The sequence below is a fragment of the Anabrus simplex genome, chromosome 1 (assembly GCF_040414725.1).
Source record: "Anabrus simplex isolate iqAnaSimp1 chromosome 1, ASM4041472v1, whole genome shotgun sequence".
NCBI lineage: Eukaryota > Metazoa > Arthropoda > Insecta > Orthoptera > Tettigoniidae > Anabrus > Anabrus simplex.
The window spans coordinates 211,766,896-212,343,611 of NC_090265.1; the positions used below are offsets into that span (position 1 = coordinate 211,766,896).

Genomic DNA, 576,716 nt, shown 5'->3' on the forward strand with positions numbered 1-576,716 from the left:
CTGAAGTTCCTTTAATTCCCTCGATGCACCAATGAAATTGGTGCCATTGTCGCTGTAGATATTGGCAGGACAACTTCGACGTGAGGTGAAACGATGTAGTGCTGCCATGAATGCACTTGTAAGATCAGAGATGATTTCGATGTGCACAGCTCTGATCGAAAGACATGTGAATATTCCAGCATAAGTCTTTCCTGTTGTCTTACTTCGTCGTGTGCCTATTCGTATTAGGAGTGGGCCAGTGTAGTCTACTCCAACGTTCATAAAGGCTCTATTAGGGGTAACCCTAAATCTTAGGAGGTTTGCCATTTTCTGTTGAGCTGCTGATTTTCTCAGTCTGAAGCATGTGTAGCACGAATGAATGCATTTCTTAACGATTTGGCGAATCCTCGGTATCCAATATCTCTGTCGCAGCGATGAAATGAGTAATTGAGGTCCTGCGTGTAGTAATCTTACATGTTCACTCAGGCAGACAAGTTTGGTGAGGTGATGTTCAGGAGAAATGCTTAGCTTCTTATGGAACTGGTGCATTTTGTAGTCTTCCTCCGACTCGAAGAAAACCATGTTGGTCCAGAATTGGGCTCAGACTCTTCAGTATGCTATTTGCATCAACAGCTTTATCTTGTTTGAGGCAGAGTATTTCTCTTTGATAAGAGACTGATTGTACGATTTTGATACAGACCCTGAAGGCATTATTTACGTCTTGTGGTTTCAGTGGTAATGTATCACGCTCACTGCGAGTTTTCTTGCAATTGGAAGAGAATCTGAGACACTGACCAACTGTTCTGAGTAATCTGTTTAAGGATGAGAATCTATTCAGCAATGTATCATCGTGTTTTATGATAATAAGTGTCCGACTCGTTGGCTGAACGGTCAGCGTACTGGCCTTCGGTTCAGAGGGTCCCGGGTTCGATTCCCGGCCGGGTCGGGGATTTTAACCTTAATTGGTTAATTCCAATGGCACGGGGGCTGGGCGTATGTGTTGTCTTCATCATCATTTCATCCTCATCACGACGCGCAGGTCGTCTTCGGGTGTCAAATAGAAAGACCTGCACTTGGCGAGCCGAACCCGTCCTGGGATATCCCGGCACTAAAAGCCATACGACATTTCATTTCATGACAATAAGTGATGTTACAATTCTTTGGTCAGGGATCTTCGAGGTGTCGCATCATGATTGTGCTGGCCATGATGCAGGGTCTAGAAACAGCCAGCTGGGGCCTTCCCACCATAGTGCACTGTCTTGAAGAAGCTGTGGCTGTACTCCTCGTGATGCAAGATCTGCAGGATTGTCCAGTGTTCCAACATGACGCCAATGGGAGGCTGGTGCAGTGTCTTGAATTTTTGCTACCCTGTTTGCCACGAATGTTTTCCATTTTGTAGGACATGCGCGTTGCCAAGCTAATACGATTGCTGAATCAGTCCAAAGTAGTATACCATCGGGGGTAGTGTGTAGAGTTTCAAGCGTTTTCTTGATGAGGCGAGCCAAAATTAAGGCACCACATAATTCGAGACGGGGAATTGAAATCTGTTTTAGAGGTGCAACCCTTGATTTTGCACAAAGAAATCTCGTGAGAACCTCGGCTTTTTGGTTAACAGATCTTATGTACACGGCAGCCCAGTAAGCAGTCTGTGAAGCATCTCAGAAGCCATGTATCTCGATATTCTTCACTATCCCTTCACTGAGGACCAGTCTTGGAAATTATTAAGTAGTGGTATTTGTTGATATAGGTCAATCCAGGTATCGAGCAAATTCCCGAGTAGTTGATCATCCCATCCTGAACCTTCTTGCCACAGGCGTTGCATGATGATTTTGAAGAGAACAACTATGGGAGTTATCAGCCCTAGTGGGTCGAATATTGATGATATTATGGATTTCGAGCACTTGGATTCCCTTGAGATCGATTGATGTGGCTTCGGGCTACAGTTGATTTGAAATTGGTCCGTTGAAGGGTGCCAAGTTAAACCCAACGTTTTTACTACGCTGCTCTCACTGTCAGTCAATGAATGTTTATATTCTCGTAAGTTCTCTGGGATTGATTCAAGGAGTTCTGGGCTATTTGTGCACCACTTTCTCAACGGAAATCCTCTAAGCTGAAGAAAGTCTTGAAGTTCAATTTGCAGCCTTAGAGCTTCATCCAAAGTCTCTGTTCGTTATCATCCACATAAAAATAATGGCGAAGGACAGAAGCCGCTCGAGGGAATCTGGTTGCTTCATCCGTAGCCAGCTGTACCAGGCATCTTGTAGCTAAGTAAGCTGCTGATGATGTGCCATACGTGACAGTAGTGAGGACGTAGGATTTTAGTTCGTCTTGAGGGCTTTCTCGCCATAATATGCATTGCAGGGGTTGCTGTTTTGGGTGCACTCTTACTTGTCGGTACATTTTCTCTATGTCAGCTGTAAAGGCTATTCTCTGCATACGAAACCTCATGACCAATGAGCATAAGTCGTCTTGTACTGTTGGTCCTACCATTAAAATGTCATTTAGTGCCACGCCATTGTCGGTTCTTGTAAAGGCATCAAAAACCACCCTTGTCTTGGTAGTACTGCTCGAATGCTTTTGAACTGCATGATAAGGAAGGTAATATTCTGTTTGTTTTAGTGTGGAATTTGGTTGAAGTTCGACCACATGTCCAAGTGCTTCATATTCCCTCATAAACTCGACATAATCTTGACGAAGATTGCTCTTCATTTGCAATTTTCTCTCCAGGAAATGAAAATGTTGTCTTGCAATCTCCTTTGAGCTTCCTAGGTTTATTTCCTTTTTCAGGGGTAATTCTACTACATATCTTCCACTCTCATCCCTTAAGGTGGTGTTGATGAAATTTTTCTTACATTCCGCATGTTCTGGTGAACAAATTTCATGACTTATTTCCTCTATGAACCAGAATCGTTGTATTTGATTCTCAAGGCTGAGGTCAGACCTAATAAAGAGTGAATTAAATCTTTGCCCATAGTCTTCTCCTTCATTCATTTTCTGTGGATACTCCCCGCTTAGAATCCATCCTAACTGAGTGTTCTGCAGTGTCGGATATCCTGCGCGAAATTTCCTCCCCTCCTTCATGAGATGCAAAAAGAACTGAGCTCCGATTAGTAAGTGAGTATTCTGAGGAATGTGGAAATCTGGATCAGCGAGGATGACATCCTTTGGGATATTCCATTCCTTGAGGTTGATGTTTGATGCAGGGATATTGCCAGTTATCCTAGATAGTACTATACATTCCATATTGAAATGAAAGTCACTGACTGTCGAGTGCACTTCTACGTTTACCGATGAATCAGCTTCGGATGTCAGTTCACCGAATGCTTTCAGGGATATAACGCTCGTTCTTTTCTTAAGTTTAAGTTGTTGTACCGCCTGCTCAGATATGAAGTTGCTTTGGGAACTGCTATCTAATACACCTCGCATGCGATGATATCTTCCGTTTGAGTCCTTGATTTTAACCGTGACTGTGCTTAGAAGAACCTGAGTGTTTGGAGTACTTCTGAGAGAGTGATACGACGATTGGAGTGTGTCATTACCCTGTGGGTTTTGTGCCATAGTGTTGTTTATGTTAGTTTTTTCCTCATTCTGATTGTTTTGGTGTAGCAACGTGTGGTGGTATTTCTTGCATACCTTACATGTAGTACTGGATCTACATGCCTTCCAAGTGTGTGATGGACTAAGGCAGTTACTGCAATGCTTGCTATCTTTGATCAATTTGAACCTTTCACCAGAACTCAAATTGAGGAAATCAGGACATTTATACAGTCTGTGGTCTTCTGAGCAGATGTAACATCTCTCTGCTGTCGAAATATATGATTGTTGTTGTGTTATCAAGCGTGGCGCTGATTTGGGGTAATTGTTAAGACTGACTGCAGGTGGTTGGGTAGAAGAGCAGAGTTGTAGCGTCTGACAGCGTCTCTCCAAGAAACTAATGAGCTCCTCGAATTTAACTGCATCGGAATGAGAATGCTCCTTTTCAAATTCTAACCTTAGTTTTTTGTCTAGTTGAGAGAGTAGGAGTTCATTAAGAAGTAAATCTAGGATACTTGGTTGGGCGTTTAGGGCATTAAGAGCATCTATACTGCCCTTGAATATATTGATCAGTTTGCGTATTTCACTCTCCCTTGAACCTATTTTATGTGAAGTTTCCGTAATTTGCCTAATGTGTTCAGCTGCAATTAATTTGGGTGAATGATAACGATTGACCAGAATGTTGTAGGCTACTTGAAAGTTGGAGTCAGAAATGCTGATATTTCTTATGCTGTCCTTGGCTTCACCTTTCAGAGAGGAGAGCAAGTAGTGGAATTTTTCTATTTTTAATAGGTTATTATTGTTGACCACCAGGCCTTCAAACGTGTCTTTGAAATGCAGCCAGGTAATTAGAGTCCCACTAAAGGTAGGGGGATTTATTTTCAGTAATTTGATATTTCTAGGCATGTAATGTGATGATTGAGTGAGCACTTCAACATTACCTGACATGTTTTGTAGATTGGTGGCCTTCCTTAATTTAGCCTCCAGCAAGTCGATTGTGTCTTCGAATTCTTCTCGGTAGGTCGTGTTAGATTCCTCATTTTCTTCATCATACGACTCTAGTTGGCTTTGAATTTGCTTAAATTCTTCGTTGGTGGAGAGCAATCTGTTTAATTTAACCTGAATGAGGTTGATATCGGCAGAATTTATTTCTGACTCAACGAAGTGTTGAATGCGAGTTACACAAGCCTTCAAGGTTGCTCTCCTTTTGGTTAATGTCCGTTTGTTAGAGTCTTCCATATTTATAGAATATCGTGGTGCTATAAAATGAGTAAGATTTCGATAAATTACCACAGTGTAGTGGATAATAATTATTCCAAGGTAACACGTAACTTTCTGGATGAATGGAAGAGTAAGTAGGAACTAATTACAAGATTTTATAAAGGTTCGTAAATTTGTTAATAGATTGTACTAGCCAGGGTAGTTGTAGCAGTGGACGGTTGTGGACCTTGTGAGAAGTTATGACTTTGGGTGAAAGGTAGTGCTAGTTGTACCATCACCTAGCTGCAAGTTCCTTGATAAGTTGTGACTTTGGGCAAAGTTTGTGCTAGGTTAATTTGGTCAAATATCTAATATTCGTTTGAATTCAATCAGAATCATGAAATTTTATACTTAAGTGACTGTAATCCAATTGTTGCGTTAATTACCTTACATAGGACGGTGGATTGTAGGAGTTTGAGGCAAGTTCATCCGGGCTGCGAGGACCATATAATGAATGTGAACTAAGCTTTCCGACATCTTGTATGTACACATTTTATACAGCTGCCAACCTACAAGACAAAGACTACTATAGGGAATAAATTTACCTAACAGAGATCTTTTTTAGAAATTAAATATTATTATAAAATGTTAAGGGACATGTTTCTCCCATATTAAGGGCATCATCAGCCTCAAACTCAAACCTGAATGGTGAAAAATCAGGATCCTGATTGCTCTTACAAGTTATAAAAAGAGGATATCAGTATAGGTGCCTGTCCAAACATAAAAATTATTAGAATGTCCTTGGCTAAAATCGCAGTATCAAGCTGCATGTCAAAAGTTCACACAATTATATTTTCCGGAGTGTTGAGTCAATGCGCCCAAAAAACTTGTTGGGGGTAGAGCAATAAACAACTCAATCTTTATAATGAAACAGAAATGAGCCTCCTTGAATACTCCTGTTAGTGGATAAGAAAAAGCAAAGTTGATAGATGTTAAAGATGCCAGTTTCGTATGTTGTGATAAGACAACAGATCTCTTAAGTGGCTGTTCAGCTGCCTATAGTCTATTTAACTGGCTGAAGGAGCGAAAGTCGAATGTGTTACGATAAGATAACAGTCTTCCTTAAGTAGTTGTGGGAGCAAGGAAAAAACATTTGGTTGTCTATAGATGTATTTATCTTGCTTAAAGGAGTGAAAGTCGAAGGTATATCGACGCTGATAGAGCTCTTTGGTGTGAAGTCTGTAACAAGAGGAGAATGCTTAGGAAAGGTATTTTTGAAGAGAATGTGGGTTTTAAAAAAGAAAAACATGGAAAATGTATAAAACACCCTTTCGTCTGTAAAGATGTAAAGTTATGGAAAGGTTAGTTGAAGAAAAACAACGTTATGTGTAGGTTCATTTATTTCTTTGACTGTGATGGTGTTAAACAGTTGCTATGGTAGCGTTGAATGACAGACACTTGTGCTTCTAGTATTATATCGATGTGAGATTGGCGGAGGAGGGTGTGGTGGAGGGGAGGCGGTAGGCGGGGCGTTAAGTTTATGTGTTGTTGTTTGCGAGAGATTTGTATGGTCGGACAGGGAGGGAGTCGTGTTGAGTTGCGGGAGAATTGTGGGGGCGGACATGAAGGGAGTCAAGTTAGTTAAAGTAGTGGAGGTTCTAGAAGATGTTAATTGAAGATTTTTAAGAATGTAGTTATGTTTTGAATTTAGAGTTTGCAATAATTTGGGTAAACTTTCGTATAATGGATTCTTGACTTCAATTAAGTCATTGAGGTTTAGATTTTTGTTGTAGTATTGGTCCAAAAATATATAGATGGTTTCAAGTTCATTCATCAACTTTCCTTTGTCTGCTCTTTTAATGATTGTGAGGTCTCTTTCTATCGTTGTGAAGTGATGTCCTGTTTCTTTCATATGGGAGCTCATAGCTGAAAATTTATTGTGCTTAATGGAATTATAGTGTTCTAAGTACCTAGTTTGAAAACTCTGGCCTGTTTGACCAATGTAAAAGATGTTGCATTGTGTGCAGGTGAGCCTGAGTAAATGTTTTTGCTTGAATTGACTGTGTTGTGATTAAAAAATAATTTTTGGTTAGTGTTTGTTGTGCTTGAAGAGGGTGTTTTGAGGACATCAACAAGTCTTTTGTCTTTCAGATTTAACTTATTAAACAAAATTATTAATTGTTCATAAAAAGGGCTTCGATTATCTATTGGATAATTTAAGTTTTTATTACTGTTGTATTTTTAGTCCAAGAAAATGTACAAATTTTCAAACTCGGTCATGAGTCTGCCTTTATCTATTTTTTTTAAAATTTGAAGGTCTTGTGCGATTGTGGTGAAACTGTGTCCTGTGTCCTTCATATGAATGCTCATTGCTGAGTGTTTGTTATGTTTCTGGGCATTAAAATGTTCAGTACATCTAGTTGTGAAACTTCTTCCGGTTTGACCGATGTACAAACTGTTGCACTCAGCACATTTCAGTCTGTAAATGCCGGAACCCGAATATTTATTGGTGTCCGAGTACATCTTGTTGTGGTTGAAGAATACTTTTTGATTTGAATTTTGGGTCTTAAAGGCTATCTTAATATCATGTTTCCTTAGTCCGACTCGTTCGCTGAACGGTCAGCGTACTGGCCTTCGGTTCAGAGGGTCCCGGGTTCGATTCCCGGCCGGGTCGGGGATTTTAACCTTAATTGGTTAATTCCAATGGCACGGGGGCTGGGTGTATGTATTGTCTTCATCATCATTTCATCCTCATCACGACGCGCAGGTCGCCTACGGGTGTCGCATAGAAAGACCTGCACCTGGCGAGCTGAACCCGTCCTGGGATATCCCGGCACTAAAAGCCATACGACATTTCATTTCATGTTTCCTTATAGGGGTGGCAATTTGATGCATGATGGAATTGGTATAGGTAAAGGCTGCATACTCTGATTTGTTTGTTTTTATTGGGGGAGAGGTTCGTGGTCAATTTCAACTTCACTTTATTGATTATTCTGTGTATGATTGAGGGATTGTATCCATTGAAACTAGCTATTTCTTTTATGGTATTTATTTCTTTTTTCAAATTGGCGGTTGACATAGGTATTTTTAGCGCTCTGTACACTAAATTGTAAAATGAAGCTTGTTTGTGTGACTGTGGGTGAAGAGAATTTTGTTTTATAGTTGTGGGGGTGAACAAAGGTTTTCTGTGAATTTGAAAGTCGAAATTGTTAGAGGTCCTAGTAATTGTAATGTCGAGAAAATTGATTAGACTATTGTCCTCATCCTCTTTGGTGAACTTAATGCAGTTGTCTAGGCTATTTAAGTAGGTTAATATGTCTTCACTACTGTTGCAACTTTTGTCGATTATTGCTAATGTGTCATTGACATAGCGTACCCAAAGACACAATCCATTAATGCTTTTTGTTATTTTACTATTTTTGAGATTAACCATGTAAATTTCGGCAAGTATTCCCGAGATGGGGTCTCACATGGCTAGACCTTCCTGTTTATATATCTTGTTATTAAAAGTGAAATAATTATTATGGAGGACGAAGTTTAGTAATTTTAAGCATTCTTCTATTTCTAATAGACTTAAAGTGCTGTGTTTGGAAAGATTATTTCGTATAATTTCTATAGTTTCCTTGGCGGGAATGTTCGAGTACATGTTGGTAATGTCAAAAGAACACATTATATGGTTAGGTTGTAAATGAAGTTTATTTAGGGTTTCACATATCTCTATTGAGTTTTTTATAGGGTGTCTTGTGGAATGTAAAACGTTTCTTAAGAAATTTCTGAAGGAATTGTGAAGTTTTGTACATTCGGCTATTTGTGATGGGTCGAATGAGAATGTCCTTTTTATGTATTTTTGGCAATGATCTGACGGTGGGTAATTTGGGATTCATGTTAATGAGTTTTTGATATTCGTGTTCATTAAATAAGAAAGGTGAGTTTTTTAGGAGTGTTTTTAAACTACGTTGAGTTTTTAAGGTAGGATCTTTAAAGATTAACGAGTAAGATTTGTCGGAAAAGAAATCTTCTGTTTTTTGGATGTAGACATGTTTATTCATTAGGACTACGGTATTGCCTTTTCGGCTTTCGTTACTATAACATTATTGGTGTCTACCTTTTTTCTTAATTCTTGGGTTTGTTATAGCCTAGTGAGGTGAAATTATTGATATTGGAAACTTCTTTTACAAAAGTGGGTAATTTCTGTCTGTCAATGGGAATTTGTTTATTTATGTTTGATTCGGCTTCCGCTATTGTGGTAATTATGTCCTCAACTTTATGTGGGTTAGGCCAATTATATTTTAGACCTTGGTTAAACAAATCTACTTCATTGTCCGAAAATGTGGTGTTGGATAGGTTGATCGTGGTTGGAGTGTTGTTCCATGAGGAGATGGGAGTTTGTCTGTTTCTGTTTTGGTTTGAGGATTTTGCGTTCTCTTCCATTAGATATGTTAACTTGTGGTTTATGGTTTTTTGCTTTTTGTCTAGCACGTTCTGTAATTTGTATGCAATATGTCTTTGGTATGAATTCCATTCAAGAGGTGATAATGATTGAGCAGTGGTCAAATGTTCTCAGTAAAGTTGCAAGTTTAATAGGGATTTTTTTCTGTACATTAGTTTCATTTCATTTCTGAGCCAGATGGTATTGACTTTGTTTTGGATGTCTTTAGGTTTGTGTTTTGGAATGTTTTTCCTTTGGGTTGATTTTAAAAACTTGGATACCAGACCTAGCCTTAAACATTCCTTTAAGAATAGAATATCTTTTGTAATTTTACTGATTTTGATGTTTTGATACTTATTTTTATTTTTATTAGCCTGGTTGGCTTTATCATTACAAGTAATGATTGTACTGTATTGAATAGGTTGAAGTTAAAATAAATTTCTTACATTTATTATTGAGATTCTTTCAATACGGAAACATTTTTTTCATTACTTGAACCACACTGTCGGCAGCCCTGAAAATGGTTTTCTGTGGTTTCCCATTTTCATGCCAGGCAAATGCTGGGGGCTGTACCTCAGTTAAGGCCACGGTTGCTTCCTTCCCACTCCTAGCCCTTTCCTATCCCATCGTCACCATAAGACATATCTGTGTCGGTGCGACATAAAGCAAATTGTAACAACAACAACAAAAATATGTAAATGTTTGTGATAGGAAATGAACTTTGTATTAAGAAATGCAGGATTTATCATGAGTTTGTTTACTTTAATAAAGGATTGGAATCATTATTAAGATGTTGCTAATCTATACATTTAGTATTTTTTAAACTTATCTTGGCTGTAGGACTGGAATTTCTTAACTTTATAATTATGCACTGTAAATTATTATACCACATATGCTGATATGTACTTTTATGTTTGTTTGTATAGACTCAATGAATCATAACTAAAAATCTGTTATCATTCTTGGTGTCATGAACCCAAGAAGTCAGCAAAGAGGAAGAGAAGATGGACTATAGTTTTTTGTGTTGTAATTATTTTGGAGGATCCTGTGTGGTTCATTTTATTGAGTTTTGTTCATGCAGTACATTTAATTGATTAATTCTGGATTCTTTATTCAGTATCTTTACAATTCTGTCTCATAATTGTTAGAATGGTATGTAAGTAGGCAAAAATAAATAAATATGTTAACACCTGTATTCCACTTGATTCTGTACACAAATCAGTGGTTTTATTACTATGATACTTCAATGCTATACAGCCATTGAATGCAAATAAAATCTTATTGGATATCTTTAGATTAGTGTAAGCTCAGTCGCTTTGACTAAGGCTGAAACTGGAATCTGATATCAGCAAGCTGCACTTGCTTGAGAAGGCATGTTTGTTGGCATTATTTAGCCAACGCTTATCCAGGGTACACATTTATGAGTATAATGTTAAGGTTTATGAAGTTGTATAATATAACTAGAAATCTTTATCATAAGATCTAATGGAAGCATACCAATTTCTTTTTGAAGAATATGTTTGATTGCATTAACAGTCTTCCTCCTTATGAGGTGTGATTGTCCTAAATGTGACATATCATAGGAAATGGGACCTTACTTTACTTAGGTCAAAATTGAGTTGTTGTAGGAAAGAGGAAACATAGATGTAGCTGTGAGCTTGCATTCAGGATATAGTGGGTTCAAACCCCACTGTAGGTAGCCCTGAAGATAGTTTTCCGTAGATTCATATTTTCACACCACGCCAGGGCCTGTGCCTTAATAATGGCCATGGCTGCTTCCTTCCCACACTTAGCCCTTTCCTGTCCCATCGTTGCCATAAGACCTACATGTCAGTGTGACGTCATGCCAGTTCTAAAAATAATAAAAAGATGAAAAATACATATTTGATATTTAACTAGTTAAAATAAGAAAATTGTGGAGTTAAAACATTAAATACAATGACCGGATTATTGCCATCTGAATCCAGAAGAGGATTTTTCTTTTTCATAAAACTTTTCCAAATTTTGCAGCAATATAATTACTTACCTGACCAGTTGCCTAATGTATTTAATGGACAGTCACCTTTCATGCTCAAGTTCACGGGATAACATCCATGATTGGTTGGCATTTAAGAGTGTTTAGATATGAGAGAATCATGTCGGTGGATCTGCTGGAACATTAAAGACCACCTTTTCAGGGTGAAATTCTAGCACCCTGGTGTCTTTAAAATCTATGCCTCTTGAAAGGACTGTGCAATAGATGATATACCCTTAACAGTCTTTTTGAAATCAACTTTTGCACCTCTTCTTCTGACTCGCTAGGTCTACCACAGTCAATGGTTTCTCTGTCGGAGGGAACTCCCTTAGTCTTAAATAGTCGTCTACTTAATCTACAAGGCAGCAGCTGCATTTTATACAAACTACCAGAATAAGGCCGCTTCTCTAGAATACAGACACCATTCACACTCACTTCACTGAAGTACAGATGCTGCTTATTGAAGATAGTTCTGCTTATATGCTGTTGGGTTGGCAAGTCCTCTTCCACCATCCAAACCATTGACTATCTTCTCCTGTAACCTTGCAAAGAGGACTTTACAAATACTACCAGCCAGGCTAACTGGACTAATTTTTTTGGAAAGGTGTTACTCCTCTATCACTCAGCCTTGTCCTGGCTTGTGACAGATTGAGCCTGGCTACCCAAACATTGGGCCCAGATTGGCAGGGATGAAATTTTTGGGAAGTAGATCAGAAGTAATGATAAAATGGTGTATAATTTCCCTTTGGGAAAATTAAATTATCATAAATATGTCTTTTATGTCTCTCAGTCATGACCATCCATCAACAGTACCTAGTTAACTTTGCAACACACATTTTGTATTGCTAATTTCAGATCACCCCAGCCACAAGACATCATTATCATCAATTCCCGTCGTACAGCTGACACTGGCTGGGGAAAAATATGGTTCCTCTCCACCATTCCTCACCCGACACTGTGTTCCAGTCCAGGTTCCTTTGTCCTATGCTGTTCTTCAGAGTCCATCTATCATAATCTTGGTCTTCCTCATCCTCTCTTCTCTGTCATCTGTCTTTCCAGTGCTTGTGTTGGCAGTCTTTCCTCTTTCATCCACTTGACATGTCCAAACCACCTCTATCTGTTCTGTTCCAGTTTGTCATTTAGTTTCTCCTCATTAAGCTCTTTTTCGATGTCTTCATTGCTCACTGTATTCCTCCTTGTCTTCTATACCTACTCCTCAGGAATTTGATTTCAGCTGCCTGTACTCTGTTCTCATGTCTCTGAATCATTGTCCAGGTTTTTGCTGCATATCATCATAGGTAGGTAATATCCCATGTACAGTACTTCTTTAGCCTTCATTGGTACATCTTTATTCCATATTAATCTCTGTACCTGGTGGTAAAAGGATCTTCCCAGTTGTATCTTTCTATAATTTCTATATCTAGTCTTCCATTTTCTGTCGGTTCGCTTCCCAAGTATTTGAAGTGTTCTACTATTTCCAGTTCCTTGTCTCCAAATTTGATAGCTCGTTTTCCTTCTTTACTTCCTCTACTCATCACCACTGTTTTCTTCTTCTCCATGTTGATTCTCATTCCTCATTGTTCAATCCTTCTATTCAGTACATTCAGCTGTTGTTATATCTCCTCATCAACTTCTCCCCAGGTCACAACATTATCCGCAAACATCATTAGATTAATTCTTTCCGTTCTATAATCTTCCCCTGCTACCTTAATGATGTCATTCACCACCATTATGAACAGTAAAGGTGACAACATATTCCAATGTTTTAGCTCATTGTCAATTCCAAACCATTCCGTTTTGCCCACTGTTGTCATCACATAGTTGTAACAGTTATATTTTGCTTTTATCATTGTTATTAGTTCTTTGCCAATGTCCTCGTGTGTCAAGCTTTCGTAGACTTTTGTCTTGGGGATGCTGTTGTATGCCTTTTCTAAGTCTATAAATGTCATTACTATATCCTTCCCATATTTCCAGCTCTTTTCCATGATATGTCTCAGAATGACCCTCCACATCATCATCATCATCATCATCATCATCATCATCATCATTTTTCACCTCCATTTACCCAGGTGTGGTGTACAAGCGCTCGCCACTTCTTCCTGTCAAAGTATAGTTTCTGTTCCTCTATGTCCTCCCACTTGACATTCCTCTTGCTGACCTCCGATTTCACTGTGTCTATCCATCTATTCCTTGGTCTCCCTATTGGCCTCTCCCGTTCCACTTCTATCATGGTAATTCCTTGCTGTTCTTGATCCGTCCATCCTCGTAACATGTCCAAACCATTGTAGCCTCCATCTTCCTAAAAATCTCGGTAACAGGTATTTTGATTCCAGCCTCCTTCCTGTTTGCTTCATTTCTAATCTTGTCCTTCCTGGTCTTTTGTTTCATTGTTGTGATGAATTTCATTTCTGTTGACTGGATTTTACTATTTGCCTTGTTATGCAGGGTACATGTTTCGAGTTCATATGTAAGAATTGGAATAAAGTAAGTATAAAATATGGTCAGTTTTGCTTTCTGGAGTATTTTATCATCCCAGAGTAGATTTCTCACTTGAAAATAAAATTGAGAAGCTATCTTTGAGTCCTATTAAGTATTTCTTGGTTTACTGTGTTATCTTTTGAAATGATACTTCCAAGGTATTTGAAATTAGATACAGACTGCAATAGAGTTCCTTCCCGGAAAATGCTTAAATCTGTGCCTTGCCTGTTGATAGTCATTTCAACATTTTTTTTTTTGTTTTACTGATATTTAGTCCATATTCTTTAAACTTGCAGTTTCAAAGATTTAGTTTCTCCTGTACTGCTTCATTTTCTCCCAGATCAGAATATCATCTGCAAATATTAGAATGTTAGACTCTTTGCAATGTTCTTTGATGGACTTTATGATCCGATCCATAACAATGATGAACAGGAGTCGTGACAAGGCACTTCCCTGTTGGACTCTTCTTTTGGTTTCAAACCAATCTGATCTTCCATCTGCTACTTGGACACAGCTTAAACTCTTTTGAGCCGGGTTGAGTGGCTCAGACGGTTAAGGCGCTGGCCTTCTAACCCCAACTTGGCAGGTTCGATCCTGGCTCAGTCCGGTGGTATTTGAAGGTGCTCAAATACGACAGCCTCATGTCGGTAGACTTACTGGCACGTAAAAGAACTCCTGCAGGACTAAATTCCGGCACCTCGGCATCTCCGAAGACCGTCAAAGTAGTTAGTGGGACATAAAACAAATAACATTATTATTATTATAATCTCTTTTGATAGAGCATACTTACTTTATTGATCAGGAAATTTGGCACATCTGTACCTTCTAGGCATTCCCAGATTACACTAGCCTGAAAAAAAATCTTTTTTGTGTGGTAAAAATGAAAATAGGTGGGTTTTATGAATTTCTTAAAGCAGAATTCAAGAAAAAGATTAGTTCTGGCGTATCACGTCTGGTTTAGTGGCAATTTTTTCATAATGTTATTTTGTTCTTACATAAAATTGTTGATACTTAGTATTGATTAAATTTGATATATTAATGTAAATTTCAGTTTGCAAAACGTAATCATATTTTGCATGCATTAAAGACACATAAATTCTGCTTTGTAAGCAAGTAGATGGTTTGTATTATATTTTTAATGTATATTCAAATTCGTTAAACTGAAGCATAAAGTGCCTATTTAGTTTTGGCTGTGCCCTGCTATCCCATTCGCACAGGAAACAGGGAAATTTTGTATAGCCTTTTTGTTGTCCCAGCAACAATCCAATGATCTTCAGATCACCACAAATTTGCCACCCATGCTCGTGATATTTAATTTTTTCAAGCACCATCTTTAAGGTCTCGTATGTCTCAGACATTTTTGTGGAGTGTACAAGTGGTACGGATGCCAGAACATTTGTATTATGAAGCAAAGAGTCAATAAAAACACGCCAGTTACTAGTATCATACTCTTTCCCTCCCAATTGATGTAGAAGGTTTGAAACATCCATACAAAATACAAGTTCATCTTCATGAGTATAATACTTTTGGATTGTTATCATTGAAAGGGAACTGCCTTATCAGTCCATCATAAACATTGCATAGGGGCTGGGGCTTTTAACACGTCTGTTTATTCAAGTGGTCTGAGATGAATGACAAACGCTCAACTGTCTTATCTTCAATCCTACATGCCTCGCAGTCTATTGTGTATCTGGGGGAGTTTGTTATGAATTTACCAGGAAACCCCCAACTACAAAATGAAAATTTAGACAGCAATAAACCTATAATAAAATGCAAACAGTAACAAATCAAATCACATAATTGTATTCTAAGAAAAAGTTCCGTGATAACATCTCTCAACATTACATCTGACAAATTCATGCAGATACTAAAACACCGAATTGCATCAAAACTAGACGTGATAGGAAAAAAATAGCATCATTTTCGGAATCAGGGCAGCAATTTCTATAAGAATTACGTATTTTCTATTTTACCGCAAAATCATGTTGGCTAGTGTTATCTCTCTAGGCACACTGTCGTACGCCATCGCGATGTCCATAAAAACCATCACTAAGTGCTTGCCATATTCCCAGTGCTTCTCTGTTAGCATTATGATGGCAGGTATTAGGTCTGTAGTGCTTGTTCTTCCTGAACCCGTGTTGTTCCTCCTCCAATAATGGTTCAACTATATTTCTGATTCTTCTTTCAACTATCTTCTTCAGAAGTTTAACACGCGAGAGGTCGCACCCGTGGCGATTTGCTGCACTTTTAAATATTTGTTAATAATTTTGTTGCTAGCCGCTGTAGGGCTTAGGGCTCTCGTTTCATCTCTCCCCTCCCTCTCTCTCGCCTGACGTTGATTATCATCAGTGAATTGCCTGCTGCATTCCGGAGTAGTTGAAGTTTTCTTTCACTCTCGCATCTGCCTTCATATTGCCTTCATGCGACCCCTCGCATAGTGCATTCTTACATGACTGCATTTCCAAGAAAGTTTCTTAAGTAAAGTTCATGAGGTTTATGGTGGCTTTCAGTGAAGTGTGGTGCTGTAGTTTTATCTTGAATTGTGACCAAATCATTCATTGAAATGTACAAATGGAAATGTTGCGGCAATTTGCTCATGCGCGACCTCTCGCGCTCTTTAAAAACTCCCGTAACTTTACCAGATTTTGCGACAAAATTCATTAATTTTTTTACATTGAGAAAATATTGTTACTGGGTAATTATGTTAGTACTAGTCGAAAGGCAGTTACACAGGGTACATATTAATATTTTTATCAGAGCATTCACTGCCAAAGGAAAATAGCAGCTCATTAAAATAGGAAGCGTGAGCAATTTGCCTTCGCGCGACCTCTCGTGTTCTAAAACGGGTGCGACCTCTCGCGTGTTCAAAGAGTGAGAAAGTAGAGTGATACCCCTATAATTTCCTGTCTTCCTTTTTATACAGGGGGATAATGATACCTTTCATTCAATCCTCTGGTATCCTGTTCTCTTTCCAGGTGACAGCCATTGTATGCCTTGTGCTCCAGCTGCCTTTATCATGTCAGCAGTGAGGCCATCAAACCCTGGGGACTTACCATTTCTCATGTTCTTCAGCTGAGGCTCTGCTTCTAGCCATATTAGCTGGTGTTGTGCTCCATCACTTGCACTTATACTGCAGTCTTCAGTGATATAATTTTGAAGACCTTCCCCATTTAATAAAGTATTGAAGTAGTTCATCATTTCTTCTCTGATGCCTTGATCTGTCTTCAACAGGTTCCCATCATCTGTTTCCAGTGCAAGGATATTGTCATGCTCACTTCTTCTGTTCTTGACTACTTCATAAAGCAACTTCCTATTACTTTCAGTCTTTTCCGTTAGCCTCATAGTGTAGTGAACTTATCCCAGCACTTTTCCCTTTCTTCTTTAATCAGTCAATTCACAAATAATTTCTTGTTCCAGTACTCCTGTGCCATGTACTGAAGTTCATCTTCTTGGTGGACCGATTTCTGTTTTTCGTTATCTAGTTTCTTCTTTGCTGCATTTCTTTCTTTTACAGCAGTTTTCACCCTCTCACTCCACCATGGTGTGTCTTTCTCCCTGCATAATGCACTTGTCTTTCCACATAGTGATTCGGCTTCTGAAACCAGGGTATTCTTGAATGACAGCCACTCTTCTTCTGTGTCTCTTTTTTCATTTTTTGATAATTTTGCTGAGATCTTTCTTTGGTATCTTCTTTCTTCCCATCTTTTCCTAGCAAACAGGTCTTTATTTTTGGCATTTTCTTATGCATAATGTTCTGCAGATGGACGTTCCCAATGTGTGCAACCAAAAGCCAGTGGTCACAATCAAGACTTTCACTTGGAATAATCTTAACTTCAGTGATGAGCTGGCTAGCACATCTATCAGTTATTATATAGACTATATAGACACTGTCCTCTGCTTCCCATCCCAACTGTAGTGTGTGATTTTATGGCTATCTCTCTTCTGAAACCAAGAGTTCTGTTTGTTTTGTATGCACACAAGTCTATCAGGTTTTCTCCCTCCTAGTTTCTACCACCATAGGCATGGGGGCCTATGATGTCTTCGCAGCCTTGCCTATCTGTTCCTCAATTGTGATGTTGTCTTCCTTTATTTGGTCCTCTAGATCTACAAGGAACTGATGTTTTTCATCTGCAGGCAGCCTGTCTGTTTATTTATTTAGTGTATGGCCTATACAATCAAGTTGAATACAGAAATAAATTATATACATATTTACATAACAGGAAAACAATGAACAAGAAAAGACTCCGTACAACTGAATGTCAAGATCATTGATCCACTGTATTGCTTATGGAATTGCCATCAGAAAATCCACTTTGCTGCCTGTGTATGTTCGCGTTTCACACTCTCAGACAATATGGTGTATGGTTTGTCGTGCAGCTCCGCAGTCACACGCGGGTGTCGGCAACTTGTTCCATTTAAACATGTCTCTGCATTTGCCATGGCCTGTTCTTATTCTGTCCATGTGGGGCATATACTGTACTTGGAGAAAGTTATGGAATACCTGGCCAACACGCAATTTCATTTTAATGATTCTGTCACTCGTATAACTGATGTCTGCCTGCACCCTCCACTTCTAAATCCAAATTGTTCCTCTTGTAACTGACTTTCCATCTTTTCTGTAATTCTTCTTTCCAGTATCATTTCCATTATCTTGGCTACATGGGAGATGATGGTGATTCCTCAGTAGTTCCTGCACATCTTCTTAACACATTTCTTTTCCCAATCTTTGGGCACTTTTTTCTTTCTCCATACACACTTGAATATCCTGTAAGTCCAATGGAGTCCCACTGGTCCAGCAGCCTTGATCATTTCTATGGCTACTTCATCTATTCCCAAAGCTTTCCCATCATAATCTTTTCAACTGCCCATTCTACCTTCATCTTTGTAATGTCTGATTCCTTCTCTGCTTCACTTGTCTGGTTTTTCACATTCAGCAGTTCACTGAAATATTCTTTCCATCTGTTTTTATCTCTCCTGGTTTTGTAAGTATTACTCCTTCTTTATTCTTCACAAATCCTATGTTCACTTTTTCATTCCTACAGTTTCATATAATTCCAAATATTTTTTCCTTCACATTTTGAATCTTCCTTTACTTCCTTGGATGAATGTTTCCCAACATTTTTCAGCAACTACTTTTTTGCATACTCTTTTCACTTCCAGGTATCTGGCTTTACTCTCTTTAGTTTTTTTTTTTTCATTCCTTCCCAGTTATCTTCTTTTCCTTTACTTTATCTTTCACTGTATCATTTCACTATCTTGTTTCTTTCTCTCTTACCGTTCCTGATGTTCTGCCACATGCTTTCTCTGCACACCTTACAAATGCACTCTTAAAATTATTCCATTCCTGTTCAACATGACTAATATCTGTCTATGGTATCAGTTTTTCTAATTCTTTCCTAAACTCTTCCTGAACCTTCTTTTCCTTCAATCTTCAGACCCTAATCTTTCTTTCTCTTTTTTCTTGTAGGTTTGTGACCCTGCCTACTTTCAACTTTGTTATCACTGCTCAATGGTCACCCCCAAAGACTTCCTCAGGTACAGCTGTAACATCCATAAATAAGATCTTTACGATGTCCTTTTATTCACTAATATGTAATCAATCAATGTTTTGGTTCTTCTGTCTCCCCATCCATACCTGGTAACCTTCTGGTTATTTTTCTTCCTGAATCATGTGTTTCCTATTATTAGTTGGTTTCTCTGGCAAAAATCCATTACCATATCCCCTTCTTGATTCTTGTTGCCATATTCATATGGCCCCAGAATCTCTTCTCTTCCCATTCCCTCTCTTTTCCCACTTGTGCATTCAGTCACTTCCTTGTCTTCTATGTGTTTCTCCACTTCTTCAAGGAATTGTTTTGTATTCTCTTCTTTATTTCCAGACTGTGGAGCATATATTAGGAACAGATCTCATGTTCCTGTCTCAAACTGTATCCTTGCTATGATCATTCTGTCATTAATATTCTTCACTCCTCCACATATTCCAGGACATCCTTTCTAATGATCATTCCTACTCAGTTTACTGCACCCTGTCCTCCACTGCAAAATGAACCATACTCTTCCTTCAGTTTTTATTTCTCCTCTTCTTCTCCCTATTGTTTCACTAAGACCAAGGATGAACTCTACTTACTCTTCAGCCTTGTCTGTCAGGAGTAAGATGTTGACTGTCCCGATGTGTATATATTGTGATACTGGTTGCGCACTTCTCACAGCTCCCCCGGTATCTGAAGAACTGTGCATCGCTTGCAGAGGACGCCCTAGAATTTTCTAAGGCTGCACCATATTTGCACTAAATTGCAGGCTGTTTTTACAATGGGTTCACTACTCTCAAATACATTTTAGAACTGCTGCCAGGAGGAGATGAGGCCACTTCTAACACGGAGTACAGTCGCCTTCTCCAGCCACTCCTAACACGGGAGCAGAGACTGCTTGATGTGTTCCAGTGTCATTTCCCAAACTAAGGGGACCATCATCCCACCTAAAGGAACTCATCTGCTCAAAGCCATTGGTCCTCTTAGGGGGTTGAGTTATATCTTGCTGCCTGGCACTCAACGCTGGGTGGCTGGCTGTACAGTCTACTCTATTACTGTAGAGGACTGGACCAGCCAGTCAAATAAATAACATATAATACATATTTATGTCAAAAATAAAAAGAAATGAGAAGGTTAGAGAACTAGTGCATGTGGAACCATTGCAGGACAGAATAGAAAAGAAGAGTTTACCCGAGAAGATGCATGAGATGGGGGAGTGGAAGGCAAGAGAACAAGAAGAAGACGGAGGGACAGATGACTGAAATGAATGGAAGAGTGAGTGAAGAAAATAGGGGAGGACTGGACTGAAGTGGTGAAAGAGAGATGGTGGGAAGACAATGAAGAGGCTTATGCTCTAAACAGACTGGCCAGTGTCTGAAAATTGTGAAAAAAGTGTAGTAAAATAATAAAATAACTTAGTACTCATATATTTTTCTGGGAAAGAACAGATGTATTGTTTTAATACTAATCTCAAACTGTAATGAAATACTTAACATTATTATATAAATGCTGGAAGTGCAGAACTTGTAGGTATGTTTCTCTTATTTATTTTTACTCTTGTATAGCATGTCTCAACGCAAACACTTTGATGAAGGCCTAGTTTTATTGAAAAACTCTTTCTGTTAATGAAGTACAGTTGTTATTTCAGTGGCTTCTTATCTTGCCAGGAATAATCTACTCCAATGACCATGAACTGCTACTTAATAGACGTTATATTGACCAAGAGTTACTAAAAGCTTAAATGCTGTTGTTAACACACTCTGTTGGAAGAAACATTTGTTAAAAGAGTTACAAGAGCTCAACAAAAGATTGTGATGATGTGCAAACTACAGAGGAGTAAATCACTCAAAACTGTCAAATATGATTCTTTTATATCTGTATTTTCAAGTGGCCTCTGCTTGGAACAACTTGACTTCCATGACTCATTGTAACGCTCCTCAAACTTTTACTGTGAGAATATAAGGTCTCTTTTTCCATGATGTGTCATAAATAAGGACTTTTACCCATACTATCATGAAAGTAGTTATAAGTACATTTCTTGGGCATTTATTGCTCTTTGATTTTGTAGCATGATGCTGTTATTTGTATATAATATTATACTCTCACAAAAATTGTGTTTATCTTGTTGTGATGATTCAGTATTTTAGCAAGTGTTGTATACATGAGACTGTGAATTCGAAGCATCCTCTGATTATATCATAACTTCCCTTTTATTTCTATATTTCCAATTGACACTGAATTTTAATGTAGTTATATGTCAAATACAGTGGAAGCTCGATATCTCAAATCACCACGGGAGCTAAATTTTATTTTGAGTTATCGAAATTTTGATTTTTTTGAGCATGTATAGCACATAATTGAATCATATGTATCTATGGGCTTATTCTGAATACATTTTTTAACAGTATTTAAAAATATACAAACAAACTCTATTTTAAGGCATCACTTTTATTATAACCCTTATTATTGTAATTTTTTTACAAGGCAAGATATAGTACATACAGTAGTGAAACAAGAAACATACCTTCGTTAACACCTTTGGAAAAATTCCTTTAGTCTCTTCTGTTTGTTACGGTTAACCTTTCCTCCCTTCACATTGAAACTTCTCATCAATACCACACAGTTTAGATTCGTAAATGGAGTTTGTCATCCGTGACTTTGTGGGTTGCTTTTGTACGTGACCGGTCATTAATTCACACCCAAGAAACAGCTAGGCTTCGCCAATTTTCTGATCGTTAGAAGTTTTAGTTTTTCAGTTCCCGTCATATTAGCTCCCAGCATCACTGTAATCCTTTCTTTACTTGTTAACTCTTCCTCACAAACGACAAATGCCATATTGCACAGTTAACGTTGCACAAAATTCGAGTTACAGAATATTTTTTGCTTCAAGGGAGGAAATGTTTGCTTTGAGAAATCTAGAAATTTGTGTAACCAAATTTTGAGTAATAGAGAAATAAATACATGTGAAGACAAACAGACAGGAAATTTAAATTACTTTGATATACCGAAAATTCGAGTAATAGAGGTTTGAGATATCGAGGTTCGACTGTACATTCTTATGGACAGTTAGAAGATTACAATTACCTCAAACATAGGCTTAATTATATACTTTGTCAATTAGAGGGTAACATTTGAACCTTTGGTTCCTGTTGTTATAGTGTTTTGCCCTAGAAAAGGATACAGAAGTAAAGGATGTAAGATGTAGAAAAATCCGTCCAGTGTTCAACTTATTGTTATTTATATATTAAATTGCCTTAAATATATCTTAATATAATGGTATTGAATGCAGACAAATCTCATAAGTATGTTCTGTGAAAATATAGGAAATGCAAATATCATGATGGGGAAAATGATAATTTGAAAGAGTTGTAGAATTCAAATTCTTGTCTAATTATATTTGAAATTAAAAACTAATTTTCTACCAGAGAAAAATTAAGAAGTATTATGGCAAGGTTGTCAGGATTTGGCATATCTAGTGGATGTTATACATGGTGGGGCAGAGCAAATGGCTTATTTAGAAGTTCAATTAAAAAAGAAGTATTGCAGATATATTTAATTCTTTGAACAGCATAAAGTACAACATTTACATTTTATTTTTACACAGTTTCTAAGATTATATCTGGCAGGTGGCATCCATTATTCTCAATACACTGTGTTAATCAAACTCAGAAGTTTCGTTCAACTCTTTCCGGCATATCGACAGGTTATGTTGATGACAGCTTGACGAATGTTGTTCTTCAGGTGAGCCAGGGTCTGAGGACAATCATTGTAAACAACTGATTTTAGATAGCCACATAAAAAAAAGTCACAGGAGGCTAAATAACGTGACCGTCCAGGCCAGTGTAGATCGCTCCTCAAGGAGATGTGGCATCCTGGGAAATGTTACTGCAAAACAGTCATTGACACACACTGTGTGTGCCGTGGCACCATCCTGCTGGAACCATACATCTCCCACATCCATCTTGTTGAGTGCTGGTAGGAAAAAGTCCTGAATCATGTGGACACAACGGGCAGCAGTCACCGACATTGCCCATTTGTTTTCTTCAAAATACCATGGGCCAATTATTCCAACTCATGATAATGCACACCAAACAGTTACATGTTGTGAATGTAGGGGATGCTGATGAAGTAGTCTGTGGTTCACAGGACTCCAATAGTGCATGTTCTGCTTATTTACAGATCCCAAAAGATGGAAATGAGCCTCACCACTGAAGAAAACAAGTGTATCGCGAGGCATGCCAATAAGCGCCTCACATGCATTTTCTTGAGCAACAAAATTGTGTGGATTAAGTTCCTGCACTGCAGCCATTTCATAGGGATGAAATTTCAGTTCTTCATGAAGGATTCGGCCTCACAGAACGAAAAGACAATCCAACTGCAGCTGCATGTTTGCGGGCAGAGCGCTCAGGGGATTGCCCAACAGAATGCTTTACCATGTCAATGCTTTGGGTTGACCTTGCTGTTCGTGGAACCCCAGTATTTCTTTCTTCACACCACAGGATTCCCCGAAGTTGTTTACGCATGAAACAATCAACTGCCGGCCAAGAACATGACCACAGGGCGCAATATTGAAATGAGTACAAAATGCACATTGCATGGCGATGATTGAGCGACCATTAGAAAAGTATGCTTTGATAGCGTTTGTCCACTCCATGATGCTCACTAAACCAAGCAGAGCTACAACTTTACACCCCGCCCTCTCAAATGTGGCTAACCCAACCCTCCTCGAAGCGACCATCGCTTTAGGGCACCAAATTCAAATAAGCAAGTTCCTCTGTCCCACCCTATACAATTTAACTTCATAATTCAAAACATCGTAAACTGTTTGAGACAGAATGCCAAAATGGGTTGTTTGTTTGATGGTGAAGATGCTTTCACACTGTACATTACAATATTCAGTTATCGGGTACCAATATAGAGCACATTATTTTGATGGATTGTATAAGAATATGAAAACACCTCTCCATTTTGTTCACTCATTAAGAAGAATTAATGAAGTGAAACAGTCGAAGCTCTTACATTTATTGAAATACAGTACACTTAACCTGAATGTGCTTTTGCTTGCAATTGATTACAGAATTATCATATATCATACATTATCATATATAATGGTGGGTTTTCTGAGTGCATTAGTGTTAGGCATAGATATCAAGGATAATTTAATAAAAAACCACCTATTCAATACTTTCCACATTTAATGTGGTTATTATCTACATGATTTTATGTAGACTTATTTGGTCAGGTACATGTTTCACCCATTATTTTGGGCATCTTCAGCCTGTAAACAACCTTTAGGTCAAGGTTTGGGACCTTTTTAACCAATATAAACATACCAATATATACACTATATACAACATATACATTATATACAATATATACAAACATAAGTTAATACAGTTAAGTTTTTTGGTCCTAATCTATCTGATATGAAAAAAGTGTCCAAAACTAAAATGGATCTTCTTTTCGGTGAAGAGAGTTGTTACTTGTAATATGCATTAGTGTTGCCGATTATGGGCTCTGCAACAACTTCATACATACTGAATTATGTTTATTTGTCATTACTGACTACATTCAAGTCGTTCCTCTTATATACCGTATGTAGATAGATGATAATGATACTATTGGTTTTACATCCCACTAAGTATTGTGTTGTCTCATAACTTTGTTACCTTTCAACCAACTAATAATGCCTGTAAACACTGCCACCCATATCACAAGTACAGCAGAGCAGTTGCCAATCAGCCTCGGGTATGGGATATGGACATAGCAAAACAAATCACACAAGGTTATCCACACCAGTGAAAGGACACATACAAACAATAGAATAATACATTGTTGTAAAAGAACTTTATTTCACACAATATGTCCCATTGTTAACAACAGAGTATGGCCATTTTTCTTAAAGTTCATAAATAACACTTCTCCAAAATGTAGGGCTTTTCTGGTTAATAATTCTTTTACGTTGAGCCTACAGTCCTCCAAGGAAGTGCTTACCAATTGAACTGACGCTAAGAACACAACGAAGACCCAATGCGGTGGATTTGGTCAAAACTAGCAAACACAGCCAGAAACTGGACCCGGGCCTTTTACAGAGATAACACACATATAAGAGACACAAAGAAAGAAAAATATAACAGGAATAAGGGCAAAAACATAAATTTATTATGAAGAGAAAACTCAAAAAGGTTGTATAGGCTTAACAAGGGGACCAAAAATCAAATAGATTATATTAATAAATTATATGTGGCCCATAATCAAAATACACAACATTCACAGTTATTACACCTTCTCTCACTCTCTTACCTTGATGTAAGACGTGATGAATAGTTAGGTACAAGGGCTTGGCATCTACCACCATTAGATGAAGGACATAAATTCAGGTGGGTACAAAGTATTTCTTTTATGCACATCAGGTCTAAACAACCATAATTAAAGGAGAAACAGCACATTATCATAACATTCTCTCTTGCAATTCATAAGTTAAGACATAACCCCCCACAACAATCCACATCCCCCGAGAATACAAGATCGTTGAGTAAAAGAGCTTAAAACAGGAGAAGAGGGAAGGGTGCACCAAGCTCATAAAATTAAAGCAAAGGAAAAAGTGGGGGGTTACCACGGTTACATGCCAAATAACTAAGATAAAATACAAAAGGCATCCCTTAAAGAATAAAACATATTAAACTAAAAAATAGATAAAGAAAGCCAATGACGGCAATGTGAAATGAATAATAAATAAGTAAATTAGACACAAAAGGTATCATGGATCCAAGGGTCAGAACCACCCACGCACACACTGAGACCATAGAGGTTAGGTCACCAAATAAAGAGACACACAGGCCAGACATACAAGAAGCATTTGCCATTAAGGAAATTCTGCAGGTACCTGAAGTGGTGATGGAAGGAGCAATGCCTGAAAAATAGGGTGGATGGGGCAACACATCCCAGTCAGAATCCAGCAATGCCCGATGGGTCATCACTGACGTATGTGGTCTGGTGTTGTCATGATGGAATACGACTCCTTCAGTGTTTACCAATTCAGGTCTTTTCTGGAACGTGTCCTTCAGTTGCTCCAACTTTGAGTATTTTTCAGAAAAGATAGTCACAAGCTATTGTTCAGAATTCCTTTCCAGTCCCAGCAAATGCACCGTATAACCTTCCTGGGATGAAGACCTGGTTTCAGAACTGATAGTTGACTTATCTTGCACTATGATTTACTCTTTTGGAAATTGTCATACACCATTCACTTTTCTTTGCCCGTCACCAGCCGTTTCAGAAAATCATCTTTGTGATGCCACCACAGTAACAAATTGCAGATGGATACACGCTGCACCAAATTCGTCACTCAGCTTGGAACCTATATATGGTAAAGATTTAAGTAACCAAGTTCTTTTAAGTGCCTGGCTGCACCAGCATGAATTATATATTTCACTAATTTTCATTCTGGTTTATGAGGCTGTTGTAGCCTTGTAGTAATAAAACAATACAAGATGCCAAAAATGTTCCCTTTTAGTGTCCTTTCTCTTATGCACAAAAGACCAGTCCACACTGATGAGGCCAAGGTCAGTCATGAATATGAACTGACGTATCACACAGCTGATCTGATTTTTGACCCTATGGCACAGGGTTATTTCGGCAACATTCATAATGTAGCTGTACAGTGGTTACAGTGTCATCAGATGTTTTGCAATGGGACGAACAAACTTTTGAGCCCACCCAATACTTTTACAGTTTTTCAGAGATGGTGGAATGTGAATAGACATGAGACTGACTGGCACTAATCTAGTCAATAACAACAATAATATTGCGAGTAACAATGAATAATATTTATACAATTTACTGAAGTATGCTGAAGAGAAGACTGACCTTTAGTAACAAGTGCAAGGATGGAACGACCCCCTTGCAGAAGTTAGCCTATGGTTCAGTGTAAAAAGAAACTGAATATCTCACTACAAATCTACATTATTTGGATACTGTCAAAATCAACTGTGATGACCTACCAACAACAAGGACTTTTAAGTACCTTGGCTCAACAATTGCTGCTGATAGAACCCTCAGTGCTGAAATCTTTAACAGCTCTAGCAGTTCATTGCTTAACCTGGATCTGCCCAAGATTTTATTTTTTGAGAAGCAACTTGTAACTGTTAGCATGGGATAATATGCATATGAAGATCCCGTAAAAGCTTTAATTTTATTTATTGGACATGTGACTGAAGAGAAAGCATTTCCGCTATTTCTATTACCTCTCGCTGTTACAAAACATACTCTGGGATAAGTGAAGATTTCCTTTGCCTGGTTAGGAAGAAATGAATGTTAACATTGGAAAAAATAAGTAGCAGGGGAGAAATTCTCCAACTTCCCATTTCAAAATGAACATTGCTTACCTCAAAGTTACAGCTAGATGTTTTTTCAGGTGAAAAAGTTTCTCGAAAGTTACTGTAATTCTTTAACTAATATTGTACTTTTTGTAATATGTATCGAAATGTTTCACAGGTCATGCAAACATAACCAAAGCACTGTCTTTCATCCTTTTCCATATCAGCCCATGTATGCAAAAATTCACCAAACATTTGCCTTTTCGATAACATCATTTACCCACTCCCGTCTCCTTTTCTGAGCTCTTCTTCTCGCTAGCAGAGGTGTATCTAATGCATAGAGATAATACAATTTTTAGGAGATGCCATCATCTCAGACATACACCTATTAAATAACTCGGCTGAATACGCAGCCAAAGGACGATAGCGTACGCACAATTTCGGATGAACAGACTTCACACAGATTCATCTGAACTTGCAGTTTGTAGGTTTTCGCTTCTGGTGGACAAGAAGCCTTACGAAACTCGGCTGCGTGCTATGATGAGAAGTTTCAACGTGAAGGGAGGAAAGGTTAACTGCAACAAACAGAAGAGACTGACAGATGTTTTTCCAAAGGTGTTAACGGAGCTATATTTCTTGTTTCACTACTGTACGTACTATATCCTGTCTTCTAAAAAGTTACCGTACTATAATAAGTGTTATAATTAAAGTGATGCCGTAAAATAGAGTTTCTTTGTATATTTTTAAGTACTGTTAAAAATAATATATTCAGTAAAAGATTGTAGATACATATGATTCAGTTATGTGCTATACATCCTCAAAAATGGTGTTTCGATAACTCGAAATAAAATTTATCTCCCGAGGTGATTTGAGATATTGAGGTTCCACTGTATTTATATCACACCAACACATGCAACAAAACGCATAATAGTTTTCTTTATTATACTGTAAAATGAACAGAAATTTAATTTTATAGGTATCTCTGAACACTTGGAGATAACGTTTGTTATGTTTTTTGGCCATAAAGTGAAGAGAAAATAGCAGAAACTGTCACCGACACAACTCCCTGAAATTTATTCAACTCATTAACATTACGAAGTAAGAATGAACAAAAATGCACTGAAATACGCGAAACTACCACATACAAAACAGATTGGTATGTCTCATCCATTATTAGCATACGACTTTGACACGGGGAAAAGCTCAGAACTGCTAGAAAAACACGTGGCCTACAACTCCAATGAAGTTACGCACAGAAACGATGTTAATAGTGCACGAACCACACATTAAGAAAACTCATTCTTTCATCCCGATTAACCGAGTTGTTAGCGCGCGCTAGTCTCTCTTGCTTGTAGGACAATTGCAGTCCCGAATCCCCAGCCGTAAAGCACTCATGTTGCTGTAGCGAGCAGGAAACACAATACACAAAATTGACGGACGATATACTCGCATAAATCAAATAAATATGCTTGAAAATGAGGTTGGGTAAATTACAAAAGCACATAAGAAATTATTATTTATCCTAGGGGAAGAGTACTGACCGTACTCAAGGTTATATTGGTCAAAAATATAAAGAATTAAAAATAAATCGGAAAATTGGAAGACAAGTTAAAAAACAGAAAGTTTCCGGGTAAATCGGAAGGTAAACTCTTTCAAGATTAAAATTATTGTGTCCACCTTCTTTTCAATAGAAATATATATTTTTAGTGGTTAAATTCTACATGAATTAAACACACCAGTTAGGGACATGTTTCACCCTAGTTATGGGCATCTTCAGCCTATATTAATCTTAAGGTCAAGAATTAAAACTATAAACATTGGAACTTGTAGTAAACTAACTTAAAGAGACCTGAACGACGGACTGACTAAAATGATCCTATGTGGTCATAAAAGAAGAAGAAGAAGAAGAAGAAGAAGAAACTAACTTAATACTAAATATTGTCTTATGCTATTTACATAGTTTACAATATGTACAGTATGTACAATATGTGCATTAACTTTGCCAGAATTTATGAACAATGAATGAACTTATTTTATAATTACTAGACTTCCAATTGTGGATTGGATTGATCACAGCGTGAATTGGGGTTTCTCAAATTGTATTGACTAGAATTTATCACTGCTGAATTGGGGTTTCTTCAGCTGTTATGGTCGCCTGAGTCGTAAGAATTTTTACAAAACCGGAATCTTGGTTAAAGTCATTAATATTTAATTTATAGTCCACATGTAGCATTCATCGGAGACAACATTTGGTCCAAAAATAAATGAACTTTATATAATTGTAAATTTAAGAGGGCTTTCTTTTTGTAAGTCGCTTTAATTTCGTTTCTTATCCAAATCTCGTTGACCTTGTTCTGAATTCTATTCGTATTGGTTATACTCTTCCTCTGTGTAGGTTTTAGAAATTTTGGTACCAATTTTTGTTCTGCCAGAATTTATGAACAATGAATTAACTTATTTTATAATGACTAGACTTCCAATTGCGGATTGGATTGATCACAGCATGAGTTGGGGTTTCTTCAGCTGATATGGTCGCCTGAGTCGTAAGAATTTTAACAAAACCGGAATCTTGGTTAAAGTCGTTCTTTTTGGGTTTGAAACAGTTTTAATATTCCTTTAGAAAGAAGCATGGTTATGTTTTAAGGTCGAAGCGTGTAAGTAGGATACATATTGTTGATTTCATTCATTGCTTATCGGATAAAAATATTTGGAAAATTCCGTCATTCTTGTTGATTAATTTCGCATTGGTGCATATTCAATCTGGGAGGAATATGAGTTGTCTGTAACTGGATAAGAGAAAAAAAGGGGAATTAGAATTATGAATGTGGAACCCAATACGGTAATAAATGTAGAGTGAGTGTTTATTGTATGAACTTACTTGTCTTGTCGACGTTAGCTGGGATCAATTGTTCCGGTTGTGTATGAACGGCTAAGCTTGCTACTCCTAGTGTAATATTGATGCTGTAGAGGAGGGGTAAATCGGAAGGGTCGGCAGGTATGCATTAGGTGTATCTATGGTGGTAAATGAAATGAAATGGCGTATGGCTTTTAGTGTCGGGAGTGTCAGAGGACATGTTCAGCTCGCCAGGTGCAGGTATTTTGATTTGATACCCATAGGCGACCTGCGCGCCATGTGAAGGATGAAATGATGGTGAAGACGACACGTACACCCATCCCCCGTGCCAGCTGAATCAACCATTGTTGGTTAAAATCCCTGGCCCTGCTGGGAATTGAACCCGGGACCCCAGTGACCAAAGGCCAGCACGCTATCCATTTAGCCATGGAACCGGACATCTGTGGTGATGATGGGAAACTAATTCCATTTTATAAAATGGTAAAAGATTTGCTACAGAAATTTCCATTGTCTTTACACATAGAAAGTCAATAGCTAAGGAGTTCTGCTCTCTGGGAGACAAACTGAGATTTTTCAAATAGAACTCGTTCACTATGCAGATCAGTTAAGTATCCCTGTCTTTTATCACACCACTCCACATCATAGCACTCCCAGTTCTTCCCATACAGATCACAAATACAGTCTGCATCTGGGTTGTGAAATGTTTTCCTTGAACACAGTTGAAAATAGAAGGCATGGACAGTGAATCAAGTTACCGTGTGATGTAGGTCTTAATCTGCCCCTTTCCAGTCACTAGATGTCATGGCTTCTGTTGCATAAGTCTGACCATATTATTCTCTTCTTTTCATGCAGTTCTGTTACCAAGCCTGGTAGGCAGAATTGGATGGCAAGAGCAAATGTATATCCTCTATGAAAAAGTGCCCCCTAGTTAGTTCATAGACCATTCTGGACAAGGTATATCTCAAAAAAACACAGGATCTTCTTTAGAAACGTTGATTTAATTTTCTCAATTACATTTAGGTTGCTCTTGGTGAAGTATTTTGCTACTGAAAAATCTTCATAGCAGTATCAACGGATAACCTTCTTAGTAGACCTAGTTTAATGTTGCACATTGCTATGACTGCTGCCGACGCCCTTTTCTGTACATGTTTCGTGAAAGTATTTCTGGAAGTCTGAAGGGTTTTCCCTAGGTAATTAAAGCACTGACTATTTTTAGGGGGTCCTGACCATAAAAACTTGGCCTTTGGCTGCAGCTTTGCCTCCCCTCCTAAAGATCTTGTGGACCGTTTTATCAATGTTCAGCTGAAATTTGTATCTTTCTGTCCATTTTTTCTATCCTAATGCCATATCATCAGCATAGGTGTGAAAGAAAATTTTTCTGAATCCGTTCAGTATCTCCACGTTGTAAGGTTGAACACGAATGGGCTTATCGGATCGCCTTGTAAAACACCCCTTGCCTGCATAATATGCCGTTTAGTTTGAAGATTATTTCTGACAATGACTATATTGGACTGTAGAATGTTGACCAAGATGTCTGTACGGTAACTTCCTTCTCCTAGTAACTGTCTCAGTTTATCAAGTATCAGTCACTCCAGAAGGTCGAAAGCCTTCTTGTAATCGATAAAGTTAACATGGCATTTTCCCTTTGGATGTCTCAGGTATATAAATAACAGCTAAAATTTGACAAGATGATTATATGACTTTTTTCTCTGTCCACATTCTATGCCTAAGCTTAATATATTATCATAACTCTAATAGTACAAAGAAAGAAATGAAATTATATTTTCAATGGAAAGAAAATTCAGAAATGTCTAGAAATTATCTGTAAGAATAACAACTCACATGAGTTTAAAGTATTTAAAAAGAAACTTACCAGTAATTAGTATGTGAGATATGTATGCCCTATTCCAAATATTACATTCCTCTTCCACAAATTACTTGTAACATAGCATTCCTTTAACATCACAAAATTGACATTCCTTTCCTTAAAAATGTAATAATTCTCTATTGTACAAAATAATTTTAGGTGAATTCAAAAATAAAAGGGGTTAAATGCTGTACTTATCAGTAATGTCTGCCCTTATTACTAAGAGTTCTTCTTTAAATTTCTAATTAAACGCCCCATGGTGCAACAGCCCCGAAGGGCCATGGCCTACCAAGCAACAGTTGCTCAACCCGCAGGTCTGCAGATTGCGTTGTGTCGTGTGGTCAGCACGACGAATTCTCTCGGCAGTTATTCTTGGCTTTCTAGACCGGGGCCACCATCTCACCGTCAGATAGCTCCTCAATAGTAATCACGTAGGCTGAGTGGACCTCAAACCAGCTCTCAGATACGGGTAAAAGTCCCTGACCAAATTGCCTCTGCGTTGGCTTCCACCACTATCTAACTTATTGGCTATGTGATGAAAATAGTAACCGAACCGGAAATGGGAGATTTACTCTTCTAGCATGATGGTAGCCATGCACATTCTCACATTTTGTTTGTGCAACTCCATTTTCTTTGCAAGGTGTTTCTCAAGATGAGGCTGTGGCAATTAATGTTGCCAAAAAGTAATACTTAAACTAAACAACAGAATTAAGAAATGCTATTTTTTCCATATCTTGGGGTTTCATACATTACCAGTGTACATGTTATGCTACTTTCAGTGTAAATATGAAGCATTCAAACATAATTTGGGTTGCAAGGTAGCATGGTTAGCTCAGGAGCTAAATGGATGGCTTCCCACCCAGAAGATTTAGGTTCGAATCCCGGTCGATCCTGGGTTGAAACTTTCATCTCAAGAATCACATATCATCAGGAAGGGCATCTGGCCTTAAATCCCTGACCAAAACCAAAATGAGCCTGGGTGGTTTCAGCAATCCCTGAAATAACTGGGATAAGCTGAAGAAAGTTATATATAATTTGGGTTTCAGTTCAGCAGTTTAAAAATGTTTGTAGACTAATATTTTGTGACTTGTCCCCTCTAGTACAAAATTAGTCCATAAGAATTGATGAAGGAAAATTTTGAAATACTGGTACATAACAAATGTGAGTTGCCTCAGTAGCATTTCTGAGTGTAGTGAATTTTCTTTGTACAAAAACACTTTTTACCTGAATACTACATTTTCTCTAGAGAAAAATCGTACCTTAGAAGAAAACGAAAACAGAATACTCTGAGAAAGTGTAACAGTGTGGAATTAGGATTGTATTTGGACCTACTTGTGTTTAATGAGTGATCACATTTGCAAGGCAAGATGAAGTGTTTTATTGGATATCAACATGGTCCCATGTGATCATACTAGTGAGTAAATGGAAATGGAATGGAATTGTACAGACAAAATGTGAGAATGTGCATGGGTACCATCATGCTAGAAGAGTACATCTCCCATTTTGAACAAAATTGGGATGATAACCTGTTCAAGAACTCAGTTCTATCCACTGATAGTGAATCTGAACAAGCTTAGTAGGATATTGCACCTTGTACCATTATGCTAGGAGTTGGTATATTGTAGTGTAGCTTGCATAAATGCATCAAGTGAGTAGGCTATGTGGTTCAGGTAATGTAGCCGGTGAGCATGCATTCGGGAGAGGGTGAGTTTGAATCCTGCTGTTTGCAGCCCTGAAAATCGTTCTCCATAGTTTCCTATTTTCACAGCATGCAAATGTTGGGGCTTCACCTTAAATAAGGCCACAGCTGCTACTTTCCAATCCTGGCTGCCGATGGCAGGATTCAAATCCACCATCTCGCGAATGCACACTCACAGCTACATGACCTGAACCGCATAGCCAACTCGCTTGGTGCATTTATGTTTCATTGCTCATATTCTAGTGCTTTCCCATCCCTGATCACCAAATATCTAAGGGTTAGTGCAACATTAAAAAACTAGCAAAAATGCCTCCTTATGATCTTGAGCAGTAAAAAAATTACAAAAATTACAATACTGATGGTACTGGTAGTTTACTACCACAGATAGTTTCTAGGGATTCTGATGATTGCTTTATCTCCCTTCAAATATAATCATGTTAATGTGCTGTAATATGTGTAAATTTAATTAATTAATTAATTCATTTTTTAAGTTTATCTATTTGTTGTTAGCAAGTGTTCTGTTTTCATTTTCCTCTAGCGCATTTTCTACTGATTACAATAATATCATATTAATTATGATCCAACTTCATAAACATTTAAAAAAAAATCTCTAGAACAGAGATGATCAGGTTGGATTCACAATGTTGAAACTATGACATGAAGCGACTATCACGTTGGGTGCTGTTTGCCTGTCTGTATTTTGTTGTGTGTTCTAATGTCAAAAACAAACGCACACCTGGATCTTTTTCACGTCTTATTACAAAACGACTGTGACATGATGTAACTTGACTAGTATGTTCCGACATTGAGGCAGTGTGTGTTGGGATTAGAACAAACAACAAAATACAGATAAATAATCTGCACACTACGTGACTGTTACTTCACATCATAGTTTGAAGATTGTGAATCCAACCTGGTCATCCCTGCTCTAGACACAAAGTTAATCTGCAGTTTTATTGGACATGATGTGTGTCTGCTGTCGTCTTTCAAATCTGTTAAAAGAAGGCTGAGTAAAGGCTAAAACACCAATTCAGATATTGTCTTCATAAGCACTTTACATGATACAGTATTTATGCCCATATAAGAATTTTAAAAGTATTACTTTTATGGATACATATCAAGTAATTTTAGTAACATAGATTTAAAATTTTAGAATATTTAAGTCTTCAGTAATCTCAAGTTTTTAAGGATGTTCATGGAATTATATATGATATATATTCTGATTAAAACATTTCAGACAAAAGGATGGAAAATGTGTAAAACAACATTTAAAAAATATTCCTAATAACAAAATGAATTGTTGGTAATATTATTTTGATTTCAATAATCTTGCATATTTTGATCACACTGTATGATAAGTTTGTCTTTTTCTTTCTTTGGAAAATGTATTAATTCCTTCTTCCACTTAAGCTAGATGTTTATATTCTTTAATACAATAAAAAAAAGGATTGTTGACTCAGCTTCTGTTTTGATTATTTATTTCATTGGCCTTTTTAGTGTCCTTGCCCATAATGTTAGTACAACTTCTTACAGCAAAAATATCGAAATTAATACCCTCAAGACATTTTAAACTTTTCCTCACATTCCTTATGGGCTGTAGTACCTGTCTGTATTTTTCTCTTACATCAACTGGGATCTTTGGATTTAGTTATCAGTGTTGAATATTATTCAGAAGCTAACTGGTACCACTTGGGGATCTACTGCAAACATCCTACGCTCTTCAGCCTCAGCACTGGTTTTCTCTGCTGCTGACTACTGTGCTCCAGTGTGGATTAATAGTCCATATACAAAGTATATTGACCCACAATTGAATACCAGCATGCGTCTTATATCTGGCACCATCAGATCAACTCCAGTTCACTGGCTCCCTCTGTTGTCAGGAATAATGCCACCTGACTTACGAAGATCCGGAGCTCTTGTTCGAGAGTACAACAAGATCTGCAAGAATCCTCTGCTACCTGTTCTAAATGATATACCAGCTCTTAGTCTCAAAAGACTGAAATCACGACATCCACCCCTTTGTGATGCAGCTCTGAAGACGTCCAACAACTTCAATGCTTTGGAGGAGTGGAAAGGCTGCTGGAATAACTCTCCCAACGTGCCCCTGCATAACATCTTCAGAGGGGAAAATATTGCAAATGGATCCCAACTACCATGTGCAACTTGGTCCAGACTGAACAGGATCAGGACAGGTCATGGAAGGTGCAGGGATTCTCTCTACAAGTGGAACTTTGTACCATCTCCAGAATGTGACTGTGGAGCCCCTCGCCAGACTATTCCTCACATTGTAAGATCGATGTTTTTGTTATTATGTACCTATTGTACATTATGTATATAATTTCCTTGCCATACGCTAATAATAATAATAATAATAATAATAATAATAATAATAATAATAACCAGTGTTGAGTTCAGTGTGCAAGAAATGTGGGTGGCATTTCAAAGGTTCTGCATTGGTAAGGTGAAGGAGCAATTATGGGTATCAAAAAGAAACTTACATATAGAAAAGAAAACCTGTTGGTGAGAAAAAGCTATTCAATGGAAGTTAAAGGAGAAGAAACTGGCATGCAAGGCATGGTCGAAAAACCAAATGACCCAGATGGAGTCGCATTCAAAGTGCAACACACCAAAGCACGAAGAGAAGCAAAAGCAGCTGTGGCAATAGCAAATACAGGGCACAAGACAGACTGTACAAGGAGTTGGAAGAGTTAGATAGTGCAAGCGAAGTGTACAAGGTGGCGTTCCAGCAGTGTAAACAACCGCAAGGTGTGGCCTTCCTGAAGTACATTAACAGCAAATAAGGTACATTATTGCAAAAGAATCCGACATTAAGTACCGACGGAAAGATTACTTTGAAGTACTTTTGAACGAGGAAATTCTCCATCAAGAAGCAAAGAAATGTGTCCCCACAGAAAGACCCGTTCATCAGTGGAAGAAGTTGGTGTTGATGAAGAAACAGGCATGCAGTTGGCACTGATGACATCCATGCAGAATTGTGGAAAAAGTGTAGTGAAGATGGACATTTGTGGCTGCAACAATTGTTCAACAAGCTGCTAGCTGGCAACTTCCTTCCATCTCAGCTCTGTGAAAGTTTCCTGGTACCAATTTTCTAGAATAAGGGCAATTCTAGGAGATGTGGGGACTGTTGAAGAATAAAATTAATGTCTCAGTGGCTTAAAATCTGGGAATGAATACGGGAAAACTGGATACAAAAACTAGTAAAAATTCAGAGACCAGTGTGGATTTGTTTCAGAAAGGTCAACTATTGATGCAGTCCAGGCAGATTGAATCATAACAGAAAAGAAGAGGGAACGTAAATAAGATGTTCATGCAGTGTTTGTTGATCTAGAAAAAGCATATGATACAAGTTCCCAGAGAATTGGTTTGGATTACTTTACAAATCCAAAATGTGCCAGAGTGGCTAGTAAGTGCAGTGATAAAGATGTATGAAATGCCACTCACTAAGGTCAAGAGTGGAACTGGAGAGTCTGATAGTTTTCCTTGAAAGTTGAGATTCATCAGGGTTCAATGCATTGTTTTGAAATTTGGTCATAAACCATCTGAACAAACAGCTCATGTATGACCTACCATGGAGCATTTTGTATGCAGATGACCTAGTCTTGATTGGTGAAACAAGAGACAAAGACAACTGTAGCCACCTCTGAGATTGTAGTTTCAATTCTTAAGCTATTTCTCTTGTAGCAGTAGGAATATGTGAAAACGTTTACAAGTAATGAAGTGGGATAAAAGAAAGTGGTGGGATGGTTTAATCTCCAGCTGAGACATAATATTCACTCGAATATTCTCTCTTTCCTTACTGATCAACTATTATATTGAATTCTAGCATTGACATAACATCATGTCTCTCTCTTGGCACAGGTCAGAACAAAATGTAGCTTCCACCGAAGTCCCAGTCTCATTCATGGCTGTGATGAAGTGGCTTCATAGAGTAATAAGATTAGCATTGAATTTTAGTATGGTACCTACCGATTGGATGAAAGCAGTAATTACACCTGTCTATAAGCAAGGGAACAGGAATGATTGCAACAGCTATCGAGCGGTGTTGCCAACACTTAATGACGAAAAGTAGCTAAAACTGATAGCAAAAATGGCCAGAAATGGCTAAATATGTGGAATAGTTTACAAATAGTAGCTACGTACATAATTGTAAATAGTAAGACAAGGATAGCTTTATGCATACACATACACTTTTTTTGAAGTGTAACAACCGAAGAAGAAAAAAATGTATGAAAGTTCAATATTTTTAATGGTGCTGAACTCTCCTAATAAAAACTATACATCATCATCATCCTCATCCCTTCTCAAACGTACCCCTTCCAGAAACACTTGGGGTGTCTGTTGATTTTTCTGATGACCTGTAAGCTGCACTTGTTCCAACATAAAGAAACAAGATTAGATTAGATTATTGCGCACATATCATTGATATTGCTAATCCCGCAATGCTGAATAAGCTAAATACTATACAACACCAAGCATTACGTACTTGTTTTGGTGCATTAAAATCTACACCGACGAATGCTTTGCAAGTGGAAACGGGAGAACCACCACTCCATATTCGCCGACAGTACCTTGCTTCCAAGTACCTACTACGACGTTTAATAAAAGTTTCTAATCCTATTGTACCGAAACTCCAACTACTGTATGAAAGATACAATTCATATAAGAGATAAAAGAACCCCTGCTCTAATAAGCGTATTCCAACACGTATCGACACTAAAAACCAATATCATAAGGAGCGCAAACCTCCCCCATTATACAGTATCGTATGAAGTAGTCCAATACTATCCAAATACTATAAAAGCTACAACTAGTTCACTGACTTGGCTGTTGTAGGGTCTGCCCCCCATGATCGTCTCGTTATAGCTTTGAGCAGTTTTATATAATTAGCAGCCGTATTTCTGAGGCAGTGGACATGTCTAGAAAAATTTACTTTTTATCTAGGATGATGCCTAGATATTTATGATGTGTATTTATCGGTATCTCATAGGAAGCCACTGTTAGCAGTTCAGTGTTGTAGATCCGTTTCTGCGTAAAAATGAGTGTTGAACACTTAGATGGAGATAGTGATAAACCATGGGCACTTAGCCAGTTCTGTACTTCAAGCATTACTTTAGTAATAGTATTATGTGCACTATCAAAATCTCTCTCTGATGTGTAAATGACTATATCATCTGCATAGAGTAAGATACGGGCATATTGTCATACAAGTTGTTCTAGGTTTGAGAGATACAAGGCAAATAATATGCCACTAAAAATATCGCCCTGTGGAATTCCATCCGTAGCCTGACGTGAAAGAGGTGGAGAATCAGGGTGTTTCATTATTAGCGTTCTGTATGTAAGGAGGTTTCATAGTAGTGTGATGAACGAAGTAGTGGATGATAATGAGGCCCATAACATATGCAATGGGACGGAATCAAACGCCCCCCGTATATCCAGAAAAATTGCAACTGTGTGGTATTTGCGTGTTTTAGCAAGCAATATGTCCGTTATTAGTATATTAATGGCATCATGTGAACTGCGACCTTTAAAATACGCATATTGGTATTTGGGAACTAATTCATGGTATTCTGTGTACCATAAAACACGTTGTAGTATTTTTTTAAAAATGTTTTGCATATTCAAGATGCTAATACTATTCCACGAATATTCTTGTGATCATTCAACCGTAGCTGTGGTTTGGGAATAGGTATTAAGAAAAATTTATTCCAGTTATCTGGAGGGGTAGAGGTTTTTGGGATTTGGTTGTAGTGTTTAACAAGTTCTTGTAAGGCCTGATTGGGGAGGGCTTTTATCATTGTGTAATTAATGTAATCCGGACCGGGTGTGGATGTTTTACATTTTTGTAACGTAACTGTGAGTTCACATAGGGTGATGTTCTGTAACAAAAGTTAAGATGATCATGTAGAATCGTTGCTTTTAGGGATAAACTGTGGGACCACCATATTCGGAGTTAATGAGTAAAGGAATTGTTCCAATATATTGGGCTGGATTAAAGGTCTAGTAATTTGTGTGGAGACACGTGTCAGTGGTCTGACCGCGTTCCATAAACTTGTTACTGATATATATTTATGGAAAGAATTGATAAATGTTTGCCAAGCTTTGTGTCTTTTTTGGTGGAATATGCGGCGTAGTGTAGCAGTATGGTGTTTCAGCTGAATATAATTCGCTAAGTTTAATGTTTCCCGATATATTTTAAAAAGGCGTTTCCGTTCAAGAATTAAGTGGTGGCATTTATCATCCCACCATCTGAGGCCACCAATATTGTGGGACAGTGCGTTAGGTGTTGGTTTAAATGGGTGATAACATTCCAGATATTGATATATCATTTGATAGAGAGTATTGTAATTAAAATCGACTGTATGTTTTTCAATCTGTTTGAGTACAAATATCTTGAACGCCTCAGGATCAAACTTATGTAAATAGCGTGTTGTACTCGTTACTTTATGGGACCATGGGGGTTGCACTATTGACCCAGAACCATGAGTGATAAATATTGGAAAGTGATCACTGCTATGGGTATCACTTAATGTACGCCAGGTCGTTGTGGATGCTATATTATAACTGCATAATGAAATATCCACTGCACTGGGAGGTGCTCCAGTGGGGGTTAGTCTAGTCGGTGACCCATCAATGAGAATGACTAGGTTACTTTGCTGTAGTGCATTCAAGAAGATAGTTCCCCTAGGTGTATCAACTTGGGAACCCCATTGGGTATGGTGAATATTCATTTCCCCTAAAATAAGTAGCTGGCTGGTATCGGGGAATTGTTGAAAAAATTGCTGTCATTGCATATATGATATACTGTATATTGATCAGGTGGGCAATATATATTTATGACATATACAGGGTTATTCACCTAACATGTTACACGCAATTAACTTCTAAATCATTAAAGATATCAGCATTCTGTTTTCATATCCGTAAATGGTACGCTGGGTCTTGTAAAATAACATGCTACTTAGTCTCATGGGGTGATTAACAACCAAGATATTGATACTAACTCCATATTTTTAAGTAGAACGGCACAAATTTATATGGCTGATTTAAAAGTTCATCTGCGTACAAGTTCAAATATGTATTTTTAAAATCGGACAGTTCTTGAGATATAAATAAGAACAGCATGCACTGTTTTGCATGCCGCATCAGACGGGGTGAAGTCGGGCAAGGACATATTGAGGCGCAAGCAGTTTCCTGGGAGTGAGTTCAGCCACAGAATGGGTACCAGGCATGTAAGGCACCTCGTACACATATGATGGGTTTGCAAAGTGTGTATGACAGGTGAACACATGACAGGACAGAAAGGGTTGATGTGTTTGAAACGAATAAAATAAGTACTTTGTCTTGAAAGGAACATAACGAAAGCTATAATTGTCACTGGTTTTAGTGTACAGTTCATACTACTCTATGAGTTGAGAAATAAACATACAACAAAACACCTGAACAGCTCCTTCTAGAAAAGCAAATGTTCAGAGCTGATCGTGGTGAGATGGCAGCAACACTATTATTTATGTTTTATTTTACATGCATTAATCTCCGCAGAGCTCCAGCGCGACTGTAGTAGCGTGCATTCGGGAGAGCGTAGGTTCGAGTCCTGCCTTGCCCAACCTGACATTGATTTTCATGGTGTCCCATGTTCAACACCAAGCAAATACCGGATAGGTACCTTTGTGATACGCCACGGCCGACTTTCTTTTCAAATCCTTCCCATTCCCATCCATCAGAAAAAACGCTAAACTGAGCGCAGCCTATTACATGTCAAAACAAAACAATACAACTTTAATCTCCCTTCCCCGTTGTGTGTTCGCCAGTCATACAATAACGTTGCACACACAGGGTATGTTACGGTACATCACATTATGTTTACAGTACATGCCTGGTATCCGTTCTGTGGCTGGAATCAAGGCCAGGAAGCAGCTTGCGCCTCAATATATCCTTGCGCGACTTCACACCATCTGATGCGGCATGCAAAGCCGCGATTGCTGTTCTTATTTATATCTCAAAAAGTAATTATCCGATTTTAAAAATACTTACATATTTGAACTTGTACGCAGATGAACTTTTGAATCAGCTGTATAAATTTGTGCCGTTCCATTTAAAAATATGGAGTTAGTATCAATATCTCGGTTGTTAATCACCCCATGAGACTAAGTAGCACGTTATTTTACAAGACCCTGCGTACCATTTACGAATATGAAAACAGAATGCTGATATCTTTAATGATTTAGAAGTTATTTGCGTGTAACATGTTAGGTGAATAACCCTGTATATTGTTAGATATTATACCAAGTACATATGTGTTAGGTATTTGGTATTGGGGGTGAAATAGCTGATAAGTAAATGATTGATGTATGAGGAATGCTACTCCATCATACCCCGGGCCGTCTTTGCATTCAATTTGGAAAGAAGGTATAGAAAAAACATTGTCGGGTGCAAGCCAAGTTTCTTGTATGACTACTATAGCCGGTGTTGTTCCTTTTATCAATATTCGCAATTCATGATATTTATTACGAATATTTCTAGCATTCCATTGAATTATTTTCATTGTCTTGATTGAATAGGAGCTGGAGGCTGTCGCAGAATTGTCCAATCTTTGTTAACATATTAGGTTGATCCTTAAGTAATGGTGGTAGTAGCAACATGAGCGTATGTAGGCAATGTAGGACTTGGTCCTTTTGCGTATCACGTTGAGAGGGCAAAACAGCTGGGTTTACCGCGTGCTGTGATAAGTGTTGTCTCGATGTAGATGGGAGTGGCTGAGGATGTGAAGGGGAGTTTTGCTGAGCCGGCATTGGTACGTGCCGAGGAAGTTGATAGTGTTGCAGAATTTGCATATGTCCCATATGATCATAACCGGGAGTTAGTTTGGGTGGCAAATTTTGAACAATAACCTGTGTAAACTTCTGCTTATGCGGAGCTTCAACAACAGTTGCAGATGCACGAGTATGTAGTGGGGGGAAATTTTGAAGAGTATCTTGTGGAGGTATTGGTTGTGGGTATAGACGAGAAGCAGCCTCACAAAAGGATACATTCTCTAGGCACATTAACTTTTTTATGTCGACTTGGCGTTTGTGTACCTCACATTCAGTCGAACCCAATACATGTTGCTTATTGCAGTGCAGACATTGTATTACATTAGATAGACAATCAGCTGTCGCGTGATTTAATGCTCAATTCCTGCATCTAAAGTTAGAAGATTGACAATTTCTTAGAGTGTGGCCATATTTTGCACAAATAATTGGATAAGAAAGTAAATGGAGTAACTCCTAACACAACTTGAAAAATAGAGACATATTTGGGAAGATGTTTCGCACAAAAGACAACTTTGACTGAGCCAGTCGGCACATATACTACCTTCCCCTCTTCTATAGTCTTACGATTTAGCCTTTGTACAGAATGTACCTTTATATCACTTTTAATTAGGGCTAATATGTCAGCTTCTGTAAGATTTTTCTCAACCCCTCTAATTATACCAATCCGAAATAGGTTTGAATGTGGTATGAATGCATGTAAATTGTGTGAGGCAAGACAATTACTCGGTAAAAATGAGTTAGCATGTAGGGAAGATTGAAAAGTGATCTGAATCTTGTTTCTCCCTTTTGGCTGAATGGAGTGAACATGGAAATTACTTTCATGTAGAAATCTTCCGAGTGCCATTGGATGTAGGTTGCCAACGTTATTTTTTTATTTTTTTTTTTGGCGGACACAAATACAATATATGGACCTTGGTGATTGGTTGGGTAGCTATATGAAGCACACTTATTGTTAGTGGTTTTAGTAGTTGGATTATGAGCATTATTAGGTGGAGGATTATTAGCCACAGAGGTATCCTTAAAGTTATTTGCTGAATTTTGATTCGTCTTCACTGTTCCTTCATGATCTACATTTTCATTAGCCGAAGGATCAGGTTCTTCACCTTCGCCACTGTCACTATCCATGTTGTCCCACACTGTGCACTCTACCAATCTTCAACCACTAAGTAGAAAAATCCAGAACCGACCCAATACAACCGCACCGCTCAACAGAGTGAACGAGACTGACACATTCTTAAATCTAGAGAGAGAGTATGTGTGTGCGAGTGTTTGAGTCCGCATATCTCTCTTTTTCTCAATGAACATACATAATTCAAACCACATCCACTGGCAAAACTACCTCTTTACTAGCAATGTTAGTAATGGACACAGGATATCAAGTGGTCTTATCCTGGAACTGTTGCCGAAGGCAGCCACCTAGAATTGGTGTGAGCTGCTGCTTAATAATAATAATAATAATAATAATAATAATAATAATAATAATAATAATAATAGCGAGTTGGCCGTGCGCGTAGAGGCGCGCGGCTGTGAGCTTGCATCCGGGAGATAGTAGGTTCGAATCCCACTATCGGCAGCCCTGAAAATGGTTTTCCGTGGTTTCCCATTTTCACACCAGGCAAATGCTGGGGCTGTACCTTAATTAAGGCCACGGCCGCTTCCTTCCAACTCCTTGTCCTTTCCTATCCCATCGTCGCCATAAGACCTATCTGTGTCGGTGCGACGTAAAGCCCCTAGCAAAAAAATAATAATAATAATAATATTTAATGCAGCCAATGGCCATATAATAATACAGTTATAGCCATAGTGATCAATGTATAGTTCTATAGTTTATATAGCACTTAACTATTACAGAATTTTGTCAGCAAGATATGTCTGCTTTTGCATTTTATCACATGGTATCTATCACATTGATCGCCAGAGTTTACACTGGCTCAGTTCACTTGGATCATGGTAGGTATCTCTTTTGCAGATTTTGTAGTGGAAACCACGGACTGCAAAGCGAGTCATGGTGTGCCTCAGTTCATAGTTAGCCGTTATCCATTCCCTGTTGATCATCGCGTCTGCGGAGAAGAAATCTAGCCATATATCTTCCCTTTTATCCTGAAGTTCCTTTAATAGGCTCTGGTATGCTCCTGACATGGGCAATGGTAATTCAAGCCTTAGATCTTCAATATAGAAGGGTTCTCTGGCAAGCAGGTAGACCAAGCATGATGGGGTAAACTTAGAGACTCCCAATGCGTTTTACAGAAATCTAGCTTTTACCTTTTCAATTTCTTTGATGTCTTTCTTTTGCAGTTGTACCCAGATTAGTGTCAAGCCGTAGGTTAATATCGGTGAGATCTTTCGTTTAAACACTTTCAATGCAGTTTCCAGTGAAATTTTCTGTATATTCTGAATGCTGTTCATGGCAGATATGGCAATTGCCACTTTTTCCTTGATGTGGTAGCTGAACGTGTTTCCGTTCGTCTGTACTGTTAATCCAAGATACTTAAACTGTGGCACAACTGTTAGTGGTTCTCGTCTGTAGTATATTATATCACTGGCTGCTGGCTTTCCTGAAAGTCATTGTCACTATTTTCTTCTCATTTAGTTGTAATCCATTGTGTGTAGCCCATGATGTAAGTTTATTGAATGCTTCTTGAAGGTTTTTTATTTCACGAGGCAACAGTACCATGTCGTCTACGTATGCATATATTTTCACATTTCCTGAAGCAATGATCCTGGAAATGTCCGCAGTCGCAATATTGAAGAGCAAGGGGCTGATTGGATCTCCTTGTAATACTCCAATCTTCTGCTCTAGTGGGTCTGACACGTCCACATTGTCATCTGTCTGTATCATGTTATTATTCAGAATATTCCTCAAAATTTTTTGTGATGCAGTTTTTACCAGTAATTGCTTCTAGTTTCTTAATGATCATAGTCCTGTTTAATAAATCAAAAGCTTTCTTGTAGTCTATGAAGACAGTATGTAGCTTTCCTTTAGGGATTCTTAATGCATCTTTTATATCTTCTAATAGATATTTTATTGCCTGTAAGGTTGACTTTTCCTTTGTGAATCCAAACTGTTCTTCTGGTATTGCTCCCTCTACTAGGGTGTATAAATGGTCTGTTAGTAGGCTAGTTAGTATTTTAAAAGCTGTACATTCTAGGGCTATGCCACGATATGAATTTGGATCTTCCGTGTCTCCCTTTCCTTTGTATAGTACTTTACAAGTGGCGGTTCTCCGATTTTGAGGAATACTTCCTTGTTTCAAACATTCATTAAACAGTTTTGTCCATACTTCCTTGAGGTTAGTTGCAGTACTTTTGAGATTTTCATAATATATTCCATCCGGTCCACATGCCTTTTTGTTTTTCATTGTATTTATCGCTCGTTCTACCTCTTCTACCATGAAAGGTTCATAGCTAATTGTAAAGTAATCTTCCTCCCTCAGATCTGGTCGCGTTTTGTATGCTTCTAGAACACTTTTTGAAAATGCCGCTCCAACATTTCCAGCGGGGTGTCTCAAATATGGTTGTTTTGGTGATCCTATCTTATACCATTATTGTTCTGCCTCTTCTATCATTTTTCTCTCTTCTTTTGCCTGGAAGATTTCTTTCTCTTCCCTTATGAAGTCTTTGTATGTCTTCCTAGCTTCATTATATTGTCTAAGGGATGTGTCCATTCCTCTCCAGCGAGATGGCAACTACTGTGTGTGAATCTGTGATATCCGTAGTGGATAATGGTGTAAGATGCAGTGAAAAATGTGGCAAATGCAGAAGAATAGTTAAAAATGGGATTCTGTGTCGTATGTGTGATGAATGGTACCATTTTCGTTGTGCAAATATTGTAAATAGGACTGATATTAAAGAAAGTGTCCTGAGTGTAAACAAAGTGAGGCAGAACAACAAGAAAGAGAGACTTACGAAACTATACTAAGGATTTTAGGAGTGCTACAAGAAGACTTATGTGCTCTAAAACTTGAAAATGAAAGCTTAAAGGACAGAATAAAGAAACTGGAAGATAAAGAAGACATTGGAGAAGAAAGATCGCCGTGGACAGAAGTGGTGCGTAGCCATTTTAGGCCTAATTTTAAACACATGGGAGAAAGTATGTACAACGTAAAACCGGGAAAAAACTATTTGCAGTGCCAAAATAGATTTCAGTCACTGCAACAAGTTCCAGAAGAAGACACATCAAGTTTTCCAAATAATTTAAAATCCAGTGGAGGTAACCTACAGAAGAAGAAAACCAACCGAAAGTCAAGATCGCCAAAAATTCATCTCTAAGCAGACAATCAAGGACGGGATATGGCAGAAGGCATCAAGGATGAGCTGCAGAATCCAGAAACTGAGGTTTTAGGACTAATAAAACCAGGTGCCAAAATTGAAGACGTCCTTTCAAGTTGTAATCCTGTGTTAGAGAAGGACAATTATGTGGTAATTGTGAGTGGTACAAATTACATTGCTGCAAATGAAGGTGAGGAACTAATTACGACCCTCAGAGGTAAGATTTCCAAACTACCTGACTCAAAAGTAATTGTAGTTAATGTGCCACCCAGGTATGACCCTTTAGAGGACTCTTGTGTTAACAAAGCTGTACATGATGTAAATATAAAAATCAAGAGATTATGTAAGAGTTTTAGAAATGTCTATGTAGTAGATACTTTAGGTCTTGGCAGGCAAATGTTCACTAGGCATGGGTTACATCTGAATGGTAATGGAAAAGCAACTTTCTGTAGACAAAATGCTACAATTATCAACAGAGATCTGCAAATTAATCTGCACCTAAGAAAACCCATACCACTAAACTGGCACATACAGGGAAATTTGCCAGAAAACCCAGATCCTTAAATCAAGATCTATGTACAAAGATCTGGGTTCCAACTCAACTCATGAGTCAAATGTTACCCAATTGCAACAGACAAGTTCTAGGGTGGAAGGGGGTCTGAGATTGCTATTGGTAAACTGTCAGAGTGTAGTAAATAAACAATTAAAAATTCGGTATTGATGGAATCTTATGAGACTGATGTGGTGATAGGAGTGGAATCGTGGTTGAGAGAAGGGTGGGTAATAGAGAAGTATTTCCAGAAGGGTATACACTCTATCGTAGAGACCAAGGAGATAAAATGGGAGGGGGGGTGTGTGTTTATTCTGGTGAAGAAAACTTATTGTTCACATGAATGGTTTACCAATGAAAGGGATGAAATATTAGGGATAAAATTAGTTTGTCATAATATGAAGGAGGTGGGAATTATAGGAACATATAGGCCTGGAAGAGAGGAAAGAGACATGGAAATATTTGAGAAAATAATAGATTATACTCATAAAAATAATAATAATGATATGGTAATAATTAGGGGAGATCTAAACTTGCCGGAAGTTGAATGGAATGGAGCTGCAAGTAAAGCCCATGAACAGAAACTGGCAAATAAGTTAATTTGGGAGGGAGGATTTACACAAGTAGTACAGGAACCGACTCGTCTCAATAACTTGCTAGATGTATTCTTGGTTAAACCATGGGAAACTGTTGATAAAACTGAGGTAATTGAAGGAATAGGTGACCATAAGGCTGTAATAATGGATGTAGGACTCATACCAAAAATGCTTAATAAGAGGGTCACAGAAGACAAGAAATTATATGGAAAAACTAAAGTTGATGAATTTGGGACTTACCTTAAATCACAATTCAGTTGCTGGATAAGTGAAGGGAGTAATGTGGATGCACTTTGCGCTAAATTTAAAGGAATCATTTGGGAAGGAGAGAAGAGATTTGTACCTGTTAAGAAGGATAAAATGACCTCAGAGCCTGTTTATAATACAAGGGAAATAAGAAAATTAAAAAGAAAATGTAGAATAGTAAACAGGAAAATCAAAGAGGGTAGGGAGAATAGAGAAACTAGAAAACAGCTAATGAGGGAACTGAATAGAGTGAAAAAGGAAGCAAAAGAGAATTATATGAATGGCATACTTCAAGAGGGTAATGACCATAAAGGGAAATGGAAAAAGCTGTATGCATATGTTAGGAATCCAAATTCCTACAATGGTGGGAGAACGGGGTGGACACTATACAATGGATACTGAGAAAGCAAATCTATTTAGTAGGGAATTCAGAGATTCAGTAGAAGATTATCAGGAGTTGGAAACCGTAACAGAAGATAGAGAGGGAGAGACACGTAGGGAAACAAGAAGATTCTCATTCAAAAATGAAGATATTTACAGAGAAATCCAACTGCTTCAGCAAGGAAAAGCAGCAGGATGTGATCAAATTACTGGGGAGGTATTAAATACAATGGGGTGGTACATAGTGCCTTATTTAAAATGTCTCTTTGACTTTGTCATAAATAATAGTGTAATACCAAAGGAATGGAAGGAATCTATAATGATACCAATTTACAAAGGAAAGGGTGATAAAAAGAAACCATAGAACTACAGACCAATCAGCCTGACCGGTATAGTTTGTAAAATACTGGAGAGTTTAATAGCAAAGTACATCAGAAGGATATGTGATGATAAAAATTGGTTCATGAGGAGCCAGTATGGATTTAGGAAGACATTTTCTTGTGAGGCACAACTGGTGGAATTTCAGCAGGACATATCAGATCAATTGGATTCAGGAGGCCAGTTAGATTGCATAGCCATAGATCTTTCCAAAGTCTTGATAGAGTGGAACATGGAATATTATTAAAGAAATTGGAGGGAATAGGATTGGACGTACGGGTTATACATTGGATAAGAACATTTCTAAATTCAAGGGTTCAGAAAGTCAAAGTAGGAAATAATATATCACAGGAAGAGAAAGTTTGGAAGGGAATTGCACAGGGTAGTATAATCGGTCCGTTACTTTTCTTAATATACGCAAATGATTTAGGGAACAATATAACATCAAAAATAAGATTGTATGCAGATGACATAATTGTTTATAGGGAAATAAATAACATTGAGGATTGTTCAGAATTACAAAGAGACCTTGAGAGTATCCAACAATGGGTTGAAGAAAATAATAGGAAGGTTAATGGAGGCAAATTGGTTTTTTTTCCTATTTGCTTTGCGTCGCACCCACACAGATAGGTCTTACGGTGACGATGGGATAGGAAAGGCCTAGGAATTGGAAGGAAGCGGCCGTGGCCTTATTAAGGTACAGCCCCGGCATTTGCCTGGTGTGAAAATGGGAAACCACGGAAAACCATCTTCAGGGCTGCCGACAGGGCTCGAACCCACTATCTCCCGATTACTGGATACTGGCCGCACTTAAGCGACTGCAGCTATCAAGCTCGGTGGAGGCAAATCAACTGTTACAACATTTACTAACAGGAGCTTTAAAACTGAATTTGAATATACTTTGGATGAGGTAGTTATCCCAAAAGGTGGCAAGTGCAAATACTTAGGTGTTAGATTTGAAAGTAATTTGCACTGGAAGGGTCATGTTGATGACATTGTTGGGAAAGCATGCAGATCATTGCATGTCATAATGAGGCTACTTAGGGATGCAAAAGAATTAAAAGAAAAAAGTTACTTAAGTATGGTTCATCCATTATTGGAATATGCAAACAGTGTTTGGGATCCTCACCAAGAATACCTTATAAAAGAAATAGATAGTGTGCAGAGGAAAGCAGCAAGATTTGTAACAGGGGATTTCAGGAGAAAAAGTAGTGTATCAGAAATGTTAGAGGAACTAGGGTGGGAAACTTTAAGTAAGAGAAGGGAGAAAACTAGACTTATAGGATTATATACAGCCTATACAGGAGAAGAAGCATGGGGAGAAATCCATGAGAGGTTTCGGTTGGAAAATAATTATATCGGTAGAACTGACCACAAGTATAAAATTAGAAGGAATTTTAGCAGAAGCGATTGGGGTAAATTTTCATTCATTGGGAAGGGCGTGAAGGAGTGAAACAGTTTACCTGGGGTAGTGTTTGATCCTTTTCCAAAATCTGTACAGATATTCAAGAAGAGAATAAACAGCAACAGAGAAAATAAATGAAATGTTAGAGGGCATTCGACCAGTGCAGGTTATTGCAAATAAAAAATGTGTGTGATTAAATTAATTTCATCCCCTGGTCTATGGAGTTTAGACAGCCAAAGTAGGGGACTGCCTGTAGGGGTGAAGTACAGTGGGGACTTCGAGGGCCCTGGGACCGCTACGGTAGCTATTAAGGCCCTTCAGGAACTCTGAAAAGTGGTGGCAAAAGGGGCTCTGGTTAAGATGCAGCATGTCGTTATGCTGCTTAGGTTCCAAAATGGGTAAGTAAATAAGTAAATAAATGCAATATAAATTTTAATCTTATACCAGTTGTATTATTTGAAGTAATTCCACATACAGTATATGAGTTGACTATGTTTGTAAGTACAGGAGATATTATAAGTGGAATTTTGTAAACAATATAAATTTATTAAGGATGAGCTGTGTTTTTAATTGAAAAAATTGTTAGTGTAAATTGTATAATATTGTATTCTAGGAAAATTTTCTTCTTCTCTTGTTAATTTAAAATTTAGTGCTTGACAATAATGTATTTTAGTGTACCATTTGCCACCAATGTAGACACCTTATTTGCAAATAAAGAGATTTTGATTTGATTTGAATTTCTTGCTCTTCTGAGTGCCTCTAGTGCAACTTGTCTCGCTTTGTAGCAGATGTGATTGAACCATGGCTTCACCTTCCTGTTTTGATGGATGTTGCGTGTGATTGCACTCTTAGTGAGTCTTTTTATATTGGTTGTTGCATTATCTAATATCTCCTTTTTGTTTCTCTTATAATATCTCCAGTATCTGTGTCCTTTAATATGTCTAGGTCCAATTTTCTTCCTTTAAGTATTTTTCCTCTTCCATTTTTAGTTATTGGTGTGCATTTATAGTGGTGTCCGCAGGCAGGTGTTTCCTTGCTACGACGTTTGTTAGTACTTTTTGTTGTGATGATTGACTATTGCTGAACACCAAGTCGATTGTGCTGCAGCCGTTCACACATATATATGTTGGAGAGTCTTTCTTATTTATAAGGTTTAGGCCTTCCCTTTCCAGATAGTTTACTATGGTTTTTGACTTGTCCTGTTTTATATCAATCCTGCAATTTAGATCCCCTGCTAGTATTATTGTTTCTTTGCAGGATACTGCATTGAGAGCTAGAGACAGATCGTCAGTGATATCATTTTCTTTATATTCTGGTTAAAAGTAGACCGCTATTATTACACAGAGCTTCGTTCATACTACTAAGAGTAGTATCAGATTTTAGTGTGACGGTGAATGGGGATATTCTTGCTTTTAAGAGAACCGTGATGCCACCTTTTGGTCTTCCACGTAAACCTTGAGTTGCAAAGAGATGTATACAGTAAAATCCATCGTAACTCCATTCTGTTTTGAGGAAAGTTTCGGTTAATATTACTGCGTCATAAGGTCGGAACAAGTTCTCTGGCATTAAACTAATAGCATTATTTAATCCTTAAATATTCCATAATATCGTTCTTAAAGATTCTTGAGTGTCTATTACGTTTTCTGTGGTTGTTATTTCCTTATAGATATGCTTCCAGGTTGATACCTTGAAGTGAGCTGTCCGTGAAACGTCTCGGAAAGCGAAATCGTCTCACCACCACTCCTGTAGGCCAAAACTTTGGATCTTCTGTGTCCTTTAGTTGTTTGAATGGAAAGCCTGCTTTGAATGATTTGTGGGCTCCCTGTGAGTTCAGATCCTCACAAACAACATTGTCTTTGATTTCCTTCTTTTTAAGGAAGTTTATAATATTTTCACTTGTGGGTTCTTTGGCTAGTTTTCCAATATAGAGCCGTGCATTTTTCTCTGCTGCTTGAAGTAAGTTGTCTGTTGACATTGAAGTTCCCACGATTACCTGTTGAGAGCGTCTTTGTTGTTTTTTATATACTACCTCTGTATATCTCGGCATGTCAATGCGTTCTTTATCGTTAGTCTCCAAACTTTGATTTATAGATTTCAGATTCTGATCACATGCACCATCCACGTCTTCGATAGTTGCTTGTGTTGCCGTTTCGCATGGTTGTTTTGCGGAGGATGTGGTTTTTTTTTTTTCCGTTGGTTATCTTCTAGTTTCGTAGAGTCTGCTAATCTATTGTCCCTTGAAAGGTGTTGGTTTGTTAGTTTAGAAAGATTTTTTGCCATTTCGTCAATTTTCTTGCACATTTCTGCACGCATCTCTTCTAGTTCTTTTTTCATGCTTCTTCCCGCTTTATATAGAGTGAAGTCCTGTCCACAATTGAAACATAACCATAGAAGTTTTGATTTTTTCTTACCAGTTGATTTTAGCACGTTAAATTGGCCTTGTTGTAATTCTGCACGTGATAGATGGTGCCGTCTTTGGCATGGTCCATCGCAAGTTACGGCTGTTTCGTTTTCTTCTACCCTCTTGTCGCATACAGAGCAGAAATCAAGCCTTTTGTCTGCCACACCAGTTGTCAGAGCCTGCTGACTGTTTTTCCCCGACATGGTTGATTCTATTTTTATTCCTTGGACTGGAGTAATGAATAGGTATAAAACGAGAAAACGATTCTACGTGTCCGTGCAGTTATTCTGCTAAGCTTAATTTGCTATCGTCGCGTTCGATTTCAAGAACCAGTGAATTATTTATTCTTTGAAAGATTCAGCAATATTATTCGATAACGAGAAATTTCCTGCAGCTAATATGAGGTCTTCCAACGGATTGGACAATGGTTATATTTCTTTCTATAAATTATCTCTTGCTTTACTAATTACTAAAATTAGCACATCCCACTGAGAACCGGCACTTTACATACAGAAACCACTTATTGCACCAAATAGGGAGAGCCTTATTCACTATACAATCATTGGTAATCACGCCCCGTATTTGCATATGCGTATACTCGTTTCGAACCTGGATGATCACAGATAATGTATTTTGAGGGAAATAGGTAATATGCTAATACCACTGACTCGGATACTGTGCTCAATGTGTGCACCAAGGTGGTGATTCGTTGATGTTCTGAAGTGGCACTACACAGGGTCACCATGGTTGTTCAGGGCACACTAAATGCTCTAAAATACAGAGACAACATTCTTCACAACCAATAGTTGAACTGTACTGCCAGCGTTTTAGAGAAGACCTCATCTTAATGGACTATAACTTGTATATCCATAATGCAGTTATCGTCAGCACCTTCCTTTGTCATGCTGGTATCCCTGAATGAAAAGGTTGGTTTGTTTCCAGGGCATGAATCCCATTCAACATGTCTGGGATAAATTGAAATAATCTCTTAATAGACATACTGACTAACCATGGAATTTGAAAGACTCATGCAGAATCATAAGTGTTGAATGGGAAAAACTGGACCAAAAATAGCTTGATGACCTTGTAATGGTATGCAAAGATGGATCCAAACCTGTATCCAAGCAAGAGGACAGGTAAGCTAATATAACTTTGTCATGATTAGGTGTGAGAAATCTCAACCGTGAGATCGATAATATAATCCTATATATATATAAATATTTCCATTTTTGGTTTTGTAACCTTCTTACAGGTTACACCAAAATAATTAGAACATAATAATAACAAATCTTATGAATTAAAAAAATAAAACCAATAAAAACAGTTACAACACTTGCAAAGTTCACAGACTCAAAGCTGCGTGAAACATAAACAAACAGGTTGATAAACGTGACAACTATAAAGGATGTGGGAAACGGCATGGAACCATAAGAGGTAGGTGGTACGTAGTTGTGAGGAATAAGTGGTAGATGGTAATCCCCTTTAAGCTCTTAATTTAATGAACTAACAAAACCAAGATTAAAAGGGATGAACAAAATCACAACAAAACAAGAATAACGGAAATAAAGAAACTCATTTACAAATGAAGGTAAATTTGGACTGCACCCGCAGATACGTGTTACAGCCGATGGCAATTTCAAATTACATTTAAGAAAGGAAAATAGAAGGAACATTATAAGGATTGTAAAAGGCGTAATCCCTTATAACAAAATGCGATAAAAGAAAGGAACATGTAAAAATATTAACACAGGAAAAAGAAAGGGGAGATTTACAATCTTAACACAGAGACCAGTTAAGTTGCTGCCATTTTAAAAACACTTCTAAAAAGGAGCATAGCTTCAATTGGTGTGAGTTAAGTGATACTGCACTACAGGAGGCAAGCCCAAGGGAAATCTAAATTACATGTTAGTTACAATATTCTTAAACAAAAGAAAAGGGATTTGCCCCCAAAATTTTAAAATGATATGAGCTTAGCTAAAGGCTAAGTCATTGTAACAATTTACTGTTGAATGTAAATTCCAGGGGTAAACTCGTACGCAAAAGAAAAATTGACATTTAAATGAAACGAATTTCCAAAAAACCAAGAAGAAATAGTGCTTACCCCAAGACAGGTATCCCATGATGGGACGGAAGCATGTCAGCAGCCTGGTCAGAAGTGAAAGACACTCGAGCAAGCTTCGCTCCCACGAAGGAGCAAGAAGCCGGAAATGGTGCAACCACGGACATAACCAATCAGGCTATAGAGTTTACTCCCGAATTTCACATTCACCAATAATAACTACTTTTATTTAAGCCAATGAAATGTCTCTTTATTTTTGCTGATGCAAGTTCGAGAAAATTGCTTGCCGCACCACCATTTTCGCCACTAACGGCATGTGGCTATAGTCTGTTACACAAGTAAAATATAAAAGCTTGCAGATACCAGATACATAAAAAATTTCACATATTAATAATAGTAATTTTTTACAATCACCTTTTTCTCGAAAATAATTATTCTTCATAACCTAATTCTTCCAGAACAATAAATCAATTTTCAAAGCAATAAGTCCCATGTTGAATTTTTTTAAAATTTTTAAAAATAAAATTGAAGAGGCTTGGATCATTTCCCCGCTGCTGTCCCAACTTCGGCCAAAGGTTTGTTGACAAAATTGAGTGCAAATGTATTATATTGTAATTCATAGGAGAAACATTTCTTCGGTGTGTGGAAAAATGATATATTATGGAAAGGGTTACTTTCTTTGGAAAAGTAGGTTAGAAGTGACAATAAAAATTTAGTTCTTATTGTAAAACATTTTATTTGGAAAACTAATCATAGAAATTCATTTTACATTTCAAAATTTAACACTGTTCTTTGGCAAATGAGCAGGTTTTTCAGACTTCCACCCTAACAACTATACATTTATGAAAATATAATTTAAGAGTTTAAAGGATTTGCAAAATATTCAAATCAGATTTACATTTCAAAAATCTTTAAGGCATAGTGTTTCATATATCATATACTGCATCATGAATCATATAGATAAATGAGGCAGGCTTGATTCTATTCTACCTGTTTTCGATATAGTCCAATTAGTACTTATTTACACAAATTTCTAAAAGGGTAATTTACAAATCCTCAATGAACATTGCATTGTCATTCACATAAGTGGTGAAACCATAAAGCTATAGCCATTTCATAAATACAATTTAAAATACCTACACTGACAGCCAAGTCATGAGAGTAACAGCAAAAATAAAATACAAGTAGGAAAATAAAATCTTGATGTTTTCAGAAAAGAAAATAAGCAACTCAAGCAGCGAATCTCAGAAAATACAATGTTAGAAATTAAATATCCTAGCATTTCTTTCCTTTCTTTGTATTACAATATCCTATATCACGAATATTACAAGAATATTTAATAAGACCACCTATTCAATACCAAGAATCTTATGGTTAAACTTTTACATAATATTATAGTCTTATTAGGTACATGTTTCATCCTCTATTAGGGGCATCACGAGCCTTAACTCAACCTTAACCCTCTCAGTGCCACGCGCATTTGTTAGGTACTAGCCAAGAGTGCCACCCACTTTTTATCTGATTTGCAAATCTCTAGAAAAAAATTCATCACTCTCTCAATTTACACCCATTCTCAGAGAAATTTTTTCTGTTATATAGAAGGAATGTCCCTTTGAATTAATGGCAGTTTATACCTAAAATCATTTATAGTTAAAATTAAAATAAATCAGAAATTTAAAAATTTTGAATACAATTAATGAAAATCCACATTTCAAGACAAAAATGTAGTTCTAAAATCAGTATGGCACACTAACTGGTGGTATTTTTTTGTAACACAGACTCTTGACTGTCGTATTGGATAAAATTATGTTATTTGGAGTGATAATATGTCTTAAAATTCAAAATATAAGGTACAGAATCATGAGGAGGGCCATGTTTCAGTCCAGGTAACTCGAGGAAAGTGTGAGGTGGTTGGTATGGTAAATCATTATCATGGGTAACTTCACTGAATAATGGCAATGTGTGATACTGTTAATACCAATATTACCGTGGAAATCTTCGTTACATTCCGAATTATTTCTAATCTCGGCAACTGGCGGTGTTTACAAAATCGTTTTCAGAATCACTCTCACTGATTATAACCTCACTAGAATTATTTTCAACACTATTATGAAGTCCAGTTCATTTTCTGACTCGGAATAATTATCGTCATTCCCTAAACTATGTATGTAGTCAGCTAGACCATCCTTATTTGTAAATATGTCGTCCCGTAAGTCCGCCATCACTGTTGACATGTGCACAAGATGTGCAGACACAGCCTTCACATTTTTTAAATGTTCGTCACATGAAAACAAATAACTTTATGCGGCTTCCAGTGGTAAATTTGGAGACTACACACCTTCCTTGATAAGAATATACACTAGAGTCCTGTTAATCTGAACCCTGTTAATCCGAACTGAAATATTCAATTTTTTCAAAAAAATTCTCCTTATTGAAATGAAAGAACATATTATAGAATGAAGATTTACTTGCATTTTATATTTTACTAGAATAACTTAACCCTCTTGGAGCCAAGAGCCGATCTAGTCGGCCGCTCCCCATCAGCTGGAAGAGGCCAGAGCTCCGCCTCCACTCTACTACTGTCAAGTGCCAGGCCGTTTTCAGTGGAAATACATGTATTTTAAAATTCGCGTATATCTACCGGCATGAAATTTTCTACATATCGACTATGTAGAATAAGAAACTGGTTTGGAGTGACATAAAGAGTCAAAAACGTTTTATTGTTGATTTATAGTTGTCGAAAACGTTTATTTTTAGGAAGAGAAAAATATTTTTGCACTTTCTCTCTCGATATCTACTTTGAAAAAATAATTTTTGATACAAAAGAATATATGTAATTATGTATAATGTATTTCTAAATACAATTCTATAGAATAACTAATTTGAACGAGAAAAATAAAAACTTAAAAAATAAAAATTCAAACATATCTCACTAATAACAACAAGACAATTTTACTCACCGATAAAATTCGCGTGTATGTATCGATGTTTGGCAAATACTGACAACAAATTTTCTACGTGCGGACAACACAGTATTAAAATAATTCTGAATTATTAAATAAGTAAAAAATAGTAGTTGATATTATAGTTTTTGTTTTCAGAAAAAATAGTTTCTCGTTTTCGGTTGTAGTATATATTAGAAAAATAATTTTACAATACAACAGAATTTACGAAATTAAGAAATGTATGGCACTAAAGCCGTGATTTGCTTTGACCTACTAAGCGACCGCTGCTCAGTTCGGTACCTGCAGTTTACGAGGTGAATCATGGTCAGTGAGACAGATCCTCTCAGTAATTATTGTTGGTTTTCCAGACTGGGGTCCTCTCACCCTCAGATATCTCCTCAATTGCAATCACTTAGGGTCACTTAGATTGAGTGAACCTCGAACCAACCCTCAGGACCAGGCGAAAATTCTTGACCTGGGCGGGAATCGAACCCATGACCTCCGGGTGAGAGGCAGGCACGCTACACTTGGCCCGCGGAGACCGGCATTTAGGTAATGATAGAGGACTATATGTGACTATAAGGTTTAGCAGAGAGTAAGTGAAAAGTAAATTGAAGTGTGATATGGGCGGAGAATCAGACGGTAGGGCATGTTTAGGTCCAAGAACTTCCTTGAAGGAGACAGGAGGTTGAGGTATGTTGTCGGGTTCATTGGGACAAATTTCCACAAAATGTTCTCCAGAGACATCATCATCATCATATTCGTTATCACTAGTTTCATGTACCACCATATTCAGGGTAGCTTTAGTGCTGTTAGACACAATTAAACGTCTCTTCTTTAGCTGCGGTGATTCCGCGGACGTGTCCGGTATAATTTCGTCGCTACTCTCTGAACTAAATTCCCTATCACTATCCGATAAATCATCAGCGTTAACTTCGCACTGTTCTAAATACTGCATTATTTTATTTTCATCAATACCTGCTGAAAAATTATCACGTGAATAACATGCCATTTTCCCGTCACAAATCCAATCACTGCAAGGAGCAATCTCTTACTGACCGGTTAGCGGTATTTGTAAACACAGGAAACGACTCTTGTGAAAGGTATAACACCCTCCCAGAACTGCCAAAGCAAGGCCAGGCACACAATAACATGTAGCCCCTTTACTACAGGTTGTAACAAAAGTATGCACTTCACTATAGGTTGCTTCAAAATTACGTATATCACAGAATTTTAAGCCGGCCGATGTAATCGGCTCTGGCAACTTCCGACTGGGTTGTTAACGGCCGACCAGATCGGCTCTGGCAATTTAAAGGGCGGATGCTCGCACTACCGCCTGGCACCAAGAGAGTTAATGTAAACATGATTACACATCATAAACAATCAATCACTGGTCGTTTATCTTTACAAAGTCCGTTAGTTTCTTTTGCCGCAGTGATTGGAACCTACTCGAAGATGCAGTGTTAAACCAGCATCTCATAAACATCACGTCAGTGGGCGTATCAGCGGAGTGTTGCTCGACGTAACGTACGCCAAGTTCTAAGGCTTCCGCGGCATCTGAATTCGACACTAGTTGTTCATTGTGATCTTCTTCGTTGTCAGTCTGTTCCTCATCAACTCCAGATTCTTTCTCCACCATAGCTACAATTTCTTGGTCTGTTTGTAATTGATGACAGTCAGCTTCCACCCACTCCCTCATGTCATTTTCATTGTCGTTTTCTCCTCTATGGGTTCTTAACTACCGTACTGTAATTTTATACAGTATTTTATTAATGTAACTGCTAAAGAATGGACATTTCAAATTACAGTATGTACTGTACAGTAATGTAGAAACTATTTTCCTCACACGGTTGAGGCGCTGGCTTTCTGGCCCCAACTTGGCAGGTTCGATCCTGCCTCAATCCTGTGGTATTTCAAGGTGCTCAAATACGTCAGCCTCGTGTAAGTAGATTTACTGGCACGTAAAAGATCTCCTGCGGGAGAAAATCCCGGCACCTAGGTGTCTCTGGAAACCGTAAAAGTAGTTCTCTCTCTCTCCAGTCGTTCCACTCATGACTGAGTATTGTGACCCAAGGACTTTGTTGTTTCTTTTATAAGCTGATACCATTCTGTACGTACTTGCATTTTACGGACAGTAACTCTCCATGGTAAGTCCATGATCTCTCTTACTTGATCAACCCATCTGTTTGTGACCCGTCCTCGTGTCTTCGTGCCCAGAACTTTTCCTTGGACAATTAATTTTTCCAGGTTGTCATCCTCTCTTCTCATGTGACCAAAGAATTGCAGGATTCTTTGGTACACAACTTGGCATAAACTTTCTTGTATTCCAATTTCCGGGATGACAGAATCATTTGTTCGCCTGGCTGTCCACGGTATTCGCAACTTCCTTCTCCAACACCACATTTCAAAGGCGTTGATTCGGTTCCTGTCTTTAGCTTTTATGGTCCAAGTTTCTCATCCATACAGGAAGATCGAGAACTCAAGTGAATGGACTAATCTTTTCTTCGTATTCATAGATATTGCTCTATCTTGCCAGATCATCTTTAATTTTGGCATAGCTGTACGTCCTAGAATGATGCGACGTTTGATTTATTTTTCGCAGCTACTTTCATCCTCAATTATTGAACCAAGATAAGGAAACTGACAGACTCTTTGGAGATTAAGGTGCTGTGGCAGCTGAATCTCTACACCTTTGTTGACAATCATTAGTTTTGTCTTGTTCCAATTCATTTCCATGTCAAGTTTGTGACTTTCCTGTTGTACACGATCCATTATCTCGACAAGCTCCTGTACACTGCTGGCTACAAGTGTGGTGTCGTCTGCAAAACGGAGGTTATTAATTCTCTTCCCACCAATCGAAAATCCTCCTTCCCAACTGTCGACGGCATGCTTCATGATATATTCACCATAGATGATAAACAATTGAGGTGATAAGATGCCTCCTTGTCTCACACCTTTGGAGACTTTGAAACTTGATGATAGAGCACCATCAACTCTGACTTTGGCCAAGTTGTTATGGTATAAGCCTTTTATAAGTGAAATGAGATGAGATGGAATTCCCATTTCCTCTAGAACACACCACAACTTTGACCACAAAACACAATCGAAGGCCTTTTGGTAGTCAAAGGAGGACAGAAACAAAGGAATGTTGAATTCATGTGCCTTTTCAACCAACTGACGTATATTTAGAATCTGTTCTCTAGTTCCTCTTCCCTGACAGGAGCTGATATCTAATGTAAGGTTTCAAATGTTCATTTATGATATGCAATATTATTTTACTTGCATGTGATATTAGTGAGATGGTTCGATAATTCCCGCAATTCCTTGTTGATCCGTTTTTGTGAAATGGAATGAAAATGAGTCAGTCTTGTGGCCATATACCACTGTCCCATATCTTGTTACAGATGAAGTACATTACCCCTTCTTCTCCTAATCCCTTAATAATTTCCCCAGTGATGCCATCACTTCCTGGTGCTTTATGATTCTTCAGGTGTTTAATTGCATCTTCTACTTCACTCCTCAATATTGAAGGCTCTGGTTCAGAGTTAGATTGATTAGGGTTGTACTTTTTGCAAACATTCCTGGTGGTCGCATCTGCATATAGATTTTTACAGTATCTTTTCCATCTTTCAATGGCCATTTGTTTCTCTCCAATGAGGTACCATCTTCATAAATACAATAACATAATTATTAGAAAATATGTTCCGGTTAATCCAAAGATTTCGTAATCCGAACAGACTCCGGGTCCAATTAGTTCGGATTAACGAGACTCTACTGTACTGATATGTGCTGCCATCTAACGGAAAAGGAAGAGCTACGACTGTTTCTAAACAAGTCTGCATGAGGGATGAAATATCATTCCTGGCACTTTCAGCGAGTTCACGGAGGAATGATAAATCATCCCTTGGCACTCAAAGAATTGAAGTCATTGGTCTTGGACCTTACCAATCTTTGTAAGATAATTTTTTTTACAATAATAACCTTTTTAACATCGTGACATCTTAAAATTAACACACTAGAAAACATCTAAAATACATGGACAGAACAAATGATGGTTAATGGAAGGAACTAGTGATAAAATACACTTTATTAATTGAAATTTAGAACATAATCAGTCCTAACTTATGTGGAGTTAGCTACTATTATAACAACATTAAAAGACATGGGTCCAATGACACCTTCTTCTACGAAAACTTTTGTAATTTAAAACCCGAGTACAACATTAACTCGTGCATGATGCGATCTATGCAACATCAACTTTAAGACAAGAGGCATAAGTCAGACCATGCTGTGGAATTGGATAAGAAGTATTCATTGTAATGTTAGAATAATTAGTGTTGTGATAGCTGTTATAGGTAAATCTTGTTTCCTGCCAGATGTGTTGATACTGAACGAGTAATTTCTCGAAAAATCTCAACTGGAACTGTTGCTTAATAGTGAAGCAGTTCTTAATGACGGTCTTGTAAGGACAATCGGCCCAGTTGTTGTGTGTTGGTTCTTAGCCTTAAATGTGACCGATAAATTATTCGTTCATATCATGTTGGATGCGTCTAACTGTTTTGGTATTGCCTGCTTGACTCACGTTATGAACAAATCATTTTTCGGTCACATTTAAGGCTAAGAACCAACACACAATAACTGGGCCAATTGTCCTTATAAGACCGTCATTAAGAACTGCTTCACTATTAAGCAACAGTTCCAGTTGAGATTTTTCAAGAAATTATTTGTTCAATATCAACACATATGGCAGGAAACAAGATTTACCTATAACAATTGTCACAACATTAATTATTCTAACGTTATAATGAATCATTCTTATCCAATTGCACAGCACGGTCTGACTTATGCCTCTTGTCTTAAAGTTGATGTTGCATAGATCGCATCATGCATGATTTAATGTTATACTTGGGTTTTAAATTATAAAAATTTCCCTAGGAGAAGGTGTCATTCGAGCCATGTCTTTTGTTATAATGGTAACGTAAATTGAAGAAGATCCATTTTGGTTTTAAACATTCTAGGCTCCACATAAGTTAGGACTGATTCTAAACTTCAATTAAAAATGTATTTTATCACTAGTTTCTTCCATTAACCATCATTTGTTCTATCCATATATTTTAGATGTTTTCTAGTGTGTTAATTTTAAGATGCCACGATGTTAAAAAGGTATTTATTGTAAAACTTTATATCTTACAAAGATTGTTAAGGTCCAAAACCAATGACTTTAAGGTTGAGTTAAGGCTGATGATGCCCTTAATAAAGGGTGAAACATGTACCTAATAAGACTCTGTAATATTATGTAAAAGTTTAATCATAAGATTCTTGGTATGTATTGAATAGGTGGTCTTATTAAATATTCTTGTAATAATGATATATGGTCAACTTCAATACAGAACAAATATGAGAGTTATAACTTGTAACTTACAATATCTTAATGAGCCTGTATATATCACGAATAATTTCCATGCCACGCATTTTGTCATAAAATGTTGATGCTTGATGATGCTTGTTGTTTCAAGGGGCCTAACATCGAGGTCATCGGTCCCTAATTATAAAATGTTACACTCATATCTTTCAAATGTGGTTCTATAGATATGTTTTCAATCCTTTAAAAAAGGCATCTTTAGATGGGTAGGTGATCATATGATAGCAAACTTAGAATAGCTGGATCAGTGGAATGTGAGTTCCTAATGATGGCATGAATTGCAGAATTTGTGAAATTTTGCTTTCCACATGTTTCGTGGTGTGGGATACTCTAGTCACGTCCCAGTTTGTAAATCATGAGCAATGGTTGAGTAGCCTAGTAAGTGGTCATGAGAGTGAGATACCAGTTGCTATGGAATAGGAGTGGGCATCTCCAACATATTCTGAGCTATGGCCCTTCGAATGCTCAGCCAGCTAGGACTACAAAATCTAATGAGGCCCTTAACCTAATGGAAGTGAGATTCACACTGGAACTATGAGTAAATAAAGTAGCATCCTGCTTCACAGAATTTACCAAGCAAGCTCAGAATGTTTCAATCAAGCCTCAGAACTGTGGGAGTAACAGAGTCGCACTTCAATTTGACAGGTGAGGGACTTCTTGGAAACAACTTGGCGAATAAAATGTAATTTGATGGGGAACTATCAACATTAATGGGACTTGTGAAAGAAAAAGAGTACATCTGGTTGAGACAGCAAAGAGGATGCAACTGGATGTGTTAGGAGGTAATGATATTTGGATAAATGGAGATAATGAGGAAGAGATAGATTATACACTGTTCTTAACAGGGGTTAAAAAGCGAAGGGCAGAGTGTGGGGTTGGACTGTTCAACAGGAAAAACTACGGCATACAACACAGGTTTTTTTTTAAGGCACATAAATGAATGACTGATGTAGGTAGATTTAGCAGTTGGAGGAATTAGGACAAGAACAGTCTCAGCCTATTCACCATGTAAGGGTGCAGATGAGGATGAAGTTGACAAGTTTTATAAAGCACTCACTGCCATCATAGTCAGGGTCAACAGCAAGGATAGGATAGTGCTAATGAAGTTCATTTCAAGTTAAGTTTTCAATTTATTCGTTGTTACCAACTTCCTGCTGAGCCTCCCAAAGACTACCGAGATTCCATCATTAACTTTGCTGAAATCTTAGCAGTTGGTGAACATCCTCAGGAGATTATTTCAACACTTCAATTCTAATCATCATTATCCTTAAAACAGGTGATCAATCCCTTTGCTCCCCCCACACCTCATTTGCTCACTTATATAATTTGACTCAGGCTGATGGTGGTGGTGATTGTTATTTTAAGAGGAAATTTGTTTTTTACAATTGGCTTCACGTCGCACCGACACGGACAGGTCTTATGGTGACGATGGAATAGGAAAGGGCTAGGAGTGGGAAGGAAGTGTCCATGGCCTTAATTAAGGTACAACCCCAGCATTTGCCTGGCGTTAAAATGGGAAACCACGGAAAATGATCTTCAGGGCTGCCAACAGTGGGGTTCGAACCCACTATCTCCCGAACGCAAGCTCGCAGCTGTGCGCCCCTAACCGCATGGCCAACTCGCTTGGTTTAAGAGGAAGTACAACTAGATAACCATCCTTTCTGAACAATTTAAGTGAAAAAAAATTAAACCTATTTTTTAAATGGAGGAATTTGAAAATGAAAACCTACAACCTGTTTTCCAGTCATTGAGCGGGTCAAGGATGGAATGAATGAAGTAGATACAGGGAGCGTGCGCGGTACTAGTAACAGCGCTCTGGCGGAGTTCTGAGAATTAATACGGTGAGAGTGCGTTCCGCGGGAAGACTTGCTTCATAGTTACGGCAAAAAATATCGTTGCATCTTGTCGTCAAGATAAATATGAAGTAATACTATGGAAGTTGGTAATGCTGCACATATAAAAATACATTTAAACCTGATATAGTTGTCACAGGGTGAAATTAATAACAATATTGTAACTACCTCATATCTATGAATCTGTGAAAACTCAAATTTCGCAAGTGAGATTTCCGCTGAAATAGACTGTGCTTTTGACAAGCTATTGACAAGCAGCATCCGGTAAGCGAATAAACAGGAATTCAGTTGGAATAAGTAGATAACACGTCAAGTTCTGATAAGATAAATTTATTATTATGATTGAAAAATGCGCACATGCCGTGCAGAATATCATTACAAATAAATTTATACCTGTGGGTTATGTTCTTATGTTCTTTATTATTGGTGGCAAGAAATATGCTAGCACACAAGCTACGTAAACAGTGTCGCTGATATACGGAATATTTTTCAAGATTTTGAAAAATTTCACCCTTTGTATGCATCTTTCAACATGAATTCGCACACTTGCTACATTCTGATTTTGTAACACTTCATCTTCTGTAAATCTCCCATTGTGAAGAAAAGGTGGCATAACAAGTAAAGAATGAGCTGACTGTGTTTTAAAACCTGGGAATCCTTTGTCGGCTAATATAACGTCCCCTTCAATCAAAAGATTTAGGAAGCCTGAATTGTTAACAATAAAAGTATCACTAGTTCTTCCACCATAACAAGGGGAAACAAAAACAATAGTTCCGTTTGGGGCCACAGCTAATAAAAATTTAAATGTATAACATGACTTGTACGAATAATACATGTAACATCTCTCATCAATTCTTGCTGGCGTTTCCGATTTCATTTCTGTGCAATCTATTATAACTCATGTGTCAGGATAAAATGTTTCAAAAGCGCGAGGCAAAGTATTTTGCACAGATAGTTTGCTAGGCCAGAAAATAAAATTAGAAGCGAGTTTCTTCACTACTCCGAGAGCAGTAAAAAATATTCACTCAGCAGTAGTCCGATGTATACCAAATGTGACTACCAAGGAAGCAAAGGTTCAATTTCATTTTCATTAAAAAGAGTAACCAAACATCGTTATTACTTATATTTATAGAGACTTTAGAAACAAATAAAGAAAGTAAAAAAGCTGAATGTTTTAAATGAAACACTTGTTAAATCCTTCAACTGTGCCTCACTTTTTGTATCCATGAAATCCTCTGCATATGTCCAGGGGGTGTTGGGACCACAACTTTTATCCACCTTTCCCGAAATACTTGAAGGTACTGTGCTTGAGTAGCACTGTGTGCCTACATCATTCCCACTAAAAACACAAGTGAATTCGCAAGTCGTTGCTTCAATCTCAAGTGCTGCTTGCACCAACTTGTGTAGGTTTTCACCACTCATTTTTAACAATAAATTCATGAGTTTCCTGATTAGAAGACATATGTATATTTGAGCATTTCATTCGTTTACTCGCTCTTAAAACCGGGATATATCACATTCTCTTTTTGGTTTCTTCTTATAGCTCTCATGAAACACAGATGGTATATATGATGGATGATTTTCAATATTACTTGGCTTTTCTCCAACAAAATGTTCACTGCAAATAACAGAGCATTTGGTGAGTTCCGATGGAGTTCCATCTGCAGTGAAAAGCAGCAAAATATTTATTATTATTATTATTATTATTATTATTATTATTATTATTATTATTCGGCATAGTCAAGGCACGTGCACATGGAAGGACATGAATGTAATAATACGAACCTGTTGCAATGCATAATTGAAATGAAATGTACTATTTCGAAGTGTACTTAAATGAACGTGTTCTTGACTTGGCATACCTGGTATGTTTGAAATGTGTGATATGAAATGTGTGATTTACGTCACAAATAAAATAAGGTAGCCTGCTGTACTTACTTTATCTTTCCCACAGCCGAAATCCACTTCCTGCATCTGCCCGATTCCTATGGACGACCAGGAAATGTGTGAAATGTAATTCCTTTTCCATGCGTGTTTCTTTGTGTGTTGTGGCAGTTCACTGCACAACAGTTTCTATTTGATTTAGGCATTTTGATACACTGCTACTACCACAATTTCACACCCACAGTTACACAGCCTGGACTGACTGCTCAAGATAAGATCACCAAAATGTTACAGATTTCTTCCGCTAGAGGCGCTAAGAGCGGCCGTGCATGCTCCCTATAGGCTATTAGTATGATGGGGTTGCCACTCCCAAAGTGATTTATTAATGACTGATAGATGCTATGAAATGTGAATGGAGAGTGTTGCTGGAATGAAAGATGACAGGGAAAACCAGAGTACCCAGAGAAAAACCTGTCCTGCCTCGCTTTGTCCAGCACAAATCTCACATAGAACGACAGGGATTTGAACCACGATATCCAGCGGTGAGTGGCCGACGCGCTGCCGTCTGAGCCATGGAGGCTAGGAATTTGAAAATAATTTTTAAAAATAATTAGGAGTGAATTTATTAAGCCAAAAATGACACTGAAAACTTGAAATTTATAGTCTCAATACTTACAGTAACTTATCATGCTAATCTTCCTCCACCTAATCACATGACTCCTCCTTTCAATCCAAGCTGTGAAATATTTAATTTAGCTCAATCATTTAGTAACCATCTAAGATAACAGATCATTGTCTAGCTATTTGAAATACCTCTACCATATTTTAATTAAGGAAAAATTCATTGATGTTCATAAAAAAAGAAAAACAGAATCTAGAGAATAGTTGTAAAAGCTAAGACATAGCGAAGTTACTGAAAATGCAAGATTCACTAGATTTTTTAAATATATATACAGGTATACAGTAAAACCTGCCTTAACCAACACCTCTCATCGGCGGACACCTCTCATTGGCAGACGATTTTGTAGGTCAGTAATTAAATACCATGTTGTGTATGAGTAATTTACCCTTCTTATACGGACACCCTTTATTACGGACGCGGACACACCAGAACCACGAGAAACTCCAATTAAACCTCTCCTAACGGACACTTTCTTTTAAAAAAAATACTGTATTTGTGTCCTGTACAGTATGTATTCGCTTACTTTTTGCACATTTAAAGATAAAAATTTCATGATGTTCCGTATTGAACAGTATCACAATTAAACTGAAATAACAAATAACGTAGTTCAACCTATTCAATACAAGTAAATAAGAAATGTAGTGTTACATTCTATTTAATTATAAGCGGAAGCGGTACCAGTTTCGACCCCAATCTGGGTCATCATCAGCCGAATAAAATGCAAAAACAATGCACAGGTAAATAAGAAATTAAAGGATGAGTCTTTCACAAAAACAGTTGAAGAAGCAATATAAGATAATGGGGATTGGCACTGCGCGATTTTAAATAGTAAAATCTAGAAGAAGTAGAGGTCAGTCACTTATATGAAGTAAGGCGCAATCTTTGCTGAACTTTGCATGTGTTTGCATTTTATTCGGCTGATGATGACCCAGACTGGGGTCGAAACCGGTACCGCTTCTGCTTATAATTAAATAGAATGTAACACTATATTTCTTATTTACTTGTATTGAATAGGTTGAACTACGTTATTTGTTATTTCAATTTAATTACTTTTTGCACAGGTGGTACTTCGAAGAATCGCAGACACCGTAACTTTTGGTCTAGCCTGTACACATTCTTGGAAGGCAACACTAAGCTACACTATCATTTCCGGAAGTTGTGTGATCTGACATGCTCGACAGCACTGGAATTCGTACCTTCAATGTCAGGTTACTTTTCATTGACTCGTGGGCTTTTGATGTGTTCAATTTTACGTTAGTAAGTTGGTGTAAACATGGCTCCGAGGAAGTTTTTAACTCTAAAAGAAAAGATAGGCATAACAGACTATCATAAACGTGAAAAGTGCGGTGTGCGTAAACTGTCCGAAGTGTTCACGATTGGAAAGACACAGGCAGCTGAAGTGCCACAGTTGAGACCGGACGGTCGGCTGATGGTTATACACCGCCGTGATGAGTTACGAGTTTGATTCTAATAGAGTGTTTGAAAGTCTGTGTGACAAAAACTTTAACTTTACGGCGCTTTGTATTGGACTTAGAAATTTCAACACCGTTCGCGTGTGATAGAGAGAAGTTCCACTGTGAATTAAGACATGTTAATTTTACATGTATTCCAAGTGATTAACTATTTAGTGACCAACTCAAGTATAATGAGAACTTGTATTTAGTTCTCTCACAAGTGCAACGTTTTCCTAAGTGACTGAATATAACTCAGTGTACAAATCCAAAGGGGATAAGAATTTTTCTGACAGTAAATTTCAAACTGTTCGTCTATTTCTTTTCCAAGTGATTGACATGTTTAACTGAGTGAAACATTATGATTGAACTCAAAATTTCTCAAGTGACTAGCATTCTAAGTAGGACTTTGTCACGACTTGTGATTCCTTAAACCTGTGTCTTACATAACAAAGATATTTTTTGCATTCTTAAGATACAACTTGTAGATCAAACCAAGGACTGTTCTCGAATAGACTATGTTTACATTACAACATTTCTGTTTATAATCAAGTAAAGTGAACGGGACTAAATTCACAACTTATATTTTACGCACGAAAGACATTTATCGCGTTCTTGTACTTGTAAATAGATCAAATCAAGGACTGTTCTTGAACAGACTATGCTTGCATTACAATATTTCTGTTTATAATAAAGTGAAGTGAACGGGACTAAATTCACAAGATGAAAGCTTTATTTACAATTTATTACAGTGATTAATTCCAATTACAAACTGTGTAAACTTGCAAGTAATCATGAGGGGAGTACTTTATTCTACGTTATTCTTCAGTCGATTTTGAAAACTCTTGATAGTGAAAAGTGACATACTTTCTGTTCTTTCCTAAGTGGCTGACTGCATCACAAGTTCAATTCTATTTTGCATTATGAGTTCAATCCCATTACACATTTGATGAAATGCATTTGCGTGTTCAACTTTAATAACATTTACTCTAAAAGTTTTCAAGTGCTATCAGATTTTAGTGACATTCTGTTGTAACTAGTGATTTATTTTGAAACCATTACTACTGATAACATTGTCTGTGCAGAAGTCAAACAAGTACATTTCGGGCATAAGTGCATTGCCGTGTTCTATTTCCCCATCTACAAGAGCTTCTGAATGTTATAGAATTTTGACAATTTCAAGATCTTCTAGAATTTCGAGAACTTCCAGACTTCCATTGGAAGGCGATGCAGGGGTGAACAAGAATAGCAGAACCGCAGTGTACAGTATCAGCCCAGACCAAAGAGGACACTCACAAAAGCTTCTATACCGAGGTGATGTGGGATTTAACATTTATTTTGTGAATAAATAAATAACTAGTGGACTGAGACAGGGAAGTGTTCTATCACCAATCCTGTTTACAATAGTAATGGATGACATCATGAGAACAGCAAAAGCAGCATATGGAGGAAGAGAAATGAACATGTTGTTATTTGCAGATGATATTGTGATTTGGGGAGGAGAAGTGGTGGAAAGACCGAAGAAAGTGGAGAGGAACCATATTTGCCCCTACCCGGCTACAGCTGGATAAAGGGAAATGATGATGATGATGATGATGATTTGTGAATAAACTCTTCAACCATTTAAAAAGATTCCATTATACTTATTTCATGTCAACCTCTCCTCTCTGTAACACTTCAGATAGGAACTGGACACACCCTGTGTCAGTCTTATGCCTAGCTAGCTGACTTGAACAATATTTCCGGTTACAATAGGGAAAATTATTAATGTCTGAAGTATCATCTCTGTATGGGGTAATAATAACGAAGTTTTGTAACCATGTATGTACATAACACAACTTTTGACACACAGATATGGAACATTATAGACAAGTCAGTAATAAGCAAGGGCGACAATAATTATAATTTTAGTATTATGTTCCGTTTTTATATTTGTTCAGTTTTGTTCCTTTGTTCCTTATGAATGTATATTTTCTAATTAGTAGTATTTCAGTTCATTGATATGTAAGCCGTACTGTATTCCTTCTAATTAGGTTGTTGTTTGTCTGCCTGTTTGTTTATTTGTTAGTTTGTTTTGGCTGGTGAAGTAGAGCTGGGAGAGGGTGAGATAGGCCTGACCTATCTCAAGCTAAAGTGTTGATTCAATACGTCTGGATGTGTAGAGTAAGGTAGTGAATAGTATTAGGTTAGAGGAAGTAAGCTGTCAATGAGACGGTGAAAGATGAGCCGAGTTATGGCATCTGTCTCGGCAGAAGAATGCAGGTGTGGCAGGCTACATGTAGAGCTGACAATCTGCTCACATGTGGGCTGTTACATAAAGGAGTGGTGAGCAAATAACACTGACAGCTTAAGAGCTATATGAGGTATCGGCTTCCGGCCTCATGAGACATGTCTGGTCGTGCCATCCCAGGGAAGGGTGGTAGCAGTTCCTCACCAGGGGTGATGTCGCAACCAGACAGATTTAGAATAGAATTAGTATAGATTTAATGTAGTTACGTAGTTAGTTTAGTTAGATGTACAGGTAGCCTGTTGCATGTGGAGTTGGCTATCCACCCATGTGTGAGATGCTACATAGTAGATTTAGTGGTAGTTAAGTAGTAAGTAGTTAGTGCTTAGCTAATAAATATTTTTTTCTTTTTTATTAGACTGGAAATAAACACATGTAAACAATTGCCACTCTAATGGGATTAGAAATCCTGTAGTGCGAAATAAATACATACATACTGTACCAGGAACTGTTTTAGCCAGGTACATTATTTTAAGTTGCCAGAATATTTGGAAAAGGATAGTAATAATATGTGTTCATGTGCTCGACATCATATGTGAGCTCAATATGAAGTTCCTCGTGGCAAACAGGACACGTCACGAGCGATGAACCTGCGGGTGACATTAGTGCCACAAGTTGTATGCCTTTCTCTCGAATGTACTAGAATAAAAATTTACTAACTTTTTAACCGTTGAAGATACAGAAATGAGACATACCTCATCGTGTAGCTAGTGTTCTGAAGGCAAACGTCAATCTCAACAAATTTCATCAAGGCGTTCAAGAGATATCAAGCGAGAAAGAAACCACATTTCTTCTTGTGACGTAGCGAGTAACCTTGGCCTTGCAAGTAATCAGCTTCATTTTTTGTATCAAATTCTAATCACAGAGACTTACAATAATTGAAAAGCTTCCACCTTTTTGATACTTTTTATTTGCTTTTTAGCAAATTAATTAATTATATACAGTGCATGTTTTGTTCTTATTTGAGAACATCTTCAGCTGTTGTATAACTTAGGCGAATCACTGAGTTTTTGTGTACATTATTTTCAGGTACCTTGTTCCTCTTAAAAACTATTTGAATATAAATTGAATTAAAATTATATTAAAACAATGTGGTGGTTAATGGGTTGGTGAAATCTGAAGAACCGTATTGCAAATTTATTCCTGAGCCTTGTGGTGACTTTTCTACCTGGCACACTAGCAAAGTCAACAATAACTTAGAAGGCAAAATACTGTGTAGTCGACATACTTTGTGCTTGTGGCAGCCTCCGCATGGGGGAAGTTGTAATAAGAATAAAATTTTTAAAAAAATAAAAAAAATACGTAGTTAGCCTACATAAAAATTTAAAAAAAAAACTATATCTCTTCATTTGAATAGTTGTTGCTAAAAGTTTCAAACTCTGTTACACTAAAAAATATCTGTTTGTCTTCCAGTTAAAAGGTTTTTTTAAAATGTATGACTCTTTGACACTGTTCTAAATATTGTTGAATGTTCACTTCTTTCACTCCTTCCAGATTGGCTGTTATTTATTTTGAGCTTACTTAATGTGTCTTAAATTGAGTTTAATGCGGAACTTTGAAGCTGATCTAACACCCGAAATAAAAAAGAAAGATAAATACACCAAGTTCACGTTCAACAACCCTAACTTATATACTGTTACAAATTTGTTCAGAAAATATAACTATAAAATCGCGTATTCAACCAGTAATAATACAAAGCAAAAATTATTTAATTACAATAGTGTTAATTCCCAAGGAAAAAACAAACATTTGGAATCAGGAGTTTACAAATTGAAATGTCATCAATGTGAAAAAACTTACGTTGGGCAAACAGGGCGCAGTTTTATTGTAAGATACTTAGAACATGTCAATGCTGAAAGCCATACAAAATTTTCCACAATGGGCCAACACATGAGTACAACGGGACATCAGTTCACAACTATAGAGCAGGATTTAACTATATTATGTAAAATAAATAAAGGAGCTCTTCTAAATACATTAGAAAATCTATATATTTATTTAGAACAGTAAGTAATCAGGACAATAACATGAATGATATAATTGACAATAGGAACCCTATATTTGAAGGGATATTATCAAATCTTGAAACTTTAGGCAAAATAAACAACACAGACAATAAAAGGATGAATAAGAACGAGCCTCGCCATTTCGTACATCCACTCCCCCCACCCTTTCTAAAGCTGAAGCCGTGACAGTAAGCGACACGCCTCCTCCCCTCTCCACAGCCTTGCCTCCCCGGAAGATGGAGCAAACATTGGAACACACACATCATTATTATACAAGACGTAAAGCAGCTTCAAACGTAGCTTCTCCAGGGTCACGGTAGAATTGGAGTTTAACAACAGTAAGGTATGGAACCATTTTATACCTGAAGTTACTTTGTACAGACACATGTTTTCATTATAAAAGCAAATCCCTATTTTCCTCATTTCATTTCAGAAATTGAGACAAAGCTCCCTTCTCAATTAGTGAACGGCAATCAGCTTCAAAGTTCCGCATTAAACTCAATTTAAGACACATTAAGTAATCTCAAAATAAATAACAGCCAATCTGGAAGGAGTGAAAGAAGTGAACATTCAACAATATTTAGAACAGTGTCAAGGAGTCATACATTTAAAAAAAAAAACTTTTAACTGGAAGACAAACAGATATTTTTTAGTGCAACAGAGTTTGAAACTTTTAACAACAACTATTCAAATGAACAGATATAGTTTATTATTTTTTTTTTAAGTAGGCTAACTATGTATTCATCCTGTCTCATTTCACCAACCCATACCACCACATTGTTTTAATATCATTTTAATTCAATTTATATTCTAATAGTTTTTAAGAGGAACAAGGTACCTGAAAATAATGTACTCAAATACTCAGTGATTCACCTAAGCTATACAACAGCTGAAGTTGTTCTCAAATAAGAATGAAACATGTACTGTTTATAATTAATTCATTTGATAAAAAGAAAATAAAAAGTATCAAAAAGGTGGAAGATTTTCAATTATTGTCTCTGTAACCTTGGCCTTATGGAATAAAAGCCGACGTTCAGGCTGAAGCAAACCAGTTCAAATTTTTCGCTCACAGCTGGCTCATAAGTCATGCTGCTCACGATAAGTGAAGTCGAACTCAGTGTTTATTCTACGGGAACGTCGTGATACCTGTATAATTTTCGACAGCAAGTTGATACTTAGTTTATGTGAACACCAGTCAGTAACCAGTGGATTTTCTTGAGAAAACGTTGGACTTACAATTCGTCAGGAACATTTTAACTTTGGAAATTGATGTGTTTATAACATTGAAGTTATAAGATTTGTAATACTTCGCCAATATTGAAACTTATAAAATATCTCGATTCCGTGTGAATAACTTTAACAAATGTTAAGCTGGTACGACTACTTTAAATTTTAATGATCATGAACTGTTTCAACTTAGAACATCGTGAGTGTAGGTTTGCAACATGTTAACTATTTTGAATATTATCAAAGTCTAAAACCACTTCAACTTGTGCATAAAGACTGTTCCCCAGTTTTCGTAACAGGCTGTACCATCTGAAACCAATTCATGTGAATAGACTGTTTAATGAACTGTAAATACGCCGTAAAACATTACGCATACTTCATAATTCAGTGATAGGATTTGTACACGAATACTTGAACTGTGACAGTGAGAAGGAACATTACGATATATTACGAGAGAGAGAGAGCTGTTTATTTATTTCTTTACTGTGAAAGTGAGTCATGATAAACTGTGCTTCGAATGAGAGTTATTTCTGACAACACGAACGGTGTGCAGTGAATGTAAAGATGAACTATGCATAGAAATGCTTTTTTCATTTTCCAATTATTGCAACTTACGAAAGGAAACAGTACTTCGACACATTTCTCATCTAGTGAATGGCGATTATTTCTGAAGCAGTTATAATCAGTTCTAACACCACAAATCAAATTGTGCTTGTTTCAACATAGGACACTCTATCAGTGGCCTAGTCAGATGGCCTTTCTTGTGTTAAAAGCTACTCTTTTATTAACATGAGAAATCCTGACTCAAGACGGCGTAGATCGATGGAGATTGATGCAGATCAATGCGGAGGGACGGTTCCTGGAACGTGGTACTATGAAACATCGTGGTGCTTGCTGATAGCTGAGTTCCAGATTGCTCCTTCCAGAGCAGTATTCAACAGTTCGAGCTTAAGAAGAAGGCATAATTTAGGTGATATAAGTGTCTTTTCATTCAGAAACATAATTCTGCTTTCAACAGAACTCTTATAGACAATGTCATTGCTGACAAAGAACTTTAACTCAATTCAAAAGTTCACTTACATAATATTTTGATGAACAATTATTAGCAGATTGCAAACTTTAAAAATTAACATTTTACAATACTTAAAAATACAGACAGGCTTTTGGAAGACAGTGTGCTGTCGTAATATCGTATGCTCTCACTTGTTGGAACTTTAGAATTTCAATTCAGTGCTTTATTTATAGTGAAGGCATACAATAAACTCTTAATTCGCAATATTCATATAAAGTGTAAAATAAGTTACGTAAAATAGGACAATACTTAGAACTTTTTACCAGAAGATCACATTTAATTTCAAGTGTGTTATATTTGAATATAAATAGTTCAAGAATTTCATGAGAAGGAATTATAAAATTTACTTTGTTTACGTAGAAAACATACTCTTGAGATCACAAATGATAATAGAAAGGACTTTAGGATTTCTTTAAAGTGGAATACTAACTTACTTTCAACGTGCTTTATTATTTTACATCAAGAAAATCATGATGGACATAACCGGTTTAAAAGAACATTACTCATTTGGATTTTTTAATACGATCAGGAATCACACTTCTGTCATGAAAAAAAAATTGCCTTGCATGTTCCTAAAAAGGATCGCTGCAAAACTTGTTCAAAATATGAAGGGGGGGAAAACCAGGTGGATTAGCTGAAGATTAGTAAGAATCACACAGGGAGCAAGAGGAGATGAAAAAGCTGCCTGAAATTTGAAATATATTAGTAAAGAGAAAGCAATGAGTGACAAGGCACTGTTAGCATTTCAATTTGATTTGCTGTGTCGAGTACCCCACTGTAGAAAAGAGAGGGAACATGGAATTTTCAGCTATCATTTACTCTCATCTCATGAAATATCCTAATGCGGAAACAATGATGATGTCAGACTGCTGTGGAGGACAACAAAAGAACAATAATTGTATGTGTAGATGTATAGAAGCACTACAAAAACACCCAAAACTCCAGCAGATTTATCATATTTTGAATCCGGGGATAGTTGATGGAATGTGACTCCATCCAACAAAAAATATTCATGTCTGCAAAAAACTCCCAGTATACACTCCGGAAATATGGGTTCAACAGATAAGAAATGCACGTAAAAAAAACCAGCACCTTACAATGTTTCTGCATCTGTGCACAACAACTTCCATGATTTTAACCCAAACACGACTAATTTTACAGCCGAGGAAGATAATACTTTGTTGCCTTCCCAACGAACGTTGTGGTTTTGTTACAGTTCATTACAGTTTCATACAGTTCAGATAAAGACTGGGTATGAAGAAAGCAACTTCAAAAAGTTCACTTTCAAGTACTGAAGGGGCTGCCCAACGAAGTCTGAACCACTGAAACCTTACTCTTCAAGATTCTGCATATCCGATGCCAAATGGAAGAATCTTCTAAAACTTTGTGATGACCTACAAATTCCAAAGGCATATGAACATCTTCCTTCATCAGCGACAGTGAGAAATGCTCTACATGAGCCAAACATTTCAGAGGAGTCCGACTTTGAACAGACTAGAAAAATGTGCGTTTTTAGTAGAACAGTAATTGTCAAATATTTACTTTAAATTTATTATTATTACCTGAAAGTGCCTTCAATTCCTAATGTTAAAAATACTCTAACAAAAATATTACACACACATCTTATTTTCTTTAAATTCCTCTTATTCCAAAGTACAATTGCATCTACTTAATCCATCATTATTAATAAAACAAGAACAGTTATAGTTCAGAATCGACGCCTTACTAAACTGATCATCAACAAGAAGTTTAATATACTCACTCAGGCTAAGTAACGAAATTGCTTTTTCTGCCTAAAACTTAGGAAAAGCACAAAATCCAAAACTATCCTTAAACATGATAATAAATAAGTTTCTTAACACAATTAATAAAATGTGTAAATATAAAAATGGATTTTACATGAGCAGTCAAAAATTTCTTTCAGCTCTCCTGAAAAATTAACCAATTTCACTCTTGATAGTTTGCCACAGTGGAGACATCAGATAGCAAGTTTTCCCCACAGTCTAACATAATGGCATGAGTATAAGAGACACTACTAATAAACTTTCCACCTAACTAAATATCATCCTCCCAGTCTATGCCCTCCAGGAAATGACCCAAGGAAACTATGTAAAGTAACTGCAAAAGGTGTAACCCTGCCTGACCCCTTAAAAACATTTTCTTTTGTTCTGCAAAACATAAGGTGTATTGCTCTATATTGTAATGGTTATAGCGTCCGCCATGCCAAGTCGCTACGCACCCGGGGCATCATCGTATCGGCCCCACCCCCCTTACGCTCGAGCGCGCCAATCACGAGCAACACTTGGTGCTAGGCCGGCCCTCTCGCCTCCGTCTGTGGTCTCACAGCAGAGGACGACGGAAATTACTCGACTATAAATCTGGAGTCTTCTATCTCGCGAGGTTCCTGGATACATCTAACATCCGGACTGTTCTGGAAGGCCCAGAGCAGGTATATAAGGAGAGGAGTAACTTGGAGTGACAGTCAGAGTGAGAGTTAGTTAGAGAGTGAGTGAGCGAAGAGCGTAGTCAGTCAGCCTGATCGAGTATCTGCCTGTTGGAGCCGAGGACTCGTTCCTGTTTTCCTGATGTGTGTGTGTGTGTGTGTGTGTCCTTGAGGCTGGCTGCTGGAGGAGAACCTGGAGTGTTCTGGAGCAGCGCGAAGGGAACACTGGGTGCTGACATGTGCGGACTGCGAACGGGGTTCGACGGATTGAGTGAACAGCGGATGCTATCCCGACCTACGAGACTGACGTGTAGACTGTGGACCGTGACAGCGCTAGTGAGTATGACTGAGTGGCAGAGTGAGTGTAGTGTACATAATCGATGACTCTGTGTGTGTGTGTGTCATTGTAGATGGAACATGAGAAATTAAGACAGAGAGCGCGAACCGCGTGAGTGTACTTGCGTAAGTTTAATCTCGGCTATCATGTGTGTGTGTGTGTGTGTGTGTGTGTGTGTGTGTGTGTGTGTAAGTTAATAAATCTTGGAAATAGGTCGCTACCAGGTTCTCAACTCATTTATTCATTTATTTACCCCGCCAACACGTTACAATATTATTATTATTATTCTCCTTCTTCTAGTCATCCGATGTTGGCAATCATTCTATGATAGTTCTGTAGGTGGCTGCATGGAATAGCAAGATGGTTGTTTCTTGGAATCTCCATCTAAGGTTCTCAGGCCAAAAGGTGCCAGAAGCTCTCTTGCCCTCGATCTTTCCTTGTATGATGATTTGCAGGATGCTGTACAGTAGGCTTCCAGGTGCCTCATGATATGACCAAAGTGGGAGAGCTTATTGATCTTAATAGCAATAAAGAGTTCTTTTTCTTTACACATCCTGATCAGTACCAATTCATTTTCTATTCTGTCTACCCATCTGATATGAAGCATGCAATGGCAGACCCAATTTTCACAATACTATAGCAACAAAGATAATACATTTAATATTATAAATTTAATTCCTTGTGAATAGATATCCTGTGCTCATTTGGCATCCTGGACCAGTAGACTAGTTCCATAAGGTACTTAACAAAGATAAACAGAATACTGATTGTGGCTAAATAGATTTAGTATTAAATCTGTCTTTGCTGCTATAATATTCAGAAATTCTTCTAAAAATTCCACTTTTGGGGCTGTGTTAAATATCACACTTAGCACTTATATATGCATAATCTATGATAGCATTTGCCATTCTAAATTTGCACTAGTGTATATAGTTGTAATATTGGACCAGGGATTTTTTTCTATTTGCTTTACGTCGCAACTACACAGATAGGTCTTATGGTGACGATGGGACAGGAAAGGCCTAGGAATGGGGAGGAAGCGGCCGTGGCCTTAATTAAAGTACAGTCCCAGCATTTGCCTGGTGTGAAAATGGGAAATCATGGAAAACCATTTTATTTCAGGGCTGCCAACAGTGGGGTTCGAACACACTGTCTCCCGGATGCAAGCTCACAGCTACGTGCCTCTAACAGCACGGCCAACTTGCCTGGTGGACCAGGGATTAGGAAATAAGCAAGTCTACCTATGAAAAGGGTACCTTCTCAAAATTTGCCTAAAAGTTGAAATGGAAGCCTTAAGCATTCCTGTCATTGGAATTCAAATTCACTTGTCCTCTAGGTCCATAAGTGGCTGCATAGGTCAGTGCTTAATCACACTATTAAAGTTTTCTACAGCAGCTATTCTTCTTATTCATCAACTTTTGTCCCGCCTAGTAACAGTGATGACTATGTGGCTCCACTGCCTCCATTTGGTCTGATCATGAGCCATTAGCATCTACATTTTACCCTTAGTAAAAAATATATATTCAATATGCAGTAGTATAGAAAAAAAATTCACTGGTCTCCATACCAAATGTTTCAATAAATACAAATCAGCTCTTTAGGAGTAGCTAAATGCTGAAGTTGGTTTTACTGAAGGTTACCGTAGGTTTAGCATACACGGTGTATTATTGAGGCTATTAAAGCTAAGAAAATTACTATTTGATTATACCGGTACGGCATGAATCCACAAGATTATGACTGCAAACTAACTTTTCCCATCTTCAATCAGTTAAATTCTCCACACATAACTAAAGCTCAGTGTCCACATAATGGCTGCATTCTCTGGTTTAAAATAAGAAAGTAAACCAGAAACTGTTTGAATAATGGAAGTTCTTCAAATTTTGTAAGACTGTAGGTCAATTCACTCTCCTCTGCAGTCATCATTAATATCTCCAGCAGACAACAGTTTCATGCTGAAGATCAGCGATCATCATCCATATCATTTCTGAAATTAAAAATAAGTTAACATAAAAATCATGACAAGTACTATACAATGCTGATCATAGAAGACATCACATTTCATAGATAATGAAAATATACAGCATTATACAAATTATTTAAGTTGAAAAAGGCAATGGTGGTGGTGATTGTAAGTTTATAGGGAAAAAGGAAGTTTCTGTCATTCTAAACATTTAAAAAGGGAAAGGATCTTGAAACCTCACACTTATGACAGAGAGAGAAAGAGAGAGAGAGAGAGAGAGAATATGTGTCTCCCACATAAATGCAGATCAGTGGCATCTGACTGAGTGATTTACATGAAAAGGATGTTTTTTAAAACTTGTTTTCGTCGCACCAACACAGATAGGTCTTAGGGCGCTGATGGGATAGCAAAAGCCTAGGAGCAGGAAGGAAGTGGTCATGACCTTACTTAAGGTAAAGCCCCAGCATTTGCCTGGTGTGAAAATGGGAAACCATGGAAAACTATCTTCAGGGCTGCCGATAGTGGGGTTTGAGCCTACTATCTCCCGAATGCAAGCTCACAGCTGCACGAACCAAACCGGAAAAGGAAAATGCCATGTGATAAACATTATGAAATGTCAGTGTGTGAAAAGAGAGCAGAAGAAAGAGACAAGGCTAAATACAAAAAGGACAAGGACATTCTGCACATCTTCAAACAGATGGGCTCTCTGCTCATCAATCTCAGTTCTTCTTCATCTATTTCTTCTCAGTCAACGAACTCGTTTCCGCTCTCCCAGTTTCATCATGAGGGCATGTATCAATACTGCTAGAGGGGCTATCTTGACAGCTCCCTTCATCTTGATGTGGGAGGAGTAAGATAAGAAGAAAGTCAGATAAAGAGAAGAGACAAAAAGATGAATGTGTTTGAGTCATCAGTCCATAGACTGGTTTGATGCAGCTATCCATGCCACCCTATCCTGTGCTAACCTTTTCATTTCCACCAAACTATTGCATCCTACATCTGCTCTAATCTGCTTGTTATATTCATACCTTGGTCTACCCCTACCGTTCTTACCACCTACACTTCCTTCAAAAACCAACTGAACAAGTCCTGGGTGTCTTAACCCTTTCAGACCGAATACGCACAATTGTGCGGGTTCGTATTTTAGTTATCCCTGACCGTATTTGATGTTTTTTCGGCGCTACACCGGACTGCAGTGATTGTGCAGGACACGTGGCGTGTATTTCAATTGATTTTAGTATGCACTTGACCGCCAGGGCGAAGGAAGAAGAGTTTAAAAAGCACAGTTGATCGGCGAGATGGCAGGAAGCAGTAGTGCCGAAAGTAAGTATTTATTTACTGCGTTTATATTAATCTAGAAGCTTTACTGAATACCGGAATATATTCAATGAAGTGTGTACATTGGTTAGTGAACGTAAATTTTGAAGCTACACCATCGTACGTGATACGAGGTTTTGAATTTTGATACGCACAATTGTGTGGGTCCTGTTTTTCGGATGGTGGTTTTTATTTTGTAAAATAAACTATTAATATGTGTATTGAGGAACATTTTAGTCAGTTCTTGACGTACAAACAAAAATTCATACCTCCAGTTTTCTTTCAGGTCTGAAAGGGTTATGATGTTCCTATCATTCTATCTCTTCGTCTCGTCAAATTTAGCCAAATCGATCTCCTCTCACCAACTCGATTCAGTATCTCTTCATTTGTGATTCGATCTATCCATCTCACCTTCAGCATTCTTCTGTAACACCACATTTCAAAAGCTTCTATTCTCTTTCTTTCTGAGCTAGTTATCGTCCATGCTTCACTTCCATACAATGCTACGCTCCACACAAAAGTCTTCAAAAACATCTTTCTAATTCCAATATCAATGTTTGAAGTGAGCAAATTTCTTTTCTTAAGAAAGCTCTTCCTTGCTTGTGCTAGTCTGCATTTTATGTCCTCCTTACTTCTGTCATCGTTAGTTATTTTACTACCCAAGTAACAATATTCATCTACTTCCTTTAAGACTTCATTTCCTAATCTAATATTTCCTACATCACCTGCCTTCGTTCGACTGCACTCCATTACTTTGGTTTTGGACTTATTTATTTTCATCTTGTACTCCTTACCCAAGACTTCATCCATACCATTCCGCAACTTCTCGAGATCTTCTGCAGTCTCAGATAAAATAACAATATCATCGGCAAATCTCAAGGTTTTGATTTCCTCTCCTTGGACTGTGATTCCCTTTCCAAATTTCTCTTTGATTTCCTTTACTGCCTGTTCTATGTAAACATTGAAAAGGAGAGGGGACAAACTGCAGCCTTGTCTCACTCCTTTCTGGATTGCTGCTTCTTTTTCAAAGCCCTCGATTCTTATCACTGCAGACTGGTTTTTATACAGATTGTAGATAATTCTTCGTTCTCGGTATCTGATCCCTATCCTCTTCAGAATCATAAATAGCTTGGTCCAATCAACATTATCGAATGCCTTTTCTAGATCTACGAATGCCATGTACGTGGGCTTGTCCTTCTTGATTCGATCCTCTACGATCAGACGTAAAGTCAGGATTGCTTCACGTGTTCCTACATTTCTTCTGAAGCCAAATTGATCTTCTCCCAACTCAGCTTCAACTTGTTTTTCCATTCTCCTGTAAATAATACGTGTTAAAATTTTGCAGGCATGAGATACTAAACTAACGGTGCGATAGTTTTCACACCTGTCAGCACCGGCTTTCTTGGGAATAGGTATAACAACATTCTGCCGAAAATCGGATGGGTCTTCTCCTGTCTCATACATCTTACACACTAAATGAAATAACCTTACCATGCTGGTTTCTCCTAAGGCAGTCAGTAATTCAGAGGGAATGTCATCAATTCCAGGTGCCTTGTTCCTATTTAGGTCACTCACAGCTCTGTCAAACTCTGACCTCAAAATTGGGTCTCCCATTTCATCAGCATCAACAGCCTCTTCATGTTCCAGAACCAAATTATCTACATTTTTACCTTGATACAACTGTTGGTTATGCTCCTGCCATCTTTCTGCTTTGTCTTCTTTCCCTAGAAGTGGCTTTCCATCTGAGCTCTTAATATTCATACACCTAGATTTCCTGTCTCCAAAGGTTTTCTTGATTTTCCTATATGCAGCATCTACCCTTCCCAGGACCATACAGCCTTCGACATCCTTGCACTTCTTCTTCAGCCATTCTTCCTTAGCTACCTTGCACTTTCTATCCACTTGATTCTTTAATCGCCTGTATTCTTTTCTGTCCTCTTCATTTCTAGCATTCTTGTATTTTCGTCTTTCATCAATCAGGTTTAGTATCTCCTGAGTTATCCACTGATTCTTAGTTGATCTTTTCTTCCTTCCTAACATTTCTTCAGCAGCCCTACTGACTTCATTTTTCATGACTCTCCACTCTTCCTCTATAGTGTTTCCTTCAGCCTTTTCATTTAGTCCTTGTGCAACATGTTCCTTGAAACAATCCCTCACACTCTTTTCTTTCAACTTGTCTAGATCCCATCTTTTTGCAATCTTTCCTTTCTTCAATTTCTTCAACTTCAGATGGCATTTCATGACCAACAAGTTGTGGTCAGAGTCCACGTCTGCTCCTGGGAAAGTTTTGCAATCCAACACCTGGTTTCTGAATCTCTGCCTAATCATAATGAAGTCTATTTGATACCTTCCAGTGTCTCCAGGTCTCGTCCACGTATACAGCCGTCGTTTATAGTGTTTGAACCAAGTATTGGCAAGGACTAAATTATGATCAGTGCAGAATTCAATCAACCGACTTCCTCTTTCGTTCCTTTGTCCCAATCCAAATTCTCCTACTGTACTACCTTCTCTTCCTTGGCCTACCACGGCATTCCAGTCTCCCATCACAATTAGATTCTCATCGCCTTTTACATATTGTATTAAATCTTCTATCTCCTCATATAGTCTTTTGATTTCTTCATCATCCGCTGAACTAGTAGGCATATAGACCTGCACTATTGCGGTGGGCATTGGTTTGGTGTCTATCTTGACGACAATAATTCTTTCACTATGCTGGTCGTAGTAGCTTATCCGCTGCCCTATTTTCTTATTCATTATTAAACCAACTCCTGCATTTCCCCTGTTTGATTTCGTGTTGATAATTCGGTAGTTGCCTGACCAAAAATCCTGTTCTTCCTGCCAACGTACTTCACTTATACCAACTACATCTAACTTTAGCCTATCCATCTCCCTTTTCAGATTCTCTAACCTACCACAACGATTCAAACTTCTAACATTCCACGCTCCGACTCGCAGAATGTCAGTATCCATCTTCCTGATGATCGCCCCCTCTCGTGTAGTCCCCACCCGGAGATGCGAATGGGGGACTAGTTTACCTCCGGAATATTTTACCCGGGAGGAAGCCATCATCAGTACATCATTCATACAGAGAGAGCTGCATGTCCTCGGGAGATAGTTACGGCTGTAGTTTCCCGTTGCTTTCAGCCGTGTAGCAGTATCAACACAGCTAAGCCATGTTGAGTATTATTACAAGGCCGTATCAGTCAATCATCCAGACTGCCGCCCTTGCAACTACCGAAAGGCTGCTACCACCCTTTCAATGAACCATTCGTTAGTCTGATCTCTCAACAGATACCCATCCGATATGGTTGCACCTGTGGCTCGGCTATCTGCATCATTGGGACACACAAGCCTCCCCACCGCGGCAAGGTCACATGGTTCGCAGAGGAGGAAAAAAGATGAATATAGCTGGTAAAATACCAGGAACACAGTACAAACATAGAAAAAGGAAAAGATCCTAACTAATATAAGTAACAAAAAGGAAAGAACAAGTGAAAAATCAAGTCACATCTAAATATAAATTTGTGTCTTGTACCAAGGTGGTACAGCTCAATCCCAATGGGGGAGCGGGCAGAGCCTGACGGTGTGGAAAGAGGGAGCAATAGAAAGAAGAGACAAGGGCAAGATGTGAAAAACATCCTTGATGTTTGGTGTTTCCAGGTTTATCCCTATCTCCTGTACCTGTTGCTTTACCTTACTTCAGTTGCCACAAGGTCCCTAGCGGATGCCCTTAAAAAATATGCTCGGCCCATGCAATATAGTAGAGGACCCTGAAACTGTGTAGTGCAGGAAAATAATTCAAGGAATGATATAAAATATATAGTAATAATTGAGGAATCAGAATTATATCCCATGTCGTCAAGCAGAAGTCTGTACACAGAATTTGTGAAATATGGTCGCACATGACGTCACTTAGGAGCGGGCAGAGCCTGACGGTGTGTTTTCCCTTTCCTTCCTTCCAGTTAGTCTCAGGAAGGAAGCAGACGAGATCACTCCAAGGGTCCCAAATTCTGTTTCGTGCATGATGCAAATCTAGAGAATTCATACCAAAACTTTGATGTGATGCATCTGGCTTCTCTTAGGCTAATATTATTTAAATATATTAGTATGTAGCTTTTTATTTTCAGTATGGAATGTATTATCTGCTTCAAGACCAACAGCCAAATCTGTAGCATATGTTCGTTCTCCCATTATATTCCTTTCACGCTGTAGGCCTCACCAGATATGACGATGCCTGCACAGCAGCCTTATTTTCTCAATGCGACTTCATGGATTTTGGGTATGGATTTTAATGAAAATAATAATACTAGAAGGAAAAATTCAAAGAGGATGAATATGCCAATATAAAATGAAATGCTTCTGAAGTGGAAGATAAAATGCAAAACCCAGTTTCATCACAAAATAAACCTTCAAAACAGCAGTGGAAGTATAGAAAGGATTTGATAATGTTTACTAATAGAGAAAAGATCCATGAAACTATTCCCAAACCAAAATTTGGAAAAATCTTATGTAGAGAAAGATACCAGAAATTAATAAAAATGGTAGACACAATGTACATTTTAAATTCTGCAGCTGAGTCAAGATACAAGTGTAGTGTAGCATCTCAACCTATTACCTGGATTCATGTTAAATTCTCAGCTTGTGAAGATTTTTAATAAGAGAGAATATCAATACAGGTGGGGAGTAGTCAAGTTGACCAAGCAACACTCAAATATCTAAAAGACATCTGACTGCAGCAGTAACCTTGGCTGGCCTAAGGATTTATGGTTGTATACGTTAAGGGCCTTTGTCAAGCCACATGTAGGTACAACAAGACAGTTTAGCATGGAGACAAAAGATGCTACAAAAAGGGAATGTACTTTCACTTGTATTGTTTTTAAAGCAATGATTTATACCACAGATTATGGAATTTACAAAAGAATAGATATGTATCAACTGAAAAAATATTGTGCAAGGATTATTCACCTATAATTATATGTAGCCAAGACTAAGTCAGTGACAGAGATAGGATGAAAGTGACATTTTTTAGCAACTTGTTTCTTTTCTTTTTTGCAAGTTGCTTTACGTTGCACCAACACAGATAGGTCTTATGGCGACGGAAGGCTGCTTGTTTAATGTCGCGGTAATACACTGAAGATTTTTGGTGACTGAAGGCTGGGGAAGGGCTAGGATTGGGAAGGTAGCGGCTATGGCCTTAATTAAGGTACAACCCCAGCATTTACCAGGTGTGAAAATGGGAAACCATGGAAAACCATCTTCAGGGCTGCCGACAGTGGGATTCCAACCCACGATCTCCCGAATTTGAGCTCATAGCTGCGCGATCCTAACTCCACGGCTAACTCGCTCTGTGAATGTGGAAGTCAAATATATAACAGACTAGCTGATGTACCCGTGCTTCGCTACGGGATTCTCAGAAAGACTGGCTTGGTGGTTTTCCTAACTGAATTCAACATGGGTCATTACGAAAACGTCAGTAGGAATGTAGCGATTGAAGGCAATGTTATCATATAAAATACTCGATCAAATGAAAACTGCACACTTTCTCACTTTCAACGAACAGTAATACGGTGCCGATCTAACAGTCCAAAGTTCCAGAGCTAGAGTAATCAAGTCGCAGACTGCCGTGAAAACTCCTCTGTCATTATTCCGTTAAATATGCACACTACTGATTCCAACCAGTGCCTCAGAGTAGGGATTGAATAGCTCGAATGCTATGATGAACCAGTGTATTAGGTACCAGTAATATCAGAAAATATATGAACCAGAGGAATGGCATGGTAAAGAAGAAAGTTGTCTAACTCCCCAGCTACTTCCCGCCAATATACAGGCAGGCTGTTACACTCGGTACGACCAGGCGAGTTGGCCGAGTGGTTAGAGGCGCGCAGCTGTGAGCTTGCATCCGGGAATTAGTGGATTCGAACCCCACTGCCGGCATCACTGAAGATGGTATTCCGTGGTTTCCCATTTCACACCAGTCACACCAGACTGTACCTTAATTAAAGCCTAGGCCGCTTCCTTCACACCCCTATTCCTTTCCTATCCCATCGTCGCCATAAGACCTACCTGTATCGGTGCGACGTAAATCAAATTTAAAAAAACCTCGGTACGCTGCAGTAATCCTATCTATCGGGGATGAGTGGAAACAGAAGACAAAAAGCACATCACAACAAACAATGGTCAATGTAATGTTATTGTTGATAAAGTTTATGAGGTTTCTATATTGCAGGCCTTCACATTAGTTTTCTTTCGACTCTGTGATATTAGGGTGTCTAACAAAATTATTTACATCATAGACTGTAGTTACTTATTCTCAGACTTTACATACCTATTTTCACTAAATTCTGTTTACACATTTTCTCGTGACTCGGCGCTGATATGACTTAGTAACAAAATCCAAATTCATTAAATATCACTGTGATTATATGCGGTACGGTAACAATGTATAAGACATAAGTACCAATATAAATGGTCCGTTATTGGACATTATAAATTTTCAAGCTCTCATTCTTGGTTGCCAGCGTTTCGCCCCGTGGCCTCCACGGTATGCACTAGCCAGCGTATTGGTAGGTGTGCTAGGTACCAACTGATGAGCCCACCCTAGCACACGAGGGCGAAACGCTGGCAACCAAGAATGAGTTAGCTTGAAAATTTATAATGTCCAATAACGGACCATTTATATTGGTATTATAAATTTACTCATTCAGGACAAATATTTCAGATTCCCTATGGGAATCAACATCTATGTCATAAGACATAAGTGATCGGAAATTTAATAACTTCTTACATAACTACTACTAAATTGCGACATAACTAAAATTATGTTAGTTATGTAGTATTTATCAATACCTTCCTACCAGGTATCCCTTGAGAACCTTATTTAAGAAATAAATAAGATAACTTATTTGAGAATTACATTTCAGGCCTTCCCCTAAACTACCATTTAACTCAGCGTGAATAAAATAATTTATAGCCTAGATTGTAGTTGTTCATCGCCCGACTTTATATACAGATTTCCATTAAAATCTCTTCAGCCGTTTTCTCGTGATGCGTGTACATACACACAGACGGACAGAGAGACAGAAATTACGGAAAAGTAAAAATGCATTTCATTGTTACTGTGGACATGCCAGATACAGAAATACCATTATTTTCAATTTCTGAGCAATGTACAGACAAAACTCTTATTTTATATACAGATTACATTTCGGGCCTTCCCCTAAACTACCACTTCAATCAGAGTGAATAAAATTATTGATCGCCTAGCTTATAGCGACTTATTTCCCGACTTTGCATACCAATTTTCGTGAAGATACGACCACTAATATAAAAAATATTTGAGAATTAAATTTTAGGCCTTCCCCTAAACTACCATTTCACACGGCGTGAATAATTTATAGCCCAGATTGTAGCGGTTCATCACCCGACTTTACATTCCGATTTTCATTAAATTCTCTTCAGCCGTTTTCTCGTGATGCGTGTACATACATACATACATACATACAGACAGACAGACAGACAGACAGACAGACAGACAGACAGACAGACAGACAGACAGACAGACAGACAGACAGACAGAAATTACAGAAAAGAAAAGAATGCATTTCCTTGTTACTGTGGACATGACCGATACAGAAATACCATTCTTTTCAAATTCTGAGCAATGTACAGACAAAACTCTTATTTTATATATATATAGATATGTTTGTTTGTTTGTCCAACCCTTGTCCTGTTTCTGTATGGGGTTGGGTATGAGGTGAAATGATTCTGTCATGGCAGGTTTTTATGACCGGATGCCCTTCCTGATGACAACCTCATCAGAGGAGTTAATGAGACTAAATGAATGACGTGATATATGATAGCAGGAAAGGAGAGGGTGAAACCCAGTGCCAGCACATAGCCTACTCGTGTCAAATAGCACCAAGGGATCTGGTCAAGGCTTTAACATCCCATCCGACGAATCACCACCAACAGCGTCATATGCCCTCACTCCATATGAGCACTGCGGAGAGGTTTGGAATTTAATCCAGGATTTTGCACACAATCTTCTTCTTATTATTATTATTATTCTTCTTTTAGGAGTAATTCAGTTTAATGGTAGGTTTGCCCCTGCGATGAGCCTTCTCCAACTGGGTTGATCCTGTGCAGTACGTTTTGCACCTGCATAACTCTTGCATCCTGAGTTCACAAGAAATGTAATCATGAATGTCTTTCTTGGTCTTCCACAAGGGCGTTTTCCTGGTATTTTACCTTCCAAAATTTCCATCAACACATTCCTATGTCGAAGCCTATGTCCCATCCAAAAAATTGACTCTTCTGCATGCAATCTAGTGGTTAGAAATTGTATACCACCACCTTCCCTACCCTGCTAGCTAACATTCTGTAGATTTTTTTTTTTTTTTTTTTGACCAACAGGACTCGAACCGGCTAACCACGGTGTCAGACCGTTCAGACATCAATGCCTGAATGATCAGGGCCACCAGGTGGGCTAAATATATAGCAGATATATAATACAGAAATTATGGAGAAGTACGTAACATACAATGATAGGGTGAGTAATGAAAACATATAAAAAGAATTTAAGAAGAAAAAATGACTTAAGGGATACAATAGACTGACATTAAACTGATCACTGTAGAGAAAATGATAGACATTTTAAAAACAGGACAGGATGGACAAGAGCTGGATATGGCACCTCAATTTTAACCCAGTAATGGATCCAAGGAGTAGTGGACAGTCTTGACACAGATGAATATAGATAAAGGTAATAGGATGAGGATGATGATATTTATTATTATTATGCAAAATTTATAGGATTTAATACACAATCAGTCTTACAATTAAAAGTCCTTATACAGCTGTTTAACATGTCTTGTATTATATATATAATAATTATATCAATATGGTGACTCTACTCTCCATGTTATGCGTTGCCTAGGCCACAGAGTTTAAATTTTATTTAATCAATCAATACTGATCTGCATTTAGGGCAGTCGCCCAGGTGGCAGATTCCCTATCTGTTGTTTTCCTAGCCTTTTCCTAAATGATTTCAAAGAAATTGGAAATTTATTGAATGTCTCCCTTGGTAAGTTATTCCAATCCCTAACTCCCCTTCCTATAAATGAATATTTGCCCCAGTTTGTCCTCTTGAATTCCAACTTTATCTTCATATTGTGATCTTTCCTACTTTTATAAACGCCACTAAAACTTATTAGTCTACTAATGTCATTCCACGCCATCTCTCCACTGACAGCTCGGAACATACCACTTATGATGTAGATGTTGATTCCCATAGGAAACCTAAAATATTTGTCCTGAATGAGTAAATTTATAATACCAATATAATGGTTCATTATTGGACATTTATAAATTTTCCAGCTAACTCATTCTTGGTTGCCTGCGTTTCGCCCTCGTGTGCTAAGTTAGGCTCGTCAGTTGGGACTTATATACACAGGGCTTACTATAGCAACTCTCCATTCATCTGGTATAGCTCCTCCGACCAAACAATAATCAAATAAGTACTTCAGATATGGTAATATATCCCAACCCATTGTCTTTAGTATATCCCCAGAAATCTGATCAATTCCAGTCGCTTTTCTAGTTTTCAACTTTCGTATCTTATTGTAAATGTCATTGTTATCATATGTAAATTTTAATACTTCTTTGGTCCTAGTCTCCTCCTCTATCTCGACATTATCCTTGTAACCAACAATCTTTACATACTGCTGACTGAATACTTCTGCCTTTTGAAGATCCTCACATACACACTCCCCTTGTTCATTAATTATTCCTGGAATGTCCTTCTTGGAACCTGTTTCTGCCTTAAAATACCTATACATACCCTTCCATTTTTCACTAAAATTTGTATGACTGCCTATTATGCTTGCCATGATGTTATCCTTAGCTGCCTTCTTTGCTAGATTCAATTTTCTAGTAAGTTCCTTCAATTTCTCCTTACTTCCACAGCAATTTCTAACTATTTCTTTCCAGTTTGCACCTCCTACTTAGTCTCTTTATTTCTCTATTATAATAAGGTGGGTCTTTACCATTCCTTACCACCCTTAAAGGTACAAACCTGTTTTCTCATTCCTCAACAATTTCTTTAAACCCATCCCAGAGTCTGTTTACATTTTTATTTACTATTTTCCACCGATCATAGTTACTTTTTAGAAACTGCCTCATGCCTGCTTTATCAGCCATATGGTACTGCCTAATAGTCCTACTTTTTAAGACCTTCCTTTCTATCACATTTATTTTTAACTACAACAAAAACAGCTTCATGATCACTAATATCTGTTTACTTATCCAGTTAATTTTATTTCTTGATACTGCTTATTTAATTTAGTCAAGAGTTTTCTATTGTTTTACAACTACAAGAAACACATTTACAACAGTGTTCCAACTCTGCAGTCAGCTTGAACAATAAAGATAAACACACACTGGTATATAATTTACTATGCATTTCTGAGTCTTACATAATGTTAATGTTTGTCTAATGGGTCCAATTCGTGACAATGGGTGGTGTGAATAAAAATGAGCATGCACTCTTTACTCGCGAATTTAGAACAGGCACTCGCAATGAGGTGAATAAAAACCGCTAGTCAGTAGCAGTCGCTCACAGCAGACCTGTGACCTTGAGCACACACTCCAGTCGCTCGATTAGCAGAATGGGCACTCCATATTTCTGGTGAATAAAAATAAAGCAGGCACTAATTTCAATAAGCGCCTGCTCATGTTTCCTTGAAGTAATTCAGTAGGGGACTCCAAATGATAGTGTCAAGTTCAACAGCATGGCAGAGTTTATGGTGCTGGTTAATCGGGAAAGAAAAAAAAAATATATATATATATAAACTTCACAGAGAATCGTCTCAACTTGATTACAAAGTGTTATTGATGACATGATGACATAGCTGTCATAGAGGAGAACGAAGAGAAACTACAAAGTGCATTAATAAAAATGAATAAGATATTGAAAGATAAATATAACATGAAAAAGACCAAAATTATGGTATGCAACCGCCAACATATTGCAGTCGACATCAGAATTAGTGACATACCACTAAGGCAAGTAAATGTCTTTACCTATTTAGGAAGTAAAATCACTCCAGATGGCAAAAGTTCAGTTGACATAAGGAGCAGAATTGCCCAAGCAAAGATTGCTTATTACAAGAAAAGGATACTACTTACATCAAGGAATTTAAATGTGGAGACTAAGAAGACATTTATTAAGTGCTATGTTTGGAGTGTGGCCTCGTATGGCTCAGAAACGTGGACTATTAGCGTACGTGATAAGAAACGTCCAGAAGCATTTGAGATGTGGTGCTGGAGGAGGATGGAAAAGATCTCATGGACAGCAAAACTCACAAATGAAGTTCTTTGATGACTAGGTGAAAAAAGATCTTTTTTAGCAACAATAAGAGAAGAGACCAATTAATTGGCCATCTCTATAGGCACAATGGTTTCATAGTTAATGTCATGGAAGGAATGATTCAAGGTAAAAGAGGAAGAGGAAGACCTAGACTGCAATATTCAAGACAGATCAGAGATGACATAGGAGCAGGCTCATGTGGAAATGAAGAGATTAGCAGATTACAGAGAAGAGTGGAGAAGATGAATTGCTGCCAACCAATCTTAGGATTGAGAATTAAGAAGAAGATTAATTACAAAGTGTTATATAGGTCCAGTAAGGAACATGCTGAACGGTTAGCGGAGCATTTCCTTGGGCACTCCAAAGAAACAAAAGGTGGTGTAATAACAAACAAACCAGGTAAGTTGGCCGGGCGGTGAGGGTCGCGCAGTTGTGAGCTAACATCTGGGAAATAGTGGGTTCGAACCCCACTGTCGGCAGCCCTGAAGATGGTTTTCCATGGTTTCCCATTTTCACACCAGGTACATGTTGGGACTTTATTTTTTAAACTTTTTTTTTACAACTTGCTTTACGTCGCACCAACACAGATAGGTCTTATGCCAACGATGGGATAGGAAAGGCCTAGGAGTGGGAAGGAAGAGGCCATGGCCTTTGTTAAGGTAGAGCCCCAGCATTTGCCAGGTGAGAAAATGGGAAACCACGGAAAACCATCTTCAGGGCTGACGACAGTGGGGTTCGATTCGACTATCTCCCGGATGCAAGCTCACAGCTGCGCACCCCTAACAGCACGGCCAACTTGCCTGGTGTGTCGGTGCAACGTAAAGCAAAAAAACATAAAGTAACCAACAAAGAAAATTAAAATATTATTGCATTATGTTGGTGACCCTGGGTTTCAGAGTGGAGTTGGTGAAGACATCTCAGAGCACTGTGTCAAAAACATTTTTGCAGGTTTTGACATCAATAGAAATGAAAGCAGATTATTAGATAAAATTCCAACAAATGTTGCTTAGATGCAGGAAACACAGGCTAAGTGGTAAGAACGTTTTAGCTTCTCTTATGCTGCCAGACCTGTAGACTGTACTCATGTACAAATTCAGAAGCCACATGTTCATGGAAATTACTACATTTACAGAAAAGGCGTCCCTAGCATTAATGTACAGGCCACTTGCAATAGAAAGGAAGAGTTCAACCAGTGTAGATGTTTCACAGCCTGACTCTGTCTCTGACTCCTGAATTTGGAGGAATTCCAATGTTTGCAGAGTTGTGTCGCCTCTGTTGGAAGTAGCGATGGGATAATCAGATACAAAATAAACGCTTAGTCGATGATTCAATTTTATTGAATTATATTTCCCATTTCATTATTTTTCGATTATTCATTTGAATGAGTGAGGCAATTGAACAGTGAATATTTTTTCATCTGATAATTTTTTTGATTATTCATTCGAAACTCTATTTGAATCAATGAGGCAATCAAACAGTAAATTTTTCCATTTAATTATTTTTTCAATTATTCATTTGGAACTGCGTTCGAATGAATGAGGCAATTGAACAATAAATGATTTTGAAATAATCAAATGAAAAGTTATGTTATTAAGACAGTTAATTCACTCATTATTTTCAACATTTGGAGATACGTTTGGAAAAAGGTGTCGCATATTTCAATCGGTTATCCATTTGACACACTTGAACTGAAAAATTGATTCATGACGCATCCATATGCTCTATGCGATACAACTTAACAATATTTGAAACTCATTTGATTATTTTATTGGATTATTTATTCGATTATCAAAATAATCGGATGGAGGTTATTCGAATATTAAAAGTATTTGATTATTCAAATAATCAGATGGAGGATATTTGAATATTAAAAGTATTCAATTATGCCATCACTACAACTGAATGGTATTTGAAATTTATTTGATTATTCTATTATTAAAAGTATTTGATTATCCCGCCACACTAGTTGTAAGTTGAAGGGATGGCAATTCCTGCAGATATGGCTCCTTAAAAGATACATTCAATTGTCAATATACTATTTTCATCATAATTAATTTTTTGTTATTTTCGTTATACCATTTTCCTCAATTTATTAATGTCGTAATTTTCAGGCTGTGATTTCCTGTCTTTCAGATGGCCGATGATAGGGTTATTCTTCCCCTACATCAGATCCATCAGCCGCTTCTCGCATTGTTTTAATGACATGGGTTTGTTTCCAGCATGCTATAATTCTACTTTATATTTCAGTCTTGTTTTCATGTTTTGTAATTTTTCACCAAGAGTTGTTGGACGGAAATATTAAAGTTAAATTTAGCAAGTAGTTCACATTGAACTACATTCATTGCACTTGTTTTCTTGTGCTTCTTACCCAGTAACTGTGACTTTGAAAACAGAATTGTATGTTCCTTTAAAATGGAGATAAAAGCAGACTGGAATTCCATGTTGTCTTCTGCCATGTTGAGCACTGAACTATCCGGAAGTCATTGAAGTGTTATATACATGGCACATGCACGACCTTGATCAGTGACACTGAGTGGCTGCTCCAGTTACTTGAGTTTAGGCTGTGCTTCCGCTCTACATTTTTATTCACTGCAAACGCGGAGTGGAAGCTCATCGGCAGGGAGACACTTACACTCAGTGAGCACACTCACTCGCTTAGGCTCATTTTTATTCACAGCACCCAAGAATAGAGTAGATCGTACAGCCAGCGACTCTGAGCCGAGTGTCGGGCAGCAAGAAATAACTTGAGCCCCTAAGAGGCCTAACAGCTTCAGGGGGACGAGTTCCTTTATCGTAGGTACGACATCGTAATTGGTGTAAAACCTTCAATTATTATGTTTAATATATTTTAATTATAGTTTATTTAATGCTAAATTATCTTTTATTAAGTGTTAAACGTGACTAGTATATGGTTCCTCTGTAAATATGTAGTATAAAATTGTATAACTTCAAATACGTATTGTTTAACCTCAAAATCTATAGAGTCGATAGCGGTAGAAAATTCCATAATGTTCGTATGTTAGACTTATTGTACTATATTTGGTGTATATGAAGGGTTCTGGAAACTTACTGTAAGGTTTTATTATCCAGATACATGTAGAGACATTATGAATGTTGTAGATATTTCCATGTACATTTTTAAATATTGAAAGAACATTCGAGTACCCATTCGACTAGCTGGTCGATCGATGTTTCGAGTGTGTTTCATTAGAGTGTTGTAAGAACTCTTCCAGAAGTCGATCATTCTAGATGGTTGATTGAATAGTATAAATATCGAGCTGTCAAGTCAGTGAGCGAGGCAGATCATTGGACTCGAGTGAGTGAGGCAGGGAATTCAAGAGAGCGTATGTTATAGTGCGCGCGTCAGTGTTGTTGATATCTGTACTTGTCAGAATCGACTTCAGGGTACTCCGCTATTGAGTGTTGTACATAGTGTCATTTGCTACTGTGTATAGTTGTGTGTTGTGTCATACAGTGTAAATAAAGTAATTTATACAAGGAAGTGAACGTGTTCTCGTGTGATATTTATTTACATCAAATAAAATCGCATCGTAGAACGATACCTTTAGGTGGGGTGATGGTCCCCTCAGTGTAGAAAATAGCATGTGTCCCCAAGTTAGGGGTGGCTGCAGAAGGCGTCTGTACTCCATGTTAGAAGAGGCCTCATTACCTCCTGGCAGCAGCTCTAAAATGCTTTCGGGAGCGGCGAACCCATCGTAATAACAGTCTAATGATGCTTGTTGTTTAAAAGGGCCTAACATCTTGGTCACTGGCTCCTAACGGTACAAAATGAGACGAAATGTAATGACAAATTATAAGTCCAAAATCCTCCACTGACCAGAATTCAAAACGTGAGGATGAAGACTGAATGGATGGATATGAATTTCAAACAATCAGTGGATCCGACCCGCAATGTCTCACATTCACAGAAACTGATGTAAAACAATAGTATTACTGACCAAGGGACTGCTTCTATAGTACAATACTGACCTGGTCTCTCAACAGATACCCATCCGATATGGTTGCACCTGCGGCTCGGCTATCTGCATCATTGGGCACAAGCCTCCCCACCGCGGCAAGGTCACATGGTTCGCAGAGGAGGTAGTGAAACAAAATGGAGAGGAAGAAAGGAAATAAAACCGAAGGAAGGGAACAGGTCATTTTACAGTGGAGGACAGGATGCAGTAAGCAAAGTAGGAATGATCATTAGATAGGATCTCCTGGTATACGAGGACGGTTTGAAAAGTTCTCGGAATCACCGCTAGATGTCAGTGCTAGAGCAACAAGGTTCCCTCACAATAATCACACATCCTTTGCGAGTGAACACATGGCGCGTCAGTGCTCTAGCTGCAGGAGTGTGGTAGTGACGACTCTTTGTTGTTGTTCCCGCGTAGTGATTTGTGACAATGGAAAAAACTGAGATTAGAGCAGTGATTAAATACTTTGTAAAGAAAGGTATGAAAGCAAAGGACTGGGGGACTCTGCTCCTTCATTTTCAACTGTTGCCAAGTGGACCAGCGAGTTTAAATTTGGTCGGGAGAGCTTGGATGATGATCCGCATAGTGGATGGCCAAAAAATGTTACGACCGCAGATTTTATCGCAAAAGCGCATAAAATGGTCATGGAGGATCGTCGACTGAAAGTGCGGGAGATTGCTGAAGCTGTAGGGATGTCTTCTGAATGGGTATATTATATTATAACCGAAGAATTGGGTATGAAAAAATTAACCGCAAGATGGGCTCTTGACATTGGACAATAAACGCACCAGATTGGAAATGTCCGAACAAAGTCTGGCCCATTTTCAGTGCAACCAACAAGATTTTTTGCGCCGGTTTGTGACTACAAATAAAACTTGGGTCCACTACTATATCCCAGAGACAAAACAGCAGTCAAAGCAGTGGAAACATGCTGATTCACCACCACCAAAGAAAGCAAAGGCAGTGAGTTCGGCCAGAAAGGTCATGGCCTCAGTTTTCTGGGATGCAAAAGGCATTCTGCTGATAGATTATCTTCCTACTGGCCAAACAATTACGGGGCAATACTATACAAACCTCCTAGACCAACTACAGGAAAAGATACGCGAAACAAGGCCTCGTTTGGCAAGGAAAAAGGTCATCTTTCATCAGGACAACGCTCCGCCGCACACAAGTGTTATTGCCATGGCAAAACTTCATGAACTGGGGTACGAATTGTTGCCACATCCAGCTTATTCACCTGATTTGGCACCATCAGACTTTCATCTACTGTATTCCCCAAGCTGAAAATTTTCCTCGGTGGATGGAGATTTTCTGCAAGGGAAGAACTGACAGCTGAATTGGAGAGGTATTTTGCAGGACTGAAGGAATCTCATTTTCGAGATGGGATCAAGGCATTGGAACATCGCTGGATCAAATGCATTAGTCTACAGGGAGACTATGTTGAAAAATAAAAGCAGTTCCACCGAGGTAAGATACTTAATTCTAGTACATTCCAAGAACTTTTCAAACCATCTACGTATGTGGAAAAGGTGAAAAAAGATCAATGACAGAATGCTCACAGAAAAGATACAGTCTGAAACAGGAACACAAGATCTGTTCGAAGTACAGTTTAACCTCGATATCTCGAATCACCTTGGGTGCTAAATTTTATTTTGAGTTATCGAAATTTCGAGATATTGAGAATACCAATTTCGCGCAAGTATAGCAAGTAATTGAATCATATGTATCTACGGGCTTATACTGAATATGTTTTTTTTAACAGTATTTAAAAATATGCAAACTCGATTTTATGTATCACTATAATTATAACCCTTATTATAGTAACTTTTTAGAAGACAGGATAAAGTACATACAGTAGTAAAACAAGAAACATACCTCGGTTAACACCTTTGGAAAAAATCTGTTAATCTCTTCAGTTTTTTACTGTTGACCTTTCCTCCCTTCATGTTGAAACTTCTCGTCAATACCTCGCAGTCAAGATTCATAAACGGGCTTGTCATCCGCGACTTCGAGGGTTGCTTTCGTACATCCGTATCTCCATTAGTTTAAGTTTTGTCAAAATTGGCAAGCAATCAGGTGATATGCAGTGACATGGCTTAGCCTTGGCAGCTGAGCTTGTGTCACGTGCTACACGTCAGCCAAGATGGAACAGGTTGCCTAACTGCACCCTGAAATACTTCATAATTTTGAAGTAATATGTGCTGTACTGGCATTTCTGGTACAATATATTGTGACAGTATGCTTCTTATGAGAAGACAATGTACTGATTTATTCAAGTGTACATCACCTGGTCTCTGTCTTTTGTCAGCATGACACATGTGCCTTGACCATGACATTACAAGATATTAAATCATTCCGTATTGACAGTTTTCACAAATTAAATGTATCCTCCTAATTCAATACAAATCATAATTCCATTATTAGATGGAGCAATAAATTCATGAATTCATTTAATTTTTCCTTTGTAAAGTTGACCATGACAAGGAAGGTTTTATTGTTTTTATTGTTTCACTTGTGCAGCTGTTCTTAACACTTGAGAGAGGAGACAGAGCTGCACGGTACAAAAGAAAATAATAAAACCATGCACCCCAACAGCTGACTCTCACCTAATAAATGAAAAGGGTGATGGAATATTTTTACCATCGGAAGAAGTTAACAGTGCTATCTGCAGTAAATATGAGTGCATGTATCAATATAAGTGGTAATGAAGTCATGTTTCAATTACAACATTTACAAGATAATTCGTGCCTAATTTTTTGACAATTTACGAGTGTATTTAGTGTTTAATAAATCTAACGATAATATAAGAATTCAGTATCTGAAGTGACCATGTACTTCCGGTAATTGCTGAAATGTGCCCTTCTTAACTAAGGGTAGTGCAAGCACTCACTTTCATTCTGATTCGGACCATCGCAACAAACTCTCATTCTAATTTTGGCCATCGCAGTGGACAGTGGAGCGACATATTCGACGCCTGACTGGAGCTACTCACATTTTAGTCAGTTGCTTATGGAAGTGTGGTTGCGATCGCCGTATTTACACCACGTATTCCCTACCTTGCATACTGCTCTTCGCCTCGATCTAGTCCTAGCCGCATCAAGCATTCCACTACTCCGCTCACCTGTCCTCTGCCAGAGCCATTCATCACCTGACTATTACGTCATCCTCGCAACACTTCGTCTTCTTCGTTGCCTGTGCGCTGTGTGAACACGTGATGTTATGTTTCTTGAACTCGCTGGCTTGTAGCCTTCTCACCTTCTCTGGAATTTTCGACACCACTATATACTTCCCACTCCGCTGCTCCACATTTGAGTCGGGTTTCGTCGTGGAGTGGTGGAGCACCAAAATACTGTGCCTACTTGTATTATGTCAATTCCATCTGGACGATATCTTCAAGCTATTTAGTGAGCAAGATTTATTGTCATTTATCTTCATTTGGACTTTAAATTTTCATCGGGGCTATTGCCCGCTATATTTTTCTTCCGTCGAGTTAATATGTTGCTCATAACATAGACTGCACTTCTACACGAACTGCGCTACGGACAATATAAAATTATTTAATATCATTTCAGATGTCTTCCTAGACCTATGCAATTGGTAAATTCTGGAACACCAGGTGAAGAAAATCCTTTCCCCATTCTAATCCTTATCCCACTTCCCTTTCCCCTCCCTTTTGCACTTCTTTCTTTCAGGGCTTTACTCCCACTTTCTTACTCAGTTTCTGTACGCTTGTATTTGTTCAATAGGTTTTTCGGAAATTCTCTTTGTAAATGTGGCACACTTTTCTGATTTTTCTCTAGTTTTGTTTTTTTATCTTTCACCATTTGTTAAAATTTCTCTTCGATTTATTTTTGTTACAATGTTTGATTGTTAAATATATTCTATTCATATTGTTAATTTTTGGTCTTCCTATTGGTCTAGCTCCTTCGTACTGCACGTTTCCTTGGTTTATATCATTTATTATTGTTATTATTATTATTATTATTATTATTATTATTATTATTATTATTATTATTATTCATATTATATTATCTCACTACTGTACTTTGGTACTCAGAGCTCCTACGGTATTGCTAATATCATATTATACTCCACTGTACAATCATCAAATCACTTATCACGACAGTATTATAGCAGAGCTTCTTCCTCAACACAGTGTGGTAGCAAACTAACTTTGGTTCGATTCCCGTCTCTTCTTTTATTTTTATTTTTTGTATAGTCTTCGTCTTACTATGGCTTACTTTTCACACAATTTTTCTCCTTATCAGTCTGACACTTCTTCTACATCTTCTTCCAATCCTCTTAATTTTTCGGCTCCAAACCCTTTTGTTACTTATGATTTACTTTCTCATAATTCTTCTTCCACTACGGATTCTACGCTGTCTTCTGACCTCTCTTCTTCTGACATTTCTTTACCGCCGAAAGAACTATCTCTTGATTGTACCGTTTTTATTCCGCCTACAAAATTCCCTTTATGTCAATCGCCCCTCTCCCTCCTAAACCTTTCTCAAACACTTCCCCACCCTCACCTACACCACTGCCTACTCCGTCTCCACAATTTTTGTATGAATCTCCTAATCCTTTTTCTACCTCTTCTCATTCAGAAGCTATTAACTTTCATCTTATTAATAAATCTTTAGACTTAGTGCCCCACCTCACTTCGACGCATCCACAAGTACTTACACTCTGGTTGTTTGCCGCTCGTAAATTTATTTATTTATTTATTTATTTATTTATTTATTTATTTATTTATTTAATTATTAGATACAGCCTTGGCCCCATTTTCTCAATTACTGTCCCTCTTGTATTCTAAAACTACTGGTCATTTTTGTGATTTTCTGTTACAACACATGTCGGATTGCCATGATTGGATTCAATTTCGTTCTATTGTACACAGTTACTTTCTTCCCTATGAAATTCGCCAACAGTTAAGCTCTGTTTTCCTGCGTCGTCATCAGCGTCCTGATGAAACAACTTATGACTTTGTCGATTCTCTTATTAATTTTGCTGATGTTCTTGCCATATCTGAACACCCTCAGGAAATCATCTCTCTCATTCGTTTTTATGCTGCTCCTCCGTTTCGGCAATTCATTAACCCTTTTTCTCCTCCCACATCTATTTCTCACCTCTATCATATTGCTCAAATGGACACTTTCAATTCTTATAGTAATGCTTTATATTATGCTTCTGTTCCCCCTCTTCCTCACACCATTCCTACCCCACCTCCCTCTTCTCCCCCTTCTACTTCTTCTCCTCATCCACCCACTTCCACTCTCTCGTTTTCGCTGTCAAGGCCGAGGCCATATTGCTCGCAATTGTCCAACTCCACGATCGGGAAACACTCTCTCCCGCCGTATGTAGGCAGCATTCGGTCTATAGGGCAAAATCTGCCACTTGCCACTCCGTGCCTGGCTCGATCTGCTTATATTCTTGCTGTACTTCAGAATATTCCCTCTCTTGCATTATTAGACTCAGGGGCTTCTATTTCACTTCTCAGTTCCTCTTTTTTCCAGCAATTACTTCAATTGCATCCACACCTTTAATTACGTTTTTCAGATTTATTATGTACTTCTGTCTCACGTCACCCTTAAAACATTCTTGGTCAACTTATTCTCACAGTAAAGATTTCTAAATTTTCATGGTCCTTTCTCTTTTACGTTGCTCAAGATCTTCCTATTCCCCTTATACTCGGATATGATTTTTTTTTCACATACTGGCTTAATTCTCCACACTCACGCCCCTTCCATTTCTTTTCATTTTGACGCTGTGACTAGCATTCCTTTGATCAATCCTTCTGATTACCCTACTTCATTACATCTATCTAACTCGCATGTCTATGTCACCGAGTCTCAGCAGGAAGTTTTAACCTCGCTTCTTAACAAATTTTCTGACGTGGTTGCGGAACAGCTTGGTACTGTCCGCAATTATGAGGCTCATATTGATCTCTTGGACCACTCTCCCGTCAGATCTCCCCCTTATCATCTTAGTCCATCTCGTATGCAACTTTTGGAGCAACACAAATCTCAAATGCTTGCTGATGGCACCATTATCCCTTCTACTTCGAATTATGCTTCACCTGCTTTTCTGGTCAATAAGCCTGATACTACGCATTTTGTCATTGATTACTGTCATCTCAATAGTAAGATTAAGTATGATGCTTATCCCCTTCCTAAGCTGCAAAACGCTTTTCAATTTTTTGCTAATACTAAATATTTTTCCATATTTTACTGTAACTCCGCTTTTTACCAAATTCCCTTAGATGCGGCTAGTTCTAAACTTACTGCTTTTATTACACCTAATGGTCTCTATCAATTTACTAAGCTTCCTTTCGGTCTTAATGTTGGATCCCAGGTCATGCAACGCCTTGTTGATTCTCTTTTTTCCGATATTAAATACAAATAACTTTATCCGTACGTAGACGATTTGTTGATCTTTTCTCCTGATTTTGACTCCCATATTATTCATCTTACTGAAGTACTTTCTCGTCTTCGTACGGCAGGTATCACTATTAACCCTTCCAAACTTTCTCTTGCACAAACTTTCGTTAAATTTTTAGGTCACATCATTTCCTCCCAAGGTGTTTCCGTTGATCCTGACCGAATTGCAGCTATTACTCAACTCTCTCCCCCTAAAAACATCAAACAACTGCGTACCTTTCTTGGCATGGTGTCCTTTTATAACCGTTTTATTCCTGATTTCTCTCATATTGCTGAACCATTGCACTATCTCAAACGTAAGGCTGTTAAATTTCTTTGGACTCCTACTCAGCAACATGCTTTTTCTACTCTTAAGTCTCTTCTTATCAAAGCTCCCATTTTGCATTTCCCTGATTTCTCCTTACCCTTCGAAGTTCATACTGACGCCTCTGATCATGCTATTTCTGGTGTTCTTAACCAAGTTGTTGAAGGTACCCCTCTGCCTATTGCTTATTTTAGTAAACTACTTTCCCCCACTGAACGTAAATATTCCATCTATGAGCGAGAAGCATTGGCTTTAGTCACCACCCTTGAACATTTTTCTGAGTACCTCGATCATAAAGAATTTCTTGTCAAAACCGATAATCAAGCCCTTTCATGGCTTCTCTCTAATGCTCCTAAAATTGGCAAAACTGGCCGCTGGTTGCTCCGTCTTTCTCGCTTTAAATTTTCCATTAAATTCATCTCCAGTACCCAGAATTGTGTTGCAGATGCTCTATCTCGTCTCTTTGATCTTTCACCCTCTGATGCTTCTTCTTCTACTACCACTTTTCAATCGCTACTCACCTCTGATTCACCGCCTTTGGATAATTTAATTTGTTCACTGATTGATTTCCCTTTGTCTTTTCAATCATGCCAATCTCATCAACTTCAGGATGAATTTTGCATTTGGACGAAGGCTTTGCTTTCTGACCCTTCCTATCATGGTCCCTTTGTGTTTTCCAAAGATTTACTTCTTTTTAAACCTACCCCGAAATCTTCTGCCAGACTTGTTGTCCCTTCTATCCTTCAACCCATGGTACTTTCTTATTATCATTCTTCTCCCATGGGTGGGCATTTTGGATTTGCCAAAACTTATGCTCGCATTGCTTCTCTTTATTTCTGGCCTAACATGCGTAAAGGTATCTGTCAGTATGTTTCTACTTGCCAACCTTGTCAGTTAGCTAAACCTCTTAATTCTAAATCTGCCGGCCTACATTCCGCTCTTCCCCCCACCTCTCCAGCTCAAACTTTTTTTATTGACCTGGTTGGACCTCTTATTCGTTCATCACGTGGTAACACCTATATTTTTACCTTACAGGACAGTTTTTCCAAGTATTTGGTACTTCACCCTTTACGCAAAATTTATTCTTCCATTATTATCAATCTTCTCTCCAACGTCATATTTCCCCTTATTGCTTTGCCTTCTAATTTAGTTTCCGACAATGCCTCTATTTTTACTTCCAAAGCTTTCTTTCAAATGTGTTTCCAACTGGGAATTAAGAAGATAAATACCTCTCCATATTATCCCCAGGCTAACAACATCAAACGCTATCACCGAAACCTTAAAATTGCTCTCTCTATTTTCCACAACTCCTACCATAAGGATTGGGATCTAAATCTTTCTGCTTTAGTCCTTGCTTTCAACTCGAGCATAAATTCTTCTACCCAACAAACCCCTGCTAAACTGTTTTTGGGCCGCGATCTTCATACTCCCTTATCACTTACTTGGGATCTTCACCCCCTTTTAGATTCTGATGATTCTAAATCTCTTCAATCTCTTTGGACCGAAACTCTTTCTCATCTTCGTGCAGCTCAACTTCTTTCCAAGAAAACATATGATTCCCGTCATCGACCCTCTACCTTTAAACTTGGTGACATGGTTCTCTTACGTAATCACCCCCAAAGTTCTGCTAGTGATCAGTTTTCTGCTAAATTAGCTTCTCGGTGGATAGGCCCATTTCGCATAATTTCCCTGCCTACTTCTGCTAATGCCCTCTTACAGTCTACTTCTGATCCTGTTGATGTCAAACGTGTTCATATTTCCCAGTTTAAAAAACTCTATGCTCCCACTTCTGATAATTAATATATTTTTTTCTCTCTTTCTCTTCCTCCTTTCCCCCTTCCTTTTTTTTCTGGGGAAAGATTTTCTTCCCAGAGTGATTGCTTCCTTTCAACTACCCATATTTTATGGGGCTGTTTTTGGTCCTAGCACTGTTCGGTTATTTAATGTTTCCTTTGTTTTGGGGTCCTTGGATTTCTGACCTTTTTCTTGTATATCTCTTGCTCATCAGACGGTGGTCTCCATCACTCCTTTTCGACCCGGACTCCCCATGAGAGACTAATTAATTTATTTTTTTCTCTTACTTTGCCCTCATGGAATTTATTTGGTAACTTATGTATTCTTAACTATACTTATATTACTTTTTTTCTGTGCCACATACATTTTTTTTGGGGTATTCTATACTTTATATTGTACTACTTAACGTGTATATATATCTATCACCGCTTAATTTTCTGATCCCCTTTCCTCACTCTTATTCCCTTTTCCTCTTTTTGGACCGGTCCATCCTCATCTCCATCTCCATTCTCCGCCCTTTTTTTTTTTTCCATCATTTGGGTACACCATTTCTCGCCCGTCTGCTTTCTCCTTCTAGTGCACGATTTTCGCTCTTCCGAGTTGGCACCACTTGTGAAGACCGCTACAACGTCTCTGCATCATCTGGACACTTCGCTTTCGCCGGCACGTGGGGAATATGTTACTATCGCCGTATTTATAGCGCGTATTCCCTACCTTGCATACTGCTCTTCGCCTCAATCTTGTCCTCGTCGCATCAAGCATTCCACTACTCCGCCAGCGCCATTCATCACCTGACTATTACGTCATCCTCGCAACACTTCGCCTTCTTCGTTGCCTGTGCGCTGTGTGAACACGTGATGTTATGTTTCTTGAACTCGCTGGCTTGTAGCCTTCTCATCTTTTCTGGAATTTTCTACACCACTCTATATTTCCCACTCCGCTGCTCCCCACAGTACCAAAATACTGTGCCTAATTGTATTATGTCATTGTATTATGTTGATTCCATCTGGACTATATCTTCAAGCTATTTGGTGAGCAAGATTTATCGTCATTTATCTTCATTTTCATCGGGGCTATTGCCCGCTGTATTTTTCTTCCGTCGAATTAATATGTTGCTCATAACATAGACTGCACCTCTACACGAACTGCGCTACGGACAATATAAAATTATTTAATATCATTTCAGATGTCTTCCTAGACCTATGCAATTGGTAAATTCTAGAATACCCGATGAAGAAAATCCTTTCCCCATTCTAATCCTTATCTCACTTCCCTTTCCCCTCCCTTTTGCGCTTCTTTCTTTCAGGGCTTTACTCCCACTTTCTTACTAAGTTTCTGTACGCTTGTATTTGTTCAATAGGTTTTTCGGAAATTCTATTTGTAAATGTGGCACACTTTTCTGATTTTTCTCTAGTTTTGTATTTTTATCTTTCACCATTTGCTAAAATTTCTCTTTGATTTATTTATTTTGTTACAATGTTTGATTGTTAAATATATTCTATTCATATTGTTAATTTTTGGTCTTCCTATTGGCCTAGCTCCTTCTTACTGCACGTTTCCTTGGTTTATATCATTTATTATTATTATTATTATTATTATTATTATTATTATTATTATTATTATCATCCATATTATATTACCTCACTACTGTACTTTGGTACTCAGAGCTGCTACGGTATTGCTAATATCATATTATACTCAACTGTACGATCATCAGATCACTTATCACAACAGTATTACAGCAGAGCTTCTTCCTCCCCACAGTGTGCTGGCTTACACGATTCAAATATAAAGTTACTAAACCAACAGACGTCGAATGTTATTAGTCACTTGTGACAAAGTATGAATCATTTCTTGATATTGAAAAGAAACTGCGTCCAGGATTATTTCTAATTGTCTTGTACAAGTTTCAGTGCATTACTATGGAACTGCTGCCGTGTGAAGAGGACCTCTACAGTCATCGGAATACGAGGATGAATTTCATCGCATTATTCAGCATTAATTCCACTATGAACTGCTAGATCATCAGACCATAGCCAACAGAAGAGATGTGTAGAGCATCCGCCTTAAACATATCAATTTAAGGATGACTTTTCATCGTTCAACATGAAGTCTGCAGTCTAAGTGAAATCGATTACATCTTATACTACATATCTGTACTATGTAGTCACATATTCTTCCTTACTTTTGTGGTGTGGTCTCGTAGTTAATCATTTGCTTTTATTTCCCTTTATACTACTTCTATTAATTACCTCTCCACCTGAATTGTGCTGAAATGTGGATTTCCAACATTGAATATTTTAGTCATGCAGAATAGCAGATATTCCTAACCACGTATTATGCTCTTATGACAGTGGTGAATCATTCATAAACTTGTGAAAATCTGAATTTATAATTCCACCTTTACAATACTGTAATTGTCTTTATTAAAAAGACTACATTAGATTATACTCGTGATACATGTTTCGTCTCTTCAGTCTTCAGTCACAAATACAAAACATTAAAAATAAGGCGAAGACACGTTGAAATAAGTAAAGTCAATGTACTTTTCAAGGAGTTAATCAATAAATTCTTTTCACGAAGGCGCATGAGTAATACTTTACCTTACACCTCTCCCCTTACATCAAACTCCTCTCAACCTCCCCTCACAGTCAGTCCTCAACAACCTTCGAGGACATCACTCAGTTAGCTTTTGCACTTGAGGTGGAGCGGTTGACGTAGGACAGGCAAGGAGGTGAGTGACCGGATGGGCACTTAGTTCCCATTTTAATTGAATTTATTCTTTAGTTCATTCATATTTTTCTCTTTCTTTTTTAGGCCCCTATTGTCAACATATAATCAAGTTCAACTTGCATCATCAGTATAACTCCACCTTCTAATCAAGTTAGCTATTTTAACGTGGCATTACCATCACACTATTTTATGTACAATATGCATATAATTTTATTCGTACAGCCATTCGTGTTGTTTTCTAATTGAACGATTTGTTTTTAACAACAATTTAATCTGTGATTTTAACTGGACTTCAATGCTTCATATCATGTTCATGCCGCACCATTTTAACATTCAAGATTGACAAGACGCCATTACGCCGCATCACTGGATCCGAAGACTTTTTTATTTACTTATTTCAACGTGTCCTCGCGTTATTTGTAATGTTTTATATTTGTGACTGAATAAAGCAAGAAATGATGAGAAAACAAGAAGAAAAAAAGCAAGATGAGAAAACAAGAGGAGATACAAAAGAAGCAGGTGGAAGTATTCTTTGGAAAATTTCAAGAGGGATATCAACACAGGCAAGAAGAATTGCAGCAAAACCAGATGGAAGAAATGAGAAACATGGAAGAGAGGCAAAAACAGATGATGAAAACGGAACTTGGTAAAATTGGAAGAGAAGTTTCGGAAATCAAATGTGGGTTAATCAATCTCCGAACCAAGATGATCGAAACAGTGAAAAGTAAGAATAAAGAAATCTACGAAGAGGTTAATAGAATCAGAGGAAAGTTAACAAAAAGTACAAATTATATTCAAACTCTGAAAGAGGATGAGATTAAGAAATTGAGTTTAAAAAAAAAACTGACTTGCAGGAAAAATGGAATCAATTCGAAGAGAAGATAGAAAGGAAAAACAAAAACGTACAAAACAACAAACAAAACAATGGAAGTAAACTTTATTATAGCACGTGGCCAAATTGGAGATAAAATGGGGGTCATAAAAGAAGAAATAGAGAAAAATAAAAATGAGAGTGAGGAAAGGATGAATAGAACAGAACAAGGATTGGACCAGATGAGGAAGGAAATCCAAAACATTAGAAATGAAATGCAGGCACGAAAGTCGTTTACATCACAACATCTAAAAGTTTCAAACAAATTTATTAAAAAACCACCATTCCAATACTTTTACAATTGTAATATTGGAAATAAAATGTGGATTACCCAATCCCCGAACCGAGATGATCAAACCAGTGGAAAGTAAGAATAAAGAAATCTATAAAGAGGTTAATAGAATCAGAGAAGAGTTAACAAAAAAAGTAAAAATTGTATTCAAACTCTGAAAGAGGACGAGATTAAGAAACTGACGGAATTACAATTGTAAAGTATTGAAATGGTGGTTTTTAAATAAATTTGTTTGAAACTTTTACATTCTGTACTCCAATACGGCTATCATAATGAGACTCATAACATGTAATACATCAATGCATACGAATGAATCGAGTAATGGAAGTACAGATTAATGAAAGAGAAGGAACACCTACAATATCAGGTGAAACAGATCAGAACAGCAAAGATATAATCATAGGGAGTAATGGCAATGGTAACCCAGCCATTATAAATATCATCAAGACTTACGATGATCGTCCCAAGCATTTCAATAATACTGCGAGCATGTCACCGAAAAGATTTCTGCGTGAAATGGAAGAATATTTCCGAGAAAACAGAATCCCAGATGGGAAAAAGCTTAGGGTAATCGAACAGCACTTGGGCGCCAACCCAAATCTGTGGTACCAAGCTTTTATATACACATTTCATGATTACGAAGAATCTAAAATAGCTTTCTTAGAATGCTTTTGCAATCCAGAGATTCAACAGCTTCTCAGATTGGAATTATACTCAAATAAATATTATTTGATGGGACAAACACGATATAACGACTATTTTTCATATCAATTTCACAGATTTTAGGATTTAGATTCAGCACCTAGCGAATTGGAGGCAATTAAAACATTCCAAAAACAATTTCCTCCAGAAATCCAAAGGCTATTTGCAGCAGCAAATGTACAATCTGCAGTCGAGATGGAAAGTATTCTCAGGCAGCTCGACATGATGTCAATTCATGCAATAACTAGAATAAGTAGAAATACGAGCAATGAAGAAGTAATGAACGCGATGACCCGGGAAAACAACCACAGAAAATCGTTTACTGAAAGGAGAGAAAATTATAGAAATTTTAGAAGAGAATGGAATGAAAATGGAGAAAGGCCAAGGGAAGGGAATCAATGCAAATGTAGGCAAGATTATCAAGAGGTTGGAAGACAAAATGGTAACAGAAGATTTGTACCATATTATCAACCGGATAATCAATACAGAAATAGTAGGAGTAGGGGTAACTATAGAAGGAGACCTGTATACAGAGGAAGACAAACCAATAGTTATGACAATAGAGAGCAAAGAAAGAGGCAATATATTCAAGACCTGAGGAATGAAACCCAAGAGAAAGCAAAATGGAAAAACACCATTAAAGACCAGAATATAAATGGAGACATGGAAGGAGCTGAGAGCTTGGAATTACAAGCATACAAGAGAAAGGAAAGAGAGGATCAAAGATTAAATCCGGAAGCCCAATCATATGATATAGATACCCGGAACAAAAAACCGGCCAATTTTATATTAGAGAAACAGACAAATGATATGATGGATAAGTTAAATCACCAAATTGAATATTGATTTATATTACAAACTGAATTCTGGGATATAGATCCGGATGAATTGTTGGAAGAAATAAAAAAATAGTAAAGACAGGAGAGCATGGTTACCTATTATTATCGTGCGGGTAAACGGGCTGAAAACGCACTGCTTAATTGATTCTGGAGCGAGAATAAGTGTTATGTCAAAAGTATTGTTTGATGAAATCAATCTAAGAGGTAAATTACCCATAATACCGGTTGCACAAATGAAAATTCGAGGAATAATACCGGATAAAACAATAGAATGAAAAATACAGACATATCTTAAGATAAAAATTTGCAGAATGTTATTCAAACATCCTTTCATGGTCATGAATAAGATAAAAAACAATATAATCCTTGGAACTGATTTTATGATAGCCACAGAAATGGCCTTCAACTTAAGGAAACAAGAGATAAGATTCCCTATTATCAAAAATGGAGAAATAACAAAGGAGAGAGTCAAACTAAATAAAGAAGCAAGGGATGTAGAAGATATGATTATTGAAGGATTAGAAATACAGGGACAGGCAAAAGAGTATACAACTCAAACGAGAACGAGTGATAATATTGAAGAAGAAGAAGAGATAATACAAAGCTTAGAAAAGATTTTAAGTGTTGAAGAAGAAAGAGAAGAATCGAGCATTTGGAAAAAGATAGCTGAAACCAAGCTGGCTGCTAAGAAGAAACAGAAATTATATGAGATTTTAAGAAAATATTCTGAGATATTTAAGGATAAACCTGGATAAATACTAAATTTTAAATATAAAATTGTAGTGAATGACTGGACACTGCGCAAGGGAAAATTATATGACATCCCTGAAAAATATTTCCAAGATGTAAAGAAGTTAATCCAAGAAATGGTAGATGATGGGTTTATACTTAAAAAAAAACAACACCATACTTGAATCCGAACGTAATTGTAAAGAAAAGCAACGGAAGTTTAAGAATATGTCTTGATGAAAGAAAATTTAATGAGAAATTAATACTGGAGTATGACCAAGTACCCAAGATAAAAGACATAGTGAAGAAATTTAAGAATATGAAGTACTTTACAAGTCTAGATTTCACGTCATCATTTCACCATATAATGTTAGAAGAAAAATACTCTTGACTGGATTCATGTTTAATAATCAAACTTCTGCATACTGCAGGTTACCTTTCGGATTAAAGAATAGTTGCGCGATATTGATAAGAACTTTAGACAGGAACTTCTTGCCTGAAATAAAGGAATATGTAACATGCTACGTGGATGATTTGATATTCGCAAGTAGAACTTTCGATGACCACTGATATAAACTAGACAGACAGCTAGAAAATTTGAAAAGTACCGGTTTTAAAATTAATTTAGCTAACTCTAGACTCTGCCAAGAGCAAACACTTTTTATAGGATATACTATCGTTGGAGAAGGAATAAAGCCAAATCCGGTGAAGATCAAAGCAATATGTGATTTTCCTCATCCAATACGAATCAAACAAGTAAGGCAATTTTTAGGAATGACCCAGTTTTTTGCTAATTACTGTAAGGGATACACATATACAGCAGCACAACTACAAGAGCTATTAAGAACAAATAACACGTGGAAATGGAATGACAAGACCGAAAAAGCATTTCTCGCAATGAAAAAGTTATTGGCTCATAGTATCAAACTGGGGTATCCAGAATATACCAAGGAATTTATCATTCAAACTGATGCCTCCAGTATTGGGATAGGTACTTGTTTGTATTAGGAGGAAACGGACATAATAAGTAAAAGAACTTATTTGGCATTTGCCAGCTATAAATTATGAAAACACGAACTTAAGTTATACGACCATGGAACAAGAACTATCAGCTATTGTGTATGCACTACAACAGTGGAAAAAAATTATATATGGATTCCCAATCATAATTAGAACTGATCATAAAGCCTTAGTATTCGGATTTATAGCAGCTATGACAAGCGAAAGAATTACACAACAGATTCTATTTACACAACAATTTCAGATTAAATTGAAATATTGCAGCAGGAAAAGTAATATCCTAGCTGATGCTCTGAGTAGAAATCCTGTAGAGAAAGAAGAAATAGTCCAACAAATTGAGCTGGTACAGCATGACAAAGAATTTACAGAAAAATTAAGAAATATTGCCTTCTTGCAAAGATCAGATGAGAAATTAGCACATGAAATTTTAAGAATATGGCAGGATAATTCAGACAATGACAGGCGAGTAAATGAAATGAATCAATATGTACTGAAGGACAGAATGCTAATGAGTTATGATAACAAGGATAGGAATAAATTAAAAATAGTTGTATCACAAGAATTACAAAAACAGATGATTTGGCATACTCATAGAATAACAGGACATGGTGGAGTGGAAAAATTACAAAAATTTTTTAGAAAGATTTACATGGAAAGGGATGAGAAAAACAATCAGAAATATACTTAAGACTCATGATACTTGTCAAAAAACTAAGCACAATACATTTTTAACAAGGCATAAACCAATCACCATATTACCGACAACCCCGAAAGAAATCTATACAATTGACATTTTCAGCAAATTACCATCTGCAACTAAAGGACGTTAATACATTGTTGTTATCATGTACATATTCTCAAAATTTATAATATTACAGCCAATCCAAAGAGCTACTACCAAGCAAGTATTGAGAACAGTAATTAAAGGGGTAATACCAAAAATGGGTAAGCCAGAGAAAGTTTCGCCCGTGGTGAGTTCATAAAGTGGATGGAATCATTCAAGGTTCTTAAAACACTACTAAAGGTTGGGCCCAACGCGAGCCGAGCTGCTATTGGTTAACGAAATGACGTCACAGTACGAGCAAAGCAGCCGAGCCCAGAGCGCGCAAATCAGTAGGAATCTCATAATATCAGCAAACATTACAGTTTCTCAGAACTAATTGCAGACCAGACATAAAGATTACTGCTGTTATAAGATTGAAAAAGAGTACAGCATAGTAACTTTTCATTATTTCCATTACGAATAAGGCATAAATGTAACGTGACGGCACACTAACCAACGCTTGAAATTTATTAACATTTCCAAATTCCTCTATTTAGTTTGAGGAAGGTTACGCGATTTCAAATCTGTAAACATAAATATTTAGAGATATGAAATCTTTGTCATATTAAATCTTTACAGCAGAAATTCCGTGATGGAACTACTGTATGTTAACATACGATATACTGACTCACTTCCGCAGGTATCGATTTAAAGCTTAACATATATTATAACAGCAGGCAGAAGTAAGTTCATATTCGAAACCATGCATAGATAGTCCTGAAAAACCTACAACCTGTTTTCCAGTCTTTGACCGGGTCAGGGATGTAACGAATGAACCATATATAGGCTATTATTACAACGGGGTCGCCACTCCCAAAGTGATTTAGTAATGACCGATAAATGCTATGAAATGATAATGGAGAGTGTTGCTGGAATGAAAGATGACAGGGAAAACCGGAGTACCTGGAGAAAAGCCTGTCCCGCCTCCGCTTTGACCAGCACAAATCTCACATGGAGTGACCGGGATTTGAACCACGGTATCCAGTGGTGAGAAGCCGACACGCTGCCGTCTGAGCCATGGAGGCTCCGCTTAGATAGTCTACTTTTTAAAAATTAAACAATACGAAAGACCAGGAAAAACACGTCATTAGAACACAGTCCTACCTGTGAGATTAGATGTCATGAAGTGGTTGCTTTTGAAGATGAAATCCACTGTCGTGCCTTTCGCCGATGAGCTGCTATGGATTTTTCAGTTCTTCGCATTGACCTACTATCTCCCGAATACTGGATACTGGCCGCACTTAAGCGACTGCAGCTATCGAGCTCGGTCGGTGAATCATTAATGGCACAGTTTTCTATCGCAATGATACTGTACAATGAACACGTAAATTTCACTCCAGCTACTATTACATTGTTCACGCAACTAACAAAAAGAAAATAAGTGCACCTCACTGCTCGAAACACAGCAACTTAACAGAGATCTCACAGAAACAAACTGCGACACACACACTACGCAAAATACAGTAGGAAACTATATAAACCAACAGCAATATACGGAAAGAAATTACGTATAATTATTACGTGGAAATCCTTTCTTTATAAGACAGACATATATAAACAACGAAATGAGATACACGTGCGGTTGTATGCTACACAGTCACGGTGCTCCTGTGATGACGTCACGAGCAGGACGAGGGAAAACTAACATCTACTGCGCAACCAATCTGGGCCACCCGTGGAATCATTTAATTCTTGACATTATACTAAAAATTTGTCATGAAATCATCATTGAAAAAAGAAAGGAACTCCAGACATTTTGGAAGAATTCAATTAAATATTTGTTTGTTTGGTGTGTGTTTTATTTGTTGTGAATTTTTTGTGAAATTAAAGAATTTTCAGGACTTACAGGAAAGACTGTTGATATTTATTCAATCATTATGAGTGTTGGAAGAAATTGTATTTTTGGTATCGGAGATCTCCAGTAGAATGTTTGTTGTAAACCATCTTTTGTATCACCCTGTATTTGCCACATGGAGGCTTCAATCATGAAATCACTGAGTATCGCAAACCTGTAGCCAAAAATAACAATACATTTTATTGGTGAAAATGTCGGGTCGAATCATAAGTATCTTCCCTGATTGGCTGTTTGAGTATTTCTCAATTTCCGGCCTTTGGCCCCTTAACAGGAGCAGGGCTCCGGTCTGCGTCTTTGGTTTTCATACGTCTTAACGATTGGATGCACCTTGTAAGGTGGTCCGCTCAGCGACTCCACTCCCTCGGGGTAAGCATGTTTTCTTTTCTCAAATGTTAAATTAGTAAGTAAATTCATTTGTTTTGGAGTTTGCCTTAGACTCTGGTTTTTGCCGTTTTGTTTTGTAAAGCCTTAGCTCATCAGCTAGGCATATCCTTTGTTTTGGAGGCAATTCCGTTTTATTAACCTTTTGTGTAATGTAAAATTTAATTTTCCATTCAGGTTGCCTCCAGTAATGCAGTGTCAATTTGGTGTACGCCTGTTGAGCTATGCGTCTCTCGCTTATGTGTATTAGGAGAAGACAGTAACTCTATAGGCCTCTACGTTAAATTTTGAATTCCATTGTTATTTTCCTTGTAAACTATTGGTAATAATTTGTAAACTCTTTTTCTATCTGCATTGTAAAAGGTTGTAATTATGTTTATATTCCCAGTTAAATTACCCTTATGAATCCCATCATCAAGCTAGGCTCACCTTCATTACAAGTAGTTAAAACATTTTATCACAATTTTGAACCATAGACAGAAATCTTGTGCTTCATTTCATCTTGTTTTCTGGTTAATGTTATCCTTTTAATTGCTGGAATATTTATTTGTTAAATTTTCTCAATTATTAGTAAACTAGAATGAAAGGGTAAACGCTCTCACGTCTTTTTCCCTACAACGTCACGTAAGATCACGTCCTCTGTAAGGTTTCTCGGCCTGCTTCCTATATCCCTTCTCTAGTTGTCATGTTGGTAATCCTGCATATTTTTGTTTCTAGCCATGTGTATGTTGTTGAAATATGAAATGTTTTTCATGGTGCATCATTGGCGGGTGTATGTTACTTCAGGTTTGTTATTTTGGATATTTACATCATTACTTGTTTTATGTGTACCTTACATTAAGTGACCAACTTTTAAAAGGGGTGGTGACAGAAAGCATTAACTGACAGAGGCACCCAATTCACGTCAGCTGAATTTCAGGAAGCAATCCGTGAAATGCAAATCAAACACATATTATGCATCCATCGGTCAATCCGGTAGAGCGATGTATGAGGGAGATATCAAAATTTTGTAGCATCTATTGTTCTGAGAATCATTGGAAGTGGATAGATCTTATAAGCATAATCGAAGAAAGCATCAACAATACTATCCATGAATCGACTGACCAAATACCTAGTGTGGTACACTTAAATCAATACCTGAAGAGACCATGGGATAAAGTATTTGGAGAGAATGATGAACCAAGACCTAGCAGTAGAGAAATCAACCAGATGGTGAATGAAAGACTGAAAAGACAGGCGATTGCCAATTAAAAAGAGTTCAGAACAAAAGATTTCATCTATCTTTCAGGAGTAATGACATGGTGCTAATAAGAAAAATCACCTACCTCTAATGTATCAGAATGCATATTTTCAAAATTTGTCCACTTATTCGACGGCACATACGTTGTTAAGAAAGTACTAGGTAACAACGGTTATGTTGTAGAAAATCTGACAGGTACATACAGAAATGTATATAATGCTGCCAACATGAAGCTATATTATATACAAGACCAGGAATAAAATCTAAAAAATGATTATAAAACTCAAAATTACAGAATGATATAAGCAGGTCAATGAAAAGTTCCATTTGTGTGAAAAATTAAAATGTAAATAAATATATTGCAAGCATTATATTTATTTATCCATGGCAGGGAAAGAAAATGTACCATTTCATTGCCCTGATTATTTAATACGGAATGTTAACGTCGTCATTTGCCATGAATAATGCTAAAATTTTCGTATATCAAACAGTAGAAAATACAAGTTTAATGATACGAGCAAGTGAAATCAAAGTGGCCGTGACAGAGATAAATGTACTAATTTCAAATTGTTAAAGTCAACAAAGAGAACAATCTAACACTGAATTGAAATAAGCCACGGTGAAGTTTGAGAGACGAATTTCGTGAAGAAAACGTATTTCTAAAGGAAGAATACCAAATTTATCGATAAAACTAAACATATTACTTAATCCTATCGCTGTGCATCTCAAATATACGAGATTTAAAGCGAAATATATCGAAGGAGATAAAAATACAATTGAATGTACACTGAGATTGCACTGAAGAATAACGGAAGTTTCTTTAAGAAATACTTTAAGAAAATGCTAATATTCAAAGCAAATTAACAATAAATTAGAAGATCCTAAGCTACCATTAACATCATAGAAACTTCTGTAGCAGATCGTTTGACGTCATATTTTACCTTACAAAACATAGTAATAGTACAAGAAGGCTTTGCAACTAAGATTATATTAACATTGTCTTTGGACATGTTTTTCATGCATGTGCCCGAGAACGTCATGATGGCTTGCTAAATCAAAGATGGAATTGACATCTGATGCAATCCAGCCGACTCTACCCATGAATATGAGTTCAACTGCCGAGACTCATAGATGACTGAACCAAGGTCCACAGAGGAATGTTCCCGAGGAAGGATGTAGGAACAACTATCCCGGCCCACAAACACACACAAAATACGAGGGCTATTTTTTTTCAAGGTCCAATTGGTCACAAAATGAAACAGCAGTACAAATTTGACACTTTTCTATTAGTAACACTTACTGATACATCACAGCTATTTTTCAACATAGTCGCCTCGCAGATTGAGACATTTGTCGTAGCGTGGTACCAACTTGTCAATGCCCTCTTGATAGAACGTCGCCGCCTGCGCCTGTAACCATCTTTCTACGCCGGTCTGCAGCACCTCGTCGGTGTCAAAACGCTGTCCTCCTAGCCAGCGTTTCATGTGAGCAAAGAGGTGAAAATCTGATCGAGCCAGGTCCGGACTGTATGCTGGGTGATCGAAAACGTTCCACTGGAAACGCTGCAGGAGGTTCGTGGTGGCAGCTGCAGTGTATGGCCGAGCATTGTCATGGAGGAGGACAATGCCTGATGACAACATCCCTCTCCGCTTATTCTGAATTGCCCGTCCACTCACAATTGTGTAGAGAGCTGACCTGGAAATTTCAGGAAACGAAGCAGTCAACACAGAAATTGTGAACCGACGATTTTCTCGAATTGCCTGATCCACACGCTGAACAAGATCATCGGTTGACACGCGCTTCCTTCCCTGGCCGCCTGCATCATGGACGTCTGTACGCCCTGCTGTAAAGTTCCTGCACCATTGTCGCACTTTGCTGTCGCTCATGCACGTTTCACCATACACACGACTTATTCGGCGATGAATTTTGGCTGCATTGCACCCCTCAGCCTGAAGAAATCGAATTACACCGCGCACTTCACACTTGGCGGGCGAAGCGATCGTTGTAGCCATGTTTACGAGCGTGCTGTACGTTCACTACTGAAGGGACTGAGGCGAGGCGCATAACGGTCATTTCAGAGACGTTGCGCAACACATCTGTGCAGCGGTTCATCATATATTTGCGGGCGTTTGACTGTCGCGACCGATCGGACGTTGAAAAAAATAGCCCTTGTAAGATAAGTTTCACGAATTATTTTTAAAATTAATTTTTTTCTGTCTTGTAGTGAGTTGTTGATTGTGATGTTTATAAGGAATAGGTCGTTATATCTTTGTAAAGTGTTCTAAATATGTAGCATCAATGCAAGAGAAGTAATAGTGATGTTTTAAGGAAGGTAATAGGTAGTCTTCCGAAATATTTAAACATATCCAAGTGTAGGAAGAGATGCGTATGTCAATGAAGTGTTATGCTAACAATATTTCAGTTTATTCTCAAGAAGCAATACCAAAGATAGTGAGTTTGGATGAATATGAAGTACGATATAGGATTATATCAAGTCATAGGTTACCGAGGTCATAAATATAGGCAACTTATTGCCAAATATGAGTCGATAAAGGTTAAATATGGTAATGTCTTGATAAGTGAAGTGCATATTGCTAGGAATATGTTAGTTATTGATCCAAGAAATATTAATTTTACTGAGTTGAGAAGTTAATTGAGTTGTGCGTTACACTGAAATCGATTAAATAATATTTGCATATGTGGCGATATAAATATATGATGAAAATATTAGGTAAGGAAGGTGAGATTAAGGAATAATATTATCTTGGATAAAGTAGTTGATGAATTATGATAAATATGACGATGTATGAGGAAAGATTTTTATGTAAGGTTAACTAATGAAAGATTAAGTAATGCAAATATGGATCAAGGTTATAACAGATGCTAGTAATGATGTAAAATATAGAATAACCTATGAGTTTATGGCAATTTGATAATAGACTTATGAGACAATAATAGATTATGGTCATCAAAAATAATTTCAAGTAACCTATAATGAAGACTCTGAAGGCAACTTCAAAGAAAATTTCATATTATATTTAAGGTTTAAGCTGAAATAGCAGATAATTGATAGCAGATACGATCTTAGTGTCATCATTATGTTAGCCTATCACTATTAAAAAATTAGGAAGTTCATCCATGGTATTCCTTATCGACTTGCAATCAAATGATTGAATTTTATGAAGTGATACGACTTAAATACAATCTGTCAACAAATTTGTTGAAACTATTTAGGACAATTTTACCTCTTTCTTAGGAAAGTATTTCGAACATAACTATTCATGATTAATAATATATTTTTTTATTATGAATGCTACAAAAGTGAAACTAATCTTATTCTGTGTATGTTTAATCAAATAAATAATAGCGTACACTGAAGATGAATGAAATAATCTGCCTTAATCATTCTTAGTTGACCTGAAGAATTTTAGTTTATTCTTATTGTGTAATTGAGTTTTTTTCTCAATATAAAGATCTTGAATTTTTATTCTTCAATAACATACATAGGAGATGTGAATAGTAATTTATATGAGGTCAAGATCATTTTCATGTAAGTAATTTCAATCCGAGCAAACTACAAGGAGAGGAATTATATTTGATTATGAAGTCAAGACCGTGGAAGAGTTGATAGTATATTCTATGATTGCGGACTAGAATGTCAAGATCAAGAGAATGAATACAAAACAATACTTTCAGATAAGTATTAGTGTAAATAGAAAAAAATATTGGAATCAAAGATTTAACTTATCCAAAGTATACGACATTATTTTGAATAAATGATAGTTATTAAGAATTTAATCCATTATTATTATTATTATTATTATTATTATTATTATTATTATTATTATTATTTATAGATTTTTTCGTGTGGCTATCTCTAGCCGAGTGCAGCCCTTGTAAGGCATACCCTCCGATGAGGGTGGGCAGCATCTGCCATGTGTAGGTAACTGCGTGTTATTGTGGTGGAGGATAGTGTTATGTGTGGTGTGTGAGTTGCAGGGATGTTGGGGACAGGACAAACACCCAGCCCCGGGGCCATTGGAATTAACCAATGAAGGTTAAAATCCCCGACCCCGCCGGGAATCGAACCCGGGACCCTCTGGACTGAAGGCCAGTACGCTGACCATTCAGCCAACGAGTCGGACATTTATAGATTATAATATTAATATAAGTTAATCTTATAGTTGATAATAAGTTGTAGAATGTGCAGTTGAATTTTTAAGGCACAAAGGTCCGTAAAACTTAGATATCGCAAATGAAGGCGATATAACAGATAATTCTCAGTCAAAGTCACGTAAAATATTTTATGTTTAACATAATCCCTGAGATGTTCTCCGACTTTAGCTGCGGATTTTATTAAATGCCAACGTGGACTATATGGAAGAAAGAGAGGATACCCAATAACCACGTGCGGTGCAATATATTATATTATAATGTTAGTGAGTAAGATATGGGTCACGGAGTGCTCCCGTATGTACGTTGTTTGTGGCCAAAATACTGTGAAATCGTAGTATGTTTTTTGATTGTTGCGTGAAGTGAGTGCCAACTTTCCATAGGATGACGCGTAACTTACTGATTACGACTGGTGTAATGTGATAGTGTCTTGAAATTTGAGCCAGTGTTGGAGTGGTGGCACCAAGAATGATAAGGCAATTATTTTGCGTAGTAGAACAAGAGTTAGTTTTTGACAAATATATTTAGTTAATTATTCTGTGATATATTCGTGTAGCAGCATTATTATTTTCTTTTTAGTGGATATACTTGTATTATGGAATGGACAGGACATTATTCAGGGCCGCAAGCACCGTGGAGTCTCTCGTCTTGTCTGAAGAACAGATTGAAAATCAACCACCTGAACAACGAAACCCAGGTGGCCCAAAGGTCTGGTACATTAATGCAACGGTTGTTGCAAGTCATTCAAACTTTCTGTTAGATGATATGTAACTTACTGATTACGACCGGTGTAATGTGGCAGTATTCGACATCTAAGCCAGAAGGAACGAGCGAACGTACTTGAACGGCACTCAAGTCCGCGACTTCCAAGATCTAAAATTCATCTGCAACCCATAGAATCAGAATGTTTAAAATCCTTTATGATTTAAAATCTAGGACATGGAAATGACCAACATATGAAATTTTGACTTTGTACTGTAAGTGCAATATAGCAAAGAAAATGTGGGTTGCTGTCGAAATGGGAATACTGCAAATGGCTACCGATTATGGAGCAGCTGCACTTCATCAAATGTGAGCCTGGACCTGGAGAATCACCCTCATTTGACACAAGTATTCAAAAGCTGGCCGAGGTAAAAGTTGAACCTGATCGTGGACCAAAAGAAGAACATCTAGCTGAGATTCGAAAATGTTGCCATGCAAAACAAAGGAACTTATGAAAAAATACTACAAACTGACGAGAGGATGTAGAATTGCACAAAATGCACTCGGGTACAATGCTGCACAGTGTGTAGCAAGATTTTCTCCTGAAGAAGTACCCTAAAAACACGTATGTATACACACTCTCAAGAAAAATCGCACCGGTGTACGGAATGTTCTAAACCCTTCTCTCAAAGGGTTCAACTGAAAACACACCTCCTAAAGCACTCAGGCGAAAGGCCATATTCTTGTAACGAAGGCGGCAAAACCTTTTCTGTGTATGCTAAACCGAAAATACACATGTTAACTCATTCTGTCGACAGATCAGAGATGACGTAGGAGCAGGCTCATATCCCTTTCAGACCTGTAAGAAAACTGGCGGTGTGAATTTTTTGTTTGTACGTCAAGAACTGACTAAAATGCTCTTAAATACATATAGGCCTAATTTAGTTTATTTTACAAAATAAAAATTAACATCTGAAAAAAAGCACCCGCACAATTGTGCGTGTCAGGACTTACGTCACTACTTACAAAAAATAAAAATTACCTCAATGCATGTGAATATACATAGGTACATGATCAAATGTTCTATTTTACAGTTGGAATAATTTAAAAAAGTTAAATCTTCGTTCAAACACAAGTAAACGTTAATTTTCTACACTGAGGAGGAGTTTTGCTATTACTGCCCTTTTGGCAGCAGCAGCTTGTCGTCAGACCTCAAGGAAATCCCGAGGTGTTAAAACGTCAAAAACTTGCTAAAATGCTCTCAAATACATGTTTTTACAGTTTATTTTACAAAATAAGAATTATCGGCTGAAAAACAGAACCCACACAATTGTGCGTGTCAGGATTTCATTCACTACTTGCAAAAAATAAAAAAATAAAAAAATTCAAATCAGTACATGTGAATATGCACATGTACATAATCAAATGTTCTATTATACAGTGTGGAACGATTTTAAAAATTAAAATCTTATACATTACATTTCTCATGTAGAGTACGAGTTTTTCTTTCACAGTCCTTTTTGTGACAGCACCCAGCACTCATGCATGCATTGCCTGTAGGAAAACCTAGCCCGCACATATGTGCGTATCAACATTCAAAACCTCATGGTAATACGTACGATGTTGTAAGTTCACAATTTACGTTTGCTACACAATCTACACACTTCATTGATTATATTCTGATATTCAGTAAAGCTTCTAGATTAATATGAATGCAATAAATAAATATTTACTTTAGGCATTACTGCTTCCTGCCATCTTGCTAATGAACTGTATTTTTAAACTCTTCTTCCTGCCCCCTGGTGGTCAAGTACTAAATAAAAACAGCTCATGTACATGCTACGTGTCCCGCACAAGCACTGCAGTCCGGTCTAGCGCCAAGAAAACGTCAAAAAAGCTCAGACATAAATAAAATACGAACCCGCACAATTGTGCGTACACGGTCTGAAAGGGATATGTGGAAATGAAGAGATTAGCGGATTACAGAGAAGAGTGGAGAAGACGAATTGCTGCCAACCAATCTTAGGATTGAGAATTAAGAAAGAGAGTAACGTCCCATGTACCTCCATATTTTCAAAAGGCAAGAACTGTAAGGACAAGGTTAACAAGAAATTATTTAAAATCAACAACTGATTACAAGCAAACTAAATGGAAAATCCATTCAAGTGATTATTTACCAAAGACTTGCGATTTTATGGATGTTTTATGATTATGGTTGATTTGATATTATTCATGTGCGTTTCTGAAGTTCTTTATTAAGCGAGTCTTCAACATTAGATGTGATTTGGTTGAGTTCTTGAGCGTTCTGTGGCAATTTTGATATATTTGCAGTCCAACTAGTTTGTTTATATTGTAACCAATAGTCGCCATGATGCTTAAGTTATGTATCGAGACTATAAGAGTCAAAATTATCTTCCATGCTAGGATAATTTTTAGCTGCTCCCTCTTCTTTCAAAATAATCAATTCTGTAATTAGTGACCATTTGGATATATATAAAGAAACGCAGACTTCAGTGGTATGGGCACGTAATGAGAATGAACAGGGAAAGACCTGCCAGAAAATATTTCGACCTTAATCTCGTAGGAAGAAGACCACAGGGAAGACCAAGAAAACGTTGGATAGAGACTGTAAGATCAGATGTGGAGGAGAGAGGATACAAATGGGAGGATGTACTGGATCAGAAGATGTATGAAGACAGAAGGAGATGGCGAGTGCTTGTACACCACACCCGAGAAACTGGAGTTGAGAAATGATGATGATGTTTTGATATATGTTATTATTTGTGTCGCAACTCCTAACCTATCGGCAGAATAATACATTTCTACAATGACCGTTCATCCTTGACCTTTTTAGGTCATTACTCAAGAGCGAACCAAATGCTCCAATTCCTAATAAAGGCACAATTATGGATGCAAATTCAAATATTAACCTCACAACTGTGGGTTTAGAGCAGCCCTGTCCAACGCGGCGTCAGCGGGCGCCATGGTGCTCGAGGTGCCCTTTTATGGCGCCCTTCGCAATTAATTTCCAAATTAAATTTTACTTAATATTTGAAAACAATACTTTTGCATTTCAATAAATATTCTTACTTTTCTGTTAAAAATACCGTCCTTAGAGTCAGGAAATTTGTTATATCCGTACCTCCAAATACACAGAGAGCTCCGAGTAAGCCATAAATGAGAGATCTAGGCCTAACTGACTCGTGTCCGCAATTAGTGAAGAGATAGAATAAAGGTTCAGAAAGAGAGCTATTCGACATGTAAGTAGTTGCGACAAAGGGAAATCCGATTGAAATAATAACATTAAGTTATTTATTAGACCACCTAATCAATACAAAATCGTCTTGGATGATTTACATCAATTTGTTAGCTAATAGTGGGACATGTTTCGCCTTCCCTGAAGGCATCATCAGCCATAGTCTTAACCTTAAATTAATAATAAGCATCTAAATAACATGTAGTAATGAAATGAATTTTAAAAATCTTGAAGAGATTTGAAGTAAAATAACATTAAAAATAACAATGATGGTTTGAAAATACAATGTGATGAGATACAATAGTGGAAGTATTAACAAAATTAACATTAGAAGGCTGCTAAAATAAGTACAATGGATAAAACAACAGATTGTTATACAACAAGTAGTAAGATTGCATAAAAGTAAAGTTGATAGTCATGGCGGTTATAATTAGATGATGGCGAAAAATCTTATATAATCAAAGTAAAGAGGAGATATGATATTTATTACATGTAAAGGGAAATCCTCCACAAACCTCTCACTGTGGGGGGGGGGCTAGTGCCAGGTATAAGGCCCTCTCTACTCATGGAGCCAAATATAGCCGCATTTTTATTCTGCCACAGAGAACCGCTTCCATATGATTCACTTGATTGCAATGCCATAAACTACCTACCATGACAGAGTTTCACCAGGACGACAATGGGACACCCAATTTGCCCACAAAGTAACTTTAATCCCAACAAAGCTGTGTCATAAACAATGAACAAACGATTTATGAAAGTCTTGCAATTGGAATGTACCAAGTTCCTAGCTTTCAGGGGAACTTTCAGTATTACTTGTGAGCTTATGCAGGGCTTATGGAATACGTTTTAAGTGCCTTGTGTTGTGATAAGTTGTACATTCAACATGTTTCGTGTGCTTTTTTTTCATTGCTATTTAAACTTTAAATTATTCAGTTTATAATCGGTTATGTTTCATTAAACATAACTCCTCTTAACATGGCTAAAAGGCAAAGAAATTATAATTTTAACAGTGAATGGGAGGACCAGTATTGCTTTATTGAAAACAAAGGTAAGTCTGTGTGTTTATTGTGTAATGCTAGCGTGTCTGTTCCTAAAAGAAGTAATGTACAGCGACATTTTTGACTAATCACAAAAAAAAAAATTGACAGTGAATTTCCTGTTAATTCTGAACTAAGAAAACACGAAGTGAAAGACCTAAAATCTAAATTAGCATTGCAACAATGTACGTTTAAGAAGCCAGTTCAGCAAACGCGTATCGTGACAATAGCTTCTTACAAAGTTTGTTACGTCCTAGCTAAAAGGAAAAAAGCTTATAGTGATGGGGAAGTAGTGAATGAAGCTATGCTAAATGCCGCTGAATCTCTGTTAGAATCTCACAAAGATAAAGCTGAATTGATATCTTCAATCAAAGGACTTCAGTTGTCTCACCAAACTGTTGCTAGGTGGGTTGAACAGATTTCTAATAATATGGAATCTCAATTACATCAGGATTTGAAATCGTCCAGTTTGATGAAGGTGCTGATATGTCTGACACTGCTGAGTTGTGTGTATTCGCTAGAATGGTTTTTAATGATTTTACAGTAAAGGAAGAATTTGTCAAGCTATTGCTACTTCATGGACGTACTAGGGGAGAAGACATATTTAATGCTTTCGTTAAATTCACCAAAGAGAGTAACTTACCACTGTCAAAGCCTGTCGCTATAACAACAGATGGAGCACCGTCTCTGACTGGTAGAAATAATGGATTTCATTCTATTTGCGCTAAGGATGAATCATTTCCAAAATTTCTTTCTTATCAATGTATTATTCACCAAGAAGCTTTATGCGCAAAGGTTTTAAAGTTCGATCATGTCATGAAAATTGAAACTCATGTCATGAATTATATAAGATTGCCATCTACTCGTCATCGATTGTTCAGAAATATTTTAAGCATGTCAGATTCGGAGTATGGTGACGTCATCCTTCATGCAGACGTAAGGTGGCTTAGGGAGAAAACACTCAAACGGTTTTTCAGCCTGTTGGATGAGATACGAGACTTTATGAAATCATCTCCTGGGAAATATTATCATGAACTTGATGATATATCTTGGCTAATCGAATTAGCATTCTTGGCAGACATCACCTCAAAATTAAATGAGTTAAATCTCAAATTGCAAGGAAAAGATCATAATATTTCAGGTATGATAAGTATTGTCAATGCATTTAAAAAGAAACTTAAGGTATGGATTGTTCATTTAAATAGAAATTCCCTTTCACATTTTCCAAATTTGAAATCTATCGCAGATACAGTAAATGGCGGCAAGCATGATTTTTCATCTCTTGCTAAACATCTTGAAACTCTTGGGTCCGAATTTGGTAGCAGATTTAACCAGTTTTCAATCCTTGTACCAGTGATCATGTTTGTCAATAATCCCTTCGCTTCTGTTGACGTTTGTGAGCTTGGAGGGAGGGTGTGTGAAATATTCAAAAATTATAATCCTTAAGAATTAGAAATGGAAATTTTAAGCCTTCAGTCAGGCCTTTCTTTGAAATCCTCCTACGCAACATGTGGCAATTTCTGGACTCTGGTGGACGATAAAAAATATCCCATTACCCGCAGTGTTGCTCTTAAGATGCAATCTTGTTTTGGTTCAACCTATCTTCGTGAAGTCGCATTTTCGACTATGAACATAATAAAAAACAAATACCGATCCTGCCTGACAGACTCACACCTGGATGACGCGTTAAGAGCAGCCTGTTCCAGTCACACACCAGACTTTCCTCAACTTGCAGCAAGCATGCAGTGCCAGATTTCACATTAATTATGTGAGTAAATATATTTTCATATAATTTTTAATTCCAGATTTATTATTATTATTATTATTAATATTATTATTAGTATAGACGTTGTAGTACTGATAACAGTAGTCGAATTAGTGGAATCGTATCTGGCACCCGCATAGTCTTAGTTATCATGTGAATGTGCTCGTGTAGAAACGAACGTTGGACAGCCCTGGTTTAGAGTATCTTACACAAAACGACCTAGTTATCAAGATGAAATGTAAGCACTGTGGATGTTATTTTCAAGGTGCCATGGGTTTGGGTGTACACATCAGCAAAGCGCATCTGGATGTCCAGACAAATTACTGAAATAAAGAATAAAATTTCTCAGACAACGTTTTGAATAATGTACCACCTGCTTCTTGTATGTCAAATGACATGGACTTGGGCACATTCAAGACTGATATGCAAAACTAATCCAGGATATTAAAAATTCCACATTTTCGAATTTGGTAAATGACTTCTCCGACTACCTTGCGAAAGCAATTGATGTCTTCCCTGAACCTAAACACCCTGCCAGAAAGTTTTATGCCTTGAGGAAAAATAAAAACAACTTACACATCCAGAGAAATAATGCAAAATCATCAAATCCTGACAATCTAAAAGAGATAGGGCAAAGAGACATGAAAAGTATGCCTATCAGCTAACACAATTTCAGTACAACAATCAGAGAAGAAAAGCAGTCCGCAAATTACTAGGAAATAATGAAAACAATGCAAAATTCCTATTTGTGATGTTGAAAACCATTTCACTTCACTCTATTCAACTAGCAACGATTGCATTCAAAATGATTATTCAAGTTCATTGTCTGCATTAGAATGAATCACTATGGATGACACCTATCAACTCAACATCTCTAAGGAAGAGGTCATTTTTGCAATGAAAGGTATAGCTGTTGATTCATCGCCAGGACCAGATCATGTGTTGATGAGAGGTTTGAAAGATAATTCCATGTGTGATATTATTGCTATAATAGCAAGGAGGATGTTAATAACATCCCATGTACCTCCATGTTTTTAAAAGGCAAGAACTGTCTTGATTTACAAGTCAGGAGATGAGAAAATTGCTTCACATTGGAGGCCCATTTACATCTGTCACTTTTACGTAGGGTTATCGAGAGATTTCTAGATCATTGATTGAGAGAATTTGTGACATTCAATGATAATCAGAGGGGATTCATTGCCTCACCCGGCATGATAACTAATACATTGCTACAGTCGATTCTGGTGAAAGCAAAGAACGAGAAAACTGATGCAACCACAGTCTTCCTCGACATCCAAAAGGCATTTGATAACATTAGCCATGACCACTTGCAAGTTGCTTTACATCACACCGACACAGATAGGTCTTATGACGACGATGGGACAGGAAAGGGCTAGGAATGGGAAGGAATTGGCCATGGCCTTAATTAAGGTACAGCCCCAGCATTTGCCTGGTGTGAAAACGGGAAACCACGGAAAACCATCTTCAGGGCTGCCGACAGTGGGGTTCGAACCCACTATCTCCCGAATACTGAATACTGGCCGCACTTAAGCGACTGTAGCTATCCAGCTCGGTATGACCATTTGAGAAGAGCTCTAGAAAATTCTGCCGCTCCATCTAAACTTGTCGAGCTAATCCTCTCTCTTTAAGAGGGCAATACAACCCAAATTGAAGCCAACTACTTGAGAACTAAGAGCATAAAACAGAGGAGAGGTGTTCTGCAAGGTTCACCATTGTCACCTATGCTTTATAATATCACAATGGACCATATTCTGAATGAACTCTCAGAGGAATCAATAGCTAGGGAATATGGATTTCCACTCATAGAAGGTTTGAAGACTCTCACAGTACTGGGATTTGCCAATGACACTGTTATTGTTGGTAAGGACATAGCTTCTGCACTAGATCTGGCTGAAACAGCAATGAGAAGATTCAGAGAGAAAGGCTTGAACATCAATATGTCTAAATCAGTGTCTATCAACATATCTAAAGATCAGCTTACTGATGGTCTAATGTCCGTCTTCAGTGCAGATATAAAAGCGATATCGCAACATAAGTCCATCATATATCTGGGAGTGAACTTTCGGAAAATCCCTTTGACACACACAGAACGATGGAGGATCTATATCTCAAATTGGAGTCACTGTCATCTTCTCCTCTCTTTCAGGCAGACCAAAAGTTCACTGTCATAAATTCTTCTGTGTGTCCAACCTTGATTTATCCATTTCAGACAGTTGCACTGAACTGCATTTCTCTTAAATTTCTGAAAGACAGCGACAAAATGATAAAGTGCACACTGAAAGAAATTCTCCAGCTTTCTGCCGACACACTGAGGAGATGAGATATTTGCTTCAAATTGGAGGCCCATTTCCATCTGTCAGTTTTATGTAGGGTTATCGAGAGAGTTCTAGATCGTTGATTGAGAAAATTTGTGACATTCAATGATAATCAGAAGGGATTCATTATCTCACCTGGCATGATAACTAATACTTCATTGCTACAGTCGATTCTGGCAAAGGCAAAGAACGAGAAAACTGATGCAACCATAGTCTTCCTAATACGGGTTTATGGGAGAAGTTCAAAGGACTAGGACTGTTCCTATCACAGTGGGAAACTGTCCTGCAACAGATTAGCGCCCTTGTTAACCTACAAATAAACGGCAACCCTTACATTTTCAGAAATAGGCATCTCTATGAAGAGAGTAACAAATGCCTACAAAATCTGCACATTTCACCTTGTGTCAGTTTATTAAATTCCAAAAATTGTCTTTTAGATTCCAAGAAAGTAAGAAAATTACTGAGAGACCAGGAATTTCAAAAATGGTGTCAGTTTCTCAAAAGGGAAAAGGTGTTATCTTATTTTTAAAAAAAACTTTCAGCAAACAGTTGAATAACACACCATGATTGCCTGTCTTGCAGTGACTGGCGGGATGCTCTAAAGATGACCGCTAATGTCGCAGCTGTTCGAGCCGTGCCAGGCATGTCCCAGGACAATACGCATAGTTGGCATTGCCATGAGATAGAAACCCTTTCTCATGTCATGGTTTACTGTCCCTACAGTGAAACCCTGTGAATTAATAGACCCATGTGATATGGAGCTCCATCGCTCAGTCCTTGCGAGATGCTGGTTACACAGTGCATAAAGTGGTCCATGGATTATCACAGAATGGCAGTACCCGTAGGATTGATATGATAGTCTTCAAAAATAACAACAATGGATATATTAATGATCCTACGGTTTGGTTTTAATTGCACGCTAACCAGCCCAGTGACGTACATAAGGAAAAGGTCTCATGATCAGTGCAAGAGGAACAATTCCTAAGTTCTTCGAAGAATTCTGCTTAAGATTCAATCTATCAGAGTCGTTGACGACAAATGTGGCCCTCAAAGTCTTGAAAGGTTCATTCTCCATACTGAGAAATCATTTATATAGTCATAAATGTATTTAGTATACTTTGTCCTTATGGGCAACATCCTTCTGGGGGAAGCGTTTATTCTCTGAATAAATGTATATGTATACAGTATATATTCACCTGAAATGATAGCTTCTTATCCAGTCAACTGAAGATTGCTTGCTGAGAGGTAATCATTGTTTCAAGCACAGAGATTTCATAAGTCATTCCTGGGAGTCCTCCACATTTTGAAAGGTCTGGTGCAGGCATTAGAGTAGGAGCAAACACGGTACTCAAGTTATGAGAAGTCATTTTATTGGTGCCTTGCTGCTGCACAACTCTGTTAAGAGAGAACAAAAATTTTCATCAACAGAACAAGAGACTAATTAATTTTAAAAAAAATCAAGAACAGAGCAATTAAGTAGATAAATACAGAGGTATTTTAATGTAACACTATCCAAGAATTCATAGGTTACCTCTGACTGAACAGTGAAATTAACCCTAGAACTGGCAACTGTCGAATATTCAACACTTTGGTCCCTGCTGTAGTGGCACTGTCGAATATTCGACATGTTTGTATTACTTCTCGTAATTTCTTCATTTCCTCAACAGATGTCATGACAGTCTATTTCTTGTCATTCTCTATGTCCACAGCAGCCGCCAGTTGAGTTTCATTCATATCTACTCTCTCTCTTTGGGCACAATTTCACAGAAATAAATGAGTGCAGTTTTCCAACAATCTGTTTGAGCGTCATTTCTGTAGTGTTTGTAAACAAACCTTCACGGGCTATGCTTTACTATTCTATTTCATCTTATTTCGTAGTTTTCCGTTTGGTACAACTCATTTATTTCTGTATATATATTGTTATTTGATTGATTATATACATTTTTAGTACAGTGTGTGTCTAAATATGGCATTTTCACTTCATTATGGAAAATGAGTAATGAAGAAGTGCAAAATTTGTTGCAAGATGGAAGTAACGGATCTACTTTGAGATTATTGAGAATGAACCGACAGATTAAGAGTTAGATTTGGAATGTTCATAAGCTATTTTTTGCATCAGTATCGGAAGGTGAAAGTGAAGACGAACCTCCCATAAAGCAACCTATCATAACAACGTTGGTCTAAGGTCATGTCTCCAAATGATTGTATGCCAATACATTTTTCCTACTATTTTCAAGAATATACCTCTCAGTGTGATGAAACTTTTGCTAGTGCATTACAGACACATTATTGACAATCTGTATATCTCAGTTTGTATGTGACATGTTCCAGTTTTGTATACATATGATCAAAAAATTTATTACTATTTTTAATTTACGAATTACACTTTTTGAACAGGCTGTAAACTTTCCTAGTGACAACATTTATGCTATTTCGTGTCACCATGACAATCCTCGGTATATTAGCTTTACATCGATATATAAAATTTCATAGATTTGTTTTGTATCTTGCGAATGTTTGGTATTTTATTTAGACAAGTACAAGCTGACAAACATGGCTGCCACCACAAGATTTAACATTGCCAGTTCTAGGGTTAAGAAGTCTATCATGGCAAGGTGCAGAGGTAATTCTGTAGGCTGGTCACCTACTGGAAAATTTAGAGGAGCAGTGCTTGTACTACTAGTACAGGGTGGCAAGTGATGTGGCCTTTTTCAAATTCAAGGTTTTTTCTCCAGGTTTCCCAGGTCAAAAAAAAAAAGGTTCTTTCAGGTTTTCTCCTAGTTATAACCCACACACCTCCAAGTTAATAGCCAAATTATAATGTTAACATTTACACAATGTGAAGTATAGGACTCAGAAAGTCAGAGAGAAGAGAGAGGGGAATAAGACAGGAACACATAATAGGACAAATCCAATGGCAGGTCAGTGTGAAGAGAGAGGAACAGAGATAGGAGATGAGGACAAACAAGGAACAACAAAAGGTCAAGGACAATCTTCACATCTTCATACATTGCTGTCTTCAAATAGATAGGCACTCTCCTCATCAATCCCAGTTCTTCTACAGCCATCTCTTCTCAGCCCCCAACAAGCTCATTTCTGCTTTCCAGATTCATCAGAAGGGCATGAATTAATACATACAAAGGGTCCATCTTGACAGATCTTCAGTCTTCATGTGGGATAAGTGTAGGATAAGGAAAATATGGATAAATACAGGAGAAACATAAGACAAAAATACAGAAGGTAAAAGTATTAGGTACACAGGACACACATAAAAGGAGAAAAGGATCCCAATGGGCCAAAATAAGTATAGGAAAGAAACAAACAAGTACCAAATCAAGTCCAAGAGAAAGAGAAGAGAATAAGAAACGAACACACATAACAAGATGGACACAATGGCAGGTCAGTGTGAAGAGAGACGAACGGTAATAATATAAAATCGTGATTATTTTCAACAAATATTTTTTCTGAATAAGTCACAACTACACTGGCTGGAAAAATTAATGGAGCACTTGAATTTTCAAAGGAAAAAGCATGTTAAATTGTGAAACATTTGTTTTATTATTTACATTGATTATTTTCATGAAAAAAACATCAACAGCAAGAGCAATAGCAATAACAGAGAGATAACATTACTTAGATAATTTTTTCATGAAAATAATCAATGTAAATAATAAACAAAATCAAGTGGAAGGGAAAGGGAAAGGGAGTGAAGAAGATGAGTAGGGGATACACCCTATACTGGATTTGAGGCGGTGAACCAAAGAATGGAATAAGAATGATTGTTAACAAAATCCCGGATGAGAATGTGAATAATGTAGACTATGTTAATGACAGCCGGCCCCGGAGGCCCCGGGTTCGATTCCCAGCCAGGTCAGGGATTTTTACCTTCATCTGAGGGCTGGTTCGAGGTCCAATCAGCCTACGTGATTACAACTGAGGAGCCATCTGACGGTCAGATGGCGACCCCGGTCTAGAAAACCAAGAATAACGGTCGAGAGAATTCGTCGTGCTGACTACACGACACCTCATAGTCTGCAGGCCTTTGGACTGAGCAGCGGTCGCTTGGTAGGCCATGGGGTTTTGTTTGTTTTTTTATGTTAGTGACAGAATAATCCAGGTATGGCTGAGGATGGAGGAAAGGGTGGAAGACTTCATCCAAGTTTATGCACACAAACTGGAAATAGTGAGGAAAATATAGAGAAATTCTTGGAGACACTCGAGGAAGTAATCACTGATGTGCAAGTGATAGTCATGGAAGACATGTTGGAACTGACAGAATTGGGAAAGAAGAAGTGATTGGTCCTTTTGTACATGGAAAAAGAAACAGTGAGGGAGATTAGTTGATTGATTTTTGTGAGAGAAACAGAATGATTATGAGTAACACCTGGTTTAGAAAGAAGAACAATTGAAAGATCACTAGATATGGCTGGGGTGAAAGAAGGACAAAAACCATTCATTGATTATTTTTTGGTTAAGAAAATAAATCATAAACAGTTAATGGATGTAACAGCACTACCTGGTAAGGTGTTTGATGGAGACCACAGAGAAGTGGTAGCAAAATTGAAAATAAGTAAGACTGGGAGAGTACAAGAAATAAGAGAGAAGAAAATAAAAGTATGGAAATTAAAAGATAAAGGAACTCAGGAGAAATTTCAGGAGAAATTAAAACAGCACAATCCTATATCAGAAATAGAAAGTGTAAAAGAAGAATGGACCAAATTTATAAACAATCTGTGGAGATATGATTTGTGGCAAAACTTTGGCGAGAGTGAAGGAAAAGGAGACACCCTGGTGGAATAGAAAGGTGAATTGTTAAGCCTACAAGTGCCAAGAGTCGATTTTTTCTACTCTTCTGTTTGCTTTGTAGTACCAGGGCCAAGAAATTCGACTCTGACTTCGTGCATGTTTTCAGACATATAGTGACATCTTTTTGCAATTCTTGGAAGCAGACGGTGATGAGGAAGTTTTGTGATTGCATTTAGTTAAGTCGGTACTCTAACAGGATATTTGTGTAGTATATACTTGCTGAAGATGCATGGGCCATGTGGTCATTGAAAACAGATATGGCTGACCAAATAGAAAACATTGCAGGAGATCTTGCGAGAATAAGTAGTTTATTGAAAGATGAGAGTGATTTTAGTGATGTGCAAGATGGTGAAATTAATAGCAGTGATTCTGAAGAAGATGATAACAGCATACATTATTCTAGGGATGCCCAAGAAAGTGGATTTAGGGATGTCCAAACATTTGAAAACCCTGATGATGATGATGATTATATACCACTGCAGGTATGCCTCAATCGTATTATTAATTGTAATCCAGTTGATCCCATCAGTGATACAATCAGTCATTCAGATGTCTCTGGAGAGCCTGTAAAAAATGGTATTAATTTTATGCCAAGAAAAACTAGCTTACAAGCTAACATCCGCAGAAATTCAAATGCTATGTCTTATTTTGATCTCTTTTTTCCTGAAGAATTGTGGGGGATGATAGCTAGTGAAACAAATCATTATGCTGCTGAATAGTTAGAACAGCATATGGATTATCTGGAGATACATCCTCACAGCAGACTGAAAATGTTGAAATTTGTAGATAAGGAAAAACTAAAAAAGTGGTTAGGCATTATTTTGAATATGGGTTTATTTCCCAAAAAGGATGAAAAGAAACACTGGGACACTAGATTTTCCCAGTATATGCCATTCTTTTCAAATGCAATGTCCAGGAATGACTTCCAATTAATTAACAGAGTGGTATATTTGAATTCAAATGCCACAGCAGTTCCAAGGGATGAACCTGGGTATGATTCTTGGCACAAGGTGAGACCATTGCTAGATTTCTTAAATTCTTTGTGGAAGAAATTGTATATTCCTGCACAGGAAGTCTCACTAGATGAATCCTTGATTGGAATGAAAAATAGAGTTGCTTTCATACAGAACATGCCAAACAAGAAACATGCTTGATTTGGCTTCAAAAAGTTTGAACTGCGTGAAAGCAAAACTGGATATGTGTTGCATACTGAGCTGTACAATGGCAAGTACTTTTTTGCCTCAAGTGACCCAGATGGCATGGCACAGAAAGTAGTTACTGAAATTGTTGGTAAATGCAACCTATATAGTAATGGGTACCATTTGTTTACTGACAATTTCTATACAAAGTGTCACTTGGCAGATGTTCTCCATCAGAAACGGGTCATGCTCACGGAAACAGTCCGAGCAAATTCTAAGGGCCCCCCTAAAGAGCTCATGAAAACAAAACTGCAAGCTGGTGAGATCCTCTATTATAGAAAGTGGGAGGAGCTAGCTTGTGGATTCAAAGAGAAGAAATCCAGAAAGCCTGTATATAGCCTTTCCACTGTATGTCATGCAGAAACTGTGTTGGTGAAGGCAAAAAATGATAAGGAGATATTCAAACCATTGCATATTACCAAAAACTACAATGAACACATGGGTGGAGTAGACCTGAAGGACCAGAAGGTGCATCATGTTGCTACAAAACATGCTACAAGGAGATACTGGAGAAAAATCCTTCAAAATTTGCTTGACATGACAATGCTAAATTCATACATTGCCTACTGTGACAACACTGACATCTGCCTCCAAATGAATCGTCACAACTACATTGTTGAAGTAGTGGAGACACTGGCAAAGAAACCAACCCCAGCTAGGCCTAATATTCCTCTAAAGCCATCACCTGGACCGTCTGGAGACAGTAGCCATTACTATGCGAAATTGCCTGCACGTCAAGGGTGAAAGTGTGCGGTATGTGGTCCAACAAAAAAGAGGGGAAGATCATCACACTGCTGACCAGGGTGCAATGTGGGAATCCATGAGAAGTGTTGGGGACAATTAGAGCACTATCACAGACGAAAAGGTCTTAAAAGGAAGTTTCCGTGTGACTAAAGGCTAGAGACCTAAAAATTGTTGAATCTCTATGTAGCGTTCAATTCAAATGTTCTTCAGTGTTCAGGACACAGGTACAGACTTAGAAGCCTGAAACACTGTGTGATCTTAGTTCATGATATTTTCAACAAATTGTATATTCCAAAAGTACCTACTAGGCAAATTTTTTTCACAAAAACACCTCGAAGTTTGAATCTAAAAATAAAAAATACATTTAAAAAGAAGACTTCTGTCAACATGTTTTGAAATATATATCTTGTATTGATGTTGCAAATAATGCTAAAACCCTCCTCTTTAAAATGCCGTATCATTCATAAAAATGTGCCCATTAAAAGTGACTAATTATTATTCCAACAAGTAATACTGACTATACTGCATGGCACTTGTAGGGTTAAACAAAAGAAGAAAGCATGGCAAGAATGGAATACAGATACAAAAGAAGGAAGTAAGAAAGTAAGTGTAAAAAAAGGAGGTAAATGAGGAAAACGGGAAAAAAAAGTTGAGAAAAAATGGAACAGAGATAGGAAAGAAGGAAGTAAGATTATTAGGAAATTCGCACAAGAATTGGAAACTGATGTAAATGGTGGAAAAATTATGCTGTATGGATTTATAAAAATAAAAGAGAAAAGAAATAATCTAAACAAAATACGTGAAGGAAGAGAGTGGAAATTTAATAACAGACCCAGAGGAGATAAAGAATAGGTGAAAAGATTATTTCACTAAACTTCTGAATGTGAGAAATGATGCAGAAGAGAGTGTAGGATGAGGATGATACAGAAATGGAAAGTAACACTGCAATGGTAGAAGTAGAAATTGCTGTTAAACAAACAAAAACTGGAAAAGCAGCAGGGATGGATGAAATGTGTGCAGAAATTATAAAGGCAGCAGGATCTATTGGTCTACATTGGTTATATATGCTGCTAAGATGTATATAGAAGAAAAAGCAAGTACCTGATGATTGATGTAAAGGTTAATAATACCAGTATTTAAGAAAGGTGACAGGAAGTTGTGTGACAAGTATTGAGGAGTTACACTGTTGTCACAATTAGCCAAAATATTAGAGAGAAGAATATAAATCAGGATGAGAGGAATGGTGGAAATTTAGAAGAAGAGCAGTATAGATTTCGATAGGGTAGGTCAACGATAGATCCTAAATTTACCATGAGATTACTGATGGAAAAACGGTGCAAGTATGGAAAAGATCTGGTGATGGTATTCCCTGATCTTGTGAAAGCATACGATAGTGTTAATAGAGAAAAGGTGTGGGGTGAGAAACCTTGGAAAGAAAAGGATGTGGGAAGCTATCAAGGGAATTAGTGCAAGCAATGTATAAAACCTGTTCCAGCTACGTTCAGACTCCAGTGGGGAGAACAGATCGGTTTAGAAACCAAACTGGACTAAGATAGGGAAGTGTATTGTCTCCACTTACATTTATAATGATTTTTGACAAAATTCTAAAGGAAAAAATTGCAACATATAGGGGGGATATGAAAATATTGTTGTTTGCAGATGACATAGTGTCTGGGGAGTCAGCAACACAGAAGTGAAAATCCAACTAGAGGCTTTAAATGACAATATTGAGAAATATGGTACGAAAATTAGTGTGGAGAAGAGCAAAACCGTGGTATGACAAGAGGAGAAAGAGAATTGTTAGTATCAGGGGACGAAACCTTGAGACTGTTGAATGCTTCAAATATTTGGGAAGTGAAATAGTGCAAGATGCAGGGTTGGATAAGGAGATCAGCAGAAGGGTACAAGTGGGAAATATGTTCTACCAGAATGTAAGGAACTATGTGTGGAGCAGAGAAGTTCCTATGAAATGTAAAGAGATAATGTACATGAGGTACTACACCCCAATACTAACATATTGTGCCATTTCACCGTTCTATAGTTGCAGTATTAGGAACAAAAATGGCGTTCCAACCATTAAAGAATTAAAATAAAAGCAATTAGTAGCGCTACGAGCTGAAGAGACAATAAATTCAACCGGCAACCACGGAAAGAACCACTTTTAGAAGGCGGTGCGAAAGAATGACGAGAGCGGATTATTTAAACCGATTATTGAAAAAAAAATCTTCCATTAGAACAAATCTCAATCCAGCACTGCATCGAAGAAAGGACGGAGTCGAGTAAAGAAACCAGATACTTATCGGATTCTTTAATCAATTATTGAAGAAAAGATCAAATCTACGATAACCCGCTTAACATCAGCTGTTGGTTGACACATATACGTGAGATTATAAACCAGCTGTTAGGAAACGTCAAGTTGGTTCTGTACTACGTCACGGTTGGGCTCGGAACATTGTATTTGCCCGATACTGCACAACGTCAAGAGAGCTGAATTAAACGGAAAATAAAGTGCAATTCTAAAAGCACGTAAAATTCACACCGTTTCGGCGAGTAAGGCAGTTGAAATAAGATGATATTTAGAGCTGTTATAAGCAAATTAGACGTACCAAAATACATAATACTTTTCGCATTAGCACTACTAAGCAGATTACAGCATGCATAAATCAACTAATGCCTTGTGTTATTCTGTCCTTGACGCAATGAAGACCACTATGATGTTCTAAGAAGCTGAGGCAGAGACTACTCCGACTATGGTGGCGCTTCACGAGATTGATGACCCAGGAGGGCGGTAATCAGCTGTGAGGACGAGATGGACCCGATTACCTAAGCCGAACCATGGAGCGAGGCTTACCATCCCATGACGATTAACAGCGAGATGGAAATCACTACCCAATAAGCAAAGTTAAGTCCCCATTTGAGTCGTGTCGTAAGTAGAAACCTTTATTCTTTTGGTTAATATATGATGTGCATTTTGACATTGTGTGTGCGTAGTTAATATACGAGTGTACTTACAAGGAAATAGGTATTCATCTGAAGTTACCATAAATCCCAGACATAGGTGTAAAATACCAGTGAATGCCGTTCGTAAGTTTATCAATATGGTATTGGAGAAGTGATTGATATTTTTCTTAAATCGTTGTCAGTGAAGTGTTAGAATATTAAGTGGAAGCTAATATACATGCGTGATGGCTTTAACAAAATAACAAGCGTAAAGATCGTATTTAGGGAATGTTTACAATAAAATATAGTGGCACAGTTTTAAGGTTACGATGTGCTGTTCTTTGATACTATGACAGTAATGATAATGATTTATATATGTGTAGGTTATGGCACATATGTTGCGTATTTGATGAAACGAGTGCTTTGATTATGAATGCTACGCGATAATTGAAGTGTTAAATGGTGAATGTAATAAGCATATGAGTTGATAGTATATTATGATGGTGATAGTTATTGTTATTTAGGAAGTTGGTCATAGTATTCTTCGAGAGATGGTAGTATGTGTAGGTTGCACATGCTAAGGTATATGTATTGAAACGTACTGTTTCTGATCGCTATTTTATTCCCTAATATATATAATACAGATTAGGATACGATCTCAATGCCATCACTATAGAATTAATTGAGTAAGTAGGATCATCAGAAGAGCCGTGAGGCCACCTACATCAATATTTAGGTCTTCACTGACATATCTGCGATTGTTTTCATGTATTCTCACATACGGCAATTTAACTTATGATTTTATGGGAGCAACTTAACACATCACTGGTAACTTAGTCTTTCATTTGTGGATTTTAGATGAAGATAGAGTCTTCCTATGTGTCAATTTTCCCACCTATGGTATTATTCGTTGGAAGATTAATTAAATACACTTGGTAATGCTATATTAAGTCATATACGCACTTTAATTGAATTTCAACCATGAATTAAAATAATAATTGAATGATTTAGCCACATAAGCCTTACGATGGAATTAATTTGAGATTACTTACGACTTAAAGTGGACTTAGATTTGCTTATATGGAGGTCAGTTGATATGAAATATGAAACATACAAAAATTTGAAACCTCAACTAGAGAAAATCCCTAATGGACAGACATTATTTTCTCACACGATTTTTCTACTGTGCGTGGACATTGATGTGAAGTATTCAGCCGAGTGATATGCATTTCTTTAATTGCATGTGAATTTAGGTTCAGACGATAGGATTTTGGTAATTTTGAGAAGCAACCTAGCTTAATATGGAAAGATTCCAGATCTTAATTAATTAATTAATTAATTGATTGATTAATTATTGGCCACCTTCTTTGCGTTTTCACATTTTCAATTGAAACTCAATTTGAACATTGTATATAGTAGGGAGTATAGCTTGTTTTACTTAAATCATTTGGATGCATCCAATTATTACAATTATGTTGAATAATTTTACTCGATTATATATTTTATTTTTTTTCTTTTCATTTAATTTCTTTGGATACTACTTAATTATGATACAATTCTTCGACAGGCCAGGATTAAGACATAGATAAATGAGGCCTGATTTCATTTCTTATTTATGTTAGAGGTTTCTCTAAACCTGTTTTCTCCAATGCAACATAATTACATCATTTTGAGATGCTGATTGCGTAGGAAACCAGCCACAGTGTATAAATAATTTTTCAAGATACTCTACCTTTATTTCAACTCATACTTAGACCAATTTATTAATAAAAGCTGAGTAGTGAAAACATTAAATTCTTTCAATGTCTACTTAGAATAAGTACTAGATAAAAACTTATAATGACTAATTCTAATTGCGATTATGATGATGACATGCACGGAATTCTTGACAAGCCATGATAATCTGATTTTTACGATAAATTTCGGTATCATACAAGTACGGTAACCGACTGATAGCGTGTTGAAGACGTTCTTCTACGCAGGTTGGGATTTACCGTAGGCCATCGGTGTACTTTCTCACGCGGAACTCACAACCCAGCAATAGTTGGCAGATGGAATTGTTATTAAGAGCTAGTCTGGAACTCGTGTATCCCCACCTGGACGCGGGAGTGGTGCATGTAGTTTTTGTCGCCCATACGTGTGGCAAATAGAGAAAGACACCGTGGGAGTAGAGTTGCCAAAAACATGTAATTTTTCGTGCCCAATTATGTGGCAATTTTGAGAAAGATACTGGAATGGTTTCCGAAGGCATGTAATTTTGTCGCTCATACCCGTGGAAGTTTGAGAGAAAAACACCGTGGGAGAGAGACGTTGGTCATCAGACCATGTACATTTGATGCTACGTCATATTCATAATGAAGAGAAAGGCATTAAGGTCAAGAAATGGAGTTGTTGAGTCTTGTAGAATTACGCAAACATGTGGCAGTCTGAGAGAAAAAAAAATTTTTTACTGAGAACCTTGATAAGAAGGGAAGGTATTTTTAGGAGTTGGTTGACAGAGGATTTTGAATGTACGGACCAGACGATGGAGTGAAAATGGAAGTATCGTGCAAAACTTAGTTATATCTGGTAAAAGAAGTTGTCGTTTGACCAGATAAATTTTTATATTGGGATCGAAGAAAACACAGGAGGACAATGAACTGTGAAGTCGAGTAGATGCCCAATAATAATAATAATAATCAGAAATAAGAGAGAAGAGAAGCGGATGGATGAGATGAGGAAAATATTTCAGGACGGCTGGAAATAGTCGAATTTCTGTCTACAAGAAGCTGAGGTAGAATATGAAGACTTTATAATTGTAAATATAAATAACTGGAAGTGAATTTAAGGAATGATGTTAATATGTTAGTCACAAGTTATTATGAAATAACTTAGATATAGGAAGTAGATGGTAAGAACTTAAGTTATTTGAACCTTTTTAATTATTCATGCCAGAATTAAGGTTTGGAATCTTAGTCATTAGGGTAAATGTTTCATATTTCATGGAGTAATTGGGTCAACCTCGTAAGCAAAGCCTAGTCAGAGTAGTTAAGCCTATATTTAAGCATAGTACCAGTACAGTTGAGTGAGTAAGAATAAGAATATTTGAGAATATTGAACTATAGAGAAGTTAGGGCAGAATTAGAGTATTATCTGAAATAATAGAGAATTCAGAAATAGTACGTGAAAGTAAAGATGTCGACGTTAAGCCAATTAAAAGCACAATTTGAAGAGTACCAGAAGGTACAGGAGGAGAAACAAGAAAAATACCAGAATGAGCAGGAGAAATATTGGAAAGAACAGAGAGAGGAACGACGGGAAATGTTACAAGCCATGAAGGAAATGATGGAAAAAATAGATAAGCAGCAGGAATTAATGGTAGAAAACCAAAAACGGCAGGAAGAGAAAGAGAGAAAACAGAAGGAAGAACAGGAAGAGAAAGAGAGGAAACAGAATGAAGAACAGGAAGAAAAGGAGAAGAGGCAAGAAGAAAAACAGAAGCAAATGATGGAAGAAATTACTAGTAAACAGGAAGAAAAACAGAAGCAAATGATGGAAGAGATGAAGCGGATGAAGGAAGAAATCATCAGTAAACAAGAAGAGAAGCAGAAGCAGATGATGGAGGAGATGAAGCAGGAGATGAAGGAAGAGATCTTGAAAATAGGATCAGATATGGACAAGATTAAGAACCACATGGAGGAGTGGAAAGCAGAAATTAGCGGAAATGTGGAAGAGAAGAACCAGAAGATACAAGAAGAAATAAATGACATCAAGAAAGAGATGATAGGGAGCAATAATTATCTACAATCTCTAAAGGAGAATGAGATAAAGAACCTGACAGACAATATGGAGAGATTGCATATAGATTCCCAAGAGAAATGGAAGCAATGCGAGGAGAAGATTGGGAAGTTAAGCGGCGAAATACAGACAACGAATGCTGATTTGGAAAAGAAATACGAACAAGCTGCAGATCAGATCGGAAATAAAATGACGGAAATAAGAGACGAGATCGAGCACAACAAAGAAGAACTAAATCAGAGGATGAGTAAATCTGAGGAAGGACTTCGGCAGATACAAGCTCAAATACGAGAGATCCGAGATGAAGAACATGGAAGGACCGTTACGATATCCAACGACGAGTGTCGTAAGAACGTGGAATTTCAGATGAATGAGAGAGAAGCTACATCTATACCGGTTACGCGTTCGAATCACAGTATTGTGGAAAGGAATACAGAGAATGGAAGCAGTGGGAGTCCCACTAAAATAAACGTAATAAAGACATTCGACGATAGGCCTAAACATTTTAATAATACCACGAGTATTTCACCAAAACGTTTTCTTGGAGAAATGGATGACTATTTTAGAGAGCATGGTATCCCAGAGGAGAAAAATCTGAAAGTAGTAGAAAAACACTTGGATGCAAATCCTAGTTTGTGGTTCCAAGCATTCAAATATACTTTTCATGAGTACAGCGATTTTAAAACAGCATTCTTGCAGCGCTTTTGGAATCCAGACGTTCAGCACAACCTACGTTTAGAACTCTATTCCCGTAAATATGCTTCAAATGGTCAAACAGGGTTCAGCGATTTCTTTGCCCACCAGTTTTACCGTTTTCAGGACCTGGATTCACCACCCAGCGAACTCGAAGCAATTAACACGTTGAGTGCCGAGCCGATTTTAGCACACTATTCCACTGGTGCCAGGCATGTTTTTGAATAGTATTCCGCTGGTGCCAAAGCGATTGTACGCGTTGTAGGCTGTTTATATAATCTTGGGATGTATTTATATGATGTACTAAGTAAACGTTATCTCACCATACCAAGGTCATATGTGACGCCATATGGTGTCACATCAATTTTTAGGAAAGATAAAATATAGCATGACGCCATATGGTGTCACAGAATTTTTTTGTAATGAAATTTGCAATACGAATTTCAAATACGGGAGATTTATTTGCTAATTCAAATTAACGCAATATTTATTAAAACCAAGTAAATTGCAAAATAAATACTTATATTACATTACATATTGTTGTGAGCAGTTTTCTGATAACCCGAAACAATGAAAATATGAGTCTTGGCACGATTGGCAGGCAGTGACACTCGCATTACAACATAAGCATTAGACTTTAAACAACAATTAACCTTCAGTCACTCTTTGTTGTGAAATGATTCAAAGCACTTCAGGCAAAGGAAAGGTGTGTCAGGACAGGTTGTGCAGACAGTTGACACCCTTTTTGCGGCAGAAGCAGCAGCCTTTCTGCCCATGACCTTGCATAGTTGCTGATAGCAGCTTCGACACCGACCTCGAGCTTTCCTGCAATATTGAAAGGAAGAAATAAAAAATAATTTTATAATTAGGACTGACATCCTGCGGAAGTGCAGTAATGCTGAACTTGGTAACACTTACCTGGTACATTTCTGTCCTTCCGTCTTGTTGGCTTCCCCAAGGTAGTGGTTCTCTCTCTTAGGAGTACGTCTAACAGGGTCGTTAGTTAGACAAAGCAAAGTGCTGACCACGTTCCTTCGAAACTCCGCAAGAGACATTTTCCGATGTCCAGTAACCCGCGTCTTATTGTACAGAAGCAGTGCATTTACAACGGCAGTACCAAAAAGAATGTCATCTGCAACTTTGTGGTACCATCGGATGGTTTTCCTCATTGCAGTGTGATACGAAGAAAGTGTGTCTGCAATATCTATTCCTCCTTTCATCTTATTGTACGTTATTACCATTTTTGGTTTAACCACATCTTCGTGTTTCCTGTTCTTTTTGCCCGTAGCAATTACTTCATTAGAACATTTGGTTGACATAATCAGCACGTCCCTCTGATCTCTCCACTTCATCACTGTCAATCCATTTCCATTCTCCATTGCAATGAGTTCTCCCTTCTTTAGCTTTGCATTTACAACATCCTTTGGTAAACCTTTTCGATTTTTCCTAAGTGTGCCAATAAAATGTGTCTTACGATGCAGTAGCGCCTCAGCTAACTCAATTGATGAGTAATAATTGTCGGTGCAGAGAAAGCGGCCACTGTCCAGATACGGGTCCATAAGTTGCATTACAACTTGAGTAGCCATGCTCAGTGTATTCTGAGCATTCAAGGTACCTTTACCAGCATATACTTTAGTTTTGTAGGTGTAGCCCGTGTCGTCGCACAGCTTAAATTGTTTAACACTGTACCTGTGTGCCTTACCGGGCATAAATTGCCGGAATGATAAACGACCCCGCCACGGAACCATTGATTCATCAACTACGAGGTTTTCACCTGGAGTTTTGACACTCTTGAAGTTCATATGCATTATATCTAACAGTGGCTGAATCTTGTGCAACTTTCCAGCTGAAGCATCGTTGGGGCCAAAGTGCCAGAATCGAAGTAGTAACTGAAAACGATTTCTTGACATTGCCTTACCAGCTACACTATTTCCATATACAGAAAACTGGCTCCAGTAATTTGATAATGAAGGCATTCTTACAAGACCCATCCACAATCTCAAACCTATAAAAACTTTCATTTCCTCCTTTGTAGTATCTACCCACTCCTTCAAACGACTAGACCGCTTAATATGCATAGAGGCTAGTGTTTGATTTGCATTGGTATTAGTTTGTAGTACCATCAAATCAAGAACTTCGTCTGTTAGGAACAGTCGGTAAAACTCATATGGTGTGGCTGTAGAAGTATCAATTTGAAGATTTATATGCTCCTGGCTTGTAAATGGAATATCTTTCTGTGCCCCTACACAAGGACCCCAGGTATCATTGTTCACATGATTGTCTACACCATTACCTGCACCGTCCCCACCTATAATATCACTATCAGTATCGCCATCGTCTTCCGCATCACTCCATAGATCCGTCATGCTGTCACTGTCACTGCATTCATCATCACTAGCGTTATATTCACTGCCATCAACACTTACATCTTCCTCTCCATCAGAATCCATTAGTAATTCACAAATATCCACTTCACTAATTCTCTTCTTTGCAAGTCGCTTACCATTTCTACTAAGATTATTACCAATATCTTCCATTTTTTATATTTTTGCACAACTATACGAACTGAGTGATATTACGTACGTAAACGAGGAGTAAACAATGCCTGGCGCGCTTTCACCTGTGACAATGACCACTGGCCAGTCAGTGACTTCGGAAGAATACTGTGGCGCCACATGGTGGCACACAGTAAAAATACATAGCTGGAATAGACCCTGAAGTTCGCTCTTTAAGTAGTACCAATTTTACGCGCATAGATGTCACAGCTGATTATCTACGGCCCATCGCCTGAAACTCTACTGTGCCGCCATATGGCGTCACGCCAACTCTGATTTCAAGATCGGTGTGCCGCCATATGGCGTCACGCCATCTCAAATTTGAAGACCATCGTGACGCCATATGGCGGCACGTGGCACCCAACGTGTTAAGACTATACAACGTCAATTTCCATTAGACGTTCAACGATTATTAGCTACTGCTAACCCGGTAACCGCAGTACAGATGGAGACAACGCTAAGGCAGATTGACATGACTACGGTACCACATCCTCACAGGATAGCTAGGAACGGTTACAGTGAAGAAACTGTTAACATACTTACGCAAGATGATACGAGTAGAAATACCCTGGAAGAACGTAGGAACATAAACAGAAAAAGACAATGGGGTAATCCAGAAAATGGAAGGAGGAAGAAAAATGTCATTGCAGGAGAGGAGCCTATGGTCAAGGGACATATATGGGAAATAGGAGATACAAGCCCAATATGCGACTGAGGAACCAGTGTCGAGAAGGCAGAGGAAGAAACAATTTCAGAGAGAGACCCCGATACGAAAGAAGGAATGTTAGGGATAGCCAAGAAAAGGAAAGTTACAACCGAAGGTACATTCAGGAACTGAATGAGGCCCGAAATGATAAAATTAAATGGGAAAAGGCTATAAGAGATCAAGACGTAAATACTGACGTGGAAGGAGCCGAGAGTCTTGAACTACAAAGATTTAAGAAACGAAGACAGGAAGAACAGGCGCTCAATCCCAACACAAAGGAATTTGAGTGTAGGAGAGAGAGCGAAAGGCCAACAAGCAAAAAAAAAAAACGCCGATTTCAGATTAGAAGGCGAAATTGAGAATGTAGAAAACGCAGGAAATTTCAAAATTAACAGTTATTTTATAACGCAAGTAGATTCGTGGGAGATTGATTCTGAAGAATTGGTGAAGGACTTAACAAAGTATCATATGAAGAAAAGATATAATTTACCTATTATAGTAGCAAGAGTAGGAGAACTTAAAGTACATTGCCTCGTGGATTCTGGAGCCAGTATTAGTGTGTTATCCAAAGAGCTTTTCCAAGACATGAATAAAAGAATGAAACTACTAACAATACCAGTGTCAAAAATTAAGATACGGGGTATAGTACCTGACAAGACCGTGGAGTGTAATGTACAAACGTATCTGGAGATTAATATAGGAAACAGAAATTTTGAACACCCATTCGTAGTCATGAACCGAATCAAATATAACATTATACTAGGAATAGATTTTATGACAGTCACAGGAATGACCATTGACATGGAGAAACAAGAGATAAGATTTCCTATTTGCGATGAGAATACTGAAGAAAAACAGGAAAGAATTAAGATCAATGAGGGCGTTGGTGTAGTTAATAGTGTGAAAGTCGAGGAAGAAGGAGAGGACCCTCACTCAGAAAGGAATCCGAAATTGCAGATAGAAGGGAATGAAATGTCAATGTCATGTGAGAATATACTAGAAAGTATTGAGAAGGTCATGATTACAGTGGAGGAAGAAAATATGCCAAACATCTCAGAGGCAGTTGCAAATGCCAAAATTTCACCTGTTGAAAAATCCAAACTTCACGGAATCTTGCAGGAATATTCAGATCTATTCAGGAACAAGCCAGGACAGATTCCCAATTTTAGGTACAAGTTGTTGGTAAATGATTGGACACCTTTTAAAGGGAAATTATATGGGGTACCGGAGAAATATTTCTCAGAAGTAAAAGAAATTATAAAAGGCATGGAGGATGATGGAATCATCATGAAAACATCTAGTCCATATTTGAACCCGTTAGTAATAGTAGTGAAAAGCAACGGGAAACTGAGAATTTGCCTAGACGCGCGATGTTTAAATACCCGGTTAATTCCTGAATATAATACTGTACCGAAGATTAAGGATATTGTACAAAAATTCCGAGACATGAGGTATTTTTCGACGATGGACTTCACGTCTTCCTATCATCATATTGTCCTTGAAGAAAAGTCTCGACTGTTAACGGGATTCATGTTTGACAGTCAGACTTATGTCTACTGTCGGTTGCCTTTCGGGCTGAAGAACAGTTGTGCCGTTTTGGTGAGAGCCCTGGATAGGAATTTAACTCCAGAGGTGAAGGAATTTCTAACTTGTTATGTAGATGACCTCATTTTGGCAACCAAGACATTCGATGATCATTGTGATAAGCTGGAGAAGTTATTTCAGAATCTAAGGACAGCTGGATTCAAAATCAACATAGCCAAGTCCAAATTTTGTCAGGAAGAAGTATTATTTGTCGGTCACATGATAGATGGCACAGGGGTACGACCAAACCCAGTAAAAATCCAGGCAATATGCGACTTTCCTCGACCAAAACGCATTAAACATGTACGACAATTCCTCGGAATGGCCCAATTATTTTCTAACCACTGTAAAGGCTACACTCAAACCGCAGCACCTCTACAGGATCTGTTGAAGACAAATAACAGATGGAAGTGGGATGAAAAAGCGGAAAGGGCATTCCAAGAATTGAAAACTTTGCTGACCAGAAGTATAAAGTTAGGCTATCCTAATTACGAAAAGGAATTTATTATCCAGTCAGATGCCTCGAATGTCGGTATAGGCGCGTGTTTGTACCAAGAGGAAGAGGGAACACCTCCTAAAAGAATATATTTAGCCTTCACCAGTCGAAAGTTGAGGAGTCATGAAATTCATTACACTACTACAGAACAAGAGCTACTAGCGATAGTCTATGCTTTACAGCAGTGGAAAAAGACCATCTATGGATATCCGATAACCGTCAGATCGGATCACAAAGCATTGACTTTTGGACTTAAAGCAGCAATGACGAACGAAAGGATAACAAGATGGATGTTGTTCACTCAACAATTCCAGATAAAGATCGAATACTGTGGTGGAAAGGAAAATATCCTAGCCGATGCTCTAAGTCGGAACCCCGTGGACAACATGGAGGAAGTCCATAAAATTGAGCTAGATCCAGAAGATGACGATATTCTAGAAAAATTACGGAATATTGTACAGTTGCAACGTCCTGATGAGAATTTGAAGAATATCATAGACAAGCTAGAAAATAGAGATTGTGGTTCTGAAGCAAGGTCGAAAATAACAAGAGTATACAGCATCGAACGGGGTATGCTCATGGCTAAGACAGGCAAAGATCAAGAGAGAGTACGCATCGTATTACCTTCAGTATTATATAGAGAAGTGATCTGGCATGTACATCGAATCACAGGACACGGCGGTATGGAGAAAGTGACTCAAGTCATCCTAGAAAAGTTCACTTGGAAAGGAAATAGAAGGACTATAAGGAATATAGTAAGAACTTGTGATATTTGCCAGAAAGTTAAACAAGGTAATTGTCTAATAAGGCATGAACCAAGGGCCATATTACCACACAAAGCCAGAGAGCTATATGCTATCGATATATTTGGTAAGCTTCCTACGGCTAAAAAAGGAAATAAATTCATCGTGGTAGTTATGGACGTTTTCTCAAAATACGTATCACTTCAACCAATACAGCGTGCCAATTCAAAACAAGTAATACGGCGTCTAGTTAAACACATATTGCCTAACATGGGAAAACCCGAGAGATTGTTGTCCGACAGAGGAACCCAGTTTACATCACTTCAATTTAAAGAGGCTATGGAAGAGATGGGAATTAAACATGCTCTATGTTCAATAAGACATCCAGCATCCAACCCAGTCGAAAGATATATGAAAGAAATAGCTAAATTTTGCCGGATATATTGTTCCAAGCAACACTGGAAGTGGATAGATGTACTTGAGAAAATTGAAGAAAGCATTAATAACACTGTCCACGAATCCAGCGGCCAAATTCCAAAAGTTATTCACTACAATATTAGACCTGAGAGACCATGGGACAAAATAATTCAGCTACCTACCGAACCAAGCTTAGACCAAGATAAGCTGAACCAACTACTTCGAGAGAGGATGTATAAACAATCCCAGAGGAGACTGAGGAGGATACAACACAAGAAATTCCATCCTGAATTGAAGAAAGGCGACCTAATATTAGTAAAGAAGCCAGCAATCTCGAACGTATCCACTAAAGTATTTGCAAAGTTCGTACATTTATTCGATGGACCATTCGTTATACATCGATCATTTGGGAACAACGCATACGAAGTTCACGACCTGAATGGTAGAAGTAAAGGAATACACAATGCGGCAAATATTAAGTTATACTTCAAGGAACAAAGGGATTAGAGTCTATCAAATATCGCAGTTAAACAAGGAATGAGAACTGGAATGGCCTATGACAAGAATGAACCAATTGATCTGTAAAAACTTACAGTAATGCTCTCAAAATTCTGACTAAGAACAGTGAAAAGTCCCATTATGATATTAGAAATATATAAGATAAATATATAGCAAGCCATATATTTAAATCAACGTGGGAGGACTAAATGTGCCATTTCACCGTTCTATAGTTGCAGTATTAGGAACAAAAATGGCGTTCCAACCGTTAAAGAATTAAAATAAAAGCAATTAGTAGTGGTACGAGCTGAAGAGACAATAAATTCAACCGGCAACCACAGAAAGAACCACTTTTAGAAGGCGGTGCGAAAGAATGACGAGAGCGGATTATTTAAACCGATTATTGAAAAAAAATCTTCCATTAGAACAAATCTCAATCCAGCACTGCATCGAAGAAAGGACGGAGTCGAGTAAAGAAACCAGATACTTATCGGATTCTTTAATCAATTATTGAAGAAAAGATCAAATCTACGATAACCCGCTTAACATCAGCTGTTGGTTGACACATATACGTGAGATTATAAACCAGCTGTTAGGAAACGTCAAGTTGGTTCTGTACTACGTCACGGTTGGGCTCGGAACATTGTATTTGGCCGATACTGCACAACGTCAAGAGAGCTGAATTAAACGGAAAATAAACTGCAATTCTAAAAGCACGTAAAATTCACACCAATTCTTCAATTCTTCTACGTAGGTTGGGATTTACCGTAGGCCATCGGTGTACTTTCTCACGCGGAACTCACAACCCAGCAATAGTTGGCAGATGGAATTGTTATTAAGAGCTAGTCTGGAACTCGTGTATCCCCACCTGGACGCGGGAGTGGTGCAATATGCATCAGAGACTTGGACAATGACAGCAAGAGATAAGAGTAAAATTCAGGTCTTAGGTGAAGTTCCTGAGGAGTATGGTAGGGAAGACGAGGAGAGGTAAAGTAAGAAATGTTGAGGTCAGAAAAGAGATAGGGGTAGACAAACTGAATAATAGGATGGAGAAGAATAAACTGAGATGGTTGGACATGATATGAGGATGAAGGAAGGAAGGATACCCAGAGCAAGATAGGTAGGCTTAGTCAAGAACAGTATTTAAAAAAACAGAAGACTGGAATGGAATACAATTACCAAACAGAAATGGTGGAAGGAGAGGTACCATCAACACAAGAGGAGACCTGGCAGGAGCTGAACAAAGGGAAATGAAAATAATTTTTATTATTATTATTATTATTATTATTATTATTATTATTATTATTATTATTATTATTATTCACAGACCTTTGAAATATTAAGAAATTTTGGACTGCATCCGAAACTAATCAAACTGACTGAACTCACCTTAACCAACACACAATCAAAAGTCAAGTTCAGAGGGGAATTTTCTGTCATTCCTCATAAAATCTGGTTTAAGGCAGGGAGATTGTTTATCACCACTGCTATTCAACTGTGCTTTGGAATATATAATGAGGGAATGGTATAAGGATAACCTAAAAAGGCATCAAAATTGGAAGATCAAAAGACAAGCAAACCTTAAATTGTCTGGGATTTGCTGATGACCTTGCTCTCCTATCTAACAATGTTCAGGAAACTCTCCAACAATTTAAATCACTACAGGAAAAAGCACAAAAAATTGGCCTCAAAATATCCTTTGAGAAAACAGAAATCATGTTAACCGACCCAACACTCGCAAGGAAAATCGAAGTAAGAGAACAGAAAATCAAAATCATAGACAAATTTAAATACTTTAGGAGAAATTATACCATACAACCTTAACGAAAAGCAAACATGGCATAATAGAATAAACAAATTAACCAAAGCTCAATATGTCATCAAGAACACATACAACAAAAATGACCTCTCAATAGCCACAAAATTAAAAGCATTATAAAACAGTCATACAGCCAGAAATAACATACGCAAAGGTAGTGAAACCATTTTCAAAACAACTAATACTGCAGCAATAGACAGAATACTCAAAATAGAAAGAAGAAGAATCAGAACATGTATAAACAAAAACTACCAAGAAAATGAACAGGAGACCAGTTTCTAATGAAACAGTCTACAAAGAAATAGAACCGGTAATGAGCACGATCTGAATAACACAAATTTCACTCTTTGGTCACTTAATTAGAACAGCTGAAAATAGAATCAGCAGGATAATAATAGAAAAATTGTGAAACAGTAAGAGTAATGTTAAGTGGATTACAAAAATCAAAGAAGATATGAAGGAACTACAAATCACAGTAGAGGATTTAAAAAATAAGACCCACAGAATCAAGACACTGAAAACATAGACACTATACTACAGACCAAGATCAACAGACAAAACATGGGAAGAGTGATTTCAGATGAGGGGTGGGGGGGGGGGGGAATCAAGATCTGAGAAAAAATCGAAAAACCCATTGTATAATTGAATGAAGTGGTCCAATGAAGCCCATAAAATAAATAAAATAAATAAATAAATATTATTATTGCTAAAACTGGTACATCTGTACAACTTCTAAAATGTAATTAATTGTCAAAGTTTCTTTGTGTGACAAGTTGCTTTACGTCGCACCGACACTGGCAGTCCTTATGGCGATGATAGGATAGGAAAGGGCTAGGAGTGGGATGGAAGTGACCTTGGGCTTAATTAAGGTACAGCTCCAGCATTTGCCTGGTGTGAAAATGGGAAACCACAGAAAACCATCTTCAGGCTGCCGGCAGGGGTTCGAACCCACTATCTCACAAGTGCAAGCTCACAGCTGCGTGCCCCTAACCATATGGCCAATTCCTTTGGTAATTGTCAAAGACTTATACATAATTGATATATTATTATTCATGCTCTAAGTCATAAAATTTGTGTTCTTATTACTGATTGTATTATTATATCATCATAATATATGTAAATATATCAAGTGAGTTGGCAGTAGGATTAGAGTCGCATAATTGTAGCTTGCATTCGGGAAATAGTGGGTTTAAACCTAACAGTCGGCAGCCCTGAAGATAGTTTTCCCATTGTTTCCCATTTTTGCATCACACAAATGCTGGGGCTGTACGTTAATTAAGGCTACAGCTGCTACCTTCCCTATCTTAGCCCTTTTCCATTCTTCAGTTGCCAAAAACCTTTTGTGTGTTCGTGCAACATTAAACCAAAAATGTGTAAACATTACTTTTTTGCATTAGAACCAGAGGCAGCCAACACCATGCCAATGAATCTGTTCATGTTCTATTTTTACAGAAGAGAATATGTGCACCCGTCTTTCTTCCACATTTATATTGTTATCGTACCAAATTCTCAAATCAGACACAGCAAACATCAGTGGAAAAGCTTGATTCATTCAATTACGTTCAACTCAAAGAGTTATTAACCCATTCACATCCTATTTAAATACCATAGCAGTTCACTGAGAAAACCCATTTAAATCCCGCACTACGGGACACACTGTGAGGATGTGGACCACGGTGAAGTCGGCACCACAAAATCACACAGAGGGGTCTTACTCCTTTAGGGGTTAAAAGCACGTAGATCTTCAATGACATATCCACAGCTTACACAAAACTATGGCCTCTCGGGAGGTCACATGGTCTCTCCATAGACTTGCCCACCTCGTCACCTGTATTACTTTCCGTGTCATCTGCACTACTACACGCATCACTCGAACTCAAACTAAGACCTTCAAGGTCTATTTCATCATCACAAACATCACTGTCTTCATAATCGCTCTCTAAAACACCATCTATTAGCTTTCGTATTCTATCTTCATCAATACCAACACATCTGCTTGACGCCATGATTGCAACTGACGTGAGCAAAATAATATGAACAAAGATTCTTTTATCTCTTGTTCCAGAAGTGTGTGATGACCTGGAGTGAGGGAAATAACCGAAGCCACATCTCTAAACTTCAGCTCAGAATGCATACAAGTGGCATCTGCGAGTTAGTAACTGAACTGCATGTATTGATATACAGCAGTGCATCGCCACAAGCTAAGCTCGTCATTGGATTCATATGCCACAAATAACTTTTGTGAGCTAGGGTCGTCAAATGATGTGATTGGGTTAAAATGATCTGCATTTAGGGATGTCAACCAGGTGGCAGATTCCCTAACAGTTCAATCAATCATCAATGATCTGCATTTAGGACTGTCAACCAGGTGGCAGATTCCATAGCAATTGTTTACCTCATACTTAAATTTATTTACAATTGTTTACCTAGCTTTTCCTTAAATATTTTCAATTAACTTGGAAATTTATCGAACATTTCCCTTACTAATTTATTCCAATCCCTTACTCCTCGTCCTATAAATGAATATTTTCCCGAATCCGTCCTCTTGAATTCCAACTTTATCTTCATAGTATGATCTTTCCTATATTGGAGAAGTACCCTTATTATGGATACAAACAAACAAACAAACACATACATACATACAGAACTAGTTATTTTGATTGGATACATAAAGCTTATTTGAAGATTATTTCTTCAGGAGGTACTTACCTATATAAGTGCTCCATCAAAAATTTTAAGGTATTATAATGGGCAAGAGGTAGCAGAGTTAGAGCATCTTTGATCCCAGCTAATTGATCTCGTTGAGACTTCTTTTCTGAAACAAAATATTTAAAATGTACTAACTTAAAATATACAGAAAACACACGAAACATGCTGAAATTATGAAACAGGAACTATTACAATGTGTTAAACTTTTTACATTAACATGGGAATGGCAATGGTTCGGAAGTTGGAACATGTAATACGTTCATGAAAGGAGGGAAACGAGTTGAACAAAGAAGGCATTCGGATTCTGGGGGACCTGCCAGAATGTGCGAATGGGAAGAGTCGGAGCTCCCAAGAACCTCGAAAAGGATCAAAACGAAAAAGATTTTCAGGATGGGGACCATAAATGTACAGACAATGACAAAGACTGGTAAACTTAAACAGGTAATAGATGAGATGAGAGAAAGAAACTGGGATACTAGCCATGCAAGAAACAAGATATAGTGATGAAGACACAGTGGAGTCAGAAGGCTTCATAGTGCTGAAAGGAAAACCAGGAATCAGAGTGGGAAAAGGAAGACACACACCTACATGCTTTGGTACAGGATTCATAATAGACAAGAGGTATGAGGATGGCATAATTGAAATGAAGAGTAGGTCTGAAAGGATATCCACGTTATCAATTCGAGCAGGGAACAAAAAATATACCATAGTAAATGGACATGCGCCTACCAATGACAAGAACAGAAAAGACAAGAAAGCTGTAGACAGTTTCTGGGAAGAACTGGATGATACACTGAAAAGCATACCACACAGACAAGTAAAGATACTTGTAGGTGATTATAATGCACAGGTAGGGAGGGAGAAGCAACATAAGGGGATAGTAGGCGAGTACCCAGCACACAAGAGGACAAACAAAAATGGAGAAAGGTTAATTGAACTATGTCGAGAACACAGAATGAGACTTATGACAACTCACTTCAGGGCCAAACCGAATAAGAAAAAGACATGGGCAAGCCCATGCACCCACATTGGGGAATTCCAGATTGACCATGTGGCAATCAATCAGACAAACACTAAAGAGATTATGAACACAAAGGTCAGAAAGAACACAAGAATAGAATCAGATCACTATCTTACAGAAATCAAGTGCCTTTGGATTCCGCACAGGGGTAGACTGCCACAGATAAGTAGACCAACTGGAAAAATAAATATAGACAGAGACAAATTACGGCACAATCGATCCAAATACGACGAAGGAATAGAAACTGGCAATGGATGGGATGACATGAAGCTGAATATGAGGAAACAGGCTGAAATATGGGGAAAGGAAGAAAAGAAAACGAAACACTGGTGGTGGAACACGGACTGTGAGGATGCAGTTGAGAATCGCAGGAAAGCCTGGAGAGACTGGAAAAATGGGAAGTTTTCCTACGAGTAAGGAAGGAAACAGCCAGAACCATAAGATGGACCAAAAGACAGAGGATGAAGCAGGAATTGGATGAAATTGAAAACAACTTCAGGAAAAACAATAGTAGAGACTTTTTTGGGAAATTCAAAAAGAGCCTTTCCTCAGAGAAAATTAAAAAGAAAATGTAGAATAGTAAACAGGAAAATCAAAGAAGGTAGGGAGAGTAGAGAAAGTAGAAAACAGCTAATGAAGGAACTGAATAGAGTGAAAAAGGAAGCAAAAGAGAATTATATGAATGGCATTCTTCAAGAGGGTAATGACCACAAAGGGAAATGGAAAAAAGCTGTATTCATATATTAGGAATCAAAAAGGAAAAGGAATCCAAATTCCTACAATGGTGGGAGAAGGGGGTGAACACTATTTAACAGATACTGAGAAAGCAAACCTCTTTAGTAGGGAATTCCGAGATTCAGTAGAAGATTGTCAGGACTTGGAAACCGTAACAGAAGATAGAGAGGGAGAGACACAGAGGGAAACAAGAAGCTTCTCATTCACAAATGAAGATATTTTCAGAGAAATCCAACTCCTTCAGCAAGGAAAAGCAGCAGGAAGTGATCAAATTACTGGGGAGGTATTAAAGACAATGGGGTGGTATATAGTGCCTTATTTAAAATTTCTCTTTGACTATGTCATAAATAATAGTGTGATACCAAAGGAATGGAAGGAATCTATAATAATACCAATTTATAAAGGAAAGGGTGATAAAAGGAAACCAGAGAACTACAGACCAATCAGCCTGACCAGTATAGTTTGTAAAATACTGGAGAGTTTAATAGCAAAGTACATCAGAGGGATATGTGATGATAAAAATTGGTTCATGAGGAGCCAGTATGGATTTAGAAAGAAATTTTCTTGCGAGGCACAACTGGTGGGATTTCAGCAGGACATATCAGATCAGTTAGATTCAGGAGGCCAGTTAGATTGCATAGCCATAGATCTTTCCAAAGCCTTTGATAGAGTGGAACATGGAATATTATTAAAGAAATTGGAGGGAATAGGATTGGATGTAAGGGTTATACGTTGGATAAGAACATTTCTAAATTCAAGGGTTCAGAAAGTCAAAGTAGGAAATAATATATCACAGGAAGAGAAAGTCTGGAAGGGAATTGCACAGGGTAGTATAATCGGTCCGTTACTTTTCTTAATATACGCAAATGATTTAGGGAACAATATAACATCGAAAATAAGATTGTTTGCAGATGACATAATTGTTTATAGGGAAATAAATAACATTGAGGATTGTTCAGAATTACAAAGGGACCTTGACAGTATCCAAGAATGGGTTGAAGAAAATAATATGAAGATTAATGGAGACAAATCAACTGTTACAACATTTACAAACAGGAGCTTTAAAACTGAATTTGAATATACTTTGGATGAGGTAGTTATCCCAAAAGATGGCAAGTGCAAATACTTAGGTGTGAGATTTGAAAGTAATTTGCACTGGAAGGGTCATGTTGATGACATTGTTGGGAAAGCATACAGATCGTTACATGTCATAATGAGACTACTAAAAGGATGCAACAAAGAATTAAAAGAAAAAAGTTACTTAAGTATGGTTCGTCCATTATTGGAATATGCAAACAGTGTTTGGGATCCTCACCAAGAATACCTAATAAAAGAACTAGATGGTGTGCAGAGGAAAGCAGCAAGGTTTGTAACAGGGGATTTCAGGAGAAAGAGTAGTGTATCAGAAATGTTAAAGGAACTTGGGTGGGAAACTTTAAGTAAGAGAAGGGAGAAAACTAGACTTATAGGATTATATAGAGCCTATACAGGAGAAGAAGCATGGGGAGATATCCGTGAGAGGCTTCGGTTGGAAAATAATTATATTGGTAGAACTGACCACAAGTACAAAATTAGAAGGAATTTTAGCAGAAGCGATTGGGGTAAATTTTCTTTCATTGGGAAGGGCGTGAAGGAGTGGAACAGTTTACCAGGGGTAGTGTTTGATCCTTTTCCAAAATCTGTACAGATATTCAAGAAGAGAATAAACAACAACAGAGATAATAAATTAAATGTTAGAGGGCATTCGACCAGTGCAGGATATTGTAAATAAAAAATGTGTGTGATTAAATTAATTCCATCCCTGGTCTAAGGAGTTTGGACAGCCCAAGTAGGGGACTGCCTGTAGGGGTGAAGTACAGTGGGGACTTCAAGGGCCCTGGGACCGCTACGGTAGCTGTGAAGGCCCTTCAGGAACTCTGAAAAGTGGTGGCAAAAGGGGCTCTGGTTAAGACGCAGCAGGTCGTTATGCTACTTAGGTTCCAAAATGGGTAAAATATAAATATGTAAATAAATTCAGTGTTAATTTTAATCTTATACCAGTTGTATAGTATTATTAGAAGTAATTTCACATACCGTACTGTATATGAGTTGACTATGTTTGTAAGATATTATAAGTAGAATTTTGTAAACAATATAAATTTATTAAGGATGATGTGTGTGTTTAATAGAAAAAATTATTAGCGTAAATTGTATAATATTGTATTCTAGGAAAATTTTCTTCGTCTCCTGTTAATTTAAAATTTAGTGCTTGACAATAATGTATTTTAGTGTACCATTTGCCACCGAGGTAGACACCTCATTTGCAAATAAAGAGATTTTGATTTGATTTGATTTGATATAAAGGCAGAGAACTCTTTATAACAGATAAGAATGGGGATCTGGCAGTTAGTGCGAAGGAGAACTGTAGGATACTTGCAGAACACTTTCATGACCTGTTAAACTGTGAACCACCTGAAGAAGAGCTGGAGCTGGGGACAAACACAGAAGAGAGAAAGTCATGTCCTCCAACTAGAGATGAGGTCGCACAGGCCATAAGCGATCTAAAGAATAACAAAGCAACCGGAGAAGATGGAATATCAGCTGAGATGATTAAGTGGGGAGGTGACAAGGCAGTAGACAACATGACCAACATCATCAGCCAGATTTGGAGAACAAAGAAGTTACCAGAAGGATGGAAGAATGCGATCATAATACCAATACATAAGAAGGGAGACAAGAGGGATGCAAACAACTATAGAGGAATTTCGCTACTAGAGATTGGCTATAAGGTGTTGTCGAAAGTCCTGCTCAATAGACTGGAAGAACAGTTAGAAAGTACAATTGGAGACTACCAAGCAGGATTTAGGAAGGAAAGAGGATGCATAGAACAGATATTTATACTGAAACAACTGTTAGAACATAGGGCCTTAAAGAACAAAAAAATGGTGGTAACCTTTGTAGATTTCACTAAGGCATATGACTCCATCGACAGACAAACCCTTGGAAGAATCCTGAAGAACAGAGGATTAGATGGCACTACACATGAACTCATAATGGAAATTCTATCAGACACAAAGGCAAGGGTGAGATTCAGAGGAGTACTCTCTGAAGAATTTGATATCAACACTGGTGTCAAACAAGGAGATGGATTATCACCAATGTTGTTCAACATAGCTCTGGATGAATTCATCAGGCAGTGGAGAACAATGAATGAGACAATGGAAATACCAAAGACGCATGTTGGGGACAAAAAGGACAATAGGGCCCAAGTAGATTGTCTAGCCTTTGCGGACGACATAGCTATAGTAAGTGAGACAGAAGAAGATGCAAAGACACAACTCAACAACTTAAGCAATATAGCCGGAAGGGTAGGACTGAGGATCGCCTACAACAAGACAAAGACACTGAATACCACTGAGGATTGGACTACACCAGAAGGCACCGTGCAAAAGGTGGACAAATTCAAGTACCTAGGAGAATTTATAACAGGAAGGAATAGGAGCAATGAGGGAATAACAGAGAGGATAAAGAAGATGCGATCAGCCTTCGGTATGACCAGAGATATATACAATAAAAAGAATATATCTACAGTCGCAAAGATTAGACATTACAAGGCAACGGTGAGAAATGCTGTATTATATGCTGCTGAGACAATAGCACTAGGAAGAAATGGTGCGGAACAACTAGAGAAAGAGGAGAGAAAAATATTGAGGAAAATACTAGGCCCTAAGAGAGGAGGTGAGAGATGGATGAGGAGACCCAGGGAAGAACTATACCGGAACATGAGGACAATCTCAGAAGAAATCAGACTGAAAAGAGCAAGGTTTGCGGGACATGTAATCAGGATGAATGTGGATAGAATGACGAAAAGAGTATGGGAAACAACAGCGAGGACACGAGGAAAGACAGGAACCAAGTGGGTAGTTGAACTCCGGAAAGATTGGTCGGAATTGGGGATCAAGGTGGAAGAAAAGGAAAATTGGAGAAGCAAGTACATACCGACTAATATGCCAGAGATCAATGATAGGGATGGATACAGGAAAAGGATTGAGAGTCACCAGTGGAGTAGACAAGAGAAGAGGATACTGAATATCTTGGAAGAAGAGCGGGAGAGAAGAAGAGAAAGGATGAAGAGGTTCTGGGAGGAGAAGAAGAAAATGCAATCCATGAAGGAGCTGTCCGTGGTCCTACAGAGGCCGTAACGCTAGAAGAAGAAGAAGAAGAAGAAGAAGAAGAAGAAGAAGAAGAAGAAGAAGAAGAAGAAGAAGAAGAAGAAGGAAGGTTAGTGAAGTTGTGATTCATTCCAACAGTCTATAAACTAGTGTAGCCGTCTGTAGCTTAAGCAGGTCTCAAATTTTAACCAGCCTAGTCTTTCAAAATAGGGTGTTATGTGAGCAGTGCAATTTAAATGAAAATATGAATTTTATACACAAATTGAATGCTTTCTGTAGCTTATTGGTCTGTTTTAATAGTTGCATCAATATGGAAATATTACAATATTTAAATAACAGGAGTACGAGTGTTTGAACCAATTTAAATTTTTAAAGTAGAGGGAGGTAGGAGTGTTGATATTTAAGAGGGTGGAGAGAAGCATGTACTCTTGCACGTATTCTCGTGTGCTAAAATTGAATGCTTTCTGTAACTTATTGGTCTGTTTTAATAGTTGCATCAATAAGTAAATTATCACAATAATTAAATAACAGGGGTATGAGTGTTTGAACCAATCTAATTTTTAAAAGTAGTGGGAGGTAGGATTGTTGATATTTAAGAGGGTGGAGAGAAACACGTACCCTTGCGCATATACTCGTGTGCTAAATCCAATTTAGATTTTTGGTCATAATGATACAGAGGATTTTTACTGCATCTGAGAAAGTAATAATAACATTACTTAGCTCTAAGTTGGGAATATTGCTGCTTTTGAGTTTAGTTATGAGTCTAGTTAGTCTAAGGATTATTGCTTGCATTTTATTCAAAGTAAAGAGAAATTTTTTGCCTGCATAATGAGTGAAATTGTTGAGACCCTCTTAATTTTTTAAACTGCAATAATAGTATATTTGGAGATCGTCAGCATACAGATGATATTTGCAAAATTTAAGTTGTTTTGAGATGTCATTTAAAAATAACTAAAAAGAATTTGTGCTAGGACACTGCCTTAAGGCAATACTGCTTTTCTTACACTCCTTACTCTCCTTAATGAAAACTTGTTGCCTGCAGTTTGTTAGATAAGAACTGGAGGACCATCTGGCTAAAATGCATAGCTTGTAATTTTGTCAAGAGAATATCTAAATTTACAGTATCAAAGGCACTAAAGTCAAAGAGGGTAAGGATCAAACTTATTTTTGATCCATGGTTTGTTGTACATCAGCTGTTACTTCAGTAAGGCTGTTTCGGTACTGCATCCTTTTTTGAAATTAGACCGAAGGGGGTCGAGATGTTTGGTCAGGTCCATAAGCTCTTGGTGAATCAGTTTTTCAAGTACTTTAGACAATGCTGCAATAATTGAAACAGGACAGTAGTCAGATGGTAGGTCAGGGCAAGATTTAATTGTTATGGGGATTACAAGAGCTTCTTTCCACAGTGTTAGAAAGGTTCCTGTGTGTATGCAGTAATTAAATACATGCACAATAATTGGGAGTATTGCATCTATAATATTCTTTTAGGAGAGAAATATCATTGCGGCCTTTGGCGTATGAACCGACTGAAGAAACAGATTCTTTTCTACTAGGTAATAGTACACAAAACGTGAAAGGCAGACAGTGCAGTATTTTTTTGTTTTAGTATTTCAGTGACCAAGCTGTGTTATTGTTGTTGTTCCATACAATGATTAAAAGGTGCGAACACACGTTGGGACACTTGTGTCTCCACACACTAACTACAGATGTATATTTATGCTTACTGAACCAGCGATTTTTGTTCTATAAGTTTCAATATCTGACCAACATATGTCAGGAACTACCTGAACATCATTCTTATGTCGTAAATGATAACTTGCTTCTGAAATATGAAAAATAAAATACACTTCACCATTTTGCATCTATAATATTCTTTTAGGAGAGAAATATCATTGCGGCCTCTGACGTATGAACTGATTGAAGAAACAAATTCTTTTACTTTGTGTCATTTGTAAACAAAAATGGTAATGGTCTGGAGTGATGCGAATGATGTTATTTGTGACTGGCTTGAGAATAGTGATGTTGAGAATGATGATAAAAGAGGATGTAAACATAATACATCTTCAAGAGATATTGGTGAAAGTGAATCCAATTCGAGTTCTGAGGAGACAGTGCCAATGGATAATTCGAGATGTACACAAGGTGCAACAACAAGTAGGAACATGAGTAATGACTGAATATGGGAACTTGATGCTAATAAACCTACTGGTATTACATGTACACCAGCCTGCTTGTGAAAATCACTCTGCAGTAAAAGAGAATGTTGGAAGATAATTCAATAGAACTGCAAGTGGCCAATGTATTTCTAATCCCAGAGTTCTGGGATCATGTAATAAAAGAAACAAATGATTATGCCAGTAAATATCTTGCACCTTTATCAAATTTCCCTCAAAGGAATAAAACTTACAAGGAACAACATTTGCTTCCTGTCATAGTGGACGAGTTCAAAGGTTACTTTGCTCTGCGTGTACCAATGTTGCAGACAAAATAGCCAGCTCTGCAGGAAAACTGGTCTAAATGTACAGTGATAGAAACACACACTTTTAGTGAAACTATGCCATTAAGCATTTTACTCAATAAATAGGTTCACAAATTTTATGTTCTAGAACAAAAATCTGCATTGATAAATCAATGATGGCATTCAAGGGTAGATTTGTCATTTGTACACGCACGCACATTAATGGTGTCCCGACATAATCAACACTGCCCCACTCCAGTACTGAAAATGAGGGGAGAGAGTAAAGGGATAGTGTTGAAGGCCACTCCAGTACTGAAGATGAGGGGAAGGGAGTGAACAGGTAGTGCTGAATACACAGTGTGTGTATTCCGTCGTTTGTAACATTGTAATACGATGGCTCCTATCCTATCGCAGGTGAATCGAGGCCGTATTATTGGCATGTGGGAGGCTCACATGGTCCCCCAAACAATAGCACAATAAGACAGTTTGGAGATGGATAGAAATATGGCAAGAAGGATTGGTAGACCAGATATAACGCAGCTACAAAATATTCCTAACTACTGTAGTATAAAATACCTTTCGGTTAAAAACCTCCTTTACCTCTTAATACTGTAATTATCAGAGTAGGTTATTTTTTAATTGTTTATGTTAAAATGCTATTTGTTCGGGGCGTCGACCTATAGAGTTCTTTTGCCCCTACTTGCACAATATATGAACCTGCATGTAATTGGAATTGCGGAAGTGTTGAGTGTTCAATGTGAGGAACGTTAAGGATGACACAAACATGCAGTCCCCAGGCCAGGGATATTAATCATTTACAATTAAAACCCCCTGACCTGGCCGGGAATCGAACTCGGGGCGGCCGGCGCGTTGCCCCGTACACCGCGGGGCTGGACGAGTAGGTAACCTAATGCTCTACTTCAATACATCCGCCACTGTGCCCATTTTGATCACAGCGAAGTCTCGTAGCGGGCTGTCTGCAAGCAGTCCATGCAGCAATGCGTTAAGCGAGAAGGTGAGCCATTGTGCCTTCGACACTATCCCTTCACTCTCTTCCCCCATGTTTTGTACTGGATTGGCCTTCAACACTACCCCTTTACTCTCTCCCCTTCTTTTCAGTACTGGAGTGGGGCAGTGTTGATTGTTTATATCGGGACACCATTAATGTGCACGTCTGTACAACACAGGTGTATCAGAACTATACTGACAAAAGAAAATCAGGGATGATCTTTGTGTTATGTTAAGAATGATGATGCAATCGGACTGGCAGAGAAAATTGTTCTTTTTGAGAAAATGAGGTATCTCTCTTACTTCCGGTCATGCAATTCAAACTGACGAACTTGCTGCATTTGCTATGCCAGAGCACAAGGCGCTGCCGTGCTTCAGGGAAGAGAAGGGGAGGAAGGGAAGTGGGATGTATGATGGAGACAGAGATAATGCTCTGCACGTATGCACAAGTTTTCTCGTTCTACTTGCACAGGATTGTCCTTATCTCTTACAGGCAATATCCACAGTTCGTTTATTAAACAGCCATAACTGTACACACAGTACAAGAACACACTGTAATTAAGACACACTTGTCAGTCAAGGAATGCACCAGATCATTTCTTCTTTCGTCTGTTGATCGTAATAACATTTTTTATTATTTAACGTGCTCGAAGATGCAATGCTACCGCCTCACGATTGTGTATTCCTTCACTCAACATGGAATGAAATACTGAATGAAGAAAACAATATGCCCAATGGTTTATTAAAGAAGATGTTCAATATGCCCCCCTCCTACTTTGAAGCACAGTTCACAACAGCGAAGTAGTGACCTTTGGACTCCATTCATGATGTGTGGTGTGTCGTGAATGAACTGGAAAGCTGCCTGTATTCTTGGTACAAATCTCTTTCTACAGGGTTCGCATAGTAGTCAATTTGTGCAGAACAAACTGTATACTGCCTACTGGGGCTGGGAAGTGACTATGCAAAACGAATGAGAAACTTGTGTGTTCGCACTGAGCATTACCTCTGTTTCCCACTTCCCACCCCTTCCTCCTCTGACACACAACAAAAGGCAGCGACTGAGTCTCTAGCACAGCAAATACGGCAAGTTCGTCAATTTGAATCGCACACCCGGAAGTAACAAGATAACCTCATTTTCTCAAAAAGAAACATTTGTTCTCTAAATCTGATTGCACTATCATTCTTAACATAACAAGAAGAGCATACCTGATTTTTTGTTGGTATAGTTCTGATACACCCTGTATAATCCATCTAAAAGAGCAACATTTGGTGCAAAAATATATAAAGTATACTCCTCAGAGAAGGTTACTATTGAAATGTCATGATACACAGGCAAAAAAAAGGGGGAGGTGCAGTAAACTCGTGATTAACTGAGTCCTGATTAATCAAGGAAGTTGTTGGAAACTAAACATACATTGACTTGACTTATTTCCTTTAATTCCAGGTGGAACATAGGGCCTTGACGAAATTTCTCCAGCCTGTTCTATCTGCCGCCAATGTTTTCACCTCCCTCCATGTCTTGTTAACTCCAGCAATCTCCTTGTCTATGGTTCTCTTCCAGGTAATCCTCGGTCTGCCTTGTCTGTGACTGCCTTGTGGATTCCAACTCAATGCCTGTCTTGTGATACTTTCTTGTGGTCTTCTCGGGGTGTGCCCAATCCATCTCCATTTTCTTCTCATTATCTGTTCCTGTATGGGACTTTGACTTGTGGCCTCCCAAAGGTCTTTGTTTGAGATGGTTTTTGGCCAGCATATTCTCATAATGTACCTCAAACACCGATTTATAAAAGTCTGTAACCTTGTGGTAATGTCTTTGGTCACTTTCCAGGTCTCACTTCCATACCGTAACACAGATTTAACATTTGAGTTGAATATCCTTAGCTTCGTTTTTATACGAATGTGAGGAGATCTCCATATTGGTCGTAACTGTGCAAAAGCTCCTTTGGCTTTATACGACTCACCACATCTCTAAAAACACCTCCATCCTGGCTTACCATGCTTCGTAGCAAAATTCCTCTACCATTTCTATATCCATTCCATCTAGAGTCAAGCTACAATTGTTATGATGGTTTATGCGCATTTCTTTAGTCGTTTTATTATTAATCTTTAAGCCAACTTCTTTAGCTTCTATTTTTAAGTCATTCAGTTTGATTTCCATGTCCCGAAAACATTCTGCAAGAAGACAGAGATCATCCGCATAATCCAGTTCTTCCAATCGATTATTTAATCCCCAATGAATGCCACGCTTTCTATTCGTTGCCTCTCTCAGCATACAATCCAGTGTCATGATAAACAAGATTGGCGACAGTAGACATCCTTGTCTTACTCCAGATTTTACAGCAAAAGGTTCAGACAGCTTCCCTTTATGTTCTACTTGACAAGTATATCCATCATACATTGCCTGTGTAAGACGGACTAGCTTTTGTGAAATTCCGAACTTTTCCATAGCCTTCCACATTTTTCCTCCGGTTGACAGAATCAAAGGCCTTTTCAAAATCAATGAAAAGTATATACAGAGATGTCTGATACTCAGCAAATTGTTCAATGATTAGCCTTAGTGTGTTAATCTGATCCACAGTAGATTGACCTTCTCTGAAACCTGCCTGTTCTTGACGTAGTCTCCTGTCAACGGCTATGCTTATCCTGTTCAGTTTGACTCTTGATATCACTTTTCCCCCAAATGAGAGCAACGTTATTCCCCTCCAGTTATTGCAATCTGAGAGGTCACCCTTCTTCGGTATCTTGATGAGGACAACCTTCTTCCACTCCTCAGGAAGGTGTTCTTCGTTCCATATTAGTGTTAGAAGTGGCTCCATGATTTCCGCTGTTAAATCTGGATCTACCTTTAGGGCTTCTGGGATAATGTTATCTACACCTGTTGCTTTGCCACTCTTCATTTGTTTCACTGCTTGTGCAATCTCTTGTCGTGTTGGTGGTTCTACCGAGATGTCTGGATTCTCCAAAATGTTTCAACTTCATTTCTCGATTCCTCACCAAGATTACTGAGTACTTCCATGAAGTGATGTCTCCGTCTTTCCAATTGTTGTGTCTCAGATGTCAAGGCTACTCCATTTGCATCTCTGACTGGTTTCTGCCCTGAAAAGTTCCTCCTAGAAAGCTTTCTCGTAATGGCATATACTTCTTTGCTGTTGCCGACTCTTGCTGCTTCTTCTGCTTGTGTTGCCAGTTGGTCTGTAAACACTTGTTTATCTCTCCTCACTTTCTTCTTAACCTCCTTGTTGGCCTCCCTGTATTTTTCCATTGCTACTGCTTTCTGGTTTCTTGTTCTACTGGAATTGACAAGTGCCTTACACTCTCTTCGCTTTTGGATTGATTCTCAAGTGTCATTCGATATCCATTCTTTCCTCCCTGGCTCTCTGTAGCCCACTATCTCTTCACATGTGTCATGAAAGAGTTCCTTGACTGTGTTCCATTTGGTATTTATATCTTCATCTGGTTGTTCGGCAAGGGCTTCGAACCTGTTCTTCAAATGTATCTTAAAATCATTTTGCACTTCAAGTTTCCCAAATTTCCCGGAGTTGAAACGTTTCATTCGTACTGCTGCTTGTTTTACTGGTGCTGCCACCTTCAATCTAACATCAGCAATCATAAGGTGATGGTCACTCCCTACGTCTGCTCCACGTTTATTCCTCACATCCAAGAATGAATGTCTCCATCTTTTACATTGCCAAGTGATCAATTTGGTTTTCTGTCCAGAGATCAGGTGACACCCATAAGATCTTGTGGCAGTTCTTATGTGGAAACAATGATCCACCTATAACCAATCCAAAATTACTGCATAAGTCTATGAATCTCTGGCCATTATTATTTTCTTCTCCTATTCTGTGTCGACGCATGATGATTTCTCTTCCTTCATTTTCATTACCACTTTTTGCATTTAGATCTCCCATCAATACCACAATGTCCTTCTTCTTTATCCCTGCCAGTGTTGATGTCAGCCTATCATAAAACTCCTCCTTCTCTTCCTCTTCTGCTACCTCTGTTGGCGCATAACACTGTACTATGGTCACAGGTCTAACTTTGGTTCTTATTCGTACAGTAATTATCCTGTGTGATATAGAGGTCCATTCCATTATGCTATTTTTTGCTTTCTTTGTGAGTAAGACACCCACTTCACTTGAATGCTGATCATTTTCTTCTCTTCCAGAGTAAATGAAGACACCTCCCTCTTCTCTCCTTACCTCTCCATAGCCTGTCCATCTTGTTTCACTCAACCCAAGTATCTCCAGTTTATACCTTTTCATTTCTGCCATTTCTTCTCTCAGTCTGCCAGTTTCATACATAGTTTTCACATTCCAGAATCCGATTCGTATCCTGTATTTCATTGCAAAAGTCGTCTCCATAAAATCCGGCCGGTATAAATTTCGTCTGGTTTCTGTAATAAGTTTAATTCAGGTGTGCAAGTTATTAGCCCACAGCACCCTAAGTCCAGTGGAGGGGCTGCCTCCTGTCTGCGCTAGACCGCAGGATTTTTCTGTAGGGGTTATCTTCTTTAGCCTTTAAAGATCCCTTTTTACCACAAGGCAGTGGTTTCTTCTTTATTTATCCCCCAAGAAGAAGGGTTGCCTCATCTGCCAGCTTCGCCGTACCAAAGGACGACTCCTCCGCCGTTGCTGCCATTTAGGTCTTCACCAGAGCCCCGTCACTTTTCAGGGTTCCTGTAGGGCCTTCACAGCTACCGTAGCAGTCATGGGGCACACACAGTCCCCACTGTACATCACCCCTACAGGCAGTCTCATACTTCATGCCGTTGCCCACCTCCCACGACGTGGACGAGGGGTTGGCCTTGTGGGAGGCCTAAACATACATACTCTTTGTATTAGTGTGGTGCTAAGCAGCATGTGTCAATGAAGTTTGAACGGTACCACAGTGATGCGCAAACATTGGCTACTAATTAAGTTGAGCAGTGGCTGCTGCTAGATCAAGTAGTGATGCGCCAGCCAATGCTGCTGCTAGGATGAGCACTGTTCTAAGAATTCGCACCGCCCGCAACCCTCCCTATTCGTGGAACCCCAGTCATATATTGTTTGGGATCCTCACCAAGAATATCTAATAAAAGAAATAGATAGTGTGCAGAGGAAAGCAGCAAGATTTGTGACAGGGGATTTCAGGAGAAAGAGTAGTGTATCAGAAATGTTAAAGGAACTAGGGTGGGAAACTTTAAGAGAAGGGAGAAAACTAGAATTATAGGATTATATAGAGCCTACACAGGAGAAGAAGCATGGGGAGATATCCGTGAGAGGTATCAGTTGGAAAATAATTATATCGGCAGGACTGACCACAAATATAAAATTAGAAGGAATTTTAGCCGAAGTGATTGGGGTAAATTTTCATTCATTGGGAAGGGTGTGAAGGAGTGGAACAGTTTACCAGGGGTAGTGTTTGATCCTTTTCCAAAATCTGTACAGATATTCAAAAAGAAAATAAACAGCAACAGAGAATATAAATGAAATGTTAGAGAGCATTCGACTAGTGCACGTTATTGTAAATTTAAAAAAATGTGTGTGAATAAATTAATTCCATCCCCTGGTCTAAGGAGTTTGGACAGCCAAAGTAGGGGACTGCCTATAGGGGTGAAGTACAGTGGGGACTTCGAGGGCCCTGGGACCGCTACGGTAGCTGTGAAGGCCCTTCAGGAACTCTGAAAAGTGGTGGTAAAAGGGGCTCTGGTTAAGACGCAGCAGGTCGTTATGCTACTTAGGTTCCAGAATGGGTAAAGAAAAGAAAAAGTAAATAAATGCAATGTATATTTTAATCTTATACCAGTTGTACAGTATCATTTGAAGTAATTCCACATACTGTATATCAGTTGACTATATTTGTAAGTAGTACAGGAGATATTATAAGTAGAATTTTGTAAACAATGTAAATTTATTAAGGATGAACTGTGTGTTTAATAGAAAAAATTGTTAGTGTGAATTATATAATATTGTATTATAGGAAAATTTTATTCTCTTGTTAATTTAATATTTAGTGCTTGACAATAATGTATTTTAGTGTAGGGTAAAAGGGGCTAAGAGTACGCACTATACACAAAATCACTTATAAATTTTTAATGTTTGGAATAATAATCATGTACATTTGACTTAATATACATTGTCTATCAGCCTACATATATACAGTATCAAAGTGTTATTAACATGGCCCAAAAATCGTAAAATCACAAAAATAATGAAATATGTATTTGCGTACTCTTGGCAGAACTGTCGGGTAAGAGTACGCGATGAATCCATCTAAGAGTTTGCACTTAAGAAATCATCTAAGCGCAACGATCACACATGAAAGCATCGATCCTTTCATAACCAGAGCATTCCTCATGCCACCACTGATCACAAATACAACACTTGATCCATTCCTCGGCGAAATTTTCACCACAGCCAGCGCAATAAGTTTCTTCTTCCTCTCTCGATGTAATTCGCTTTTCATTACCCTCTGCTGTTCCTCATGTTGACTGTTGAGAACTTGCTGGTTTATCGGTGCTACTTTGCTTTGAATATTTCAGAGTTCTTTTTGTTTTTATCCGACTCTTTTCCATTGCTGCTGTTAATTTTGTCTCGAGTTGTTTCTTGTAGGGGGAATCAGAAAGACTTTCAGACCTTAGACCTAAATCTCTTCTTTTCTTTGTCGACTCGCCCGCTTGTTTGGGCAGGGCGTATAAAGGCCGCACACTGATCCGCTCTGTGAATTCTTCAGAGTTTTGACGAGCAGGAACTGTAGGTGGTGTTGTCTTAGTTTGAACAGAAATCCTATCTAGTGAGCTACGTGGTGGAGAATTCGACTGATGAGGTGCAGTCCCGGGCTGTTTTGGCATAACATTTTGTAATGAAGTCTCACTTTCTCCCGAGGTCACACACTGTGCTGGAATCACTGTCACTGTGGCTGGATGGTAATCAATGTCTGTAAAAATATCTGGGTTGTAGGGGAAAATTCCAGTGCAAGCAAAAGATTTCTCAGCCAGAGGAATTGTTGCAACTTTACTGTAGGCTCTTCTGAAGAGACTGGTTATGACAGTCTTGCGTATAGGTGTCCCAGGATTGGCTACCATTGTCTACTTCATCTGCATAAGCAGATTTTAAGGGCCCAAAGAAACACCTGTCCAAAGGTTGAAGCTTATGAGTGGTGTGTGGAGGAATCGAAAGCTGTGTTATATTGTTCTTTCTACAGAATTACTGCTTGTAGTGAGCAATGAGAACTGTGGTTGTCGAGGATCAAAAGCATCGGGTCGTCATTTGATGCCTTAACATGTTGGAAATGTGGAAGCCAGTTATTAGCAAAGAGATCAGCATCCCTGTATCTGACATTAGGGTGAGTGAAACAGGTAGTGCTTCAATCGTTTCCTTCCCTAAACAAGGCGAGCGTCAAAGAGTACGCACGACGAGCGTGTAAGAGTTCGCGCGTACTCTTAGGCTCCTAACCAGTGCGCACTCTTGGCCACTTTGCAACAGTTTTAAATAATCATCGCTAGATCGCACCACTTGTCAGACAAGCAGACAGCATGCATACGATCAGCGAGGCTATAGAGTGCACTACTTCATGATGGACTGAAATTACCCCTGGTATGTGTTAAAAATTAATGCTAGTTAAGTAAGGAACCAAGAAAAAAGTTTATTAGAATATACTAATATGATATTTACCTGTAGAAATCAAATCACTCGAGGTAAAACCACAAACTTTTGGGATACAGTCACGATCGCTAACAACTTCACTGCACGACCGCCAAAACAGAACTGCAGTGTTCCCAACTACACGAAAACAACTATGCGTACTCTTAGATGCTGCAAACTCTTAGCCCCCTTTACCCTACCATTTGCCACCGAGGTAGACACCTCATTTGCAAATAAAGAGATTTTGATTTTGATTTGATCTCGTCACACTTCAATTTATTTGTTTACTGTTAGTGGGAGTCATGTCCCGTTACTTTATTGGTGTATCCAATTGTTATGGTAGTATTTAAATCTGTGTAAGCCTATTTTAAGAGAGTAGTGCAGATTGAGTGGCAAACTGAAAAGGTGTGTGGTTTCTCTGGAAACAAAATTTAATGCAATAAAAAGATTGGATATAGGTGAGTCTATTAAAAAGTTGCTGCTGATAATGGAGTCAGGGAAGTGAAAGTTAGAGATAGGAGAATTAAACAGAAGGAAATGGTTTAGCATGGAAAGCAATGAAGAAAGGTGAATATGAGTAGATGTCTGAGGCTTATTTTTGTGGTTTTCATACTTGTGAAGCACAGGAAGTCCAGTAAGTGGTCCTATGGTGCTAGTCAAGGCAACAGAATTTCAAAAGAAGTTAGAATGACAAAGAAGGTTTTACAGCGAGTGATGGATGGGTGGAGAAATGAAAAAAGAGATAAGGCATTAGACAGCTGAACATTACTAGAGGGAAAACTGTCAGCTAACTCATCTAAAGTTGCTAAATTTCAATCAAAAATGAAAGGATTTGTTTTGAGTGATGGACTGACATCATATAAAATCTTCAAATGTGATGATAGCAGGCTGAAATTTAATTAAAAATGAAAATTATGAGGAGCATAACACTGATAACAGCATTCTGAAAATATCACATTCTGAGGGGCCAAAGGTGATCAAAGCTGCTATAGCCTACATTGAACACCAAGATGAGTCTATGCCACTTGATCTATTGTTCCTGGCATCATATGCAGTGTCCAAAAGATGCAAGAGGTTCCCCTGCACCCCTCCCCCCTCCAAAATAATCTATGAAAGACTTTTTCAATAAGTAATCTGTTTATCTTTTAATTAAACTGCATGAAGTATCCAATGCAAACTTTAAGGAATTATGTTATAATAAACAATTACTATACAGTTTTAAGCATTTTTTGTCATTTGCACATTATCTCCATATTATCCAACTTTTTCCATATCTGAGGTAGTCTCAGTCCCAATTAGCTTGGGTAGTTGTGAGTCTACTGTACTATTACTATTACAAACTATCCACTTCATTGCCATATCAATGCACTACTGTACCAGTGACAAAAATGAACTACTCCTTAGTGAGAAGGCTGTTCAAGGACCTTCTGGGTGGGTGGGGAACATTGTATATAGATAACTACTGTAGTACAGTTCACCAGCTTTGTATAAAACTCTACTGCAAAACAACTTCCATGTTGTTGTCACAGCTAGAGTAAACAGGAAACAGTAAACAACTGAAAAAAGGAGTCCTTATAGTACATTTGCTTCGGATTATAATGAGAGACTGGGTGGTGTCAACTCTCTTAATCATAATCAACGTCTAGAGGAAATATGATGTAGATGTTGATTCCCATAGGGAACCTAAAATATGTCACAGGGTTAAAAAAAAAATTGCTTTTACATGCTAGATATGGCCTTGCTAAATTCTAATCTTATTTGGCAAGTTCTCAACCCAGGAAAGAAGAAGACACAATTCACTTCATTCCCCATCAATGTTGCAGAGGAACTCTTAGAAGGTATCCAGCTGCCTTAGTCCGCTAGTAGAGGCCAACCTCACATTGGTAATATTTCCTTGAGGCTTCAAAAATTGTTCCAACTCGGAAAAATCAGTGCCATCCAAGGGATGCAGAGTGTGTGCAGTATGGGGACTCTGCAAGGAAACCTCGTTTCAGTGCCTCAAATGTAAGGTGGCTTTGCATGTGGATACCTTTTTTCTAGTGTTCATTACAGAAGAGGACTTCTCCAAGCCATCAATGTATGATGGAACTAAAAAAAAAGTAGTTTATATGTGTGTGTAACATCCCTGGATATGTTTGTCTGAATTTCCTCAAAAATAACTGAAAAATAAATAGTATGTACGGGCACAATTTAAAAAAAATGATGGATTGAAGGGTTAATGATCTGAGGTTTCCTGGAAAATCACATTCCAACAGTGACTTTTTCCATAGCCGACTACAGTTACAAGCTGGAGTCATGTAAAATTGGCAATGTCCAGTAGAGGCCAAGGTGAAAGCGCGGGATCTATCCGTGTATGTTGATGTCTAGTGAACTTCATCTCGTGTTTCATTTAATTTTTCACGGATAGGTTCGAGTATATATAAGAAGATAAGTGTTAGAATAAGCATACGCAGAACCTATTATCGAAATAATGTGAAGGCTAAGCAGGGATGAGTAGCTTGGACTGTAGAGCTGGCTTTCTAAGCCCAGCTCAGTCCGGTGGTATTGGAAGGGGCTCAAATACATCAGCCTCGTGTCGGTAGATTTACTGGCAGGTTAAAGAACTCCGAGAGAAAATTCTGGCATCTCGGCGTCTCCCAGAAAACATAAAAGTAGATAGTGGGATTTTAAATCAATAACGTTATTATTTGTGATTGTGCGGATTTAATTTGACTTATTAATAAAAATGTTTCATGTATTTGCAGATGCCCAGAAAATGTTGTGTTTCCATGTATCATAACAACTATAGCATTAAAAACGGTTTTGTTACCACGTTTAGTTTCCCTTCAGACGAGGAATTAAAACAAAAATTGATATGTCATTTTAAACGGGATAATTGGGAACCTGGGAAGGATTCAGTCGTTTGCATAAAACATGTCACACACGAAAGCTTTTCAATAGGTGATAAAATCTGTGACAGTGAAGTCAATGTAACTATACTACTGCATAAACATAATGAGCTTCACCCTGATGCATGTCCAATTATTTTCCCAAATTTGCCAAAATATCTGTCATCTAAAAGTGTTGAAAAAAGAGATCCTGAATGTATGAGCTTGGAAATGTAGAGAAAGGTAAACAAGAAGATGGATGATATGCCAAATGTAACCCATTTACTCAAAATTTACGAAGATATGAATGTCACTACATACAGTATGTTAAGTTAACAGGTGTTGTTAAAAGAAATGACATGTTTAGCAGATGGTAAATTATCAATGTGGCCTCTACTAAATGCATATTTATTAAATTATATAGGAACCACTTCTTCTAGTGTTAGTGTTAAATGTGTACAAATAAATCTATTAAAATGCTTCACAATGTCATAAAGTATCGTGAGGTAAGCAGTGAAAGCACTCTCTTTGTCTTGCCTCATATTTTTAAGGGAACAATTCGAACTTTGCCCTAAAAGGGCCAGGCTGAGTGGCTCAGACAGTTGAGGCGCTGGCCTTCTGACCCCAACTTAGCAGGTTCGATCCTGGCTCAGTCCAGTAGTATTTGAAGATGCTCAAATACGGCAGCCTCGTGTCGGCAGATTTACTGGCACGTATAAGAACTCCTGAGGGACTAAATTTTGGCACCTCGGCATCTCAAAAAACCGTAAAAGTAGTTAGTGGGACGTAAAGCAAATAACATTATTATTATTATTATTATTATTATTATTATTTGCACTAAAAGGAAGAAGAGTTAGGCCCTACTCAATAAGTTTCATTTGGAACTGTGAAAGCTGTCAAGAAAGTTTCAAAGTGATAACTTAGAAAGAAGGTTTAGTCAGTATTTATAGTTTATTGGTTGTAACTACAATGTTACTGCACTTCAAGTCCTAGAAAGTGAGATGAAAATTAGGATTAAGGGTGTTTTAGGGTTGCGGTGGTGGTTGTGATGGTATGGAAAAGTGAGGTTTGGCTGTAGCCAATTAAAAATGTCTGATGCTATCAAGACAGATATTATTAGGGTCAATGTGGAAGTAATAAACAAGTTAACTCACTTTTATCATGTGAATATTTGGTGGACAATTTGAGATGTCAGGGGTAATATGCTGTACATTTCTGGGTATACACTAAGGACAATATCCAGAAGGATAAGCTGTGACACTTGTTTACGTCTCTTGCAGAGTAATGAAAGAGGTGATCCCTATTTTGAAGAACTTCCGAAATGGGTTAGTGGTGCCATCACATTGTGTTGTGTGGGTCTACAGAACAGTGATATACGAAGACTACCTGGATTGTGAAAATTATAAAGAATTTCTGTTCTCTCTATCCTGACCTGCTTTAGGAAGAGATGACAACAGTTCTAGTTTGAACACCGTCATTGTGGGCATGACAATAATGGTGCGATATATTATTTATTGTCTACATTTTCCAATGTCATGTTAAATAAGTGCTGAAAGCAGATGAAGAAGATGGGTTAAGTCAGCAGTGAGGATAAAAACACTAAGCGGAGGAAGCTGTCAACGCTCCACAATAATTGACGTTGTGAGTACTGTTCTTGAAGTGTTTTGTTTTTATTCATGTAAAATGTGTGTTACTAACTTCAGTGAATGCATTTACTAATGTGTGTGTTTCTTAGTACCATTTTACAAAGAGTGTGCATTTATCATAATTATCATGTTGGTCTAAATGTAGTGAATATTGGTGAAGTCATTCAAAATCGGGCACGCCCCCTTTTCTTTCAGCCTCCGCTTGGCAGATAAATACAGAGTTGCCAAGCGTACCTTCCGGCTTTAACTGTAGATGGCTCTGCTTTTTCACATACTCATGACCGGTAGAATCTAATGCCTTGCTTATATTAAGGAAGGCTAGAGATAAGTTTTTCTTCTCAAGTTTTGTTATCTACCATATGACAATGACAACCTACCATCAATACTTTTTGCAGAAACACCCAATATTAAAGAGTACGTTATGTTTATCCCATAAGACTCCATCAATGAAGCTGGTGTTTAATACTTTTTTTTAAGTATTATATTATTATTATTAAACAGCTGGCACCAACTCTTGGAAAAAAAACGGGTCAGTGGTTCTTGCAACTCATGACTGACTGTCTGGGATGGAGAGATGGCCTTTATATTCTGGGATGTCCCCATGTGTGAAGAAACTTCTGTAGTACTTTTCTATCTTATCAACAGTTCCAGGTACAGACGTCAAATCTCTCTGGTGATAAGATAAGTGGGTTCGAATCCCATTGTCGGCAATCTTGAAGATGGTTTTCGATTGTTTCCCATTTACACACCAGGCAAATGCTGGGGATGTACCTTAATTAAGGCCACGGCTGCTTCCTTCCAACTCCTAGGCCTTTCCTATCCCATCATCGCCATAAGACCTATCTGTGTCAGTGCAACATAAAGCCCACTAGCAAAAAAACAAAAAATGTAGCTCTGAAGAAGGATATCAATGATATGTTCTAATGATAGAGAATATGGTGATCGGTCTCCACTTCTTAATGCCATCCTTATCTCTTCCTTTAAAAAAAAAAAAGAGAATAGTACGTGGCTCTCTGAAATCTGGATGGCACAATTTTGAGACAAAGAAGTGCAGTGCCTGCAAGGGCAATAAATTTAGCAGCTTTTAGGTGCTTCAGAACTCTTACAGTAACACCATCTGGATCAGAAACCATGTTGGGTCTCAACTTCGGTAACACCAGATCATCACCACCATCATCATCATTTTCATTTCCCCTTGCTCAGCTCCTTCCAGGTCGGGGTGCTGATGGTACTTCTCCACCGTTGCTTCTCCTTCCATCATTCCTCTTTGGTAATTGTATTCCAGTCCAGTCTTCTTTATCCTTCCTCCATCCTCATAACATGTCCAAACCATCTCAATTTATTCTTCTCCACCCTATACTCAGTTTTTCTACCCCTATTTCTGTTCTAATCTCAACATTTCTTACTCTGTCTCTCCTTGTCTTCCCTACCATACTCCTCAGGAACTTCACCTCACTGGCCTGAATTTTACTCTCATCTCTTTTTGTCAGAGTCCCAAGTCTCTGATGCATACGTTAGTATAGGGGTATAGTACATTGTGTACATTATCTCTTTACATTTCATTGGTACTTCTCTGTTCCACACAAAGTTCCTTACATTCTGGTAGAATGTATTTCCCACTTGTACCCTTCTGCTGATCTCCTTATTCAACCTTGCATCTTGCATTGCTTCACTTCCCAAATATTTGAAGCTTACAACAATCTCAAGGTTTGGTCCCCTGATACCTGATACTAACAATTCCTTTTCATTCTCTTTCTCCTCTTGTTATCATCACTGTTTTGCTCTTTTTCACACTGATTTATACCATGTTTTTCAAAACTGTCATTTATAGCCACTAGTTGGATTTACACTTCTGTATTGTTGACTCCCCACATATCTTGGTTAATCGCTGTATTTGGTTGTGGTTTATAGAAATTCCAGACAAAAACCTTTGGGGTTTTTGTGACTCATGGCAGTATTGGATGGAGAAATGGTCTTTATCTTCTGGGATGTCCCATTGACTGAAGAAATTCCTGTAGTGCTCTTCCATCCTGTCAACAGGAATAGGACAGGAAGCTTGCAACCTGTTGTTCATGATCTGACTACTTTCTTTGATCGTAGAAATTGAACTGAGCAAGGTCGTAGGCATACTTTATCTTTCTTTTCTACCTCTTTTTTATATGCCTGGGATTCGTGGAATTGGGAAATTATTTCATTTAATTTCCCTTTACAGATTATAGTATTTAACTGCAATGTGTTGGGGTTGAGAGAGATCAATGGTTGCACTGAGTTTTGAAAAAATTTCAGAACATCTGATATAAGACGACCGAGATCTCGAGGGGTTTGGATTTTATGTTACCATATTTTCATCAAGGCATTGGTGCTAGGAAGTGCTTTACCGAATATTTCCATCACCTGAGGTATATCAGAGTTGCCTTGTGACGAGCATGATGAGGTGAGTTGTTTGTGATATTCTTCAGGGTGAGCCTTGCTGATGTGTATTATCACAGGTGTAGAAAATATTGGAAGTGGAATGTCTTTATAGAAGATTTTATTTGTGGACCTTGTTAAGTAGTACTTACTGTATGATCTGAAGTGTGGTGATAGAATGTTTTATTTGTATTCCATGTAACGACCTAACCTGTACTGTGTAAATATTTTGGTAACATACGGTATTTGTAACAACTAGATTTCATTTCAATATTTATTGGAACTGTCCAGAAAGTGTGACATGAATTTTTGAACAGGGTGTGTTGGCCTTTGTTAGTTATGTATTCTAGAAAGTATGTTCTGACTGTTCTGGAAATGGAAAATTCACGATCGTGCATATTCGAGAAAGTTATTTAAACATCGCGACTGAAGTAAGAGTTGTGATTGGTGAAGCTGGGTGGCGATAGGCGGGCTTCTGCGTTCTGATTAGCTACTCCAACGCCAGGGTTCCCCTTTTAAAAGAGAGCGAGGCAGCATTTCAGGTCTGTCTGTCGGTCTTCTATCTCTTGACTGTCCGAAGTTTTGACGTCGTCAGCGATGCCTCTCTACCGGGATGGGCCATTTGGGGTAAGCACTCTTGAATTCTATTCCACCTTAAATCACATTTAATATTCGCTTGCCTTTTCATTTAGGAGTTTGCCCTAACCTCACCCAGACTCGCCACTCAATTATTTCAGATGCCTTAGCTTTTCAGCTGGGCTTGCCTGTTTGCACGAGGCATTCCCTCTTCCTTGTTTCTAAACATGTAAATTGTAGTTTTATGTATTTACCTTGGGGTTTTGCCTCTAGTAGTTCCGTGTCACTTGATGTACGCTAGTTTTTGCTCTGCCCCGCATCAGAAGTGTTTTTGGTGTGGGACAAAGTTGAACTGGCGTCTGTGCCAAGTTTAGATATTTCTGATTTTACCCTTTTTCAATTATGTTGTTCAGAGATTTTGAAAGGTACTTTTAAATTCACTCTAAATTGTAATAACACATTACGACTTGGGCTGTAAATAGATGTACAGTATTTGCTTGGCTCTTTGAATTTGTAGGAAGCTACTGTCAAGGAGCGTCCAATTTGTGTGTCTCAAGTGCGCCGTTCCCGGCTCCCTGAAAGGACGCATAATATCCAGGCTAGCTTAATTATGATCTTTCCAACTAAACAGTTCTATAATTTGGGTGTTGAATTCCGAATCAGAGAAAGATATACCATGCGGAGCCAAATAAGACTTAAATCACCTATAGAAACGACTTTCATATGTTGCTTATTCTAATTCTTATGCTATCAAGATGATATCGCTCTCATTTACTTAAATCTAGGTCTCTATACTACAAACACATTGAAAGAACTGTTTAACATTTTCTACATTTGTTTATTATAACAATATTTCAATCCAGAATTCAAATATTGGACTATCCTCCACAAGAAGAAAAATCTGGTAAAGGAAATTGTATGGTCGACTGTTCACTTGGCCTATTTCGAGGGAACATGGACTTAACCTCATAAGTCTACCTATTTCTCCATTCAATATTTAATTACTCATTTCCTTTTTTTCTTTAATTGCTCTATATCACTCCTTTATTCAGCACTTCCACATTCCTGGGTGGAAAGAAGAATCGAAGTAAAGGGCGATATCGTGCAAAAATATATGTAAGTAATGTTCATGGAAAATCTACCGGTATTTGGCACATCCAGCGCCCACTATGCATTCTAAAGTAAAAGTTGTTTGATCTCGTCATCATCTGTAATAGATCTACTGGAATCCATTACGTTAAGTGCTCAGGTCATGCTTGCCCACAAAATCAGGGACAGAATGCAATGTATGGCAAGGTATTAAGTTCTGAATAGGCCATCATTAAGTTGAATACTATTATGCTCCAGCTCATAATTATCAAATTAAAACCCATAAGTCCAAAAGAAATGTCAAATTCTCCCTCTTAGGCCCTTAAAGCAATAATTAAATTGGAATAAACCGTTCAATTAATGGATTGAAACGAAGTCGAATATGTTTGAATACTTAAATTGGTGAAAGCTTTCCTAACATAGGTAATTAAAAATTCGTATAAGTAATTGAAAACTTGCTTGGATAACTAAAGGAAAACTTATCTGTATAGTTAATAACTTATTTGGATAACAAGAAAGAAAAATTATTTGTCTGGGTGCACACTAGCAAAGAAAAGAAAAGAAATATTTACAACATGAGTTCCAATAAGCAAAATATAGACTGAGGGTGTCTTCCTCATGGTATTCAGGACGCATTTTTGAAACTTATAACCATATCTCAAGAATTGGAATTTTTCCCTACTACATATCAGGTTTGAATTAACTATTAGCTCTCCCTCAGAGCTCATATTCATTTACTGCTATAGAATAATCCTATCCTTCTCAACATACTAATAAATACCTATGGGTGCTAATCTGGGAGGATAGTTCCCTAATGTTTCCATACATAATTAAATCACAATGTTGGATATGGAATAATGACCATTGAAATTGAATATAGAATGTTGAATGTTAAATAATGAATATTAATGCTTCTTTGTCTACGTCCTTTTTATTCTGCATGAATTCCGATAAGTTCCCCTTTCAAATCAATGTAGTTCTCATAAAAGTTCAATCAGAATCAATAAGACATATATACCATTTAAAGATCCAAATCCTCTCGTCATTTTAAGCTAAACATAGGTGCGATATTATACTTGTTAATGACTACCCTACTAGTCTCGTCTGAAATATGCTATCAAGAGTGGTGCATAGTGTGAAGACTTGACCGTTAAATATCATTCCTACATTTCCATTTAGTCATCAGTGATGGGATGTCGCCTAAGAAATTACTACGTTCCTCTCGTCTGAGAATAGATTGGTATCAGGGAAAAAAATTCGTGACAGCACGTGTTCAGTTCGTCCTCCTAACTGAGATTTTGTTGACACTACCAAGTGAGCGTTCTAACCAACAGATGTCACTCAGATCTTATTTGTATTTCTACATGCTTGCTCGTGAGATAAACAGAACATGAAATTGCTACAAGTTCATTTCCTAATTAGCAAAACTCTACATGAAAACCGTTAAGTGCATAGCCACGTCACCGTGTTCATCCTCGCGAAGAATCAATAACTATCATTATTCTCAATCATCAATCACGTATCAACTTCTCTTAAAATATTACTATTATACTTTCAAAACCATAATCTGTCTCCTTAACTAACACGGGTTCACTTCTTACCATTGTGGCCCTTATTATTTCAATTACGGTTCATGGACGCATTTCCAAATACTATGACCTTCATTCAGTCATAACCACTATTTATCATAAACAGATTTGTCTATCTAGCAAGCATATCCTACTGTTGGTTCCTAACTTGACATTCATTGACTATAACCAATGTACACACGTATCTATATCGCTCTTTTATGTATCATACAACTTACTGTCACTTTGACTAACTCAGAATTTCACACTACATGGATCACATTTCGAACGTAGGCTTTTATCACTGAGTGACTACCTATCTAAGGATTTGTTATGCATATCTGAAGATTACCTATCCACCTTTATTTTAATTTATCACACCACTCTTGTCGTTTAATCACTTCGCACGGAACGAATTAATAAATCATACTACATTTACATTTGAATACAAACATTATTACACTGATTTAAAAGTAAGACTTATCTGAATTCAGCAGCTCCAGTCGCCGTCATATGTCCAGCTGACAGGACATATTGAACCGTCGCTACTTATTTCCCTGGGTGGACGGGAAATATTTGCATATTCCTCCTCTGGGCTCAGTCATCTCGGTCGGCAACGTCATCCTGCGGCACCCACTTGGGCAGTCTGGCTTATCATCTCCTTAGAGCTTCATGTTCATCTGTGGTCTAGTTGGAATAGAATGGCATATGAGATTAATTAGCATTTCCATTGTGAATAACTGTGAGAAACTGTCTAATGTGAAGATTGTTCCCTCTGAAAGAGTTGATTTACTGGTCGAATATTTTCCTTAGGGTGATGTAATTTTATAATTTGAAATGATTAATTCTCTTTCTTCACTCAATTTCGAGTTTTGTAGGATTCCCTTTGTAACTCTTCACTTCGGTAATATCGTGAAGTACGTCAGCAAGGACTGCAGTAACGTAAGCTTGTTGCTGTTATTTTCCTCTCTTCACGTCTCTTGGAGATCGCTGAATGAAATTATTAGTCTCCCGTTCAATTCGCAATGTAGCTTCTGAAAATTCCTTCTTTATCCCGCGGAGCTGATTTCTTGTTGTGCCGTCCTTAAGATTCTGGTGCAGTTACTTCCGTCTTCAACTCGTATATTTTAGGTAGCAATCCAATGATGTAGATGTTGATTCCCATAGGGAATCAGAAATAATTGTTCCGAATGAGTAAATTTATAATACCAATATAAATGGTCCGTTATTGGACATTATAAATTTTCCAGCTAACTCATCCCTGGTTGCCAGCGTTTCGCCCCCGTGTGCTAGGCTGGGCTCATCAGTTGGTACCTAGCACACCTACCAAGACGCTGGATAGTGCATACCGTGGAGGCCACTGCGTAGGCTAATTGTAGCCACCGGTAGTGCCAATGCACTATGAGAGACATTGTCTCATTATCAAAAATTGATGCCTGCTTGGCCATCAGATGATGTAGACGTTGATTCCCATAGGGAATCAGAAATAATTGTTCCGAATGAGTAAATTTATAATACCAATCTCGTTTTTTTTTTTTTTTTTTTTCCATAATTGTTAGTAACAATATTCCCGTTCGATCCATTTCACTGCCTTCTGGATCTTACTTCTTCTTCTCTCCCACTTGATGTGAGTACTTTCGCCTTCACATGCGGTATGATTCAGACCTTTCGGCGTTAATTATTCCAAGATACATGGGTTCCATCTTTGTTCTACTTAAGGTCGTAACTTCTCATAACAGTGAAATGGCACACAAGGAACATGTAATTTGTACCTTACAACCTGTGTATCGGTACTTTCCGTGTGGCTGAATTTGTTCAGAATTCATTTGTAAAGTCCATTTGCAAATAATATTTTTGAAAATCAAGGATCACGGTTGATTTTTTCCGGAAACTGCAACCTAAGCCATCTCCATGCCCTTGATAGGTTCCCAGCCCCTTTCCACATTCCTGGTTTATCATCAAGTTGGTCCTACTGATATTTACCAGTGTTGTGATTGGCGGAGTTCCGCGTAGTTCATCAGACGTTTTATCGTGTGTGTAGTGGTCTTTGGTACTGTGTAATTGCACTTACTTTCCTCCCTTTACTGTGTTTAGTATAGCCGCTGAAGTAACGGTTACATGTATATTCAGCACAATGGTAGTATTTTGACAGAACTGGCTCAGTTTTTCGTTTTGGACTGCTGAATGAGTTATTGAAAGAGCATGTGATTGATTTGGTATTATTGTATTTAAAACATACCTACTACTACTACTACTACTACTACTACTACTACTAAATACATCCAACAATCTTTAATACAGACTGTTACACCTTTCAACAATCACTCTCTGCAAGCCTCTGTGAATTGACTATGCACTTCCACAGTCCTCTATTTCCAACTAGCTCTGTAACCTTGTTTACTTCTACACCACTTATCTCAAAATTATTCAAAACTGAGGCTAACAATTAATGCCTTGTTCTCCTTTTTTAAATTATTATTATTATTTCCCTCCAGATCTACAGTATTTCCTACCTTAGTGATATTAAATGAAACCGAATACATCAATAAAACAGAAACTTTTTTCACTAACAACAAATTTAAGGTAATTGAGAAAGACCCCACCCTAAAAATTCAAAAGAATTTGAAAGGGATACTGAAGCAAAGCTCCTTCCTTTTTAACGACCAAGATATTAAAAAACTCATTAATATGAATCCAGGACTTCCTAAAGCAAGAGCTATGCCTAAATTACATAAAAAGGATGCACCTATGAGACCTATAATTAATTTTCAGAGAAGCCCCACATACAAAATATCCCAATTTATTCATAGGTTCTTAACTCATAACTACGTATTTTATACCAAATCTTCGATAAAAAACTCCAAAGAGTTCTGCATTGCTATTAAAGATTTCAAGTTAACTTCATCTCATGTAACAAGTTCCTTCGACATCAAGGACATGTACACGAACATTCCTATTAAGAACACCATTGAGATTATAAAGACGAATTTATTAATTCACAAACGTATCAGTATACCTGAAATAGAAAACATTACTATCTTGGAATTCGTTTTGAACCACAATTTCTTCTCTTTTAATAATAAAATATATCAGCAAGATGGACTTCCAATGGGAGCGCCGGCTTCTGGAATTTTAGCTAACATTTACCTAGACTTTTTGGAACACACTCAGATAGTAGGTCACATTGAAGGACTCGATCTCTGGCTTCGATATGTTGATGATACCTATGCCATAATTAACAAGGAAATAAATGATAGTCACAGTATCCTTAATACTTTGAATAATTTAGACCCAAACATAAAATTTACAGCTGAAGAAGAAGAGAAAGGCATACTCAATTTTCTGGATATCCAAACAATTCGTAAAGACAACCATTTCCAATTTAAAATATACAGGAAACCCACTTTTACCCCGACTACAATCAAAAGTGATTCTTTACATCCCATCTCGCAAAAGAAATCAGCTTATTATAGTTTCGTCAACAGAGCCTTTGAAATTCCGCTAACAGAAACAGACAGAAAAAAGGAACTTTCTTTCATTCGTCAACAGGCTCTACATAATGGTTTCAGTTTGAAATTCATCAATAAAATCATCACTAAATGCAAATACCAACAACAAATTAAACTTAAACAGCATTCAGAAAAAGAAAAAGGATATGTAAAATTCACCTTTAATAACCCGAAGATTTACGAAATCACCAACTTATTCAAGAAACACAATAACAAGGTAGCCTTCTCTACAAACAACAACACGAAACATAGATTCTTTAGTCATAATAAAGCTAATAAACTTAAAGATGACGAATTCCATGAATCGGGTATTTATAAGCTGACTTGTGCTCAATGTAAAAAAACTTACGTGGGACAATCTGGAAGGAACTTCTCAATTAGATATCAAGAACACGTCAATGCTGAAAGATACAAAAGATTCTCTGCCATGGGATCCCATATGAAAGAGTCCAACCACAAATTCACCAATATAAAACAGGACCTTCAAATTATCTGTATGATTAATAAAGGTAATCTTATGAACAACCTGGAAAACAACCACATCGTTCTTGATAAATTGGAAAACGGTGAAGAGAATCTCAACGAAAACAACGAGCATAAAAACATCTTATATGAGAATATTAGGAAATACTTAGAATGGGTAGACATGAAACAGACTAGACGAACAAGAGATATAATCAAACACGACATCGCAGAAGCACAGCCCAATCTCCCTCCTCCCTCACATGTTATTTTAGATGACGATAAAACTCTACTTCCCTTCTCTCCAGAGCTTTCCATGAACTGTCAAACTGTATCACATCGTTACTTCACCAGGTCGCGCTCAAAGACAGACCCTCTAGACAGCGCAGAATAAACATCTTTTCCAAACAAGAACGAGAGGCAAGATGACCTATTCTGATGACCTCCATTTTTATCAAAGGAGTCTCCAAAGAACTTTTATTTGTGCTTATTGTCAATGTTTTTCTTTTCAGTTCTTTATTTATACAGCTGAAGAGGACCACTAAGTGGTCGAAACATGTCCTGTAAGTTTTAATTTTATTCAATTTTGCCTGAGGCATTAATAAAGTGTCGATTAGGTGGTTATTTATACTTACTTCTTGATTGCCCAACCTAGGCGAACATCTTCAGCTATACTCTAGATAAAATAATAATAATAATAATAATAATAATAATAATAATAATAATAATAATAATAATAATAATAATATAATGGAATAGTGGCCCCTCCCCACAGTGATCACTGCACGGAGGGTCATAGTATTCACCTGCTATTCAACGATTACCAGAGATTCACAAGGCTGCTCGCGAATATGGTAGGGTTTTGGTATAGAGAGGTAATTGCTCCCCCTGCAGTGCAAACTGCTGGCTGGAGCCTGAAGATTTGCCAAAGATTTGCGAGGCTACTCACGAAGTTGAAAGTTGAATGAAAAGAGTGTGAGGGATTGTTTCAAGGAAGATGTGGCACAATGGGTAAATGAAAAGGCTGAAGGAAACACAATAGAGGAAGAGTGGATAGTCATGAAAAATGAAGTCAGTAGGGTTGCTGAAGAGATGTTAGGAAGGAAGAAAAGATCAACTAAGAATTGGTGGATAACTCAGGAGATACTAGACCCGATTGATGAACGACGAAAATACAAGAATACTAGAAATTAAGAGGGCAGAAAAAAAAAGTGCAGGCGATTAAAAAATCAAGTGGATAGAAAGTGCAAGGTAGCTAAGGAAGAATGGCTGAAGGAGAAGTGCAAGGATGTCGAAGGTTGTATGGTCCTGGGAAAGGTAGATGCTGCATACTGGAAAATCAAGGAAACCTTTGGAGAAAGGAAATCTAGGTGTATGAATATTAAGAGCTGAGATGGAAAGCCACTTCTAGGGAAAGAAGACAAAGCAGAAAGATGGCAAGAACATATCCAACAGTTGTATCAAGGTAAAGATGTAGATAATTTGGTTCTGGAACAAGAAGAGGCTGTTGATGCTGATGAAATGGGAGACCCAATTTTGAGGTCAGAGTTTGACAGAGCTGTGAGAGACCTAAATAGGAACAAGGCACCTGGAATTGATGACATTCCTTCTGAATTACTGACTGCCTTAGGAGAATGCAGCATGGCAAGGTTATTCCATTTAGTGTGTAAGATGTATGAGACAGGAGAAGTCCCATCCGATTTCCGGCAGAATGTTGTTATACCTATTCCCAAGAAAGCCGGTGCTGACAGGTGTGAAAACTACTGCACCATTAGTTTAGTATCTCATGCCTGCAAAATTTTAACACATATTATTTACAGAAGAATGGAAAAACAAGTTGAAGCTGAGTTGCGAGAAGATCAATTTGGCTTCAGAAGAAATGTAGGAACACGTGAAGCAATCCTGACTTTATGTCTGGTCTTAGAGGATCGAATCAAGAAGGACAAGCCCACATACATGGCATTCGTAGATCTAGAAAAGGCATTCGATAATGTTGATTGGTTATAAGTAACTATTCTCATTTTGGTTCCATATTGAAGTTGACGTATATCTCAAATATAATGTTGATTGGACCAAGCTATTTATGATTCTGAAGGTGATTGGGATCAGATACCGAGAATGAAGAATTATCTACAATCTGTATAAAAATCAGTCTGCAGTGATAAGAATCGAGGGCTTTGTAAAAGAAGCAGCAATCCAGAAAGGAGTGAGGCAAGGCTGCAGTTTGTCCCCCCTCCTCTTCATTGTTTACATAGAACAGGCAGTAGAGGAAATCAAAGAGGAATTTGGAAAGGGAATCACAATCCAAGGAGAGGACATCAAAACCTTGAGATTTGCCGATGATATTGTTATTTTATCTGAGACTGCAGAAGATCTCGAGAAGCTGCTGAATGGTATGGACGAAGTCTTGAGTAAGGAGTACAAGATGAAAATAAATAAGTCCAAAACAAAAGTAATGGAGTGCAGTCGAACGAAGGCAGGTGATGCAGGAAATATTAGATTAGGAAATGATGCAGACTAGCACAAGCAAGGAAGAGCTTTCTTAAGAAAAGGAATTTGCTCACTTCAAACTTTGATATAGGAATTAGAAAGATGTTTTTGAAGACTTTCATATGGAGCGTGGCATTGTATGGAAGTGAAACATGGACGATAACTAGCTCAGAAAGAAAGAGATGACTCAAACAACAACACTCACGAAGGTAGTAGAAAATCGGTATTAAGAGGTAATTGCTTCCCCCCGGCAGTGCTGACTGCTGGCTGGGGCCTGAAGATTGACAAAAGGATAACTGTAGAATGGCTAGTAGGACCTCCCCGCCATGATCACTGTGCAGTGGAGACTGGTGAAAATGATATAATTGGCAGTTACCATGGGATTGTGAGGCTGCTCATAATAATAGAAATGGCAACTCAGCACAAGGAGGTTTAGTGACCTCCTCCTCTCTTCTGGCTGAATCTCGTGAACCTGCACATTCCGTAAATACTACCTCACACACTTGCTGACCTACTACCAGTTCGCTGATTCAGTCAAGGCATTACATAAACCCTCTGCAAAAATGTGCCGTAATCACCTCATTAATCAGTTCCTGTGTGGAGTGCTTCACTCCACACATTATACATGCAATAAATAACAATATTTAATTTACTTTTTCCACTTCTAACCACTATAATTATCATCAGCTGAAATAATATTCACCTCACCACTACCTCTCTTAACAATCAAACATTTCTCATATTTACAGACCCAAACAAACACCACCTTACAATTTATATCCAACTCCTCAACTAGTTTCTCTTCCATTCAGAGTGCTCTTGGTCAAATTACGCACTTAAATTCCAATCACATATCCATCAATTATTGCCATACCATCTCTATAAAACAATCACTCTTTTCTCCACCATACCACCAAGCCACACGCTTACAAATAACAAAACCTCAACCGCCAACCACATCCTCACTACCTCTCTTATCAAACATCTTTGTTCTATATATACAAAACACTCAGTCAAAATAACTCCACCTCATCACTACCTCTCTTGTCAATTAAACGTTTCACATGCTTACAGACCCAACAGGCTCCACCTATCAATTTATCCTCCAACTCATCAGCTAGCTTCTCTTTCATTCAACTCGCTCTTCATCAAATTACAGTAGAACCTCGATAATTCGAAATCAGTTAATTCAAAATCTTGCCTAATTCGAAGCAGCTCTCGTTCCAGGAAACATGAGGTATGGTGTAATTATTTTGTATTCGGCGTTTCGGAATGCCACAATATCGCATAACAGGCAGTGTGTGGAGAGGTAGAATCCGCGAAAACTGGCGATGCCAACAGTTGGCAAAAAGCATGGCTTATAGCATGTAATCAATTTGTACGCACCAAACAATATTGTCAATGCCAATGAAACTGCATTGTTTGTTTGTTTTATTTTTTTAAATGCCGAGTCCAAATGGACTTATGGTTTTAAGGGAGAGAATTGCTAGCCGGGAAATGTACTGTGTTGCTATGCAGTGCACACGGAAGTGAGAAATTTCCCTCGTCCTTCCCCTGTCATAGGAAAGTTTGAATAACCATGTTGTTTTAAGGGCGTCGGGCACTTGCCACAAATACGCTTTCCATGCCAGTACAAAGTATCTAAAAATGCAGATAGTACAGTAATCCAAAAGATAAAGCATTCACACAGAGGAGCCTGCATAATTTTTCCTCGTCTTTGAATCATGTTTTTCTTCCTTTCGTTGCGTGAGGTTATGTTTGTCATTGTTTTATACAAGAGCATTATTTGAATAATGTAAATGCATCTTGTTGGATACATTTCTGAAATAGTGTTTTCCATGACATTTGAAAAGTTTTAACTGAGAATCAAGGTGATTGCATATATTAATGGGTCTTAGAAGTGCCATGGCGGGAAATTGTGCAAGTATAGTCACTGCACTGTTGTAATGAGGACGGAAGAGAGAAACTTCCTCCTCTAGTCATAGGAAAGTTCGATAAGCCGCGATGTTTTAAGGTCATCGGGTACTTTCCGTGCAAGCTTTAAACTGTGAGTCAAGGTTAATTGCATGCAGTAATGGGTCTTAGAATATACTGTGACACCACAAGGGTTGGTGTTTCCGAAGTACGTGTTGGCGGTTAATTCAAAATCACATAATTCGAAGTCCGATTTTTGCATCCCAATGACCTCGAATTAACGAGGTTTTACTGTACACACTTAAATTCCAATCACATATCCATCCATTTTTACCATGTTATATCTGAAAAACAAACACTCTTTTCTCCACCATACCACCAAATCTGCCTCTTACATGTAACAAAAACCTCAACGGCCAACCAATCATCACTCCCACTCTTATCACTCAAACATCTGTAGACTATATATACAAAACACTAAACATTTCAAATACAGTTACCTCTTTCCAAGTATATACCATTCATAACCAACACTGTCTTAAAACCACCAACAGCTTACTTATTGTTGAACTGTCTCCCATATACCATATCAAGATCACTAACCCTACATCATTTATTATCTTTACTTAGCTTTTGACTCCTAGTTACTATACCTTCTTCATTTCTATCTCTCTTCCCCCACAAATATTTTAAGCTCACACTTCTCCCTTTGTGTAGAGCCTTACTTTTGTTAACTCTCTCACTCTGAGCTGGACTTTCCCTTATACTGGGGCTTGAACCGTCCTCCACTCAGTTCACCCCTCTTGATTCACTATTTACTACCCTCCACTCTTCCCTTTCACGTTCTATTCGTATTTGTCTGCTAATTTCCCTGGCCCACACTTTCCTTTTCTCACTGTCAGACCAAAACTCTTCGACACTATGATCTCTTCTCATTCTTTCCACCACACTCCCTGCCACATTCGTATCACTCGACTCACTGCTTCTCTTCGTTCTGTCCATTTCATCTTGCCTGTCATCTCCGCCACTTCTCTTACTCGTTGCTCCACTCCTCATATCAAGCATACTCTCACCAGCCCTACTCGTTTCGTTCTTATTTAAATCCTCCTCCATAGACAAAAGTTTCAACACTCCCCACTTTCGAGTCCAGCTTCCATTGGACACCACCAGCACTTGGCCCCTAATACGAGCTCTCAACCTTTGCAGTTTTGCCCTGATCATGTACTTCCTCAAAATTTTGAAATTTCTATTTCCATCTCTTTCCCAGTCTCTCTTAATCCACACTTCTTCCTTCTGCAGGTTTCCGGCATTTCTGATTACTATATCTGCCATCAGTGAGGATAGCAACGTGACCTTTATTGGTCTGCACCCCTTCAGCCTGCCTATCCTCTTCACGTCATCTATATCGACCTCACTGAAGTTGTTTTTCATTTTTTCTTTGTATTACATCTACCACCTTGTATATTATGTCCACTTTCGTCTCTACCTTCTCTTCTTGAACTCCATAAAAATAGCTTTCTTCATACTCTCCTGCCTGTAAACTTCAACTTCAAATTCATCACCTCTTCCATATTTTTTATTTTCTCCTTTAGAGAAACTACATCTCTCTCACTGTTTTCCATTTTACCTCTGACCTCATTAGTGTTTTCCTGGATCCACCATCTCGTCTTTTCATGCTCCTTGTATCATCCGTTTTAACTGCTCGAACAGACAGAGTTCCTCTACTACCTCCTTAACCACTTTCCTTATTACTTCAACATCCTCCCAATTCATGTCGCCACTGCCCTGCAGGCCTGGGTTTACTTCCACACCCCCAATAACCAGCAGGACAGTGACAACCGCTGCCACCATCAGCATCTCACCTTTCAGTCTCATCTCTAAAGCTAACTTCACTACTTTTCGCTGTAGAATTCTTCTCACTTCCCTGCTATCTACCAATAATGGCCCTATATTGTTCAACGCTGATCATCTTCCTTATACACTCAACACGTCCTGCCCGCTCCTCACTCCTACTCCACTCACCTGGCACACTTCGCACAACACGTCCGTTCTCTTCGCTCGCCTTGGCCAGACTAACGCCTTGTTCTCCTTTTGCATGCTTCTCTTTCCCTCCATGGCTGAACCCATTATTAATTTCTTCCATTTCCCCACAAAACCCCGCCAATGAAGCTGGTGTTATAACACCCAACATCCAAATACAATGACAAATATATTTTAATCTCTAGATTACAATGTATATTGAGTTTCCCAGTCATTTTATTTAGGGTGTGTTCTCAAAGCTTGTTTCTATAACCTCTTTGTGGTCTTTTCAATTCAAATCAAAATCACTTTATTTGCAAATGAGGTGTCTATCTCAGTGGCAAATGATACACAAAAATGCATTAAGCACTAAATTTTAAATTAAAAAGAAAAGAAGACACTTTCATAAAATACAGTATTTATACAATTTACACTAACAATTTTTCTATTAAACACAAAGCTCATCCTTAATAAATTGATATTATTTATAAAATTCTACTCATAATATCTTCTGTACTTACACAAATAATCAACTCATATACAGTATGCAGGATCACTTCAAATAATACTATACAACTGCTATACAATTTAAATTTACATTGCTTTTCTTTTTTTACCCATTTTGGTACCTAACATGCATAATAACCTGCTGTGTCTTAACCAGGGCCCTTTTTGCCACTGCTTTTCAGAGATCCTTAACGGCCTTCACAGCTACCGTAGCAGTCCTAGGGCGCTCAAAGTCCCCACTGTACTTCACCCCTACAGGCAGTCCCCTACTTTGGTTGTCCAATCTCAATAGACAAGGGGATGGAATTCATTTACTCACAAAAAAAAATCTTTATTTACAATAACCTGCACAGGTCGAATGCCCTCTGACATTTCATTTCTCTGTTGGTTTTTATTCTTTTCTGTGCAGATACTGTGCTGCTGATATAGCAGTGATAATATCCCATTCAATTCCCTATGAAAGCTACATTCTGTATGTAACAGGCAGAAATACAGCATACCACAATAGAATTACTGTTATGATCCCAGTCCTTTCTAAGGCTTTCCATGTCCTGCAGGTTTTGAAAACCAACAGTTGCCATCTGAGTTACTTAAAAATAAAATTTGCTAAGTGGTTGTTTTGCAAGTCTATTCTTCCTACAGGTTCAAGATCAGATTCAAAACTTATTGAGAAAAGATGAGCAACACATTTCAAACACAGTTATGAATATGAAAAACTGGACATTAAGCCAGAAATACCAGAGACTTATGGACTATGTGAAAAATTGTGTGTGGATACAGAAAAACAGGCTACTACTATAGATGGTTATGGTTATAACTGAAGTATTGGAATTACAGACAGAGATATTGTATTAATTCCCAAATGTGAGCAAAGGGTCAGAAGAGAAATAATAATAATAATAATAATAATAATAATAATAATAATAATAATAATAATAATAATAATACAGAGATATTGCTATATAATGTATTCCACAGAATTTAGATCTTTATTTGTACATATGTGCTTCAATATATACACTAGCGCCAAAAGTTTCAACTCACCTTAAGAAAACTCCAGTTTGTTACTTATTAGGCAGTAGATTAGCGATATTTCAAATGACAAATTTTAAATCAAAACATAGGCATCCATTATACAAAAACTGACACACTACAATGCAATTCATGCTTCAATTAATGGAGCTACACTGTTCAAAGTCTCTGCTCATCTATGTGCCCCCCTTTAGCTCTGATTGCTCCATAACTCGTGTGTGACATTCTTCTGGTTAGTTTTTAACATCTCTGTGGGTATAGTTCTCCATGCCTGCAAAAGTCATTGCTAGAGATCTTCACAACTGTTGACAGATGACTGTTTTACATTACAGTTCAATTCATTTCTCAATAATGCAATGAGTGATATCAGGTGAATGAGGAGGCCAGGACATTACTTGTACTCAGGGTTGCCAGATTTTGGAAATTCCAAAGAGGGACAGTTCTTTTCTTGGCATTAAATGTTTACATAGGGACTATTAGAAGGGATAACTGGTACAGACGTATGGGCAGGGTAAAATGTGTCAATACAAGCAATAATTTTCCTCACTTATACGGAAGAAATTCTTCAATCTTTAAATCCAACATGCCAATCCACCTAAAGAAGATACTCTTTGACCAGTGTGTTCTCCCTGTACAGACTTACGCTTGTGAAACCTGGACATTGAGCAAGTTTGTTAAGCAAAAACTCAGAACAACCCAAAGAGTTATGGAACGGTTTATTCTAGGCTTCACGAAGAAAGACAGGAAGAGAGCAGATTACATCAGGTCAGTCACAAAGGTCAGTGACATTTTAGAAAGGGTGTTTACCCTAAAATGGCAGTGGGCAGGCCATGTTGCTCGGAGAAATGATGGTAGGTGGACAAAGCTTGTGCTTGAGTGGAGTCCGAAAGATCATCTGAGACCTAAGGGAAGACCACCGGACAGATGGGAAGAAGACATCCAGAAGAATACTGAGATCAATGGGCAGAACATTGCTCAAGACCATCCCAGATGGAGAGACCTCGTGAAAACCTACCTTGCTTCAGACTTAACGAGGCCACATCGTAAAAACTATTGAATATGGCTGATAGTGATAGTGATTTTTTATTAATATAGAAAAATGTAAAGAATGCCCTTCTTATAAGTAACATAAGCTCCTACAAGTCCTAAAACATACATAAGCATAGGCTACTTTGCCTCAGTTCATGCATATTTCTCATTTGATTTCCATTTCCAATCAGTTTCTTCCCAATCTCAGAATTTATAAACTGCTTAAACTCTTGGCAAGAGTTGAATTTTACAAGTAACTCACTCTCAAATGTATTCATGCTCAACCTATTTCTTTCTTTTCTCCAAAAAACCATTCGTGATACTAAAAACTCTTTCTGAAGAGGCATTGGAATGTGGTATGGAAAACACAAAATATACAAGTTTTCCAACTCAAGAGCTTGATGTTTAAAAAAAATTGAACCCGTTTTTTTGTCCGTTTCAACACTGGATAAATTTTCACCTTTGTTCTCTATGACAAAATCCCTTAATATAAGATATTCTTTGAATAAAAAATCGACACTTATGTTAGGAATCTGAAACTCTGATACAATTTGAGAGAGATTATCCATAGACAACATGTTAAGATTTCTTAAAGACAAAATTGACAAATGCCTAAGCTTATTATTTTCAAACTGAAACCATTTCTCTAAGTATATTATGGCTGTGTTAAAGAACAAATTAGTTTCATCTTTGAATTGATTAATAGCAGTATCATTACAAGAATGGGCAATAATTGAGGCTGCAATTGATCCATAAAACTTCTCCTTTCTACGATTTATAAGACTATTTCTTAAATTGCCTAATACAGAAAAAAGTACAATAATTAAACAACGCTCTGATTGAAGTTTTGAATTTGCTTGCTGAAACATTACAGCAACATTGACAAGAAAGCCAAGATAGCATTGAGCAAATTCATCTTCAAAAAAAGTTTTAAGAATTTTAGGAGGATTTTCCTAAGTTAGAAAATAAGAGTTTATAGGTTCAAAATTCTTTACGAGGTTTCAACTGCTGGTACCAAAGACAACCATCTTATGGGAACATGGCAAAGAAGTTCAGCTCATTCCACATCTAACCACTCAAAAAATTCTTTCAGAGAAGCACTCTTCTAAGATGAATTACTAAACTCATTATATGATTTGATCACAACACACAGTACATCATATTTAAACACATTCCAATCATGTTTCACAGAATTATTAATGAAATGGCAAGGGCAACCTATAGCAATTAAATTATTTTGTTTTTCCTTTAAAGCACTTTCGTTCTTCCCAAAATTCACTGTGGCATTGTCAGCACAATAAGATGATATGTTTATAACAGGTAAGTTATTGTCAACCAGTTTATCTACAACAGAAGTAGCTATAGTTGAAGAATTTTCAGAGTGTAAATTATAAAAATACAACAGTTTTGTCTGTAGGACCAACACCTTCCTTTCTTGTAAAGTATCACAACAATAACGGAAATGTTTGACGTTCCCTTTATTTGAAACATCTGTTTGTACTTCAAACAATGTCATTTTTTAAATCAGGAAGCACTACATCTAATGAAAGTGGACCTAAGACATTTTTAACAATGTGTGTCATCTTGGTTCTTCCATACCTATATTTACTGGCGATTTTAGAATTTAGAAATAATGATGGAAACAAAGATCTTGCACAATCAGCAGATAAGTACTGTAACTGTGAGAATGCTTGATAGAATGATATACAAAGTTTACTTCGGCATTAACCACATCATCTGCTTTTTGCTATCACCACTCTTCACTAAAAAGGAACATTTTTTTGCTGAATTTTTCATCTCTCTGTCATGAAGTTGTTATGAGTAGAGCCCAGATTTCCATGCAAATGCATGTTTTTAAACCAGCTGGTTACATTTCTCAAACGTTGCAACTATTCGTTTATGCTTTAACGATTTTAAACCACCATTCTTTTTCCCAGCATGTTTGCATGTTTGGCCTTTTTTGGAGAAAATTCACGCATAATGCATATTTTGAAGATTGTGGATTTAATAGCGAATATTTGGCATTTAATATTGCATATTATAACTTTTCTTGTGACTTTGGCACATATATAATGTTAACTTGCATGATTGTGCCTTTTATGAATGTTGGTTTGCAGAATTTGGGACCCTTTTTCCACGTTATACAATATGTCTGTTACTGGGAGACGGAGAGAATGTATTCTTGGCATCGTATGTGACAACCAAATTTGGTACATGAGGTAGAGATTCTATAATTCAATTAACACTTTCTTATCTGTTGCTTGAGTAAACACTGATGTAAGCCGGAAGGAATAAACTGTCCCAGTTATACACTGTTATACATCGAACCATAAACTGTCCATTACTCATTGATGGCTGATTTTTTTTGTCTATTTTAGACAAACTGAGAAATTCCTAACTCCTTTACTAAATTAAAAATATATAAAACTGCATTTAAATTGAAAATTATGAAAATTAATATTCATTAAGTAATATACACAATCATCGGACCTTGTACTCACAGTTCTTACCTGCTTTACTTACACATACGTTATTTGAAGAGCGCCAGCTACAACTTAGTGCAGCAATAAGAGAATGAGATTCTTGAGTATCTCTAGGGTGTGGGGTAATAAGCTTACTTGTGACAACATACCATATAAGTTCTGGGAAAAGGAGATTGGCGTTCGGTTTCCCCATTAAATTTGAGGTTAATAAATTTTACTGTTTAAATAAAATGATAAATTAATTTCATAGAACAAAATATATTCTTGAAATAATTTCAATAAAAATAGTGAGAACTGCTGTGATTAAAACAGATGAGAATATGAAATTATGACATTGCAACTGAAAGAAACTAGGTATGAATTTGAATTCTTCTTGACTGGACATTTAACAATTATACCCAAAATTTATCCCTCACTGGTTCAATTGACTGTACCTACAACACTAAGTGTAATTATGATGTAATTCTTTGAGCTGGTGTTTTGCTGTAGGTGTTTCAAGCCTAATTTGGTGATGTATCCTTTTTGTTTCACTGACGAATAAGTATCAATGTGATGACGTCATGGAAAGTCTATCCTCTGACTTCGTGGTAAGCCTTTTCGTCCGTATCTTCAACTTGGTGACCGACCAACTGTGGCCTCACTCTCTCAATGACCAATGACTAATGACTCACTGAGTCCTCTCCTTCCCATAGACTCCCGACTGAGGCCTCTCCATCTCGTTCACTCAATGACTGTTCACTTATCCATTTGACTTCTTCACCGTTCAGCTTCCGTTTAACTAATGACTTTCTGTGGCCACTCCATCTCATTCACTCAATGACTCTCCGACCAACTGTGGCCTCTCCTTCCAATTGAATAATGACTGATGCTACAATATGCACCCACCTTAAATAGACTTTGGTTGACACACCTACGCAATCTCTAGGAATAACTATGATCTACTCCCACCTCGTGGCAAATGTTAACACCCTATGGTGAAACCGTCGGCGGCACCCTGAGTATCTTCAAGAAAGTAAGCTCACCGCTAAATACGCACGATGACGTAGCAATGACTCGGCAATAACTCCAGCAGTATTTGGCAATATTACAATGTCGCAAGTTATTGCACACACTACATCCACATTTGATATACAACAACTCTTACTGTACATGTTTTTAGTGTTAATCTACACACATGTATATATACATAACAATTTGACTACAATCACGCAAGCGACAAGCACTGCAGAATTGAACTGAACAATAATAATAATACAATAATAGTAATCTTACATATAAAATAATAATACTGAAATAATAATAATAATAATAATAATAATAATAATAATAATAATAATAATAATAATAATAATAATAATACAGATATCTTGTAACGGGATTTGAACCATTACAAAACAAAACAAAACTTGTATCACACTTCTGTGATGCCATGTTACTGAGCTAGCAGCTTACAAACCTTGGTTTTGCACTGTACCCTCTTCCGTTATTATCCTGGATTTTCCTATCCAGAACTCTCACTCGTTACTTTGTTATCGCAGCAGGCAATCATTACCAGTCATTGAGGACATTCAAATGTGTCTGCCATCATCGCACGAAGAAGTAGCTGTGGCAGCTAGATATAAGTTGAACAAAGTAATCTGTTCAAATTCTGATTTTGAATTTGTCAAGCTTATATAAGACATACTGTGGTGAAAATGCAGAAGATGTACAATTTGACCTCACTTTGTCCCAAATGTCTTCATTTAAGTATGCACCTGTCACTTCTTGTGACGTAGAAAGATCATTTTTCTGTGCTTAAGAATGTGCTGACAAATAAACGGATGAGCTTAAATCAAAACAATTTGAAGAAATTAGTTGTTGTACAATGTTGAAAAATGAACTGAATTTTAATAGTGCATAACTTCCAGTTCATCGTGCATGTTTTGCTATATGATAGCGCATGAATGCATATTTTGAGATTTGATAGTGCATGGAAATCCGGGCTCTAGTTATCAGTTTTCGAATGTTTCATAATGTCATATTCACCACCATGACCAACACTAAACTGGCTATTACATACCTTACACTTTGCAAAATATTTGTTATTCCTCTTCTCTATCCAAGAATAAGTAGAGATCCATGTTTCCCTCAATGTACACAATCTCTCTACGTTTTTCCACAATGGAGTCTTCACCTTCAAATGCAGTTTGTTCTTTTCACCGGATTTTGAAGGAGGATCTGTTCCACTGCCACTTTCATTCGATTAATCAGATTCAGGAAAATGATCAAGTTAACCAGACTACTTCTCAGTTTCTCAACAGAAATTTTTCTGATTTCTTAACATTGCTGGTGCAAGCACAAATCAGCACCACGCTGTGAGCGAGTGTACAACAATGCATTCTGAAACTGGTTATAATTTAAAATTCAGAATTGTCAACTTGCATCATTATCACCTAAATGAATGTATATTATTCCAGCTTAATTTTGTAAACATTTAGTTGAAAATAGTTGCAGCTTGCCTGGGTTCAAAGGGGGACATGCCGGGCTGAGTGGCTCAGACGGTTGAGGTACTGGCCTTCTGACCTCAACGTGACAAAGATAAGGGTAGGGTTTTCCACCTGTTCAATACTATAAAAAATGTGAAATAATTAAAACATCACATTTTTATTGTCATTTGGTACCGGCTTCAGCAATTTTATTTGCCATCATCACCCTAGGATGAAGTAACAAGGACATTTAACTAGTTACATTAGAATATTTATAATATAGGTATGTATAGGTATAAAATAAGCTTGTTATTTACTATTGCGTCATATCATAAAAACATTTGGCTAGTTGAAAAACAAAGACTAAATACCTCCTTATTAAGTTCTAAAAAAGACATAAAATATTCTATATACAGTTCTGTACATGTATCTCTCCTGGTGTTGTTAAATGTTCGTGATTATGCATAAAATTAATTTTAGCTCCAAGTTTCAGATAAAAGTTTCTTTTTTAATTATATCTTAATAGGTGTTAAAAATATACAACTGGCCTTGAGGCAAAATATAAAACCTTTTAAACATTCTGTCATGAGAGATCTATGCAAGAATACACTATCAGCTAATTTTGTTCTAGAGTATTGTTATACAGTGTAAAAAGGTAGAAGACCACTTTATTGACTAATTTGTGTAAAAAAACAGTTCCTCATGGATTGTGATTAATGAACATCTATATGCCTTGGATTGCTTAGTTGTTAAATTAAAAGATTTAATGGTATATAACTTGCATGGCTTCACTGAAACAGCTTGACTTAGTACTGTGTCAATAGCTTTAGTCCTATACTTCAGTATTATATTTGATAATGTGAAGTAAACTTGAGGCCGCAAGTTGACAGGCAAGATTTTGTGAAAAAACACTGTTTTCAGGTGGATAATTGTCAATCTGGAAAGATCTCGAATCAAACGGACCTAAAAGAAAAATTTTAACTTCGTGTTAGTGTGACGAAAACAGGGACCAAGAACAGTGCCAGGCAAATAGAAGATGGAAACTCACCTCAAGCACCACGTTCATGGGCGAGGAGTTAAAGAGGAACTACCGAGCAGATTGTCAGGCAGCAAGCCGCGAGCTTCAGCGGGAAATCGGGGCGTGCCAGATAGGGGGAGGGGGGGATGCGGTAACATGAGAACACACGTCGGTGGGGAGGGCGTGGATTCCGGTAGGGGTAGTAAGCCAGCATGTTGCGTACTGTTTTATATATTGATTGATCTTTTGATATTTTAAGATTGTTAATAACTGAAATAAGTATATCAAATAAGATAGTAGGCTTTCGGATAGATCATTAAGATCAAAATTAGGGTTGTAGTATTGGTCCAAAAGAATGAAACAATGCTCCTTTAGGTCTAATAGAAGACCTTTATTCATTATTTCGACAATGTCTATATCAGTGTTGATGCCGTAGAAGCTGTGTTTGTAGTCGTGTGTATGCTGTCCTACTGCTGAGAATCTTTTGTATTTGATAGCATTAACGTGTTCGTTACATCTGATTTTGAAGGATCTCCCTGTTTGCCCAATGTATATGTTGGAACAGTCATTGCAATGAAATCTGTAAACACCTGACTTATCGAAAGGGTTGGAAATGTTAACAAGGCTAGAGTTATGGAAAATATCAAGATATCTGCTATTGGTCTTGAAGAAGATTTTAATATTTTTCTTTTTAAATATGTTTGTTACTCGGTAAATGTTAGGGTTAAATGTAAAGGTTGCATATGTTTCTGATTTAGTTTTTTCTTTCTGTAAATTGGTTCTAGGTCAGTGTTTAAACTTATGTATTATATGTTCTATAAAACTATGATTATAACCATTATGAAGTGCAATACTACGTATAGTATTGAGTTCTTTAATCAGATCTGCTTTTGACATGGGTACATTGTAGGCATGGTGTACTAAGCTGTTATAACTGGCACGCTTATGGCTAGGGGGATGTAAGGAATCTTGTTGGATGGTTATAGCTGTATGCGTTGGTTTCCTATAGATTTTATATTTAAAAGCAAATGGGAGTCTGGTAATAGTTAAGTCTAAAAAATTGAGGGTATTATCTTCGGATTCTATTGTGAACTTAATGTCTGTATCGATGTTATTGAGGTGTGCTAGGGTGGCAGATGCGTCGGTGATACCATGGTCCATCATGATAATAAACATATCGTCTATGAACCTGGACCATAAGATTATGTAGTTAAATTTCTTGTCTTTTTCTATTTTAGTGTGCTCTAAGAAATCAAGATATATATTGGAGACAATGCCGGATGCCGGTAAACCCATGGCTAGTCCGGCCTGTTTGTTACCTTATCTAACATGAAATAATTACTGCTGGTTAGAAGTTTCAAAATGGGCATAAAGTCCGCTATTTCAAGTTGAGTAAGCTGGCTATAAGAATGTAGGTTTTTTAAAATAACTGGTATTAACTTTTTCCAGTTTAATATTTGTATACATATTGGTGATGTCGAATGAATGCATTGTATGGTATGGTTGTAATTTAAAGTTGTCCAGTCATTGGATTAATTCTTGGGTGTTTTTAATGGATTTGTTCGCCTGAAAAGTGTAATGCTTACTCAGAAACTGTTGAATAAATTGAGCCGTTTTATAAAGTGGACTCGGTCTGAAATTTACTATAGGGCGTATAGGGACTCCATTTTTATGGATTTTAGGTTGCGCTTTAACAGTAGCCAGGCCAGGGTTCATATTAGTCAGTTTGTTCTTTTCACTATCCGTTAGTAAAAAGTTTGTGTTCTTAAGTATCTGTTTTAATTGACTTTGAATGGACTGGGTTGGATCTTTATCAATAACTGTGAAGGATTTATCTGTGAAAAAAATTTCTTGTTTTTTGTTAACTCTGCTTGGTCCATTATGACAGTAGTGTCCCGTTTGTCTGCTTTGGTTTGTTTTTTAGCCTCATGTGTGGCTTCATCTTGAATATCAACAGGCATTTTGCTAATAGGTGCTTCTGTCTCTATTACTAACTTTTTAGCCATGTTTGCTATGTTGTAATTGGGCCAATTATGTTTGAGTCCTTTCAATAGGATATCAATTTCTTCTTTGTCGAAGTTAGTTTTGGACAGATTAATGAAAGGCGGGTGGAATTCAGGTAAGTGCTGGGTTTGTGTATTATGTGAAGCTGCGTTTCTGAGCGGCTTGTTGTCTGCTTTGGCTTTATTGAATAGAACTTGGAATTTATTGTCTAAAGTGCATTGCTTCTGAGAGAGTATGGTGGTTAAACTGTCTTGAAGTTTATCTTGAAAGATATTCCACTGCGCAGTTGACAACATTGTGGTGACTTCGAGATGGGTTTCATACAGGCGATTATTAAGAAATTATTTTTTACTATGTAAAAGCTTAAGTTCATTTTGGAGCCAAAGTTTGTTAGTTTTATGATGTACTTTTCTCTGATGTGGTAAACCGCTCCGTTTATTGTTTTAAATAAAATTTGGAGTCAATTTGTTTATGATGCATTTCTTAATAAATTTGATGTCCTTGCCCAACTTTCCTACTTTGACACGTAAGTTCATATAAAGATGAGCTTTATTCTTTGCCTGGTAGGCCGTCTTATTTAACGTCAAAAATTTCATTATTGGTCCGTACTGAAACGAGATTTACAAACAAAGATAAGGGTAGGGTTTTCCACCTGTTCAACTCTATAAAAAATGTGAAATAATTAAAACGTCACATTTTTATTGTCATTTGGTACCGGTTACGGCAGTTTTATTTGCCATCATCAGCCTAGGATGAAGTAACAAGGACATTTAACTAGTTAGATTAGAATATTTATAAATTTCGGGCTCCCTCCAAAATTAATCAAATTGATTGAACTCACCTTAACCAACACTAAATCAAAAGTCAAGTTCAGAGGGGAATTCTCTGAGCCATTCATCATAAAAACAGGCTTAAGACAAGGAGATTGCTTGTCACCACTGCTGTTCAACTGTGCCTTGGAATACAGTGAGGGAATGGTACAAGAGTAACCCTAAGAACATCCGAATTGGAAGACCCAAAGACAACATAAGTTTAAATTGCCTAGGTTTTGCCAATGACCTTGCTCTCTTGTCCAACAATATTCAGGAAACCAGACAACAAGTTATATCACTACAGGAAATAGCACAGAAAATTGGTCTTGGAATATCTTTTGAAAAGACAGTAATCATGTTTACTGACCCACCACTCAAACAGAATTGCCATAGGAAACCAAGAAATCAAAATCTATATATAAAATAAGAGTTTTGTCTGTACATTGCTCAGAATTTGAAAAGAATGGTATATCTGTATTGGTCATGTCCACAGTAACAAGGAAATGCACTGTTTACTTTTCCGTAATTCTGTCTGTCTGTCTGTCTATCTGTCTGTACATGCATCACTTGAAAACAGCTAAAGAGAATTTAATGAAAATCAGTATGCAAAGTTGGGGAATAAGTCACTACAATCTAGGCCATAACTAATTTTATTCATGCTGATGGAAATGGTAGTTTATGGGAAGGCCTAAAATTTAATTTTCAAATATTTATGTTATTAGTGGTCCTATCTTAATAAAAATTGGTATGCAAAGTCGGGAAATAAGTCGCTACAATCTAGGATATAAATAATTTTATTCACGCTGAGTGAAATGCTAGTTTAGGGGAAGGCCTAAAATTTAATTCTCAAATATTTATGTTATTAGTGGTCGTATCTTAATGAAAATCAGTGAACAAAGTCGGGGAATAAGTCAGTACAATATAGGCTATAAATAATTGTATTCACACTGAGTGAAATGGTAGTTTAGGGGAAGGTCTAAAATTTTATTCTCAAATATTTGTTATTAGTGGTCGTATGTTAATGGAAAGCGGTAGCCAAAGTCGGGGAATAAGTTGCCACAATTGAGGCTATAAATAATTCCATTCTTGCTAAATATAATGATACTTTAGGGAAGGCTTAAAATTTAATTCTCAAATATGTTATTAGTAGCCCTTTCTTAATGAAAATCGGTATGAGAAGTCATGGAATAAGTCACTATAATCTAGGCCATAAATAATTTTATTCACGCTGAGTGAAATGGTAGTTTATGGAAGGGACTAACATTTAATTCTCAAATATTTGCTATTAGTGGTCGTATTGATGAAAGTTATACAGTATTAAATTTCCGATCGTTTATGTCTTACAAATTTTTACCGTACCGGCTATGGTCACAGAGATATTCATGAATTTGGATTTTTGTTACTAAGTCCATATCAGCGCCCAGTCACGAGAAAATGGGTAAACAGATTTGAATGAAAATCGGTATGTAAAGTCAGAGAATAAGGAACTACAGTCTACGCTATAAATAATTTTATAAGACGCATCGAAGAGTCGAAAGAAAACTAAATGTGAAGGCCTACAATATACAAAACTCATAAAATTGATCAACAATAACATTACATTGACCATTGTTTGTTGTGATATGCTTTATGTCTTCTGTTCCCACTCATCTCTGATAAATAGGACTACTGCTGCATACCGAGTATTTTTTAAAAATTTGCTTTACGTTGCACCGACACAAATAAGTCTTATGGCGATGATGGGATAGGAAAGGCCCAGGAGTGTGAAGGTACAGCCCCAGAATTTTCCTGGTGTGAAAATGGGAAACCATGGAATATCATCTTCAGGGCTGCCGAGAGCGGGGTTCAAATCCTCTATATCCCAGGTGCAAGCTCACAGCTGTGCGCCCCTAACCACACGGCCAACTTACTTGATCGTACCGAGTGTAACAGCCTGCCTGAATATTGGTGGAAGTAGCTGGGGAGTTAGATGAATTTCTTCTTTAACATGCCATTCCTCAGATTCATAAATTTTCTGATACTACTGGTACGTAACACATTGGTTCATCATAGCATTCGAGCTATTCTTTTTCTACTCTGAGCCACTGATTGGAATGAGCAGTGCACATATTTAACGGAATAAGGGCAGAGGAGTGTTCACAGCTCTCTGTGGCCTGGTCATTCAGCTCTGGAACTTTGGGCTGTTAGATCGGCACCGTAGTACTGTTCATTAAAAAAAGGGAAAATGTGCGGATTTTCATTTGGTCGAGTATTTTATATGATAACATTGCTTTTAATTGCTACATTCCTACTGACGTTTTTGTACTGACCTATGTTGATTTCAGTTAGGAAAACCACAAAGTCAGCCTTTATGAGAATGCCGTAGCGAAGCAGGAATACATCTGCTAGTTGTAGATAAATTTAAATATCTGGGAGAAATCATAACATATAACCTCAATGAAAATCCAGCATGGCATAACAGAATAAATAAACTGACCAGAGCACAACATGTCACCAAGAATACCTACAACAAAAAAGACCTGTCAATAGCAACAAAATTAAAACATTACAAAACAGTCATTCAACCAGAAATAACATACGCAAGCGAAACCATCTTCAAAACAACTAACAATGCACAAATCGACAAAATACTCAAGATAGAGAGAAGAATCATTAAAACATGCATTAACAAATCATACCAAAAAGACGGACACTGGAGAGTAGCTTCTAATGAAACAGTCTACAAGGAAATAGAACAAGTAATGAGCTCAATCAGGAAGAAATGCATTTCATTTTTTGGACATCTAATCAGGACACCAGAGAACAGGATCATCAGGAGAATAATAAAAAAATTATGGAATAGTAGGTGCAACATTAAGTGGATTACAGAAATCAAGGAAGATATGGATGAACTACAAATTACAGTGGAAGACCTAAGAAACAAAACCGACAAAATCAAGAAACTCACAGACAAACAAACCAGACTGCAAATCAGAATCAACAAACAGACAATAGAAAGGATAAGATCAGAGAGAATGAAGAAGTACTGGGCTGACAAGAAACTAAAAAATTATATAAAGTTGGCTAGAGTGCTCCAATGAAGGCCATAAAATGTAAATAAATAAATAGGTATGTACAAGCACTTCTAAAATAAGCTTGTTATTTACTATTGTGTCATATCATAAAACATTTGGCTAGTTGAAAAACAAAGACTAAATACCTCCTTATAAGGTTCTAAAAAAGACATAAAATGTTCTATATACAGTTCTGTACATGTGTTGTTGTGTTGTTGAATGTTTGTGACTATGCATAAAATTAATTATAGCACCAAGTTACAAATAAAATTTTCTTTTTTAATTATATATTAATAGGCGTTAAAAATATACAACTGGCCTTGAGGCAAAATATAAAACCTTTTAAACATTCTGTCATGACAGATATTTGCAAGAATACACTACCAGCTAATTTTGTTCTAGAGTATTGTTATACAGTGTAAATATCAAATCAAATAAAAATCTCTTTATTTGCAAATGAGGTGTCTACCTCGGTGGCAAATGGTACACTAAAATACATTATTGTCAAACACTAAATTTTAAATTAACAAGAATTTTTTTTTCTAGAATACAATAATATACAATTTATGCTAATTTTTTTTTCTATTAAACAAACAGATCATGCTTAATAAATTTATATTGTTTACAAAATTCTACTTATAATATCTCCATACTTACAAACATAGTCAACTCATATACAGTATGTGGAATTACTTCAAATAATACTATGCAACTGGTATAAGATTAAAATTTACATTGCATTTATTTACTTTTTTTTTTTTTTACCCATTTTGGAACCTAAGTAGCATAACGACCTGCTGCGTCTTAACCAGAGCCTCCTTTTGCCACCACTTTTCAGAGTTCCTGAAGGGCCTTCACAGCTACCGTAGCGGTCCCAGGGCCCTCAAAGTCCCCACTGTACTTCACCCCTACAGGCAGCCTCCTACATTGGCTGTCCAAACTCCATGGACCAGGGGATGGAATTAATTTCTTTTTAACACACATTTTTAATTTACAATAACATGCACTGGTCGAATGCCCTCTAACATTTCATTTATTTTCCCTGTTGCTGTTTATTCTCTTCTTGAATACCTGTACAGATTTTGGAAAAGGATCAAACACTACCCCTGGTAAACTGTTCCACTCCTTCACGCCCTTCCCAATGAATGAAAATTTACCCCAGTCGCTTCTGCTAAAATTCCTTCTAATTTTATACTTGTGGTCAGTTCTGCCAATATAATTATTTTCCAACTGAAGCCTCTCACAGATTTCTCCCCATGCTTCTTCTCCTGTATAGGCTCTATATAATCCTATAAGTCTAGTTTTCTCCCGTCTCTTAAAGTTTCCCACCCAAGTTCCTCTAACATTTCTGATACACTACTCTTTCTCCTGAAATTCCCTGTTACAAATATTGCTGCTTTCCTCTGCACACTATCTATTTCTTTTATTAGGTATTCTTGGTGAGGATCCCAAACACTGTTTGCATATTCCAATAATGGACGAACCATACTTAAGTAACTTTTTTCTTTTAATTCTTTATTGCATCCTTTAAGTAGCCTCATTATGACATGTAACGATCTGTATGCTTTCCCAACAATGTCATCAACATGACCCTTCCAGTGCAAATTACTTTCAAATCTCACACCTAAGTATTTGCACTTGCCATCTTTTGGGATAACTACCTCATCCAAAGTATATTCAAATTCAGTTTTAAAGCTCCTGTTTGTAAATGTTGTAACAGTTGATTTGCCTCCATTAACCTTCATATTATTTTCTTCAACCCACTGTTGGATACTTTCAAGGTCCCTTTGTAATTCTGAACAATCCTGAATGTTATTTATTTCCCTATAAACAATTATATCATCTGCATACAATCTTATTTTTGATGTTATATTGTTCCCTAAATCATTTGTGTATATTAAGAAAAGTAACGGACCGATTATACTACCCTGTGCGATTCCCTTTCAAACATTCTCTACCTGTGATATATTATTTCCTACTTTGACTTTCTGAACCCTTGAATTTAGAAATGTTCTTATCCAACGTATAACCCTTACGTCCAATCCTATTCCCTCCAATTTCTTTAATAATATTCCATGTTCCACTCAATCAAAGGCTTTGGAAAGATCTATGGCTATGCAATCTAATAGGCCTCCTGCATCCAACTGATCTGATAATGTCCTGCTGAAATCCCACCAGTTGTGCCTCACAAGAAAATTTCTTTCTAAATCCATACTGGCTCCTCATGAACCAATTTTTATCATACCGGGCGAGTTGGCCGTGCGCGTAGAGGCGCGCGGCTGTGAGCTTGCATCCGGGAGATAGTAGGTTCGAATCCCACTATCGGCAGCCCTTAAGATGGTTTTCCGTGGTTTCCCATTTTCACACCAGGCAAATGCTGGGGCTGTACCTTAATTAAGGCCACGGCCGCTTCCTTCCAACTCCTAGGCCTTTCCCATCCCATCGTCGCCATAAGACCTATCTGTGTCGGTGCGACGTAAAGCCCCTAGCAAAAAAAAAAAAAAAAAAATTTTATCATCACATATCCCTCTGATGTACTTTGCTATTAAACTCTCCAGTATTTTACAAACTATACTGGTCAGGCTGCTGAAGTTATCTGGTTTCCTTTTATCACCCTTTCCTTTATAAATTGGTATTATTATAGATTCCTTCCATTCTTTTGGTATTGCACTATTATTTATGACATAGTCAAAGAGAAATTTTAAATAAGGCACTATGTACCACTCCATTGTCTTTAATACCTCCCCAGTAATTTGATCACTTCCTGCTGCTTTTCCTTGCTGAAGCAGTTCGATTTCTCTGAAAATATCTTCATTTGTGAATGAGAAGCTTCTTGTTTCCCTATGTGTCTCTCCCTCTCTATCTTCTGTTACTGTTTCCATCTCCTGACAATCTTCTACTGAATCTCTGAATTCCCTACTAAATAGATTTGCTTTCTCAGTATCTGTTGAATAGTGTTCACCCCCTTCTCCCACCATTGTAGGAATTTGGATTCCTTTTCCTTTTTAATTCCTAATATATGAATACATCTTTTTCCATTTCCCTTTGTGGTCATTACCTTCTTGAAGTATGCCATTCATATATTTCTCTTTTGCTTCCTTTTTTACTCTATTTAGTTCCCTCATTAGCTGTTTTCTAGTTTCTCTATTCTCCCTACCCTCTTTGATTTTCCTGTTTACTATTCTACATTTTCTTTTTAATTTCCTTATTTCCCTTGTATAATAAACAGGGTCTGAGGTCATTTTACCCTTCTTAACAGGTACAAATCTCTTCTCTCCTTCCCAAATGATTCCTTTAAATTTAGCCCAAAGTGTATCCACATTACTCCCTTCACTTATCCAACAACTGAATTGTGATTTAAGGTAAGTCCCAAATTCATCAACTTTAGTTGTTCCATATAATTTCTTGTCTTCTGTGACCCTCTTATTAAGCATTTTTGGTACGAGTCCTACATCCATTATTACAGTCTTATGGTCACCTATTCCTTCAATTACCTCAGTTTTATCAACAGTTTCCCATGGTTTGACCAAGAATACATCTAGCAAGTTGTTGAGATGAGTCGGTTCTTGTACTACTTGTGTAAATCCTCCCTCCCAAATTAACTTTTTTGCCAGTTTCTGTTCATGGGCTTCACTTGCAGCTCCATTCCATTCAACTTCAGGCAAGTTTAGATCTCCCCCACCGGGCGAGTTGGCCGTGCGCATAGAAGCGCGCGGCTGTGAGCTTGCATCCGGGAGATAGTAGGTTCGAATCCCACTATCGGCAGCCCTGAAAATGGTTTTCCGTGGTTTCCCATTTTCACACCAGGCAAATGCTGGGGCTGTACCTTAATTAAGGCCACGGCCGCTTCCTTCCAACTCTTAAGCCTTTCCTATCCCATCGTCGCCATAAGACCTATCTGTGTCGGTGCGACGTAAAGCCCCTAGCAAAAAAAAAAAAAAAAAAAAGATCTCCCCCAATTATTACCATATCATTATTATTGTTTTTATGAGTATAATCTATTATTTTCTCAAACATTTCCATGTCTCTTTCCTCTCTTCCAGGCCTATATGTTCCTATAATTCCCACCTCCTTCATATTATCACAAACTAATTTTATCCCTAATATTTCATCCCTTTCATCGGTAAACCATTCATGTGAACAATAAGTTTCCTTCACCAGAATAACCCCCACCCCCACCCTTTTTATCTCCCCGGTCTCTACGATAGACTGTATACCCTTCTGGAAATACTTCTCTATTACCCACCCCTTCTCTCAACCATGATTCTACTCCTATCACCACATCAGTCTCATACGATTCCATCAATGTACTGAATTTTATTTGTTTATTTACTACACTCTGACAGTTTACCAAGAGCAATCTCAGACCCCCTTCCTCCCTAAAACTTGACTGTTGTAATTGGGTAACATTTGACTCATGGGTAGAGAACGTCCCTGGAACCCAGATCTTTGTACATAGATTTAAGGATCTGGGTTTTCTGGCAAGTTTCCCTGTATATGCCAATTTAGTGGTATGGGTTTTCTTAAGTGCATATTAGTTTGCAAATCTCTGTTGATAATTGTAGCAATTTGTCTACAGAGAGTTGCTTTTCCATTACCATTCAGATGTAACCCATGCCTAGTGAACATTTGCCTGCCAAGACCTAAAGTATCTACTACATAGACATTTCTAAAACTCTTACTTAATCTCTTGATTTTTTTATTTACATCATGTACAGCTTTGTTCACACACGAGTCTTCTATAAGGTCATACCTGGGTTGCACATTAACTACAATTACTTTTGAGTCAGGTAGTTTCGAAATCTTACCTCTGAGGGTCGTAATTAGTTCCTCACCTTCATTTGAAGCAATATCATTTGTAGAAGACCATTTTATTGATCAATGTGTAAAAAACAGTTCCTCATGGATTGTAATTAATGAACCATATATATTGCTTGGATTGTTTAGTTGTTAAATTAAAAGATTTAATGATATATATATCTTGCATGGCTTCACTGAAACAGCTTGACTTAGTACTGTATCAATAGCTTTAGTCCTATACTTCAGTATTATATTCCATAATGTGAGGTAAACTTGAGCCTGCAAGTTGACAGGCAAGATTTCGTGAAAATACACTGTTTTCAGGTGGATAATCATCAATCTGGAAAGATCTCGAATCAAACGGACCTAAAAGAAAAATTTTAACTTCATGTTAGTGTGACGAAAACAGGGACCAAGAAAAGTGCCAGTCCTGTCAACTTGCGGCCTCAAGTTTACCTCACATTACCGAATATAATACTGAAGTATAGGACTAAAGCCATTGACACAGCACTAAGTCAAGCTGTTTCAGTGAAGAAATGCAAGATATATACCATTAAATCTTTTAATTTAACAACTAAACAATCCAAGCAATATAGATGGTTCATTAATCACAATCCATGAGGAACTGTTTTTTTACACAAATTGGTCAATAAAATGGTCTTCTACCTATTTACACTGTATAACAATACTCTAGAACAAAATTAGCTGATAGTGTATTCTTGCAAAGATCTCTCATGACAGAATGTTAGAAGGCTTTATATTTTGCCTCAAGGCCAGTTGTATATTTTTAACACCTATTAAGATATAATTAAGAAAGAAAATTTTATCTGAAACTTGGTGCTAAAATTAATTTTATTCATAGTCACGAACATTTAACAACACCAGGAGAGATACATGTACAGAACTGTATATAGAATATTTTATGTCATTTTTAGAACCTTATAAGGAATCTTATAGTCTTTGTTATTCAACTAGCCAAATGTTTTATGATAGGACACAATAATAAATAACAAGCTTATTTTAGAAGTGTTTGTACATACCTATATTATAAATATTCTAATGTAACTATTTAAATATCCTTTTTACTCATCCTAGGCATATGATGGCAAATCAAATTGCCGAAACCGGTACCAAATGACAATTAAAAAGTTGACGTTTTAATTATTTCACATTTTTTATAGTATTGAACAGGTGGTAAACCCTACCCTTATCTTTGTTTGTAGATCTCGTTTCAATATGGACCAATAATGAAATTTTTGACGTTAAACCAACTTGACCAGTTCGATCCTGGCTCAGTCCGGTGGTATTTGAAGGTGCTCAAATACTTCAGTCTCATGTCAGTAGATTTACTGGCACATAAAAGAAGTTCTGCGGGTCTAAATTCCGGCATCTCTAAAAACCGTAAAAGTAGTTAGTGGGACGTAAAGCAAATAACATTATTATTTAAAAGCGGTACGTGGGATTTTTATGTAAAAATCGGGACATGTTCCACCAAATCAGGATGCCTGGCAACCCTGCTTGTACAACTCCTGATGATTCTTTATTTCTTACATACTATACTTTGTTCACAGCTCTGACAACTGTTTCGGGTCGTCATCCTACTGCCGAACAAATCCACTTCCAACTCGTTGAGTTTCAGATGGTACTGCATTGCTCAATAAAATTGAATAGCCCTGCTCCTTCCTCAAGATACAATAGCATTAATCATGATTTTAATGTACAATAATTATTTTAATGTAAGAGAAGGCTTAATGGCCTTAACTGTGCCAATACAGATATTATCTATCTATCTATCTATCTATCTATCTATCTATCTATCTATCTATCTATCTATCTTTCTCCCACCAAGTTTTCCATCTTACTGTTACCGAAACAAATCCAAATCGTAACGCTACCACCCCATGTTTCTCAAATGGTCATAGGATATAAGCTTCATGGTTTTGATCCGTATTGAATTGTGATCACAATAATAGTTATAAAATTAATGTTGTAATGGTCCACCTTTTCAATACTATAATATGCAATATATATATTTTAGTAATGTAATTATAAAATACTGAAAAGGTGGACTAATACGACATCAATTTTATACTTATTATTGTGTTCTCAAATGGTGTTAGGCAGCCTTTTAGCATTCTTTACCCCCTGGACGACAGTGGACATACTGATGGTGATTTGACCCAAACTTCTCAAATTTTAACTCATTAGTCCATAGCATGTTTCCACTGGGGCTTGCTGAAGTCTCTAAGGTTTATGTCTGCATATTACAAAAGGCTTATTGGCAGATAGACATTCACATAACCCAACATCACATAAACAATATTTCACAGTTGACACTGAAACTGGATGTTCTCTAGTTCTGTTGATTACAGCATAATGTCAACTGCTGTACGTCTTCTGTTACACTTACTTAAGATTACAATTATTGGTTTATCTTCAACAGCAGATGTTATTCTATGACATCCACTATGTACTTGATTTTTGTGAGATCCTGTCTCTTGTCTTTGCTTCAAACCAGAATGAATAACAAATTCAGAAATCTGTAACTTTGTAGCAATCTGCCAGTTTGGGCAACCAACTTTCTTGTAGGTACATGCCATAGCATGCTTTTCTTCTTTTATGCTAGCTTTTCTCCACCCTATTTCTGCAGTGTCTCTACTTTGCAAACAAATTGAGAGCAGTACTGAAGAGATGTCAATGTTGAAAAACAGTCTATTCCGACAGAGACAATCAAAAGAAGGGAAAGTAGTTGGTATTATAGCTAACAATAGCTGATTTCAACAACAAACGCAACAGAGTCTTAAAGTTTGTAAATGCTTTGGTAAAGCAATATAACAAGAGAATCCAGGCTGATGTTTGGTGCATACAGGCTGAAGATTATATTACGAGTATCAGTCTCTGGATATCTACATAATATCTAAATAATAAACACAATTAAATAACATATTTTAGGGGGATGACCGTTGCTCACATTCGTAGGAATTACCTCTTCAGTACCGTACACGTGTCCCCTGGGTGGTGCTAAGCGAGCAACAATAATTAATTGGCAGCCAAACTATCAACAGCTGTTGATCTCCTGGCCATAATACACATGAATAATACTTCAGAAGTAAATATAGGTCCTTTTGAGGACCACCAGACATTGAAACTAGGACAGAACATCAGTATTTTTCATATCTACATAGAAGGCATCAGTATGTCAAAATGCCAATATATCTCAAGGCTCTTATGAAAATATAAAGTAGACGTACTTCTTGTCCAAGAATCTCACATAGAAAATGAAGACCAAGCCAGAAAGAGAGCAAGAATTCGTGGATATGTTGTGATAGGGATAACCTATCATCGTCATTATGGTAATATAACATATGTTCATAGTAATATCGCAGATACTTGTCTGTTAACAACATCAACAGATGATGACATCCATACAATTACAATCAAAGTTGGTGAACTAATAATTGTAAATGTATACAAACCTCCTCCAATCCTTTGGCCATCACATGTCCTGGAAGTTTATCAACATCCATCAGTCTATTGTGGTGATTTCAATAGCCATCATGCTGACTGGAAGTACAACTCAAATGGTATAAATGGAGAACACTTGTCAAGCTGGGCAGATGAAAACAACCTTCACCTAATTTTCGATGCCAAAGATCCATCCACCTTTCAATCAGCTGCTTGGAAAAAAGATTTTAATCCTGACCTTATTTTTGTCTCTAAGGATACTACAAATCAATCTCTTAATGCCAACAGAAAGGTTCTTCAAGATTTCCTCCAAAGCCAGCACAGACCTGTTCTCCTTGAACTTGGTATCCAGGTCCCTGTCATCTCATGTTTTCCTAGACCAAGATGGAACTCCCAGAAAGCTGATTGGCAGAATTTTGCCATAGATCTTGACAAATGCTTGAGATGGATACCATCCATATCATGTAATTATAAGCGGTTTGTAGGCGCTGTAATATCAACAGCTAAAAAACATATCCCAAGAGATTATCAAAAGAAGTATATATCTGGTTGGAAGAAAGAAAGTGAGGATCTTTATGAAGAATTTCTCAGAAGTGTTGACAATGAAATTGGAGAGGAACTGTTCAGAAAACTTGATGTAGTTCGTTGGGAGAAATGGATGCAAACTACAAAAATCTTGACTTCAAATATTCCAGTAGAAAAGCTTGGAACTTATTGAAGAAGCTTGGAGCTAGCGCACCTGTTCAGAGGAAGGAAACCCTGGTACCATCTAACCAAGTTGCTGATCGAATCGTCTCTTTATCAAGATCTCCTAGAGATAAGAACTTAGAAAAGTCAAAGCTAATTGCCAAACTCATACAGAATATTCACAACCATTTATGCAAGACTTACAAGCATAAAAGCTGGGAAAGCCTGTGGGTGTGATGGTATACATAATTAATTCCTACTGAATACTGGTCCATATGCCAAACTATGGTTAGCAAGGTTCTGAAGACTGGTCATATTCCTAAAGAGCTAAAGGAAACAAAAATAATAGGAATTCCTAAACCGGGAAAGGAAACAAATAAGGCAGAAAACTATCGCCCTATAGCTCTCCTCAGTGCTTGCTATAAACTACTGGAAAGAATGATTCTAACTCGAATCAATAGCAAAATTATGGATCATACCCGACGTAAAAGCTGGTTTCCAAACATGGAGGAGATGTACAGATCAAGTCAGTCTTACAACTTATATCGAGGCAGGCTTTCAAGACAGTACGAAGACGTCTGTAGTATTTATTGATATGACAGCACAGCCTATGACACAGTATGGAGAGAGGGCCTCTTTTTAAAATTGTTAAGAGTGATCCCCTGCAGAACTCTAGCCCAATTATTAAATAACATGCTATGTGATAGATATTTCCAAGTTATCCTGGGCAAGGAAATCAGTAATCAAAGAACTTCGAAAAACAGTCTTCCACAGGGCTCTGTACTCGCACCAATCCTTTTCAATCTACATACTGCAGATATCCCTCATACTGTAAACAGGAAATTTGCTTATGCAGATGATCTAGCCATTGGCATCAGTAGAAATCTTTCAATCCTATGGCAGTATTACCACAAATGGCAACTTACACCAAGCCCAAGAGAAACAGAATATTAATGTTTTCATCTTCATAACAAACAGGCAAACCGACAATTGAAACTCTATTTTAATGAAAATCTAGTTAAATATAATCGTACTCCGAAGTATTTGGATGTCACATTTGACAGATCCCTAACTCATTGACAACACCTGAATAATACTACAGCCAAAGTTCGTTCCAGGAACAACATCCTTCAAAAGCTGTGTGGTACTACATGGGGATCAACAGCTGCAACACTTCGTTGCTCTGCACTGGGACTAGTCTGTAGTACAGCAGAATATTGTGCTCTTGTTTGGCTAAACAGCAACCATACCAGCAAACTCGACATCCAGCTCAATACTACAATGTGTACAATCACAGCTTGTCTAGAATCTACACCAACATTTTGGCTTCCAACTTTCAGTCACATTCATCCACCTGCACTGAGAAGACAGGATGTTTTGTTATGTGAATATAAGAAAATATTGGATCACCCTGACCTTCCAATTCATTCCAATGCATTCCAAGTGCAATATCTGGCAGGTTAAAATCCAGACATCCAGCAATAAAATCTGCTGTTGAACTTTTCAATAAAGGCTTCAATATAAATGATCTTCAGGAAGAAAAATGGATCCAACATGCACCACCAGACATTATAACTGTTTTAAATACCCAAATTAAAAAGCTAGTTTTGATCTGCCTCAACATACCCTACATGGAAAACTGCCAACAGGATTCATACAAACCATGGAGTATGAAATGACTTCCTCTACAAATGGAACAAAATTTTTCATCTTGTGTTTGTGGAGCGACTCCCCAGACCATCCAACACATTGTGCAGAATTGTAGTATTACATTATACTCGGATGATCTGAAGGACTTTCTAACATTAATTCCAGATGCTGTTAACAGAATAGACAAATTAACTCTCACTATATAAGTGCATACATTGTCACTGTATATTCTGTTTTATGTCTAATTGTAATAACACCCCAGTTATTTTAGTATATAATTTATATATTGTTTTATATTGCAACGTATTGCCATATGCTAAATAATCATATTTTAGTGTGTAACAGATCGGAGTGAACAAATACCTTCAGCAGGAAATAGATTAGAAATCCAATAAATCTGAATTATCAGTTTAAAAAATATAGAAAGAATTTCACAGGCAAGTTTTAACTTTTTACACTAGTGTGTATGTATATCGATATTTGAAGGAAATAGGGTTTTCTCGTCTGAAATGGAATGTTATCATCTCGTATAGAAACAAAAATGGTTCCTGCTGTTTCTCTGCAAGCTGTGAGATTACACGTAACAGGAAATATCAAATTTATCCATTAATATTAGCTGTAACAAGACATTGTTCATAACAACAGTGTGTTACATAAAATATCATTTCTAATATTTTATGTTTCTAGCATTTTTACTGTATGAGGAATAATAATGGTTATAATAATGATAATTATATTTTTCACCCAAATATCCCAGGATGTATTAGTTCTATATCCCTCCCCCCCATGGCACTACAACCCTGAAGGGTGTTGGCCTACCAAGCGATCGCTGCTCAGCCCGAAGGCCTACAGATTACGAGGTGTCATGTGGTCAGCACGACAAATCCTCTCGGCCATTGTTCTTGCCTTTCTAGACCAGGGCGGCTATCTCACCGTCGGATAGCTCTCAATTCTAATCACACAGGCTAAGTGGACCTTGAACCAGCCCTCAGATCCAGGTAAAAATCCCTGACCTGGCCGGGAATCGAACCCGGGGCCTCCGGGTAAGAGGCAGGCACGCTACCCCTACACCACAGGGCTGGCTATTAGTTCTATATAAAAAAGTATATATAACAAAAAATATAGATATTTTTATATTTCTTAATTACATTTTTATCGTACGAGCTATAACAATGGAGATATTCACATTTAGATTTATAGTGCCCTGGTTATCAATGGCAACATCGCTGATGGGAAAATACTATTCAGATGTCATGGTAACAAACTAACTGGCGACGATGGTGGTGGATGTCATGATTATAAACTGCAAAACTGCACAAGAAGGCTGAAATTAGAAGGCTACAGCAGAAATGCTATGTTCCACTTCATTTGGAGGACTGCTTCACCATCCTCCACACTAAGCTAGAGGAAAGGAACACATAACAGGAAAAACACAATTGAGAAGAGGGAGAAATAGAAAGAAAACATGAAAGTACAAGGACAATCTTCACATCTTCATATACTGCCTTCTCCAGATAGATTGGCTTTCCTCATCAATCCCAGTTCTTCTACATCTATTTCTTTTTAGCCCCCAACAAGCTCATTCCTGCTTCCCACCTTTATCAGGAGGGCGAGCATCAACACTCGCTGAGCTCCTATCTCGACAGATCTTCAGTCTTGGTGTAGGAAGTGTAAGATAAGAAGAAAAACAAGTGCAATTCAAATCATATACAGAAACAATGAAAGGAACACACAACAGGAAAAACACCATGTCAGGTTATTCTGGGAAGAGGGAGAAACAGAAAGAAAACAAAAGAGGGCAAGGACAATTTCCAGATCTTTATACACTGCCGTCTACAGATAGATTGCACTTATTTGTTCCTTTCCATTACCTACTTATATTAAGTCTGTTGGGTTCCTTTCCCCCCTTTTTTGTTTGTCCTATATTATTATTATTTCATCATCTGTATTCATCTATATGTTTTTGATTTTCCTTTTTCCTTTGTCTATCCTTCTTTTCTTACACTTCCTACATCAAGCTCGATGATTTATCAAGATGGCACCTCTGTAAGTGTTGAAGCTTACCCTCCTGATGAAGCTGGGAAGCATAAATTAGCTTGTTGGGGGTTGAAAAGAAATGGATGTAGAAGAACTCGGATTGATGAGGAGAGTGCCAATCTACCTGTAGAAGGCAGTGTATGAAGATGAGGAGATTGTCCTTGTCCTTTTGTGTTTTCTTTCTACTTCTCCCTCTTCCCAAATGTGTTTTTCCTGTTGTGTGTTCCCTTCCATTACCTACCAGCAGTAGCATAGCCCAGATTGGCCGATGGGGGGTTGTAGTTACAAAATGATGCTAGAACACAATGAAGGTGCATGAATGACTTGTCATTATAAACTCTGATACAAGTGAATTACAGATCTGTTGGTTCTACAATTATGTTTCTGAACATTTATTTAGTTTATTCTTATTGTCAGTTTCCATTTATTTTATTTTTGTAAAAATTCCATGGCAGGGTGGGGGTTCTAACCCCCACCCCCTGGCTATGCCCCTGTCTACCAGTATCGTATATTACAATCCTGTTGAAAGAAAATCCCTGTCCAACATGTTTCATGCTCACCAGAAATCTCGAAGTTAATAGGTTAAGAGAGGATGATTGCCCAATTGTAAGTCCTCTTAAAACAATAATCACTACTGCCACAAAATACAACAAAATGGACAGGAACCATATTTGTCCCAACCCAGCTATGTCTTGATGAGGCCAAATAATGATGATGATTAAATTGCATACCAAGTGCTCCATTCAGTTCTTCTTCCTGCCACCAATGCCACTAGTTACACGATGCATTATTGTCCATGTAGCATATAACATCAATGTGTAACTAACCCAATTCATAATTTATTACAGGATCCAATCATATCTCTTCCACATCCCTGTTACCTCTTCAGGCACTTTAGTCCAGTACAAGACTACTTCAGTAAAAATTTGTGCACACCATCTTTGACCAAGGAGTTAGTTACTCTGTGCATCAGAGGCCAAAATCGTTACATGGGTGTATGGATTTCTGTGTCCAGGATGAATGACTGCCTGTTGTGAAGGGTGTGATGATGATGATGATAACGATGGTGATGATGATGATAAGGCAGAGAGAGGGTGAAACCCAGTGTCAGCACATGACCTACTCCTGTTGAATATCATCAAGGTGGCTATGCCCCTGTCTACCAGTATCGTATATTACAATCCTGTTGAAAGAAAATCCCTGTCCAACACGATTCATGCTCACCAGAAATCTTGAAGTTAATAGGTTAAGAGAGGATGATTGCCCAGTTGTAAGTCCTCTTAAAACAATAATCACTACTGCCACAAAATACAACAAAATGGAGAGGAACCATATTTGTCCCAACCCAGCTATGTCTTGATGAGGCCAAATAATGATGATGATTAAATTGCATACCAAGTGTTCCATTCAGTTCTTCTTCCTGCCACCAATGCCACTAGTTACACGATGCATTATTGTCCATGTAGCATATAACATCAATGTGTACCTAACCCAATTCATAATTTATTACAGGATCCAATCATATCTCTTCCACATCCCTGTTACCTCTTCAGGCACTTTAGTCCAGTACAAGACTACTTCAGTAAAAATTTGTGCACACCATATTTGACCAAGGAGTTAGTTACTCCGTGCATCAGAGGCCAAGATCGTTACATGGGTGTATGGATTTCTGTGTCCAGGATGAATGACTGCCTGTTGTGAAGGGTGTGATGATGATGATAACGATGGTGATGATGATGATAAGGCAGAGAGAGGGTGAAACCCAGTGTCAACACATGACCTACTCCTGTTGAATATCATCAAGGTGTCTGCTCCAGGCTTAAAGGCCCTATCCGAGGGACAAATTACCATCAACAACATCATATGCCCTCACTCCATATGAGCACTGCGAAGAAATTTGGAATTGAGCTCAGGTGATTAGGAATTGTACATCTACCTCTTCCAACCTGGCAGCCAACATCTGATGATGAATACTTGTTTCCACCAATGCCTTTCAGAAAATTAACAATATAGCATAGTTTATTTCAATCAAAATTCTTGATATGTGATCTTAGAATTTGAATTACCATTCTATCTTTGCCCAAATACAAAAGAGATGTCCAGGTTAGAATGGTGACATGTTAGCAGATCTACAGTACAATATTACTGAGGAGCAAAACCAACTAGCAGCATAATGATAAACTTACGTGCAGCAGCAATTAATGCAGGATGAGTCTCAAAGGTAATCAATGGTATTGGCAACAGCCTGAGGTAAAGTTTCAATGTGCCAGCAATCACATTGATGTTGTCATATACTTCTGGGCTCATGTCAGCTTGGTCTCCATCTAAGAAAAATATATACAGTTTTATAGCTTAGCTTTCAAAATTACTACTAGATTATCACACAATATTTCTTGACATAATAAATTCTACAGACTTCAAGATATTTTGTATTGTGTTCAACCACATCTTTATCTTCTTTCTGTTCCATCATTAGAAAAAGGATATTTTTTAAAACGTACAGGCCTTTTAACAATATATGACGCATGTTTTTATAGTAAGTACAGTTTTGACATAGAAAAAAATGTAATGCAGTTGTTTAAACAATTTTTTTTTACATATAAGTCTGTACTTTAAACTATTTCTCAACATAAGTTCCAAGAATATTAAGGCACTTGTCATATCGTGAAAACAACTTCTGAATTCCATCCTCGTAGAAATCTACCGCTTGATGTGCCAGCCACTGCAGCACGGTCTTGTTTAGGTCGTCATCATTGTCGTGGCGCTGACCTCTTAATGCTTTTTCAAGTGCAGGAACAAGTAGTAGTCACTGTTGTGTGTGTCCTCCGCGCCTACAATCTCCGCAGCCCGCCCGACACATGGATGTTTCCAGAGACCACGAGGCAGACTGCAGTATGCTGACGTGATCGTCTGTGACGTCAGCCAGCGCTATAAAAGGAGCACCGTTTCTCACCTCTCCAGGACTCCTACAGTGTCCAACGACCAGATTACACCGCAAGTCAGACACGGAGGCACCCTCTTAAAAATATGTTCTGAATAGGTGGACTGATTCCTGGCCATGAGGTTTCACCTCTGGACATTGCCTCATTCATCCTGCATCCCGTAGCCATGTCAAGCACCCATCCAAGCATTCGGATACTCACTCAAGTCCCCTGCAGTGCTCCGATCCAATCATAGCATTCTGCTATATATGAACATCAGACGCAAGTTCCGTGCAAGTTATACGCCTCCTGTTAGCATTCTGCTAATACGAACTCTTTCTACAAGTTCCACTTATTATTATACATGACTGATAGTTTTCGACTATCAAGAACCTTCTCTCGTTTGAACAGACTGTTTCATCAAGACAAGATTGAATGTATATAGGAATCTCAATTCTTACGTATGTAAATATTATTCAGGCCCTCAGCCTACTACCTTATATTAACATTAAAAGTGTGCAACTCCACGAGCTTCAAGAAAAGTTTCATTCTATTTCATGTACATATTGTATAAATATGTTGAAGCAATAAACTTTTATATTGTGCCTTGTATACCAATTTCCTTGTATACAACAGTCACCAAGTCTTCAGTAATGACAGACAGTCGCCCACTACACTTGTCGTCGTGACATTAGTATGGCCTTCTTTAATTGCTCTAACCCAATGTATTACCATTCCTTCGCTCATAGTGTGTTCTTCATACAATTCACTAATCTAAATTTAAGAATTTAATTTTTAAGTCTGTATTGAACCAAGAATAATAGATAAGTAAAATTAAAAATCCACCTTTTCAATACTAATATTAAATCCAATAAGTTAAAAATTGTACTTGGAACTAGTTTCGACAGTTTGTTTTTCAAGAATAATTCCAATGTTTATAAAGAAACTGTATACATGTTTCATTTCTGCTTCTGATCAATTGTGACAAGACCTTTTATTTAAATTGACAATCTTCCTACTCTATGTAGAACCCAGGACTTTCAAGATTCCACCTTGAGTAAAATAATTAAGTGTCATTCTAATTGTGACTCATATTTACACAGAAACTCTATATGTGGTTCGACTTTTGTATAACATTTCATTTATGACAAGACTTTTTATTTATTTGAGAATCTTACAGTTCTAAGTCGAACTCAATACTTTCAACGTTCTACCTTGAGTGAAAAGGATTATACCATGTTAAGTGTCGTGCTAATCGTGACTTCAAAGTTTTTAAATTGAATTGTGATTATTTGAAGTTTTATTCTCCAGATACTTTTAGGGACATCTTAAGTCCCATATTAAGAGTGTTTACAAGTGCATTGATTTAATGATGATATGTATATTTACGATTGCCTGTTATCCCTTTCAGACCTGAAAGAAAACTGGAGGTGTGAATTTTTGTTTGTATGTCAAAAACTTACTAAAATGCTCCTCAGTACACATATTGATAGTTTATTTTACAAAATAAAAACTAACATCCGAAAAGCAGGACCCACACAATTGTGCGTATCAAAATTCAAAACCTCGTTGTATCACATACGATGATGTATCTGCAAAATTTACGTTCACTAACCAATGTACACACTTCATTGAATATATTCCGGTATTCAGTAAAGCTTCTAGATTAATATACATGCAATAAATAAATACTTAATTTTGGCACTACTGGTTCCCGTCATCTCGCCGATCAACTGTGCTTTTTAAACTCTTTTTCCTTCGCCCTGGCGGTCAAGCGCATACTAAAAGCAATTGAAATATACGCCACGAGTCCCGCACAATCACTGCAGTCCGGTCTAGCGCCGAAAAAACATCAAATACGGCCAGGGATAACTAAAATACGAACCCGCACAATTGTGCGTACTCGGTCTGAAAGGGTTATCATATTTGGGTGAAGGTGACGCTCACCAGCGTCGAAACTAGTTCCAAGTAAATGATGTAACTTATTTGGTTTAATCTTAATATTAAAAAGGTGGATTTTTAATTTTACTTATCTATTCTTCACTAATCTGCCGATGTATTTCTACACCTTTCACATCTTTTAGAAAACGAATCACAGCACGTACTTCACACTCAGCAGGACCGTTAATTGTCAGAGGCATTTTCAATATGCATAAACAAATGTAAATATGGGTGAATGCTTTCACAATGGCGGTTGTGGCTATCGTACAAATGTGCGTACTGACCGTGCACGGTTTGAACGATGACCGAAGTTCTGCAGCAGCCATATTTAAAATGGTACTTATTTAAAAAACATGCTTCGTATTTTAAAAGCCTAAATATTCAAAATTTTGCACATTTTACACACTGACTCTTGGCATCCCAAAGCTGGGTCTCCACTCATTAACATTTAACACGTTAAATTGAACATGTTAGAACTGACATGTCACTGTGTCTTCCAATTGACTTTTCATGTTAACTCAGAATGTGAAGGTTAACACTTCTAACATGTTGGCATGTTTTCCACCTCAACTGGGAAAGTCAAGTCAATTCGTTTTCACGAGACATCGGCACAGCTTCGGCAACTTCCGTGCCGTTTGCATGACACAGCTTCAGCGACGTGCGTCTCATGAGCAAAGTAGGATCATAGCTACAAGATACAAATACTGTATGCACATGTGTGTCGTTCTCTCTGCAGTTTACTGAACTTTATAGTCAGGAATGGAATGGAGCAAGGAAATCACTCTGGACTTAATTAATGACATAACAGAAAGGCCTTCTTGTGGAATGTCTCATCTAAAGAATACAGAGATAAAGCGAGGAAGGCCAATATTTCTGATGATGATGATGATGATGATGAACATTGTTGTTTAAAGGGGCCGAACATCGAAGGTCATCGGCCCCTAATGGAACGAGATGGACGACATGATATATGATAGTTAAAATTTTAAAATGTATCCACAGACTAGTAAAAAAAAAAAATGGTGATGAAGAAAAAGGAATATGAGATTAAAGCAATCAGCGGATCTAATTCGCAATGCCTTATTTTCTAATAAAATAAGAGAAAATACAGGTAACAAAGGAATAAGGCATTGCCTGGAAGTACAAATATGTATATAAGTCACGCGAGACATTAAAATAACACATTACAATACGCAACACAAACTAAAATGAAGTCAATGGGGTAAAGGCGCAATTAACACAAATATACTAGGACAAAGGACATCATTACACACGATAAAAAAGACCACTATCCCTCATAAAATGGATGACGAGGTCTGCTGACTGCTCGTCATCTCGCAGGATAAGGGAGATTGTACTCGGCAGGTTAAGCCTACGGTGCAGATCAACCAGGTCCACACACTCCATAAGGATGTGTACCACGGTAAGATGATTGCCGCAAGCACACACTGGAGGGGGTTCTCCTTTCAATAGATGGGAGTAAGTCAGGATACCGTGGTCGATCCGAAGACGACATAATACCACTGTTTCCCCCCGCGAAACCCAAAGGAAAGTCCTCCATACCTTCGTTGTTCCTTTTATCAATCTCAGCTTATTTGCAAGTGGAATGGCCTGCCACTCCATCTCCCAATGGGACATAACCAGATGTCTCAGCTGAGTGCGAATATCACTTGCTGGAACATTGTAAGGCAATGGGGGCAGTATAACTGCCTCCTTGGCAGCCTTATCTGCTTATTCATTTCCCTCTACACCAATGTGGCTTGGGAGCCACATAAACGTGATTCTGGTGCCGGAATCCGAATACCCGGCCAGCAGGTCCTGGACCCGCTGCACCAGAGGGTGCTGAGAGAAACAGGTATCAATAGACTGTAGCGAGCTCAAGGAGTCAGTACACAGAAGAAAGTGTCAGCGCTCATCGGACAGTGCATACCGCAGATCTTCACAGATAGCATAGAGCTCTGCTGTGTACACATTACAGGTTTCCGGGAGAGCAAAAAGAAACCTATCATTAAGAAACCTATCATTGTTGACAACGAACGCAAAGCCCACCTTCATTTCTGTCCTCGAACCATCCGTATAAACGATGACTGAACCTGGATATTGGCCAACAACAGACAGGAAGAGTCTCCGATAAATTGAAGGGTCTGTGTTTCCCTTTGGGCCAGTGTGCAAATCCAGGATTATTTCATGTCGTCATACTACCCACGGAGGTACCCCACTTGGTTGTCTGACAAGGTAAGGAACCAAAGGTATGTGAAACAATCTGTGACTGCTATCCAAGCGCGTTCCAACCGGCTCGAGGACAAGCAGCGTACAGTAGACGGTGTCCACTGTTGAATATGCAAGGATAGCTTGGATGAAGTGGCATCTGTTGCAAATTTGCAGCATATGACAGAAGGAGCTGCTGGCGCCTCAGGTGTCAAGGTGGCATACCAGATTCAGCGAGCAGGCTAGTTATGGGGCTTGTATGAAAAGCTCCTGTCGCCAACCTAACCCTGCTGTGGTGGATGCTGTTCAGCTTCACAAGGACGCTTGGTCTTGCTGAGCCATATGCTGCACTGCTGTACTCTAACCCTGATAAAATATGTGCCCTATAGAATCGTAGGAGCACCGCGCGGTCATCTCCCCAATTAGTGCTACTAAGAAACTTCAAGAGATTAAGCCTCTTGGTGCATTGCACTTTTAGCTGCCACGATAATTTACTATCAAAAAGGAGCCCAAGAAATCGGTAAGTGTCAACTACGGGAAGAGAGACATTTCCCAGATAAAGTTCAGGAGGAGGGTGAAGAGTACGTTGACGACAAAAGTGGACAACAGAGGTCTTTGGGCTGGAAAACCGAAAGCCATGGTCTAAGGTCCACTGCTCCACTCTCCTAATAGTTTGTTGTAATTGTCGCTCTGCGACTGCCATATTACGTGACCTATAGTACAAAGCAAAATCGTCAACATATAACGACGGTATTACTGCTGAACCAGCAGCAGCGACAATACCGTTAATGGCAATCACGAACAGAGTGACACTAAGAACCAATCCCTGTGGGACTCCATTTTCTTGAACGTGGTATTGCGAATATACCCTCCCTACTCGGACACGGAATAGACGGAGGGACAAAAAATTCACAATAAATACTGGCAAGTTACCTTAGAATCTCCATTGATGCAGGACTGAAAGGATACCATATCACCATGTGATATCGTAGGCCTTCTCTAAGTCAAAGAAAACAGCTACCAAATGCTGTTTGTGGAGAAACGCATCCTGGATAGAACTCTCCAGGCATACTAAGTCGTCAGTGGTCGAGCGAGCGGCTTGAAAACCACACTGGTACTCAGACAAGAGTCCTTGTTTCTTCAGACACTACACAAGTCAGCGATTTACCATCCTCTCAAATAGCTTACACAGGCAATATGTAAGACAAATAGGTCTGCAACTTCCTGCATATTTTGGATCTTTGTCAGGCTTGAGGACAGGAATGACTATGCCCTCTTGCCACTGAGATGGAAAATCACCCTCTATCCAGATTCGGTTGAACACACGAAGGAAATATACTGTCCTCACTAAGGGCCGGCCCCGTGGTGTAGGGGTAGCGTGCCTGCCTCTCGCCCGGAGGCCTCGGGTTCGATTCCTGGCCAGGTCATGGATTTTTCTCTTGACCTGAGGGCTGGTTAGAGGTCCACTCAGCCTACGTGATTAGAATTGAGGAGCTATCTGACAGCGAGATGGCGGCCCCAGTCTCAAAAGCCCAGAATAATGGCCGAGAGGATGCGTCGCACTGACCACACGACCCCTCGTAATCTGCAGGCCTTCGGGCTGAGCATCAGTCCCTTGGCAGGCTAAGGCCCTTTCAAGGGCGTTAAGTGCTGTGGGGTTTGGGTTTTGGTCCTCACTAAGGTGTTTCAACATCTGGTTATGGATATTGTCTGGCCCAGGAGACGTGTCCTTGAAAAGCGCTAAGGCGCTGCGGAATTCCCACTCTGTAAAGGGCACGTTATAGTCCTCTGAAGCTTGAGTGGCAAAACTGAGGTGACGACATTCTGCCTCCCACTTTAGAGCGAGGAAATCATGATGATAATTCCCAAAGCTGGACACATCCGCAAAATGGCTAGATGGTTAGCAATCGAGAGTGGTTCAGTGACGATATTGTCTGCAATGGAAATTCTCAGTACAGAAGATGATCCTTGGATACCCGAAATACGTTGAAGTTTAGTCCACACTTGAGATGATGGAGTTTGTGACGTCATAGACGACACATATCTCTCCCATGAACCTTTCTTACTTTGGCGAATAAACATAATGTTACCAAGTTGGCAACAGTAGGATGTCTACAATAATGTTTATGAGCGTGACAGCGTTCCTTGATAGCTGCTGCTATTTCTTTGTTCCACCAGGGAACAAGTTTTCGGCAAGGAGTCCCTGAGAAGGACGGAACGGACTCCTCAGCAGCAGCAAGAATAACTTGTGTGATATAAGTTATTTCCTCTCTGATGGTCCGCCTGATATCATCGTTAAAGACAGCTAGTGATGTGTACTTTGGCCAATCAGCACGTATAAGAATCCATCGAGAGGGAGCCTCGATGGATTTTTGTTTCAACAAAGTAAGGATGATGGGAAAATGGTCACTGTCACAGAGATCATCATCGTGTGTATTCCACTGAAACAGCGGAACAAAAGTTCGGCATCATAGACTTATGTCTATGCGAGAATATGTGCTGTAACGTACACTAAAGTGAGTTGGTTTCCCTGTGTTTTAAATACCTTTCCAGCTCTCGTCCCCGGGGGCAAGGCATCTCAGAGTCCCAACAAGAGGAAGGGAGGTGGAAGCTATAAGATCAGTGACATCATTTATGTTAAGAGGCTGGCCTGGTGGAAAATAAACGTTACACACTGTTGCTATGACAGGCAGCGGTACCCGCACCGCAATTGCTTCCAGTGGGGTCATTAGAGGAACCTCTTTGCTATAAGTATCAGAACGGACAAAAATACCCATGCCACCAGATGTCCGGTGGACATAATATCATTCTGTTGAGTATTGTCTGAAATTTCTCAATACCGTATGATGACCTGGTCTGAAGTTTGTCTCCTGAATACAGACTATACTCGCTGTGTACTTACTAATGAGCTGACATAGCTCAGCAAGGTGCCTGTCATAACGTTACAATTCAACTGTAACAGTGCCATAGTGTGGGTGTGGACTTCTGAGGTTTAGGTTTGGAGCAGCGTAATGCTACCTAACCTACACTCAGACCCCCATCCGAAGATGGAGATAAATGCTTGTCTGGTAACGAGGTGACGCATGCCTTGAAATTCTTTGGCATAGTCTGGGGGCGGGGTTTCTTCCTACGAGGGGAACGCACAGGTTTTCCAGGAGGAAAACCCGCTGGCACAGAATCAGACCCTCCAGATGGAGGGTGTGAGGCCCAATTTGTAGGAGAAGTGGAAGAACGCCTGGTAAGGGCGCTCTTCTTCCCCACCGTCGATTCTTGTTTAGACGGGCTGGGAGGGGATTTCCCAGCCCTGGTCGACGATGCCATCTCCGCTGGCTTAGGCGCGGCTTTTGCCAACCTTGTGAGGGAAGGAGACGTTGTCTTTTTAACCCCTGTTGTGCCGGCGTAGGTTTCATAGCCAGCACAGGCTTATTGGTGGTCAAAGGCCGGGATGGACCGCCTTCGAGCTCGTTCTCTTTGCGGCGTTCTGCCGCCTTAGGCGCAGCGATCTTCTGGAAAGCTGTTCCAGTTGAAAATGAGGAACTTGGGAGAGACTGTGCTATCATGTTGGTCTAGTGTCTTGGCCGGTGCATTCAGAGAATTAAACTTAGGGCGTGCTTCCTGGTAGGAAAGACCATCCAGGGTCTTCATCTCCTGGATCTTCTTCTCACTCGGATAAGTCGGACAGTTCCGATCTCAAGGAGAATGAAGACCAGGCAGTTAGTGCACTTGTATGGAGTTGTGCACTCCTCCACGCCATGAGCTACTCTTCCGCATGTACCATACACAAACTGATTTGAACAACGAGATACCATGTGTCCGAATCTCTGGCATTGTTAGCATCGCATAGGAGGCAGAATGTACGGCCTCACATCGCAACGATAGGCTGTTATCTTGACTTTCTCTAGCAACACTGAAAATTTGAAGGAGACTATGAACACACCCGTGGCAATGTCTTCACCGTTGACTATGCGTGTGATACGTCGGACGTGGGTCACACCATGGTGCTTCATGTCTTCCATCAATTCATCATCAATGTTCAGAATGAGATCACGGTGGAAAATAACTCCGCGAACCAGATTCAAGATTTTGTGCTCTTCCACTTTGACGGGGATGTTGCCAAAGTGGTTGTACTTAAGCAACCGATCTGCTTCGAGCGCAGTGCTCGTCTTTAGAAGCAAACCACCATTGCGCATATTCTTAAGGTCCTCCAGTTCACTGTATACACCTTCAATGTGTCGACTGAATAGAATCAATTTGACCAGCTTGAAATCGTGCCCATCAGTTCTGGTATCAACCAGGAACCTAAGGAAGCTGGAACCCAGACTAATACGCTGCGCTTGTTCCCAAGGGTTTGCCCTCCTTAGGGAATCAAAAGTTAAAGACTTGGGTAGCGAACTACCCGAGGAGACAGGTGGAAGTGGTTTCGACGCTATGCCTGAAATCATCCTCCCCGAATGCCAGCCACTCCGATCAGGGGTCTCTGTAGCCGAACCAAGCAGCCAAGGCAATACCCACCTGGTCATAGCTGGTGCTGCCTGGGGTCCGATGTTGGACGATGCCTAATATGGGAGGACTGAGGCAATGAGCACGAGGACTCCCTTCCTCCAGTCACCTGCAATAGCATGCACCCAATAAGGTGTACAGAGCACTAAATATAGGTAAAAATAAATAAAAATAATTAATAATATGTCCTTCTGGCATTCGGCTGGGTGGGGACCTGTGTTGTCAGGCGAATATTACTGCCCGGGTACATGACACTCCCACCCGCTGCTTCCTGGGTGGTTACTGACACAGGCTTTTGAGAGTAGTTGCACATGTAGGAGATCCATCTCTGAGCAGCACGCACATCAAAAATTTTGAAATGGTCTACCACTAACCCTAAAAAAAAAAAAAAAAAAACAATAAAGAAAAAGAGGGGACCATGGCCACATGACCCTTTTAGTCGCCTTCTACGACAGGCAGGGATTACCTGTGAATGTATTCAGCCTCTCCCATCCACAGGAGGTCCAACACATTATACCAAACCACAATCCATGTCCGCGCCTAGGTCGCCCCTTTGAGTCACCTCGTATGACAGGCAGGTGATACCGCGGGTGTATCCTACATCTGCGTCCCCCACCCGCAGGGGGTGCCAACATTTCTGGGAACCGAAGATTATGAATAGTTGTACCTGTGAATGCACTGAAAAGAAACTAGCCTCCCTCTGCTCCCAGTATAGCAATGAACTGAAAAAAGTAACCAAAAGTAGTCAGAAGTCAGGGGTGGGAGTGGACGAAGTATATACTTCAAAGGGGATTTGCTTTTGAAGCAATGATGAGGGGAGGAAATGTGCCTAAAACATGCAACAACCTGCCTTCTCCAGAGGTAAGTTTAATTACATTTCTAAATCATACATTCTTCTGTCAAGGTACTATTCCTTGAATATAAAATATAACCTAAAATAACATATGCTGTTCTGTCAAGGTACCATTCCCTGTCCTGTTTTGACGAAGTTTGTGAACTCTTATTGCACCTTCACAGAGGAAGGGCTCTTCCTTGGGACCCTTTGTAAAAGATTATTCAGGGATAGTGATACCAGTGTCTGTATCTTCATGGTCAAATAACCCTGGTGGAAAATAAATAGTTCTTAATGCAGTTTTTTTTTCTTTTCTTTTTTTTTTCTTTTTTTTGCTAGTGGCTTTACGTTGCACCGACACAGATAGGTCTTATGGCGACGATGGTATAGGAAAGGCCTAGGAGTTGGAAGGAAGCGGCCGTGGCCTTAAGTAAGGTACAGCCCCAGCATCTTCAGGGCTGCCGACAGTGGAATTCAAACCCACTATCTCCCAGATCCAAGCCAATTCGCCCGGTCAGAACTGTACTTGTCATAACCACAGATGTTGCAGTATCCACTCATACTAATAATGGTTTCCTGAAAACCCTGAACACTGGTGATAGAATTCCAAAGCCATTCTCAACAACATTACGAGTGCTTGAGGTCTTTCTCGAGACCCTTTCTCAAATGACCCTTCATCTTCTTCCACGAAAGGTTTGTGGCTTCTCCAACAGTTGGATCAGCAGTTCACAGAGTTCAGCACAAGCTAGATGTATTTTTCCTTGTTCATTTTCAACCTGACCATGCAATAGTTCCAAACACATCTCGCTGACTTCCGGTGATGAAGATGCTCCTGATAGTTGTACTGCTACTTTACACATCTGTTCATCAAGAAGTGGCTCACTGCCATTAACAGCTGAATCTGTGATGAGTTCCATTATAACAACAGTGTGAGTACATGATTATTCTCCAGCAGCATCAACTCTATAATGTATGGTGCAGATTTCTGCCTACCAGGTAATGGTTTCGGTTCTTGGAGTTTGAATCTGTTGTTTTGGAGTGAATAGGATAATGTTGTATTTCTGAACACTCCAGAATCTAAAATTTGCCATTGGTAGCCAATAACAACAAAAATAAACTTATAAAAAGCATCCACAAGTCCAGGAGAACAACGCTAAAATTGTGCTTGTAATTGTAATATAAACTTCAACTGCCGACTGGTGCTTACAGAATGTGTTTCCCATCAATTGCACCAACGCAATAGGGGAAATTCCATTTCTTACTAAATCACTGTTCCTCTTCTGCCTAATTTTCTTCACTGAAATCTACCCGAAAAGAAAGAAGTAAAAGAATTAGGCCCATGTTGTAACTTTTTTTTTTTTTCATTATGCAGGAAGAGGTAACTCAGTGTATTCCTGTGGAAGAAGTTGAGGATGATGTCAGTGTTGTAGGGATGGTAGGGGAGGACGAGGCAAGAGGGAGCAGTTCAAGTCCTGCAGTTACACTCACCCCTACAAAGCGTCCAAATAAAAGGAAAATTAGCCCCTTACAACAGCTTTGGAGACTCTTCAAAGTGTAAAGGAGAGTCGGATGAAAATGCTGCAGGCGCCAATTTGGGATGAGTGCGATATATTTGGAGAACTTGTGTCTTCTGAACTGAGGCAAATAAAAGATTCCATAGCAAGGAAGACTTTAAAATATAATACAGTATTTTTACAAATATATTTTTGAAGCAACAATTGCACAGTTTTCCAAATACACTAATTATGTAATTCAATATCAGTAAACATGGTTAGGTGAAATTCTCTGAGTTATTAATATGTTTATGGAAAATTAAGTTACTTAAGTTGTTTCACTGTATAAAATGAATTTCATTATAAAGCCCGTTTTGTCATACGTATACTTTAAAGGTACGGTCAAATGATCCACCTTCACAGTACTAAAAGTTTTATTATTTAATTATTAAAACAACATTTTTAAAATGTATAACGGAACATGTTTCATCTATCTTGTAGACATCATCAGCCGAAAAGTTCTAAGATCAAGCACAAAGGACAAGGACAAAACACATTAAAATAATTCTTTATTTTCATTACAAGGGCAATTTACTCAAAGTTTTAGAAAATATTTTCATTAATACAGACCAAAAATGCAATCCTGCTTACAATTTGAATGAAATTTGAGAAACTATGAACATAATTTTTGAGGCATAACTCAACAGTTCCTATTTTGACAAACCTTTTAACAAGCTTGGACGCAGTTGCTCCCCGCCTATTGGTTCCAGCCTTCCCCTACTCTCCCCTCATACCGGCTCCCATCATACACAGCCTCCACAGTTCACCTCCAGTTAGCCACAAACATCCATACCATGCTGAGCTAGTCATTCTTGGGTAGGCGAGAACATAAATAATCAGATGTGCCGCATTTTATTTTCATTCATTCTTCTTTTGTTTTACAAGATACTTTAAAAACTTGCCTACTTTTAACGTTAATAATAGCCGTCATTCTCGTTCTAGGGCCCTTCACTGCACATTCTACATACAATATTACGATCAGATATTCCGCCTAATTTCTTAACAAGAATTGTCAACATCATCACGCCAATAAGACGATCTCAATATCTTTTTACTGGAATCCTCACTCATGTTTATCACGTTTATCGATCGTCTTTATTCTACTGGAATTAAACATTATGCTCCTTATCATCAAGTTTTTACCGACACATCGGAATACTGTATGTCAATACAGCACCATCAAGTCAAGGAGGACTCTAATACCAATTTTATTGAATCATCTCATGTGTACGATTTTTTAATTTCACTTTAAACAGTATTCAAGTGTTATGCTCAGAACATTCCAGCACATTCATCACCATTTTAACTGACGCATTCGGCATTCTGAATTATTTTAATGTGTTTTGTCCTTGTCCTTTGTGCTTGATCTTAAAACTTTTCGGCTGATGATGTCTACAAGGTAGATGAAACATGTTCTGTTATATTTTTTTTAAATGTTGTTTCTTCCGTTATATTTTTTTTAACTTCCGTTATATTTTTTTAAATGTTGTTTTAATAATTAAATAACAAAACTTTTAGTACTGTAAAGGTGAAACATTTGACTATACCTTTAAAGTACGTTGTTTTACATCGCACTGACATAGATGGGTCTTATGGCGATGATGGAATAGGGAAAAGCTAAGAGTGGGAAGGAAGCGACATGCACGTGTTCTTTCAGGAAAGATGATATAATTGCTTCACATACTTCAGGAATAATTTCTGAGATCAGTTGACTCAACTGACAGGTTATTTGTTAAATGTTAATCAGTGGATACCCACCTTTATACACAGACTTTTATAGCAATATTCACAGTGTGTCCTACTGTCTGACTCCAATGTTTAAGACAGCAAAAAGTGTGACACAACTAGAGATTCATTGCCAGATCTGTAAAATGTACAGAGTGATGGCAAAATTATTTGGTGAAGTCACTTAAGGAAATTCGGAACAACATGCATGACGACCCTCTCAGGCTGGTAGTCTGTAATAACCAACAATGTTGCATATCCAGCAGACAGTAAAATTCATGAAAACAGATGGTTCACATATTCCACATCGTCATTGTACTTTCCACTAGTTTCAGGGGGCAGTTCTCTACGGAACTGTTTTAAAAAATTGTTCAGGAAGATGTCCACCTAATAGGACAACAAAACAAAGATCTGTATCATTGCTTTATTTTTGACCCGATACCATAAGGAAGGTGTTGAGTTATAGGATGACATCAACATGAGAGATGAGACATGGGTGTCTCTCATGACTCCTGAATTCAAGCAGCAACTGATGGAGTTGTAGCGAAATGCATCACAGCCAACAAAAAAGAAAATTAAACTGACTACTTAAGTAGCAAAATCATGGCAACAATGCTTTAAGACAGAGGTAGAGTATTGCTGGTGGACTACATACTGCAAGGAACAACGATAAATGCAGCTGCACACTGGCATATCTATGTCTTTTGATATGTTGGTTTCTTAAATAATTCTTCCTCACTTCTCCTAATTCATTCTTTTAACTAATATTTTATATTTATATTTCAATTTATATCAATTTAATTTGTTAGGAAAGGCTCATAATCATTTTGTTTCCCCCCTTAAAACCATAATCATAACCACCTGAAGAAACTTTCCCGCACAATATAAAATAAACACCATCACATGCTGTCAGCCACAGTTTTATCGATTCACGAAGGAATAAGGTCCCACACTGCTGCTCAAATGCAGGCTTTCATCGAATCTTTTGGCTGGTAACAATTGCATCACGCCCACGTACAGTCTGAATCATGCATGTAGTGACTACTATGTCTCCCTGCATCTCAAGAAATTCCATGCTGCAACCATTTCCACATTGACAGTGAACTGTGAACAATGGTTCAGGAATGGCTTCTCTCACAGGCAGCAAATTTTATGATAAGAATCAACAAAAACTTCTCACATACTACAACAAATACTGGAAAAACTATGGGAACTATGGGGAAAAATACACTGAGCGGCACGAAAAATCCAACACCCAATAAATTATGGTGTAATTATTGTGTAATTATCTATTTAATCAAAGTGAAGCACTTCAACCAATTGTTTAAGACAAAGTATGTTATTGGCATTGCTTCGGGAGCAAACATTGAAGTGTTCATTGTTTATTGCACTAGCCTCAATTGTTTTTTCTTGCGCAACCTGGAAAACACATCACTGGATGCGAGCCAATAATGTTTTCCCGCTCTCGTAGTGCTAATTGTTCTACCTTTAATTGTTTCCCTTCCAATCACACATGTTTGTAGGATCTTTCTGTGATTGTCTTAATCAGCTTTCTGGAGTAAACATGCTGTTAAGCCTCAAACAAGCTGCGAAAACTGTTGCTTTGGTAGAAGATGGTCGCAGCATGCATTAAGTTGCAGAAGTGTTGAGGACTACACCTTTCACGATGTCCAGAATCATACAAAGGTACAGGGAAACTGCAGGCTTTGCAAGGAGACCAGGATCAGGCCCGAGAAGAGCAACATCGGTGGGAGATGACCGCTTCTTACAACTTCAAGTTCTTCGCAACCGTCACACCACCGCCGTTGAAGCACAAAATCGACTCCACCAAGTTCGAGGTGTCAATGTTAGTGAGAGCACCGTTCGAAGAAGACTAGAAGAAGCCAATATTAAGTCCAAGAGACTTGCTACAGGTCCGGAACTCACCAGAGAGCATCGCACAGCTTGACTACGTTTCTCAAGGGAACATCTTGACTGGACAGTACAACAATGGGATCAAGTGTTGTTCACCGATGAGTCGCAATCTGGCCTCCAATCACCTGACGGAAGAGAGAGAGTCTGGAGAAGGCCAGGGAGAAGGTATTGCCCTTGCACGTTCTCATTCAGGATGCCTTTTCAGGGTGTTTGTGATGGTGTGGGCAGGAATCAATACAGCTGCAAGGACAGATTTGGTCTTCATGGAGAATGGGAACCTTACTGCACATCGGTATGTGGAGGAAATCCTTCTGGAGCATGTTGTGCCTTTCACTCCATTTACTGGTGATGATTTTACACTAATGCACGACAATGCACGCCCGTATGTTGCGAGAATTGTGCAAGAGTTCCTGGATGGCCTTCTCGAAGCCCTGATTTGAATCCTATTGAGCATGTTTGGGACCAGCTGGGGAGAAGAGCCCGTCAGCACTATCCAGAGACCCTACAGGACCTACGAAATGCCCTTCTGGAAGAATGGGAAATGATTCCTCAACAGGACATTACCGCATTAATAAGGAGCATGCCTGAAAGGTTGAATGCCGTTATTGGTGCAAGAGGTGGCAATACACACTTTTGAAGACGCGAACAGAGGTCCCCAAGATCGTCTCCGAGGTCTGTGAAGTGAAAGTGTGAAATGCATAACATCAAAACAGAAGGGCATTACTTTTATGAGCTTACTCAATATTTCCTTGAAATATGCATCTCTGGCTTAATTTGTTCAATTTGTTTATAATCGTCTTTTCCTTGTTACGTAAACATCTTCTCCTCTTTCATTTCTAATTTTCTTTACGGAACAGCAGTCGATGGGTATTACTAATCGACTCTCACATCACCTTGGGATATTGACGAGAGCGTTCACAAGTGCATGCAGTGAGAAAACAACACCGAAGGTCGCATTTTGTGACAAACGCTTCAGCTTTCTTAGTCAAACAGCATCAGCTAATGTAACTTAACTGCGTATGTACCATGAATACATATATCAAGCGCCAGTAGAAAAATGGTAACCTTCTTGTTACAAATTTACACGGGAATAGCCTTACCAAAATTTAACCAGACGCGAAAAAATATTATCTAACCTCTGAAATCAGTGATACGCTCTGTTTTATGTTGAGGTGTATCACATTCTTACTTAATTTCAGTGTAGAGTATTAAAATTAAACAATCATTTACTTAGCCTTTATTTCTAATGAGTTAACAACTGCTATCAACCACGTTATTTACATATTTATTACGAAAACAAGTTGTCCTCTTTCATTTCTATTACTAATAGACTCCAACATCGTCTATGAATGTTGACGAGAGAGCTCACAATTGCACATAGCGAGAAAACAATACCGAAGGTCACATCTTGTGGCAAACGCTTCAGTTTTCGTATTCGAACAGCGACACCTAACCTAACTTAACTGTACTATATGTACCATGAAACCATATTTCGAGTGCCAGTACAGAAATGATAACCTTCTCGCTATAAATTTACATGATAAGAGCCTCTTCAAAATTTAACCAGCTGCTAGATACCAAAGATGATTGATCGCATGCAATATAATGGCTGGGTGCATAAATATCGGTACCGGAAAAAATCGTGCACGCATAATCGCTTGTAATAAGGATGCATCAGTGATAGAGCTCTCGCTGTAACCAAAAGATAATACACAGTTTAATATAGGAATTTTGAAGGGACAGAAAAAACATGATGTTATAACAGGGTTCTCGTTATATGCCGTACTCGTTATAGTGGACTTCTAATGTATTTGAATTTAGGTAGTTGGTCCATTCAATTTAGTCTTCAATGTGTTAATGTGTGTGCCAGATAAGAGAGTAACTTTATATGTCAGCGAGTTTCATTCAGTTATCACTGCAACACATCATAAGAGTCCCATGGCTCAAAACGATCAAAGGGGAGCTCCCAAATACTAAGTACAACCATGCGTTCACAACCATGGATTATTGTTTTCGCAAGAAAAGAATAGCTTAATTTTGGAGCCTCGAGCTCAGTGTTATTGTCTTTTTCAAGTCGAGTGGTCAATAATTGTGTGTTGCCTGGATTTAATAACTTGTTTTTCCAGATATCTGCCTCCTCATTTATAGTAGATAGTATCCTTGCTTAGCTATAAAATTTAGTTTGACCTATCTGTGCCCTTAAGGACTGATTGCACCCTGAATCTTATATCAACCAGAAACTTAATGGCAAGCAAAGGTGCAATATAATTAGTGTACCCCAAAAAGTGACTGTGCTTACAAATTGTTCCAGTTGGGCCCAGTTTCTTCAAATTTGTGTTAAATTTTATGTAACAAATGTTAACTAATCCTTGTTATTAATTTAACACTTTGATTAAAAGTACCCTGTTTTATGATCACATTTTCAATATTTGTTTTGTAACAATTGTTAAAGACAAATTAACATATTTCCATGGGATTTCTGAACACGTTTGGCAGTGAGCGAATTTTGTTTCTTTAGATAAAGCGCTCCTAGTGGTGTTCTGAAATAGTATTTTGTCATATAGGATTGACATTGTTTTTCGAAAATGAAAGCGGAAAAAAAAAAAAAAAAGTCAAATGTCATGACTGCTTTGGACAAAGTGGAGGTAATAAGAACACTAAAAGGTGAACAAATTTTACTTGAACATGACACGTCGCAACCTAATCATTTCCAAAAAATCGATGAATCCCCAATTCCAATGCAACACATATATACTTGGAGAGTTACATCCCAATCAACTGAGTGGTTGGCCTAGTGGTCACTGTGCTTGTCTGCAAACCTCGAAGGCGTGAGTTCGAGTCTCGTCGCAGCTATATTTCTTGTACAAAATAAATTGATATTTGAGTGAACGTGAAGATAAAAATGGGAACAAAAATATTACGCAAACTGCAGTACACTTTATTTTCTACCTGAAATTAATATATATATATTTGAGGTAGAAAATGAAGTTCATTTCATTATGCCTAATATTTTTATTTGCAGTTTTATCTTCTTGTTCCCTCAAATAATAATTGATTTTCTACAAAAAAAAAAAAAAAAATATATATATATAGTGCCACAAGACCTATCCGTGTCGATGTGGCGAAAAGCAACATGTAACAAAATATATATAGCCACGATGAGACTCAAACTCATGTCGTCGAGGTTCGTAGACAAGTATGGTGACCACTCAGCCACCACTCCGCTTGACTCGGTAGCAACTCGCCAAGTATATATGCATTGCACTGGAATCGGGGGATTCATCAATTTTCCAGAAAGTATTAAGTTGCGGACCTGACATCTGTATACATAAAATAAGAGTTTTGACTGTATATTGCTTAGAACAGGGATGGCAAACCTTTTCCAACTAGTGTGCCATTTCAAGTCTGGTTTATTATTCTCAATTGTCTACTGTGCCACCTGCTATTTTCCTTTAAGGAATGGCTACAACTGAACCCCCCCCCCCCCGCCCAACTTACTTTCCTAATTCAATTATGTTTTATAATACGGTATTTATTTATTTATTTATTTATTTATTTATTTATTTATTTATTTATTTATTTATTTATTTATTTATTTATTTATTTATTTATTATATAATTAATACAACTGATTGCATGTTCCGTGGTCATATTTGGAAAATAATGCAAACATATATATTTTTGTAAGTTTTAAGAATACTTAACATTATTTGTAATAAAATATATACAGTAAAAAGCGCCCATTATAACACGCTTCCTCATTAAGTATTATTAAATATAAAAATCAAAAATACTAACATTACCGATGGACTTCAAGTCAAATATCGTTTTCGCATTTAGTGTGAAACTTGTTGTTGAATCTTAGTAGCCATGTCATTTATATTAGGTTCATAACTTGTTGTCTTCAATAATACACACGATGCACTTAGGTCTGAACCAAGACAGTTTCTAACTGTTGACTTCACAAAGTTCATTGTAGAAAATAGCTGCTCGCAGGCGTATGATGACCCAAACAAAGTAAGTAGCGCTGTAGCAAGTTTCTTCATGGACAAAAACTTTTGTGGGAGGCTGTTCTACTGTTCAAGTGTTAAGTTCTCTGGCTTCTGGAGAGAGTATTCACCATCCACACCATACTCGATTTTTATCAGTGCTTCACCAAATTGAACGAATTGGTTCACCCATGTACTGCTTTCCTGAAATTCAATCCACTCCATTTCTAAATGGTCAATATCTAACCAGTCAAAAAAAAATGGCCTAAATATCACTCATTTATACAATATGAGGTATTGAAATAAAGTGCAATGTTTTCTCCAAATCTCGAAATTGGGAAAATCTCTTGGAAACTATTTGTTTTGAATTTTGTAAGACGTCCACATACTTCTTACAAATACTTTTTGTGTCTTCAAAAGTTAATTGAACTGCAAAATTTGACATCAATTCGAGTTGCACTTTAAGTGAAGGAAAGTACTTAAATGTCTTTGTTTCAACATCCCTGACGAATACTTCAAGTTTTCTTTGAAATGATTTTATGATCTCAAACAATCTATCTGCAGTATGTCCCTTTCCTTGCAGTTCCTTATTCACATCACTGTATATTGCTATAAAATCACAGAAAAACATTAAATCGCATAGCCAAATAGGGTCCGTGAGTTCTGGGAATTCTACCTGTCTTTCTGTCATGAAGAAGCGAATTTCGTCCAAGAGCTCAACAAACCTCTGGAGTACTTGCCCGCGACTCAGCCAGCGAACATCATTGTACATTATAAGTCCGCCATATTGAGATTCCACTTCCTGTAACATCTTCGAGAACTGGCGACTGTTTAGAGCACGTGCAGATATGAAGTTCACAATTTTAGTTACCACCAAGAGAACACCTTCAAATGACTTCATATCTTCTTTCGCACAAAGGGCTTCCTGGTGTAATAAACAGTGGAACTGTAAAACAGGATGTTTAACTTCTTCTTTAAGGAATTTCACAAACCCATTATGAATACCCACCATACTTGGGGCAGCATCAGTTGTCACGGACACAATTTTCTGCAAGTCAAACCCCATTTTTAATACAAGTTCTTGCTTCACTTCGTTCATTATATCTTTCCCTGTTGTCGTAGTTCGCAAGCTCAGCAATTTAAGCAGTTCCTCCCTTATCACATTTCCACAAGGAAATCGGACAAAAACAGCTAACCTTGCTTGTAAGGTCAGATCCGTGCTTTCATCAAGACATATTGAATACATCTGGGAGTTATCCAAATCAGTTTTCAATTGCTCCAAAACATCTTCACTCATTCTTATTATTCTATCCTTGACGGTATTTAATTCTGTTAATTATTTGTTGTTTGTTAGCAAAGTCTTCAAATAATGTGTCTGACGATGATAAGAAAGCCTTCTTCAAGACCTCACCATCAGAAAGCGGCTTCACATGCTGTACTATGCAGTGTGACAGGTGGAAACTAGCCGCACTAATATTTCTTAGCCTGAAAGATGATACTAAAGAACTAGTTTGTTTTGTATATTGTTCGACTTTTTGTGAAACAAACTCTCTTCTTTCTTCATTTGGCATGGAACAAACATTTGAATGATTCATATCGAAATGGTGCTTTACATTAAATGTGCGGGATACAACTGTTTCCGAACACAGGCAACACAAAGCTTTATTGTTCCTTTCTATCACTCCGAATTCCCTTGTCCACTGCTCTTGAAAAATCCGCCACTACCTTTGTTAAGTTTCTGTTTTTTCAGCACCGAAAACATGTTTCCCAGGTCCGTATACAAAGCCACCAGAGAACTATATTCAATAAACAGTTACCCACTACTGGCAACCACACACAAGTCAAACTTCACTTACTGACTGACGTGAGTGAGAAGGGCTGGCCAGCCACTCTAACAATGTTATCTACATTGCACGGCGGAATGGAACTAGAATTTGGAATTTTGATATTTATTTCTTACACGTGAATACGTCTATACGATGCACAAGATATATATATAATCTACAATACAAGATGTTTATAAAAACATTAATATGTTCGTGTGGCATGCCACCGAAATCGTGTTCGCGTGTCACCTAGTGACACGCATGGCATAGGTTCGCCATCCCTGGGTTAGAATTTGAAAAAAATGGTATTTCTGTATCGGTCATGTCCACAGTAACAAGGAAATGAACTATATACTTTTCTGAAATTTCTGTCTTTCTGTATGTACATGTATCACGAGAAAACGGCTGAAGAGAATTTAATGAAAATCGGTATGTGAAGTCGGGGGATGAGCCACTACAATCTAGGCTATAAATAATTTTACTCACGCTGAGTGAAACGGTAGTTTAGGGGAAGGCCTAAAATTGAATTCTCAAATATTTATTTTATTAGTGGTCCTATCAATAAATGCTACATAAGTAAAGTTATATAGAATTAAATTTCCTATCATTTATGTCATACATTCTCACCGTGCCAGCTTTGATAACACATATTCATGAATGTGTATTTTTGTTGCCAAGTCCACATCAACGCTGAGCCATGGGATAATGGATTAACAGAATTTAATGAAAGTCGGTATATAGAGTCGGGGAATAAGAAACTACAGTCTAAGTTATAAAAAGTGTTATTCGCCCTGTATGAAATTGTAGTTTAGGGGAAGGCATCTAAAATTTCATTTCTAAATGCCAATGTTATTGGTCCTATCAAAAAGTACTACATAACATAAGTTATACGGAATACAATTTCCGACCATTTATGTTTTATTCAATTTTACCGTACCGACTATGATAAGAGTGGTATTTCAGAGTTGGAAGAAAACTAAATGTGAAGGCCTACAATACTGAAAGCGCATAATATTGATCAACAATAACATTACATTGACCATTGTTTGTGATGATGTTCTTTGTCTCTTATTCTGCTGCTCAACTCCGATAGATGGGATTACTGATGCGTAATGAGTATAACAGCCTGACTGAATATTGGCATTCCTCTGGTTCATACATTTTCTGATACCGTACTGCTGGTACGTAACTCGCTGGTTCATCATAGTATTCCAGCTATTCGATCCCTACTCTGACGCACTGTTTTGAATAAGCAGTGTGCACTCTTAAGGCAGAGGCTCGCTCAGTAGTAGTAGTAGTAGTAGTAGTATGACCTGGTCTAGAATTACAATTTAGGCATATTCCAAATTATAGCACCACAATTCACTAAATAACTCAAAATTCAACACTGAAAAGAGCGGTTTCTTAAAAGGAGCTTCTTCCTCTTCACTTTTATTAAATTCTACATTCATTTTATTCAAAATTACCAGTGAAGAGAGGGTTTCTCCTCTGGCTTGGAGGAAAAAATTGCCTCCAAGTCAGATAGTTTTTTTCCGCTGTCAGTGTAGTGGACTGAGATTTTCTGACTCGTCAGGTACTCCTAGGAAACAGATTAGTAAAAGGGCATAGTTTCTGCCCTGGGACACTCCATTATTCAACCCCTCCCCTCTGAAAAAAGACAGTGTGTTCACGGAGCATGGCTGTCTGCGGCCTGGTCATTCAAACTCTGGAACTTTGGAGTGTTAGATCGGCAGCGTATTACTGTTCGTTAAAAGTAAGAAAATGTGTGGTTTTTCATTTGATCAAGTACTTCATGTGAATTCATTGCTTTTACTCGCACCATTCCTACTGACGTCATTGTAATGACCTATAAACATTTCAGTTGGGAAAACCACTAAGACAGTCTTTCTGAGGATGTAAAAAGGCAGGTGGAGAGTGCTGCGTCTGCCATTATAATGTAATTCCCCAACCAGATTGTGACTGATGGCAGGCAAGTGGGCCTACCATTACAATGAAAATTCCCTAACGCAGTCTTCATATGAGAAAAGACGTTTGGTTATTTCTCCGCCACGTTTCTAGGATAACGTTAACAGCTATGCAATTTAATACAGTCTTGTTCACAACGTGTACTCTACCTAACCTAGAATTCTGTATACAATGTAGAATTCCATAGCGAAGCACGGGTACATCAGCTAGTGTTTAAATAAAATGTGTTCACCTTTTAATGCCCGTTGAAATCAGTTGGACACAGGGCCTGGCCTCGCCTTGTATTAACTATAAGTAATTGCTGCACTGGAGACACTGATAAGTTTCAATCTGTTGGAAACTCTAATCTATTTTCAATTTCTTCTAGTACCTTGTTTATTATGGCTATGGTAATCAGGTATCTTTTTAGAAAACTTTCTTCTGACAACTCTAAAAAGTCGTTATTTTTTAGTATGGATCGTCCTTTGCCTTCTTTGGTTTATAAATAGTCTTCATACATCAGTAAAGCTTCAAACTTACATCTTCTACATGCTTCCATTTTGAAATTTTAATAGCTGTTAGGAGGTTTAACATACGGCTGCTGCCATGTTAACACAAGTATAAACAATTTGTTAGAGTTAACAATTCTTGATGAGACAGCCATTTTGTTAAATTATTTGTTAAGTCTCCTTAACAGCAGTGTTAACACTTAACATTCGTTGATGAAATGGGGCCTTAGTGATTTAAAAAAGAAAGGGTAATAAGCACTGGGTGGATTTGAACAACTGCATTATATTCAGTGCCTCTACCAGCAAAGCTACTTCATCCCACTTTCTGAACAGGTCGCATAACCTGTACTTAGCAAGGAGGTATGTTATTAACCCTTTTGCACTCAGTGCGCCGAGATCGGCGCGAGAGGTTATGGCAAGAAAGCTCATGGCGTCGATACATCGGCTCTGTCCTATTTAGGGATTTTGGTCATTTGTATGGCTGTTAAATGGTAACAGTTGATTGTGACAGTAACATAAAGCAATGAATTTGCGTTTTACTCTATAGATATATCCACCAGCCGGCTCTGTCCTATTTAGGGATTTTGGTCATTTGCATGGCTGTTAAATGGCAACAGTTGATTGTGACAGTAACATAAAGCATTGAATTTCCGTTTTACTCTATAGATATATCCACCAGCCATACAAAATATTTTTATTTTCGACAAATGAAATCTGTTGACCGTGAATGTTTATGTTGTGGTTATTCAAAGTTGTTAATTGCATGGATCTGTTTTGATTGGCTTATGAATACAACAGTTTGATCTTGCTATCAGTTTAGTTTATAGTTTATTTTGTTTCTCTGATATAGCGTGCGTTTGCTGTACTTCGCAAACTGTAATTTTACTCTTTCTCATTACTCCGTTGTTGCACATGCTAACGTCATCTTTTTGTCATAATGGCTACGCCATATTCAAGGCCGAATGAGGCCGATATCCTTGAATTTTCAGATAATTTAGACAATAATAATGACCTCCTTTGCCTAAAGTGATTCCCGTTATATGGGAAGTGACACACAGTCACAGCTGCTCACCATGCATTGGACCGCGAGGACCTGACATCGATGACAGTTACGTGTACAGAGAATAACTTTGTGCCATGCTTCAGGAGTGAATTGCAGCACACATATCATCTTGATATCAAATTATTCAGAATTAAATGTTCTTTCTTTCAGGTCTAAGAGTTAAGAAGAAAGACGCAATAATGTCTGATTTTCCTGTTATTGAAAACCATAATTTATTCTTTTAAATTTATTTTCAAAGTGTAATAATTTTTTTTGGCTTTACCAATAATAATACGTTCAAGGTATATTCATTTCTGAAATGCTCATAGTTTCCTGTATTAGTGTGATTTATTCTATTTTAATATGTGTTAAACTATTTACATGTTGATTTTTTTTTTATTTGGTTGGAAAAGCACAGGAATTAGTTTCAGCTTCTTTGAGCAACCCCTGCATATAGGCTGAGCACAAAAGGTGACACAGGTGTAGAATATATTGAAAGTGGAAAGTGTTTATAGAAGATTTTATTTGTAAACCTTGTTAAGTAGTACCTACTGTATGATCTGAAGTGTGGTGATAGAATGTTTTATTTGTATGCCATGTAATTACCTAACCTGTACAGTGTAAATATTTTGGTAACATATTGCATGTGCAACTAGTAGGTTTCATTTCTATATTTACTGGAACTGTCCAGAAAATTGTCACATGAATTTTGGAACAGGGTGCGTTGGCCTTTGTTAGTTATGTATTCTAGAAAGTATGTTCTTACTATTCTGGAAATGGAAGATTCGTGATCGTGGGTATTCGTGAAAGTTATTTAAACATCGAGACTGAAGTAAGAGTTGTGATTGGTGAATCTGAGTGACGATAGACAGGCTCCTGCATTCTGATTGGCTACTCCAAGGCCAAGGTTCCCTTTTTAAAGAGAGCAAGGCAGCATTTCGTGGTCTGTCTGTCTTCTATCTCTTGACTGTCCGATGCTTTGACATCGTCAGCGACGCCTCGCTACCGGGATGGGCCACTTTGGGGTAAGCACTCTTGATTTCTGTTCCACTTTAAATTACATTTAATGTTCGCTTGCTTTTTCATTTAGGAGTTTGCCCTAACCACACCCAGACTCGCCACTCAATTATTTCAGATGCCTTAGCTTTTCAGCTGGGCTTGCCTGTTTGTTTTGGAAGCTTTCCCCTTTCCTTGTTTCGCTAAACATGTAATTTGTAGTTTTATGTATTTCCCTTGGGGTTTTGTCGCTAGTAGTTCCGTGTCACTTGATGCATGCTAGTGTTTCCACTACCCCGCATCAGAAGTGTTTTTGGCGTGGGACCAAGTTGAACTGGCCTCTGCGCCAAGTTTAGATATTGCTGATTTTACCCTGATTCAATTATGTTGTCCAGATATTTTGAAAGGTACGTTTAACTTCACTCTAAATTTTAGTAGCACATTACGTTTCTTCTTACCTTCCAAATTGTATTGTACAACTTGGTTTGTAATGAGATGTATGATATTTGCCTGACTCTTTGAACTTATAGGAAACTATTATCAAGGAACGCGAATTTGTGTCTCTCAAAGAACATGTAATTTGTATTTTACAAACTGTGTACTGGTACTTTCCGCATGGCTGAATTTGTTCGGAATTCTTTTGTAAAGTCCATTTGTAAATAATATATTTTGAAAATCAAGGATCACAGTTGATTTTCCGGAAACTGCAACCTAAGCCATCTCCATGCCCTTGGTGTGTTTCCAGCTCCTTTCCACGTTCCTGTTTATTGTCATCAAGTTGCCCCTACTGATATATACCAGTGTTGTTATAGGCGGAGTTTCGCGTAGTTCATCAGATGTTTTATTGTATGTGTAGTGTCTTAGGCACTGTGTAATTGCACTTACTTTTCTCCCTTTACTGTGTTTGGTATAGCCGCTGAAGTAACGGTTACGTATTGGTAGCAGGAGCAAGTGCTAGGGTGCGGACGAAGAAAAGTGAACCGTGATCATGCCTAACCTAAAACACCGTAAAAGTTCTGATTTGTATATCGCTTGAAATCTTGTTTCTACCCGTCAGGATGGCTTGTGCTGTTCCTAATTCTTTCCATTTGAGAAAAACAGAACTCTTTTATGAACTTCGTATCCGAAAAATGATTGGTGTTCTTTATACCTTGTTTAAATTCTATATATTGAATAAAGTCAGACAAAAGGGTTAATGTTCTCACATTTCTTTCCCTACAACGTCACATAAGATCTCGTCCTCTGTAGGGTTTCACGGCCTGCTTCCCATACATCCTTTCTCTAGTTGTCATGTTGGTTATCCTGCGTAGCCATGTGGTGTTGAAATTTAAAATGTTTTCCTGGTATATCATCGGCTGACTTTCTTTCAGGTTTGTTATTTGGATTATTAAATCATTACGTGTTTTATATGTACCTTGTATTATGTGCTCTCTTTCTGTAAAAGGGGGTGTTACATCTGATTAAATATTAACAGTTCACAGTCTTTCCTGTAAGTCTTAAAATTCTTTAAAATCACAAAATTTCACCAGAAATAAAACACACAAAATCTACATGAATTTTCAGCAACAACAACAACAACAAAAAAAAACTTCAATTGAATTCTTCAAAAATGTCAGTTCCTTAGTTTCTCTCAATGACTGTTTCATGACAAATCAAGAATGAAATGATTCCACCAATTCTATCAACTCACCACTGGCGACAATTGTAAAGAAAGGAATAGAATTAAGTAATTTAATAGATATATACTGACCAGATATTGTAACAGGAGTTGAATCATGGCTGAGAAATAATATAATGGATGCAGAAATTTTCTCACGGAACTGGAGTGTGTATCGTAGAGATAGGATAGAGACGGTAGTAGGGGGAGTATTCATTATCTATTTAGTTATTAACAATACATTAAAGTATTTATTATATATACATTTATAGTAAATACACGTATTTAAGAATATATTTCAAGAATTATACATTTAAAAATATATATATTCTATGATTATTATTCTTATTAAATATTTATTACGCAGCTCTGGAAGGCATGGTGGTTTATAAACAGTCTTTTAAAAGTAAAATTAGTGGTGTATAACAAATGTGCTCCTAATGTTATTATGTGATTAAGTGAATAATTTTGATTGTGTTGGAGTGAAAAAATGATGAAAATTCAACGCCAGGAAATACTCAAAACGGCTACATCATATTATATATGATTAATTATGTGATGTTATATTTATTAGTGTGCCCATTGCATTTTCGGACGTGTTGCAAAATGGCGTCCAGAAAAGGTATAGACCACTCAGACCAAGATAGTATACAAAAAAGTCTTGACATATGAATACATTAGGAGGCCATGATTAACTTGGATCGTGTACCTTTAAAAGGCGGTGCAGAACAGAGGGGAATTGTTTCAAGAAAACAAGTAAAATAATATATTATTAAAAAAGATATACTTGGGAAACTGAACTCACGACGAGAGGAAGCAAATTGCTGTTGCTGCATCGAAGAAGAGAAATAGTCAATATTACGGCAGAATTTTTGAAAAATAACTGTTCTAAATTAAGAGAAGACGGCAAGATACTTGCTGAAGCACTGTAAAAAAATATTGGGACAGTGTAATATATGAGAATTTATTAAAATACGTACGCTGAAAGACCCGTTGTGCAAGATTAGTGATACATCGGAATTCATTAATTAGAAGTTGTGAAAGAAGAGAAGGATAGAAAAGAATCAGTCCTTCAGAAAAAGAATCGTGGAAGGAATTGAATTTTCAGAAAACAAATAATTTTAAAATAGAAGATTTTTCTAAAACGAGAGTGAAGATCTTATGCAGATATAGAGAATTGGTTAACGAGAACGCAAGAGAAAATTAATATTTTTTTTAAAATTATTCCAAGAAATTCTTAAAATGAACATTTACTTGTCGACATTATTTGATCATATTGGCAGCTATACCATGAAGAAGGTGTCTTGCTAAACTCGAGATGGACCAACCTGGAGGGAGATATGATCCAACCAGCAGACCCTACCTAAAATGAGATGAGGAATCCAGCCGAACCTCAGACCATGGCCAATGGACCGGCAATGTGACGAGGAGGAGGAGGAGAGCAACTGACAGCTGATATGATGAAAGACGAGCTAAGTGTTTACCATAAGTATTATAATTAATTTAGCTAGGCATATGCATTAGTATAAAGTATTCTAAGTGTGAGATATTTAAGAGTGCAAGTGATACAGTAAAGTGAAGTGAAGTGAAGTGAAGTGAAGTGAAGTGAAGTGAAGTGTTGCATGTAATCTGCTAACACTACATTAAGTTAGTATATAATTAGACTGATATCTTATGGAGTATGGCTATGCATAAAATAAGTGAATTACTATAGTAATTGAAAATACGAGAAGGAAGAATAACTATCAAACAACTGAATATAAGGATTAGCGTATGTTAAATATTATCTACGGATCTCGTGAAACCATTCAATCAATGATTATGTCACAGGTGGATCGCATGAGAGGAAGTGAAAGATATAGTCGAGTTATTCCTTGTAAAGTAATCTTGTTAATGCACGAACGAAATATTCAAGGTTAAGCATCATAATATTGGAATTACGTAAAGAAGAATGGTACGTCTTAGTAATTGCATTTATTATGGAAGAGGTTATGAATAATGAAACATGGTATTGAGAAAGACGAAATGGAATTGATTGAAGATTTAATAGTGAAGAAAGACGTTATATAAAATAAATTGTGTATGATAATGTGGGTTTCGGTGATTATAAGACGTATATATATATTGATGGTAGATGCTGAGATATTCATATGTTGGATCAATTAGACGGGGCAAGCACAAGGAAAGAGATACACCGTGGGAATGACACAAAGTAAGGTATGAATGCTATTTGCTTTACGTCGCACCGACACAGATAGGTCTTATGGCGACGATGGGATGGGAACTGCCTAGGAAGTGGAAGGATGTGGCCGTGGCCTTAATTAAGGTACAGCCCCGGCATTTGCCTGGTGTGAAAATGGGAAACCACGGAAAACCATCTTCAGGGCTGCCGAAATTGGGGCTCGAACCCACGATCTCCCGATTACTGGAAGGTATGAATGGAGGATATATATGTATAGTTGAGATTAGAGAGTTAACGTAATGTCAAATACAGCTGTTAATATTAAAATATTTATGTCTTATGACGTATTCTCGTAACATATGTGATGTGGAAGATGTGTTAAGCCAGTATAGATATTAGAAGTGACGCAGATAAATAGTACCGAGATATCATAACATAAATACTTATGAAATTACTTGCACGTATGATATATTAAATATAAGCCTAGTGAGTGGATGCATATTGAGCCGCATAGCAGAAAATTAAGAATTATTTAGATAGAATAGTGAGGTAAATTATTTTATACTTTGAATGTTGATTTATAATTCATGTAGTAATTTCAAATGAGAAGCTAGTAAATTAGGAGCAGAGTTTTAGAAGGCAATAGGAATGGAAACCTTAGCCCGTCAGTCCTCATAAAACATTTCTTCGCCAGAGAACAACTTCGATAACAAATTCATATATCAAAAATTTAAATTTTGTCAATTGTAACAAAGTGACTGTGTTATAGTGATTGATTTGAATTGTTTAATTTTCTTGCAAGCTAATTAATTACTTACATAATAAGTGAATGATTGATTTAATTCTCAAACATGATTATATGTGAGGAAGTTTAAGTTTATTTCAGAAACAATGAATTCAATCTATTATTTTATTTTATTAGCAAGCCAGCGCTGACTTAAATGTAAAATATTAGGAATTATTGATTTTAATCATCGATTATGAAAGTTCTTGGTAATACGAGTTCTCAACTCTTTAATTTATGGTTAATTTAATAAATATTTTCCCTTATTATTTTCTTATAAAGTGAGTGATAATTTGTAGCAGTTGAGTGTAGATAGACTTAGTTTCTAAGATGTTTCTCATATGATTTGCGTCGGAGTTAAGCGGTCAATGATAGATTTATTCATGAATGCGATAAGATGGAGACATTCATCGATAATTGTCGCGTGTGGTCCCTACCTTTTTCCCTGAATTCACGTTAATCCTAGCCAAGAAGAAAAATTAAATATTTTTCTTATGAGAAGAAATACCCTGAGATTACATCTGGCTGTCGGGAAATTTTAGCTGTGTCGTACCTGGACGCGGGAGGGGCGCACTAGTTATAATACATTTGTTGACCCAATATTTAACAATAAGGTTTAAAAGTTTTATTCTTGCTTAGTTGTTTACTTTTTGTATGTTTTACATGTGAATTTTTGTGGATATAGACCTCTAATGCTTAGATAGTAAAGGTATATTTGCAGTATTTAATATTAATTATCAAGGTGACTTGGAGTTAGTAATACAATATGTAGCCGACTAAAGTCGTGTCAGCCGTCACAGTTATATGTACGGTTAAAGTAAACATTATTAGTATTTATTTATTTATTTATTTATTTATTTATTTATTTATTTATTCACAAAGCACAAGATACAGCTACACTGAGCAAATTTCACTTGCACTGTCAACAGACTATTTAACAAACGTAAACTATCATAATAAAATATAACAAACATAACAAAATATAACAAGATCAGGTACACAGCCTACTAATAACAACTGTCTAAATTGAAAACCATGAGAATGTCCATGTTCATAGCCAAGTTGTCGTGGGTCAAGATGACGGTAAAATCCCCTCACAGCAACTTTTCTGTAAGAGACTATTTACACCCCCCTCGAATATGCTTTTATTTCATGCTATATCAAGCTCTTGTCTCCTATTAATATTGTTAAAGAGTATTGGGAGGCAGATTAGGAAAGATCGTTGAAGTATTGAGTGCTGAGTGTGGGGAATGTGGAGAAGGTGTTTGGTTCTGGCGGAGCGGGAAGAAACACGGAGAGAGAAGAGTGAGACAAGATGTTCCGAGCGGTAATGCCCATTTAAGATCCCGTGGAGGAAACTCAGGTCAGCTACTTGTCGCCTGATGTGCAGCGGTAACATATTAATTGCCATTAGTACCTGCTACGTAGACGATTTCTAACCTTGGGTTTTCTGTTCCTTACAATTGCAGCAAAAAACGACACTGCTCTGTCTAACTGCTTAGTATTGGAGGGGGAGGCTGTTGTCCAAATCGGAGAGTAGTAGTTTAAGAGAGGTTGAATGATCGTGAGGAAGAAGTGACGAAGAGCAATGGGGTCAGAAATTTCTGTGAAGCGACAGAGAATGCCTAGTAATTTCATACCCTTAGTTGTATATGTTTCTATGTGGGTCTTAAATTGTAATTTTGTATCGAATATTACACCTAGGTCATGCTGTTGCATAACTATGGTGATGGGCTTGTCGAGTAGGTAATATAATATAAAAATAATGTAGAAGCCTCCACCTTATCAATACAATGTTTATTTACAAGATGCAGTAAATTCAGTACCGGTTTCGATCCCTATGGGGTCATCCTCAGCTGTTATACATTAAATCGGTTTCAAAAACATTTAAATATATTTACTTTTTCATGATCTGTCAAATTGGGTCAGTGATATAAAGACATTAGTCCTTATCTGATGTTTTTGAAACCGATTTAATGTATAACAGCTGAGGATGACCCCATAGGGGTCGAAACCGGTACTGAATTTACTGCATCTTGTAAATAAACATTGTATTGATAAGGTGGAGGCTTCTACATTATTTTTATATTGTACTAGCAATCAATACGGAAAGAAGCTCATAGATTATGAGTAGGTAATATGATGTTGGTAGAGGAGATTTACGTGGAGTTATGGTCATGTGGCTGCATTTTTGTGGATTGGGGGTAAGTTTTCAAGTACTGTACCAGTTCGACAGGGCATTAAGTGAGGACTGTAGCAGAGCTACATCTGCTGGTCTCAGTACCTCATCCCTGGATCTCCAAACGTTAACAGTGTTCTTCGGACCACCCATAAAGATGTGCAGGTCCGTACGGCCATTCAACATGATGCCGCCCCACCACCATATTGGTCCCGTTCCACGATGTTCCAGTGGTTGTATTGGCTACCCGGTTCTCTCCAGATTAATGTGCGACAGGAATCGTTCTGCAAACTGAAGCGGGATTCATCTGTAAAGAACACATGCCTCCATTCATTAATGGTCCAGTTTCGATATTGACGGCTCCACGGGCCCGTCTCCGTCCTGGAGTGAGCGGAACGCACAGCGCTGGACGTCGTGCAAACAGCTCTACTGTTCTGAGCCTCCGGAACACAGTTTGCCAGGAAACGGCAACCCCTGAGACGGCTGCAAGCTCCGCCGACAATTGTCTTGCAGGTGCACTTCAATTTTGTCGGGCAGTTAAGGCCAGATATCGGTACTGCTGTGGGGTGGTTACCCTTGGTCGACCTGGTACTGGCCTACGACTAACATCTCCTGTGACCTGAAATCATCTCCAAAACCTGGAAATGACACTTTGTGGCACATTCAAGGATATGACAACTTTGGTCTGTGTTTGGCCTCCTTCCAGGCGGCCGAGTATTCTACCCTGCAAAACAGGGTCCAAATGGCGTCGTTGTGCCATTATGTTGTCACATTCACCATGAGGCTACACTCTGCACACTATAACAGGGCAAACACGACTGAGGGAGTATGGGGCGCAGGTACTGGCTGTGTTTACCTTGTGGTTACGCCGCTAGTCAAAACAGTGAACACTCCTTTACGTTAAGGTTGGTAGGTGCATATGTCGTGCGATTTGCAGTCTATTTCCTGTTGCCCTGATTACTCGTAACTTATGCTTAACTTTTGGACACTAGTGTATTTGAAATCAGCCTTGTCAATAATTAAAAGTTACTTAATTATTTGTTATCACATAATACACCGTACATGTTTCGAGGACTTTAGTGTCCTCTTCCTCAGCAGTTTACTCAAACTACCAAATATCTCTTGGACCTATTCACTTTTAATTATTATTAAACTCCAATCACACTCTTAACAAGTCCTTTTATAACCTGTACAACATATTTAATTCTAAGCATCTCTTAATTATTGATATTAATGTGTGTCATAAATAAACTTAAAACTACCTCTTCTGTTCACAATCTTATTAAAATGTCAGCCTTGTCTATTACCTACAAGTGATCAATTTATTAAAATCAGCATCTCTTAAAAATTACTGAAATCTTCCAACCCAGAGTTTACGTCTGCTAAATGTTGCGGCTACTTCTCTATATAACTATCTGTCCTCGAACACTCCCTAGCTTGGTAGCTCCTCACTCCACAATGAACTATAAGAAAGAAAAGCCTGTCAACTGAAAAAATTTCCAATTGACTTACTGAATATTCTGTTGTACACATATAAACATAATTGGCCTTGACCTTAGATCATTTAGGGTAACGTGCTAGCCAGTTGAACATCGATACCAGGATCTATATCTTACTCCTCCATTTGTGTATTGAAAAATGATAAACAAGACGACATGCGGTATGAGGTTGCTAAAAAAAACTTTCCCAGATAATTGAATACGAGGAGAAAGAAATGTGGGAAATGAAGAACATCATTAAAAAACTGAAAGAGAAAACTGAAACCAATAATAAAATAGTGACTATAGCAGATACAGGAAACACGATAGTTTTAATGGATAAACAAGAGTACATTGGGAAAACAGAGGAGTTTCTTACAGGTGAGAAGTTTAAGTTAGTCAAAAAGGATTCCACAAATGTAATACAGAAAAACCTTAAAAGAATGTTCAACAGCATAGATTTTTTACTGGACACTAAAGGCACAAACAGATTAATTAATATGAACCCAGAATTACCCACTAGGAGAGCCATGCCTAAAATTCATAAAGTAAACAAACCCATAAGACCAATAGTAAATTTTAGAAATAACCTAACGGTGTTCTCTCCAGAAATTTTCATCAGCTGGGTGGTAGTAATGAGTAGCCGGGCGGGGAATACTACATAAAAATGAAAATGATAAAATTTCAATTTCATCCCCTCAGGGTAATAATAATAATAATATTACGGCCAAAATTGAAGTATTTCATTGTTATTATCACGAACAAGATGTAACGGAGTATTTTCAATTTCTAGTGTTCTACTGCTCATTCACAATCATGTAACACTGCAACCTACCACTCGATTGCTGTGGAGTAACATGTGGGTTTGTGACCTCGGGTGGAATCGAGTGCACGCATATGCGATTCCACGCTAATACAGACACTGCTTGCCCACGACACTATGCGATAATCAAGCTAAACATTTAAACTCTGATGTAACTGTTGCAATTATGCTGACAATAATGAACATTTACCATTTAAATAAAAAGTTTTACAGTATTTACATTTTTATTTGGAACACCTAATGACTCAAATATGTATTCATATTATGTAACTAACACATATCCAGGTTATGTTAGCCGGGCGGTCTGTAAAAACGGCAGGGAGGTCCACCCATTAAAAAGGTCCTGGGGAGAACACTGCCTAACTTATATGATGGCAAAGTTTATACAGATTTTTTACAAGAAACAGTTCAAGTTTACAGTAGTTCTACAGCAGTACTCGTCAACACACTTGAATTTTCTAACAGAACTAAGGATTTTGAACTAGAGGAAAGTAACACAATGCACAGTCTGGATATAAAAGGCATGTATTCCAACATACCGATATCTGAAACAATAGAAGTTATAAGGAAGAATTTGACAAATTACAGTGAGTTAAGTAAAGTAGAAATAGAAAAATTCATCAAAATATTAAATATTACCATGGACAATAATTATTTTAGTTTTAATAATATAACAAGTTAAAGGGCTGCGGTGGGATCTCCGGCGTCGGGGATACTGGCCAATATTTACATAGATCACTTGGAAGTGAATAAAATAGTTGACAAAAACAGAAGGATTAGAAGCTGAGATGTTGTTTTTATTACTATTGATGAGAAGAAATTAGAACCGAACAGTTTATTAGGGTTAGTCAATGAATTAGATGAAGATATCAAATTCACAATGGAGTCCAAGGATAAGAAATCTCTTAATTACTTAGATGTCACTAAAAGCAAGAAGAACAGGAGATTTGAAAACAAAATTTTCGGGAAACAGACACAAACTGACACTATTATTAGAAGCGACCCAATCACCCAGGGCAGCACAAGAAAGCAACATTTTATAGTTTAATCAACAGGGCGCTTAGGATCCCACTAAATTAACAAGATTTTGACATAGTGTTTTGTGAATAAGAATGGATATTCCTGGCAATATGTCAATAGGATTAAGAATAAAATAATGAATAAACCAAAAACAAGCTTGACTAAGGAACGGTAGGAAAAAGATGAGTATTGAGGTCATCACGTTTAATAACAGGCATTCATATGGATTAGTAAAAATATTTAATAAACAAGGGATAGAAACTGCTTAGAAAACAGATGATAACAACAATAACAAAATTCTGTTCAATTCACACAGAACTAATAGAGTTAATAAAAAAATAAAAAAAATTGGGAATATATTGCTTAATATGTCAAGAATGCAACAAACAGTAAATTGGACAATCGGGAAGAAGCTTGGAGATACGATCACAGTAAAGCATAGAAGATTTCTGGCAATGGGAGAATACATGCAAGAGCAAAATCATAAATTTACAAATATGGAGAAAGATCTGAGGGTAATACATATAGTTCAAAAAGGTAAGCTTATGGATATTATGGAAAAATTGTGGATTTATTTAGCACAGAAAGAAATTAAATTTAAATGTGGCATTGAATGAAGAGAATTTTAAATTAACAAGAAAATGTATAAGGAGGAAGAGACGAAAGGAATAAATAGTCTGGAATATCATTATCCATGAGTGCCCACCCTTTCCCAAGTCAGTTTTCCCTCCCATTCATATCTACTACGTCCGGTAGCGCTCAGATTCCCCTCTACCCAACCTTCTTCCCCGCATGCACTTCAAGGTTTTGAATCATGAGACAAAACGGTAGTCAAGGGCAAAGTGGATGCACAAACTTTCAAGTAGAGCAACTGACAGAGTGAGTCTGACAAGTGTATATAGAAACATTCATGTCATATTCTGCAAGATAGGGTTATGATGTTATAATTCTTGTTTAGGTTTCTGGATTGGAAGTCAAAACAATCATTTTCCAATAGGCAAATGCAGGAGTAAGATATAGATCCTGGCTAGCATGTTATCCCAATGATAAAAAACTAAGGTCAGGCCTACTATATGTTCTCAGATTAAACTGGAATATTATATTAGGGTTGGATTTTAAGACAGGTTTTTCTTACAGTTTATTGTGTCCGGCCCCGCGGTGTAGGGGGCAACGCGTCCGCCTGTCACCCGGTGGCCCCGGGTTCAATTCCCAGCTGGGTCAAGGGTTTTTAATTGTAAATGGGGACTGGGTGTTTCTGTCGTCCTTAACGTTCCTTTCCTCACATTCAACACTCTACACTTCCTCCATTCCAATTACACGCAGGTTCATATGACATGGTGCAAGTAGGAGCAAAAGATCTCTATGGGTCGACGCCCTGAACAAATAGCATTTTAAAATAATAATAATAATAAATACAGTTTATTGTAGAGTGAGAAGCTACCAATCTAGGGAGTGTTTGAGGACAGATAGTTACATGTGGAAGTAACCGCAACGCTGAGCAGACATAAACTCTGGGTTGGAAGATTTCAGTAATTTTTAAGAGGCGCTGATTTTAATAAATTGATTATTTGAAGGTAATAGACAAGGCTGACATATTAATAAGATTTTAAATAGAAGTGCGTAGTTCTGAGTTTATTTATGACACACATTACACCAGTAGCCCACAATTAAAGTTATGGTATTCAGCATGGTACAGCACGGGCTGTAATGATCACAGCAGTCTAAAATTTCGTAGATATGCTAAGCGATGCGCTAGCGAATTATGCCACAAAAATTATTAGTTCCACGTTTTGCCACCATGCAAAAATATGGTGCTGTAAGCAATGGTAGGGGTCACAGAAAATAGGCAGGGAAGATCAAACACATAATAATGGTGGTTCTGGGAGGTTTATTAGCATTTATGTCCAACTCGTTAGCTGAATGGTCAGCGTACTGGACTTCAGTTCAGAGGGTACCGGGTTCGATTCCCGGCCGGGTTGGAGATTTTAACCACCGTTGGTTAATTTGAATGGCCCAGGGACTGGGTGTTTGTGTTGTCCCCAACATCCCTGCAACTCACACACCATACATAACACTATCCTCCACCACAATAACACGCAGTTACCTACACATGGCAGATGCCACCCACCCTCATCGGAGGGTCGGCCTTACAAGGGCTGCACTCAGCTAGAAACAGCCACACGAAATTTAAAAATTATTAGCATTTATGGTTACAAGCACTGTTCAACATTGTCTCCGAACTCAACAACATGCTGCATCCATAACACGGCATGGTCGACAGTTGCCCGCAGCATATCAGTGAAAATTAAAAATAGGAGAGGATTTCCACCAATCAATACTTATTTATTGTATATATTAAATTACAGGACCGGTTTCGACCTCATATTCAAGGTCATCTTCAGCTGAACCATACATACATATTTATATAATGAAGCTTTGATTAAGATTGTGGTGTTGAAGGAATGCCATATGATGATGATGTACATTTAGTTACATACAAATGGGGCACGTCTTAGCGTGAACTGGCGTATATGTCATTCTGTACAATATTGCAACTGTATGTCTAAAATGTTGAAGGTCTTAAAACTAGTGTATAAAACACGTCTTTTCCTAAACTAACTTATATATATGTACAAGATAAAAACAATATATAAAAACACTTCATGCATATGAACATTCGTTCTTGCTTGGTGGTCAATACATCGACTAACTTCCGTATTTAAGTCTTATTCACAGTTGTGCACTTCAGCTGCTATTCTTAGAGTTTGTAAAATTGCATGGATAAAAGTTTTGTCTTCCTGTGCGTATGTGAGATAAAACACTTTCAATTTAAAATAGGTGCCAAATGTATGGATGAAATTCAAGTAAAATATGTTCAGCTCTGCTGTGTGTGTTGCCCTTTTATTAGAACCAATTCATGTTGTCTTTTTGGCGTCCGTAAATTTGGATGACATTGGTTTCAAAGTAGTGGCTCCTTTCCCATTTGTAGCTGTGCAATGATGTTATGTTTATCTGTGGAAGATAAGATTGAGTTATAAGTGATATTGTGTGGAGGAATGTCTAAGGGTTATGTGTGTGAATTGGAATATGTACTTACTGTTGTTGGTGTAGCTGAGTTGTGTTTGACGTGCAAGCTTGTAATGTACTACTTCGTGTTCTTCTTGGGCTTATACTAGCTGCTGTGAGGGGAAGGGAAGGAGGGGTAGGGAGAGTTGTTGTTGTGGGGGTAGGGATGGAGCTGGGTGTGTTGTTTGGTGTTTTTCTGTTGCTTGTTGCGTTCTGTTTATCGATTAACTTAAGGTAAGGGTTTTTTAGGGCGGGGATAACTGTATTGAAGATGATGTTAGTTTTTTCTGTGATTTCATTTATGTTGTAATTTGGATTGGTATACTGATCTAAAGTGATGTAAAATTCTTCTGTTATGTTGAGCAGGGGGCCTTTGGGGTTTATGTTTAGGATTTGCATATCGTTATCGATGTTTGTGAAACTGTGTTTATAGTCTGCGACATGTTGTCCTATTGAGGAAAAATGATTGTGTTTCACTGCGTTTATGTGTTCGTTATATCGGGTTAGGAAGTTTCTACCGGTACGTCCGATATAGCTGGTCTTGCAGTTATTACATTTGATGCGGTATACCCCTGAGTGGTTGTATTTGTTGTTGCTGTTGATTGTCCTGACATTGTGTATGATGTTGGTACTATTGTGTGTAGTTCTGAATGCTATTCTTAGGTTATGTTTTTTAAAAATATTAGTTATGGGGTATATGTGTACATTATTGAAAGTGAATAGTGCATAGTCTTTCTTGGGTTCGTTTGCTTTTGTTAGTTTGGTTTTGGGTTGGGATTTTATTTTATGAATGATTTTGTTAACCATGTCTTTCTTGAATCCATTGTTTTTAGCTATGTCATGAATTAATTGTAATTCTTTGTTTAGATCTTCTTTTGTTAACGGTATATTGAATGCTCTGTGTATCATGCTATAGTAGGCTGCTCTTTTGTGTATGTTGGGGTGAACGGAATCCATTTTAATTGTATTTGAGGTATGCGTGGGTTTTCTGTATATTCTGTAAGAAAGGTGGTCATCATGTCTAGTTGTCGTTATGTCCAGGTAGTTCAGTTTGTGATTGTTTTCGGATTCCATGGTAAATTTTATATGGGAATCTATTGTATTGAGTTTATCTAATATATCAGTTTCATTTGTGGACCTATTGTCGAGGATAATAAAGATATCATCAACAAATCTACACCAAAAAAATATATGGTCTATTTTGTTGATGAATGTGTGCTCTAAATAGTCTATGTAAATTTCGGCAATTATACCAGAAGCGGGAGATCCCATTGGTAAACCCTGTTGCTGATAGATAGTATCATGGAATTTAAAGTAGTTGTTACTAATGGCAAAATTAAGTAATTTAATGAACTCTTCTATTTCCAAAGTGCTTAGATTGCTATGACTTTTTAGGTTAGATTCAATGATTTCTATTGTTCGTTTTGTGGGAATGTTTGGGTACATGTTTATTATGTCAAATGATGCGAGTTTGTGATATGGTTCAATCTTTAATCCTTTTGTCCTATTACAAAATTCTATTGAGTTCCGTACTGTTTTATTAGCTAAGAATACGTAGTGCTTTTTGAGAAATCGTTGAATAAATTGCGAAAGTTTATAGGTTGGGCTTGCTCTGTAGTTAATAATAGGTCTCATTGGAATATGGTCTTTGTGTATTTTGGGATAAGCTTTAGCAGTAGGTATTTGAGGATTCATTGCTATAAGTTTAGAGGATTCTACTTCTGTTAAAAGAAAGTGTGTATTTTTTAATAAGGTTTTGAGGTTCCTTTGTATGTTATTGGTCGGGTCTTTACGTTTGATGAGGAAAGTATTATCTTGAAAACATTCTTTGGTTTTCAATATGTATTGGTCTTTGTCGATAATAAATGTGGTATTGCCCTTATCGGCTTTCGTTATTAGTAGATTATTCTGTTTTATCTTGTCTTTGAGTTTGTTTATGTGTACTTTATTGGTTGATTTATTATTTTGGGAGTTACTGTGAATTTTGTCAATATATTGTGGGAGCCTTTTTTTAATATCATATCTGACTTCGTCTCGTAGCTCATGTGGGATTTTCTGTATGGCGTTTTCTATTTCGGTGATAGTAGTTGTAATGTTCTGGAAAGTTGATGTGTTACCCCAATTGTGCTTGGGTCCCTTGCTCAAGATAACAGTTTCCATTTCGTTAAAAGACGTATTTGTGAGATTTTTTACGGGTGGGTGGAATTTGTGTTCAGTGATTTCATTGGGAAAGGTAGGAGAGTTCGTGTTCGGAGTTTCGGTTTTTGGGTTTGGTTTGGATGGTTGTTTAAGTGCTTCTAACTTCTTATTTAGTGTATTCTGTTTTTTGGTGGCTAAGTTCCTGATTTTTTCTGTCGTGATCTGCTGAAAATTATCCCAATAGCTATGTGGTAACTCGTTAGATGCCTTTAAATGTATTTGGTATAGTTCGTTGTTAAGATGTTGTTTTTTACGGTATAAAAACTTTATTTCTTCTTTCAGCCAGATTTTGTTTGTTCTTTTTTGCGTATTATGAGTTTGTTTGGTGTGCCTGTGTTTATTGTTATATTTTCTCAGGAATTTAGGTGTTAGGTCATTTTTTAGACATTCCTTCAGAAAAACAATGCTCTTAATCGCATTCGTTAGTTTGATCTTTAAGTTTCGAAATCTATATGCGCTCCATTTTGCCTGGTTGGCTACGATATCGTAATCTATAATTTTCATTTCCGTATTGACAATTGCACAATTAAAAATAGGAGAGGATTTCCACCAATCAATACTTATTTATTGTATATATTAAATTACAGGACCGGTTTCGACCTCATATTCAAGGTCATCTTCAGCTGAACCATACATACATATTTATATAATGAAGCTTTGATTAAGATTGTGGTGTTGAAGGAATGCCATATGATGATGATGTACATTTAGTTACATACAAATGGGGCACGTCTTAGCGTGAACTGGCGTATATGTCATTCTGTACAATATTGCAACTGTATGTCTAAAATGTTGAAGGTCTTAAAACTAGTGTATAAAACACGTCTTTTCCTAAACTAACTTATATATATGTACAAGATAAAAACAATATATAAAAACACTTCATGCATATGAACATTCGTTCTTGCTTGGTGGTCAATACATCGACTAACTTCCGTATTTAAGTCTTATTCACAGTTGTGCACTTCAGCTGCTATTCTTAGAGTTTGTAAAATTGCATGGATAAAAGTTTTGTCTTCCTGTGCGTATGTGAGATAAAACACTTTCAATTTAAAATAGGTGCCAAATGTATGGATGAAATTCAAGTAAAATATGTTCAGCTCTGCTGTGTGTGTTGCCCTTTTATTAGAACCAATTCATGTTGTCTTTTTGGCGTCTGTAAATTTGGATGACATTGGTTTCAAAGTAGTGGCTCCTTTCCCATTTGTAGCTGTGCAATGATGTTATGTTTATCTGTGGAAGATAAGATTGAGTTATAAGTGATATTGTGTGGAGGAATGTCTAAGGGTTATGTGTGTGAATTGGAATATGTACTTACTGTTGTTGGTGTAGCTGAGTTGTGTTTGACGTGCGAGCTTGTAATGTACTACTTCGTGTTCTTCTTGGGCTTATACTAGCTGCTGTGAGGGGAAGGGAAGGAGGGGTAGGGAGAGTTGTTGTTGTGGGGGTAGGGATGGAGCTGGGTGTGTTGCTGGTGTTTTTCTGTTGCTTGTTGCGTTCTGTTTATCGATTAACTTAAGGTAAGGGTTTTTTAGGGCGGGGATAACTGTATTGAAGACGATGTTAGTTTTTTCTGTGATTTCATTTATGTTGTAATTTGGATTGGTATACTGATCTAAAGTGATGTAAAATTCTTCCGTTCACCCCAACATACACAAAAGAGCAGCCTACTATAGCATGATACACAGAGCATTCAATATACCGTTAACAAAAGAAGATCTAAACAAAGAATTACAATTAATTCATGACATAGCTAAAAACAATGGATTCAAGAAAGACATGGTTAACAAAATCATTCATAAAATAAAATCCCAACCCAAAACCAAACTAACTAAAGCAAACGAACCCAAGAAAGACTATGCACTATTCACTTTCAATAATGTACACATATACCCCATAACTAATATTTTTAAAAAACATAACCTAAGAATAGCATTCAGAACTACGCACAATAGTACCAACATCATACACAATGTCAGGACAATCAACAGCAACAACAAATACAACCACTCAGGGGTATACCGCATCAAATGTAATAACTGCAAGACCAGCTATATCGGACGTACCGGTAGAAACTTCCTAACCCGATATAACGAACACATAAACGCAGTGAAACACAATCATTTTTCCTCAATAGGACAACATGTCGCAGACTATAAACACAGTTTCACAAACATCGATAACGATATGCAAATCCTAAACATAAACCCCAAAGGCCCCCTGCTCAACATAACAGAAGAATTTTACATCACTTTAGATCAGTATACCAATCCAAATTACAACATAAATGAAATCACAGAAAAAACTAACATCATCTTCAATACAGTTATCCCCGCCCTAAAAAACCCTTACCTTAAGTTAATCGATAAACAGAACGCAACAAGCAACAGAAAAACACCAAACAACACACCCAGCTCCATCCCTACCCCCACAACAACAACTCTCCCTACCCCTCCTTCCCTTCCCCTCACAGCAGCTAGTATAAGCCCAAGAAGAACACGAAGTAGTACATTACAAGCTTGCACGTCAAACACAACTCAGCTACACCAACAACAGTAAGTACATATTCCAATTCACACACATAACCCTTAGACATTCCTCCACACAATATCACTTATAACTCAATCTTATCTTCCACAGATAAACATAACATCATTGCACAGCTACAAATGGGAAAGGAGCCACTACTTTGAAACCAATGTCATCCAAATTTACGGACGCCAAAAAGACAACATGAATTGGTTCTAATAAAAGGGCAACACACACAGCAGAGCTGAACATATTTTACTTGAATTTCATCCATACATTTGGCACCTATTTTAAATTGAAAGTGTTTTATCTCACATACGCACAGGAAGACAAAACTTTTATCCATGCAATTTTACAAACTCTAAGAATAGCAGCTGAAGTGCACAACTGTGAATAAGACTTAAATACGGAAGTTAGTCGATGTATTGACCACCAAGCAAGAACGAATGTTCATATGCATGAAGTGTTTTTATATATTGTTTTTATCTTGTACATATATATAAGTTAGTTTAGGAAAAGACGTGTTTTATACACTAGTTTTAAGACCTTCAACATTTTAGACATACAGTTGCAATATTGTACAGAATGACATATACGCCAGTTCACGCTAAGACGTGCCCCATTTGTATGTAACTAAATGTACATCATCATCATATGGCATTCCTTCAACACCACAATCTTAATCAAAGCTTCATTATATAAATATGTATGTATGGTTCAGCTGAAGATGACCTTGAATATGAGGTCGAAACCGGTCCTGTAATTTAATATATACAATAAATAAGTATTGATTGGTGAAAATCCTCTCCTATTTTTAATTGTGCAATTGTCAATACAGAAATGAAAATTATAGATTACGATAGGCATATCAGTGAAATCAGACTGACATGTCGTTGTACACTAGCCTTTAGATCAAGCAGAGACCGAACATGTTCTTGATAGACATAATCTTTCAAATATCCCCACAACCAGAAGTCACATGAATTTAGGTCGAAGGACCTCAAAGGCCACACACCTGGAAAATGCCTAGAGATAATGCGGTCATTACTGAAGGTTTTTCAGAGCAATTCTTTCACCTGGTGAGCGATATACAGTGTTGCCCTATCTTACATGAAAATAATGGTGTGATAATAGTTGCGTTCCTGCAAAGCTGGAATCACGTATTGCACAAGGCGGTCCTTATAACGTGCATATGTCGTACACCTAACAGACCCACAAGGGGTCATCTCCTCAAAGAAAAATGGACCGAGAATGAAGGAGCTTGTAAAACCACACCAGTCATATAAGCCGAATGTAGTGGTTGTTCCTGCACAACATTTGGAGGATCCGAACTCCATATGTGACAGTTCTGTGCATTCACTGCACCCTCCAGAGTAAAATGGGCCTCGTCAGTCCACAGAATATTCCCTGGCCACACGTTGTCCACTTCCATGCGCACCAGAAACCAAAGGGCAAAGTCACAGCGTTGTGCAACGCCTTGGGGTTTCGAATTGTGAACAGTATGAAGTTTGTAGGGATACCAGTGTAATGTGCTGAAAAATCTTGTAAACTGTTGACCGGGATAACGACAATTCACGTAACACAGCTCGAGCACTGCTTACAGAATTAGAAGGTGTTGCACAGTCTGCTACAGCAACTTCATCAACAACATCCACGGTGATGGGCCGCTGTCCTCTCCCTGGTGTGACACCTAATTCACCTGTTTCCTTGAATTTCTTAAACATTTTCTTCAGCCCATTACTTGTCATGGGACCTCTTCTCTGCTGTTTCTGTTGGTGATATTCCCTTAATGCAGCGTTGCCATTGCTGCCTTTCTGACAACTTCACTAGTAGTGCACGGTCATTCTTCCCAATAGACATTAAGTTTCACATGGAAAAGTTCAACTTTCTTTCATTACAATTCATTTCAGAAAAGGAATTGACATGCATCACCAAGCAGCAACTAAGGAACTGACACAACGCAATTCTATACCGGAAGAAGATTTTGACATCAGAGTTACAGAATATTCCATGTTCTGACCATTTTCGCCTGGTGGCAAAACTTGGAACTAATAATTTTTGTGGCATAATTCGCGAGTGCATTGCTCGGTTAGCGTATCTACGAAATTTCAGACTCCTATGATCATTATCAAATGATGAGCCCAACTTAGCACACTGGGGTGAAACGCTGGGAACCACGAATGAGTTAGCTGGAAAATTTATATTATCCAATAACGGACCAACTATATTGGTATTATAAATTTACTCATTCGGAACAAATATTTCAGGTTCTCTATGGGAATCAATATCTTTATCATCATTATCGCCCATGCTGTACCGTGCTTAATACTATAACTTTAATTTTGGACACCTGGTATATCGATTAGGAGATGTTTAGAATCAAATATGTTGTACAGATTATAAGAGGACTTGTTAAGAATGTGATTGGTGTTTAATAACGCAACCCAGCATGATTTTTGCATCAAGGCATCTAATAGGTGATTTTAACTAAATAAGGTCTCCTGATATCAGAAATGTCGTTGCTTCTTTTGTAACACATCTAGTTTTCATAGTAACTGCCATTTACTGTCTGAGAATGTATCACTGCGGCTCAGTGCTGCTTTGTAGTAACAGCGAATCGGTTGTTGTCAACTTGACCGCGGTTTGCTTTGTTATTGTTGCGTGTGTTTGTCAATCCAAACCTCCACCACCATCTTTGTCCCCTCCATTGAATTAATCTGATAACAGTCTATTTTTAGCTTGTGGTAGCGGTAATGTGGTGAAGTCTTGTGACAGTCAGTTGCGTTGCGAGTGTAGTGGAAGACTGACCTTTTTTTATATTGTGCTGTGCTGTGAAAATGGCAAATGTGTAAGGAATTCGAAGATGATGTGTGAATAAGTCAGACTCATTCTGTTATGCGTGTGGCTGTTATATTATGAAGGAATAGAGTAGGCCAATAACTGCATCGGTGAAATGTTTATAATATGTATATTTTAAGGTAAAATTAGGAGAGTTGGACAAGTCGTGGGCTCCCCATGTAATTTGTAAAACATGCCTTGAGAACATATGACAGTGGAGCACTGGGAAACGCAAGGCCCTTCCATTTGGAATGGGGATGGTTTGGTGCGAGCCCCAGGGCCATTGCATTGAATTACTTTTGCCTGTGTAAAGTAGCAGGATTCAATAAGAGAAACATGGACAGTATTGTGTACTCAAATTTAAAGTTGACGATGAGACCTGTTCCTCACGGACTGGAAATTCCAATACCTTCACCTCCTACCAGTTTACCTGACTCTGACAGTTCCTCAAATTCTGATAACAAGCAAGTTGATATGGACTTTTCACTAGCCGCAGATGGAGTAAGTCCGCAACTGTTTAAACAGTCGGAGTTGAGTGATTTGACATGAGACTTTGGTCTCACAAAGGAAAAAAAATTAACTGCTAGTGTCACAATTGAAAGATAAAATCTTCTTGCGCCTGGAACTATCTTTTCATTGTATAGACATACAGATAATGAGTTCAGGAAATATTTCAAGAAGGAAGATAATCTGACCAACTGCTGTGACATTCCAGGATTAATAGAACAGCTAGGGAGGGATTACAATCCAGAAGAATGGAAATTGTTTGTGGATTCCTCTAAGAGGAGCTCAAAGGCTGTACTACTTCATAACGGAAACATTCCAGCTTTGATTCCGGTGGCACACTCCATTTCACTAAAATAAAATGATATCACAATGCAAACTGTTTTAAACAAAAACATATATCATGAGCACAGGTGGGATGTAGGTAGTGACTTGAAGGTATGTGGTATTTAGGACAACAAGCAGGCTTCAATAAATTCCATTGTTATTTATGTGAATGGGACAGCAGAGCTAGGGAGTAACATTGGTCTACACCTTCCTGACCCAAGAGAAAAGTTTTGACACTTGGTGTAAAAAATGTTACAAATGTAGCCTTAGGCTACGGTTACTATTGATGCGAGTTCTGGCGAAAATGTGTTCTGACGAGTACGACCGAAATCCTCGCCAGAACAAAGGTGGTTACACTGTGCGCATTTTCTGACATGCTGATAGTCAGTACGGTTCTCTGTCGCCCAGCAAATGAACGACCTTGATGAACTGTATTTTCTTGAAAGTCTGTTAATGAAGTTAATGTTGTTAAATGGGAAAAACAGAACATGTCAACCAGTTATTTTCTAGAAAAGATGACAAAGGAGAGTTTCAAATGTTATTTCAACACTTGTGGCACCAACCGGAAAAGGTTTTTTTCTTTTACTGTTCTAATAGCGAATTCTATGAAAATATTAAACAGATAACTTTTAAGTATTGACAAAGCTGATTTCAAACATAATAGTGAATTTACTGGAGAAGAGATATTAATCAATATGGACCACTACAAAATCAAAAGTTAATAAACTCATGGGCTAAGCTGTGATGTGCATGGTGACTCCCACTATATAAGCCAGTTCAATTAGGAAATGATACAAACAGACCTTCACAAAAATAGGTCTTCAAATGTTTGGCTATGCATATAAGGCAACTATGGTATCTAATGGTATATTTTAATGTAAAAAACCATCATCTTATATAAGGCCAATGCAGTAATCAGTGGCATGGACCAGCACCTGTATGTGTACGATGATGATGATGATGATGATGATGACTATATACTGTAAGAGTTCTACTCAAAATGTGCAGGAGGAAAAATGAACTTGTTAACTTGGAGAGACATGTAGCAGGAAAGTGGTTAGTGGGAAGACCGAAAACCCACTGGATGGCCATCATGAAGATGGACATTGTAGATTGTAGATCGGGGAAGGACACAGGAGGATGTCATTAGAGTGGAAGAGGCTCGCCTACAGTACCCAGGAAACTGAAACTGTAAAATAATGATGATGATGATTCACTAGTGTTCTATGCGACAGACGAATTTGGATGCGATAATCCATCTTCAGGCAATAGGGACCTTATCTAGAAAAATTCATGGTAGTTCTGAAGATTGGCTTACTTTATGGTTTTTGGACTGTTGAATCCAAATTTTCAACTTCCCACCTAAAATTCCTCCGGCAACTCCCTGAAATTGTATGAAACCCCTCCAAAAAGGATGGATTTAAAATAAAAAATTGTGTGTGTATTTTTGGGAATTAATGACTAGAAATATGGAAAGTAGACAAAATTTGCAACAAAAAAATCCAATGACATTTTGACGTGTAATGAATGGGAGGCTGCATGCACGTCTTGTTAATATGGGCCTGTGCACCATGGGGCTATATACACAAAGTTAAGCAACTTTGCTTAACCACTCATGTTGTTTATGTTTGCTCTGCCGTCTCCACCCTCCAGCTCTTACTCCAAAATTCTCCTCCTCCCCATTCTTCTTTACAGCATCTGAAAGTCCCCGAGCCCATACTTCTTTGTAAAAAATGACATAAGAAATCAAAGAGGGGGGGGGAGTACTTTTCAATTTATAATAGATTTATTATAATAATAGATTTATTGCAGCCAATGGCCAATAAATACATATACAAATTAATTTTCTTCACTATATCTCACTGTAGATTTTGTTCGTTTCAAGCAGTCCTGTAGGTGATATCTCCCACATTGTTTACCACAAAGTTCACAAAAGCAGTGTTCATCCGGTAAGTGAAAGGACTTTATTTCACATATACAATGATGAAATCCATGCACAACAAACCGAGTCACTGTGTGTCTAAGAGCATAGTTGGTTTGAGTCCATTCCTTATTTATCATTGAGTCGGTGCAATAAAATTCCTCCCACATATTTGCCCTTTTCTCCTTCCTATCATTTAGGTGTTTTTCTGAAGCTTTGGTTGTTGGTAGATGCAATCTTGATTTAAGATCCTCAATGAAGAAAGTTTGCCTGCTGCCATTTCTTGATGGATACAGTACTTTTGTATCCATCTCTTAGCACAGGCCAGTGTAAAGTGTAGCTTCCACCGAAGTCCCAGTCTCATCCATGGCTGTGACAATATGGAAGCTGCTGGGGTATGGGTGGTGCTGAGTAATGACATTCAGAGCACTACTAGTGCATCTGAGTGTTATGAAAGGTGTTGCTCATAGGGTCAGTCGTGCTGCAATAGCACTTTCTGGCCCAGTGAGGAAAGCAATGGCAACCTACCTCACTCCTCGTCTTGCCTAGTACGCCTCATTTTGGTGCTGCCATTGGTTTTTGCAGTTTCCTTATAACCGCATAACCTTTGGTGGTGCTATTTGAGGATCCAACCAGCCTCTGGGCTGATGAACTAACAGACAGACAGACATGAAGAAAGTTTCCTTTGTAAATTCATAAACTAATCTTGTAGGAGTAAATTTTGAAACGGCTAGTGTCCTTTTTCAAGAAACTTGCTTTTACACGATCTAATGGTTCGAGGTCTCTGGATGTAAGGTGTGTCCAAATTAAATGTATGCCGTATGTTACAATCGGTGCTATCTTTGAGTGAAATAAGAATAACGCTGTTTTAATGTCCAGTAACTCTGGATTGGTGATGTCTGGAATACTACGAATAGCTGCTAATGCTCTTTCCTTTATATGTATTCTAAATGACGTTCTGGTTGTTTGTAGATGTATTCCTAAATATTTGAAATGATTTACAGTTTCCAGTTTCTCATTTCTGAGAAGTACGTTATCAGATTTGGCTAATCTTCCACCCTTTCTAAAGACCATCTGTACCGTCTTGTTAATGTTAAAGTAAAATAATTTTCCTTTGCCCATTCCTCCAGGTTGTCTATTACTATCTGTAACTCTTCTTTATTACTGGATCCTAAGACCATGTCATCAGCATACATCTATAGTACTACTGGGGAGTTCCTAGGTATTATTTCAGTGACAATATCTTAAGTGATTACATTAAAGAGTAGTGGGCTTAATGGGTCTTCTTGTAAGACTCCATTTGTCTGAGTGATGCTTTTTGACCTCGTTGTCCCATCATCTATCATAATGCTTTTTGAGGTCAGAATATTATTTATAATAGTCACCAATTTGTTATTTTTTTCCTACCAACAGCTCTAGTTTTTGTATTAGAATTTTCCTATTTATCAAGTTAAAAGCTTTGTTATAGTCAACAAAGACAACATAGAATTTCTGTTTAGGGTGTCGTAGAGTTTCATCTATGTTATCCAACAAATTTGCTACAGCGTAGAGTGTTAATCTTCCTTTCCAAAAACCAAATTGTTGATCAGGAATCTTGTCATTGATTTCTTCCTCCAATCTCCTTTTCAGTAAACTGGTAAATAGTTTTAACAGGTTATTCTCTAGCGTTATGCCTCTATAGCAATCTGGAGATCCCATCTCTCCTTTAACTTTGTAAAGGATTTTAATATAGAATTCTCTCCATTCATAGGGAATGTTTCCTTTTTCCATACAGGTGTTGAATAATGTCACCCATATTCCTAAAAACGCTTCCATAGACAATTTTATATGTTCGTTTAGAATACCGTTTGGACCTGCTGCCTTTTGATTTGCCAGTTGTGTTATGGTTGCCTTTACTTTATCTTCTGTGACATATTGAAACTCCATGAGTTTATCCATATTTTCTTTCATCTCCATAGCCACCGGCCGGTTTTCTCTGTTCAAAATGCGTGAAAAATGATCTGTCCAAGTTTTCATTGGGATATCATTTGGGAAATGAGGTCTTCTAGCAGTTTGCGAATGGAATGGGTTTTTGCGAGCTATTTCAGCAATTATCATTGCTTCCCTATCAATGAATGCCTTTTTCTTCTCTTTCAAAAGCTATTTGTACTTTCTCGTTTCTACCGTATATAGATTCAGGTCAATCGGGTTACTTTTCTCTCTTGCTTTATGTAGGCATTCAAGGACCTTCTCCCTCAGCTTGTAGCACTCTTGGTCAAACCACTTTTGAGCTCGCCTGGTGCTTTTCCTGATTGTATAACAGCTTGTTTGCGTTTTCCTTCTATGTCTTTAGTTGCTTCATCTAACGGTTTCTGAAGTATGTTCTGCATAAGTGTCTTTTGTTCTTCCAAAGTTGGTAGCTTCTCTATTACAATTTTCCGTGAGAAATTTTCTGGATGTTTCTGTTTTATAGACTTGTATCCGGGTATTGTTTTAAATGTAGCTGTTACTGGAAGGTGTTTCCTTATTAAACATCTGTCCTCTATTTTCCACGAGTGAACTTCAATTAGGCTATTATGAAATAACAGATCTATTGTACTGCTGCCATTGTGACACAAGTATGTTAGATTTGTGTTATAATTGATTAAATTAAAACCATCTTCCTGCAAGTGAGAGATAACTAGATTGCTTTTCCTTGATGGCTTATCTATTCTACAATTTAAATCTCCTGCAACGATCACTGCCTCATTATTCTTAATTTTGTTTATAGCTTCACTTAGTGATTCCATAATGACTTCTGGTTGGAAGTAGGCAGCAATAATTGTCACATATTTCAGTTTAATAACTATGACATTGTCCAATATATAAATAATGTTCACGGGGGCCAGTTTTGCTTTGAACATGCATGTTATTCCCCCACTCGGTCTTCCACGGTGATTTTGTTTAGCTAAGGTATGTATGCTGTAATAACCAAAGTTGTTAATATTCTCTGTAAGAAAAGTTTCTGTTAATATTATGATGTCTTGAATTAATATGTTGATCGGCATTATTGAGGTAGCGTTTTTTAGGCCTTCAATATTCCAGAGCAGCATTGAAGTCATTTCTTCCTTATTGTCGCATGTTACCATTGTAGGAGATCCTGTGGTTGTTTTCCAGGATGACCCCATTGTACCTTGAGCCTCGAAAATTGTATTGTCTAATACGTTTTTGGCCAGAAATCAGGGTTATTTACCAGTTTGAGACTGTCAAATGGAACTCCAATTCTGAAAGACTTGCAATAGCCTTTGGATTCCAGTTGATTGCATTCCATGATTTCCATTATTCCATTACTCTTTATATAATCTACTAAATTTTCTTTATGCATTGTGGGATTCTACCTATATATAGCCACCCGATTTTTTCCGCGGTCTTAAAATTGCCATTCTGATCTTCCCTAGTTTCTCTAATCTGTTGTTGATCTCATATCTGTCCATGGAATCTGACTGTTTACATCTTGTTGATCTATGTCCTGTACCTTCCTACCTTCTTCAGCAACCTCTTTCGTAGAAATCTTCTCATAATTCCTTGTATCAGTCCGTTCTTTTACCATGATCACATTTCCTCTTGTTCCCTGATACTCTTCCTCCATCTCTTGATGACTCTGAGCCGCAAGATGATTATCCATATTTCGTGTAGGTATTTGCTGCCTAGGTGTCAGCGGAGTTGGAGCCTTAAGTTTGGTTACATTTGTCGATTGGATGCGTATCTCTAATTCATTTTGTAGAGTTTTTATTTCCATTTTTAATCTATCTTGTATTTTGGTTTCCAATGTATCGAGGATTTGCTGCATCTTACTTACCATTCCATCCGAGGTGTCGATGTTTGGCCTTGGGTTTTCCAGAATCCTAGTCTTACATTCGGTGCACAACCACGTGAGTCTACTATTTTTTCTATTAACGCAGTGAATTCTCCTTTCGTGAGACCACTGCATTCAAAGTGTTGCCATTTATTACAGGCATAGTATTCTATAGCTTTGTCATTATCTACTACCGTTTTGCTGCATATATCACATCATTCAATTTCTTGGGCTTTGCTATCTTTGTTATTAGCTTGATTATTCGCTGACATCTTACCTTACTGCCTTTATGAACTTCAAAATAAAATAAAATAAATTATATTTGGATAAAGAATGAAATTAAGGCATTATATAAAAAGAAGTCGCAATTAAATTTACAACTTTATAAGACACATTTAATAGTGGCCCAGGTACTGGTCCCATTAGAATGGAAATCGTTCCAACAACACATAGATATAAAATTAACGCACTTGTTGAATAAGAAACAGGCGACACTGGATAAGAAACTAATGCAATTGAGAGCATCGCAAACACAACATTCTAAACAAAGTACAGATCGACAGAGAATAAACCCTCTAGACAACGACACTCCTACGGTCGTAAATTTGACTAATACACAATTTTCAGGTAAAGAGATGGATCTCTTAAATAAAGGCCCTAAATACAATTGGCCTAATAAGAAAAAAGAGGTAGACATCATTAACACAGTGGCTGAAATAGAGACCAACGTTTCTAAACTCCCGTATGAAATACAAAGCGACATAAAAACTGAAAGAATAAAGTTCCTAGGCTATCCGAAGATTTGAATGCTAAATTTGATATCAGACGACATACACTAATACAAAATTTAAAAACTAAGAGGAAAACAACATTGTGGTAACTAAGGTTGACAAGGGGGGATCAATAGTTCTCTTAGACAAAGAAACATATATTAAAAAAACAGAGGATTTCTTTAACAGTAATGGGTACGTGGTTGTTAATAAAGATCCACTGGGTAAGATACAACATACCTAACTTAAAGACAATAATAAAGAATTCGACATTTCTGTTTAATGAACAAGATCAACAGAAACTCGTAAATATGAATCCGAATATTCCTGTGGCAAGAGCTCTTCCTAAGGTACATAAAAATGATATTCCAATGCGTCCTATTATTAAATACCGCAACAGTCCAACTTATAAAGCATCTAGGTACGTCCATGGCTTCCTTAAAAGACATTACGTGTTTAATAACAAGCAGCCCTTAAGGAATTCAATTGATTTTTGTGAGATTTTAAGCTAATTTAATCTTCAACCAAATCAAGCAATATGCTCTTTTGATGTGATTAATATGTACCCAAATATTCTGACTAGTGACACAGTTAACATCATCTATGATAACATCTATAAACATAGTGGCCTCAGTAGAAAGGAGATCGATGAATACATGAAACTACTGAACTTTGTTCTGGACAACAATTATTTTACATTTAACAAAAAAAATGTATAAACAGAACGATTCCGCAATGGGTGACCCAATATCGGGCATCCTAGCTGACATTTACATGGACTCAATTGAACACACAAAAATAAAAACTAATATTAAAGGGATTTGCTTATGGTTGAGATATGTGGATGATACATTCGTAATGATTGATAAAGATGTTACCAATAGTAGCAAAATTTTGGAAAAATTAAACAATATCGACCCTAACCTGAGTTTTACTAAGGAAGATGAAGACAAGGGTTCCTTAAATTTTCTAGACATAACAGTTACACGAACCAATAACACTTTTGAATTTCAAATATATAGAAAGCCTACACATTCTCCGATAACTATAAATAATTCCTCACTACACCCTGGCTCCCAGAAACAAGCATTGTTTCATAGTTTAATTTATAGATCACTAAGAATCCCTCTTTCCCCTACTAACTCAAGGAATGAGTTGAACTACATAAGAAACCTGGCCAGACTTAATGGGTTTAAGGTCGAGATGGTAAACCACTTAATTCACAAAATCAAAAATAAGTTATCCACGAATCTCATACCCCGACAAACCAAAAAGAACTAAGTACGCCACTTTCGCTTCTAGTAGCCCAGTGGTCCACCAAATTGCGAATACTTTCAGTAAGCATAATATGAACGTAGCCTTTCGAACAATTAACACAACTCAAAACATATTTTTTAATCATAATAAGATTAATTACGACAATAACAGATATTCAGGTTCAGGAGTTTATAGATTAACATGTTCTCAGTGTGGAAAATCTTATGTTGGACAGACTGGGCGCAGCTTTTATATAAGGTACATGGAACATTTCAATGCCGAAAAACATAATAAATACTCGACAATGAGCACCCACATGAAGGAAACTGGACACCAGTTCATTACAATAGAAAAAGATCTCACAATAATTAGGAATACAGGCAAAGGTAAACTTCTGAATGAATTAGAGAGTATTTACATTTTCTTGAACGGACATATAATAAAGATCATAATCTTAATGACGGCACGGAAGTCAGAAGTCCGCTACATATTTTAATGCCTTATTGAATACGGTCAACCCAAACCATAGTAAAGTCCCTCAGATATTTAAATCCTTAGAATTAAAGACTCCCTCTATTTCGTTAAATACCAACGCCATACTTGCTCCTTCAAGTAACGCCCCTCCTATGCTGGCTACAACACGTGTGGCTCCGCCTACCAGTACTTCCTCTTCCCCTCAGCATTCCGCAACACCTGCACAGCGTCGATACTACACTAAAATAAAGGAACTTCAAACAGACTAACGCCGCAGATACATTAGGACATACATTACATCTTGAGAATAAGCAAGTACACATTAATCAACATACAGTTTTCAGTGATATATTCTCTGCCTAATTTCCTGTCGTCAAGTTAGCTTTCCGTTTCATTCCAGATTGACAACAGTGTTTACTACGGACATCCACGTCTACAGGAGACATTTCCTGCTTACACGAAATTGTCGTCCAGCCTACCTTCTTTTATTTGATATTTTAGCAGCGCTTTATGGCAAATTCTTCTATGTTTTTTAGCACTTCACGACATACCACGATTTTTATCCAACTTTCCAAGACGTCTTAAACTATACTGCCTTCAATTCAGCTACTTATTTCCATCTTTATTTTAAATATATTGGCCTCAAACATGAGCATATACTGTATCTTTTAACCGTCTTGTTCTTATCCTGTTGACTCCTTATTTTTCATATTCTGTTTTCCTAATGTAATATATATTGTTCAAGCTTTTCATCAAAAGATCCACTTCAGTGTCAGACATGGATTACTTTTTAAAAACAATGTTTGACTATTACTTTTAGATGAACATTTCAATTTTTCAATGTGATTTTAGTATAGTACTGTTTTATTCAATATTTTTGTACTGTAAACATTTTGCATCCACAGTATTAACACTTGTAAATATTCATCAAAATTTTACGTAAGTTACTATGACTCCTTAGACCATGTGTGTTTTAAGATTGATTGAGGCTGATGATGCCCAATAAATAGTGGGCAAAACATGTACCCTTCAAATTTCTGATAATTTCCATGTGTATTTAACCACACTACAGTGGAATAAATTTGTATTGAATAGGTGGTATTAAAATTACTCCTTGTATAAACTTTGTGATTAGCTATTTTTCAATATGGAATAATGACGAGAATAATGGTTTGTACTGGATACTGGCCGCACTTAAGCGACTGCAGCTATCAAGCTCGGTGAATAAAGGACTCAATGGGTCCACTTGTATCACTCCGATGGTTTGATCTATCAATTCTGATTGGGATACCCTGTCACTGATTTGCCGCTAGTATGTTAGCTATCAAATTTGTCATATCCGAGCGTCCCACGAAGCTTTCCAGATTCTCGATTAATTTCCTTCTACTGAGTGTCAAAACCTTTGGTGTAATCAATGAAGATTATATACTTCTTTCCGTGGGCTTGTATTCCTTCTTGTATGTCCTTTAGCAGACAGCTCGCCACTATCAGGGTAGATCTCACTTTCCGGAATCCAAAGTGAACATCAAGTAAAAGTGGTTCCATCAGGTTACTTGTTTTCTATGTTAATAGTTTGGTGACTATTTTAAATGCCATAGATTCCAGGGCTATACCTCTATAACATTCTGGCTTGCTTGTGCCCCTTGTCCTTTATAATGCAGCTTTATGACTGCCTTCTGCCATGCTTTGGGTATGTTACTGGATTCCACGCACTTGTTCATTAGCATTGCCCACACTGGTTCTAGATAGGCTAATGTAGCTTTTAGATGTTCTGCGCAGAGTCCATCTATTCCTGGTGCCTTGTTCACCTTGCTTGTTGAGATGGCCTTTCTCACTTCCTCGCTTGTGAAGATTGTAGTTCCTTCTATTATTTTCCTCTCCTCTAAATTTTTGTTTAAGAACTTGCTTTACGTCGCACCAATACAGATAGGTCTTATGGCGATGATGGGAGAGGAAATGGCTAGGAGTGGGAAGGAAGCGGCTGTGGCCTTAATTAAAGTACAGCCCCAACATTTGACTGATGTGAAAATGGGAAACCATGGAAATCAATCTTCAGGGCTGCCGACAGTGGGATTCGAACCTGCTATCTCCCGGATGCAAGCACAGAGCTGTGCGCCCGTAACTGCATAGCCAACTCACCCGGTTGATAGAAAAAGGGACAGAGAGGTAAAGTACGACTAACCTGGAATTTTTCTTTTTTCCAGGCTCTGTACAAGCTGAATTTTCAGGTTCATATGATTTTTCCGAAATGTTCTGATTACCTTGATCAATGGCTGAACGGTTAGCATGCCGGCCTTTGGTCAAAGGGGCCCCGGGTTCGATTCCCGGCAGGGTTGGGAATTTTAACCATAATTGGTTAATTTCGCTGGCACGAGGGCTGGGTGTATGTGTCGTATTGATCATCATTTCATTCTCATCACGATGCACAGGTCACCTATGGGAGTCAAATCAAAGGACCTGCATCTGGCGAGCCGAACTTGTCCTCGGACACTCCTGGCACGAAAAGCCATACGCCATTTCAATGGTCTCAGTCAACATTTTGAGTTCCACTTCTTGTCGATCATCTGCATCCAGATCTTCAATATCATCAGGGATATTCCCACATGAATTGTTGCAGTCGAGGCATAGGACGGAACATTTCAACCAGCTTTTATTCAAATATATCCCAAAAAACAAACTTAGGTTTATAATAAATTTTCAATTTCTTTTTTAAAAACTTTTTATTAGTACGGGAAAGTTAAATTTTTCCAATCAATCACGTAATGTCGTATATTCCTAATTTCAAGAGAAAAGAGTTTTCAGTTTCCATGGAATGCACCTCTGTTCTCCTTTTTGGCTAGATGTGAGCAAAAACCTAGGCTCTGTACAAATGAATCATGTTTCAACCGCTAGTAACATTATAGCTCATATGTATGTTCTTTGTTTATATCATAAATTTCACCCACCCACCCACCCACCGGATCTTTTTTGTTGAATATTTTGTCTACTTTCTGTATTTGTAAGTATTATTAAAAAAACACAAAACAGGTTTTTTAAAGTCCACATTTTGGAGGTTTTTCTCAAAATTTTGGAGGGTTGTGATAGGAATTTTTGGTAGAAAGCTAAAAATTTGGATTCAGCCACCCAAGAAAACAAATTTCCAGAACTACCATGAATTTTTCCAGGTAAAATCCCCTATTGCCTGAACTATTACGAGAATAGTAATGCTCCACTGGAGTTGTTATCCAGATTCAATCACATCACAAAAGAAACTGAATGATGGCAATTAAAGATGATGAGCGAAGGGAGTTTTCGCTGGTATGGACGTGTTGCCAGAACTGTGAATCGATGGCCATCAGCCATACAGGCAACTAAAGACTGCAGATCAATAATAGGCAAGTTGATGGTCAGTGTCCTAAAGATTCAGTTGACGGGTAATGTGAGGTCCTAACAGTGAACCCTGTATCCGCAGGATATGCAAAAATGAAGTAGAAAAGAGAGATAATGATGATAAAAATTTACCTTTATCCAGTGCCATTTTTAGAGTCTCAATTTCTTCAGCAAAACCAGAAACTCTATATAAACCTTCAGAATCCAGACCTCGTCTTTCAATTTCACCTATACATTTATCCACAACAAATGGGCGAGTTGTACGATGAGCTTTCACTAATGTCGTCAAGTCTATGCCAAAGACTCCTCGTAGCTGCTTTAAGTCTGGGCAACAGTCACAAGGTACCTTCTCAGAGCATTTACTATGAGCACTAAATCCACAATCTGAAACAACCAGGCAATACTTCAACATTATTTCTGTAGAATCATTAAAAACAAAACAAAAATTTAAAACATTCCAACTAGTCTTTTAAGAAATAAATTTTAGAATAGTTCAGATACTACAGGGTGGCACAAAAGTGAGTTTCTCTGAGCATTTATAACTGTCAGGTTCTTCATTCTGTCAAAACTAATCTATGAATAAAATTTAGAAAATACCTCAAAAAGAAAACATACGATTGTTAATTATAATAGAATGACATGTTTTGTTCTAGAAATAACATAATCACACTCTAATCAAATCAAGCACTATTGGAATGTTATAACATTAATGACATCCTCCTCATGTGCTTCTTGTTTTCTCACTGGTCCACCTAGAAGTGCGGCGTTGCAATATACGTTGGCACTGACGTTGCGCCAGCTGCTTATTTACTGTATATTTCCATTACATGTTCCGGTGACATTGTGGGTCTTCCCTAAGCTGTAATTTTTAAATTATTATTAGTTTTTCTTTTACTCTGGATTAATGTTTTATTTACTGATCTGCCTTTACATTCCATTTGTGTCTTGCCTTAGTGTAGCCTAGGGGTAACCTTTTCTTTTTACTTTTGGGCTCTTTTGGGGATAGCCATTTGATTTTCCTGCGCAAATCCTTATCTTTTTTCCTTTTGGAGATTACTGTTTTTTTCTTTTTTGTGTGTGTTTTCTCTGTGGTGCGTTTTATATTATTTTAAAATAAAATAGAAATATATCATTTCTGAGGCAGAGGGGATGTTCTGCCAATAGTTTTCTCCTGATAAAACAATGAGTAGGGACCCTAACCCTTCACTGGTACTGAAGTATGTAAATTGTATTATCCCAAGAATGTCGCTAGGAAGGAGGTATGTTGATAACCTTCACATACAATCATTTGTGAGTACGTTCCAAAGATAATTTATGGTCTATAAACTCTTCTCCTTGTTATAAATTTAGTTATTTATTTTTTTCATTAGAACCTTTGGTTTTTTCATAAACACATGTTTATGTCTTATCTCTTTCTTTCCTTTGCCAGTACAGTAGTAAGTTTAGGTTAGGTGTATATTACAGAGGAGAGAAGAAGTCCAACTTCGAACAGTACCTTGTTTGCTCCAATGGAAGATTTATCAGACCTGAATACTTCTCCAGCATATTGCCCCTCTGCGAACTAGACTCTGCTGTCTTCTAATTGATCACTTTATACTATCACAATCTCTCCTATTGCTTTTCTCTGTGTGTTATCTCTGCTATTTCTTAATGGAGTAACATAAAAGGACGGACAACAACTTAATAGTTGCTGGTAATTTCAATGCCCATGCATTAGAATGCGGCATGCCACAGACAGACTCTAGAGGGCAACTAACTATGGAGATGGCCACCAGATCAGGTCTAATGGTCATTGATGTTGGAAATGTGGCAACCTTTCAGCAACCAGGTTGTAAAGGAACTATACCGGATATGACTTTTGCTTTGGAGGACACTGTGTCAAAAATTAATGGACGGTGAGTGATTGAGGAATACACCGGAAGTGATCACCAGGACATTATTTTTTGGGTTCTTAATAAAGCTCCACAGCTAAATATTGCACTGTGTAAATCAACACGGTGGAATATAGATAGTAGGGACAGAAATAAATTTCTTGGGGTTTTAAAGAAGGGAATGGAGAGTATAACAGAACAATGTTATGGCTGCAAGGGAAATGAAATAAAGTGGCCGAGAAATGTGTTGAACTCTCCAAGCAGCTCATTCAGAGAGCATGTGATTTGTCTCTGACCCAAAACACACCATGAAACAGAAAACGTTCAGTGTACTGGTGGACCAAAGAAATTGCTGAACTGAAATGACGTTATATGCGAATTAGACTGAGGACACAGAAAGTGCGAGTCAGCCAAGACAATACCTCACTCACAGAGAAGATAAGTCAGCGAAGAAAGAAATTAAAAATACAATTACAAGGTGTGAAGTCGATAAATGGTGGAAAATGGCTAATGAAGTGGATGACGACCCATGGCGACTAGGTTATAAGATCGTTATGAAGAAACCTGGGAATCTCTCAAATCCCATTATGTACTAAAAAACCGCAGAGGATATAGTGAGCACACTATTCCCAGATCTACCTGATAGTATTGATGACGAAGACGAGAAGGACATAGATGATATAACACTTTTTCCATTAGAAGAGTTGACGACAGCGATTAGGTCCGTTAGAAATAAAATAAACAGGCTCCAGGACCAGATGGCATTCCAGCAGAGATACTAGATAACAGAATTCTGTCCACAGCTGCTGCTAGAAATGTACAACTGCCTGATATTGGGGGGGGGGTTAGTGCTTGCTGGAAAATAGTTCAATTAGTTTTAATAAGCAAAGGGAAGTCTGGAGGCTATAGGCCTTTATGTATGCTGGATACTGCTGGAAAAGGCTTAGAGAAACTTCTGCAGCCAAGACTCTCAGCATTCCAATCAGCTGGCGATCATCTCATCGTCAACACGGATTTCGACGAGGACAATCAACAATTGTTGCAGTACAAGAAGTAGTGAACACAGCAAAAAGCACACACAAACGGGTAATCATCATTCTCGAAAAGTGACTCTTCTTGTGACCTTGGATGTTAAGAATGCTTTCAATTCAGCAAGGTGGAATGACATGTTGGAAGCGCTTCAAGAAACCTTCAAACAACCGGAGTATCTCATGTGCATAATGAGAAGCTATTTGAAAGATCGCACTCTATTATACAGAAGACAGAGAATGAAACGTCTCACAGCTGGTGCATCACAAGGGCCTATCCTTGACCAAATTAAGCATGAAGGCCTTATTAATATAATGGAAAATTGCTCCATTCATCTAGAGCAATATTTCAATCTCAACGACATATCTGAAAAACCGAACACCTTATTCGATCTCATAATTCCGATCTTTGATAAACAAAAATTAAGTAGCCAGAACCCTCTCCTTTGTAATACTTTCAATTACCCCTCCAGCACCTATCTACCCTCCAAACCCCTGAGTCCCACCTTAGACAACCATGCCCCCCACTGCCCGCCTCTCCTCTCCTTTCACTCACGTCTGCACACTGACATGCTATTGTGGTTTCTATTACAGCACCAGCAACATACCATGGGCTCCACAACTAGGGGCGAGTCTCATATCAACACAGCCATACTTTCCCATTTTTCAACCTACAGCGCTAATTGTATGTTATAGTCTTGTTCAGACATGTTCATGGCTTTGATTTGAATTGGAAAACAAACTTCACTCAAATTTGTACTTCCTTCTAATACATCAAGACATCCCTAATGGAATGTCACATGGTTCCATTCTACTCTAAATTAAGTAAGTCAATTTCGATAAACTGTTTTATGACAAAAATCATCCATGTGACTCTGTACTACATCAATTTAAAACCACAAGCCTAAAAAATGTGTAACCTCACTTAATGTATTACCAGAACTGTTTATGATAATGATGATGATTGTTGTTTAAAGGAGCCTGACAGCTGGGTCATTGGCCTCTAATGGTACAAGGTGCAACAAAATGAAACGATAATTAAAACTTCAAAATGTATCTACCGACTAGAATCTAAAACAAATGAAGATGAAAAAATGACCATGAATCCAAAACAAGCAGTGGATCCAATTCACAATGCCTTATTTCTTGAGATGATGCTTGTTGTCTAAAGGAGTCAAAAATCCAGGTCACTGGCCCCTCATAAGAGTACTAATCACAGATATTGTAGACCTATGGTTTATCACACACAATGACACCACTCACAAGTAACACAGACCCATAGTGTTTTTCACATACGGGTAGTACTCACAATCACAGGCACCGGCTTGAACTGTGGTGTTCCCCACATAACGACACTAATCACAGGTCACGTATATTCATGGTGTTGCTCACAAAGTAGTACTAATCATAGGCAATGTAGACCCATGGTGTATCACACACTACAGTACCACTCACAGGCAACACAGACCCATGGTGTTCCTCACATCGTGGTACTAATCACGGGCAATGCTCGAACCTATGGTGTTTCTCACTAATCACACGGAGCCTAGACCCATGGTCTTCCTCATATAGTGGTACTACTCACAGGTAACACAGACCCATTGTGAAGTCAGTGGAACCAACACATTCAAGCGCAGCGCTCAGCACCTATTCCCACTAGACAGGAGTAAAATCATGGCTGAGAAATGATATAATGGATGCAGAAATTTTCTCACGGAACTGGAGGGTGTATCGTAGAGATAGGATAGGAAAGGTAGGAGGGGGAGTATTCATTCTCGTGAAAGAAGAATTTGTAAGCTACGAAAAAGTTAAAGATGACAAGCACAAAATTCTAGGGGTAAGGCTCATTTCTAAAGATAATAGGCAGCTAGATGTCTTTGGAGTGTACAGACCAGGAAAGGGTAGCGCAGATGCTGATTCAGAATTATTTGATAAGATAATCAGCTATGTGGGAAATGATAAGGAAAGGAACGTGATCATAGCAGGTGATCTCAATTTACCAAATGTCAATTGGGAAGGTAATGCGAACGGCAGGAAGCATGACCAACAAATGGCAAATAAGTTAATATGGGAAGGGCACCTGATTCAGAAAGTGATGGAACCAACTAGAGGGAAGAATATTCTGGATGTGGTGCTGGTAAAACCAGATGAGCTCTATAGAGAAACCGAAGTAATAGATGGTATTATTGATCACGAAGCTGTTTTTGTGGTAATTAAAAATAAATGTGAAAGAAAGGAAGAGATTAAAATTAGGACTGTTAGACAGTATCGCATGGCTAATAAAACATGCATGAGGGAGTTTTTAATAAGCAACTATGATCGGTGGAAAACGGTAAATAAAAATGTAAACAGACTCTGGGATGGGTTTAAAGCAATTCTTGAGGAATGTGAAAATAGGTTTGTACCTTTAAACGTGGTAAGGAATGGTAAAGATCCACTATATTATAACTGGGAAGTAAAGAGACTAAGAAGGAGGTGCAGGTTGGAAAGAAATAGAGTTAGAAATGGCTGTGGAAGTAAGGAGAAATTGAAGGAACTTACTAGGAAATTGAATCTAGCAAAGAAGTCAGCTAAGGATAACATGATAGCAAGCATAATTGGTGGCCACACTAATTTTAGTGAAAAATGGAAGAGTATGTATAGGGACTTTAAGGCAGAAACAGGTTCCAAGAAGAACATTCCAGGAATAATTAATGAACAAGGGGAGTGTGTAAGTGAGGATCTTCAAAAGGCAGAAGTATTCAGTCAGCAGTATGTAAAGATTGTTGGTTACAAGGATAATGTCCACAAGGATAATGTCCAGATAGAGGAGGTGACTAATACTAAAGAAGTATTAAAATTTACCTATGACAGCAATGACATTTACAGTAAGATACAAAAGTTGAAAACTAGAAAAGCTGCTGGAATTCATAAGGTTTCCAGGGATATACTAAAGACAATGGGTTGGGATATAGTACCATATCTGAAGTACTTGTTTGATTTTTGTTTGCATGAAGGAACTTTACCAAATGAATGGAGAGTTGCTATAGTAGCCCCTGTATATAAAGGAAAGGGTGATAGGTATAATGCTGAAAATTACAGGCCAGTCAGTTTGACATGCATTGTATGTAAGCTTTGGGAAAACATTCTTTCTCATTATATAAGACATGTTTGCAAAATTAATAATTGGTTTGACAGAAGGCAGTTTGGGTTTAGGAAAGGTTATTCCACTGAAGCCCAACTTGTAGGATTCCAGCAAGATATAGCAGATATCCTGGATTCAGGAGGTCAGTTGGACTGTATTGCGATTGACTTATCTAAGGCATTTGATAGGGTAGATCATGGGAAACTACTGGCCAAAATGAGTGCAATTGGACTTGACAAAAGAGTGACTGAATGGGTGGCCCTGTTTCTAGAAAATAGAATTCAGAGAATTAGAGTAGGTGAAGCTTTATCTGTCCCTGTAAAAATTAAGAGGGGAATTCCTCAAGGCAGTATTATTGGACCTTTATGTTTTCTTATATATATATATCAATGATATGTGTAAAGAAGTGGAATCAGAGATGAGGCTTTTCGCAGATGATGTTATTCTGTACAGAGTAATAAATAAGTTACAAGATTGTGAGCAACATCAAAATGACCTCGATAGTGTTGTGAGATGGACAATAGGTAATGGTATGATGATAAATGGGGATAAAAGTCAGGTTGTGAGTTTCACAAATAGGAAAAGTCCTCTCAGTTTTAATTACTGCATTGGTGGGGTGAAAGTTCCCTTTGGGGATCATTGTAAATACCTAGGTATAAATATTTGGAAAGATCTTCATTGGGGTAATCGCATAAATATGATTGTAAATAAAGGGTACAGATCTCTGCACACGGTTATGAGAGTATTTAGGGGTTGTAGTAAGGATGTAAAGGAGAGAGCATATTTGTCTCTGGTGAGACCTCAACTTGAGTATGGTTCCAGTGTATGGGACCCTTACCAGGATTACTTGATTCAGGAACTGGAAAAAATCCAAAGAAAAGCAGCTCGATTTGTTCTGGGCGATTTCCGACAAAAGAGTAGCGTTACAAAATTGTTGCAAAGTTTGGGCTGGGAAGACTTGGTAGAAAGGAGACGAGCTGCTTGACTAAGTGGTATGCTTACAAGTGATGAAAATCATTTTTCGTCCGTATTGAAAGTTTCATAAACTGTATATAGGATAATATCTTTTGTTTATTTCCACCTATTCAATACATTACAAGAAGTTGGCATTTACTTTAAAACATTATTCAGATGAGACATGTTTCGCCTCTCACTGTGAGGCATCTTCAGTCATTATCAAAAACCTTATTATTTTACCAGGCATCTGGTTAAAGATATTCAAAAAAGTGTTTGATGATTATAAGAGAGGTAAGATTTACGTTAGTTATAAACATGTTCATGAAGTAACTAAAAATCTAATATATTGATAAAAACATATGTAGTTCTTTGTTGAATAGGACTTGTTTGATTGTACTATAGTAAAAGAAGGTGGCTTGAAGCCGTAGTCATTAAAAGATGTCTAATATATAGTGGAAGGCATAGAATATCAGTTCTATGAGAATATACATTACATTCAAATGATACTAAAAACTAGTGGATTCAAAGGTAGTACATATAAAATGTTCAATGAAATAACTATAGATCTAATAAAATGATAAACACATATGTAGTTCTTTGTTAATTAGGACGTCGTAAGAATGTACGGCTTAAAGCCGTAGACATTAGTAGATGTCTAATACATAGTGGAAGGCATATGAAATCAGTTCAATGAGAATATATAATACAAACAATTGATACATATTCACATGACGCCTTCATTTTTAAATGTACCTCTTATGAATCTACCAGTTTTTATGTACTACATATGTTTTTATCAATATATTAGATTTTTAGTTACTTCATGAACATGTTTATAACTAACGTAAATCTTACCTCTCTTATAATCATCAAACACTTTTTTGAATATCTTTAACCAGATGCCTGGTAAAATAATAAGGTTTTTGATAATGACTGAAGATGCCTCACAGTGAGAGGCGAAACATGTCTCATCTGAATAATGTTTTAAAGTAAATGCCAACTTCTTGTAATGTATTGAATAGGTGGAAATAAACAAAAGATATTATCCTATATACAGTTTAAGTGGTATGCTCCGAGCTGTCAGTGGAGAGATGGCGTGGGAGGACATCAGTAGACGAATAAGTTTGGATGGTGTCTTTAAAAGTAGGAAAGATCACAATATGAAGATAAAGTTGGAATTCAAGAGGACAAATTGGGGCAAATATTCGTTTATAGGAAGGGGAGTTAGGAATTGGAATAACTTACCAAGGGAGATGTTCAATAAATTTCCAATTTCTTTGCAATCATATAAGAAAAGGCTAGGAAAACAACAGATAGGAAATCTGCCACCTGGGCGACTGCCCTAAATGCAGATCAGTAGTGACTGATTGATTGATTGATTGATTGATTGATTGATTGATTGATTGACCATGCGCCTGCTCCCCTGCCTTGGTGGGATGCACACGATGGTACAAATCTCAGGCAATGCCCAGACCCATGGTGTTCCTCATACAATGGTACTGCTCTTCGGTAATGTAGACCCATACTGTTCCTCATATGGTGGTACTAATCGCGAGTAACATCGACCCATGGTGTTCCTCACGTGATGGTACTAATCGCAAGTAATCTCATGGTTCCAATTTCATCGTCCCTTGGGCACCCCTTTTAGTTTCTTCTTATGACAGGCAGGGTATACCGTGGGTGTAGTTTTTGTCTGCGTCTCCCACCCACAGGGGGTACAAGAATTATAATGTAATTTTAATTCTACTCTAAATGAGCTATAGCTAGCTATGTATTATGATGCATAGTTCTATTCATGTCATTCTGAGCTAACCTATATTAAACTACAAGTTTAAGAAAGTGAAGCTGCACTTAATGTTTCGGCAGGAATATATGTAATTTTCATCCGACAATGTATAACAATAAGACTTTCAATTTTAATTTGTTGTACAACCTTATTTCAACATTCATATGTTTCTATAACATGACTTGTCAAGTTTATACATTTTAGGCTGAAGATGATCTCATGGGAAGATCGAAACTAGTCCCAACTTAATGTAGCCTTTTCATTAGTAAAGTATTGACTACGTGGAACCATCCTAGCTTTTCAATTTGTAATTTGTATTTCAATACGGATCAATGAAATTATTGCTTATGACAGGAATGCTACACCCAGTGAGTAGGAAGACAGTGATAATAGTGCTGAAGTTAGACCTCGCATGAGTAATGACACTGACAGATGTGTGCTAAGTAACTCAAGACCAAGTTCAGAAGAAAGTGATGATCACGCTAACTGAACGCAGATATCCGAAGCAAGTAAGCCACAGTTTTCTCACAGTTTTCTTTCATGGAATCCCTAGGACCTAAACACTGCCTTTCCCCTAATTCAAAACCAGTGGCCTATTTTCATTTGTTTTTAGGTAGCCTCTAAAGGTAACCCGTCTGCAGTGCCGGCATAACCACCAGCATCAATCGCCAAGCCGGTACGTTTCTATTTAGCTTTAGAAACACAGGGCTCTGAATGCTTTAAAGCAGCAGCGGCATTGCTGATGAAAGTGATGATAATGATGCTTGTTGTTTAGACGGACCTAACATCTAGGTCATCGGCCCCTAATGGTACCAAATGAGATGAAATGTAATGACAATTTAAAAGTTCTAAATCATCCACTGACCAGAATAAAAAAACGTGATGAAGAATGAATGGTTGGATAAGAATTTAAAACAATCAGTGGATCCAACCCACAATGCCCCACCGTCCGAGAAACTATCATAAATAATAGTATTACTGACCAAGGGACTGCTTCTGAAGCACAAGTCTGAATCAAGGATGCTTGTTGTCTAAAGGGGTCCAAAGTCCAGGTCAACGGCCCCTCATAAAGGTACTTATCGCTAGTAAAGTAGAACCATGATATTTGTTATGCTGCAGTACTAATCAAAAATAGCATAGACTGATGGTGTTCCACACATAATGGTACTACACACAAGTATTGGACGTAGTACAGGTAACACAGAACTATGGTGTTTCTCACATAATGGCGCCATTTATAGGAAACGCAAACCCCATGGTGCTCCTCACCTAGGTGTACTAATCATGGGTGCCAGTATTCCCATGATGTTCCTCACATAGTGGTACTTATCACAGGCAAAGCCCTGCCCTGTGGTGTTTCTCACAATGGTAATAATCACGGGTAATGGAAAACCCATACTGATTCACCTTCTGTTGCTACTAATCACAAATGTGTACCTAACATAGTGGTACTACTCGCAAGTAAAGGCAACCCATCGTGTTCCCTGCGTGATGGTACTAATCACAAGTAGTTTCATGGTTCTAATACAATCATCCCTTGGTTGCCCCTTTTAGTCGCCTCTTACGAACGGCAGGGGATACCATGGGTGTAATCTTTGTCTGCATCCCCCACCCACAGGGGGCGGCATTGCTACATATATCACCTTGACGCTTTAAAGCGGTAGTGGCAGTGAACGTGTTAAAACACCAAACCGACAATCAAGTCATACTGGTGTGTCAATTTTTCACCCCTGGTATCAGCAAATGTTTACTAGAACTAGATTTGAATCAATACACAGTTTCTTCCATTTAGTCAACAAATAGTAAACTGGCCAAGAACAATGAACTGAATTACAATCCATGCAGTAAATTTCAACCTTCAGTAAATCATGTGAACAATTTTTTCAATACTTTTACAACCCTCACCAGTTAATGTCAGTTGATGAAAGCTTGATATCTAGCCAAGGTCATACTCAACTGTTGCAATATATTCCAGACAAACATCACCACAAGTTGGGGATCAAACTCTTGGTTCTTTGTGATTCAATTTCAAAATAAACACCACCACAAATGGAAGCTTAAACTTTGGGCTCTTTGTAAGTCAATTTCAAACTACTGGTACTGTATGAATTTTCATTGCCAATAAAGGAGCAGAACCTATGGAAGATAAATGTTAAAGAGAAAGGGTTTCACTGTGGTAGTGAAGCTGTTCAATTTGTGCAGCCTTTTTAACAAGATTACCACATATTCACAGACAACTTTTTTTTTTTTTTTTAAAGTGTTCCTCTTACTAATTACCTTTACAGTGAAAGTACTTTTTTTTTCTTACCAGGACTCTGAGGCATAATAGTAAAGGCATTTCAAAAGAACCGACATAAAAACTAGGCGTAGGAAGGAAGATATGCATGAGGAAAGGCAACACTGCCTGTCTGGCTTACAGGGAGAAGAAATCCAAGAAATTCCCTGTAATTTTACTATCTACAAACACACACACACTTACGATAAAATATTGGAAAAAGGTGGGATTCAATATATTTTCCAGAATTACATTCAATGCATACACAAAGAAAACTGTAAACATGATTTCAAAATACTGCCAAACTACCAGTTTCTTGTCTCAGTAACTGAAGATATATCAAAAGTATGGTTCCAGGAGCAGAAGAAATCAGCATCGGTTAGACCTTTAAATTGTGATTTTTGAGGACCTATAGAACTTACTAACTCCCAAAAAGAAAAAAATTGGTCATGCAGTAAGACAGGAGGAGTTAGAGAAAAATCAAGAACTGTGTGAACCAAATGTCAAGAAGGATGCCATTGCAAAACATGTTAATAATAAATTTTCTAAAGTGTGGAAAACAAAATGGAAACACAATTTTGAACATTATTAAGTCAATTTCAGTGTGAGTGTAATAGGAAAGGTACTCCAGGAGAACAGAGATTTTATTTTGAGAAACAAGAATTACATTTAAATGCTATAGAATAACCCTGCTTTAATAGGAGAGTTCCTAGTTTTTCAGAAACTGGACCGTCCTTCAGTCTGCAGGTAATAATTATTTTAATGTACCTTAGTTTGTAAAATTAGATATTGTGTATGGAGTCTGTATTTATGTAACAAAACCTAGCATGTTTTTCTGTTATACTTGTAGGCTGATGACTCAAATCCCAAAATTGGATTAATTGGTGGCAAAAACTACATTTAAAACTTAGCATAATCTATATATATATATATATATATAAAATAAGTGTTTTGTTTGTACATTGCTCAGAATTTAAAAAGAATGCTATTTTTGTACCGACATGTCCACAGTAACAAGGAAATGCACTTTTTAACTTTCCATCTTTTTCGTCTGTATGTATATATGTATGCACGCGCCTCACGAGAAAATAGCTGAAAAGAATTTAATGAAAACTGCTATGTAAAGTCAGGGAATGAGCCACTACAATCTAGGCTATAAATCATTTTATGCACGCTGAGTAAAAAGGTAGTTTAGGGGAAGGCCTAAAATTTTCTTCTCAAATATTGATGTTGTTAGTGGTCCTATCGATAAATACTACATAACTAAAGTTACAGAGAATTAACTTTCCAATCATTTATGTCTTATACATGTTTACCATAATGCTATGATAACAGAGATATTCATGAATTTGTATCTTTGTTGCAAAGTCCACATCAACGCCAGGCGACGAGAAAATGGGTAAAAAGAATTGAATGAAAATCGGTATGTAGAGTCAGGGAATAAGAAGCTACAGTCTAGGCTATAAATAATTTTATTCACCCTGGATGAAATGGTATTTTAGGGGAAGGCGCCTAAAATTTAATTTTTAAAAAGATCTATGTTATTGGTCCTATCAAAAAGTACCACATAACAAAAGTTATAGATACTACAATTTTTGATCATTTGTGTTATATTCAGTTTTACTGTACTGACTATGACAATGGTAGTATTTCAGAGTTGGAAGAAAACTAAATATGAAGGCCTACAATATCGAAAGCTCATCAAATTGATCAACAATAACATTACATTGACCACTGTTTGTTGTGATGTTCTTTGTCTCATGCTGCCACTCGTCTCCGATAGATGGGATTACTGCTGCGTACCGAGTATAACAACCTGCCTAAATATAGGTGGGAAATAGCTGGGAAATTAGGTAACTTTCTTCTTTAGCATGCCCTTCCTCTGGTTCATACATTTTCTGATACTGCTGGTACATAACACACAGGTTCATCATAATATCCAGCTGTTCGATCCCTACTTTGAGGCACCAGTGTGCACACTTAATGAAATAATGGCAGGGTGGAATGAAAACATTCGGCAGCAGCAGAAGTAGTAGTAGTAGTAGTAGTGGTAGAAGAGGAGTGTTCACTGTTAAATCGGCAGCATAGTACTGTTTGTTAATAGTGTGAAAATGTGTGGTTTTTCATTTGATCGAGTATTTCACATGATGGCACTGCTTTTAATCGTGACATTCCTACTGACGTCATTTTAATGACCCATGTCTACCATTATAATGAAAACTTCCCAACTTGATTGTGAAAATTCCCCTAACCCAGTCTTCACATGAGAAAAGACGTATGGTGACTTCCCCTTCGCATTTCTGGGGTAACCTTAAGAGTTATGCAATTTAATACAATCTTACTCACAACGTGTACACTACCTAACCTAGAATTCTGTATACAGTGTAGAATTCTGTAGCATAGTGCTGGGCAAAACAGTTGCACAGACAACGGTTGTTGCCAAAACCGTTGCGTGCAGACAACTGTTGTATAAAACAGTTGCAAAATAATGTACTTCTACTGAACAAATGAGCGACTGCACAGTAACGCCTCACGTCTTTACTTGTACTGGCCAGTCAGTGATGTATATCATTCTATCCAATATAAATAAAAACTCATATAAAGGAATGGAATTAATTTACGAATTTCAGTCATACAGTATAACAATTGGATATATAAAGATTACAACACGACCAAGAATGGAGTTTTCCAACCAACCTGAGCCGAGAAAAAGTTGTCTTACAAAATTGATAACAGCTCTTTTTTTGGGGGGGGGGAACATAAAATTATTAAATTTATAAATAATGCATAAAACATTACATTGTATATTGTGTTAAAATTTGGATTCGATCTGATGACGTGTTTTGAGAAATAATTTCTTAAACTTGACGTATGGTTGAAACACGTTTAAAAACGGGCACTTCCTGCGTTCCATTTGCCATAAAATTATTAAAGTACAAATTACCGGTAAAAATTCCAAACGTCCGTGACTAAAGTGAAATAAAACGAGGAAAATTATGGTGTGATTGGATTTTTATAGGCCTATTGGTTACATCATAAACAACCTCCAAACTCGAATGAGCATAATAGTTTGGTCCGAGAAGTCCCCGTACTCCTAGTTTCATACGTTCATATTATTATTTTGTTATATTATGGCATGGACAATTGAGTTTGTATAATTGGGGAATTCAATAGTTGTTCAATTGGTATTGGTATCCCTGCTGCTAGCGTTGTTGTCAGTCTCGTTTCAATTGTTTAGTCAAGGCGGACGTGAACGGACACAGCTACACTGTTGAGGAGCGATTAGTGGCGTGTGTCTGGGTGCACGAACGAGCACATACGAGGCAAACAATGACAGTGATAATGAGTGCATTTAGAGATCGCTTTGGCAAACCACCACCTCATGAAGCTACTCGGCTTGATTGAGAAACGTGCGTTTGCTTCAGGCAGTGTCAAAGACAGGCCGCGTAGTGGACGTAAGAAGACGCGGGAAGAAACGTGTGCCGCCGTCGCTCAATCAATTGAGCAGTCTCCATTGAAATCCATTCGCAAAAGAGCAGCTGAACTTCAAGTACCGCGGTCAACGATGCATGACCACATTAAGAGAGATTTGAAAATGAAAGAATTTAGTAGTGGTGGGCAGTCTGAGACGAGGTCTCGAGATTTCTCGAGACTAACGCAGGTACTATTTCTCGCGAGAAATTTCGAGAGATCTCGAGAGTGGTGTGCCCGGATTGTGTGACGAGCAGGTGTCGCAGGTCTACAGGTAGTCGGAGCTGAATGTTGTTTGAGCCGAGTATGTTAGCCAACCACGTGCCCTCTCAATTTCGGAAACACGTGTCAACAAGCGACTAAGACGTTCATTTCTACCGAGGTCTATTTTGACGCAGTATAACATAATTATAAAGGATACGAAGTCTGGCATTGTATGCGCTAGTAGGTACACGAATGAGTGGTTTAAGTACAGAACCTGACGGCTACTGTAGGTACAGGTACCTGGATACTAGAAGCGTGCATTTTTCGAACTCGAGACGAGGCATGATGCGCCTTGCTGCATATGCAACCACCATTACGCATGAGTGGAATGTGTAATCTAAAATGCTTCAGTTTGCTCCAATTCTTTCGACTGGTAGGTGTACATCGTTATCAGACCCCACATTCAATAACATATGACCACTGCTTGTGTTTACCGATATTTTGGTGACGAAGGAAATAATTTCTTACAATGTTATAGAGTATTCGCGTCATAATTAGGTACTTCGACATATGACGGTGCAATGTAATATTGTGTCTAGTTGTACGCGACAACTTGAAGACGATGTCCGAAACGCAACGTAAGTCGTGGATGTCGGTTATTTGGAAAAGATGTCACATAGCACAGCCCGCTGTGTTGCTTATTCAAAAGAAGTGAAATATGTCGGTAGAAATACTTCTGGGATGATCCGATACTTAAAAACACATAATATAAATGAAAAGGAATAGTCACAGAACATCTCCGGCCCGGTCTGAATCACAAGAAGCTACCCTGCCGACAACGATTGTGAGGCATCCAGGTAGGTTTACATCCTAATAATAGTTATTAACAAATTATACGGGTTATTCAGCTAAGAACGCCACCTGACATAACTCTTGAACAGTTTAAGATACTGGCATTCTGTCTTCACTTTCGTTAATGGTATTAAGGAGCTCATAGTTCAACATGCAGTGCTTTCCTAGGCTTTTAACAAAATTTATCGTCACACACGTTTCCATATGAGAACTGCTGATGACAACTATCAAACTTACACTTGTAGTTACTGGGACGTCGCACAGGTCGCAACACACGAGAATCGGTCTCGGGAGCATTGCCCATCAACCCTGCTGAAAGAATTGGAGCAAAGTCGGGCATTTTAGGTTACACGTTCCACTCACGTGTAATGGGGGTTGCATATGTAGCAAAGCACATCTTCCCCGTCTCAGGTTCGAATAATGCACGCCTCTAGTATCCAAGTAGGTGTACATCCTATCTACAGTTATTCACAAATTATGCATGGTTATTCAGCCAAGATGTCCACCCCAAATAAGTCGTGAACAGTTTAAGATACTGACATTTTGTTTTCACTTTCGTTAATGGTATTAAGGGGTTTATAGTTGAACATGTAGTACTTTTCCAGGCATTTGACAAAATGTATTAGCACACGCGTTTTCATATGGGAACGTTATTTCACGCCATAACTTACAATGATATACTATCAAGTTTACAGTCGTCGTTACTGGTACATCGCGCAGCTTGCACTACAGGAGGATCGGTCTCGAGATTCTCGCGAGAGTCTCCAGATTTGCGACGTCAGTCTCGAGAGTCTCGAACGAGAGCGTTGCACATCACTAAAATTTAGGCCGATGCATATGAATGAATTATCTGACAATGACATGGAACAACGAGTGCAGCCTGCAGTGCTTTGTTGGCACAACTCCCAACTGCCGTGTCTCGCTCAAGAGTGTTATTTTCTGATGAATTTGCGATATATCGCAGTTCACATAGGAGGAATGTGGTTTTCTGGTCTAAGGAAAATCCTTATGTGCAAGAGTTGGAAAGGAACCCCCCTCGCGTTATAGTATGGGCCGGGATATCATCACGTCACTTGTGCGGGCCGTATTTTTTTATGGGTATGTCAATGGAAAACCTTATTTGCATATGTTACAATCTTGGTTAATACCTCAACTTCAAGACAAAGGAATCATGGGACATGTGTGGTTACAGCAAGATGGGGCTCCAACACATTTTGCTATTCAGGTGCGCGAGTTCCTTGATGAACAATTTCAAGGCCGCTGGATTGGCCGTGGCTCGCCAACATCTCCAGCCCCACTGAAATGGCCACCACGAAGCCCGGATCTTACCACGCCAGACAACTCATTATCGGGAATAATCAAGTCCAATATGGCTCAACGTCGGTAAACGACTAATGAAGAATTGCGCCAAAGTGTGGAGGAAGCCTTTCGTTCCATAACTCCTGAGATGCTCTGCAGGATGTCAATGAGAACTTGGAGATGGATAGAACTCTGTTTAAGGCATGATGGTGCACACACAGATTCCCTGGAATCAGTTTTTATATGTAAGTACTCCACTATAACATGAAACTAGGGGTACGGGAACTTCTCGGACATCCTGTATTATACTATTTTTTTCTAACACTCTTCTAACCTACTATACATTGTTACCTACTCAGACTATTGGAAATGTGGGCTAGAGGAATTTAAAATTACCGTGTTCTTGAATCGTACCTACTCCCCGACTGAAATTCTTAAAAATCTACCACCGTACATAACACAGATATTACAAATATTTATATCTGAATATCAACATAATTTACAAATCCATAACGAAATAATCTTAAATTACTATACTTTCTGCGACCTAGAAGTGGAATGTGCTCGTAGTTACCTTTCTTCTTTAAACTGGGGAAGTATTAAGCCTTGATTAATACCTATGTTTTTTAGTTGTTTGTAAAAGGTTGATTCTCAACTCACGATCGCCTTTGTGAGCGTGTCTGTCATTACAGAGTCTGATTTAAAGTCATGTTATTTTTTCGTACTAGTTTTAAATGTTAAATGTCACGGCATCTAAAGATACACTAGTTCTGTATTTTATGACTGAATGGAGGCTAATTAGAATAACTAACAAGATAAACTCTAAAAATACTCGACTAACTGCACCTTACAACACTCAAGCCATTGAATCTGGGATAGCACTGTCTATTGTGGCTCTCGGTGACGTCAGGCGCTTCATTCAATAGCAGGGCAGCTCTCCAGAACGGCCTATCTGACCTATGAGTTACACTGGAAAACCCCAGTGTCAACAAATGTAACGACTACGGAAGGCAGTTTTGTATATTTAGGTACCGGTTGCGAAACTTGATACGCCACTTGATCGGTGCTGGCGAAGAACGCAACAGCAGAGCGCCACTACACCAGTGCCTCACATATTTACTAGACGTCCCGCTGAACTGCGGTGGACGATAGGAGCTATATACTGTTGATCGAGTATTATCATGCTATAGCCGTCATTATAGGCTGGCGCAAATTTGTTGTGACAGCGTGTGAATATCCTTGTCAGCGTGTGAAGTACTTACAGGATTTACAATTGGGAATATTTTCTAAGCAGCATCACGGTAAAGTTACTTATATACAGATTTCATCATCTTATTCTCAACTAATAACCACATAAAGCTACGGAATGTGTGTGAATTTTTTTAGATAAAACGTAGATAAACAGACTTCTAGCTACCCAAAGAGTGTTCCAGTTCGGACTTTTCACAACGAACCAGATTTCGTTTAGAGAAACCATTAGAGGAGTCTGATACTGATGATCTTTTAGGAGAAGATGAAGCTATATAACGTAGTGATATTGAAGATTCCAATTTTTCATTATCAAGTTAATCATCTTCATCAGTGTCCTCTGGAACCGACACATTTTTTTGCTACTTGCTTTACGTCGCACCGTCTTATAGCGACGATGGGACAGGAAAGGCCTAGGAGTGGGAAGGAAGCGGCCGTGGCCTTAATTAAGGTACAGCCCCAGCATTTGCCTGGTGTGAAAATGGGAAACCACGGAAAACAATTTTCAGGGCTGCCGACAGTGGGGTTCGAACCTACTATCTCCCGAATGCTGAATACTGGCCGCACTTAAGCGACTGCAGCTATCGAGCTCGGTGGAACCGACACAGAGGTAAATGAAAGCCACAGTGAAAAGGACAGTGAACAAGTTAAAACACAATCAGTTACATCAGACTGCAGTTGGGGTGATATAACCAGGAATGATTTAGGCTTCACTGTTTTTTCCTGGGGAAGCAAAGGTTCAGTAGCAGTTAGAAAGGGGACAGCCCATTGATATATACTCTCACTTTGTGGATGACACCCTATTAGAAATGATGGTTCAGGAAACTAACAGGTATGGTCATTCAATTTAAACAAAGTCTTGTTCTTCAGTCAACTATTAACTCCTACTAGTCTAACAAGGGAGTTAGCACAACTTGCGATCGCAATTGCAAGTGATTTGTGGTTTGTATGAATACCGGTATGTTTGACGTGCTGATTAAAACACTGTATAACTTCAGTACCATCGCCAATTACACTCTAAGTTATGAAGATTCACTATTCCGCTGAAAGTAGACCATATCGAACATGATATCGTGGCTTTAATAACTTTACACACCGTAAACGTTTTCTCTAGCTACTTTAGTTATTTTACGTGTATGCTATGGTCAACACACGCCGCGCCGTGTCCAAGGTCACCCAACACAGTTGCCGATGCGACATCTAGGAGAACCAGACAGGCATTCCGCATACGAGCAAGGAAGCTAGCATAATAGGGACCTCCGCCTGTGTTGTATCTGCTTCGACCGCTCATAAAGTTCCTTCTGTTTGTGGTGTTTCCAATTTCGTAGCGAGTCACTGTCACCGTAATCGTGTGATAATGAATGCTGTCAATATAGTGAGTATAACTGTTAGCCATTACAAACACAAACGAAGATCCAGAGAAATTACGGTAAGTGAGAGAAATTCAGCTGCATTCGTAATCAATGTGATAGACGAAACAGTGGCATCCAATGGTAATAATATACATCAAGAAAATACAATAGACTATATTGAAGAATTTGAATATGCAGAGGAAGACGTATCTGATTGTGAAACCATTATGGACGATCCAGAACCTGACTGTGAGGAAGTCATTAATAAAAAGTGATGGAAGCCAGTCGTCTGCGTATCTGCCAAGCCCACCGGAGAGGAAGAGGTATATCTTTTGAAAAGGCAAAGGAGATCATTTCAATCCAAGATTCTGGGAAAACCAAACGATTAAGCTTCAACACAGTACAGAAAAGATATCGTATGGTGCAAGAAGTACGTCATCTACGATATTTACGTCACGTAGTAGAAAAAGGGGAGCTAGGCCAGCGCTCAAAACTTCCCCTGCTTGACAATAATGTAGCTGAAAAATTCAGGGTGGCGAGAACTGTTCTAGGCGCTAATGTTCACGACAGGGATATTCGTACTTGGGGTTTAGAAAAGGCTCGAGAAATAGGACTGACTCGATTCACTGGATCTATCCATGGATGGGTTGCACGGTTTAAACAGAGACACCATCTTGGTTCACGGGCAATAACAAAATGTGTAACCACTAAAGTCTGGAATACAGATGGTGACGTGAAGGAACAATGTGACGAGTTTCGCAAAAAGGTAATATCCTTAATGAATACCATGGAACGTATACAGATTTATAATACCGATCAAAGTGGTATATGAAAAGAACTTCACTCATCGCGAACTCTGCATTACAAGGGAGAGAAGTCGGTAAGAAGTTCGGTGCGGAGTGATCACGCAACAACTCATTCTTACGCCATCCAACCCGTTACTTCGGCAAGTGGATACGTGTTTCCCACGTTGCCGGTTATTTACCAGGAACCTAATGGTCAGTTTGGAGTGCAAGTAGCGCAACACATACTGAAACCACAAAATCTGGTTCAAGTGGCTTCAAAGTCCGGCCTAATAACGAAACAAATCATGACGTAATTTATCAAGATGTCTACTTTCCAAATGCAGCACAGGAATCTCTTCTTCTGGTTGATTCCCTCGGGACATATCGTGACAGAACGCATATCGATGCTATGCGACTTCAAAATATGGTGCATACAGTCAAGACCATCCCTCCTGGGTGCACACCTTACATTCAGCCGCTTGATGTGCTATTCTTCCAACGGTTCAAGGCGGTGCTGAAGCGGATTGAAGATCACATTAACCTCAATGACCATCAGTTCACACCATCATCGAGAGATTCCATTTCCTTGCTGATGTGCATTCTACACAATCAGGTCTGTTCTTCAGTCTTCGCTGACTTTGTTCGGTACTCCTGGACTGTAGCTGGATATGATGACTTCAGACCAGAGAGGTTACAATCACCACCCGAACGTATGTTTGATGTTCAAAAGCCGTGTGATTCGGAAGACTGCTTATTGCAAGCGTTCATGAAGTGTTCCTACTGTGATAAGCAACTCTGTTTTCGGCCTTTATACTCTGTGGACATGCTCAGCCTCATAATTTTGCCAAGAGGTACCAACAACCTGTATTTTGAACTCGATGCCTTAACATGCGCATGATTGTAAAATGCAGTGTAATTGTCAATGGCACATATTGTGCGCATATTTGTAATGTACATGTAAAACACTTACATACTAACCAGAAAGTTTTTGCAATTGCGATTGCCAAGTTGTGTTAACTCCCTTGTAAGAATGACTTATATGATGTGCGACTTTCTTTTTTTCCTTGCTAGTGGCTTTACGTCACCCCGACACAGATAGGTCTTCTGGCAACAACAGGATAGGAAAGACCTAGGAGTTGGAAGGAAGCGGCCGTTGCCTTAATTAAGGTACAGCATTTGTTGCCTGGTGTGAAAATGGGAAACCACAGAAAACCATCTTCAGGGCTGCCAACAGTGGGATTCAAACCCACTATCTCCCAGATGCAAGCTCACAGCCGCGCACTCCTGAGCGCACAGCCAACTCGCCCGGTTGTGTGACTTATTAGATGGGTAATGCCATGGGATTGTTTTCTTCTCCTTCTCTTGAGATTCTGGCACTTCCGCACACAACAAAGCTAACCATTAACCAGGCGATCGTCTTTATCGAATCCAACCCCTCCTTGAAAAATTAAACCAAAATTTTGAGAATGCCTTGACAATGGGGAAAGAAATGGTTATAGATGAAAGGTTCCTTGAAGAGGCCATTTAGTTTTCAGAATGTACATTCCTAACAAAACTCACAAATATGGAGTTGTATAAAGTGTGTACGAAAGAAGGCTACACTGTTAGAACGAAGAATCTATGCAGGAAAAATCCAGGGTGAGTGAAAGCGGAGTAGGTCATGCTCATTCTGTTGTAATGGAGCTTCTTAGTGGATTTCTACATGAAGGATGTATCCTCTATGCCAGTAATTTCTACACCAGTGTACCTCTGGCAGAAGAACTGAGGAATGAAACATTTGAGTGTAGGCCCCTTCATAGCAATAGACGTGGACTACCAATGATAGTGAAACAAAAAATGAAGAAAGGAGAGGTGGTGGGTAAGATGTATCAGCACCATACTCAAGTTATCACGGGGGTTGGGTCGCAAGAAGTCTGGCTGGACCACAGACAGAACCTGTCATCAGTCCCAGGAGGAGACGTGCGCACCCTCTGCTAAAGATAGAAGGACCAGCCAGAAAAGTTAGAAGATGATGCATGGTTTGCTATAACACTTAGTGAGAATGAGGCACATCGAAAGACGCTGACAAGAAAACAAAGCAGATAACAACGTACTGTGAGGAATGCCCAAATAAAACCATTCATGTGTATTGGATGTTTTAATAAAGTTTATAAATGCTGAAATTTAATATGTGTTCAAAATAAAAATTGACGTTGTATAATAATAACATTAGCGAACATGAGTGTAAATAGTTTAGGGAATTTTGCGATCAGTGAAAACCCAGACAACTGGGTTCAAGTAGAGAACAGTATTATTTTAAAATTTTATATGCAATGTCTTTATTATAAAGCAAATAAATGTGTTCATTTATAGTTTGTCTAAATCTGCATTTATGGTCATGTGAATCAACCTTTACCAACATGTAGAAAGTGATGTTAACGCACTGTTCTGTGCGACAGGAGGCACGGGTGACTCATGAACTTCAGTGTTTATTGCCGTTAAACCGAGCGCTGGTGAATCCCCCTGCTGAGGAATGTGAGAACTTGACATGACTTACAGCTGCCAATATCATTATTTCGAAGTAGTATACTTTCGCCATCCACCGGCAGTCTGCAGAACTACTTCCGTAGGACGAGTCACACGTGCCTCGTGACGCACACCAGTGAAGTACGTGACGCACTCACGCTTAATGTCAACAGTGCAAAATTAGCAGCGAACGTGTTAATTAAGGCCATGGCCACCTCCTTCCCACTCCTAGCCCTTTCCTATCCCATTGTCACCATAAGACCATGCCACATTGCCCACACAAAGGTCAAAGCCTCTTTTTCGATTTGGGTGTATCTTTGCTCCAGAGTAGTCAGGGGATCTTGATGTATAACATACAGGCAACCGACAGTCTTCCTCGAACTGCTCCAAAATGGCTTCCAATCCATATGAAGAAGAATCTGCTGTAACTCTGGTAGGCAAGCCTTTTCTGTATATCCTTAGAGTCAGAGACGATGTTAGAATACCTTTGATCTTCTGCCATGCCTCCTGTGCCCAGATTCGCTGGTGATTCATGTTCAGCAATATCTACAAAGAGACAGTCAATTCGGCAAAATTCAGGATGAATTTCATCATATAGTTTACCATTCCAAGATACTGTCGACACTGAGGTACATTACTGGGGAGTGGGGGTTTAAAGTCTTATATTGCCAAGACTTTCTCAGGATCAGGTAGGATATTGCCGTCCTCGTGGCCTAGGAATTTTACCTTTCGGACACCAAATTCACATTCAAGTTGAAGGTAATCACATATTCATTGTTTACTTAATACCTTTACGACTCGTTCACTGAGTTGAAATGTATCCTCACACTCAACAAGTATATCATCCATAAGTTTAACTCCTTGAAGGGGCTGTAATATTTGATGATTTTTTTTAAACTTCTGAATCAAATGTAATCCCCATGGGGACCACTTCAAATAAAATCTGCCAAGGAGGGTTATAAATGTTGTGAGTTTATAGCTATTGCGGTCCAAAGGGATCTCCAAGAAGCCATTAGATGCATCTAGTCTTGTAAACATTTTTCCACCCCTAGTATACCAAGAGATTCATCAACTGAGGGTTACCTGCCACCTTTCTCGTTGGACATATTTGTTTAGCTGTGTGTAGTCCACACATATCCAAACCCTGCAGTCTTTGTGTGGCACCACATCCACAGGGGCACACAAAAGTGTAGGTTCGTTTACTGGCTCGATTATCCCTTGTCCAGCTCCGGTTTGATGATGATGATGTTGTTTAAAGGGGCCCAACATCGAGGTCATCGGCCCCTAATGGTACGAAATGAGACGAAATGGAATGACAAATTAAAAGTCTAAAATTCTCCACTGACCAGAATTCAAAGCGTGAGAACGATGAATGAATGGATGGACATGAATTTAAAACAATCAGTGGATGCGACCCGCAATGCTTTACATTCACAGAAACTGACGTAAAAGAATAGGATTACTGAGCAAGGGACTGCTGCTATAACATAACACTGAAACGATGATGCTTGCAGTCTAAAGGGGGTCCAAAATCCAAGTTATTGGCCCCTCGTAATCGTACTGATCGCTAGGAAAGTAGAACCATGGTATTTGTCATATTGCGGTACTAATCAAAAGTAGCAGAGACTTGAGGTATTCCACACATTATTGTACTACTCAGAGGTTATGAAATTCGACATATAATACAGACCTATGTCTTTCTCACTTTGCGGCACCATTTACAGGCAACGCAAACCTATGGTGTTCATCACATAAGAGTACTAACCACAGGGACTTTCCCCTATCCTGTGGTGTTCCTCATATAGTGGGTACTAACCACAGGCAAGGCAGAACCATGGTAGCTATCATCCCATGGTCCTGCTCATATGGTGGTACTAATCACAGGTACTGCAAAAGCCGACCGCACGGTGCTCCTGTGTGCTACTAATCACAAACCTATTTGGTACTTAATATAGTGGTACTACGCGCAAGTGAAAGCGACCCATGATGCTCTCCGCGTGGTGGTACTAATCACAAGTAGTTTCATGGTCCCAAGACAATCATCCCTTGGTCGCCCCTTTTAGTCACCTCTTACGACAGGCAGGGGATACCGTGGGAGTATTCTTCGTCGGCGTCCCCCACCCACAGGGGGTTGTGTGTTTGCTCCACGAGAGGTATTTTATTTCCCTCAAGTCCGCCGGCAAGCCGGTTAGGACCCCCCTATCCGCCACCTGGGACGCGCCACGTGGAAGTATCACCTCTCCCCCTGCTACGCCAGCCTAATAGGTTCGTGGCAGCTCTGGTTTAACTCCATCCCTTAAAGGTATTGCCACGCAATGAAGTGCAGCTTTAGTAAAGGGTTTAACTTTACTACTCAGCCTCATTTAGCTCTTAGATTCACAATATTTGTCTTATATCCAAGAAACTTTTCAAACTCCGCCTTGACCTTGTCATACACTTAAGAAAATAGAAATTGCAACACCATGAAGGCAATGGTCGTTTGTGTTGATTTTCAAGATATGGAACAATGTCATGTAGGTATGTAAACGATCAAAGTTTCAGACCCATTGGATTGTTGCTACAACTGCCGCCGTTTGAAAGGGCTCGGATAATTGGGCTGTGTGAGGCTGGATAATCGCTAAGGACTGTCGCTGCACGTGTTGACCGATAGGCATCTACGGTACAATGTGTATGGCAGCAGTGGTCAAATGAAGGTACCCACACTTGTAGACCTGGCACAGGCCCAGCGCGACAGACAACTGAGAGAGAGGATCGCCGCATCACTCGGATGGCCCGGATGGAACCCCATGTAACAGCAGCGCAAATTCGAGCAGCTGTGGCACCCCACGTTACACAACAAACAGTTGGTAATCGCCTGCGTGCAGTTGGCTTACGAGCCCATGTCCCTGCAGAAGATGTTCCATTGATCCCACAACAGTGACGTGTTAGGCTGGCCTGGTGTCGAGAAAGATCGACGTGGGTCGACGAATGGCATAGGGTCGTCTTTAGTGGTGAATCGCGCTTCTGTCTTGCCCGCAGTGATCGCCGGAATTGTGTGCGCCAACGTACCGGGGAGAGGGGCCGCCCAGATCTTATTGTCGAGAGGCACACAGGGCCAACACCAAGCATTATGGTCTGGGGAGCTATTGGCTTTAATGTGAAATCACAATTAGTGCTTGTTGAGGGCACTATGACTGCTCGACAGTACGCTGATAGGGTACTCAATCCAGTGGTTGTCCCTATGATGACGAACATTGCTAATGGGATGTTTCAGCAGGACAATGCCCGGGTTCACACTGCACGCATCTCCAGAGAAACTCTCCATGACATCACAACCTTAGAATGGCCTGCCAGATCCCCGGACCTCAGTCCTATTGAGCATGTGTGGGACATGATGGGTCGATAACTGGCCAACCGTCCTCAGCCACCAACAACTGTGGAACAACTGACCCGTGTAGTGCAGCAAGCATGGGCCACAATTCCTCAGGAAGCGATCCAGGGCCTTATCGACTCCATGCCTCGATGAATTTATCAATGTATTGCAGCTCGTGGTGGGCACATCCTGTATTGATTGTTGTCCAAACTTGCGGTCAGAGGGACCTGAAAGTGTAATCATCGAATCACAACTGAACACTCGTCCTGCATGTTCAATTGCAATGTAGCACCACTCCTTCTGGGTGCTGCAATTTCCATTCAGTGTATTTGTCACTATCTGCCTCATTCAAACTGAAGGACTTCAACAGACCTTTGCCTTTATCTCCCAAACAAAATAACAGCATACTCACTTGTTCCTCCTCATCCTTGCACTTCAATCTGGACAAAACTCTAAAATGTTCAAACCTTCTAGCCACTGCAGTGATCATTCAGCCAAAGAGCTGAACAAACTCCTGTCCTCATCCTGAGGTGATGCAGTTCTTTTCAGGCATAACCCCAATGAAGGTGAAATGCATGTACCATTTTAATCACATACCAGCCTTCCTGCCCGTCATTAAACCTCTCGCGGTACCAGGAATTGAACTCTGGTCTCCCAGGATGGCAATTAATGGCACTAAAAGCTACGCTATAAAGGCAGACTCCAAATAATACAAGCATATCACTATGGACAAGTGCTCATTAACAAACAACAGATGGCAAAAGAACTATAAGACTATATAACAAAAGGCAGCTAATTCACCCCATATTCCACTATTGCTTTATTCACAATGAATATACTGAACACTTTCTACATACTGTACCAAAAAAATAATTTCTTAGTACAATGAAAACAAAATTCATAACTTACCTTCACATTTTACTCCTTGAGCAATAAATCCCCATAAAAAGTTTCCACAAAATTCACACCAGTTTAGGCCTTTGAAAGTGTGCACTTTGAATGAATGTGGCTTATCATACTCCACTTGCTCCTCAGTGTCAATTTCAGAAGAGACTGCTTTCGTGATTAACGCTGTCTTCTCAGAATGATCTTTCTCATTTTCAATAAAACCAGTAGTGGAGAAAAGGGCGTCAGATTTTCTACAAGAATTACGAAGCACTTTTTTCAGTTTTAGCTTATTCAGAGTCATATATGGGCTCTTCTCGTAGCAATTAAATTTGTCCATAACTTCAAGGAAAGGAGCAGCATGCTCATCAAAATAAAGTGTAACGAGTCCATCAGCCACCAAGTCATATACAGTATCAAAATGTTTTTCCTTAACAAAGTGCTGGCCATCATAATACAACTTGTAATGTTTCAACTTATCACCAAACCTATCAAACAAAAGCAAATACATGTAATTACTTCAAAGATACATATAAGTGACAGGGAGGGTGACCTAGCTAAATTTCTCAATTCAAAAATTACTTCTAGCTAACCGAAGATGGTGATAGATTGTTTTCACCTTGGTAAATGACACTAAAGGATTCATGAAAAAAGGTTAATGTGTGTCCCATGCTTTTATAAGCAAGGAACCAGTGATAAAATCTGTTTTAATGGAGCTGTTCTCATTTCTGTTGCATGTATAGCCTGTCATAACCAGCCACGTTCAGCGATGCAATTATTTTCATATTCAGGCACACAGCACTGGTGAAGGCACTGGTATTGAAGGGTGTACTTTTTCAAATGTAATAATAACTAGAGGTCAAAGAGACAAAGATTTAATACGGCTCATATGTTGTGGCGATTTCATGGGGAAAACAAACATACGAACAGTCTCTGATGCATTACCCTCCCTATGTCTTCCTCACTGACCTAAGATCACATACTTAATGAGTTCTGTACAAGACAACGCCACACCTGTTGGAAATGTGCATGGAAAAGTTCTGATTTATTAGTAGCCAAGTTATGCCACATTTTGCTGGTATACACAATAGTTGTTACGATGTAGGCACCAAGAAATCGCTGATTAATCCATCCATTATTCAGAAATTATGAAATGGTTGACATGCTATTAATTTATGGAAAATGTGGAAAATGCTTCTTGAGAATACCTGTATCTTGACCAGTTCCTTGACTAACATCATCCAACCTGTCCCACCTTCAATAATTTTTTCCAGAGACTTTGCACAATTGTGAACCTCACTCTACAAAAGAAGTATAATGTACGACTGTGACAAACAAAGCTGTGGAAGTAATGGTTCCAGGCATTTTTGCAGTAAATCCTCATACCAGTTCTCACAAAAAAAGAATGATGGATTGGAATCAGGCAATCAAATGGGCTGCACATTCTTCACAGGCATACTTACCACCTGTTCCACATCTTATTCCATCAAGAGCTGCATGACAATAACCAGGCTTTGGATAATTATGCATATTGCATGTGCAATTGCATATTAGGAGTAGTTTTATTTTAATAGTGCATATTTTGAAAGAATTCTGAATCTTGAGTGTAGACAGTATCTTCTGCAGGACAATACTCAAAAACTTGGCATGTATTTGAGATAACTTATGCGCTGGAAACCTATGCAGAGTCTCTCATGCCATATTCAAGAAACTGAGCTGTGCTGGTTATGGCCCGGTAACCTGTTTGACAGGTGGGTAGCAAGTTTACATCTCTAAATCTGGCCATGACACTATCTGCAACGCAATGAGGCAATTTGGCTACTTATTCCTGAAATTTCACTTATGACAGGGCTCTCTTTTCACACTTCATAAATAGTTAAATACAATGTCCTTCCATGCACTAGTAGTTTTTATCAGTCCTGGTTTGGTTGTGTTGAATTGTGGCTCATAGTACAGTACATTAGAGAACTGTGTTGTTGCTACTTAATTTATAATGTCTAAGGAGAAGAGAACTGTTAGTGATGTATTGAAAGCATATGTACATGAGTCTGAAGACTCTTCAACAGACAGAAGTATTTTGTTTTGTAAATATTGTAGTACAGCCGTAACAGCAACTACAAGGTATCAAGTTCAACTCGTCTTCAAACAACTAAACACAATAAATTTAAAATGGTAAATGTGAAACAAAAACACCAGCCTCTTGTAACCACAGCTTTCATTAAACATGGACCAATACAAAGTAAATTCAATAAAGCATTTGTCTCAGCAAACATACCGTTGCCTAAGCTAAGTAATAAGAACATCATGAAATTCATCACATGCATATAAGACCTTAGTTAAGTTTCTGAAGGAGTATATGAAACAACTAGTCCAGGAAGAATTATGTTCCTGAGCTTTATAAAATGGCATTAGGTAAACTAAGGGAAAAGACTATGGGAAATATATTTGGTTCTTGCTAAAAGAACAACAGACGTATATCAAAGATTTGCAATTTACAGCGTGTTTGGAATTTTAGGAGACGAAGAAGAGAGACAAATCATATCTACTAACTATGGGTGTGTTACCTAACAATAAGGTGAATCACTCTACAGCTGCTGCATTTTTGAATGATGTACTTAACTTTTTGTGGCCGTAATGTGGCCTGCACTGATGCTGCACCTTACATGCACAAAGTCATGGAAGATACTGGGATATTATGTCCCAAAACGATACACTTCACATATGTAGCACATTGACTTCGAGTCATTGAAGTGGTCCGGGAATCCTTTCCTGAAGTAAATATTTTGGTCTCTACACTGAAAAGAGTATTTATAAAGGCTCCATATAGTAAGAATATGTTTTTGGATATAGTTGGTAATGTGCCGCTCCTGCCTTCACCAGTTAATACAAGATGGGGAAGATGGCTCCAAGCTGCTGCTTATTATGCCAATTATTTTGGGGTAATAAAAGATATAGTTAGTTGAAGGCCTCGATTCTGGAGAAGCTGCTTCTGTTAAAGAAGCGCAAGAAGTCTTCAGCAAAGCTAGTGTTCATGAATAACTTATATTCATTTTTTCCAATTTGATGTCCATACATTTAGACATCATGAAATTGCACGAAAAAGAACTGTCCCTTCATGTTAGTACTGGAATTGTCGAAGAAGTTGAATGATCCCTAATGAAATTTTTTAAAAATGAAGTTTTAAGTGTAGTGTAAAAAATTTGGTCTCTGCAAACTTTTCTGGTGTTCTCGAAGGCAAAGAAAAAATTGACAGTACATCGATACTTGAAGGCCTCTGATTTTGTTAAGCTGGAGTATGATCCAACTGTGGCACATGATGTAAACCGTGCGTTTTCCAAGTTCAAAACAATTTGAAGTAAAAATAGGTGCACGTTTTTGTTTGAGCACCTGTTGCATCATGCTGTGATTAAGTGTAATCAAGACTTGTGAATTTAATTCAGAAACTAAAGCATTTTTGTCATCATCATCATCATCATCATCATCTAAATCTTCCAGCTTGCCAGGTAGGGTGGTGTTGAACGAGCTCTTGCCAGCGTTGTCTATCCAGGTAGGTCTCTCTTTCCCTCTCTGTGAACACTCTCCAGTCCCCTTATCTACTCTCTGTCTAGCTACATGACTAAAGGGTTAGCGTGCTGGCCTTTGGTCACAGGGGTCCTGAGTTCGATACCCGACAGGGTTGGGAATTTTAACCGTACTTGGTTAATTCCCCTGGCACGGGGACTGGGTGTATGTGTTATCTTCATCATCATTTCATCCTCGTCACAATGCAGGTTGCCTACGTATTGCACCTATCAAATTGAGCCTGTTTGGTAAATAATATAAATTTTATTCAATGTCACATCTGAATTGCCCGTACAACTGATTTAAATTATAAAATTGCAGTATATTTCCAAGACCACCAAAGATGAACATGAAACTATTTGAGTTTATGTAGAAGCCACGTTTTGTTTTCATTACAAAAGTTATTATCTCTGCAATGTAAGCAAGCAACACCCAGTGATGATGTCAGAGTAGGAGTTGGGGTATTGTGCAGTTACTGTGGAAAGTTCCACTAGGTTAAACAAGGATTTTTTGTGTAAGTGAGATAGAAAACAGAGCAAAGTCTACCAGAAGTCCCTCAATTCGTGTTGGACCCGTCCAAATAAGTGATGAACGTATACCTCTCAACCAATGAGAATTCGCCTTTTCTATATTTTTGAAAGAAGTGGGACGGAATATTCAGCTCATCTGCGATATCTAACAATAATTAACAAAGATTCCATAAGAGCAGAGTAATAGATTTTACCAGAAAAATGTCATCATCATCATCAGTTTTCCACTCCAGTTGCCCGGGGGTGGTTTACGAGCACTCTCCACTTCTGTCTGTCCATGTACCACTCTTCTCTCAAGACGACATCCCAGCTGACTCCTCTTGTTCCTATGTCCTCTTTCACTTGGTCCAGCCATCTCTTCCTAGGTCTTCCTACCGGTCGTTTTCTGGCCACGACTGTGTGTAGCCATTGTTTTGCTGTCCTTCCATCGTCTAATCGTTTGACATGGCCAAACCATTTCAAACAGACCCTTGTCACTTTTTCATTCAGGGATGGGTACACACCAGCTTCCTCCCTTATTCTTTCATTCCTTACCCTGTCCCTTTTTGTCTTCTGTACCATAGTACGTAAGAACTTCATTTCTGCGGCTTGTAGTTTGCTATCCAATTGTTGGGTTGTTGTACAAGTTTCTAGGCCATATGTTAGTATGGGGGTGAAGTATGATTGGAATAGAATCTGCTTTGATCTTAAGGGAACTTGTTCGTTCCAGAGGAGGTTCCGAACTTGATGGTAAAACTGAGCTGATTTTTGAATGCGGTTGTTAATCTCATGCTGTATTCTGTTATCACTTGAAATGATGCACCCAAGATATTTATACTGGTCTACTGTTTCCAGCTGTGTACCTTCCAGCATTATTTTTCCTTTCTTCTTCTGCCTGTTGACAGACATAGTAACAGTTTTCGATTTATTTATTGTTAATCCGTGTGCTTTCAAATGTTCATTCCAGGTGTCCAGCCTCTCTTGGACTTCCTTCTCTGTATTTCCCCAAATTACTACATCATCTGCAAGTGCAAATGCATTGATGTCCATATTGTTCTTCTGCTTAATTTCTTTCATGACTTCATCCATGACAGTGATAAAAAGTAAGGGTGAAAGGGTACTGCCTTGTTGCACTCCTTTAGTGGTTTGGAACCAATCAGAATTACCGTTTCCTATCTGTATGCAACTGCAGCAGTCTTCGTAAAGCATTTTAACTTTCTGGATAAGACCTTTGGGTACATTTTTCTTTCTTAAGCATTCCCATATAGTCTTCCTTGGAACACTATCAAATGCTTTTTCGAGATCCAAAAACACTAGTGTTAAGTCTTTGCCCTTCTCCCAATGCTTTTCTAACAGTATTCTAAGTGCAAATATGAGTTCGGTAGTTGATCGGTGTTCTCTGAATCCATATTGTTCTTCCTGTAGTTGTGGTTCTATTATTTTCCTTAGCTTTTTTTCAAGTATTTTCTCAAATATTTTCAAACCATGAGACAATTGCTACATTTCTTCCGGCTTCCTTTTTTGAAGAGAGGTATTATTATTCCCTTTTTCCAATCATCTGGGACTTCCCTATTCTTCCATATTGCTTTAATTACTCTATGAAGCCACTGTATTCCAATTGCACCAGTTGCTTTGATCATATCTGCACTGACTTCATCAAATCCTGTTGATCTTTCTTTGGACATACTATTAAGGGCAGTCTCTACTTCCTTCCATGTTGGCGGGCTCTCTTGGTCAGGCTCACCATTGCAGCTTAAACTGACCTGCATGGTTACATCATTGGAGTCTTTCCCAGTAAAGTTGTATAAATTATCAAAATAGGATTTCATAATCTTCCTTATTTCTGTCTCTTCCCTGACTATGTTACCATCTGGTTCCTCTATTGCTGTTATGTATTCATTGTCTCTTCTTACATTTCGTATTGTTCGGTAAAGTAGTTTAGAATTAGCTTTGCTGTCTTGCTCTAGTTTATCTGTGAAATCAGTCCAAGCTTTCTGTTTTTCTTCGGCCACAATTTTCTTTACTCGTAGCTTCTGATCTCTGTATTTCTGCTGCAGTTCGTTTACTCTAGATCCATTCCTTTGACTTCCTTTTTGCATTTCTTTGTCTCTGGCTTTCCTGCTTTCATTTTTCGCTTTCACCCGATCGTTCCACCAAGGAGTTTCTTTTGCCTTCATTTTGCTATTAGTTTTACCACAAACTTAATGCTTATGGTAGTCTAGACAGGTTAGGTACTTTTAAAACTGTATTGGAGAATAGTATTAATGTGCAAGGTAGACAGTCTAGGTTAGGTTATCATCAGTTCACTAAAATCAATGAACCAGTAGAAACAATCATGAGCAACATAGTTATTTTTCACATTAACTTACAGTCAATTAGAAATAAACTGGATGAATTAGATGTAATACTCAATAAAATGCCTACTGATGTTTTGTGTGTAAATGAGCACTGGCTGACTAGAGATGAGACCAATCTATATATACCTCATGATTTTGAATTAGGAAGTATTTTTACTAGAGACTTCCCACTAACACATGGTGGAGCTGCAATATATGTTAAGAAATCACTTAAATTATAATTTTTTTTTTTTTTTTTTTGCTAGGGGCTTTACGTCGCACCGACACAGATAGGTCTTATGGCGACGATGGGATAGGAATGGCCTAGGAGTTGGAAGGAAGCGGCCGTGGCCTTATTTAAGGTACCGCCCCAGCATTTGTCTGGTGTGAAAATGGGAAACCACGGAAAACCATTTTCAGGGCTGCCGATAGTGGGATTCGAACCTACTATCTCCCGGATGATCACTTAAATTTGAAGTAATAGATGTTTCCTCCTTTTGCATTAATAACCTATGTGAATCAGTAGCTATTAGATTGTGTGAATATGATTTTGTTGTAGTATCTGTGTATCGTGCCCCTAACACCAATATAAAATTATTTATATCACAGTTAGAGAAGTTGATTTCTTATTTAACTTGTAAATATGATCAACAGATTGCTATAGCTGGTGACTTTAATGTAAATATCTTAGAGGTATCACAAAATACTCAAAACTTCCTTAATATGTTAAGATCGCATGACTTATATTGTACACATGGTGAACCCACAAGAAAGAATGCATGCCTAGATAATGTTGTAACCAATGTACACAAATCATTTTACAAATGTTCATTTCTAGGACAAGATGTATTGTCAGACCATGGTGGTATTTGGGTTGAATTTAAAGTTAACTGTAAGAGAAGAGTCATCGAGTCATCAAAAGAATTAAAATGCATCAGACGTGTCATATCAATTAAAGGGGTTAATGAATTACAAGACAAATTAATAAGAACAGACTGGACTAGCCTTTATGCCATGAATGATGTCAACCTTGCATTTTCTTATTTCATTAACACGATAATTATATATTTTAATTCAGCCTTCCCTGAAAAAGTTGTAACTATAAAGGCCAACAGCTCTAAACCAAGAAATAGAGTTAAAAACTGGTTTACGCCTAATTTGGGTAAAATGCGTAGCATTATGTTATGTAAATGTATGTTAAATAATAATTTAGAGGATAAAGAAATATTCAAAAACTACAGGAAATTATATAAAAAACATATACATGAGGCTAAACTTGCAGCAAATGACAGGTATATCCAAAGTGCGAACAATAAATGCAAAGCTGCATGGTCTATCATAAGAAGTGCTAGTCATACTTTAAATAACAAAGATGTGATTCCTCTAGAACCTGATCAGTGTAATAGGTATTTTATCAGTGCACATGAAAGCACATGTGATCAGGATAATAGCATTTCATCAGATGGGGATGCAAGTAATCATAATTTCTCAGACTGGTTGCATAACTCTGATCTTCCCTCAGATGTACTGAATAATGATTTTAGGTGGGTGGAAGTAAATCTGCAAACAGTCAGAAGTATTGTCACAAATTTGAATTCATCTAGTACCCAAGACATTTATGGTCTCTCTAACAATACAATCAAAGCAGTTATTGACATGATATTAATGCCATTGACATTTTTAATAAATTTAATGCTTAGACAATGTGTTTTTCCTGAGTGTTTAAAGATGTCTAAAGTGATACCTATCTTTAAAAAGGGGGATAGAATGTGCCCATCAAATTACCGCCCTATAACAATAGTACCCATTCTGAGCAAAATTATTGAATCCTGTATATTTATACAACTCGACGAGTACTTTTTCAGAAATAATTTGCTTTACAACAAACAGTTTGGATTTAGGAAGGGTCATTCAACGATAAAAGCAGTTGAATGTGTCATCAAAGACATATTAAATAATTTTGAGAATAAAACAGTCACAGGTGCTACATTAATTGACCTGACGAAAGCTTTTGATTGTGTCTCGCATGAAATCCTAATTCACAAGCTTGGTTATTATGGAGTAAGGGGTCATGAACTGAAATTAATGGCATCCTATCTCCATCAAAGGAGACAGATGGTGGTAATAAGTGATAAAAAATCTGGTATGGAAACGGTTAAAGCAGGTGTCCCACAAGGGTCTGTTTTGGGACCTTTCCTGTTTTTGGTCTATATCAATGACCTAGCATGTAATGTTCCCTGCACATCAGTTCTATATGCTGATGATACAACTTTCGTAAACAGTAATGTTGATATCACAACACTACAAAACCAAGTCAGCACATCTGTTAAAATTGCTGAAAACTGGTTTCATCACAATAAATTAACTATTAACGTCACTAAAACAGGAAATATCATATTTACCTTGGATCACACTGTAAATAATGGCTGCCGTAATTCTGTTAAATTATTAGGCATACATGTAGATACAAGACTTACATGGGAAATACATACATCAGAACTCTGTAAGAGATTATCCAGAGTGTGGTATCTGTTGCAGAAACTGAAAACCTGCATCAGTCGGGATATGCTACTTGCATCCTATCATGCTTTCTTTCACCCTCATATACTGTATGGGATCAGGTTATGGGGAAATTGTCCCACATCAAATAATGTATTTATATGGCAGAAAAAGGCAGTCCGTCTAATTGCTGGATTAGAATTTAGAGACTCCTGTAAAACTTCCTTTGTGAGCCTAAAAATTATGACAGTTCCCTGTTTATATATTCTTACAAATATTATGCATGTGAAAGAGAATCTTTCCAAATTTAAAGAAAGATCTACAGGTCACATGCACGACACAAGATACAAGAATGATCTGGATACTCCTTACTCCAGGCTTAGTAAAAGCACAAACAGCCACTGTTATCAACAGCTTAAGATGTACAATAAGCTTCCACTACCTATTCGAACATTAGACAATAGTGCATTTAACAGGATACTGTCACAATTCTTAAGGAAAAAGGCATTTTATAGTGTAGAAGAGTATCTAGAATGTGGTATTTCAAAAACTGACATAATATAGGTAGCTAAAATAATTTTTCTAATGACTCAGGCATAATTACTAAGATATTGTATATAGATTATTTTTATTTATACTGACAATACCTAGTGTACATTTTCTGTACTTGATGGTGGAAGAATAAAATATCTAAATATCTAAAATATCTAAAAAATATCTAAATATCTAAACTTCTACTGCAGCTCCGACAATGCTTTCTTTGAATCTAGTCCACTCGATGTTGCCTTCTTGTAATGCATCTGATGGTAATTTATTGGTCACTTTTTTGTGTATTCAGCTTGTTTCTCTGCCTTCTTTAGCTCCCATGTCTTGATGTTTGGTTTCCTGTATTTCTGACGTCTGTAAATTTTAATGTACTTTACTGTTGCGAGGAGAAGTCTGTGGTCACTGTCCAGGCTTTCACTTGGTATAACTCTGACATCACATATGGTCTTTCCTGCTTCATTGTCTGATATAAAATAATCTATCAGAGTTTTAGTATATCCATTCCAACTGTATCTTGTTAGTTTATGACTTAGCTGCTTCTGAAACCAACTGTTGTTTATTCTCAAGCCATTCCTTACACACAGATCTAGAAGACTTTCTCCTTCTGGGTTCCTGTCTCCATAACCATGTGGACCTGGTACATTTTCATATCCAAGCCTGTCTGATCCAACTTGAGCATTTAGAAAAATGTATGACCAAGAAATGACGCTAATTAAATGACAGATAATTAACTACGCACTACGGCGTGAGATAATACCAGGTGTGGATAGTTACCGCCACATCGCAGCAATGGGAGACAGTGCATGAGATTAATAGTGCAACCCAAGCCATCATTATGTCAAATTAGACGATCAATTCTTTAATCACACCATATAAATTGAAAGGCATGGACTTTATGTAATTAATCAGGTTGGACAATTAATTGGCACATTTATTGTAATAGAACGACGCTCCAGGAACTGGGAATTCCCCTCTGCTAAGTGAATATCTCTCCGCCACAGTGCAAGCAAGTTAGGAGAAAGCCCGATCCTCGCAAGTCAGTTTTTATCCAGAGTTACCATTGGGAAGACATGAATTAAAATTGCTCCGTAAAGTGATCAAGTACAGTACAACAGACTACAATTTTTACAAGTCCAAATATGAGACTAAGTCATAATGTGCTGCTATTAAGACAGTATCGTCTATGTTATATCGGTGAATTAAGCGATATAAAATTGACTTTGTGGAACAGAAAGTAATTTGTCAACTTTATATCTTATAATGACCATTTCTTAATACCATTACAGTCTTTGTTACCTTCAGTAGTAGCGATAGACATTCCTACAAGCGAGGAACAATTCTAGTTCAAAAGAACTATTTTCCATTTCATATTTGTGGGAGACCAGCTAAGGGTCAGTTGTTGTAATCATTTACTGTTACTATTCTAAGTGGCTCTGTGAAAGACATTCGGAACAAAGACTTCCAGATTCCCTATGGGAATCAACATCTATCATCTGTGAAAGACAGTCGAGAGTTGTATTTTCAAGGACGGGTGAACGCCCCAAGAGCGAACACTGTAGGGGTCTGCTTTGTCAAGATACAAGGGAAGACAGATCAGATGCTCTATTGGTGAAAAATATCTAATTCCCTCCATGGGAACTTAGAATTTTCCATACAAGGGAAGGCTTGGAACGGTAGAATCTGTATGTGCATAGAGAAAGCCGACATTTGACACAAATAACTATCACCAATAGGAATAATTCGCTACACAACATAGTATAGTGAATGCGAATAAAAGTGTGGAAATACTCCAATATAAAATGCGTAATATTACAGTGTAAATACAAGTGCTATGTGTAAGAAATCAAGTGTTGCAACCATGTGTTAGATATAAATTTAGTATAAGCAATGATTGGATACCTCAAGAAAATGGAAACGTGTAATCTTCCAAAAATGATGTTCTAAATTCACCCAGGATGGAAGCCCAATGACTAGGGGTTGAGGATAGTTGCAAACAATGTGAACTTACCAAGGAAGATGTTCAATAAATTTCCAATTTCTTTGCAATCATTTAAGAAAAGGCTAGGAAAACAATAGATAGGGAATCTGCCACCTGGGCGACTGCCCTAAATGCAGATCAGTAGTAGTGATACATCATAATATTTCATACAATCTAAAACATCTCTTTGCTGTTAATGTAGTTTGATTTGCGCAAGTCAGTAGTGATAATGTTTAGTTAGTGTGTAGTATTGTACAGGAGTGCAGTTAAATTATTTAGGGATATTTTTGTGTGGTGTTGTACAGGCATGTATGTAATTATTATTATTATTATTATTATTATTATTATTATTATTATTATTATTATTATTATTATTACTATTATTATTATTATTATTATTATTATTATTATTATTATTATTATTATTATTATTATTATTATTATTATTATGTTGTCAGTTCAGGTTATCAATGTATTTTTTGATGATCATGTAAGATTTAATTTTGGTCTAATGTGGTGCCATAAGCACAGATTTTATAAATTGACTGAGTGGAGAACTATTGAATTAATTTTCATGATTAATTCAATTCTGATATATTTTTTTGACATAACCAGCAAAGCAAGCCAGGATTGAGTAATATAAATTAGATATGATTCAACTAGGAATTTACTGGTCTATGGTCATGTCGTCATGAATGTTATTTTAGGCATTTTCACATTTCTTAGAAGCAATCCGAAATAAACAATTGCGATAATATAAAAGTTGTATAGTAGGAATTATTTTATTGTTGTAAAGCACGATGTTGAGTGACATTATGGGCCAAGTATTTTAATCAGATACAGATTAAGGAATATATTGTAGTATGTGAAAGTCTTCTTATGGAAAGATAAGAGGAATGTATATACCAGCATCATTGTGAAGCCGAGGGAATAAGTGTTGTTGAACAAGAAGACATTGTATTAATGAACCAGTTGATTGAACTGAGAAATAGTAAGGACCTAATGATGAAACAGAAGACCAACAGTGATGCAACATCATTGATAGATAAAGCAACATGATTAACTCTCATCTGATGGCCAAACAGGCATCAATTTTTGGTGATGAGACAAAGTCTCTTAGTGCATTGGCACTGCCGGTGGCTCCAGTTAGCCTGTGCAGTGGCCTCCACGGTATGCACTATCCAGCGTATTGGTAGGTGTGCTAGGTACCAACTGATGAGCCCACCCTAGCACACGAGGGCGAAACGTTGGCAACCAACAATGAGTTAGCTAGAAAATTTATAATGTCCAATAACGGACCATTTATATTGGTTATTATAAATGCTTCAATGTTTACTAGCACTTCTCAGCATACTACAATTTTTATCCAACATTCCAAGATGTCTTAATCTATACCACCTCCAATTCGACTATGTATTTTCATCCTAATTTTAAATATTAGACTTCAACTTCATCAAATACTGTATCGTTTAATTGTACTATTCTTATCCAGTGAAGCCTTGGTTTTGATAATCTGTTCCCCAGACGTGAAATATATTGTTCAAGCTTTTTATCAAAAAAGATCCATTTCAGTGTCAGACAAGGATTATTTTTAAAATACAATGTGACACAATTACTTTAAGACAAACATTTTAAATTTTCAAAGTGATTTTAGTATGTGTACTTATTTAATCCAATATTTTTTTGTGCTGTAATTATTATGTAACCACATGTATCAATACCATTAATTGTTCATCAATACGTTTTATGTAATTTGTTAAGATTCCTCAGACCAGTGTGTGTTTTAAGATTGAAAGAGGCTGATGATGCCCAATAAAAAGTGGTTGGAACATGCACCTTTAAAATTCTGGTAATTTCTATGTGTATTTGACCACACAATAGTGGAATAAATTGTATTGAATAGGTGGTATTAAAATTACTCCTTGTGTAAACTTTGTGATTAGCATTGAGATTCTCAAAACATCTCAATTTAAATAGCTGGGATCACTTATCCAATCTGATGGCGACACGCTCCCAGATGTTCGAAGTAGAACCAATGTTGCCTGGATGAAGTGGCACCAAGTCACAGGAGTCCTTTTGATCTGTGGGTGCCAATGTAACTGAAATCCAAAATCTATAGAACCATCATTAGACCATTGACACTGTATGGAACCAAAAGTTGGCCAGTCACAAGGAGACACGAACAACAGCTGCATGTCATGGAGATGAAGATGCTTCGCTGGACAACGGGACTCACTGGACTGGACCACGTCAGTCTCTGAGAAAATGCGAGAGGATTGTTTGCAATAGTATGGTCACGTGCTACGCAGAAATGATTCTTCAGTGGCGAGAAGAGCATTAAACTTCAGTCTCGAGGGCCATAGAGCACGAAGGCGACCAAAGAATGCTGGCTCGACACTCTGCAGGAGGACAAGCACGTGGCGAAAGTCTCTCCTCAAGATGCCCAAAACCGTACCAAGTGGAAAAAGAAGTGCACAACAACAGACCCTCCAATTAAATGGGTTAAAGGATAAGAAGATAAGATGGAGATATTTTTAACGCTTTTATGTTAAATAAATACATACATTATCATTATAGACCGTTCTGCTTTTCAGTGTTCACTCTACAACCTCTGTGAATTTACTAAACGTCGCCACAATCCTTTACTTGCAACTAGGGCTGTGGCCCATTTATTTCTATACCTCTTAAATTGTTAGAAACTGAGTCTAACCATCGTTGTCTTGGTCTCCCTTTATTCCTCTTACCCTCCAAAACAGAGTTCATTCTCCATTATTTTCCTAGGAAACCTATCCTCCTCCATTCGTCTCACATGACCCCACCACCAAAGCCGGTTTATGCGTACAGTTTCATCCAATGAATTCATTCCTCACTTAGCCTTTATCTCCTCATTCTGAGTACCCTCCTGCCATTGTTCTCACCTGTTTGTACCAGCAATCATTCTTGCTACTTTAATGTCTGTTACTTCTAACTTATGAATAAGATATCCTGAGTCCACCCAGCTTTCACTCCCGTAAAGCAAAGTCGGTGTGAAAACAGACCGATGTAAAGATAGTTTCGTCTGGGAGCTGACTTCCTTCTTACAAAACACTGTTGATCGCAACTGCGAGCTCACTGCATTAGCTTTACTACACCTTGATTCAATCTCACTTACTATATTACCATCCTGTGAGAACACATAACCTAAATACTTAAAATTATGTACCTGTTCCAGCTTTGTATCACCAATTTGATATCAATTTAGTCTTCAAGAGGCTAATTTTCATACCATACTCACTGCACTTATTTCCAAGTTCAAAGATATTAGACTGCAGGCTTTCGGCACAATCTGCCATTAAGACCAAGTCGTCAGCATAGGCCAGACTGCTTACTACATTTCCACCTAACTGAATCCCTCCCTCCCTTTATACCTTCCACCAGAAACTACGAACAGCAAAGGTCAAAGATTACAGCCTTATCTAACCCCCGTAAGTACCCTGAACCAAGAATTCATTCTACCATCAATTCTCACTACAGCCCAATTGTCAACATAAATACCTTTGATTGATTTTAATAATCCACCCTTAATTCCATAGTCCCCCAGTATGGCGAACATCTTTTCCCTCAGTACCCTGTCATATGCTTTCTCTAGATCTACAAAACAAACACAACTGTCTATTCCCCTCGTTATATTTTCCAATTACCTGACGCATACTGAAAATCTGATCCTAACAGCCCCTCTGTGGTCTGAAACCACACTGATTTTCATCCAACTTCCTCTCAACCACTGATTGCATCCTCCCTTCCAAGATGCCAGTGAATACTCTGCTTGGTATACATTTTTTTTTTTTGCTAGGGGCTTTACGTCGCACCGACACAGATAGGTCTTATGGCGACGACAGGATAGGGAAGGCCTAGGAGTTGGAAGGAAGCGGCCGTGGCCTTAGTTAAGGTACAGCCCCAGCATTTGCCTGGTGTGAAAATGGGAAACCACGGAAAAACATCTTCAGGGCTGCCGATAGTGGGATTCGAACCTACTATCTCCCGGATGCAAGCTCACAGCCGCGCGCCTCTACGCGCACGGCCAACTTGCCCGGTACTTGGTATACTAATCAATGAGATACCTCAATAGTTGTTGCAATCCTTCCAGTTCCCTTGCTTATAGATAGGTGCAATTACTGCTTTTGTCCAATCTGAAGGTACCTTACCAACACTCCATGCTAATCTTACCACTCTATAAAGCCATTTCATCCCTGCCTTCCCATTATACTTCACCATTTCAGGTCTAATTTCATCTATTCCTGCTGCTTTATGACAATAGATATTATTTACCATCCTTTCCACTTCCTCAAAAGTGATTAGAACATCATTTTCTTCCTCCCCATGAGCTTGGTTGTGGCGACACCACCAGGAAGATTTCCTTTTACGATGAGAAGATGTTCCAAATATCCCCTCCACCTGTCCAGTGATTCCCTGGGATCTTTTATGAGTTCACCTGAATTACCCAACACTATTCATTTCCTTTCTCCCTCCCTTCCTAAGATTCTTTATTACTGTCCAGAAAGGTTTTCCTGCTGCTTGACCTAACCTTTCCAGGTTATTACCAAAATCTTCCCAAGACTTCTTTTTGGATTCAACAACTATTTGTTTCGCTCTGTTTCTTTCATCTATGTACAATTCCCTGTCTGCATCGACCCTTGTTTGGAGCCATTTCTGATAAACCTTTTTTTTTTTTTTTAATTTTACAAGCTTCTTCATTCCACCACGATATTTGCTTTTTCCCATCTTTGCACACAGTCGTTCCTAGGCATTCCCTTGCCGTTTCTACTACAGCATCCATGTATGCCACACATTCTCTTTCTATATCCTGAACCTGCTTACTGTCCACTGTTCGAAACTTCTCACTAATCATATCCACATACTTATGTCTAATTTCCTCATCCTGGAGATTTTCTACCCTTATTCGTTTGCAGACAGATTTCACTTTCTCTATCCTAGGCCTAGAGATACTTAGTTCACTACAGATCAGATAGTGGTCTGTATCATCGAAAAATCCCAGACAAACCCGTACACTCCTAACAGACTTCCTGAATTCGAAGTCGGTTAAAATATAATCTATTGTCGTACCCCTAGCCTCAGGGGTGATGCTGATTCCTCCCTGTGGTGCCCCTGGATATGTACAGGTAATTGTGTTGCCAGTACTGAACTGAACGTCAGCTTTTGGTTGCCAGACTATCACTTGTGATCTCCTGGCTACTGGTACACGAAATGAACGATACTAGCTCTTTTCAGAGCCAATCTGCAAAGCCCTTGGGAACTGTTCTGAGAGTCCTTCAAATCAACATCGAAGAAATCAATAGATCTAAAAGTGACTACCTTTCCAAACTGGCATCGGAAAATAATGTTATTGTATTATGCATTCAGGAAACTCATGCCTCTGATCAATCTCAGCTTCGTTCAAGAGGAAACATTCCTGGATACAAGTTACTGGAAGCTACTTATCATCAGTCTTATGGAACTGCAACCTTTTTTGAAATTCCATCGCCTGCTCTTATTTAGTCTCAGCTAATTCTGATGCAGGCATTTTCAATATCACTACAAAAGTTAATGATGTATCAATCATAAATATTTATAAACCTCCAGGAATTCAGTGGCCTGACAGTGTTCTTCAAACAATCTCTCACCCATCTATCTATGTGGGTTATTTCAATAGTCATCATACTCCTTGGGGTTATAGATATAGTGATCTTGACAATATCATACTATGGATTTCTCCTGAGGTTAGTAACTACTCTAGGTTTGTGAAAGCTATTCTAACGTGTGCTAAAAGACATATTCCCCATGGAGTGAGAAAGGACTTTATTCCGGGGTGGGATGAGGCTTGTGAAGTACTTTATGAGGATTTCCGGAGTAGTGGTGAAAAAGATGTAGCTGATGAGCTCCTTCATAAATTAGATGAAGCTAGACAAAGCAGATGGAAGGAAACCATGGATACACTGGACTTCAGACACTCGAAAAGCTTGGAGCCTTCTAAAGAAGCTAGGAAGAATACCTCACAGTCCCCGGCCGAAACCAGAGGTTTCACCTAATCATATTGCCAGTCGCATTACCAGTTTGTCCAAATCGAAGCCAGACAAATTACACGAAAGGTTTATAAAAAATGAACTGTTTCATTTGAGAAAGCACAACACTACTTCTTCCAACATTTCTGCTCCTTTTACTGAGCAAGAGCTTATGCTTGCCCTAAATGAATTGAAAAATGGAAAATCCCCAGGTTTTGATAGTATACACCCAGAATTTTTGAAGCACTGTGGAAAAAATGTTAGGAACTGGCTAGTGCAGTTTTTCTCAAACATACTCCAAACAAGTCAACGCCCTTCCAAGTTTAAATGAACTAAGATACTAGCTATCTTAAAACCTGGTAAACCTATGGATTCCGTCAAAAGCTACAGACCAATTGCCTTAATGAGTGTCTGCTTTAAGCTCTTGGAATGGCTTATCTACAATAGAATATGTCCTCTAATTTTTTAAATCATTCCAATCGAACAGGCTGGTTTTAGACCTCAACGTAGTTGTGAAGATCAGGTGCTTGCTCTGACAACACATATTGAGACAGGTTTTGAAAAGCAATTAAAGAGTGGAACAGCTGCATACAATACAGTGTGGAAAGAAGGTATTGTGTATAAGTTCTTTAAACTGACAAAGTGTAGTCAAATGTCGCGTCTGATTAACAATATGCTCTCAAACAGAATTATCCAGGTAGTCATGCATATACAACACAGCAGAATAAATGTACTTAACAATGGTCTACCTCAAGGATCTGTTTTCTCTCCATTACTGTTTAACCTGTATATTGCAGACATACATGTCACGAGCTCTCGTCAATTTGCTTATGCCGATGATCTGGCAATAATTAGTCAGCATGTGGATGCTAATGTGATAGAGAGAACTTTAAATGCAGACCTGGATGTTCTGTGCACATACTTCAAAACGTGGTGCTTGAAACCAAGCCCTAGTAAAACAGAAACCTGCTTCTTCCATCTAAATAACCAGCAAGCGAATATCAGCTTGAAAGTGTCACTTAATGGCAGTCTTCTCCCTCACAATGCCAACCTCAAATATCTTGGAGTTGCTCTTGACCGAATGCTATCATACAGGAAACATCTAACTAACCTAGCAGCCAAATTAAGGTCACGCAACAACATCATCCACAAACTGCATAGCTCCACGTGGGGAGCTTCTGCATCTACTTTACGTACTTCAGCTAAGGCGTTGGTGCTTTCCAAAGCTGAGTACTGTTCTTCAGTTTGGATCAACAGCTCTCATGCTAAAAAGGTGGACACGGTCCTGAATGAAACAATGCGTGTCATAAGTGGCACAGTAAAATCTACTCCTCTTTTCTGGTTGCCAGTGCTCAGCCACACAGAACCTCCTAGAATTAGAAGATTGAATAACATGGTCAGAGAATACAACAAAATATTAACCAATCCTGATCTCCCCATCCATGAAGATGCTAACGTCAGGTTCAGCCGCCTCAAATCAAGATCTCCTCCTATTCAAACAGCACAGGAACTTGTTAGTAGGGATTTCCAAAAACTGATTGGCAACAAGAGTGGATCAGCATAGCTCCGACTCAATGACAGACATTGTTCAATTATAAGAATCTTCCAGCTGGCTTTGATTTGCCCTGTAAGACATGGATAGCCCTCAACAGTGTCCGTACTAACCACGGGAGATGTGGATCGATGTTTAAATGGGGTATGAGATCTTCTCCAGCCTGTGACTGTGGTGCAGTTAAGCAGACTATCGTCCATATTGTCACCGAATGCAATGGAAGGGCATTTGCTGGATCCAGCCAGGACTTTGTGGTGGCTTCTGCTGAGGCCATACATTGGCTTGAGAATTTAGCTCTAACTCTTTGAACCCTTTTGCTTGCATGATTGTTTTCAATGTTATGTGTATATCTTGTAATTTTGTATTTAATAGTTTGTGCTTACTTTTTATGTATATTTAATCTTTGTATTGTTTTGTGTACATTACCAAACACTAATAATAATAATAATAATAATAATAATAATAATAATAATAATAATAATAATAATAATAATAATAATAATAATAATAATACCACCCCTAGCCTCCCATGTGTAACGGTGAATAGCCTTATGCTTGAAAAAAGTATTCGTAACTGCTTGACCCATACTGGCACAGAATTCCAGCAGACCCATACTGGCACAGAATTGCTTCCCATTCCCATTAGCTTCCATATCTTCCCCACATTTACTAACCACTCTTTCGTATCCTTCAATTCTATTTCCAACTCTCGCATTGAAATCACCCATTAGCACTATCCTATCCTTGGTGTTCACCCTGACTACGATGTCACTCAATGCTTCATAAAACTTGTCAACATCCTCATCTGCACCCTCACAATGTGAATAGACTGAGACAATTCTCGTGCTAATTCCTCCAACTGCCAAATCTACCCACATCATTCACTCATTTACGTGCCTAACAGAAACAATGTTGCGTACAATAGTATTCCTAATAAAGAGTCCTACCTCATACTGCGCCCTTTTTTAACACCCATCAAGTACACTTTATAATCTCCTATCTCTTCCTCGTCATTTCCTGTTACCCGAATATCACTTACTCCTAGCACATCCAGATGTACATCCTCTTTGCAGACTCAGCCAGTTCTACTTTCTTTCTTCCATAAGCCCCATTAATATTGATAGCTCCCTATCGAATTCCATTTCGCTCGCCAAGTTGTTTCCAGAGTGTCCCTTGCATGTCAAGTGGGAGTGGGACTCCGTTACTCCCATAAATCCGAGGCTTGCATAAAATGTTCTGAGCTGGGTAAATTCATGAAGCAGGATGCTACCCTGCTCTACTTACGCACAGTCCAAGTGAGGATCTCTCCTCTAACGGGTTAGGGACCCTGGTGGATTGTATAGTCCTAGCTGCCTGAACGCAAGGAGGGCCACGACTCAGAATATGGTCGAGATGCCCACTCCCATTCCATAGCAAGTGGTTTCCTGACTCTCAGGACCACTTACTAGGCCACTCAGCCGTTGCCCATGGCTCACGAACTAGGACATGACTACAGTAACCCACATCAAAAAGTCTTTATAAAAATCACAATAGTTTTATATGCACAACATAACATTTAAAAAGTTTGTATCATTTCCCACGCATACTGGCTTCTACCACAAGGATGTATAGAGTCACTGTAACCGTGAGTGTCTAAATGTGCTTTCCACAGCTGAGTTTAATGTAACAAATATACCAAAATTTCTGCAGTTTTGATGAATGTTTCCTCTTTCAATTTGCTTGTGATTAAGGACGGGCAGAATTGAATATAATGGGCCGATTGCAGAAACAATGACTAATACCTCCTCGTACACAACGTCTAAGTTGTACACGGTCTTCCATTGCATAAACAATGTTCAGCCGGTGTTTAACTAGACAATGTTTAAAGTTTCAATATTAGTTCTAAAATGGAGATAGAAATATCTTTCACATAGCTCTTTGCTTGTCGCAACCGATGACATTCGTCAGTGCGTGCACCAAACGTTAGTCAACTGTTGACTTCCTACACATTACTCAAATAGGGCTAACCATGAGCAGATAAGAATATCACTTTCAGTGGAAATTAAATCTCATAATACTATCGATACTAACGTGATACGCCACCACACAAGGAAATGTAGCTTTGATTATAGTGTTGTTACGGTGAGTGTAATATACTCTTAAATAGCTTCGGCGAAGGGAAGATGAAACAATAGTGCTGTGTGTAACCGAATAAATTGTACGGGCCATATAGATGTAGCTTGCATTCTGGAGATCATAGGTTCGAAACGCATCGTCGGCAGCCCTAAAGATTGTTTTCCACAGTTTCCCTATTTTTACACCAGGCAAATACTAGGGCTGTTATTATGGCCACAGCTCTTCTTCCACAGTCCTCCTCTTTAGACAATAATCACCACCACCTGCCTTTTACTAACTCATAGTTGTCGAAAACTTCTCTGAATTAGCGTGATTTTAAAAAACCAACATACAACCTACTTTTTAGTTGTCACTATTATGTGCGCTAGAGCCTCCGTGGCTAAGACGGCAGCCTCTCACCGCTGGACACCGTGGTTCAAATCCCGGTCAATCCATGTGAGATTTGTGCTGGACAAAGCGGAGGCGGGACAGGTTTTTCTCCGGGTACTCCGGTTTTCCCTGTCATCTTTCATTCCAGCAACACTCTCCATTCTCATTTCATAGCATCTATCAGTCATTCATAAATCACTTTGGGAGTGGCGACCCCATCGTACTAATAGCCTATATCTGCTTCATTCATTACATCCCTGACCCGGTCAATGACTGGAAAACAGGTTGTGGGTTTTCATTTTCACATTATGTGTGCTAACTCGGAGTAAATATAAGTGAATCCCTCCCAGTTGATGTATATGACAGCTCTCTGATGATTGAGACAAGTAATTCTGATATGTGTGTAGTTGAAGTGACCCATAATTCCATGGAAATTATCCCATGTATAATAATATATATCGGTTGACAAGAATTGTAGTCAAGTTGACAGTTACCGGACTGCCCCTTTGTCAGTCTCAAGAAACAAGTCTCAATAATAGCGAAATTTTCCTTTAAACTACATCTCCTCGTACATTTCAAATAAATTGTTACGATTTTGCAGCGGAAGACCCACAGAGAGGCCATCAGACTAACCTTTCTTCCTGGAATCGTCTCAATATGATAATATAGGAGGGTTGAGGCAAAAATCATAGCAACTATTTTTTGAAGATACCAGTCCGGTGGGAAAATGTGACATATACAGACGAAAGGACAAGGTGTTAACTACATGTGTGGACAATGAATAGCACTGAAATATTGTAACACACTAATTTATTACGGTAGTATACAGGGCAATATGGCCTCCCCGGTGCAAAAGAATGACAACACAGTACACATAAAGTTGACATGACAAACTTGGGCCTAAAGAGCCTCAAACTAGTCCCCTGCTACTGACACCACACGCTGCCAACGATGTGGGAGGCGCTGAATACCATCTGCCTCAGTATTTGCCGCACATTTGTGAATCGGGTCACCTGTTGGTGCACAGCATTAGTAATGTCCTCTCGTGTTGCAAACCGCCTACCACGTAGTGGTTCCTTAATCTTCCGAATGAGATCAAAGTCACAGGGCGAAATGTCGGGAGAGTACGGTGGGTGCTCCAATTCTTCCCATCCCCAACGCCGCAGTAGCTGCCCTACACACTCTGCTTTATGTGGTTTTGCATTGTCGTGCAGGATTATTGCACTGTCCACAAGATCCGGATGTTTCTCCCGAACGCCACGTAGTACCTGTCGCACCAGGAAGTCCCTGTAGTAATGTGCGGTCAATGTTCTGCCATGTGGAACAAAGTGGCAAACAATGACACCCCTGACGTCATACGCGACCATCACGATCAATCTGACTGGGGAAGGATTCTGACAGACCTTCTGCCTCCTTGGTGATCCAACATGTCGCCACTCCGCGGACTGACGTTTCAGTTCTGGTTCGTATACCTGGCCCAAAATTCATCGATGGTGATTATTCGTGACAAGAATTGATCGCCGTCCTGTTGCCAGCGTGCAAGGTGGTCGGAGCATATTGCGTAGTGCACCCAGCTTTGAACTTCTGTCAGTGCACGCGGTACCCACCGCGATGCGATTTTGCGCAGTTGCAGCTCATTACGCAATATCACGTGGACGGTGCGTTTCTAGATGCCACCTGCCCTCTCTAACTCCAGTAGCGTCCATCGTCTGTCTTCATCCACGAGCTGCTCGATGACGACACGTGCCACGTCAGTCCGCACACTGACAGGTCATCCCGAACGTTGCTCATCACTGGTTGACACACGTCCTTGCTGAAACTTTCCTACTCACCGTACTACTGTACGGTATGGTAGGGCATTATTCCCAAGCGCTCCCACTAATTCACTGTGACATTCCATCGCATTTCTCCCTCGGAGAACGGCTATTTTGATGTAAGCGCGCTGCTCAACACGGGTTACTTCCATCTCGCACAACACTCACAACACTCACCAACTGACTGATTTCACAGCCCTCGCTGCGCTACTACCAGCTATCACAGAGCCATCTGTTGTTCTGCATACACACTATGCCTGCAGAACTTCCACACGACACATATATGTTTGTGATCCGTTCACATATCTACAAGACAAAAAATAGTTGCCATGACTTTTGCCCCAATTCTCGTAATAAGGTTTTAGGGATGTTCCACCATTCAACACAATGTAAAATATTTGAAATTTATTAAGTGAAGACCGGTCTCGACTCCCTTGGAGTCACCATCAGTTCTTGTAGAACAATTATCCTAAATCAAACAGAATTTGATAACAATCATCAGGAGTATTGCCTACATATATCTCAATAGGTTGACATAAAACCTAATGACAAATTACATACTCATGACATTAAACGCTTGGCACTTTAAGAAATTTCTTGGATCTGGGTTAAAAATACTGCCGTGTGTTTGTAGAACACTGAACAGACTTGTCAGTCTTGTTTCAATCAACTTGAAAAAATATGAACTAGTTGAAATAAAACACATTTGACAATGAAACTAGTGACAAATAAATAAATTGCTTTGCTCTAGGTCACAGTGCCAGTCTTGTTTAGCAAGCCACATTGGACAGACAGGAAGGAGCTTTAACACCAGGTACATCGAACATATTAAAGCAGTCAAACATAACAGACATTCAGCCATAGGTCTACACATGCACAAGTCCAATCATAAATTTTACGATAAAGACAAGGACCTACAAATTACTGAAACCATGGAAAAGGGACCTCTACTCAATATCAAGGAAATGTTATATATATTGTTAGACCAACAAGTAAATTTGAATCATAATCTGAATGAATCCACTGAAAAAAAGGAAAGAAAAAAAAAAACATTCTCTACAAGGCCATCCATCCCCTCATCCTCAAGACGTACCTCGGCAGAATGGCGCGACAATGAATCACTCCTCCACTCTCGCACACCCCCTCCACACTTCAACCAACCCACCACCCTTCCCCCCCATGTCCCTGCCCCCTATCCTAGCCAACAATAAGCATCACACACACAAACACAGTCGAACAGAGCGCTTCCTACTCTTCTAACGGCAGGTCAACGTGAGCGGAAACAATGGTGAGTAAGTACTATTCAAATCACTTTACAATCAAACCCGAACACACACACACAGAAGTTTCTCATTTCTTTTCTTCTTTTTCCTCAGACATCCACCTTTAATGACACGGTGCCACAAACCAAGGCCATACCATCAGCAATTCTACATCAACAACAATAGTAGATGACAGTTTCAACTTCAAAAGCATATTTTCCATAATAAACGATGCTCCCCCGACACCTCAGCTAATTAAGTCTACCAATTATTCTCAACCAACCAACCAACCAACCAACCAACCAACCAACCAACCAACCAACCAACCAACCAACCAACCAACCAACCAACCAACCAACCAACCCACCGACCCACCAATCAATCATCTGCATTTAGGGCAGTCACCCAGGTGATAGATTCCTTATCTGTTGTTTTCCTACCATTTTCTTAAATGATTTCAAAGAAATTGGAAATTTATTGAACATCTCCCTTGGTAAGTTATTCCAATCCCTAATTCCCTTTCCTAAAAATTAATATTTGCTCCAATTTGTCCTCTTGAATTCCAACTCTATCTTCATATTGTGATCTTTCCTACTTGTAAAGACGCCACTCAAAATTATTCGTCTACTAATGTCATTCCACGCCATCTCCCCGCTGACAGCTTTGAACATACCAATTATTATTATTATTATTATTATTATTATTATTATTATTATTATTATTATTATTATTATTAGTCTTTCTCCCAATTCTTCCCAGCCCAAACATTGCACCATTTTTGTAATACTACTCTTTTGTTGGAAATCGCCCTGAACAAATCGAACTACTTTTTCTTTGGATTTTTTTCCAGTTCTTGAATCAAGTAATCATGGTGAGGGTCCCATACACTGGAACCATACTCTAGTTGGGGTCTTACCAGAAACTTATATGCCCTTTCCTTTACATCCTTACTACAACCTCTAAACACCCTCATAACAATGTGCAGAGATCTGTACCCTTTATTTACAATTCCATTTATGTGATTACCCAAATGAAGATCTTTCCTTATATTAACACCTAAATACTTACAATGATCCCCAAAAGGATCTTTCACCCCACCAACGCAGTAAACTGAAAGGACGTTTCCTGTTTGTGAAACTCACAACCTGACTTTTAACCCCGCTTATCATCATACCATTGCCTGCTGTCCATTTCACAACATTATCAAGGTTAAGTTGTAGTTGCTCACAATCTTGTAATTTATTACTCTATACAGAATAACATCATCCGCAAAAGCCTTACCTCTGATTCCACTTCTTTACTCATATCATATATAAGTCAGTCAAAATCGACACACAAAAATTGCTAAATTCGCAAAACATGATGTATCTCTGATTCTTTAGTATGTTGTTTGGACCCATTAGGGCTATGTATACATAAGTTTGCAACTCTCAAAAAGTTGTGGAAAATGTTTACACACGAAAAAACACGAAATATTTGGACTCGTTTTAGATTCTGCTCTATATCTCCTAATCCATGCATTTATCATCGAAAGCTACTTCATATGCTTTTTAAGAGCATTAAATTTGTGACAAATGAAGCCCGACCGGAAATCTGTAGGTCAATTGGTTACCGAATTACGGCACTTTGAAAATAGGCCAGTTTTTCCAACAACTGTAAATTTTAGTTTTAGACCTTCTTTGGACCGAAATGGCGTCGAAACCATTGATCCTACGAGTAGAACTTGTAGAATATAATTTGTAGGCAATTTAATTAGCTATGGCTCATGGTATGGGTTACTGTAGTCACATCCTAGTTCGTGAACCATGGGCAGCGGATGAGTGGCTTAGTAAGTGGTCCTGAGTGTCGGGATACCAGTTGCTATGGAATAGGAGTGGGCATCTCGGACATATTCAGAGTCATGGCCCTCCTTGTGCTCAGGCGGCTAGGGCTATACAATCCACCGGTGGTCCATAACCCGTTAGAGGAGATATCCTCACTTGGACTGTGTGGAAGTAGGGTAGCATCCTGCTTCATGAATTTCCCGAGCTCAGACCTATGGGAGTAATGGCGTCCCACTTCCATTTGACAGGCGAGGGACTCCTTGGATACAACTTGGTGAACGAAATGGAATTCGATGGGGAGCTATCAATATTAATGGGGCTTATGGAAGAAAGAAAGTAGAACTGGCTGAGTCTGCTAAGAGGATACATCTGGATGTACTAGGAGTAAGTGATATTCGGGTAAGGGGAGATAACGAGGAAGAGATAGGAGATTATAAAGTGTACTTGACGGGTGTTAGAAAGGGAAGAGCAGAGTATGGGGTAGGGCTGTTTATCAGGAATACCATTGCACGCTACATAGTTTCTGTTAGGCACGTAAATGAGCAAATGATGTGAGTAGAATTGTCAGTTGGTGGAATTAGGACGAGAATTGTCTCGGTGTATTCACCATGTGAGGGTGCATATGAGCACGAACTAGACAAGTTTTAGGAAGCATTGAGCGACGTCGTGGTCAGGATAGAATAGTACTAATGGGTGATTTCAACGCGAGATTTGGAAATAGAACTGAAGAATATGAAAGGGTGATTGCTAAATGTGGGGAAGATATGGAAGCTAATGGGAATGGGAAGCGTTTGCTGGACTTCTGCGCTAGTATGAGTTTAGCGGTTACGAATACATTCTTCAAGCATAAGGCTATTCACCGCTACACTTGGGAGGTTAGGGGTACCAGAACCATAAATGATTATATCTTAACCGACTTCGAATTCAGGAAATCTGTTAGGAATGTACGAGTTTTCCGGGGATTTTTCGATGGTACAGACCATTATCTGATCTGTAGTGAACTACGTATCTCTGGGCCTAGGGTAGAGAAAGTGAAAGGTATAAAATGGCAGGGAGGGATTCAGTTAGGTGGAAATGTAGTAAGTAAGCAGTCTGGCCTAAGCTGACGACTTGGTCTTCATGCAGATTGTGCCGAGAGCCTGCAATCTAATATCTTGGAACTTGAAAATAGGTGCAATGAGTATGGTATGAAAATTAGGCTTTTGAAGACTAAATTGATGTCAGTAGGTAAGAAATTCAACAGAATTGAATGTCAGATTGGTGATACAAAGTTGGAACAGGTACATAATTTTAAGTATTTAGGTTGTGTGTTCTCCCAGGACGGTAATATACTAAGTGAGATTGAATCAAGGTGTAGTAAAGCTAATGCAATGAGCTCGCAGTTGCGATCAACAGTATTCTGTAAGAAGGAAGTCAGCTCCCAGACGAAACTATCTCTACATCGGTCTGTTTTCAGACCAAATTTGCTTTACGGGAGCAAAAGCTGGGTGGACTCAGGATATCCTATTCATAAGTTAGAAGTAATAGACATGAAAGTAGCGAGAATGATTGCTAGTACAAACGGGTGGGAACAATGGCAGGAGGGTACTCAGAATGAGATAAAGGCTATTTTAGGAATGAACTTGGTGGATGAAGCTGTACGTATAAACCGGCTTCGGTGGTGTGATCAAGTGAGGTGAATGGAGAAGGATAGGTTACCTAGGAGAATAATGGACTCTGTTATGGAGGGTAAGAGAAGTAGAGGTAGACCAAGACGGCGATGGTTAGACTCAGTTTCTAACGATTTAAAGATAAGAGGTATAGAACTAAATGAGGCCACAGCACTAGTTGAAAATAGAGAATTGTGGCAACATTTAGTAAATTCACAGAGGCTTGCAGACTGAACACTGAAAGGCATAACAGTCTATAATGATAATGTATGTATGTTTAATTAGCTTTAAATTAAGCGCACAGCAGGGTCTGTAAGCCTCGTAGTTCTCTCAAAATCTCAAAAAAACCCATGTAAGGTAAAATCGCATTTTCCTAGAAATGTACCTAATCAATTTTTTGTTGCGTGAAGTGAGATTTAAACATGCAAAACATGTTATGATCATATAGGAGGCATGTAAGTTGAATAAATTGTAGGTAGGTACAAATATTATTAGTCAACAAGCTAATGTGTGCAAAAAATGGTAGAGTGGCAAGCTTCCTTGCCCTTGAGGATTGTAGTTCTTTCACTCGTCTGGGCACTTCTTCTATGCAAAAAGTGCTTGTTTATGTTTACAAGATATGAGCACTCTGCAAGACCGGATGGACCCAACAGAATATCAATTGTTCACGAAAGGATGCTTCGCCATCTGCAGATCCGACAAATTTTGGTCAGGTCTGTGGACTAACTTGACAAGTGAACAGGTATTGATGCGTTCAATGAAGAGCCTGGTGGCCTAAGCCATGGCAGAGGTATCCCTACAAGTGTGCTCTCTCGTTGGACAGGCGGGATGGTATATGTGCTAAATATATGTGAAGAGGTAGAAGGGTACAGGGATATTTCCTCCACAACAAGTGAACAGCATGTCAATATGCGACCTACGCAAATTGCACGAGATACCTCTGACGTGAAAAAACTGAAATCCTGGTTCAATAACAATCCACCATTTCCGTCGATAGATAAACTCGTATCCATCAGCAGTGGCACTGTAGGTGGCCCCCACATAAACTGCCACACTGCCCGAGAAGAAGGATTGAAAGGGGTGAACCGAATTATTGGAAAAACTTTTGGGAATGTTAGCTTCTCTAGGAAAGAATAAGTCCTCTCTTTGTCAACACCTACCACCTCTATCAAGGTCCACAAGAAGAGAGTCGATGTCGAGCCACTCACCATCTTCCAGCGCATGTGTATCATGAAACACTTAGATCTACAGTTGCAGGCCCAATTCACATACGAGCTTGCTCCATATCCAATGGCCCTTTTCTGACAAAGGGATGCGTAAAGGCACAAAATCAGGTTTTTATGCTACCTTCACTCAAGCCACAGAAAACGTCAGTATGCAGGCAAAAAAATTTGCTGTTGTCAATGGAGGATACCTCATCCACAAAGTTGTGTGGCATCGGAATGATTTGGTACGGGCTAACAGAGCAAGCTACATAAGCTACATATTTAACCACTTTGGGAGAAATGTGTGTGTAGTCTTCGACGGGTATCCTGAGGATGGCGCCCAAAAGAGCACCAGATTTGCAGAGCGATCACGACGGTATTCTGCAGCATCAGCGGAAATTGTGTTTGACACATCAACCATCATCACAGTCCCCCAAGAGAACATGCTCTCGAATGACAAAAACAAGGTTCGAATCATTGAGCATCTCCATTCAGCTTTTGCGTCCAGTTCTCCACCAGCTCATTCAACCAAGGGGAAGTGGAGCTACCACCTGGATTTGAACTTTTCATCCACGCATTTACATTGGGTGCGACACCACCTCTGCCCTCTTCTGGCAGGGGAAGATGAAAATGTGGAGCCACTTCAGACAAAATCAAGCCCTAGTGGACCAAGCAAGAGTTTTCCTCCAGACAGATCCCACACACCAACAAGTCACAGCAGCCAGTGACAAGTGCCTTGTTGCCCTATATGGAGGAGACAAAACGACAGACACCCTCAACGATATACGCTTCTGTACTTTTGTGAAGATAGCAGCCAATGCCAAAGCAAATTTGGCCCGTTTGCCCCCAACCACAGAGGCTGCGTTGCATCACCACTACCACACATACCACCAGGTGCAAAAGTGGTTGGGGGTGGAGAAAGAAGCCACCGACTGGGGTTGGGAATTGACCTCGGATGAACTCATCCCCATTACCAGTCGGCAAGCTCCTGCGCCCGCAGAGCTCCTAAAACTCCTCTCTTGCAATTGCAAGAACGGCTGCACCTGCTTGAAAGCAGGGCTCAGATGTTCTGTGATGTGTGCTACCTGCTCTGGGGAAACGTGCCAGAACGCTACCCTTATCATCATTGAAGAGGACGACAATGATGAGCCTCAAGACAACCCTAACAATCCACCAATACTGGAGTACCTAGCTATAGGGAACAAAGACCTACCTACTGAAGAGAGCAAAAAAAGTGACGGCCCAGGGACATCAAAAATATGGCGACGAGTTTGACTATGTGTCTAATTTGATTAAGTTACTGTACTTTTGATTATTATGTTTATATTAAAATACATTTTACCATTTTTTAAATGATTACAGGACTTCTTTTTCATTACAAAGCTAAAAAACAAAAGATAGGAAAGGTTATGGAACATTTCTGAAAAAATGCGATTTTACCTTATACAGGTGATTTTGAGAGAACTACGAGGCTTACAATCCCACTCTGTGCTTAATTTAAAGCTAATTAAATTGCCTACAAATTATATTGTACAAGTTCTACTTGTAGGATCAATGGTTTCGACGCCATTTCGGTCCAAAGAAGGTCTAAAACTAAAATTTTCACTTTTTGGAAAAACTGACCTATTTCAAAGTGCCGTAATTCGGTAACCAATTGACCTACAGAGCTCTGGTTGGGCTTAATTTGTCAATAATTTATTTCTCGTAAAAAGTATAGAGTAGTTTCAAAGAAAATGCATGGATTAGAAAGTATAGAGCAGAATCTGAAACAAGTCCGAAAATGCCCCGGCTTTTTGTGTGTAAAAATTTTTCCACATATTTTTGAGAGTTGCGAACTTGGGTATACATAGATGGGTTCAAACAACATACTAAAAAATCAGAGACACATAATGTTTTTTTAATTTATTGTCGCTTTTGACCGGCCTATGCCAGTAGTCTCCCATGATCCACCCTATCAAATGCTTTAGACAGGTCAATCGCAATACAGTCCAATTGACCTCTGGAATCCAAGATATCTGCTATATCTTGCTGGAATCCTACAAGTTGAGCTTCAGTGGAATAACCTTTCCTAATACCGAACTGCCTTCTATCGAAGCAGTTATTAATTTTACAAACATGTCTAATATAATCAGAAAGAATACCTTCCCACAGCTTACATGCAATGCATGTCAAACTTACTGGCCTGTAATTTTTGGCTGTATGTCTATCACCTTTTCCTTTATACACAGGGGCTACAGTAGCAACTCTCCATTCATTTGGTATAGCTCCTTCAACCAAACAATAATCAAATAAGTACCTCAGATATGGTACTATACTCCAACCCATTGTCTTTAGTACATCCCCAGAAATCTTATCATTTCCAACCGCTTTTCTAGTTACAATTGTAAAAGTCATTGTTATCATATGTAAATTTTAAAACTTCTTTAGCATTAGTCACCTCCTCTATCTGGACATTATCCTTGTAACCAACAATCTTTACATACTGCTGACTGAATACTTCTGCCTTCTGAAGATCCTCACATACACACTCCCCTTGTTCATTAATGATTCCTGGAATGTCCTTCTTGGAACCTGTTTCTCCCTTAAAGTACCTATACATACTCTTCCATTTTTCACTAAAATTTGTATGAATGCCAATTATGCTTGCCATGATGATATCCTTAGCTGACTTCTTTGCTAAATTGTTTCCTAGTAAGTTCCTTCAATTTCTCCTTACTTCCACAGCCATTTCTATCTCTGTATCTTTCCAATCTGCACCTCCTTAGTCTCTTTATTTCTCTATTATAATAAGGTGGGTCTTTACCATTCCTCATCACCTTTAAAGGTACAAACCTATTTTCACATTATTCAACAATTGCTTTAAACTCGTTCCCATAGTCCATTTACATTTTTATTTACCGTTTTCCACCGATCATATTTACTTTTTAAAAACTCCCTCATGCCTGCTTTATCAGCCATATGGTACTGCCTAATAGTCCTACATTTAAGACCTTCTTAACACATTTATTTTTAATTACGACAAAAACAGCTTCATGATCACTAATACCATCTATTACTTCAGTTTCTCTATAGAGCTCATCTGGTTTTACCGACAGCACGTCCAGGATATTCTTCCCTTTAGTTGGTTCCATCACTTTATGAATTAACTGCCCTTCCCATATTAACTTATTTGTCATTTGTTGTTCATGCTTCCTGTCATTTGCGTTACCTTTCCAATTGACATTTTTAAAATTGAGATCTCCTGCTACAATCACATTCCTTTCCATGTCATTTCCCACACAGCTGATCTTATCAAATAATTCTGAATCAGCGTCAGCGCTACCCTTTACCATTCTGTACACTCCTAAGATGTCAAGTTGTCTATTATCTTTAGAAATGAGCCTTAGACCTAGAATTTCATGTTTGTCATCTTTCACTTTTTCATAGCTTACAAATTCTTTCACCGGAATGAATACTCCTCCTACCACCATTCCTCTCTTATCTCTATGATACACACTCCAGTTCTGTGAGAAAATTTCTGCATCCATTATATCATTTCTCAGCCATGATTCAACTCCTATTACAATATTATATCATTTCTCAGCCATGATTCAACTCCTATTACAATATCTTGTAGGTATATATTTATTAAATTACTTAATTCTACACCTTTCTTTACGATACTTCTACAGTTCATCCTTAAAGACATCAGCTCTCTACAAGACCAACAAGTTTGATCCATACTGTACAAAAGCACTGAACGATTACTTGACCTAGAGCAAAAGCAATTTCTTTATTTGTCATAAGTTTCCACGTCAAATTGTTTTTATTTTAACTAGTTCATATTTTTTTCAAGTTGATTGGAAAAAGACCGACAAGTCTGTTCTGTGTTCTACAAACACTCGGCAGTAATTTTAACCCAGATCCAAGAACTTTCTTGAAGTTCCAAGAGTTTCATGTCATTGTGTGTATAATTTGTTATTAGGTTTCATGTCAACCTATTGATATGTTTTTAGGCAATTGCCATTGTGTATATAAATTTGTCATTATGTTTTATGTCAACCTATTGAGATGTATGTAGGTAATCCTCATGATGATTGTTATCAAATTCCCTTTGATTTAGACTAATTATTCTACAAGAACTGATGATGACTCCAAGGGAGTCAAAACCGGTCTTCACTTAATAAATTTCAAATATTTTACATTGTGTTGAATGGTGGAACATCCCTCAAGCCCTAAACGTCAACACGGAAATGAAAATCATAACCTATGATCAACACGACAATAAAAAATTACATGTTTCATAGTACATAACCTCAGATGGTGATTCACTCCTTACATTTGAGGTTAAACAGTGTTCTCGGCAGTGTTTAAACGTGGCCCATTGAACATCATTTTAGACAGTGTCTAAGTGATAAATAAAGTCTCTGCAATGTGGCAGCCATACTTAGACATTGTTTAACCGTAAACATCGTCTAAAAACAGTTTCTGCGATCGGCCCAATGCATTCAGAGGTGCCAACCTTCGAAGCGGATTATCAGTAATCCCTTTTTAACTCACGCACCACCCCGCATCAAAATGTTTACAAGTCAAATCCAAAGCACCCAGTTTGCCCTTTCCAACATAAATCTATTCCATGGTATATCAAATTACAGAATAAAATTTGCTCATTACCTGTTAGTTCTGTGATAAATTTTATTTGTAGCTTGTTTCGCACCCAGCAGCTGCTTTTCAGTGTAGGTTTTCAAGACACATACTTCCCCTGAGATGACATTTTCATCTTCAGAACCATAAGCGATTCCGGTGTAGATGTACTTAATGTAGGCCCTGTCTGACTTTTCCTAACACTGAAAACTGCTTCTGTGGGAGAGTTACTGTGAGGTACACTTAATACTGCAAATACAACATTTCTTAAGGTTTTATACTTAATTTGACCACTTTCATTTTTAAGCTCTGCAACATTGCCCCAGTTCACATCAATGTTAGGCTCATGTACAGGGGTAGAAGAAAATAGAAATAATTCAGTAGCCAGCCCCTTTTTATCAGGAGCCAGCACATTTTTTGCAAATATACATTATAAACACCACAGGTTAGACTAGGATCAAGCTACATATTATTTTTGAAATGTGGCCTTAAGTAGTATAGTCTCAGTTCATATAAGAATGGAAATTTATATTTTAAGAGATACTAACCCAAATAATCACCAGTCACCTTCAAGGTCCGCATCTTTTAAAATTACACTACATGTGCCTGTTTGATTTCCCACCAGTAACATTCAACTTGCTTTACAATGCAAACAAACCTTTGAAATCAGTATAGGGTTCGGGGTTTTTTTTTTTTTTTGCAGTATGATAAGATGCCATGAACAATGCATTCTTATGCTGTAACATATTAGCATTCATTTTCTTGACGCACCTCGCTTAAAGTATACATTCGGGATTTTTCATGAAACTTTCAGCCTCCTGCCGGCCCCACGGTGTAGTGGTAGCATGCCTGCCTCTTACCCGGAAGCCCTGGATTCGATTCCCGGCCAGGTTACGGATGTTGACGTGGATCTGAGGGCTGGTTTGAGGTCCACTCAGCCTACATGATTACAATTGAGGAGCTATCTGATGGTGACATGGCGGCCTCCGCCAAGAAAGCCAAGGATAACGGCCGAGAGGATTCGTCGTGCTGACCGCACGACACCTCATAATCTGCAGGCCTCCGGGCTGAGCAGCGATCGCTTGGTAGGGCAAGGCCCTTTGGGGCTGTTACACCATTTTTTCAGCCTCCTGACACTTCGAGTGAGGATAGGATTTTTCGTATGTTTTAAACGTTTCCAATTTAAATGGTCCTGAAAATTCGGATACACATTTAGAATGTTTATCGGCAATACTACGAAAGTTACTGCATAATTTACACTTCGCAATTCCTTCCTTCATAGCACAGCCACGGTATTCATTCAAGCTACGATTCTCTGCATTGTGTATCATTGTCATACTTCTCTGAATCAGTAACATTCAGCTTGCGTAACAATGTAACCAAACCTTCAAAATCAGTGTAGGGTCTTATTTTTTGCAATATGATAAGTTGCCATGTACAATGCATTCATATGCTGTGACATTAGCATTAATTTTCTTTACGCACTTCGCTGAAACTTCCGTTTGCCTGAAAATTGAAATTTCCACGTATTTTTGATTTCAAGCTGGTCATTGTCGTCCTGAACTCTACAGTTGGCACTTCCATCAAGTGTTTTCTCACATTCACTCCCTTCTGTATCACTTTGTGTTACATTTACGGGCCCTACTTACGAAGAAATCTGAAAGAGTACACTGTTACTCGCACCAGTCAATTCGTGCGGTGTTGTACGTTTCATTTTGCCGGTTTTCTCAAGTATAGCACAGAAACGTAAAATGGCTTCCGAGTTCGCGGGCTTTGATGTCTGATACTACGTTGCCAATTTCCATAAACGCACAGGAATAAAAACATCCGTATTTATAAAGTGCAAACTGTTTAATACCAAAATGCTGTAACTAAATTAAAAGTATAAATATTGTTCAGTGAAAATGCAAGAATTGATAAACACGTCATTCCGTATGTTGTAAATGCAAAGAATGAATTCCACGGGAATTTATCAGCACTGCTTTGGCGGCAATGGTTGAGGAACGGTTAGCAACTACTGTATTTGCGGTTAGTCACGGGAAGGATGGCGGTAATGTAGTGTTTGTGGAATTATTTAACGTAGTAGTTCTCTGCATTTCTCCACAACTCTGGTCTGATCTTTGTACTCGGCTACCGATAGCTGATCATCTGTAATAGAACTCGTGCTACGATATGTCCACATGAAAGGATACTTGTTTGGCGGGTTACAGCGATATCTCCCATGACCGCTAGGCAGCTCCTGCGCAGAACTGAAACGTCCAGTTCCAAGGTACGAAGAGCAATTACAGAATTAAAGACTCTGCCAAAAGCACAGAAAATGTTTATTGCACATATTAGAATAAATGCGAGCTACAGAAAAAAAAAAAACGTGAAACACCACACGACTTGTTACTTTGTAAAGTAATGGAAAAGTACATGTAAGGGAACTCCGGATTTCAAAAAATAATTTTCAAAACCGAATTTGAAAATTCAGGCGCCAGGTTAAAATTTTCAGGCGCCATGGCGACTGGGCACCCGGTATTTTTCGACTCCTGCTCATGTACAATATATTCAGGGAAAGTATCACACTGGCAAACTGCAAATTCCTCTTCAAGTTTGTCATGTTCACTTTCCTTGACCAAACTTGGGAATCCTCGAACACAATATGCAAGAGATGAATAGGAAACCTTCATTCTAAGAGAGATGTCTACAATTTTGGCATGATGAAATTCATCATGAAGAGGAAATTTCCTGATACTGTAACTGCAAGCTGCCATTTAAAACTCTCTTACAGAATTATAAAACATCTCTTCTTCACAATCATCATCTTTCAAGTATGCCCTGGCTTTTGCTCCAATTACCAAGTCCTCACTGGCTTTCTGGTATTTCCTCCTCTTGAATTCAACACTCAAAAGGGAGGTAGCTTCTGACTGAATAGAACATGCCTGAACAAATCTGACCAATAGGCCAGTTAAAAGACCAGTAAGATTCCTCTTAAGAAGATGTATGGCTGCAGCATCATCTTGCAGAAATAAATTCACTCTGAGTTAAAGACATGAAGTGTACTCTGAAGAAAGTAGTAAAACAGTTTTGTGTGTGGGTCTTTTAAAAAAAGATTTTACAGTTTCAAATTGTTTGGTGCTCTCATTTTTATGGTGGGGCTCACTACAAAACATGAGTGTCAAAGCTTTTCACTGCTCAAGAACTCGATTAATAGATTGAAGAAGCAAGAACCTGATATTCTTTCAACGTGTTTTGCCTTTTAGAACTCTTATCAAGATAGTAATATAACTGAACCGAAAAGTTCTCTACATTGACTGGTAACTGAGCTAATGCTTTTTGTGCACAGATATGTATGAGATGATATGAACAACCCGGGACATAAACAGAAGGATGCCTGTCCTTTACAAATTTGGCAACACCTTTATTTGCCCCCTATCACTGCGTTGCATTGCCAGATGATAAAGAAATGCAATTTTCGTACGGAATAGCTAAAGAAAACAATTCACTATGAATAACAGAAAAAAATCCCTCACCTGTGTTGTCAGTACTCTCTAACAATGGTAATGGAAGACTTGATATTTGGCCTCTCTGAGCATTAAAGAAAGAGACAACTATAGGACAAAGTTTAACTGCATTTAAATCCATACTACCATCACTAGCCAAAGAAAAAAGGCGTTATTTGCAAAAGTTCACTTATTTCCTTTTTTGCACCGGGCGAGTTGGCCGTGCGGTTAGGAGCGCGCAGCTGTGGGCTCGCACCTGGGAGATAGTGGGTTTGAATTCCACTGTCGACAGCCCTGAAGATGGTTCTCTGTGGTTTCCCATTTTCACACCGGGCAAATGCTGGGGCTGTACCTTAATTAAGGCCATGGCCGCTTCCTTCCCATTCCTAGGACATTCCAATCCCATCGTCACCATAAGACCTATCTGCGTCGGTGTGACGTAAAACAAATAGTAATTTCCTTTTTTGCCTCAGATGCAGACTGAACTAAAGCAGAGGTTTTAGTTCTTGCACAACCATATTTCTGAGATATTTTAGAGTCTGGGAATATTGATCTAAATAAATTTCCAGCATGGTCTGAAAATGATAATGGAATATTGTGCTCCAAAAGAAATGATGTGAACAGCAATTCATTATTTGTCCCCACAGTTTCATTACTTTTTACGACGGACGATGAAATAGACTGGTTTCGTAATTTTGATTCACCTTATCTGTGATGTTTCTTGGATTCTACTGTATGTGTCTTCTGCAATCATCTCGTCCAACATGAGCCACAGAGAAATCACACGAACATACATTGCAGAACACGTGGTTTTCACTAATACGTGAAGCAAGTAAGCATGGCCATTTGTTTGTGTAATCGTCTCAATATTTCTGTAACACTGCTGTCTTCATAAATGAAGATGCAATTTGACAATTTATTGCTCCGCTTCATTTTACAAAACCAATCACTTCTTTTCGAATCAACGACTATGATAATATTAGAATTGAAATTTGCTAAATATACCACTCACATCCACGCACACAACAAAGAGAGAGCCGAATGTGAGCACTGGAGAACAGCAGAGCAAGGAGTAGAGCCTACTTCACGGCCGACTTGATGCGTCATTCTAGCTAAGAGAGCAGTGTATATCTATGTAGCTGGCCGTGATTTCACAACATTGCGAGAAACAAAAGGAAGTGATGACCAAATATGTTTAGTTGCCGACTTACAAACATTGAAACGAGGACGGCTGAGGAGTAATGCTCTAAGGGATTGAACAATTTATACTTCTTTCTTTTTTTTTCATAGAATTTCATTTTTCTCGCGATAATGTTGATTTTCCGCAATAATTTCCCCTTTGACCGTAATGCCGTAATCATGAGGTGAAATCCGTAATCATTACGGACAATCCGTAATAGTTGGCAGCTCTGCATTCAGGAACTTCTGAGAAATGGTACATTCGAAACCATATTCTCGAGTTCAACATGAACTTTAAAAATCAATGTAAGCCTAATTTACGCAGTACAAGACTTGCAGAAACTTATATAAACAGTAGACGGAGACCAGTGACTAAATGAAAGAGGAAGATTTTTGAAAAAAGAAAGATTTTGCCATAATGTTGGGCACTTTTTGTATCAGATGTGCTTTATTTTATTAGATTAGAGAATTAAAAACTACCCGTGAGTGATTGTTGTTTGGCTTGGGATTATTTATTAGATTTTTCAATGGGCTCGGGTAAAATTGCTGACCTGAAAGAAGTTTTACCAGTAAAACTGAATGTCATGTTCAAGATTTTTAACTCCTGTAATTCATGTTTGAAGCCGGCCCCGCGGTCACTTGCCTCTCAGCCAGAGAGGCCCCACGTTCGATTCCCGGCCAGGTCAGGCATTTTTACTTGGATATGAGGGACGGTTCTAGGTTTACTCAGGTGGTGGTGGTGGTGGTGATTATTGTTTTAAGAGGAAGTACAACTAGGCAACCATCCTCTATATAACACTAAGCAGAGAGAAAAAATGGAAAGGGTCCGACACTTCGAAAAATGAAGGTATCGGCCAAAGAAAGGCAAGGGCCACGAAGTGCATGAAAATGAAAGACTCCCTAGCCCTCGCAAACCTAATAGCGTCGGGGTCGGAAAAGAACAAGAGTTGACCAAGGGAGGTCGGATAGGATAGACGAAAGTGAGGAGCCTGGCACAAGTAAGTGGAAGCAATGCCAGGACTCAGCTGAGGGCCCCGTGGTCGCCAACCCACGCTCCAAAGTTCAGAGCCCCTGGGGCCCCTTTTAGTCGCCTCTTACGACAGGCAGGGGATACCGTGGGTGTTATTCTACCGCCCCCACCCACAGGGGGATAGGTTTACTCAGCCTACATGATTACTGTTAATTGAGGAGCTATCTAACAGTGGATGGCGACCCAATCTAGAGAAACAGGAATAACGGCCGAGACTATTCGTCACACTGACCATGCATCACCTTGTAATCTGCTGACTTTTGGGCTGAACAGCAGCTGTTAGGTAGGCCAAGGCCTAATGGGGCTGTAGTTAGGTTTGGTTTAACAGTGTCTGAAACATTATAATCATCATTTTACAGTTCCAGTTTCCTGGGTACTGTTGGCGAGCCTCTACCATTCTGTCTTGTTGAGATACGTTCTGTTGTTAATGACGTCCTCCTGTGTCCTTCCCCAATCTGCAATGTCCATCTTTACAATGTCTATCCAGTGGGTTCATGGTCTTCCCACCATCTGTTTCCCTGCCACATGTCGCTCCAAGTTAACATATGCTGTCCTTGTTGACTCCATCCTTATTACATGCCCAAACCACCTCAGTCTGGATATGCTGATCCGATCTAACAATGATGTCTCAATCCCAGCTTCCTTCCTAACCACATCATTCCTCAACTTGTCCAGTTTGGTTTTTTGAATTGTGGACCTAAGGAACTTCAATCTCGGATGAATGCAACCTTGATGAGTCTTTCTTAGTGAGGGTGCAGGTTTCAATACCATAGGTTAAGATTGGTATGAAGTACTGATACAACATCACCAACTTTGATTTTGTTGGTACTTTGGGATCCCAGAGTAGTGTTCGTATTTGCTGGTAAAAGTGAGAGCTCTTCTGCACTCTATTTGCCACCTCCTTTGTGGCTAGTGTATCTTGAGATAATACACTGCCGAGGTATGTAAAGCTTTCCACACTTTCTAGGGGATGGTTTCCTATCATGATGTTCACTGGTCGTCCCTCTCTGTTTACTGCCAACACTACTGTTTTGAGTTTGCTTATCTTGAGACTGAACTCCTGGAACTTAACCTTCCATTCATTGAGTCTCGACTGTACTTATTCCTCAGTTTCTCCCCAGATCATAACATCATCAGCAAAGGCCATTGCATTTAGTTCACCAGAGATTTTCTTGATGTTCTTCATTGTCATCCTTGATGGTGATAAACAATAATAGGAATAGTGCACTGCCTTGCTGGACTCCGCTTTCGGTCTTGAACCAGGATGAATGTCCATTACCCAATCGCACACAGCTAGTACAGTTCTCATACAGCATCTGAACTTTCCTCACCAGTCCCTCTGGCACATTCCTTTTTCTCAGGCATTCCCATATCTTCTCTCTTGCAATGCAGTCATATGCCTTCTGACCATAAACAGATCTTTGCCTTTTTCCCAATATTTTCCCATTAACATAAGGACACTGAAGATTAGGTCTGTTGTGGACCTGTTAGGCCTGAAGCCATACTGTTCCTCTTCAAACTGTGGCTCTAGGATGACTCGCAATCTGCTCTCTTCGATTTTCTCAAGAATCTTAAGTCTATGAGAAAGGAGTGTTATTCCCCGGTAGTTGGAGCATTTCTGGCAAATTTCCTTTCTTAAACAGGGGCGTAATGACACCCTTGCTCCAATCAGTAGGTATCTTGCCATCTTTCCAAACTGCATTGAGCACTCTGCGTAGCCACTGTAAACCCTGGACTCCTGCTGCTTTAATCATGTCCGTGCTGACTTCATCGATTCCTGGGGATTTCCCTTGCGGCATCTTCTTAAGGGCTACTTCGGTTTCTGCCCATTTAATGGGAGGAACTTCTGTGCAGGTTTCAACAGCTGGTTCTTTTGTTCTCTGATCTACTTCTGTCCTGTTCAATAGGTGATTAAAATGATTCCTCAGAACCTCTCTGATGTCCTCTTCTTTCCTGACCAGGTTTCCATTAGGATCCTCATTTTTGCTTTGATTATAATAAGATATTTAATTATTGTGATGTTTAGCCAAATTGGTGATGGTTTTCATTTGTTCCTGCATTTTACGTTTTTCTGTATTGTACTTTTTTTTTGTGGTCACTCCAAAAACGGAGAATCAAGGTTCCACTGTAAAATTAAGTGGACTGTCTAACTATATTGAAAAGGTGGACCAATTAAAATAATTTCATTATTATAGAAAGATTGAAAGTTTATAATTGTCAAGTCAATATGGGACTGATTATGAAATTTGTCACTTGTAAAGAATAGGAGGTATCATAGCTACATGAATGAGGACTAAAAACTGAAGTAATGTTTTACCTGAAAGTGAGAGTATAAAATTCTTGTACTCCACCACTCTGCCTTACTAAGTATTCTCCTTCTTCAGTGACTATGGCTGCAGCTTCCTGATGTGAGAGCACTCCATGGAACTCGGAACCATAGTATGGAGGACATGATGGAATATATCTTTTGCACACAACAGGCTTAGGACGTGGAGCTTTTTGCTGAAGCTGATACACTGGAGGGAAAAAAATCAAGATAGAAATCTTATGTTACAAAAATTTGAAAGGTTCAGTACACACCAAATGCAGAATTGCACTCAACTACATGCCAACACAATTTAAAATATAGCATGAAAGGGAAAAAATAAGTACAACAATAAATAAAATAATGGTATATGGCCTCCAGAGAGACCTGGTGAAGGTCTTTCGAATTGATGCCTATAGACAACCTGCATGTCTGCGAGGATGACGTGCTAAGATGAATTCTAATGTTGAAGACATACAACCAGTCCCCGAAACAGAAGAATTAATCAACTAAGGTTAAAATCCCTGACCCGGCTGGGAATCGAACCCAGGACCGACTGGACCTAAGGCCAGCGTGCTAGCCATTTAGCCATGCAGCCAGACATTACAACTGAAACATCAACTGAGGTAGAACGATGCAGGAGATCAATTATGATCTCATCAGTATAACTATCTTATGAAGAGAAGGATCCACCCTCCTTCGCAGTAAGGGACATAGTTCAATACAGCAATGAGGAGGAGGAAGGAACTCATACTGGGGGCTGATGCAAATGCTTATCACATTCAGTGAGGGAGCACCGACATCAACCGAAGAGGAGATCAACTAATGGAGTTCATGGTAAATATAGACTTGAATTCTTTCAATAAAGGTTATGAGCCTACATTTGTTAATATTCACATAAGGTAAATTATTGATGTAACACTAGGGACCAAACTAATTAGAAACATAATATCATATTGACATGTATCCAATGATGAATCTTTATCAGATCATAGGTATATACAGTATATTCCAGCAATGAATCACAGGCATTTCAACCTGTGATATTTAGGAACATTAAGTAAACTGACTGCAAAGGATACAGACAAGTCCTGTTAGCATTGACAAAGAGTATCCCTGGAAACATACTGGATTTTGAGTGGACAGTTGATGAACTGCAACATGCCATTCTATTACCCTGTTACTAAAACTGTAAGGCTAAAATAGCTTGCTCAACAAGGAGCTTTTCTTGGTGGTCTGAAGAGTATTAGAACATTAAAACAAAAACTAAAAGGATTTTTAATAAAGCTACAAGGACTGGTGATTCAGACACCTATAGGAGTGCCCTCACTATTGTCGCAGCCACCAAATTAGGCAGGTCAGAGAAATTACGCTGTTGCCAAGGTTAAGTAGCAACTGGCGAAGAAACGTCTAACTGAACACATTTCGGAGCGTGAGGCAAGTGTTTCTCTCTTATGCTCCGGATGTTACTTCATAAACAGTTTCAAAACAAATTATACTACAAGCTTCAGAAAAGACTGCTGATTCCAGTGGAATAACTATTTTCCATATAAACCACTTTAAATAATTATTAAAAATAAAATCTTGAACGAGTAAATTCGTAGAATCATGTATTGAAAATTTCAGTTAGCGGCCAAGTTTTTATTTCTTCAGCCAATAAAATTGTGTCTGTGGGAAAAATGTAAAAAATCGCCTGACATATTTTTTATCTGAAACATATTTCTGTGCGTCTTGTAGTTTTCCTGGAAAATGGCCCGGAAAGCGATCATGTAAATGTCGCTAGCTTAGGCAGTTGGGACACGAGCACGCAAGCTCAGGCTGCAGGACGCCATAAATACTTTAGGATTACATATTAATCTGTATTGGTTTATTTCATTATAACTTTAAAGATTTGAATACTGTATATTGTACTGAGTAATATAGAAAAAGAACTATTTTAATGAATAGGTTTACAATAATTTACAATAAATTAAGAATCAGTTTCTAGCTTCAAGGCAGTCTAATATTTCTTAGTCACTGTGATCACTCATCTCACTATCTACCGAGTCATCATTTACACTGATGATGAATGGCTCCATTCTTTCGTCCCTTACTATTTCCTTGGCCCAATCGCCTGTCTGAAGATTTTCCGCGCGACTGAAGCACTTTTCCCAATCTGCAGCAGTCACACGGTCGATGGCTTCTGACGCGAGTTTTTCTACGTCCTTTATTTTGAATGTCTTGTTCCTCCCTGCAACTTCTCTCTTGACTTGAGCCAAAATCAATTCACATTCACTATCCATCTTAAACTGCACTTATGGTGCGAGCTCAACAGCTGCATGACAGGGAAATAGAGAATGACTCGGGTAAGGTGGCCCGGAGCGGATGGGCTTCAACTAGACAGCACTGCACGATCAGCGTTGCCAATCCGTGCTCGGAGATAAGCAACTCTCGACCATCTGTCGCTTCGCCGTTCCCTTATCTGACGACAGCGCAGTTTTCCTCAACCACCTAATTTGGTGGCCGCGACAATAGTAACAATATTGCCATGAGGAAAGCAAAACAAGATGCATACAGGAAGTACTGCCAGGATATAAATTATAGATATACCAGTGCTACACTCAAACTAATGGGTAAAGGTGCAATCAATAAAGTTATCACATCAAAGCTACCTGATGGAAGCTTTAATTCGTCTGGACAAGCAACTCTAAACAAATTGTTTACAGTACATTTTTCAGACTCACAAGCAAACCTTCTTGAGTCAGAAAAAATATTAACTTTTTCCTTACTGTTGAATTCAGCTTTACAAATTATGCCAGCATGCACACTTTTACAACAGGAACATTCACGCTAAAATATAATTTGAAAGAAGAAAGGTGTTTCTTGGGTTGCAAACTCGTATAGCGGGAAGTACATGCTGTCTTTAATATGCAGGCACTAGGTATTAACAGCATGCAGACTGACAGAACGTTATTTGTTGTTCAGTGTGCTGTAGTAGCTCTCTGTTAAACTGATAACCTGTGTGCTATATCAGAGTGTTGAACATTATGAATATATGAAATATTGCAAAACTGGTTGTCACCAGATCAGAAGAGGAATTTTTCTAGTATTTTAGAAACAGAAAGGGAAACTCTTTATGAAGTGAATGACTTGTTAAAATATTAAATAATAAGTTAAAAGAATAAAATGGTTCTACCTTTCAATACCATTAAAATAAGAAATGTAAATTTACATTCCTATTTAATGAAAATTGGTACCGGTTTCGACAAGTATTTTTGGTCATCATCAGCCAATCAAAAAGTGTAAAACAATGCACAGATAAATAAATTGCAAAGTATAAAGAATTCTGTAGGTTGCTGATAGTGAAGCACTAAAATCTTTAGGGAGTACTGTGCGTTGAAATATAGTCAATCACAAATAAGATGCACAGGTAAAAATATGAAGTTTAGATGATACTGTCAGATGCAGTTTATGAAGCACTATAAAACAATGTTATGAAAAAAGTCTAAAATCAACTACGTATTTAACAGCTTGCTCCGTAATACATTTATATATTTGATCTGCGACTTTCTTCATAATTTTTGGATCTATCGACAAACAGTGCTAATTCCTAAAATTATACAGTGCCTCATGGACTGCAGCTGAACTCTTCAAGAATTTACTCCAGGCTACATTTAGATACGTATTTGATTCTGGACTACTTCACACACAGTGCTCTCAAACACATCTAACTTAAGAGACTTTTAAAACCACAGTGCCGATCTACTCTTCAGGAACTTGCTCCGTAGTACATATGCGTATTTGATCGGCGAATTCTTCATAATTTTTGGACCTATCAATGGGCAGTACTATTCCCTAAAATTATACAGTGCCTTAAACTGCAATTGTACTCTTCAAGAATTTACTATATTTGGATACGTATTTGATTCTGGACTTCTTCCCTACAGTGCTCTCTAACGTTTATGTCTTACTAACGTTCTTGATCCATGACTTCTTCATAATTGACACGGAGTGCTGATCCTTAAAATTATACCGTGCCTTATTAACTGCAGCTGATAAATACGTAGTTGATTTTAGACTTTTTTGATAACATTGTGTTATAGTGCTTCATAAACTGCATCTGCCAACATCATCTAAACTTCATATTTTTAACTGTGCATCTTTTTTTGTTATTGACTATATTTCAACGCACAGTACTCCCTAAAGATTTTAGTGTTCACTATCAGCAAGCTACAGAATAATTTATACTTCACAATTTATTTATCTGTGCATTGTTTTACACTTATTTTTGATCGGCTGATGATGGCCAAAAATACTGGTCGAAACGGTACCAATTTTAATTAAATAGGAATGTAAACTTACATTCCTTATTTTAATAGTATTGAAAGGTTGAACCATTTTATACTTTCTTTTAACTTATTAGTGAACTCACTTCAATACGGAACAATATGAAATTCTTATCTCTTAAAATTATTGTGTCAGAAACAGCAGAAAGAGAAATAACTGTAGATAATGACTTGACTAAACCACAGCAAGATGAAGATGAGGAGGGTGAATTACATGAAGAATCACTAACAAAATTTTGTTCCGAAGGCGAGTTGAGCAATTTACAGTAATCAGAGTCATTGTATGCTCCTTTTCTAACAAAAATTGCAAAGAAATTTCTACAGCAGAAAAGGTGAAAGTTGTGAATTATTGACTCCTTCCAGTAACACCCAAACATCACAATCAAAAATTTAATCACAGATTGTGGTCATCAATGAAGAAAAAATTTACATGGTTGAGAAATGGATGATAGTTACACAAAATGAAAGAATTTATTGAACAGGAACAGAAATTTAAGGACAAAATAAAGGTAGTTATTAGGTGCACATTTGAAGAATTCCTAAAGTGGCATGCAATGAATCAAATTGTGAAAGAATATGACCTGCAAATATTTGGAACATTAAAGGTACACTAATTACAAATTGATGAAAAGTTCAAAGCTAGTTCATCTTGGTTGCATCATTTTAAAAACCACTATAATATAGTAAGACATAAAATAACAATTTGTAACAACCCACCAAGTCAGAGTTAAATTACAATGAGAGCAGATAATACAGGCTTTTAAAAATGACTGAAAATGAATCATGGAGTAAAATAGCAATGACCAGATTTTTAAAATTTTTTTTTTTACCAGTTGGCTTAACGTCGCACCGACACAGATCGGTCTTATGGCGACGATGGGACAGAAAAGGCCTAGGAGTGGGAAGGAAGTGGCCGTGGCCTTTATTAAGGTACAGCCCCAGCATTTGCCTGGTGTGAAAGTGGGAAACAACGGACAACCATCTTCAGGGCTGCCGACAGTAGGGCTCGAACCCACTATCTCCCGGATGCAAGCACACAGCTGCGCGCCCCTAACCGCACGGATAACTCGCCCGGTATGACCCGATTTAGAATGCCAATGAGTGCAGTTTTAATAAGGAAATGCCCATGGGAAGAGGTTTAGAGTATAAAGGTAGATTTGCCATTAAGGGAACAGTGCAATCAGAATGGACAGCAACACATTCATATGGTCTTATCTACGGTGTCTTCATCGGGGAAGCTAATGCCAAAATTATTTGTGATTTTAAACAAACCAACTGGCATAAGTAAAAGTTCAAGAGAAAATGTTCAAACCAGAAATTGTAATTGCAAAACAGAGTTTGTCAGGGAAAATGACAAGGCAGGTTCACTATGTTTTTAAAAGAAGTATTTTCATTTTCAAGTGTAATCAACCTGCCCTTTTAATCCACAATGACACTGAAAATGTCAGAAAAAATCTCGAGGAAGGTAATCATGACTCCGACGAACTAACAGTAAAAATAATACCAGCTAACACAACGTATGAACTTCAGCCCCTAGATCATTTCTTCTTCTGAATGTATAAATACATGATATGCGAGTTCTCATTCAACACTGATTTCAACAAGGCATATCACCTGCTATCTTGCAGCAAGATAACATCCTGAAACTATAGTCACTAGCATTCTTAGCAGTTCCTTTCTCTGCACTTCGAGCAAACTCATCAGTATGGATAGGTGCTAGCTGGGTTAACTGTAAGAAACCGACATCATTTTCAAACACTACAGACTTTTGTTTCAAAAATTTGAAAGACTGTGTAATAAATGTGATGCAGCAGCAGTAATTAGATATGGTTGGTGTAGAGAGAAGTAATGTTTTATGCCCTTGTTTTTCTTTCAGACTTATCCTAGTTGTAAAATTGTTATTTCCCCTACAAACACAACTCACAAACACTCATAATTTTCCTCCTCATTTACTGTCATGTATCTCAAGAAGTAATTGCACTCCTGTAGCCAAAATTTAAGAGAGCACATATTTTGACATCCTAAGCATGAGAGAAAAGAAATTACCATTTTTTCTGCCTGCTCCACACACACACACACACACACACCCCTTCCCACGAAGGTTTGCTTGTTGGTAGTAGTTGATGACTCCCTGACAGAGCAAGAGCTATCATACTTGTGGTCTACGAATAGAACAAACAGGGAGGGCTGGCAACTTTTCAGAGAGATTGTCAATCAAAATAAAATACGATGGGCAATCAACGCATTTGAATAATATACAAGAGCAAGCCCACACCTTACAATGCCTTGAGGATGATATTACTCAATGGGATTTGTAGATAGCAGCTAGGGACCATCTTCGGAGGCAGCCCAGCCCAGGGAGTGGCAACCCTGCCTATGTGAGTCCCGGAGCACACTGACGCGGTGTGTAGTATCCGGTAAGGGTCCCAGCTCAGGGTTACAAGGGAGGACCCTAACAGGATTTACAGTGGACAAGATGGACTTTGGAATGGTGGAGATTGCAGAAATAGTATGAAGTTGTATGGATAGTACGAATACACTATTCATCAGCAGCATTTGTTTCCAATATTGTGGACGGCTGCAAGGGCACCTGTTCCCCACGTAAGGGACAGCCTGAATAGTTGCTGGGAGTTGCGATCCCAACATAACAATAGTTTAAAATGAGTGGTGCTAATTATCAGCCTCAGAAAAGGTATGGGCGAACCTTACTAAAAGCGGCACGCAGTCCTTGTGCTGGGGGAACTGTGAAAAGGGGGCAACCAGCACTTAATATTATAAAGGTGGGTATGACTATATCAGTACATATACGAGGAGCTCTGTATTAGTACTATTATAATTCTGTTTTTTCTGAACTGATATAGATTTGTTGCTGTTGTTATGAAATTTAAAAGTCATCTTTGAAATATACACTTACTGCTGTCCTGAATTTTATAGTAGTTTCTTGGAAAATATGAAAATTATGGTGCTGTGAAGGATTAGTGACAGTTGCTATGGTTATTATAAACAAGTCATTTCTATTCTTTGAAGATTGAAGTTTCCTTATACAGTGAATATTTTAATATTATGAAATTCTATACATTTTATGTGTATTTTATCTATAAGCATGACAAAATTGGCATATTAATCTTTTTGTTATTGTACTGTATAACATCCAACATTAACTTTATGTGGAATACATAACCTCTCCTGCCCAAATGCTAACCTCACCCTCCCAGGATGAACAAACATTTTTCCACAGTCACGGTGGTGTAACCGTTACATCAGTTACGGAGGAAATTCTGTTATTTCAGCTAGTCCATTAGCTGAGAGGTGGCAGCCCCACCAATGGTCTTACTTCCGTCAGGCTAGCAACCCATCGGAAGGACATTTGATTGCTTTCAAGTCTTGCAAAAGGAAAAGAAACCGGATGGATATTAAAGATGACGAACATGGCAAAGGAAAGGTTAATGATAAGGATAATAAGTGGACGAAAAATAATATACAGTAAGGTCTCGTTAATCTGAACTAATTGGGACCGAAGTCTGTTCTGATTATGAAATTTTCGGATTAACCAGAAAATATTTTCTAATAATAATGTTATTGTTTTTATGTCTCGCTAACTACTTTTACGGTTTCCGGGGATGCCTAGGTGCCGGAAGTTTCTTCCGCAGGAGTTCTTTTACATGCCAGTAAATATACTTACATGAGGCTGACGTAATTGAGCACCTTCATATACCACTGGACTGAGCCAGGATCGAAACTGTCAAGTTGGGGTCAGAAGGCCAGCAGCTCAACAGTCTGAGGAAAATAGTTTCTACAATACAGTACATGCTGTAATTTGAAATGTCCATTCTTTAGCAGCTACACTAATAAAATACTGTATAAAATTACAGTACAGTAGTTAAGAACCCGTAGAGAGGAGGAAACAACCAAAACTAGGTTAAAACTTGTCTCCTAAAACTGCTAAAATATGGTAACACACATACAGATGCACCGGCCACCACAGAACTTGCCGTACGCTACGTCGAGCAACACTCCACTGCTAAGCCCACTGATGTGATGTTTATGAGAAGCTGGTTTAACACTGCATTTTCGAGTAGGTTCCAATCACTACGGCACAAGAAACTAACAGACTTTGTAAAAATAAACGACCAGTGATTGATGGTTTATGATGTGTAATTATGTTTACATTAAGTTACTGTAGTAAAGTATGACTAATAAAATGCAAGTAAATCTTCATTCTATTATAATTATGTTCTTTCATTTCAATAAGGAGATTTTTTTTTAAACTGAACATTTCAGTTCGGATTAACCGGACTTTCGAATTAACGGGGTTCGGATTAACGGGACTGTAGTGTATTTAAGTGTGCTACATGGAATGTACAGGGAATAGCACACAATGACGATCAACTAGATGATATTCTCCCAAATGGACATCTCGATTGCCTCAATCTCTGAAACCAAACGTAAACTACAAGCCTCAAAAGAAACGGTAAATGACCTAGAATTCTACAATGGGGTCAAACAAGAGGACAGGAGGACAGAGGCGGCGCGGGAGTCATGATCATTAGTGATGGGACATTCGATTCATTTTACTGAATCGATTCATTTGATTCCGTTCACGTTATTGAATCGATACAGTGATCCGATTCACGGCTCATTGGTCACCGCTCCTACTGCATCTGTGTAGTATGTGCTGGTAAGACAGCAGCAACAGCATTTAGTGCTCGCAGCTGCCATCTGGTCTTCATACTATGAATTCCTTTCTTAGAAAAAAATGCTAGTTACTCTAATAAGGTTTCCGGTGACGCAGGGTGGGAAAGGTTAGGATTAGGAAGGTAGCAGCCATGACCTGAATTAAGGTACAGTCCCAGCATTTCCTGGTGTGAAAATGGGGAAACTACGGAAAAACCATCTTAACGGCTGCCGACGGTGGGATTCGAACCCACCATCCCCCGAATGCAAGCGCATAGCCACGCGATATTAACCGCACGACAACTCGCTCAGTCATTTTAAAAAAATATTTTTCTATCAGCTGAGGATTTTTTTTTAATAGTCATATTTTGTATAGGCTACCCGAGATATACAGTAGCCCGCTGGTTTTCTGATTCAACATACTGTTATTGCGTCTGTCCACATATGATTGAAGTCTTCTGCAACGATGTGACATATGAACTGAGAGAATACTGAGCCGTTCTTCCCAATATAAAACAGGTACTTTTGAGTGGTCATGAGCATGACTCATAGTCATAGGGCAGGCTAGAGTCGAGTTTAATTGTCAAATGTCAACTAAGTTATAATACTAAGATTCATTAAACTAATAAATAGTATAACCTAATAGCCTACCTACTTACTAGCTACTTCAGAATTATGTTGTAACTACCTTTCTAACACTGCAAATAAATCCTTCTATTATTTAAACCTCCCTGTAAGAAGAGGACAGTGAATGCAAATGGGTATTATTTTCAAATGAGCTGAGCTCGAGAGTCCATTATAGCATACAATTATTTCAGTGTAGCATGGCTCACTGTATGTCTCGCTGCAGTGAGCCGATAAGGAGCCGTGTGTATCTTGTGTCTCACTGAGCCGCGCTCGTTCACGATTCTTTCGATGTGCCATGGCTCACTGTATGTCTTGCTGCAGCGGAAGCTCGGCTCTCCGCGTGTCCAGTGAGCCGATAAGGAGCCGTGTGTATCATGTGTCTCACTGAGCCGCGCTCGTTCACGATTCTTTCGATGTGCCATGATTCACTGATTCACTGTCTCGCTGCAGCGGAAGCTCGGCTCCCCGTCAACGTCCAGTGAGTGCGCCACTCAGCACTGTCCGCTGGGAGTAAACTGAATCATGTGCCGTGAGCTCGCCGTTCCTGTGAATCGATTCACTCGGACACTTGAATGAATCGATACACTGCTTCAAAAATCAGATCAAATATTAGATGGAGCAAACGCCGGAAAAGCCATCCATCTAATATTTGATCTGATTTTTGATATGCTCTATTGGTGGAAAAGAATGTAATTCCCTTCAGGGAACTTAGAATTTCCACACTGCTTCAAATCATACATTCAGTAGCCAACACTAATGATCATGATACATAAAAGACTAAGATCGAGAATAGATAACTACACTTTCTGGAATGAAAGAATTACTGTATTTCAATAAGGCTAAAGCTATCCAGAGGCTGTCTGATGGTCATAGGTGTTTATGCCCCAGTAGACAGTCGATTAGAAGACAATGATAGTTTCTATAATCATTTACAGAAAGTAATTAACAAAATTAATAAGCAAGATATGATACTTTTACCAAGAGATTTTAACGCCAGAGTAGGTAATCACAAAATTCAGAACAATATAGGAACAAATGGGGAGGAAACTTGCAACAGCAACTGAAGGAAACTTCCTGACTTTGTTCTCTTCAATCAGTTAAAAATAATAAACACCATGTTTCTACATAAAGACAGTCATAAATTCACATGGTCAGCTGGGAATCAGGAATCTATCATTGATTATGTAATCTGCAACCAAAAGCTAGCAGAATTAATTTTAGTTTTTATTATTTTTATTACTTATTTATTAATACAACTTCCTCCAGGAGGAGGCTGCCACAAGGACAAAGTATATCAACTGCACAGTATTTTGTCTTCTAAGTTTGCTAATATGCCAGATAGAAATACCTATCACAATAGTGATGGGACATTCGATTCATTTTACTGAATCGATTCATTTGATTCAGTTCACGTTACTGAATCGATACAGTGATCCGATTCACGGCTCATTGGTCACCGCTCCTACTGCATCTGTGTAGTATGTGCTGGTAAGACAGCAGCAACAGCATTCAGTGCTCGCAGCTGCCATCTGGTCTTCATACTATGAACTCCTTTCTTAGAAAAAATGCTAGTTACTCTAATACATCGAAGGTTTCCGGCAACGCAGGGTGGGAAAGGTTAGGATTAGGAAGGTAGCAGCCATGGCCTGAATTAAGGTACAGTCCCAGCATTTCCTGGTGTGAAAATGGGGAAACTACGGAAAACCATCTTAACGGCTGCCGACGGTGGAATTCGAACCCACCATCCCCCGAATGCAAGCGCATAGCCACGCGATATTAACCGCACGACAACTCGCTCAGTCATTTTTGAAAATATGTATTTTTCTATCAGCTGAGGATTTTTTTAAATCGCCATATTTTGTATAGGCTACCCGAGATGTACAGCAGCCCGCTGGTTTTCTGATTCAACATACTGTTGTTGCGTCTGTCCACATATGATTGAAGTCTTGTGCAACGATGTGACATATGAACTGAGAGAATACTGAGCCATTCTTCCCAATATAAAACAGGTACTTTTGAGTGGTCATGAGCATGACTCATAGTCATAGGGCAGGCTAGAGTCGAGTTTAATTGTCAAAATTCAACTAAGTTATAATACTAAGATTCATTAAACTAATAAATAGTATAACCTAATAGCCTACCTACTTACTAGCTACTTCAGAATTATGTTGTGACTACCCTTTTAACACTGCAAATAAATCCATCTATTATTTAAACCTTCCTGTAAGAAGAGGACAGTGAATGCAAATGGGTATTATTTTCAAATGAGCTGAGCTCGAGAGTCCATTAGCATAAGATTCTTTCAGTGTAGCATGGCTCACGGTATGTCTCGCTGCAGTGAGCCGATAAGGAGCCATGTGTATCTTGTGTCTCACTGAGCCGTCTCGTTCACGATTCTTTCGGTGTGCCATGGCTCACTGTATGTCTCGCTGCAGCGGAAGCTCGGCTCTCTGCGTGTCCAGTGAGCTGATAAGGAGCCGTGTGTATCATGTGTCTAACTGAACCGCGCTCGTTCACGATTCTTTTGATGTGCCATGATTCACTGTCTCGCTGCAGCGGAAGTTCGGCTCTCCCCGTGTCCAGTGAACCGATAAGGAGCCGTGTGTATCATGTGTCTCACTGAGCCGTGCTCATTCACGATTCTTTCGATGTGCCATGATTCACTGTCTCGCTGCAGCGGAAGCTCGGCTCCCCGTCAACGTCCAGTGAGTGCGCCACTCAGCACTGTCCGCTGGGAGTAAGCTGAATCGTGTGCCGTTAGCTCGCCGTTCTTGTGAATCGATTCACTCGTACACTTGAATGAATCGATACACTGCTTCGAATCATGCATTCAGTAGCCAACACTACACCACAAGGCTCAGGAATAAGTTTGGAATGAATTTGGAATGTGGCATGGTGTATGGTTCTTCAAGTGTTATACAGATGGTTGCGGAGTATAGTTACTGAACCTCGTACTGCGGCGATAGCAATGTCGTGAAGTCGTGTCCGGTTGAGACTGAGAGAATCCCATATCTGTACAAGAAATTTAGGGATTGTGCCTCGAGCTCCGATCATGAGTCCATGGACGGAAATATTGTCTAGGTGATATAATTCCTTACAGTAGTTCATGGTAGGCTGGTAAATCGACTTCTTCTCGACGTCCACCTCTTCGGCCTGGCCAATGTGCGACTCGAAGCGTATTGTGGGATCTAAGATTAGTCCTTGCTTGCTAACTGGTAGAAAGGCTATCATGTCAATACGCCTATTACTCCCGCCGGTAGCTAGGCCAGAATCTCTCTGTGCACCGTGAAACCGCGATCCCTCAGCGAGGTCGCGATCATGTGTCAAATTGTATGATAGTGGGAATTTCTCAATACCTCCCTGTGAGGACAGGCACCAAGGACATGGGCAAAGTTTCGTGCTCTCTGTGGTAACGCTGACAGAGGGTGTTGTCCTGGGACCTTCCCAGCACGAAGCAAATGGTGCACACATTAGCTGTCATCTTGATGGCCTCTCTCCATTCCCCACAGTATAAGCCTCGGTGATCTCTTATCCATTTGTTCCCTGGCGTGTATTCCTGGAAGAGTCCAACGCCCTTTCCTTTGTGCAGCAGCTTCGTCCATAACTGAACCTCTGTCTCGTAGTATCTGTCGGACCTTCCTTACATTGGGAAGATGGCTGTTTATGGACATAACATGATCATTCATTTCTATGCCTAGATCTTGCAAACAAATTGTACGTTCTTGTTCCAAGTTCCTAGTTGCATTAATGTAGCCGTTATTTGCAAGCATTAATTTATTACAGATGTTAATATGCTGTAGTTTGGCTTCCCAAGTGGTGCGAAACAAACCAAGGCCTTTATACTTTCTTTCAGTGTACACCATGTGATCCGGAACATCTGCTGGTAGTTGTAATAATTCTTTAGTTCCACTCTTTAATATTTTATCCACATCTGATAGATACGTTTGAGGGATCTTGTTTAGTGGAGTATCTTGGAGTGGGTAAATAAGAGTAGGGTGATATTGAACTACAGTGCAGTCCCGATAATTTGCATTCGAATAATTCGCTTTGTGGTTAATTCGTGGGTCCCAGAAAGTTACTCTTTAAAGTATTAATTCTTACACCCATTAATCATCACGCTGAGTAAAATTGTGTCTGCCTAGTTTAAAAGAATTTTAATGCGATGCGTGGAGACAAAATCATTGATATTTGAGAAGATTGGACTTCGTTTCTCTGCGATGTAGCAGTAGACCTATATGCACACTGTTGCCAGAATGCTGCAAACTTGGAAACATTCGAGCATGTTGCTCCGCGTGGCACAGCACAGATTACCGTAATCTTGGAAGCAGAGGCAATGAAAGAAGTGAAGGGTAGGTGCACCGGCAGCGAGTGTATTGTAGGCTACTGAACTTGAGAAGTGTGAACGGAGTGTGGAAGTCTTTTTGAAGTTTCAAATAAGTCAGTAGTAAGAGTTTTCAATATGAGTGGTCGAAAAATGAAATATAAAATGTTAACAGTCAGTGAAAAACTGAAAATTACAAAAAAGACTAGAGAAAGGCGAGGCGTCATCAAAGTTAACCTGCGAGTTTGTTGTGGGTGAAACAACAGTAATAGACACGAAGAAGCAAAAGGAAACCCTCATCAAATTTTCTGCTAATTGCGATCATTCATCGTCCCAGAAATCAATGAGAACATCCGACTATGCAAATCTAGATGAAGTCATGATACAGTGGTTTAATCAAAAACGAGCGGAAGGTATTCATGTATCCGGCCCAATGTGTGCTGAGCAAGCAAAACATTTTAACGACGCTCTTGGCTTAGAAGGCAATTTTAAAGCATCTCCTGGCTGGCGTACACGGTTTAAGAAACACTTCGGAATACGAGAAATTGCTATTCACGGAGAGCGTCTCAGTGCAGACATGGGTGCTGCTGAAAAGTTTGCACAGGAATTTCAATCAATCATTGAAAAAGAACAGCTTGACCTTAGACAACTTTACAATGCATAATCTACATGGCATTTTGTAATTTTTCTCTAGTATGTCTTACAATACAATGTGAAGTGTTATAATTATTTTCTGCGTGTTCATAAAATACATTTCATTATTTTAACGTATGGTTTTGATTTTACCAGGCTTAAAAATGACTGCAGATAATTCACGGTTTTCGCAGAAGAACGAATTATCGGGAGTGCACTGTATTTAAAACTGAAAATTTCTGGTCGGATTGCAGCAATGGTGAGCTAACAAGGGTGTCAATCTTGTTTCACGTCTTGTCAAGTATGGCTTGTGGATCTAGTTAAAGTTCATTAATGAAGCTCACACCTAAGCAACGAATCGCACTTCCGTTGCACTGTGATTTAATTTCAGTCGTCATTTAGGATGATATTCTCCTCTGTTAGCAGACCTTTCTTGATAGAGATACAAGTTAATTTGGAAGCGCTAATGTCCAGGTCGAGATCCTTAAATCTTTCTACGGCGATCCTAGCTAGTTCGGCAACAGATTCTGTGATTTTCCCAAATATTACCATATCGTCATCGAAACACATTATGGTGAGGTTAGGCTGCTCATTTGCAACTGAGTAACCGTAATTCCCTGCTAAAGAATCTTCACATAGTTCTTCCACAATATGATTGTAGCGATGTTAAATAATGCCGGTGACAAAGGGGAGCCTTGAAGCACACCGCGATTGATTTTGATCTGTTTTGTTCCCTGTTTTTGGGTCTGTATCTGTGTTACGTTTCCGTCTTGTAGTGCAATTAGCAACCACGTCAGTTTTTTGGGTACTCCAACCGACTCCAAAGTGCTCTGGAGGTGCGCATGTCCGACATTATCAAAAGCTTTTCGAATGTCGAGAAATATAATGCATGTATCGTTCTTTTCTTGCCTGGTGTGCTGTAAAATGGCTTCTAAAATTGAGGCGTTTATGTAAGTACCGGGTGTATTGGTGAAACCCCTTTGATTGTCATGAAACACAATGCAGTTCCGAAGCTGTTTATCAAGAACTTTCTCGATGACTCATCTAATGATTGAGCACATTGTATCTGGACGCCAGGTGCTGGGATCATTTATATCACTTCCTTTATGAACCAGAATTGTACGGGCTTTCTTGAAAGTCGATGGTACTAACCTTGTTGTTAGCATTCTAGTGGCAATGATTGCGATTATCTCTGAAATCGTGCTGTTTTTAATAGCTCGGACGATTATGTGGTCAGGACCGCTTGCAGTGTCTATCTTGATTTTCTGTGTTGCCTGAACAATCTCTTCTTTAGATATGACCGGATTGTATCAGTCGTTAGTCTCCACGAGTTCACTCTCGGTGCCTTTTTGAGGGTATTCTGGTCGTTTGTGGTTATTCGGCCTAGAAAATACGTCTGAAAAGTATGTGTGCAATACTACTTCTTTCAGCCTGCAAATTGGTTGTTAGTTTGTAAACACGTTGCGTATGGGTTTTCGCCGCTGATTGTAATAGTAGAACTGGGTTATTTTATACATGTACTTCCTTCTTCTCTTCTCTCTTCCCCTTTTCGTTGATCTTTCAGGGTTTTGAAGAGGTCCTATATGAACGTTGGGCAGAATTAAGTTGGCCTTTTCTTCTCAGTTTGTAGTATTTCTGAGCATGGTATTTCGGCCCGGAAAAAATATGTGGTACTGAAATTAAGAATTGGACAAAGTCATTAACAGCATTGCCGAAGTCGTCATCTGTTAGGTTTCCAGAAAACTTTGATTTCTATTTAATCAGATCGCGATTGTACTCGTCCACATTCGGAGCTAGAGTAGTGGTGATGTTGGTTGTGGTATCATTGGGAATGACGATTCTCTGGGGAATTTTGTAAAATACTGATTTTACTTTGCTTCATGACAATGGTATCTCTATTTAAAGACAAAAATTTCATTGTTCCGTATTGAAAAGTATCACAGTTAAATTGAAATAATAAATATGGTAGTTCAACCTATTCAATACAAGTAAATAAGAGATGTAGAGATTACATTCTTATTTAATTAAAAGTGGAAATGGTACCGGTTTCGACCCCAGTCTGGGTCATCGTCAGCTGATTATAATGACTAATGCCACCAACTATAAACATCGCGACTACGGAAGAAAACATGCTCCATTAACTTTTCTAAACTCCAACATCTGTAGCTGCCAATAATATCTCCAGACAAATAAACAGCATTACCTGATCTGCAGCGGATCATTATAATACCAATTGTCTTTACATATAATATTTTTATGGATCCATTTTGTTGGAACACTATATATACAAACCTCATTTATTCCTAATCAGTGTACATGTTGTACCGCACATAAACAACATCAATGTAATGTATTTTTAACTAGACATGTGTGGCATACATACCACTGTTTTTGACTATATGCCCATTTTAACAACATTTTAATGTCCGCATTAGCAAATATTTTTATTCAAATTTTAACTTCATACTAAGTTTCAATCAGAAGTAATGGGCCTTACAAACTGAATTTAGCTTCTAGGATGTATGCAAGTAAGGTGTTGCATTGATACCTCAATCAGAAATGTTCAAGCCAGTGTTCTGTACTTTCATGTGACTAATCAATAGCCAATTGTGTACATAGTTGAACTTGCCACTGTTGAGTTACACAAACATATGTGTGTTCCATATTATATAACCTAGAAATTGGATGGTAGTAGTAGTAAGGTGATATGTGTCTTCATGAACGATGCACACTAGTCATGCATTAGACATACCAACATTAATGATCAGTCTAAATTAGCCCAAACTTTTACCACTATATGTGATGTTTTTATGAACAATACAATTTTTATTGCATGTCAACTGAGGATGACCCCCTAGGGGTCGAAACTAGTCTTGACTATTTGACTATATTTACTTGCTTAATGTAAAATAAATTTGTATTGATAAGGTGGAAATTTGTATATATATTGTTTTTCTGTAAAGCTGATTATAACTCGAAAAACAATGCATAAGTAAGAAAGAAGTTAACGGTCAAGTCCACACAATATCAGTTGAAGAGGCGATATAAAAATGACTGGGGTAGGCACTGTAAAATTTAGACGAAGTGGAATGTAAGTCACTTAAAAGAAGTAATGCGTAATCTTCCGAGCATCAGCACGGCACACGCAATGTTTGGCACTGTTACACAATGTTCACAAAAAGCAGAGAACAGTTAAATGAGCCAGAGTGCATACACCGTCAGGTACAAAATCACAACACAATCCAAATATGAAGATCTAAAGTCATGAAGAAGCCGAAGACGAGCAGCTCAACCGAAGTAACTTGCAAGCTCCAGAAGATTGGCGCGGTGTTTACAACGTCAAGAGCTGTAGTTTCATACTCTGACGGAGATTGAAGGATAGATTAATGATCAAGTATTTGCTTAGTTCACGAAAATGTACCTATATATATATATATTATATATATAGTATATACACATATACATATAAGTATATACATATATATATGTATATACTTATAATACGATTCAATATAATTGAATATATAGTGAATAGAAAAAAATGGTAAAAAGCGCAATACCGGAAACAAATGAAAACGTGTATGCACAGTGCACTATTTCTTGAATATGCACTGTAGGGTGAGCTCTGCTGATGTGTATGCTTACACCACTATCGGATCGATAATATTTTCCACAGTGCGTACATTGTACACCGTGTGATTGTTGTTCGTCGGAAGGATTATTAGCCATACTATGAACATGTATATTTGACCATATAACTTATAACTGAAATATTTTTATCGATGCTCTGTTATCCAGAAAAGTCGCGGGGTTCCTTATATATGACGTTATCGCACCAATACAAACAACAATAAAATGTCTTAGCATTTGTTGCAAGCGAATGTCCTTCCTTGAGAGTGTGTTACCATGTGTTTTAAGTTGTGACTTCTGAGTTTTCAAACTTTTATTACCTTCCATGCAAACGTATTGTTTCTACCTCGTGTGTATTTTGCAGATCATCGCTTGCCGTCGGTGGGATCTCTGTTTAGTTGAGCGATTTGCAGCTCAATTTGACGAACCGTAGTACGGTATACGGTATTGCATTAATGAAATGTACACTGGTCAGCAGCACTTTAACAAATGAGGTACAGTCACTTAAATTCAGTATATGCATATACTATTCTAATCAGTATGCCTACCTCAGAATTACAATTCACCTTGAACAGGATTAGTTAAAATATTATGAGCACAGATTCATAATTCATTCGTAAGTAGTTACACTCGGTAATATGCACAATGAAGATGGGTTTATTATTACTGAGAAAAGCCTGTTCATTAATAATTGTCTACTGTCACATTTAAATAGTTAATAACAGCATAACTTAATGTTCATTGATCCTAAGAATTTGTCTTCAGGCACTATCACCTAAATTAACATAAGGTATTTAATAAAGTGTCGAAGTGTGGCGCTAATAAAAAGTTCTGTCGAACTGTGCGATTGGCTGAAGCCTTTGTGTCCAACTTTCGTAGTTGAATTCTAGCTCATCTTGAATGCAATTACATTGAGTAGTTATTCACTAGGAAGCATAACGATTCGCAACTCACCTTCATTCCTATAGAAAGAAAATGCATCACCTTATGGCGTCTTGACAACACTATTTACGTCTGAAATTACACTCAGTAATACGCACAATGAAGATATGTTTATTATTATTATTATTATTATTATTATTATTATTATTATTATTAATAATAATAATAATAATAATAATATTATTGGGAAAAGCCTGTTCAGTAATAGTCATCTACTATCACATTTAAATAACTAATAACAGCATGACTTAACGTTCACTGATCCTGAGAATTTATCTTCAGGCACTATCAGGCATTATTAGCTAAATTAACAAAGTGTCTAAGTGTGCCACTAATAAAATGTAGTTTTCTGTCGAACTGTGCGATGGGCTGAAGTCCTTGTCCAACTTCCGTAATTGAATCCTAGCTCGTCTTGAATGCACTTACGTTGAGTAGTTATTCGCTACGAAGTATAACGATTCACAACTCACCTTCACTTCTTTAAAAAGAAATTGTATCGCCTTATGGCATCCTGACAACATTATTTACATCTGAAATGCAGATTTTATCTCTAAATATCACTTATTTATCAGAGCAGTATCCTTACGCGGCCGCCATTTTATGGAGTATATCGAGGTCCTGAAATGGAAACAGATCATTTCTTAGTAGTTTCACCAGTCTGCATAAAGCCAAGATGGATGAAGAAAAATACACCCTGCATGGAACAAAAAAAAAAAAAAATACATATAAAATTGGTCTTTTAAGAGATCCAAACATAAAATGGCTATACCAAAATTAACTTAATAATTTAATTCAAGCAAAATCACTGAGTACCAATGTAGAGGAAGAATGGTCAAATATTAGCTTAGCTTTGAAACAGACAGCTTTTGAAAGTTTAGGAATAAAAAGAAAATGGAAGAGAAAAAAGGGCCTGAGAATCTGGGATGAAGAGATAAAAATGGTCATATCAGAAAAAACTAAAATACAATTATAAGAGAGCAGTAGCTAAACAAGAAGTTACACGAAAACATAGAGAAAGTTGAGAAAATTTTGTATCTACATAGGAAACAGACTTAACAAGACTACAACCACAAACTTATAAAATTCTTAAGAAATTAAACAGAGAAGTTAAAGAAGGGGTAAAACTTAAAACAATACCACCAAATGACTGGCTTAATTATTTTCAAACACTCCGGACAAGTTCAAAAAATGAAGTGTTAACTTGCCAATATCTAACAACAATACTTTGGAATCTATAACATTAGAAGAGCTAGACCAAACTTTAAAGAAACTAAGGAGTGGTAAAGCACCTGGAGAGGATGCAATACATGCTGAACTGTTCAAATATTCAAGTAAAACTTTCAAACAAAGATTCCTCAGCTTTTTAAATCAAATTTGGAATGGAGACAATCCACCAGAAAGTTGGCAGAAAGCAATAGTTATCCCTTTTCATAAAAAGAGGTGACATAAAAAAACCATGAAAATTACAGAGGAATTAGCATTGTTAACTCAGGTTATAAAATATATGCAAATATCATTAAAGATAAGTTGTGGCAACATTATGAAGATAAATTGGGGAATGAACAACAAGGTTTCCGTAAAGGGCGCTCCTGCACTGATATTAATAGAAAAACGTAGAGAATTCAATTTGGAAACCCACATTACATTTGTGGACTTTAAAAAGGCTTTTGATCGAGTAAACAGAAACAATCATCATCATCATCATCATCATCAACATCATCATTTCTTCACTCCAGCTAGCCGGGTGTGGTTGTGTACGAGCCTCCTCCAGTTTGTCCTATCCAACCACAGATGCTGTTCATATATGCAACGCCAGTTCACATCTCTAATTTCAAGGTCCTTCAATATCTGTTTTTCCCATACATCACGCGAGGTCTTCCTCTTGGTCTCTTCCCAGGAACACTGTGGTCAAAGTATGTTCGAGGAGTCCTGCGAGGGTCCATTCTTTTCATGTGACCATACCATTTCAATCTCTTCACTTCTAGAGTCTCCAGCAAATTTCTTTCCAATCCAAGCTGTTGCCAGATAACCACATTCCTTATTTTATCCATTTTTGTTTTTTGTAGACAAGAACGGAGGAACTTCATTTTTGTTGCCTGAAGACGACTCTTTGTTGGTCCAGTAAGTGTTACTGCTTCCAGGCCATACATCACTATACGTATTAGATATATTTTGTACAAGATGATCTTGGAAACTAATGTTTCTCTTGATGTATGGTTTTGTCTGATGACCTAAATACTGTAAGTTGTCTACAATATCCATCTCCTCATCTCCAATTCTTAGATGAACAGTTGGAGAGTTTCTACTCATCACCAAGCCAACTGTCTATGTTTTGCTGATTTTGAGACCTAAGGTTGTAAAAGCTTCATGCCACAGATCTAGTCTAGTTTGGACTTCCGCTTCTGTCTCACCCCATACCATTAAATCATCAGCAAAAACCAGGGCATTAGTTGTTGGATCCCTTCTTTTAACCGCTTTTAAAACTTCATCCATTATAATTATGAAGAAAGTGGTGAAAGACAACTTCCTTGCTGGACTCCACTCTTCGTTTCGAACCAACCTGACCTTCCATCCTGGACCTGGACACAACACTTGGTTTTATTATATAATCGTTGTACTCGTGCTATGATGTCATCAGGCACTTTCTTATGTCTCAAACATTCCCATATATGCCTGTGTGGTACATGGTCATATGCTTTCTCGATGTCCAGAAAAACTTCTCATAGAGCATTCAGGTGTAAGTTCAACGTATTTTCTAATCCTGCTCTCAAGGATGGATTTATAGATTTTGAGGCATGTGACAGCAGAGCTATACCTCTGTAGTTGGTACATTTCTTTCTATCACCTTTTTTTCAACAATGTGATGATGACTCCTTGCTTCCAGTCATTGGGTATTACATTTTCTTTGCTCAAAATTCTAAAACAAGACAATGTCTCTCAACAGATTATTAACAATATCTACAACATCTACAAATCCAATCTCATTTCTCTAAAACTGAACAAGAACCAGACCGAATGGAAATCAATAAATGGTGGTGTAAGACAAGGCTGCAGACTCTCCCCTCTACTTTTTATAACATATATGAATGCAATAACGGAAATTTGGAAACAAGGACGCCATGGATCAATATCAATAAAGAGACACCTCGAACACCTAAATGCCATATTATATGCTAATGATGTTGTATTGCTGGCTACGATGGAAGATGACCTACAAAGATCAGTTTTCAGTCTAAAAAATGTTTCCTCAGATTTTAATATGATTATTTCAACAGAAAAGACTTAGATTCCTAGTAAAATATACTTAGATAATACAACATTTGAAAGAGTAAATGTGTTCAATTATCTCAGGTACATCTCATACCAATCAGAATTAGATATACCAGCAAAAATTAATAAATTCACATAAACTACAGGAATAATACACATCATCATGAAACCATCACTTGTTCAGAAACATACTCGATTGTGCCTTTATAATACCTAGCATAAACCAACACTTTGCTATGGATGTGAGGCATGGACGTTAAGATCAAGACTTGTCTCGAATTACAGCAGGAGAAATGACATTCATGCGTCGTACAGCAGGGTATACAAAATGGGACCATAAAAGGAATGAAGAGGTGCTAAAAGAACTGAAAGTACAACCGATAACTGACTACATCTACAGTTATCAGGAAAACTGGAAATGTCATACACAACAGATGGAACCTGGTAGATTGCCAAAAGAGATTCTTCGATACCAACCCAGAGGAAAAAGATCTGTAGGACGTCCGATGAAGAGATGAGGGGAAAATGCAAGACCATAATGGAACACATGGCCCAATACTTGGAAGGAAGATGATGATGATGATGATGATGATGATGATGATGATGATGATGATGTAAATGATGAGGAGGGATTAATAAATGTTATGACCCTGACAGGAAAATCAGAAGAGTTGACTGATTTTATGGAGAGGGAGACTGTTGCAATAATGGGACTGAGCGAGGTCAAGCAGAGACAAAACGAAGTGAAGAGTATGAGTAGAGTAGGCCTAGATGAGGTAAAGAATGGATTAGGAGTGATTGTTAACAAAATCCTGGATGAAACTGTGGATAGGGTAGACTACATTAGTGATAGAATAATCAGAGTGTAACTGAGGATAGGAGGAGTGAAAGATTTCATCCTAGTTTATGCACCCCAAACTGGAAACAGTGAGGAAAATACTAACTAAGGGTGTAACTAAATATGTGGGAAAGCTCCGAGGATTCGATAGAGGACCTGACAACAAGCAGAACATGTCCTGTAAACATATAGTTTATTTGCTTTCGTTCCTGTGTTACAGGTATTGTTTGTGGTGGACATAACACAGACCACTTCACTATGCAAGTAGGTCATTTGTGTTGTTAAAGTGTAATTTCCTACTTACAGTTCTCTACAGAAGATGCTCAAAATGGCTGCTACGAGCTGTAATGCAGGCGTCTATGCGCCGCATCAATGACTGTCTCACTCATTCCCATATTCCAGGCGTTTGTCGTATCTACTGACACCCTTGTTCTATTCGCTAACACAGCATTTCCAAGTTATGAATAGATGTAGCATACATAATGGCCTTCAAATGACCCCATAAGTAAAATTCTAATGGATTAAGATCGGGAGAAAGAGCAGGGCATGGTGTTGGTCCCTGACACCCTATCCATTTGTTTGGGAATCGCTGATGTAAAATTGCTCTAGTAGCAAGAGCAAAATGAGGCGATGCTCCATCATGCAAGAACCAAATGCGCTGAATTAAATCCAGTGGAACGTCTTCCAACAAACCATGTAAATCATTTGTTAAAAAGGTGCAGTATGACGCTCCTGTCAATGTTTCCGGTAAAATGAAAGGACCAATTAATGTCTCGCATATTATTCCAGTACAAACGTTAATACTCAGCTGTTGTTGATGTCTGGTTTGCACAACTTCTCTGGTATTTTCATACACCCAGACATGCGTGTTGTGAAAGTTCTGCACTCCATTTCTGGTAAACTTTGTTTCATTGGTAAACAGAATAGCAGAGAGGAAATGTTGTTCCTGAACACACATGTCGTAACCAGTTACAAAATGTTGTTCTGGGTGGAAAGTCAGCTGCACTAAGACCTTGAACTCTTTGAAGGTGATATGGATAAAGGAGCTGTTCTCGTAGAATCCTCCACACTATCATATGACTCACATCCACATTCCTTGGTGCTCCTCCTGCTATTTTCCTCAATATAGTTCAGAACTCGTTCCTCTGTGTCAGGTGTTCTTGTGTTCCTAGATCGTCCATTATCAGCAACACGTCTGCTAAACAAGCCTGTTTCGCAGGTCATCTTGCCTCTCGTTCTTGTTTGGAAAAGATGTTTATTCTGATGACCTTCATTTTTATCAAAGGAGTCTCCAAAGAACTTTTATTTGTGCTTATTGTCATAATGTTTTTCTTTTCAGTTCTTTATTTATACAGCTGAAGAGGACCACTAAGTGGTCGAAACATGTCCTGTAAGTTTTAATTTTATTCAATTTTGCCTGATGCATTAATAAAGTATCGATTAGGTGGTTATTTATACTTACTTCTTGTGGGAGTGATGTGGCGGCGCGTTATCATCTTGAAACACCGCAGAACCGTCTGGGCGCTGGAAGGCCAAAAATGGGTGGAAATGGTCTCCGAGCAGCTCAACATACCGCGTACCATTCAAAGTCTCTTCCAGAACAACTAGGGGACCCATTCCATACCGGGGAAATGCACCCCAGACCATAACAGAGACACCAGCGCCCTGGACCACACCTCCGAGACAGGCGGGATCCATCGCTTCATGTGGTCTGCGCCATACACGGTGCCTCCCATCGGCATGGTGCAGTTAAAATCGTGATTCGTGCGACCATATCACATTACGCTATTGTTCCAGTGTCCATCCCTGGTGACTGGTGACAAATGCGCGTCGTTGTGCCCGTTGACGTTGGGTTAACAGTGGCACCCGTGTGCAGCGCCGGCTCCCATACCCCATAGAACCCATGTTCCTACTGATTGTCCACTGGGAGACGTGTCTAGCACGGCCTGTGTTGAATGAGCCGCGATTTGTTGCACGGATGCCGGTCTGTCACTACTAACAATCCGTCTCAGATGTCGCCGGTCACAGTCATCGAGGGTGACTGGACGGCCGGTCATTCGTCTGTTGTGGACGGTGACACCCACATTCAACCATACACGATACACCCTGGACACGGTTGATCATGTGAAGCCGAATTCCCGCACCACTTCCGAAATTGCACTTCCCATCCGTCGGACACCGACCACCATACCCCATTTGAACGGTGTCAGCTCACGACGATGTTCCATGTTACACCTGTCACATGCACAGCCACTGCTCACAAGGTCTCCTATATAACTGCCGCTGGCACAGGGGGTGTGTGGTGCGCATCAGTGCTCCGCTATCCCATGACATTTGCTCAGTCAGTGTATTGGCTGCTAAGGTGCATATGGAGGAAAAAGCAACTACCTGATGATTGGTGTAAAGGTGTAATAATACCAGTATTTAAGAGAGGTGACAGGATGTTACGTGACAATTATTGAGGAATTACACTGTTGTTATAAGTAGCCAAAATACTGGAAAGAATAACAGAAAGGAGGATGACAGGAATGGTGGAAAGAAATTTAGAAGAAGAGCAGTATGGATTTCGATAGGGCAGGTCAACGATAGACCCTATATTTACCATGAGATTGCTGATGGAAAAACTGGAAATATGGAAAAGATTTGGTGATTGTATTCCTTGATCTAGAGAAGGCATACAATAGTGTTAATAGAGAAAAGGTGTGGGAAATCATGGAAAGGAAGGGATGTGGAAGGCAATCAAGGAAACTACTAGTAGTGAAAGCACTCCCCACCCAAAGATCCAAATAGGGGACTATTTTATCTGGGAGGAAGCCATCATCAGAACATCATTCATTCATGCAGAGAAAGCTGCATGTTCTTGGGAGTTAGTTACGGCTGTTTTTTCCCATTGAGTTCAGACGTGTAGCAGTATCATCACAGCTAAGCCATGTTACATATTATTACAAGGCTATATCAGCCAAACATCCAGACTGCCACCCTTGCTACTTCTGAAAGGCTGCTACCCCTCATTTTGATGAACCATTCTTTAGCCTGGTCTTTCGACAGATACCCTTTCAATATGGTTGAACCAACGGTTCGGCTATCTGCTTCATTGGGACATGCAAGCCTCCCCACTGCGGCAAAGGTGACATGGTTCACAGGGAAGGGTATCATCCAAAAACGTTTGTGCCGCTGGCACAGAAAGTGAAATTCAAGCAGCAGATGTTGGCAACCCTGTGTGATGAGGTGATGAGATTCGCGTCAACCATCAGACCTGAGAGATCATGTCGAAAACAATTCTGTAGGAACTATAATCCTGAAGGGAACATGTCCGTGTCAAAAGGATGTTTTACGACACATAGCTTAATATGATAATAATGGAAACTCCTGCGAGGAACTGGCGACACTGCTTCTGCATGCCATCTAGCTGTTTTAGAAGATAACTACACTTGCTACTGCAGTCAGCTATCTATGTTAGAAGTGTCACATTTGTAATTCTGACAGTTTTGTGCTTGTTATGCATCACTATTTTGGAAATGGCAGGAAGAGGTGTTATTTTTTGCCATGTTTGTTTGTCCAACCCTTGCTCCATTTCTCTACGGGGTTGGGTATGAGGCTCATTCGGGACAAATATTTCAGGTTCCCTATGGGAATCAATATCTATATCATGAATCTGTGTGGCGGGTTTTTATGACTGAATGCCCTTCCTAACGTCAACTTCATCAGAGGAGTTAATGAGATGGAATGAATGACGTGATACACATGATAGTAGGAAGGAAGAGGGTGAAACCTGGTGCCAGCACATAGCTTACGCCTGTCGAGTAGCACCAAGGGGTCTGCTCAAGGCATAAACCCAATCCGATGGACGAATCACCATCAACAGCGTTGTATGTCCTCACTCCATATGAGCACTGTCATTTGACAGAATATAAAAAGCTGTATAAAATTACTGACTGACAAGTATTTCAAAGTTCTTCTTAAAGTGCATATGAATAGAACCAGTGATTCAATAGAGAAAAATCTTGCTAGTAAAAATATCAAACTGAAAAAGACATTGCATGCGTGATTTGCTCTTGGAGATATTATCAGACTGTAGTCATAACATGACGATCGAATGTTTTAATTTAATAATACATTTGTTTTAATCTGATCACTGGTTCTTTCACATCAACATCCATTTTCTTCCTTCCCTATATTATGTTACAAGAATGACACAAAAGTCTTAAAATTTGTATTTCATTGGGTTTTCAAAGTCAAAATGTGTAGTGTTTTAATAGCTTGTTTAGTTAGTGTTCTCCTCCAGCCGCTAGATGGCAGCTCTAGAAGCTGTCGCCGCTATTCTGCGTGGTAAGTGAGGAGAGTTTCCACTATTATTGTGCAGTATTAAGCTATTTGTTTACAGTCATGTTTACTATACGAGTTCAAATTGGACAGCAATGCTGCAGAAGTTGCTTGAAAGACACGCTCCGCATTTGGAGGGGCATCAGCGAGTGTTTGAGTGAGAAAGTGAGCGAGTGAGTGAGTGCACAGCGCGAAAGTGGTTCAGTCAATTTGCATCAGGAGATGAGATACTGCAGGACAAGCCTACAGCTGGACGTCCATCCACTATCGACAAAGCCCTGCTGAAGAAGAACATCGAGCATGATCCATATCAAACGTGCAAGGAGCCTGCACAAGGGTTTCGACTGCATCTGCACAACCCTGCAAAGACTTTGAAGCTCTGTACGCGGGTTCCTCACAATTTGATCGAAGAAACAAAACTCCAACAGCTCACCATTTGATCATCATTGCTGTCACAAGAAAGTCCCATTCCTGGAGCAGATATTGACATGTGAGATGATGTCACGCAGGCCATAGGACATTTTTTTGCTTCTAGGGAGAAGAATGTTTATGCATTTATAAGCTTGTATCTTATAGAAAACATGTAATTGAAGTTGAAGGAGATTATTCCGCTCAATAAAACGCACTTGCAAGATATTACCGAGTCATTATTTCTCATTGAAAAATATGGCAAACATTTTTTTGGATACCTGGTATTTCTTTCTACTTTATATCTTCACTACCTTCTTAACCCCCCAAGAGATAAGTAAAAACCTCTTAAGTGACAAGCGACTGTAACATATCTTCATGAGTTCTTTTTTAATTCTTAAAAACTACAAAATGACAGTAAAATATATCATATTACATGTCTTTTTTTTTCAGTATAAACTAGAGAATATGATTATACAATAATATTGGATACATCCCCTTGATTCCATTTTACTGGGGGTGGTGAAATACAATTTGTCACTTTTGAAAAAAAAAAAAAAATGTTTCAAATTTCACCGTACATAGCTTCAAAACTATAAAAGACCGAAACAAAAGGTAAATGTAGAAAATGTTCACCATTTGTTTAGCAACAAAATACAGAGTATTTACTGTAAAACTAAAGAACAGAAAGTTATATACAAAAAAAAAACTAAAACTATGTACATCTTCTCTTCAGGCATAATTCTTTACTTCGAATCACTTGCAAGAGTTTTTCTTTTCCTCCTCTGTAGAAGTGTTCCAACTTATGGTAGCAAGTAGGGTGAATGCCACAATTACACTTAGGGCACCAGAACTTGCTTCACTTTCTTTTTATGGCAGGATCTTCCGAACAAACTATGCATAATCTTCCTTTATGCCCAGGTAAATGTTGAAGACAATGTTCATCTTGTTGGCTGAGTCTTGGATGTTCAGGCTAAACTCCGTCTGCTAAAGCTAATACAATGCAGTCCACAAACTTATCTTGGTCTATAGGCTTATCTGTATTCTTAGAATAAAAAACAAATGCATCAAATACAGCGATTTAAAGATAAGAATTTCATTGTTCCGTATTGAAAGTATTGATGTTAAAAATTAAATAATTGAAAAGGAGGTTCAACCTATTCAATACTCATTCAATTATACTGATTATACTGATTTGCGTCATATATTTTTATATACGTACTTAACTTCCCGCAACCGAGACAATTTCTGGACCTTCAAAACATTCTCCACTCTACTTTGGCGTTCGAGACCGCAGCGTGTGACCTTGAATGTGCCGCGCTGATCACCAGGAGCTGGCGGTTTGCTACTACAAATCTCTTAGTCTGCGACTTCAAGTTATTTATCTTCGTATATTATTTGATAGTGTTTTGTGACTTTGTGCCTGACAGAGTGTGGTGTCGTGACTTTGTTCCTAACAGAGTATGATACTGACCCATTTGACTGTTATCCAATTTTCATAAACATTGTACATGTTTTTACGGCTGATGATGACCTGGACTAAGGTCGAAACCGGTCCCATTTAAATAAGAATGTAAATACTACATTTCTTTCTTTTAAGTATTGAATAGGTTGAACCTCCTTTTCAATTATTTAATTTTTAACATCAAATACAGCGATGTCGAGAAGATTGAAAAATATTCCTTCCAACACGAAATAGCCAATGAACTGAACTATCGATTAGTGCAAAGTTCGACAATATTCATTAAATGGTTGCCCGGCAATACGACTCTAAAAAAAATGAGTCGTTAATAATGACTTTATCATTTCACAAAGGTATAAATGGGAGGGTTAACCTAATTAATTTCTCTGTTATGATGTAGTGAGTCTTCCCCATTTCTTACCACCTTTAGAGGTCCATACCTGTTTTAACACTCCTCAACAACTGCTTTAAACCCATCCCATAGACTTACTTGACTTAATTCCTGTTGTTCCTTGTGGAACATAGGGCATCAACAAAGCATCTCCATCTGATCCTGTTGCCAGACAACCTCTTCACCTCTCTCCAGGTCTTGCCTTCTTCCATTGCCTCCATGTGTACAGATCTTCGCCACATATGTTTGGGCCTTACTCTCCTCCTTTTACCCTGCGGGTTCCAATCCAGTGCCTCTCTCTCAATGGCTTCATTCCAATTTCCTCAACGTATGCCCTATCCATTTCCATTTTTGCCGCTTTATCTGTATGGCCATCTCGGTTTCACCCGTCCTCCTCCATAGTTCACAATAGGAGATTACTTCCGTCCAGTAGATGTTTAAAATTTTCCTTCAACAGCAGTTGACAAAGGTCTGCAACTTGGAGGTAATCACTTTAGTCACTTTCCAGGTCTCGGACCCATACAGTAGAACAGCCTTTACATTACTTCGGAAAATGCGAAGTTTGGTCTTGATAGATATTTTGTTGATCTTCCATACCGGATAGAGCCGAACAAAGGCACCATTTGCTTTTTGTATACGTTGAGAGACATTCTGTACTGCTCCTCCATCTCTTTTTTTTTTTTTTTTTTTTTTTTTTGCTACTGGCTTTACGTCGCACCGACACAGATAGGTTTTATAGCGATGATGGGATAGGGAAGGCCTAGGGTTGGAAGCGACCGTGGCCTTAATTAAGGAACAGCCCCAGCATTTGCCTGGTGTGAAAATGGGAAACCACGGAAAACCATCTTCAGGCTGCCAACAGTGGGATTCGAACCCACTATCTCCCGGATGCAAGCTAACAGCCGCGTGCCTCTAACCGCACGGCCAACTCGCCCAGTCCCTCCATCTTTGGTAACTACACTGCCCAAATAGGTGAAACTATCCACATCCTCTATAGGTTTATCACTGAAGACAAATGGGTCTAGTTTGTTTGTGTTCATCCTTAGGGCCTGGGTCTTCTCTGAGTTGATCGTTAGTCCCACTTTTTTCCTTCTTTTACCAAGTCTTCAATTTTTGATTGCATTTCACCATGTGCCTCAGACAGGAGACACACATCCTAAGTGAAGTCTAGGTCTTCTAACCTATTAGCCAATCCCCACTGGATACCACGTTTCACATTTCGCGTTACATTCCACATTACCGCATCAGTCACCACTAGGAACATGGCTGGCGAGAGGATATAACCTTGATGTACTCCTGAACGTACAGATATAGGCTCAGATACATGGCCCTCATAAATGACTCTGCATGTATAATCACGGTATGTTTCTTGAATGAGGTTGGTAATTTGTGATGGCACTCCATACCGCTTCACTTCCTTCCACACAGCTTCTCTGTTGATCGAATCAAAAGTTTTTTCGAAGTCGATGAACACTGCACAGAGGCGAGATGACCACTCAGCACACTGCTCCAGAATTATCCTCAAGGTGTTTATTTGGTCTACACACGAGCGATCTGATCAAAAGCCTGCCTATTCCCATCCGAGCCTCAAGTTGATATACTCCTTAATTCTGTTCAGCAGAACCCTGGTGGAGACTTTGCTAGGGATTGAAAGAAGTGTAATGCCCCTCCAGTTGTTACAGTTTGACGTATCGCCCTTCTTTGGCAACTTCACCAGCAACCCACATCTCCAATCTGTCGGCATTTCTCCATTAACCCATTTCTTCTCAAATAGCGGCTGCAACATATTGGCAGTGGTATCCATATCAACCTTCATAACTTCTGCTGGAATATTGTCAACTCCTGCTACCTTACCAATATGCAACTCTCTCAATGCTCGCTTGATTTCCTCCACTGTTGGAATGCAGACTTTAATCCTTGGGCCAGGCTGGATTTTTTCCTCTTCTTCTTCTTTCTTCTCCTGGACTTAGGTGCTCCTCCAAGGAGTGCTTTAACACAAAGAAATGTTCCTGCCATCACTTCAGTCGATCCTCAGAGTTTGTTAGGATGACACCATCCTTGTTTCTGACTGGACGGTTTTTCCGCATCTGCTTCCTTGCCAGAACTCTGGTGATGATATAGAGTTTTCCAAGATTTCCCTTTATGGCTGCCTCCTCTGCTTGTTGAGATAGGTCATCTATCCATTTCCTTTGATCTCTCCTCACACTTCTCTTTACTTCCTTATCTTTCACAACATATTTGGATTGCAATTCTGCTTTCCTTGCTCGTGTCTTACATGCGTTCGTTACTTCCTTTATCTCTTTCCTTTGTCTGATAATTTCCCATGTCTGGTCAGTCATCCAATCTTTTTTCCTTCTGTCCTTAAAATCCAGGATATTTTAACTTACTTCAGTAAATAAAGATCTAGTCTTCACCCATTTTTCCACAATAGTTTCATCCTCCACCTCAGTGATTGCTTGGAATCAATTCTTTAGTTCTATCCTGAAGGCTTCTTTCACATTTCTGTCATCCCTTAGATTTCCAACATCATATTGCTTCTTTGTCCGCTCTATCCTTCTCTTTCATGCCTGGATCTTCGTTCTAAAAAGTAGCCACAACAAGATGGTGATCACTACCAATATCCACACCTCTCTTGTTCCTCACATCCAACAATGAACTCCTCCACCTTTGTCCAATAGCCACATGATCTATCTGGTTTTCTGTCCTATGATCCGGTGATACCCATGTCACCTTATGGCAGTCTTTATGTGGAAATACTGTATAGTACCACCAATAACCAAATCGTGGATTGCACAGAAGTCCACAAACAACTGTCCATTTTCATTTTGTTCTCCTAAACCATGCCTTTCCATAATATGTTCGAGTCCTTCGTTGTCCTGTCCCACTTTTGCATTGAAATCTCCTCCAACTAGGATGATATCCTTCCTTTTCTGTTTCTCAACCGTTCTATTAAGATGACCATAGAACACCTGCTTGTCTTCCTCCTCCGCTGACTCCGAAGGTGCATAGCATACTAGCAACACAATGTTTCTAATATTGGTCTTAAAACGTGCCACTATTATCCTTTCCGTCAGTGGGTACCACTCCATAAGGCTCCTCTTGGCCTCCTTATCCATTAATATACCCACACCTCCATAACTCGTTCCGTCGCCCTCGGGTCTTCCAGAGTATACACTCCATCTCACCTCATTCAAACCTAGGATGTTCAGGCCATAACTCCTCATTCATGCCACTGCCTGTCGTAGCCTTCCACTTTCCCGCAGAGTCCTCACATTCCATCGTTAGCCTTCTCAAGCCAAAGGTCGTCATCTTTGGATCAGTCCAGTTTCTCATTGTTGATGTTTCTGTAATAAGGTAATTTATGGTTGTGCGAGTTATTGGCCCACAGCACCCGAGCTTGGTGGTGGGGCTGCCACCTACGCCTCCAAGCCTGCTGTTTTCTGTTGGGGTAGTCTCCCTTAGTCTTTGAAGATCCCTCTTCACCACAAGGCAGTGGTTTTCCTCTTTATTTTACCCCAAGGGGAACAGTTGCCTCCTTCGCCAACTTTGCCGTACCAAAGGTCTCCTTCTCCGCCTCAGTTGTTGTCAAGGACTTTACCAGAGCCCCGTTATCTGTTACTTTTCAGGGTTCCTGAAGGCCTTCACAGCTACCGTAGCGGTCCTGGGTCACACAAGGTCCCCGCTGTACTTCATCCTTACAGGCTATCCCCTACTTCAAACCGTTGCCCGTTCTCCACGACGTGGACGAGGGGCTGGACTTACGGGGGCCATCCCATAGGCTGTTTACATTTTTATTTATCATTTCCCACGGATCATAATTATCTTTTAAAAACACCCCTCCTATCTCTCTTATAAACCATAAGGGATTACCTAATAGTCCTACTTTTACAACCTTTCTTTCTACTGTATCTCTAACTATGATCAAAAGAGCTTCATAATCACTTATGCCATCTATCACTTCAGATTCTCTTTACAGTTCATGTGGATTTATCAGCATCATGTCAAGAATATTTATCTCTCTAGTTGGATCCATCATCCATCAGCTGTCCTTCCCAGAATATTGTATTTATCATTTGTTGGTCATGCCTTCTGTCATTTTCATTATCTTCTCAGTAAACACTTGGTAAATAATGTTCATTTCTGTGTCGTTCCCCATATGGTTGATTACCTTATCAAATAATTTTACATCAGCTTCAGCGTCACCCTTTCCAGGACTCTACACCCCAAAACATCTAAGTTGGCAATTATCTTTAGAAATGAGCCTTACACCCAGAATTCCATGTTTCTCATTCATAACTTTCTCTGCATCCGGGAGATAATTGTAGTGTAGATACGGTACATTTATATAGTATATTTAGATAGTACCGTATCTTGCCTGCTATATTCGTGTGTATCTTTGTGTGTGTATCTATTAGAGCATAGTAAGAAAGAAAGAAAAAAAAATATATATATATAAATAATAATCTGTATAAGCATTTAACTCCATTGGTAATCCTTGAGTAGTTCTTGCAAATTTCATTTCTGTTTGTGCTTAGTAGTAACATACGGTATTGTAATTAGGATACGTCTGAACATAGTTTAAAATTATTGTTGAGTACTGTAGTATACAAGTAATCTCTCTTAGAAATTAGCGTGCTTATTCTATTACTGTAAAATATTTGTGTAGCAGGCCTATAGTAGAGGTATCCGTAAAAACTCTCTTACTAGTGTAATGGATTTAAAATTATTCTTCGGGATGGTACGATGCATCTTGTTAATGCGTACATTTTCTTGTCTGGCCCACCGGGTATTCAACTGCTGGATTCCATGGATTTTCTCTAATTGGTGATGTTGTGCTATCTAGCGGTCGACTTGGAATTAAGCGGCTAGATGACTAAGTAGTGCTGCTATCTGGACGCAAGAAGTGAAGCTTCTCAGTCATAGTGGGGCCGACAATGCAGATAGCAGTTGTTCTGATTATTGCTTCTTAACCTGAAGACGCTGGAACCGATTCTCTGCTGATTGTGCTTTAAGAAGAGAAGAAAATTATGATGCACGAAGAGGAGATGGTCTTGAAATTGGACCCAGGGTGATGGATTGTCCATCTAGGCGAATGGCCTGAACATTTGATTATCCTTTGGAAATCTATATATATAAAATAAGAGTTTTGTCTGTACATTGCTCAGAATTTGAAAAGAATGGTATTTCTGTATCGGTCATGTCCACAGTAACAAGGAAATGCATGTTTTACATTTCCGTAATTTCTGTCTGTCTGTCTGTCTGTATGTACACGCATCACTAGAAAACGGCTAAAGAGAATTTGATGAAAATCGGTATACAAAGTCGGGGAATAAGTCGGTACAATCTAAGCTATAAATAGTTTTATTCACACTGATAGAAATGGTAGTTAAGGGGAAGGCCTAAAATTTAATTTTAAAATATTTATGTTATTAGTGGCCCTATCTTAATAAAATTGGTATGCAAAACCTAAGTCGCTACAATCTAAGCTATAAATAATTTTATTCACCCTGAGTGAAATGGTATATTAGGGGAAGGTCTAAAATTTAATTCTTGAATATTTACGTCATTTGTGGTCCTATCTAATTGAAAACTGGTATACAAAGTCAGAGAATGAGCCACTACAATCTAGGCTATAAATAATTTTATTCACGCTGAATAAAATGGTGGTTTAGGGGAAGGCCTAAAATTTAATTCTCAAATATTTATATTATAAGTGATCGTGTCGATAAATACTACACAACCAAAGTTATATAGAATTAAATTTCCGACCATTTGTGTCTTATACGTTTTTACCGTACCGGCTATGATAACAGATATTCATGAATTTGTATGGTATTTTTTCTGCCAAGTCCATATCGACACCGAGCCACGAGAAAATGCGTTAACAGAATTAAATGAAAATCAGTATATAGAGTCGGGGAATAAGAAACTACAGTCTAAGCTATAAACAATTGTATTTACTCTGGATGAAATTGTAGTTTAGGGGAAGGCGCCTAAAATTTAATTTTTAAATACCTATGTTTTTGGTCCTGTCGAAAAGTACTACATAACAAAAGTTGCAGAGAATACAATTTCCGATCATTTATGTTTTTGAGTGGTATTTCAGAGTCGGAAGAAAACTAAATATGAAGGCCTACAATGTCGAAAGCGCATAACATTGATCAACAATAACATTTACAATGACCATTGTTTGTTGTGATGTTCTTTGTCTCTTACGGTGCCTCTCAACTCCGAGAGATGGGATTACTGCTGTGTACCGAGTATAATAGCCTGGCTGAATATTGGCGGGAAATAGTCGGGGAGTTAGAAAACTTTCTTCTTTAGCATGCCATTCCTCTGTTTCATACATTTTCTGATACTGCTGGTACGTAACACACTGGTTCTTCATAGTATTTCAGTTATTCGATCCCTACTCTGATGTGCTGTTTTAAATGAGCAGTGTGCATACTTAAGGCAGAGGCTGACTTAGTAGTAGTAGTAATAGTAGTAGCATAGCCTGGTCTAGAATAACAATTTAGGCCTATTCCAAATTATAGCACCACAATTCACTAAATAACTCAAAATTCATCCCTGAAAAGAGCAGTTTCTTAAGAAAAGCTTCTTCCACTTCACTTTTATTAAATTCTACATTCATTTTATTCCAAATTTTCAGTGAAGAGGGGTTTTTTCCACCACCAGTGTAGTGAATTGATATTTTTTGACTCATCGGGTAATCCTAGGAAACAGATTAGCAAAAGGGCATAGTTTTTGCCCTGGGAGTCTCCACTATTCGACCCTTTCCCCGCCGAAAAGGGACAGAGTGTTCACGAATCATGGCTGTCTGCGGCTTGGTCATTCCAGCTCTGGAACTTTGGACTGTTAGATCAGCAGTGTAGTCCTGTTCGTTAAAAGTGAGAACATGCGTGGTGTTTCATTTGATCGAGTATTTCATATGAAAGCATTGCCTTTTAATCGGGCCATTCCTACTGACGTCATTGTAATGAATGTTCATTTCAGTTGGGAAAACCACTAAAACAGTCTTTCTGAGGATGTAAAAAGGCAGGTGGAGAGTGAGTGTCTACCATTATAATGAAAACTCCCCAACCTGTTTGTGACTGATGGTATGCAAGCGGGTCTACCATTACAGTGAAAATTCCCTAACTTAGTCTTCACATTCACGTTTCTAAGGTACATTTAGGAGCTATACAATTTAATACAATCTTGCTCATAATGTGTACACTAGATTTCCATATACAATGTAGAATTCCGTAGCAAAGCACGAATACATCGGCTAGTATTTAATATATTTTGTTTCCTTCGAACTCGTAAGTAAGCTGCATCCATCTTCTGTACTGAACTAAGCTACCACGGAATGGATTAATTAATAGTGTTAATACGCAGACATCAATAACCTCAAAGGTGAAAATCTGCATGTGGTTTTAAAAGAAATAGACTTCCTAAAACAGGTCCTCATAATAATCTTGTAATATGGTAATATTTTCGGGCTTTAAGTTGTAATGGTCATTATGGTATTTGTTTACCTTCTTGACTTCAGTTAGTTAATTTTTGGTGAACAAATAAATTATGTTTATTATTATAATATTTTCTAGCCATGTCAGGCTACTAAAAGAGAAACCATGAAGTTTTAATGCAGGGCTTCTAATGACTTCCTCGGTACTTGAAGTGCCTGTTTTGATTTCAGTGGTCGTCATCTGTTACACACCGGTGTAATAGAATGCAAACATAACCGTGGCCATGCTGTGTTGAATTTGACATATGAGTATCAACTTATTATTGGTAACTGGACTTTCAGCTGATTTTTGGTGTGGATCTTCGTGCATGTGGAAGCTTTTTCTGCTGAGTTTTATTAAATCATTTGGTTTAAGCTATCGAACCTTCGAGAATATTTGGGTTATTTATCCAATTTATGAATTTATGTCCATGTTACAAATAATATCTTGGTGTTAACTGATGTTATGCATTTTCGTGGGTTTGATTAAATTTTAATGCAGCCCTGGAGTAACCCAGAAGTTCATTAGGGAAATTTCAGCTTTCTTTCAGTAATGATTGACTTAAGATTTTAATCTTCTATTGATCTACGTTTGTTTATCGTTCTAAAAGAATTTCTGCCTCCTGGCAATAAGAGTTTGTGTAAAAAGAAAAAATTTATTTTCATTTGATACCCATGATTAATTATTCTGAATAGTTTTCACGTTCATGGTGTAGTAGTAATTGATTTTTAAAAATTAATTTTTGAGGTTGAAAATTCTTAAATTATTTACCTAATTAAAAATTGTTTGATCAAATTTAATTTGAGTTATTATTTCAGCCAATTAGTTAATTAAGCTTATTTTAAGTTGATTCGCTTGGCCTCTTGTGTCCAGAGCTTCCCCAATCTGTGACGGCCTTTGTTGGCATATTTTTTTTTTTTTTTGCTATTTGCTTTACGTCGCACCGACACAGATAGGTCTTATGGCGACGATGGGACAGGAAAGGGCTAAGAGTGGGAAGAAAGCGGCCGTGGCCTTAATTAAGGTACAGCCCCAGCATTCGCCTGGTGTGAAAATGGGAAACCACGGAAAACCATTTTCAGGGCTGCCGATAGTGGGGTTCGAACCTACTATCTCCCGAATACTGGATACTGGCTGCACTTAAGCGACTGCAGCTATCGAGCTCGGTATTGGGATAATTTGTAAGTATTTCTTTTTAATTTGCTTATTTTATCCCTGGTCGTGCTAACACTCTTGACTTTTACCTTATGTTGTGAGAGTGTGTTTGGTAGCAGAGCGTGGTTGCCTTAGTAACTACATTATGTTATTTGGTATCATTTGGTATTATTTGGTATCTGACTGTCTGGTTTGGCGTACAGCTACCTTTATGGTATCTTATTGAAGCATATTTTCCCTGTTTGTTTCTTGTGGCTGTTGGTTATTTTACCAGGTCATAAGTATAAAAATTGGCTGGAATAATAAGTGGATTTGAGGATAGAATTTAAAGCTGTAAAGAGAAAGGCAGACTTACGTTGGGTGATAACTTATTGATTTTCTGTTTCATATCAAAATGGGTGCTCGTGCTGTATTGTTGCCAAGAATGCTGCGGAAGGGTGAGCTCTTATATGAAATTGAAGTCCGTGGCTTATTATCCACCGGATCTATGGAGGGTGACGTTACCTTGCTTTTGGCTTCCCTTGATTCCCCTGTAAATCCAGGTAACTTGAGTCTCGACTTGGGTAAGTCAGTGCATGAAGTTTCCATTTTAATTAATGAATTACTTGTGTTCGTTAAACAACTTAGACTTTAATCCATCAGATTACCAGCTGAGAAGGTTAAAAGCGCGTACTAATCACTTTATCAACAGGATTCAAGATTTAATTTCTCTTGGTCCTGAAGGAGAGTTGATGTCTCAATGTACTTCGTTGTTGACTTCTGTAATTAATGTTTCTGTGGAACTTGATATTATGATTAATGTGAAAAAGGTTGGTCAGTTGTCATCAAGTGATGAAATTGAAACTAACGAAAGTAATAACCTTGGTGAAACTAATGAGCATATTACTCCTCAAATCGTCACTAATCCCTCCTCATCTCATTGCTGTGCGCTCAGTCCTGCGCTTGAGAATTTGTTAGTTAGGTCATGTTCGGCTCCCAACTCAATTAAAGATCTTTTCAAAAATGTAAAGGTTTTTTCTGTTGATTTCATTGATGAAACGATCAGATTTATGTGCTTTCTGGTCGAATTAACTGAATCTGCTAATGTATATTCCATGGATGCTATTGGAATTTTTAGTACTGTTTCCTAACACTGAAGGGGTTTTAAAAAGAGAAATTTCTAAGGCTATCAGTAATAACTTAAACGTAACTGAATTTCATGAATTAATACTAGCAAAATTTATTCCATCACTTGCGTTACAGAGTCTCGTACCAAAGCATTGTTTTAGGACACAGTTTTTGCATGAGAGTCTGTTAAGTTATGTCCTGGATTTAAAGTTTTACTGCGAGGTATTTAAAATCATGGTACCGGAAGGAGAGATGGTAGCACGAATTGTTAAGGGTATTACTCCAGAATATAGGTCCTTCTTGGCATTAACTAAGTGTCCCAGTAATTTTGCAGAACTTGAGGAAGCATGTACCTTTGCTGAAGATGTAAAACATGGAGATGAGTCTCGGCACACTAGGTATCCTCCTCCCTGTGTTTCTTATAGACCTAAGGATATTTCTAATCATCATGTCACTCCTTTTTCATCTAAAAAATGTTACGCTTGTGGATCTAGGGATCATCTGAGGAATAATTGTCCTACAGAGAGGAAAAGAGGTACTGTGAGTCAAAATCAAAACGCTAGTTGTTATGTTTGCGGATCTAAGTCACATATGAAAAGACAGTGCCCTAAATTGAGGAATGGTAATTCATAATGACCTATTAGTGTACCCAGTGCAGTAAATAAGAACTTATTGGTTGAAGATCATGCAAATAATAAGATTCCCTTTTCTCAAATCTTAGGTATCTCTAGTGATATTGTTCCGAAATCTTCTACCATTTGTCTTGAAGTTAATAATGAACCTGCATTGGGGTTGATTGATTCTGGTAGTGTGGTGTCACTTATGAGTGAAGCTTGGTATTTAAAGATGAAAAATTGTTGTAAATTACCCACTATTAAGGCTTCTAATCTTCAATGTGTGGCAGCTAATGGAGGCGGATTAAGGATTCTGGGTTCAGTTTCCGTTAAGATCAGAATTGCTGAATTCACTTGGAAAGCTGATTGTTTGGTTGCCTCTGATGTATCTCACCAAATAATTTTAGGTGCTGATTTTATGGGCAAGGTTGGAATGATTTTGAACCTTCAAGATAGAAATTTTAGTTTCAAGTTTTGTCCCGGTAGAATTTTCAATTTTCATGAGGATATAATATTTCAAAGGTATCCTGCTTGCGCCCTAGATGAGGATATTGAGGACAGCAGTGGTAATAAATTAGATCTTGATCATCTGCCTCGCGACCAAGCTCGTAAAATTCGTGATCTTTGTGCAATGTACCCTGAGGTTTTCACTGATAAATTGGGATTGACTAATGTGCTTAAATACCACATTGATATTACGGACAAGATTCCTGTTAGATCTCCGCCCTATAGGTTATCACCACCTAAGATGGTTGAATTAAAGAAAATCATCGATAAGATGCTTCAGGATGGTGTTATTCGACCTTCTATCTCTCCATACTCATCTCCGATGTTTCTGGTGCCCAAGTCATCTGGAGGTTTCAGGCCAGTGACGGATTATAGGGAGTTAAACCGTAAGATTGTCATGCAGTCAGTGCCCTTACCAGATTTGCATACTTGCTTCTCTTGGTTCCATGGTGCTAATTATGTTTCAACCTTTGATTTGAATCAGGCATACAATTAAATACCTCTAGATGAGGAATCTATTCCCCTCACTGCTTTTGCCACTGACTGGAATCTGTACGAATACACTGTTATACCTTTTGGGCTCTCGACGGGAGCGGCTGTGTTAACGCGATTACTGGATTCTGTGTTTGGGGATGTGAAATTTAAGTACGTAATTCATTATCTTGATGATCTTGTTGTGTACTCTACGAGTTTTGAAGAGCACCTCAAGCATGTACAGGAGGTAGTTGAAAGATTGAAGAAAGCAGGTTTAACTGTCAAGCTTTCCAAAACCAATTTTGCCAAATCTCAGATCTCCTTCTTGGGACATATAGTATCGTCACAGGGTATTTCAATTGATCATGCCCGTACTCAAGCTATTCACGATTTCAAACCACCTAAGGATGTGAAAGGGATTGCCAGATTCATTGGTATGACTAATTTCTTCAGAAAATTCGTTCCAAATTATGCTGAAATTGCTGCCCCTTTGAATGCCTTGCGTAGAAAGAATGTCAAATTTGTGTGGGAAGAGCCTCAACAAAGAGCCTTTGAAACCTTGAAGAGAGCTCTCGGTAATGCTCCTATACTTGCTATTCCTGATTTTAATAAAAGGTTCATTATCCAGACTGATGCCTCAGGGAAGGCTATTGCAGGAGTCTTATTGCAAGAGTCAGAAATGGGTAGACGTCCTATCGCCTATGCATCTAGATCTCTCTCCCCTCTGGAAAGGAAGTATTCTGTCTATGAATTAGAGTGTTTAGCGGTACTATTTTCATTGGAGAAATTCCGTGTTTATGTGGAGCACATTAATTTTGATTTAGAGACCGATAATGAAGCTCTTTCCTGGGTTCTGAAAAGACCCAAAAGAACTGGAAGACTAACTAGGTGGGCGCTGAGAATTTCTGCTTTTAAATTTAATGTTTGGCATATTCGTGGAACGGAAAATGTAATCGCTGATGGGCTTAGTCGCATGTCTGATGAGGAGGATGGTTGTGAAAACTTGGAAATGAAGGGTGTGTCTCAAGTTGGTTTGGTAAATGTGAATACTATCTTGACTAATCTTCCAATGTTGTATCAAGATATTGCTCTGCATCAAAACGATGATCCTCAGTTAAAGGAAATTCTGGAAAACATTAATTCTGTTAAAATTATCAAATCCTATTCCTTGGTGAAGGAGGTACTCTGTTGTCAATCTCGTTATGATAAAAGGATAAAGATTGTTGTCCCCAAGGTTTTAATTCCTGTCATATTTCAGTATTACCATGATAGTCCCGTTGGTGGACACTTGGGAAACTTCAAAACTAGGTCAAAAATAAGGGAGTTCTTTATTTGGAAAAACATGGATCGGGATATCACATCGATGGTTAAGTCTTGTAAAAGTTGCGCCATTAGTAAACCTAACCTAAACAAATGTGTAGGCTTGTTGTCATCGACTCAAGCTTCCAGAGTTATGGAGCGATTGTTTATCGATCATGTTGGACCCTTCCCACGTTCCAGTCGAGGAAATACTCATGCACTGGTGTGCATTGATGCCTTTACCACGTTTTGCTGGATCTTCTGGACGAGATCGACCAATTCGCAGTCCACTATTTCCTGTTTAAATTCTATTTTTGCCTCCTTCGGAACTCCTAAGTTTCTTGTATCTGACAATGCTACTGGGTTTACTAGTCACTTATTCAGGAAGTACTTGTTTGACTTGTGCATCTCCCGTGTGACCACTACTCCATATTATCCCAACCCCTCATATTCCGAGAGACTGAATAGAAATTTAAAATCTGCTCTCATAGCTTATCACCACTCGAATCATACCAAATGGGATACCTGTCTTCATTGGTTGTCATATGCATTTAATACTGCTACCCATGAATCTCATGGCAAAACTCCTATGGAATTAATGTTTAGTTTTGTTCCATTTTCTCCTCTATCAAACCTCCTTCGTATTGAGGAAATGCTTCCTGAAGTGTCTACTCCTCGTGATGTGCGAAAGGTGTGGGATGAGGTCAAAACGAGGTTGGCTGTGTCGTATGAAAAGGTACGAAAGAACTATGACAAAGGCCGAAAACCCACCAAGCTAAGTGTTGGAGACCATGTCTTCGTAAAATGTTATCCTGTCAGCAAGGCTATAAATAAATTTTCTTCAAAATTAGCTCCTAGATTTCAGGGACCATGTACGATATTGCAGTTTTTGAGCCCTGTATCTATGCTTGTCAGTGATCCTGTGGCGAAAAGAATTCGGAGAGTTCATTTATCCCAAGTGAAAGCGGCTTGATATATTGTGTGTCTTGGGTTGAGTTCAAAATCTTATTTGTGGTTGGTGATAATTAATCGGGTTATTGTTTGATTAAAATGGGTGATGGAAATACAGAAATTGTTCTGTCCATATTGATGTTGGGAAGCTGTGTATTGGGGTGTCTGTATCTTGATAATTTTCATCCTTGGTGAGTATGAATCTTGTTGAAGTGGACAAATATAAGAAAGACTGTATTTGATGTTTCATCCTGTTTAAGTAGGGTATATCTGTGAAATTAACACTCCGTGATCAATTGATGGAAGTTTAAAATAATGTTATTGTTATCATTGTTAAGGTGTAAATTTAATTGGGACCTGTTGTGGTAAAAGATTGAAATTTGAGAATTGATGTGGTTCCCGGTTTTGGTAATGTGACCTTGGTATTGTGATTCAGCGGTGTGCAGGGTGGTTGTAAGAGAACCTTTCTGTGATTTAAAAAAAGAAATTTCTGTGATATTGGTATTGATATAGTGTCTATTAGAAAAATTTTATGATTTTAATTACCTATGTTGTGTGTTTGCGTTCCATAACGTAGTTCTGTAAAATTTCTGATGTATCTTGTAATCTCGAGATTTTGCCTCGTCTGGGTACTTACTAGCAGTGATAATTTTAGTAAGAAAAAAGTGTTTCTCTGAATCTATGGTTCTTAAAGGTATTGTTATGAAAACTTGAGGGTAGGTGTTGAAGATATAGGATACTCTGCCTTAATCCGAGTGAAGTTAATTGTATGAAGTCCTGTCGCCCGGAGCTGGAGAAGAGTTACTGGTTGCTGTGTGCATGAGCCTTGTGCTCTTACTGTATCTTAATTCTTGGTTCCTGGGGGAAAATGGATTTCTTTAGTTTAGATGAACTTCACGTTTTTCTTGAAGTCATTTGGTTCTCAGTATACATCGTGTTTATTTCATGAATCTCTTGTTGCAGTTCTCTTATTTTGATTGGTATATAAATTATTTAGCTAAGTGGTCTGTTAAATCTTGAAGCGTTACTTCTGATCCTATGCAAGTTGTAATAGGGTGGTCTTATCTTCGAATAGCAGTCTTGTATCCAACCTGTGCATCTCTGTTTTCCTTCTGCTGAGGTTTTTTGGAAATTTGAAACTATTTTACTGTACTGCTCTGGTGTCGAGTTGTAGAATCATGTTAGAGGTTTGGGATTTGTCGGCTTCATGTGTTATTGTGAGATTTTGGTTGGGGAAATATAGGATTCATACCCTAAGGAACGTAGGCGTCCTTTCACTCTTATGGTATGGTTCTGATCCTTGTGGAAGGTGTGAAATTGGGTATTATGGGATTGATTTTGGGAATTATATTGGGGTGGCATTATGGTTTCGTTGACAGGTAACTGTGTTCCTCTGAAGTCATGATGGTAATTATTGTCGTTGTTGTGATAATGATATTTGGTAGGGACTCGGTGATTTGTTGGGATGTTGTCGAGGATTTGGTAAATCCTTTACCCTTGTGGCTGACACATCGGCACTGGTAATCATTAGAGTGGTGTTGGATTGTTGTTGTGGTAATCTAGTTTGGGGTAGTTTTGGTGGACATTAAGGGAAGTTTGGGCATGACCTTTTATTTGATTTGTTGGTGTCGAGTGGGATTTAAATAGAACTAATCTAAACATCTACAACTCTTTTGGGAATGATTATTAGCTAATTTGTATCTTGGTGTCTGTCGTCTTGCTCTTGGTTCAACTTCTTATATTCTCTGCCATAACCCGTTCATCTGAAGTCATCTTGTTAATCCTACGATCTTAATGTTCATTTTGATTAACCTGCCTGTCTAGCGCATTTTATTATGGGAGCCTTTCCTGGATTAGTGTTGTAGGTATTGTAACTTACTGTTCTGTGATGTAGAAGAATTAGTATGGGATTATTCTTCTTGTACAGTCGATATTGCAGTCATCGATCCTCTACCTGCATATGGGGGCTTGTAGTAGGACTTATGATTTCAGTATAGTTTGGTCTCCCGTGTTTCTCCTGGTCATTTTCTGTCCTGGTATAGGTGTTGATATTGTGTGTTAATTGCTTGGTAATTGCTGATAGTTCGGTTGTTGATGACCCACCTTACGCGTACCCTCCATCTGAATTGTACATATGTCTCCAACTGTAATTAACCTTTTACCGTTGCTCTGAACATTGATATCTCCTACTCTTGCTTTCTTTCCTGTACTAAGCATGTTGTCCAGTATCCTTTCTATTATTATTGTTACTGGTAATTTATCGTGAGTGATCTGATATTCTGTTATGCCTTTTGCTGTCATATTCTGATCTGATTGGAAGAAACTGATGATAAAGCGATTGGTGTGATAAGTCACTTGAAGAATTATCTAATGTTGTTGCACTGACTTATTTCTCGAAGAGATGTTTCCCTATTTATCTTTTTTTTTTTTTTTTCCCCCTTTTCTTTCTTCTTGTGTTTCCTTTTGGGATATTAATGTGGTAATATGGTTATCACTCATGAAGTCTTGTCTTCCCCTATAATTGAAGCCCCTGAATTAAGTTCAAATGAGAATTATGCTATGTTTTAAACATTGTAAGACTGTCTTCTTGTGTAGGTTGTGGCTCTGAAAATTTATTGTGCTTAAGTGAACTTCGATTATCTTAGTAACCTTGGTATTACCTGAACATTTCAAGGAAGATTGACGTCCTGATCATATTGCGCATGAAAACATGGACTAAATTGAACACTAAACAACTGCGAGTGGTTTGTATCACTATGTTATACATCACCCAAGTATACTTCTGCTCACTTCGAGACGTGTTAATGTTAAATTATTGAAGATGGAACTTTTTCTTACATATATACTTGAGACACCAGATTGTTTTCATCAAGGCCAGCTTGTTATTCCCCACCCCATGTTGATCCTTTCGAGGGGGAGGCTGTAATGGATTTAAAATTATTCTTCGGGATGGTACGATGCATCTTGTTAATGCGTACATTTTCTTGTCTGGCCCACCGTGTATTCAACTGCTGGATTCCATGGATTTTCTCTAATTGGTGATGGTGTGCTATCTAGCGATCGACTTGGAATTAAGCGGCTAGATGACTACGTTGTGCTGCTATCTGGACGCAAGTTGTTCTGATTATTGCTTCTTAACATGAAGATGCTGGAACCGATTCTCTGCTGATTGTGCTTTAAGAAGAGAAGAAAATTATGATGCATGAAGAGGAGATGGTCCTGAAATTGGACCCAGGGTGATGGATTGTCCATCTAGGCAAATGGCCTGAACATTTGATTATCCTTTTGGAATATTTAATATATTTTGTTTCCTTCAACCTCGTAAGAAGCTGCATCCATCTTCTGTACTGAACTAAGCTACCAAGGAATGGATTAATTAATAGTGTTAATACGCGGAGATCAATAACCTCAAAGGTGAAATTCTGCATGTGGTTTTAAAAGAAATAGACTTCCTAAAACAGGTCCTCATAATAATCTTGTAATATGGTAATATTTTCGGGCTTTAAGTTGTAATGGTCATTATGGTATTTGTTTACCTTCTTGACTTCAGTTAGTTAATTTTTGGTGAACAAACAAATTATGTTTATTATTATAATATTTTCTAGCCATGTCGGGCTACTAAAAGAGAAACCATGAAGTTTTAATGCAGGGCTTCTAATGACTTCCTCGGTACTTCAAGTGCCTGTTTTGATTTCGGTGGTAGTCATCTGTTACACACCGGTGTAATAAAATGCAAACATAACCGTGGCCATGCTGTGTTGAATTTGACATATGAGTATCAACTTATTATTGGTAACTGGACTTTCAGCTGATTTTTGGTGTGGATCTTCGTGCATGTGGAAGCTTTTTCTGCTGAGTTTTATTAACTCATTTGGTTTAAGCTATCGTACCTTCGAGAATATTTGGGTTATTTATCCAATTTATGGATTTATGTCCATATTACAAATAATTTCTTGGTGTTAACTGATGTTATGCATTTTCGTGGGTTTGATTAAATTTTAATGCAGCCCTGGAGTAACCGAGAAGTTCATTAGAGAAATTTCAGCTTTCTTTCAGTAATGATTGACTTAGGATTTTAATCTTCTATTGATCTACGTTTGTTTATCGTTCTAAAAGAATTTCTGCCTCCTGGCAATAAGAGTTTGTGTAAAAAGAAAAAATTTATTTTCATTTGATACCCATGATTAATTATTCTGAATGGTTTTCATGTTCATGGTGTAGTAGTAATTGATTTTTTTAAATTAATTTTTGAGGTTGAAAATTCTTAAATTATTTACCTAATTAAAAATTGTTTGATCAAATTTAATTTGAGTTATTATTTCAGCCAATTAGTTAATTAAGCTTATTTTAAGTTGATTCGCTTGGCCTCTTGTGTCCAGAGCTTCCTCAATCTGCAACGGCCTTTGTTGGGATAATTTGTATTTCTTTTTAAGTTGCTTATTTTATCCCTGGTTGTGCTAACACTCTTGACTTTTACCTTATGTTGTGAGATTAGTTTTCCATTGTAATTAGGATAGGCTTAACTGCAGTTTAGAATGGAGTAATTCGTGTGTATTCCTTTTGGTATTCAGTAATTAACAGCAGTTCTTATCCTGTTAGGGTGTAGGATAAAAAAAGAGTACAACTAAGTAGTATTGTAGTGTAGGAGTATATTAATAACCTTACTGTCGTGTGATCCTTGTGTACTATTCAAGACAATATTTCTTTCCTTTCATTATTTGCACATAATTATTTTATTTTTCCTTTTATTTTCATTTTTCCATAAAGAATGCCTAAGGGGTGCAAGTGTAGGAACTATAGGGGTGGCCAGACATCAAGGAGTTCGATGGAGGAGTTGGAGAGCTTGAGGGAGATAATTAGGATTCTCTCAGAAGACAGGAAAGGAAGGTAGGCCTCCCTCAAACAATGTACAGGATACAGTAGGTGTAAAAGAGGGATGGGAAGGCAAGAGAGGAATTGTAGAAGACAGGTGGTCTAATGTTCTAAGGGGAAGGAGATTGCAGACTAAGGGTTCTATTCAGGATCAGAATTCAGGACAGGTGTCTGTGAGAAATCGGTACAAGTCACTGCAGGCAGAACAAATGAGGGAAGATGAGGAACGGAACTGTTGCTGAGAAGTGTGGAAGTAGGAAGAAGGGAAAAGGTAGGAAAGCAAAATGTAGAGTGGATAGGAAAAGTTGGATGGAACAGGGTCATGGGAGGGAGAAAAGGAAGGAGGAAGTAGCTTCTGCAGCTGCCAGTAAATATAGGGCTAACCAGGGGGGGAGGGGATCAAATGAGGTGGGTAGGGTTGAGGCTCTGGTCATGGGAGATTCCACTGTTAGACATGTGGGGAAAGTGTGTGGAAGAAAGGGAACCAGGGTAGAGTGTTATCCAGGAATTAGGTTGAGGCAGATGTTGAAGAAAGTTGAATAGAAGGAGAGAGGGAAGGAGAAGCTGGTAGTGTTTCACGTTGGTACCAACAATGTAAGGTAAGCTGGTATAAGTATAAACATAATTGGATGTGTAGAATCTGGTAAATGCAGCGCAAGTGAAGTTTAAGGCAGCAGAGATTGTTATCAGTGGAATACTGTGTAAGAGGGATAATGACTGGAGGGTGATTGGGAATTTAAAAGAGACTATAGAGTGAGTATGTGGGAAATGAGGAGTGAAGATTTCTATATCCTAATGGGTGGGTAGGGGATGGGGATAGGGATATGCACTCAGATGACCTTCACTTAAACCGCAGTGGTACGTATAAGTTAGGAAATTTGTTTGGAAAGGTTATAGGAAGGTACATTCAGGGAAACGGGGTGGCCTAGGGAGCAGTGATAAGGGTACAGGGTCTGGAAGTCAAGTAGAGATGACATAAAAATGTTAGTGTTGAACTGTAGAAGTATCGTAAAGAAAGGAATAGAATTAAGTAATTTAATAGATATATACTTACCAGATATTGTAATAGGAGTTGAATCATGGCTGAGAAATGATATAATAGATGCAGAAATTTTCTCACAGAACTGGAATGTGTATTGTAGAGATAGGACAGGAAAGGTAGGTGGGGCAGTATTCATTCCGGTGAAAGAATAATTTGTAAACTACGAAAAAGTTAAAGATGACAAACATGAAATTCTAGGTGTAAGGCTCATTTCTAAAGATAATAGACAACTTGACATCTTAGGAGTGTACAGAATGGTAAAGGGTAGCGCTGACGCTGATTCAGAATTATTTGATAAGATCAGCTATGTGGGAAATGACATGGAAAGGAATGTGATTGTAGCAGGATATCTCAAATTTTAAAATGTCAATTGGGAAGGTAATGCAAATGACAGGAAGCATGAACAACAAATGGCAAATAAGTTAATATGGGAAGGACAGTTAATTCATAAAGTGATGGAACCAACTAAAGGGAAGAATATCCTGGACGTGCTGTCGGTAAAACCAGATGAGCTCTATAGAGAAACTGAAGTAATAGATGGTATTAGTGATCATGAAGTTGTTTTTGTCGTAATTAAAAATAAATGTGATAGGAAGGTCTTAAACGTAGGACTATTAGGCAGTACCATATGGCTGATAAAGCAGGCATAGGCCAGTTTAAAAAAAGTAAATATGATCAGTGGAAAACGATAAATAAAAATTTAAACAGACTCTGGGATGAGTTTAAAGCAATTGTTGAGGAATGTGAAAACAGGTTTGTACCTTTAAAGGTGATAAGGAATGGTAAAGACCAACCTTATTATAATAGGGAAATAAAGAGACTAAGGAGGTGCAGATTGGAAAGAAATAAAGAAATGGCTGTGGAAGTAAGGAGAAATTGAAGGAACTTACTAGGAACCTGAATCTAGCAAAGAAGTCAGCTAAGGAAGAAGGACATTCCAGGAATCATTAATGAACAAGGTGAGTGTGTATGTGAGGATCTTCAAAAGGCAGAAGTATTCAGTCAGCAGCATGTAAAGATTGTTGGTTACAAGGATAATGTCCAGATAGAGGAGGTGACTATTGCTAAAGAAGTTTTAAAATTTACATATGATAACAATTTACAACTGTAACTGTAACTAGAAAAGTGGCTGGAATTGATAAGATTTCTGGGGATGTACTAAAGACAATGGGTTTGGGATATAGCACCATATCTGAAGTACTTATTTGATTATTGTTTGTATGAAGGAGCTATACGAAATGAATGAAGAGTTGCTCTATTAGCCCCTGTGTATAAAGGAAAGGGTAATAGACATAAAGCTGAAAATTATAGGCCAGTAAGTTTGACATGCGTCACATGTATGCTTTATGGTAGGCATTCTTTCTGATTATATCAGACACGTTTGCGAAATTAATAACTGGTTCGATAGAAGGCAGATCAGGTTTTTTCCGATAAAAGTTGTTTTATGGTATTAGTGATCATGAAGCCGTTTTTGTCATAATTAAAAATAAATGTGATAGGAAGGTCTTAAACGTAGGACTATTAGGCAGTACCATATGGCTGATAAAGCATACAACCTCCCCCCATACCGGGCGAGTTGGCCGTGCGCGTAGAGGCGCGCGGCTGTGAGCTTGCATCCGGGAGATAGTAGGTTCGAATCCCACTATCGGCAGCCCTGAAAATGGTTTTCCGTGGTTTCCCATTTTCACACCAGGCAAATGCTGGGGCTGTACCTTAATTAAGGCCACGGCCGCTTCCTTCCAACTCCTAAGCCTTTCCTATCCCATCGTCGCCATAAGACCTATCTGTGTCGGTGCGACGTAAAGCCCCTAGCAAAAAAAAAAAAAAACCTCCCCCATGGAAGAAGAATGATACTAAAAGTGCTGAACTAAAAAAGTCGGTAGCCTGGAGACAATGGAAGAATGAGCCCTCTGAGAGAAATAATAAAATATTCTCTGACCTTCGCAAACACCACAAGTATTTATTAAGGAGGGATTACTCAGAATATATTAACGGAGCCTGCCTTGAAGTAAGACATAACAGTAAAAGGTTCTGGTTACTTATAAATAACAGAAGAGACAACAAACAAATACCGGAAGAGGTAACCTGGGACCATTCTGTAGCCAGTGGAGCAGATAGAACTGAATTATTCAATGAATATATTACCTCTAATTTTGTTAAACCTGTTCAGTATGCTAATTTTCCTAAAATCTAACCTGTTACTTCTCACAGCCTCAGTAATTTTCCTACCACTGAATCTGAAGTGTACTCCATACTTTCGTCTTTGTCAGAAAAAAAAAACCCCACTGGTCCTGATTGTCTCAGTCCTATCTTCCTTAAGAATACAGCAGTAACTCTTTCATACCCTATTAGCGTGGTATTCAATCGGTGCTTCTTAGTCGGCTACTTTCCGAGTCCTGGAAACTTGCTTGTATCACACCCGTTCTTAAAAGTAGACAGAGGTCGGGTATCGTAAATTATCTGCTTTATCAATCACTTGTGAAAGGATTATCCACCGGCGTTTGCTTGCGTTTACAATTCCATATATATCCCCCCAGCAGCTTGGTTTCCCCACTGAAAGCTCCTGCGTAACTAGGCTGTCCTCCTCCATCATGCCACGTCTGCCATCCACGTGGGCTCTCAACTTGATGTACGCTATATCGACATCGCGGAGGCCTTTGATACCGTGGATCACACGCTTCTTGCACAAAAACTTTCTGAACGGTTTAACGTGCATGGGAGACTACCAAACCAACCCCATGGCACTACAGCCCTTGAAGGGCCTTGACCTACCAAGCGACCACTGCTCAGCCCAAAGGCGTCATGTGGTCAGCACGACAAATCCTCTCGGCTTTCTAGACCGGGGCCGCTATCTCACCGTCATATAGCTCCTCAATTCTAATCACGTAGGCTGAGTGGACCTCGAACCAGCCCTCAGGTCCAGGTAAAAATCCCTGACCTGGCCGGGAATTGAACCCGGGGCCTCCGGGTAAGAGGCAGGCACACTACCCCTACACCACGGGGGCCGGCGCATGGGAGACTCCTAGCTCTAATTAATAGCTTTCTGAATGAAAACTACAGCGCGTGGTCCTTGATGGATGCAGTTCTTCTCCCACCACCACACTCTCTGGTGTCCCGCAGGGCAGTGTCTTAGGTCGTCTTCTTTTTTTCCTGTTTATTGATGACCTTATCGATACTGTCTCCCACCATTCATGTGAAATCCTTCTCTTTGCAGATGATTGTAAAATCTTCAAGCAGATCGATTCTCTCACAGACACAATCCATTTGCAAAATGCACTTGATTCACTGTCAGGTTGGTGTACAACATGGCATCTTAAACCTCATCCCTCCAAGTGTTCCACCATTTCGTTCACACTTCGTAAATCCCCTGTTCTACAAGAACATCACCTACTGAACCAACCGATTGCACTTGTTGACAATCAAAAAGAATTAGGAGTGCATTTTGACAGTACCGATAAATTGTTGTTTGTCTCGCACATAAACAGGGTCACCACACGAGCTATGTCACTACTTGGTTTACTCTACAGGTTTTCTGACATCACAGATGTAAATGCCCTCAGAGCATTCTACATTTCTTGTATCTTACCTATTGTTGAATACGCCTCTCCAGTCTGGTCCATTTCTGCTTCTTCAAACCTCAGCCACCTTGACCGGGTACAATCTTTTTTCTGTGCTAGCGTCAGAGCCAGGATCCCTGCATGTCACACCTTAAGCACTATCCAAGTGCTTGGGAAACTGAAACTCAACACTCATTCTGCTCAGGGGAAAGTAGCCGACCCAAAGCTGCTAAACAAAGCAGCTAATGGTCTATTTAGGTCTCCAGATTTAGTTTCCTTATTCCTCCTCCACGTCCCATCCCATAGTACCAGAATGAAGACTCTATTCCATATTCCTTACTCCCAGCTTTAATCTAACCCAAAGGTCCCTTTCTGTATGTATTCCAGCAATGTTTAATACCTTCTCTATCAACAAGAACCTAGACATCTTCGTAATGTTTCCTTCCTTCTGTCATGATATTTCTCATATAACTTAATTGTCCTTTTTGTTCTTTCTTGTTCTGCTTCTGTATTTGCTGTAAATGTATTTTCCATTGTTAGTGTCATTGTTTATGTAAACATGTTTATTATTATTATTTACATTTTATGGCCTTCATTGGATCACTCTAGCCAACTTTATACAAAGAATTTTTCAGTTTCCTGTCAGCCCAGTACTTCTTCATTCTTCATGTTTATATATTATGATTGTACATTTTTATTGTGTACATTGTGTCCTTGGTAAATATTTATATAGCGCGTACCTTTTTTTTATATCAATCAATACTGATCTGCATTTAGGGCAGTCGCCCAGGTGGCAGATTCCCTATCTGTTGTTTTCCTAGCCTTTTCCTAAATGATTTCAAAGAAATTGGAAATTTATTGAACGTCTCCCTTGGTAAGTTACTCCAATCCCTAACTCCCCTTCCTATAAATGAATATTTGCCCCAATTTCTCCTCTTGAATTCCAACTTTATCTTCATATTGTGACCTTTCCTACTTTTATAAACGCCACTCAAACTTATTCGTCTACTAATGTCATTCCACACCATCTCTCTACTGACAGCTCGGAACATACCACTTATTACCTGTAACTAATTTCATTATTAGACCCGTACTGAACTATGCTATGATATACTAACAATTTGTTGGTTGTTTTGATCCAATAATTTGTATTGGAAAGGTGGATCAAAACAACCAACAAATTGTTAGTATAACATACCACTTAGTCAAGCAGCTCTTCTTCTTTCTCTCAATTCCTCCCAACCCAAACTTTGCAACATTTTTGTAACGCTACTCTTTTGTCGGAAATCACCCAGAACAAATCAAGCTGCTTTCCTTTGGATTTTTTCCAGTTCTTGAATCAGGTAATCCTGGTGAGGGTCCCATACACTGGAACCATACTCTAGTTGGGGTCTTACCAGATATTTATATGCCCTCTCCTTTACATCCTTACTACAACCCCTAAACACCCTCATAACCATGTGCAGAGATCTGTACCCTTTATTTACAATCCCATTTATGTGATTACCCCAATGAAGATCTTTCCTTATATTAACACCTAGATACTTACAATGATCCCCAAAAGGAACTTTCACCCCATCAACGCAGTAATTAAAACTGAGAGGACTTTTCCTATTTGTAAAACTCACAACCTGACTTTTAACACCGTTTATCAACATACCATTGCCTGCTGTCCATCTCACAACATTATCGAGGTCACGCTGCAGTTGCTCAAATCTTGTAACTTATTTATTACTCTATAGAGAATAACATCATCCGCAAAAAGCCTTACCTCCGATTCCACTCCTTTACTCATATCATTTATATATATAAGAAAACATAAAGGTCCGATAATACTGCCTTGAGGAATTCCCCTCTTAATTATTACAGGGTCAAATAAAGCTTCACCTACTCTAATTCTCTGAGATCTATTTTCTAGAAATATAGCAACCCATTCAGTCACTCTTTTGTCTAGTCCAACTGCACTCATTTTTGCCAGTAGTCTCCCATGATGCACCCTATCAAATGCTTTAGACAGATCAATCGCGATACAGTCCATTTGACCTCCAGAATCCAAGATATCTGCTATATCTTGCTGGAATCCTACAAGTTGAGCTTCAGTGGAATAACCTTTCCTAAAACCGAACTGCCTTCTATCGAACCAGTTATTAATTTCACAAACTTGTCTAATATAATCAGAAAGAATGCCTTCCCAAAGCTTACATACAATGCACGTCAAACTTACTGGCCTGTAATTTTCAGCTTTATGTCTATCACCCTTTCCTTTATACATAGGGCTTACTATAGCAACTCTCTATTCATCTGGTATAGCTCCTCTGACCAAACAATAACCAAATAAGTACTTCAGATACGGTACTATATACCAACCCATTGTCTTTAGTATATCCCCAGAAATCTGATTAAGATTAAGATATATCGTACATAGCTCAGATCTTTGTAATTCGGTGTTATGCTGTTGCTGATCCTGAATAAATAAATAAATAAATAAATAAATAAACAAATAAATAAAAGTTTGTGCTTAAACTCCTGAGCTATGACCAAAAGCAACTCAGACTTGTTTGCTCGGACCAAAAGGAACAAACTGCCAATGACACTAACTTTCTTTTCGATGCCATTACAGGTTATGAAACCTAGGTTTATGCCTACAACTTGAAAAGTTTTGAAAATTCTCCAGGAGATGGTAAGGAGGAAGCAACCCGATCTGTGGCAAAACAGCACATTGGATCATTCACCATGACAATGCACCTGCTCATTCTGCTTTCCTGACTTAACAGTTTTTAACCAAGAACATCATGACCTTTCCTCACAATACGGCAGGTAATCAGGAGAACAATATTTTTCATTTCTAAGTGGATAGGTAGGTACAATCCGAGTGTGGCTAAAGAACTGAACAGAAATCAGGGAAAGTAATGGTACGTGATGAAACTACTGGAAGGATGGTTAGAGAGTTAAGTTTTTCTATTGTTAGTTCCGTATGCAAATCAGCAGATTGTAAGTGTTTGGCCAGGCAATCTCTACGAGAAATGCAGTCATGTAATCCTCATCAACAATGACAGTATCTGGTCTGTTATTGCAGATAGTGACATCCCTCACAATATCTAAGTCCCAAAGAATCTGAAGCTCAAGTCTTCAAGAAATACTTCCAACAGCTAGAGGATGATGGAAGAAGTTCATACTGGAGGGTAAGCTTTTGGAGGATTTCTGCCATTTGAGCATGTCTATGTAATTGTAGTCTGAATTACCTAGATATGTGATATAATGTGATGAATGCTTTCTATTGATCTGGAGCATCAGCAGGAGTTACCTAAGAGAATGGTTGAATCGTTGCTGGCCTTGAAGTCTGGGTTCTGTGCCCATTAATGCTTTTATCATGATAGTAGGTGGTTAATGCACTGACGCCTGCGGCAAAACGCTGGTAATGTCACGACTGAAAAAGCCTAAGATGAGTTTGAATGTTTTCACTTTTGCAATAGATGAAATTATGGTTTCCTTCTAGGAACCTTATTTTTTGATAACTGATGATGTATATGAGTATTTTGAGTACTGTTATATTTTTAAAAAATCTCTCTCCATGAATCGCTAAATTTCGATATTGCAATACAGTTATAAAACCCAAAGCAAGTTATGCTAGTGTAACACTCTTCAAGTTGAACAATAAATCAACAACTGATAAATTGCAGAAAGTAGATAGAAGAATCACCGGGACAATCATGAATAAGAAACACCAAGTTGATGGCCAATGGAAATTTATTACCTAATGAAGTGGTATATCGTAAAAGCAAATCAATAATAGGTACAATACGGAAAAGAAGAATTGAGGTTTTTTTGTCATATATTCAGACTGCCAGAAACTCGACTAGTGAAGCAGTTATTTAGTTATTGCTGGAAAAACAAAGAACACTTGGTTCACAGAGATCATAAATGATTTAGTAGAAATAAATTTATCAATGCTCTAAATTGAAGGCAGAGAAGAGAATTCTAAGGAATAAACACTTGTGATTCAAACTTTTAACATTTGAACGAAGGAAGTACACCATGACTGACAACCAAAGGGCAGCCAGGTCCGACAGGATGAAGAAGTTTTGGGAGCGGAAGAAGCTGAAAAGCTGACTGTATTTAATACTATTAGATTAATGTATATGACTGATTAAAGTGCTCTAATGGGGGTATAAACTATGTTTAAAAAAAAAAATTCAAGTCTTTAAATATATCTATTACAGATATAGTATCTCTAATTATATCCTTTGCATTAATAATATAATTTCATGCAGTCAATGGCCATGAAACAGATACAAAAATTTTCACTTAGAATACAATATGTAGTTCTCTGTGTTAATCACTACAAAATTTGGTCAAAGATACTACTCTTGTTCCACATTCCTGAAGGTGATAACGATCACAATGGTTCTTGACATCCCACACAAACAATCCTCCTGCGGATCATGATGTTTCGTATTGTCACATATTCTGTGATGAAATCCATGTACCGCAAATCATGTCATAGCTCATACTTTGATTCCAATCTTGAATCATCATGGCATCCGTGGTATAAAACATGCTCCATATTTCCTTTTTCTTTGAATGAAGTTCTTGTAGAATACTGTCGTAGGCAGGTGTAGAATATAGTAGCATCCACTCTCGTAGATCCTCTATGAAGGAATCTTTCTCTTACTAGCTCATATACCAATCATGAAGGAGTAAATTTCGATAGGCTTAGAACTTTCTTTCTATAAATAGCTTTGGTCTTCTCTAATTCTCTTAAATTACTCTTGGTAAGATGATCCCATATTAGCTGCAGTCCGTAACTCACTATTGGTGAGATCTTCACTTTAAAGTGCTTCATCACCGTATCCACTGAAAGACTCCTCAGGTGCTTGATTTCATTCATGGCTATTACTGTAGCAGTAACCTTGTCTTTTATATGTACCTAGAGTAAAAGTTGTACCCATGACCTGTAGAGTCATTCCCATTATTTAAAGGAAGTGGGTGTCAATCTCTCACTAAATGAAATGAAAATCCACAGCCTGTTTCCAGTCATTCGACCGGGTCAGGAATGGAATGAATGAAGCCACCATCTAGCAGCGAGGGTAGGAATTGTGGCGGTTGCCGAAGCCTGTCGCACTCAATCTCTCATTCTTATAATAAATTGTGTATTTCAACGCAATTTTCCCTTCTCGTTTGAATGTCAAAACTACTGTTTTACTTGAGTTCAGCTGTAAATCGTTTCTACCTGCCCATTCCACTAATCTATCAAAAGCTGCTTGTAGATCTTTGCTTGATGAAGACATAATTGCCATATCATCCTTATAGACATAAATTTTTACATTCTCCACACTTATTCTCCTGACTGCACCATGGTCGCTATGTTAAACAGAATTGGGCTCATCGGAACCCCCTGAAGCACTCCTGTCGTTTGTTCTATCGAAAAAGACATTGTCAAATTGTCATCAATTTGTACGTAGTTCTATGCAAGTATATTTTGTATCAGAACAAATAGGGCATTATCACTTCCAATTAGCATCAGTAATGCTCTGTTGACAGAGTCAAAGGCCTTTGAGAAGTCAATGAAAGCAACATGTAGTTTCCCTTTCTGTCTCCCTGTTGTTTCTAGTATGTCATTTTGTAAGCACTGAACAGCCTGTAGAGTTGATCTGAACCTTCAAAACCCAAATTGATCTTCCGGTATCACAGGTCCACGAGTTCTGTTGGTCTTTTTGCAAGGAGCTTAGTCAGTATTTTAAATGGAATGCATTCTAATGCAATGTCCCTGTATGCGTGTGGATCCTCATGATTTCCTTTCTCCTTGTATAGTACCTTTAGTGTGGCATTATCTCTATCTGTCCAGAATGGATCCTCTTATGAGGCATTGATTCATGGCGGCTGTCCAAGCTGCTTTGAGCTCTGTAATACTCTGCTTCAAGTGTTCATTAAATAGGTTACCTGGACCACAAGCCTTGTGGTCTTTACTTTTCAGGATTGCCTCCTCTACTCGTCTTCTGTGAACAACCCAGTAATGGTAATATTGTTATTGTCATTCTTCTTGGTTGGTCTGGAGTCCTTGGCCTGTAGTACCTTACTGAAATGTGATGTCCACGTTTCCATTGCCGTGTGCCTTAGAAATTTTTGTTGCCTTGGTTGCAGGATGCTGTATGGATTTTGTTCCCCTCTATCAATTTATTTTCAGTTAAATGCTGGAATATTTCCTTGGCTTTTTTAATCACCTTCTCGTAGTGTTGAATATGTTTGTACGTTTGTTTCTGTTCGAAATCTGGCCACTTTATGTAGAGCATCTAATGCATCCCTTCTTACCTTGTAGAAAGCAGCACTGAACCATGGTTTAACTCTACTTTTGATCGTTCTATTACCTTTGAGTTTTCCAGCATATTTTCTATGATACATACTGCTTCCTCAAGTAGGCGGGCGCTATTAATCCTCAAATTCATCTCTGTTGTGAATTTAGGACCCCATCGTATCCTCTGTCAATGATGAAGGTAGTCTCTACTGGTAAGTGCTTCCTGACAATTATGTCTTCAAGAACTATCTGTTTCTTGATGTTGAGTCCCATCATCTTTGAGAAGACGAGATTGACTGTACTGCTCCCGTTATAGGAGAAGTATGTTTTCTTCTCTGAATCATTAAGGAGGGTCAAACCCTCTGTTTCTAGGAAATCTAGAACGAGTTTTGTCTTAGTGTTGTGATATTAGTAATCTATTCTACAGTTCAAATCGCCAGGCATTATGAAGGGCTCATTCTTGTTTATGTTATTGAAGGCTGTGCTACATTCCTCTTTTATGATTTTTTCATGGGTGTCTGGTGGGAAGTATACTTCCATTATGGTGCACTGTGTACTTTTTACAACTAAAACGTTCTCTTCTTTAAGGCAATGTATCGGTGAAATTGGTGAAAATTGTGAAAAAAAAATCCATTTTTAGCCTTTTACATTCTTATATGTTTATACCTTGTACTTTCTTTTTGAGCTTTGTTTTATTTAAATATCAGCCATTTAAAGCCCTTAGCAGCCATTTAAATGACCCGGTGCAAGTGGGCGTTGCCGCCCATCGACACTATTCTCATGAATATCTTTAGTTTTGTTTTTCTAAGATTTTGAATTGAGCGCGAGTGTTGAATGTAAGAAATTTTGTTCCTGTGGGTCTTTGTGTTGGCTATTCTGATGAACTATTGATATATCGAGTGGAATTGGCACTTATTTCAGTGATGGAGCTTGTCGATGTGTTCAATGTAAACAAAGAGTTGTGATCTCAGGTTTTGAGTTTATCATTCGTGTTTTAGCCCTATACTCTGCTTTTCTGTAATTTCTTAAATGTTATATTTGTAATAAGTGTGTTATAAATGATCCATAAACAATACCAGGATCTACTTAGTGCAAGCAGCTTAGTTTTTGAGGTTGTGTAATTATCAGTATACATAATGGGAAGAAGAATTGAGACTTGTCGTCACCGGAAGAAACGTCCTAGTAAAGTGTTGGATAAAGTGAAAAAATACCATTTCTAACAGGAATAAGAATGTAAGTACTAGTTTACAAGATCAAGTAGGGGAAGTTAAAATCTCCACACCAAATATTGTGCCCGGGGAATGCATAGTGTAATTTGGGCTAAGTGTCTGAAGAAAGTGTTTATGTCAAATAAAGAACTGGAGATTGCTGGAACATCAGCAATTGCTGAATTCAACATGGGTTGTGAAGCAAATGAGAAACTAAAAGCTAGTCTTAGGGGTGTTAAAGTTAGCAGCTCAGGACAGAAAATTAGTGTAATGAGGGACAAGCATAGAATTGACCACAGTGCAGTGTCTGGGCGACAAAGGTTGAAAACAGCCTGAAGGAAACTAAAACTCTCAAAACTGCTAGTGAGGCCAGGAAGAAGGCAGCAGAGGGTCCAACATATGGTGCGTGGGGAGTATTAAGTCAACCAGTTTCAGGTATTGGACTATTGTTCGTCTCTAAAATTTCAATCTCTTTTTCCTCAGAATTTATTTTCCAGCACTTTTCAAGATTCAAAATGCTCCTCATGTCAGTTTTCAATCAATCTACTTGAAACTTTTAAGATAGTTTCAGATACAACACAATTAACAAACTGGTGTGCAAATTTTAAAATACGTGCAATAGTTCAGAGGCACTCTAGTTTTTTCTCATCATGATCATCATAAAATATATTTTAAAAGTGAAATAATTTGTTCCTTTCAGTGTAATTAAAATTTGTCAAAACCCACACATCACTTCTTTTATATTGGTCTTTTAAAACCAAGATTAAATTTTAAGCCAGATCTGTTGAGCCGTTTGGCATGAGGAGCATTTTATAAATTCATCGAAAATTGTTAAAAATATTGATAAATTTATGAATGTCTCAAAAACTGTTACTGATAGAAACTTGAAACTTTGTATTTTGTATCATACTGATACTGATATTAAATGATCAAAATTATAAGGCGATAGGATGAAAACTGTAGATTTTAGGATTTTCACAGATGCATTGCCTTAAGAATCAATTCAAAAGGTGATAGACCTGGACTTATTAAGCATGAAATACCCCCATTTGGGAGTCCTTTTGGCCCCTACGTTGCTAGCACATGGGCCGCATACTGACCTGGTGGAGTCCATTCCTTTGTTAAAAAGGTTTCTAAGAAGACTACGATATCATAGGTATCCAATCGATCTTGACTTAATGAGCTAGGCCTATAGGCATTCTTTAGTCCTTCTATATTCCAAGTTATGCATCAGAGCTTCTTGTATGGTGTAAAATTCTTATCACTCTTCTCTCTCAGTCTGTTATAATATTTTTGGTGGAGTCTTGCACTGTAATGAACACAACTCTCTGCACAAGTAATACGATTACATAAAATCAACTTCATGGTCCGTATCGCACTTTACAGATTCACAACTAAATATTTTTTATTATCCACCTTGTCGATACATTAGTTGCTTAAGGCAACTTATTAGTTAAAAGTGGTACCTGTTTTGTATTTTTGTAACATCTTCAGCCACATAATAACAGCATTGAGATGAAAAAATTAATACATTGACAAAGTTTATAATGCCTAAAAAGGCCACCACTATTAACTAATAAGTTGCTTTAAGCAACAAATGTATTGACAAGGTGGATAATAAAAAAAATATTTAGTTGTGAATCAAGTAATACAAGGTAAGATTAACATCGTATGCATTTACTGTAATCCAAGTCACATGTACTCCTTACTGTCTACTTTAAAATCAATAACCAAACAACGATTTACGGAATGCCCTACTAGTGCATCTGGCGATTTGTCGTTCTCCTCACAAGTTGTGTACAAAAACTTTCCATGACTGTGTATGTAAGCTCTGCAACAGGCTCTGTAAACGGGTGATATCACTTCACCTATTGTAACAGAAGAGCAAAATCTCTGATGGACTAGAGCACAGAGAATTGAGATCCACGTTATTTTATTCACGTTGTATACACATTTTCGTGCACCTAATGGAATAATAATAACAATAATAATAATAAAATCAATATGTGAAGTGGGTATGGGGCAGGGGGTGGAGCCAAGATCACATGCAATCACGGGGATTCTGAATCAATCTTCGTCAGTAGACTATAAACAGATTTTATGCGTTTCTGAATCATATCGACCATTTTTAGTGATAATGTGCAACTAACAGCGCTGCATAAAAGAATTCACGTCATGATACTTACAGTTTGGATTCCATACAGGTCTTCCAGGTGAAATAGGAGAACCTGCGCCTGCTGAAGAGTTACCTGAACATACAGAACAACTTTCCAAAATCAACAACTAATCACTTCAATTACAGTTTGATTATTATTTCCACGTTAAATAGCACGATAATTTTGTATACAAATGATCTCAATAATTAACAAGAACTCACCCTCAATAAATGTTTGGTTGTTCATACTGACAGAAAATAACTTCAAAAGTTAATTGATAACGTGGGACTTTTTTGAAGTTAAAATTCCATAGAAATATGACAAATGTCAAATTAATCCGATTTTGACATATAACATTCCTAGCTTTCTTACTGCGGTGTTTTCAAAAGTTATTACCAACATCTCCGCGTCGCTATAGTTCCCACCTATTTACATATGCATCCTATGGGAATTGGAACCAGAGCTGTATACTCAAAAATTACAGACACCTAATTAGCACATGTAATATCATAATCTCAATTCAATAGATGTTTTCATATGAGTGATTTCGTGCTTCGATTCGAGTGATTTGTACCCTTGTAAATATATATTCCAAAGATATCCTTTGCTTCTGCTCCTCAATAAGTCAATTCTTTATTTTTGTGTTTACTCTGTGGATAATGACGTACAGGTATTTTTTAACTGCACACTTTTTGTGTAAAGGGAGAGGAGGAAGGAGGGAGCTGTCCCGGTATCGATAGTGCTGCCTGGTGCTGCCAACTGAATGAAAATGAAATCTGAATTGAATCGAGAATATTATTATTAAGGAAAGAGCGCACAAACGTGCATAAAATTGGTATACACTGTTCGAATAGATACAAAATACATTATTCTTTGCTGTATTCCTTTAGAGTCTTGTGTCTCTGTGTACAAATTGTAAAATGATAACGCTCACATAAGCAGTCTTCATCTGGGTCATGGAAGAATGTTTTCATGCACAATTTATGATGAAATCCATGTACAGGTAGTCTAGTAATGGTTTGGTCCACTCCATCTTCGGTCTAGCATGGCTTCTGTTGTGAAAAATTCCGGCCATATTTCTTCTTGTTTACTTTTCTTTTCCTAACGACTTCTTCTGCTTGTGGTGTAGATGGTAGCTGTAGGGTGTATCTCATATCTTTTATGAAAAAGCGTTCTTTTGCAAGCATATACGCTAGTCTGACGGCGCTGTTTTTGCTATCACCAGAATATGATAGATCGATATGAAATTTCTAAACCGTTATCATCTTAAGCCAACAACTATGTCACATACACATTATATAACACTATAAAACATTTCTCGATGCGAATCTTGTTCCTAGCATGAATTCTATACTTTGGTTTTTTGTTGTGTAAACAACAACAGTACTAGTACGTAAAGTAAACGCCAGATGTCGCACAACGACACTTTTTACTTACCGAGGTAACTTACCGGAAATGTTTGTCACATTATTCTATTGAATGTTTTCGCCTTTGTAATTAGATCACTTTAGAACATATAATTGAACATTTAAATTAGTTTAATATTAAATTTACTATTCACATAGAAGTTAATTAGGGATATCAGCTATAAGCACTTTGCAGATATTTATCCCCTCCCAATTTCAACCTCCATTTCATCCTTGGAGCTGGTCACAGGCGCTGACGTCGGTTGTAGTGTGAACGAGTGATTGGATTGCTAGAAAATTTTTAATCTCTTGGTAATAAGTCCGAAATAGTTACAGCCATGCAGGGAATGAACTTTTCGAGTCTTAAAAAGCACCCCGCGGTAAGTAAAAAGGATTCTAATAATCACTCAAGCTACACATAAGCTTTGATTAGAGAAGGATAACTTTGGTCGTTCGTAATGAGACCTTGATTAGAGGTTTCATATATTTTATTCTCGTTTTCAGCTGATTCCTCTCTATGTGTGTGTGGGTGCAGGCTGTGTAGGAGCCGTATTTTATACGCTGAGATTAGCCACCCGTAATCCCGATGTCAGCTGGAATAAAAGTTCCAATCCTGAACCTTGGAATGAGTACTCCAACAAGCAGTACAAAGTAAATGAAACTCCATCAGTAGTTCTCTTCGAATCTGTCTGTAACAGTGTGAATACCATTCTGATGATTTTCGTTTCTCTTTCCAGTTCTATTCTCCAGTACGGGATTATTCAAAGATCGAGAGCCCAGCTCCCAAGTTCTAAAGTACTTCGTATTGGAAGTTAGTATGTGGCAGCCTTTTTTGGACAATATAGATAATCTCCTATTTCAATCTGATTCTCGTCGAGTAGCTCTGCAAGTTGTTTCTGCCTTTTGCATGATCAGACGGTCGCTGTGGTCCATTGTGTGCCACTTGATATTGTGTAGTTTATTACTCAATAAAATGCTTTGTTTTTGATTTTCATGTGTATTAATTTATGGATATGAAACTGTGATTGATATGATTATGTATTATAATGTACAAATGTGTGTTTTATTAAATAGATCTTGAAGAAATACTCTTCGTTCTGTGATTCTAATTTTAATACTGTATGTATAATTGTTACCATAACATAGTATGTTGGTCATTCTATTTTTTCATTCTGTTATTTTGTTCAGTTTTCGCATGTGTAATATTGTTTGAAGTGGTGTCAAAGTGATTATGAAAATTGGTTCTTATAAAAAATGCACAATTTGTGTGCTATAATTTAAAAAGGTTGTGGTGACCTATTCGATGTTCTGGCCTAGCATTAGCTGTCTTCGTGGATCAGTGGTAGGTTGTCAGCAGGCCCGTGTTTGTGTATGGGTCACATGGGCACAGGCCTAGGGCGGCAAAATTTGTGAACATATATACGTACATTTCAAACTCGGGAGTTGTTGAATCATCTGGCTATATTATAGATACAAATGATCTTGCTGCTGATTTTTTAAATTATTAATGTGCACATTTTGTGCAGAATAAAATTACAGGTTCACATCTCTATTAAATAAATACTGTGCAAAATATAAGTTGCACTTCAGTTCATACAGTAGCCTGACAGGTTTTCCTCGATTCATACACTTAAGAACGTGGTAATGTTTACAAATTTTGCCACACAGCTCTGACACAAGTAGCGTTTGGATCATGGTATAATTTTGTGTGCAAAATATAAGATGCACTTCAGTTCATACAGTAGCCTGACAGGTTTTCCTTGATTCATACACTTAAGTACGTGGTAATGTTTACAAATTTTGCCACACAGCTCTGACACAAGTAGAGTTTGGATCATGGTATAATTTTGTCTTGCACATTATATGATGGAAGCCGTGCACAACCAAAGAGGTCACAAAGTAATGCAAGTCCTGATTCTCATTAATCCAGACTGTTCATTGCAGCCTCTGTCCAAATTTCTCTTCTTTTCAATGTCTTTTCTTCCAACACCCTCTGCCAGTTGGTCGTAGAAGGCAAAACAAACCTGTATCTTAAGTCCTCCATTAAGAAGGGCTCCGAAGTGAGCTCTTATACTAATCTTGAGTGGGTGTATTTAGATACACCAAGGACAGCCTTCAAGTATCTAGCTTGTACCTGTTCCAGTGTTCAACTTAAACCAAATTACTTCTGTGCCATACTCAAATATTGGAAAGATTTTGGTGTTAATGAGGGCCATGACAGACCTCAGGGACAATCTTGTAATGGCTCTTTCAAATATAGCCTTTGTATCTGCTGTTGCTTGTTGTTTTATATGGATACTGAACAAGTTCATTTTTGTTTGTATGGTTACACCCAGATATTTAAGATTAACAGTTTTTAGAAGTTTACTTTAGAAACATATTGAGTGTTCTGGGGAGACACGTCCACCCTTCCTGAAAATCGTGTGCTCAGTCTTCTCTGTATTAAATTGTAAATCCTTGTTACCTGCCCATTTCTCCAGAGCATGGGTTGAATTTTGTAACTGTGATGTCATTGGACCTCGGAACCATATCATCTGTGTAGATGTAAATCTTCGTTTCCTTTGAGTCTTTCCCGATTGCTTGAACAACATCGTGCGTGATGACATTGAACAGCACAAGGCTGAGGGGCGTCTCCCTGGAGTACACTGTTCGCCTGCATGGTCTGTCTGGAAATTGTTACATTGTCGGAAATGTGTAGGCTATATTATTATTATTATTATTATTATTAATAGAAAATGCACACAATGTGCAAAAATTTACATGGAAGAACAGAATTTAATGTGTATAATTATTACTCCTTAATATGTTGAGGTTCAAAATTGTTTGCACTTTATTTTCTGTTACTGCTGAATCTAGTTTTGTGGAGATGATCCTCCTTAGATTTAATAATTGAATTTCAATGTGGTCAAAATAAAATAATCACTTGTAATTGTTGAAGGCTTTCGAGAAATCTATGAATACTACTTGGAATTTTCCTTGAGGTGTTCTAAGGGCATTCTCTGTGTCATCTTTGAGATTTCTGATTGCCTGAAGGGATTGTAGCCTACCTGAGGAAGTTCTATAACCAAATTGCTCTTCTGGGATGTTATCGAAAATTTCTTCGGCGAGTCTTTGACACAATCTAACAGATTGTTTTCTTGGGTAATCCTTCTATAGGAATTAGGGTCACAATCTCCTTTGTTGAGTATCTTTATTGTTGAAGTTATCCATGATATTGGGAATGTCCCCTGTTTGCAGACACAGATTCATTAGATCTGTAAACGCTACTGTTCTGATATACTAATTAAAGATGCCAGCTGGTCCGGATTTTGAAAATGTGATAAGTGTGTTCGCTAGTACAAAAACAAGAATAATATAATTTGCCTAGTGAATTCTTTGTTGTTTCAGTGATAAATTGGACTTGGAAGCTTGGTATTAATATTGTGGCATAACCATATTCTTTTTTTATTTAGTCATTTTAGTAATTTCGACCTTGATTTTGTTTCTCAAGAACCTTTTAATGCCGTTTTTGTGTGTTGTCTTTTTATATTGTGCTTAATACATATTTAAAGGCATATATAAACAATTGGTGGTGTATTCTCCGGCCCAGTGTTACAACATACCTATGGGCATGGTTGTCTGACTTATAATCTGATTTTACTGTCATTCTCAGCAGAGGTGCTCCGTATGTGATGGACAGACAAAAATCTTAGCACTCCAGGTGATTATTGTTGACATGTTGAAGACCTCTGGTGAATCACTCAACGTCACCCAACAGAATTAAATACAAGCTCCTATTTCTTTTCTAAACAACACTGCAATCCAAATTTTGATATTGGTTGGCTGGCTGCCTGTTAAGTCACCAATTATTGTCTTGTAATTTCTTTAGTTGTAGTTCTGTTCATTTTCCCATACCATTTTAATTCTTCTTTTAAACCATATGGTTTCAGATTGTGTATTTGTGAGCAATAAAACCACAGTTGACATAGGCCTTGCCTGCACTTCACATAGCCTACTTGAGAAAATTGTTGGTTAGATTTAAGGTTGTCTTTTATCTTATAAAAATAATTAATAATAATAATAATAATATTGGTTTTAAGTCCCTCTAACTACCTTTACAGTTTTCTAAGACTCAGAGCACCAGAAAGTTGTCCCACAGGAGTTTTTTATTTGCCAGTAAATTGACTAGCACTGTGCTGACACATTTGAGCACTTTCAAATAAGACCAGACTGAGCCAGGATTGAACCTGCCAACTTGGGCATAGAAAGTCAGCACCTTAACTGTCTGAGCCACTCAGCCTGTCATTTTTTATAACTTCTGAAAAGTCTATAGCAGTAGTTGTTCATTTCTACAGCATTTTCAGTTGACCTAAGGCGTATTTAATTCCTTGTTTAGGCTGCTTCATACTTTTCTTCTTCTTTTAGATTGTATTGTGTGCATTTAGTGTAGATACTAAATGAAAATAAGTTCCAATGAGAGCATGAAGGTTACATGCATTTTATAACAAATTAAGTTCAAGGTCAAACATGTCACCATAGTTGACTAGGTCACTTTGATTTTACTTTCATGCACTTATATTCTAGTGAACACTTTTGTTGGCTGATGGTGACCCCTAAAACATCCGTGGTGTTAATTGTTGCAGAGATCTGACCAGACACTGTGAAGAAATTAAGGTATTGGAACATGAGTGGGAAAGGTGATCGACTCCCTATGTTTTCCATTGGGATCATTTTGAAGGGATAAAAAGAAAAGGGTTGACTAAGGGAGATATGGAGATGAAGCAACAATCACTATAAACAGCTTTTTAGCAAACTTCAGTACAGTATGGATACATAGAAGGGAATCACTAGTTAAAATGCTACTGAAACATTAATGTACTTATGTTCATTTTTTTATAATAATGAAAGATATTTTGTAGTCAATCCTGTTTTTCTTCTTCCAGCTCAGCGATGTTAGGGCAATGGAGATCCAGGCTGTCATTCTCCGAGTGATCATTCCATTACATATTTCTTCTCATTTTGAGAATCATTTTCATTATCTTCCTGATCAATGGAGGATAATGACCGTGGTTTTGCAGCTAATAAAACAATCACAACCACTTCCATTGCCAGTTAGTTCATTACAATATTTCCATATCAGCAATGCTCGCTCTTGATGGACTTGGCAACAAACATCCTAAGTTCTAAATAACTCCATTATTATATCTCTTGCAGCTAAAATGTATTACATATTAAAGATCCTAATTAGATTTTCCATAGTTTTTGTATTTATCCTTGTTAGAACTAAAATTTTCAGAGATATTTGAAAATTTGTAAAAATATTGTAATGATCATGAAAATATAAATGGTCAAATTATATTTTGCATGTTTAATTTGTAGGCTACAGTTCTTTAATTCAGCTAATATTCTTTTTTTATGTTCTCTGATGTTGACTCATTCTGGTGTATCCATCACATCAGTTTCCTGCAAGTCAGAATAGCTTCTGAGGGTATCATATACTCGTCCAGTCTTGAATGTTTTATTCTTAAGCATTCTTTGCTACAGGTTCAAATTTAGATTTTTATTGTAAAACACTGATTTTAAGAACATTAATTCTTGCTATCTCTTTGTCAGAATCCAGTGCCCCGTTTCTTAAAAGTTACAATCTTACAGGTGATAGGAATTTGTCAGACAATTGACAATTTTGTTTCTATTACAAATTCTCTTGTGGATAAAGAACTCGAGTAACAACAGCAGTGAGAGTAATGAAGAATTGAAATGAAACCACATTGGGATTTTAGGCAACGGTTTGACCAAACCTTCCAATTTCAATGACTTAGTTTTGACAGAGAAACTTTGTATTAGCAAGACATCAACTGAATACATAATAAATTCACTAGGACACGATTTGGACCAAATAAATGCAGACATTATCGAGAAAGGAACAACACTGCAGGATGTGAAAGGAGAGGAACTCTATGATGACAGGAACCGATGGAGGCATATTGTCCACAACAGTCCTACCCAGCCCGCTGGAAGGATACCCTGATGATGACACGATTTGCAGTCACAAGCACAAAATTTACTCATACATCAAGAGTAAATTTTGTGCACACTTAATTTCCTCTTTAATATCGTACATACATTATCATTATAGACCATTATGCCTTACAGCGTTCAGTCTGCAAGCCTCTGTGAATTTACTAAACGTCGCCACAATCCTCTATTTGCAACTAATGCTGTGGCCTCATTTAGTTCTATACCACTTATCTTTAAATACTTAAAAACTGAGTCTTACCATCGACATCTTGGTCTCCCTCTACTCCTCTTACCCTCCACAACAGAGTTCATTATTCTCCTAGGTAACCTATCCTCCTCCGTTCGTCTCACACGACCCCACAACCGAAGCCGGTTTATGTGTACAGCTTCATCCATGGAGTTCATTCCTAAATTGTCCGACTCAGCTGAATGGTCAGCTCACTGGCCTTCGGTTCAGAGGGTCCCGGGTTGGGGATTTTAACCTTCATTGGTTAATTCCAATGGTCTGGGTGCTGGGTGTTTGTGTTGTCCCCAACATCCCTGCAACGCGCGCACCACACATATCACTACCCTCCACCACAATAACACACAGTTACCTACACGTGGCAGATGCCACCCACCCTCATCGGAGGGTCTGCCTTACAAGGGCTGCACTTGGCTAGTAATAGCCACTCGAAATTATTATTACTAAATTAGCCTTGATCTCCTCGTTCCAGGTACCCTTCTGTCATTGTTCCCACCTGTTTGTACCATCAATCATTCTAGCTACTTTCATGTCTGTTACTTCTAACTTATGAATAAGATATCCTGAGTCAACCCAGCTTTTGCTCCCATAAAGCAAAGTTGGTCTGAAAACAGACAGATGTAGAGATAGTTTCTTCTGGGAGCTGACTTCCTTCTTACAGAACACTGTTGTTCGCAACTGCGAGCTCACTGCATTCGCTTTACTACACCTTGATTCAATCTCACTTAATATATTACCATCCTGGGAGAACACACAACCTACATACTTAAAATTTTCTACCTGTTCCAGCTTTGTACCACCAATCTGACATTCAGTTCTGTTGAATTTCTTACCTATTGACATCAATTTAGCCTTTGAGAGGCTAATTTTCATACCATACTCACTGCACCTATTTTCAAGTTCCAAGATATTAGACTGCAGGCTTTTACCACAATCTGCCATTAAGACCAAGTTGTCAGCATAGGCCAGACTGCTTACTACATTTCCACCTAACTGAATCCCTCCCTGCCACTTTATACCTTTTAGCAGATGATCCATGTGAACTACAAACAGCAAAGGTGAAAGATTACAGCCTTGTCTAACCCTGTTAGTACCCTGAACCAAGAACTCATTCTACTATAAATTCTCACTGCAGCCCAATTTTCAACATAAATGCCTTTGATTGATTTCAATAATCTACCGTTAATACCATTGTCTTCCAGTATGGCGAACATCTTTTCCCTCGGTACCCTGTCATATGCTTTCTTTAGATCTACAGTATGAAACATAAACACAACTATCTATTCCTCTCGTGACAGTTTTCATTTACCTGGCACATACTGCAAATCTGAACCTGACAGCCCATATGTGGCCTGAAACCACACTGGTTTTCAACCAACTTCCTCTCAACGACTGATTGCACCCTCCCTTCAAAGATGCCAGTGAATACTTTTGCCTGGTATACTAATCAATGAGATACCTCGATAATTGTTGCAATCGTTCCTGTTCCCTTGCTTACAGATAGATGTAATTACTGCTTTTGTCCAATCTGAAGGTACATTACCAACATTCCCTGCTAATCTTACTATCCTTTGACCGAGCTCGATAGCTGCAGTCGCTTAAGTGCAGCCAGTATCCAGTATTCGGGAGATAGTAGGTTCAAACCCCACTGTCGGCAGCCCTGAAAATGGTTTTCCGTGGTTTCCCATTTTCACACCAGGCAATGCTGGGGCTGTACCTTAATTAAGGCCACGGCTGCTTCCTTCCCACTCCTAGCCCTTTCCTGTCCCATCGTCGCAATAAGACCTATCTGTGTCGGTGCGACGTAAAGCAATTAGCAAAAAAAAAGAAAAAAACTATCCTGTGAAGCCATCCTTGCCTTCCCACTATACTTCACCATTTCAGGTCTAATTTCATCTATTCCTGCTGCTTTATGACACTGGAGTTTATTTACCATCCTTTCCAATTCCTCAAGCGTAATTTCATCATCATTTTCTTCCTTCCCATGAACTTGGTTGTTCGCGACACCACCATGAAGATTTCCTTTTACATTGAAAGATTTTCAAAATATTCCCTCCACCTGCCCAGCGATTCCCTGAGATCTGTTATGAGTTCACCTGAATTATTCAAAACACTTGTCATTATTTCCTTTTCCCCCTCCCTTCCTAAGATTCTTTATTACTGTCTGGAAAGGTTTCCATGCTGCTTGACCTAGCCTTTCCAGGTTATTACCAAAATTTTCCCATGACTTCTTTTTGGAGTCAACAACTATTTGTTTCACTCTGTTTCTTTCATCTACATACAATTCCCTGTCTGCATCGGCCCCTGTTTGGAGTAATTTCTGATAAGCCTTCTTTTTATGTTTACAAGCTGCTCTCACTTCATCATTCCACCAAGATGTTCGCTTTTTCCTATCTTTACACACGGTTTTTCCTAGGCATTCCCTTGCTGTTTCTACTACAGCATCCCTGTATGCCACACATTCTCTTTCTATATCCTGAAACTGCTTTTGTCCACTGTTAGAAACTTCTCACTAATCATATCCATGTACTTCTGTCTAATTTCCTCGTCCTGGAGATTTTCTACCCTTATTCGTTTACAGACAAATTTTACTTTCTCTACCCTTGGCCTAGAGATTCTTAGTTTACTACAGATCAGGTAGTGGTCTGTATCATCGAAAAATTCCCAAAATATCCGTACATTCCTAACAGATTTCCTGAATTCAAAGTCTGTTAAGATATAGTCTATTATTTATTGGCTACCCCTAGCCTCCCATGTGTAGCAGTAAATAGCCTTATGCTTGAAGAATGTATTCGTAACTGCTAAACCCATACAAGCACAGAACTCCAGCAACGCTTCCCATTCCCATTAGCTTTCATATCCTCCCCACATTTACCAATCGCCCTTTCGTATCCTTCAGTTCTATTTCCGTCCGACTCGGCTGAATGGTCAGCGTACTGGCCTTCGGTTCAGAGGGTCCCGGGTTCGATTCCCGGCCGGGTCGGGGATTTTAACCTTCATTGGTTAATTCCAGTGGCCCGGGGAATGGGTGTTTGTGCTGTCCCCAACATCCCTGCAACTCACACACCACACATAACACGATCCTCCACCACAATAACACGCAGTTACCTACACATGGCAGATGCCGCCCACCCTCATCGGAGGGTCTGCCTTACAAGGGCTGCACTCGGCTAGAAATAGCCACACGAAATTAGTTATTTCCAACTCTTGCATTGAAATCGCCCATTAGCACTATCCTATCCTTTCTGTTCACCCTGACTACAATGTCACTCGGTGTTTCATAAAACTTGTCAACTTCATCCTCATCTACACCCTCACATTGTGAATACACTGAGACAATTCTCGTCCTAAGTCCTCCAACTACCAAATCTACCCACATCATTTGCCCATTTACTTGCCTAACAGAAACTATGTAGCGTCTGATGGTATTCCTGATAAACAGTCCTACCTCATACTCTGCCCTTACCTTTTTAACATCCATCAAGTACACTTTATAATCTTCAATCTCTTCCTCGTTATCTCCCCTTGCCCGAATATCACTTACTCCTAGTACATCCAGATGCACATCCTCTTTTCTGACTCAGCCAGTTCTACTTTCTTTCTTCCATAAGCCCCATTAATATTGATAGCTCCCCATCAAATTCTATTTCGTTCGCCAAGTTGTATCCAAGGAGTCCCTCGCCTGTCAAATGAGAGTGGGACTCCGTTACTTCCATAGGTCCGAGTCTTGCTTAAAATCTTCTGAGCTTGGTAAATTCATGAAGCAGGATGCTTGCACATAGTCCAAGTGAGGATCTCTCTTCTGACGGGTTCGGGACCACGGTGGATTGTATAGTCCTAGCCGCCTGAGCACAAGGAAGGCCACGACTCAGAATATGTCCGAGATGCCCACTCCCATTCCATAGCAACTGGTATCCCGACTCTCAGGACCACTTACTAGGCCACTCGGCCGTTGCCCATGGTTCATGAACTAGAACGTGACTACAGTAACCCAGACCCTGAGCCATAATCTTACCATAATTATGTGCCATTCTGCCTGAGTGAGTATGAATAAAATGTAGGTTAAACTTCATTCTTGGATTTTACCACTTAATTTTTATGAAATAACAGTATCGTTTATGCATCACATTCAGTGATCGATAGTGCTTTTCAGAGCCATTTACAGTGTAATACAGTAGATTTCAGGTCTGACATAACATTCTCAAGTTTGTGAAACCCTTGAAGTTTGACAAGTTAAAATATTTTGCCTATTACATAAGGGAAACTCGAGATATTTATGAAACAAAAAATTGTCATGAGATATTGACAAATTTAATGGATCTGACGTATTTACATGTTATCGTCCGTATTGAAATGTACTTAGTCAAATAATAATACTAGATTATAAATTCCACCTGTTCAATACATAAGAGTTTTTTATTTAAGAAATAATTCTTAACATATTAGATATGGGGACATGTTTCACCCATAATGAGGGCATCACCAGCCTAAAAATCTCATATATGAAAGAAAGATCAGGATCCTGATTGTTCTTATACGTAGTTTTTAATGAAGGTCTAAAATATAAATAAGAGGATACTGTTTTAGGTACAAAGGTGTATAAAATGAGTAGCAAGTAGAATATAGTAGTTATAAGTAATCTTGTGACAAAGTCTTGTAATCAATCCTTATTGTAGATCTTTACGAATGTCTTGTTTTTTAAATGTGGTAACAAGTAGTTAGTTAAAAGTTCAAAAAGAATTTGTGAATTGCTGCGTTGAAATGAAATAGGGTGCCTTTTTCTGGAAATGGTGTAAGGAGCTTATAATAGCTTAATATTTAGGATAAAAGTCACTCTTAGTGGTAGTTAAATTTAAATCCAAAGTTGACGTTATTAATTTTATACGAAACGATAAGATGACAAACTTCTTGAAGCACTTAGGAGCGAGGACAAGTACTCGTCAGAAAACGTAGCTAGATTTATAAATAGCTGGTAGATGTGGTTGTAGCTTCTTCTTGTATTAAAAGTCGAAAGGAAAATATGCGAGGTTGAGTAGAGCTTGTGGTGTTATGTCTGAAATAAGAGGAGAGTGAAATGTTCATCATCATCATCCTAAACCATCTCCAGTTTCCCGGGTGTGGTATATGAGCCTCCTCCATCTCATCCTGTCCTTGTACCATTCTTCCTCCACCAACTTTTCCCAATCATGACCTCTCAGCAGTACATCGCTCTTAACTAAATCTATCCATTTCCTTCGTGGCCTTCCCACGGGTCGTCTTCCTTCTACCTTTCTGTCAAATTCCTTCCTTGCAGTTCTGTTTACTGGCATCCTCTTCATGTGACCAAACCACTTCAGTCTTGATATCTGAATCTTATTGAGGAGATAATCATCTATTCCTACTTCTTCTCTAATTTTCTCATTCCTAATCTTGTCTTTCCTGGTTTTCTGGATCATAGTGGGTAGGAATTTCATTTCAGCTGCCTGAAGTTTGGAATTATCTCTATTGGTCAGTGTTGTGGTTTTGAGACTGTATGTAAGAATTGGTGTATAATAGGACTTGTACAATGTCATTTTTGTTTTCATGGGTATTTGCTCATCCCACAGCAGGTGTCTTACGTGGTGGTAAAATTGTGTTGCCTTATTGATTCGATTGTTCACCTCATGTTTTGCTAGGTTGTCATTTGATATAACGCTACCCAAGTATTTGAAAACTGGAACGCTGTCCAGTTGAGCTTCATTTAACATGACTATTGGTTCTGCTCCTTGCCCATACACTTTCATCACCACCGTCTTGGTCTTGCTGATGTTTAAACCATATTTCTTAAACTCCTCATTCCAGCTTTGTATTCTCTCTCCAAATTCCTCTTCTGAGTCACTCCAGATCGCAACATCATCTGCAAATGTGAAGGCTTTGATATCTCCATGTTCTTTCCTTTTAATAGATTTCATTACTACATCCATTACAATAATAAATAGAAGTGGTGACAGTGAGCTGCCCTGCTGCACTCCTCTCTTTGTTTCAAACCAGAGTGAAATGTTAAGGAATAAAATTAAGAGAAAGAGAGAACGAAGAAAAAAATGTGTGTGTGAAGATTACTTCCCCCTTCGATAGTTGTGATGTTAATTTGGCTAAATATGAGGTGAGTTGAAGAAAATATGTTGTTTGATTTCATTTATCTTTTCAACTGTTGTAATGTTAATTAGTTGCCATGGTAGCATTTGAATGACTGATACTTGTGCTTCTAGTGTTACACCGATGTGAGATTGGCGGAAGAGGGGGTGGGTTGTGCGGGGTGATAAGTTTATGTGTTATTGGATGTGTTTGGCTTGGGGAGGGAGTTGTGTTTCCTGAAGTGGAAGGGGTCTTGGAAGATGATAATTTTAGATTGTTTATTAAGTTATTGTGCTTATACTGTAGTTTAGAGATTGCAACAATTTTGGTAAAATCTCGTATAATGGGTTTTTGACTTCAATAATATCATTAAGGTTTGAATTTTTGTTGTAATATTGGTCTAAAAATATATAGATGTTTTCTAATTTGTTCATTAATTTCACTTTACCTACTTTTTTAATAATAGTGAGGTCTTGATCTATAGTAGTGAAATGATGACCTACTTCTTTCATATGAGAGCTCATAGCTGAAATTTTGTTGTGTTTGGAGGCATTATAATGTTCTAAGTATCTAGTGTGAAAGCTGCGGCCAGTTTGTCCGGCATACGAGATGCTACATTAGGTGTAATCGAGTCTGGAAATGCCTGAACCTGAGTAAATGTTATTATTTGAATTGACTGTGTTGTGTTTGAAAAATAATTTTTGGTTGGTGTTATTTGTTCTAAAGGCTTTTAAACGTAAACACTCAGGAAGAAAGATGTATAGGAAATTAAATAATGAATTAAGAAGGGAGACTGAACATGCTAAAGAATAGTGGATCAGAGAAACCTGCAGCAAAATAGAACGGTTGGAAAGTGAAGGTAAAATGACATGATGTACAAAGAAGCTATGGAATTAACATTCAAGGATAAAAGGAATGGAAGTGGAATGACTGAGATAAAAACATTGGATGGACAGTTAGTAAGTGAGCCTGAAAGAGTTGAGGAACAATGGAAAGAGTACATAGAATGGTTATATTTTTGGAACAGCAGACCAGACGAGAGTAGTATAAATTTGGAGAAGGAAAATGAAATAAATGAAGATCAGATTGGCTTCAATATATTAGAAGAGGAAATAGAGGCAACTATTAGGGAAATGAAGAATGGCAAGGCAGTTGGTGTAGATGAAATACCAGTTGAACTACTCAAAGTACTGCAGGGGAAAGGAAAGGATATATTTGTAAAACTTTGTCAAGAAATATACTTAAAAGGGAAATGACCAAAAGATTTTCTGGAAAATATAATAATACCAATAGAAAAAAGGAAAAATAGTAAGAAATGTGAAGAACACAGGACACTAAGTTTAATTTCTCATGCAGCTAAAATACTATTAAGAGCAATAAACAGAAGGATTTACAGACGAATGGAGAATTATATTGGTGAAGAACAATATGGAGTAGGCACAAGGGATGCCATTGGTTTACTGAAAGTCATTGGAGAAAGATACATAGAGAAGAATAGAACAGTATACACAGTCTTTGTAGAGTTAGAGAAGGCATTTGATAGAGTGAGGTGGGATAAGCTCTTGGAGATACTTAAAAAACATGGAGTGGAATGGAGAGAGAGAGAGAAGACTGATCAAGGAATTATATTACAACCAAACAGTAAGAGTGAGAATAAGAGGAGAATTAACTGAAGAAATCAGACTGGGGAGAATTGTTAGACAGGGTTGCTGCTTATCACCAACTTTGTTTAATATTTACTTGGAGGAAATTATTCGTGAATGCTTGGATGGTAAAAGAGGTGTCATTGTTAGGGGTAAGAGAATTGAATGTATAAGATTTGCTGATGATATGGCAGTGATAGCTGAAAATGTGAAGGACCTCTGCAAAATGCTGAGAGAATTAAACAAAAAGTGTGAAGAGTATGGAATGAGCATAAACAAAAAGAAAAACAAATTCATGATACTTGGAGGTAAAGGTGAAAAAGCGACAATCAAGATAGGGGGAGAAATTATTGAACAGGTGAATAAGTTTAAGTATCTTGGAAGTATTGTGACTGAAGACCTTCACTCTATAACAGACATAAAAGCTCGAATTGCCTTAGCCAAGGAAAGCTTCAACAAGAAGAAAAAACTGCTTTGCGGCCCACTAGAGAAAGATCTGAGGAAGAGACTTGCAAGGTGTTACATATGGAGTATAGCTCTATATGGCGCTGAAACATGGACATTAAGGAAGGAAGAACAGAGAAGAATAGAGGCATTTGAGATGTGGATTTGGCAAAGAATTGAAGGTGTAAAGTGGGAAGATAAAATATCAAATGAGGAAATTCTGAAGAGAGTGGGAGAAGTGAGGAGCATGCTGACCGTAATCCAAAATAGGAAGAAAAACTGGATAGGGCATAATCTAAGACACAACACCTTACTACGAGTAGCAATTGAAGGGATGATAAAAGGAAAACGAGGAAGAGGAAGGAGACAATATCAGTTATTAGACAGCATTAGAAAAAGAAAGGAAGATTATGCAGAAGTGAAGAAAAGGGCACAAGATCGAGAGATATGGAGATCACAGCCATGATTGGACCTGCCGAATGGCAGAACAACCTATGATGATGATGATGATGATGATGACGACGACTTGTCCCCGCTCCTAAGTGCTTCAAGAAGTTTGTCATCTTATCTTTTCATATAAGATTAACAACTTCAACAGACAAACAACTTTGGATTTTACCTCATCTTTAACCAAATTAACATAACTGTCGTAGGGACATAACACCACAAGCTCTACTCGACTCGCACATTTTCCTTTCGACTTATAATACAAGAAGCTACAACAACGTCTACCATCTAATTAAAAAATTAGGTACATTCTGACTAGTACTTGTCCTCGCTCGTAAGTGCTTCAAGAAGTTTGTCATCTTATCTTTTCATATAAAATGAATAACTACAACTTTGGATTTAAATTTAACTACCACTAAGAGTGAATTTTATCCTAAATATTAACTTATTATAAGCTCCTTAAGCCATCTCCAGAGTAAGGCACCATATTTACCAAATTTCATTTCAGCGCACCAATTTATGTATTCTTTTTGAACTTTTAACTAACTACTTGTTACCACATTTAAAAAACAAGACATTCGTAAAGATCTGCAATAAGGATTGATTATAAGACTTTGTCATAAGAGTACTTATAACTACTATATTCTACTTGCTAGTCATTTTATACACATTTGTACTTAAAACAGTACCCTCTTATTTAGGTATAAGAACAATCAGGATCCTGATCTTTCTTTCAGGTATGAGATTTTTAGACTGATGATGCCCTCATTATGGGTGAAACATGTCCCCATATCTAATATGTTAAGAACTATTTCTTAAATTTAAATAAAAATCTCTTATGTATTGAACAGGTGGAATTTATAATCTAGTATTGTTATTTGACTTTTCTGACGTATTTGTCGCACCTGTCAAGTTTTATGAAACTGGGCCGATTGGATGGTGATATAGCAGCCTAAATATTTGAAGGACTTCAGTCTTTTACTTAAGGACTGTTGATATACAAACTGATAACTGTGTGTTGCTTACAACTTCCTCTTCTGGCCATTTTTTCCCAATTTATTGAAGTTTACTTTCTTTTTTGTGGTGGGGTGGCCCAGGAGATGACGTAGGGGAGTCTCTGCGAACACCTTGAGACTCAGACAAAAGGAAAAAAAATGGCGATATGAGATTATAAGAACTTAGCAAGAGAGTTCTCTTAGCTTTTGCCACCTCAATTCTCCAACTTCCTACCTACACATGGTGCCCCTGTTAAGCCAAGCAACTCAGTGGAAGGTTGGGTAACCAACCCCAGCAGGAAACTAAGTCGCTGAGCAGACAGGTTGTGGAGGTCAGTGAAAGGCAATGGGAAACCACCACTGAAATCATCCCAAGAAGTTCATGGCAATGGACCTCTGTATAAAAGACTTTGGAGGTAAAACATCCCCTCAATCGGATCTCCGGGAGGGGAATACATAGAGATTTTCTAACAGAAATGAAGGAAGGATGACTAAATGCTCTAGAAAGAGTAAACAGATTTTGAGGATAGGTACATAGAATGAACTTTATTACAGCAAGAAAAATTGGAAAATGCTAAACAAGAAACTGCTAAAAACAAACCTAATATACGAGGCATGACTGAAGTGAGATGTGGAGGATATACACTATATTACTCAGGTGCTGAGCATAGTGAACAACATGGAGTAGGAATATTAATTAAGAAAGATGTAAAGCCTAAAGTGTTGAAGATAGAATATGTAAATGAGAGAATAATTATGCTATGATTGAAAGGCAATCAGAAAGATTTAGTAATAATTCAAGTTTATATGCCAACAAGAAGAGGAGGTAGAGGAATGTTATGAGCAAATAGAAGAGATTAGTGGAAGAGAAATGAAGAATGCATGTGTTGTGATAATGGGAGATTGGAATGCCGTTGTTGAAAGACATGAAGACAAAATAGTTGGGAAATACAGGCTCCGAGTTAGAAATAACAGAGGTCAGATGTTCGTTGACTTCTGTAAAAAAAAAAATATTATTTAAAAACAGTAAAAGGCAGTGGTATACTTAGACATTAGTATTAATAATGAAAGGTAGACAAATAGACTATGATACATCAAAGATATCAGAAATGGCTTTAAAAAAATGCAAAATGTTACCCAGGAGCAGACATATGTTCTGATCACAACCTAGTTCAGGGCCTCTCAGGGTGAATGTGCCAATGCACAGCACTAATAAGTTAAAAGAAAGTGTAAAATGGTTCAACCTTTCAGTACTATTAAAATAAGAAATGTAAGTTTACATTCCTATTTAATTAAAATTGGTACCAGTTTTGACCAGTATTTTTGGTCATCATTAGCTGATCACAAATAGGTGTAAAACAATGCACAGATAAATAAATTGTGAAGTATAAAGAATTCTGTATGTTGGACAAAATGGAAGAACGTAAACACTCAAGAAGGAAAAATGATGTATAGAAAGTTAAATAATGAATTAAGAAGGGAGACTGAACGTGCTAAACCACACCTGGGCGACTGGAGTGGGATATTGATGATGATGATGACTGATAGTGAAGCACGAGTACCGAAAGGTTAACTGTGTTAATGAATAATGGGAGAGATTTAGAAACAATCTTAAAGAGACAACAAAAGAAGTTCTAAGAACAAAACAAAGGGGAAAAAATAAGAAAGGAATGGGTCACTGAAGAAATGTTGGACAAAATGGAAGAACGTAAACACTCAAGAAGGAAGAATGGTGTACAGAAAGTTAAATAATGAATTAAGAAGGGAGACTGAACATGCTAAACCACACCTGGGCGACTGGAGTGGGATATTGATGATGACTGAACATGCTAAAGAAAAGTGGATCAGAGAAACTTGCAGGAAAATAGAACTGTTGGAAAGTGAAGGTAAATATGACATGATGTACAAAAACGCTATGGAGTTAAACATTTACGGAAAAAAAGGAATGTAAGTGGAATGACTGAGATTAATGAATTGGAGTGAGCCTAAAAAAGTTAAGAGTACATAGAATGTTTATATGATAGGAACAGCAGACCGGATGAGAGTAGTACAAATTTGGAGAAGGAAAATGAAATAAATGAAGATCGGATTGGGTTCAGTATATTAGAAGAGGAAATAGAGGCAACTATTAGGGAAATGAAAAATGGTAAGGCAGTTGGTGTAGATAAAATACCAGTTGAACTACTCAAAGTACTGCAGGGGAAAGGAAAGGATATATCTGTAAAACTTTGTCAAGAAATATACTTAATGAAATGGGCACATAATTTTATGGAAAATATAATAACACCAATAGAAAAAAAGGAAAAATAGTGAGAAATTTTAAGAACACAGGACACTAAGTTTAATTTTTCAAGCAGCTAAAATATTATGAAGAGCAATAAACAGATGAATGGAGAATTATATTGGTGAAGAACAATATGGAGTACACAAGGGATGCCATTGGTTTACTGAAAGTCATAGGAGAAAGGTACATAGAGAAGAATAGAAAAGTATACAAACTCTTTTTAGATTAAGAGAAAACATTTGACAAAGTGAGGTGGGATAAGCTCATGGAGATACTTCAAACACATGGAGTGGAATGGAGAGAGAGAGAGAAGACTGATCAAGGAATTATACAGGGTTATTCACCAAAGATGTTACACAGAAATAATGTCTAAACAATTAAAAATATCAGTATTATGTTTTCATATTCTAAAATGATAACCAGGGGCTTGTAAAATAATGTGCTACTTATTCCCATGGGATTATTAATAACCAAGATATTGATACTAACTCCATATTTTTAAATGGAACGGCATGAATACATACACCTAGCCTAAAAGTTCAACTGCATACAAGTTCAAATATGTATTTTTAAAATCGGACAGTTACTTTTTTGAAATATCAATAAAAACAGCATTTGGGCTTTTGCGTGCCGCATTAGACAGTGTGCGATCGGACAAGGATGTATTGGCACGCAAGTTGTTTCCTGGCATTGATTCCAGCCACAGAACGGATACCAGGCAGTATTGTAAACTATCATACACATAATGTGATATACCGTCGCATACCCTGGGTGTGCAACTGATGAATACACAACGGGGAAGGGAGATTAGAGTTTTTTTGTTTTGTTTCAAAATTCATATGTAACAGGTTGCGCTCAGTTTGGCGTTTTTCCCCACGGATGGGAATAGGAAGGATTTGGAAAGGACATCGGCCGTGGCTTATCTCAAAGGTACCAAAGTATTTATTTTATTTCTTATAAAAACATCAACCCTCCCTGTCCTGTCATGAGTTCGCTTGTCATACACACTTTGCAAACCCATCACATGTGTATGATATGCTTACATGTCTGGTATCTGTGGCTGAAATCACACCCAGGAAACAGCTTGCGCGTCAATATGTTCTTGCCCGATTGCATGCTGTCTGATGTGGCATGCAAAACTGCACATGCTATTCTTATTGAATCTCAAAAACTAAGTGTCCGATTTTGAAAATATTTACACATTTGAACTTTTAGGCCAGCTGTATGAATTTGTGCCGTTCTATTTAAAAATATGGAGTTAATATCAATATCTTGGTTATTAATCACCCCATGAGAATAAGTAGCACATTATTTTACAAGCCCTTGGATATCATTTACAAATATGAAAACAGAATATAAATATCTTTAATAGTTTAGGCGTTATTTCCAGTAACATATTAGGTGAATAACCCTGTATTACAACCAAACAGCAAGAGTAAGAATAAGGGGAGAATCAACACAAGAAATCAGACTGCGGAAAGGTGTTAGGCAGGGTTGCTGCTTATCATCAACTTTGTTTAATATTTACTTGGAGGAAATTATTTGTGAATGTTTGGATTGTAAAAGAAATGTCAACACTGGAGGTAAGAGAATTGAATGCATAAGATTTGCTGATGATATGGCAGCAATAACTGAAAATGTGAAGGACCTCCACAAAATGCTGAGAGAATAAAACAAAAAGTATGAAGAGTATGGAATGAGCATAAGCAAAAAGAAAAACAAATTCATGTTACTTGGAGGTAAAGGTAAAAAAGCAACAATCAAGATAGGGGGAGAAATTATTGAACAGGTGAATAAGTTTAAGTATCTTGGAAGTATTGTGACTGAAGACCTTCACTCTATAACAGACATAAAAGCTCAAATTGCCTTAGGCACGGAAAGCTTCAACAAGAAGAAAAAACTATTTTGAGGCCTGCTAGAGAAAGATCTGAGGAAGAGACTTGCAAGGTGTTACGTATGGAGTATAGCTCTATATGGTGCTGAAATATGGACATTAAGGAAGGAAGAATAGAAGCATTTGAGATGCGGATTTAGAGAGGAATATGAAGGAGTAAAGTGGGAAGATAAAATATCAAATTAGGAAGTTCTGAAGAGAGTGGGAGAAGTGAGGAGCATGCTGACTGTAATCCAAAAAAAGAAGAAAAATTGGATAGGGCATAATCTAAGACATAATACTTTACTACGAGTAGCAATGGAAGGGATGATGAAAGGAAAATGAGGAAGGGGAAGGAGATGATACCAGTTATTAGACGGCATTAGAAAAAAAAAAGGAAGTTATGCAGAAGTGAAGAAAAGGGCAAAAGATCGAGAGATATGGAGGTCACAGCCATGATTGGACCTGCTGGATGACATCACTAGTTCATGTTTCTGTGTTGGTTGATAGCATGGTTTTTTGTATGTAGAAAAAGAAGATAAGTGCATTAAGACAAATGCCCAGTCCCTGAAAGAGAAGAATTAACCATACTGGTACGCAGTTAAAATCATTGATACAGCCAGGAATTGAACCCAGAACCCTCTGAACTGAAGGCCAATACACTGATCACACAAGAAGCCAGACTGAGGCACTGCTCATGATTTTAAGTCACAGATTTTGTTTTTTATTTATTAATATTTAAATCCATCTTTGATCCTGCTTGATTCACAGATCATTGATCTGCATTTAGGATTTTTGCCCAGGTGGCAGATTCCCTATCAACTGTTTACCTAGACTTGGAAATTTATGGAGCATTTCTCTTAATAATTCCATTCCCTAATTCCTCCTTCTATAAATGAATATTTGGAAAAGATAGTTGGAATTCAAGAGGACAAATTGGGGCAAATATTCATTTATAGGAAGGGGATTTAAGGATTGGAATAATTTCCAAGGGAGATGTTGATATAATTTCCAATTTCTTCGCAATCATTTAAGAAAAGGCTAAGAAAACAACAGATAGGGAATCTGCAACCTGGGTGACTGCCCTAAATGCAGATCAATAGTGATTGATGATGATTGATATTTCCCCCAATTTTTCCTCTTGAATTCCAACTTTATCTTCAACTCATCTCTGTACTCCTAAGTCTTTCCAGCCCAAAATTTGCAACTGTTTTGTAACACTACTCTTTTGTTGAAAATCACCTATAACAAATCATGCTGCTTTCCTTTGGATCTTTTCCAGTTCTTGTATCAAGTAATCCTGGTGTGGGTCACATATGCTGGAACCATATTTAAATTGGGGTTTTACCAGAGACTTATATGCCATCTCCTTTACATCCTTACTACAACCACTAAATACCCATAACCACATGGAAAGCTCTCTAACCTTTATTTAAAACTTTATTAACGTGATTACCCCAGTGAAGATCTTTATAAGTACTTCGGTTATCCCTATGAGGTACTTTCACTCGATCAACACAGTAATTAAAACTGATATGACTTTTCTTATGGTGAAACTTATAACCACCGAACATGTTGGCCAAGCAGTTAGGGTAATGTAGCTGTGAGCTTGCATTCAGGTAATGGTGGATACGGTCCCACCATCAACAGCCCTGATGATTATTTTCTGTGGTTTCCCATTTTCACACCAGGCAAATGCTGGGACTATACTTTCCCAGTCCTTCTATTGCCAATAACCTTACATGTGTTCCTTCAACGTTAAACCACAAGCAAAATAACTTAGACTTTTCATCCAGTTTACCATCATACCACTGTCTGATGTCCATCTCACAACACTGTCTAGGACTTTTTGCACTCAGTCACAATCCTGTAACTTATTTACTATCTCTACAGTATAACATCATCTTCAAAGTCTTGTGAGTTATATTTTCTAGGAATGAAGCCACCCATTAAAACTCTTTTGTCTAGTCCAACAGCTACCTTTTCTGTCAGCAGTCTACCATGATATACCCCACCAAAAGCCTTGGATAGATGGTAGTACAGTCCATTTGACCTCCTGAATCTAAAATATCTTCTATATCTTGCTGGAATCTTACAAGTTGAGCCTCACTGGAATAACCTTTCTGAAATCCAAACTGTCTTCTATCAAACACAATTAGTATTTTCACAAATATATCTAATTTAATCGAAAAACTCTTTCCCAGAATTTACATGTCAAGCTAGCCAACATGATTTTGCAGTAAAATAGAAAATATGTTTTATTAATGGAAATCGATGCCCTGAGTCTGAAAATGTCTTTTTCATATCACATCTAGTCTTGATGCAATTCGGTTTTGTAGTATCTGCATTCATAAGATGTAACAGTGAGAAGTTCTCACGCAACACACTTTGGAATAATAGAGTATTATGCATCAAAGGAGGAAAACACGTGATTATTCCTGTGTGTGAACATGGCAGGTCGAGGTGTAAGCAAGGGCCGAAGTGCTGAGTTCTGTTGTCTCTAAATTTAGATACGCAATATTAAGAGCATGAGGGAAGTTGGATTGCAGATAAGACAGAGCAATTGAAAGTTGGAGATCAAGATAAATCTTTTGCATCTCATACTGCATGCAGTACGTGTGTCGAGGGACTTCCTTACTGGTATGAGGGCAAACGAAATGCAATGCCGTTTGCCATACCCATGCAATGGCGAGAGCAGAACAATCATTATGACAATTGTTATTTTTGTATGACCAACGTTGTCGGGTACAATAAGCGAAACAAAATTATCCAAATCTCTTGTAAGCTATTCGGCCTGTTCCTCACGGACCTGACTTACCAGTACCTACTCCACATGGTACCTCGAGTGATGAAACTGAAAGCAGTTCCTTGCAATCGGACACAATAATAATAATTTTGTGTGGCTATTTCTAGCCGAGTGCAGCCCTTGTAGGCAGACCCTCCGATGAGGGTGGGCGGCATCTGCCATGTGTAGGTAACTGCGTGTTATTGTGGTGGAGGATAGTGTTATGTGTGGTGAGTGAGTTGCAGGGATGTTGGGGACAGCACAAACACCCAGCCCCTGAGCCACTGGAATTAACCAATGAAGGTTAAAATCCCCAACCCGGCCGGGAATCAAACCCGGGACCCTCAGAACTGAAGGCCAGTACGCTGACCATTCAGCCAACGAATCGGGCACAGAAGAAATGGATTTCGAGCCAGAGTTAATTGAAGAAAAGTGTGAATTACATGGCTCAAGACTATGAGAAAAGAATATGATGGGATCCAGGGTTACATTTTCTTGGTACAGAAATCATGCGAAAGAATTTTGAAAATATTATACACAAGATCTTGTATTTTGTACGGATGTTCGAAATCTTCTGCATCAATTGGGAGAGAAAGAATATGATCCTAGCAACTGGTGCCCTTTTATTGACTTCCAAAAAAAGTCTTAAGGCTGTTTTGCTTCATAACAGCAACATTCTGGCTTCCATATCACTTGCACACTCCACAAAGCGGCCCAAAACATACGAGACATAAAAGCTGGTGCTTGAAAGAATTAAATATCAAGAGAATGAGTGGCAAAGTTGCGGTGACTTGAAGGTCATTGGATTACTGTTGGGACAACAAAAAGGCTACACAAAATTTCCCTGTTTCCTATGCAAATGGGATAGCAGAGCATGGAATAAACATTTGGGATACCGTACATTGGCCTGAAAGGTAGCAACTTCAAGCAGGATCCACAAATGTCTTAAATGTAAATCTTTCTGACCATGAAAAAATTTTACCTCCACCCTTGCACATCAAATCGGGAATCATGAAACTGTGTTATTGGTCTGATCGAAAAGTACTACATTAATTTTTTTTACTTACTCCTTATCAACGTCGACATGAAAATATTTTTCAATCGTGTTAACTGGTGATGGTTTTTGTCACGATTGTCTTAAAGTGTAAAAACACACGTTCATCGGTCCATATCGACAAGGAAAATTGTGCAGATGATTATAAAAATGAGAAAAAAATCGTAAAGGAATGGTCGCTTAAAGAGTAAGACAAGAGGGAGTCCGGCACCGCGGTGTAGGGGGAAACGCGTCCGCCTGTCATCCGGCGGCCCCGGGTTCAATTCCCGACCAGGTCAGGGGTTTTTAATTGAAAGTGATTAATATCCCTGGCCTGGGGACTAGGTGTTTGTGTTGTCCTTAATGTTCCTTTCCTCACATTCAACACTACACTTCCGCAATTCCAACTACACGCAGGGCAAGTAGGGGCAAAAGATCTACATAGGCCGACGCCCTGAACAAATAGCATTTAAAAAAAAAGACAAGAGGGATTCATGAAAGAAAGGAGGACTCCCTTTACATTAGATGCCCTAATATCACAGTGTCGGAAGAAAACTAAATGTGAAGGCCTACAATATCGAAAGCTGATAAAATTGATCAATAATAACATTACACTGACCACCGTTTGTTGTGATGTGCTTTCTGTCTTATGCTGCCACTTATCTCCGATAGATGGGATTACTGCTGCATACCGAGTATAACAGCCTGCCTGAACATTGACGGGAAATAGCTGAGGAATTAGATAACTTTCTTCTTTAGAATGCCATTCTTCTGGTTGATAAATTTTCTGATACTACTGGTACCTAATACACTGGTTCATCATAGTATAACCAGCTATTCCATACCTACTCTGAGGCGTTGATTGGAATGGGTAGTGTGCACACTTAACAGAATAATGGCAGAGGAGTGTTCATGGCTGTCCTTATATTTGTCCCGAATGAGTAAATTTTTAATACCAATATAAATGGTCCGTTATTGGACATTATAAATTTTCCAGCTAACTCATTCTTGGTTGCCAGCGTTTCGCCCTCGTGTGCTAGGGTGGGCTCATCAGTTGGTAGTAATGTTCGCTAAAAGTGAGAAAATGTGTGGTTTTTCATTTGATAGAGTATTTCATATGATAACATTAAGAATAAATTGACAAGAGGGTCCACTTTTTCAACACAAGTAAATGACTTATATAATATTGTTGTCAATTTATTTTTATAATTGCACTTCAATATGTCGTATTATGACCTATGTTGATTTCAGTTGGATGGATGTAATAAAGTCAGGTGGAGTGTGTCTGCCATTATAATGAAAACTGCCCAACTTGATTGTGACTGATAGTAGGCAAGAGAGCCTGCCACAGGAATGAAAATTCCCTAGCCTAGTCTTCACTTGAGAAAAGGTGTATGGCAATTTTCCCCGTCGTGTTTCTGGGGTAACGTTAAGAGCTATGCAATTTAATACTGTTGTAACCAAGGTTGAAGTTTACAAACACAACTTTTATTGCTTCACTTTATGATATTTACACAAATAACTGAAATTTATTTTGAAGCAAAAAGGAATATTGAATCTTGAGAAAAGTCTGTCTTTATACAATATGTACAGGTTTACAGTCTTTATATACACTTCTATCTTGAAAAGATAGTCTTGTGAATTGACACGTTGATAGTCGAGAACTATCTGGCACACTAACATAAATGTCTTTGAGAGTCCTTGTTTGTTGAAGTGCCTGAATTCCTAAAAAGCAAGTTCATTTGATTGAAGAAATTCCACCTAGCGAAACTAAGGGAGCTTGCATAACTTAGGGAATGAAAATGGCTTGTAAAAGAATTACGGAACATAGGCAGCGGAAACAGGAAAGGGAGCGGTGACCAGAGGTGAAACCTCGTACTGCCAGAAATTCAGTCCACCTGGTCGAAGCACATTTTCAAGAGGAGTAGCCTCCGTGCTCGACGTAGGGTGTATTCTGGAGCTGGACACCGGGGCAAGTGGGCTGTGAGCAGGCAGGGAGCTCCTATTTATAGTACACTCGATGGTCAGGCACGCGCACTGAGGGCTGCGCGTCGAAGCTAGCAGAATGATACACAGGCGCGCGTGCAGCTGGCTGGTGGAGCGAGAAAGGGAGCGCCGGACATACAACACCCTCCCCTCCTAAATACGCCGGTACGGCGTGAAACGGCGGCGGCGCTGGCGGCGACTGCGATGCTGGGGCGGAGCTGCTGATTTCTCTGTTGTATTGTCCGGAGCTGGAACTGGGCGGAGTGGCGCTGTCTCGTCCTGAAAGGAACCCATAGTTATTAAATGATCTAAAGCGCGTTCAGCAATAGATTTATCAGGTTTAGCAATAGCATCAATAGCTGGACAGGGGCGGTAGCGCAGACGTATCTGATCTTGATGGCGGCAGATACGTTTCTCCGTAGTCTGTATCTCGTATAGACGATGACCCAAAGATCTGCAGATGACTCCAGGTATCCAGAGTGGGTTGGATTTGAATGTCCTGGTGTAGACCTTGTCGTTGAGGGAGAACTTCGTTGGTGATATCTTATGCTGGGCCGGAAGAGGCTGTAACAGAGAAAGTAAAGTTCTGTGAGGTCGTCCATGGAGCTTCTGTGCAGGAGTGATATTATCAGCGCCGGGTAGAGTTCGGTAGTTGTTTAAGAGTTGGAGCAAGGCTTGGTCTTTAGTTAAGCCTGAAGAGACAGCTTTCTTCATACTTCTTTTAAATGTTTGTACGAAGCGTTCAGCTTCACCATTAGATTGAGGGTGAAAAGGTGGTGCTAAGATATGACGAATGCCATTATGTGTACAAAAGTTCTGAAAAGCAGTAGCCGTAAATTGAGGTCCGTTGTCCGAAATGAGTACTTGCGGTAAGCCTTCTGTAGTAAAGATTTTCTGGAGAGCACGAATGGTAGCTTCGGTTGTAGTAGTCGAATGCATATCCACGACATATGGAAAGTTTGACAGTGAATCGATGACTATTAACCACATGGAATTGAGGAAAGGACCTGCGAAATCGATGTGAACTCGTTCCCATGGAGTAGTAGCAGGAGGCCATGAAGCAAGATCAGAAGACGGGGCGTTCTGATTCGTTTGACATTGCTCACAATGACGTATTAGCTTTTCGATGGCTGCATCAATACCGGGCCAGTAGCAGTGTTGACGGGCGAGTTGCTTTGTTCTGGAGATACCCCAATGGCTTTGGTGTAATAATTCTAGAACTTGTTTCTGTAGGCTAAGTGGGATAACCACTCGGAAGATGTTGCCTGCTTCTAGTAATACAACTCCGGCACGAGTCGTGAGGCGATGCTGCATACGATGATAAGGTGCCAGGTGGGCAGGAAGTGTGCTCTGAAGAGGCCAACCGTTGCGGATGTAAGTACGTACAGTAGCAAGTGTACTGTCCTTATCCGTAGCTTTAGCTATGCAGGTAGCATCAATAGGAAAACTGGATACAGTATCTTCAAGTTCTATGTCCAACTGAAGACATTCAGATTCTTGAGAATCGAAGGCAGTATCAGGACCAACGGGTAAGCGGGAGAGGGCATCAGCATTACAATGCTGGGATGTGGCTCGATATACAATCTGATAGGAATAATCAGAAAGGAACATGGACCATCTTTGAAGCTTTCTGAGGGAATTCTCTGGGATCTTATTACCAGGATGGAATAAGTGTACGAGAGGCTTATGATCGGTAATGATCAGGAAATGGTTGCCATAGAGATATTCATTGAAACGGCGAATACCAAAGATGATGGCTAAAGCTTCTTTCTCTATCTGTGAGTATCGACGTTGATGGTCATTAAGTGTTTTCGAAGCGAAGGCGATGGGGCGTTCTTGTCCATGACGATCCTTCTGGGAGAGAACGGCACCGACACCGTAGTCTGAAGCGTCAGTAGCTAGCGTGATGATCTTGTCGGGCTGAAAATGAGTGAGTTGTATAGCTTGAATTAAGGCGTTGTTGATTGTTTTCCATGCCTGTTGGCATTGCGGAGTCCACTGAAACTTAACACCTTTTTTACGTAGAGCGTTTAATGGAGCTGCCACTGTAGCGAAGCGTGGAATGAACTTATTATAATAGTTCGCTTTGCCTATGAAGGACTGAAGCTGCTTGAGGTTCTGAGGTGCTGGCATGTTTACTATCGCTGAGACATTCTGTGTACTAGGACGAATTCCATTCTTATCAAGTATATGTCCTAGGTAGTGAACTTGAGGCTGAAAGAAGGTACATTTAGCGAGATTCGCTCGTAGGCCATTGTCTTTCAATTTCTGGAGAAGAAGGCGGAGATTGGTTAGATGTTCCTGATGATCTTTTCCAGTAACAATAATATCATCCAGGTAGTTAGCACAACCGGGAATGGAGGCGGTGAGCTGAGCCAAATAGCGCTGAAAAATAGCCGCTGAGGATGAAACACCGAATGGGAGCCGCTGGAGCTGTAGCAGTCCGAGAGGAGTGTTGAGTGTGAGAAATTTCTTAGATTCTTCGTCTAAAAGTAGCTGGAGATATGCTTCTTTAAGATCAACTCGAGAGAAGAATTGTCCACCAGAGAGACGACGGAATAAGTCTTCTGGACGTGGAATAGGAAAGATATCTGTGTCGAGTTGTGCGTTGACTGTAGATCGAAAATCGCCACAAAGTCGAACATTACCATCAGGTTTCTTGATTACCACGAGTGGAGTAGCCCATTGACTAGAAGTAACTGGTACAACAATTCCAGTTTGTATCCATCTTTCTAATTCTTTCGTGACCTGGTCTTGAAGTGCTAGGGGTACTGGACGGGCCTTGAGGAAGCGAGGCTTAGCTCCGGATTTCAGCTGTATGTGAGCTGTATAGTCTTTTGCCGTTCCGAGCTGAGAGTCGAAGACTTCAGGAAACTGCGCTAGGAGAGCGGTAACGTCAGAAGTAGGATGCAATGTAGATACGACGTTAATGTTGTCATGTATCTGGAAACCAAATAAGTTAAATAGATCCATGCCCATAATGTTTGATGCAGTGTAGTTGTTAACTACGAGAAGAGGAATGGCCTTCTGAATTCCTTTATAACTAGCCTGAAGCTTGATTTGACCTTTGATGTCAATTTTCTTCTTGTTAAATGTCACGAGCTGGATGTCAGCTGGAGAGCATGAAGGTGAACCTAAGTTGTGGTAGGTAGTCAGGTTAATAATAGAGACAGGTGATCCAGTGTCTAATTGAAAATCGACAGATCGATCAGAGAATGAGAGAGGAATGATGATTTTGTGAGAATCCTTTGTGGGAAGAATAAGATTGATCTGATCAACTTCCATGTCTTGGCGGGGCTGTATATGCTTCCGGCGTGCTGCAGTAGTCTTAGCAGGGCGGAGCGAACTTTGACAGACAGTCTTAATGTGTCCAAGTTTATTACATCGTTCACAAGTAGCTTTGAAAAAACGACAGTCACGACGTTCATGATGCTTGAAACAACCTCGGCAGGAAGGCAGGAGTTTCGAGGTGCTTTTAGAAGTGGGCTTCCGTGGAGCATTGCGAGAGGGAACCTGGCGAGAATGCTTGTTGGAGAGCGCCTTATCCGTACGGTTCACTGTAGCAGAGGACTTGCGGGCCTGAGGCGAGACTTGTGCAACTTCGTGTGGAGAAGCTATGGCTGCGGCAGTCTTGGTAGTAAGCTCATAAACCGTAGCAATACGCTGGACGTCTTCTAAAGAAGGGTTACTCTGCTTGACAGCGTCAAAACGTATTTTGTCTTCAGGAGTATGTAAAATTATCATGTCCCGAATGAGAGAAGCAGTGTAGGATGAACCACAACCGTCCTTGGAGCAGATGAACTGGCAGGGTTTAGCTAGACCACGCAATTCAGTTATCCATTCAGTATGTGTCTGATGGGGTTGCTTTCTGCACTGAAAAAATTTATAGCGAGCAGCCACTATGTGAGGAGCTTTGGCATAGTGTTCCGTGAGACGGGCCAAGAGCTGCGTGAAGGGTACCTCAGATAAGTGTTCTTCCGGACTTAATTTACGTAGTAAGTCACACGTAGCATTGCCAACCGAACTAAGAAATAGTGCGCGGCGGCGTTGATCATCTGTGACAGAATGGCAGATGAAATGCTGTTGTAAACGGGCTAAATAAACTGACCATTCTTCCTTAGCCGGATCAAAAGCAGAGAACGGAGGAATAGCTGATGGCTGTGTAGAGACAGAAATAGCTTGAATAGCCTGAATTAATGCTGCCTGTTGTTGTTGCATAAACTGTTGTTGTTGCTGCTGTAAGGCTTGGAAGACCGTAGCGAGTTGTTCCGCAGTAGCCATTGCGAGATGCGTGCAAGAATGAGGAAGGTAAGCTGTGTGTCAGAACTGGTTGGAGTGTCGTTGTTGTTTAGCACGTCGCCGTAGAGTTGACAACTGGGCCTGTTGAATTGTAGTGTCGTTTTTACCTCGTTGCTATAGAGTTGGCGATGGGGACCGATGACGTGTAGTTTGTTGCTTTTTACCTCGTCGCTATAGAGTTGGCGATTGGGGCCGAAGAAGTGTAGAGTTGCTTTTTTACCTCGTCGCCATAGAGTTGTGTTGTAACCAAGGTTGAAGTTTACAAACACAACTTTTATTGCTTCACTTTATGATATTTACACAAATAACTGAAATTTATTTTGAAGCAAAAAGGAATATTGAATCTTGAGAAAAGTCTGTCTTTATACAATATGTACAGGTTTACAGTCTTTATATACACTTCTATCTTGAAAAGATAGTCTTGTGAATTGACACGTTGATAGTCGAGAACTATCTGGCACACTAACATAAATGTCTTTGAGAGTCCTTGTTTGTTGAAGTGCCTGAATTCCTAAAAAGCAAGTTCATTTGATTGAAGAAATTCCACCTAGCGAAACTAAGGGAGCTTGCATAACTTAGGGAATGAAAATGGCTTGTAAAAGAATTACGGAACATAGGCAGCGGAAACAGGAAAGGGAGCGGTGACCAGAGGTGAAACCTCGTACTGCCAGAAATTCAGTCCACCTGGTCGAAGCACATTTTCAAGAGGAGTAGCCTCCGTGCTCGACGTAGGGTGTATTCTGGAGCTGGACACCGGGGCAAGTGGGCTGTGAGCAGGCAGGGAGCTCCTATTTATAGTACACTCGATGGTCAGGCACGCGCACTGAGGGCTGCGCGTCGAAGCTAGCAGAATGATACACAGGCGCGCGTGCAGCTGGCTGGTGGAGCGAGAAAGGGAGCGCCGGACATACAACAAATACAATCTTAACTACAACTTAACCTACAGGGTACACAATGTAGAATTCCATAATATAATAGAGTTTGAGGGATGTTCCACTATTCAACACATTGTACACATTGTACAATTGTTATACATCAACACGGAAATGAAAATCATAACCTAGGGTAGAATTCCATAGCGAACCATGGGTACATCAGCTAGTAGTACATAAGAGTGACGCTTGAGTATGTTTATCATACTCTGGAATCATCATCTTGAAACATATTTTGCATGAACACTTACAATAGCATAAAGAACTTGAAATAAATGTATCATAAGTCAAACAAGCTACATCTTGTCATGAAGTGCCAATCTATGAAATGTGTTACTGGTAATACCATCGTAAACAGCCACTACAAGAAACACTACAACCATCAAAAATGAACTACCATACATTGCTCATAGCAAGCTATCAGTCGACCACTCTTCAAACTAACGCCTGTGTTCATCAGGGACCTTATTTTTGAAAGTGGCATGAGTAAACGTGGCAGTTTCTAAACAGAAGCATATAGTTTGGTATTCAGAAACTCAAGAATAAGGTCACAGTTCCTACAACAAATGGGAGTGTTGTTTGAATATGTAAGCTGGTCAACCAGTGTCTGTAGAAACAAGCACCAATGACATATTCCTTTCTTTCTAAAGTTTTTCTCTGATGATTTCACATTTCCTTAATAGTTTCTCCTTAATAATGACGCAAAATCCATGATTATGGGTAATCCATAAGAGTTAGCACATATTAAAAGATTTTAAAACACTGGGCATTCTAAAATAGAACATTAAGAAGATAAGAGTTATTGTGTTTTGAATTTATAATATGATTATAATGTATTATTTATATTATTATCAGGAGTGGTGTAAGCTTGAGCTACTTAGTGCGATGACAAGGGAGGAGAGCTTCTATCAGTTTATTACAAGGTTTAATTATAATTTTTGGGTCCACCTTATTCAATATATAAAAATTTTGTTGCGAAGATGTAATTACAACATATATTTTTCAATCAACAATAAGCCGCCACTGTGTTGCTTTATTGCGCAAGGTCTGCCAGTCATTTTATTATTTCTATATTATATGTATTATTACTTAATTTTTTATGAAAATATGCACAGTAAAAATCATTAATATATGTGTTCTACATTTTCTTCATTATTTTATAATGAAAGAATCCCCCATGGGCAATTTTAGTGGGGAGTTAGAGAATGAGTTTCTAAAGGTTGTAAGGATTTGGAGACTAGGAACAAGGTTATTTGCATTACATAATAAAACATAGGAAATCTATGCACCTGACCAGTAGCCATACAACAAAAATTCACAACAAATGGCCCCAGATTCCATTAATTACCTTTTCTCAGTACAGCAATAGTACAGTTTATACTGTTATAATTGGCAAAACACACAAAACAAAAGAAATAAGCAGTAAAGTAATTAGGTGCAAGAACAGCTTTTTTTTTTCCTCTTTACTCATATAATTGGAATGTAAAGTAGAAACACTTGTTTGCACTTGATATACTATAGTCTAACAGATCAAATGCATCAATTTCCCATTAGCAGCCCTTTTCGTTCTGCTTTAATTATATATATATATATATACACAAATATTTATTCATTTGTAACAAACAATGCAAACATTTTATGTGGATTTATGAAGTTTTAAAAATATATTTTATTTGGCATCTGCATAAGGCTGATAATTCCTACAAAATGATTAATGAGACAGAATGTTATAAAGGCATATCTGTGTCCTGGAAGTAAAGAGCACTATGACAAATATGCAGTCTTACAGGAGAGCAAAAAGAATGTTTTTCAGCATTTGTTTCACTCATCTATTTTTAGTGAAAAACTTTCCAACCTTCTTTTGCATAATAATATTTTTTAAATTATACTTTTTAATACCCAACTCTCAAATTTTTATTCTTTCATACGTTTCTGAAGTACACTGGACTTGGTGCATTTTACCTCAAACTGGCTAGTTCGCTTATTGCGGCACTTAGGAGATAGTGGTTTTCACCCTGATAAAGAGTGCAGAAAATGCAGTATCCATATGTCAAAACCTTAATTTTGTGTAAAATGGAAATGATGCCATTTATCTTGCATAGATATATTAACATGAGAGAAGAACAACTTTATTCAGAAATAAAAATGAGGCTGTTCCATTCAGGAAATGCAATTTAATTTCGTGTGGCTATTTCTAGCCGAGTGCAGCCCTTGTAAGGCAGACCCTCCGATGAGGGTGGGCGGCATCTGCCATGTGTAGGTAACTGCGTGTTATTGTGGTGGAGGATAGTGTTATATGTGGTGTGTGAGTTGCAGGGATGTTGGGGACAGCACAAACACCCAGCCCCCGGGCCATTGGAATTAACCAATGAAGATTAAAATCCCCGACCCGGCCGGGAATCGAACCCGGGACCCTCTGAACCGAAGGCCAGTATGCTGACCATTCAGCCAACGAGTCGGACCAGGAAATGCAATGATGCACAGCTTACTAATCAATTCAAAATCTAATGATAAAGAGAAAACTAAAATTAAGTTTTGAATTGAAGTTTATAACTACAAATGCAGGGTCTTTATTTATACTTGGCAGGGACTTTATCGCTCGACCTTGGCCGCCGATGACAGGCCGCTACGGCCACTGGTGCGCACAGTTTCCGGCACTTCTGCAGTTGCTGAGAGATGAGCTCCAAGATGTTCAATGAAGCTACTGCGTACTGTATGTAGAATTGTATAGTGTTTTATTGCGATTGTGTATAGTGCTGTAATGTATGTGAAATATTTGTTACGTGAACGTGTATGTCTGCACAATACTTACATTAAGTGCAGATCGTGCGCTAGGACAAGACAAAATTTTTGAGCGAAATTTCCAAGGAGACCCATTCCTATCAATCGGACAATAAAACAACTGGTCAAGAGATTCAAACCTACAGGTTCAGTAAGCAATAAAAACAGACATAAATGTCTTTATCTCCTTACTGAAGCATGTTTGGTACGAGGATCATAAGTAAAAATCAGTGGCCCCCTCGTAGCCCAGATTTAAAGGCATGTGATTTTTATTTGTGGAGAATGTTAAAAAATGTAGTTTATGGGAACAACCCTTGCACACTAAATGAACTTAAAGACAATATAAGAGCTGCATTTGCATCCATCAATGCTGAAGAACTTGGTAGAGTAACCGAAAACTTCATTAGGAGATGCCGATTATGTTTGGCACCACATGAGGAACATTTTCAGCATAAACTGTAAAAATGGTGAGTAAAATGCATGATAAATGCATTATAATGATTTTTGAGCATAAACTGTAAACATGGTGAGTAAAATGCATGATAATGATTTTGAGCACCGTATTCTGCTGTTCGTACGCACGTGCGGTAGCCGGCAACTGAACCATCACTGGCGGCCAAGGTCGAGCGAGAAAGTCCCTGCCAAGCATTAATAAAGACCCTGTAGATCTATGTTTGATTTTTGGTGCTGGTCACATGGTGACTGATGATTTTGACAGAATCTATTAAGACAATTTTTCCTCTTTTTGCTATACTATAAACAATATTGTTATCAACAAGGTAACTTTCACAGATTTTCCTGAACTTAATACAATTTTGGGAAAATACTTCCAATGGTCAAAAAGAATATTAACATACAAGAAACCAGCACAGTTAACTTTAACATGATAGCGATTATATCCAAAAACCTCTGCCACTAAATATTGTATTTTCCTAATATTATTTTAAGTTCATTGGGCAGTATAAATTTACTGTGCCCATTAACAGCATTCCTTTTTACAAATACAATCCTACATAAATTACTTCAGTGCATGAATATAAATGAAATGTGATATATTATTAGTTGTAATACAGTAAAATATGATACATAGTTCCTATTTATAAAGACATGAAAGAAAGAACTATTACTTCTACACAAATGGTACCAAAAAAATAGAAAAGGGAAACTTAAACATTAGCTTAGCTAAAATAAGTACAAGGTGGATGGCACATTTCAAAGCAGGTTTATTATATCTTTTCAAGTTCTGATAATACAGAAAACCTCAGACTATGACATAAAAATTGAAGACTACCTCTTCAACTGTTATTAATGTAACTCCAAATTTCTAAGTTGTCTCATGTGTGCTTTAATGTGATAAACCAAACTTCCAGCAGTACGAAAAAGGTTGTGCTGTTACTGATATACAGTCGAGACTGAATGTTACTCAGTTCTGCGTAATTCTGTTTTATACGTAAATTTCTATACGGTCCCAGCAAATTATAACAGTTAGAATCAGCCAATACCAGCATGCAATGTAGGAGGCTTAAGTTCTACGGACACCTACAATGAATGGACAGCAACAGGCTTACCAAGAAGATCTCCTCTTTGGTTAAAAGCTACAAGACTGGAAGCTTGTGGCTTAATGAAGTACAGAAGGACTTGGATTTGGCTGGGATTTCAGACATTGATATAGAAGATCGTTCCAAATATTGTGCTATGGTACAGTCTTGGACCCCAACACCTGGAGTCCCTAGACGTCAGAAGCCCCTTTCACAGGAGAGAAAGGAGAAATATTTTTTTTTGTTAGTTGCTTTACGCTGCACCGACACAGATAGGTCTTATGGCAACGATGGGACGAGAAAGGGCTAGGAGTGGGAAGGAAGTAGCCGTGGCCTTAATTAAGGTACAGCCCCAGCATTTGCCTGGTGTGAAAATGGGAAACCACGGAAAACCATCTTCAGGGCTGCCGACAGTGGGGTTCGAACCCACTATCTCCCGAATACTGGATACTGGCCGCACTTAAGCGACTGCAGCTATCGAGCTCGGTGGAGAAATTATCAGCAGGACTCAAGAGATATTGGGAACGAAGAAGAGCACCGAGGAAGAACTAGTCATCAGCGCTCCTTAGTGGGCTTAAATCAATAAATAATAATAATAATAATAATAATAATTTAAAACATGTTAATTAAGCCTTATTTGTACATAACCTGTTTATATGTAATTTGGTGTTATACGTATTAATTTTAGTTGATTGCAGTTTATTTGTACGTAACAGTCTGGCTCCATGGCTAAATGGTTAGCGTGCTGGCCTTTGGTCACAGGGGTCCCGGGTTCGATTCCCAGCAGGGTTGGAAATTTTAACCATCATTGGTTAATTTTGATGACACGGGGGCTGGATGTATGTGTCATCTTCGTCATCATTTCATCCTCATCATGATGTGCAGTTCGCCTATGGGCGTCAAAGCAAAAGACCTGCACCTGGTGAGCTGAACATGTCCTCAGACACTTCCGACACTAAAAGCCATATGCCATTTCCTTGTACCGGTACATAACAAAGTTAAATTAATGTCATCAGTGCATGCATTTCCTCTGATCAAAATTAGAAATACGATACATTAGAGTCGGCATTGTAGGCAGTGGGACTTCGGCTGCAGATGTCGGAGGGGTATGGTGCAGCAGTGTAATGAAGGTCGTGGAAGTGACTGCATAGCATTTAACTAAGAGAGAAAGATTGTGAGACAGTTGATTTGCATGTTACAGAGTTAAAGTAATGCCACAGATATATAATACAGGTGAATTTGAAGTGCAGGATTTTACCTGCTGATGTCAGAGGGGTGTGGGAAATGACCGCGCTGCATAAGAAAGTAGAAAGATTATGAGGCACGTGTTCAGGACATAAAACATACTTCTGTTTTAAATGTAAGCAGGTTGTGAAAATGAGACATATTAAAATGATGCTAAGAGGTAACATTTGCCGTATTATGTTTAAAAACTGTGGTTCTATCCATAGAAATTTATTGTATATCGCTGTCAGTCAGCCATGGAGAACTGAAAGAGAAATTTACACACTGGACGAGAAAGTAAAATTTATACTCAATGCAGCAGGTATACCTTGCAGTGCAGTGGCTATACAGAACTTTGAGAGCAATATGGTATGAAAATTGGGTTCCAGAGGACTGGAAAAAAGATATTATTATCCTTCCATTTAAAGAGGGATGCAGAAGAAAGTGTGCCAACTATAGGGGTACACTTCTCTCCCATGGTCTGAAAATAATGGGAAAAATTATTGAAACAAGACTGCAAGCAGTGATAAACCTGTCCTGGAAGAAGAACAGCATGTATTTAGAAAAAAATAGAAGTACAACAGACCTGATCTGCACCCTAAGGATGTTAATGGAACAGCACTGAAAGAGAGGGAAAGATCTAATTGTAGTCTTCTTAGACGTATAAAAAAAGCAAAAGTCGCCTCCGTACAGGCCATGAAGGCCCTTGGAGGAGTGGAAAGTAAAGGCTTCCACCATTGTTAACCTCGGCACGTGATGGGGTAGAGTGGTTAGCTTTACGCCCGGCCGCCTTTGCCCCCAGGAACAAACCTGGTACTCACTTTTGGTGTAGGCTGAGTGAACCTCAGGGCCATATGCACCTCCAGAAGTGGAAATCTTGTTTCTTAAATTTTGCGACTTCCTGACGGGGATTCGAACCTACGTCCTTCCGGGCGAACCGAGCACGCCTTTACTGCCTCTGTCAGGCAGCCCCTTTTAGACATATGAAAGGCATACGAAAAGGTACAAGGTGCCTAGACCAGTCATATGGAGAACTGGGGGGTGCCTGAATATCACATAGGCAAGGTCCAGATGCTGTACCACAACTGTAGCAGCTGTGTACGTGGCCATTCAGAATGGTTTAATACCACATAGGATGTCCAAAAAAAGGAGCACACTATCACCATTCCTATTCATTACCGTCATGAGCAGTATTCTTAAAATACTGAAAAGAGAATGAGATAGAGAACTAAACACACTGGTGTTTGCTGACGATGTAGGCATCTGGGGAGATGCAGAGGTAGAGTTACAAACTAAGCTGGACAAATGGGTAGCAAAGTTAAAACAGTATTGGATGAAAAAAGCGAATGCCTGGTACAAGAACACCACATGCATGCCTAGAAAAAATGGTTGAAGGAAGAACACCAGTGGGAAGACCTAGGAAGAGATGGCTACACCAACTGAGAGACGATGTGGAGAGAAGAGGAGGGAACTGGGAGTCTATGGTGAAAGAGAAGGCATTGCTGGACAGACAACGATGGTGAAGGCTCATTCAACATCACCTTACCCGGCATGCTGGAGGGGTTTTATGATGATGATGATGATGATGAATATTTAAACCTAATTTGTAAGTAATTCTTAGATACACCTAAAAACTGCTCTTCACCTTGATATACAGTATGAATAACTCAGGTTCAACCGCATACACTTTCTACTCATTATTGACGGTATTTAGAAAGGTTGGAAATTCAGTCTAATAACTTCTAATAGGCGCAATGTTTAGAAGAACCTTTTCTATTTAACACAGTCTTGTCTCACACTCAGACACAAAACAACTCGTTAATGACAGAAATATTAACGCCTTCAAAGAGGAAAAAAAAAAAAAAAAAAAAGTTAGACAGCTGATAGTTTAATGTTACAAGATTTTAATTTTAACCTTTTCACTCCCAAGCGCTCCCTTACAGATACCTCGTCCAGGTTTTTCTGGATGTTTTGACAATTGTTGAAAATGGCTAATAAATTTCAGAACATTATGGTAATAAAACATTAATAATAATAATAATAATAATAATAATTGTCTCTTGGCTTTCTTACCGGAACTTAATGACTGTATGATAAATTCCCACGGATGAATTTCCTGCAAATTCATCTTCACAATCCTCATAAGTCAGACTCATCACCACGCACTGAAAAATCTATAATATTATAATCCATCACAAGTTCTGTACACCTGGGTGCAGCCATATTGGAAGATAGCTTGCACAGAATTATCAAACAAAATATGGTAAAGGAAGATATAAAATTGACTGTCTTCTTAATGGGAGCATTATCAGATGATACCACGTTGTGTTGAACAACAGTCAAGCAGCATCAGACTAAGGTTGGGACAGCAGAAGATATGTACTTCTAATTTAACCCGGCGTAAGATGGAAAAAGTTGAAAATCAACAGCAAGTAGATACTGGAATTCAGAATAAAACTAATGACCGCTCTTACAGTATTTTTGCCAGGCTGAGTGGCTCAGACGGTTAAGGCGCTGGCCTTCTGACCCCAACTTGGCAGGTTCGATCCTGGCTCAGTCCGGTGGTATTTGAATGTGCTCAAATACGTCAGCCTCGTGTCGATAGATTTACTGGCATGTAAAAGAACTCCTGCGGGACTAAATTCCGGCACCTCGGCGTCTCCGAAAACCGTAAAAGAGTAGTTAGTGGTTAAAGTATGAAGGCTTTCACGGCCGGTGTCAATATAATAAAATTATTCCAGGCTGTTATGCCGTGGTCCACTCCTCTCGCTTCTCCCAGACGTTTCGACTACTGCTGCGGTATTACAAGTGACTATTCTCATTTTGGTTCCGTATTGAAGTTGACGTATGTCTCAAGTATTATTACAATATTATAAGTCCACCTGTTCAATTGCGGTAGTCGAAACGTCTCGGAGAAGCGAGAGGAGTGGACCACGGCATAACAGCCCGGAATAATTTTATTATATAGTAGTTAGTGGGACGTAAAACAAATAACATTATTATTATTACGGTATTTTGAATTTATCTGTGTATCGTATATCGTCAATTTCTCTCTAGTAATAGTTTCATGGCACATGAAGTATATTAAAAGTGAAAAAAAATTGCCACTTTTAAAGGTACCCATGTCCTTCTCAAATGGCAACCATGATATTTGGCATTTTGAATAGTAGTTGTGTTCACATCTATATCAATTATTTATTTTTGTATCATTAATATGAGTCTAATGAACTCTCCTTCAGTCCAACCTTCCAAAAGGGTATGGTAGCATCATGTAGCAAGCTATTGTGTGACTTGTTTCCAAACACCCCGGTCTTGGGAGGGCTTGATGGACTCACGCATGTTCTGTCTGATCAGACCCTTCATTTGGTCCAACCATAGAGTTGATGTTCATCCTCTTGGTCAATGACTATCAACCTTTCCCTTTACAACAAGTTTTCCTTTGTCTCTGTCGTTTTCTGGCAATGGGGTACTGCTGGTTTACACTGATTGACAGTCTCATCTTGATGTTAAGGTGTTGCAATATTAATTCATTGGTTACAATACAAGTATTGATTAGGTTGACCTTGATTAACATTTTATTTTGTAACTTATAACTGTCAATACAGACCACAGTGAAATTTGTACCGATTAATTCACTGGTGCAATGTGCTGTCCACGGTATTCAGAACAACCATCTATAACACCACATTCTGTGGCATCAAAGTGCTGGCAGTCAGCCTTCTTAATGGTCCATGTTTCAGTACCACAGTGGTGATGGGGAAGAGGAGTGTTTGGAGAAGTCTGATTTAGGTGTTAATGGTAAAGGCGGTGTTTTTCCATGTGCACGTTAGTTTTGCCATCACAGTACATCTCAAGATTTCAGGTTCTCTTATCTTCTGTACTGGTAATGACTGATAGCAGGTGTTCCAAATGGCTGACATCATATTTATTCACTTTCACACTGCCAGGGAGTTGTTCTTAGCACAGTCTTATGATTATGACCTTGTTTTTCAGTAATTTATTCCAAGCTGTACGTCTTACTCCAGACATCTAATCTTGCCATAATATTTGTCAATTATACCTTGATCTTGAGCATTTTGTAAGAGAGGCACCTGCAGAGCGAAGGTGATTTTCTTTCCAACAACCGATATTCCTCTATCGCAGTATCAAAAACCTCTCTCAAGATATATTCACTATAAAAGTTGAACAAACGGAGAGACATACACATTCTTGCCATGCTCCTGCCGCAGTTACAAAAGTGTCTGACATGGTGTCACTGACGACTTGAAATTGTGTTCTCGCTGAGGTTGCTCCATACACAACTTGAAATTGAAGTACAGTACTTCTCTCTTAGCATCAAATATTTGGATGTTGCTTCTTTTCAGTTCTGACAAAAGTCTGGAACTGAACAATGTGAAAATAGAAAAATGTAGATCCCATGGCAATGGACCTGTCCTCAATCTGCCACAAAGAATAATTTCCTGATGGAAGGAGGGGGAGAAAAAGTCAACAAACTTCATGGTAATACAGTAAAACCTCGTTAGTGCATTCTTCATTAACATGTTCTCCCGCTTGGCATGTCGTAAACTTGAAGTCTCGATTCTCATCGTATTAAATATACTTAAAAATACCTCACTTATCACATCACAAACTTTTGCTATTACCAGAACGATCCCATTTTTCCTAGCACTGAAAATAATATGTCGCCTCTTGTGAAAGGAAAGTGATTTCCAACTTGGATAAGAAAGAGCCCTCGCCACAGTTGCGTGAAAACAGGAAAAGGCCTTTAATTCCTGAACTTCACAGGATAATTTGTACCTTTGGGGAGCAAGCCACAGCCTCAGGAATGTTCAGTTTTGCTTGCCAGTTACCAGCGAGATTGCTGAATAACACAGTGAGCCTGTTTGTGCTTGTATTTCGCATTCTATTCAGAAATTTATTGTTTGTTGAGTGATACAGTAAAGTGTAGCGAATATTTGTCACCTGATAGCCTACATCTGGATTAGGAACATAATTGTGTGAAGTTGATTACTGTGGTGCATATTTGTTTTGTGACAGCCTAGTTATGGATTCAGTAAAAGTTGTGAAATTCCTTACCAACGAAGACAAAATTAAAATCTATCAGAAAGTGGACTGGCACCCACATCTTTAAGCGTGCAGAGCTAGGGTGAAGGTTGAAAATTGCACCTTCGAGTTTCGACATGATCATTCAAATTGGTCAAATCGAAGTTATGTCACGTTTAAAATGGCAGCCAAAGTCGCAGTTGCACATGGTTGAGTATAACCTCCAATTCATTGTCGAAGAGTGTGACCAGAAAATAATGCTTAATAATAACCCACTGGTCTGAAATAACAGGCTTCTACTACTATTTGTGTTAGAAAGAGTGTGATCTGCAATAATACTTGATATTTTTATGGGCCCCTGTGAAATGTTTTCATATTTGTTGTCTGGTGTTTTTCATTATCTTTCAGTTCACTATTGGTATTTTATAATCCCCATTAGAAAATGTTATCATATTTGTTCTCTCTGTTTTTCACACCTTTTAATATTCTCCTCTCATCTTTAGAAATGGTATATATAGTTTTACTGTATCTTTGGATACATGATGTAAAATGCCGTCATGTCGGAAGAAATCGTATTTTAATTTGTGTATTCAGTAGTATGTTTTCTCGCTTAACACATTCTTTTTCCTTGTTCCCTGCAGAAACGTCTTAACGAGGCTTTACTGTGATGCATTTCTATGAAATAAAATAAAGAAAAAATCCATTGCACTACAACCTTGATGGGCCTTAACTTACTAAGTGACCACTGTTCAGCCTGAAGGCCTGCAGATTACGAGGTGGCATGTGGTCAGTGCAACAAATTCTCTCGGCCCTTATTCTAGGGTTTCTAGACCGAAGCCAATGTCTCAGCTTCAGATATTTGCTCAAATGTTATCACACAGGCTGAGTGGATCTCAAACAGCCCTCAGATCCAGTTAAAATTCCTTGATCTGGATGGGTATTAAACCTGGGGCCTCCCAGCAACAGACAGGCTCACTACTCCTAAAATGTGGGGGCTATGAAATGGAACCGTAAAATAACAGCATTAAGGATCTTTCAAAAGAATTGTGTGAGTCATCAATCCATAGACTGGTTTGATGCAGCTCTCCATGCCACCCTATCCCTTGCTAACGTTTTCATTTCCATGCTACTACATCAACTCTAATCTGTTTGTGATATAAGTGCCTTGGTCTACCCTTACTGTTTTTACTGCCTACGCTACCCTTAAAAACTAATTGAACTAGTTAGAACAAATGAATAGACTGCAACATGGCCTAACAGAAAGTTACCAGTAAACAAACCAACTGGCAAGAACTTTTCCACAAAAGAAGATCCTAAAGGGAGGACATAACTCTTAAAAGAAACTTTTCACACAAATATATTTATATTCTAATTGTTTTATAACATTTTTATGTACTGATGATGATCCAAAGGATTGAAACATGTCTATACTGTAAACTATTCATGTGTTAATTTTAGAGTTAACAACGTTGTGTATTGAATAAGATGGATAAAAATTCTATATTTTAATAGCATGTAACATCTCCGAGTATGTATCTTCTGTCTCATTCTCTGTCAAGGTTAAATATTTTCACCCCTTAGACTACCGTATCGCAAATATTTCACAATGCACAGGAATTGGAAACTAGCCAAGCAGTCCGTCATAGTCGAGCTTTGCTATTTATAGACAGGTAGACTACATCCCGCAGTGCAAATCAAGGAAAAACTGATAAAGTTGAACATTTATTTTCCCTTCTAACAATTGAGAAATGTTGAGTTTGAAATCTAACACAAAGAGAAAACGTGTCGTTTTAACTGACGAAAATAAAATTTAAAAAATGGAACGATTAAAGAAAGGCAGATTAGTCTCAAATTTAGCATCAGAGTTTGGTGTTGGTGCAACAACAGTGCAGGACTTAATGAAGAATAAAGGCAATGTGTTGCGGTTTGCAGCAAGTTCTGATAGTTCATATGGACTCGCTAAAAGTTAAACAATGAAATCATCATTTTTAAAAGAACTGGATGCTGCATTATTCATGTGATTTCAGCAAAAGCGAGGTGAAGGTGTACCTATTAGCGGTCCTATGGATAATAAGGCAGGCATAATTTTTTCACGATAAGATGAGGCTCTTGGAATCCTCACCAGCTCTAACTGTTGGTTACAGAGATTTAAGGACAGACATGGCATTCGAGAATTAAACATTGGAGGAGAAAAACTAAGCGGTGACAGCAGTACAGCAGAAAACTTTAGATACAAGTTTAAGCATATAATTGAGAGATACAATTTTGTTCCAAGTCAAGTGTACAATGCCGATGAAACTGGACTTTATTGGAAGTGCTTACCCAGTAAAATATTAGCAGCTGCTGAAGAGAAGTCAGCTCCCTTCTCACAAATCTAGTAAAGAGTGCATTACCATCTCGTGCTGTGCGAACGCTACTGGCGACCATAAATTAAAATTAGCTGTTGTTGGTATCAAAGGAACATTGATGAGATATTTTCTAGTAGATTATTGTCAAAACAAATCTGCATGGATGGCACGTGATATTTTCAGGACTTAGTTCCATAATAAGTTTGTTCCGTGGGTTCGAGATTTCTTGGCATCCAAAGGCTGTCCTTTTTCTTTATAATTCACCCTTCTCACCCTGTTGATAGAGAGTTGAAATCAGATGAGGGAAACTTTTTGTTTTCTATTTTCCACCTAATTTAATGCCATCGCAACCTTTAAGGTGCATTATAAACACGAAATTCTACGCCCCTTACTTTCCGAATAAACGTTGATGGTTGAGTTCTGGAAAAAGACTAAATCTTAAAGAAGTACTTTATCTCGCCCAGAAATTATGGGATCTAATGACCACTCAGAACATCACTCAATCGTGGATAAAATTCAATACTGATGTCAAAGAGCTTGCCAATGATTATCATGGGTTCATTAATGAAGATGAAGAACTGATGATCAAAGATATCCTGAAGACTATAGAAAATAACATTCATTCTGGGAAGTGGATCGAAGTAAAATTAAGGAGTGGCTTCATACTGACGATGTATTGCCTGATGACAAAATAGAAACAAAAAGTGCGAATGAGAACACGGCAGTCAGCTGCAAAGTGGTGAGTGAAAGTGAGCGGGATGGGGAAGACGAGTGCATCACAAACAATTGCGTACCGCTTCAGACTGCACTGTTTGCTGAAACATTAATGGACTTCTTGGAGCAAGAGGACGATACAGATTTTTCAGACAGTCATGAAATTAGAAAGCTAAGAATGGACATAGAGAAGGATAGTGCAAAAAGTACCGGTAACAGATTTTTTTTAAGCAGCTCAAAGGATACCCGGTAAATTCATTTATTCATGTTCTGCTGGTAATTTACATGAATACTTAGTATGTATTGTTGTTACATTGACTACATTTTGGTTTTAAAGAGTTTTTTTTTCTTGGTACTTGCTTTACGTCGCACCGACACAGATAGGTCTTATGGCGACGATGGGACAGGAAAGGGCTAGGAGTGTGAAGGAAGTGGCCGTGGCCTTAATTAAGGTACAGCCCCAGAATTTGCCTGGTGTGAAAATGGGAAACCATGGAAAACCATCTTCAGGGCTGCCGATAATGGGGTTCGAACCTACTATCTCCCGAATACTGGATACTGGCCGCAATTAAGCGACTGCAGCTATCGAGCTCGGTAAAGAGGTTTCATGCACTGCATTTTAAGGTTATACGGTATGTATTTTATGTACAGTACTTTAAAGTCCATTAAAATTAGTAATACAGATTGTCCATTTTTTCTTTTTATTAATCGTTCACCCCTTCCCGGGCATTAGAATGGGTAATGCAGGTTTTACTGTATATTGGAAATATGTACCTTTACCACTCTTATCATATTAAGCATTGAGAATAAATACCACTACATACCCTTAAACCTCCCCTCCGAACCATGCGACCTTGCTGCAGTGGGGAGGCTTGTGTGTCGCAATGAAGCAGATAGCCGAGCCGCAGGTGCAACCGTATCGGATAGGTATCTGTTGAGAGACTAGATTAACAAATGGTTCATCGAAAGGGGGGTAGCAGCCTTTCGGAAGTTGCAAGGGCTACAGTCTACATGATTAACTGATATGGCCTTGTAATAATACTCAACATGGCTTAGCTGTGTTGATACTGCTACACGGCTGAAAGCAATGGGAAACTACAGCCGTAACTAACTCTTGAAGACATGCAGCTCTCTCTGTATCAATGATGTACTGATGATGGCTTCCTCCTGGGTAAAATATTCTGGAGGTAAACTAGTCCCCCATTCGGATCTCCGGTTGGAGACAACACGAGAGGGGGCGATCATCAGGAAGATGGATACTGTCATTCTGCGAGTCGCAGCGTGTAATGTTAGAAGTTTGAATCGTTGTGGTAGGTTAGAGAATCTGAAAAGGGAGATGGATAGACTAAAGTTAGATGTAGTTGGTATAAGTGAAGTACGTTGGCAGGAAGAACAGGATTTTTGGTCAGGCGACCACCAAATTATCAACACAAAATCAAACAGGGGACATGCAGGAGTTGGTTTAATAATGAATAAGAAAATAGGGCAGCGGGTAAGCTACTACGACCAGCATAGTGAAGATAGACATCTAACGAATGCCCACCACAATAGTGCAGGTCTATATGCCTACCAGTTCAGCAGATGATGAGGAAATCACAAGAATGAATGAAGAGATAGAAGATTTATTACAATATGCAAAAGGTGACGAGAATCTAATTGTGATGGGAAACTGGAATGCAGTGATAGGCCAAGGTAAGGTAAGGTAAGGTAATACAATAGGAGAATTCGGATTGAGACAAAGGAACAAAAGAGGAAGTCGGCTGGTTGCATTCTGCACTGATCATAATTTAGTCCTTGCCAATACTTTGGTCAAACACCACAAACGACGGCTGTATACGTGGACGAGACCTGGAGATACTGGAAGGTATCAAATAGATTTCATTATGATTAGACAGACATTCAGGAACCAGGTGTTGGATTGAAAAACTTTCCCAGGAGCAGATGTTGACTCTGACCACAACTTCTTGGTCATGAAATGCCATCTGAAGTTGAAGAAATTGAAGAAAGGAAGGAATGTAAGGAGATGGGATCTAGACAAGTTGAAAGAAAAGAGTGTGAGGGATTGTTTCAAGGAACATGTTGTGCAAGGACTAAATGAAAAGGCTGAAGGAAACACAATAGAGGAAGAGTGGATAGTCATGAAAAATGAAGTCAGTAGGGCTGCTGAAGAAATGTTAGGAAGGAAGAAAAGATCAACTAAGAATCAGTGGATAACTCAAAGAGTTACTAGACCTGATTGATGAACGACGAAAATACAAGAATGCTAGAAATGAAGAGGGCAGAAAAGAATAGCGGCGATTAAAGAATGAAGTGGATAGAAAGTGCAAGGTAGGTAAGGAAGAATGACTGAAGGAGAAGTGGACGGATGTCGAAGGTTGTATGGTCCTAGGAAAGGTAGATGCTGCATACAGGAAAATCAAGGAAAGCTTTGGAGAAAGGAAATCTAGGTGTATGAATATTAAGAGCTCAGATGGAAAGCCACTTCTAGGGAAAGAAGACAAAGCAGAAAGATGGCAGGAACATATCCAACAGTTGTATCAATGTAAAGAAGTAGATGAAAGGGTTCTGGAACAAGAAGAGGCTGTTGATGCTGATGAAATGGGAGACCCAATTTTGAGGTCAGAGTTTGACAGAGCTGTGAGAGACCTAAGTAAGAACAAATACAGTGGAGACAATACGTGACACTTCCGGATTTAGCCTTGTTAAAGTGGGAGACAATTTGCAAGTGGCACTCCTAGTGGCATAACCTGGAAATTTGCGCTAAATTCAAATATCAGTGGAAAAGTATATACAGAAATGGATAAATAAATTACGTCTAGAAAGAAAGTGTCATTAAGATATTAACTTCAAAGTTGGTAAAGCAATTCTGGATAAACGAATGAAGAATTATTTAACAGGTTATTATTTAAAGACTGAAATTAAACATATAATCAACGTGTGAAATGGACTGCTGTGAAAGGGTTTGGTCTTTCATTTATGCATTACTTTTTTTAGCTTTAGCATTCCCGCCTGAACTTTTATGGCTACTTTTGTCTTTTTCTCTTTAAAAAACATTGTATCATCACATTAAAACACTCGTCAATAAAAATATCGGCACATTCCTTACACGCGAATCATTGAATTAACATTTAAGACCTGGACAATTTTCCTCTCAACTTGAAGCCTACTAAACAGAAAGAAAATCTATAAATTTAGCCTCAAAAACATTCAAAACATTCAAAGTTTCCCTACAAGCAATACTTGCCATTATATTAGGATAAAGCAAATTTGCATCATCATTTTGTTTCTACAAATTATGTACATTTCTTAAGTCAACCATATTTTCTTCAGTGCTTGACAATGTATTACGGCATTCCAAATGGGGTAACTTGGAATACAAGCAGTCACACACATATACACATGCATTTTCCTGAACTAAATCAAAACCCACAGATTGCACCTACAACACCACATCGGTATTGAAGGTTAACTGCTGCACTATGCAATAAAATAAGTTTATTATATTTTAAGCCAGTTAAAATATGGGTCGCACATATCAGAAGTTTAGGAAGTACTAGTCTTGTGTCACTTGAAGACTATGTATGCAAACACAATATTTACTTACATTTTTTTGTCACAAGAGAAACAGAAGAAAGACCACGAATCCTTCTGCACTTCATAGTTATTGTAGCCAAACACAGCCCATATCTTTCCACTCATGTTGAGAGGAGATGTAAAGGAATAACACACGCTACCATGTACTTATGTCAGCTTACTGCAAATGCATACATATCGCCAAAAACTTCACAAACAAATACACATGCTCTTATGACAGAATCATTAACTCCAGGTGACTCCGTTACACAGAGCTCTAATCGCTGTCCCTTGATATCTCGCAGAGTGTCGTGTATTGTCTCTACTGTATTTGGTAAGAACAACGCACCTGGAATTGATGACATTCCCTCTGAATTACAGACTGCCTTAGGAGAAACCAGCATGGCAAGATTATTCCATTTAGTGTGTAAGATGTATGAGACAGGAGAAGTGCCATCCGATTTTCGGCAGAATGATGTTATACCAATTCTCAAGAAAGCCGGTGCTGACAAGTGTGCAAGCTACTGCACCATTAGTTTAGTATCTCATGCCTGCAAAATTTGAACATGTATTATTTACAGAAGAATGCAAAGACAAGTTGAAGCTGAGTTGGGAGAAGATCAATTTGGCTTCAGAAGAAATGTAGGAACACGTGAAGCAATCCTGACTTCACGTCTGTTCTTAGAGGATCAAATTATGGACAAGCCCACGTACATGGCGTTCGTAGATCTAGAAACGGCATTCGATAATGTTGATTTGACCAATCTATTTAAGATCCTGAAGGTTATTGGGATCAGATACCGAGAACGAAGAATTATCTATAATCTGTATAAAAATCAGTCTGCAATGATAAGAATCGAGGGCTTTGAAAAAGAAGCAGCAATCCAGAAAGGAGTGAGGCAAGGCTGCAGCTTGTCCCCCCTCTCCTTTTCATTGTTTACATAGAACAGGCAGTAAAGGAAATCAAAGAGGATTTTGGAAAGTGAATCACAATCCAAGGAGAGGAAATCAAAACCTTGAGATTTACCAATGATACTGTTATTTTATCTGAGACTGCAGAAAATCTTGAGAAGCTGCTGAATGGTATGGACAAAATCTTGGGTAGGGAGTACAAGATGAAAATAAATAAGTCCAAAATAAAAGTAATGGAGTGCAGATGAACGAAGGCAGGTGATGCAGGAAATGAAGTCTTAAAGGAAGTATATGAATATTGTTTCTCGAGTAGTAAAATAACTAACGATGGCAGAAGTAAGGAGGACATAAAATGCAGACTACCACAAGCAAGGAAAAGCTTTCTTAAGAAAAGAAATTTCCTCACTTCAAACATTGATATAAGAATTAGAAAGAGGTTTCTGAAAACTTTAATCTGGAGCGTGGCATTGTTTGGAAGTGAAACATGGACAATAACTAGCTCAGAAAGAAAGAGAATAGAAGCTTTTGAAATGTGATGTTATAGAAGAATGCTGAACGTTAGATGGATAGATCGAATCACGAATGAGGAGATACTGAACTGAATTGGTGAGAGGACATCAATTTGGCTAAATTTGACGAGAAAAAGAGAGAGAATGATAGGACACACATTAAGACACCCAGGACTTGTTCAGCTGGTTTTTGAAGGAAGTGTAGGTGGTAAGAACGGTAGGGGTAGACCAAGGTATGAATATGACAAGCAGATTAGAGCAGATATACGATGTAAGTTATATAGAAATGAAAAGGTTAGCACAGGATAGGGTGGCATGGAGTGCTGCATCAGACCAGTCTATGGACTGATGACTCAAACAACCACCATCCTTAAAAATCAAATATACAAATGATTATCACGTAAGATTATATGGCAATTCTAAGGATATTCTTCATTGACACCACATGACGTTAATGCAATGAACAGCTTCATTATTTTCTTTATAGGTCTTTCAATTATTATTTATTTACATATTTTATGACCACATTGGAGCACTTTCAAACCATATACATCTAAGTCTTCAAAGAATTAACTGGGAATTTAGCTTTCAACATCTTCCTCCTCTCCCAAAATGTCTTGATTCTTTCTGACTGGCTGCCCTTTCTTCATTTATTTATTTAATTTATTATGGCTTCTTTCATGTGGCACAGTTAGGGCACACGGCCCTCTCTTATACCTAACCACAATACAACAAATAATATTAAGGTTGCCTATTACTAATTATACTACTTATACTATTTCCTAAATTAAGCCTAAGTTACACACCCACACAATATGCAGCTTATTAGCCCATTGATTCAGTCCTCTTTTCTATCTCGCACAGACACTTGCACACACCCTTACAATGTACACACTTATCAACTACCCTTACGTTTACATTATATAAAACTAACAGAAACAATTTTTAATTTTACAATTACCAATCACACGCACACAATATACACTTCAATCAGTAACTCTCAACAGGAAGTCTCAGCAAGATATTTTAAATTTGAGGAAAGAGTCAATGCCCCTGACACTTACTGGCGGGGAATTCCAAAGCCTGGAACAGGTTACAGTAAAAGAATTATTATACACAGAAGAGTGGTGAAGAGGAATAGCTAAAGTGGAGCCCGAGCGAGTGTTACGGTTATGGAAGGAAGAGAGGAAGTGAAGTTTAGATGAAATATACTGGGGGGAGTTACTATGCAGGAGTTCGTGTATTAAGACAAGTATATGATATTCACGTCTCTTAACAGGTTTTAACCAGTGCAGTGCTTGATAGTAAGAAGTAATATGCACATCATACCCTAGGTTAAAAATGAATCTAAGGCAACAATTCATAATACGCTGCAGTTTCCTAGTTTGTTCTTTAGTAGCGTCTACCAAGATAACATCACAGTAGTCAAGGATAGGAAGAATTAGGGTCTGTGTTAATCTTTGCCACATATTTAGTGGTACAATATCTTTATTTAATTAAACACCTTCTGACTTACGTTTTTGATATGTTCTGTCCAATTTAGAGTTTCAGTCATAGTCACCCCAAGATTTCTCACTGTTTTACTGTACATGATTGTGCTATTATTTATTTGTAGAGGAGGAATGATTGAATCTTTGATCTTGTGTAGGAGCTTCTGGGAACCGACAATGATAGCTTGCGATTTTGATGGATTTATGAGAAGTCTGCTTGCGAGAGCATATTCACTGAGTTTTTCATGTCATCATTTATGCATTTTACTGCATTTGGTAATTCGCTTAAGCTGCAATGGTAATAAATTTGGAGATCATCAGCATATAGGTGATGAAATGAAATGGCGTATGGCTTTTAGTGCCGGGAGTGTCCGAAGACAAGTTCGGCTCGCCAGGTGCAGGTCTTTCTATTCAACACCCGTAGGTGACCTGCGCGTCGTGATGAGGATGAAATGATGATGAAGACAGCACATACACCCAGCCCCCGTGCCATTGGAATTAACCAATTAAGGTTAAAATCCCCGACCCGGCCGGGAATCGAACCCGGGACCCTCTGAACCGAAGGCCAGTACGCTGACCGTTCAGCCAACGAGTCGGACATATAGGTGATAATTACATGTTTTTAGAGAAGAAATGTCACTGATATACAATGTAAAAAGCAACGGTCCTAAAATACTACCTTGTGGCGTGCAAACTTTCCTTGTACGCCATTCTGAATTTCTTTCGCGAGTTATCACCCACTGCCTCCGATCTTTCAAATATGACGTAAAAAATTTCAGTTCTAAAGAGTCAAACAAGTAAGATTCCATTTTCTTAATTAGTAGCTGTAAGTCTATTGTATCAAATGCACCACTGAAATCCAGTAGCATTAGAACTGTAACTTGTCGTTGTTCCATAGCTAGTCTGATGTCGTCTGTCACTTTAAGGAGAGCCGTGGCAGTGCTGTACCCTTTCTTAAAGTCCGATTGTAATGGGTCAAGGAGAGAATAGTTATTTAAATATTCCAATACTTGCTCGTACACCAGTCTTTCCAAAGCCTTAGAAAGCGCTGGAAGAATAGAAACTGGGCGATAGTCAGAGGTCAGTTTAGGATCGTTTATCTTGGGCACTGGGATGACATTAGCTTGTTTCCAGAGTGCAGGGAAAGTTCCATTTCTAAGACAGTAATTGAATGTATGTGTGATAATCGGGAGGATATCGCCTATCATATTATCTATGAAATGCATAGGGATGTCATCTACTCCTACTGCTTTAGATTTAATAGAGTATAGTACTTTTTTAATTTGGCTGCTAGTGACCTCTTGGAATGAAAATTGAGGACGGTTAAGTGGAGGGATGGCTGGTTGATTCGTATTTAATTCTGCCCGATTGATTGGTTTAAACGCGATTCGTTCTTCAGAGAAATATGTAATAAGCTCGTCTAGGGTTGGCCTTTTATAATACCAAGAGAGCGTTGTTATAAATAAATTGTTATACATTTTAAGAGAAACAGTGGTAAATTTTGCCCTGAAAATTGTTTTTTTCAATGTACCTGTAAGTCTACTGACACAGGAACTTCGTATAATACTCGTCTCAAGTGCCAATTGACTGTGTCATGTTTCAAGCCCACATTCTTGTGCATGACATACATTCCCAAATGTTTACATGCAATTGCCAGACTGTGGTATAGTAAAATATGTTATGTGTTCTAGTAGCTGTAGTTAATGAAATGTATATTTTCTGGTTTACTTTTAATAAGGGAGATCCTAGCATAAACCAAGGAGGAAAATGTGCAGTTTACATAACTTTAAACCTTGCAATCATAGATCACACAGCCATCACAATCTAGAGAAAGTTTTTAGAGAAATTTCCTGCTCCTTGATTGTTGATCTTGTTAGCTGTTTTAAAAGTCAATCTGAACATTAATTAAGGAGGTCCAATACTCTTGGATACTGACAGATTATTCCATAATATTTATTTTTAGTATGTCCGACTCATTGGCTGAATGGTCAGCGTACTGGCCTTCGGTTCAGAGGGTCCCGGATTCGATTCCCGGCCGGGTTGGGGATTTGAACCTTTATTGGTTAATTCCAATGGCCTGGGGGCTGGGTGTTTGTACTGTCCCCAACATCCCTGCAACTCACACACACACCACAAATAACACTATCCTCCACCACAATAACATGCAGTTACCTACCCATGGCAGATGCCACCCACCCTCATCGGAGGGTCTGCCTTACAAGGGCTGCACTCAGCTAGAAATAGCCACACAAAATTATTATATTATTATTTTCAGTATTAAATAAATCTTATGTACTGTGTTTACTTGAATCTAATGCACACCCTTGAAATTAAAATAATAACATTTGCCTATGGTTGCAAAGCAAGTGCAGAATTCAACTTAACTGCATGCAAGTTCCATTTTTGGACTTCCCACTATTACAATATAGGTACTGTACCTAAACGCTGAAGAGTGGAAGAAAAGAGGGAGGAAATTTGGCCTAAATTTTACACTACAGAGGCAATGATGACGATGATTGTATCCAAGTATCCTCAAATGTTGAAAGTGCTCCAATATGAAGCAGCCATAATAGCTTTATAACTGACTGTAATTAAGTCTTCAAGTTGGGTTTACACATTGCAGTTTGGATTGCTCTGCAGCTGCAGTTGGCATTCTTTGTATAACCTCATCTTTTGAGTGTAGACTTAGTTCTATGCATTCCAGTCCTTATCCTATTTAAGGTCTTCCAGGGCCAAGATTGCAAAGTATGTACTGGAGTTCCTTCTGTTGGCCAATTCCAGTCAGACAGTGTGGACTGTTGCTGCCAATATTGATTCCTAAGAACACTTGGTATCGCTGGTGCTGGCCTGGTGTTATTAATGAAACTCCTCTGTAATCTGAGACACTATTTTACAACTTCATGTGATCATCATCATCATCATCATCATCATCACAGAGGCAATGATGAACAGATCTCGGACTAGTACTAACCAAGTGCTTCGTCAATTTATGAACTCAATGGCAGTACAAGGGTACCACCGTAAGCTATTCAAATTGAAATTTTACCATGATCCAGTAACAGACTGTATATATGAACTTCGTAAAATCAAATTTGTGACTGATAACGTATTGAGATGCAGGAGATGTGTAAGTCTATCATAGACTTTTGTAGTAACTGATGTATCTCTGACTTCTGCTTAATCTTATACACGACTATGTAATGCACAATTTTGTACATATCTTCTAAATAAATATGACAATGAGTTCATGTTACGAACTTGATTTCCTTCTTTCCCGCATGAATGTCAAAACCTCTTTGTCAATTTCAATATGTCTCTTTTTCATCGACCAGAGAACTTCTTTCTCGTAGCTTTAGAAGCAATATCACCACTTTATGTTGATCGATGATGCTCTCTGCTATATCAAATTCTCTTTCGGCCTATATATTTCCATGCTTTCCTGTATAAATTATACCTTCTGTTTGAAAATAGCTTCAAATAAAATTCTGCACTTTTTGCCATTTATCTCTTAATGAATTCAAATTTACAAGTCAAATGAACCTTTTATTATCAAAAATGCAGTAACAGTGGTAAAACAATATATGAAAGCACTTAAAGTAGAAATGAGGAATGACGAGAAACAAGGTAACCCAAACAGAGCAGAAGAAAACACAGAAAATTAAAAATAATTTTTAAGTTTGCGTATAAATCTCCTGTACCATAGTTTCTAATGTGTCCCAATTTGGAGACTATATCTGGCTGAAATAAAGTATGCAGCATTAGATTTGAGTAAGTACAGTACGTGTGTGTCAAACCCATATGCCATTTCTCTATATTGTTCGGTATGAATCTTTGTACAGTATTTTAAGACCAGATCCCTTTCTTGACGTCAACTCATCACAGGAGGTAATCAGATAAAATGAATGAAGTGATATACACAACACTAGTAAGAAACCTGTGCTTCGCTATGGTATTATACTGAAATTTATAATTGAATGCTTAACATTTTATATATAATCCACCAAAATTCGCAATCTGATGGCCAAGTTCCTCCCATTCTACAATCTTTCTTTCCAGCAATCGATTTCGTACTTCTCAGGCTAGCTCCAGGTATTCCGCCCGGTCAGTTAGGTCCCTAAATTTTCGCCACCTTTTCTATAAGCATTTTTAATATGGACAAATCCATGAGGAGATCCGGCGTGGTGTCGTCTTGGGTGCCATTGTGGTACTGAAGCTTCAGCCGGACTGCATTCATAGTCATTACCCGGTCAGGACTCGTTCCCAGTGCGGTCTGCACATTTTGACGACGGTCCAGAAAATATATATATATTTTTTTTTTGCTATTTGCTTTACGTCGCACCAACACAACAAGTCTTATGGCGACGATATTATTATTATTATTAGGGTGGGTGATATTAGTTGAATTTAGATTATTATTGTTCTGGACACCGCAGCAAGATGCAAGACCGCTACTTGGCAGTAAATTATATCTGCTGACAATGTGACCAGCACCATTGTCACGCGTAGGCAAGTGCGCAGGATTTCTAGCGATACGAATGATATACTTCTGTGCATTATTGACCTTATTATAGAGGTGAACAACTGCACGGTCAATTTCATTCCTATCGTTTATTTCAAATGTGTTTAAATTTGTATTTATGTGCCAGGAGAATCTACTGTAATCTAACTTTAAGTTCTTTAAAGGAAAAGATGGCTCTTAAAAACGAACCCAGCAAAGATTAAAAATTATCGGTTTATGATCAGAATCAAGTACATTATGAACAGTAAAATCAATTGGTCTCAACTCATTTTCCACTCTACTGCCGTTAAGTTGATTTCCCCCCCAAAGAAAGAAGGTGCATTTCTTTATGCTTAAAGGATATTCCAAATACCACTGTTCACGTCTGTTTCCTTCAGTTTTGAGATATAAGTTACCCCATAAAAAGAATTAACTTTTTTCACTTCCTTTCACCCCCCCCCCCCATTAAGTGAATTCTCCAGGGGGAAAATATATGTTTCTTTATTAGTAAAGGATCTTCTAAATACCAATTATCATGATTGTTCATCTTCAGTTTTTGAGATATGTCTCCTCATAAAAGGAATTAACTCCTTTTCACCCCCGCCCCCCAAGATGACTTTCCCCCAAAAATGTGTTTTTCTTTGTTTTTAAAGGAGATCCAAATACCAATTTTCATGTCTGTAACAACTTAAGTTTTTATTAGATGTAAGTATCCTCATACAATTAATTCAATTAATTTATCAAATCCTTCACCCCCCTTCATTGAATTTTCCGAAATCGAAGGAATATGTGTTTCTTTACTTTTAAAGTAGATTCCAAATACCAATTTTCACATCTGCAACATCTTTAGTTTTTGAGATAATAGTATCTTCATACAAATAATTCAAATCATTTTTCAATTCTACCCCCCCCCCCCGCCCCCCTTTAAGTGGATTTCCGAAAACAAAAAATATGTATTTCTTTATTTTTGATAGAGATTCCAAATACCAAATTTCACGTCTGTAACATCTTCAATTTTTGAGATATCAGTATCCTAATAAAAAGAATTCAACTCCATTTTCAGTCATTTTTACCCAAGTGGTTTTTCTGAAAACAAAAAATACGTTTCTTTATTTTAATAGAGATAAAAAATACAATTTTTCACTTCTGTAACATGTTAAGTTTTTGAGATATACTGTAGACATGCCCATTTTAAAATTTCACCCCCTTTTTAATTCCCCTTAAGTGGAGTTTCCGAAAACAAATCGCCTATATTTCTTTACTTTTACAGATTCCAAAAACCATTTTTTAAGTCTGTAACATTTTACATTTCTGAGATATACTGTAGATAGAGTCTTTCGAAAAATTCACCCCATTTGTCACTCCTGTTTAACCCCCATTAATTGGATTTTCCGAAAACAAAGACAAAAATATGTCTCTCTTTATTTTTTATTTTTGCTATGGGCTTTACGTCGCACCGACACAGATAGGTCTTATGGCGACGATGGGATAGGAAAGGCCTAGGAGTTGGAAGGAAGTGGCCGTGGCCTTAATTAAGGTACAGCCCCAGCATTTGCCTGGTGTGAAAATGGGAAACCACGGAAAACCATCTTCAGGGCTGCCGATAGTGGAATTCGAACCTACTATCTCCCGGATGCAAGCTCACAGCCACGCTCCTCTACGCGCACGGCCAACTCGCCCGGTTCTTTATTTTTAAAGGAGATTCCAAATACCAATTTTCAGGTCTGTAATATCTTCAGTTTCTGAGATATAAGTGTCCTCATTAAAGGCATTCCACCCTTTTTTACCGCTCCTAGTGGGATTTTCCTAAAAACCAAAAAATATGTGTTCCTTTATTTTTAATGGAAATTTTAAATACCAATTTTTACATCTGTAAGCTTTTAATGTTTTGAGACATAGATACACTAGTTTTAAAAATTCAATGCCCCCCTTTTTTCACCCCCCCTTAGCGATGGAATATCCAAAAATCCTCCCTTAGTGAGTACCTACATTGTAATATAAATGTGTCCTCAAAATTTCATTTCGTTATGTCCAGTAGTTTTGGCTCGGCGATGATGAATCGGTTAGTCAGTCAGGACATGTTCTTTTATATATATAGATTAGGAAGGGAGAGGGTAAAACCCAGTGCTGGCACATAGCCTACTCTTGTCGAACAACACCAAGGGGTGCGTGTGGGTGTCTGAGTATATATATACACACGTCATTAATTTGAAATCCCAATTCCCATCGTATTAAATCTATATAAAAATACCTCACTTATTGCATCCCTAATTTTTGCTATTACCAGTTAGTACAATCACATTGTTCCTTGTCCTGAAAATGTTCTTTGTCAGCCCTTGTGAAAGGAACATCATTTACAATACCGATAAGAACCCTCGTCTCTGGAGGCAGGTCAGGGGAAGTTGCACAATAATGGGAAAAGGCATGTTTTCCTAAACTTCACAGGGTAAGTTAACCTCAGGAATGTTCTATTTTGCTTGAAGGCTAACAGCGAGATAGCTGAATAAACCAGTGAGCCTGTTTGTGCTTGTATTTCACATTAGATCAGTTCAAAATTTACTCTGCATTGAATGATACAGTGAAGGATAGCAAATATTTGTCGCATAATAGCCTACCTACGGATTAGGAACATAATCCTGTGAAGCTGACTAGCATGGTGCATATTTGTCTTGTGATAGACATGAAATTGCTTAGTAATGAAGACAAAATTAAAATCCTTCAGGAAGTGGACAGGCATATGCATCTTTTAGCATGCAGAGATAGCAAAAAATGTTGCACCTTCGAGTTGGTTGAAATTTTGCCATATTCAAAATGACGGTCAGTCATTTTCTTGCACATGGCCGAGTGTAACCTCCGAATAATTTAGGCTCGAAGTGGTGTGCGACCAGAAAACAATATTTAATAACCCATTTCCTGCTTCCCAGGTCGGGTTGTTGAATCGAGGACCTCCATCGCTTAAAAAATTAAGTACATCTTCTCTATGCACTCCCACACTGAATCTGTCCACCTCTTTTGGGGTCTTCCTTGTGGTCTCTTTCCTGTTAACTTCCCTGAAAAAGCTTTTTTTTTTTGGCACACTCTCTTCTCCCTTTTTCATCATATGCCCATACCACTTTACCTTTGTTGTTTCTATCCTGTCTTGAAGTTTCAAGATTCCTGTCCTCATCCTTATCTCTTCATTTCTAATTCTATCCTTTCTGGTCTTGCCCTCGATACCTCGTAGGAATTTCATCTCTGCTGCCTGTATTCTACTCTCCTCTCGTTTTGTTGTAGTCCACGATCCAACTGCATAGATTAGTATGGGTTCATAATAGGTTGAATATAATACTTTCTTACATTTCTTTGGGACATCTTGATTCCACAAAATACCACTTACACTCTGGTCGAAGCTGTTTGCTTTTTGTATTTTTTTTTTTTCCAATTTCCTTGGTAATCTTTCCATCTTCTATGATCACGCTTCCAACGTACTTGAAACTTTTAACCACTTCCAGATTTTTACCATTCAGTTTTGTCTTTCCTCTTCCTTCCCTCCCCTTGTCATCATCACTGTTGTTTTACTTTTCTCTGTGCTTACTTTCATCCCAAATTTTTCTATCTCTTGATTCCATACATATACTTGTTTTTGCACTTCCATTTCATCCTCATCCCATATCACTATATCATCTGCAAACAACATGGCTTTTGTTGCCTGTCTTCCCAATCTCTGTTTAATGTTCTTATGAATTCCATCCATGACTATGATGAATGCTATGGAGGAGAGTACACTTCCCTATCAGAGACCAGTTTCAACTTTAAACCATTTTGTTTTTCCTATACTAGTCTTCACATTACTAACGCACAATTTTTGTACATAGCTTTTATCATTTGCACTTCCACTTTGTTAACTTGTTTTTTCCTTAATGTGTCCCATATCAACTGTCTGGGCACACTGTCATAAGCCTTCTCAATGTCAATAAATGCCATCACTATGCCTTTTACAAACTGCGATAATACCGATATGTTGGTACGTTTATTCTACAAATATTTTTCATATTTGTTGTTCGGTGTTTTTCACACCTTTTAATACTCTCCTCTCATTTTTAGAAGTGGTAGATATAGCTTTCATTGTACCCACATGTACAAGACATAAAATGTACTCATGTTGAATAAAACATATCAAGTCTTACATATCCCTGCTGGATAGTTTTTGTGTATTCTTGCTTAACACGTTTTCTTTCCTTGTTCCATGCAGAAATGCCTTAACGAGGTTTTAATGTATTTCTGAATGCAACGATCAAGACAGAAAGGAAGCTGGGTATAAATGAATTACAGGAGCCCTTTGTTAAGAATGGAAGATGATGGGTCACACAGACTCTGCCACGAGAAAACAAGCAGCAGTGCGAAATATATCATAGCTAATGGGTTTTAAGGTAATAGACACAAAGTATAAAGTCTATAGTGTTGGCAATGAATAGATCAAGGTGTTTAATTTACTCAAAGAAGTTTCCAGACTCAAAACTGATGAAAATTCAAAAATGAGCAATAAAATGAAAATCCACAGCCTGTTTCCAATCATTTAACCAGGTCAGGAATGGAAAGAATGAAGCCCACACATAGTGGTGAGGACAAGAATTGTGCCGGCTGCCGAAGCTTGTCACACCCCTCTGCAGCAATGATTAATGACTGACAGATGAAATGATATTGGAGTGTTGCTGGAACTAAAGATGATTGAAAATGAAAATCCACAGCCTGTTTCCAGTCATTCGACCGGGTCATCATCCATAAAATAACTGGTAATAAGTTGATGGCTCTGTAGTGCTATCCAAAGACAACTGAGCTTTCTTAATTACCAACTGTCTGAAAGGTTCCTCTCAGTAATGATTTAAGCAATTCACGCTCAAAATATAGCTTCAAAATACCAGAAGTGTGCCAACCTTCATTATTACTAGTTTACAGGAAATTAGCCAAATAGCTGTGTAATTGAAAAGAAGTCTATTTGGACACATAATTTCCTACCTCACACATTTATACACTGTGGCAATGGCATGTGTTTTTGGTAAAAGAAAGAAAATGATGTGCAAGGCCTCTAGAATTCAAAACCGTTATTAATGACTTTAAGGCACTTCTTCTCAACCAGTAGCTGAATTGTCAAACTATCATTAGGCTCCTGGAGGTGAGGAAGACATATCTGACTATTAATAGATGGAACAATTAACATAATAATTTATTAAAAATTATTAAGAACAATAATCCAATAAATACATCGTACCCAGAAATAACTTGCCAAAAGTCTACTAGCATTGACGTATACAGGGTGATCGGAAACAACGTGAACCGAGTATATCAGTGTTAGAGGGTTGGTCATGCTGATAAACAATTTGAAAGAAATAATTCTATGTCTCACACCGTTCTCATTTTGTCAGTTGCTGAAGCAATCAGATCACTTTGCAGGCAAATTCAAGTGGATTTTGCATGGCAGTATTACTAATCTGCATGTGACTTAAGAATGACTTGAGAGCCATGCCGAGAAATCAGCATCAAACACAAACACCCTGTTGGTTTTAGCCATTGTCACCGCAGCGCACTTGTTTTGGCGTGATCCTGTCAGATCGGAAGTCTGTTTTCAAACATCTCTTCTGGACATGTTTTATTCTTCGACTGGTGCTCATGCTGGTCTTGAGCCACATACAGGTTTAGCAACAGCGCCTCACAAAGCACATTTGATTTGCCCGCGAAGTGATCCGATTGGCTAACTTCAGAAGCTGATAAAATGACGATGTGAGATACTGAATTGAGTTGGCGATGCTGACTCGATCGGCCCTTTGACAGTGTGAAAGTCGGCTCCGAATATATTGAGTGATTTAAGTGGTTGTGATGTTTTTGCAAGAGTGAAATATAGGGAAGTGTAGGTGCAATTTGTTAAAGGACAGCATCGACATTTTCGCTATGTAAATTCAGGAAGCCATAAGGAAGAAAGGTCAATATTTATCTCATTGTTAGCAGAATTTTGAGCGTAAAGTGACAATTGATCATAGCGTGTAGTGCCAACTTTATACTTTACATAACTTCAAATTACACGGCCGGTGGATCGTTACGAGGTGGTGACTTTCATCATGTCAGAGAAGTGTACAGCCTCAGCAGAAACAGATCGGTGCAACATCTGCAAAAAGCAAGTCGCCAATGGAGACGAAGCTGTCGAATGCGAGATTTGTAACAGATGGCAGCACTTCGGTTGCACGGAAATGACTAAAGGGGAATTTGATATAATCAAAAGAAGACACAGCATGCTAACTTGGCTATGCAGTAAACGCAAATCAAAAATAAAGGCTATCAATATGGAAGAGGAACTGCTAGATGAACTTTCGACACGGATTCAAACTATAATAGATTCCGTGAAGAATAGCTTAGAGCAACAAGTAAGGAAAGAAATGCACAATGCGTTGCGGAAGGAATTTGAAACTCGCAGATCTTCTTAAGTGTAAGGCTCAGAGTCTTTCTGAAATACAAGGGGCAGGATCATCTTCGAATATCGGACCACCGAATCCGCATTCAGCAATGATTATAGATACTATAACCCCACATCAATGAGGGAAAATGGGATGTAAGGCATGTGTGGGAAATGATGGACCTGCAATAGAGTCACAGCACAAAAAAGAAGAAATGAGCTCCAAAGCTTCAGAAAAAGAGAGGGAAGAAAAGAAGGAAACTAGCTCAGACAGGGATCCCACGAAATTACATACAAGAGAAAACACCGTATTGAAAACGACCATGAAAGGGACATAATTGATCTGGAGGAAAACGACAAACCGGAGGAAAGTACTAGTAACGTTTATGAAAAAATAAAGAAAAGGAAAGAAGACCAACAAAGAGAAACAAATCGCAGGAACTTAAGAGATACCAGAGGAATAACACAAGAAACCCTTGAACACAAAGAACACTCATGGAAGAAACCAGTACGAGGTACGAGAGAAAGAGTTACGAAACTGAAAATGGTGGAGAGAAATGCCTGGTTATAAATAGGAAGACTAGATCCAGACACCATCGAGGCCGATATTGTACATAACCTAAGAGAAAACAAAGTGAAGGGTAGAATTTACTGTGATATAGTTAGTGAGAAACCCGGTTCAAGAGCATTCAAAATAGGGATTCCAATGATTGATCTTGAGAGAGTTCACGAAAGTTCCTTCTGGCCTTCTAGTGTGTTCTGCCGGCTCTTTTGGCAACCCTGGAAGTTTAGAGGCTTGCAGCAACGCTATTAACATCACGAACTGGAATGTTGAAAGGATTAAGAGGTGCCCTGAATCTACTGACGAAGAACATAATAGTAAAGTACGATATCTGCATATTGACAGAAACCTTCATCATAGAACATAATAGCATCATTATACAAGGATTTTACACTACGAGGTAACAGCAAAAATGCCCGGAGGAAGAGGAAGACCATCAGGAGTAGTATTGGTATTGGTTAAACCCCATCTCACCCCCTGTAAACAGCTAATGGGAGAAGATGACATGCCTGTCGTACGGACTAAGATTGGTGTAATTTTGGCAGCGTATTTCAACTCCGAATACTCCGCAATGGATATTATTGACAGTCTCGGCATAGCGTTGAACAAGGTAAAAAAAAAAATGAGAGAATTATATTAGTAGGTGATCTAAACTGTGCCATAGATAAGCAAAAAGGGAGTTATGGAGTTCCTGCAATCACAAGGTCTAAAGCTGCTTAACCGACAATCCGACTGGACGTATGTCTGTCCAAACGGAGGGAGTACTATAGATCTCATCCTTACTAAGGGATTCAAGATAGTTGGCCCAGCTAAACAAGTTTGCTCAGACGAAGTCGTCGTGAGAAAACACATCCCGGTCAGCGCAAAGATCATCTCAAGCATATGCGAGACTAAAGAAGAAAAGAAAGCCAACACACTTGGCAAAAAAAAAAAATCGACATTGAGAAAAAAGGCCGAGGCTATGGAAAATCTGCTAGGACACATCAAATCTACGTTGGAAACACCAGGAGGAAAACTCTACATGATATTTGTAACTACTCGAAGGCTTTCGATTTAGTGAACAGGGGGATCCTAAATCAAGAAGCTGGAGAAATTGACTGGAAGATCAAACATGACAATGCTTATATCAAATATATCAGCGGAAAATTATGTACAAATGGATGATGGGATAGACGTATCAGAGTGGATACCACAGAAAATAGGGGTCCTCCAAGGAGATCCACTAAGCCCAATCTTGTTTAACGCCTTTACATGCAATGTAGGGGTAAAGATAAAAGAAAATACCAATGCGAAAATGTATATCTACACAGATGACATGGCAATTGCTTCAGAGAACGTCGATGTACTGCAACGAACTATGGATTTCCTCGTGGAATGGGCAGAAGAAAATGAAATCTGCATAAACGAGGACAAAACAGAAATTATGATTTTCAGGAAGGGTGGTAAATTCGCGGAGGCTGACCAAATAATGTGTAGAGGATCACATGTAAGAAGAGTAAATCATTTCAAATATCTTATCAAGGACTAACTCTGCAAACAAGTGGGCATTGCTTCCGAATACACATCAGATCCAGGATGGTTGCTGCGATCAGAGCAATGAACGACATAGGGAATGTTACCCTTATTGCAGTAGAGACAGCTATGCAGTTATTTAAGGCAAAGGTAATACTGGTGCTGACATAGGGTCTTGAACTCATAGGAGAGTACCTTACTTATAAACAACTGGAGAAAATCAAGGCTCGCTACCTCAAAAGGGTCCTGGGAGTATCAAAGACAACCCGATCGCGTTTGGTATATGAGCTAATGAGGGAAACGTACCTGATGAGCTGATACTGCCAGTTAATGTGGCATACAAGAAGCTTCTACAAGATCAGAAAGCCAAGAAAATGGAAATTTGGGATTCCTTCTACACTACCGAGGCCATGATGGACAGAAGGTGGATGGGTACAAATTATCAGCTGCGCCACATTGCTACAAGAATGGCGCTCCATGGTTTCCATTTTAAGTTGTGCTCAGAGAAGAAATTCCATGACCCAAGTGATCAGTGTGTGTGCAAGCTTTGTGGTCAAATCTGCGGGCGATATCATATACAGGAATGCTCCGAGAGAAAGTGCTCAATTAGTGAATTTGTGAAAGACTAATAGTGATCTCTGCCTGAACTAAGCAGGTGTGGATGTATATATGTCATTGTATTCTTGTTTTATGGCCATTGGCTGCATTAAAACATTATTATTATTATTATTATTATAATATTGAGTGATTTATTTCAAATTATCAGTATGACTAACCCTCTAATGCTGATATATCCAGCTCATGTTGTTTCTGACCACTCTGTATAATTAAAATTTTAGGACTCTTGGAAATCAAAGGTCAAATCGTTTAAAAACCATTCCATCTTAGGAAAACTGGATTGTAATAAAGTCAAGTATGAATAAGGTATGATACATCTAGTAGTTTCTTCTAATAAACCATATAGGGTGGTCAGAAACAACGTGAACCGGATATATGAGCGTGAGAGAGTTAGTCATGCTGTTAAATAATTTGAAAGAAATAATTTAATATCTCGCACTTTTGTCATTTTATCAGCTGCTGAAGTTAGCCAATCTGATCGCTTGGCGAGCAAGTTCAAATGAGCTTTGCACAGCATTGTTGCTAAATCTGCACGTGACTTAAGAACGGCTTGATAGCGATGGCAAGAAATCAGCATCAAACACAAACACACCGTTGGAGTGTCACTGTAGTGTACTTGCTTTGGAGCAATGCAGTGAGCTTGGAGGTCTGTGTTCAAACCCCATACCTGGCAACGTTGTATTCTTCGACTGATGGTTTCATTCAAATAATAATACTAGATTATAAATTCCACCTGTTCAATACACAAGAGTTTTTTAAAATTTAAATTTAAGAAATACTTCTTAACATATTAGATATAGGGACATGTTTCACCCATAATGGGGGCATCATCAGCCTAAAAATCTCATATATGAAAGAAAGATCAGGATCCTGATTGTTCTTATATGTAGTTTTTAACTATGGTCTAAAATATAAATAAGAGGTACAAATGTGTGTAAAATGACTAGCAAGTAGAATATAGTAGTTATAAGTACTCTTATGACAAAGTCTTATAATCAGTCCTTATTGTAGATCTTTACGAATGTCTTGTTTTTTAAATGTGTTAACAAGTAGTTAGTTAAAAGTTAAAAAAGAATATGTAAATTGCTGCATTGAAAATCTGGTAAATATGGTCTCTTATTCTGGAGATGGCATAAGGAGCTAATAATAGCTTAATATTTAGGATAAAAGTCACTCTTAGTGGTAGTTAAATTTCAATTAAGGTATGAGATTTTTAGGCTGCCGATACCCTCATTATGTGTGAAACATGTCCCTATATTTAATATGTTAAGAACTATTTCTTAAATTTAAATAAAAACCTCTTATGTATTGAACAGATGGAATTTATGATCTAGTACAGTGAAACCTCAGAATGCGAGTAACTTGGTCTACGAGCGTTTTGCAAGACGAGCAAACATTTTGAATAAATTGTAACTTGATAAGCGAGTGAGGTTCCGCAATACGAGCGTCACGTGTGCCTACGTTTTCCCCTCCCCTGTTCGTTTGTTGAATGGATAACGAGATCTTTGGTCCTGTAGTGAAGAAATACCTTTCAGAAAATAATCTGCCGCTCAAAGTCTTGCTGGTTATGGACAATGCTCTTGCTGGAGGAATTCAAGTTCGTTAAGGTTAAGTTCCTTCCTCCCAACACTACTCCACTACTCCAGCCTATGGATCAGCAAGTCATTTCGAACTTCAAGCACTATTTCAGCGATGCTTCGAAGTGACTGAAGGAACAAACCTTACCCTCCGAGAGTTTGGGAGAAATCATTTCCCCATCGTGAACTGCCTGAAGATCATCGATAAAGCCTGGGATGGAGTCACCAAGATAACTCTCACTTCCTCTTGAGGAAAAGTGTGGCCTGACTGGTTCTTGGACGTGACTTTGAGGGGATTGTTGGTGACAATGAGCCGCCGATTGCCGATGAAATTGTGTCCATAGGGAAGACTATGGGGCTGGAGGTGAATGACGTCGACATTCAAGAGCTGGTGGAAGAACATAGCCAGGAACTGACCACCAACGAACTGATGGACCTGCATCGTGAACAACAGGAGGAGGTTATGAAGATCTTGTCCGGGGAAGAGGAGGAGGAAAAGTCAATGGAATCTCTCACTTCAACTAAGATTCGGGCAACGAACTGATGGACCTGCATCGTGAACAACAGGAGGAGGTTATGAAGATCTTGTCCGGGGAAGAGGAGGAGGAAAAGTCAATGGAATCTCTCACTTCAACTAAGATTCGGGAGAAGCGAAAAATGTGGGAAACGGTGCAGAATTTTGTAGAAAATCACCACCCAAATAAGGCTGTAGCAGTGCGAGCAATGAATCAGTTCAATGACAATGCAATGACACATTCTCATGAAATCCTCAAAGAGGCAAAAGCAACAGTCATTGGACAGATTCCTCGTTAAAGATGCACGAAAAGAAAACAATCCCAGTGAGCCAACAGACAGCAGGGATTCCGTTAGTGAAATTCGTGTTATACAGTAACTCTTCTCATGTCATCTCTCGTCTCCCTCACACCAACAATGACTCCACTGTAAGGAAAAGTTCACTTTAATCTGTTTTACGTTATATTTTGATTCAGAAATGGTATGCGAATAAATATTTTTGTGTTGTGGTCGAATCATCCGCGTTTCAGTTGTTTCTTATGGGAAAACTTGCTTTGATATATGAGCATTTTGGATTACAAGCATGTTGCCGGAACGAATTATGCTCGCAATCCAAGCTTCAACTGTATTATTATTTGACTAAGTATATTTCAATACGGACCATAACATGAGATTTATAACATGTAATGGTGCTTTCATGCCGGTTTTAAACAACATGCAAATTTAGCAACAGTGCCACGCAAACCCCATTTGAATTCACCCACAAAGTGATCTGACTGGCTAACTTCAGCAGCTGATAAAATGACAATGGCACAAGATACCAAATTATTTCTTTAAAATTATTTATCAGCATGACCAACTCTCTAACACTCATATACTCAGTTCATGTGGTTTCCAACCACACTGTATATAATAATATTTCAACACTGTTAAGAATTTTTATCAAATTTACATTGCTTACAATATGAGTAAATTTTCTACAAAACAGGACCACAAAAATGTTACATAAATTGTAATTTCACTAACTTTTAACATGCCAAAAGACAAAACAAAATTGATCATAACTTTAATATACAGAGTGAGACAAACCTAATGCACTGAGGAATTCACAGGCTGTAGGAGTTCCTGTATGACTGCCAGGGGCTGTGGAGCTCCAGGCTAGACATGGGAATTTGCCTAAGGGAAAGAGAAACTTTCTATTCAGCCAGCTGAGGGCTTGTATGGAAGCAGATAAGGCATGTTACAATGAAAATGAGACACGCATGACACTGAATATTTCTTGCTGAGACATACCTTTTTAAAATAGTCTCATGAAAAACCGCTGCATAATATTCACAGATGCTATGCAGAGGCCGCTTGGTCATAAAAAAAGTACTCTGGAGTGGTTGTTTATGAAGTGGCGAGAAACAGGATCCATTTCTGATACGGTAACACGAGATACCAAAAACAAGCTCTAAAGGATGAGATGCTTCAAAATATTCAAGTCAGAATGGAAATGAGTACAAAAAGTAGACTTATTTGCATAAGAATGTGACATTTCTCAAGATTCTATAAATTAACCCCTACTGACAATACATGTACTTCCAGCAGGATAACGCAAGAGCTCACACGTGCCTTTTGTTCCATCAGCTGCAGACTTGGCCTCCACCCAAATGTTTGCCACACTTAAGTGCCCATGATTATTAAAACTGGGACCCTAAGTGACCAGGAATAACACTAGCTCTTTTCCAGCTGTGGAATAAAAGATCACAAGTGTAATATGTAGTATAAGCCAAAAATATTGAAAGTTTTCCAAAACTTTCTGTGCCTCTGTGACTTGTTTTTGGATATAAAAGGTGAACGTTTTAAACAGCTGCTGTATGGTACAGGCAAAATAAATTGTCAATTAAATATATTATTCCAGTGGATAATGTTGTGGCACTCCTTGCCAAGGTTACATGGACTGTCAGTCAAACAGGACCTGCTGCAGCCTGTGAATTCTCCAATGCATTAGGTTTGCCTCTCACTGTATTTACATATGAACAGAAACAGATTTAATTACATGAACCAGTAACAAGTACTCATGGTGGCAATTACAATGATAAAAAAAGTCAGTCAAGTCAGTCACTCCATTTTAAAGATAACATGTGAATTCAGACACATCTTTGAGCCCGGTATACTGGGTTATTCAACTAAGTTTATTTCACTTCAGATTTGTTGGAGATATTGACGGTCTGTTTTCTCCTTGATGACTGGTAATAATGTTTATATCAACATAGTTTATTTATGGTCTTATTCATAGCTGATGTCAAGTAAAAATCCTAACATTTTGTATGGTAACAATTTCATTGATGTAGAAGAAAACAGAATACTGCTTCCTCCGAAGTGAACAACTTCTATGAATAACTCTGTATGAAAGACTTTGATACTACATAAATGTGGACAGTCTTTACAAGTATTACAACACAAATCTAATTTCACTATACAATGGTGAATATCACAGAGTCATTACAAGTCAAAATTGAGAAGTTGCTCTCTGGTGCCTTTTAATTTAGATCTTCTGGAACTTAAATATTCATGGTTTTTTAAATAGATGTATTTCTAAATATTTTAGTTCTTTGGATATTACTAGCTACAGAATATAATACTGTAGTCTCAAGGATTATCCCTTCCTAAGCCAGTTGGAAGGCTTTCAATTATCGCCTATTAATTGATGTTCCTGCTTATTATCATTATCATCATCAAACATGCATCTCACTGGGCATGTATGTCAGAGGTAAAATGTGTGTTGTATTAATTTCAAACTGGTTAATGTGTTCACCATAAACTAGTAGTTTATACAATAAAGAGAAAAAGGAACTGACCATTAAAATTATTTTGTATCTCCTGACTTAATATGCCTCTTTGGCATTTAATTGGGTTCTTTTTATTACTTATACCCATAAATCAATTCCAGAGATGGGTCATGTAATAGCAAAGGTATGGAATAATTCTCTTAATCCAAGTACTGGAAATATAGAAACCCCACATAGATACAAAAACGTTTCTTAGGTCAGCATACAACCATGTTTTATTTACAATATTCATGTGGTTCACAATATAAATAAATAAATAAATAAATAAATAAATAAATAAATAAAGTGAAAATTATATATGAATATATAATTACTGTACTTGCAGCTCAATAATACTCTTAAAATTTCTGTAAGTCAATACTATATAACACCTACTGTAAAGAAAACTTGAAGGATCACTTTAGCAACCAAATTGAAAAATTAGTGGCAACAACTAATTTGGTTCTGGTTCATTTACCTGCATTTGGTTTTAAGAGGTGCCAGAATGCCAAAAAGGTATTCCATGATGTACCAATAAATCTAATGTCATGGACCTCTCTCATAGCACTCTTAAATCCCAACCGATTGCAGAGGTAATCATACTCTCAAACTCCCTCTGTGGATGAATGATAGAGTGTCGTTCTCTGGATCCCAAGATCACAGGTTCAAGACCGGAAACTCAGATTTCTCAGGGGCGAAAAAAGTCCATTTGGCACTCTGGGTCGTACAATGCTGGAATGTAAAAGATCTCTGGTGACAAATTTGATGTTAACCCAATAAAATTAATTAAAATTCATCCATAGATAGCTCAACAGACAAATATTTCTCCACCATCTAGCAGAGTAAAATGGAACATTAAAACTGACCGACATGCAAACAGCCTAGACGGCGTCAAATCAAAGTGCTTGCATGCGGTACCTGAGGCCATTCAATTATCATCATCATCATCATCATCATCATCATGGAATGCACGCGCTTAAACAATTAGGCTTTACAATCAATAAAAAATATAATTATTACTATGTAAATTGTGTCATTTGTAAGATATTACTTTCCACAGACTAAGTGGCTGGCCTTCTAAGCCCAAGTTGGTGGATTCGATCCCAACCAAGTCTGGTGGTATTTGAAAGAGATCAAATACACCAACCTTGTTCTGGTAGATTTACTGCCATGTAAAAGAACTGCTATGGAACAAAATTCCAATAAACCTGCATTTCTGAAAACCGTAAAATTAGTTGGTGGGATATAAAATCAACAACATTATTATCATTTTTCCACAGAGTAGCAGAGAAGTAGCAGCATCACCAGAAGAATAAGTAGTTTAATTCATCCAATTTGGCTTAAAACTGCATTGGTCATAGGGCCTAACTGCTCTTCTGACAGTCAAGGTGAATGGCTTACTAAAAGCACCAAGTGACACTTAAACTAGGTATTAAACATACAAACTCTCACTAAAATGATAGGGAATCAGGTTGAGGTTCAAGTATTTCAGCAAGAAATGATTCACCTGTGAATTTATTCTTAGTGGCCTTTAAATTATACCTGCAGACCTTGTTAAAATACTGAAAAGAATACACAGTAAAATCATAACTAATTTAATACTCCCATAAAATGTCCTCTTCATTAGAAATATGAAAGAGATATCGCACAGTTTTCACTCATTCAACATTTTAATCGTCTACTCGACTATAAGAAACAAAAAAATATTACCTTTCAACATAGAACTACAAAAAAAGTACCATATTTAACCGAATAATCCCTGCCGTCGAATAATGCCCGCACCCTCATTTTAGGAAGGCTCATTTTGAAAAAAAATGAAATGAACTAAAATTCCTTCCATTGAAAGAGTAACGTAGGCATAAACAAACATTTCATATCACTCCGCGAGATCCAAGTGGTCTTTACGCAAATATGAACATGAAGATTTACGGATATGGCTGCTTTGCCCGAGATGATAAAAATATATTATCACTGCTATGAAATATATTTTCCATGAAAATGGGCAAGCAGGCCTACTTACGTGACAGGTATTTAATTAATCTGAACTTGCAATAGGCTCAATTCCATGTAGATGGGAAGATTCGTTGTCTCTTGCATCACTAGAATCCTCTCCTAAATTACTTTCAAGTTTGTCACACTCCACGTCTAAAACACTTCTAACACGTGGTCTCTTTTTACTAGACAGTAACACGACTGGTGGTGGATAATTCTTTTCGTGCAATGTAAACACTTGAAATACACACCGGCAAAATCTGATGTTAGTTTTGCGAAACAGTAAAACCTTGTTAATTCGAAGTCTTTGTAATACAGAAATCGGACTTCCAATTATGTGATTTTGAATTAACAGCCATCTTGTAATTCAGAAATGCCAATCCTCGCCAGCTTTCACAGATTCTGCTTTTCTGAGTACTGCCTGCTACGTGACACTGTGGCGTTCCTTAAAACGCTGAATACAAAATAATTACGACTTCACTCTATTTTCAACTATGAAACACACTATAGACACACCGACGTGAGTGAAAGTGCGGAAAGCTACCCCTGCACGTTCCGGAAGACGCGTTCTATTGTGACGCGGAGAAATTTTCAATTGAAATTACTCTGTAAAATACAATACTATTTTAAAAAATGTAAAGTCAGTTTAGAGTTAAAAGTCTGAATTGTTTTCCGTTTAAATATGACATATGGGGACAGTTTTCTTCCATCTATGGTTGCACAAAGCATAACTGTTTACTCAGCATCGAAAACTAGGCGAGCCAGAAGCGTGTTGGCAACCTTGACGCAAATAAAACCTGCACCCCAACTTCGTGCCTCAAATTTTTTTAAAAAATATGCAGGGATTATTCGTGTATTACAGTAATGACTTAGTAATTCACTAGAGAACAAATTTTATATCTTCCACAAATGATCAGTAGCCTAACGTTATTATAGTCAATAATAACTGCTGGTCGTCAGTGTGTTACAATTTTACTACACAGGGAAAAGGGATAAAATTCTCTTCTCAAATATTTCAAAAACTTCCACATATCACCAGAACAAAACCAACCAATGCATAGGCTACTCTCATTGTGGTCAACTACATTCATCAGTAATTGAAACATAACAGTCTTCATTTGAATGCCCAGTAACAGACTATTTCATTAAATTTTGCATGAACAAGTAGAGGTGGTCAACTAGCAAAACTAACTGATTACATGAACGAATTGGATCCACAAAATGTCACTGTAATATTTGTCCCAAATGGAAGATAATAATAATTGCTTTTACTCAAATAAAGTGTAAAATCTGCGGTAGGGGTAAATTAAGAAACAGTACGAAATATTTTACTTGTAGAGAATAATACGGATTCATACTTTAATACCTTACAACTACTTTTTCTGCTACGTCGGAGGGCTTCCATATGCGTTTTGTTTGTCGAACACTTTAGTGTGTGATGTCTGTGCTCACTGAAGTTGTTTGAATTAATTAGGTGTCGTTTCTTTATGTTGCTCATTCGTTTTGTGCCCTAACTCATTCATTAAGTGATATATTTATTGGTCCAGGGATCATGCTATTTTCCTTTCAACATAGCACTCCCATTCGTCGGTGCTAGCCCTGGACCTCAAGAAAGAAACAAAAGACGGCACGAGCAGCGGAATGCAACATAAGGGGAGTACTGTCTACAGTCCGTTAAGTACGTATACATATTTCTCTAGTAATTATGGTATTTCTTAATTTACCACAGATTTTACAATTTATTGAGTAAAAGTAACTATTATCTTACATTTGGGACAAATATTACAGTGACATTTCGTGGATCGGATTCGTTCACATAACCGCAATTATACATAAAGTTGTGAAAACTCTCAAATCTTACATTTACTCCACATCATCGTCATCAGATCCTTCCTCGCCTGGTTTTTTTATTAGTTTCCACTGCTCAGCAGCTCTTAAAGCTTCCTCAGCATATTCCCTAATTTTCTCCTTTCCTTCTTCACGTATTATTGACAAAGCCATAAGAATCTCTGTAATATCAGTTTCAACCAGTTTTTCAGCTACATCTTTACAACTGTGAATCATATTAGAAACAATCACCACACCACGGTGTTGGATATCTTTATCAGGATTAGCCAATAATTGATGTAAAATATCTAGCCAATTTGCTGGTTGGAAAACTTTACGACAAACTTTCTTGCTCACTGACGTAAGGATGGCAAGTGCTCCTGCAGCAGCTTTGCTAGTTTCTACATCTTCTTCACTGCACAGTAAAGTAATGTATTTGACACGATCATTATTTCCTTCATACATTTTCACAACATCTGGAGACATAACCATATTTGTCATAGCTTGCGTTGCAGCTCTTCTCAGCATCTCATGCTGTTCATACATATATGTTTCTATTTTAGGAATTCCTCCTTCCTTGACTATACGCTGCCTAACAGTTTCACTTGCTCCAGCTACATTACACAAAGCCATAAGGGCTTCAAAATTTTCCAAACCACTACACTCCAAATGAAGTGAAGCAAGAAGGGGCCGCACAACTTCCACGCACCTCTGACCAGGAAAAGCTACCTCAGGGGCAATAGTTATGCCAATACGGGCCAAAGCTTGAGCTGCTTGCTTCTTTCCTTTGTCTGTTCCATCTAATGCCATGGATAACAGAACTTTGACACCTCCCTGTTGTACAACAATACCACGCAGATCCTGTTGACTACACAACGCATTGAAGACTCTCGAAATCAGTTCTTTGCTGTTCTGACTATCTGTTTTAGATAATGCGACCAAAGCACTAGTGACACCTTCATTAGCTAATACTTCCAGTCTTTTTGCAACAAAATCAGGATCATCAAGTTCATGTTCTTGTGGGATATGATGTTTAGCAAACTTTGCCAATTCAATCATTTCAGGAATCACTTCCTGTTTCTCATACGCATTAACTAAGTTAACCAAAGTAGTAACAACACCATACACTGCTGACTGGTCTCCAGTTCTTGCAAGTTCCATCATAGCCCTGATAGCAGCTCTATCTTCAACTAGCTTCTCTTTCACATCAGCATCAAGAGTAAGATACGACAATCCTTCTACAGCCCAACGTCTCATATCACGATCTTTAGCAGGGTTGATTAGGAATCTGCGACAAGCTTCAGCAAGTTTCTTCGTTGAACCCTCTGCAAACGGCCTAACAGAAGCGTCAGTTCCACCACTGCTTCCAAGTTTACACAGTCCTACCAATGCTCTCACCCGTATGCTGTCATCTTTAGACTGATAAAGTTTCTTTAAAATATGAACTCCTTGAGAAATAATAGCCTTTACTTTATCTTTCTTCGAAGCAGCTGCAATTATGCATTCGCATGCAACCTTCTGTTGAAGGATATCATCAGTGTTAGCCATCACAAGAATCATTTCCATTATGCCTTCTTTTGCTAGAATGGTATTACCAACATCTAATGGTCCCAAAAGTAATGTAGTAAGAGCAACAACAACACGTACCTTAGATTCAATATCGGGGGTGATCAGTTTTGACTTAACATAATCATCCACATTATTAAGAAAACGTTCACGAGCTTGATCATAATACATGTTTTCATAAATGCGAGTAAGACACACTGATACTATTGTTCGTGTAGATTCAGTAATTTCCATTGTGGTCTCATATTTATATTCTTGAAGTTCACTGGCAACCTCCATAAGCCGCTGTAATCCTTTAATCTCAACTAATCTTTCAGCCCAGTCTAAAGCAGTATAATGGATATTTCGTGTTATTAGCTCAATAATGGCATTGCGAGCCAGCCCTGAAATCGTGCGACTGGTTGTGCTATAAACCAAGCAAGACAACAGAACATCAATTTCATTTTTATTTTCAGCCACACATTCTGGTACTGGTTTACTTTCCGGCTTATTGTCCATCCCACTGAGACTGTTAAGAACAGTCTGTATGCAGTACTGAGCAGCATTAACACGTTCTTCATGGTTGCAATTGATCACATCCAAGAACCATGGGATACCCAATTCTTGAACAATTCCCTTTGTTCGCACCATACTTCGTTTGCACAATTCACCAATGATTCTAATTGCTGGGAGCAATATTTCATGTTTTTTCTCAAACTTAACAAGCTTCCCAATTTGTCGTACAATTCCTTCTTGATACATAACTTCAGCTCCAGCTCTCTCTCGTGCTAAAACCACAAGATTATTCATGGCAGTTTCTCTCTTTTCAGAATCTGCTTCCATATCAAAACCAATTTTAAACATCTGAGCCACTCTGTTGCTTGTTTGGGCATTTTCCCGTAGTCTCTCTTGAACAATCTGGTGTAATCTTTCAAGAACTGGCTGAATAGCTTTATTCAAGGGATCAACCGTATGAACTTGTCTAGCATCACGATATGCTTCCTCAAACCTCTCTAAATTCTCCAAGGCCTGGCATCGTCTAAACAATGCTTTAGGATCATTGCGAACAATTTCCAAGGCGGCATTGCAGTCATTTAAAGCATTAGAATATTCACTTATTTTCAGATAAGCTGCAGCACGGTTTTTATAGTACACTGCTTTATCATTAGAGTCTTCCTTAGAAAGTTGTATAGCTTTGGTGTAACAAGAAATAGCTGTATTCCAATCACCTTCTTTGAAAGCAGCATTTCCTTCTTCTTTACACTTTTGAGCTTCTGCTGTAGGATTGTTTTCTGTAGAGTTCGTCATTTTGATTACGAGTCCTGCTTTCTAACTCAAAACTTGAAGAAAACCACGTCCTTAACACGTTTATTATGCACACGTAGCGAACACCAAACTACTGCAATGAAGTATACTTCTTGAATGAAACAGAATGCTGTTCTGTGGCAACACGATCTATTTTAAAACTCACAGGCTTAGCTGCCAAGTTCCAGAGATTTACCACTTTCTAGAATGCAGTAGTTACACCGTGAAGGTTTCCTAAAATACATGTTTTCATAACATCATACATTCACACGTTATTCAAACCATGTAACTAAAAAAAATGTGTAGCGGATGCATTCCTGTTGTTATGGTCTATACGTTAAAACATTGTAGCATGCTCGCTTCAACGAGATAAGCATGTGAAGGATGTTCGGCCAGTTGGGTCGTAGTGAGGTAGTGAATAAACACAACTGGCGGCTTTCGCTGTGTGTTTGTTTTCTTAATGCGACCGACTGGTGTCAATTGGTCGTGCCAACCGGTGCCAACTACTCATTCTCTTTGGTGCCAACATGATGAAAGGAAACGAAGGAAACTGCTTCAGCCAGTGTAGTTGGAGCATACGGCTATGCTAAAATGTTATTCTTTCCAGAAAAAAACAAATCTTACATTTCTTCCCCTTTCCGTCACAATACACGGGACATGATTCTGGTCATAAGATTGCTGACAGCATAAGATGTATTATTGAACACTAGAAACTGTGGTCCAAAAATGTAGATGCACTTGCTACATGTGAATTGTTTTATTAGTAAATTATTTTAGAAATGATGTTTTATTTGTCCGTGAAGAGTTTGATGGAGATCAAAATCAGTCCCTGTTAATGGTAACTTTGACAGATACCGAATACACTATAGTGTATTTGCAGATACCCATAGGATATTCGCTATATTATAAACGCCCAACCATATCTTCAAACTTACGTAACCTCAACAAGTTAGCGCTTCTACGGGCGATAACGGCTGTATCTTGTACAGCTTTCTCTATCTCGTGCTAATTTAGTTACTGCATAGTTTAACGTCTCTTCGTTATATACTGTAGAATAAATTGTGAACATCGGTTGTAAGAGGACGGTGTCTCATTAAACATGACTTCTCACTGGGAAGAGTTTTTTGCTTCAACTTCCCCTCCATGTGATTTAGAAGAAAATAAGAAACTTCTAAAAGACTTCACCAATTATCACTTACATTTCCGTCGGAAAATTGTCCTTGTAACGGTAAAAATAGCCCTAATAACCTTTCAAATAGAGGGATTAAGTTCTTGAGTTGTTCTGTCAACAGGTGAAAATTTATGACACAGGATTCTTATGTTTTTTACAGTCTGGAGGAACAACTGTACCTTTGGAACACAACACGGTTCGTTTTGTTGATAATTTTAGTGCTGGAACTAGAGGATCTGCATCAGCAGAGCACTTTCTTGAAGCTGGATATGCTGTAATATTTATGTTCAGGTAGGTTTTCACACTTTGATTACCCTATAAGTTATAGATCACTTGCAGTACTGTAGTGGCATTGCGGATTAACTTATAATTTGCTGATAACTAGTATTTTATTTCCTTTCAGAACAAAAACTTTGGAACCATTTGTGCGACATTTTATGGGACAAAAATTTCTTGACTTGCTTGAAATAAATAGAAGCAGTGACAGTACAATGGTGAATGGTAAGCACTTATTCCAATTACCGAATTCATATGAATTTTGTTATCGCTTGTTGGAGTTCTCTTGTTTGGGTATATCCTCTGTGCTTTGAAGAACAATGTCTTTTAGGATGTTATAATCCTTCAGTACTGTCACTCTATCATTAGGCTACATATTCAACACAGTGCACTATCTCCTTGTTCTTTAATATTGTTATGTGTTGTCGGGGTAAATAAATAAGACAGAACCTTGTAGTATCCTATTTCTAAAATTTATTAGCTAAGTACTAAAACTACACATTTATTTATGCACACAAGATTGTCGAGCTTACAACGTACACAAGTACACAGGATACACACTTACACAGTTCGCGCACTCTCTCTCTCTCTCTCTCTCTCTCTCTCTCTCTCTCTCTCTCTCTATCTCTCTCTCTCTCTCTCTCTCTCTCTCTCAGTTTCTCATGTTTCATCTACAATGACACACACACACACACAGCCTTCGTTCACATACACTACACTCACTCAGTCACACTCATTAGCGCTGTCGCGGTCCGCAGTCTACATGTCAGTTTCGCAGCTCGGGATAGTATCCGTTGTTCACTCAGTCCGTCGAACTCCACTCACATCCCCATATCGGTACCCAGTCTTGTCCTCCACACTGCACAAGAAAGGCCATGCCCTCTTCCAGCAGCTGGTCCAAGACACTCACACGCACGACGACAGTTACACAGAAACGAGTCCTCGGCTCTAACAGACTGACACCTCAGCCCAGGCTGTCACTAACACACTGACTGCACTCATCACTAACTCACACCAGCTACAGCAACTCACTCACTTCGTAGGTCGCGCCTGACTTAAATACCTGTGCCCACGTCATCTGGATGCTTCCAGAAGGGACCCACCTCCCAGAGTCTTTCCGAAGGCGAATACTCTTCGCGCGCCATCCAGATTATTCCATAATGCCGGAGGCCTCCAATGAGCGAACAGGACGATCCAGATAGCAGCGGTGGGCGTGCTGACCAATCCGCAAGCGGCTCTCCTCCGCCTAGTAACGGGAGTAGGGAGAGGGTGGGCTTTCCTTGGCGATTGAGAGTGCGGTTGGACTTGGCTGTCTCACGCTACCTCCCATGGTTTCACATTGGGATGGCTCACTGTACCACGATATTTACCACATCACAGATCATTAAATTTTCCTTGCTATCAACGTGATTTACTCAAACACTCTTGCTAACAGAAATTCCATGTTCTCAACTACAACCACTTGAACAAGGGAGAACTTTGATTCCAAGGAATTTATGAATACCTGTGACCTCCAATCTCATCAATGTATTTTTGAACTAATCAGAATTGCTGTCAGTAGTTGCCGAGGCGATCAACTGTAAGATAACACATAATAGGTCAACATGCCTACTGCTACTTAGCTAGCCTGGCCTGTGTAGTCATAAATGCAGCTAGGTGAGAGAGCCAGGAGGACATTTCTTGAACTGATAACTTGTTGTATCACCTTACTTCACTTCCCGCAGCATGCTTGCAAACGAAAGTAATGTAAATTTAGAGGACCCATGCTGCCCCGCAGCATTTCTTATAAATAGGTGTGATAATGTGTCTTGATATGAAATTGCTCCATTAGCTGCCCGGGTACTATTTTGAATGTTTACGGTTAGGATTTGTAATAAGCTTACCTATTTTATGTCTCAAGTGAATGTTTGTAGATTTCTTTATTGTGACATTGATTGATAGGCCTATTTTACAAACTACTCTGTAGCTTTAAAGTTATTGTTGTGTGTTTAATATAAGATTTTAGTTTTAGATTATTTTGTTTTGGATGGAACTTTGTCCTTATTCCAGCCCATATTGTCTGGGAAGTAGTTGATCCTTTCAAATAAATAATAAAAATGAGTGATGTATTTAAGCGTCGCGCTAGATATGTGATACACACAATTCCAACTGTCATTGGGACTGTCACCAGTAAGCCTACCGACCCCGGAGATTGGAGTTTCAACACTAATCTCGGTCATTTTGGACTTTCTTTTCACCCTTTCTCACCCCCTTTGCCAGTGGTGGCTGAATGAGGACTTACGTGTCATCCAGAGTGTCACTGTTCATCTCAGCAATCCCAAAAACTTGGGATTCAACCATAACATGGGCAGTTTTCTATTATTTTTATATGTCGCTCTCTTCCCACTCCATCTCTAGGAGTGTTAGGTGTGTTCTTACTCCCTCAGTATTTTTCGCCAGATAGTATTAAGTCATAATATGTATACCAAGTTTGGTTGAAATTGCAAGTTTGCCTATAATCATAAGCTATAAACTTCATGTTGGTCCATATTGAATTGCAGTTACAAGAAAAACAATTAACTATAGGCCTAATTGTCCATTTATTCGCTACATTTTTATTTTGTAAATTGTGTAAAGACAGATGTAATATAATATTTACACAATAAAAATGTATTGAATATGTGGACCTTTATAGTTAATTGTTTTTCTTGTAGGTTTGCAGTCTCCTTATTTTTTAATGTTTAGTTTTGCCAATATCTTCATGTAAGAGTGTTAGTGTATGCAACCCATTAAGTACATAATGTATTGTGAGCTAGGGTAAGCCTTCGCCTGCAATTGTAGGGTGTTTAGGGGTTGTAGTAAGGATGTAAAGGAGAGGGCATATAAGTCTCTGGTAAGACCCCAACTAGAGTATGGTTCCAGTGTATGAGACCCTCATCAGGATTACCTGATTTAAGAACTGGAAAAAATCCAAAGAAAAGCAGCTTGATTTGTTCTGGGTGATTTCCGACAAAAGAGTAGCGTTACAATAATGTTGCAAAGTTTGGGTTGGGAGGAATTGAGAGAAAGAAGAAGAGCTGCTTGACTAAGTGGTATGTTATACTAACAATTTGTTGGTTGTTTTGATCCACCTTTCCAATACAACAGATTCGCTAGTTTGCCAGAGTAGGGACGGTATCTGGCCAGTGGGCTATAGTTTGGGTGTCCCTGTTGTAGTGTGTTAAGGGTGTGTCCTTTAAAGCTGATGATGATAATTTCCATGTTTGTGTTGACACCTGCAAGTTCAGATCTAGTCTGTAGTTGGCAAAAGCAGTTCAATATTATGCTTGAGTGTTCTCTTTTGTGATGGTGAAGTCTAGGAAGTCAATAAACCTTTTCGATTCAGTTATTCAGGAATCTCCGGCATTGTTGAGTCGTGCTGGTTGCAGGGGTGAAAGTAATGAAGTATTTAATATTGAATATTGAGGCTTGTAGATTAAGTGATCTGAACCATGCCACAGCAAATGATTCTGAAGTAAATAGACAAGACAGGTAAATGAAAATGAGGAACATTTCAACCACCCTTCTGTAGAATGGTAAAACTCAGTAAGGATAGAAAATTAATTTTGTTTTTATCAAGACCTTATGATTTTGAAAGCTCTATTAGAGATAACTGTGTCTTGCAAGTGTATTATGAGAATGTCAATGGACTCAGATCAAAAATGACTGAATTTAGACTAGTGTGCAAAAGCAGTCAATTGTTCTGTTAGTATCCTGGTCATGATTTTGAACATGGTAAACTTAAGGGTGATACCCCTATAGGCATGAGGGTCACCCTTGTGACCTTTCCCTTTATACAGCACCTTGATGTTTGATCTTTGCCATCTTTCTGGTATTCTTCCTATTTTGAGGCATTCATTTATTAGAGATGTCCAGGTCCCTTGTAGGCGTGGGGATGCTTTAGGTGTTCATAGAAGATTTGATCAGATCCACAGGCTATGTCAATATGATAGTTTTCAATGGTTTCTTCATTTTCTTCTATTGTGACTGGCTTTAAATTCAGCGTCATGTCCTCTTTGCTGGGATGATTTCTGGTAGGTCTAATGTCTTGATTGGAAAACTGTCTGCATGTGATTTTCCCATACCTCATACGGATCTCTCCAGGGAAAATAGGCTGGCAGGAATTTAAAATTTTTATGGAGGGCATTCTGCTCCTTAAATTCTCTTTCTGTCCTGTTCTGCCGGGTACTCAATCTTCCTTCTTTTTAACATTGTATTGTAGTCTCTGGAGGATTTTGCACAATGTTATGTATTAATAGGAAGTTTGATTGTTGCATCATACAGTGTCATAACATAATTTTGTTAAGAATTTTTTAAGAAGGAAGCTTACTTTACAGTATTGACTCGGTCAGTGTAATTTTAAAGTTTCTCGGTCATCAAAAACACCAATTATAAAACATATAAAACTATAATATACCTGTAAAAAGCAGTCTTGCTACTAAAACATCTTGACTAGTGAGAACGCAGTGTAAATTCAGAGAAACAAACCTGGAATAAATGCATAAACTTAACAACATTTTAATTTAGAACATCATATCCAAACTACAAAAATCTTACACATGGAAATGGTATGCCCCCATTGGAACCAGAGCCCACTCAGACAAGACGTCCATTTCAATCAAAGCCCATCGTTGTAGTCCGCCACAAGAATCATTGCATCAGGCTTGGCAGGTTCGATCCTGGCTCAGTCCAGTGGTATTTGAAGGTGCTCAAATACGTCAGCTTCGTGTGGGTAGATTTACTGGCACGTAAAAGAACTCCTGTGGGACAAAATTCTGGCACCTCAGCATCTCCAAGAACCGAAAAGTAGTTAGTGGGACGTAAAGCCAATAACATTATTATTATTCTTTTTGGATGCTCGCTTTCATTCCCAATACCTCTTGAGCCCTGCTATTAGTATTTCCTTCCTTTCCTGTGAAAGCAATTTGCAAGATTTAACAACCTTTGCTAGAGGAGACCACAAGTTTACCATTTTACAAAATTTGGGGCATTCTGAGTCATCAGTATCAGAAATCTCAGCAGAAGCGAAGTCTTTTTTACTTCATTGAGCCACATACGTCCAGTCTTGTAACCTTTGATGAGTGAGATGATCTTCTTTGTAAGCCGTTGTCCATTCTCAGAAGGTGCCCATAAAACTTCAGCTGCCTTCCAGCAAGATATAGCAGATATCTTGGATTCAGGAGGTCAAATGGACTGTATCGCGATTGACCTGTCTAAAGCATTTGATAGGGTGGATTATGGGAGACTACTGGCAAAAATGAATGCAGTTGGACTAGACAAAAAAGTGACTGAATGGGTTGCTATATTTCTAGAAAACAGATCTCAGAGAATTAGAGTAGGTGAAGCTTTATCTGACCCTGTAATAATTAAGAGGGGAATTCCTCAAGGCAGTATTATAGGACCTTTATGTTTTCTTATATATGCCAATAATATGTGTAAAGGAGTGGAATCAGATACGGCTTTTTGAGGATGATGTTATTCTGTATAGAGTAATAAATAAGTCACAAGATTGTGAGCAACTGCAAAATGACCTTGATAATGTTGTGAGATGGACAGCAGGCAATGGTATGTTGATAAACGGGGTTAAAAGTCAGGTTGTGAGTTTCACAAATAGGAAAAGTCCTCTCATTTTTAATTACTGCATTGATGGGGTGAAAGTTCCTTTTGGGGATCATTGTAAGTATCTGGGTGTTAATATAAGGAAAGATCTTCATTGGGGTAATCACATAAATGGGATTGTAAATAAAGGGTACAGCTCTCTGCACATGGTTATGAGGGTGTTTAGGGGTTGTAGTAAGGATGTAAAGAAGAGGGCATATAAAACTCTGGTAAGACCCCCAACTAGAGTATGGTTCCAGTGTATGGGACACTCACCAGGATTACTTTATTCAAGAACTGGAAAAAATCCAAAGAAAAGCAGCTCAATTTGTTCTGGGTGATTTCCGACAAAAGAGTAGTATTACAAAAATGTTGCAATGTTTGGGCTGGGAAGAATTGGGAGAAAGAAGACGAGCTGCTTGACTAAGTGGTATGTGTGATACAAATTCTTATAATTTTGTTAAATACCACCTATTTAATACAATATTTACTTTGTTAAATACCACCTATTCAATACAATATTTTATTGTATTGAATGTATAACCTGCAAAATAAGTGGTATGTTCCGAGCTGTCAGCGGAGAGATGGCGTGGAATGACATAAGTAGACGAATAATTTTGAGTGGCGTTTATAAAAGTAGGAAAGATCACATTATGAAGGTAAAGTTGGAATTCAAGAGGACAAACTGGGGCAAATATTCATGTCTAGGAAGGGGAGTTAGGGATTGGAATAACTTACCAAAGGAAATGTTCAATAAATTTCCAATTTCTTTGAAATCATTTAAGAAAAGGCTAGGAAAACAACAGATAGGGAATTTGCCACTTGGGCAACTGCCCTAAATGCAGATCAGTATTGATTGATTAATTGATTGATTGATTCTTGTTCTTCTTCTTCATGTCTCTCTGAAGGCATTGTTCAGGATTTGCAGTCCTCCCAATACTTCTTCAGATGCTCCAATCTTTGTGCCCTTTCCTCAGTTGAAAATATGCATGTTGTTGGTTTGTTTCGTGTAAGGGTAAAGCGGAGGTTTGTATTCTTGAGTTTTGTATTCAATTTTATCTTATTTGTGGTGTCTTCTGTTGTAAACACCTATTTGCTTCAGACCTTCTCTTACTTCTCTGATCCATTTACATCCTGTTGTGGTATTTTTTGAGACGAGATTGTGTTGTACTAGTTGTTTCAGAAGTCTCGAATCCTGCATCCTCATGATATGTCCAATGAATCCCAGTCTCCTCTTACGCATAGTATTTGTAATGGGTTCTAGCTCTTTGTACACAACTTTGTTAGGTATTATTCGCCACTGTCCATTTTTCTGGTATTTTTTTGTAGATGCAGGTTCTTCCAAACCTCCTTTCAATTTTGTGAAGTCTTTGATTGTTTATTCAGGTGAAAAATTGTTTCTGCTGCATATGTAGCTTCTGGTCTTATAACTGTGTTGTAGTGTTTTGTTTTCGCATTTATTGATAAACATTTCTTTTTGTAGATATCCCATGTTAATTTTTGTGCTTTAGCTAATCTATTTGTTCTTGTTTGGATTGAGATTTTTTCATTTAGGTTAAGTGTTATTACTTCTCCAAGATATTTAAATTGTGTTAGTATTTTGATTTTATTACCATTTATGGTAACTTCTTTTAGTTGTGTTGGTTTTTGGGGCATAATTTCTGTTTTCTCAAATGATGTTTTGAGGGCAATTTTATTTGCAATTTTTTGAAGTTCTGATATCTGCGTTTTTGCTTCTTTTATGTCCACTGCTAGTAAAGATAAATCATCGGCGAAACCCTGGCAATTTGTTTTGATTTTTCGGCTAATCTTTATTTTTGGGGGACAATTCTTAAACCATTCTCTCATTACCATTTCTAGAGCATAATTAAATAATAGTGGTGAGAGCCCATCTCCCTGCCATAGTCCAGTTTTAATTTCAAATGTCTCTGATGTTTCACCCCTAAACTTCACTTTTAATTTGGTGTTAGTGAGAGTCAATTGTATCATGTTTATTAATTTGGTGTGTAGTCCAAGGTGAATTTTAAACAGAGATTCTCTATGGATGAAATCGTAAGCTTTCTTGAAATCTACAAATGTTATCACCATATCTCTGTTTCTTCTCCTGTTATAGTCCATGATCAACTTAAGACTCATGATCTGATCAGGACAGCTCCTCTCCAGGGTCTGAAGCCTCCTTGATATTCTCCTAGTTCTTTCTCAAGTTGTAAACTTATCCTATTAAGGTTGATTATTGAAAATATTTTGTATGTTATGTCTAGGAGTGAGAATCTCCTGTAGTTATTAGGGTCAGTTTTGTCTCCTTTTTTGTGCAGTGGGTGAATGAGGGCTGTTGTCCAGTGTTCTGGCAGTTCTTCTTTAATCCAGATGGAGACAAGTTATTGATGGAGGGCATCTTTTGCTGATGTATATTTGCAGATTTCCACAAAAGTCTGATCTTCTCCTGGCGCTTTGTAGTTTCTTAATTTATTTAGTGCTTGGTAGACTTTGTTTATTTTGGGAGATTGATGTTCTCTGGTGGTGTTTTTGTTGGGGTGTTGGTGTCCAAATGAAGGAGTTCTGTAGGTTCCTCACAATTTAGAAGCTTGTTGAAATATTTAGCCAGAATTTCTGCATTGTCTTTATTGTTTTGAGCCAGCTTACCATTTTCATCCTTCATCAGTAGGGTCGGGGGTTCATATTTTTGGAGCTGTTTTCTGAAGGTTTTGTAGTAGTCCCTTGATTGAGTTTCATTGAATTCTTCTTCAATTAATTGCAGTGTGTCCTTATGATGCTGTCTTTTTATTCTTAAGACTTGGATAGTTTCTTTTCTCTGTTTTGATAGGATATTTCAGATTTTTGGGACTGATGTAATAGCCATGCCTGATGTCTTTTCTCCACTGTTTCATCACATTCACTGTTCCACCATTGGTGTTTCTTACGTGGTTTAATTGGAGCCAGGTCTTCTGCAATTTGTTGAAGGTTGTGTACTAAGTCTTCAAGTTTATCTGTGATTTTAATTTTTTCAGTTGCTTTTTGGTAATGCTCATTGTTGATTAGCTGGGTAGGATCTATTTTTCTTTTAGTTTTAGGGGCTTGCTTTTGTTGTCTCCTCTGGGGAGTGAGTTTAATTTTTATTTTAACTACCTTGTGATCTGAACCTGAATCTGACATTATAGATCTCTTTGTGGTCTTATTTTTCCATGCAGATGTGATCCAGTTGCCATTCTCCTTTAGTGTAGACAGGATGTTTCCATGTTTTGAGTTTTTGAGGTTTTCTCTTAAAACATGTAGATGTTGATATTAAGTTATGGTTTCTACATACGTCAACAAGTCTCTCTCCATTTTTACTTGTTTCTTCTGTGCTGGCCATTTTCCGATGATGTCATGGTATTTTGTTTCTCTGCCTAGTTGAGCGTTGAAGTCGCCTATTAATAATTTTACATGGTGTTTGGGGATGTTATCTATCTGGTTCAATAGGTCCCAAAATTCTTCTGTTTCCTCATGGTCTTTAGAGGATTTGTTTCTATCATTAGTGGGAGCGTGGGCATTTATTATAGTATAGATTTTATTAGATGCCTTTAAGGTGAGCATTGAGATTCACAAATAAACAAGGGAATTATAAGCTCCACCTATTCAATACTGAAGAAAATTATGTGATAGATTCTACAAGTCTGTTAAATCTTCACATTTATTTAGTCATATGGGACCGGTTTCGACAAAAATTGTATGTCATCATCAGTCAAAAAAAGAAAACAAAGACATTAGAAATACATTAAAATTTACATCTCTAGTAAAATTATACAAATATTTTACAAAATTATTCATATTAGGGCTAAAATGTTTATACAAACGTGAACTGGTAATCGTATAACCATAATAATTACAAGTGAGAGATATAATAAAAATCTTTGTACAATACACTTTGTAATAAAATGTATACAATTCGGTACTTAATAGGCTTAATCTCGATTCAATACGGAACCAATAATGTTTTTCACTTTAAATGAGCATGAGAGTCATGGAGACTGTGATTTGAATTCTTGAACTGAGTTTATTATTTTAAGGCTGACCAAAAATCCTGTTTCAAATTGTGGGACATTCTTTATCACTCTCTTCCCAGGTATACCTTTATAAAGTCCTTGAGATTCCAAGGCATCCTGGTCAGTGTTTCTAATTTCCTGTAATCCCATGATAAGAATTTTGTGTTGGTCCATTATGTCGGTGATCACTTTTAGTTTACTGGTTGTAGGTTCGAATCCCACTATCGGCAGCCCTGAAAATGGTTTTCCGTGGTTTCCCATTTTCACACCAGGCAAATGCTGGGGCTGTACCTTAATTAAGGCCACGGCCGCTTCCTTCCAACTCCTAGGCCTTTCCTATCCCATCGTCGCCATAAGACCTATCTGTGTCGGTGCGACGTAAAGCCCCTAGCAAAAAAAAAAAAAAAACCGTTTACTGGTTTGCATGAGTGAGTTTATATTCTGTGTAGAGAAATAGGTTATCTGCTTTGATTTGATTCTTGACTTTGTCTCGTTCGTGTATGTGGTACGGGGGTATTTCCGACTTCCCGGTATCTTTTAAGTGGCAGCCCACCGTATCTGAATGCTGCTTTCTCTGAACTCTTGGTTCAGTCGGTGGAGTATTTCTTAAAAGACCTTCCATGGTTGACTGTCAAGGTGTCACCTGTGTGGGACTAGGTCCTGAATTACAACTCTGGATGTGATCCAGTGAGGTGATAATGAGACTACTCCTCTGGAGTACAGATGCCTTGTGCAGCTGCCCCTAACCTGAAGGTTTCTTTATAATACTAAAAAAATTCCTTCATCACTTCCTCTATAAAAATGAATTTAGACTTCAGCTCCAGCATTTGCCTGGTATGAAAATGGGGAAAATGTGGAAAATTTTCTTCATGGCTGCCGACAATGGAATTTGAACCTTCTGTCTCCTGAATGCTAGCTCTCAGCTGCGAGACTCTAACTGCATGGCTACCTTGCTCGAGCTACATTTTTCACTTAGGTAACCTATCCCCCCCTCCATCCACCTCACGTGAGCCCACCACCAAAGCCGGTTTATGCATATCCGTCAAGTTTATTCCTAATTTAGCCTTTATCTCCTCATTCCGAGCACTCTCTTCTGTATATAAAATAACTTCGTAAACAATATAGATTTACATAGTTTTTCACACAAGTAAATTGCAAGAGATGTGGGAAATTTTTAATGATCACATCAGCCTTTCCAAGAATGATTTCTTGAAGGTTTACTTTTAGTCATCTGTGTCCACCATGTGCTGAATATTAGTAAAATATAAATAATATATATATAAATTGCTGAAGTACAATAATGAAAATATTCTTGACACAGTTGTAAATTCTAGAGTGAGTTGGCCGTTTGGTTTGGGACGCATAGCTGTGAGCTGTGGGTTCCATTGGCAGCCCTGAAGATGGTTTTCTGTGTTTCCCTTTTTTGCACCAGGCAAATGCTGGGGCTGTACCCTAATTAAGGCCATGGTCGCTGCCTTCTCAGTTGTAGTCTCTTCTCATCTTCACATCGCCTAAAACCTTGAATGTAGGTAGTGTGACGTTAAACCACTAGCAAAAAAAAATTATTTGTAAATTTCAGTTAATAAAATATTTCTGAAAATCCAAATTAATTTTTACAGAGAAAGTTCTGAAGGAATTTTTTTAGTGTTATAAAGAATACGGTAATTAATAAAGGAAGAACCATTGGAGAAATCCCAGTAGTTGGCAGTAGACGAGGGGTCTTGCTATAAATACAGTAATTAGTAAAACATCATATTTCCTGAAATTTTAATGAAGCTAATTGTGTTCAAAGTGCAGTTTTTTCAACACATGAAATGCCTGAAAATAGCTTTAGTAGTAATAGAACTTTGTTATCACTAGGGCTCGGATTTTTATGACGTCATATTTTTATCCTAACTTAGTTTTCCATGATTAAGTTAAATTAAACACGTTTCCAAGATTTGTGAACACGAAAAACCAGTTTTTATTGGTCATACAAATGTGTATTTAGCCATATTTTAGCATTAGGATATATTTTGGCCTAATTACTGAATAAGAGCATACTTTTAGTCATATTTATGTAGTATTTAATATTTCACCATATATTGTTTTAAACATGATTTCATAATGTTGTCATTAATGCTTTCACAGCCCGTACTTAAAGACATGATACATGGCCATCTGGTGGCGAATGAACGTGCCATTTTCCACTTCTATTATAATGTCCAAATTTAAAGTGTCATTATTTAAGAAGCCTTTCTCGTGGACAGTTGAGATTTCTTCTGAGGACGCAGATCACAGTTCCCTGCGAAACGTTAAGAATTTCACCTTATTTTCTTGTCACGGCATAAGCCCAAAAGCCTATACTGTATCATGATTTCATAATGTTTGTGCAGCTGTCTGAAGGGAAGTTCGTTTGGCAACCTTCACCTGGTGGTAGCGGGATTTACCAGGAATGTTCTGTCACAGCTTGCCAGTGAAAGGTTCTATAGATATACCAGGGAGAGCATGAGCCCATTTGAGATGCTGAAGGTGTGATTCATTGTGCGTGAGGAAGAAACAAATAGAAAGTTTCCTTGTTTTGCAAAGTGGTAGAAAGGAATTTCAACCACAAACTGTCTATGCCCCTCCACAGTATCCTTTTATATTTACTAATGAGTTCTACAGTGTAGTTTCATGATACCTAAAGTAAAGTTTTCTGATAGGGCGAGGTTGAAAAGTTCTGTTAAAGATTTCGGTGAAAAGGATTTTAGTACTGATGGGTATATTTTATTTGTAAACTGTGTGAGATGAAAATTATGGCTGTGAAACGTTTTACAGTGCAACAACATTGCAAAACTGCTAAACACACAAGATGTGTAAATAGAGAATTAACAGTGGAAAACAGGAAGCGATTCCTGTTTGAGAAACCACTCAGTAGCTCATCTACATTGGGCAGTGTATCTTCTCAGTTTTTTTAAGGATCTGTGTGAAATAATGGTTTCACTTTAAGAAAGAACTATCTGACTTCATATCACGGTGATACAATGAACAAAATAAGAAATAGTGTGGGCAGTAACAAAATATGGTTGTCCATAGATGAAACCACCGACGTAGATGTTTTTTAATTATTATTATTTCCTCGTTATGCCCGTTTACAGGGTGTGTTGGAACTTGTTAGCTTGATGATGGTTCTCCCCCCAAAATCTCTTCATGAACTCGCTATGCTGTTTCTTTCATTCTTCTGTCCATTGTTTCGCTGTGGTTCTTTTAGCTTTTTCTGCGAATGTGTGCTGTGCAACCAGAGTTCCAAAAGCCTTGCGATCCCTGATGGTATCTTCTGTGATGTTAATTTCTTTTAAGTCCTGCTTTATTTCCTCTAACCAGCTGATTTTGACCTCCTTTGAATTAATTATACCAAGCTGTTTTTTTTGCATATCTAGTGTCGTCCATTCTACAGATGTAGCCGTAAAATTTCAGTCGTCTCCTGTGTATGGTTTCTGTGAGCTTGTCCATTGCTTTGTATAAATCTACAGTTTTTCTTTTCATCCATATACCATTTACATGAACGAGGCCATATATTTTCCTTAGAATTTTTCGTTCTTGTTTTTCAATTTCATCAGTTTTAGAGTGGCCTCCTAGAGATGTGGTTTCTGAGGCATACAAAGCTTCCGGAAGAACAACAGTCTTGTAATGCCGAAGTTTTGCATTTCATGACATCACTCTTTTATTGTAATAAGTAAGGTAAGGATGTATTCTGCCCCAAGGCAGGTCCGAACCTCCTCAGAGGTGTGCCTGAGCCAAAGTTTACGTATGGTAGGGTGGCCAGTTCCTTTCCTCTCCTCCATTCCCTCACTCCCCACCAACAGTGCATGGCTACCCATCCACATTTTGACCACTCCCAATGTTGCTTAACTTCGGAGATCACGGGATTCGGTGTTTCAACACAGCTACGGCCGTTGGCTTTTATTGTAATGATTCCATGTTATTCAGTATGCTTTCAGGAGTTTGGTGGCTCTTTCTAAATTAACTTTCCTGTCCAATCCAGATGGTACAATGATTTCTCCTAGATATTTGAAGGAAGGGACCTGTGTGATTCTTCCATAATTTGTCTGTAGTGGGGATCTTTGGATATTCTGGTGTCCACTAGCCATGATACAAGTCTTTTCATACGAAATTTGGAGGCATGTCTTTAATGCTATCTCATGTAACTTTTCTATGGCGTACCTGGTTTCTTCACTTGTCTTAGTAAAGATAGGTAGATCATCTGGTAAGACCCCAACTAGAGTATGGTTCCAGTGTATGGGACCCTCACCAGGATTACCTGATTCAAGAACTGGAAAAAATCCAAGAAAAGCAGCTCAATTTGTTGTGGGTGATTTCTGACAAAAGAGTAGCGTTAAAAAAATGTTGCAAAGTTTGGGCTGGGAAGAATTGGGAGAAAGAAGACGAGCTGCTCGACTAAGTGGTAAGGAAGGGGAGTTAGGGATTGGAATAACTTACCAAGGGAGATGTTCAATAAATTTCCAATTTCTTTGAAATCATTTAAGAAAAGGCTAGGAAAACAACAGATAGGGAATCTGCCACCTGGGCAACTGCCCTAATTGCAGATCAGTATTGATTGATTGGATCAGCAAATTTCAATTCGGGTCTAAACATGAAATTAGTTACATGTAATAAGTGGTATGTTCCGAGCTGTCAGCGGAGAGATGGCATGGAATGACATTAGTAGGCGAATAAGTTTGAGTGGCGTATTTAAAAGTAGGAAAGATCACAGTATGAAGATAAAGTTGGAATTCAAGAGGACAAACTAGGGCAAATATTCATTTATAGAAAGGGGAGTTAGAGATTGGAATAACTTACAAAGGGAGATGTTCAATAAAATTCCAATTTCTTTGAAATCATTTAAGAAAAGGCTAGGAAAACAACAAATAGGGAATCTGCCACCTGGGCAACTGCCCTAATTGCAGATCAGTATTGATTGATTGATTGGATCAGCAAAAGGTAGGCACTTCACGTTAATTCTTTGTCCCCGAGTACCAATGTTTATACCTTCCATTTCTTTTTCCCTTTCCGTAATGACTTTGTCTAACACTAAATTAAAAAGGATTGGGGAGAGGCCATCTCCTTGTCAAACTCCTGTATGCACTTCAAAAGGCTCTGATAGTTCACCTAGAAACTTCACTTGAGATGTTGTGTCATTGAGAGTCTGGCAGATTAATTCTGTGGTCTTCTTGACCACACTTAGCTCTCCTAGGATGTCCACAACAGTTTGTCTGTCAATAGAGTCATATGCCTTCTTAAAGTCCACAAATGTGGTGGTACTGCAGTGTGTCCTTAATATTGTCTTCAGACTCCAAATTTGCTCAGAACATGATCTACCTTTTCTAAAGCCTGCTTGGTATTCACCAATCTAATGATCTGTTTGATGTTCAACTCTGTTTAATAGCGCTTTAGATAGAGCCTTGTATATAAAGGGTAAAAGGGATATGCCTTTGTAGTTGTTGGGGTCCGCTCGATTACCTTTCTTATGTAACGGATGGATAATGGCATTCTTCCAGTCCTATAGAATCATCATGGTCTCTCCCATATTTCTGTTAAGAGTGTATGAATTTTTCTGATGAGGTCATCTCCTCCTATTTTCAACTTCTCCGCAGTTATGCCATCTTTCCCAGGGGCTTTATTATTTTTGAGTGATTGGATTATCTCTTTTATTTCTTGAGTTGTTGGGGGCTGTGAGTCTGGGTTTGGTGGAGGATTTTCAAACTGTAGGCTTTCAATTGGTGGATTGCAGTTCAGTAGATTTTGGAAATAGTCAGCCAGTATCTTGCAGTTCTCTTTACTGTTTGTCTCTAGTGATCCATTAGGTCGACGAAAACTTAATGTTGGTGGTTTGTATCCTGATAAGTCTCCGCGGAATGTCTTGTAGAAATTCCGTATTATTTTTCTGGAAATCCTGTTCTATCTCTGCGAGTTTGTTTTTCTCGTATGTACGTTTTTCACGGCGGATTTTTTTGAGGTCACTTTTTGAGTCTTCAGGAAATTCTCCCATCTGTCGCCTGTTCGGTGTCCATTCCATTGATTCCATGCTTTGATTCTGCCATTGATAGCTTCATCACAGGTTGTGTTACACCATCTGTGTTTACGTTTCCTGGGTGGCTGTCCGAATTTCATTGCTGATGACTGTAATATGTTGCGAATGTCTGGCCACACCTTAGGATCTTGATCGTGTATGTCACGTACGAAAACATTAACGTTCTTCCTCAGGCAGTCTGGATCCACTCTTGGAAATTGGTTGCCTTTAGGTCTGGATCTGTTTGGTTGGAACCTAACCTTGATTTGTGTAAGGTAGTGATCTGAATCGACAACTTCCTTCCGTACTTTAACATTCTGAATCTCAAGCATATTCTTTACGGAAATAGTAACATGATCAATCTGGAATTCCCCTAGTAATGGGTTAGGTGATCTCCAAGTTTTCTTTTTATGTAAAGGTCTCATAAAGTGTGTGGACATGAGTCTCAGCATGATTTACAAAAGCTTTTTAGACGTTCTCCATTCTTATTAGTACGCCGATGTGCAGGATGAAGTCCTACAATTGATCTGTATTTCTTCTCTCTGCCAACCTGTGCATTGAAATTCCCTAATAAGATTTTTACGTGATGTTTAGGGATCTTGCTAGTAGTGTCTTCAAGCAGTTCCCAAAAGTTGTCTACTTTCTGTGGATTTTTCTTATTGTCTATGTTAGTGGGGGCATGGGCATTTATCAAGGCATATGCTTTGTTGCTTGATTTCACTGTAAGCACTGAGATTCTTTCACATGGTGATGTAAAGTCGATGACTGAATCTAAGATGGTTTTCCTTACTGCAAAGGCCGTCACGAGTATTGGTAAATTCCCTTTGATATTTATGGCTGGTTTACCCTTAAATGTCCTGAAATTTTCAGAGTCAAAGTGGTTCTCATCTTGGAATCTGGTTTCTTGGTTCGCTAGGATTTGAATATCAAATTTGTCCACAGCGTCAGTCAGTTGTTTAAGCTTTCCAGTTTTCAGCAGGGTGTTGATGTTTATAGTACCAAGGAAGTTCCTTTTTTTGGAGCAAAGAGATTTTGAGAAGCTCCGATCCTTCTCTGAAGCGTGATGTTCCCGATTCCCCAGAATCCGACGATCGGGAGATACGGGACGTGTGTCTGGGGCCTGGGTTAGTTGCATTGGTAGCATGTGTTCCATCATGCCAGGGTTACAAGTTGAAAATACGACTAGTGGTGATCTTTTGGGAAAGATCACAAAAATACAACTCGATTGTTGAGAATGAGAGGTGCCTTGAGATGTTCGTGACTGTGGGTCGGCATTTTCTCTTAACCCAAAAGATTATGGTTTTCCCACCAACACTCGGGTGGCTGATTGCTGTGGTTTCCCACTGGGCGCACATCCCTACTCCTATTATCATCATCATCATCATCATCATCATCATCATCATCGTCATCGTCATCATCATCATCATTATTATTATTAACAAGTACATCACAATTGGTGGCAATGATCACTTACAGTATTGTGATAATGAAGTAAAGGTAAAACATAATTACCTAACAACAACTACTACAATAACAAGAGTGCAACAAGCAGTTCCATGGAAAGAAAATATTACAAGAAATACTACAGTACTAGTTTAACATTCTAAATCCAGCATCATCATATACAAATTCACACACAACTTAAGTATTTCTAGTGCTTAACACTATGGCTTACAATACTATAGGTTAAGCAGTATAATGACTTAGTACTTGCTTAACATTACAACACCGTCATATACAAATTCACACGTACCTTAAATATTTCAAAATTTTACGCTATCACTTACAGTAGATTGAGTGATCCAATTACTCTTATCTTATCATTGTAAATACAAACACACATACCTTAAACAATTCAGATGCCTTTTTTTTTTAAACTTTCATCCTATTTATTCGGGGCATTGACCTAAGAAGATCTTTTGCCCCTACTTTGCACCGTATGTTGTGAACCTGCGTGTATTTGGAAACGGCGGAAGTGTAAAGTGTTGAATATGAGGAAAGGAACATTAAGGATGACACAAACACCCAGTCCACAGGCCAGGGATATTAATCATTTACAATTAAAAACCCATGACCTGGCCGGGAAACGAACCCGGGGCCACTGGGTGACAGGCGGACGCATTGCCCCCTACACCACAGGGCCGGACATTCAGATGCCTTGATACTACAAATTACAGTAAATTAAGTGTTACGTTAAAATATGACACCCTCACATAGAAATTTACACATACTTTACAGAATGCTGGTGTCTATTCTTGAATCATCTTACATTTTGGGAAAAGGCTCTATGACAGCCACAGGTAATGCATTCCAATCATCAGTCCCCCGATTTATAAGCAAATATTTACCATAGTTAGTTTTCTGCTATCTACCTTTTACTTTATGCAGGTGATCTATACTTATATAACAGGGCTTTTTTAATCAACTGTTCAACTCTCCCCAAGCTGGCTTATTCATGTAGACATTATACTGCCCCCAATATTGCCTGGCTAAGCCCAGCCAGTGAGCGAGAGATCCCGAGGTGGACCGTTCGTTCCTGGCTTTCAGTTTTCTAGAGGCATTTAAGGGTAAAGGGGTTGACGACCAAGCAAAATAAAATAAATTTTTAACAACAACACTCTTACATTTATTAACACAAGCATTTATAACAAACTATCCTTGCTGGATTTCTTACAGCGAACTTTCATAATATCTCATTCTCCAGTAGCATTTTGTAACCAAATGTACTTCTCGTCCTCCAGCATTACTGGTCTGGAATGAAAATTAACAAACAAAATTAGGCCTTTACTGCCTTTAAAAGTTAAAGTATTTAACTGATAGAGTCCAAAGACTTCAATAAAGGTTTGTACAAAATTGGTAGACAGCTATCTCGCTTATTATTCCACAGAAAAATTTGCTAAAGGCTCCATGAATTTATATTAATCTCAACACGTGGTGAATGTTGAATTCTGATGAATCTCAGTCTTTAAAGTGTATAATACTCATCAATAACACCAGTAGAAGTTTTAGTGAAATTCAAAATTAATTCCTAAATTTTATAATTAATTTATTATTATTATTAATCTCTAACCTTGTCTGTGTAATATTTTACTTTATCATCACACGATCGTGTTTTCCAACTAGTGTATCTCACTAATTCTCATTGCAATTATCATTCACATTTTTAAATGATTATTCTTCAATTAATTACTATTACACATTATCACAGAATCCACGTTGATTATTCCATTTGTGAACATTTAATTTTTATATTTGCATAGCATTCAAAATTTCAAATTAATTTGAAAATATTTTGGGATTTAAATATAAATGTATTGGAAAATTTCTTATCCATGCGTGAGTTAATTGGAAATTAATTTACAAATCGCTTGCCTTTGTGGAAAAATAATGAGACGATCTTTCCCTTAAATCTTAATAAACAGCAAATTAAATCCTAATCTAGTCTTACTAGACACTAATCTCATTAAACTTTTCCTTAAGGTGCACAAAATAAATCCTCATGGTGGAAAACAACGTTGAACACAATCTGTGCCATTGCCATGAATGCACGACCAGATCAAATCACATTGAACAATCAAAGACAAGGAGAATATTTATATTTACAACACACACACCACATTCACACAAGGTAACACGTACTTTTTATATACAATATTTACAACGAATCCTGCCCTTAAAAATTTATCCTTTATTTTTAAGCATGGTCACGTCGATAGTTTCCGGGAGGATAAGTTCGTGTAAGAAAATACTCTTTCTTCAATAGTGGCTAGTGATCGAAATTCATGATATCACTTGGGTTGAAATATTCCTCAAACAATGATGGAGATTCATCTAAATTTCCAAAATTTATTTGAAGATTCCAATAAGATTCCATAATCATCACCATCACATGGGTTACAAGTTGCAAACATTGCGTTCGTGAGCCTCAATCGCATTATTATTACTCCCTGTTTGTGAAATATATACACAACATGTGCTCCACTAATAATAAATTATTGTGCTCCCAAAGACATAACAAGAAGTCATTTATCAATAATAAATTCCCCAGTTTATAAATAACTCAATTAACATCCCGCAGGATAGCCGTATTCCAGGCACATCATGAACTGAGCACATTAAATCTCACATATAAGGAATCTAAGATAATTTATAGCTCACGACCGTTTAATTCCATTTTAACCCGATCTTTACTTGATTTTATTATTATTCAAGTGATTATTATATCTATCAATCCTCATGAAATATCATGAAATCAGATGACTCAATCCTAAAGAATACAAGTGATCTTAAAATGACACTAAATTCGATCCTATCTCACAAATTTTACACATAATTCCAATCCAGATTAATTCCAATATCACAGGCAAATAAATAAAGTTTATCGCATGGTCAGTGATTTTTAGATATATCTAACTCATATGCATGGAAACTCACTCAAAGATAGACTACACATCTAATCTAATAGGTTCCAAATTTCAGTCACACACATGTAACTCGACTACCATGACACCTCAAGAAATGGAAAATGAAATATTTCTATCTACAACAAGAACTAATAGAGCTACGATTTAAAGAAGAAAGATCCTCTAGTTTTACAAAGATGAGAAAGAAAGTAAATTTTTAGATGGTACTCAAGTTTTAGATGAGGTTCGATCCCAGGTTGCAGTCAGTCATTCCGGCATTTCCCCGTTCAGTCACCTTCCCTGTCCAAAAGCGCCTCCCATACTTAGAAGATTATGGAGACACGGCAGTAGACGTCGCACGATGAACTTAAGATGCACATTGTAGAGGAGTAATCCATCTTGATGTACACAGCGATCACTGGGATGAATGAAGTCACATTCCAGAAGTGTAGGCTGTAACTAAGATGACAAATATTAAGATATGCTCATACACGCAAAATTAGTGAATGTTCTCCTGGATAAATACACTTAACTTGGATCTCCTAAGTTGGAATTCACTCCATAAGGGTTGTTAATAAACTTCACTAAATTCGGCAGAACGGATGTCTGCCTGCACGGCAAGGTTCTCCTTCCACGTGGTTACGATGAACAGCAGAGTAGAGTAGAGAACGATTTACATTGAACATGGCTCGGGAGGTGTGTATTTTTTGAAGACGATCATTGGTTCACGGGGTCTCTTATAATTGGCTATGACTGTTCTCGAAGCTTGCTCGCAGCCCGGGTCATCCACGCGTGGCAGGCTAGAATCACAGGCTCGTCACGTGATCTACCCTGCACTCAGTTGAAGACAGATCAATACATCGCCCCTCTGATGACAGAAAAAACTGGTTTGGAGCTCGCTCACTGCTTCCCAAATGACAAATACAGCTCCCGGCTAACAATAAAACTTTCAATGTTAACTTGTCGTAAATATTCTAAATATTGCCAAATTTGAAGGGGACAATACATGGCACATAACCATGTTTGTTTCCTTCTAGCCCCTAGCGTCTCCCACCCGAGTTTCTGTATCATACTTGTGACACTACTTCTAAGTTTGAAATCGTTAAGCACTAATCTTGCAGCCTTTTGCTGTACCCTCTCAAGTTCATTAATGAGCCCTGTTTGGTATGGATCCCATACGGCTGCTCCATATTCCAGGACTGGCCTAATGAGTGATGTATAGCTCTATGCCTTCTCCTGAGAACTGCTGCCCTTTAGCACCCTCATCACGAAGTGTAAGGACTTGTACGCTTTAGAAATTACACTTCCTATGTGAGTGTCCCATTTTAGATTTCTCATTATATGGATTTCTAGGTACTTGCTTGAGTCACTCTCTACAAGAGTGTCCGGTCCAAGACAGTATTGAAAGTCCCCTTGCCTATGTTTCTTTCCCATTCTAACTGCATTTTCGAGAATTTATTTTCAGTTTGTTATTGAGTGCCCACTTGCAATGATTAAAGTGAATATATATCTAATATGTCTGCTGGTAAAGTAATGCTTTTCCCAGTGATGAGAGAGAATGTTAGACCAATTATCATATATAATACAGTGGGAATGGTCACCTCAGACACAATCAGGCTCAGTAGTTTAGTTGCCAAAGTACTGCAACAACATTAGATGCAGGATCTTACAAACACATACTGTTGTAATATCAGTCCTAACTTACAAGCTGCATAAACACTAATGAGAGAACAGATTCCCTAGTAAAACTTACATCAAGTAGAAAAATACAGTTGGCAGTGTCCAAAGCACAGTTACACGAAATAGCAAGCAAGTGGAAGCATGAAGCAGGTGGGTAGAGGTCTGAAGTGAATGGTACAAACCAGGAGTAGAATTTTACATGGTATAAAATACCAACATTTTAATTTTTAAGATGATTTGCCAAACATAAAGGAAATAATTCTATCCAGTAAGAGGCACAAAAATGAATATACTTAAATGAGACAAGTACAAAAGTTCTAATTGAACCGGAAGTACAACATAACCAAGAATCTCAAAATGAGTAGATACAACTAAACAGTCAATTCTCATCGGATTGAAGATTTGACAGGTGATACAAAGTTCCAAACCGAGAAATATTTACAAGCGAATAATCAGAATACAACTTATCCCGGCATTTGCCTGGAGGAGAAGTGGGAAACCACGGAAAACCACTTTGAGGATGGCTGAGGTGGGAATCAAACCCTCTTCTACTAAATTGACCTCTTGAGGCTGAGTGGACCCTGTTCCAGCCCTCGTACCACTTTTCAAATTTCGTGGCAGAGCCAGGAATCGAACCCGGGCCTCTGGGATGCCAACCACTACACCATAGACGTGGACTACAAATATATCCACCAATATAAACTTGCCTCCGCCATAATGCACGTATATCAGGGTTATCATTCATGAAAATATCTTGTTTTATAGTTTTAAAATCAAGAGCCTCATTTAATTTTAAAGAAGTACCAATTTTCGGAATATTATCCTCAGTCATATAAATTTTGAAAATACATACATAGACTTTGGCTGTCAAAATTGACAAAAACTTGGTCAAAATCTAATTTGCATTTAATACTGAAATTACCCTTAACATAATCAAAGTCCTCAATCCTGACCTTTTTCCTCAGCTTTCTTTCTTTCTTCTGCCCGTTTTTCAATTTCTTTGAATAGGAGTTTTCCTCAGTGTTGGAAGATTTTTAGACAGATAGGCAGGCACATTTTCAAACTCAGTAGGAATAGCATCGTTTGAGAGTTTTAAATGGTTATGTTTTACAGTTAAAATAGACCCATCAGGTTTTTTTAACAGAATTCTCCCTAATTACGAAATGTTCATCAAAGTGTTTTATGCACACAATTGAGCTTTCTGAAGGTACACATTCGGTTTGATGGATGGCTAAGATCCACTTTTGTTTCCGAAACAAGTCAGTAGGAAATTTAAATACTGAGGTATTAGGCTGTTGCTTCTACAACCAGGTACACATCACGACGTGGGCATAATTCACAATGTTCACACACACGTTTAAATCATTCAACACTAATGATAGCCTCACTGCTGTGAGGTTCAAGATCAGCTTACTGGTGAGGAGTGAAGTGGCCAGCCACTTGTATGACATAGAACCCGAAGTAGAGGGGGAGCCTTATGGCCTGTCTATTTAGTTGGCCATGCTTGTATACAGTGAGAATTAGGTGTCATGCACAAGTCATTAGCCTATTTCTTGCCAGTCCAGTTATTCAGGGGACCAATCCTTTTGGGCACTGCTGTGACAGGCCTTGCCAGTTGCCGAGCCATGCGGTAATAGCCACTAGAGCCTGTCGCACTGTTCGACTTTCTTAGAGTCCCTCGCACCCAGTCTCTGATCCCGGAGAATGGGGCCAAGCCCACCAAGGTGGAGGCATCCTGGATGGAGGTGGAAAGTAATGCCGGGCCTCCTTCCTCTCTGCCCAGCCCATGGCCTGGTAAACTGGGCAACTACGATGAGAGGCCGGGTGGTCCACCACACAATTGGCGCACACCGGCGCCTCCTTAAGTGCTGCGCAAGCCATGTGGTGGTGATCAACCCCACAATGGTTGCACCTCACTAGGAGCCCATACCTATCCTGACGGTGGCCCCAACTTAAACAGCGGAAACACTGCCAGAGTTGCTGAGGGGGACGTTTCAATCTCACCTTACTGCCGCTGTTGTTGCCCACTGAGGTTCTGTGCTGATTGGCTCCTCGCTCGCCTGCTGTCCTGGGGTCAGTGCTGGGCTACGACTGGGTGGCCCTCTCCTGGTTGGCCGATGTTGTCTTCTTCCTCCTGGTCCGGGGGCGGCGTCTGCATCTAGGCTGAGGCGGTCTCCTCCCTGCCTGGTGACTGTTGGGTAGTGGGTGGCCTCACTGCAGCGCCGGCTTCTCCCTCCTCATGGCGGTCATTGCTGGCACCTGATTGTGTTCCCTGTCCTGCGGAGCGCACATCGATGTCTGCATCGTGAAGGAGGTGATGTCAGGTCTGGGTAGCAGCCTCTGAACTCCTGGATGCATCTATCTGTCATTGCCGCCTTCTGACGTCCGAGTCGCCTTCCTTGTCTGCGCCCAGGTGGTGGGCTTTCCTTGGGTGGCCCCGGCAGGAGGTGAATGTTCCTGGTTGGCGGCCCAGTTGGTCTGCGTGTACTTCAAGAAGTGCAGCAGTTCGACCTGGGTCGCGCCGTTGCAACGCTCGGGAGAGTCGCCATCCTCCTCTGTCTTCGGCTCCAGACGAACCAACAAGCATAGGTCCGTGCCCACTTGATTGTTCTTCTGCCTCCTGGCAGTCTGCATCTCGGCGGTAGAAGTCTCCTCTGATATCTGGGTGGCCGCCTCCTGGCTGCTGGTGTCGGCTGGGCAGCTTCTCCTTTCTGGTAGCCACGTGACCTGAAAGTAAGCAGAAAAGCTCCTCTCATAGTGGCTGATCAGACCTGGGTCCATGGGGCAAATGATTATCACCCAGTTTAGGAGGTCCTCTGTGGCATCTTATCATAATCTATTAACTTAATTTTCCGTATTGATGACTCCAATGATCACAAGTATAAAGATTGGGACTTTCCACCTAATCAATACTGTTATTTATTATAAGGTACTTAAAATATATTTTTTTACATTCCAGTACCGGTTTCAACCCTGTGTGATGGTCAACTTCAGCTGCTAAAGAACCTTAGTCTTATTAAAAATAACATATAATATTTAAAACACCAACTATTCTACTTTTTTCTCAAGAAGAATTCAAAAACTTCAACAATCAACCATGCAGCCCTATCAACATAGCTTGGTTACTTAATACACCAAGTACCAAATTCTCTGCTTAAGCTCATACAGTGTATAGTCAACTCTTCTTCTAGAGAGTATCAACTACACATTTTGTTACTCTGACATTGTACATCCATGTATATTTTTATATATGTGTCAGTTTACGTTGTGTTCATTCTTAGTACCATAGCACTTGGTCCACAACCATTATGTATTACCAGGACCTACTGAATTCCATGAGTCTAAAATCATACTGAAATTTTTAACCTACAACACAGAGCATCTCATTTGTACTTTTATTCCAGACTTTTTAGTGTACTTGTATGATTTATTGCTCACCTACGTCACACCTAATATTTCATTTTCATTTGCAACATTTTGAGCGCCATACCCTTGCCTAATTCAACCACACTTCATATTGTAAATTATGTATTCATAAGATTCTTACTGCTTAGAAACATGTTTTAGGATTTCATAAAATATTCTGTTTTATATGGCTGATGATGTCCCCGAGTAGGGTTGAAACTAGTCCCATGTAATGTAAATAACATTGTAAATACAACTTAGTATTGAATAGGTGGAAAACTCTCCTATGTATAATTTATATGTTAAAATAACAGTATCAACATTGTACCACTACAATCAGATGAATAACAACGTGAATAAACATCAATCAAATGAGTAAGCAAGTGAAAGAACATCAAGATCAGTGACATTATAACGAACTGATGAACATTTTAGACCTTCAAAATTTTTCTTCTAAGTATATTTTAATACTATAGTGCATCATTGTAACTTAGAACTAGTCATTCAAAATTAGAATAGTTAGTGTTTTAAATATTATATGTTGTTTTTAATAAGACTAAGGTTCTTCAGGAGCTGAAGATGACCACACATAGGGTTGAAACCGGTACTGCAATATAAAAATATATTTTGAGTACCTTATAATAAATAACAGTATTGATTAGGTGTAAAGTTCCAATCTTTATACTTGTGATCTCTATGGCATTTAGCCTCCCCTAGCCTAGAGAGGAGTTCTGTGATGAAGTAGGCCTCCCTGTAGCTGTTGTGTCCTGGTCAATTATATACGAACAGTGCAGGGATGGCCAAGTTCAGGGGCATGGTCCTGTTGTTGATCCACTGAACAACATCCGCAATTGCTTTCCTGAGGATTTGCAGTCGGTAAGTAGTGTCCATTTCACACTTACGGAGTATATTTAGATCGGCTTGTAATAACCTATTATCACCAGCATTCTGTATTTTTCTGTATATTATACAATCTTCTGCAGACAATCTGCAGTCACTTCAAATTTGATTTGGGAGATCGTTGATAAACGCTGTAAATAGAAGTGGCCCTATTACAATACCTGTACTACTCGCAAAGTTATAGAAACTTCATCGAAGTATTTATTTCCCAGTAGACGAATAAGTTTGTATCACAATATGAAGATAAAGTTGGAATTCAAGAGGACAAATTGGGGCAAATATTTGTTTATAGGAAGGGGAGTTAGGGATTGGAATAACTTACCATGGGAGATGTTCAATAAATTTCCAATATCTTTGCAATCATTTAAGAAAAGGCTAGGAAAACAACAGGTAGGGATCAGAATGCCATGTGGTACTACATCAAATGCTTCAGCAAAATCAATTACAATAGCATCAACTTGCACGCATTTGTAAGCTTGAAAAAGCGACATCTGGCTCTCGCAGGAGGAACCTTTTCTGAAACCATGTTGCCGGCGATTAATCCACAAATTTTTCTCCCATTATTCCCTTAGATATTCTGAAATGAGGATTCCATTTGTCGCAAATGTTATTGTAGGCACTCTTGAACATGACCAGCCAGAGAAACATTTCTGTTCACGTGTGAAGTGTTGGATAAGGTGAACAACTCCCGTTTTCGACACTGCAATGAATTTGTTGTGACCAGGTAAAATACAATGTGAGAATGCACTAATGTGCTCATCTTCATAAAGGACGCTGCTTTGTATATGGCAAAAGCAGTGAAAGGTCTTCAAATTCTGTATTCGAACATGGTGTATGAAACATGTCTTCTGCATGCCTACATAGAGTAGCCGAAGAGATCCGAGGGAACTAGTCTGAGGTGGATAAATTCATTGCTAACACCAAGAAGATTTTTGTTAAGGCTCTGCTTCAGAAGTTTAAAAGAAGAGACACCATCAGTACCCTTAACACTTCAACACTTCTGCCAGTTGTAATACGTTGGGGGACTGGGCTTGATGCTGTAAACTACTATTGCACAAACTACAGTGAGATTGAGGTCTTCAATGCCTTTGACAGAATTGATTCATCTGCAGTCAAAAATGTAGAAGAATTGCTTTTATCCACCATGTCAAGAAAGTTAGCCTACATAATTTTTAATTTCTCTATGATATCAAAAGCCATCACTTGCTTTGAAACTGTGGGCATGCAGTTGTATGATGCACTAATTATTCTGAAAGAAACCGAAAATGAGTTATTGAAAGCACGGGGTGAAGTAGCTGACAAGGTTAGGGAAAAATTACGGCATGTACTGGATCGAAATCCAAAATATACAACATTGTGTAAAGTTACTGACATTCCTTGTGGGAAAAAATCAAAATTCAACAAAAATGAACTGCAACTTTCCACTAACGATTTCCCTTTTTTCAAGTATGCCCCCGTTACGTCATGCGATGTAGAAAAGTTTCTCCACGTACAAGGCTCTACTTGACAACCAAAAATTCTTCAGGTTTGACCATCTGAAATTGTATGCCGTCATCCAGTGTAACTCTGCTGAAAATTAAGGCTAAGAGAGGTATAAATTATTTAATCTGTAATTAATTGTTAAAAGAAAATACTTTTTTCATTTATTGTTTTATTTTTAGGTCATATTTTCAGGGTCTTAGGTCATAATTTGGTACATTTTTAGGGCATAAGTGCATACATATTTCAAAAGTTTTTAGGTCATAGAAATCCAAGCCCTAGTTATCACTTTCTTTTTACCTCTAATTCACGCTACCACTACATTTAATGTTGTCTTATACTTCACTAATGTTACCCATGTACTGTGCTGCACGTACAGATAGCAATGAGTTTTAAGAAATTTTTCAGTGATAAAATTGTATTTATTGTATTTAATCCTGGCATTTATAGATCCAGGCAGCAATAAATCCGAATTCATTATGTTTTACTGGTTTTTCCTTTATTGATTAATAATCCTTAATAACTGTAAAAATTTTCCTGTGCACTTTCTCTGTAAAAAGTAATTTGTACTCAGCCTGTGTGATCACAATTGAGCAGAATGGGACTTATTTTGATTTCTTTGAGGGAAGGTTTCCTACTTGGTGAAAAACTACTTACACTTGCATACTTATACATATTTGCTTCTGAGCACCAATTTTGAACCCCTAGCTTGGCCATCTGGAAAATTTGGAATGTTTAATTTTTCTAAGAATCTTGAGTGTATCAAGTTCTCTGGTACTGCCTTCTGAGTTTCTAAGGTGACTGGAAGTGCCTCATTAATTCATGTCTGTTTTCATTTTTAACATTGCTACATTTCGACTACCATTATTTTATTATAGATTATAAGATAACTTTGGAAACTCCTTAATTTAACTATCTATTGTTATCTCTCTTCTGAACTTACTGACAGCTATAAACGTTCAGGAGCAATACATATTGAAAACAGATGAAGAGCAGCGACTTATCAAGAGTAAGAACATATGGTTAGAATACACGTAAAAGAAACTCAGGGGTTCAAAATTTTTGGCTGCAACCTTCGTTAGAGGAGGATCCAGACATGAATCTCACTGAACATCTGTAATTGTGTGCATCAAAAATATTTTACAGAAAATGGCCATCAGTGATTGCAGGAAACTACTCTTCTCATGATCTTCCACTGATGAAGTATGCAGCCAAAAATTTTGAACCTTTTTTTTCTTTTTTTTTTTAAATATATACTCCATCCACACATTTTTATTCAATAAGTTGTTGGGAATTGCGTAAAATGAATATCAAAAGGGATGGTTACCTGTATATACTTCCCCTTAAAACAATAATTATCATCAATCTTTCACGTCTCTGAGGCTTCCAAGCATTGCGCAATGGGCCAGGAATCATATCTAGCCGGACAAAGGTTGTTTTTATCTGGAATGCTTTATTTTTGACATTTTATTGTTAGACATGTACTGGTACTGTTATCTGTACTGTACTGTACTATATATATATATATATATATATACATACACTGACTGACAGAGCAAATGCAACACCAAGAAGGAGTGGTCAGAACTTTATGCCAATTGCAGAGTAGACTGACGTCACTGAGGTATGCTCATGATGTGAAATGCGCCGCTGTGCTGCGCACGTAGCGAACGATAAATGGGACACGGCGTTGGCGAATGGCCCACTTCGTACCGTGATTTCTCAGCCGACAGTCATTGTAGAACGTGTTGTCGTGTGCCACAGGACACGTGTATAGCTAAGAATGTCAGGCCGCCGTCAACGGAGGTATTTCCAGCAGACAGACGACTTTACGAGGGGTATGGTGATCAGGCTGAGAAGGGCAGGTTGGTCGCTTCGTCAAATCGCAGCCGATACCCATAGGGATGTGTCCACGGTGTAGCGCCTGTGGCGAAGATGGTTGGTGCAGGGACATGTGGCACGTGCGATGGGGTCCAGGCGCAGCCCGAGTGACGTCAGCACGCGAGGATCGGCACATCCGCCGCCAAGCGGTGGCAGCCCCGCACGCCACGTCAACCGCCATTCTTCAGCATGTGCAAGACACCCTGGCTGTTCCAATATCGACCAGAACAATTTCCCGTCGATTAGTTGAAGGAGGCCTGCACTCCCGGCGTCCGCTCAGAAGACTACCATTGACTCCACAGCATAGACGTGCACGCCTGGCATGGTGCCGGGCTAGAGCGACTTGGATGAGGGAATGGCGGAACGTCGTGTTCTCCGATGAGTCACGCTTCTGTTCTGTCAGTGATAGTCATCGCAGACGAGTGTGGCGTCGGCGTGGAGAAAGGTCAAATCCGGCAGTAACTGTGGAGCGCCCTACCGCTAGACAACGCGGCATCATGGTTTGGGGCGCTATTGCGTATGATTCCACGTCACCTCTAGTGCGTATTCAAGGCACGTTAAATGCCCACCGCTACGTGCAGCATGTGCTGTGGCCGGTGGCACTCCCGTACCTTCAGGGGCTGCCCAATGCTCTGTTTCAGCAGGATAATGCCCGCCCACACACTGCTCGCATCTCCCAACAGGCTCTACGAGGTGTACAGATGCTTCCGTGGCCAGCGTACTCTCCGGATCTCTCACCAATCGAACACGTGTGGGATCTCATTGGACGCCGTTTGCAAACTCTGCCCCAGCCTCGTACGGACGACCAACTGTGGCAAATGGTTGGCAGAGAATGGAGAACCATCCCTCAGGACACCATCCGCACTCTTATTGACTCTGTACCTCGACGTGTTTCTGCGTGCATCGCCGCTAGCGGTGGTCCTACATCCTACTGAGTCGATACCGTGCGCATTGTGTAACCTGCATATCGGTTTGAAATAAACATCAATTATTCGTCCGTGCCGTCTCTGTTTTTTCCCCAACTTTCATCCCTTTCGAACCACTCCTTCTTGGTGTTGCATTTGCTCTGTCAGTCAGTGTATATACTCTTTCGATTAAAAAATCGTCTCGGTTTTATAGTAACACAATATGTCTTTGTCTTTACTCACTGCTCCTAGAAATCATCCTCGTCGTCATCAGCACTCTCATTGTAGTCATCCTCATCCTCTTCATCCACAGCACGCAATGTTTGAATTCTGCCAAAAATTATCGCTTCCTGTAGCAATTGCCTCACTTCAAGTGGCAAAGACTTGTTCTTCTTATGCAAGAAAGGAGAAGCTCATGTTATTACTAGGTCAGAACTTAACAAAAGCCTGTTAAAAACATCTTAAATGTTGTATTCTCAAGATGATTTTCTTGCATGACCCTCCCTGTATCACCTAATGTGCTTATGTCTTGCCTCCTGTGCTTCTTCACTCAGCATACTTATTGACAGGATAGCTGATTCAATAATTATACTTCCTCCATGTGGTGTATAAGTATCTTGTGCATGGTAGATGGAAGGGAATCCCATGGATATAACTCAAGATACAGGCATCTCGTGTCTACAGTAAAGTTATCAAATTTATCAGCATCAACAGGAAGTCCAGTGGATATGGCATGCAGATTCACAGCAAATCTCTTGATTATTTCTTCACTGATTCCAGTAATTCTAGCTGACTTGACTGGGTCACGAAAGAATCTTCGAGCAGTATTCCTGTCATTGGAATTTCCTACTCCTCCATGTCTAGGCTGATCAACGATTAGACCCATTTCAGAGTGAAATTGTTCTATTATCTGCTGCTCCCTCATAGCAACTTAGACTTTGTCTTTGGGTTTTGTAATCTGCCATGCTTTTATTCAAGTCGGTAGGCAATTTGCAGGAGGCATTCAAAAAATCTAATGTATGCATGCAGGGGTGAAAGACCAAATGCAAAAAGGCTGACATTATCTCTTTTAGATCTTAACTGAATACTGGTTTAAGGTGTAGCTCCACATACAGAATATTTTTGTCCTGGCATTTCACTCAAAGAATTGCAAACTTTACCATCAACCATAGTCAGGAGAAAGTCCGTAAGTACATTAAAATTCACACCTTCAGCAACAACTTTAGTAGGAACCAAAGATCGTATTTGTTCCTCAATAAAACGAACTTCTCTCTTACACATGCTTGATGTCTTCTTTTCATACTGGATCTTAATTGGACAACAACATCTTGGAGGGGAAGGATGAGGATTTTTCCATAGAACTCTATTACTTTTGTCCCATTTGAAACAGAATGTAACTGCAAAGGCACCAAAGAAATGACAAATATATCTGAGTCACTTAACTCTGTATTTTCTGACAGAAATTTTTGTTTGTAAACCCCTTGATTACTACTACCGTCACAGCCCCACTTGAACACTGCTTTTACCATATCATTGTCTTTAATGCATTGTTTTATAACATCAGCTTGCACACTTACAAGTTGATGAATTGTGTGTGGTCTACAAGAGCCTGCAATGTCTCTGTCACCTTGAGAGCTTGGAGGGTAGCACCTCAGTTTCATTTCTCTCGCAACATTATAGGTTAGATAAATGTCACTGTTTCTTGCTTTTGCCCCAACTCGTATGTTGACATGCTGTCTCTTTGAAAACTCATTATCTATCAAAAACCCTAAAGCTTCTTCTGCGCTATAATGCATGGGAGGCACTGATGGTGATTTAAAAGCTCTCTTGTACCTCATAGCCCTTTGCGGTGATGATTCTACAATATCCTTAAGAATCCCTGGAGCATCTCTTTTACCAGTGGACGTAAGTGATACCTCTACAGCCAATACAAGTTTTTTTTCATAAGATTTCTTTTCTACTAAAGGCTGGATATGTCTGTGTTTTGTTTTATCTCCACTTTCAATAAAAAGCTTCCTTGGTCTTCCCATTCTTGAAGGACCAGGATTCTCCATTGCACTGCATTTGGTAAGAAAGCAATCTTTCTTTCTACCGCACCCTCTGTGGGTGGGGGACGTGGATGAAAAATACACCCATGGTATCCCTTGCCTGTCATAAGAGGCGACTAAAAGGGGCCCAAGGGCCTCTCAACTTGGGAGCGTTGGTTGGCGACCACGGGGCCCTTAGCTGAGATCTGGCATTGCTTCCACTTACTTGTGCCAGGCTCTCCACTTTCATCTATCCTGTCCGACCTCCCTTGGCCAACTCTTGTTCTTTTCCGACCCCGATGGTATTAGAGCATTCGAGGCCTAGGGAGTCTTTCATTTTCACGCCCTTCATGGACCTTGCCTTTCTTCGTCTGTTACTTCATTTTTCGAAGTGACGGATCTCTTCTTATTTCTTCCTTTTTCTCTGTCTACCCCCTGTGGGTGGGGGATGCAGACGAAAAATACACCCACGGTATCCCCTGCCTGTTGTGTGAGGCGACAAAAAGGGGCGACCACGGGATGATTGTATTAGAACCATGAAACTACTTTTGATTAGTACCATCACGCGGGAAACACCATGGGTTGTGCCTGTACTTGCGAGTAGTATCACTATATTATGTACAAAATAGGTTTGTGATTAGTAGCAGCAGAGAGTGGATCACTGTGGGTTTCCAGTACCCGTGAGTCGTACCCTTGTGAGCAACACCACGGGCCCACTATGTGAGGAACACCATGGGAATACTGGCGCCCGTGATTAGTACACCTACCGAGCTCGATAGCTGCAGTCGCTTAAGTGCGGCCAGTATCCAGTATTCGGGAGATAGTAGGTCCGAACCCCACTGTCAGCAGCCCTGAAAATGGTTTTCAGTGGTTTCCCATTTTCACACCAGGCAAATGCTGGGGCTGTACCTTAATTAAGGCCATGGCCGCTTCCTTCCCACTCCTAGCCCTTTCCTGTCCCATCGTCACCATAAGACGTATCTATGTCGGTGCGACGTAAAGCAACTAGATTAGTACACCTAGGTGAGGAACACCATTGGTTTGCATTGCCTATATGTGGCACCATTATGTGAGAAACACCATAGGTCTGCGTTACCTGTACGACCTCCAATACTTGTGAGTAGTACCATCATGTGTGGAACACCGTGAGTCTACGCTACTTTTGATTAGTACCCCAACAAGACAAATACCATGGTTCTACTTTACTAGCGATAAGTACCATTATGCAGGGCCGTTGACCTGTATTTTGGACCCCTTTAGACAACAAGCATCCTCGATTCAAGATTGTGCTTTAGAAGTGGTCTCTTGGTCAGTAATACTATTTTTATGGTAGTTTTTGGGTAGGATCCATTGATTGTTTTAAATTCATATCCATCCATTCATTCTTCATGCCATTTTTTATTTTGGTCAGTGGGTAATTTAAAATTTTTAATTTGTCATTTCATTTTGTACCATCAGAGGCCAATGACTTAGATGTTAGGCCCCTTAAAACAAGTATCATCATCTTTCTGCCGCACTGCTTCCATTTTATATCAAAATTACACTTAAAAGCAGTAAGATTTTTTAAATAATCCTTAAAATGTCCTTAGAAGAGTTATCAAAGTCATATTTGTGTACTACAAAATCATATAATGCTTCAGTAGAAGCCTTAATACACAATACCTCCTCGAAGAGTTCCTGTCTTTTTACAACACACCGCCGTGCCTGCAGAGTTAGTTTTGTAAACAGTATTATATTTATCAAAAAGGCACAACATTTTAAGGATGGAAATTGAAAAACATACTATAGGCTATATGTTGTGGTCAGGGCTGAATTCTTACAAGTATTTTTTATAAGTCTATGGGAATTTGATGAATTTGAAAGTGATCATTACTTTTTCATTTGTCACAATTGACTCTATATAACACAACGAATATAATTCTGATAGTTATTATAGACATTAAGCAGAGCCTCCTTGGCTCAGGCGGCAGCACGCCGGCTTCTCACTGCTGGATTCCATGGTTCAAATCCTGGTCACTCCTTGTGAGATTTGTGCTGGACAAAGCAGAGGCAGGACAGGTTTTTCTCTGGGTGCTCCGGTTTTCCCTGTCATATTTCATTCCAGCAACACTATCCAGTATCATTTCATTTCATTTGTCATTAATTAATCATTGCCCCAGAGGAGTGCGACAGGCTTTAGCAGCCGGCACAATTCCCATCCTCCATTCCTGACCCGGTCGAATGACTGGAAACAGGCTGTGGATTTTCATTTCATTATAGACATTAAAAATATAAGTGCTTACCCATTGTAACAACCTAATACCAAGATTAAACTAATGCGTTTTTTCTTCACCGTGTTATCAAAAAAAGAGTCCCTTGTCAACTAACGCACGCATCAAGAGGCGCACTATCGGAAGCAGTTGACACATCGCAACTTTAGTGTTTATTTTATCTTTATTTATGACAGTGAGAGTCAAAACAAACTCAGGCTAGTTTAGTTCAGACAGTGATAGTCAAAATGCATAGAGTAAAATATTGTTTCAATTAATTTCCTAAAACTACTTTTGTCCAGCTAGATATGATTCCTGGCCCACTGTGTGTTGGTGAGTGTCTACAAAGTAAGAAAAACACACCATGATGATTTTCTTCTTTGCTAGTGACTTTACGTTGCACCGACTCATATAGGTCTTATGGCGACAATGGGATAGGAAAGGGCTAGGAGTTGGAAGGAAGCGGCCATGGCCTTAAGGTACAGCCCCAACATTTGCCTGGTGTGAAAATGGAAAACCATGGAAAATCATCTTCAGGGCTGCCGACAGTGGGATTCGAACCCACTGTCTCCCGGATGCAAGCTCACAGCAGCGCGCCCCTACCCGCACAGCCAACTCGCCCGGATTCTTAGTTCATAATTAACACTTTTTACTGTGTATAAGTTAATGATATTCCTTTGCATTTTTTGGCATTTATGTTTTTAATATTTTCTCATTTCAGTAAAAAGTGAAAACATAGACAACATCCTTCCAGTATTAACTCAATATAAGGCAATTCAAGAGAGACGTCAGTTACTTTGTTTACAGTTCACTAGCCTTCCAGAGTACATGTGGCTATTACGGGCAGCATGCGAATCTCTTTCACCATATGGACCATTAGCTGTCATGTACCTGGCTGCTGCTGTATCTGATTTCTACATCCCAACCCATCAAATGGTCAGTTTCTTTAGTATTTTTACTAAACATGTTCTTTCCTTGAATTAAATATACAAAGTCTCATATTTATTATTTCATATGTATATTATATAATGCTGTCTTTTATTCTTTCAGCCAACACATAAAATGCAGTCTGATTCTGGGCCTCCTACAATTTCATTACAGTTGGTTCCTAAAATGCTGGAACCTTTAGTCAGTCTATGGATTCCTAATGCCTTTGTAGTATCTTTCAAACTGGAGACTGATGAATCATTATTGATATCAAAAGCACGAGGAGCTCTAGCAAAATATAAACATAAAGTAGGTAACATCAATAATGTCATAGTACTATACATAAAATAGAATTGTATATGCAGTCTGTGCATAAAGTATTGTGACCTATTAACATTAGCATGGTACTTGGCAATATATACCGTAAGCATGAACTGTTATAGTAGATTCTAAAACAATGGTTACAGTCAGTGGTTTCATCTCAACTTGAACTCATCTGCATGCAGTCCAATTTAAGACCATCACTACTTGCAGCACATTATCCAAAAAATAATTATTGCAGTTTTGAGCACTTTTCTTTCAACATCTTTGTGAATAGAATCCTGCAATTTGCTGAGTCTTCTTGATATCACCTTACCTGTCATTCTTCTGTTGAGTAATAATAAGAAGCAGTAAAGAGTGATGCCTGATAGTTACTGTGTACCAAATTCTGTAGAATGTTTAACCTAACTTGGTGTTAGAGAAGGGGATAGCTGGATATCAGTGCTCCAAGCAATGGACCATGGGCCCCACATCTTGGCAGTTGGTTATGTTGCATATGTAATTAGTAATTACCTTTGTAACAATTAAGGAGATGGAGATGTATGTTCAATATTTTTTTATAAGAACAAATGGCTGCATAGAGAAACATGTTATATCAGTTTCTTTTAAGATAAAGGAGAGTAAAGGATAAGGAGAGATAAGAATTTAATTGAAGATACATCAGTAGACATTCTGAATAATTTATACACTCATGAAACAAGATTTTGCATCACATGTGCAAGTAGTATTAATGTGTTGCTATCTTTAATGTACCAGGCTGAGTGGCTCAGATGAGGCGGCGCTGGTCTTCTGACCCCAACTTGGCAGTGGCTCAGTCAGTGGTATTTAAAGTTGCTCAAATACGACAGCCTCATGTCTGTAGGTTTATTGGCACATAAAATAACTCCTGTGGGACTAAATTCTGGCACCTCGGCATCTCAAATAAACTGTAAAAATAGTTAGTGGGACGTAAAGCCAATAACATTATTATTATTATTATTATTATTATTATTATTATTATTATTATTATTCATGTTCTGATCAGAAATCCAACCGTTAAGTTGTTCATAAATGTTACCACATCTCTTCAAGGCACGCTAAATGCTCAAAAGTCCAAAAATGACATTCTCCCACCAACAATGGAACCTCATCGCTAGCATTTTGGAGATAACTTTATTTTAGCGGACCATAACTCATGTGATGATATAGATGTTGATTCCCATAGGAAATCTGAAATATTTGTCCCGAATGAGTAAATTTATAATACCAATATAAATGGTCTGTTATTGGACATTATAAATTTTCCCGGTTAACTCATTCTGGGTTGCCAGTGTTTTGCCCTCGTGTGCTAGGGTGGGCTCATCAGTTGGTACCTAGCACACCTACCAATACACTGGCTAGTGCATACTGTGGAGGCCACTACGTAGGCTACTTGGAGCCACCAGCATTGGCAATGCACTAAGAGACTTTGTGTGGCTCCAAGTAGACTATGCAGTGGCCTCCACAGTATGCACTAGCCAGCGTATTGGTAGGTATGCTAGGGTTCGGATGTTCAGAAAATGTTATCTTTTTTTCCAGTCTTCTGTTTTGGCTGTTTGTTGGAATTAAGCACAAATTGGATGTTTCTGAGCACATTTAGCCTTATTTTATAGGGCATATAAATGCATATTTTACCATTTTTTAATTGTTGTGGTCATATTTGAGTCATTTTAGTTGCTTAAGGTCATATTTTGTTATATTTTGTATGGAAAAATGTACTGTACTTTGAATGTGATGTCCAGTGTTGCTTGTGTAGATGTGTATGTGGCATTGTGATGAAATTTGAAGTTCGGGCCTCAAAGCTGAATAGTTGACGCTTTTTGTATCTCGTCTGATTTTACATCACTAATTTTAGAATACCTTCCGTTAGAGTAAGACATGCAGTGTGGGTATTTACATCCACTGGAATGTCACCCATGTAAAGAGACGAGGAAATACCACAAAGGCTTATCTTTTTATTTATCTATCTATCTCTCTGTTTATTACATTAAGAAATTGCTTTTAAGTGTTCAGGGAGGAATGCTTCTCTACCAAAGGAAAAATCCTCTTCTACAAAGTGTGTGAAGTTAAAGTAACTACTATAAGATTTTGTCTAAGTTACTATATAATTGGATCAAAGAACAACTTGATCAAGAGTTAGGTGAATACCAGGGAGGCTTCAGACCTTGGAGAAGCTGCTGTGAACAGGTAATAACTTTGAAGCTAGTCAAGGCATATTACAGAAAACAAAACAAGCCCCTTTCAATAACATTTACAGATTTCAAGAAAGCTTACGACTCCATCCACAGACCATCATTATTAAAAATTTTAAGACATTTTGGACTTCACCCAAAGCTAATCAAATTGATTGTACTTACTCTAACTAATACAGTTTCTAAAATTAAGTTCAGAGGAGAACTTTCAGAACCTTCTTGGTAACGACTGGTTTAAGACAGGGTGACGGATTGTCACCTCTTCTTTTTAACTGTGCGCTAGAGTACGGGAATGGTACAAGAACAACTTGAAAAATATAAAAATTGGAACCCAGCAGGATAACATACATTTGAACTGTCTAGGATTTGCTGATGATCTAGCTCTTCTGGCCAATGATATTCAGGAAACAAAACAACAAATAAAATCTTTACAGGAAATTGCTCAAAATATTGGTTTGAAAATTTCATTTGAATAAACTGAAATTATGCTAATTCAACTACCGCTTGCAAAAAAAATTAAGCTGAGGGACCAAGAAATAAAAAATGTAGAAAAATTTAAATATTTAGGTGAAATAATCACATATAATCTGAACGAGAAATCAGCATGGCAAAATAGAATAGATAAACTGGTTAGAGCACAGCATGTTACCATAAATGCATACAATAAAAAGTGTCTCCCAATAGGAACCAAATTCAAACAGTACAAAACAGTCACCCAGCCACAAATTACATATGCAAGTGAAACATTATTCAAAACAACAAACACAGTTGCAATAGATGGAGTACTCAAGTTAAAAAGGAGAATAGTGAGGACCTGTTTAAATAAAAATTATCAAGTAAACGGAGTCTGGAGACTAGCTTCCAAGGAGACATTTTATAAAAAAATAGAACTTGTGACTAGCACAATGAAAAAGAAACGAATATCATTCTTAGGCCATCTAATACGGTCACCAGAAAATAGAATCAGTAGAAAAATTATGGAAGAGTAAGAGTAAGAATAATATTAGATGTATCACAGAAATTAAAGAAGACAGAGAGAGTTGCATATTACAATAGAAGATTTAAAATACAAAACCAGTACACTCAAAATATTGAAAGATAAACACACTAGACTACAGACAAAAATCAACAAGCAGAAAATAGGAAGAGTGATTCCAGAAGCAGAAAGAAAATTACGTTCAGAAAGGATGAAACAGTATTGGGCTGACAAGAAGAAAAACCTCCATAAACCTGACTAAGTAGCCCTATGTTGGCTAAAAAATTAAAATAAATAAAGGGCTTGAATGTCCAGCAGCATACCGACACTGCTAGACACAAAAATACTGAGATGAATGGGAAATATTTGTTTTCTGTATTTTACTTCAGTTAAATATTTTGTGTCCACGTTAACTGTTGGCCCATTTTTAATTCCACTAACTAACACGATTTTCGTTGGTATGCAGGAATTAAGTTAAAAGAACCAGTAAGGAAATTAATTGAAGTAGTGCAGTAAGACTGTACCGTATAATGAACTGTATCTTTAATATAAAAGAACTAGTGGCAAAAATCATTCATTGGAAGTAGCCTGTGTTTGGTCTTATTTTCCACTTCTTTGGGGCATATTTAGCTATTTTGCAAGAGTATATTGCATATTTGGGCAATTTTCTCAGGCTGTCTAGATGACACCATATCAGAAGGTCTGTAACTTGGTAGCTGAGGTCATATTATTATTATTATTATTATTATTATTATTATTATTATTATTATTATTATTATTATTATTATTATTATTATTATTTATTAAGGGAGATATCACCCATACAGAAACTGCCCATATCAAATTCTCTGCCTTAAACTAGTAATGTATCGTCGCCATAAGACCTATCTCAGTCGGTGCGACGTAAAGCAAAAAAAAAAAAAAAAAGTAATGGAATATTACAAGTGCAGAAATAAACAGCTCTTTATCTCATCCATAGATTTCAAAACAGCGTATGATAGTATCCATAGATCCACACTTCTCAAAATCATCAGATCATACAGTATTATCCCAAATTAATAAAAATCATCAAACTAACCCATACAAATTCCAAGGTAAAGTTCAGGGGAGAAGTGTCAAAAGCTTTTACAATAAAAACTGACCTCAAACAACGTGATGGATTATTTCCACTCTTTTTCAGCATGGCTCTCGATTACATCACAAAACTTTGGTGAAAGGAGAAACCACCTAAAATCAAAATTGGAGCAAAACCCTCAATAAGAACAAACTGCCTGAGATTTGGGACAGTATAGCTCTCTTAGCTCTTGACATCACCAGTCCCCAAAAAATCTCCTTAAAAATAGGATTACAAATATCCTTTTAAGAAACGAGATCGTACCCTTGAAACTCCTGAACTCCTGAGTATGAAGTCTTCTTGATTTAAAAATTAACTTAATTCTACACTTTAAATACCTTAGAGAAATTATCATACAGAACTTAAATGAGAAAGAAACATGGATAAGTAGAACTAACAAAATGAAAACAAGCCCAGTTTCTAACCTGGGGCCTATTCCACAAAAGTATGGTCTTGTACATTACAAGTAAATTCTCTAGTAACTTGTACAAATACCAGAGTTTCTGTTCCACAAAGAATTTTCTACAGTTGTACCTCACTACTCCATACTTACAAATTACCAGTGATTTTTTATGGGTGTGTTGCACGGAAGTACAAGTAACTTACTAATGAATTGGGAAGTATTCTCTACCTGTGAAAGGACAGTAATATATAAATGTACTAGTGCTGTTTAAATATACTTATTTCAGATAAATTCTGATAAATATGTGGTCTAGCAGTAGTGATGGTGATGAAAATGAGAACTACCATCTGTATAGGGAAAGAATAAACTTCCAGTTTAACACTGTATTTGAATACAATGAGCGTTTTAGGTTAAGCACAATACAAGTGGAAGAACTTTTGATAGATATTGGGCATAGGTTAAAACATCCTACGAACAGAAATAAATCTCTCTCTGCTAAACAGCACTTACTAACAACACTACATTGGCTAGGAAATGGTGGTCACTACCATGGTATTGCAGATATAAATGGGATGGCAAAATTTTCGGTCTGTAGGTCAATACATTCTGTGGTAGCTGCAATAAATGATATAAAATTTCCTTAAATTGTTCATTGGCCTGAAAATACTGAACAAACATGTTCCAAGAAGGACATTCCTGGAATCATTAATTTGTAGAATATCTCTCACATAGGTCCAACTTTTCACCTCAAAAGCTCCATGAGCTTTTCCCGTCAAATATTTCCACCCAACCATTTATTTTGTCTTGTTTTTTCAGACTCTCGCTGAATGCACTGAAAATAATATCTTTCCTTCTTTCTGTTTCCTTCAAAATGAATAACTTCATTTCTCTCCATTTTAACAATTCAACCGGGCTGAGAGGCTCAGATGGTTAAGGCGCTGGCCTTCTAACCCCAACTGGGCAGGTTCGATCCTGGTTCAGTCCGGTGGTATTTGAAGGTGCTCAAATGCGACAGCCCCGTGTCGGTAGATTTACTGGCACGTAAAAGAACTCCTGCGGTACTAAATTCCGGCACTTCGGCGTCTCCGAAAACCTTAAAAAGTAGTTAGTGGGACGTAAAACAAATAACATATTATTTATTATTTAACAATTCATGGAGAGTTTGCAATTTTGTAACAATTAAGTTTTCAAACCATTATTCTCGTCATTATTCTGCATTGAAAAATAGCTAACCACAAAGTTTACACAAGGAGTAATTTTAATACCACCTATTCAATACAATTTATTCCACTATTGTGTGGTCAAATACACATAGAAATTACCAGAATTTTAAAGGTACATGTTTCGCCCATTATTTATTGGGCATCATCAGCCTCGTTCAATCTTAAAACACACACTGGTCTGAGGAATTTTAACAGTTTACATAAAACGTATTGATGAACATTTGCAGGTGTTAATACTGTGGTTGCATAATGATTACAGCACAAAAATATTGAATAAAACAGAACATATACTAAAATCACTTTGAAAAATTAAAATGTTCGTCTAAAAGTAATTGTCACACATTTTTTAAAAATAATCTATCTCTGACACTGAAATGGATCTTTTTGATAAAAAGCTTGAACAATATATATCACGCTTGGAGAACAGAATATTGTTCTTCACACGATAAGAACAATACGGTTAAAAGATATAGTATTTGATCAGGTTAAAATCTAATATTTAAAATTAGGATGAAAATACGTAGTCGAATTGGAGACGGTATAGATTAAGACATCTTGGAAAGTTGGATAAAAATCGTAGTATGTCAAGAAGCGCTAAAAAACATCGAAGAATTTGCTGAAAACGCTGCTAAAATTATCCAAATAAAAGAAGGAAGGTCAGATGACAATTTCGTATAACCAGAAAATGCCTCATGTAGACGTGGATGTCCGTAGTAAACAATGTTGTCATTTCATTCTCAAGATGTAATGTATGTCCTAATGTATCTGCAGCGTTAGTCTGTTTGAAGTTCCTACTTCTAGTGTCACACTATATGATTTTTCTTTAAAAAAAATCCTTACCACAAAATGAGGTTCATTTACCCCATACTACTAGGAAGATTTCACAAAAAACATCAATCAGCATGACAGTTTATTTCAAGAAATACCCACTGAAATAGTGTCAGGTTTAACACTAAAATCAAGCATTTTATTTCACTAAAATTTAAGTCCTGTATTTCAAATGCCGCCTACTAACCTGATAAGGGAGTTGTTAAAATCTTTCTCTCTTAATGTTCATCTCTAATTTGATCCATCTGCTCATGCCTCATATGGCACTCAGTTGACATACAAAAAACCTAACGTCTCGTTGACATTCATGCCTCCAAGACTGCTTTATTCTATTGTGAGCCTATCTCTAAATAAGCATTTCTTTTATACTTCCCCTTTTCTAATAATAGCACACTACAAAAACACACTATGTTATGCATTAATCCTATAACACATCTCACTATTTTTGAAATTAATTAATAAATTACAACACTTTGAATTGCTATGGTTTCAAACATAGACCTATTCCATATAAAAATGGTGGACGTGTGGGTCTATAATCTGTTGTCGGATTAGGTTTATATCAGGCCAGGGCGGGTCTAAGAATCTTAGCCCGTACAGACCTCTAAAAGTGACACTTCGAACTCCTGTTCTCCAACATGGCTTTTCACAGCACATTGTCATTTGAGAACAGTTCATTTCACTTTTAGTCACATCCCACATAATCAAGTCTGTCTTGAATCACTACAATACTCACTAATGCACAGGACTCTCAACCGTCTCATTACTCACTTGCGATTGATGTAAGACTGATTGACTGTTCCTAGTTCTGCTCTATATACAGAAAGAAAGAGAACGTGCGTCATCAGAAGAAAATCTCGACTGTCCACAGAAAGGCTTCTCAAACAAAGAGGTTTGAATTTAGACGTTATAACAGAAGTGGAAATGGTACGTTCATTCGTCACCAGATAAACTGGTAGTTCATCTCTGAGGAATGTTACATAATTTGCATCCATCACCAGATGGTGACGAATGAATGTACCATTTCCACTTCTATTATATGGTCTAAATTCAAACCTCATTGTTTGAGAAGCCTTTCTCGTGGACAGTCAAGATTTTCTTCTGATGACGCAGATAAAGTTCTCTGCGAAACGTAGAGAATTTCACTTTATTTTCTTGACATGGCATAAGCCCAAAAGTCTATAAGTATGGGCCGTGAAAGCATCAATGGGAACAGAATAGATGGTATTAGTAATCACGAAGCTGTAAATAAAAATGTAAACAACCTGAGGGGTGGGTTTAAAGCAATTGTTGAAAAATATGAAAACAATTATGTACCTTTAAAGGTGGTAAGGAATGGTAAACCTCCCGAAGGTATCACCACCTTGACGAAGGCAAAATAGATTTTGCCGGGTGTTTATTGGAGGCTTGCGTGGTCAAATGATCCTTAGAGCTATGCCGGCGGGAGCATCTGCTCCTGGTAGGGCCACCCAAGCCGGACAGGTCTAAGGTGATGATCCAGGCTAAGAGTGATATCCTGGTCCTCCAGGTTGGGGGTTGAGCATAGGGTTACTCCCCTACCTCGTAAAAAAAAAAAAACCTGTTATGGATACCTTTAGAATTAAAGCAGGACTGGAAAACTTGGTGATGAACCAGCGAGAAAAACGGCTAAAGAGAAGGAAAAAGGATATTATATTAGCAACGTGGAATGTTACGACATTGAAGAGACCTGGCAAGTTGAAAGAATTAAGGAATGAAATGGATAAGTATGGAGTGAAAATAGCATCTCTACAGGAACTAAGATGAAAGGGCAAGGGATGATGATGTCTGGACAACATATCTTGATGTACAGTGGAGAAGAAGCAGGCAGTAATGGCACAGGATTCCTCATACATAAGTCGGTAAAGCAAAGCGTGATCAACTTTACTCCAATCAATGATAGCATGTGCTCTGTGAGAATTAGGGCAAAATTCTTCAACATAACTGTGTTTTGGGAGTATGGCCCTACTGAGGAGGCAGAAGATGAGAAGAAAGATGCATTTTATACTAAATTGGAGGAAGAAATTAATGAAGTTCAAAGACATGATGTGAAAATTATCCTTGAAGATTTAAATGCAAACATTGGAGGAGAAGAGGTGTACAAACACTTAGTAGGGAAAGAAAGCCTCCATGAAGTAAGTAATGATAACTGATTGAGATTGACTGACTTTGTGAGTGGAAAGCAGATGATAATTAAAAGTACTTGACATCCTAGGAAAAACATTCACAAGGAGACCTGGATTTCACCAGATGGTGTGACAAGAAATCAAATAGACCATGTTATCATAGACAAGCGACATGCATTAGATATTATGGATGTTAGAAGCTGCAGAGGTGCTGATGCAGATAGAGGCCACTATCTTGTTAGAGTCAAGTACAGAAAAAAATAGATTTGGCAAGAACAGAAAAAGTAATAAGAAAGGCAAAGCACAATATTGAAGGTCTAAAAAATGAGGAATTGCAAGAGAAATACAAAAAGAAAATGGCTGAATGTTTGGAAATAAAAAGGGAATTATGGGAGAAAGGAGAAGTGGAAGATACATGGGAGATACTGAAAATAACTATCATTGAAGTTGCAGATAGTACCCTAGGAAAGAAGAAATTGGTAAAGAGAGCAGAATGGTTAGATGAGGAATGTTCAACGTTAATCCAAGAGAGGAATGATGATAGGAACAGAATGCTTCAAAGGAGAACAAGACAAACAGTAGAAGAGTATAGAGAGAAACAAAGAAGAGCAGATAAGATATGTAGATATAAGAAAAGAGGTTTTGAAAGAAAGAGAATCGAAGAACTAGATGAAATGAAGGATAGAAACGAGGTACGAAAGTTCTATGAAAGAACAAAAGACTTTAAGAGAGGATTTCAACCAAAAGCTATTTTCTGGGTGTTTGGAAGATGGCAGGAGTATTTTACGAGTTACTCAATGGAAATAATGAAGATGATAGAGAGGAGGAAAATATAAATGTTGATGGGGAAGAAAGAGAATTGGAAGAGGAATCCGTAAAACAGCCAGACTTAGAAGAAGTCAAAGCTGCAATTAATGCATTAAAGAATTATAGAGCCCCAGGTGAAGGTGGAATGGAGTCAGAGCTGTTGAGATATGCGGGAGAGGGAATAGAAAAGGCTGTTTATGAATTGATTAAGGAGGTTTGGACAAAGGAGGATATACCCAAGGATTGGACATTGGGTATAATTTACCCAATACATAAAAAGGGAGTTAAGGCAGTATGTGGAAATTATCAAGGGATCACCTTGTTGGATGGAACGTACAAGGTTTTTGGTAAGGTACTAGCCTTAAGATTGGAATTATGGATGGAAAGAATATTAGGGGATTACCAAGCAGGCTTTAGAAAACATCGCTCTACTCTGGATTAGATATTTATATTACGACAAGTGCTAGAGAAGTTTTATGAATATGACAAACAGCTACATCAGCTGTATGTTGATTTTAAACAGGCATATGACAGTCTAGACAGGGGTAAAATTTACAAGATTATGAAAGAATTTGGAATCCTGAGGAAATTGATTAGATTAACAGAAATGACCTTGAAAACAACAGTATACAAAACGAGAATGGAGAAAGATCTGTCAGAGGAGTTTTTAGTGGAGAGAAGACTAAGACAGGGAGATGTATTTTCCACACTGCTTTTTATTTTTAACCTAGCATTGGAAAAAAGTAATCCATCAATTCCCAGGGATAACCATTTTGAACAGATTAGTACAAGTGATAGCATATGCTGATGATGTAGCAATAATTGCAAGAAATGAAAGAGTTCTTGAAGAGAGCTACTCAGTATTAGAAGAGAAAGCACGGGACCTACGACTAGAAGTGAATATAAAAGAAACAAAATACAGTGAAACCTCGGAATGCGAGTAACTTGGTCTACGAGTGTTTTGCAAGACGAGTGAACATTTTAAATAAATTGTAACTCGATAAGCGAGTGAGGTTCCGCAATGCGAGCGTCACGTGTCCCCTCCGCTGTGGCTTTGTTGAATCGATGAACATGGTCTTTGGTCCTGTAGTGAAGAAATGCCTTTCAGAGAATAATCTGCCGCTCAAAGTCTTGCTGGTTATGGACTATGCTCCTGTTCATCCTCCAGGCCTTGAGGACGACTTACTGGAGGAATTCAAGTCCGTTAAAGGTAAGTTCCTTCCTCCCAATACTACTCCACCCTATGAATCAGCAAGTCATTTAGAACCTCAAGAAGCTATGCACCAAAGCACTATTTCAGCGATGCTTCGAAGTGACTGAAAGAACAAACCTTACCCTCCAAGAGTTTGGGAGAAATCACTTCTCCATCGTGAACTGCCTGAAGATCATCGATAAAGCCTGGGATGGAGTCACCAAGAGAACTCTCACTTCCATTTGGGGAAAGCTATGGCCTGACTGTGTTCTTGGACGTGACTTTGAGGGGATTTTTGGTGACAATGAGTCACCGATTGTTGATGAAATTGTGTCCTTAGGGAAGATTATGAGGTTGGAGGTGAATGATGTGGACATCCATGAGCTAGTGGAAGGACATAGCCAGGAACTGGCCACCAACGAACTGATGGACCTGCATCGCGAACAGCAGGAGGAGGTTATGGAGGAGATCTCGTCCGGGGAAGAGGAGGAGGAAATGTCAATAGAATCTCTCACTTCAACTGAGATTCAGGAGAAGTGCAAAATATGGGAAACAGTGCAAAACTTTGCTGAGAAACACCACCCGAATAAGGCCTTAGCAGTGCGAGCGATGAATCAGTTCAATGACAATGCAATATCACATTTTTGTGAAATCGTGAAAAGAGGCAAAAGCAACAGTCATTGGACAGGTTCCTCGTTAAAGTTGCTCAAAACCGGGCGAGTTGGCCATGCACGTAGAGGCGCGCGGCTGTGAGCTTGCATCCGGGAGATAGTAGGTTCGAATCCCACTATCGGCAGCCCTGAAGATGGTTTTCCGTGTTTTCCCATTTTCACACCAGGCAAATGCTGGGGCTGTACCTTAATTAAGGCCACGGCCGCTTCCTTCCAACTTCTAGGCCTTTCCTATCCCATCGTCTCAATAAGACCTATCTGTGTCGGTGCGACGTAAAGCCCCTAGCAAAAAAAAAAAAAAAGTTGCTCAAAAAGAAAACAATTCCAGTGAGCCAACAGATAGCAGTGATTCCGTTAGTGAAATTCGTGCTGCACAGTAACGCTTACGTCATCTCTCGTCTCCCTCACACCAACAATGATTCTATGGTAAGGTAAAGTGTACTTTAATTTGTTTTATGTTATATTTTGTTTTAGAAATGGTATGCGAATAAATATTTTTGTGTTGTGGACGAATCATCTGCGTTTCAATTGTTTCTTATGGGAAAACTTGCTTTGATATACGAGCGCTTTGGATTACAAGTATGTTGCTGGAACGAATTATGCTCGCAATCCAAGGTTCCACTGTATATGAAGATGGGAGATACAGAGGGAGTAAGAGGAAGGACCACAGTAAGATTAAATGGGAAGGAATATCAAAGAGTCACATCTTTCAAATATCTAGGCTCTATAATAACAGAGTTCAATAAAACCTCCGTGGAAATACAGGAGGGGATAACAAGTGGAAACCGATGCTTTTACGCCTTGCAAAATATGTTTAAATCCAGGAATGTCAGCAGGAATACAAAAATTAAAATATACACAACAGTACTAAGACCAATAGTTATGTATGGATCAGAATGCTGGGTGAACACCTCCAGAGAAGACAGTGGCTGTTACGGTGGGAAAGGAAGATATTGAGAAAGATATTTGGTGCAGTAAGAGATCAGGATGGGTGGAGAATGAGGACAAATGTAGAGCTGCAAGGACTGTTTGGCCAGCCAGATATTGTTACTGAAATTAAGCAGGGAAGAATTAGGTGGGCCGGTCATGTTCAGAGAATGGCAGAAACCTGCACCGTTAAAAAGGTGTTTATAGGAAAACTTGATGAAGGAGGAGGAGAGGAAGACCCAGGAAAAGATGGATTGATGATGTTGAGGATGGCCTTAGAAAGTTAGGAGTTAAACGTTGGAGAAGAAAAGCTGAGGACCGAGATGAATGGAGGCAGGTGATAAAGGAGGCCAAGGACCTACAAGGACTGTAGCACCGACCAGTAAGTAAGTAAGTAAGTAAGTAAGTAAGTAAGTAAGTAAGTAAGGAATGGTAAAGACCTGCTATATTATAATATTATAACAGCGAAGTATAGAGATTAAGGAGGTGAAGATTAGAGAGAAATAGAGTTAGAAATGGTTGTGGAAGTAAGGGAAAATTGAAGGAACTACTAGGAAAGTGAATCTAGCAAAGAAATCAGCTAAGAATAACACAATGGCAAGCATAGTTGACAGTCATAGAATTAGTGAAGTTGAAATGGTATGTATAGTACTTTAAGGCAGAAACAGGCCCTGGGTTCGATTCCCTTCCGGGTCAGGGATTTTTAATTGTAATGATTAATATCCCTGGCCTGGGGACTGGGTGTTTGTGATGTCCTTGATCTTCCGTTCCTCACATAACATTCCACACTACTGCCATTCCAATTACACGCAGGTTCATACAATATGCTGCCAGTAGGGGCAAAAGATCCACATGGGTCGACGCCCTGAACAAATAGCATTTAAAATTAAAAAAAAAAAAAAGGCAGAAACAGGTTTCAAGGACATTCCAGGGATCATTGAACAAGGAGAGTGTGTATGCGAGGATCTTCAAAAGGTAGAAGAATTCAGTCAGCAGTATGTAAAGATCGTTAGTTTCAAGGATAATATCCAGATAGAGGAAGTGACTAATACTAAAGAAGTATTAAAATTTATCTATGATAACGACAACATTTACAATAAGATAAAAAAGTTGAGAATTAGAAAAGCAGCTGGAATTGATAAGACTTCTGGGGATAAACTTTGAGTTGGGATTCGTATCATATCTGAAGTACTTACTTGATTATTATTTGCATGAAGGAGCTATACCAAATGAATGGAGAGTTGTTATAGTAGTCCCTTTCAATAAAAGAAAGGGTGATAAACATAAAGCCGAAAATTACAGGCCAGTCAGCTTGACGTGTTGCGTGTAAGCTTTGGGAAGATATTCTTCCTGATTATATTAGACAATTTTGCAAAGTTACTGATTTGATAGAAGGCGGTTCGGTAAGTTATTCCACTGAAGCTCACCTTGTTGAATTCCAGAAAGATATAGCAAATATTTTAGATTTGGGAGGTCAAATGGACTGTATCATTATTGGCCTATCTAAGGCCACGATGGGAGAGATGAGATGGAATGACATTTGTAGACGAATAAGTTTCAGTGTTTTCAAAAGTAGGAAAGATCCCAATATGAAGATAAAGTTGGAATGCAAGTGGAAAAATTTGGGTAAATATTTGTTTATAGGAAGAGGAATAAAAGATGGGAATAATTTACCAAGGGTGATGTTCGACAATTTTCCAATTCTTTGAGATTATTTAAGAAAAGACTAGGTAAGCAACTGATAGGGAATCTGCCACTTGAGCAACTGCCCTAAATGCAGATCAGTGGTGATTGATTGAATTTCTTAACCCTTTCACTCCGGCTTAGCGAGTATGGTGACATGACCCTCTGGATGCGAGCAGTGGGTGGCTCACCGAGCCCGCTGTACGGGCTCTGCTCTCCAGTCCGCAGCTGGCTCGTGACGTGAGGAGAGGACAGGCAGAGTTTTAAAGTATTTTATTTGTAATGTGTATTCGGTAAAATGTTTGACTAAATTTTTAGCACTTTTCATACTCCTCGCACAGAACGGTTATGGTATTAGTGTTAGAAGACAGCTGAAAGAAACTTAACATGTCCACTAAACTTTTCAATCTGTAATTAGCTGTGTCAAACTTATATTTCATTCGGATTCAGGTTCTACTTTTTCCAATTTAGTTTTCTGCTCAATGGTTCAGGCACCTGATCTTCAGCCTCAATATCATTTTCAGTCAAATCATCAAAGTAGGCCGACCTTTTAGATGATGAAGCGGTAACTGGAGTAGAAAACATGCCTGAAGAAGATGTAATTGAAGTTGTTTCATCACCAGAATCAGATGACCAATCACTATCATCATCATCATCATCATCTTCAAAGTCACTGCCGAATATGAGGGCAAGAGCTTCCTTTGTCATCACGCATTTCACAATTTCAAAGCGATTGAAAGCTAAGTCAAGGAGCACAAGCACATTAGCACAGGGGAGCAACTAGGCATGAAGTGAGTAGCATACCGAACACCGTGCTTTTGTCTTCAAACTGATTACTCCTGTCATCTGGTGATTGTAGCCATAACTCCCAAGACAGCCACGAGTGACCTCCAAGGCCAAACTTCCACAGCGGTCTATTGTAATGAAACGGAAAACAGTCGAAAGACACGCAACTTCTACAGCATGATATAGATGTTGATTCCCGTAGGGAACCTGAAATATTTGTCCCGAATGAGTAAATTTATAATACCAATATAAATGGTCCATTAACAGACAAATATTTCAGGTCCCCTATGGGAATCAACATCTATATCATCTGATGGCGTCTGACTCCATGGCTAAATGGTAATCGCGCTGGCCTTTGGTCACAGGGGTCCCGGGTTCGATTCCCGGCAGGGTCGGGAATTTTAACCATCATTGGTTAATTTCGCCGGCACAGGGTCCGAGTGTATGTGTCTTCTTCATCATCATTTCATCCTCATCACGACGCGCAGGTCGCCTATAGGGGGTCAAATAAAAAAACCTGCACCTGGCGAGACGAACATGTCCTTGGACACTCCCGGCACTAAAATCCATATGCCATTTCATTTCATCTGATGGCCAGGCAGGCATCAATTTTTGGTAATGAGACAAAGTCTCTCATAGTGCATTGGCACTGTTGGTGGCTCCAAGTAGCCTATGCAGTGGCCTTCACCGTATGCACTAGCCATGCGCCTTGGTAGGTGTGCCTTTTACCAACTGATGAGCCCAACTTAGCACACTGGGGTGAAACACTGGCAACCAGGAATGGGTTAACTAGAAAATTTATAATGTCCATTTATATTGGTATTACTTCTACATCAGTCGACCGGAGGCACGGCTCCAGCACGACTGCTACAGCAGTCAACCAGAGTAAAAGGGTCAACTAACTTGCCCATCCTTTGCTGATCATCGTACGTTAGATGGCTGTCGAAGAAAACCTACCAGGAGAGTCATTGTGGCTCAGTTGACCGTCACAATTGCCATCCAGCAATATTTGGAGATATTTTACTTTTATTTCCTCCTTCTACAGTACATTAAAGAATGAAAAACTATTTACATTGAACCCTGATGGGTGACAAGTGGAAGTTGATGGTTATATTAAGTGAGGCATGTTAGATTATGGCAAAATTCAGGCCACTGCCTTTTACAGTATTGATTCAAAGTGATAGTCTTTCTCTCTTCTCCAATCCCTTGACACTACAGCTCCGACGAAGCCTTGTGATTCACCATGTGAGGGTGCAGATGAGGATGAAATCGACAAGTTTCATGAAGCATTGAGTGACATCGTGGTCAGGGTCAACCGCAAGGATGGAATAGTGCTAATGGGTGATTTCAATGCGAGAGTTGGGAATAGAACTGAAGGATACGGAAGGGTGATTGGTAAATGTGGGGAAGATATGGAAGCTAACGGGAATGGGAAGCATTTGCTGCACTTCTGTGCTAGTGCTTCTTCAAGCATAAAGCTATTCACCGCCACACATGGGAGGCTTGGGGTACCAAATACATAATAGACTATATCTTAACTGACTTCGAATTCAGGAAATCTGTTAGGAATTCATCTCCCGTATGCAGTTATCAGACTGTGCCTCATATATAGGCTTCTGATAAGCTCACCTGCATACACCCAGCATCAGTGGGTAGGGTCTGACATCCCACTCTGACGAGTCTAGTGTCAGACCTAAGATGAAACGCTGGTTAATAGAGCAATCGCCTGAAAAGCCTTTTTGACATGCTCTGTTGGTGAAAAATATCTAATTCCCTCCACGGGAATATAGAATTTTCCATTCGGAATTGCTAGGCGGGCAATAATTCCATTGTGGAGATTTATCTCACGTATGCAGTTATCAGACTGTGCCTCATATATAGGCTTCTGATAAGCTCACCTGCATACACCCAGCGTCAGTGGGTAGGGTCTGACACATCCCACTCTGACAAGTCTAGTGTCAGACCTAAGACGAAATGCTGGTTATTAGAGCAAACGCCTGAAAAGCTTTACATCTGATATGAGAGGAAGTTGGATGAAAACCAGTTTGGTTTCAGACCACAGAGAGGCTGTCAAGATCAGATTTTCAGTATGCGCCAGGTAATTGAAAAATGCTACGAGAGGAATAGGCAGTTGTGTTTATGTTTCGTAGATCTCAAGAAAGCATATGACAGGGTTCCGAGGGAAAAGATGTTCACTACACTGGGGGACTATGGAATTAAAGGTAGATTATTAAAATCAATCAAAGGCATTTATGTTGACAATTGGGCTTCAGTGAGAATTGATGGTAGAATGAATTCTTGGTTCAGGGTACTTACAGGGGTTAGACAAGGCTGTAACTTTCACCTTTGCTGTTCATAGTTTACATGGATCATCTGCTGAAAGGTATAAAATGGCAGGGAGGGATTCAGTTAGGTGGAAATGTAGTAAGCAGTCTGGCCTAAGCTGACAACTTGGTCTTAATGGCAGATTGTGCTGAAAGCCTGCAGTCTAATATCTTGGAACTTGAAAATAGATGCAATGAGTATGGTATGAAAATTAGCCTCTCAAAGACTAAATTGATGTCAGTAGGTAAGAAATTCAACAGAATTGAATATCAGGTTGGTGATACAAAGCTAGAACAGGTCGATAATTTCAAGTATTTAGGTTGTGTGTTCTCCCAGGATGGTAATATAGTAAGTGAGATTGAATCAAGGTGTCGTAAAGCTAATGCAGTGAGCTTGCAGTTGCGAGCAACAGTGTTCTGTAAGAAGGAAGTCAGCTCCCAGACGAAACTATCTTTACATTGGTCTGTTTTCAGACCAACTTTGCTTTATGGGAGCAAAAGCTGGGTGGACTCAGGATATCTTATTCATAAGTTAGAAGTAACAGACATGAAAGTAGCAAGAATGATTGCTGGTACAAACAGGTGGGAACAATGGCAGGAGCGTACTCGGAATGAGGAGATGAAGGCTAATTTAGGAATGAACTCGATGGATGAAGCTGTACGCATAAACCGGCTTTGGTGGTGGGGTCATGTGAGGTGAGTGGAGGAGGATAGGTTACCTAGGAGAATAATGGACTCTGTTATGGAGGGTAAGAGAAGTAGAGGTAGACCAAGACGGCGATGGTTAGACTCAGTTTCTAACGGTTTAAAGATAAGAGGTATAGAACTAAATGAGGTTGCAAATCGAGGATTGTGACAACGTTTAGTAAATTCACAGAGGCTTGCAGACTGAACACTGAAAGGCATAACAGTCTATAATGTATGTATGTATGTATGTATGTATGTATGTAATAATCTGAACTGTAGGTGGTACTATCGTATACAGTTTAATTCAGATTTTTTTTTTTTGGGAGGAAAGATGAAAAGAAAAGATAGGATAAGGTAATAAAGGAGGAGGATTAGCAGAAGATTAATAGAACTGGAAGTGGAAAGAAGATAGGGAAGGATACTATAGGGAAATAAAGGAGGAATATTTTAGGGTGAGTTAGGTGGGTGAGTTATTAGAGGTAGAAAACGTGGGCAGGAACTGTGTAAGGCTTGGAAAATTGAATTCAGGTTTAGAAACTTAGCATTTTTGAGAAGAAGAATTAGGAAGTCGAATAGAATATTGGGTTTTCAGAAATTTCGTTTAAATTGAAATTAGGGTTGGAGTATTGGTCAAGGTGAATAAAAACAATTTTCAGTAGTGTTTAAAAGGGGGCAGGAGCTTAGGATCATCATGAATATCAAATGGGAGCATTATGTAACCAATGTTGCAGTTCTTGAAAGGGCACACATTAACAGTATAGAAACCTCCTTACCGAGCTCGATAGCTGCAGTCGCTTAAGCGCGGCCAGTATCCAGTATTCGGGAGATAGTAGGTTCGAACCCCACTGTCGGCAGCCCTGAAAATGGTTTTCCGTGGTTTCCCATTTTCACACCAGGCAAATGCTGGGGCTGTACCTTAATTAAGGCCACGGCCACTTCCTTCCCACTCTTAGCCCTTTCCTGTCCCATCGTCGCGCCATAAGACCTATCTGTGTCGGTGCGACGTAAAGCAACTAGCAAAAAAAAAAAAAAAAAAAAGAAACCTCCTCATCAGTCACCAGCTCAGATGGATTGGACATCTCCAACACATGAGTGACAGTAGACTATCTCGGCAATTGCTGTACAGTGAACTCAGTTCTGACAAGAGGACTTGCGGTGCCCCTCTGAAACGCTACAAGGATCAGCTCAAAAAGACCATGAAGAGCACAAACATCGACCCCAATACATGGTACACACTTGCTGAAGATCGCCCTCGCTGGCGTACAGCCACATCCATTGCTGTCCAGCAGTTTGAAACAGAACACCAAAGACGGCAGATAGAGGCTCATCTTAGAAAACTCAGACAAACCCAACCACATTCACCTCCCTCTCTCAGGTGTACTAAATGTGGTCACATGTTTTATGCAAGGATTGGCCTTTGAGCCATCAACCTTATCTGCACAGAGTGGACTAAACATGAACTGCAGGTGAAAAACATTTACTCGAACAAGTAACGGCCGACAAGACACTATTTTCATGTTTCCTTTACTGTCATCATCCAATTTAGAGGCAAATTCCTCCCAATATTTCTCTTTTTCCTTCTCGTACATTTCTCTAACTTCCCGTTTCCTGTACCTATATTCTTTTGCAGTCACTTCTAATCTGCTGTTTTCTCTGTGGTCACTCTGATTCCTTGCATTAGACTTGGCTAAATCTAGGGCTTTCTTGGCCTTATTTCTCTTTGTTATTGCCTTTCTCACTCTATCATTCCACCATGATGTTCTTGTCTCATTAACTCTGATGCTTGTCCTCCCATACAGTATATTTAATCAGCACTGCTCACAAAGCTTGTCTTGAAATCATTTCATTCTTCTTTTCCATTTCTCATATATGTTATTTTTTAGTTATTTATTTCACATGGCAATATCCACTATTGCCGTTCGCTTCACGTCCATAGGTTTAACCTTAAAGTACCCTACACGTGATCCCCAGGTGGTGCTAAGAAAGCAACAACATTGGCTGCTGAACCTAAAGCTCTGTCTGCTTTTGGATATCCCAGCACTTATATCCGTTATTGGTAGCTTGGCTCTGATATCTTCTTGGAACACTGTTTCAAATCAAGATCTTTTAGTTTCCACCAACCCAACTATGAAGGGCGTACTACAAGGGTAATCCCAGAAATAAGGTCTCCTACTCTTTTATAAATACTGAACTCTGTTCATGTGGCTGTTGTTCACAATATTGTGAAGAGTGTTTCCCGCGCTTGCATATAAACATGAGCACGCCACGCTGAGGCACTCAGTTTTGGCTTGCCAGCTGTTGAGAATGGAGCTCCCGTTGGATGTTACTGTCAAGTGCGAAGTGCACGCAGTTATTCAGTTTTTTAATGCAAAAGGTACTGAACCGATTGAAATCCATCGCCAATTGACAGAAGTGTATGATGAGTTGGGCATGGATGTCAAAAATGTTCATAAGTGGTGTAGAGAGTTTGCAGTCGGTCGGACTGAAATTTACAACGAACAAAGGAGCGGGAGACCGTCAGTTTTTGTCGAGGCAGTCGTGAAGATTGAGCAAATCATGCGTGAAGATATCACCCTGGATGATCTCTGTACCTTGGTTTCTCAGGTTGCCCGAAGTGCCGCTCATGGAATTATAACGGAAAAGTTGAAATACCAGAAGATGTGCGCAAGATGGGTGCCACGCATGCTGACTGAAGACCACATGCGGGAACGAGTTGGTTCTTCCCGCGCATTTCTTCAACGCTTTGCAGCCGAACAGGACAACTTTTTGGACTCAGTTGTCACGGGTGACGAAACCCGGGCATTCCACTTTACACCTGAGACCAAGCAACAATCACGCCAGTAGCAGCATCCCTCTTCACCAAAGCCGCGGTTATTCAAGCAAACACAGTCTGTCGGTAAAGTCATGACAACTATGTTTTGTGATCGAAAAGGGGTATTGTTGGTCAACTTTATGCCCGCCTGACAGGTACTGTGAGACTCTGAAAAATCTCAGACGGGCAATTCAGAACTGGAGAAGAGGAATCTTGAACAAGGGCGTAAACATTATCCATGACAATGCTCACCTGCATGTCGCCCGGCAAACCGTTGCTCTCCTGCAACAGTTTCAGTGGAATATCATCACCCACCCCCCCTTTAGTCCCGACTTGGCCGCCAGTGACTATCACTTGTTCCCTAAGTTGAAAGAACATTTGGCTGGAAAGTGATTCAGCACCGAAAACGAGGTGAAAGATGAGGTTCACAATTTCCTGAACAACATGGCGGCGAGCTGGTATGACATGGGCATACAAAAACTGTCACAGCGTCTATAAAAATGCATCAGCCGAAATGGTGATTATGTAGAAAAATAGCTAAATGTTCAAGCTGTAAAATGATGTAAACCATTGTAGAAATAAACAGGTCTATGTATTTATAAAAAAAATAGGAGACCTTATTTTTGGGATTACCTTCGTATATTGTTTTACACTTTATTTTTTTCTAGCCAAATGAAGTACATTACACATCAGTTGTTACGTCCACCTTCTCAACATCCTTGTAACTGTATGCACTTTTGCCGTTGATATGTTAGGCTCTCCAGACCTTCCTGAAACCATTCTTTCACAGTGCTGCGTACCCATGTCTTGACAGCTGTGTCCAGTTCTGCAAAATCTACAAAAAGGCAACCACGCAGAGGTTTCTTCATGTTCCCAAACAGGTGATAATCACTTGGTGCCAAGTCGGGAGAGTATGGTGGGTGTGGCAGCACCGTGAATCCCATTTGATCAATAGCATCGGTGGAGCCATGTCTCGTCACCAGTCACAAGCCTAGCCATGAAGTTAGCTGGATCTTGATCATGGCATTGCAAAAGTTCTCTGCATACGTCCACATGCCTCTCTCTGCTTTTCATCTGCAGACAAGAGTCTAAGCACCCACGTGGATGACACATTCCTCAGCGGTAAGTGGCCGTGCACAATCTGCTGCAGGGTGTTTCGGCTAATTCCCGTGGCTGCCTCCATTTCCGTAAATGTGATGCATTTGTTTCCTTGGATGACCTGTTCGACCTGGGTAGTGTAGGCTGGTGTTGACACTGCCACATTCCTTCCAGAACTGGTTCCCTTGTCCACTGATGTGCACCCTGTTTTCCAACCTTCCAACCAGTTGTAAACTGTTTTCCATGACGGCGCATGTTCTCCACAGACTGCCACCAAGTGCCGATGAATTTCTGCAGTGATCACGCCTTCTTTTCATAGGAACCAAGTCATATAGCACTGTCCCTGACGGTTGCTTTCCATGTTGTCTGCTCCTACGCTGACATTGTTGCTATGAAATGGCTATGACAAGTGCATTCCTTGTCCCCTGTGAGTGTGCTGCTACCAAACGGTGGAATAAGACACTAGTTACACGTCACCGCCTTCAAAAGTGAAATGTGAACTATACCCGCACTTACAAAAATAAAGTGTAAAACAATATAGTATGCCCCTCGTATGTTTTGTTATCCTGTGATTGTCTTTTCTCTGAAACCATGAATTCTTCACCATAAGTTGATTTTGTGTGTATAAATTAAGCAGGAGTTCTCCCTTATCATTTATTTTTGCCAATTTTGCAGGGCATAAGTTTCTTTCATAACCTCTCTTATCAGTTCCTACCTGGACATTAAAATTCCCAATTATCATCAGATTCTCTTCATCAATGATGTCTTCCAGTTTTTATAAGAACTACAGTTTCACTGTCTTTATGGAGGACAAAACCTATGCCATTCTTTGCTACTGATTTATTCCCACTCCAATAAAATTTATATCCACCCTCCAACACAGTCGTGTTGCAGCTTTTTTTAATGTCGTCACAAATATTGAAGTGTACAAACTGAAAATAATCTCTGAAAAATTTGCAGAGAGAAATGGGACAGAGTAGCCATGCTCCATCTTTTACTATGGAAAATACATTGTAGGGAGAATATCAGCAATGTTGGTAGTCTAATAAAACACAACCACTGGATATGACAGTGTTTTTCAGGTGAATACTGTTCTGAGGTCATTTGTGGATAGCCCAATGAGCTGTCTGCATTTATTTAGTAATCAGCATATTCCCAGTAGTCCATATTTGTCTTCTCAAATCTTCAGTTCACCTCAGCACAGTATTCCTGTATTTTCTTCCTCTTCTGTTTCTTTATTTGATATAATATACTGAACCAATAGGTCTTTAAGAGTATTTACATTTGTAATAGAGAACTCATTTGAGTTGTATAGCTTATGGCCTAACCATCTATTAATACATATCCTCATTAATTCCTATGTGCAATAAATAACAACAAATTGTACACATTTCACTTTCATAAATTTTCCTGTTTACTGTGATTTTTTGAGAATTTTATTTTAGTAGAACATGGAACTAATTTTTGTCCATTTATTCTTTCTCTTATTTTCCTGAAAATGCTTTTCCGTACATGTACTCATCTTAAAGATTTGACTTCTCATTTATCACATCGGGTTATTTCTACATGTGAAGGAAGAGTATGAAATGAACTGTGCTTTTCTGGTTTCCTTCCATGGTTAATTCATAATACACAGTTGTTCTAAGTGAATATCACTGACAGTGGCAGCGCGTGACCCTTATCAAAGTGTTAGCACACAAATTTGTAGAAACATGAATAAAAACAATTGATAGGTATTAAAGCTTAAATAGAAGTGTGCATTTTTAAACTTACACAAATCAGTCCTCTCTGTACATCTGCATATATTACTTCTTGTAACAAAGTTCTATCCAGCTCTTTTTGGCAGCAAAAATGTCTATAACAGAATCATGAAAATCCGGATTGTTTGTCTACCTTTCCAGGCGGTTCATCTCCATTGAAATTAATGACAATTTTGATCATTTTTCTTGTGTTTCTGTACTTCTTAAATAATTTTATTCGTTTCATTGCCAAGAGAGATCGTTAGACAGAGGTGCTAGGAGGAGGAATAGTCAAAATTAAAGAACAGTGTTCGGTTACTTCAGATAATGCCACATTTAATTCTGAATATGTTATATATTTATAAAGTTCTAGTATGCAGGACTTTTTAAACTCTGTTGATGTGTGTATGGCCGACAACTCGGTTTTGAGTACTAACACGTTGAAGTAGATACCATATGATTTAACCTGAGTCTAGTAGGGCTGAGCACAGAAGTAGTCAATGTATGTTTCAAACAAGTAAAAATCCAAAAGAGAAAGAATGTCAGCTTATTCAGTTCTTGAAAAATGGTAAGTAATATGTTGAACCATTGTATCAAGTACTTCACAGTATAGTCTGCGGTATGATTTCTGTTTGTCAATTTTCACATCATCAATTTTCTGCATTTTAACTTTAAAACATATGATGAAAGTTATGAATGTTCATCTGTGCACTGCTACCAAAACAAATAAAACTTATCAAGTTTGTTATTCAGAAATCCCTTTAATACATCGAGCTTGAGAGCACAATATCTTATGTCATTAATGTTAGTTTGCAAAATGCTGAATTAGATTTTTGCTTGGCTCCTAAAATGCAGCTCTTGCTCCACTAGGAAATGAATAACATCTATTAGACAACTAACTATATACCCATTTCATTTATTTTTTCAATATGTTTGTCCCAATTAATTTTGAAAGCAAGGCTTAAGGATTCCTCTATTCTAGTGCTACTGAACTTCAGTAAAGCTATTTTGGAATTAACATGGTCTAGAGAATGTTCAAGTCGTTTCTTTAGTACATAATAACTATTAACAACACTAACTCTCTTTGTTGTCCAAACATTTGTATCTGTTGAAAATAAAATGCAAAACCAGCAATACAAGGAACACGATTTCCTTCGGCCATACAGCCATGTATCATTTGTGTACCAGAAGTCATTAAAACGATGTACTTTGCCTATTCTTTCTGTTACCATAGCTGATATACTGGGAGTGGGGTCTCCCATTGTCTGTGATTTGTATCTTACCAGTAATAGTTCGGCTAGAGAATGAATGTTTTAATAAATCCTCAGGAACACAGCAACGTCCGTCTTCCATCATAACCAGGGGTGTAGCCAAAGGGTGAGGGGGAGTTACTGAGGTTTAGACACCCCCCCCCCCCCCCCATGGAATTTTTACAAAAAGAAAATAAACAGAAACTGGCAATAAACAGTAAACTAAATAAGCATTCAGAGACATAATTCTAAAACCAACAGATCTGTAATTCACTTATATCAGTGCCCTTGTACTGACAAGTCATGTATATACCTTCATTGTGTTCTATCATCATTTTCTTACTATAATCCACTCCTCCCCCCCCCCCTTGACCGATCCTGGCTACGCTACTGATCATAACTGAATCTCCCTTTATCAACAAAAAAGCTGTTGCAGGCAGAAGACACGCTCATAACTGTCACCACTGAACACTGCAAGCGATTACTGTTATGTTAGCCTCTCGAGTGGGGCAAACACGCAAGCCTAGTTACCAGCATGGTCATCTCTCTGTTGTTTTACCGAGTGAATCAGATGCACAAGCACACTCTGAATGAATTCAAGCTCCTCATGTTTGCCTCTGCAAAACGGCAAACAGAGCGCACAGTCGGCATATCTTCATCATTCGACAGATGCGAAGATTTCATCATTTAAAGTGATATTTATATGTAAGAGAATTAATATTTGTTGTTGTTATAATATATTATACAGTATTAAATAAAGAATGTCTATGCCGTAATATTAAGTGGTCATATTCGTTGATCTTTCGTTTTAGATGGTGTTAGCCCGGCTAACATGGCAAATATAGACCCGCCGCGCCTGATCACTGATTAAAAATTCATATTTCAATTAGATAATTAATGTTTCAGTTTAAGAATAAATAAAGTTGTTTGCTTTACGTCTCACAACGTACTTTAACGGTTTTTGGAGTACAGTTTAAGAGACATCATCCTAATAAGTTATCATATTTTAACACTGTATCCATGAAAACTGTAGAAGTTGCTAATTGAAGGAAGTAAACTGCTGCTTGTACCTCTCTTATCAGACATTAAACTTAAACTTAAAGTGTGATTTTTTTTTTTTTTTTTTTTTTTAACTGTTGACAAACATACATAAAATTTATTTCTAAACTAACTCTTTATTTCATTTTCAGTTGGTGATTGCAAACCTGCTTCAAACTAGAAAGCATCGGGTTGTTTTTGTAACACCTGAGGACACTCAGGAAGTGGTGTTGACCGAGGAGGAAATACAATCAGGGATAGAAATTGAGTCCAAAATAGTACTACTGTTGGTTGCAAAACATGACAAGTTCATCCAAGAAGCAGTTTAGGAGTTCTACAACAGAATTATATTCTGAATGAGATTTATAATAGTTACTTGGTGTACTTGTGTACAACATTGTTGAACAACTGTTAGATGTATGGATCCTAGTATAGAGTATAGAAGAACATATGCACCAGATTTTAATAGATTTCGAGGTGATATGATTTCCAGAACAGTAAAAGACATCATATAAGATTTAAGAATAAAATTGTCTAAATCATCTGAATCAAAAATTTCTGATTGTAACATTTCTTCTAAATACACTATGTGATCAAAAGTATCTGGACACCTCCAAAAACATATGTTTTTCATCTTTGGTGCATTGTGCTGCCACCTTCTGCCAGGTACTCCATAGCAGCTACCTCAGTAGTCATTCGACATCGTGAGAGAGCAGAATGGGGCGCTCCGCAGAACTCACGGTCTTCGAACGTGGTCAGGTGATTGGATGTCACTTGTGTCAGAAGTCTGTACGCGAGATTTCCACACTCCTAAACATCCCTAGGTCCGCTGTTTCTGATGTGATAGTGAAGTGGAAATGTGAAGGGACACGTACAGCATGAAAGCATACAGGCCGACCTCGTCTGTTGACTGACAGAGACCGCCGGCAGTTGAAGAGGATCGTCAAGTGTAATAGGCAGGCATCTATCCAGACCATCACACAGGAATTCCAAACTGCATCAGGATCCACTCCAAGTACTATGACAGTTTGGCGAGAGGTGAGAAAACTTGGATTTCATGGTCGAATGGCTGCCCATAAGTCACACATCACGCAGGTCAATGCCAAACGACGCCTTGCTTGGTGTAAGGAGCATAAATATTGGACGATTGAACAGTGGAAAAACGTTGTGTGGAGTGACGAATCACGGTACACAACGTGGCGATCCGATGGCAGGGTGTGGGTATGGCGAATGCCCAATGAACGTCATCTGCCAGCGTGTGTAGTGCCAACAGTAAAATTCGCAGGCAGTGGTGTTATGGTGTGGTCGTGCTTTTCATGGAGGAGGCTTGCACCCCTTGGTGTTTTGCATGGCACTATCACAGCACAGGCCTACATTGATGTTTTAAGCACCTTCTTGCTTCCCACCGTTGAAGAGCACTTTGGGGATGGCGATTGCATCTTTCAACACGATTGAGCACCTGTTCATAATGCACGGCCTGTGGCGGAGTGGTTACATGACAATAACATCCCTGTAATGGACTGGCCTGCACAGATTCCCGACCTGAATCCTATAGAACACCTTTGGGATGTTTTGGAATGCCAACTTCGTGCCAGGTCCCACTGACCAACATCGCTACATCGCGCTACTTCTCCTCAGTGCAGCACTCCGTGAAGAATGAGCTGCCATTCCCCAAGCAACCTTCCAGCACCTGATTGACCGTATGCCTGCGAGAGTGGAAGCTGTCATCAAGGCTAAGGGTGGGCCAACACCATATTGAATTCCAGCATTACCGATGGAGGGCGCCACGAACTTGTACATCATGTTCAGCCAGGTGTCCGGATACTTTTGATCACATAGTGTATATTCCTTGCTTCATACCAGACTTAATTTCATTGGTACTGGTATTACATTTTAGAAAAGCAAAGGTAAAACAGGGATTTAGAACGATCAACTGGAGTTGCAATTTAAAGATGCAGAAAAGTAAGAAAATAGTACGCGAACCTTTTCTTGAGCCCTGAACTCAATAGTGCTGAATGGGAACTAGGGCTCAAGCAAAGTTTTGCGTACTATACATGGTTTTACATTGAATAGCTGGCCACAGGGGTCATGATCATAAAATGAAATGAATATTTTAAAGCATTTGTAAAAAAATGTTGTTGTCAATCTCAGCTTGATGTGTTGCAGTAAGCTCTGGAAAAGCATTCTGATTGTATTGACCTATTTGCAAAACTACTGACTGGCTTGATACAAGACATTTCAGGTTTTGGAAAGGTTATTTCATCAAGATATAGCAGATATTTTTGATTCAGGAGGTCAAATGGACTGTATCGCTCTTGACATATCCAAGGCTTTTGATAGGGTAAATCATGGGAGTCTGCTGATGAAAATGAGGACTACTGGACTAGACAAAAGAGTGGGTGGCTAAATTTTGACAAAACAGAACTCGGAGAATTAGAGTAGGTGAAGCATTATCTGGTCCTGTAATGGTTACGGGTGGGGGTACCAAAAGGCACTATTATTGGACATTTATGTGAAAATATACCTCACAGGGATCACTGTATGTACTTAGGTGTTGATATAATCTATATACTGGGTGGTCCACCAGCCCCTTGCGATGCAGTTTTATGCATCCCTTTACATTTACTACAATTCTGAAAGACATCGGTCCCTCCCCCTAAACCGGGGTAATATAACAAGATGTGTGTTTACGGGCTGGAAGACAGCAGGAATTGTGAGCACCATTATTCATTTATTATGGGTACCTCGAATGAACCCATAAAACAAGTACAGATACGCAGAACATATACTTTAAAACAGAAGGTGGACACACAGACCAGGAGCACGGTACTGTATAGGGTGGGAAGTGGGCGCCGTAGGTAAAGTGTCGCAGTAGCACACATGGCAAGCGGGCGGGGAGATATGTGATAGTGGTCCGTGCTCAAGGTAGGAGGTTCGAATCTCACATTAAAAAAATTTTTTAACGGCTAGTTGCCTGGGATATGGTAAGGTTGCATACTTGATAGCTTCCAAGGACTGATTTATTTATTTGACACTTTAAACACATTGCATTGGGTATGGTGCTGGGTTGGATGAGGATGTGGAGATGATGGTCTGTGGCCAGTATACAGTAGGCTGGGAAGTCAAGTGTCGCAGTAGCTCACATGGCCAGCGCGCAGTAGGATGTGTGATACTTGACAGTGGTCAAGGGTTACAAGGTTCAAGTCCCATGCAAGTATATTTTTAAAGCCAATTGCCTGGGATGTGGCAAGGTTGTATACTTAATACCCGTATTTTTCACAGAATGATTTGTTTATTTGCCCCTGAAACAGGCTATTGTTATGGAGCTGGGTTAATAGGGGCTAGGAAACATGTGACAAGATTTCAGTTATCCACATCGTTTAACGCAGCACCTGCTCGAACTGACGACCTCTATGGTCGATACAGAGCTGCACGCAATGTTGTAAGGACCGTCTGGCCCGTTGCAACATTTCTGGCGAAACGGATCAACATGCCTCGGTGATGAGTTGTCTAAGGTGACAAGGACTGGCCGGCTCCTGTGCATACACCAGTTGTTTTACATGGCCCCACAGGAAAAAATCCAGGAGCATAAGATCGGGCGATCTGGCGGGCCAGGGGCAGGTCCTCCCTTCCTATCCATTTATCAGGATAAGTTGCATGAAGATGGTTCCAGACAAACACCGCCACGTGCAGTGGAGCTTCATCATGTTGGAACCACATCCTGCAGCGGTCAAGGAGTGGCACATGTTCCTGAAATGGTGGTAGTTCATCTTGGAGAAACCGCAGATAGCATTGGCTGGTCAGATGGCCCTCAAAGAAATGGGGACCAATGAGATGATCGCTCATGATTCCACACCATACATTCACACCCCACTGTACCTGAAAAGCTGTCTGTCGCACCCAATGGGGATTATCCACACTCCAGTAATGCATCTTATGGCGATTAATGGTTCCATTGTTGTGGAATTGTGCTTCGTCCATAATTAAGAGAGTCGCTAGAAAAGCAGGATCAGTGTCCACATGCTGTAGGATCAGGGAGGTGAGAAGAGTAATGGAGTGGCCCTTAGCCAGGTCAAACGGGACCTCTCCTTGAAAGCGGCAGCCATATTGTTCGGCATCACGACCAGCTGGGGAACAGTGTGAGCTAGTTGTTAGTCATACAGTGAGTTACCTGTGACAAGTTGCTTACTGTAATTGTTGTTTATCGTGGGTCTTTGATGTGTGTATGAGTGCAACAATAGAAGTGACAGGAACATAAAACCTGGCATTGCTTTTCATCGGCAAGTTTTGCTGCTCATAGGCTAGTACATATCAAACATAGACACGCATGTTTTAATTTTTTCATGGAGAGAACGTCATTGTTTTAAAATATGGATGAGTGGCAATATGGGATGAAACAGAGGAGGGAGTGCAAAATAATCTGAATGCATGGTGTAAGAAGTTTGATGATTATGGAATGAAATTGAACCCATCAAAAACAGTAGCATTAAAAATCAGCAGACATTATACAGAATGCAACATAAAAATACAGGACCACCAAGTTGAAGTAGTACACCAATTCAGTTATTTAGGAAGCGTAATCACTAGTAATAACAGAGCTGAGATAGAAATAACAAACCGAGTAACCAAAGGCTCTAACTTTTACAGCATCGTTAGACACCTACTATGGGATCAGAAAGTCCCACAAAGAACAAAAATGACCCTGTACAAGTCATATTTCATTCCTATCCTTACATATTCTCTGGAAACCTGCACACTAACATCAAAGGATTATAGTAGGATTCAAGCCTGTGAAATGAAATTTCTTAGAACTTCCCTCCAAAAGACCCGACTTGAACATGTGAAAAATGATGAGATCCGATCTAACCTAGGTCTAAATGAATCGATGGAGGAAAGACTTAGGTCATCTAGACTTAAATGGTTTGGGCATGTTAAACAAATGAATAGCACAAGGTTACCATGTGCTTATTTGGAAAAGAGAATAACAGGTAGAAGACCAGCTGGAAGACCAAGAAGAAGATGGATGGACCAACTGAGGGAAGACGTGGAGAGAAGAGGATGGAATTGGGAATCTGTCTTGGACAACGAAATGTTTTTGAATAGGCAACTTTGGAAGACGCTCGTTTTCAAACACCCTACCCGGCTCGCTGGAAGGGCAAACCGATGATGATGATGATGATGATGATGATGATGATGAGTGTATATTCCCTAAGAACTCAGACCGTCGGGCCTGGTGGACGAAGGCAGTTAAGAGGAAGAACTTGGACACCTGGTGTTCATAGTGTTATTTCTATGGAGCAATGTAGCCCTGGCCAAGTGAATAATACATACTTATCCGGGCTGAGACTGAGAGAGAATGCCTTACCAAAAGTATTCCCTCCCTATCCCAGCTACTTACAGCCATCAACACCTAAGATAATTATCTCTTGAGGACTTAAGATAGTGGCTGAAATGCTTTATTGTTCCATTTGGATGACATTCTAAATAATAATGCTTTGCAGAAAAGGAAGGAACCACAATCCAGGATTGTTGACACACTCGAGCCAAGTAATATCGTATTGAAGGGGGCTATCAGTGCCATTAATACTGCTCAGGTGCAAAAGGTGAGAACATTTCCTATTTTATTACAGGAAGAGCTTTGAACAAGTTACACAGATCAACTGTGATTGTAATGCTAGTTTTTGTCAGTTTGTGGTCTGTGAGCGGCTTTAGTTTGATCAAAAGTACTGTTTCATATGTTACAATTTTATGTACAGTGTAGTATATTATAATTAGGTGCCTCGTGCTTGAATAGGAAGAAAAAACAGTTATTTTTAACCACATTCTCTCTCATTCAGTAGCGCACGATTGTGCCGAATGAATGTGGCCTCCAGGGCTTTCCCATCTTGCGAAATGGGCCCACTTTCTCCACAGGCTAGCTGTGGTGAGGGGCCACTCCATTACTCTTCTTAGCTCCCTGTGTAGGATCCAATGACAGAACCGGGCATCAAAATCATGACCATGGAGCTCCTGGTGTAAGTGCAGGTGGTACAGGTGAAACCGGTGGGTATGCAATATCCGCATAACAGACGCTCAGTCTCCTGTGCAATGGCCTGTGTGCTAGTTTGAGGGTTATGCCAGATAGCATCAAACACGACCTCTTCATAGTCAGCAGACATCACGGGATGATCTCGAACAGGCTGTGTCCTTCCAAGGGATGCAGTATCCAGCAGGCATCTTTCCACGCTCCGAAATGTCATGCCCGTCGGTTGTCGTCTATCCGGATAGCGTTCTTGGTACAGGCATTGTGCCTAGTATGCATTCTATCTAGCTTCTCCATAGATAAGTAACAATATTCACATACTTGTCGCTGGAATATATCTCGAGGCAGTGAATAAACTTGTTGTGAATTGCTTCGAAGAGGGGAGTTCACGCAGCTACATACTTACCTGCCATCACATGCTGTTATCGTTCCAATGGGGCATACTTTGCCCTACCTTTGGTCTACAAAGCTTGGAACATGTACGACGTAGCTAGCGGGCCACAGACCATCATCTCCTCATCCTCGTTCAACCCAGCACCATACCCAGTGCAACGGTACGTACAGTCTTTGACAGAGTCAGATGAACAAATCAGTCCTTGGAAGCTATCAAGTATGCAACCTTACCACATCCCAAGCAACTGGCTGTTAAAAAAAATTTCTTATGTGGGATTTTAACCTCCTACCTCGAGCACTGTCCCTATCACATATCTCCACGCCCGCTTGCCTTGAGCTACTGCGACACTTGACCTATGGCGCCCACTTCGCACCCTATACAGTTCCGTGCTCCCAATCTGTGCGCCCACCTCTTGTTTTAAAGTACGTGTTCTGCATATCTGTAATCGTCTTACGGGTTCATTCGAGGTACCCAAAATGAATTAATAATGGTGGTCATGATTCCTGCTGTATTCCAGCCCATAAACAAACATCTCGTTATATTACCCCCTGCTTAGGGAGACGGACCGATATCTTTCAGAATTGTAGTAAATATGAAGGGATGCATAAAACTGGACCGCAAGGGGCTGGTGGACCACCCGGTATATAAAAGGCAATGACCTGACAAATTGCCAATCAATGCCCAGCCAAAATTACTGGACATAAAGAAATGATTTTGGGGATACTTTTCTACAACAGTATAGGCACCCACTAAAGAACGGTTTCAAAAATTCCACCCCTAAGGGGATGAAACTGAGGGATAAAACCCTAAAAACCAAAATATTCATTCCTCTGAAACTGTTGACCAGACAAAGTTGAAACTGCACTTTGTGATTGCTTCTCTATATGCTAGATGTTAAATAAAACAAGTTTACAAAAACTTTCAGCCCTTAAGGGTTAAATGGGGGTTAATACCCAAAATCAGAAATATTCATTTCTCTGAAACTGTTTGACATATGAGATTGAAATTTCACATGATGGTTCCCCCTATATTTCTTACATTTTAAACAAAAAGTGGTCTTAAAACAATACACCCATAATGGGGGTTGTCTGTATAGGGGCCGAGGCCTGATGACATAAATATTCATTTCTTCTAAACCGCCTGAAATATGAGCTTGAAATTTCACATGATGGTTGTCCTATATGTCTTAGATTATAAATAAAAAGTAGTAAAAAGTAAAAAATAGTACACCTCAAAGGGGATTTTGAACCAGAAGGTGAGGCCTGAAAATGTAAATGTTCATATCTCTGAAACCATTTGACATATGCGGTTGATGGTTGTTCCTGTATGGAATAGATTTTAAATAAGAAGTGATCTTAAAGCAATGCACCCTAAGGAGGTTTGACTGGGGGTGTGTGTGCTGTGGTGATGCCTGACAACATAAATATTCATTTCTCTCAAACCGCTTGAATTATGAGCTTGAAATTTTGCATAATGGTTGTCCTGTATATCTTAAGATTTTTAATTGAAAATTGGTCTCAAAATAGTACACCCCTAAAGAGTATTGAACAAGAGGGTAAGACCTGTAAACATAAATACTGTATTCATATCTCTGACATAGTTTCAGATACGAGGTTGAAATCTCACATCATGGTTGTTCCTATAATAGATTTTAAAAAAAAAATGGTCTTAAAACAATGCATCTATAAGGGGGTTTCACTGGGGGTTGGGGGTGAGGCCTGATGTCATAAATATTCATTTCTTTCAACCACGAATCTACTGTGCTGGCATAACAGGGGGAGAGATGGTAGTCCCACGTGGCGCGTTCCAAGTGGCGGAAGGGGGGTCCTATCCAGCTTGCCAGCAGACTTGAGCGAAATAAAATAGCTCTCGCGGATCAAACACACAACCCCCTGTGGGTGGAAAATGCAGATGAAGAATACACCCATGGTATCCCCTGCCAGTCATAAGATGTGACTAAAAGGGGCCACCCAGGGATGATTGAATTAGAACCGTGAGACTACTTGTAATTAGTACTATCACGCAGGGAACACCATGGGTCGCTTTTACTTACGCATAGTACCAGTATGTTATGTACACAATAGGTTTGTGATTAGTAGCGACAGTGTGTGCTTCCAGCTGGGTTTTACATTACCTGTGATTAGTACCACTATATGACCGACACCATGGGTCTGCTTTGCCTATGATTAGTACCCACTATGTGAGGAACACCATAAGTTTGAGGTGCCTTTAAATGGTGCCGCAATGTGAGAAACACCACAGGTCTGTTTTACCTGTGTTTTTTTTTTTTTTTTTTACAAGTTGCTTTGCGTCGCACCGACACAGATAGGTCTTATGGCGATGATGGGACAGGAAGGGACTAGGAGATGGAAGGAAGCGGCCATGGCCTTAATTAAGGTACAGCCCCAGCATTTGCTTGGTGTGAAAATGGGGAAACCACAGAAAACCATCTTCAGGGCTGCCGATAGTGGAGTTCAAACCACTATCTCCCGAATACTGGACACTGGCCACACTTAAGCGACTGCAGCTATCGAGCTCTGTAACATAACCTGTGAGTAGTACCATAATGTGTGGAATACTGCGAGTCTACGCTACTTTTGATTAGTACCGCAACATGACAAATACCATGGTTCTACTTTCCTGGCGATAAGTACTATTAAGAGGGGCCAATGACCTGGATTTTGGACCCCTTTAGACTACAAGCATCATCAATTCAGTATTGTGCTTTAGAAGCAGTCCCTTGGTCAGTAGCAGTCCATTGGTCAGTAATATTATTGTTTAATGCTAGTTTTTGGGAATGTGGGGAATTGTGGGTCGGATCCACTGATTGTTGTAAATTCATATCCATCCATTCATTTTTCGTCCTCACGATTTGAATTCTGGTCAGTGGAGGATTTGAGACTTTTAAATTGTCATTACATTTCGTCTCATTTCGTACCATTAGGGGCCGATGACCTAGATGTTAGGCCCTTTTAAACAACAAGCATCATCATCATCATCATCATCATCATTTCTTTCAAACCGTTTGATATACGAGCTTAAAATTTCACATGATGCTTGTTCTGTATGTTTTATATTTTAAAATAAAATGTGTCTTGAAACAGTACACCCCTAATAGGTTTTGACCAGGGGTTGCTGCCTGATGACAAAAATATTCATTTCTCAGAAACCGTTTGACATATGAGGTTGAAATTTCACATGTGGTTGCTCCTCTGTATTTCATATTTTTAATAGCAAGTGCTCTTAAAGCAATACATCCTTAAAGTGTTTTGATGGTGGGGGAACCTATAAACATAAATATCGATTTCTTTGAAACCGTTTGACATACGAGGTTGAAATTTTATATAATGGTTGCTCTTATACATCTTATATTTTAAATAAGAAATGGCTTGAAAGAATACTCCCTTAAAGGGATTTTACTGGGGTGGGGGTTGAGTTTTAAGTATGAAGTAGTCTTAAAACAATACACCCGTAAGGGGTGTTGACTGGGGGTGAGGCTTGAAGACAAATATATTCATTTCTCTCAAACTGTCTGAGATATCAGGCTGAAATTTACCATTGTGATTTCTCTTCTATGTTTTAGATTTTAAATAAACACTGGTCCTAAAATAATACATCTCTAAGGGTTTTTTGACTGGGGTTAAGCCCTGATGACAAAAAGTCATTTTTCTGAAACCGTTTCACTTACAAAGTTAAAATTCCTCTATGTTCTAGATTTTAAGTAAGAAGTGGTCTTAAAACAATACAACCGTAAGAAGTTTTTAACAGGGGTGTGGACTGATGATAAAATTGTTCATCCCTTCAATCTGTTTGATGTAGGAAGTTGTAATTATGCAAGAAGTTGTTCTTTTATGTCCTAGTTGTCAGATTTGATATAATTAAAAATATTTCACATATATAAGGATTGTGTTCGTGCAGAAGTTGTTGAAGTTCTAAAACTAACCAAATTACTAATCAAATTTCAACAAGCTTAATTCATATAGTAAATATTAAAGGAGGTTTCATCTCCATTACTATAAGCGTAATTGATGCTGCTCTGTATGCACAAAAAATTCTATATCTTAGATTTTAAATAAGAAGTGGTCTTAAAACAATACACAGGGGATTTTGACCGGGGAATGAGACCTGATGACAAAAGTATCCATTAATCCGAAGCTATTTGACTTACAGAGTTAAAATTTCAAATGTTATACCAGGAGTTAAATAACAGAAGGTTTGAAAAAAATAAAAAAAATAAACTCTCAGGGAGTTGAATGGTGGTTAGAATCCAAAAACAGAAATATGAATTTCTCCGAAACTGTTTAACGTATGAAGACATTATTCCAAATTGAGGTACATATTTTAAATTCTAGGTGTGAAGGAGGAAATATTTTAAAACCTTCTACCCCTAAGAAGTTAAATGGGGTTAGTTTCGGAAGCAAAATTAACCATCCTCAAAACCATTTGACTGAAGTTATAATTTGATAAAAAGGTTGTTCTTTTATGTCCTAGGTGTCAAGTATCATATACTTCAAAATATTTCTCACCTAAGTGGTTTAGATGGGGATTGACTTTGAAAATCACAATATTTATTGTTCTTAAACCTTTCACATACGGACTAAAAGATTTACACAAAGGTTGTTCTTCTCTGTCCTAGATGTTAAATAAGAAATATTTTTCAAACCTTTTACTTGTAAAACAAAACATTCATTTCTCCATTACTATGTGACATACAAAGTCAAAATTTTGCAGATTCCAATTCCAATTTATGGCGTTCAAATAAATATTAAATCCAAAACCATTTTGATATACAAACGGCGGGTGTATTTTACAGGCGTAGCTGGCAATACACTCCCAAAAATTTAAAACTTTGAATAAAAAATTAACTCGTGTCCTCATGTCGAGGTGGTGCAAGCTCTTTTCAGGCACACCCCCGATGGAGGTGAGCTACATGTACGATTTCAATCACATATCAGGCCTCCTGCCATTCTTAAATTTCTGGCAGTATTAGTAATCTAACCCAGGCCTTGGAGGACAGCAGCTAATAGTACTGTTACGCTATGGAGGTGGACCAGCTTTGAATGATAACCTTCATTTAAACTGCAGTAAAACACGGGTATCTTTAACAAGGTTGTAAATAAAGGTTTCAGATCTCTTCATGTGGTTATGAAAGTATTTATGGGTCAAGGATGGATATGAAGGCCACGACCGCTTCCTTCTCATTCCTAGGCCTTTCCTATCCAATCGTCACCGTAAGGCCTATCTGAGTCGGTGCGACGTAAAGCCCGTAGCAAAAATTAAAAAAATTTAAAAAAATGGATGGATATGATATACTGTAAGTCTGGTAAGACCCACACCTGGATTACTTGATACAAGAACTGGAAGAGATCCAAAGGAAAGCAGCACAGTTTGTTCTTGGTGATTTCCAACAAGAGTTGTGTTACAAAAATGTTGCAAAATTTTGGCTGGGAAGACTTGGGGGTAAGGAGATGAACTGCTCAACTAATATAATAATAATAATAATAATAATAATAATAATAATAATAATAATAATAATAATAATAATAATAATAATAATAATAATAATGTTGAGAATATTTATATATATTCATACGACTCTGGTTGAGCCACCATCAAGTAGCACCACCTATGTACACGCTACGGTTTCTTTTTCCATTCTGACGCGTCACGATTGTAATCTCTATGTCTATTTTTTTCACTAGGTTTGTTCCAACAAGTAGTTTGCAAAACGGTTTGGTATCGATTCATGAACTGATGTAAGCGCATGCGCGAGCTATGTACTCGTTGGGAACCATCGCTAAACAGCAGGCTGTTGGAACGGTTCACGAACTGTCAAGAAAAACTACAATGCGCATGCGTTCACGATTACGCGGGAGATATCTGTGGATAAACAGCTGTTCTTGATCATCTCCGCTAAACCTAATTTGTGCTAAAGAACTTGTTAGGCCTTCTCAATGAAAGGTAAATAAATGGCAATAAAATGACTCGACTAATAAGATTATAGACTAATGGACCTGTTTCTAAAATAATAATTACTTTATTCCAGAATTACGTGAATTTATCATTCTACCACGAGGACCAGGATTACCGGTACCGGTACAATCTACATCGTCGGTTTTTACGCTGCCAGGAGTACCAGTAACGTCATCCGTTTCTGCGCTGCCAGGAGTACCAGGAGTGCCAGTACCTTCAACATCGTCGATGTCTACGCTGCACAGCCCTATGAGCAGTATTGAGTGCAAATGGAGTGTTCAGATGTCAAAAATGTTGATAGACCTGTATGAAAAGTATAGACCAAAAGTGGGAAGTTTCAAAATTAGAAATGTGAAACAGATGTGGGTGGTCATCGCTGAGGTTTTCAGTGAGGACTTGCGAATGAACATCTCGCCTAATCATTGTGAGAATAGTGGAGAGTGCTTGAGATGAACTACAAGAAGTACGTAGACAACAAAAGTGCCACTGGAAGGGGTAGGAAGTATTTTGATTATGCGGAGGAAATGGACAGTCGAAATCGTCATGCATCATTCTCGTGTATCGTAGTGTGCCGTCAAATGACTTTTTAACTTTTACTGTGCTTCTATTTAACTGTACGTGTACGTGTCCTCTGCTCGCGTCAGGTGATGACCGATCAGCTGTTCACACTTCACCAAGTGACAGCTAGGACCACAGTGCACAGCTCACACTTATTTTGATGTACTGCGCATGTCACTGGCGAACAGTACTTGTCTGGAGCACGAACTGCTTTGCCCGTCCGCAAACTGGTTCATGCACGGTCCATAGTCTGTTGGAACAACCGACTCCGAGTCTGCGTTTGAGTTTGGAGTTTGTTGGAACGCTCTTTCCGTACTGCGCATGCGTCAGCCAGTTTGCAAACTGTTCCCGTGCTTGTTGGCACAAACCTACTGCATCCATCTGTGATTTACGTATAATATGTAATAAATAGTGTCATTATAATATAAACCTTGGTGACCTTATTACTTTCCGAAACATCGTGCCTTTTCAACAGGTGGACGCCCAGGATGCGCGTTTGGAAAGTGATTAAATGTGTAGTGATAAAATACACTGAAAAATAGACACGTGAAAATATCGTGTCGCGCACGGTTGGCGAGGTTAAGTTAAACATTTAGCCAAGTGACTTCTGCAAAGAAATAGGACCGATTGCAGAAACGATGACTAGTTTTAAGCCTTACACATCATTTACCTAAACGATGTCTAAATCAAACAATCTTCCACTACATAAACAATGTTCAGTCGATGTTTAACTAGACATCGCTTAAAATTTCAATTTTGGTTTGAAAATGGAGACAGAAGTATCTTTCATGCAACTCTTTGCTTGTCGCAACCAATGAAAATCGTCGGTGCGCGCGCCGAACGCCAGTCAGCTGTTTGTCTTCCTACACATTACTCAAATATGGCTGAGCATGACTTGCCCACAGATAAGAGTATCGCTTTTGGTGGAAATTAAATCTCATAATATTATGGATACTAAAGTGACACGCCATCGTACAGGAAAGTGTAGGTTTCATTATAGCGTTGTTCAGCGAGGGTAATCTACTTATAAATACGGTCGCTTCTACGAAGGGAAGATGAAGCAATAGTAATGTGTAACTGAGTGTGTTGTACGGGCCATATAGATGTAGCCTGCATTCTGGAGATCGTAGGTTCGAAACGCATCGACGGCAGCCGTGAAGATTGTTTTCCGCAGTTTCCCTATTTTTACACCAGGCAAATACTAGGGCTGTTATTATAGCCAAGGCTCTTCTTCCCCAGTCCTCTTTAAACAATCATCACCACCACTTGCCTTTTCCTATATGATAGTTACCAAACACTTATATGATTATATGTATAAAAAACCCATACAACCTACTTTTTAGTTTTTACTATTATGTGTGTTTACTTGGCAGTAAATATAAGTGAATCCCTCCTGATTGATGTATGTGACAGCCCTCTGACGATCGGGACACGTAATTCTGATATGTATGTAGTCGAAGTGACCTATAATTCCATGGAAATTACCCCATGTATATAATAAAATATATCAGTTGCCAAGAATTGTATTCAAGTTGACAGTTACCGGACTAATTGAAGGAACAAGAATCCACCTGATCGATACTTTTTATAATTGGATCTTATAGTCGATACGGATATGAAGTGGATAGTATGTAACACAGTTACCGGACTGTCATTTTGTCAGTGTCAAGAAACAAGTCTCTCTTGAAAAGCAAAACCTTATTTTAAGATCTATCTCCCCATGCATGTCAAACGAATTGCTGCGATTTGGCAGTCAGACTAACCTTTCTTCCCGGAATCGTCTCAGCATGATAATACAAATTACGTATTTCATGGTACATAACCTCTAATTGTGATTCACTCCTCTCATTCGAGGTTAAACAGTGCTCTCAGCAGTGTTTAAACATGACCGGTTGAACATCGGTTTTAGACACTGTCTAAGTGATAAATAACGTCTCTGCAATGCAGCAGCCATACTTAGGCATTATTTAATCGTAGACATCGTCTAAATACCGTTTCTGCAATCGGCCGATAGTGTGTGAAGGTGATCACTTCAAGTATGGTGTGCATCGAGACGTTGTCAAAGGACAACTTTGACACGTGGAAAATTCACACGAAGGCTGTGTTAGTAAAAAATCGTACTTAGCTGGGATAAAGGTTAAGCCTGAACCGGTCAGCGAGAACGCGGCCGCTATTACAGAATGGGAAGAACGTGACAGTGAAGCAATGTAAGATATCATCCTATGTCATTTCGCACGAACTGTGGCTAAAACTAGAGTCGATTTACCAATCGAAGGGGCCAGCGCGGAAAGCAACATTATTAAAGCAGGTTGTACTTCAAAGAATGAGTGAAGATGGGAATGTACGCGATCATTTGCGGAGATTTTTCGACGCCGTGGACATGCTCAGTGGTATGGACGTGGCAATCAACGATGATTTGTTATCCATATTACTTCTGTATAGCTTGCCAGTCAGTTTCGAATACTTTCGGTGCGCGATAGAATCTCGCGACGAACTTCCAAAGTCCGAGGTAGAGATCGGGCCAGCTAGGAAGACATCCGGTGAGGGGAAGTGTGCGAGTGAGAAAGCAGAGCCGTGGGAGCGAGAACGCTGACTTCCCCTTCTCGCTCAGTGTTGTGGCCACGTACAGTTGACTCGAAATATTTGTTATATCTGACATGTAACACTCCGCAAATTTTCAGTTAGTGGAATTCCCTTCCGGCTGAAAATAAGACATACCTAGCCGAAATGAATGCATTTAGAAGTGTTACAGATGACAGATAGATTGAAGGAGTTAGAACATAATTTAACCTCTTATTACATTAGCTGTCAAAATCCTTTCCGTGTATCAATTTGCGTAGTCCTTATTTTTTAATTATAATTTGATTTAAAATTAACTTTACGACGGTGTAAATGTACAGTGTAGAATATGGTTTGCTATAACACCAGGCTTCATAACCTAAGCCACGTCATGTAAAATAACTCAATAATAATAATAATAATAATAATAATAATAATAATAATAATAATAATAATAATAAGCCACAAGAAAATTGAAAACTCTCAGACACTATGCGAAGAAAGAGGATAAATTTTTACGGCCATCTTCTCCTCGGAATGAACTCTATGATTAACCGAACAAATCTTGACTTCTTCCGTAACCCAAAACAAAACCGAACTGGTTTAAAGAAACTCAAAAAGACTTGGTAGAATTAAAAATTACAGAAAATTCACTATTCGGTCGAACAGCTAAAGTAATAACTAAAGAAGAAAACATAACGTTCCAAAACAAATCTACATTAAAAGCTACATCTATTATCTCGCAAGACGAGAAGAAACGAAGATCAGAAAGAATGAAGAAATACTGGGCACTAAGAAAAGAACAACACACAGAGAAAGAATTAATTCAACATACCCCAAAGAGGGTGAAACGAAATAATAATAATAATAATAATAATGAAAATGTCCGCCTCTGTGGTGTAGTGTGGTTAGCGTGATTAGCTGCCACCCTCGGAGACCCGGGTTCGATTCCCGGCTCTGCCACGAAATTTGAAAAGTGGTACGGGGGCTGGAATGGGGTCCACTCAGCCTGGAGGTCAACTGAGTAGAGGTGGGTTCGATCCCCACCTCAGCCATCCTGGAAGTGGTTTTCCGTGGTTTCCCACTTCTCCTCCAGGCAAATGCCGGGATGGTACCTAACTTAAGGCCACCGAGCTGGATAGCTGCAGTCGCTTAAGTACACTAAAATACATTATTGTCAAGCACTAAATTTTAGATTACCGGTAAAAAGAGAAGAACATTTTCCTAGAATACATTATTATACAATTTACGCTAACAATTTTTGATATTAAACACACAGCTCATCCTTAATCAATTTATATTGTTTACAAAATTCTACTTATAATATCTCCTGTACTTACAAACATAGTCAACTCATATACAGTAGGTGGAATTACTTCAAATAATACTGTACAACTGGTATAGGATTAAAATTTACATTGCATTTAGAGTGGAACATCCATTCACCGTTTTTGGAGTGACCACGAAAAAAAAACTTACAACACGGGACGGGAAATCCGGGAATGAATGAACTATCAACAATTTGGCTAAAGATCACAAAAATGAAATATGTATACTTATATAATGTTACAAACACCCCTAAACCAAACCAAACCAAACGACAGCCCCAACGGGCCTTCCGCCTACCAATCGACCGCCCTCGGTCCGAAGGCCTGCAGATTACGAGGTGACGCATGGTCAGTGTGACGAATCCTCTCGGCTGTTACTCCAGGCTCTCTAGGCTGGGGGCCGCCATCTCACCATTCAACAGCTCTTCAATTAAAGGTAATCGTAGAATGAGTGAACCTGGAACCAGCCCTCATATGGAGGTAAAAATCCCTGACCTGGCCGGTAATCGAACCCGGGCCCTCCGGGTGAGAGGCAGGCAAGTTAGACCGCGGTGTCGGCTTCAAACATTCATTAGCGGTACGCGACTAAAAATCTCGAAACTTTACATTCAGTTTTACCGGGGAAACTTCGTCAGTTTCCTCTGGAATCTTCGTCAGTTTCCTCTGGAAACTTCTTTCAATTCAGCGACTTTGATTAGCCAGAGCCAAACACTTAGAAAAATCTAATACGGTACCCGTAACGACAAGCCAAACAACAATCGACCACAAGTAGTTTCTAATTCTCTATCTAGTAAAATAAAGCACATTCGATACAAAAGCGCCCAACATGATGGCGACATCTTTATTTATCTTCCATTGTAATTTGGTCACCAGTATACTGTTCGTAATCAGTTTTTGGAAATCTTGTACCGCGTAAATTAGGCCTACATCGGCTTTTCAAGGTTATGTTGAACTCGAGAATATGGTTTCGAATGTAAATATCGATCTTCAAGTTCTCAAATGCATTAAATTCAATTCTGCCCGTCACTAATCGTAATCAAATTGGAAAGAGAAAAAATATCATTAACACTTCCGAAATTACGATTATTCGCGACCTTGAGCTCAGCTGTAAAGCGCGGTCGCTGTACAAGTTGGTACGAGTGCGAAATGATACAAAGCTTTAAATGTAACGTGCGCAAATAAAACGACTGCGGTTTTCACGATACAAAAACGTGAAATTCCCAGTCTTATGTTAGGGCGAAAACAGTAATAGGCAATCTCAAAACCTCCCATGGCTTTATGTATGTAAGGTGCAACATCTGTTCTGGTCTCGATAACATAATCGTGTACGATTATATTAAAATAATACTGTAAATTTGTGTTACTTACGAAGGAGCAGTTTCGATTCCTGCCTGAAAGCCCAGTGACTATACAGTGCCCTGAGGGAAATGCCGAAAACCTGTTCGGCGATACACTCAAAATGAGTAAAAAAATTAACATCTAACCCTGAACATAATCTAGACGTTTTGCAAGTACGAACATTTGACGAAATTCGTTTCGTGTTCAAGTAGAGCTGTCGAAGAAATGCACTCTGTTTCCTTCCAGTCGTTATGGACACACTCTGCTTTATGATTTCAACGGATTCTCTAAACAGTACCACCGGAATGCGATGCTAAGATGGTCCCTTATGTAAGTTCACCGCCGATCGCTTTTCCAGGACGGTACAGTACTTCCTCAAATTACCGGCACCGCAATTACGAGACGTTAACACCAAGATCCGTAAGTATGCCGGAGTCGTCCTTTCGTGAGATACCGTTTCTTGAAGAGGGAGGGGAAGGAAAGGGAGGAGTTGTAGAAGACAGGTGGTCTAATGTTCTAAGGGGAAGGAGATTGCAGGCCAAGGGCTCTATTCAGGATCAGAATTCAGGACAGGTATCTGTGCGAAATCGGTACGAGTCACTCCAGGTAGAACAACAGAGGGAAGATGAGGGACGGGGAACTTGCTGAGATGCATGGAAGTAGGAGGAAGGGAAAAGGTAGGAAAGGGAAATGTAGAGTAGAGGATAGGAAAAGACAGGTGGAACAGGGTCATGGGAAGGAGAAAAGGGAGGAGGAAGTAGCTTCTGCAGCTATCAGGAAAGATAGGGCTGACCAGGAGGGGAGGGGATCAAATGAGGTGGGTAGGGTTGAGGCTCTGGTCATGGGGGATTCCATCGTTAGACACGTGGGCAAAGTGTGTGGAGGAAAGGGAACCAGGGTAGAATGTTATCCAGGAATTAGGTTGAGGCAGATGTTGAGGAAAGTAGAAGAGAGGGAGGAGGGGAAGGAGAAGGTGGTAGTGTTTCACGTTGGTACCAACAACGTAAGGCAAGCTGATATAAGTACCAAAATAGTTGGAGATGTGTGGGATCTGGTAAATGCAGCACGGGTGAAGTTTAAGAAAGCGGAGATTGTTATTAGTGGAATACTGTGTAGGAGGGATACTGACTGGAGGGTGATTGGGGATTTAAATGAGACTATGGAGTGGGTATGTGGGAAACTGGGAGTGAAATTTCTAGATCCTAATGGGTGGGTAGGAGATAGGGATCTGCACTCGGATGGCCTTCATTTAAACCGCAGTGGTACGTATAAGTTAGGAAATTTGTTTGGAAGGGTAATAGGGAGGTACATTCAGGGAAATGGGATGGCCTAGGGAGCGGTGATAAGGGAACAGGGAACTGGAAATCAAGTAGGGATGACATAAAAGTGTTAGTGTTGAACTGTAGAAGTATTGTAAAGAAAGGAATAGAATTAATTTAATAGATATATATTTACCAGATATTGTAATAGGAGTTGAACCATGGCTGAGAAATGATATAATGGATGCAGAAATTTTCTCACGGCACTGGAGTGTGTATCGTAGAGATAGGATAGGAAAGGTGGGAGGGGGAGTTTTCATTCTGGTGAAAGAAGAATTTGTGAGCTACGAAAAAGTTAAAGATGAGACACATGAAATTCTAGGTGTAAGGCTCATTTCTAAAGATAACAGGCAACTTGATATATTTGGAGTGTACAGATCGGGAAAGGGTAGCACTGATGCGGATTCGGAATTATTTGATAGGATAGTCAGCTATGTGGGAAACGACATGGAAAGAAATGTGATTGTAGCGGGAGATCTGAATTTGCCAGATGTCAATTGGGAAGGAAATGCGAACGACAGCAAGCATGACCAACAAATGGCAAATAAGTTAATATGGGAAGGACAGCTGATTCAGAAAGTGATGGAACCAACCAGAGGGAAAAATATCCTGGATGTGGTGCTGATAAAACCAGATGAGCTCTATAGGGAAACTGAAGTAATAGATGGTATTAGTGACCATGAAGCTGTTTTTGTGGTAGTTAAAAATAAATGCGATAGAAAGGAAGGTCTTAAAAGTAGGACTGTTAGGCAGTACCATATGGCTGATAAAGCAGGTATGAGGCAGTTTCTAAAATGTAACTATGATCGGTGGAAAACGGTAAATAAAAATGTAAACAGACTCTGGGATGGGTTTAAAGAAATTGTTCAGGAATGCGAAAACAGGTTTGTACCTTTAAGGGTGGTAAGGAATGGTAAAGACCCACCTTATTATAATAGAGAAATAAAGAGACTAAGAAGGAGGTGCAGACTGGAAAGAAATAGAGTTAGAAATTGAAGGAACTTACTAGAAAATTGAATCTAGCAAAGAAGGCAGCTAAGGATAACATGATGGCAAGCATAATTGGCAGTCATAAAAATTTTAGTGAAAAATGGAAGGATATGTATAGGTATTTTAAGGCAGAAACAGGTTCCAAGAAGGACATTCCAGCAATAATTAATGCACAAGGGGAGTGTGTATGTGAGGATCTTCAAAAGGCAGAAGTATTCAGTCAGCAGTATGTAAAGATTGTTGGTTACAAGGATAATGTCGAGATAGAAGAAGAGACTAAGGCCAAAGAAGTAACAAAATTTACATATGATAACAATGACATTTACAATAAGATACAAAAGTTGAAAAGTAGAAAAGCGGCTGTAATTGATCAGATTTCTGGGGATATACTAAAGGCAATGGGTTGGAATATAGTACCATATCTGAAGTACTTATTTGATTATTGTTTGGTCGAAGGAGCTATACCAGATGAATGGAGAGTTGCTATGGTAGCCCCTGTGTATAAAGGAAAGGGTGATAGACATAAAGCTGAAAATTACAGGCCAGTAAGTTTGACATGCATTGTATGTAAACTTTGGGAAGGCATTCTTTCTGATTATATTAGACATGTTTGTGAAATTAATAACTGGTTCGATAGAAGGCAATTCGGTTTTAGGAAAGGTTATTCCACTGAAGCTCAACTTGTAGGATTCCAGCAAGATATAGCAGATATCTTGGATTCTGGAGGTCAGATGGACTGTATCGCGATTGACATGTCTAAAGCATTTGATAGGGTGGATCATGGGAGACTGCTGGCAAAAATGAGTGCAATTGGACTAGACAAAAGAGTGACTGAATGGGTTGCTATATTTCTAGAAAATAGATCTCAGAGAGTTAGAGTAGGTGAAGCTTTGCCTGAGCCTGTAATAGTTGAGAGGGGTGTTCCTCAGGGCAGTGTTATCGGACCTTTATGTTTTCTTATATATATAAATGATATGAGTAAAGGAGTGGAGTCGGAGGTAAGGCTTTTTGCGGATGATGTTATTCTCTATAGAGTGATAAATAAGTTACAAGATTGTGAGCAACTGCAACGTGACCTCGAAAATGTTGTGAGATGGACAGCAGGCAATGGTATGTTGATAAACGGAGCTAAAAGTCAGGTTGTGAGTTTCACAAATAGGAAAAGTCCTCTCAGTTTTAATTACTGCGTTGATGGGGTGAAAGTTCCTTTTGGGGATCATTGTAAGTATCTAGGAGTTAATATAAGGAAAGATCTTCACTGGGGTAATCACATAAATGGGATTGTAAATAAAGGGTACCGATCTCTGCACATGGTTATGAGGGTGTTTAGGGGTTGTAGTAAGGATGTAAAGGAGAGTGCATATAAGTCTCTAGTAAGACCCCAATTATAGTATGGTTCCAGTGTATGGTAACCTCACCAGGATTACTTGATTCAAGAACTGGAAAAATCCAAAGAAAAGCAGCTCGATTTGTTCTGGGTGATTTCCGACAAAAGAGTAGTGTTACAAAAATGTTGCAATGTTTGGGTCTGGAAAAATTGAGAGAAAGAAGAAGAGCTGCTCGACTAAGTGGTATGTTCCGAGCTGTCAGCGGAGAGATGGCGTGGAATGACATTAGTAGACGAATAGGTTTGAATGGCGTTTATAAAAGTAGGAAAGATCGCAATATGAAGATAAAGTTGGAATTCAAGAGGACAAAATGTGGCAAATATTCATTTATAGGAATGGGAGTTAGGGATTGGAATAATTTACCAAGGGAGATGTTCAATAAATTTCCAATTTCTTTGAAATCATTTCGGAAAAGGCTTGGAAAGCAACAGATAGGGAATCTGCCACCTGGGCGACTGCCCTAAATGCAGATCAGTATTGACTGATTGATTGATTGAAAAACGCGTGATCGAAGATTTAGCGTT

General features: G+C 38.4%; 4 protein-coding genes across 7 annotated transcripts; 2 read left to right on the forward strand and 2 right to left on the reverse strand.

Annotated features, from left to right (window-relative positions):
* Positions 1 to 78,678: 78,678 nt before the first annotated feature.
* RhoGAP5A (Rho GTPase activating protein at 5A) lies at positions 78,679 to 413,902 on the reverse strand. 2 transcript variants are annotated; one of them, XM_067158364.2, is made up of 9 exons: positions 413,561 to 413,902; positions 413,370 to 413,432; positions 350,784 to 350,982; positions 308,918 to 309,381; positions 282,032 to 282,283; positions 222,995 to 223,132; positions 156,220 to 156,325; positions 131,730 to 131,928; positions 78,679 to 80,606 (listed from the first exon to the last, which is right to left on the reverse strand). In XM_067158364.2, the coding sequence occupies exons 1-8, from the start codon at positions 413,583 to 413,585 to the stop codon at positions 131,754 to 131,756; spliced, it is 1,422 nt and encodes a 473-aa protein (XP_067014465.2). In that variant the 5' UTR covers positions 413,586 to 413,902; the 3' UTR covers positions 78,679 to 80,606; positions 131,730 to 131,753. The 2 variants fall into 2 exon arrangements, with proteins under 2 accessions (XP_067014465.2, XP_068086817.1); XM_068230716.1 differs by lacking the exon at positions 131,730 to 131,928.
* A 1,059-nt stretch (positions 413,903 to 414,961) lies between these two features.
* ND-MLRQ (NADH dehydrogenase (ubiquinone) MLRQ subunit) lies at positions 414,962 to 415,833 on the forward strand. The gene is made up of 3 exons (XM_067140554.2): positions 414,962 to 415,125; positions 415,250 to 415,396; positions 415,483 to 415,833. Exons 1-3 carry the CDS (start codon positions 415,084 to 415,086, stop codon positions 415,537 to 415,539), a joined length of 246 nt encoding a protein of 81 aa, XP_066996655.1. The 5' UTR covers positions 414,962 to 415,083; the 3' UTR covers positions 415,540 to 415,833.
* A 44,883-nt stretch (positions 415,834 to 460,716) lies between these two features.
* On the reverse strand, positions 460,717 to 491,466 carry unc-45 (unc-45 myosin chaperone). Of its 2 annotated transcripts, XR_011019099.1 has the most exons (3): positions 488,303 to 491,466; positions 484,928 to 485,181; positions 460,717 to 460,772 (listed from the first exon to the last, which is right to left on the reverse strand). XR_011019099.1 is itself a non-coding variant. In XM_068230722.1 (2 exons), the coding sequence occupies exon 1, from the start codon at positions 491,119 to 491,121 to the stop codon at positions 488,305 to 488,307; it is 2,817 nt and encodes a 938-aa protein (XP_068086823.1). In that variant the 5' UTR covers positions 491,122 to 491,466; the 3' UTR covers positions 481,680 to 485,181; positions 488,303 to 488,304. The 2 variants fall into 2 exon arrangements, 1 of the variants encoding a protein (XP_068086823.1); XM_068230722.1 differs by lacking the exon at positions 460,717 to 460,772 and having other exon boundaries at positions 481,680 to 485,181.
* Positions 491,467 to 491,647: 181 nt separating this feature from the next.
* On the forward strand, positions 491,648 to 554,878 carry Ppcs (phosphopantothenoylcysteine synthetase). 2 transcript variants are annotated; one of them, XM_067158407.2, is made up of 6 exons: positions 491,648 to 492,346; positions 492,450 to 492,580; positions 492,693 to 492,790; positions 527,885 to 528,099; positions 528,214 to 528,399; positions 554,476 to 554,878. In XM_067158407.2, exons 1-6 carry the CDS (start codon positions 492,218 to 492,220, stop codon positions 554,650 to 554,652), a joined length of 936 nt encoding a protein of 311 aa, XP_067014508.2. In that variant the 5' UTR covers positions 491,648 to 492,217; the 3' UTR covers positions 554,653 to 554,878. The 2 variants fall into 2 exon arrangements, with proteins under 2 accessions (XP_067014508.2, XP_067014517.2); XM_067158416.2 differs by having other exon boundaries at positions 491,648 to 491,956.
* The last annotated feature ends 21,838 nt before the right edge of the window (positions 554,879 to 576,716 follow it).

Coding starts and splice junctions, on each gene's coding strand:
- unc-45 (XM_068230722.1), bottom strand. CDS start 491,121: ATGACGAACTCTACAGAAAACAATCCTACAGCAGAAGCTCAAAAGTGT.
- RhoGAP5A (XM_067158364.2), bottom strand. CDS start 413,585: ATGAACAACCAAACATTTATTGAGG. Junction 282,284..308,917: donor TCAAGGAGTAAAATGTGAAG/GTAAGTTATGAA, acceptor TGGTTGTTTCAG/ATTGTGGATTTAGTGCTCAT. Junction 131,929..156,219: donor TTGATGGAGCACTTATATAG/GTAAGTACCTCC, acceptor CTCTCTTAACAG/AGTTGTGCAGCAGCAAGGCA.
- ND-MLRQ (XM_067140554.2), top strand. CDS start 415,084: ATGCAGGGAATGAACTTTTCGAGTCTTAAAAAGCACCCCGCG. Junction 415,126..415,249: donor GTCTTAAAAAGCACCCCGCG/GTAAGTAAAAAG, acceptor TCTCGTTTTCAG/CTGATTCCTCTCTATGTGTG. Junction 415,397..415,482: donor ACTCCAACAAGCAGTACAAA/GTAAATGAAACT, acceptor TTCTCTTTCCAG/TTCTATTCTCCAGTACGGGA.
- Ppcs (XM_067158407.2), top strand. CDS start 492,218: ATGACTTCTCACTGGGAAGAGTTTTTTGCTTCAACTTCCCCTCCATGT. Junction 492,581..492,692: donor GCTGTAATATTTATGTTCAG/GTAGGTTTTCAC, acceptor ATTTCCTTTCAG/AACAAAAACTTTGGAACCAT. Junction 492,791..527,884: donor TGACAGTACAATGGTGAATG/GTAAGCACTTAT, acceptor TTCTCATTTCAG/TAAAAAGTGAAAACATAGAC.